General features: G+C 43.1%; 3 protein-coding genes across 3 annotated transcripts in view; 2 read left to right on the top strand and 1 right to left on the bottom strand.

The window, feature by feature from the left end:
- METTL25 (methyltransferase like 25) overlaps positions 1 to 196,777 on the bottom strand; it is a 326,584-nt gene extending 129,807 nt beyond the window's left edge. The window contains exons 1-4 of the mRNA XM_088454388.1: positions 196,683 to 196,777; positions 155,060 to 155,268; positions 14,988 to 15,161; positions 1,527 to 1,633 (exon numbers count right to left, since the gene is read on the bottom strand). Coding sequence (XP_088310514.1) covers positions 1,527 to 1,633; positions 14,988 to 15,161; positions 155,060 to 155,264 — 486 coding nt within the window. The 5' untranslated portion in view covers positions 155,265 to 155,268; positions 196,683 to 196,777. The remainder of the gene's footprint in view (positions 1 to 1,526; positions 1,634 to 14,987; positions 15,162 to 155,059; positions 155,269 to 196,682) is intronic.
- Positions 160,202 to 187,424, top strand: CCDC59 (coiled-coil domain containing 59). The gene is made up of 7 exons (XM_088454389.1): positions 160,202 to 160,527; positions 166,196 to 166,427; positions 179,937 to 179,981; positions 180,828 to 180,872; positions 185,041 to 185,085; positions 185,717 to 185,807; positions 187,082 to 187,424. The coding sequence occupies exons 1-7, from the start codon at positions 160,239 to 160,241 to the stop codon at positions 187,241 to 187,243; spliced, it is 909 nt and encodes a 302-aa protein (XP_088310515.1). The 5' UTR covers positions 160,202 to 160,238; the 3' UTR covers positions 187,244 to 187,424.
- Positions 196,778 to 260,340: 63,563 nt separating the features above from the next.
- LOC148538345 (uncharacterized) lies at positions 260,341 to 492,130 on the top strand. Its single transcript, XM_088454387.1, has 26 exons — positions 260,341 to 260,470; positions 287,500 to 287,666; positions 311,226 to 311,336; positions 312,349 to 312,508; positions 321,430 to 321,536; positions 327,151 to 327,278; positions 327,368 to 327,449; positions 358,257 to 358,346; positions 361,391 to 361,517; positions 368,670 to 368,808; positions 370,104 to 370,279; positions 371,705 to 371,781; positions 372,506 to 372,555; positions 384,496 to 384,691; positions 385,778 to 385,888; positions 387,142 to 387,235; positions 391,906 to 392,026; positions 416,253 to 416,316; positions 422,066 to 422,155; positions 424,759 to 424,878; positions 455,489 to 455,700; positions 467,313 to 467,393; positions 472,059 to 472,136; positions 484,256 to 484,419; positions 489,596 to 489,712; positions 492,057 to 492,130. The coding sequence occupies exons 1-26, from the start codon at positions 260,341 to 260,343 to the stop codon at positions 492,128 to 492,130; spliced, it is 3,066 nt and encodes a 1,021-aa protein (XP_088310513.1).
- Positions 492,131 to 493,042: the final 912 nt, after the last annotated feature.

Below are 493,042 nucleotides of genomic sequence, written 5' to 3'. Positions count from 1 at the left end.
TTGTTTTAAGGTGAGGAGGATGGCTGGAAGGGAAAGAAGGGTCCTAAACAGGTGAGATGTGACTTAAGCCTTCAATAATGACGTGGGGATGGAAATACTTCATAAAACTTTGGGGTCTATGTACTATGCCTTGGTTGGAGAAAGTGAACGGAGATAAAGTACCAACCAACCAGCTACTAAACTGTCATTTTCTTAAACACAGCCTGTGACATGGCAGGTAGGAGCTGACTGGTTGGTACTTTGTCTCTGTTCACCTTTATCTCCATCCAAGGCTTAGTAAATAGACCCCATTTTACTAGTGTTGCCGAGGAATGTCAGGGCCACACTGAACAATCTATTTTACATTAATGTTTCACACATGAACCTTTCAATGCTGGTAATTAGTGGACATTTAAGTTGGTAGAAATGATGAATTTCAGAATGGTTATGAGCAAGTTACAGAGTTTACAACGTGGAAAATGACTGTACACAATACACACAGACTAGTGATTCAACAGTAGAATATGCAGTTTTAAAGACAGATAATAGATACATTAAAAAACAAAAAGCTTGTAAGGGAGCAAACTTTTTACAACAAAAATACTTTGGGGCTGAAACACAGTCTACTGTAAATAAATAGGCAAATATGTGCGCAGTCGAACATCGCGAGATGTTCAGCAGTGCATCACACAGGATTGAATCGGCTCCTGAGGACTCTATGGGTCATCTCATTATCAGAAGCCCCTATCAGGCAGCTTACATTTCAAAGATACAGTAAAAAGCCCAATCATGGCTGGCTATTCTAATCAAGACAGTTTAAAAAAAAAAAAAAAACAGTAATTGTTAATAAATAATGTGCCAAAGGGATGGGAAATAGTGAATGCTCTATATATACCAGGGGTGGGGATCCTTTTTTCTGCTGAGGGCCATTTTGATATATATAACTTTATTTGCGGACTTGGTGCAGGCCACGCCCCCTCCGCTTGACATCACATGGGGCAGAGCAACAATTGCCAGTGATTACAGCAATGCCCAGAGCATCCTGAGGATGCTCAGGGGAACTGTAAGGGCAGCTGTGTGACCATCTGAAGCATCCTAAGGACACTCCAGGCGGTACTGCTGCATAGATTCTGGCTGAAGTGTGCCATTCTAGGCACCTTGCTAGCCAGATGAGGCTAGCAGAAAAAAGCTCAGATGGCTAGCAAATGATTCCGAGGGCCTTATATGGCCCCCAGACAGGTGGTTCCCATCCCTGATATATATCCTTAATTTAATTTTTAGAAATAGAAGCCTTGATCAAGGAATCCAGTTGTTACATAAATTACCTTGTATAGCATATGCTGTCACAGTACATAAAATAAACCTCAGACTCTCAGTATTTCAGTTACAGAGTAAACTAAACGTCCATTTATACCAAAACATAACAACAACAAGTGCATTAATAAAGTGGTCTTCAAAATTGTTATTACATTTACATTACTTTGAAAAAGTTTTCTTTAAGAAGATCATTAACCCATTAAATAGCTTTAAAATGTACACACATTTACCTGTTTTACTTTATAAACACTTGCAATGCCTTCTACAAGCTGTGACATAATTACAACTTCATGTGATTTCTTATCATTCATAAACTGGTCAGTTTTTATTTCTTTATCTGTAGGTTAAAAGAACAAATCGTTAGGCAATGTTGCAACCAGGAAAAATATGCAATTATAAATGATTGGTGTATCAATAATGTAGTAGGTGGCCAGACTTTTGTGCTCAGTGATCTACTTTTAAAGCCAAAACCCTTTTGTGATCTACAGAGCCTGGAATAGGGGGCGTGGCATGCAAAAAGGGCGTGACCTCGCAGCAAGGGGTGAGGCGTCTGTCCTGTGGAATTCACACACAGTATCCCCAATTCAAATTACACCACACAGTAGCACAATCTGATTCACATTACACCACATAGTAGTGTCCCTTATGCAATGCCCCCAATAGTGCCCCTTATGCAATGTCCACAGTAGTAATGCCCCTTATGCAGTGCATAAGGGGCATTACCAGGGCTGTAGCTAGGGTAGTGCGGCCGGTGCCATCGCACAGGGCACCACAGGTCAGGGGGCACTGTTTGGGCCTGTAAAATTTCTGTTTATTATCATTCTCACTTGTAGTTTCCTCTTATTTCATCCCCAGCATCTCCTGGCCTCCCCTATCTCTTCCCTGGCCCTTCCCCATGAGGCCATTCCCCTTTTTTGGGTGTATTATGTCCCTTTGAAAAATGAGGGGTCGACAATGCTCTTTCTGGCACAGGGCACCAAAAAGTCTAGTTACGGCTCTGGGCATTACTATGGAGTCAGCACGATAACCGCTTTTGCCGGCTGCAGGGCTCGATAAAGAGAGAGAACCCCTAACATAGGTCTTCTCAATATAATGGACGACTATCACACACAAAAAAACCTGGTGACAGCAATTTAAATTAATCAGTTAACTAATGTTCGTGCACTGTATATTACTTCTACTTTGCTATATAATCATTACATTCAGTCAAAGAGTAACTGCACCAATTTATTTACAGACATATGCATGTAATCTGCAAAGGCCACAATGCGTGTGAGATCATGAATTCCATATTTTCTATTGTGTGCTGCAGTTACCCCAGGCAAGAGGAAACAGACCAAGCATTTTAATTGGGTCTGCCATAGTCATCAATGGCTCCTTTGGTCTCTTGAACTTCTGCTGCAGATTACATGTGTTTAGCACTCAGTGAGCACATGAAGCCACATCTAGATTCAAAACGAAGTTTACGAGCAAGCAATGAACCTTTTAGAAGACCGACAATAAATTGTTTCACATAATGAGAATTCTTATCTTGAAGAATCAGTAATAAGAAATCAAAAAGTCCAGTAAGCAGCAAGCTTCAGAACTCAGAGAGTAGATACAATATATATATAGAATAGTGATCTCCAATTTTACAGATTCTCTAGCGACTAGAGACACTCTTTAGATTATCTAATTTGGCTGCATAAAGTTCAGGAGTTCAAATTACCTAATTTGTGTAACTAATAAAACAGGTAAAACTGAGAAGGCCATGCAGTCGAGTATGTTAGGAGGGAATTAGATCCTCTGGAGGAAATTAAAGGGCGAGACAGCAGACAAGATTCCATAGAGTCACTGCAGTTATAAAAGTGAGCTCTGGAAAAGTCGCACAGCAGCTGAATATCTGGAAATATCTGGCATGTCTCTAATCTTTGAATGTGAGCAGATCGTGACTTTTGATCAACTTATTTTATAAAGGCAGTTTCTTTTGTTCTCAGATGTAAACAAACTCATTACGTAAAACATAGAACATTTTTATTTTTTTTCTAAGATCTGTCCTTGACCCTTCCAAGTTACAAATCATGTGTATTACAGACAATCTGAACACATAACAGCTACAGTTACAAACTACAGTACACTTAATAACAGTATCTGAAGCCCGACCCTTCCCACTTTACACATAACTCACCCACTAAACCAATCTGAAAATGTTTCCACTGGTTGCATGGTTCTGTAGAAGAGAGTCAATTTATGTGTGAGGATTACACATTTGGTTGAGCTAAAATGAGTAATAAACCATATACTTTACTCTCTGACAGTGAAGCAGGCAATGCACGAGTGCTCTAAAACATTGGCTGCTCCATAGCTTTGTTTTATATAATCATAGATTTTGACTTAAAAAATAACAAAATATAACAAAACCTTACATTTAACTATTTTTGTGTATGCACACCTTTACTTCTGGTAAACCCAGATGTATATTTGTCAAAAACATGAAAATCACAAAGAAAAGGCTTTAGCAGAGGAAACTTTAATGTAATTCATGTTCCTAACATTTGACTTCTCATTATTAGAAACTAAGTAGATGCTATAACAATTCACCTCACAGAGTCATCACACTGGTCTCACTGTCACAAACTCAATGTCACTTGCCTGTTCGTGGAAAAATTTTCCATGTGTGGATTTTACTGAATGACCCTAAAAAATCAGTTATGGTAGAACAGGAATAGGTATGATATACCGCGGGCCGCATCAGCGGCAGCCCGACAGGAGCAGAGTTCGAAGCAGCGGAAGCCCGACAGTGCTGGAAATCCTGATCCCGATAAGTATAGACTGACCTAACCCTAACCCTCCTTAGGGGTGCCTAACACTAAGTCCCCCCCGGGAGCCCTAAACCTAACCCTCCCCCCCGCGGCTGTCTGCTCGCGGCATCACTACGATCGTGATGCCGGGCACCGGTCTCCCGGCACTGGGGAAATGCGGGCGTCTACATCTAGACGCCTGGCATTTCACCCATGCCGGGATAAGACAGTCGGGAAGCCGGCTGCCGGTATTTAGGCAGTCGGCTTCCCGGTATAACATACCTTAGCTAACTCCTTTTCTTCGAGGTCCATAGCATCTACCTTAGGGGTATGTAGTGAAATGATCCATTTCACCAAATAGATCTAGCTTTGTTGCTCCCAGCATGCAACGGTCCTCTTTCCTATATACCCCGCCCCCAGTCACAGGCATTCAGTTTGTTAACAAGCCTAACGGCAAGAGACGGAAAGTGGAAAAGATAGTACATCGCACACAAGACACTCCACATACGAAGAGGGAATAAGAGATAAGAAAAAAAACTAAAGAAAAGATCCAAACTGAGGCCAGGTGCGTCAGGGAGGGTGCTCTGTGGACCCTCTGGACATCGAAGAAAAGGAATTATCCAAGGTATGTTATACCATAACTCTGATTTTCTTGTTCAGGGTCCTTAGAATCCACAGAATATACCTTGGGGACGTCCTAAAGCAGTTCCCTTAAGTGTGAGGACACTTCTGTGCAGAGAGGAGAATCCGACGCCCCAAAAAAGCATTCAAGGAGGCAAACTTATCAAATGCATAGAATTTGATAAAAGTATTAACGGAAGACCAAGTGGCTGCCTTGCACATTTGTTCAGCCGAGGCACCATGTTTAACAGCCCACGATGGTCCCACAGACCGAGTAGAATGTGCTGTCACCTTGTTTGGGACAGGGAGACCAGCCTGTGTATAGACCTGAGAAATAGTTGTACGCAGCCAGCGAGTCGAAGTTTATTTGCTGGCCCACCTTTGTGAAATCCATAAATCTGATTTCCTGATGGAGCTGGTACGATCCACGTAGATACGAAGAGCTCGAACCACATCTAAAGAAGCTTCACCTGTAGACTGAAAGGCCGGAACTACAATATCGTCATTCATATGGAAACGGGAAACCACCTTTGGAAGGTAACCCGGCTTAGTATGAAAGACAGCTCAATTATGATGGAAAATCAAATATGGAGAGCGACATGACAGGACTGCCAAGTCAGAAACTCTACGAGCCGAGGCGATAGCGAGGAGAAAAAGTACCTTTGCTATCAACCATCTAAAGTCCACCGTATCCAATGGTTCAAAGGGAGCCATCTGCAACGCCCTGAGAACCAAAGTCAAATCCCATGGAGCCACCGGAGGGACAAATGGAGGTTGTAGCCGGAGAACCCCCTGCAAGAATGTTCTAACATCCGGCAGAGGGGCAATCCTGTATTGAAACAAAACTGATAAAGCAGAAATCTGAACTCTGAACTCTAAAGGTAGCCAGGCGAAGACCCAAGTCTAATCCTGCCTGAAGAAAAAAAAAAAGTTTTCTTGCAGCCTTGAAAATCTTAGGGTCATTTTCTGTGAGCAAACCAAAGAAAAAATGAATGCCAAATACTGTGATAGATGCGGGCGGAAGCAGGCTACCTTGCCCTCAGCGTTGTCTGAATCACAGAGGCCGTAAAACCTTTGGCCTTGAGGACGGCAGACTCAACAGCCATGCCGTCAAAGCCAGGCGAGGTAAATCCTGATATAGGCAGGGACCCTGCACTAGCAGACCCGGCTACAGATGCAGTGGAAGTGGACTGTCTATGGATAGACAAGTCAAGTCGGAGAACCAATGCCTCCTGGGTCAGGCAGGGGCTTAGTATTATCCTGCCGCCTTTCTGCTTGAACTTTGATGACCCTTGGAAGGAGGGAAACAGGTATGCCAACCTGAAATACCATCTCACCACCAGAGCATCCATGAAGGCAGCTGAGGGGTACCTTGTTCTGGACCCGTACCTGGGGACTGTGATTGTGACGTGACGCCATTAGGTCCACGTCTGGTAATCCCCACTTTTCCATCAGGATTTGAAAGACCTCTGGATGAATAGCCCATTCTCCGGCGTGTATGTCCTGGTGACTTAGGAAGTCCGCTTCCCAGTTGAGAACACTTGGGATGAATATTGCAGAGATTGCTGGAAGATGACATTCTGTCCACAGCAGAATTTCTGCCACCTCCCTCATGGTCACCAGACTTCGGGTGCCTCTTTGATAATTGATGTAGGCCACTGCTGCCCTGTAGGAGGGTCCTGCGCCAGTATGAGCGCTCTGCGCACCACACAAAGCTCCAATACATTTATTGGTAGGTGACTTTCCTGCATCAGCCACCTTCCCTGGAAGGTGTGGTGACATGTCACCGCTCCCCATCCTCGCAGACTTGCGCCTGTGGTGAGAAGTACCCAATCCGGTACCCATAACGAACGACCCTTGTTTAAATGAGTCATCTCCAGTCATCAGGCGAGGGAAAGCCGAACCTCTGGCGAGATGCAAAGCATCTGGGATTTTATCCGATGATGCTGTCCATCCCAATGCACCAGGATCCAATTCTGCAGGGACCTGGAATGGAACTAGGCATAAGCCACCATGTCTAATGTGGATACCATGGAGCCCAGCACCTGCATTGCCAAGTGTACCGACACACTCTGCTTGCAGAGAAGACTGCACACCTGAGATTGTAGTGCCACAAACTTGTCTTCTGGTAGAAGAATCCTCTGTTCCAGAGAGCCCAGCCGCGCCCCCAAGTGCACCATCTGCTGGGTTAAAGAAAGAGGACTTTTTCCAATTTATTATCCAGCTGTGCTCTTGTAGGCAGACAATGGTCAACTGGAGATGACATGGTAACATCTCATGAAATTGTGCTAATATCAGGAGGTTGTCCAAATATGGCAGTATCCTGAGTCTTTGTCGCCTGAGATGAGCAGTCATGACTGCCATTATTTTTTAAGTACCCAAGGAGCTGTGGCCAGCCGAAGGGTAAAGCCTGAAATTGGTAACGTTGCTGATCTACCGCCAATCTCAGAATGTTTTGGTGAGATCGAGCAATCTGCACGTGCAGATACTTATCCTGGATATCAAGGGAGACCATGAAATCCCCAGGCTCCATCGCCAGCATAATTGACGGTAGGTTTTTCATATGGAACTTTGGCACATGGATGAACCTGTTGAGACTCTTCATATTCAGGATAGGACGATGTGACCCAGTTTTTTTTTAATCAAAAATAAATTTGAAAAACCCTTTCCCTGTTGTGGGACAGGGACTATGACCCCTGACTTCGAGAAGGCCCCAATAGACTCCTGGTAGGCCGAAGCCCTGACCGGGACTAAAGGAAGGTTTGTATCCACAAACTTCTGAGGGGGATGCCTCAGGAATGTGATGGTATAACCTTGAGAAACCAGCTCTAAAACCCAGGCATCCGTAGATGTCTGATACCACGCCTGGGAGAACTGTAAGAGTTGGCCACCAACCCTGAGACCCCCCAGGGGGAGGCCCGCCCCATCAGACAGTCGACTTACTATCTGGCTTGGAGGCAGGACGTTTGCTTGACCAAGATTTCTTCAGCTGATGTGTCCTGTGGGCCTGACTCTGTCTAGAGGAGGACTGACCCTTCGCCCTACTCTGTGGGCGACAGAACCAAGCTGCCGACTGCCTAAATTTAGGGGTAGTTGCGGATGGCGGTGTTGCCAGAGAAGTCATTATGTCATCCAGCTCCGGTCTAAACAGTACCTTCCCAGCAAAAGGCAAAGATTCAAGAGACTTCTTGGATCCTGCATCCGCCTTCCAGGTTTTTAGCCAAAGGGATCTTCAGACTGCAACCGAAGTTGCCGATACCCTAGAAGCGAAAATACCTGCGTCAATGACTACTTCCCCCATATACACAGCTGCTTCTCGCATCTGATAGCGCAAAGACTGCTGTTCTCTGATAGCATCAGGTATAGTTCCCACCAGAGCGGTCACCCATTGCTCCATAGATTTCGCTACCCAGGCTACAGTCATAGCTGGTCTGGTAATAACGCCAGATAATGAAAACATTGATTTCAAATGATTGTCAAGTTTCTAATCTGTAACCTCTTTTAAAGAGGAAGCTGCAGGAATGGGTAACGTAGCGCTACTAATCAACCTCGGGACATGAGCGTCTATTGTTGGGGGAACTTCCCATTTGTTACACTCCCCTAGTGCAAATGGGTACAGAGAGGTTTATATTCCTTGTAGCATGAAAATGCTTCCCAGGAGTACTCCATGCCTCAGACATAAGATTCGTCATCTGTTCAGACTGAGGAAAATAGTCCTTAGCCGCCTTGTAATGCCTAAAGACCACTTTGGTTGTCGGTGGGGCCTCCTCTTCCCTCTATACTGAGGACAGATCTAACCACTCTCACTAGAGAGGGGACATCCACCAGAGACTGATTGTCTTCTATTGAGTAAGACCCAGAACTGAGTCAGGATCTGAAGAGGAGTCCAGGTCATCATAAGGCAACTGATAGGAACCTCTCTTATGCCCCTGCTTTGCCTCCACCTGTCTATCTGGATGCTGAGGAGCTATAGACGGCAGCGTACTCTGACTAGAGTGAGCAGTACAATTAACCCAACAGGAATTCATAGGGGACATGTACATAGAAAGATGGAACTGCTGTGAATACCCCATAGCATGGGGAAATACCGCAGCTGGAGCCCACGCTTCTGTGACTTTGTACACTAAGTGCGACAAAACCTGATACCACCTGGGTGGTTCTAGCGCTTGAGCTCTAGATGTACTGGCTTGAACAGGTAGCTGTTTACAACAGATGCTACACAAACCATACAGGTTAACATCCTGCTCAAATAGGCCTGCCAAACAAGACACACATGATCTGAGTACTGGCATATCATACCTTCTCACCTACATCTACACCTTTAGACATGACAAATGTATAAATGGTATAAATGGTATAAGGCAGGGGTCCTCAAACTTTTTAAACAGGGGGCCAGTTCTCTGTCCCTCAGACCGTTGGAGGGCCGGACTATAGTAAAAACAAAAACTATGAACAAATTCCTATGCAAACTGCATATATCTTATTTTGAAGTGAAGAAACAAAACGGGAACAAATACAATATTTAAAATGAAGTAAAGTTAAATCAACAAATTTACCAGTATTTCAATGGGAACTATGGGCCTGCTTTTGGCTAATGAGATGGTCAGTGTCTGGTTCCATATTTGTCACTGCTAGTCGTAACAAGTGATACAAGTGTGCATCCGTTAGTCTTGATCTGGTTGGAGATTTCAAATGTTTCATTCTAGAAAAAGTCTGTTCACAGACATAAGTGCTGCCAAAGATGGTTGCCATTTTGAGTGCATGGTTCCTGAGATGAGGATATGTCTCAGAGGGGAGAGATGCATAGAAATATCAAATTGAATATCCTACACTCAATTTTTCTTTTTCTTGACATCATTGTTTCCTAGGGATTCCAAATTGCTATTAATAAAATACATATATATATATATATATATATATATATATATATATACACACACACACACACACAACGCTACAAAAACAATACACCAGCAATAACTTTGCCCACACAGAGACATACAGACTGCAATGCTCATCATTGCAGTCTGATTGGTGAAACTCCGCTTTTACCTCAGGCTCACACTGAGGTAATAATGCTCCCAACTTCCTCCAAGCTGCCTCTGCGCTGTGATGCCTCCGTTTCCCGCACTCTCTCTCCCGCTCTTCGCGCTCCCGCTTCCAACCTTCACTGCCCACAAGTCACCGCTCAGGCGGCCCTCCCAAATGCCCTGGCTTCCTCTGAATCCTGGGAGATGAGAGTTGTAGTCCGGCTGCGCTGTTCGGTTCCTCTCTCCGCCTGAAGCTAGATTGCAGCCAACAATTCTCATGATCCAGCGCTTCAGCCGGCAAGCCAATCGGCGGCGGCCGCCGCCCCCTCTCCCTCTTCCACCAATGACCGTCCGTCTCATGTAAAAAAAGACAGACAGGCAGCGGCGGCATAAACACCCGGAGGGCCATATAAATGTCCTCAGCGGGCCGCATGTGGCCCGCGGGCCGTAGTTTGAGGACCCCTGGTATAAGGTGTACAGCGTAAATGCAATGTTCCTATCAATGAAACCCCCTACACCTTTCAGAGGGATGAGGAGAAACATAGTGACAGGTACAACCGACAGTTTGAAACAAAAAAGCAGTACAATACAGCAGATAGTATTAAAATCACATACAATGCATAAATACGCACAATTGCTATTGCAAATGGTACTCTTAATCAACTAACCAGCCCCGTAGGGGTAATGGTAGGATATAGAGTGTATATACCAGGCCCAAGGGAGATGTATACAGGGAGACCGACCAAGCTCTGAGACCAACAGCTACACAGCAGTACACACACAAACGTGATCTGCGAGCGTCTCATATAGCAAACCAGATGCTAAACTCCGCCCGAGACGTTGTGTCTGGTTTGGGGGAGCGCCTCATCTCCCCTAAGCTGCGATTTTGATGGCACAGCTATGCTTGTCTCATAGTAGTAGACGCTTACTAGTGCGCTCTAGTGTGTCTACTACCCATCCCCGGCGACAAATGGTAAGGACTTGGCCGCCTTAGTGAGGACATGTCACACGAGGCCTTCACCCGCAGCTGCACCAATGCGTCTCCTACACCGGATGCTAGGACTGCCCATGCACCTGTCATCTCGGTGCCAAACCTGCAGTACGCACCTCAGCACAGGCACTAGCTAAGCCATTACTGTTTCTTATACCTGAGTTTAAATAATGGTAAATCAATCCCCCACAAAAGAATGAATATTCATATTAAATATCAAACCAGAAAGATGATTAGAGTCGCTTTAAATTATACTCATGGGCGTAGGGAGGGTGGTTCCAGCGGAGCTCGTGCTCCAGATGCCAAAAATGTCAGAGGGCACTGTGCCCGCTATCTTAAGTCTGGTAGCTGTCTAATCATTGACAGCCTGCCGGGCGCCGGCTCCAGGGACGCACGCTTCCGTGTTTTGCTGCGTCATGACGTTGCACGCACGGAGAGAGGAGCCAGGAAGCACCAGCTGCCCAGGAGGAAAAATAAGACTAGCACTATAAATTGTTGTGGACAGTACAGTTAGATAATTTACATGGTCCTGCTACAATCACTGAAACATAATACACTAAGTGGCTGACTGGGGTAATAATGGGTAATATAGGAGATGGGGCCTGCTACAGCCAGTTATGGGAGTGGCTGGAGGCCTGTCTGAGACACTATGGGGGTGATTCAATTCTTGTATCGAGCACCTTAGCTAATGGACACTCGACGGAGCAATTCAATTGTTGTTCCAATCGGGCAACAGTGCACGCCCGACCGCACATGGTTTAGCAGCGCAAAGAGGCTGAACCAGTCTAAAATACTGCCCAAACTCCCGACTTCTGCTTGCCAACTTAGGAGGCTGTCTGCCCGTGGCTATGTGTGCCCGAACAGAACAACAATTGAATTGCTCAGTTGGGCATCCATTAGTTAGGCATCTGATAAATTAATTGAATCACCCACTAATGGTGCATACACAGGGCCAGATTTTCTTAAAGATATGAACGATGATTGTAAAAATCGTACAATCGTTCAACGATGCACGTGCCCGCATGTCAGGTAACGATTTCTGAAATCGACTGTTTGCAGTCAGATTTTGAAAATGTCATTAATTTAAATAGAGTAAAAATCGTTCATGAAATCGTTAATGTTCATCGTTATGGTTGATCTAGCAAATCTGACTGTGTGTATGCACCATAACAGTATAATTGTTGTGGACTTTATATAAAATGGTTATATAATTTATAGGGTCCTGCTAAATCAATTAGGGGGGTGGGACACAGATCTATATTGCAGTCAGTGAGTGAGGGGTGTAATGGTGTATTACAGTGGATGGGGGCCTGCTACAATCAGTGAGGGGGGACATTAATATAATATAGTTAGTGAATAAGTAATAATGGGAATTAGAATGGAATCTAGCCAATTTAAAATCCCCTCCCTTTCAAATGCAACATGACCCCACATGTTGGCCACACTCCCAAGTCAGTACAGGGGAGGTGGTACCTTTCCACCCACTGATGGAGCTTTTTTTTATTATTTTTGATGCGCATATTTACACCAGTCTGCCACCATTTCCAAGAGCTAATGACTCTCCTAAAGCAGTCTGCTGTATGTTTTCAGTATAAAATCCCACTTTATAGCCCAAAAATTCCCCTTCTTGCCATGGCCTGGATAGCTGGACCACAGACCCACACCTCCACCCTAAATGAGCTAAATCTAATTATTAGCTATGAAGACAAACACTTTGGTAATGCAGTAACTCTGGATGGACATACAAGACAGCAATAGATCTACTCATTACATAGAGCAGTTTGTAGTTAACGGTATAGTAAAGATGCAGTTGGATGCCACCCCATGTATTACTGCAGGTAGACTATACCAAGTGGTACTTAATCTTATTTCTTTTTTTCATGTTAAAAGGTATTTTTCATTGCACAAGAAAGAAATTTAGATTTTTTTTTTCTAACAAAAGAAAATCATTAATGCCTACAATAAATATACAGTACACAATCTGATCACTCTTCCCCCTTCAAGGGAAGAGGTTATTATTGTATACATTACTACTGCCCTCTTACAGTGGAGTCATTACAGGTGGTGACACTAGGGACATCTCGTGCACCCAAAACACTAGTGGGTGTGGCCATACCCCCTGATGTGTGCCGATTTATGTGCAGTCTGGGGGCTTTGCGCAGTGCTCCAGGAGCTGCTGGGCAGCACCTATTCTCTCCCAACACAGTGAATGAAGCATGCATCACCGCTGCAGCACTTCTCGGTGACACCAAAATAGCAAAGCACCTCTGCTCTTTTGGTATAACCATCTCAGCTGGTGTCACCCGGTGCGGCCTGTACCCCCCCTAGTGATGCCACTGTCTTTTAAATCCAAAACCGAAGGAATATCAATGCAATTTGACTGGGATTTCAAACCCGCCAATAAAAAAAAAATTCAACCTAAGGGTCACTTCTCCACGTCTCTGTACTTTAGACGCCGATAATATATAGTGACCATGTTAATATCTTTAGCAGTTTATATATTGATAAAACTTCATTAAAAGAGAATGAGCACTTGGAGCAGTGGCACATGTAAATAATCAGTTAACATTCGTTACATTTGAAATAATGTTTATAGTCTTGACCGGGCATAACACTCCCGGTCAAAAGGAATCGGGGAGGGATGTTTAGGGACAGTTGGTACTCTGTGCTCAGCACTGACACCAGAACCATACTGCTCTTCAACACTGCACCCGTCTTTCACAAAAAAAAAATCTTTAAAGACTTTAGACGCTGTTGAGCCCCTTCATCTCACGCATATCCTTCACAACATCCAGCCTTCATGACACAGATGATCTCTGTTTACTTTCTACCTAACAGGTTATTTGTGCCTCTACCTCTGGCACATCCTCCTTTCCCTCCCACTACCTGTTGGTGTCCCACAAGGCTCTATTGTCAGGCCACTGTTTTTCTCACTGTATACATCTTCTCTTGGATAATTAATTTGCTCATTTGGCCTCTCTATGCAGATGACACAATGTTACCATTTCTCCCTTACCTCTCCACTAATACAATTTTGTGTAACCAATACTCTCACACTTGACTCTACCCTCTGCTTTATTCCAGACATCTAGATGCGCTTACTTTCTTGCATTCTCAACCTTAGTAAAATTGCCAAAATAAGCTATTTTTTTACCAAAGAGGCTACCAAAACTATTACCCACATTCTCTTCATCTAGTGCTTGACTATTTCTGGCATTCCCCTCATTTATTTCTGCTTCAACATATCAAATACCACAGCAAGTTGATTTAAAGACTTTGCCGCTCCACACCAGCGGCAGCATTTTGAAAATTACTACACTTGCTTCATGGGTCCTTCAGAACCCAATTCAAATTGCTGACTCTGAAGGCCTATGCGACCGGTGCCACCGTACAGAGCAGAGAACTGTGTGGGAGACACCGTTGCCTCCCCATGACCTTTGCTTTTGGCTAGCCGTTCCACTCTGCTAGCCAGAAGCAAGGGCCATAGGGCAGCGAGTAACACAGTAAGTTGAGCAGGTTGGAGGCTACAGGCATACACCCCTTCTTCTAGGTGCTCGATGCACTGTCAAACTTCCAGGCACTGGCAATCCCAGCCCCCTATGTGCTTCATCATGATTTCATTTGCAATGAGAGCGGGGCCGACACAGGGTCAAAGCTGGATTAAGGCTTTGGAGGGCCCGGGGCAATTAAGACTGGGTGAACCCTATAAAGAGCAAAATTTGGGACGCAGGAATCTGGTTCTCATGCACTAGTCTTCGGTGTGTACATGAAAAGGGAGCGTGAACACACATCACGTCCTCAATTCACGTCACCCAGGGTGCGTGCATATTGCTTCTCCAGCTGCTCAGCGGTCGCCTACCTTGCGCGCACAGCAGGTGAGCGTTTGCTCCCAGCAAAGGGTGGGTGGACAGTACAGTACAGTCCCACCCAATAAATTATCTGTTATCAGGTGCTAAAACAAAACTTGGGAAAAGTTCCCGGACCTGTGTATTAACCCACTGTTTGCACCCGATAACAGGCTAATTAACGCATATATCTTTTAAGGTCTGCTCAGACACAAAAATAAATACGCGTTTAGTGCAGTGCTGCGGGCTGACTTTGGAGCAAATTGAATAGCACTGGGTGATCAATTAGCCCAAGGTAAATTACTGCAGCTAATTGGATTCCCCCAGATGTGTTAAACTAAATTGGTTCATTTATTAAAATATACAAGAACAGACTACACACAGCTCCTATTTTTATTTACGGTACCAAGGAATAAACACTCACCAAGCTTCTCTTCTCTCCTAGGAGCAAAAACTTTAAACAGTTCACCAATGGAGGTACATAATCCCAAAGACATTAGGGAATGGTACTGGGCAGCATCCACAAATGTTTCTAGATCCACCAGGAGCTTGTTTGCAGAAGAAAATATTCTAAATATGTCAGGAGATTCTGAGGAATCTGAAAAACAAAGGGATAATTAGGCAAAACTTGTATCTAATACATCAGAGATCTAAAGCTGTGTACACTCTACGATATACGATTTTCCACGAGGGTTCACAACACCCATCGTATAGTGTGTACCCTGATAACCACCCAATTCATTGTACGATGAATAGGGTGGTTGAAATTTGAGATGGGACGAACAATGCGGAACAGTCACACTAAACATATAACAAAATACTGCACCGTCACACAGCGGATCGTGCAATGTACGGTATAAATCGTTACAATGCATTGCCGAATAGCTGGGTCTCACTGTTGTTTAGGTGTGTACTCAGCTTAAGGACTTTTGGCGCACTGGCTAAGGATATACTGCAAATTATGTCCATGCTGACGTTATGGGCCTGGCAGTTACTTACACTTTTTTGCTTTACTCCCACATCACAAACAGGCCCTATTGCAGGTGACATGCAACGTCTATCCAACCCACGCCAAAGAATGTGCTAAATTGTGAAATGAACAGTAAGGAAGTAGGATCTAAAGTCATTAACATTAAAATTCCTAAACAACTGAGAAAACTATCCATGCCTCTGCTCACACAAACCTATACATTCACGTAAACAAGGTACCCAAAAAATATAACTTTCAGCACGTCATTCTTTTCAAATTTACCCATCTTAAAATAAAACTGATTTATCTCCTAAATAAATATTTTTGTTAATAGCATTCAATGGCAAAATATTCAAGACGGGATGTATTAACTGGGAAAATGCGGTAAAATCGCATGTCCCATAGAAACAAAGCACCGGAATGCATTGTCCAGGTAGGTAACGCCACCTTCAGAATCCTATAGGCTTCTTATTGGGATGCTCCCCCCTTGGGAGGGATCCGATTGGATCTCTCCCATCATCCCCCACTGGCCCACATCCTTCTGGAAGTCCCTCTGTCTGGAGCCATCACAAAGGACAGCTCTTATTGGGAGAGTTGCCCTTTGCAATACTCTAGGTACATACCGCAGTAAAGAACCGCAGTATGTATCCGAAGACAGACAAGATGTACCGCATCGCGGATGTGATGCGTAGTACATCCCACCTCAATGTTTAAGCGGTTTTCCAAGATTAAATAGAAACACTACATGGTCTAGTATTTTATTCTATTCTAGAATTATCATCACTTAGAAAATAAGACAATGGAGATCTACCTGTTCACAGAGCGAAGAGTATAGTTGCCGTCAGTCGCAAAGTTAAATTGGTGTGTTTCTCTTGAGTCATTGAAATGTACATTTAGTGAGCGCGCGCTCGTGTTTGGCGCTTGTCATTACATGATCCATTTAGTAACAATTTGATAAATTAACAATATATTTTACAAATTAAGGGGCCCATTTATCAATTTATTTTATCACACGCAATGAGTTTTTAAAAAAATATGATAAATGGTGCTCAAGCCATTCAGCTCCGAATTGTCATTTCATTTTTTAAACAGATGACAGGAGCTGATTGGCTGGAGCAGCATTATCATACGCAAAAAGTTTTATCACTCGTTGCATAAGATAAAACTCGTTGAGAAAAGGGCCCCTATATTATCAAATTGTAATAGACTTGTATAAGATCAATTGGGATAAAACTGTCAGAGGATGCAGTTGTTAGGTCTACAGTAACAGTGACCACATTATTGACGGTTATGATGTCAACATTGCCAGAATGTCAATATGCGAAAAGTCAACACTGTCAGAATGTCAACATTAGTGTTAGGCTGCAGAAGAGCAGTTAGGGTTAGGCTGCAGGAGATGTGTGGGAGAGTTGGGCATTAGAGGCAGGGTTAGGGGTAGCTATAGGGCCAGTGCACTCGCTAGAACGTCTCATCGTCAGATGACCCCACCTGGAACTGGAGTCACATGACCACCAGGACCCAGAAGATGCAGCTGCAGCTGTCTGGAGCAGGTAAGTAACCGCTGGGCCACCAGGTCAACATTCTATCTTGTCGACATTTAGTCATTGTCTACATGACGACTATCTACATGGTCATACCACACCCTCTACTTAGAGATAATGTGCTCTACTTCAGGTCACATAAAAAATCCCTATAATATAGCATGTTGCCCATTTTATCTTGTTTGCTATGGAAATGGGTTCAGTCACCATTCATTTCTGCTACCTAAGAAAGGGAATATATTAAAGATTTTCCTGCTTTATGCATTACTGCCCAACTGTTTTGCTGCCAACTACATATTATTGGGATTAGGTTCATGTTATGCTGCAGGGAAACGTCCTGACTTTATGGTTTGCCTTTGAGTGAGTAGTATGAAATTTAATGAGCTGGCTGTGAAAAGGTCTCAAACCACATAGATAGATCATTTGGAGTTTCAGTGCATCGCATCTTACAGAAAGTGTTATTCCTACATTTATGTTTGGCCATACATATACCTATTTTGGATCCAAGGCACATTTTAATACCTGGCTGAGATTAAATGTAAACTTTAAATTTATTGGCTGCCCTGGCTCTATTACAGCACAATGAATTTACAAGGAGGATTCTGCACAAGATGCTGATAAACTGCCAACAAATGGGAGAAAAAACATAGGTGTAAGCTTTCTCTTTAAAAATAGCATTGCTTTATGAAAAGACTTCAGGCAGCGATAGCCACTGGGATATACATAACACATTGTTACACAACTATCAAATTATTCTTTAAATGCAGACTTCATCATTTCACTACTTTAGGGACCACAACACCAGATACAAGACATTTTAGCACTTTCTAGCTTGTACATGTATATGAATGTTCAACCATGAAAAGCTTATATTCCTCTGTATACACAGACTTATTTGACAACATGTATCAGTTGTTCAGAATTTAGAGTACCTGTCACAGGGGATTTAACATGGCAAAGGGATTGTACATATACACAAAATGTCTGTGCTTTGTTTTTTTTCTTTTGAGTTTCACTTTCCTTAAAGTGCTAAGGGGTCTATGTACTAAGCAGTGTTAGGAGACAGAGTGAAAAGTGGTAAGAAAGTGATAAGGTGCCAGCCTATCAGCTCCCAACTGCCATCTCACAGGCTGTGTTTGAAAAATGACAGTTGGGAGCTGATTGGCTGGCACCTTATCACTGACATCACTTTTCACTCTGTCTCATAACACTGCTTAGTAAATAGACCCCTAAGTCTGCAAAATGAAAATGCATGAACACGAGCTATATACATGTTTAGACACACATTTAATGTGTTTCCATGTGCTGTTGTACTTTTACCAACACAAACTATAGTACTAGGCACTGCACTAACACAAGAGAATTATAGTGCACAGACTCTTACTTCTTTTTTTATGTGCTTTTCATGTATTAGAATAAAAGCGGATTTGTGAACAAGCCCTAATGCTGGGTACACATTAGACAACCAGCAAACTATGCAATGTTTGTCCAGATTTCCCTTAAACTCCTGGACAAATGATATAGTGCATACACACTGTGCAATTTTACAAACGACTAAATGATATATTGTGCGTCATTCGCTCATGTCATCATTAATTATAATGTAATAATTAATGTTAACATATCGCCTGGTCGTCCGGTAGAGCCTACCCACTGCACAATTTGCTGTAGCGTTCACCGACTACTATTTCCATCCTCAAGCTGTGAGCCAGCGCTGTGAGCCGATGCAGGTAACTGGATTCCTGATGGCCTATAACGTTTAATTCAGCGCTGTCAGTTGGTGCTGCAATCAACGCTGATATTAGAGAAGACATACGGAGGTGTCCGGTGTTTGCGACACAGATTGGAGACTCCTTACTCTGAAGCACCTCACCTCGAACAACTACTATTGCTGACCAACAGGCCAGCTATCCAGGATGTAATGGTTATATTCACACTGCTACTAGAATTAAGCATTTATTCCAGCTAAATTACAAGTTCATTGGCAATACAAGTGGATCAGAGACAATTTAAGATGAAGGTCCCTTTGCTAACTGGACTCCCTTGTGCACTTTACATGGACTTGCTGGTAATTACCATCTGTGCGATAGGCACTATTTCATAATAGCGGGTTTTGTACTGTGATTGTTTCAATATATAGAGACAGTACAGTGGAAACTTTATATACATGTTACTTTTTTTTTAAAACAAATTGTATCAATACATTGCACGCAAGTCTCATTCCTGTAACAATTCATTCAATATTGCAATCAGCGCAGTGTATCTATATGTCATTTGTTTAGTGAATTCCTAGGAAACCACATTTTAGGGGTTTTCACATATCCCGCCCTCACAGCTGTAGGGTTAATATTGATTCAGCGCCATCAGGATTTTTTTTACTTACTTTCTGTCACTTTGGTTTTATGTATCAATCCTCTCAAAATATAATCATTAACTCGACTATAAAAAAAATTAAAAATGAAAAATATCTGCATGATTGTATAGGTTCAGCCAGAATATTGCATCTGATAAATGGAAGCTGTGACAAGAGGAAGGAATCAAAAGATCCCCCTCTAGGCAGCTTTTGGGATGGGAAGGTTTTAGGTTGCACCACACACTGCCAGTAGCAATAGCAGTATGTGCCCATTTACACTGTCACAGGCTGCACATGTGTGCAGGAGGAGAGGAATGGAACAGACTGAGCCAGTTTCCTCCCTGACCCCACAGAGTCCCAGCAGAGATAAGTAGTATCCACTCTTCTCCCCTGCAGATTCCTGATAATATTGACCTGTTTTTTTTTTCTTATATTTTTTAAATTGCGACGGCTGCTGACTGCCCAATTTGTTGACCTTGCATGTTAGGTAGATGAGACAGCAACTACTACCTTACACTGATCAGCTATAACATTAAAACCACTTGCCTAACATTGTGTAGGTCTCCCTTGAGCTACCTAAACAGCTGACACATCGAGGCATGGGCTCCACAAGACCTCCGTAAGTATGCTATGGTATCTAGCAACAAGGCTTTTGCAGAAGATAATTTAAGTCCTGCAACTTGCGTAGTGGGGCTTCCATGTTTTTCCAGCACATCCCATAGATGCCTGAACAGATTGAGATCTGGGGAAATTGGAGGCCAAGTCAACATCTAGAACTCTGTCATGTTCCTCAAATCAATCCTGAACAACTTTTGCAGTATGGCAAGGCACTTTATCCTGCTGAAATAGGCCACTGGCATTAGGGAATACTATTGCCATAAAGTGGTGTACTTGGTCTGCAACAATGTTTAGGTAGGGGGTATGTGTCAAAGTAACATCCACATGAATGCCAGGACCCAAGTTTGTCCTTACCCTGTTGGGCGCCATAAGGAAATTACTGGAGGTTCTTAAAAGGTGTCAAATGGCTGAAAAATTATGTCAAGCAAGGGTTTTTCAGCAAATTAAAGTCTTTCAAGAATTTTAGGGTACATAGTAATTTTTCATTGTTTTTATACACTTTTAGAGCTCAAAGTTCTAGTTGTACTCCCATCAATACAACACCTCCACATGCCTGTCCCACAGAATGTACCCATTATTGGAGGGAATTAAATTAGCATTGGGGGGATGTAGCTCCTAGGTTAAGCGCCCAGAGCCATTAATTTCACTGCATCACATCCGACACTTGGACTTTACTGTGACTAATGCAACTAGGAAGGGGGGAGGGGGGGGGTTCGTGGGGCTGGAGGTGCACGTGCACCGGGTGCGTCGCTGCACCCGTCGCCGAAGTCCTCCAGCCTGTCTCCAAGCCAGACGCCAGGTGAGGTTTTATTACCAGCGGGCACCCGCCTGCTTCCCTGCAGCGCCACGGTAGCCAGAGACTGGGGTTCTCTCCTGAACTCCAGCTTCCGGCTCTCCCCACGGGCATTATGGGAGACATGTCATGACATCTCTCCCATAGTTCCGAGAAGCAGCAGGGCAGACCGGACGGCGGCGGACTTAGGAGCAGCGTTTAAGGTATTATTGTTTTTTTTGTGTAAGCGGCATTATCATATGGGCAATACTATATGGGCACCACTATAGGGGCATTACTATATGGGCACCACTATAGGGGCATTACTATATGGACACTACTCCAGGGGCATTACTATATGGACACTACTCCAGGGGCATTACTATATGGACACTACTCCAGGGGCATTACTATATGGACACTACTCCAGGGGCATTACTATAGGTGCACTTGTCAAAGCTGGATAATTGGCTGAGACAAGATCAGTTTAAAATTGAAGCGTGCACGACGCCATCTTGCGAATGGCAGCTAGACTCAATTTTAGAAACAAGAATCTGCAAGACACCATTTTGCGACCAGCGTCACTTTAAGTTACAACTCACGAGCTAAGAACAGATGGCAATGTTTTTGATAATCTACCAAGGGCAACTAGAAGAACAGCCTCTTGAGAAAAAGTAAATAGAATAGACAATGCACCAGAAACTGTGAGTGCTTTACATACAAATTGGGAATCCCTGTATGCAGATAAGTATAGTTGTGGCAATTGTAATATAACCCAGGCATTGATCTACACAATTGAATGTGTCTGAATCCTAAACAGGTTTTAGCCCCACACCCAGACAGAATGGCCCCAGCTTCACAGCTGGAGGTAACACATTTGCATTGCAGTCTGAAACTGTGAGTGAGGAATGATGTGTGTGTGTGTGTGTGTGTATGTATGTACATATGTATAATAATATATATATATATATATATATATATATATATATATATATATATATATAGAGAGAGAGAGAGAGAGAGAGAGAGAGAGAGAGATATGGCAAGAACTTACCCTTGTTATCTCTATTTCTACGAAGTCCATAGGGTTCCACAGGATACCTTGGGGTATAGGTGTGACGTCAGTCGCTGGGCACCATAGAGTTAAGCTTTTCAGCCTCCCAGGATGCACTAGGGTCCCCCTCCTCTACCCCGCCCCCGAGACAAGGCACCTCAGTTAGTTATCAAGCCATAGGCCGGAGGAGGAGAAGGAAGAGAGAGAAAAAAGATCTGGACACATACAAGAATCACATTCTCACCAGAGGGAGACTGAAAACCGGTGACCAGAGCAAAGCCCATCTGCAGCACAGGTGCGACAGGGCGGGAGTCCTGTGGAACCCTATGGACTTCGTAGAAATAGAGATAACAAGGGTAAGTTCTTACCATATCTCATATTTTCTACTTCAGGGTCCATAGGGTATCCACAGGATACCTTGGGGATGTCCCAAAGCAGTATCCTTTAAGGGTGGGGACGCTCCTGTGCAGAAAGGAGAATCCGCCGCCCGAAGGAAGCATCCTGAGAGGCGAAGGTGTCAAACCTGTAATACCTCACGAAGGTATGGACAGAGGACCACGTAGCAGCCTTGCAGATCTGAACTGCCGAGGCACCACGTCGAGCTGCCCACGAAGGACCCACAGACCTAGTGGAATGAGCCTTCAGAGAAGAAGGGACTGGTAGGCCTTCATGAAGATAAGCTTCAGAAATAGCCATACGGATCCAGGCTGCCAAAGTTTGCTTTGAAGCAGGCCAACCCTTTTTACGGAAGCCATAGAGGACAAACAAAGCGTCCGACTTCCTAAACGAAGAAGTGCGGTCAACATAAGTCCTTAAGGCCCGCACAACATCCAAAGAGGCCTTACCCACGGAAAGACCCGGTGAGTTATAGGCCGGAACAACGATTTCCTCGTTAACATGAAACTGGGAAACAACTTTGGGAAGAAACTCGGGCCGAGTGCGGAGCACTGCCCTGTTCCCATGAAAAACCAAGAAAGGGGGTCTACAAGAAAGAGCCCCTAACTCAGAAACACGTCTGGCCGAAGCAATGGCCACAAGGAAAACAGTCTTAGCTGTTAGCCATTTAAGATCCACTGAGCCCAGTGGTTCAAACGGCGGTCCTTGGAGAGCCCTCAGGACCACAGCCACATCCCAAGGCGCCACAGGTAGAACAAAGGGTGGTTGAATGCGGAGAACACCTTGCATAAAGGTGCGCACATCCGGGATTGTAGCAATCCTACGGTGAAACCAGACAGACAGGGCCGAAACCTGTACCTTCAAAGAAGCAAGGCGAAGCCCATGATCTAGTCCCGCTTGCAGGAAGGCGAGAATCCGAGACAGACGAAACTCCCGCGGTGCATAACCTCTGGGTCGACACCACTGGAAGAACGTATGCCACACGCGATGGTATATCCTCGCGGAGGACAGTTTCCGAGCTCGCAACATGGTACGCACCACAGAGCTGGAAAACCCCCGGGACCTCAGCATGGCCGTCTCAACAGCCACACCGTCAAAGATAGCCGAGTCAGGTCCAGGTGAAGACAAGGACCCTGAGACAGAAGGTCCGGTCGTAGCGGCAACCGCAGAGCACTGTCCACGGACAGGCCCTGAAGGTCTGAGAACCAGTGCCGTCTGGGCCACGCGGGAGCTATCAACAGGAGCGTCCCTCCTTCCTGTTTGAATTTCCAGATAACCCGTGGAAGAAGGGAGACCGGAGGGAACAGGTATGCGAATCGGAACGTCCACCGGACGGACAGAGCATCCACCAGAGACGCCCCTTCGTCTCTTGTGCAAGAACCGTACACCGGCAACTTGTTGTTGTGCAGGGACGCCATGAGGTCGATTTCTGGAAGACCCCACCTGTCCACCAGTAGTTGAAAAACGTCCGGGTGCAGGGACCATTCCCCCGGATGAACGTCCTGGCGACTTAGAAAGTCCGCCTCCCAATTTAGCACTCCCGGGATGAAGACCGCTGATATGGCCGAGAGATTGCGCTCCGCCCAAACCAGGATCCGAGAGACCTCTACGAGAGCCGCCCGACTGCGAGTTCCTCCTTGCCTGTTTATGTAAGCCACGGTGGTAGCGTTGTCCGACTGGACCTGCACCGGGTGACCCTGGAGAAACCGATGTGCCTGCTGGAGAGCATTGAAGACCGCACGGAGTTCCAAGATATTTATTGGAAGCTCCGCTTCTGTCGGCGTCCACCTGCCCTGTTACAAGTGTGGACCCGAAACTGCTCCCCAGGCCCGAAGACTGGCATCCGTTGTCAACAGGACCCAATTTGGAACCCAGAACGGACGTCCCTTGTTGAGGTGAGTCGTCTGTAACCACCAAGCAAGGGACAGGCGAACCTCCGGGGTGAGCACTATCGTCAGCGTATTCCACCATGTCGAACACCGACACCATGGAGCCCAGTAACCTCATCGCCGAGTGCAAGGACACCCGGCGGCTGTGCAGACAACTGCGCACCCTTGACTGTAAAGCAGAGATCTTGTCCTCCGTCACGAAGATCCTTTGCTGTCCCGTAACCAATAAGGCTCCAAGATGCAGAATCCTCCGAGACGGGATTAGAGTGGACTTCTGCCAGTTGATTAGCCAGCCGTGCCGTTGCAGCAGTGCAATGGTCAGGTCCAAGTGGCGTAACAGGAGCTCTGGAGATCCTGCCACCAATAACAGGTCGTCCAAGTACGGCAACATGCGGACTCCCTGCAGCCGCAGAGAAGCCGCCATGACCGCCATCACCTTGGTGAAAACACGAGGTGCTGTCGCCAGGCCAAAAGGTAACGCCCGAAACTGGAAGTGGTCGCTGCGGATTGCAAACCTGAGGAACTGTTGATGGCGCAAAAGAATAGGGACATCAGGTAAGCGTCCTGTATGTCCAATGACACCATGTAGTCCCCAGGTTCCAGCGCCAGAATGATGGACCGTAGGGTCTCCATCCGAAACTTCGTAACCCGCAAAGACTTGTTGAGTGCTTTGAGGTTGAGAATCGGACGATATGACCCATTGGGTTTCTGTACCAAAAATAGATTTGAATAGAAACCCTGGCCCCTCTGGGAGAATGGAACAGGCACTATAACTCCAGCCTGGAGCATAGTGTGCAATACCTTCCGCAGCTCCTTGGCCTTGTTCCAGTCTGATGGTAGACCCATGGTGAAGAATCGAGCCGGGGGTCTGTGCCAGAAGAAGAGGGCGTATCCGTGGGAAACCACCTCCAGAACCCAAGTGTCTGTCGTAGTGGCCGACCAACACTGGGCGAACTGCAGCAGGCGGCCTCCCACCCTGGGATCCCCCAAAGGGAGGCCCGGACCGTCAGGCCGCAGGCTTGTCATCTGGCTTGGGGGCCGGACGTCTGGTACTCCATGCCTGCTTCCGGGGCTTGGCCGATTTCTTAGGGCCAGCCTGTCGAGGAAACGACTGTGGTTTGGGCCTGCCCTGGGCCCTAGATGACCGAAAGGACGATGGGAGACAAGCCGATTTGGCTGCCGCCAGCGTGGCCACAATCTTATCCAGATCCGGACCGAAGAGAACTTCACCGGTAAACGGCAACGCCTCCAGACCCTTTTTGGAATCTGCGTCCGCCTTCCAGGATCGCAGCCACAAGGTGCGACGAGCAGCCACCGCTGCTGAAGAAATTGTAGACACCAGAGTACTAATGTCTAGGGCCGCCTCGTTGATATAAGTGGCCGAATCACGGAGATTACCAATCAACTCCGCTTGTTCGGCCGGACAGTCAGAATCAAAAGAAGCCTCTAATGAATCCGCACAGCGCTCCATCGCTCTGGCAACCCAGCAAATGGCCATAGCCGGCCGTGCTGCCCCCCCCCCCACAAGGGAATAAGCGGACTTCAGGCAGATCTCCACCTTGCGGTCCGTAGCATCCTTAAGGGAGGACATAGATGGCATCGGCAATGTGGCACTACGGACAAGACGGGTCACGTGAGAATCCACCTGTGGAGGGGATTCCCACTTTGCAAAATAATTATCCGCGAATGGATAAGCCACCGCCAGGCGTCTCTGCGGCTGGTATCTTTTGCCAGGCTGTTTCCACGCCTCCTCTAAATGGTCCACCAAATGACCTGAAAGAGGAAAGACTGTGGCATCGCCCTTCACATCTTTGAAAAAGGCATACTTAGATTTAGCTGCTGGGGGAACTTCGTCCTCAATCACCAAGGCTGTGCGGACCGCCCTAATAAGTCCAGGAACATATACTTTGGACTTAGCATCAGCGTCCTTAGTATGGAGAGGTTCCTGATTGTAAGGATCCAGAATCTTCCCATCATCAGACGTCCCCTCGTCAACCTCATAAGGAGCCGACAGAGACGCCACCGGCCGTTTATGCGGCCGCATCACAGACTCCCCTTGCAACACATCCGACAAGTGCTGTACAGAACTCGTCAGGGAGTTAACCCACGCTGGCTCCTGAGAAACCGGGAGCGGGGAAATAGGGAGACTGTGGGGTACCACCAATTGTCGTGGGAAACCCTGCATGGGTGACGACACCACTGACCGCTGGGATAAACCCATCGGAGTAAACGCGGGCTGCGAAGCTAACTGGCCCACTAAGGCTGAAAGCGCCTGAGCGAAACAAGCCCAGGGCGGCTCCTGTACCGGTGCTGTAACCGTAAGAGGCCGCGCCATGGACAAACACTGCCGGCAAAGGCCCTCCGCGCTACCCTCCCCCTCCACTAACGGTACTTTACACGTAGTACACTGTAGCCAAAGGGGAAAATCACTTTCGGACATGATGGCACCACATATGTGACCTCTCTCACCAATTATAACTTAAATAGGCGAGAGACCACCCTGCAGCACCGCAAGGGCTTAGCAGAAAGAACAGGGACAGTAATAAAGCTGACAGTTTAGAGAAAAGATACAGGCAGCAGCGCTAGCACAGTCACATACAATGCAAAGAAAATCAATTCCTGCACTAACAGCGCTGATCACTCAACTACGCAGACACAGGGCCTGGTAGGACACAGCGCTGCATACACAGACCTGACCCACAGCGGAGGAGAGGTATGCGGGGGGACCCAGACCACGATGCTTCCGTCCAGCGCTTCCAGCAGCGTTCACCATGCGTTCTGGAGAAGATGGCCGCCGAGGAGCAGAGAGGAGGCTGGCCTGGGGGAGGAGCGCTGCCACAGGACCAGTCGGCAGCATGCAGAGAGGTCTGTGTGCAGCGGGGGAGGCACCGGCTGTGAGACAGGGAAGGCGCGCTCCCCTGGCATGCATTTAACCCCTGGGACGCCACAGCGCTACCGCTCTGCTGCGGTCCGCTGTCCCAGGGGGTAGTGGAAAGCGCAGGTTGGTCGCCTGGCTCCACGCTGCAGCCAGTCCCCAGGGAGCCCCCTGCCTGGGGACTTAGGACCATGTGACCAGCAGGGACCCACCGCGGGACCCTGCTGCTTACCTTTGTCCCCCTTGGATCCGGCCATGGTCCGGAACATCTGGGGTCACCGCTAGCTGTCACCCCAGATGCTCACCAGCATCCCCGGATCGGTACCGGCGTTCTGGTACTGGCAGGGGTGTACGGAAGACAGCATGGACGTCAGGACTGACTGTCCATGCTGTTCATCCAGATGTGCAGCCACCGCTGCATGAAGAAAGAGCTTCAGGGGCTCTTCTAGCCCCCACTCCGACAGGTGCACCCGACTCCGGCCGGGCACCAAACTAAACTGAGGTGCCTTGGCTCGGGGGCGGGGTATAGGAGGGGGACCCTAGTGCATCCTGGGAGGCTGAAAAGCTTAACTCTATGGTGCCCAGCGACTGACGTCACACCTATACCCCAAGGTATCCTGTGGATACCCTATGGACCCTGAAGTAGAAATATAAATATGATAAGTCCATCATAGATGGAATCTCATGCATAAACACCGCACATTACGCACAATTGAGCTGCTAACATGATGCCCATTAGCGAATGCATAAGAAAAACACTGTTTAGTAGCTAAATACTCACGCATCTGTCCCCAGTTAACTAGCGTCTTCATATCAAACCCTGTACACTCACACATTACATATTCACTTACAAGGTTCCATTAGCATTAAGGTATAAGATTTAAGTGGGTTTAGTTAGTATAAATGCTGTTAAATAAAGATATTTGATAACTAAGGTTTTATACATGCTAAGAAAGCCGTGTTTGGTTTTGTATTGATGCGTACTCTTTCCACAGTATTCCGGTGATATCGTTGGGGAGATCGCATCATGCATTCTCGAGTTATGGACCGCAGAGACTTCAAGCAACAAAATGTATTAACTGTTATGATGTTGCAGGGGGCGGGTGGGCAGAGATCACCAGCTGTTAGAGGCTGGGTGAGCCTATTTGAACCAGCCTGTTAAATGCTCTGTAACAGATGCATCTCCCCTGGGAACCAATGATATCAGTAACAAACTTCTCTATTGTCCTGTCTATTCTGGGGGGTATAAACATTTGTGCTCAAACACTGGGTCTTAGTCTTCATGCTGAATGCTGACACCTAACATCTGGACCAGAGGCGCTGCGTATGTATACTGTACTTGGGTCTGTATAATTCCTTTGCGCTAAATTGTACACAAATCATAGCGTGTAACTGACTGTACTTTTACTTGAATAATACTTTGTTCTTTGGAACCACAGATTCCAGGTCTAAGTCTTTATTTACTGTATGACTGCGTACGCAAATTAGCGTCATCCTTAGAACGTATAGGCAGGATATTAGAAAGTATAGGAAGGTGTGTATAGAGGTTCTGATCCAATATCATCACACTGCTGAAGGGGGCATTACTATAGGGCAGGACTCAACAATCTTTTGTAAAATCTAGGAGCCAGCTTAAAAGTGTAGAAGCCAGGCCATCGTCCATTAACAAAATATAAGAAAACTTGTATAAACTACCACACATGCCCCTCACCCTCCCCACATACCATCAGACCACAACACATGCCTCTTCAATGGTCATCAGATTCTGCCACATGCCAATACCTGCCCCCAATTCAATATATGCTATGCAGTAGGGCCCAACTGCACATTATGTCACACAGTAGGACCACAATTCTTATTATGCCACACAGTAGGACCCAAGTGCGCACACATGCCCCATAGTAGGGCCCAAATTTACATTATGTCACACACTAGGATCCAAATGCACATGATGGCACACAGTAGGACCCAAATACATATTATGCCACACACAAGGATCCACATTCTCAGTAGGTCCCAAATGCACATTAATATAATAAAAAATAATAGCATTTGTAAAAAAGTATATGACCCAGGAGAAAGGTGCAGGAGTCTTATTAAATTACAGTGGAGTGAAGATCGATTCTCTTTGTGTGCTACTCAGCTGCTGCAGCTACACACACTATAGTCCACAAAATGGACCCTGGTGTCAGAAAGTAATACATCTGAACAAACCGCTCCCCACGACCAGACCACAGCTCAGCTGCCTCTGGCAATCACCCCCAGCAGCCACACCACTGAACAGCTACCACCGGACAAACCACTCCCAGCAGCAACACACCACTGCTCGGCTACCTCTAACTCCTCCCTGCAGCCATGCCATTCCTCGGCTAAACCCTAACCCGCGCACCCATGTCACTGCTCGACTACCCCTTCTGAAGCCACCACTACGGCCACGAATAGATCCTCTTACCGACGAGATCTATACAGCCAGAGTTTAGAGAAGGAAGAGTTACCTCAGCAGAATTGGCGGCGTTCACTGCATGCACTCTGGAAGTGTCTGTCCCTCACATTACAATCACAATCACGAATCTCCGCTGGGGCTGACTAGGATCTGCTTCCTCCCACCCCGAATAATCTTGTCACCAGGTAGTAAAATATAGTCGCCTTGGCGACCTGGCCCCCGGGCTTTGTCGAGCCCTGCTATAGGGGTACTGCTGCAGGGGGCATTACTATGGAGGAATTACCAGGGGGACGCCAAATTACTGTCTTGCCCTGGGTGTCAAAAATCCTAGTTTCGGCCCTGACTATGTCAGGGGCTTAGTTGCAGTAAACTGAAAGTCCCGGACTGATCGCCTAGAGTGATGAGGTTACCACATGCGGTAAGACTGCGACTATCCCCGAGGCACTAGTAAATGCGGAAATATGCCCACCACACCATCAGGAGGGTGCCAGCAGAAATCTCGTAGTTGCAGTCTTACCGCAGGAGCCATTAAATAGATACGGGCACTTAACCCATGAGATACATCTATGCGACGCTAATTGCGCGAATGAGCTTTTTAGACAAATTCATCTGAAAACTGACTTTATTGGCCAAATTATTCTATTTAAACCCCTCCAAGTAATTGGGAGTGGTGTACCAGAGGTTCTGCAAACCTTAAAATAGCGATTTTCCCTACCTTTTCTCCTGCTCAGGGGGTGCACACAAAACAAATGCAAATTTCCTCTGAAAAATCAATGCGAGTTTGGAATTGAACTGCAACTGAAATTCGCTGTGCAAGTTCGCCATGAGAACAGCTCACATGACCCATTCCGCAACCAAATTGAATTGATCCCATAGACTGATAAATATTCTGGCCCAGATGTGCTTAAGGATATATGGCCAGTTACAAATCTTTTTCATATGCATGGACTCCTACATAAGGATCAGCACGACAAGAATGGCTAAAGGTTTCATTTAAAAAGGGAACATGCGCAAATCCAAGATATTACAAAAGGAAGCTGCCGTCGACTTCCCAACTGTCTAATCTCGGCATCGGGTTAAACGACAGGCATCGAAATCCCGACGCCTGTCATTTTACCTACGCCGAGAGCCCGACACTCGGCTTACCGATCGAAGGTAAGCCGGGCGCAGACAGTCGCGGGAGGGTGGGGGGTAGGGGGAGGTTTAGGGTTCCCGGGGGGGACTTGGGGTTAGGCACCCACCCGGGAGTTTAGGGTTAGGCTAGGGAGGGTTAGTGTTTGGCACCCCCCTGGGGGACTTGGGTTTAGGTGGCGGGGAAATGGGGGTTAGGTTTAGGCACTTAGAGGGGGGATTAGGGTTAGGCACGCCTAAGGGAGGGTTAGGGTTTGGGGGTAGAATAGGGTAGGAATTACTTGGGTTGAGAAGATCAGGATTTTCACTGCTGCCGGGATGCCGCTGTTGGGATTTGAACCGCCGGCTCAATCATATTGAATCCATTACAAATACTTGGGCTGAACTCAGTGGTGGGTAAATATTTGAAAAGAAATGGAATAGTGAAAGATAACAGAGCATAAACACCAGTTCATTTGAGAAACAGAGTTGTAAACTGGGACATAGCAGTATTTACTTAATGGGATTTTGTTTTCGTTAAAGGCATTTGCTATAGTTCCAAATAACAGTTTGGAGATTACAACACAAGAACTGTGACGAGGGGTGGACCACTGTCTGAGGAATAGGAAGATGAGGTTGGTTATAAATGGACATATTCACCTTGGGTCAAAACTATTACAAGAATGCTTCTGGGATCAGTACTGATCATTTCCCTTTTTATAAATTATCTTGTAGGGAGTGAGATGTTCATATCTGCAGATAACTCTCCACTTTGTAATCAGAAAAGAAGAACATGACAAGTTGGGCAGATAAATATATCTAGAGTTTATAACATTATAAAAATGAACTTGTGAATTTATCTTACTAAGGGGCTGAGTCAGAATTGGGAGCAAAACAAAAAGGAGCAAAGATGTAGTTTGGATATACCATGATGCACTGCAGGTTGGGCAGTTTAATGGTATGTAGTCATTACTCCGGTGCCGGGCACCCCGACAATAAGTAGTGGGGATAAGGGGGGGTTAAGCACTACGGAGGGAGTGTTAGACTGCAGGGGGAAAGGTTACGTTTAGGATGCGGGAAGGGGTAATATACTTACCTTCGACTATCGGCATTGTGACCCAGTCAGGATACCAACATCGGGATTCTGACCGACTGGATCTCAAACCCAACCCGATTTAACATGTGAATAGAGATTTAGAATTGAGAGGGGAGTGATCTAGCTCAAATATGAATTGCAGTGTAAAAATAAAGCTGAGAAGTATTTGCGGGCTACATGCAAAAGCAGTCAATATCAAAGCTGTAACTAGACATTTCGGTGCCCTGTGCCAGAAAGAGCAGTGACGCCCCACCCCCCCACCCCATTTTTTTAAATCGTGACATAAGGCGGCACTTGCCCAAACAAAAAAAAGGGGTGTAATCTTGTGGGGAAGGGGCGTATATAATAATAGCCTGGAGATGATGAATCTATGACCTTGGGAAATAATTGGGACGTAGTAATCTAATACATGGGTGAGATGGGGGCAGGTGACAGAGCTATTTTCAGGTATACAGACTATGTACCCTGCAGATTGAGAAGAGGGATAAGGAAATGTAGCACAGGCTTAAGGAGAGGTTTCAGTGCCCACCCTTTTCAGGAGTCTCGGGTAAGGATGAAGCCAGTGCTTCTTCAGTTACCAAGTACACTACACAGTAAAACACACTACACTAATACACACACATACAGCACTCCACTACCCCAGCCACCATTATACAGTACAGCTCCGGTGTGCAGGGGAGGCCACACTCACCCCAGCTCTGTGCCCCAGCTGGCTGTTGAGAAAAAGAATGGTAGTGTCTGGATGCATGCAAGTGGCACGCTGAGGAAGGACCAGCCAACCCCTGCTTTTGCTGCTGGAGGCAGAGCTCTTGCCTTGACCGGTGTGTGAAGGAGGAAAAAGCAGGCAGGGTAAGGAGGAGGGCCGCATAGGAGAAGGTTGGGTCTGTGCAGGAGAAGGAGTGTACGGGCAGCACTGCAGTGTCATACGGATTCTGGCTGCAGGATGCCATTCCAGGCACCCTGCTTGCCAGATGCAGGGATTGTGGGGGCAGCAACCGCTCCGCCCCCAGAGCATTGCGCTCTGTGAGATGGCACCACCATAGTTACGGCCCTGGTCAATATATATCCTGCATGCAAAATAATAAATGCATTTGCACTTGTATTGGAGCATGCTTTGTTCAAATTCAAAGTTACTTCTTTTTTAGCTTTGCTCCCAACTCTGAATCAGCCCCGAAGTATGTAATTAACTAAATGAGTGGCATGTCTTGGTCTGTATGAAACAAAAGTGAAAGAATATGATCACCAATGAGACCAAGCTGCTCATCAGGGCGCAAAACTATTACACAAAGATTAAATATCAAAAAAACGTATGTAATACATTTGGTAAATATTTCAGTGTCGTGCTAATGTTCCTTTAATGTTTGAAAGTAGAAGGTGAAAGGGAAAAAGTAGAGATAAAATACATTCAAGCTCAATAAAAAAAAAACAATGAAAGTTAAAATGAGATTTTTGAGTTAGAGGCTAAACTATAGAAGCCCTTTTATTAATTTCTTATGCAACCTTGTTGTCATTTAGGAGATTGTAATGGGTTGCTTATTTTTTGGTCTACTTCTATCACGTAGCCATTGATTTGATGGTATAATACAAGTTGTGTGCAAAACAATAGTTTATTTTTTAAATGCACATTCTTTGCTTAGAAGCATTCAGATCACATTATGAGATCAGAACGTTACAATGTAGGCAAGTCTTGAATTGCCAAGATGAGGACATAATATATATGAGCACTGCCAATGTATAGTTCTCTCACTCTGATTTCATAGTTACTATTCAGAAGAGTCATGAAAGCAGCTTATGACTCATGTGAGGGCATTACTTGGGGTTGGCAAGGATGGCACCTTTATTATTATTTATTAAATTGAGCTTCATTTGTTTTGTTCAGCGTTGTCCAGATACTTGAAAATCAGAGGAAGGTAAAGGAGCAGCCTTTGTATCTTAGAGGGCAGGTACAGGGGATGTACTCAGACAGCACATTGCAGGGAGGTCAGGCTCTGTCAATGATGATGGAATCAACATTGGCACTGGAGATTTAGAAGTAAGGTGCCTGCAGCTTGCTACCTGGGATCTTGTTACGGCTAGAACTGGACAGTGGACACCAGGAGCTGTGCCCTATTACCAAAGTGGGGGTGATGTTCCTTACTGACCTTTTTGCATTGGAATTGTTAGTATAGAGAGCACATATCTTTTTGACTAACCTGCAGAATATCGTCTAGGGAGAGTATAAAATGACATATCTGTTTTTCTTGGTGGAGGAAACATGACCGGGTAATGGAATAATGTGACTAGTACTTTAGAAGATCCCATTTCATTTTAAAGCCTCACATCTTGCCCCTCTGTCCTCCTCCCTCCTCCCTCTTCTCCAACCATATCCTACTACACACTCCTGTCTCACCTCTTTCCTAACTTTCCTGCCCAGCACCTCTACCTTCTTGCCCCTGACCACAAAATGAATTGTCCCCCCTCCCTCTTTTGTATCTTACCCCACCTACATTTTAAGATTTTATGGGCAGGGTCTTTAATATGCCCTACTCAATAAGGATGGCCAAGCTATAATCAAAAATATTATATGGATGATGGAGTGAGGGGGGGGGGGGGGCATCAAGCTCTAATTTTGCCAGAGGTGCCCGGACACCTAGATATGGCCCTGAAAACATGCCGCCGTTGGTTCACCTGTTGCTATTAACTGGTAAAGGAGGTCTATTATGTCCTAGCCTACAAATCACTTGGTGCCTCTATATACAGATACGTCCTCAATCATACATCTAGCCTCAATACACTACACAGCACGATATGCCTGGCGTGAGTAAGCTTCCAGGTCCCGTGCAAGTCTACTAGCGTTAGGCATTCTTTTTGCCAAAAATGCGTCACACCTAAAAGACTGATCTGCAGATGATGGTTGCTCATATACACTGAACCACAATCTGCCAACTGCCGCGGGTCCCGCAGGCCAAGGTTCGTGTCGTATCCCCCTCACTGTGGCCTCTGCAGCACGATGTGAAAATATATCTGCCATTGGCTGTGCTGCAAAGCCGACGCAATATGTCTGAACGATATCGTTCACAGACATATCGTCTGTACACACTGGCTACACACCCATGATATATCGGCTGTTCAATTGAAGGGCCGATATATTGGCCAGTGTTTGCCCAGCATAAGTCTCAATGTGGTGTGACTAGCATGCACCAGGAGACTGTGCTGATAAATTTGATAGGTAACACTTGTATATGTGTGTGCGATTGAGACTGTAAATGGAATTTAGTGTGGAATAAAGCTGCGGCCATCATAGTCCTTTGTATGCACAGTCTCCTGGTGCATCCTAGTCGGATCGTGACAGATGCATTTTTGGCCAAAAAAGGCACTTGGCACTGGCAAAGTCTCACGGGACCAGGGGCTGTTTGGCGTGAATGCAGCAAAGACGAGTGAGGACACTTCTCTATTGACATGTCCATCTTTTGAATACAAAGTATCCTCAAGTTACAAAACACATGCTGAAAGTCAAGGTACGGCAGTTTTCTTTTGCTTGAACCAGCCAATTGCTGCTTCAAGGTATCTGGTCAACAGGTCGACCGTAAAAAGGTAGACATTCAGTAGGTCGACACATTTTGTCAATATGGTTATTAGGATGGCCACAAATATGTAGACATGTATTAAGGTCGATATACAGTAGTTGAATGGCCAACACATTCAAAAGGTTGACATTTAACAGTCATACCACACGCTTGCTACAAATCCTAATATAACATACTGTGTCAAATACGTGACAGCACAGAGCCAGACTATGGATTTGTGTAAATGGCTAATTTATGAGCCAGTTATTCGCTATAATTCCCAATGTGATCTGATATCTGCTTCTGCAAATGTTTCCACTACTTACAAAAACAAAACTTCAATACATATTCCCTCAAACTTCACTTTAATATTAAATTTAAACCTTTCCTTCACTTCCTGTTGAGGTGGATTCTACTTTTAAAATTTATTATCTGCTTTCATCCATAGCAGCAATCTGGTTAGCATTTTAATGTTTTATAAGCAAAAATTGATTAACACTAAAAGAGTAAGTTAATGTGTTTAAGTAGGGAAATGTGATCCCTTCAATACTTATCTTTAACAATGCCTCTCCACAACCTTATAAAAGGAGGCTTTGAACTCTTATGGGAAAGAACGTATGAAACACCTAAATGAAGCTTTATTGGGCCATTTGCACTATCAAAGCCGATCGTTACTTACACTGTTTTACTGCTTCTAATTTCTCTGTTGCATGCAATACACAGGGCAGTATCATTGCTCACTGGGCTGAATTTAATCATCCAACACAAAAGTCACCTGCGTTATTACTATTTTAATTGATTCTCTGCGCAGTACAGTAATGAGGCCATCCACTGTAACATGAGATGGAACAACTTACTTTCTTAACCTGGAAATAGCCACAACAAAGTTAAAAGACTGTTGCGTGTGTAATAAAAACAAAGAAAACTAAATGGAAATATGCACTTTCTAAATTATTTTCATATGAGTAGATAAGTACATTGCTAAGGAAAGGCAGTGTAGTTTGCATTACACCTTAAGAAGGGTACACACTGCAGCTAGGACGATATGGCAGCCGACATATAGTATCCACGGTGCATATCACAATGTAATGAAGAACAGAACGATCCCTCAAAATGAGACACTTCAATTCCTACTCCCACTACACTAGGGTAAAAGGTAAGATAAGGGGGTATATATTCAATTGGGCGCATAATTTTGACTGGAGAAGTTAACGAGGATATCACAACCATTTTTGTATTATCGAACTCCTGGATGTTTTTTGCATTTGGGACTTGCATGAATACAATAAGATACAAGAAAATTATTAAGCATAGTAGTACATACATAACTACATAGCAATGGCCTGATTCAGAGACATACGCTAATGCATTTGCAATCCAGCTGCTGTGCAAAAAGCTGCTAATGCTGTAGCCGGCCTGAAATGTATTAGCTCGCCCACCAGCGGCTTCGCAGATCCAAGCAAGTGCGTACAAATATGCAGTCGCCATCGCAGATCATTTGATAATCAGCCATCTGAGTAGCCCTATGGTCACAGAATGAATGTCTGAACTGGGATGTCGGAACCACTTTGTGTGCGTTTCTTGCCATGACTCCCCGTTGCCTCCCTCAAGCGGTCCCTGACAGTCATACTGCAATTAAATCCTCGCTGCAAGCGGCATTGCAAATGCTTGGCGCACGCGCACAGTGCGACGGTGATGCATGTGCACTCAACCAATAATCGATCAACTGCGTAAATATCGGAATAGTGTACATCTCTGAATCAGGTCCTAGTGTTGACTCTAGATCCGGCACCAGGTAGGGCACCAGACCTAGAGAAAGGGCACTCTGATGCGCGCGTCCAAAAAGAGGGAGTGGCCACGAGTAAAGGGGGCATGTCTTTAAGATGCACCCCCTCTTTGCAACTCTGGGGGCATGCCGGGCACTTACGGACATGCTGGGCTGCCCCCAAGCTCTCTCTTCTCTGTGAATAGATGCCTGACGCATGCGCCCAAGCTACATTCACAGGCAGTGACTGCTGCACCGCTATTTTTCCGACCCGCGGGTGACGGTACCCGGCAGGCTGTTTTAGCTAAAACAGCCTAGCGGGAACTCTAAGGCCCAATGAGTGATGCCCAAGTAAGCACAACTATAAAAGATACAGGTATGAGTATCTACATGTGAGTAAATAATATACAGAATAAAATTAGTAGATGGCACTGCCAATGAAAGGTAACATTATAGAAGGAAATGGTAATAAGACAGTAGGAACAAATGGAGCACTAGTGGTCTTGGTGGATGCAGGATGTAAATGGAATCCACATGAGGATTTAGGAGGGAGCATGGTACACAAACAAAGATGTAAATTTGGAGGGAGCTTTTGAATGATCATCTATAAATTAAGATCATCTCCAGATCTTTGAAGGGGTGTATGTATGGTCAAACTGATTACTGGTCTATGTTTTGTGACTGGGCTGAACATTCAGACTGCAATGTGCATGACCATAAGTACATTCAAAGTTGGTCCTTTCATGCTGATGGGTCTGAAAGCAGTTACATCTGAGATTTGCCCTCTGTGATGTGCTACAAGGTTTTAAGCACAGTAAACACACACACACACACATATATATATATATATGTATGTATATATTTTTTTTCTTTTTGAAACAACAATATTGCTGTACTTTTTTTTACATATCGACCGGCGATAGTGAAATAACAGTCATCGGGACACACTGAATTTACATTTCCCTGGAAGCTGCTCCTCTCTCCAGCTGCCTGGTGGGGGCCCTGCCGTATTGCCCGATCAGCAGTGATCAGCAGGACGGCAGACACCGGTCGAATTATTTGCGTTCATGTCAGGTAGCGCGGCCGCAAACAATGCCGAGCAAGTGGTTAAAATAGTGTTCTTTCGGACTGTAGAAAAGGCACTCTATCGCGTGCACAAAAGGGGGTGTGGCCACTTGAAAAGGGGTGTGTCTTTAAGACGCACTCCCTTCTCACTACTCATGGGTGCGTGCCAAGCACATACGGACATGCTGGGCTGCCTCCAAGTTCTCCCCTCACTATTCACCAGCGGTGATCGTGGCACCGCAATTTTTCCCACCCGGTATTATTAAGACTATAACTTTCTCTGGCAAATGTATCTTTGTAATTAAAACAACTTAGGACAGTAGAGGTGTGTAAATATCAATATGAATAGTTAAGAACAGCAGTTTTGATAAGATACATCGGGCCAAATGTAATAGGGTGTGAGTTTAGAAAATGTTAGAGAAAACTAATTTTTAAACTTGGCCAATGTAATAGTCTGAGAACATGCAAACTCGCATGTTTTTCAAACTACAAAAACTCACAATTTAAATGCTCATCCAGATGTTTTCCGTTTACTGCTAAGACATTTTCTAATCTCCCACCCCATTACATTTGGCCCATGGTGTGTATGCCTTCAGTCGCATATTTATACTAATTAAAAAGTATTAAACATTATATTTTAATATCTGCCTTGTTACAAACAATCCTTCTGAAAATACGATTTATGGTAGACTTACCATTAATAACTCTTTTTCTTCGAGTTCCATAGGGTCCACAGGGATACCATGGGGTAATGTGGTTGGAGAGAACCAAGCACCACACAGTTGAAGTTTTCAGGTCCCAGGATGCCTTGGGTCCTCCCCATATATATACCCTAGCCACAGGCCTTCAGTTTTGTAAACAAGCCTCAAGGCAGGAGAAGGAAAGAGAAGGAAGAACAATCGTACACCAGAAGCACTCACACAAGATGAGGGAATCCGTGAGCGAAAGAAAAAATACTCAATGCAGCCAGGTGCATTAGGGTGGGTGCCCTGTGGACCTCAAAGAAAAAGAGTTATCAATAGTAAGTCTACCATAACTCTTATTTTCTTCTTCAGGGTCCATAGGGATCCACAGGGATACAATGGGAATGTCCTAAAGCAGTACCCCTAAGGGTGGTGTACGATCATGAGCATAAAGGATAACTTGTCGCTCAAAGGAAGCATCCTGAGAGGAAAAAGTATCAAAGGCGTAGAACCTAAGAAAAGTGTGGACAGAAGTCCACGTGGCTGCCTTGCACAATTGTTCAGCAGAGGCACCACAACTAAATGCCCATGATGGCCCTACAGACCAAGTAGAGTGTGCAGTCAGTGTGTTTGGGACAGGGAAATAAGCCTGTGTGTACACCTGAGAGATCGTACAAAGTAACTATCGAGCCAGGGTCTGCTTGTTAGCTGGCCATCCTTGTTTGTGAAAACCATACAATACAAAAAGAGCATCTGATTGTTTAACAGAGTTTGTATGCTCCACATATATACGAAGAGCACAAACTACATCCAGGGAGGCCTCACCTACAGAGTGGTCGGGAGCCTGAAAAGCTGGAACAACAATTTCTTCATATACATGGAAACGGGACACTACCTTAGGAAGGTAACCCTCCCTTGTCCGAAGAACAGCTCTATACTGGTGAATAATCAAAAATGTGGAGCGACAAGACAGCACTGCCAAATCAGAAACTCTGCGTGCAGAAGAGATCGCAAGAAGAAAAAGTGTCTCTGCTGTCAACCATTTCAAGTCTACAGAGTCCAGAGGTTAAAATGAGGGAGCTTGTAGCCGCTTAAGAACCAAAGATAGATCACACGGTGCTACCGGTGGGATAAAAGGAGGCTGAACTCTCAGAACTCCCTGAAAAAAAATATCATCTGGTAATGAAGCAATCTTTCTCTGAAACCAGACTGACCATGCAGAACCCTGCACTCTCAAAGTGGCCAGGAAGAGACCAAGGTCTAAACCAGCCTAGAGAAAAGCCAGTACCCAGGAAACCCTAAACACCTTCGGATCATACTACCTGTGGTAACACCATTGACCAAAAGAATTCCAAACCCTGTAATAGATGCGGGCAGAGGCAGGCTTTCGTACCCTACGCATCGTTTGAATCACAGAGCTGGAGAAACCTTTGGCTCTTAAGATTGAAGTTTCAAGAACCACGGTGTGAAAGCCAGTAGAGGCAAGTACGGATGCTTGCAGGGAACCTGCTTGAACAGATCCTGCCATAGAGAAAGAGGATACGTACTGTCTATGGATAGATTATGTATGTCACAGAAAAAAAAGAGATTTGCCCCCCAGCACACTGCAGCAAAAACAATACTTAAATCCTACATGATAATAGAGATTTAGGAGGTATTAGTTACATACATTTGCAAATATATGAATAAGCGCCAGGCCAATCGTCAAGGCTCCTCTATACTGGCGTCCTTAACAATAAGGGGTTCACGTCCGAGAAGCAAGACACCCCAAAAAAAATTCCAGCCAAGGGCCATCCCCAGGGCATCACACGAAAAAGGTGATAGTGAAGTCTAAAGAAAAGATGTGTAAGGATAAATCAGTAAGTGTTAATGAAATGAGAAAGAATTAAAATGACATAAATAATATTCAAAGAAATAGAGAAGTGATAAAAGTATTCTGTGTGAATTAAGTGGTGATGCCATGAGAAAGGCCCAGTCAGAACCCCCCGGGGGCCCCACTCCCAAATTATTTTGGGGTGAGCGTTTGGGAGTGGGGCCCCCGGGGGGGTTCTGACTGGGACTTTCTCATGGCATCACCACTTAATTCACATAGAATACTTTTATCACTTCTCTATTTCTTTGTATATTATTTATGTCATTTTAATGCTCTCTCATTTCATTAACACTTATTGATCTAACCTTACACATCTTTTCTTTACACTTCACTATCACCTTTTTCCCTTTTTCGTGTGATGCCCTGGGGATGGCCCTTGGCTGGAATTTTTTTGGGGTGCCTTGCTTCTCGGACGTGAACCCCTTAATGTTAGGGACGCCAGTATAGAGGAGCCTTGACGATTGGCCTGGCGCTTATTCATATATTTGCAAATGTATGTAACTAATACCTCTAAATCTCTATTATCATGTAGGATTTAAGTATTGTTTATGCTGCAGTGTGCTGGGGGGCAAATCTTTTTTTCTGTGTTCAGTGTAAACACCGCCCTTTAGAAGCACCTGTGTTATGCAAATAAGCTGATTTGAGCAACTACCATATTTTTTTGCAGATTATGTATGTCGGTGAACCAATGACGTCTGGGCCCAGCCAGAGCCATTAGTATTACTCTTCTGCCTTTGTGCTTCAATTTCCTGAGGACTCAAGGGAGGAGGGCAATTGGAGGAAAAAAATACACCAGTTTGAAGTCCCATCTTACTGCCAGTGCATCCATGAATGCTGCTGATGGGTCTCTGGACCTCGATCCGTACCTGGGGAACTTGTGGTTGTGACGAGATGCTACAAGTTCTATGTCTGGCAGTCACCATTTGTTCGCCAAGAGCTGAAACACTCCCAGGTGGAGAGACCACTCCCGTTGTGTATGTCCTGACGACTTAGGAAGTCACCTTCCCAATTGAGGACTCCAGATATGAAAATTGCCGAGATGGCCGGAAGACGTTCTGCCCAAATCAAAACCTTTGTCACTTCCTTCATGGCTGCATGACTTTGTGTGCCTCCCTGATTGAGATATTCCACTGTAGTCACGTTGTCAGACTGGATCTGGACCGGCCTGCCATGGAGCTGGTCCTGTGCCATGATAAGTGCTTTGTATACTGCTCGCAGCTCCAGAATGTTTATTGGCATATTACTTTCCTGATTTGTCCATCTTCCCTGAAAGGCGTGATGACCTGTCACTGCCCCTCATCCGCAATGACTGGCATCTGTGGTGAGAAGCACCCAATTTGGAATCCAGAATAGGCGCCCTTTGTCCAGATGGAAAAAAAAAAAAAAGGTGGGGAGGAGGGTGAACTCCTACCCAGCTCTCGGCGCTGATAATAATAATATAACCCTGTCAGTTAGGATCAGCTGCAACTGCTTGGAGTTTAGTGTGAACCCCTATAACAAATATTGGAAAAACAGCATAGGCAATGCGCTATGATCACATCTGACTGCAATGGAATATGTTGATAGACAATATAACACACATAGATTGAATAGAAAAGAGAATATTTTACTTCTTAAAAATGAAATAGACGCATCACACACAGTACATTAAACACAATACATATAACATATAAAAATTGTGTCAGAATGGTTGCTTGTGTCAGAGAGAGAATCTTCTAGAGAACAAAGAATAAGTGATACAATTAAATGTAGCACATCAGATCAATTGTGTCATTTCCATGGAATGAATTAGTGTTGTCTTAGTTCTGTATTCACTGTTTGGAATTATTGTGTTCTCACACCTGAAATGAATATAGATTATCTATATAAATTGATTTGGGTTTGAGGATATCGTGCTGGCGTCCCAGCATATACTAGTGATATTGAAGTTAATCAATATGGAGTTGTATAGCTTCTATTCTGGAATCAATACTCCTGTATATGATGTATCCATCAACCCAATGGAAAAATAGCGGCAGATGGATAAGTGTCTTTCTCTCCGTATGTTGAAAGAGAGAAAGTGTGTCTTACCGCTAACCGGGGAAGGCTGCAGCGGTGCTCTCAGATGAATGTGATGACTGTGGAGAGCTTGTTGTCGGCGTGCCGTGGGATCGGCGGCTTCGCTGTGTGCGGCCGTGAGGTCAGCTCCGGAATCCCGCTGGCACAGTGAGTGCGGCAGTGCTCTCCCAATTGGAGGCGATCACTGCGGGGAGCTGGAAGGTAATGCTCCGTATGCGGCTGTGCAATCAACTCCAAGATCCCGCTGGCGTGATGCGTGTGGCGGTGCTCTCCCAATTGGATGTAGTCACTGTGGGGAGCTGGAGGGTGTTGCTCCGTAAGGCTGGTATCTCCGCTGCCTGGAGCTGTGTGGTCAGCTCGGGAATTCTCCAAAAGTACAGGTACAGGTGTGTGGAACACAGTGGAAGGACTGGACGGCAATGACGTCAACACGTTTCGTCTCTTTAAGCTAGAGACTTTTTCAAGACTGACATTGCAATGATAAGTGCCGTTTTTATCCTTCTGAAAGGTCCGCCTTTACAATTATAGACAGCTGAATCGCATCAGAATGAGTTGGACAGCTGTGTTTCACAATCTTTTCAGTTTATAATTTGTACAGAAATAAAGCAATAATTTTAACTGACTAAATAACAGTAAAAAATCTATAAAGTCATATATAATTAAACATAAAAATGTTGAATGCTGGATGGAATATGTGAAATATGTGTGTATTTAAATATCTAATGAGTATATAATGGTGCATGATGAGTAGTTGATGTGTATGTGAAGTGTGTATATTTATCATGAGAAAAATGTGTATATGCACAAAAAATCTATGAATGTAAAGATGTAATTTAAAAACAAGGATAAATATAAATGAATATGAGGTAAGCAATGTTAAAATGAATGGATGCATATGTCGAGATGAAAGAAAATGTAAAATAATAATAACAATATATAAAAAATATATATTATATAAAATATAATGTAATAGATATGTGAAAAATGTACGTAAAAATATATGAATGAAAATACAAAATGTATATAATGAATATTGATGGCTGAACAGGGATGATAAATAATAAATGTGAATGAATTGGGAATGAAAATAAAAATATGAAAATATAAAAATATGAATGTAAGAAAATATAAAATACTAGTAAATGTTATATAAAAAACACAAATATGCATATATTTGTTTGAACAAATTTACAATATGCATTGCAACAGTAATTGATAGGTACTATCATAGTATTTAGAGTGCTGGATATGAAACTCATCAAGCCAGCATATTTGTTTACATAAAAATAAACAGTAAACAATATTAAGTGCAATAGATATAGGAAATCATTGATATATATTCATATAATTATTTGGATGAGACGAGGAATTAGTTAAGGACAAAAAAATGTAAGTGTTAATGAAAAATACCTGGAGCCTATTGTGCACCATGAGAGAAATGTGGCGACAGTCGTCAACTCACATTTGTATCATGGAACACATAAGGCCGAAGGTACAATTAGTTATCTAAGCAAGCAAAATCTAGGGCTTCATTTACACCTCCTGGATACATAGTATCTAACTTGAATATCCAGGCAGATTCACCTAAGCATAATTTTTTGAATCTATTACCACCTCTTGTTGTTTCTCCGAACTTTTCTACTGCAACAACGGAAAGTCCTTTTGGATCTCCGTTGTGGTGTTTGGAGAAGTGTCGAGATACACTATGTGTTTGGATCTTCTTGATGATATTTCTCCTATGTTCTCTAAAACGTGTTTTAAGTGTACGAGTTGTTCTTCCAACGTATTGTAAGGAGCAAGGACATTCTAATACATAAATACAATAGCTGGACTCACAGTTAATAAATTGTTTAATTTGAAAAGTATTCCCGTTAGTTTTTGATGTTATCTTTGTAGTTTTATTTTTCATATGTTTACATGTCAAACAGACTGGTTTGTTACAACAATAATTTCCTAATGGCTTGGGGGGCAGCCAAGAATTTGGTTTATTTTCTGTCTCTGGTTTAGATTTCAGTTCGCTTGGAGCTAACAAATTTTTGAGATTGGTGTTTCTTCTAAAGGTGATAATAGGTTCATCTTGTAAACATGAATTTAGTATAGTATCTTGTTTTAGAATTTCATACTTCTTTTTAATAATTTGTTTTATTTTGTTGGATTTTATATTATATTTCGAAATAAAGGCAACTTTTTCTTTTATAGTAGAAGTGGAATTATCTGCTACAAAATTTTTTTGAAAATTCTCTTTGTTTATCTTTTTCTTTTTATTAATGTGATTTGTTTCAGTAAAATGAGACCTTCAACCAAATATCTATTCAATAGGAATCAAAATGATCCTAGATCTAAAGACACTCAGAATCCACCAAATTCTAATAGAGACGATGTCAGATTAGACTCTATATATGATACTAGACGTTTAGGAGAAGGACATTATACAAATAAAACTAAAGATCCAACAAAAAGAAGAGATCATCCCAATCAGAATAAGGATTTTCGATCAGGGAAACAATTCTTCTATCCAAATCCATACGAAGTATTAAACAATCATACACCAAAAAGATACAGAGAAAGAGAGGAGGAAGAGGTAAAAAATTCAAGAAAAGCTCGTTACCGATAGACAGAAAAAGTATTCATAATTTATCATCACACAAATTAACTGATAACCAAATCTCTCTCTTACAAAAAGGCTTAAACTATGCACCCAATAAAGAACCCAATCTGTTTGAGTTATTCTTAGATTTAAACAAATTTATTAGGACATTGTGCAGGAAACGATATTTTGCATCAAAACAACTAAAAAAAAGTCACTAATACGGAGAACAACCCAATCATTCTAGATATAGATCAAGAGGCGCTAAACTGCCTCAACTCACTTGCAAATCACAATTTTTTCCGTTGGAACATAAAAGCCCAGCTATAACCCTTTTTTATAATAAAACACTTAAAGATCTAAAAATCATTTGTCAAAAATCTTCAAACATAAAAAATTCACCATTATTTTATAAAGATAATCTATCTAAAACAGAAAGACAAGCTATGAGACAGTTAAAAGAAGATTTTTCATTGATTATAAGACCAGCTGATAAGGGGGGAGGGATCATTGTGCAAAATAGAGAAGATTACATCGCTGAAGCGAATAGACAACTTCAAGATTCCAAATACTATATCATATTACATAAAGATCCCTCACTTATCTTTCAAACAAAACTTAACAAGCTTTTGTTCGAAGCTAGATCCGAGAATGTTATATCTGAAGATGAATATCACTTTCTTATACCCCAACACCCTATCACTCCTATATTTTATCACCTCCCCAAAATACACAAATCACTCACTGCACCTCCCGGGAGACCTATTATTTCTGGTATTAGTTCCCTCACATCTAATTTATCACATTTTGTTGATGCACATCTTCAAGGTTACGTCACCCATTTAGAGTCACATCTAAAAGATACGTCACATGTATTACAAAAAATTACAGACCTACAATGGAACAAAGACTGGGGATTTTTAACCCTAGATGTTCAAGCGTTATACACCAATATCCCTCATTCTGAGGGAACAAAAGCAATTGAACACTATTTAACTTTAGACACCAATGTTTTGGAGGGTCGACGTAACTTTATTACTTCTGCCATAATGTTCATACTCACTCACAATTATTTTTTGTTCAATAACACGTTTTACCTTCAAGCACTGGGGACTGCCATGGGGACCAGGTTTGCACCGAGTTTTGCAAATCTCTATATGGGCCGCTTCGAAGAACATTACATCTGGAGCGCACCATATAGAGAAAACCTGGTCCTCTATGGCCGTTATATAGACGATTTATTTATTATTTGGAAAGGGGGCCCCAATTTGGCACATGAATTTGTTAATTATTTGAATAACACTTTTAATTTAAAATTCACCCACACTTTTAATCATGACACTATTAATTTTTTAGATATAACACTCTCGATAGCAGATAATAGGATTGTCTCTTCCAACTATACCAAGACAGTTGGAGCTGAGAATTATTTACATTATAAGAGTGGACACTACAAACCCTGGATAAAGAACATTCCAAAAAACCAGATTATTAGATTACGTCGTAATTGTACACAAGATGATTATTTCTTATTACAGGTAAAAAATATACTATTACAATTTAAAAATAGAGATTACCCAGAACACTTATTAAAGGAGGCTCAAGATATGGCCAATACCCTAGTAGGATCTCATTTTACTGAAACAAATCACATTAATAAAAAGAAAAAGATAAACAAAGAGAATTTTCAAAAAAAATTTGTAGCAGATAATTCCACTTCTACTATAAAAGAAAAAGTTGCCTTTATTTTGAAATATAATATAAAATCCAACAAAATAAAACAAATTATTAAAAAGAATTATGAAATTCTAAAACAAGATACTATACTAAATTCATGTTTACAAGATGAACCTATTATCACCTTTAGAAGAAACACCAATCTCAAAAATTTGTTAGCTCCAAGCGAACTGAAATCTAAACCAGAGACAGAAAATAAACCAAATTCTTGGCTGCCCCCCAAGCCATTAGGAAATTATTGTTGTAACAAACCAGTCTGTTTGACATGTAAACATATGAAAAATAAAACTACAAAGATAACATCAAAAACTAACGGGAATACTTTTCAAATTAAACAATTTATTAACTGTGAGTCCAGCTATTGTATTTATGTATTAGAATGTCCTTGCTCCTTACAATACGTTGGAAGAACAACTCGTACACTTAAAACACGTTTTAGAGAACATAGGAGACATATCATCAAGAAGATCCAAACACATAGTGTATCTCGACACTTCTCCAAACACCACAACGGAGATCCAAAAGGACTTTCCGTTGTTGCAGTAGAAAAGTTCGGAGAAACAACAAGAGGTGGTAATAGATTCAAAAAATTATGCTTAGGTGAATCTGCCTGGATATTCAAGTTAGATACTATGTATCCAGGAGGTGTAAATGAAGCCCTAGATTTTGCTTGCTTAGATAACTAATTGTACCTTCGGCCTTATGTGTTCCATGATACAAATGTGAGTTGACGACTGTCGCCACATTTCTCTCATGGTGCACAATAGGCTCCAGGTATTTTTCATTAACACTTACATTTTTTTGTCCTTAACTAATTCCTCGTCTCATCCAAATAATTATATGAATATATATCAATGATTTCCTATATCTATTGCACTTAATATTGTTTACTGTTTATTTTTATGTAAACAAATATGCTGGCTTGATGAGTTTCATATCCAGCACTCTAAATACTATGATAGTACCTATCAATTACTGTTGCAATGCATATTGTAAATTTGTTCAAACAAATAATATATGCATATTTGTGTTTTTTATATAACATTTACTAGTATTTTATATTTTCTTACATTCATATTTTTATATTTTCATATTTTTATTTTCATTCCCAATTCATTCACATTTATTATTTATCATCCCTGTTCAGCCATCAATATTCATTATATACATTTTGTATTTTCATTCATATATTTTTACGTACATTTTTCACATATCTATTACATTATATTTTATATAATATATATTTTTTATATATTGTTATTATTATTTTACATTTTCTTTCATCTCGACATATGCATCCATTCATTTTAACATTGCTTACCTCATATTCATTTATATTTATCCTTGTTTTTAAATTACATCTTTACATTCATAGATTTTTTGTGCATATACACATTTTTCTCATGATAAATATACACACTTCACATACACATCAACTACTCATCATGCACCATTATATACTCATTAGATATTTAAATACACACATATTTCACATATTCCATCCAGCATTCAACATTTTTATGTTTAATTATATATGACTTTATAGATTTTTTACTGTTATTTAGTCAGTTAAAATTATTGCTTTATTTCTGTACAAATTATAAACTGAAAAGATTGTGAAACACAGCTGTCCAACTCATTCTGATGCGATTCAGCTGTCTATAATTGTAAAGGCGGACCTTTCAGAAGGATAAAAACGGCACTTATCATTGCAATGTCAGTCTTGAAAAAGTCTCTAGCTTAAAGAGACGAAACGTGTTGACGTCATTGTCGTCCAGTCCTTCCACTGTGTTCCACACACCTGTACCTGTACTTTTGGAGAATTCCCGAGCTGACCACACAGCTCCAGGCAGCGGAGATACCAGCCTTACGGAGCAACACCCTCCAGCTCCCCACAGTGACTACATCCAATTGGGAGAGCACCGCCACACGCATCACGCCAGCGGGATCTTGGAGTTGATTGCACAGCCGCATACGGAGCATTACCTTCCAGCTCCCCGCAGTGATCGCCTCCAATTGGGAGAGCACTTCCGCACTCACTGTGCCAGCGGGATTCCGGAGCTGACCTCACGGCCGCACACAGCGAAGACGCCGATCCCACGGCACGCCGACAACAAGCTCTCCACAGTCATCACCTTCATCTGAGAGCACCGCTGCAGCCTTCCCCGGTTAGCGGTAAGACACACTTTCTCTCTTTCAACATACGGAGAGAAAGACACTTATCCATCTGCCGCTATTTTTCCATTGGGTTGATGGATACATCATATACAGGAGTATTGATTCCAGAATAGAAGCTATACAACTCCATATTGATTATCTTCAATATCACTAGTATATGCTGGGACGCCAGCACGATATCCTCAAACCCAAATCAATTTATATAGATAATCTATATTCATTTCAGGTGTGAGAACACAATAATTCCAAACAGTGAATACAGAACTAAGACAACACTAATTCATTCCATGTTAATGACACAATTGATCTGATGTGCTACATTTAATTGTATCACTTATTCTTTGTTCTCTAGAAGATTCTCTCTCTGACACAAGCAACCATTCTGACACAATTTTTATATGTTATATGTATTGTGTTTAATGTACTGTGTGTGATGCATCTATTTCATTTTTAAGAAGTAAAATATTCTCTTTTTTATTCAATCAATGCGTGTTATATTGTCTATCAACATATTCCATTGCAGTCAGATGTGATCATAGCGCATTGCCTATGCCCTTTGTCCAGATGATCCTTTTTCGGCCATCACAGGAGGGAAGAGATGAACTTCTGGAGTGAGAAGGATCCTCTGGGACCTTATTAGCTGATACTGTCCGTTCCACCTGGAGAGTATCAATCTTTGCAGAGGTCTGGAATGAAACTGTGCATACACCATGTCGAAAGTGGATACCATTGACCCCAGGACATGCATCGCTGATAGAATAGATACCCTTCGCTTGCATAGCAGTTTGCGTACTCGCAATGATAGGACCGCAATCATGTCCTCTAGTAGAAACACCCTTTGTACCTGAGAATCTTGAAGTGACCCCAGATGTACCATCTGTTGTGTTGGAGAAAGAGGATTTCTTCCAATTGATGATCCAGCCATGCTTTTGTAGGCAAGCCAAGGTCAGTTGAAGATGGTGTTGTAGAAGAACTGGAGTTTGTGCCAATATCAGAAGAACGTCCAAATATGGTAGTATTCTGATTCTCTGAAGCCTGAGATAGGGAGTCATGACTGCCATTATCTTGGTAAATACCTGGGGGGGGCGTTGATAGGGCAAAGAGCAGTGCCTGAAATTGGTAATGATATTGTAGGACAGCAAACCATAGAAATTGTTGGTGGGATGGTGTTATAGGAACATGCAGATACGCATCCTGAATGTCCAGGGAAACCATAAAATCCCCCGACTCCATTGCCAAAATAATTGACCGGAGAGTTTCCATACGGAACTTGGGTACATCGATAAGCCTGTTGAGGGTTTTTAGATTTAGAGAAGGGCAATGAGACCCATTCGGTTTCTGAGCCAGAAATAAATTAGAACCACCCCTTCCTTGTTGCAACACAGGAACAGAGATTACCACCCCTGCCTGCAGCAGGGAGTGAATGGCCTCCTGAAGGGCCAAGGCCTTGACTGCAAAAAAACTTCCAGGAAGGAGGCCTACAGAAAGTGAGGGCATACCCCTAAGAGACCACTTCTCGGACCCAGGTATCTGTTTGATGCTAGTAATCCGCAAATTGTAGAAGTCAAGCTCCCAACCAAGGATCCCCCAGGAGTAGGCCCGCGACATCAGGCCTAGGGTTTGTTGTCTGGCTTAGAAGCTAGACATCTGGCTGGCCCAGACCTCTTAGTTTGTCGCCTGGATGTCATGCAAAAACTAGACAGCTTGGAGGAAGACTATTCCTTTGCTCGTCTTTGAGAACGAAAGGACCTTAAAGAAAACTACCTAAATTTTATTGTAACCATAGATGGCAGACCAGCAGACTTTGAAGCTGCCAGAGTAGCTATTATCTTAACTAACTCTGCTCCAAAAAGTATATTTCCATAGAAAGGTAAGGATTCCAGAGCCTCCATTGATCCTGTATCAGCTTTCCAGGATCTTAACCAAAGCACCCTGTGCGTCACTACTGAAGCTGCTCATGCTGTAGAAGCTAAAATTCCAGCTTCTACTTCAGCTCCTCCCAAATAGGAGGCCGCTTCCCCTAAGTGGGAGATATACATCATCTATTCTCTGGTAGCATCTGGTAGAGAGTCTTTCAATGCACCTGTCCATTCTTCAACAGCTTTAGCTACCCAGGCTCCAGCCATAGCTGGAAGAGTAACAGCTACTGATTATGAAAATATTTCCTTAAAACATGTTTCAATTTACCTACAGTATCTGTATAATCCTTAAGAGAAGATGCTGATGCTAGCATTTCTGACTAAGTACGTCACGTGAGCATCCACAGTAGGAGGTACCTCCCACTTAGTACATTCAGAAGCTGGGAAAGGATACAACGATGTTAATCTTTTATTCGCATAAAACAGTTTATCCGGGTTACCACATGTCTCTTCCATAAGCTCGATGAGCTGCTCGGATTTAGAAAACTCTGTTTTGGCCACCTCTCGGTGTTTAAACACTGGAGCCTTTTTATTAGGGGCTGGTTCAACATCCTGAATATCTAGGATTGGTTTTACCGCACTCACCAAGAAGGAACATCCACTGTGGATGACTGATCCTCCTCTCCGGAGCTAGACCCTGGAGAAGAACCCTGCACATCATCTGATTCCTCTGATGATGCGTCTGAATCCATATGCTGAGCAGACTGATAAAAAGATAACTTGCGTTTAGGCGCCTTAGTGATTACCGGTCTGCTTTCAACAGTCAACTGTGCCATACTCTAACTAGAATGGTCATAAACATCCCTTCAGGAATGATGTATAGGCGGCACAAACATGGCATTCTGTGGACACCCCATACAAGGCGGTAGCATGGGAGTAGCCATACGATCCACAAACTGCTTCATTGTCTGAGACAAGGAAGACACCCAAGATGGCTCTTGTGCAGAGGCAGGTCAACTGGACTGGTGAGGTAGCTCTTTACAACAGACAACATACAAACCATTCTTTATAATATCCTGAGGAGACAAAAAAAAGTCATGCATTATTTACCTCCTGTTTCCCTTTATTTTTTGACATTTTCAAAATTAAAGGCAACAAATGCAATACTATGTGACAGCCTTCACAACTACTAGTAAATGGGGAGCACCCTGAAAACACCCCCACACCAAAGAAATGGTGAGAAAAAAACAGTGATAGTTATAACTGACAGTCAGAAATAAAAGACAGCAGCTAGCAAACAGTCACATACAAAGCATATGCAATATAGTTGCAATAGATTCTAAATCAACTACTGAAACATGAGGAATGGTAGGCTATAGAGTTCTATATACCTGAACCAAGAGAGGGGTATACAGGGAGACTGACCCTCCTCCTGAGACCAACAGCTACAGCAGCGCACAGATAGTGGACTGTGAGCAACTCATATACACGAGGAGGGTAGGCGAGCGACCAATGACGTGCTAAAAACCTTTGATGGATCTACGTCGGGGGAGGAGCTGCCAGGGGAGCGTCTACCTCCCCCTAAGCTGTATCAACCGGCCGGGTACGCTGGCCTCGTGGCAGCAGAAATGTCTGCAGCTGATCCCCGGACAAGACGATAAGGCCCCGGCGGTCTAGTGAGGACTAGGACGCTACAGGCCTTGAGTGCAGTGGCTTCCGGTGTGTCTCTGGCGCCGGAAGCAAGAACTGCGGCGTGCCATTCCCCTTGCTGACCTCTCCGTGTGTCCGGTTGCAGTCCGGCTCCCAGCCTCGCTGCTAGCAAGCTCAGCCTTGACCCGCCAAAATCACCAGCTTTATTTCTGGTGTTGCAGCCCAGCGGAGGCAGACTGAGTCGCAGTACATGAGTCTTAATTCAGACGCTCAGTACTGCCAACCCAAAAACATAGAAAATAAAACATAAAATAATAGCTTAGGACTGCCGGAGCAGTCGCCTGTTACAAAGGTGCATCTGAATCCTGCAGCACCAAATGAACTGAAGGCCTGTGGCTGGGTATATATCCAGGAGGACCTGAGGCATCCTGGGAACTGAAAGCTTTAACTGTTTGGTGCCTGGATCTCGCCAACCACATTACCACATGGCATCTCTGTGGATCCCTATGGACCCCAAAGAAGAAAATAATACAACACAGGAGGGGGGCGGGGGTCAAGATTGTTTACTTTCTGAACAATATCTTTACTCATGTAACAGTTGGATCGATAAACTACAGGAAACCTCGCATCTGGATGTATAATCAGAGTATCTCATATTGATAACAATGCAGATCTTGGAGCCAAAGCCCAATTCCTCAAGACAATTTTGCCACCTTCTATTCATATTGTGGTAAATCTCCTGATCCGTACTCACACACTGATGCTATTCAGCAGGCAACATTCCACTGCCTGCAGGTCATGCCAACAAAAGGCACTCAAATGTGTTTTCCTTCCCAGGAATCAGAGCCAAATGGTTTTTCAGCTAGTTATCATAATAATAACAGTCAGTATAAAATAGCTGCAACAAAGACATACAAATTCTGTACATATCACCTGGCACTGTAGATTTATGCCGAGAATCAGACACGAGCCATAATTTAGACTTGACATAACATAAAACAAACCTCATCCAACATCACTCTCCTATTTCTAATGGTCAAAATGGAAAGAATAAACAGCAATAAATGCAAAGTATGGAACAAAAGTGTCTCTGTAACGCTGAGCAAGAGGTGTTAGCATAGTAAACACTAAAGTGCCATAGAAGCCAGTTATTTGATTTTTCAGGAAAGCATTAAAATGCTAATTCATTATATTCTGGGAATGTGGCTAACTGCAAAAAACTGTGGGTTAACACCTGTAGAAGCCACTAAGAGCAAAGTCAGGAAGAGAAATATCCCTAATCAAATCGGCGTTGCCCTGGATGCAGCCACATGCATAAAATCTAAAATGCTGTAAATCTTCAACACGTATTCATACTAGATGTCCTTTCCTTATGTGGTGTGGAACTAAACTGTTTTATATCACAGTGATATTGAGGTCCATAAGAAAAAAATAACCATGTACTTATACTGCTGAATGCAAATGACTGTACAAGATGTACATTCAAAGGACTATATACTGTACACTATAAACAGACACATTCCATGCTAGATTAAAAATTCTCTGGGTATAAAAAAAACTATATTAAATAGGGGAGGTGTAACTTAAAAAAAAAATAATAATTTTGGCTTTTCCTACTAATGAAAATGAGCTTCTTACCATTACATTATTAAAAACACATAAAAACTGTTTATTTAGGCACAAGTTTGCACATATTTTGATTGTGTACAACATTATTGTAAGGTTTATTTACATAACACCACCAAACCATCCTCTACAGTTTTCACGGGTTGGGTATGGGATCCCGGCGGTCAGGATACCGAAGGCGTCATCCTTACAGTGAGAATCCCGACAGGACTAGGTAAGAATGCTAACCCTAAACCTCCCCCTAACCAATTCAAAAATGACATATTGGCCAAATTAAAAATTTTAAAATAATTTTTGCCTAATTAGTCATTAAGGAGGGTGTCTTAGTGGTTCTAAAAAAGGGCTGACATTACTACCTTGAAATAGGAATTTTCCACAACTTTTCACCTGCTCAGGAGGTGGTGAAAACTAATTTGTCAAAATTTGCAAACCACAGCTATACGATAACGCGATAAGTATAAATTTGCATTAGAAACAGGGTTTTTTTGTTTTTTATTTAGAAATAGCGGCTTATCGCGCCTAATTGATTACCCACCTAAATCTTTACAGCGTTAAAAAATTATCTGTACAAAGCAATGTGAATAGGACGCACAAACACCATCTGCTGATTAAAACATGTGGTATGCCGAGGGGCGTGGCCTGGCAGCTGAGCGGGATGGTGGCGTTCTGAACGAGCTCCTACAGAGAAGCCTATTCATATGCCCCTTTCATCTTAAAAGAGGGGCTCTGCTGTACCGGGACCCACTGGTGGCTGACTATTAGCCCTCACAGACCCTAGTGCGGTGGCTTTCGAGACGGAGGTGTCCCCTTCCTGACCCCCGGAGCCTAGAGGCCTAGCTGACGCCTGAAGCCGCGTCCTGGATTTGGGCCTGATGCCCGCCGGGACTGACGTTGCATCGCGGAACCACGGGGTGAGCCGCTTCATTATCCCCGCAGTCCCGGCTATCACCAAGGCCCCCGGAGATGCGGTGTACCTGCTAGTTGGCGCGGCTGACTGCCGGGGAGCGGTGGCGCCAGAGGGCGCGACAGTCATTGTGCCGTGGATCCTCTCCTCCTGCTGCCGCACCTGAACACTGACGTAGCGGCTCCTGCACGAAAGGGTACCTGAGGGAATCAGACGAAACTCGCTGGGGCGCTTGTGCACGTGGTGCCGGTCTAGCACCTGAAGCCCGCGTCTGTGGGTCAGTGCCTGGAGCGGATATCACTTCTATAGCGGCCTGCTACATCTGAGACCCCACAGCCCCTGTTGACAAATCTTGGAGCCTGGGCAGCTGGATCTGTGAGCCCCTGTGCCCATTTGACTAGCTTGATATGCCCTTTGCTTGCCCAGGTTGGTGGCTGTAACATCAACCCAGCCTGCTTTTTTTTTTTTCGGGAGTCTGGTGGTGCATAGGGGATGCTCCCCTCTTGCTTGGTAGTTTTCTCTATTGGGGCTATTCAGCATTAGACGGAGCCCAGTACCTGTGTGTTATCCCATCCTTACAAGTGGATAATATTCTAATAGATACTTACCAGAGTCCACTGTGTTGACAATGTGAAGATACCTATCTAAAGAATGTTGCACCTCCACGGGTAATGCCCTGCCTACCCATGCAGTAATTTTCTGAGTCGCTTCCCCAAAACACCACTCTGGTCCTTTTTAAAGTGAGATTCTACGTATTTCTCCAACTATGCCGTCAAAGAAAACAAGACAACAAAAACTTCCAGCACCAATTCGCTTTCCTACTGCCCCTATATCTAAAGTCAGACAGATGCCTTCCCCAACATCTGGAGCGTCTTCTAGGTCCACTTCACGGCATTCGATTTCACCTGCTGACTTGGGTCTAGACCTGGATGTTAATGCACCGCTAACTACACAGGCAATGTTCCAGGTTTTTGCGGCGTTTCGGTCTAACGTGTTAAAGGGAGTGGATACTTCTATTCAATCTATCCGAGCTGATATTCTGGGTTGGGAGAGCGCACAGACCATATAGAGGTGAAGATGCAGGAACTGGTCTCATCTCATAATGAGCTCCTCTCAGCCCATGCAGAACTTCAATCAGAGGTTTCATCTATGAGAGATAAAATGGCGGATATGGAAGATCGCTCACGAAGAAACAATCTGAAGATTCGCGGTATCCCAGATTCTGTATCTAATGCAGAGCTACCAGATTACGTTTCAAAGTTGTTTCTTAAATTGGTGCCTACGGCTTCTCAACAAGACTTGTTACTTGATCGGGTACATCGCCTTCCCAAATCGAGATCAAGAGCTGGAAATTACCAGCGAGACACTTTATTGCGTGTCCATTTCTTTCATTTCAAAGAGCAAATCCTGCGTGCTGCACATCAAGCTGAGGGCACAGACACCTTTGGAGGCCTTCAAATCTTTCCTGATCTGTCTGCGGCTACTCTATCCAAAAGGTGCTCTTTCCAGTCCATTACTACAGCTCTAAGAGATAATTACATCACCTATCATTGGGGGTTTCCCGTAAAGCTTCTGGTCAACTACGAGGCTTCCTCATACGTAATCTCTACTGTGGAAGCTGGAATTAAGCTTCTGTCGGAATGGGACATCCCGGTGTCTACTAGTGCTTCTGGCTCCAGCGTTCAAGTAACTCAAGATTGGTCTAAAGCTACATGAGATTACTTCATATATACAGCTATTGAGTTATCTATGTTATATTCTGGTCAGTCCTGTTTCATCGAAAGGACCGGAGATATTAGATTACATATTTTACATGAGATAGTCATTTCTTATGTATGTTTCATCATGTCTTTTCTTGTCCGATTGCTCCAAAATGAAAAACAATAATCTGTATATTTGTATTTTTGTTTGTTTAAGGGCCTTATTTACTAATAAGAAATTAAAGGAGGGAACTCTTAAGGGTTTTCATCCTACTATTGCAAAAAGTTTTAATTTGAGACCCTTATCTAGTACATCTATAGATAATTAAGCATGTTTAATGCATATTGTTTTTGTTACTGTGTGTAATTCAGATTCCGAAAATTCCTATAGTATTACTATTATTAGTGTTGTTTTGTGGGTTAAGCGACTCCACATTTATACTGTTAGTAAAGTGGACAAGATTATGTAAATTTGTGCTTGGAATTAGCTAATGTGCATATTTGACATCTAGAGAGACTTGAATAGTCCTTACGCACTCTGCCTTGGTGAGTGTTTTATTAAGCTTTATTCCTATATCTATGTAGTCCACCTGTCTTTGTATATTGTTACCAATATACTGCATGGGAGGCTTATGGCTTTTGTCATAGGCCACGTTCCTCCATGTGCTTTGTTTTGCCGTTTTTCTCTTATACGGCAAACATTTTAACCCTAATTTTTTGGGTTATCTCAGTTTCCCCTATGTGTTCCTTTTCTGTGTGTCTTTTTTGTTTTTTTTTCTGGTTTATTTTGTATTTTGGGTACCACAGTTCATATTACCCTATCTCCGCTAGAACCTTGAGTATTTTTGTCAATCTAACGTCTCTTGCTTATGGTCTACAGATTACGGTCCAATTCTTTTCTTTAAATGTACATGGTTTGAACTCCCCTAACAAGCGCAGGCTTGCTTTGTCCACCTTCCATAGACATAGGGCTAAAGTCGTAGCACTACAAGAAACTAATTTTTCATCTGTGGCCCCACCAATATTGAGAGATGCGAGATATAATGTTGCATATTATGCGAACGGTCTTCTCAAAAAGAATGGTGTAGCTGTGCTGTTCCATAACTCAGTGTCTTTCATTTTATCTAAAAAGGTAGAGGATAAGAACGGCCGGTACTTGATTTTAGTAGGTCAGCTGGAAGGTAAAGAGGTTACACTAGTTTCCCTCTATGCCCCTAATACTCTTCAAATCCCATTTCTCAGACGAGTGTTCGAGGAAGTCTATCAGATTAGACGTGGTCATACGATTATAATGGGTGATTTTAACTTAGTCCCTGATAGTCGAATAGATAAATCATCAGTTAATGTTTCCAGAGTGAACAATGGCATTACCGATACATCAGCTCTGCTGCGGAAGCTCTTGGCGGAATTCGATCTATACGACGTGTGGCAGGTACATTCGCCTAATGTGAAAGACTACACGTTTTTCTCACATGTACATAATACTTATTCACGTATTGATCTGATTCTTTTAGACAAACATCTACTCCAACATACTCGACAATCTAGTATTAAACCTATAGTTTGGTCTGACCATGCTACGGTAACGTGGACTTGGGATGGCCATAATACAAGATTTCCTCCTAGACCATGGCGTTTACCGGATCACTTACTATCTTCCCCTGAAGGTGTTAAATCATTAGCAGATGCCCTGGAATCCTATTTAATAACTAATGATCCACAGGACACCTCTAGCACAACACACTGGTGCGCCCTCAAAGCTGTCCTTAGAGGAGTAGCCATTCAAACAAGTTCTCGACTTAGGAGACAATATCTACTCAAACAATCCGAATTGGAATTACGCTTAGCTCAGGTTGAATCTCTAAATAGGGCTCGTCCCTCTTGTACTCTCAAGAGAGAACTAGTGTCTATTCAAAACCAATTGCAGAAATAATTTTTGGCTCGTATGAAATCATCCCTAATTAAACTTCAGCAAAAGTTCTATAATTCAGGTAGGTAAGTTTCTAGCTCGTAAATTGCGTAAACGTCAAGCCAGAAATAGGATTGAATATTTAATTACACCTAATAATAAGAAACTACTTAACCCCGCTGAGATTACAAACACCTTTGCTGAGTATTACGCGGGATTATATAATCTACATACTGACATTACTATACCACAGCCATCTGGCGCTTCTATTTCTACCTTTTTAAGAGACATTACTTTTCCTCAGCTAGGAGAGGAGGCTTTGGCTGTTTTAAATGCAACTTGGACTGAACAAGAAACTTTAAGCGTTATCAAAACATTGCCCTTGGGGAAGTCCCCTGGTGCGGACGGGTTTACAAATTCATTCTATAAACACTTTGCCAATTCGCTTTCCCCCATACTTACTTCCTTATTTAATTTTGTCTCTGGTCAGGGCAGCTTTCCAACAGAGATGTTGGAAGCTCAAATTATTACCTTACCTAAACCAGGTAAACCTCCCTCATCCTGTCCGAATTTTCGCCCAATAGCCCTACTCAATTCAGACATCAAAATTTATGCCAAGATGGCAGCCAGTCGGTTGGCCCCTTTTATCCCCCATTTGATTAATTCGGACCAGGTGGGCTTCGTCGGCGGCAGACAAGCATCAGATAACACTCGCATAGTCTTTGTTTTAGCAGAGCTGATGTTGAGGCGCCGTAAGGAGTTCATCCTTCTTTCCCTAGATGCCGAGAAGGCGTTTGATCGCCTTCATTGGCTGTTCCTTTATGAATCTCTAAGCCATTTTGGTTTTCAGGGTGCTATTTTGAAGTCTATCAAGGCACTCTATAGCAACCCCACAGCTAGAGTGTTCAGTAATGGCTTTCTTTCCTCCCCATTTAACATTAGAAACGGTACAAGACAGGGGTGTCCTCTATCCCCACTTATGTATGTTTTAGCCATTGAACCATTAAGCTTCAGCAATTTGAAATTCTCCTTCATTCCCTGGAGTGACAGTTGGTTCAACTTCACATAAATTATGTTTGTTTGAAGGCGACATTCTTTTGTTTGTAACTAACCCGGTGGCTTCATTGATAACCCTCTATGAGATACTAGACAAATTTAGCGCAGCTTCATTATACAAACTTAACACCACCAAGACTGAGGCCCTACCTTGTAACATACCTGATTGTGTTTTGTCACGTCTACAAACTCAATACAGGTATAATTGGAAAACGGATTATCTTCTCTATCTAGGAATAAATATTTCGAACAGACTAGATAACTTTGCTAAAATAAATTTTGATCCTACAATAAAACATATTGCCGAACTGTTACATAATTGGTTGGGTTTCGAGGTTTCCTGGCTGGGTCGCCTTGCAGCATTTAAAATGATGATTTTGCCAAAGTTAATGTATCTATTTCGCACCATTCCCTTTTCGGTTCCGAAACACTTTCTTATTAAGGCCCGTAAACTAATTGTGTCTTATATTTGGAAAGGTAAAACTCCACGGTTAGCTTACCAGCGCTTGACCAAGCCTAAAACCCTGGGGGGCTTACAAATCCCAGATCTAGAGTTATATCAGTCAGCGTGTTTAGTTTCACAAATTAGTGACTGGTTTCTTCCCCATAACACTAAACCCTGGGTTGACTTAGAAAGGGCACTATTGAAAGAGTACCCCTTGGTGGACTTAATCTGGACCCCCAAACAAATGCGTCCTTTCGAATACTACTCCTAGGGCCATAATAGACTCCCTCAAAAGCTGGGACGACATGATATTTCAATCTAAATGTATCAAATTACCGACTAAATCTTTAGCCGCTATAGCACGCTTAATCCCTGATCTTTCGGTGGCGATTTGGCGTTCATGTGGGATTGAAACTATCGCTGATATTTTGAATTCTTCCTCTCTAATCCCGTTTTCTCAAATTCAATCCCAATTTCAGTTACCTTCTGGAGAGCTTTTCTCCTATCTTCGAATTCAGCATTGGGTGGCTAATATAATAAAGCTGGGTGGTTCCTTGGAGTTGCCTTCGGTTGATATCTTGGCTAAATTAAAGAGAGATAATTCTAAAGGTAATATTGGTTTTTGGTACTCCAGTTAAGTTTAAGTCCCAAGAGCAATGGGAGTCCGATCTTCAGGAGATTTATACTCCTCTGCAATGGGAATCTATTTTCACTACTGCCCACAAATTGTCAAAATGTTATAATCATTTAGAATTACAGTATAAAATACTCCATAGGCTCTATTTTACTCCAGCCAAATTACACGTAATATGGCCAACGCAATCAAAATATTGTTGGAGATGTAATATGAATGTTGGAGACATTTCATATTTTTTGGAGTTGTTCTCATATTCAGGCTTTCTGGAAAGATTTATTTAATTTGATTTCCAAGGTATTAAAAGTGAATATCCTGCCATCCCCTTCCTTGGCGTTATTGCACGTTTATCCTGTAGACATGCTCAAAACTGACTGTTATTTAGTGGGTCATATTCTCCTAGCAGCCAAGACAGCAACAGCACAATTCTGGAAATCATCTTCTCTTCCGTCTATTCATAAAATTATGCATAAGGTACAATTCGCATTTTTGATGGAGACTATAGACGTTGCATATTCCACGTCTGCTGTTTCGCCACTGAGGTTATGGTGTAAATGGCAGGAATTTGTATCTGTTGGCGAAGGTGCAGACCTTATGCTTGGAGATATACCTTCTGTATGAAAATATTTGAGGTATTGGTCTTTACTGGGATTTAGGCATTTTGATGATAATTTATATGTACTGTATATTTTTGTGCACTGTGGTACCTTTTCTTCGTTTTTTCTTTAGCTTTTTTCCCCTTGTTCTATTTTCTTTTGCTTACTTATATGTCATTTATCTGCAACCATTATAATTGTAAGTAATGTGTTTTTATTTTACTTTACTTTACTATTTCTGTATTTGTGTTTTTCTTGTTGAAAAATCAATAAAAATTTATTGAAAGAAAAACATGTGGCATGCCTATATTCTGTGTATATCTGTATGCGAAATGCTGCATTTGAAGGTAAAAAGTTGCACGAAAAGATGCTCGGCTATACAGAGTCGCACGACACTCACGTGTTATGTTTAACGTGACTTGTAGCGCACGGAGGTAAGATGTATGTGGACACATCTTTATAGCCTGACTAGCACCCCTCCCACCCTCCCTTAGGTGTTTTTAATTCGTATGAGTCCTTGCATTTCAAATTACACATTGAAATGGACTATTATAGGTAAGTCCTAGATAAATTGATATAATGTGTCAGTATTAGGAATGTTAGGGACCCACCTGATGAGGTTCACCATTACGTAGTAAGTGGGCATGAATTTTTGGCCAAATGTGCTAAGCAAACTAATTTATACACAATGAAAATTGTAAAGTTTATTTTAATTATCAGTATTCTTAGTGCTTAGAGTGTGAACCTGCATTTTCTTTTTTTCTGCATATTGGAATGTAAGCCAGTTAAGAGAACTAAGATATTCACCATACAGAAAAAAAAAACACATTAAAAAATAAAATTAAAGTTGCCCAGCATTTCTGCTCTACATGTAAAGCAAATAAAAACCACCCAGCACTAAACAAGCAAGAGCCCTAACTGTGCGGAGTTTGTATATTCTCCCTGCACTTGCGTGGGTTTCCTCCGGGTACTCCAGTTTCCTCCCACACTACAAACATATACTGGTAGGTTAATGGATGCCCAATAAAAATTATCCTTAGTGTGTAAGTATTGCGTGCAAATGTAATAGGGAACATAGGGCCTGATTCAGAGCAGAACGCTCTGACCAGAGCGCTCGCTCTGAATCAGTGCCCTCCTCCATGAAAATGGAGCGGCCTCCTGGCCGCTCACATAGCTGTGGGTGACCACCCACAGCATATGCGAGCGTCCATGATGATGGTCGCGATGGTCTTGACCATCGCGACCATCGGGCTTGCGACGGAGACCCTGCGGTAGGGTCTCGCTGCCGCAAGCCCTGGAGTGATTTTGGCTCCATCAGAGCCAAAATCACTCCCACTGACATCACTAGTGATGTCAGTGGGGCCGGCTTCAGACTGTCAATCAACATCGACAGCACGCCCCCTTTGGTGCGAGACACGGAGCGATGGAGAGGCCGTCGCTCGCCGGGTCTCACGCATACGCATGATGGAGCTCCCTCCGTCGTGCGCATGCGCAGTGGGGGATCATTGACCTGCTTGCGAGCGTCCTGTGCTCGCGAGCGGGTCTGAATGACCCCCATAGATTGTAAGCTCCACTGGGGCAGGGACTGATATGAATGGACAAATATTCTCTCTGTAGAGAGGAATATTTGTGTGCTATATAAATAACTGGTAATAAATAAAATAAATAAATATTGCAGTAGCAAAGAAAAGAGGTATTTGCAAACCTCACTAGCAAAAAGAAAAGTCGAGAAAAGTTGGGAAATCGCTCGGTGCTGCATGCCAAATTTCAGGGCAGAAACATAAAAAAAAAAAAAATGAGGATTTGGGAGTATTCTTAAATTCCAACTGTCACTTCTTGCTGACATTCTCAATTAGGACCACTTTTCTGTTGTTCTCTATGGGTTTTTTTTGGGAAGGCATAACTCAGGGTAGGGGGCATATTTAGACTTGGGGTTTGTTTTACTAGGTAGCTATTGTTCCAGGGTATGTGCTTTTTGGGGTTCAGGTAAATTACAAAGTTACAGTTTTCAAACTATTACCTCAAGAATGCGCCATTGAATAGATAGGAAATTTCAACGTGTTGCACAGCCGCAGTAGGAGCCTCCTCCACTCACTGCAGCTTCACTGTGGCCGTCGTTAGTGGGCTTTAGCGGTGGTGGGCTCGGAGGGAAAGAAGCGGCCATTAGCTACAGCGGGACCCGGGGGAAAGGCACGTGGGGGTAGAGAGCGTTAGCTGCAGCCAGAAGCTGGGGACGGTAGCGCGCCTTAACGGTGGCTGTGCAGGCGGCAGTGCAGGCGGTGGGGCAGGCGATAGGAAACGGGGGATGTAGCAGCACACACAATGCAGGCTTGGATCTGGAAGATCCATGATAACTGCTTCTGTGTTAAAAAAAAAAAATGTTGTGGCTCCGCCCCCCCCCCTCCCCCCCAAAAAAACAATCAGCACCGGGCTCTGGAGACCAAGTACTGGGTTGTGCTAGGTACAGAGGACAAAAGACGTAGGAGTCCCCCGTATTAACAAATACCAGCACCAGGCTTTTCAGAACCAGTACTGGTTGTCAAAATATGGGGGACAAATGACGTAGGGGTCCCCCGTATTCAGCGCAAGCAGCACTTTGCTTTGAGCCGGCCCTGGTTCTGGAAATACAAGGGGAAAATTGCGTAGGGTCCCCCTGTATTTACCAGAACCAGCACCGGACTCTTTCTAGCGGTGGGTGATGCCACAGCCAGGGGAGCCCTTTCACCGGGCCCCCCAGCCGCAGCATCACCCCTGACCGCTAGTCAGCCCAGGCCGGGCTATCCCCGCCACCCTTGGGTGGTGGGTGCCGGGTTGATTGTGTAAGGAAAGTTGAAATATTGTCTTTTGCTGTGGAACTACAGTTCCCAGCAAGCCTCCCCCGTATGCTGGTACTTGGAGAACCACAAGTATCAGCATGCAGGGCATTACAGGCCTGCTGGTACCTCTAGTTCCACAGCAAAAGCAATATTAAAAAAACACAGAACACACACACACCGAAGAAATGTACAATTTGATTAAACCATACATGCAACACACATGCATACACACTCTCTCACATACTCACCTAGTATCCCTGAAGCCAATCTGTCCTCTTGTCCAGTAGAAAATCCAAAGGAGTACCTGTAATAAAAATTTCATACTCACCTCCTCCTATGCGTGGATCTATCCTCTTCAGACAAACCAGGGTCTTGGCAAAAAAAATGCAATTACGTAAGCCCACGGACATTTTTAGTGTCCTCTAAGAACACTACTACCCGAATGACAGCTCCGCCTGGCATTTCAGTTTAGAAATCCCAGTGCAGAGAGCTCATTGGCTGAGAGAGGTGAGCCTTCCTCCTCTCAGCGGAGCGTACCCTTTTCAAAGATGGCCGCCGCAAGCCAATCACTGCTCGCGATGTCATTGCCCCGCCCCCTCGGCTGGCATATATATAGCCAGCGCGAGGCGCCGTCCACTTACAGTCCGTCGGCCAGGAGGCATCAGAGAAGAGCTGGCAAAGATAGAAGACGCCGCGGAAGCCCTAGATGGGCGGCGGCAGGGAAAAAGAGCTTAAAGGCCGCCACGCATCCAGGTGAAGATGCCGTAGAAGTCCTGGGGGAAGCGGCAGCCATGGAAGAGAGTTTAAAGGCTGCCGTCCCCCAGGTGAAGGTGTGCGGCACAATAAAATATATTTTTTTAAATTGTGTCATATTTTAATATCTATTTTGCAGAGGTACTATAGGTACCAGCAGGTCCTTAATGCCCCGCCTGCTGGTACTTGTGGTTTTCCAAGCGCCAATATGCGGTGATGCCTGCTGGGACCTGTAGTACTATTGCAAAAGACAATAGTTATATTTTCATAAGCACCACACAACACAATCAACCCAGCACCCACCGCCCAGGGTTGCTGGGGATAGCCCCAGGCTATCAGCCTGGGTCTAGGGTGCCCTGGAGAGGGGGACCTCTTTATTGGGGGGGTTCCTAGCCCCACAGGGATCCCCGGCATGGGCTGACTAGCGGTCAGGGGTGATGCTGCCGCTGGGGAGGCCCGGTGAAAGGGCACCCCTGGCTGTAGCATCACCCCCAGCTAGAAAGAGTCCGGTGCTGATTCTGGTAAATACAGGGGGACCTTACGCATTTTTCCCCCCTGTATTTCCAGAACCAGTGCCGGCTCAGAGCCCAGTGCTAGTTGCGCTAAATACGGGGGACCCATACGTCATTTATCCCCCGTATTGTGGCAACCAGGACAGGTTCTGGAAAGTCTGGTGCTGGTTGTGCTTAATACAGGGGACCCCTACGTCATTTGTCACCTGTATTTAACACAACCAGTACTGGGTTTTCAAAGCCCGGAGCTGGTTGCTTTCGGGGGGCGGGCACGATTTTTTTTTTTCAGATTTACAGGTGCTCCATTGGACAGATTGGCTACAGGGATACATAGGTGAGTATGTGAGATAGTGTGTGCATGTGTGAGTACACGTGTGTGTGTTTGTGTATGTATGTCTTAATAAAATTTTACTTTTCTACGGTGTGTGTGTTCTGTTTTTTTTAATATTGCTTTTGCTATTGAACTACAGGTACCAGCAGGCCAGTAATGCACCGCATGCTGATACTGTGGTTCTCCAAATACCAGCATGCGGGGGAGGCTTGCTGGGAACTGTAGTTCCACAGGAAAAGACAATATTCAAACGTAACTTGAACCACACTTTATGTAATCAACCCGGCACCCACCGCCCAGGGGTGCCGGGGTTAGCTCCGTGCTATCAGCCTGAGCTACCCCTTTTTTTTATTTTTTTTTTGTGGGGGGGGTCTCACTCTGAACCTCCCAAACCACCTCCTGTGTGCTGTCCCCTATTCCACCTGCGCTAGTTTAACATTATGTTGCCCTTCTCCCCTGCAGGTGGCCTGGTTTGCTCATCCAAACTCTGATAGTTAATACATTTTTAAAAAAGCAATGAAATTCCATAGACAAAAAACCTTACGGTTTTACATGACTCATTAAGGTTGCTTAGACATGATCTGAAAATTCACAAAACCTATTGAATTTCTGCCACTCAAACTCCAAAAAGCAATGAAATGTCCATTAAGGCGTCAGCCTTAATCGTAGTGTTCCTTGCGTATTACAGATATGGTATGCCTTGACACCATGTGGTTAGTTGCAGATTCAGCACTCACAGAGTGAGATTGCTGTCACTCACAAAATGGTGGAGCTGCTAATTCACAGAATTGTGTGCTCATTGGAATACACATATGCAGTCTATGCAACTGAGGTCTGAGCAGAACATACAGCTGTGCAGATGGGATAAGAGTATGGTGGATGGGAGAACAGGGGCAGAACTATGGGAGACAATGGAGGTGCCTGCCGTCGGGTGCCAGCACTGAAGGGGCACCTCCTCCATTGCCAATAATATATTCACCCAGCTTAAGGCTATTTTATATTAGTGTTTTTGTGCATATGTAATACATAGATAGATAGATATGCACAATATATAATTTTTTTTTTTTTAAGGGGGGACACCTAAGTAAAACTTGCCTTCGGGCAACTGGGATGAATTTACGCCACTGTGGCGTAAGGACACATAGCGGTGTGGATGGGGCAGACAGAACGGAGTGTAGAGGGAAAGATTAGGCAGTACAGATGGGGTCTAGCCAAAGTAATGCAGATTGGTGGAAAATGGTGCATATGGGGGTGAAGACAGAGTGGCACAGTTTGGGGGGGGGGGGGAACAGAACGGCATGGATGTGGGAAGACAGAGCAGCGCAGACGGGTAAAGCCAGATTGGTGTGGATGAGGAATACAAACTAGCACAATGGGAGAACACACAACAGAAGGCATTGGGGAAGACAGATTGGTTCAAATGGGTGGGAAGACGGGAAGCAATCGGGGAGCCGACTGCCTAAATACCAGCAGCCGGCTTCCTGACTGTCTTATTCCGGCATGAGTGAAATGCCGGGCGTCTAGATGTAGACGCCCGCATTTCCCTAACGTCGGGAGACCGGCGCCCGGCATCACAATCGTAGTGACGCCGGGTGCCGCGAGCGGACAGCAGCGGGGGGGGAGGGTTAGGTTTAGGGCTCCCGGTGGGGACTTCGGGTTAGGCACCTCCCCGGGAGGGTTAGGGTTAGGCTAAGGGGAGGAAGGGTTAATGTTAGGCACCCCCGGGGGGGACTTAGGGTTAGGCATCCCCCCGGGGGACTTAGGTTTAGGCAGCGGGGAAGGGGGTGGTTAGGGTTAGGCACTTGGGGGGGAAGTTAGGGTTAGGCACCCCTAAGGAGGGTTAGGGGGGTTAGGTTAGTGTATACTTACCTATCCACGATCGGGATTTCCAGCTGTCGGGCTTCCGCTGCTTCTAACTCTGCTCCTGTCGGGCTGCCGCTGACAGGAATCGAACCCATTCCGGGAAGACAGAGTGGTATGCATGTAGGGACAGTGTTGTGCAGATGGAGGAATAAAGAGCGGCAGAGATTAGGGGAAGACAGTGATGTGGCTGGGGGCAAGGCAGTGGTGCAGATGGAAGGAAACAGTGGCACGGATGCAGGAAAGAAATTGGTGTGGATCATGGAATGCAGACTAGCACAGTTGGGAGAACAGCTGTAGGGATTGGGGAAGTTATAGCAGCATGGAGGCGAAGATAGTGTACATGTTTAGACAGAGTATGATAGTTTTAGCAATTGGGAAGCTGAATGTGTATAATGAATGAGATGATGTATGTAGTGAGACGGATGTTGGAAATCTTAAATTTTTGTGGTGACTGAATGGGAAGGATTGTGGGCCCTGAGTGGGATATGTGAGCCACATAACTGCTCAGACCTCAGCATAGACTGCATGTGTGTATTCCAATGAGCACACAATTCTGTGAATTAGCAGCTCCACCATTTTGTGAGTGACAGCAATCTCACTCTGTGGTGTCATGGCATACCATATCTGTATTACGCAAGGAACACGTCCATTAAGGAGTCAGCCATAATGATCGTAATTTCATAGCTTTTTGGAGTTTGAGTTTCAGAAAATCAATAGGTTTTGTGAATTTTCTGATCATGTCTAAGCAGCATTAATGAGACATGTGAAACCGTAAGGTTTTTTGTCTATGGAATATATTATATAGAATATAGGCATGTGGCATATAATTTTAATCAGCAGAAGCTGCTTGTGCATCCTATTCACATCACTGTGTAAATAAGACTGCATGGCAGGACTAGAAGGACAGTTAAACACGCAAGGAGGCTAGCTGTATGAGGACACATCTGTACCTGGAAAAAAATACAGGCGAGTTCATTAAGTGGAACAGAAAGATACAAATAAAATCTATAGCTGAGAGGGAGGAAAGATGACTAACAGATTCAAGTAATAGTCATAACATACTAAAAGTAGGAGATCAAAGATCAAGTGGAAGGAGATAATGTAAGACTTACTACAGTAATATACTATTACTATTCAAGAGACTAAATAATTTGCTGTGTGTCATAATACTGTAGTATATTACACAACCTAAAATCCCAAAATGTACAACTAAATATTGTTGTATTGCAGTAATGCTGGTAGTATATATCTTTATGACTTTCTTTTCCATACTGTGTACGGATAATATTTATTTTCAAGTGTATATTATCAGCATAAAGGCAAATTATATTTATAGCATAAAGATAAGGCACTCATGGGTATAATCATCATTCTGAGATCTATTCTGTTTACAAAAGGAACATGAAATAGGCGTCTACCAACACTATGCTGAAAAGGGAAAGTGAACACAAACACCATAGAATGTATTGGCTGGAATATAGAAATAAGAAGTATTAAACTAATGGGGGTATCCTATTACACGCGGAAAGTTGCAGCAGGGAAAAAAATTGCTTTTATCTCAATATAAGCCTGATGGTCATTATCGGGCTGTCCATTAATAGCACATTTTTTTCACGTGGAAAAATTAGAGTTATGGTAGACTTGCCTTTAGCTCTTTTTCTGCGAGGTACATAGGGAAATGTGGTTGGAGTGATCCAGGCACCAAACCGTTAAGCTTTCAGCTCCCAGGATGCCTCCAGTCCTCCTCCACATATACCCCGCCCCTGGCCACAGGCATTCAGTTTTGTAAACAAGCCCAAGGCAGGAGAAGGAAAGAGGAGAAGGACAATGCACACAAGAAACACTCACTGAAGATGAGGGAGTCCGTGACCGAGCGAAAAATGAGTGCCCTGTAGACCCTATGGACCTCAAAGACAAAGTAAACAAAAAGTTAAGTCTACCATAATTTTTATTTTCTTCAGGGTGCATAAGGGGTCTACAGGGATGCCATGGGGATGTACTAAAGCAGTTCCCTTAAGGGTGGGAACGCTACTGAGCAGAAAGGAGAATCTTAGGCCCAAAGGTGGTGATAACACAGGAATATGTGGACTGTACATGTCCCATCAGCAATTCACGAATATATTCTTGTGTATTTTACCATTTCTTTTCTTGCAATTAAGAGTATATAGAAGTAGTTGAGAATATATAAATTAGTTGTGTGAGTTGCAGAAGACCGTATTTGTCGAATGGCCTCAGCCTAGAGCAGATAAGGCCTACCCTTTCCTCTTTAAAGTAGGCAAATACTGTGTCTGATGCAGCAGCCATCTTGTTTAGTGGTTTAACAATAAGAATTATGGGTTTAAAGAGTCAGTTTTAGCGTGAGCAGACTAGTGGACAGCAAGTCTCAGTAATTATAAACAAATGATCTAACTGAGATAGCCTTTGTCTGCAATAATCAGAGGTGAAGGCTAGATGAGCAATTATGACATGGGAACAGAAAGATAACACCGAATAGTGTCAATATTATGGTTAAGAGACAACCAATTAAGGTCTAGCATGTACGAATATTAAATAAATTAATATTCCCCATTGGATTAACTGGAGAAAGACAGAAGAATAGTATAAAACTCCCCAGAGAGAGGGAGGGGGGAGCAGTCAGAGGAAGGAAGAGAGCACACAACGAGGGTGCTGGGTGCCGTTGCCGTACATATGTATGAAATGGCTGACTGGTAGTCTGCACTGGGTGTCAAATTTTTTTACAAGTATTCCCTACTGCTGCTGATATAATTTAAGTGTTTTTGTTGTAACTCTGCACTGGCAAAATACATGTATGATTAAGCTGTCTTGAAGTAAAACCAGTGTCATTTATTTTAGAATCTGTATTAGTGTGAATTATTTCATTTCTTCTTATAACAAGAGGCTCTGCACTGCATGCGATGGTGAACAAGCCTATAACGGGTGAAATGCGCGTCTAAGGACTCTGATGAACATGGTCTGGATGGTGCACACGCCGACCACCTCCTCCTAATCTGACATCTACCAAGGGTAATTGTATCATTTCACCCAGAATTCTGTGTCTTCCCCCCCAGAGTTGTTGTATTCCTGCTGCCTTGTCTCAGTAATCTGGATATATAAATTGCCAAACCTATGTATTTAGCGGATGCACTATGATTACAAGTGCATACCTCTATGTACACATACCAGAGCATAATTATCATACAGCAGTTGTATTCTGGATGTATGTGCCAACATACTAATGCAAATATAAGAGACTAACAGATATCAGAAGCAACTCTATCAGAGATAGCCATAGACATAGCACTCAATTTGAAAACATACCTTGTGCATGGACACATTCTGGCAAAATTGCCGTTTGGCTACCATATGGGGGTTGTGTGTACAGGCAGACTGACCTATACATATGAAGGCAAATAACACGAGGAAAAACTGGGTTAGAAGTGATGCACAGCTTAATTATCAAATCCTGGGTATAAGCTTGTACTATTGACTGATCTTACCTATATGTGAGAAAATATATGCATGATTGTTATTTATGTGGATGGATAAAACATCTCTAAGAGTAGAGAAATTACAGCAGAATATTGACTCATTTTTATGAGTATTATTCAGATAGATACTAAATAGATCTGATATATAAATTGATCCGACCATTATATGCCTGTCTATCCATACATTTATACCCCAAAAATAATGTACCATTAAACTGTCTCAATATGAGAAAATATCTTCAAACTCAGTGTACCGTATCACTATGTTTGTCCCTGTATGCATAACTATGGGAACGTTGCGTGATTGAGATATATATACACTATATGAACAAGACTGGTATTGTACTTATAAGATTTATATTGGAGGCTTATGAATACTAAGAACAACCTGTTTTACAATATTATCCACTAATATCTTCGCTTTTTTATTTATGATGTTGCATGTGTGTCCCAGTGGTGAATAACCAAACCAATAGGAGGATATTTTGTCGCCTTTACATTTGATTGTGTATCAGACATTACACTCCTATCTACTTGGTTAAGAAAGTGAAACCATTTAGATTTTAGGACACAGTACAAATATATTGCAACATATAATAAGAATTTCTGTATTGTACTGTCTTTGTATACCTTGGAGATTTATTTTAACAGATCATATTAAAAGTAAATTTTTAATTTTAAACAATTACATATAAAGAGTGCCCCACAAAAAGAGCATTCTTTTCTTTTCTCTCCTATTGGTACATGTGTATTTTGGCTCTGGGGAGCACCACCAACAGGAGTTATCTCTAGACCCAATTTCCTTGGGCGTTATTTGAGGTTTATGTTGGTAATCAATATAGCGATATATAATTATTTTTTTCTGTGCAGATACAACCCTCTCTTTCTTCTTATAAATAAATCTAGAACACATCGAGCTATCAGTGGCAAAGGCGTAGAACCTAAGAAAGGTGTGGACAGAAGACCACGTGGCCAACTTGCACAATTGTTCAGCAGAAGCACCATGTTGAGATGCCCATGATGGTCCCACAGACCAAGTAGAATGTTCTGTCACCGTGTTTGGAGATCAGCCTGCGTGTAAGCCTGAGAGATAGTCATGCGCAGCCATCGAGACAGTTTGTTAGCTGGCCAGCCTCATTTGTGAAAACCATACAACTAAAAAAAAAGTGATTTTCTAAGAGTTTGTACGAACCACATAGATACAGAGAGCATGAACCACATCCAGGTAGGCTTCACTGGCAGAAAGGTCTTAAGACTGGAACCACAATCTTTTCATTCACATGAAAACAGGATACTATGAAGGAAAGCTCTATCACGTTGAAAAATCAAAAAGGGGCAACAACAAGAGAGCGCTGCCAAATCTGAGACTCTGCAGACATAGGAGATAACAAGGAGAAAAAGTGTCTTCGCTGTCAACCACTTAAACTCTACAGAGTCCAGATGTTCAAATGGGGGGAGCCTGTAGCCCCTTGAGAACCAAAAGGCAAATCCCACGATGCCGCCAGTGGTATAAAAGGGTGGCTGAACTCGGAGAACACCCTGAAAAAAAATTCTAACATCAGGCAGAAAAGCGATCCTCGCTGGAAACAAACTGACAGCCCAGAAACCTGTACTCTCAGGGTGGCCAGGTTTACCAGCCTGGAGAAATGCAGAGACCCAGGAAATCTTAGGGTAATACTTTCTGTGGAAACACCACTGACCAAAGCAATGCCAAACTCATAGATGAGGGCAAAAGAAAGTCTTTCATGCCCTAAGCATCAACTGAACCTCAGAGCTGGAGAAACACTTAACTCTTAAGACGGAAGACTCAAGAGCCACGCTGTCAAAGATAGACAAGGTAGGTCCGGATGCAAGCAGGACCCATCTGCCAACAAATCCGGCCAAAGAGGAAGAGGATACTAAGTGTCTATGGATAGACTCCGTATGTCTGAACCAATAGCGCCTGGGCCAAGCAGGAGCTACCAGTGTTACTGTGCCACCTTCCTGCTTGAATTACCTGAGAACCCTTGGGAGGAGGGAAATTGCAGTAAAGACATACAACAGTTTGAAGTCCCACCTCACTGCCAACACGTCCACGAAGGTGGCTGAAGAGTCTCTGCTCCTGGACCCATACCTGGAGACCTTGTGGTTATGACGTGAGGCCATGAGGTCTACATCTGGTATGCCACATTTGTTCACCAGGAGTTGAAAGACTCCCCAGTGGAGAGCCCACTCTCTGGCGTGTGTGTCCTAATTACTTAGTAAGTCTGCTTCCCAGTTGAGGACTTCCGGGATGAATATTGCAGAGATAGTCGGAAGATGATCTGGCCAAAACAGAATGTTTGCCACTTCCCTCATGGCTGCCTGACTTTGCGTGCCTCCCTGATGATTGAGATAGGCTACTGTGGAAGAGTTGTTGGGACTGGATCTGGACCGGCCTGCCTTGGAGGTGGCAGGCCGGTCAGGATCCTGTGCCAGGATGAGCGATTTGTATACTGCATGAAGCTCCAGGATGTTTATGGGCAGTTGACTTTCCTGATTTGTCAGTCTTCCCTGAAATGACCTGTCACCGCCCCTCATCCGCGAAGACTGGCATCTGTGGTGAGAAGCACCCAATTGGAATACAGAATGAGCGACCCTTGTCAAGATGAGACTTTTGTAGCCACCATGAGAGAGACGAACCTCCGGAGTGAGAAGGATCCTCTGGGACCATATTAGATGATACTGCCCGTTCCACCGGGAGGGAATCAAATGTTGCAGATGCCTGGAGTGGAACTGAGCATATTCCACAATTTTGAAGGTGGATACCATTGACCCCAGGACATGCATACGGTAGCTGATAGAATGGATACCCTTCAATTGCAGAGCAATTTGCGCACTCGCAATAATAGGGCCGAAATCTTGTCACCTGGCAGAAACACACTTTGTGCATGATAATCCAGAAGTACCCCCAGATGTACCATCCGCTGTATTGGAAAAAGAGAGGACTTTCTCCAATTGATGATCTAGCCATGCGTCTGTAGGTAGGCAATGGTCAGTTGGAGATGGTGTTATAAAACAGCTGGAGACTACGCCAATATCAGGAAGTCGTCCAAGTATGGCCGTATTCTGACTCCCTGATGCCTGAGGTGGGCCGTCATAACTGCCATTATTTTGGTGAAGACCCGAGGGGCAGTTGATAAACCAAAGGGTAGTGACTTAAATTGGTAATGTTGATGCAGGACAGCAAACCGAAGAAATTGTTGGTGGGATGGCGTAATAGGTACATGCAGACACGCCTGCTGAATGTCCAGGGAAGCCATAAAATCCCCAGGTTCCATCGCTAAAATAATTGACCGAAGAGTCTCCATACGGAATTTGGGAACATGGATAAACTTGTTGAGGGTTTTCAAATTTAAAATAGGGCAATGAGACCCATTCGGTTTCTGAACCAAAAACAGATTGGAATAATAACCCCTTCCTTGTTGAACCACAGGAACTGGAATTATCATCCCTGCCTGCAACAGGGAGTAAATGGCCTCCTGGAGGACCATCAGGCGGAAGGTTTGTCATCCGGCTTGGAAGCTGGACATCTGACCGCCCAAGACCACTTCGTTTGTAGCTTCGTGGCACTGCAATAAGTAGACTGTCTGGAGAAAGTCTGTCCTTTTGCTCTTCCCAGAGGAAAGACCGAAATGCTGACTATTTAGGTTTTGATGTACCTGTTGATGGCAGACATGCAGATTTTAAGGCTGCCAGAGTAGCTACTATCTTATCCAATTCTGCTCCAAATATTATGTTTCCATAAAAAGGCAGGGATTCCAGAGCTTTTTTGGATCCCACATCTGCTTTCCAGGACCTTAACCAAAGGCTCTACGAGCAACAACCGAAGCTGCTGATGCTTTAGAAGCCAGTAGTACAGCATCTATTGCAGCTTCTCACAAATAAGAGGCCGCTTCCCATATGTGGGAGATATATGTCAACCTTTCTCTGGTATCATCAGGTAGAGTTTCATAAACATCCATCCAGGAAGGATGTATAGGGGGCGCAAACATAGCAGGCTGGAACTGCTGTGGGTATCCCATTATGAGAGGCAGCGTGGAAGCAGCCAAACGGTCCACTAGCTGAGACAAGGACGACACCCAAGATGGCTCTTGTACAGGGGTTAGTTGACTGGACTGGTGACGTGATTCTTTATAACAAATAGCACACAAACCATTCTGTATAAAATCCTAAGGGGACAAGTCCGCCAAACAGCTTTTACATGAAACCAGCACCGGGGCCTCAGCCTCCTGTTTACCTTTACTTTTAGACATAATAAATAAGTCTAAATGTCACAGACTTAACAAGTATCAATAAATGCTAAGTACAATAGCGAGACAACCAAAAAAGAAAAATCCCCACTCACCTGTCGCAAAGGGTTGAGTAAAAATAGCAGTAATAGGTATAACTGACAGTACAGAAAATAAACACAGTAACAACACAGCAGAGCTAGCATAAAGGCCCCCACACACCAGAACGATAACGTTCCAACCAGCCAACTAGTTGGCAGGTTGGGATGATAATCGTCCTGTGTGTGGGAGCAAACGATAGTCAGCCGTTTGCTCCCACACGCTGAAAAACGGTCGTTCCAACTAGTTGGTGAAAATCAAATATGTTTGATTCTCACCAACTATCATTCTAGTGTAGGGGGATAGTTCCCCCTGACTGAACGATAAGTAGGCGGACACTGGTCGGTAGTGTCCGCCTACTTCACCACCTGCTGACTGTACTGCCCTCGGGCCGCTGAGCGTGGGAGAGGATCCGTACAGCTGCTGCACAGACCAGGTACGTGATCCGAGCAGCACCAATGCCCCCTCCAGTCCCCCCGCGATCACAGCTGCTGCACCTCTCCTTCGATCAAAGCTGCAGAGCTGCACCCCCCCCCCACCCTCCCACCGCCGGTACAAGCCCACGCAATCACAGTTGCCACCCGCCGCGGGTGCACACCACCCCCTCCCCCCCGCGATCACAGCAGCACCCCCTCTCCAACCTCGATCAAAGCTGCAGTGCTGCACCCCACCTCCCCCCGTGGGTACAGACCCCGGCGATGACAGCTGCAACGCCCATGAGTGCATTAGCCCCCTCCCCCCCGCGGGTGTACCCCTGCGATCACAACTGCCGCCCTGGTGCGTACCAACCTTCTTCCCAGAGCCCGATACATACTCACCTGCTCTATCACCGATGAAGCTCCAGACCTTCATCCTCTCACTTCTGTGGCACCTGACAGGGTGCTGCCTGGCTGACCTCCTATTCCTGGAGTGCTGTGGATGGCCTCCCTATTCAGGAGGTTGTTCCTGCTGCCCCATATTGTGTGTGTATGTATATATAATCTATATATATAATATTAAATATATATATATAATATTAAATATATATATATATATATATAATATTAAATATATATATATATATATATATATAATATTAAATATATATATATATATATATATAATATTAAATATATATATATATATATATAATATTAAATATATATATATATATATATATATTATTAAATATATATATATATATATATATATATATATATATGGAATTGAAATCCCGACAGCAGATGCCCGATGGTGGAGATCCCGAATGGGGTAGGTAAGTATCTCTCCCTCCCCTCTCCTCCCCCTAACTCTCCCTCGCAGGTGCCTAACCCTAACCTCCCCCACATGGGTGCATAAACCTAACCCCCCCCCCTCCCTGCACCCTAACCCTCCCGGGGGGGGGGATCCTAGCACTAATCTTGCCCGTGGGGGGTGCCTAACCCTAACCTTGAGTTACCTTTGCAGTTCTCACCATTCATTGGCTGAGAGTCGGAGGGCTCGCATCTCAGCCAGTGAACGCTCAGCAGCTGGGTTTCCATGGTGAAATCCCGCTGCTAAGCTCTCATTCGGGAAGTACCGTTCCTAAAGAACGGTACTTTAGTTTGTGGCTCCGTGATTTCTGGAATGCCTACTTTGGAACGAAGAGGACCGAACTTCGCATAGGAGATGGTGAGTGTGTTTTTTTAATAGGTCTCCTATGGATACTCTACTGGACAAGTGGCCCGATGCTATAGGGATACATAGGTGAGTATGAGTACATGTGTGTGTAGATGTGAGTACATGTATGTTTAATAAACTTATACTTTGTACGGTGTGTGTGTCCTGTGTTTATTTTAATATTGCTTTTGCAGTGGAACTACAGGTAAGAGCGGGGCCCGTAATGATCCGAATGCTGGTACTTGTGGTTCTCCAAGTACCAGAATGCCAAGGAGGCTTGCTGGGACCTGCATTTCCACAGCAAATGACAATATTAGTTAATCTATTTTTTACACACACTATGCACAATCAACCCGGCACCCACCGCCCGGGGGTGCTGGGGATAGCCCCGGGCTATCAGCCTGTGCCTGGGGTGCCCTGGAGAGGGGGGACCCCTTCATTGAGGAGGTCCCCAGCTCCCCAGGGATCCCTGGCCTGGGCTGACTAGCGGTCAGGGTTAATGCTTCGGCGGGGTGGCCCGGTTAAAGGGCTCTCCTGGCTGTGGCATTAGCCCCCCCGCTAGAAAAAGTCAGGTGCTGGTTCTGGATAATACAAGGGGACCCTACTCATTTTTCCCCCTGTATTTCCAGAACCAGGACCGGATCAGAGCCCAGTGCTGGTTGCACAGAATACGGGGGACCCCTACGTCGTTTGTCCACCATATTTTGCGCAACCAGCACTGGATTACTAAAGCCCGGGGGCTGGTTGCTCTTTTGGGGGAGGGGTCACGCCATTTTTTTTTTTACACACTTCATTTTTTTTTAAACAGCAGCACAGATGGGTCGCACTGTTCCCGTCCATGCATCTGTGTTTTATTTTTTTTACAGACAGATACATGCATCACGGATATCTCTGATCCGTGCAAGCATCTGTTTGCTATCGTGCACGATCGTGCACGATAGATCTTGTGACACATCATGCAGCTGGCGCTGCACATAGTGTCCTGGAGTGCCGGGGAAAGTTCAAGGGAAATCGGACATGATATCGGATCGTGACCACATCGCCTAGTGTGTAAGCACCTTAAGTCCCCCCGGTGGTTCCTAAACCTAACCCCCCATCCCTGGGCTAAGTATTGTACTTAACCGGCAGGAGGGCGAACGGTGCAGCGTTGGGATTAACATAGGCATGAGGAAATTCTCCGCCTATGTTTAATCTCCTGCCGGGATTCCGCAGCTGGAATTGAGACCGCCGGTCTCATAATTATATCCATATACTGTATAAGAGAGATATATATATATATATATATATATATATGTGTGGCCCATTTAGTAATGATCGCATTGCAGGATGTGATCATTCTGCCTGGATGTATGAAGTTCCACCTGCAGAGACAGCGGTCACTTCACTCCTGTGCTTGGATCCTGCGCATGTGCGGTCTGCAGACCACACATGCGATGCGGCCATTGCCAAGGGATGTTTCCTATGGAACCCTCTTCCAGACAGATTTGTGATGTGTAGCCCATAGGCTACAGTGGCTTACGCCATCTTCAGAAGGCTCATGCTGCGCGCATCAAGGTTTCGGAATGTTTAGCCTTCTGGAACTTAATAAATCTGTCAGCATTGTATCCCCTATACAAACTAATGGGGGTTGCGTTGCCGACGGAAATGAAGGGACAGCAACAGATATCGAAGAATACTTAATATTTGCGGCTATCCCCGTAAATGGTTGAATGATAAATGGGCCATCCTCCCCCGACCATCACGGCGCTGTACCCGCCGATCCATCCCAACTCTCCTCCCCTCATTCGGCACTGTCCAATGTTACACATATATATATATATATATATATATATATATATATATAAAATATATTTCATGTGTGTGTGTTATACACATATATTTAAACACGCACAGACGTGTGTGTTTTCAATATATTTATTCAAAACATGCAGAAGTAGGCATGGCAGTATCCGCCTACTTCTGTGACATCACAAGTAGGACAGAAGTTGGCTGGTCTGTTGAAAAAGTTGGCAGGTTGCCTGGTTGGATGAAAAGTTGGTTAGATGTGTGAGGAAGAGTTTTAGTTGGACAGACAAGTTGGACGGTTGGCTGGTTGGACAGTATCTTTAGATGTGTGGCCAGCTTAAGTCAATACAATATACATGCAATCAACTACTCAAAACACAAGTTTTGGTAGGAAATGAGCAATGTATAACCTGGCCTCTGGGGAGAGGTATACAGGGAGACTAGACCCAAAACCTCATGAGACCAGTAGCTTCAGTCAAGCACTGACAAGAGGGTAGGAGGAGCAACCCAGATGCGGGAATACCTTAGATTGATTGCCATCTGGGCTGGGGAAGAGGCTGATGGGGAGAGCCTGCCTCCCCAATGCTAAATTAACCCCGGGAGTGCTGGTATCCAGTAGCACCGATACTACCTTCCCCAGGGCCAATTATGCCGCGGTGGTCTTAGTGGGGGAGCGGACACACCAGTCGCCCCACTACAGCAACCTCCGGCGGTTCTCCATGGACCCTGAAGAGCTTAACCTCTAGCCCGAAAACACACAGGTTAAGCGAAAAACCGTGGACCTATGTACTTTCGCGGCAGTGATAGCCAAATAAACCTTACTTATATAGCATTTGTTTTCGCCTGCCTGAGGCATGCAAGACTAACCCCCCGTAAACTGCCGGCATTGGGGCTAGTTGGATAGCCCGGTAGGCGGTAGTTAGCCGCGGCTAATAGAAAACCGCTCTTAATATGGAAAAGTATTACATGTACTTTTATTAAGTTAACATTAAAGTTCTACGACAACCGAAAGAAAAAGTAAATTAAAACATTTTCAAAATAAGCAATAATTGTAATGGTGTTTCAGGTTATATTTGATGGTGGGAACCTAGACGTTTACATAAAGATGGAGGTCTGTAGGGGATGTGGTCATAATACTGACCGCTGTGTTTCCGACACTCCGAATGCCAGCGCTGGAATTCCGACACCTATCAGAATCCTGGTGCCTGCATCCCGAAGTAAGACGGTGGGTTTGGGGGAGGGACATCATTAGGGCTAGGGGATAGGGTTAGGCAGTAGGGGGGAGGTTAGGTTTAGGTACCAGGAAGGGAGGATTAGGGTTAAGGAGAGGGGGAGGATCAGGATACTGACCGACAGATGTCGGGATCCCATACCCAACCTGTCTGTAGTACAGCGTGCACAAACACAATGGGGTATATGTACGAAGGCTTGGAGAGAGATAAAGTACCAACCAATCAGTTCCTGTCATTTTACAGGCTTTGTTTGAAAAATGACAGACGCTGATTGGTTGGTACTTTATCTCTGTCCATGGCTTAGTACATAGACCCCAATAAGTCAGTGCAGGCATGTTACAACACAATGTACCATGACTCTGTACTTGTGAGCAAATACAGACTTAAAATGACTGCAAATCATGGTTTACATAAATACTATTGTTAATATAAATACATATTTTCAGGGACTTTTTAATCATCATTTCTACTACATTCTAAAAAAAGATACAACTAAGGATTAATTATAACTGATTTATATCCTAATGTAATGTATTTCAGGCTTTCACTGTGAGCCAGAAACACTAATATCCACATACTGTGTGAAACATTCTTATACACAACACTCAGAAGAGAACGGTTAGGTCAGTGTAGTGTGATTGTACAAGCACCTGTTAGTATGATGCATCTCAGGAAATGTTTATAAATCATGCATGGTATGCTAAATAATGCCATATATATAGGAAAGCCAAGTTCATCTTCAAGTCAAAGCGTGGGGGGGTTTCACGGTCTTGGATAATGAAATGAAGAAGAAAATCTTGGAGCACTCAGCTTGTGGATGACAAGGAAACTTGCAGTTCAGTTTCTCTCATTCTGAACAGACTGCGATTGGAAAAAAGCGTATGAATGCAATTTAGTGTTGGCAACACGAGTTTGCTGACAGCTCCAAGAACGAGACAGAATTCTTATGGAAGTCATGGGCTGAAGAACAATTTTAAATCTGTTGTCTGAATTGAATTCCCCCCACTGATTTAGATACTACAGCAAGAGCCACATATCACAACAGCATAGATACCTTCACATTCTAATTTCTTTGTTAAAAATGTTAACTTACTTATACAATGACTATTACTATACTATGAAAAATCAACTGTACCATTTGATATGTAATTTGTAATAAGCACTGTGATATTACATAATTTCCCAAGCCTGTATGCAGATTATACAATACATTATTGCAAATTGTATTTTTCTTTTCAATATATGGATTACTAATAAATGGACCCTGGATCTGCAGGATCACCTCAGCCACTCCACCCTCTCCGGTCCCATTCTAATTAACCCCGGACCTCTACTATACCTTCAATGTGTCACGTGCAAGCACATCACACCTAATGTGCATGGTGCGAGCTGTGAGTTGCATGTGAGTGCCACAGCCTAGGTTAGCATGATGACCTAAGAATAGGGTCTGATTTCATAATAAAAGATGTACACAATAGTTGTAACCACAGGTTTTTATAATGGTTTATAATTCTGCTTGGATTTGCAGTCTTAAAGGAACTTAACAACCAACCATTATTGGACCAGATTCAGAGAGTAAAGCACATAATCAGCCTCAACTAGTTCAATATCACGCTGCCCTCTTTGGCTCATTAAAGGAGCAAGAAGCTCAGAGCAAATCACTTTGAAACACACGGCGACTGGATCCATCATAACCATAAATGACACTTATTTTACAAGGCACATAGTAGGTCTTACAACGGAATTGGTATGTAAGCCGCCGGATCAAATACCGACAGCGTCCCGACTGCAGCAGGTAAGTCCTCTAACCATCCCCTCTCCCTACCCTGACCCTCCCTTAGTGGTGCCTCACCCTAACATCCCCCCCAGTGCCTAACCCTAACCCCCCCTCCCCGCACCCTAAACCTAACCCTCCCGGGGGGAGCCTAACTCTAACCCCCCCACCCCCTGTTAGTGGTGCCTAACCCTAAAGCCCCCAATCCCTACCCTAACCCTCCCAGGGGGGGGGGTGCCTAACCCTAAATCTCCCGGGGGATCCTAAACCTAACCCTCCCCCCTCGCGGCTACACACTAAGACACCTGACTTACCTTCATTAGGTAAGCCGGGTGTCGAAATTTAGTAGTGGGGCTAATGATAGGCGTCAGAATTTCGACGCCTATCTTTAGTCCCATGTCGGGATGTGGCTGGCGGGATATCGGCAGGTGGCATAGCACCCGCTGGTATCCTGACTACATCCACTTACAACTGCCCAAGTAAGCACTGCAGAATGTCTTTGGGTAATTCTTGATAATCTCTTGATTTAACAGCTATGAATAAGTGAAGTACTTATTTATAGGCTACATTAGGTGCTATGGGGGTTGGACCTTATGTGCCCTCAACAGAGTAACAGGTAAAAACCGCAGGGGCTTGGAGAAGCTCTGCACTGTGGTGGGCGTGGGGCTGCTGCCTGATGTCTCCTCGGCTCACTGGATGAGAGACAGAAACAGTCATTAAGCAGCCCTGCCCCCTTCCCCAGTGCTCTGCCTCTCCAGTCCCACCCAGCAGCAGCAGTCCGGCCTCAGAAGTTGCCTGTATGTCACTGACAGGAAGCTCCAGCGGGTAAGTGCAGCATGGGGGAGGGAGAGGCAAAATAAGGTTGGGAAGCACAGTATGGGGTGGGGGATGGGAGGGCACAGTCTGGGATGGGAGGGCACAGTCTGGGATGGGAGGGCACAGTCTGGGATGGGAGGGCACAGTCTGGGATGGGAGGGCACAGTCTGGGATGGGAGGGCACAGTCTGGGATGGGAGGGCACAGTCTGGGATGGGAGGGCACAGTCTGGGATGGGAGGGCACAGTCTGGGATGGGAGGGCACAGTCTGGGATGGGAGGGCACAGTCTGGGATGGGAGGGCACAGTCTGGGATGGGAGGGCACAGTCTGGGATGGGAGGGCACAGTCTGGGATGGGAGGGCACAGTCTGGGATGGGAGGGCACAGTCTGGGATGGGAGGGCACAGTCTGGGATGGGAGGGCACAGTCTGGGATGGGAGGGCACAGTCTGGGATGGGAGGGCACAGTCTGGGATGGGAGGGCACAGTCTGGGATGGGAGGGCACAGTCTGGGATGGGAGGGCACAGTCTGGGATGGGAGGGCACAGTCTGGGATGGGAGGGCACAGTCTGGGATGGGAGGGCACAGTCTGGGATGGGAGGGCACAGTCTGGGATGGGAGGGCACAGTCTGGGATGGGAGGGCACAGTCTGGGATGGGAGGGCACAGTCTGGGATGGGAGGGCACAGTCTGGGATGGGAGGGCACAGTCTGGGATGGGAGGGCACAGTCTGGGATGGGAGGGCACAGTCTGGGATGGGAGGGCACAGTCTGGGATGGGAGGGCACAGTCTGGGATGGGAGGGCACAGTCTGGGATGGGAGGGCACAGTCTGGGATGGGAGGGCACAGTCTGGGATGGGAGGGCACAGTCTGGGATGGGAGGGCACAGTCTGGGATGGGAGGGCACAGTCTGGGATGGGAGGGCACAGTCTGGGATGGGAGGGCACAGTCTGGGATGGGAGGGCACAGTCTGGGATGGGAGGGCACAGTCTGGGATGGGAGGGCACAGTCTGGGATGGGAGGGCACAGTCTGGGATGGGAGGGCACAGTCTGGGATGGGGGTTGGGAGGGCACAGTATGGGATGGGGGTTGGGAGGGCACAGTGTGAAATTGGAGAACACATTGTGGGATGAGATAAGAGCATAGTGTTAGATGGGGAATTGGGGAGCACAGTGGGATATGTAAGCACAGTGTGGGATGGGGAAGTGATGTGTAAAGAAAAATAAAAAATTTTTTTTACATATATTATGCTTATGCAAAGGAGCTAATTGCGGCCTCCAAGCTGCTTAGGTTAAGGCCGTGGAGAATCAAGAAGTAGCCTGTTGAGTCAAGCCAGCAAAGAGAGGCAAGAGATGATCTGGAACATGGCAAGCTGAGGAGTGGCGCTGACCCAAAGAAGAGACGCCCAAGCAGAGACACCGCGGCAGGCAGACATAGATTAAGGTAAGTGCAGGCATGGAGGGATTTTGTGGGGGCATGGTGGGAGGCTGTTGCTCAGAGACTCTCCGGAGAAACCACATACAGGTAAGGCAAACTCTCAAGCAACTGGCCTGTTCCTGCCAGGGACCTTGGGATGGGGGGCCCCTAAAGAAATGGGTGTACCGGGCCCCATGATTTCTGTTGCCGGCCCTGGATATTCTAGTTGTATTGCTATGCATAAGGGCCTTGTCGCGGGAGTAGCCTATGTGACCAGCAGCGCTATACAGATAGGTGGCAGCAGTGCTTTCACCCACCACTCACACCAATGTCCACCAATATCATTGTGTGCCCTGTGCACAGACTGGTATGTAGCCTATCCTATTCAAGTGAACGCAGGCCCAAAGCTCCTCACCCCCTACCGGCCGCGCACATGGTGTCACACCCATCTCTTGTCAATACATTTTGTTTTTGTTATTGCTCAATTTTAACTTGACGGCTCAAGATGAAACAAAGTGCAGGTTATTTCTAGGAGATTACACTACAAAATCAATGCATTTTCATGAAAATCAGTTCAGTAGTTTTTGCGCCAACTTGGAACAGACAGACTCAACGTTCCTATAATATTCGTCTAGATTTCAATATAAAACTTACAGAACAACTCACATCATTAGATATAAAATAAAAAGCAGATGAGTGTACTTGACAGATCAGCAAATCATGGTCCAAAAATCTGGAAAATAGTATGAACATCTGCAGATAGAAAGAAAATTGTTTGAATTTGCAGTACAGGGACCATTTCTTCAGAAGCCAATCGTGAAAGTCTGAGCATGGGAGCTTATAGTCGGCTGGTAGTCAATAAAAATAAAATTATAGACATGCTCCAAAACATGTTCACACATGGGCACAGAGTATAATGAACAATACAGACAGTGCTGCAATTAGAACAGGATTATTTTAGGTGGTTTTTGACTATTTTTTATCCCCTTCTACACCGTCGGTTCTGGAGTGGTAGGCATAAATCAGCCTATGAATTCCCACCATCTCTCCCAGGTGCTGGTAGTCCTGAAGACCATCTCCTACTCCTCAATTAGCTCCCCAGACAGAAGTCCCGCTCAGCTGTTGACAGAGTAAAGGACTGTTGGCTATGGACATGGTGCATCTTGACAGTAAAAGCACTGCCGCAATGTGATCTGCCACCAGCCGACATGGATATCAGCGACATGTAAAATAGAACATTAACCATATCATAGGAGCAGCAGCTCACCAGGGAGCGGCAGATCTGAAAATGACATATGGTGAGCTATTTATGTATCTTTCACATGCTCCACATAGTGTGTGTCTATCTGAACACTGCATTGAGGATTGAATGTTCCTCTAAATTTCTGATACAAGATTCTTCTATAGTCTTCTATAGTCTAAATCACTATCGGCACCTTTGAGACAAATTGTATATTATATGCCAAAGGTTTATCACTATTCCATAGCTCTCATAGGGCAGTGAAAATATTGAACTCTGAAAAAAGGATCTCTATAATCGGTCTACCTTGGAGACAAAATATAAGCCAGGGGTATCCATATAATATTCTTTTAAAGTATGAATGCAGTGCGACGGGTCAGATCTTAGCCAGAGGTCTGCTCCGGGAAGGAATAACTATAAAAAGCGGGGAAGGGGTGTGACAGAGTGGGGCAGAGGAGTAGCAGACGGACAGAGGAGACTCAACTTAAGGTTCCTTTACTAGTACAGGTTGAGTCTCCCATATCCAAATATTCCGAAATACGGATTTTTTTCGACATGACTCAGATAATGAAACCTTTGATTTTTTTTTGATGGTTTCAACGTACACAAACTTTGTCTAAGGCACAAATTAAAATTAATTAAGATTATGGTATGCAATTATTCCAAAATACGGGATATTCAGCTATCCAAAATACCCCTGGTCCCAAGTATTTTGGATATGGGAGAATCAACCTGTATGATTAGATTTTCACAAATATACATGACCTGCAATCCATGCAGCAAGTATATAGCCTATGACTATATTTAGAAAATAGGGTGGTATATTGAGACAGATCCATCCAACATGATTGGACACACTACAACATGGCCATGCATTATTTCCCAACAACCGCACACCTAGTGCCTGATCTATTTCCAATGGTTATCAAAACCTCATCACAAAGCCACAGCTGTATCACTCCATAAGTGTAAATAACATATCTAACAGAGACACTGCTCACAGAAAAGCAATGCATCACTGGCAAATATACACATCACTGCCTTACCGCACACCCAAGAGTGGTTTATCGATTTTAGAAAATGGCCTCTGTGTGGTAGGGAGCATTATCCTGCTGAAAGAGGCCACTGCGACCAGAGAATACAGTTGCCATGAAGGGATGTACTTTGTCTGCAATAATGTATAGGTAGATGATACATGTCAAATTAACATCAACATGAATGCCAGGACCCAATTTGTCCCAGCAGAAAATTGCCCAGAGCATCACACTTCCTCTGCCTGCTTGCCTTTTTCCCATAGAAACAGACAAATCACAGATCCACAACTCCAAATTACTGATTATACATACACATTATGCAATAAAATTTTGCAAACAATAGAGGTTTTTAGCATAATCATGGCCAAGGTTATGGGCCTACCCACCATATCCAGGTAACCTCTGCAGGGTAGGTCCTTAACATACTAGGGTTCAAATCCAGAGTGCAGGACACCACTAAATCAGCGCAGCTTAGCCACCCTAGGGCACCACCATAGTAAGAAAAGTGAAGTGTGAACAAAGATAGATAAGAGCAGCTACGGCTGCATAGAAAGGTGAAAATACAAATATAATAAAAACAAACAGCAAAGTGTTAAAATTGTGCAGAAAACAGACCAACCAAAGCAATCCAGTCTGGACTAGCACCCCTCCCTTATTGGTTTAAAAGCATGGAGTCTGGTTTGTATATGCACACTAGTAATAGGCACAATTTTAGGTAAGTCCTACACGTTATATACTGTAGTGCAACTTTAGGTTGATTTTTGGGACGTGGGCCCCCTGGTTTGCTTTGGTTGGTCTGTTTCAGGGCATCACATTATAACACATTCTTTCTTTTCTGCACAATTTTAACACTTCACTGTTTTTATTATATTTCTATTTTCACCTTTCTATGCAGCCATAGCTGCTCTTATCTTTCTTACTTCACTTTCCTTACTATGGCGATGCCCTGGGGTGGCTCAGCTGCGCCGATTTAGGGGTGTCCTGCACTTTGGATTTGAACCCTAGTATGTTAAGGACCTACCCTGCACAGGTTACCTGGATATGGTGGGTAGGCCCATAAGCTTGGCCATGATTATGCTATAAACCTCTATTGATTGCAAAATTTTATTGCATAATGTATATATAATCAGTAATTTGGAGTTGTGCATCTGATTTTTTCCCATAGTGTATCCTGGTGTCATCTCTTCCCCAGGTAGACATTGCACATGCAGCTGGCCATTCACATGAAATAAAAGAAAACATTTCATATACCAGGCCACCTTTTTCCATTGCTCCATGGTCCAGTTCTGACAGTCACAAGCCCATTGTGTTTTCAGCGCTGGACAGAATGGCCGGTTTGACTCTGGCTAGTCTGCAGCAAGCTTTGACGCACTGTGTCTTCTGATACCTTTCTACCGTAGTCAGCATGAACTTTTTCAGCAATCTGTGGTACAGCAGCTCTTCCGTGGGATAGGACCAAACGAGCTAGCCTTCCCCACAAGACCTGTCTGTTGGCTAGACAACTGGGTCACAGCATTTCCAAATTGGTCCTAGTCAAAGTCGCTCAGATCCTTAAGCTGACCATACACCAGACCAACATTCCTCCAACCATCCAACTAGTTGGTTGGAATGAAAATCCGGTAATGCATGGGAGCAAATGACAATCAGCAATTTGCTCCCAAACACCAGAAAACACAAAAAAGGTAGTTCAGTCAAATTGGTTAAATCTGTTTAATTTAAACAACTTGTCTGAACAGCAGCTTTCGTTTGTTTCCGGTGTTTGGGAGCAAATGGCTGATTGTCATTTGCTCCCATGCATTACTGGATTTTCATTCCAATCAACCAACTAGTTGGATGGTTGGAGGAAAGTTGGTCTGGTGTATGGCGAGCGTTAAGCTGGCCACACACCAGGACGATATTCCAATCAGCCAACTAGTTGGCTGGTTGAAATGATTATCGTTTAATTCCACACACTAGACGATCATCAGCCGTTAGCTCCAACACGCTGAAAAACGTCCAGGAACACTAGTTCCAACTAGCTGGAGAAAATCAAACTTTTGATTTTCACCAACTATCATTCTAGTCTAGGGGAAACTTTCCCCCCAACAGAATGAAAAGTAGATGGACACTTGTCACCATCCTCATGCCAATCACTGCTGGGCTGCTGCCCCCGTCAGCCCGAGATAGGCATGAGCAGCGGGAGCTGGTTCAGCAGCAGCTGCGGCAGTCTGTCACCACCGGGCTGCTGCCCCTCTCATCATGGGATCGGCGGGCGGCACCAGTGGTGCAGGTGGTGGTGGTGGTGGGGGGGGGGTGTGTGTGTGTGTGTATATATATATATATATATATTTATTACACACACTTTCATATCAGGGGCAGGCTCTGAATGTCCATACTGCCGGTCTGCCCCAGCCTGGGATCGGCGGCAGCAGAGTTTACTTAGCAGCCGTGGAGTTTTAAATCTCCCCTGCCCACAAACTCCCATATTAAAAAAACCTTCAGCACAAACTCCCCTGCCCGATCTCCCCCGAGAACCGCAGCACAGTCTCCTTTGTACTATACTACTCTATCCACTTTGCTATAATGTACTGTGCTGCCCTACTCACTCTATTATATTGCCCTGTACTGAACCTACAGTATAAGGGCATCGCAATTCCCTTTTAACTCTCTATCACTGCATCCTAACGTGCACCGTTGGTCGATCACTGCATAAAAATGAACGCTATATCGTTGAACTATATAGTTATTGTTCATATCATTCATAGATATCGTACCGTGTGTACGCACCATTAGACTTGGCCATTATTCCTGTTTCGAACACATTAATATATTCCACCCATTAGCAGGTGCCAATGTTATTCACTACACTTGTCAGTGGTTTTAATGTTGTGGCTGATATACACAAATTTGCTATACTTCTTTGTATTGTTTTGATGCACCCTCCAGTAGTACATACTAAAGGATCCGTTGCAGTCATGTGAACATGCCTGGCACAACGTGCATCATCTGCTTTGCATCAGTGGCTTGGAAATCACTAGGACAAAAAAAAAGGCAAAGCTGGACATAAACATCAAGTACAGTTAATGTACATTAAGAAGATTCTAGAATATCCTAAACAGAGTACAGTTCACATTTGTATCTGGTTTTATTCATGTACTTATTTAAGGGAAAGATATGTGTGCGTGTATGTGTACTAATAACGAACAAGTTGGTGATGCTGACCTGCAGGCAGTCCAATATTGTTAATAATAGACTTAAGGTGCATACACGGTACGACTTTTATGAGAGATTTGAACGATATTGTTCATATCATTATCGTTCATTTTCTATCCTGACTAGTCTTACAGTTCCTGCCGCTGAAAAACATCTCCACAGCATGATGCTGCCACCACCATGCTTCACTGTAAGGATGGTATTGGCCTGGTGATGAGCGGTGCCTGGTTTCCTCCAAACATAATGCCTGGCATTCACGCCAAAGAGTTCAATCTTTGTCTCATCAGACCAGAGAATATTGTTTCTCATGGTCAGAGTCCTTCAGGGGCAAACTCCAGGCAGGCTGCCATGTGCTTTTTACTAAGGAGTGGCTTCTGTCTGGCCACACTACCATACAGGCCTGATTGGTGGATTGCTCCAGAGATGGTTGTCCTTCTGGAAGGTTCTTCTCTCTCCACAGAGGAATGCTGTAGCTCTGACAGAGTGACCATCGGTTTCTAGGTCACCTCCCTGACTAGGACCCTTCTCCCACGATCGCTCAGTTTAGACGGACAGCCAGCTTAGGAAGAGTCCTGGTGGTTCCGAACTTCTTCCATTTACGGATGATGGAGGCCACTGTGCTCATTGGGTCCTTCAAAGCAGCAGATATTTTTCTGTACCCTTCCCCAGATTTGTGCTGTCTCTAGACAATCCTGTCTAAGAGGTCTACAGACAATACCTGGGACTTTCTGCTGGGTTTGCGCTTGTGATTACTTAGTTTGTTTTTTAATTAAATTTGCAAAAATCTCAAAAAAACTTTTTACCAGTTGTCATTATGCAGTCTTGTGTGTAGAATTTTGAGGACAAAAATGAATTTATTCCATTTTGGAATAAGGCTGTAACATAAAATGTGGAAAAAGGGAAGCGCTGTGAATACTTTCCGGATGCACTGTACTTTGATGACTGATAACACACAAATCTCTGTTACTCCAGTATTGTAACTCTTTAGTATTTATGCTGGACGTCTACCATACTGAGAATATGCCAGTCCTATAATCCTGCTGGGAGAAGATAAAACACCCGAGGACTAAGGCCCTGATTCAGAGCCGGACGCTCTGACCAGAGCGCTCGCTCTTAATCAGGGCCCACCTCCATAATTATGGAGCGTCCTCCTGGACACTCGTATAGCTGTGGGTCACCACCCACAGCATATACGAGCGTGCAGGTTGATGGTCGCGATGGTCTTAACCATCGCCACTGCGAGCCGAAGCCTGCGGTTGAGTTTCTCAACCGCAAGGCCCGGAGTGATTTTGGCTCTATCAGAGCCAAAATCACTCCCACTGACATCACTAGTGATGTCAGTGGGGCCGGCTTCTGACGGTAGGCGTTCCCTTGGGAACGCCTCCGTCTGGGAGGCACGCCCCCGGCACGCCCACCAAAGGAGGCGTGCTGTCAATCAACATCGACAGCACGCCCCCTTTGATCAGACACAACGTGCGAAGGAAAGTCCTTCGCTCGTCGCGTCTCGCGCATGCGCACGACGGAGCTCCCTCCGTCGTGCGCATGCGCAGTGCACACCATCGACCCACTTGCAAGCGGACAGCCGCTCGCGAGTGGGTCTGAATCAGGCCCTAAGTGTCCATTCAGAGGTTATACAGAGAGAGGAGCGTATGCTGAGCTCACCTTGGATGAACTCAGCATGCGTAACAGATAGGGTACTGCTACAACTGCACTGTAACTTTCAGTTTCTGAGCAGGAAGGGGAAGTGGCAGCTACATTTATGTTAATTATGTTAAGTAAAAAGATGTGTCTCCTTCCTACTCCGTAAATTTGTCAGTCCTGTAAGCATTGAGCCTATCCGCCTAAGGGGTGTGCAGGCAGTACATACAAGTTTCACGGTCCACTAATTGCTTTGTCCCACTGTATTGTGACCACTCCACACATCTACTACCAACTTGGCAGTGGTTAATCTAAGTTCTCCCACTCATGAAAGGCCCAAACTGGGGCAAGCAAGACCTTGACTTTCAGTCAGCTTAATACCGTAGGACTGTAATCCCTAGCGGTATTTAGACTAACTCTAGAGTAGAAAATTACCCTTTTCTTCTACCAGGCAACCAGACATTCCCAGTCATACATGCATCATTCAGATCAAATAAAAAAAATTAAATGGAAAAGAACATTACAGTACTGTACCTTTATCACAACTGAGGCCACAGTACCCAGATACCCCCTATAAAAGAAGCTTTGTAAGGAATGTACCATTACTAGTTAAAACAATAATTCTAAAAAAGAATATATATATATATGGGCAGGATCACAAAAGGACTGGGAAAATTAGCGTGAAATCTCACTGCAAAAGCACCAGGCTATGCTATACAATTTAACTTCTAGACTTTTCGCTATATTATTGCTAGCATTTACTTAAATAGCACCAGCATATTCAGTTGCGCATTCCATCTCATGCAACATATAATTGTTTATCAGGTTATACAACTGCTTTTAGGCATAACCCATACGAAAGCACAAGCTGTATAACCTTTGCCAATGATGTGTGCTCACAGAAAGGTTAATGCAGCTTCGGCACAAAAGACCAAGAAATCACTTAGACCAGTGTTTCCAAACCTCGGTCCTCAAGGCACACTAATGGTCCTGGTTTTAGTGATATCCATGCTTGAGCACAGATGTTAAATCAAAATAAATGAAATACTAATTTAATCACCTGTGCTCATGTTTGGCTATCTCTAAAACCTGGACTGTTAGTGTGCCTTGAGGACCGTGGTTAGGAACCCCTGCCTTAGACTATCACTGTTCCTGTACTCAAGCAGTTTTACCAAACTGTATTCTGGATTGTTAACTGCAATGAAAAATATGAGAGATCAGGGACGTATTAAGAGAGGAGGGGGCCTGTGTTCACTTCCCATCCTGGGCACCCTCCTTTCTCTATGACAGCAGCAGTAGACTCCGTGCACTCCCAAACAGCACCCCCTGCCCTGCGGCGCCCTGTGCCATGGCACTGGTCGCACCACCCTAGTTACGGCCCTGGTCTTCACACCTTAATGCTAGTCAAACAAATGACAAGTCAGAACACTTGGATGCACAGACTCGATATATTAGCAAATAAGCAACATTTCATATTTTGGCATTTTCATTTCAATGTTATTTCAGCTTTCAATCAAACATGTGCAACTCAGAATATAGGCTCCCACTTAAACATAAAATTATAGTCTATTTATATTCTGATTTGACATATCCTGGCATGTTTTCCATGGCTTAAAATTCAAATCCAAAATATGTGGATTTTCCTGGAAGAGCACATACTGGTCATTTTTAAAGATTCACAACACTATCCTTTTACCATGACAAAGCACATAAAACGCATGGCTTGCTGATTTATCTCTGTATATCATCAATGGGCCACACACAGCTACTGTACACCAGACAGACCATTTCAGACACCAGGCTATGATTGTGATTGGCCTCAATTCACCTAAGACAGATTCAGAGCTGGAAATATTTATAGACAGAATGTTAAATCATGTGCATAAATATGTTTCCATTTCATTCAAATATCATAAAATCATGTGCAGCAAAAGTCAAACTACATTAAGAATACATCATTTTAGGTACTTTTGTGGAGACATCAAAATAATTTATTTGTGTAGCACTTCAAAAAACCATCGTAATGTATATGGGGAAGGGGTTTAGGGTGGCACAAATATGTAGTAAGTAATAAAACCAAAGCAAAACTGAAAATCAAATAAAAAAAAAACTAAACAGTAATCAGCAGAAAAGAGCAACCAGACCAGAACAAAATAAATAAAAATATATATATATATACACATATATATATACACATATATATATACAAACACATATATATACATACACACACACGTACGTACGTACGTACGTACGTACAATAGTCCGGCACTCACGAAACTTTGTGTGCTCAGGTGCCTCCCCACTAAAGAAAAAGTATGCAGCACGAAAAGTAGTGGCACTCTGAGACTTAACAGCAAATAGCAAACGTACAACGTTTATTCCATAACCAGGAACATAGACCAACGTTTTGGGGCAACACGGCCCCTTTGTCAACGTTTCGGGGCAACACCTTGACAAAGGGGCGGTGTTGCCCCGAAACGTTGGTCTATGTTCCTTGTTATGGAATAAACGTTGTACGTTTGCTATTTGCTGTTAAGTCTCAGAGTGCCACTACTTTTCGTGCTGTATGTATGTATGTATGTATGTATATATATATTTATTAGGGGTGAGCAGGTTCGGTTTTACTCGGATCTTTAAACGGCATTTTATTGGCTATCGCCTATCATGTGTTTTGGATAGCCAATATAATAAATCCGAATTTGCGGTAAAGTGGCGATAACAACCGAGTAAATCCGGACCCGCTCACCCCTAATAAATAAATTATATATATATATATATATATATATATATATATATATATACACACACATACATACACACACATATTAGAGAGCTGCAAATAGCTGGCACTCAAATTCTATGATCAGAAAATGCCCAGGTGCCTTCAGATACAGTACGATGTCCACAAGAAAATTGTTTTAACAAAGTCACAGGACTTTGTCAACTTGTAGAAAAAAACTGGTGTTATTTATTTATTAATAGTCTCTTATATAGCACAGAATATTCGGTTGCACTTTACAATGGGAAACAAGATTAATAGAACAAAACTGGGTAATAACAGACAGAGGTAAGAGGGCCCTGTCTGCAAGTTTACAATCTATAGCGAAATGGGCATAGATCCACAAGGATAGGTGCTGCATATTGTATATTGGTCCAGCCAGAATGCAGAGGTTCTTTGTGGGCTGTATGGTCTATTAACTCAGGAATGTTGGCCTAGGGTTAGGCGGATGTGAAAATGAAGAAAGAAATATGTGAGGTTATGTGTGGACTGCAAGAAGGGATGTGATTCAATTGTGCGAGAGAATAAGGCGCTAGAATATAAGTGAACTTAATTAAACTTTAATCTAAAGTTCTGTGCAAAAACTTAAAGCATAAAATATGCAAAAAAACACTCCTCAAATCATGAGTGGCAGCTCTCTAAAATAAATTGTGTATAGGCGAGACACATATGCGTAAAATTAGTAAAGTTAAAGGAGCGCCTACTAGTGTAAAAACAATTCTAAAGTGCCAAGTAAAATGCATAAGAAAAATTAGAGGATCCAGAGACTTATCTTAAAAAAGGGAATGATCTTCAGTCACCTGACCAAGTAAATTCAGCATATATGTAAAAGAAAAGCATAACAATCACACAGTGTGTACCGTACAGATGTGTCAAGTGGAGTAAATAATATTCACATATAAATATTTCAAAGTAATTAGGAACACTTAGGTCCCAAAGATATGGAGACTCCACATTAGCTTAAAACATAAAATATTTATTTAATCGGACAACAAACAAATGTTAGGTAGCACACGTACAAGAGTGACAATAAAAGTGAGCTTATCTGTCCATAGAGGTATCTCAACGCGTTTCATCTCATAGCGGAGACTTCATCAAGGGGATGTGTGCATGGGGAAAACTAAACATTTATAGCCAGTTGCTAAATTGAGATAGAGGCCACATGTATGCAATTACATGACATCACTTCCTGTGGACTCAGAAAAATTATTAAAATAAGCCCTATAAACAAAGAAGAACTTATGGAGGATACATAGGCAAACAGAGCTAAACAGCGTTATAGGTGGACTAAATACAAAAAGGGGAAAAAACATTGTACTAGCTAAAAAACACAATGCGGTGTTTGAAAGGAATCAGTATGAAATTCCCGGCAGCGCCTGGCCGACAAAAGCAGAGTTCACGGCAGCGGAAGCTCGACAGCGCTGGAAATCCCGATCGTTGATAGCCAAGTAGTTACTAACCTAACCCCCTAGCCCTAACCCTCCTTAGGGGTGCCTAACCCTAACCTCCCACCCTCCAACTGCCTAACCCTAGCCCCCCCCTTCCACGCTTCCTAAACCCAAATCCCCCGGGGGATTGCATAACCCTAAGTCCCCCCCGGGGGTGCCTAACCCTAACCCTCCCTCCCTCCTCCTGGCTTAACCCCAACCCTCCCGGGGGGGGTGCCTAACCCTAAGTCCCCCCAGGTGCCCTAAACCTAACCCTCCCCCCCGCGGCTGTCCGCTCGCAGCGCCCAGCATCCCTTCGATCGGGATGCCGGGCACCTGTCTCCCGGCGTCTGGGAAATGACAGGCGTCTAGATATAGACGCCCGGCATTTCACCCTCGCCGGGATATGACAGTCGGGAAGCTGGCTGTCGGTATTAAGGCAGCCGGCTTCCCAATTGTATACCATTTGAATGTAGTTGGAACGCATTGCATCATATCCGCCGCAAGGTATAGTGGGTAGAGGTCATCTGGGAGTCTTTAATGCTGCAAAGGACACTGGGTATGTCACATGTTTCCAGCTGTATAGACTGATTTCCATATGTAGGGGATAAGCAGCAGCCATCTTGTAGTCCTCTTAGAGTACACGCGGCAGTCAATTTCTTGTGGTCTCTTCCATGGATCTTTGTCCTGGACACAGAAGCCATTTTGTAGATGTCTTTAGGGCAGAACTGGATGTAACGTTTCTGTCCTCCTATTTCTTTTAATAGAAAGATTAAGAATCATTAAAACTTAGAAGATTCGATATAGGAACAAGCCTAATAAAATATGATCATTGAAATATAGATTTTATCTAAATGTCTATCCCAAAGTGCAGTGCATATCAGGCAAGAATACAGATATATTCGTAGTACAACAGGTAATATATTTAAAAAAACATTAAAATTATAAGCAAAAATGTAGATACTAAAAATGTCCAAAAAACTACAAAAAAGGGTAGATTTCAAAACTTTCATTAAAACTCAGGGGTGATAAAGTCTAACTCACAGATCCAAAACATCTCTCTTTGATAATTTGTTCAAGATATCTCCCCCTCTTTCATCAGGTTTCACAAGTCCTATCACTTTGAAAGTAATTTCATCTGGATTTGCATTATGTATCTCCAGGAAATGTTTGGAAACTGTTTTGACTATTATTAATGTTGCATACATGTTCTTGAATTGACAATTTTAAAGTTCATTTCATTTTCCCAACATACTTTAAACCGCAAGAGCATTCCAACATGTATATAACCATGTTATAGTTACAATTGATATAGTCCTATATTATATATTCTTTAGGGCCTTCATTATTCGAGAATTTTCTTCTGTTAGAATTAACAAATCTGCGCAGATTACAGTTACCACATTAATATCATCCTTTACATTTGAGATGGGTTTGCAGAGATGACATCATTCTTCTTAGCAAGTTGGGTGCAAGGATTTCCTGGAAATTCCTGGTTCTTCTATACACAATTTTGGGTTTGGGAGGAAGAATTTCTTTTAAAATTGGATCCATAGTTACTATATTCCAATGTTTCATTAAAACCTTTCGAATTCAATCGCTCTGACAATTAAAAGTAGAAATAAAAGGAGGAGTCATTCTTGAACTCTCTTTGTCGCTGTATTAACATCTCGGTTCTCGAAAATTCACTTGTTCTTATCAGTGCTTTCTTGACTAGCTCTTCAGTATAGTCCTTTTCTTTAAACCTTTCTGCATAGATCTTTAGTTGCTCCTCGCAATCCTGCTGTGAACTACATTTAAGTTTTATGCAGTGAAATTGCGAGTAGGGGATGTTAGTCTATTTTTTATCATGACAGATTTTGAATTGGAGATAGCTGTTAGTGTCTACCTTCTTATTATAATTACAAGTAGTGATGGCACCATTATTAGCGAAAAGAACTAAATCCAGAAACTCATTTGTAGAGCTCCACTAAAAGTCTAAAAATTGAGCTTCATTCCCATCCCATATGTTTAAAATAATGTCTACTGTATATATCTTTTATAAAATATGAAGTTTTTGTAAAATGAGTTCCCAGGTAGATGTGTCCCTCTTCCCAACTCCCCATAAATAGGTTCGCAAAACATTGTGCAAATATTGTGCCCATTGCGGTACCACACGTATGTAAACAAAAACCGTCCTGGAACTTAAAATAATTATGACATAAAATGAACCTAATGAAATCACATATCGCTTGTTTGTGGGTCATAGTCAGGTGTTAGTCAGAGATTTTCTACATGCCTCTATACCAATCTCATGTTGAATACATGTATAGAGGCTTTGTACATCAGTTGTAATCCAGAGGTATGTGTCTTTCCATATAAAATCTGAAATATTTTATAAGACACTATTGGTGTCCTTCAGATAAGATTATAGTTCACATACCTATTTTTGTAGAAATATATCAATGTATTCGGACATGTGTGAAGTAAGAGGCTATCCCAGCTATTATAGGCCTGCCCAGTGGATCTACCAAAGGTTTATGTATCTTTGGTAGATAATAAAAAAATGGGTGTATTCGGGGTGGACGTCATCAGATATTGGTATTCGTCCTTTTCTAGTGTCCGATTGTGTAAGTAATGCACCAATAAACTTCTCAATTCATCAATAAAATTAGCTGTAGGATCCGATGGCAGTTTCTCATAAGACTGTTCGTCCGACAGTAAGCGTTGCCTCTTTTTCATATGTTTATCTATTCAGTATGACAGTTTCTCCCTTGTCAGCTTGTTTTATTACGATATTGGGATTCTTCTGTAGTTTCTTCAGAGCTTCTTTTTCTGAATTCTTCAGGTTGGAATGTTTCTTGGGTTCAATCTCTTAGTCTATCAATTCCTTCTTTACAAGATCATAGAAGACATTAATGTTCTTCCCCTTAGACTCCAAAGGGTAGTGTATTTGGACCTTCTCTTTAACCCTGACTTCATCTGGGTAGTAACATCCACTTCAGACTCTTTTCTGACAAAATGTCACTTCAACGTTAAATTTCTAGTTAACTTATTCAGATCAATGAAAGTATCAAATCCAGTCATTTGATTGGTATGCACAAATTTAAGGCCTTTACCTAAAAGGGAATTTTCTGCTTCAGTTGATGAGTCGACAAATTAAAGATTAATTTTCTTTTCTGTTCCTCCAATGAAGGTATTTTCATTTGTTAAATTTTCCTCCTACCTGCCCGAGTATCTCGTCTTCTGGGAAGCGTTTTTCAATGAATTGAGTATTTTTGTGTTTGTCCTATGTGTATATAAGAACCAGGAATTAGAAGGAAATCCTCGCACTCATTTTGCTAAGAAGTACAATGTCATCTCTGCAAACCGATCTCATATGTAAAGGATGTTATATATACATATGTGCAGATTTGTTAATTTTAACAGAAGAAAATTCTCGAATCATGATGGCACTAAAGAAAATATAATATAGGACTATATCAATCGTAACTCTTCCACATACACGTTGGAATGCTCTTGCGATTTAAAGTACGTTGGGAAAACTAAAAGAACTTTAAAATTGCGAATACAAGAACATTAAAAAAGTCAAAAACACATACAGTTTCCAAACATTTCCTGGAGATACATAATGCAAATCCAGATGAAATTACCTTCAAAGCGAAAACTTGTGAAACCTGATGAAAGAGGGGAAGATATCTTGAACAAATCAAAGAGATGTTTTGAGTTAGACTTTTTCACCCCTGGGTTTTAATGAAAGTTTTGAAATCGCCCCTTTTTGTAGTTCTTTGTAGATTTTTAGCATCTACATTTTTGCTTATAATTTTAATGGTTTTAAAGATATTACGTTATACTATGAATATATCTGTATTCTTGCCTGATATGCACTGCACTTTGGGATAGACATTCAGACAAAATCTATATTTCAATGATCATATTTTAGTTATTAGTCTTGGTCCTATATTGAATTCTCTATGTATCATATGTTTTATTGATTCTTAATCCTTCTATTAAAAGAAATAGGACGACAGAAATGTTACATCCAGTTCTGCCCTATAGACATCTACAAAATCGCTGTTTCCCGGACAGAGATCCATGGAAGAGACCACAAGAAAATGGCTGCCGTGTGTACACAGAGGACTTCAAGAAGGCTGCTCCTTATCCCTTACATATGGAAAGCAGTCTATACAGCGGTAGACATGTGACACACCCAGAGTCCTTTGTGGCATTAAAAACTCCCAGATGACCTCTACCCACTATACCTTGCGGCGGATATGACGTTCCACCTACAAACACTGCAATTAGTGTTTAGCTAATACAATGTTTTTTTCCCCTTTGTATTTAGTCCACCTATAACGCTGTTTAGCGCTGTGTTTCCCTATGTATCCTCCATAAATTCTTGTTTGTTTATAGGGCTTATTTTATTAAAATTTAGCTATGAGTCCACAAGAAGTGATGTCATGTAATTGCATACACGTGGCCTCTATCTCAATTTAGCAACTGGCTTTAAATATGTTTAGTTTGCCCCATGCACACATCCCCTTGATGAAGTCTCTGCTATGAGATGAAACACGTTGGGACTACCTCTATGGACAGATAAGCTCACTTTTATTGTCACTCTAGTACGTGTGCTACCTAACATTTGTTCGTTGTCCGGATTAAATAAATATTTTATGTTTTAAGCTAATGTGGAGTCTCCATATCTTTGGGACCCAAGTGTTCCTAATTACTTTTAAATATTTATATGTGAATATCATGTACTCCACTTGACACATCTGTACGGTACACACTGTGTGATTGTTATGCTTTTCTTTTACATATATACTGATTTTACTTGATGGTCAGGTGACAGAAAATCATTCCTTTATTAATATAAGTCCCTGGATCCTCTAATTTTTCTTATGCACTTTATAATTGTTTTTACACTAGTGGGTGCTGCTTCATCTTTATTTACTAATATATATATTATCAAGGTCGGGGAACTGGTACCATCTCCTGGGGTAGATGGCACTGTGCAGCAGCTGAGAAATCACACAAAGTCCATTGGTCTGGTGCAACTGGCCTCTGCCAGTTTTATTAGGCAATACAAACAAAATAAACAGAAATAAACACCTTGCCGTCTAGCACTAGCTATACAGAAGTGATCCTAGCTGACTAATAAACAAAGTTTAAGAACGTTTTTATAGGTTTAGTGTACCTGCTTTTCATCAACCTGATTCTCTCACAGACACGAAAGGCTGTCCTTTCCCCAGGTAGTGTCTCTCTGTAATGATCAGCCTCACAGCACTAAAAACAGCCACACACCTGAAAATCCTAATTAGCCTCCTGTGAAGTCAATAACCGTACCTACCTACCTGAGGTTTTAAAAGACACGTCAGGAATCTAGGGCAAATATACCTGCCTACCACTATGATGCCAGTGACCTTGAAAAAAAAAAAAATATATATATATATATATATATATATATATATATATATCGATCAAATGGCGGCACTCCGTAAAAACAGCACACAAGTCAGTGCATAGTTAACAGCAACGTTTCAGCGCTTTATTACCCGCTTTTGTCAAGCCAACATACAAAAACATATTGCACTTACCAATATAAATACTAAACAGACCCATCAGCGACGCCGACTCACGGCCCCGAAACAGGAAGTGATGGAGACCGGAAGTGACGTCACATCACACCCGTTACTATGGAAATCCACAGTGAAAACAATGCAACATTGAAGACAACCCACAACAACAATGTCACAATAAAATGGTTACAGAATTACAGCATAAAATTATCAAAAACACTACCACCATCTAGCAAATACTAGATGGTTAAACGGATGCCATCGATACATTTAGAAGTGAAAAATATATTATAACGATCAAACTGTATAATAACGACTATTAATGGCATTCAAAGCCAGATATAGCTGCATATAGAATACAAACATCAACAATCAGTAAAAAGAACAATGTCTTATCTGGTACATGATATGAGGTATAATACTGACATAAAGATATCTAACGGGATTAACATAACTCCATGTACATTAAAGTGCAGGAAAGCCACTAGGTAAAACAATGTAGGCCCAGTGTCTCATTAAGGCCCCATGGGGAAAGAGTCCAATCGCATAATCCACTGGGATTCACATTGCAGTAATCTATGCACCCTGTCACCCCCTCTCACAAGGGGAGGTACGTGATCAATGATGCGATAACGCATAGTTGAAAGATTATGCTGCACTTCAGCAAAATGCCTGGCCACAGGCTGCTCACTAGTGCCTGTAACAAGTGCTGCACAGATGGTAGAACGGTGCTGCGCCATCCTTTCTCTCAGGGTACATTCGGTCTTGCCTACATATACTTTGGAGCACGGGCATGTGATAAACGATAAATTTAGTCGTGCATGTTACAAAGTGACGGATGTTGTACTTCTTACCAGTATAGGGATGAAAAAATACTGAACCTGTCTGTAAAGGACAGGTAGTACAATTAAGGCACCTGAAACACCCCAATTTTGGAGTGCCCAAAAATGTACCGCCTTTAGTACTAGTTTTTCCCAAAGGAGTTACATCGTTATGTACCAAAAAGTCAGTCAGATTTTTACCTCTGCGGTAACAGGCCATAATCTTAGTATTATGCAATGTTTTTAAATCATTATCCGATGTAATAATGGGCCATAACGCTTTGACCTGTTTGTTGATAACAGGGCTCATGTGGTTGAATTGATTCACCCACATATGTTTGTTACTCAAATTGCTCTCGCTTTTAGGATTGAACATCAACAATCTATCGATCGGAATGGCTAAAGCTTTAGCCTTAGCACGGTTAAGAATAGTCGTAGTGTACCCTCTCTCCAAGAACTTGTCATACATAACATCAAGCTGGCTAATCGCTTCCTCTCTATTCCTTGAGATTCTCAATGCACGTAAAAACTGAGAAAAAGGGAGGGCATTTTTAAGAGGGACTGGATGCGCACTCTGAGCCAGCAATATGTTATTCCTATCTGTGGGTTTTACAAACAATGAAGGTACTAAATTGCCTCCACTATTAGCGATGGTAACATCCAAAAAATTCACACACTTTGTCAATTGTATACGTAAATTTGACAGGGTTATTCAATCTATTATGATTCTCAATGAGATCTACAAATGCTTGTTGAGACCCTCTCCACACAATAAATAAATTGTCTATATAGCGAAAAAAAGCTCCAATGTTGCTAGCTACAAGCGGGTCAGAGAAGAACACATCCTGTTCTATAGCAAACATAAAAGCATTGGCGTACGATGGGGCCACATTGGACCCCATCGCACAGCCCGACAATTGTAAGTAATAAGCCCCATCGAATGTAAAATAATTGCATGTCAACACAAGCTCCAAAAGCTCCAAAAACAACTCAATAGGAGGGCCTTTATAGTGTGGATTATTGGTAATCAACATCTTAGTAGCCTTAAGACCATCACAGTGAGGGATACATGTATATAAACTGCATACATCAACTGAGCACAGAATACAATCCATAGGTAACCCCGTCAGTGAAGTTAATGCAATTAATAGGCTATTAGTATCCTTCAAATAAGTAGGTCTGGCTTGAACACATGGTTGCAATATAGCATCTAAATAAGTAGACACGGTTTGAAACAAAGATCCACGGGCAGCAATGATCGGTCTGCCCGGAGGCTTAACCGGATCTTTGTGAATTTTAGGAATTAGATATAAAAGAGGTCTAGTAGGAAATTTGACCTCCAAAGCTTTTTTACTCGATGGTGAAATTAAACCCTGTGAACAAGCCAGAGATAACACGGTATCCAACTCTCTTTTGAATTCACAAGTGGGATCTTGTGACAATTTCTTATAAGTGGTGACATCGCTAAGCTGTCGCAATGCCTCCTCCTTATAATCACTCAAATTCAACACTACAATAGCCCCGCCTTTGTCAGCCTGGCGGAAAACCACATCGTCATACACAGATAAATTCTTTAAGGCAATTTGCTCATCTTTATTCAAATTCCAAAACTTTGGTTTATGGCAGTTAGGATTTTCTAATACGGCTCTGTCCAATAGACGTGAAAATGTTTTTATGGACGCATTGTTACTGACTGGATCAAAAGAAGATCTTTCCTGCAATCTGAGAAGCTGTGGAGGCAAATCAGACGCACTAAATGCCTTATCTGAAAAATGCTCTTTGATCTTAATGCTCCTATTCAACATATAAGTCTCTTTCTTCCACTGTATTCTGTCAAAGGATACCGTCGGAACGAATGATAAGCCCCTACTCAAAACCGAAAGTTCACAATCAGTCAATATCCTATTGGACAAATTAAAGACTAGATCCTGCGGCCGCTGGGTGGTCTTCCTCTCCCTTTGGTTCTGCTTGCCTCGGCGGGTACGACGGGGCCGAGATCTAAAAAACGCGCTCTAGCACGTTTACCCACTGTAGCTTCGCCTCTATCTTTAGATCTAGATCTTGTAGCAGCATCAGTGGCACTTTACAGTACCTGTATCATCTGAGATGTCAAACCGTGATCTATCAAGAGTGCGTCTGAACAAAGGACGTTTATCAGATTTAGAATAAGCCCCAGTTAACCAATTGTAAACCCTCTGGTGCTCATAATCTAGGTCCACTTTCTTTTTCTTCTCACTCTTAAATCTGATAAGATAATTTTTGTACATCTCTAATTGGGTAGCTAATTTGGCTAGCCAGTCACATTGATTGTCACTAGATAAAACTGACAAATGAGTGGCTTCAAATAGAGTGATTTTTTCTTTAGCCACATCAATCTCCCTTTTAGACTCCTCGATCACTAATAACAATAGATCGAAGGAATATTTGTTCACTATCGATGTCCATTTCTTGCAAAAATCAACATTATTCCGTCCTATGGGTAAACGTGCTAGAGCCAGCAACCGCACTTAAATGTACATGGAGTTATGTTAATCCCGTTAGATATCTTGATGTCAGTATTATACCTCGTGTCCTTGATCATGTACCAGATAAGACATTGTTCTTTTTACTGATTGTTGTTGTTTGTATTCTATATGCAGCTATATCTGGCTTTGAATGCCATTAATAGTCGTTATTATACAGTTTGATCGTTATAATATATTTTTCACTTCTAAATGTATCGATGGCAGCCGTTTAACCATCTAGTATTTGCTAGATGGTGGTAGTGTTTTTGATAATTTTATGCAGTCATTCTGTAACCATTTTATTGTGACATTGTTGTTGTGGGTTGTCTTCAATGTTGTATTGTTTTCACTGTGGATTTCCATAGTAACGGGTGTGATGTGACGTCACTTCCGGTCTCCGTCACTTCCGGTTTCGGGGCCGTGAGTCGGCGTCGCTGATGGGTCTGTTTAGTATTTATATTGGTAAGTGCAATATGTTTTTTTATGTTATGTTGGCTTGACAAAAGCGCGTAATAAAGCGCTGAAACGTTGCTGTTAACTATGCACTGACTTGTGTGCAGTTTTTTTACGGAGTGCCGCCATTTGAACGATATACACAGCTTCCCTCATATGAAGTAAGACTGAGGAGGGCACCCGGCAAGTATACAGTTGTATGCCCTGAGTGCCGGATCTTTGGACTCATATATATATATATATATATCTCCAAAAATGTCCAGCAACAAAAAAAAAGTGAATGAGTGAATCCAAGTAATTCAGTTTCCATAAATGTTCTCAGATCAGAGGTTCTGAAACTCAGCCCTCAAGGCACCCCAACAGTCCAGGTTATAACTATATCCATGCTTGACCACAGGTGACTTAATTAGTAAATCAATTTGATTAAACCACCTGTGCTCAACCATGGATATAGCTAAAACCTGAACTGTTGGGGTGCCTTGAGGACCGTGAAGGGAGCCTCTAGCTTAAATGTTTCCTGCTTGAGGTAGGTAAAACAATCAGTTGGCCATGTTTCCGGCTCATTTCAGGCCGAGATTGCAACTGCCGCATGTTGCGTTACAGGCCCATCTGACTGATCTCCCTGCCTCGAATAGGAGATTACTACATGTGCAATACACCGCTTCACAAAAGATGCAATGGGCATTGAGATTCAGCATAAGAATCTAACTTGTAGTTCCAGTGGATTCAGGCCAAATTTATGGTTTTATATAGAATTTGTTAATACAAACACTCTTTTTCAGCAATCCATGGGCTCAATCGAATTACTTGTGAAGGGTGCGATGTGCCATTGCCACACCGTTTAAACACTGGCTACAGCACCGCATCTTGCAACCCACTCTGAGCCTCAATTTTGCTCAAAACCCTATGGGGCTGTGAGCACTTTTCTGCAAATTTGGGCTGCCATAAGGTGCGCCCATTGCCGCAATGACTCACACCCGTGAGTACATCGCGTGTAATTATATTGACCCCCATGTGTTAATACATTTATGCTCCTAACAAACACAGTTTACCCGAACGCAGTAGTGCAGATCACGAGTGACCTTGGACCAGCAAGCAAATTACGAACCATGGTGACTAATGCTGGGTACACAATGACAGATATATCACCCATTGAAAGGGCGATATATCTGTAGTGCGATGGCGGGTGTGTACAGACGATACATCTTGCAGATATATCGGCACATCTGGCTGTGTGTAGTAGCAACCTGCTGACCGCCTGCACAATTTGCTGCAGGGACCGCTGGTAACAGACATCTTAATTGGATGGGCACATTTAAATGCCCACCCAGTTGTGATGTTGGCACAGATACATTGAGCGGTAGATTGTCAAGTGTGTATGGGCTTACCAATCTGCCCCTCAGTCTGCAGATCGGCCATCATACGATATTGTATGCGACCCAAGGGAGCACGCAGAATATCGTCATCATTAGACTCTAATGTGTACCTAACAGATGGGAGGCTTTCTGTATATACGGTATGATATCTAAATTAGTTGTTTACAAGCTTTTAGCCATATAGTGTGTGTGCGCGCCTTTTGTTTATTTACTACCATAGATTGACAGCATAAGCAACCGCACAGACAAAGCTCTGCCCTTGGTACCCTGGTACTATGTTTTGTACTCCATTCACAGAATGGATGTCTTGAAATGCCAGAATTTAAATACATACCACAATTTTTTTAAGGAAGACGGCAAACCATAAGCACAAATAAAATAGTAGAAGAAAAGTTGTGGTCAGTCATAGGTCAGTTTATGTAGCCAGAAACCATACAATATCAGAGTCATCTGGTTTTCACATACAGGCAATTAGTAAACTATAACTATAGCTTTTAGAGCAGTGATGTAAAATGTGGTCTGTCCCAGCACAGCTGGATTCCAGAGCTAAGACTTGATCTAAGCTTAAGCAATAATCCTGGACTGTAAGGACTCCAGTACTGGGATCCTGCATGACAAATGGATTGGGTACAGGATGCCGGCGGTCAGACTCCCAATGCCTGCATTCCGACAAGGCTAGGATAACGACATCTGTCGGTAACTATCCTACCTCTACCATTAATCCTCTCTGCCCGCAGCCCAAACCTAAACCTCCCTTCCCACAGCCTAAACTTTACCTTCCCTCCCGCAGCCTAACCCTCACCCCAGTGCCTAACCCTAACCCATACTTGCCTACTCTCCCGAGAATGTCGGGAGCCTACCGAAAATCGAGTGGCACTCCCAGCCCCCTGGAAAGGTGGGCAAGTCTCCCAACCAGTGCCACATCCTCCAGCACCCCTCCTCCACTGGTGACCTCTCCAGCTTTTAAGTGTTTAAGTGAGAGGTCCGGGGGAGCCAATGACACGATTCGCGCTGAATGACGTCATCGTGTCCCCCGCCCCCGGCTGCACAATGCAGTTAATCTGTGCATTGTGTGGCCGCGATGACGTAATCGCGTTGTCATGCTCCGATCTGCCTCCAAATTAGCGTCACTTCCCCCTGCTGTACAGATATGGTAGCCTCCTCAAGAGGAGGCAGCCACATTGTCGGCATGTACGCCCTAACAGCGCTACTTACTGTCGGGATGCCGGATGTCGGGATGAAGACGCCAGGATTCTGACTGGTGTCGGGATTCCGGCGCCGGCATTCTGAGCGCTGCATCCCTACAGCCGGGATTCAAACTACATCCATTACAAAGACATCAGTAAATACTAAGCTTATCCTTTCACAGAGACTTAAGTTGGCCATACACCTACACGATTTCAGCCCGATTTTTGTGAAAATAGTGTATTTTTTTAGTAAGATACGATCCGATGCGCGCTCCCGCAGCTCCTTAAATCGGATCTTATAATCAAATGTGTAGCACATATGTTCCATCCTATCGTGTGCAGATCGTGCCGTTTATATTGTTCATGCGATCCATCGTGCAGCAATTCAAGTCATTTCAATGACTGTTTCCCTAATGAGCGCGGGAGGTACAGGATCGATCATACGACAGATCCTGTGCCAAGAAAAACAACAAATATGCTGCCGGGACTGCCAGGGAGCTCCAGGGAGTTGGATGGTGAATCGGATCTGATGCTGGTCGTGCAGGTGTATTGCCAGCATTAGAGTGATCTAGAGGACTTAGTAGTAGCTACACCATCAGTACATACAAATAGAAAATAGGGTAAGGTGGACTAGAATAAAAAGAAATGCATAACCCTTCAAAAATATCTTGCTCATTATAAATTCTCAACTTGTCAAAATATGTAACAGCAGTTAAGAACTCTACTAAACAGCGTTCAGGGAATACAAAACAGTGCATTCCCACAATCATCATTCAAATCACAACTCGCATATGCTGCACACTAGTGGGTCGAGTTGTAATGAGTTTAGTAACATGGTTATAATGTAATCAATAAAACAAATGTGACAAAACTATCATTAAAATTGACTTAGCAATATCTTCGGAGAAAATGCAGTCAATTACTTCATCACAGCAAAATAAAACTGAGCAATGAATTAGATTTTAATTGACTCTAAGGAGACACTTCTCAGCTTTAGGAATAAATGATAGGGAGAAAAGTTCAGTCATTACACAACCTATGTAAAAGGGAAGCTTTTTGTGAGCTTTCACACAAAGCTAATTTAAAGGATAATATACAGATCTCTCAGAACAGATGTCTCTTAATGACACAGTAAGTGAGACACCATTACGATGCCATCTGCATTTATTCATAAATGCACAGAGTATAGAAGCTACTTGTCACTGTCGCCACAGTGGGTTTGTCTACTAATGCTTTATAATGACAGTAACAAAGGAGAGGCAAGACTGTCACACTGCAATTGAAGGCACAGTTAGCTGAAGCTGGACATGACTAGGTGAAAATCATTCAGAAATGAAGTACGACAATGGAGAGATTTAAAAAAGAAAAGCTAAAAGCTTCAAACTTAATGGCTACATATTAGAGAAGTGCAGCCTCCTCTGTCATCATGATTAAAATAATACAAAAGATATTTATAACAGATTCTGTGTCATAATTATCTGCTTTGCATTATTCTACAGTAAAAATCGGTCGGGAGGCAGTGATAGCGCTGCCTTCTGCTAACAATAGAAAAGATTCTGATGTGGGTGGGGGCGGGGCAATGCCACAGGCTTTAAAAGCCCATTGAAAATATAGGGGAAAGCGGCACTTATAGAAATGCCTCATTGACAGGGACGTGCTTTCAGCCCACATGAAAGCAAGCCCATGTCAGAGTTTAATAATGGTGTCAATTCCAAAAATGGTGCCTCCGTCATTTTTTTTCAAATTCAATATGGCCGACACTTGCAAATCACTGCTTGCAACGTCATCGCTCCGCCCCCTCAGCTGGCTTTTATACGCCAGCGCAAGGCAGCGGCTGGAAGTCCGCCAGCGGGGAAGGAGCGTGCAAGAGCACCCGAAGACAGAAAACTTTGGAAGCCCTGGGGATGTGAAGAAGCCGGAAGCCCTGGGGAGGCTGCGGCCATGCAGAAGAGCTGAGAGCCGCCGCCCCCAGGTGAAGATGCTGTGTAAAACTTTTATTAAAACATTCATGTGTCTTATATTTATGTTAATATTTTCTTTACAGGAGCACTACAGGTGCTAGTGGGCCCATAATGTCTAGGTATGTAGGCAATGTGGTTCTCCCCATGCCAGCATGCTGTGGCAAGCTTGCTGGGACCTGTAGGCCGCCTGTAAAGAACAATGTTATCATACCATGAACCAAGCACCCACCGACACCAGGGGTGCAGGGCATAGCACTGGGCTTTTAGCCCAGTGCAGGTTGTTGCTCAGGGGGTGGGGACCTTATTTTATTTTTTTGGGATCCCCACTTTGAGGAATTCCAGCACTGGCCTGACTAGTTTAAGGGGTGGTTAATGTGATGGCAGGGGGACCCCACACTGAGTGTACCCCGTACTATGGCATTATCTTCCTGGCTAGTTCAGCATGGTGCTGGTTACTGTTATATAGGGGGAACCCTACGCTATTTTTTTTAAAGGGGGGTTGTTAATTAGGCAGTGCCTCCCACAGCCATTGACATCATTGCATGTCACTGCATATGCATCAAGAATGTTGACAAGTAAATCTATTTTCAGAAATATGGGTTAGATTTACTTGAAACACAAAGTACAAATACCAATAGGTCATCAAACCTGTAATATTTATGAGACTGAAAAATGCAGCCTGCTATGAGAGGCAGTGCAAAATAGGGCATGTATGTGATTGTTTATGTTGTACTCTAAATATGGTCCAAAAGACTTCCAGTCCTTCTTACATGACTGCTGGTTTAAGGAGCTCCCGCTGACACCCAGCTACACTGTGTGTGGAGTTGTTAAAGCATCGCGGGACGCCAGACATCCGTCTCCCCGACCTCCGTAAGAGTCCTGGACAGTGACGGTGGGCTTGTATCGCCCCGTCACCTACCCAGAACACCGGATCCAGAGCCCGAACGCCAGGGCATTGTCACTCCCACCATTTTGATAGACTGCCTTAGTCCTCTACTAAAGCCGAGGCATTACCAGCGCTCTACTTCAAGGCTGGGACCCTCGAAAATACCGCTTGTCTGTGCTAAGAGTGAGTACAAGGCTCAAGGCAGCTGGAGGATTTATTCATTCCCCGTTGATAATGGTGGCACGATCCCCTGATAAGCGGGCTGTGTAACGGGACATAGAGGTGCTGTGGAGATTATTAAAGATATATAGGCATTTATAGCCTTCAGATTCAATAGTCTCCCAAGTCTTTCCACTTCGTACATTTGTCCACTGTACACCACTGCACACTTTCTACTGACTGTAGCTACTGTACCAGCTAAATGGATAGGTATGTTGCTAAAACTACCAGAGGCCCAAAGGGGGGTCAAACTGGCAAAGATGCCCCTTCGGCTGCCTCTCCATCCTAACTACTAGCCCAGGAAATAGTCCAGGGGGCCTAGAATCAGATATTGGGACTATTAATGCTACTTGCTCCTTCACAACTCAGGAATTCACGAATATGCTGTCCTCATTAGATCAAAAATTATCGCCATTAAAAGAATCCATTGATTCAACCCTAATGCAGCATGAACACCATATTTCAGAGGCTGAGTAGAGAATCTCAGATCTAGAGGCTGAGCTTGTTGTAAAAAAAACCGAACTGTCCGCACAAGAAAAAGCGGGAGCATCTATGCAAAACAAATTGGAAGACCTGGAAAATAGAAACAGAAGGAATAATGTATGTATTAATTGGTCTTCCCGAATCTATCAAAGTTGCCGACCTAATGGGAATTGTTTCAGAATGGCTACCACGTGAATTAGGGAGCGTCTCAGAATCAGGTATATTGTTGGTGGAGCGTGTGCACCATATTGGCCCAGACAGGCAAAACACTGGAAACAGGCCACGACCAGTTATTATGAGAGTTTTGAACTATGCTGACAAAGTTCAATTAATAGAAGCATACAGAAAACTAACAGATCTACGATATCAAGGGGCTAAATTGCTCCTGTATCAGAGTTTTTCATACATGGTCGCAAGAAAGAGAAAAGAATTTGCCCCCATTTGCAAATGTTTATTCGAAAGGGGCAGCGTTTTCCTTTACTATTCCCAGCTAAATTACGAATCCCTTATGGGGGAAAAAAGACTTATTTTTTTGATACCCCGCAAGCTGCCAAAAACTTTGTGGATCACTCTCCTCTGAATCGTCACATCGCGAAGCTACGGATGACTGAGACACTTTCGTCTTATTTCAGGTTTTCTTCATCCATGATTTATACCAGGTTGCTTAAATTGAATGTATTTTTTGAATGTTTGCTGCTAACAATGCAATTATTTTGTTATCTTTATGAAAATTTTTATTATCTGTCATGTATGGATATCATTGTTATGGTTCTTTCAATACTTTTTTGATGGATATTTTATCAATCAATAATGTTTTCTTCAGAAATGATTCTTGGGTCCAATGGCTCTAATTTATCTAAATTGGTTTCTATTTCTATATCTATATATAGAGTATAGGCTTTTTTTCTAATCAGTTTTCACATTATTATAGTAGGTGGTCTTTTTGATTGCCATTTTTGGTTCTAAAAAATTTACAAATATGTTATATAATTTTTATTTGGATGTATACAGGGATATATTCCTCTGTTTTATTGTGAATGACATGGTGCTCTAGGTTGTACATCCCCCCCCCCCCCCCAAATACCTGCTTGCTGCGACAGGTGGGGATTATATTGTTATTAGATTTATTTATTTTTTAGAGCCTAGGGGCAGGAATAGGTTGAAATGGCTATGCAATTTTCTAATTCCACAAGGGCACAGGCAGTACTTAAATTTGTTTCATGGAATGTAGAGGGGAAGACCTTCAAGGAGTGCTCGGTTTGTGAGTTATGCCATCTGATCTGCAATTAGCATATCGCGGCTCTGCTTTCAGCCACATATATATCCACTCATGTATATAGCGGTGCTCTAAGTATTTAAGTGCTGAGTGTCCTCTCTCACATGACTATTCTCTAATCACCGACAGTATGTTTAGCGGAGTAATCTTTGAATATTACCACATGGTAAACTAACAATCAGTATATAGCAATCCTGTGAGAAAAAGATCTGCTACTAATGAATAAAGTTCTGTCCAGTGTAAGAGTAAAGCTGGTACAAATAGATGAACAGTATCATTATCAGCGGGATTGTACATGTGCAATATTTAATAGAGCCGTAATATGCTGATAGTACAACTTACAAACCGAGCACTCCTTGAAGGCCATTAGAATATATATATATATATATATATATATAAATATATATATATATCTCAACAGGTGTCTTGTGAGAGAAGACAGCCTGGTATAATATGCTGCTTTTTAGCTTTTTGATTAGGGACCTTCCTACAGTGGATAGAGGGAGACCCTAATGGTACAAAAGGATAGTGCTGTAGCGTACAATTAATATCCCTGTCTTTCATTTTTATTAATTATACAGTTGAATTACGAGCAATTACACCACTCCTTTAGATCTAGTGGAGTGATTTAACACACAGCAAATAGTGACAGGCATAATACCTTACTCACTGTATGAGTCTGTCATCTTCAGAGCAAGTAGAGACAGCCTGTATCATAGAATCTATTTAGCAACAACTGTTACTATTGTGTTAATACTATTGGGAGATTGAGGAAGAATTTAATGTAACAATTTATAGAAAGATATATAGGATTGAATCCACATTTCTCTCAGAACACACAGAACAATTATAATCATTTGTGTAAAGCACACAGCGGGATAACCTGTTTTAAACACTTTTTTGTCAAGTCAACGGTATATGTTTGTCTATAGTCTATAAACATTTTATTTCTTTTAATATTTCGCTGCTTATTCCTAATTACATGTTTATTTAATATGAATTAATAATAGTTATGTTTTAATTTAATTTAGTGCAACTTGATTTAAAGACTTCCTCTTTCTGTCCTAATGTATTCTATTGTACGTATAGTTGTCAGGAGGCTGCGCCCCAATTACTAACATTATATTATAATTTATATATATTGTATAATAGGATAATCTGGTGTTTCTTGCATGATCATAAGAACTGGTGCAGTAACCCTGCCCCTTTTCCTTAAGAAATATCGTCTGGGATAACACCTATAGCAATTTCGGATCATGCTCCGATTTGGTTCACTTTGTCATTACATACATATTTTCTTACTTCGTTTAAATGTGGATTCCTTGCATATCTCAGTCAACCAATTGATTTTCGCATTCACTTAGAGGGAGCTTTTCTTAATTATGTAGATGACAATAATTAACACCTGGAGGACGTTACCCTATTTTGGGCAGCCTCAAAACCAGTGCTTAGGGGACGGGTTATGGAGTATGTGGCCAGGAAACAAATTGCTAACTTCCAAATTAATTTATGTCTGGTAAGCATTTATAACTGAAACATATGACTCTCTCATTTTGAATGAAACACCTTAAACTAGACAGATATGTGGAGGCTAACACTGAATATGATCTTTTATGTGAAGAACGTGCCCAATATTCATATGACATACAACATAAGATTTTTTCGTGCCTGCAATAAATCAGGAAGGTTACTGGCCAATCTAGTTAAAACTCATAGTATGTCTTCACATATTTTACAACTACAGAAAACTTCGGGTACTTAAGTTACTGGTTCGCCAGAAATGTCGGAACAATATTATAAACAATTATATACAGCTCCTCCTGAATCTCCGGCATTAGCCACGCAGTTTTTCAGAGATGCAGGCTTGCCAATATTAACTGAAGAAAGGGATTCGTTGGTAGAATCAACAGAATTAGAATGGTTACCAATAATTAAGGCACTGCCTAAGGGTAAAACTGCGGGGCCTGATTGTTTCAGACCGGATTATCAGGTTTTATTTAATGCCTCATCTTTTGCCCTTATTCAATTCCATTATTGCTGGTAATGCCCCACCGAATTGTTTTAAATGATGAAATAATTATAGTATTGCCAAAACCTGGAAAAGATCATACATTGGTTCAGTCATATCGCTACTGAACAAAATCGTTCACCAAGTTATTAGATCAGCAGCTTCAGAATATTCTTCCTAGAATCCTACATCCAGCACAAAATGGATTTGTTAAGGGTCGCACTTCTGTACATAATGTTCGCCTGCTGATAGCAGCTATGACTCATTCTAAACAAAAAGGAGGCTGTGATAGTTAGTTGTGATGCCGATAAGGCATTTGACTGGGTTTCCTGGTCGCATATATCACGTATTCTCCACCTCCAAATATTTGGCACTGAATTCATTAATGTTTTTAGATGACTTTATACACACTCCACTGCTTTTCTAACAATTAATGGATTAATTCCCCTTTTTCTATAAGAGGCACCCGACAGGGATGACCTCTATCTCCATTGCTCTTTGATCTTGCCTTAGACCCTTTGATAAGCACTTTCATTAAAAACTATTTGTGGAAATGGATTTCATTAGGGAACTGTATGATCAAGGTGTCAGCATTTGCAGACGATTTGCTTTTGTATTTTAGTGACCCAAAGAGGGCTTTTCCTTCATTAATAAAAATGCTCAAAAAATGTCATGATCTCTCAGGTTTCCTGGTAAATTTTAACAAGACAGAAGCTTTGGCATTATATACTGATGCTAGATTGGGATGGGGAAGATCAGTTTCCTTTTCGTTGGGCTCAGGGACCTCTAACATATTTGGGCCTAAGATTCCAGAGTAGGCTGGATAATTTATATTCAGCTAATATTCCATTTTCTTTTCAACAGATTATACAGGATTTTGAAAAATATAAACACTTACATTTTATCTTATTTAGGAAAAGGCCATTTATATAACATGACTTCTTTCCCCAGATTATTGTATCCACTTCATATGCTCCCATTTCTTAAAAGAAATTATGTTAAAATGATTAATGGAGCCTTATCTAAATTTATATGGGCTGGCAAGCATCCTATAATTTCTTTATTAAAACCGCAACAACCATTATCTTTAGGAGGCGTGAACCTGCCATGTGCACAGGATTATGCCATGGCTGCCAATTATAGATATGTTCTCGATTGGATAGGTAATAGTAGCAATTTTGCACATAGAGAATTACATAAAGCCTTTATTCCTAAATGTAACTCAGTTTATTGCATACGCCACCCCATCACATTGCTTCAGACATTAAACTTAATCCTCTTTTGAATACTCCATGTTCTGCTTGGCGATTATTGAGGAAACGACTTAATCTCTGACGTACAGAGTCAGTGTTTAAACCAATTCCTTCTAACACTGCCTTAGGTGGTGTTTCTGATAGGATATTTTAAGACTGGCATCTCTGGGGTCTTAGTTTGGTATACCAATTTCTAGATGAAGAATATTGTTGTATTACCTTTATCTACGCTTAAAGAACGCTATCCCAATATTACATTTCCATTGTTTGCAAATTTTCAAGTAAGAAGTTATATCTCAAGATTATTGTCCCAAGTTACTCAGTTGGATAAAACTAATACTCTAGATACTATGGTGAGGAATGGACTGGGTAAACAATGTTCTACTTCCGCGCTTTATGAGTACACGAGAAGACGATTAGATCTTCCTAAAGTTGATACAGGGTTGGCCAAATGGAAAGAAACATTTCCAGATTTAACGCTACAATCTATTACTTCATGTATTACACTAAACAATTAGGGATCTATTTACTAAGCAGTGTTAGGAGACAGAGTTAAAAGTGATAAGAAAGTGATAAGGTGCCAGTCAATCAGCTCCCAACTGTCATCTCACAGGCTTTGTTTGAAAAATGACAATTGGGAGCTGATTGGCTGGCACCTTTTCACTTTTCACTCTGTCTCCTAACACTGCTTAGTAAATAGACCCCTTAGTCTCTTCCTCATATGCAGAGATGCATTATAAAATATTACACAGAGCATATTATACACCAAAGCTTCGATTTTTAAGAGGAGCCTCAGATAACTTTCAAATGTTTAGTACCCACTGCTGGTATTGTCCATTGTTTATGGTCGTGTGAGATTGTTCAGGCATTTTGAATGGAGGTTCAGTCTTACATCAATAATACATTATATATCTCTTGAGGTATACATGGCATGGGCGTTATGGAATTACTACCCTCCTATAACTGATACAAGCCGACAGAGGGGAAAACATTTATTATTAGCTAGAGTAGCAAGAGCGACTAAAAAAACGATATTGTCACAATGGATTGACTCCAATTCTATATCTTTAACACTCATGCTGCCAATATTAATGTTGGGTAGAAAGCGCACTGGAAATAGAGAATAGAGCAAAAAATTTTTGAGATATGGCTCCCATTCGTTGGCACTTTACCATCTTCCACTAAAGAGAAGATACGTAGGATAGTGAATCTGACTACCATTCTAATTGTTGTTATTGTTCTATACCAAACTTCTATTCTACAGAATGAGGATGCTTCACGTGATATATGAGTCTATTTATATGTTATCTAAACGCCATGTGGATTAAGTCATATTATATGTATTATTTTTATATGATACGGATTGTCAAATGGATATTGTACTTGAAATGTATTGTATTTGCCTACTATTTTTAGTATAATTTTTTTTCCTCTACCGCCATGTCCTTGGAATATCTTCATATGTTGTCATGGAGAAATGTATACTCAGTTTGAATTGTACAATAAAAATATTAAAAAAAATATGGTCCAAAAGTGGCTTTTATGGACTCCAAGCTCATGTAGTAAGTGTCCTGTACTCTATAAGATCTAAAAATGCTCCAGAATTTACAAAGATCTCTGATTAGCAAACAATCGGCTTTTGAAACTGTAACCACTTTGTGACCTGACCAGGCCAATTCCCAAATTGAGTGCGTCGTTTTAATAGACAATAAATCTGTTCTATGTCGAACAGATAAGATCCATTATGGACTTCTAAAACAATGGATATTTATTGAAGTCCAAAAAATAAAACCACGATTATTATATCAGCAAAAAATAAATAAATAGAAAGTACAGGTTGAACCAAGCAGCCTACTTATGGTATGTTTTCATCTTTCGTCTTCTTGTTACAGACTCCGTTAAACTAGTGGTACTTTAATCCTAACTTTTTTTCAACAAAATTAAGAGTTATAGTATAACTTACCTTTTTTAACTCTTTCTTCGAGGTCCATAGGGTCCACAGGGATTACCTTGGGGTAAGGTGATTGGAGTGATCCAGGCACCAAACCGTTACAAGCTTTAGCTCCCAGGATGCACTGGGTCATCCTCCAAATATACCCCACCCCTGGCAACAGGCATTCAGTTTGTAACCAATCCCAAAGCAGGAGAAGGAAGGACAATGTACACCAGAAACACTCTAAGAAGAGGAAATCATTGAAATACAAAAGAAAGATTACCCAACACCACCCAGGTGCATTAGGATGGGTGCCCTGTGGACCCTATGAACCTCAAAGAAAAAGAGTTAACAAAAAGTTATATTATACCATAACTTTACTTCTTCGGGTTCCATAGGGTCCACAGGAATTACCTTGGGGATGTCCCAAAGCATTTCCTTTAAGGGTGGGGACGCTCCTGAGCAGAGAGGAGAACCCGGCGCCCAAAGGAAACATCCCGAGAGGTAATAGTATCACAGGCTAAAAACCTGAGAAAAGTGTGAACGGAAGACCACGTAGCTGCCTTGCAGCAGAGGCACCACGACAAAATGCCCACAATGGTCCCACAGATCGAGTAGAATGTGCTGTCAACTGTTTGGAACAGAGAGGTCAGCTTGTGTGTAAGTCTGAGAAATCATCATATACAGCCATCTAGCCAGAGTCTGTTAGCAGACTAGCCTTGCTTGTGAACGCCATACAACACAAAAAGTCTGATTTCCTGCAGGAGTTGGTACGATCCACGTAGATAAAAGAGGGAGCATACAACATCCAGAGAAGCTTCACCTACAAAGAGGTCTGGAGACTAGAAGGCTGGAACCACAATTTCTTAATTTACCTGAAAACGGCATACCAACTTAGAAAGGTAACCCGCCCTGGCATGAAGAACAGCTCTATCCTGGTGGAAATCAAAAAGGGGGAGCGACAAGAAAACGCTGCCAAATAAGAGACCCTGCAGCCAGAGGAGATAGCGAGAAGAAAAACGGTCTTCGCTGTCAACCACCCGAGGTCTACTGATTTCAGGGGTTCAAATGGTGGAGCCTGTAGAGCCCTGAGAACCAAAGACAAATTCCACGGAGCTGCCAGGGGAACAAATGGAGGCTGAACCCTCAGAACACCCTGCAAAAATGTTATATCAGGCAGAGGGGCAATCCTTCGATGAAACCAAACTGATAATACATATACCTAAACTCTCAGGGTGGCCAGGTGGAGACCGTGGGCCTAATTCAGACCCGCTTGCGAGCGCTCGCAAGCGGATCGATGTTGGCCCAGTGCGCATGCGCACGAGGGAGCCAGCAGGCGCAAGACCCGGATAGCGACGAGCAAGCCGTCGCAATGGGTCTCGCTACAAAGGGGGCGTGCTGTTGATGGCGAGTGATAGCACGCCCCCTTTGGTGGGCTTGCCGGGGGCGTGGCTGGCTCCCATGGGAACGCCTACCGTCTGGGGCCGACATCACAAGTCATGTCAGTGGGAGTGCTCTCGGCTCTGATAGAGCCGAAAGCACTCCAGGGCTTGCGGCAGACGAGACCCTACCACAAGGGTCTCATCACAAGCCCGATGGTCGCGATGGTCTTGACGATCGCGACCATCTCTTTGGCCGCTCGCTATAGCTGTGGGTGGTCACCCACAGCTATACGAGCGGCCAGGGGGCCGCTCAAAAAAAACGGAGGGACGGCCCTGATTCAGAGCGAGCGCTCTGTCAGAGCGTCCGGCTCTGAATCAGGGCCCGAGGTCTAACCCAGCATGAGGAAAAGCAAGCACTCAGGAGAGCCTAAAAACTGTAGGATATTTTCTATGAAAACACCATTGAAAATACGAGAGCCAAACTAATAGATGCAGGCAGAGGAAGGCTTTTGTGCCCTAAGCGTCATCTGACTTACAGAGTTAGTAAAACCATTGGCTCTTAAGATGGAAGACTCAAGAGCCACACTGTCAAAGACAGGCGAGGAAGGTCCGGGTGCAGGCAAGGCCGGTGAACCAATGATGTCTGGGCCAAGCAGAAGCCATCAGTATTACTGTGCCATCCTCTTGCTTGAATTTCCTGATGACCCCTGGGAGGAGGTAGATTGGAGGAAATCAGTATGCCAGATTGAAGTCCCATTTCACTGCCAGAGTGTCCACAAAGTCGGTTGAGGGATCTCTGGTTTTGGACCCGTACTTGGGGACCTTGTGGTTGAGACCTGAGGTCTACTTGTGGTAGTCCTTATTTGTTTACATGATCTGAAAGACATCCGGATGAAGAACCCATTCCCCGGCGTGTATATCCTGACGACTTAGGAAGTCCTCTTCCCAGTTGAGGACTTCTGGAATGAATACTGCCGAGATTGCTGAAAGATGACATTCTGCCCAGACCAGAATGTTTGTCACTTCCCCATGGCTGCCAGACTTCGCGAGCCTCCCTGATGGTCGAGGCAGGCTACTGCAGACGCGTTGTCGGACTGGATTTGGACCAGCCTGCCCTTTAGGATATCCTGTGCTTGAATGAGTGCTTTGTATACTGCATGAAATTCCAGGATGTTTATGGACAGGTGACCCTCCTTAGTCGTTCATCTTCCCTGAAACGTATGACAACCTGTCACTGTGCCCGTCCGTGGAGGCTGGCACCCCATCTGGTATCCAGAAGGGGCAACCCTTGTCCAGATGAGACCTTTGCAGCCACCATGAGAGGGAATCCAGCAGTGTCCCCAGATGTATCATCTGCAGTGTTGGAGAAAGGGAAGACTTTTTTCCAGTTGATTATTCAGCCCTGCTCCTGTAGACAGGCAGTGGTCAGCTGGAGATGTTGTAAAACCTCCGTAGACTGCCAATATCAGGAGGTTGTCCAAGCATGGCAGTATCCTGACTCCTTCTGAGATGATCAGCCCTGACTGCCAATATCCTGGTAAACACCTGAGAGGCTGTGGACAGTCTAAAGGGCAATGGTAATGTTGCCGACGAACAGCAAAACTCAGAAACCCTTGGTGCAATAGTGCAAAGGTGCATGCAGATATGCATCCTGTATGTCCAGGGGGAACCATGACATCCCCAGGTGCCATTGCCAGCATAATGGTCCGTAGGGTCTCCATACGGAACTTGGGCACATGGATTAACATGTTGAGAGATTTCCAATTCACAAAAGAGCAATGATACCCATTTAGCTTCTCAATCAAAACAAATCTGAGTAATAACTACTTCCTTGTTAGCCAAAGGAACTGGGATTATCACCCCTGAATTTAGCAAGGCATGTATGGTCTACTAGAGGGGCAAGGGCCTAGAAAGAATCTGATGGGGAGTTGTGCAAACAACCATCTGGGGAGTAACCCTTTAGGAAGGTGACATGTAAGAATCCCCAGTAGGGAGGGGGATTTCCCACCTAATGCACTCTCTCTGTGGGAGAGGGTAAAAAGACACTAGTCCTTTTGAAATCTGGAACAGATAATCTGGAGTGTTCCATGCTTCCCCCACAAACTCAGTAAAATGTTCAGATTAAGGTAATCCAGCCTAAATCACTTTCTAGTGTCTGACCACCAGGATTAATAGGGTTTTATGAGCCGTTCCTTCATCTACTATAATGAGGATTGAATGAACCACCCCTGCTAGATAGGAACATTCACTGATGAATTACGCTCCTCCTCTCCGAGATAGGCCCAGAGAGAGAAACCTACGTATCCTCTGCCTCCTCAGATGATATATCAGGATCTGAAAGCAGGGTGGACTGAGAGGATGGTGCAGTGCTTTCATATGCTTAGATGGCTGATGCCTTATTCGCCTGTAACATCTGCAGATAAGTAGATGCTAAAAGCCAGATTCTGTACTGAGTGGACAGAGCCCTCCATCCAGGAAGGAAGTATAGGAAGAGGAAACATAGCATGCTGTAATCACTGTGGGAAATCCAAAGTGGGAGGCAGTGTGGGGGCTAATAAGCAGTCCATTAACTGCGTCATAAACTGAAACCAGAAGGACATACAAGGTGACCCCTGAACAGGTGCTTGCGAGGTGGACTGTTGTGGTGCATAACAATCAACACACAGTCCCTCCTGTATGAAATCCTGAGAGGCCAACTGCACAGGATTTACATGAAACAAGCACAGGGACAACAGTCTCCTGTTTACCTTTGTCCTGAGACATGGGAAATATTTGCAAGTAACCTACAACAAGTGTAGGGATAACGATGCAATATGACCGCCTTCACAGAGAAAAATAAATGTGAAGTACTGTCTAACCCCTATACACCAGGTAGTTGGGGGCTAGCAAAAACAACAGCAGAGTTTGCATAAGTCACATAAAATTAGAGATGAGTGGGTTCGGATTAGTTCGTATTTCCACGCCGAGTTCTGATTTTTCCCAGAAAAAATGGGACTTGGAAATAGGCAAAACGTCATTTTTCATGGACAAACCTCATCATTCCTGGACAAAGGGGAAAAATCCGATCTCGGCGTGGAAATCCGAACTAATCTGAACCCGCTCATCTCTACATAAAATGCATATATTTGCAAAAGGGTATTAAAATCAACTACCTAAACACATAATATTGGTAGGATCTACATGCATATACATATATTTGCAAAAGGGAACTAAATCGCAGTAACATTGGTAGGCTATAAGTGCAATGCATACAAATATACTTACAAATCACTGAATCAATTTATACAAGCAACAAAAGTTGGTAGGATTCCAGCGCTATATACCTTGGTCCTAGGAGAAAAGTATAGTCAGAGAGAGAGCTCAAATCTCCCCTCAGCAAACACTCAATTGCAGCTGAGCATCTCTAATTAATTAGGAGAGAGGAGGATGGGCAGCTCAGTCTTCACAAGCAAATGTGAAGTAGAATTTAACCTTAACCCACCTGGTACAGGTTGAGTCTCCCCATATCCAAATATTCCGAAATACGGAATATTCCGAATTACGGAATAATTTTGGCATGACTGAGATAATAAAACCTTTGATTTTTGATGGTTCAATGTACACAAACTTTGTCTAAGGCACAAATTATTAAAAATATGGTATAAAATTAACTTCAGGCTGTGTGTATAGGGTGTAAATGAAACAAATTTATTTCATGTATGTACATAAACTTTGCTTGAGCCACAAAATTATTGAAAATATTGTATAAAATGAGCTGCAGGCTATGTGTATAAGGTGCATATAACACATATATGCATTCTGTGTGTATATTGGGGTCCCATTCCCAAGATATTTCATTATGATATGCAATTATTCCAAAATACGGAATATTCCGTTATCCAAAATACCCCTGGTCCCAAGCATTTTGGATATGGGAGACTCAACCTGTAGTTGAGCGTTAAATGGAGCTGTAGCAGTGATAGTTATAACTGACAGTCATAAGTAAAGACCTGCATGAACCAGTTTCTCTTTACAATTAGCACATATAAGTATAAAGGTAACAATACAATGTGACCACCTTCACAAATATCTAGTAAATGTGAAGTACACAGAAAACCCCCATACCCTGTCAGAGGGATGAGGAGAAATAGCAGTGATAGCTATAACAGACAGGCTTTATCAGAAAAAATAAAGGCAGTATAACACAGCAGAACTATCATAAGTCATATACAATGCATTTATGCAATAGGCTTTTAGTTAACTACAAAAAGCACAAAAGCTTAGTAGGATATTGAGCTCTGTATAACTGTATAGCTCTGTATAACTTGGCCACCAAAGGAAAGGTATACAGGGAGACTGACCAAACCTCTTGAGTTTGGCAGCTACAGTATAGCACTTGTAAGTGGTCTCTGGGTGTCTCATACAAGGAAGGCAGGGAGGAGCAACCCATATGTGCGAAAACTTCGTCTCTGGATCGGTGACTAGGCTGTATCAATCCACTGGGTGCACTGGCCTTTTACATGGCCGTCGCCATTATCCCAAGCACCAGATTTGTATGCCCCGGTGGCCTAGTGAGGGAAGCAATCGTCCCCAGTTACCCACTATAACAGGGAACCATCTTACCGGCATCCCCGTGTTCTCAGGTTGCAGTACTGGAGTCCAGCATCATCGCTAGTCAAACTCTGCTAGCGCCCGCCCAAATCACCCGTTCCCTCACTGCTGTTGTGGCGCTGGAGGGGGTAGATTGAGTAGTAGCATAGCGCTGTTTGCTCTGAGAAAAAAAAACACAAAAAAAAGGCAATGCTTGGGACTGCCTGAGCAATCCCATCTAAAAAGGTGCATTACCTGCACACCAAACAGAAAAACTGAGTGCCTGTAGCCAGGGGCGGGGGTACTTATGGAGGAGGACCCAGTGCATTCTGGGAGATAAAGCTTTTAACTGTTTGGTGCCTGGATCACTCCAACCACAGACCCCAAGGTAATTCCGGTGGACACTATGGAACCCGAAGAAGAATACATTCCACATACTTGCGAATATTTGTTAACATGCATCCAAATCAAAGTATTTAACCATGAACTGGATCTATTTACTTCAAACTCTTGCCCCTTCAATGTTAAATATTGATTTAGACTGGTGTCTCACAACAGGGTCTTAACCCCACTTACCCTGTACAGCGCTGTCACATCATAGTTAGCAGCACTTTTCCTGATCATCCATGGCGTTCCTAAAGCACATCCTCTGCATCGTACACAAACTGTCTGGCTGCATGAACATATCCATATTGGATTCCTGTCAGTCCAACTATTTCCAGAGTTGCACTCACATGACTCGCTCTACCAATAGGTACTAGGAGCGCCCTATTTAAACATGTTTTAGTGATCTATTAATTGCCAGAACTACTCACTTCTATGAAAGGATTACTACCTGGCTCCAGTTGCTCCTGCTCTTTTACACTAAGTGCCTGATCTCCTGCAAGTGCTCTGTTACACTTAATGACCGTTTTCCAACAGTGACCCAGCAAGTATCCGATTGCCTGCATATGCACTGCTTCACTCAGCGCCGGACCTCCAGTAAAGCTTTCTGCATTAACATCAGTGCCTGATTTCCAGCAAGTACTCTGCTTTACCATTTGCAAATGTTCTCAGCCAGTATTCAGCTTTCTGCAAACACCTGCCTCTCTATTACATACCACAAGTATCCAGAACTCCTGCTGGCATACCAGGGGTTGCAGGTGTCTGGTCTCTAGATCTCAGTATCTGGTCGCTGGGGTTATCGCTGAGTATCAGGTTCCAATTCCAGATCTGTAGATTGTAAGGGTTTCGGGACTGTGCTCCTGCATTCAATGTACAGACCTGAGTTTCTCATTCCTGGTTTCAGTCATTAGTTCTTGACTCCAGTTTTAGCTTGGCCGTACACTCCTGAGTACCCTAGTAGTGCAGGGCTCCAGAAAAACCCGGAGGCCAGGTCACCATGGCGACCAGATTTTTTTTTTTTTTTTAAGGGGCACTGCATAGGGGAGCGGCTGCTACTGGGGACATTGTATGGGGGGCCACTACTGGGGCACTGTATAGGGGGGACTACTACTGGAGGGACAGCTGCTGGGGGCAATGCATAGGGGTGACCACTTCTGGGGGCACTGATTAAAGGGACACTACACAGGGGGACCACTACTGGGGCACTGCATAAGAGGGGGTGTTACTAGGGCACTGCATAGGGGGCGCTACTAAGGGCAATGCATAGTGGGGACTACTACTGGGGGCATTGCATAAGGGGACTACTACTGGGGGCACTGCAGAGGGGTGTCCAAAGCATATTCTTGAATCTGGGCTCACCACTCTAATTCGGCCACTGCCGGCGGTGGGCTTTGCTTGCACAGGGTTTTTTGGCTGTGGAGGGTTAATTTTTCTGGGGGTTGGTTGCCTTGAGAGGGGTGTTAGCTGCTCAGTAAGTGGCTGTGGGAGGGTGGTTTACCTGGGGTACCCCGTTAGTGGTGTGGCCATGGGGGTTGGTTGCCCGGGGCATAGGTGCCCAGTAATGCTGCCTCGGGTGAAGTGTGTGTGTGTGGGGGGGGGGGGGGGGGTCTGGCTCCTACACTTTCCTCCTGGCTCCTAGGCTTTAGAAAAATTTGTCAAGCCCTGCAGTAGTGGGTTGCATCTTAAGTTCCTGGGATCAGGTTCTAGGGTTGAGCTCTCTATAATCGGTTCCAGGTTGTGTTCACTTTGGATTTCAGTTCCCGGTCTAGTGACTTACCCTGGTGTCAGTGCTACAAAGTGATGCACTCATGTATTGTCCCGTTGATCGAATAGACGATATTTTGTCAAGCGTGTACCCAGCTTTTGCCGAAAAATGGCTTCAAGCGCTCCTGCAACAGTCGAATTGGGAAGTTGCGTCTTAGGATATGCTTAAAAATTAAGATGTCTGACCTCCCAAACCCCTAGAAATACACAGTGATCTGATAATCGCTCCAAGGATCAAAGCGTTTATCTGACCTGCAGAGCGATCTGTACAGTGTACCCAGCATTACTAATTGCCTATATCTCTTCACCTTATCTTTACTCTTCTGTTAATCCAGTCTATTTTTAAGCATTTTATGTGGTTTCCTCCTCTCCCTGTGACCTCTTCTCAGTATTTGTCAGTGGTTTTAAACGCTCTCTTTTTCTGCCCCTACAATTGTTTTAATTTGTCATGAGTTGCTAGTTGTATATTTGTGTAGTTATTTCTATCAGTTGTACTACAGATGTGTCCTCATACAATGTTGCCGCAGTCATGCCAAACAGCCTCTCTTGGTGAGGTAGGTCCCGTGCAACTGACACTATAAAATTAAGGTTAGTCTGCATTTAGGGTTAGTCTAAAATAACAGGGTCGACATTATGCCAGTGTCGACATGTGAAATGTTGACATTCAGTCCATGTCACCTTTATGTCGACGTGTCATACCACACCATAGCAAAACACACAAAATTGGTTTGAAAACAAAGTATTAGAGTCTCTGATCAAATATCAAGGAGAACCACACTGTACCTCAGGTGGCTAGAGTTATCATTTCTAAAGCACCAATTATGCAGAAATGTATAGACAATATATGTAATTCACAATAGTCCCTGCCCACTGGAGCAAAGTTATACGAGTCATAAATCTGGAGGCATTGTGCCCTCATTGCATCTATATGGCAGGCCAACACCAACTTGGATTTTTCCTGAAGAACCTTTGCATTTAATGGTTCTTGATTAACCCATTTACTAACTGGGAAAAAAAGTTGGTAATTTGCACAGGTTAAATCGATAACCCTCAAGTCTGAATCATAACTCAAATGATATTATTGCTCAGAGCGGTGCTACCAACTACAATACATAAGGAAGCAGATAACAGTAATATTGCAGGTGCACTGATTGATGTCGTCCAAATACAAGCCCAACGTGTTTTAACATTGGATAAACTTAGTCATGTGTCCCCCTGATTAAGTCTATCCCTTGGCAAAATGCATTGGCCATGCATTAGGACGTGAGACGCTGTGACTTCACCCGCAGTGTCCAGAAACCGTGTTGGTCCGTGGACACACTCCGAAGCTGCAGTGAGAATTAATGTTAGCTTGCAGAAGGACCTGTTTACAGCTGAGACGGCTGTTCTTAACTTAGATGTTACGTGAGCATTTATTGAAGTAAATGTGTTCTTTTATTACCAACTCACATGTGAGCTGTCCATTTAATTACATTTACTAATTATTTATATTTCTGTTTAAGAAGCCTACAGATGTAATAAGTGTCTTTCAGGGATTTCTCTATAGTGTTGGAGTTCAGCTATAAGAGGACATCACCTCAAATTCTGCCAAAAGACCAAGTAATTTCTAGTTACATTCTGTACTAGCTGCCAGCATGTAATAGCTGGCACCTGTTGTATATGACCACTCTGACCACAAATATCAGTATGTCTTGCTTGCTCTGCAGTTTGACTGTACACATGGCTAAAAGGCTCTAACTACTAGTCACCAAGAATGTCAGGACCGCACTGCAGTTTTGTATCTTACCATGGCACTAACATATCACTATAAGAAACCATATACGCCAAGTCTGCTGTCTTTTAAACCACTGGAAAAGCTGAAATTGCCAATATTACACAGTGCAGTAGAAATAATTCTCCCAGTATTTGCTTCAAACACCATCTTCATATGTGCATACAAATGTCAATATCTGTTTTTTGCTCAGCCTAAAATATATACATAGAAATTGAAATGTCAACTTAAAAAGGTTTTCTTTGCAAAATCAAGAAAAAATATCTAGAATAAAATAACTCATGACAAAGTTTTACCAATTGTCACAAAACGTAAAAAAAATGCATCCCAGTCTCAAATGAGAAAATATATTAATTTCTTAAATGTTTATACAAAAGCACAATAGTGGCCGAAACAAATAAGTCACCAATCAGCATAATCAGTGAATTTGTAAAGCCAATCACAAACTCTGCTAGTTTTGATGATTGATCAGAAATGTCTCCTATGCTACATGAAGGCTCTTAGAATGATAGGTTTGTGCTTATATACAGATAATCCACACACTATATGAGTACAAAACAAGCAGTGTGAGAGCCACACATGTAACAAAATAGCTACTCGCACAGCTTCCCAGCCCTCTCTCTGTACTCTTCATCTAAGCAGAGATAAATGCACATGCCAGTATTTGTCCATTTATGCAATGAACTGTGGCTAATCGCAGGGACCAGAGTTTTTCCAAACCACTCAAGCCGCCTTACAATGGTAAATTAATATTGCGTTTCTTCTGTAAATACAAGGATATATATTTACTCATTCATATAATATGAATTTAACTACTTAAAAGGTTGCTTTTAATTATAGTTCGTGCATTTGTAGAAAGTCATCAATCCACTGACAAGCAGATATTAATGCAGCTAAACAATAGGATCACTTGACTAGTTATACATTATGTAGCAGCTCACAACAATGATGAAGTCAAATCCAAATCACTCCACAGAGTAATCTGTTACTCAACATCACCATCTAGTGGACAAATCATAATAATAACGATAGAAATTAGAAAACTTAAGAAAATATCAAAGTTAAAACTTATTTCATTAGACTGAAAAAAGTAATGTGCAATTGTTATTTTTTTTTTAATTAAGTAAACCTAGTGCCCAAATGTGGCATTCAAGAAGGGTAGATATACTGGTTTCACTCCAGATGAAATGTGCCTCAAATATACATGAAAATTCTTCTATGCAGCCATTAGGGAAATGAGGAACCACCAGTCCCTTCCAAATTTAGACTTCAACTGGATATTCCCTTGGCGCAATCAGAGAAACAAAATCCACTGCTCACCTTCTGCAGGTTTATTGTAGACACAAACTCTATGGAACTCTAGATTCAAACTCAATGAAATTAGCTGGAAGTAGAAAACTCCATTCAGCTGTGAAGATAAATATTAAGAAATAGTTGCCCAAAGCAACCAATTAGCTTTTAACTGCCATTTCAAAGAGTGTGGTAGGTAATTGACAGCTAAAAGCCTATTGGCTGATTTAGGCAACTTCTCCACTTTAACTATCTCCAAGGCTTGATACATATCCCCTGAAATGGATAATGAACGTTCTTCATGATGAGAATCATTGAACATATTAGCTGGGTATGAGGGTAATGCTCAAAAAGCCTAAGTCATTTATCCACACTTCTGGCATAAGGGGAGGGTTGGGGTTTAGGAAACATTAATGAATGTTTTTCTCACTGCTTCAAATGCACTAAATGAGCATTACTATAGTAATGATATTTTACTGAGTGTAAACAATTATGAACATTACAAAAAGTACAAAACGTGAAGGCTTGTCAAAAAGCATTTATGCAATGTTTATTTGCTTACATTATTTTTTGGAGCCCTGGCGTCTGAGAATGTTTACTAGGCTTTCCTTGAAGAGCTTTAAACTTTATATTAACATCCATGTACAAGACCTAATACTGTCAACAGTAATTTGACTAAAATATAGGCTTGTAAATGTAGTGTGTTCTTATCTGGGGAAATAGGAGCATAGTTTGCATTTTAACTGTGGCTGCCACTACGACTGTTGACAGATATTACCACAAAAATATATTATACACCTCACTGTATATGAAGTGGAAGCAGACAAAAAAGGTCATCTACAAATGGAGCGAAATCCTAAACACTTGCCTACTGCATTTCTTTGCAAACTTTTAATGGATTTTTTATACCTAATATTTCAATATCCATAAAACGAGAACGGGTCAGCAGTCCTTTGACAAAACCAAAGCTAGCGGTAAATCAAGTAAAAAAATTACTGGGAAGGAAAAAGCAATTATATTTATTGTGCATTCTCGGTTATTAACAAACATTCCCTTCCTCATCTCTCCCACAAGGACTCTTTTGATCTGGCCACAAACATTCCTGTTAAGCTGTACAAGGGTCAAATTGACCACAACTTTACAGGAAAAGAGACCTATGCACTAACCATCCTCATTATTTATATATTTTCAGTTATTTATGACCGTGCAAAAACAGAAGCAAATAACCCCATCTGTATTACTAGAAACAAGGCTTTTTATCTGGTAAGATGGACAAAAAAATAAATCTTTCAGGGAGATTATGTTTTCATTTGATTGTTTCCACTTGCGTTTCCAACAAGAGCTGTATATCGGAATGGCATGGTTTTCTATTCATACCGTCAATGGGCATAATACATAGCTGCTCTATAAATACAGCACTGTAGATTTTGTGAAAACGGCAATACGGATAAGAAACTAAAATATTTGTAATGTTCATACAGCTTTAAAGTGGTACGTACTGTGATCAGAGCAGTCCCTAGCCAAATTAGTGCCCTAGAGAAGATTTTGGGTGGTGATCTCCCCCCCGGGTGGTATCCAGAAAAGGGGTGTGGCCTTACAGAAGGAGCATTGTCTCATTGTACTGTGGCCCCTTCACCCATTGTGCTGTGCTCCCAGCACCCCCCACCCAGCACAGATCACAGCACCCATCACCCCTCTCCCAGCACAGCACCCTTCTCCCCTACCCCTGCACAGCATGGTGTCAGCACCCTTCACCTGACCCAGCACGCCTATCCCAGCATAGCACCCCCCTCACTCAACACAGCACCCCCCTCTCCCAGCACAGAATGGTGTCAGCACTCACCCTCACCCAGCACCCCTATCTAAGCCGAGCATCACTCTCCGAGCAGGGAGGACCACAGCACCCCGGCCCTCTCAGTTCCAGACTTACTTCACTTGAGTGCAGCCTGCAGAGCAGCAGACTCGAGGCTCCCACTTTTCCCAGCTCAGGCTGACAGGCCGTGTGCCAGGGCATGTCTCCCCAGCGTTAACCAGTTTAACCACTACTGCAATCCAGGTGCCCCGCCCCCACCATCCACCGCTGCCCTCACACTGTTTACTCCTGCTGGGCCCGATCAGATCTGACAGCTGAGCGCCGATCGTGGACGCTGAGCAGCAGCAATAACAGCTGCCAGAGTCTCTGCCCAGCCGGCAGCAGGTGCTTTGGCCATGCCTGCCCAAACCTCCGCCGGCCCTAGGGTGGCTTGGATGCCCCTAGACATTCCAAATGCACTAGGCATTTGCTGAGTTTGCCTATGCCTAGGGCCGGCTCTGACTGATGTATGTATGTACAAGTAGGTAGTGGAATATGTTGCATATGTTACTGCTAACCAGGCAGCTTTTATCCTCAATCGAGTGGATTTGTGGGTATGGTACTGTAGGTGCCTTTTGTAGAAATACTGCAACATTCACTGTTTCAATAAGTAAAACCTGTCACAGTATAACTCTCCCTCCTCTATATAACAGTGCTCATTCTAGGGTGGGCAGGGAGGCTATCACAGAAAGGCGCTCCCTTGCGAGTTTCTAAAAATAATTGTTGGAACTAGAAAAGGAGCGCGTCCTTGAGGCACTCCCCATTCTCATTACTTAAGAGGGCATGCCAAGTTCTCACAGAGATGCTGGGCTGCCCCCAAGCTCTCCCTGCAGTGTAAATATTCACTCACCGGTAATTGTTCCTCCAGAACTCCCCCCTCCCCCAGCGCGCGGGTGGGGACGGCTGTTTCAGTGAGGCACCACCATAAGGGCAGGGCACATTTCAGTGACTTCAAATCAGGCAGGATGCGGTGCCCTGCTGCAACAGCTTAGCGGCAACACTAACAAAATACATTTTCCTGGTTTATTGTGGTTCCACTTTTAGAAGTAGAACATGATTTTAAGAATGAAACAATGTAAAACCATGAAAGAGAGCAAGAGCATATAATGGGACATTTTCTTTAGAATCCATTAAGCAAATACATTGGATAATCTCCCACTTAATGGTGAGTACAAAAACATTGGATTCATTAATACAAATGGTGATTATTCAGCAACATTTTAACTAAATCAGTCATGGTTCTTGTCCGTATGATAGAAAAAACAAAAACATGTTCTGCAAAGAATCATCACTTTCTTGGCTCTGAAAAGACACCAGTGTAGAAGCCAGTGGTTGAAGAATTTAAATTCTGTAAGTATAAATGTTTGGCTTAGTCGAATATCACCCTGGAGAAGACAAATTACTGTTTACTTCTTAGATCCATAATGAAGAACTGCAATTGCCAATACAATAGTTCAAAAGTCTAGAATAAAAATGTATGCTATAGAGTTTTAATTACATTATAATTTTATGTAAAACAAAAAAAAAAATCAGCGAAAAAAAGTATTTGGCACTAATTGGGCATAAAGCCTTGTGATCTTAACAATAATATATATATATAACTGTCTATATATATATATATATATATGGTATCAGCAGAGGTGGCACTGGTGAGCAGCAGATTCTGTGTGGGGCAGGGGAGATCCGCCCACACAGACTAGAAAAGCATTGTGGGAAGATGTATAATGGCTGCTGCATGACCCACAGCCCAGGTGAGGCTGCTGGTGGACACAGCCAGACAGTCCAGGTGGGGCTGCAGTGTGAGTGAAGCGCAGACCAGGTGGTCAGGATCATACCTGCAAGGAGGCAGCCAGATCCATATACCTCTGACACTGTCCTTGGGAGAGGCGGCAGCCAACAAGCTGAGCATGCTACACCAGTCCAGGAGGCCAGTGTCCAGTCCTGCTTGAGGCAGGAAGGACCACCAATCTCAGAGACTGAGACTCTTTCATGTAGAGTAGCTGCTTCTGTAGAGAGGGTTCAAGAAGTGAGCTAGTGTCCTAAACGAGGGCTAGGTTTGTTTATTATTTTTCTGTTTCCTGATTTCACATGCTGGAAGTAAAACATCACTTATGTTTATCTAACTGGAATGCTACGTGTGGACTCTAATTCTGCACCTACTCACTGCACCACTGACCCCAGTCTACCGAGCTAATTAACCCAAGTATCACAACAAATATTATATATATATATATATATATATATATATATATATATATATATATATATATATATACATACACACATACACACACACACACACAGAGAGAGATAAGTCCACATACATCTAGCCTCCTGGCGGGTTAAAGAGCACTTCTTGTCACACCACGACAGTAGCGCCAAGCATCTTTTCGTGCGTCTTTTTACTTTCAAATGCGTCTTATTTGCACAACGATGTGAATAGATAGCACAAGCAGTTTCTGCTGATTAAAATGATATGCAGTATGCTTATATTCCAGTGTTACAGCCGCTGACACTAATGTAGCATTTCGCATGCAGATACACCAGCACTCGCTCAGAGTACACAGGCATGCTGCATATCATTTTAATCAGCAGAAACTGCTTGTGCTATTTGCATCATTGTGCGAATAAGACGCATTTGAAGGTAAAAGACGCGCAAAAGACGCTCGACTCTACCGAGTCTCACTGAGCTCCCGCGTCATATGTGTCATATGTGGAGCACGGAGGATAGATGTTTGTGGGCCATAATATTTATATATATATATATATATATATATATATATGAGTAAGAAAGCTTGTTGACAGGTGAACAAAGTATTAAAAAGCAGGGAGATTATGTCGAAAAATAATGTATTTGACTTTTCTGAAAGTTGAATAAAATATATTCTACAGTCAGAGTGCGGATCATTTTTGACTCCGATACAGAATAGTTAGCCAGGTGGGCAGCACTCACGTTAATTAGCAGCAACTGCCCCGATGCTCTCCAATACCAAGGCCACATTGGTATTTAATAGATTTGATTCTTATAAAGTGTGAGCTGCCAGGTCACATCTGTGGTCTGGTGCTTGTCACTTGAAGCTTTTGCATGGTGTACTTTGTTGAATTTGCTGTTATTGTCTTATTCATTGTCATGTGATAACGTGTAACATTTTAGATGTGTTTGTGCCTTGTGACGGTCTTTATATTTATAATGCTGCTAAATATGTAACTTGGAATGTTAAGTATGCTATGTGATATTATTGCTACAATTTGATTACGTTTATACATTTCCAATTTATACAATGTATTTGCTTGGCTGTTACATGCTACTGTCCTTTCAGGTACACATTTTTTTATATTTGATCTAGTGTTGACAGGTGACTGTCTCCAGATGATGATGTCATCAGTGAGCAGCTGTTTCCTGAAATGAATGCCGACAGTGTGCACAGTGTGGTGGTGGTTTATAAGGCAAGTCAGTTTTGTATTGTTCTTATTATGCCCTGAAGACAACGTGAATAAAGTATTGAAACGTTGGCGATTTCCCTACACACGCATGACTGAAGACATCATGAGATCAACATCTCGACCATCGGTCTGTATGTTTCCAGCATGGGCCATCTGAGTATACTGAGGGCCTGATTCAGAGCCGCTCGCTCATTCCGAGCGATGTTCGCACATCTGCACATGCGTATGGGTCGTAATGCGCATGCGCCAACCAGTCAGTGCGGTCGGAAATCGTGTGTTCGCAAAATAGCGAGTGCCTGCTAATTTGAGTGACAGGATGAGGCGTTTGTGGGTGGTAACAGGGGAAGGTGCTTGAAAACGGGAGTGGAGATCCGAACACAGGCGTGCCAAACGGTCAAAACAGGCATTTTGAGGGTGTGCATAATTAACAAAGCAGCGTCATCGACCACGTCACTTGGTTGTCTCTTAGCCTGAAGTGTTCGCATGATTGCAGTAGGAAAATCCAACCACAAGCAATGCGAGCAGTTCAGACGCCTTTCGATGTACTCGATTAATTTAATAAATAGCGGAGATGACGTATGATGCGAAGCCAGGGGGTGTCTCTACAAAATAGCGAGCGCATATTTCGTTCGCTCGCTCAGAGGCGTCAACAGACCGCAAAGAGCGAGCGCTCTATTAAAATATCCGGCCCCTTTTTCTGAACGAGCGAGCGCAAATAGCGTCAGATTTACGTACATTTCTGAATCAGGCCCATAGGCAATACTCTCACATAAGATATACTTTAAACTCAACATGAAATTAAAAAAAAAAAAAAGATAAGTGTATCTTCCCAAGTAATGTACATTACTTTATATTTACCTTACATTTCTCTATTAAGGATGTCCAGACCTAGCGAACCTTAATCCCTTGTTTCTGCATTGCCCACAATTATACGAGACCCTGGAACAATGCTTTGACCACATATATCCAGAGACAAACACTATATGGACAAAAGTATTCGGCCATACCTGTTAGTTATTGAATTGCGGTGTTTCAAATCAGACCCGTTTCCACAGGTGTATAAAATCAAGAACCTGGCCATGCAGTCTTCATTTCAAACATTTGCAAAACAAAATGGGTCGTTCTGAAGAGCTCAGTGACTTCTAGCGTGGTACTGTGATATGATGCCACCTTTGCAATAAGACTGTTTGTCATCCCTGCTGGATATTCCAGTCAACTAAGTGATATTATTGGAAAGTGGAAGAGTTTAAGAACAGCAGCAACTCAGCCAGAAAGCAGAATACCACATAAATCACAGAGTGGGATCAACGACTGCTAAGGCGCATGGCGCGTAAAAGTCGCCAACGCTCTACTGATTTCATAGTTGAAGAGTTCCAAACTTACATTGACATTAATGTAAGCACAAAAACTGCGGCGGGAGCATAATGGGATGGGTTTCCATGGCCGAACAGCTGTATGCAAGCCTCACATCACCAAGTCCAATGCCAAGCGTCGGATGGAGTGGTGTAAAGCACACCAACACTGGACTGTGGAGAAGTGGAAATGTGTTCTGTGAAGTGATGAATCACGCTTCTCTGTTTGGCAGTCAGATGGGCGAGTCTGGGTTTGGCGGATACCAGGAGAACGTTACCTACCTGACTGCATCATGCCAACTGTGAAGTTTGGTGGAGGACGGATAATGGTATGGGGCGGTTTTTCAGGGTTTGGGCTAGGCCCCTTATCTCCAGTGAAGGGCAATCTTAATGCTTCAGCATACCAAGACATTTTGGACAATGCTATGCTTCCAACTTTGTGGCAACAGCTTGGGGAAGGCCATTTTCTATTCCTGTATGACTTTGCCCCAGTGCACAAAGCAAGGACCATAAAGACATAGGCCCTCATTCAGAGCCGTACGCTCTGAGCAGAGCGCACGCTCTGAATGAGGGCCGGGCTCCTTTTTCATGGAGCGTCCTCCTGGACGCTCGTATAGCTGTGGGTCACCACCCACAGGCTATACGAGCGTGCATTTTGATGGCCGCGATGGTCGTGACCATCGCGACCATCGAAATTGCGAGCCGGAGCCTGCGGTTGAGGTTTTCAACCGCAAGCTCCGGAGTGATTTTGGCTCTATCAGAGCCAAAATCACTCCCACTGACATCACTAGTGATGTCAGTGGGCCGGCTTCTGACGGGAGGCGTTCCCGTGGGAACGCCCCCGTCAGGGAGGCACGCCCCCGGCACGCCCACCAAAGGGGGCGTGCTGTCAATCAACATTGACAGCACGCCCCCTTTGATCGGACACAACGAGCGAAGGAAAGTCCTTCGCTCGTCGTGTCTGGCGCATGCGCACGACGGAGCTCCCTCCGTCGTGCGCATGCTCAGTGCAGACCATCGACCCACTTGCGAGCGTACAGCCGCTCGCGAGTGGGTCTGAATCAGGCCCATAGTTTGATGAGTTCGGAGTGGAAGAACTTGACTGGCCCACACAGAGTCCTGACCTCAACCCCATCGAGCACCTTTGGGATGAACTGGAACGCAGATTGCAAGTCATGCCTTCTCATCCAACATAAGTGCTCCACAGAATGAGTGGGCACTGGTTTAGGGGTATGCCTGCTAGTTCGGGCTAATCTCTTGAACCACTGTACGGATTTTGAAGTTTTTTTCACTATTCTTTAAAGCATTGATCAAGGAAGGTTTAAGTGTATTAACCATTAATCTGTGACAAAAGGGAGCCGAGCAGTGATGATTTTAGTGAAGCAAAGTCACACAAAAATATATTGCACCAAGATGCTGTGTATGAGCTGGCCAGGGTGCTTAAACAGCAAGAGATAGTGAGAGCCAATCAAAGACAGCAATGTGACCTGTTTCTTAGCAGCAGCCTAGAGAGCGGAGGGAGTCAGTGACTTAGCAGAGTCATGTCTAAGGCAGATAAAGAGAAAGACACAACCTTCAACAAACCCATGTAGATGCCCTGATGGAGACAGTAGCTAGGAAGGAGCCAGGGGAGGCATAGCTATCAGTAATTAAAAACATAAATATCGGAAAACCATCAAATGATTTCCTTTCGATGGTGGCAAACATCGGAACACCACCACCAAATGGTAAAAACACTGCCACTGGAGCAAAAACATTGATGTTAGTAACCATCGGATTGCGATGTCCATTCCTAAACTGAACCTGCAGGCTGACTCTGGCCACCACTCCTCTATCGTGAAGTGCTTACTCCCCAGTGTGATGTTCCCGCACACCCACATGCCCTCGGTGAACAGAAGGCACCACCCATGGAAGTCAGCGCTGTTCTTGGACAGGGGGCACCAATGCAAGGAAGCTCAACAGGAATACCAGGAAAAACAGGGTACAATGTGCAGAGAGGACATTGCTCAGCAGCTGGGCAGGGGTGAAGATGGAGGCTGCGGAAATATGAACAGGTTCCCCAGCCCCGGATGCATGCTGCTGATAATGATCATGGTAGCTGAATTACAAATATCTCATCCATGATCCTTCTGCTCTTCTGCACATCCCCAGTGGCTGGGCCCCACAGCCAGCTGCAGGGCAGCAGCAAAGGGGGTTGTAGTGATACTTCTGAAATGCAGGGGGCAGGAGTGATAAGAATGGGGTTGGGTTGAGATGCAGGGGACTGTGGTGACCTGGCGTAGATTGTTAAGAGATGCAGTGGGCTTTGGCAAAATAAAATTGCTCCCGAGCAAAGCCAGGGTGGGTCGCTAGTATATCTATATCTATTTATAAATCATTTATATATGTCCCCGATAAACTCGAGAACTACTGAACTGATTTTGATGGAGTTTTCACTGAAATGTTCCTTGAGGTCCTCAGAGAAACATAGGCTATGAATCATCTCGCTATTATGTCAATTGCTTACACACCCACCCCACCGGTTCGTTTTGGTGGAAATTTCACAATGCCTAGGAGAAAATCTTCACTTGGCCGTGACAGTGCTGTGGGGAAAGGGTGCGTCCGACTATCATGATCACAAACTTCCACTCGGAGCTGGGTGCAGGACTTTTACACACTATGGTGTATATTTACTAAAGTGAGTTTTTAGAAGTGGAGATGTTGCCCATGGCAACCAATCAGATTCTACTTAACATTTAACTAGCACCTTCTAGAAGATAATAGCTAGTATGTGATAGGATGCTATGGGCAACATCTCCACTTCTAAAAACTCTCACTTTAGTAAATATACCCCTATGTAGACAAAAGTGATTGGACACCAACAGCAATAGATCAACAACATTTTATTGACGTCAGTACTTTGTAAGTCCACCAAGTGCAGCGATTACTGCAGACACCCTACTTGGCAAACTGTCCACAAGTTCCTGGACAACAGTAGGCGGTATGTTTAGCCATTTCGCATTCAGTACAGTAACCGTTACACTGAAGAAGGTCGAGTCGGCCTAGAACCCACCCGTCGCTCCAATTCGTCCCAAAGGTTCTCAATGAGGTTAAGATCTGGACTCAGAGCTGGCCAGTCCATCCGGGTTACCGAATTTTCTGCATCCCAGTCCAGCGTCGCCCTGGAAACATGGCAGGCGGCATTGTCGTCCTGAAAAAAACATTTGTTATTTCCATAGAACTGCAAGTGCATTGGACTCCCTGCAAAGTGTTATTGTTGAAACCGCAACATTAGTGGCCATTTGGAACTCATGTGCAATGGTACGCATTTCGCTTGTGCAGGTGTGTCCAATCACTTTTGCCTACATAGTCTCTCTATATCTGTATCTATATATACACACAATATATATGTGTGGAAAGCTCTCGATCCAGCACTCTGCTAGCATTACAGTCTGAATTATCTTGCTCCGGTGCCCTCCTAGGGGATCTCTCACCACAAATGTAGCATGGAAGACAGGCGACACTCAGACTGTATTTTCAGAGAAAGAAGTAGGTGTTTATGATCGAAGTTTCGGGGTCTGGTTCCTCAGGACACACAAAATAAAAAAAAAGTGCACACTGAAAACTTAAATACTCACAGTGCAGGCCTCTCATGCCTCAGCCCCATGTGTCTTCCAGGTATCGGAGTTCCACCTCCGGTCACGGGTGTACCGTGAAACCAGCAGTGACGTCACCCAGGGACAAACGTCTTGCATGGTCAGTGCCCAGAGTTCCGTGGTCTCCATGGACACATGCAAACAGGAAATGGTCTCAAAGTGCAAAAATATATACAGCAATAGTGCATGGCCAGATCTATCTAGAATCACTGCTGATCTTAATTTATAATTACTGCTGTTCTATTTCCACATTAAGAACAGAAGTGATTATAGATAGATCTTGCCATGCACTGTTGCTGTATTGACATATATTTATTTCAGAATAACCAATATGATTATTGTCTTTAACAACTTCAAAGATTTGCATTTATGATAGAGCCCAATTGATAGGGCCTTTTTTATACATATTCTGGTTCAATGCGATTTATATATTGTGGCAGTATCCCGAGGTGGCACTGGTGAGCAGCAGATTCTGTGTGGGGCAGGAGAGATCCACCCACACAGAAGAAAAGGAGTCTGGGAAGTTGGGTAAGGGATGCCTTGTGGAGAGCTCAGGTGTGGGCTGGTGAGGCAGATCAGTCAGAGAGCCCAGTGAAGCTGAGCGAGCCATTGGGAGGCCAGTGTCCGAATCTTGCAGGAGGCAAGGGGGGACCACAAACTCTCAGACTGACGAGAAGGCAGTAAATCTGCAGGCTGAGGAAGCCAAGGCCTAACCTGGAGGATAGAAGGAAGGCATAGAAACAGACTATGGGTGGAATTCAATTGTTTTCGCAGCCCGCATCTCCCGTCTATAGTGACAGGAGTTTACGGGCCGCTGTGCAATTGTTCCAGATTTTCGTGCTGATCGCGCCCAAAGTGGTCGGGTTTAGCCACGTAAAGCAGCTAAACCCGACCAAAGTGCTGGGCGGATCGCGAAAAGTGATGTTTGGGCGTCCAAACATGTCACTTTTTGCACATTTCAGCTCTCACCCCCCTGGGACTGTGAGCTGAAATGTAGCGCTGTCAGTTGATCGTGTCCGACAGGAACAAGAATTGAATAGCTCAGTCGGGCGTGATGGGGTCAAGAATCAATTGAATTCCGCACTAAGTGTGTGTAGTTGTGTTAAACAACTAAAGACCAGATATATAGAGATAGATATATATATTAGGGATGTGCAGGCTCGGATAGGTTCGAGTTTGCACGCAGAGTTCGGATTATTCCCTCCAAAAAAACGGAACTCGGAAAGAGGCAAAACGTCATCTTGCATGGACAATCATCATCATTCCTGGACTTTTGTCCAGGAATGATGACGTTTAGCCTCTTTCTGAGATCCGTTTTTTTGGAGGGAAAAATCCGAACTCGGCGTGCAAACTCGACCCTATCCGAGCCTGCATATATCCCTCCCTCCCTCCATATATACACACACACATATATATATATATACATACATACACATATATACATACACACATATATACATACACAGATATACACACACGGGAATTTCCTTATTTTTGAAAGAAAAGCACTTTTTTTTAATGAAGATAATATTAAATGAAACAGAAATACACTCTACACATTGTTAATGTGGTAAATGACTATACTAGCTGCAAACATCTGGTTTTTAATGGAATATCTACATAGGTGTATAGAGGCCCATTTCCAGCAACCATCACTCCAGTGTTCTAATGGTACATTGTGTTTGCTAAGCGTGTTAGAAGACTAATGGATGATTACAAAACCCTTGAAAACATTTGTGCAATTATGTTAACACAGCTGAAAATGGGTTTGCTCATTAGAGAAGCTATAAAACTGGCCTTCCTTTGAGCTAGTTGAGTATCTGGAGCATCACATTTGTGGGTTCGATTATACTCTCCAAATGGCCAGAAAAAGATAACTTTAATGCAAAACTCGACAGTCTATTCTTGGTCTTAGAAATTAAGGCTATTCCATGCGAGAAATTGCCAAGAAACTGAACAATTCCTACAACGGTGTGTACTACTCCCTTCAGAGAACAGCACAAACAGGGTCTAACCAGAGTAGAAAGAGAAGTGAGAGGGCCCTGGTGCACAACTGTACAAGAAGACAGGTACATTAGAGTCTCTAGTTTGAGAAATAGATGCCTCACAAGTCCTCAACTGGCAGCTTCATTATATTGTACCCGCAAAACGCCAGTGTCAACGGTTACAGTGAAGAGGCGACTCCGGGATGCTGGCCTTCTAGGCAGATTGGCAAAGAAAAAGCCATATCTGAGACTGGCCAATAAAAGGAAAAGATTAACTTGGGCAAAAGAAGACAGACATTGGACAGAGGAAGATTGGAAAAAAGTGTTATTGACAGAGGCCCTGATTCAGAGCCGGACGCTCTGAACAGAGCACTCACTCTGAATCAGGGCCGTCCTATTTAAATTTGGAGCGGCCTTTTGGACGCTCGCATAGCTGTGGGTTACCACCCACAGCTTATGCGAGCGTCCATGATGATGGTCGCGATGGTCAAGACCATCGCGACCATCAGGCTTGCGACGAGACCCTGCGGTAGGGTCTCGCTGCAGCAAGCCCTGGATTGATTTTGGCTCCATCAGAGCCAAAATCACTCCCACTGACATCACTAGTGATGTCAGTGGGGCCGGCCCCAGACGGTAGGCTTCCCATGGGAACGCCTCAGTTTGGCAGCCACGCCCCCGGCACGCCCACCAAAGGGAGCGTGCTGTCACTCACCATCGACAGCACGCCCCCTTTGGTGAGAGACCCAGAGCGACAGCTTGGCTGTCGCTAGCCGGGTCCCGCGCATGCGCACGACGGAGCTCCCTCCGTCGTACGCATGCGCATTTGGGGACCATCGACCCGCTTGCGAGCGTCCTGCGCTCGCAAGTGGGTCTGAATGAGACCCAGAAATCGAAGTTTGAGGTGTTTGGATCACACAGAACATTTGTGAGATGCAGAACAAGTGAAAAGATGCTGGAAGAGTGCCTGACGCCATCTGTCAAGCATGGTGGAGGTAATGTGAAGGTCTGGGGCTGCTTTGGTGCTGGTAAAGTGGGAGATTTGACAGCGCTTGATTGGAGCCAATTTCCTCCTCCAACAGGACAATGACCCAAAGCACACCTCCAAATTATGCAAGAACTATTTAGGGAAGAAGCAGGCAGCTGGCATTCTGTCTGTAATGGAGTGGCCAGCGCAGTCACCAAATCTCAACCCCATTGAGCTGTTGTGGGAACAGCTTGACAGTATGGTACGCAAGAAGTGCCCATCAAGTCAATCCAACTTGTGGGAGGTGCTTCAGGAAGCGTTGGGTGAAATTTTTTCAGATTACCTCAACAGCTAGAATGCCAAAGGACTGCAATGCTGTAATTGCTGCAAAAGGAGCATTCTTTGACGAAAGCAAAGTTTGAAGGACAAAATTATTACTTCAAATAAAAATCATTAATTCTAACCTTGCCAATGTCGATTATATGTTCTATTCAATTTGCAACTCATTTGATAAATAAGTTAGTTTTCATGTAAAACACGAAATTGTCTGAGTGACCCCAAACTTTTGAACAGTAGTGTATATACACACACAGTGCCGGATTTATACCTCATGAGGCCCTAAGCAAGATACCGGTTTTGGGGCCCCCCTTCCTCAAACAATTCACAGCACTTTTAATTTCTAATTCATGCTGCTGTACAGCACCCTGAAGAAAAGGTTCACCACGGACTTGAAACGTTGGCCATGTATTTACAATGCACTTTATTTTTGCTAGCCTTTGCTAAGCATTTTTTAAGTTTGGCCCCGTTGATTACCCCCTCTATTCGTTCTCACTGCCAGTCAATTCCATATCACACTGACTTACTGCCGTCTCACAGGAATCACTCACTCAGCACACTGACCTCCATCCCATCTCACTGATTGCCCCCTATAACACACCGAGCCCTCCACAGCACTCACAATGACCCAATTGCTGCCCACCTTACAGCACCATATGCTGCCCCATTCACTACCCTCTCACAGCACCCCTTACTCAAAGCACAGACCATCTACCCTCAAAGCACATAAACCCTCTCTCCTTACAGCACAGACCCCACTCAACACTGACCCCTCTCCCCCCACAACACCCTCCCCCCTCAGAACCCTTCTCTCCTTACTGCACAGACATTCTTGGCACAGCACCCCCCTCTCATCACAGCACACATCCCCTCTATCCTCACATAACAAACACCCTCACTTTACAGTCCACCTTTCCCACTCACAGCACAGATCGCTTTTCCCTCTCAACACAGACCCCCCCCTCTCCTCTCAGCACAGGCCACTTTCCTGCACACCACAGAACCCCTCTATCCTCACAGAACAGACCCCCTCTCCCTTCACAGGCCCCCTTTACCTCACAGCAGACACCCTTTCCCCTCTCAGCACAGACTACCCCCTCCTCTCAGCACAGAACCCCTCTCCCCACAGACCCCCCCCCCTCTGCCATCCCAGCACAGACCCCTGCCCTCATAGCATAGACCCCTCAGAACAAACCCCTCTGCCTCACAGCACAGACCACCCTACACTCACATCACAGCTCCCCTCCCCTCTAAGCACAGACCCCCTCCACTCACAGCACTCCTCTCCGCATAACAGACCACCTCTCCTCTTACAACACAGACCCCTTTCCCCACAGATCTCACCTACGCTGACAGCACAGACCCTTCTGCCCTCACAACAGACTTTCCACACTCACAGCATAGACCCCTCAGCACAGATTCCACTTCCCTCTGAGCTCAGACCTCCTTTTCTAAGCCCTCACAGCAACTTTCTCGCCTCTCCCGCCAAACTTACTTGCCAGAGACATTTGTATTTGTGCCACTGACCTCCATGGCTCCTCGATTGGCCCTTCTGTCAATGTGCTGTAATTGCGATGTGATGAGATGACTTCACATCGCATTACAGAACAGTGCCTCCTGATAGCACAGGGAGAGTGCCTTCGCCCGCCCGCCCTTTCCCTTATCCTCCACCTGTGCTGCTTATAGATTGCCCGGCTGGTACGTTCAAAACAAACCGCACAGCCAGCAGGTTCTTCTCCAAGGCCGGATTTATGGGGGGCCCGGCCACAAAAGAATGCTTTCATAAATAGAAATGTTAATTTAATCTATCGCTGTGGTCACCCCCTCCCCTTTCCCACCTGCACTTATTCTCCCTATAACAGTCTATGTTATGATTTATTTATTTTTATTTTTTTTTTAAATTTTGCATCAATAATTTGGTCACCTATTTGTGCCCTCAGCGAATATTTTGTTATATGTTATTTATATTTGTTTGTTTCTATTCTGGGATGGATCACACTGACATTTAATGTTTACTAGATTTGGTTTTCCACTGTATGTAACACAGCGTTAATGTTTATTATTCCGGGGTTTTTTTGACTGACGGCTCAAAATAAAGAATTCTAAAAAAAAAAAAAAAAAAAAAAAAATAGAAGTGATAATAGTTTATTTTTTTAACAATTAAAACTGCAAAGTCAATGAACAGAAGAGAATTCTAAATCAATTCAATATTTGGTGTGACCACCCTTTACCTTAAAAACAGCATCAATTCTTCTAGGTACACTTGCACAAAGTCTGGGATTTTGTAGGATTATTCAGGGTTATGATTAATCAATCATATTAAACAGTTGATAATGATCACCATTTTCTTAAGTAGGTTGAAACAGTCATTAAATGAAACAGAAAAGCTGTGTAGAAGGCTTATATAACTGGGTGAGGAACAGCCAAACTCTGCTACAAAGGTGAGGTTGTGGAAGACAGTTTCATGTCACAGGTCATACACCAGGTAGTTATACTGCATTAGCAAGGTCTCTCCTAGGCAAAGATTGCAAAGCAGACTGGAGTTTCAAGATGTGCTGTTCAAGCTCATTTGAAGAAGCACAAAGAAACATGCAACGTTGAGGACTGTAGACGCAGTGGTCAGCCAAGGAAAATTAGTGCATCAGATGAAAGACCCATAATGCTTACTTCCCTTCAAAATCATAAGATGTCCACCAGTGCCATCAGCTCAGAAATGGCAGAAACCAGTGGGACACAGGTACACCACTCGACTGTTCTGAGAGGTCTGGCCAGAAGTGGTCTTCATTAAGAATTACGCCCAAAAAGCCATGCCTTCAACATGGAAACAAGGGCAAGCGACTTAACTATGCACAAACACATAGGAACTGTGGTGCAAAAAAATGGCAGCAGGTGCTCTGGACTGATGAGTCAAAACATTAAATATTTGGCTGGAACAGAAGGCAGTTTGCCAAAGGGCTGGAGAGCAGTACAATAATGTGTCTGCAGGCAACAGTGAAGCATGGGGGAGGTTCCTTGCAAGTTTGGGGCTGCACATATATATATATATATATATATATATATATATATATATACACACACACACACAGTCAGGTGCATAAATATTGGGACATTGACAGAATTTTCATATTTTGGCCTCTATTTACCACCACAATGGCTTTGAAATGAAACAAACAAGATGTGCTTTAACTGCAGACTTTCAGATTTAATTTGAGGGTAATTACATCCAAATCAGGTGAACGGTGTAGGAATTACAACGGTTTCTATATGTGCCTTCCACTTTTTAAGGGGCCAAAAGTAATGGGACTATCAACTCAAAAGCTATTTCATGGACAGGTGTGGGCTATTCCCTCGTTATTTCATTATCAATTAAGCAGGTAAAAGGTCTGGAGTTGATTCTAGGTGTGACATTTGCATTTGGAATCAATTGCTGTCGACTCTCAATATGAGATCCAAAGAGCTGTCACTATTAGTGAAGAAGCAAAACAAACCCATCAGAGATAGCAAAAACATTAGGTGTGGCCAAATCAACTGTTTGGAACATTCTTAAAAAGAAAGAATGCACCGGAGAGCTCAGCAACACCAAAAGACCCGGAAGACCACGGAAAACAACTGTGGTGGATGACAGAAGAATTATTTCCCTGGTGAAGAAAAATCCCTTCACAACAGTTGGCCAAATCAAGAACACTCTCCAGGAGGTAGGTGTATATGTGTCAGTCAACAATCAAGAGAAGACTTCACAAGAGTGAATACAGAGGGTTCACCACAAGATGTAAACCATTGGTGAGCCACAAAAACAGGAAGACCAGATTAGAGTTTGCCAAACAACATCTAAAAATCCATTACAGTTCTGGAACAACATCCTATGGACAGATGAGACAAAGATCAACTTGTACCAGAGTGATGGGAAGAGAAGAGTATGGAGAAGCAAAGGAACTGCTCATGATCCAAAACATATCACCTCATCAGTGAAGCATGGTGGTGGTAGTGTCATGGTGTGGGCATGTATGGCTGCCAATGGAACTGGTTCCCTTGTATTTATTGATGATGTGACTGCTGACAAAAGCAGCAGAATAAATTCTGAAGTGTTTCGGGCAATATTATATGCTCATATTCAGTCAAATCCTTCATAACTCATTGGACGGCGCTTCACAGTGCAAATGGACAATGACCTGAAGCATACTGCAAAAGCAACCAAAGAGTTTTTGAAGGCTACAAAGTGGAATGTTATGCAATGGCCAAGTCAATACCCTGACCTGAATCCAATTGAGCATGCATTTCACTTGATGAAGACAAAACTGAAGGGAAAATGCCCCAAGAACAAGCAGGAACCGAAGACATTTGCAGTAGAGGCCGGGCAGAGCATCACCAGGGATGAAACCCAGCGTCTGGTGAGGTCTATGCGTTCCAGACTTCAGGCTGTAATTGCCTGCAAAGGATTTGCAACAAAGTATTAAAAAGTGAAAGTTAGATTTAGGATTGTTTAGCTTGTCCCATTACTTTTGGCCCCTTAAAAAGTGGGAGGCACATATAGAAACCGTTGTAATTCCTACACCGTTCACCTGATTTGGATGTAATTACCCTCAAATTAAATCTAAAAGTCTGCAGTTAAAGCACTTGTTTGTTTCATTTCAAAGCCATTGTGGTGGTGAATAGAGGCCAAAATATGAAAATTGTGTCAATGTCTCAATATTTATGCACCTAACTGTATATATATCTACATATATCTACAGTTTGATAGGCGGCACTAGTGACTGCTTCTCATAAATAAACACTCAGAATCCACGTGCATAATCAACTATTCAGAACAATGTAATACGTTCTTTCCTCTATAGCCCGAGGAAAGAACAAATTACAATGTTCTGAAACATTGATTATACAAGTGGATATTGAGTATATATATATATATATATATATATATATATATATATATATATAAAAATGTGTATGAGAAGTCATCACGAGTGCTGCCTATCAAAGTAGATTTGTATTTCCATGAGAGATATAAAGGAGGGCACCAGACACAATTACACAGTAAACAGCTTGAGAATGCTGTCCTCAATCTAAAATATAGACAGACAAATGGGTATGAATTGGCACCTTCTGTGTAGCTAGTCACATGGAGTCATACAACTTTAAATGTGAATTCCATGTTTATCTAAAGGTAAGAAAAAAATATATATACAATAGTGTAATTCTGAGATAAGCAATTCGTGCTCTCATGCAAAGTTAAATTGTATTAAAAAATAATGAATGTAAATGAAAGTAATCAACACCAAAGCATACTTGCCTACTTTTGAAAAAGCATTTCAGGGTGATTGTGAAAGCAGCACCTATGAGTGCGTGTTACAGTGGGCGTGTACTGATAAATCTGAGAGGCGTGTCCTAAACCTGACTTACATCCAAATGTAAACCAGCCCAAAAGCAGTTAGTAAGATCTGTTTGTTGATGAAAACACCCTAATACTTATCAGAAATTCATAGGGATCATTGTGCCTTATAATAACCAATGCAAGGAAATGACACTAATGATCCCATTTGAATGTATTTATCTCTTTTTTACTATAACAGCTTCACAATGTGGTAAGGATGAAATGAGGGAGATTGCTACTATTTCAGGGAGTCTCCCTGACAATGACGGAGAGTTGGCAAGTATGCACCAAAGGTTATGTAAGCATTGCAGACGTGCCAATAGAAATATATACAAGCAACTCCCCAAGGTGCTATTTACTCCTTAACGGAATGTTGCTTTGCAGAGATTCGCATACAGAAACTTAATATGATGGAAATACTACAGGGGCTGTTACTCACTGCATAGTTCACCTGGCAATTATAGGAACAGACACTGCATGCCAGAAGAGTTTCTATCATCCTCCCTAATCCTGTTAAAGTTATATATATATATATATATATATATATATCATAGTTGCCTACCTTTCAGTTGCTCTTCCCGGGAGAAGCCCGGGTAAGAGAAGCAGCAGGGGGGGGTGACGGGGGCGGGGCCTGACAAATTGTGTCATTAAGCCCCGCCCCCTCACGGTAAAATTGTCTCGATTGGTTAAAATTTGCATAGGGGCGGGGCCAAACAACGTGATTCATGTAGAATCACGTCTTAAGCCCCGCCCCCTACACGGAGACCCGCGATCGCCGCCAGAATTCTCCTCATTCTGCCCACTTCACTAGGAAGTGGGCAGAATGCGGGAGAAATGCCAACCCTTCCGGGGGTGCGTGGGGGTTACCCGAAAAATCGGGAGCCTCCCGCGAAAACCGGGAGGGTAGGCATGTATGATATATATATATATATATATATATATATATATATATATATATATATATACATACACACACGGTTATAAGTCACATCTCTGTCAAGTACAGAGAGCCCTCCCCCAACAGCTCCCACCACATTGACGGAGACGGCACAGGACAGACTAGAAAAGAGGACTGTTGCAACAGCAATGAGGTTAGTACGAGGGATGGGGAAAACACAAGCTCAGTAACTAATCTAGAAAGCCTCTTCATTTAAAGCACCCAATATCAGTACTTAAGACTCTAACACACACCCAGGGACATCACCTTATTGTGGCAAAATAACAGGTTTTAGAAGAGGGAGCACTGGATTTCTTAAGGTGGGTACACACCTGACAGATATATCTGCAGATGGTCGTTCATACACACTGAACGGCCATCTGCTTGTGCCTTCGGGTCCCGGCGGCCGGTTGGCGCGGTCAGGGGCGTGTCCCACCCCCCTCCTCGCGGCTGCCGCTGTGTGTATGGGCAGTCTGCAGACCGCCCGTACGCACCTGCCGATGGACAGATGTCTGCAGATATATCTGTCCAATCGGCTGTGCAGCACAGCCAATGCGATTTGTCGATGAACGTCAACGTTCACAGACATATCTCGGATACACACTGGCAGCAGATATATTGGCCGATCAATTGATCGGCCAATGTATCTGTCAGTGTGTACCCAGCATCACTCTTATTGACATCGGATAAACTGGGAGGTGGAATTTCAAGTCCTACCAGGTGAGCTCCAGCAGCAAGACAGAAAAAGCTGTTGCTGTTTTATCTGCTCTCTTGGTGGACCAAGAATCCCCAGGACACACCCCACTTCAAATATTACTTAATGGCAATTTGAGGGGAGTTAGAGCTCCATTAGTTAGACAAGCGATCCTGATTTGGAGGAAATTTTCACATGTTTTTCAGGGACGGGATCCTGATACCCCCTTACTATATATCAAGGGGCTTGAGGAGCTTGCTTTACTCCAGGTTAGTATGTTCTGGGGGAAATGGGGAGGTGAAAACTTTAGGACAACTGTACACGTCTGGTGTATATAAGACATTCCAACAGCTGCAATGTGAGTTTAAAATTCCAAAGCAATGTTTTTATAGCTATGGATGCACAATTTGTGGATGCCCAACAGTGCTCAGAGATTCTTTTGTTAAGTTATTACAAGCCGCTGGACCCAGGCACTTAATGTCTGTTATATATGCAGCTATTATGAGAGCGCACCGTATTGCGGATTTACCGTCTATTAGGCAAAAATGGGAGGTTGACCTGGGAATATTGTCAGATGATGCATGGAAAGGAGCCCTGAGTAGTCCGAGACTGTTTACTACTACAATTTGGTTTCAACAAATTCAACTGTTCTTGCTGCATAGAATATACTTAAAGCCAGATCGTCTATTCAAATTTGGCAGTAGATCGGATTCAAAATGCTTTAAGTGTAGTTCCCCCACTGGAAATTTTTGCCACTTAATATGGACATATTCTGTTATCAGCTCCTTTTGGGAAGAGGTTATTTGTATTCTGGTGTCCACTGGAGTTTTGAGATGTGCTAACCTCTACAGTGTGTATTCTAGCTTTAATTGAAGAGGATACATTAGATAAATATTTTACACAATTTTCTGCTATACCATTGGGAGAAATGAGCGTATTGGTGAGCCTGTTCGACCGATAAAAGTGGGCTGACCAGTAGCCAGTCCCACCACGTTGGTTGAAGTTAGAAAAGGCTAAAGTGGTCGGGAACAGCAAGAACCAGAACATCTCATAGACACCTGAAAAGCAATCTGGCTAACACATGCTGTTATATAATCTCTAGGGGAACCAGGAGCCAGAACGCACACTGTTAGCGTTGGTAGTGCACATAAATACTGTTGAGTGGTGAAGGGGACTTTATTGGGAATTAATAGCAAATCTAGCATTTGTTGCATATATTTGAATATAGGGGGTGATTCAGCAAGGAACGCTATTACAAAGCTGCACGCAGGCAGCTTTGCAATTACATCCTTGCTATTATGCAAATACAGCAGGACGTTTAGGATACATCCTGCTGCATTTGCGATCCCAGCACTACGACTGAGGTTGCAGGCTGGGATCAGCATCGCGACCATCGGTGGTCGATGGTCGCAATTCTTGATGGCGCTGGGCCGCCAGCGAGCTGAGTAAGCTCAGCATACTCAGGCTGTCCGGCTTGCGAGCCCAGGAAACCGCGCCGGTCGACGCAGTCCCTGGGCTTGCCACTCCCGAAAAACAGGCTGACACAGCCCCATTTCTGGAAACTCCGTCTGACTTCGCCCCGCCCCTTAAATGCCTCTTTCTGTCAATCAGGCAGAGGTATAGAAGGGTCTGCATGCGACTACTCAGGTCCCATTCTGCACACTCTCATAATGGGTCCTGTGCACGCGCGGATTCCCGATAATCGCCAATCTGCGATCAGCCATAGTTATGTATTATATAACCTTTATGTTTTGTGCAATAAATGTATCCTTGCTTTTGTCATTAAAAGTTGTCATTCTAGCACCCTGCACCTGTCACAACCCATGCAGTTCCTCTTTCCTGCCTGGGGTGTCTCACTCTGGTCTGGTGCTTCTAGCACACTCATCTGATGCAACAAACTGCTAAAATACAGACCAGAGTGTGCAAAAAGCACCAGAGCAGAGAGCACCACCCCACGTAGGAAAGAGGAACTGAACAGCTCGTGGCAGGTGCAGGGTCCTTGAATGAACACTACTAATCTGTGTCATCCATGAATTTATAAAAGTGCCAGGGTATCATGCCAGCTATAAACATACTCCTTTGTCAAGACACCCATAACGGCAAGTAAAATGCACACATAAACCCAGTATCTTCACAGACGCAAAGTGCTGCTGCTCGCTGTTTCACCTGAACCTCGCAACCATCATCACCAATTATATGGTTTTGACAGTTCCTACGTGGCTTCTGGAATTTTCCACTGTAGCCACCTGTACTATCTACAATGTCCCTGGACTGGTATGCGTTCAGCATCCCGGCGGTCTGGATGCAAACGCCTACCTTACCGGTGCCTGAATACAGACGTTAGTTAGAAGCCCGGTACTGGCATTCCGACCGTCGGGGTACCGAAAGTAGCAGGGTGGGGGTTAGGTTTAGGGTTAGGCACTAGGGGGACTATTAGGATTAGGGTGCGGGGAGGGGAAGGTTAGGTTTAGGCACTGGGGGGGAGGGTTAGGTTAGGTAGAGGAGGTGGGTTAGCATAACGACAACAAAGTGTCAGTATGTTAACCCTGTCGGGATCCAGGCGTCAGAACCGCCTGGATCCCGTCTGTCGGTATTATATACCGATTCTCCCTGGTCCACTTATAAAATCTGATGAAATTGTGGTTCAGGCTGGATTTGCAATTCTATTGCCAGTTAGAGCTTAAAACTGGAAGCGTCAAGACACAAAGGGGGAAGTGTATGATAGGCCAGCTAACAGCCGGTAAATGTTCGGACCTGCTTCACCTATTCTCACGATGATGCAGGTCCTGACATCACAAGCATGTATTATTTAGTTTGCCAAAGAGGGAGTGTGCTAATTCACCCGTTTGGCAAAATGCGCTCTCCCTCTTTTGGCCATCCGTGACCAGCGGCTGGTGAGAATGCGCATGCGCCAGCTTTTTTCACCCAGCAGCATCCGCAGCTTTTGTGTTTGCCCACAACAAGGAAAACTATTAGGCAGAAAAAAAAAAATGTCCAGTGACTGACAGACAGCAATAAGGAGGGGCTGCTGCAGCTTTTGTCATGAAGTAGCAACACCGTTAAGGGGATTCATCAGAACGGCCAGTGCAACTGATTGATGATACGTATAATAGCACATCGCCGCCCTAACACATAGCAGCAACCAAATAATTTTGCAAAGATCTCTAGAATAATAGACAGGACGAAACAGTAACAGGAGCACGTAACATGAGCAGTTACCGATTAGGCAGCTATCACCCCTTCATAAAATCCCTGAAAGTCTATTGGACCCTACAGTCTTCACCAGGATAAGTGGTATGGCATTTGCTGTCAGAAGCCCTCAGGTTGCAACTCTCTAGCTGTCACTAAATGTGACTAGCTGGAATACCCTGGTGAGATAAATAGCTTGGTGCACATATGTGATCCGGAGTATAGACAGACGTAGCAAAAGTTAAGGGGCATGTGCTCAGATTCGATACATGGTACATTTCAATCAGTAGACTTGGGAACAGATTCATAATGAAAACAAGCAGAGATCTGTTAAAAGACAGTATATAAGAATGCTGGACATAGAAACACACAACCTAATACTCTCACAACTGATCAGTGTTCACAGTAGGATGAGACGAGAGCACTAACTTTCCATCAGGGTTTAGACCCTTCTGTCAGACCTAATAAGACCGTGCCAGACACCACTTTCTAACATATACGTGCAAGTTGTCACCCAAAGTTCTGTTTTTTATTCCATAATCACTCAGGGCTGATAATTTAAGAATATTGATAAACTATTAGGTAATAGTGCACCCAAGATGACTGTCTCACCTGGTACTCTTGTGAAGGATGAAAAATGTATGGTTCTGATAATTTGGTAAGGATTGTGTATCTCTTAATATTTTTATCTACATCATTATGTGGCATCTCTTCAAAACATTGCCTATTATACCCCGTGTAATCCTATGTAGTGCACCTAGAACGGCTGCCTCACCTAGATCCTTCTAACTGGTGATCCAGTATGATATGCAAATCTAAAGCTCTGCACAGGGGCATATTAAAGGAGGAGGGGGCCTGTGCGCAGTCTCCATCCGAGCCCCCCCCCCCTCCAACTCCCCTCTAGCCAGCGGCAAAGAATAAACTGTCACTGTGCCAGAGCCTAGTGCGCATTCGCAGGTCCACGGGAAAATGGTGCAGCAGCCATTATCACGTTGATTTTGCTACTGCGCAAATCACCGAGAAAATAGTGTGTGGTCATTCTCCTGGTGATTTGTGCAGCACGCCGCTACCAATGCGGGACTCCGTAAAGGAACATGGTTGCAGAGTGTGGGCCACCATGCATCACATACCTGCAGCCATTATAGATATGCCACTACCTCTGTATTATGTTCATGGCATCTGTAAAGCACCTTAAATCCGATTGGAGAAAAGTGCTACATAAACTATATTGATGTTTTGCCAAGTCTTGTATGTGGTTAAATAAAAACAGACATTTTCCTACAAAATTTTCATTGTTGACAATACATATGCCCGTATCCAATCAGCAGCAGTAACTTACCGCTGCTAATGGATCCCCAAGGGTCTAACTAATTAGCCCCAAAGTCCAGCCCGACGTCGACATTTATCGGGAACCAATTTTGTATCCGAAATGTGCCGTTGTTTCGCCAGTGCAATGGCGAAAACACATAGGTCTGTGAACAAACAGGATAGGGTGATCAAAAAATATAATTGAAAAATAAATTTTTGGCGCTCCCAAAAATATTTGAGGCTAATTGGATACCGGGGATAGAACAACAAAACAATCACTTTCCATTACTCATTCTGCATTTCATTTCTATACACCAATCTTTTTTAGCACCAGTAAGACACCCATTACTATTAACCTTTAAGTGAGGAAGAAATACTCACTTTATTATCGAACAGCAATCTGATATTGCACAGCTACATTATCTAACCTAAAGAGGAAGTGCGGCTTTATTATAATGTGGTGTATGATGATAGTACATTATAACATGACCTACACTATAACATGCTAACATATATTATAATAAGTCATGCTTGTCAAAGAAATTTAGTAGCACAACTTAAGCTGGGTACACACCGCACGATACATCGCCCCTTCGTGGATCGTTGCAATATATCGTACACGTATTGTGTGTGCATCAAATCCATCATTCCCGGACAACGTTCAGTGGGCACGATTCTATTCAAAGCGATGTAAATAGTTCCGGGAGATAGCTCCCGGAGCTATTCAATTCATTGCGATGTTAGGTCGAGGAAGGCTCGTTCTCGCGCCTTAAACAGGGTGTTTAGGCGCGATAACGGGCATTCCCCGACCTAACTTCCCGGCGCGAGGATTTTTTCCAGGCGCTAAAGGCAGAAAACAGCCTTGCGCCGGGACTTTTGTCGGATTTCTTCTCTCATCCCCGGAGGGATGAGAGAAGAAATCATTAGTCGGACTTGGCAGCGCGGTGTATTGAATAGCTCCGGGAGCTCACTCCCGGCGCTATTTACGTCGCATTGAATAGAATCGTTCCCATTGAATCGTCCCAGGGACAACACTGCGTAGTTACCTGCAGCATGTAACAATACATTGTGCCATCATACAACAGATCGTGCAGTGTGCATGGCACATGCGATGTATCGTTACATCACTTGCCGCACCATACTGAGGTGTGTACCCAGTTTTACACACAGAACCTGGGCGAAGCACTAATTTTTTCTTTCAACAAAGTATAATTCAGGCTTCCCAGACAGATAATTGCACCATTACTTCCAAACCTCTAAGGTGCCTGACATCAGTTCACTTACCCCTATAGCCAGGATTTCGCTGCTGGCTAAAAATTGACAGCACAGCATCAGGGGTAACGGCCACTTGGTTTTTCCAAACATCTTGTGTATAAAAGTCCACAGTATGTGCCTCAGAGATCCCGGCAGTTGTTTGTAAAAATTGCAGTAAGCTCTTCATAGACTCCTTTACTTTACCTGTGCTCGGAGCAGGCAACTGAGCAAACATCTTCCTACAAAAAAAATCAATTAAATGAGTGAATTCATTATTTTCTCACAAGGTTAAAACAGAAAGGTGTCACTTCATCTCACTATATTGAAAACAATGAAGTGCAGTATTTTGTACAGGTATCCTATGTGCATGCTCCTATATCATCTTTCTACAGTATTTAACATTAATTAGTAGATGTATCTAACTCTAAAATAATGCATTGCTTCTAAATATGTCCACATGGCAATCTTCGTTTATTATGAGCTCATTGCACTTCATGGACTATTGATACATACTTACGCTTACAGTTGCACTCCTAAATAATAATATTTGGTGTTTTCTTTGTATTATACTAATGTGTTTTGGCTGCCTGATGCTGTCTTGTCATTGGGAACTGAACTGCATTCAACAGAAGGAGTGCACACACGTTTGTGCAGCTTCCCCAGTTCCTAGATGCAGCAGAGTGACGTCAGCGGATCACGTGACACCCGGCATCACGTGACAGTGTGTGTGTATAATCCTCAAGTGAGTGAAAGTGAATAGCAGAGGGAATAACACAAGTTAGCAAAATTTACATTGATAAAGTGGAATCAAAATTAACAGTAATATTTTTTTCGTTCCTTTGCTGTACTTTACACTACACTTAACTATTTAATTTTAGGTATTCGGTTGCTGGGTAATTTTCTTTATCACTTAATACTATCTCCTTTTCACCTTGTGCAATATTTTATGATCTTTTCATTCATTTTACAAGCCGGGCTGAATTAACAGTTTTAAAGGCATTATTATCAAATAAATAATTCAACATATGTCTTACATAATAAGTAGCAAAAGTATATTACCACTGTCAAATGGAGGCAACTATTACCTGCAAAGCTCCAATAGGCTATATATAGCCACTTTGTTAATTAATTGGTTACCAGGATCTAAAAATATAGAAGTACTAGGATCTACTTATTCCGCTAAGCATTTACTTATTATCTTAATTTGCAAGTGCAAGTATTACTACAGAAAATATTGCACAATGTTGCTGAATCTAAGCTGAAATGTAGGTGAGAAGTTATAACACAAGACTCACAGATGGTTTGGTTCTAAAGCTGGGTACACACCTCAGCGACAGGCCAACCCACAGACACGGCAATGTAACAATATATCGCATCGCCGTACACACTGCATGAATCAGCGTACGACGTGATATATTGTTATGTGCTAAATATGTAACACCGCATTGTTGCAGATCGGCCATCATATGGTGTGTACCCAGCTTTAGTTGGGGACAAAGCAAAAAAGATCAAGTAACACTGCACCTTGGCAAAACCGTATTGCTCTGCAGATGGGGCATATTTAAAATGTTCAGAAAGATAGATTTGAGAGGGGCATTTGCAAACTCAAATCTAAATTGCAAGGTAAAAATAAAACTGTCCAGTATTTATGAACTACATGAAAAAGATTATATATATATATATATATAGTTCAGGTGTATATATAATTTGCAACCCTTACATTGCACTCTGGTTTTTTTCCAAATACGCAGTTAGGGTGGGTACACACCTGAACGACTTGTACTTGGACCGATTTTACATCCATTTTCACTTGAGACCAGAACATACAATATTGAGCGTACACTGCTCAATATCACATATGACCAAATGATATATTGTAGCGTTTGATTGTCTATGATTTATCGCTGCATCCGTACACACTACAACGATCACTAACATGACGTCAAAATTGGCCAAATCGGACCTACATATCGTGTGGTCGTCCGGTTGGCCATAACACACTACATGATTGGCACCTAATCGCATGCAATAGCTTCCATTTGGCTGTGCAGCACGGGCAACCGGAAGACGTTACATATGCCCTGCGGGATCATGCAGATTTCAGCCAAGTGTTTAGCCGTCTTTACTTGAATTTTTTGCTTTGCTCCCAACTCAATCAACCACAGAGGGTATAGGAGGGGGTAACTTCAATTACACTTTTTTAAAATTTATTTTTTTCCTACTGTTTTATTAATCGCCAAATTAATTTAATTGTTTAATATTTATGCACTGGACTAAACAGTTACAATATGTCCTTTATATAGGACCATTTGGTTTCGTTTGTTTTCACAATTGTAACCATACCGCAAAATTGTATCTGACAAGGTTAGGAATTAGCCGCTGTCTCTAGTGGGTACATTAACAAGGGCTGGCAATCCACACTGCCCCCCTATCTGGGTCGCTTTACAAAAATTACTACAGGATTTGAAAATTGCTTTCTACAAGCCTCATAAGGGCTTTCATGTAATCACCTAGGAGAACATAGGGAGAATGTTGGACAGAACTATTTTTTCAATGATATTCAAATATAACAATTTAAAGGAGGGACAGAGAGGGATGCCCATATGTGTAAATGTAGGACTTCACTCTCATCTGTGGAAATTAATCATAGACATTTGTGTTTGTATTATGCAAATATATCTGCTAGCAAGAGTCAATAGTTACATGACAGACATGCTAAGAGGTGTGAACCGGTATCTGTGTTGCAGACTGACTCGGCCTGGCAGCCAGAAATTGGGGCTAATGCTGAATGAGCACTATGCCAGTTTGTGTAGCATATTTGACATTAAATTTTACTGTGCATTCCCAGAAAAAAGGACAGTTGCACACATATGCTCCTATGCAAACAGACTAACACGGCAACTGCCCCGGACGCTACTGTGCCCCTCACATCACCAGCGAGGGGGGCACAGTGGTATACTGAACTGAGGTTTCTGTTTGCATTAATGTAAACTGGGACCATTATTACAGTCTGTTAAACACATTTGTGGTGCTAAGAGTTGTTACACATTATACTTTTTAATAATATGGCTACTACAGGGGCGTTTCTGTGCAGTCTCCGACACGGGCCCCCTCCTCTCTGTCCGGCAGCACACTGAGCTGTGTGCGGCCAGCACCGGAGTTATAGACTATGGGGAACTAGTGTGTGCCCAGAGTCTATAGAGTATGCACAGGTCATCGGGAAAATGGCTGCAGCAGCCATTTTCCCTGTAATGCGCAAATGTCAGGAAAATGGCGGCGGTGGCCATTTTCCAGTCATCTTTACAGCGACGGAACTCCTCGGGACCCCTCGCCGACGGACTCCGGAGAGGTAAGTAATGCTATGGGTGCAGGGTGTGCGGTGCTGGACCCCCTGGACCCAGGAGCCCTTGTGCCCCACACACCTGCACTCATTATAGATGCGCCCCTGGGCTACTAACCATCGTATTGAAAAAATCTGGTTTAATCATGTAACCTTCGATGGTTATACTGTGTGCATGCACAGAAGCATTCAGAGCTTCACATATGAGAACATTAGTTGAGCTGCAGACAATACTTTCAGGTATCCACAGCTACATAGAAGCTGTCAGCCATCGGATGGCCATCAGAAAGCTACATCCAATGGCTGGCAAACATTGAATACCTGCAATTCAATGGAAATAAGTACTTCCATTGAATTTGGAACATCGATGGTACCACATCAGCTTTTGATGTCCATCTATATGCCAGGTTGTCCCATCAAACCATGGGTCCTACTGGCATTTGCCATAAGTGCCAGATGTCTAGTCTGGCCGTGCATGAGATGTAGAGTTGTTTGTGCTGTATTAGAGGGCTATTAATTTTGATTGATGTCTAATATTGAATGCATATTGTGTAAGCAAAAGAAATAGTTAAAAATATTGCTGTAAGTATATGTGATGTAAGGCATAAACCCGGGTGCTTATGTTTCTAGTGCAGAGCAGCACATATCTCAAGCTTTGTACAGCTCAGCATATTGGCAGAGAAGTTATTTGAATATACAATTAAACCCATTTTTTTACAAACTGCATTAGCCCCAGGGCAGGATGCATCAACACCAAAAATGCAATCAAACCTTTGAAAATGCAGTTTTTGGAGGTTTGACTCAGTGGAGTCCCTCCACACGGTGACACCCGGGTGCTGGGAGGGCTGCCATGTGCGCGGCGCAGCCGTAATAGGGTGTATGGCCTCAAGGAAGGGGGCATGGTCTCTGGGAAGGGGCGTAGCCTCGCGGCTCGAACCCTGGCACGTTATCACTGGGGTGGTGGGGGGTGCCGGAGGTGCGGGCAGTGCTGGCTCCCTCACTGACAGGAGCCGAGTGCTGCACTTAATGTTACAGCTCCTGTCACCGAGGGGGAGCCTGCACCTTGGTGCCATCCCTCGGAGGGTGACACCCGGGTGCGCCAGCACCCCCCTTGTGCCGCCACTAGTTTGTCTGCATTCTCCATACGAACCACGCTCATGAAATCAAAACTTTTTGTAGCTTGGACCCAATGGGCAACGCCATTTATAGATGCCGTTGCCTAATATAAGCCTATGGGCTTCTTTCCACATAGGTCCCTGAGAGGGATCCAATTGGATCCCTCCAAGTGTTTTCTGCGGCTGGTGCACACGCTGGCTGACTACTGTGCATGCACAGAAGGACTTCCAGGTAAATAACCCACAAATCCTTGTATCGCAAAGTACAGCTCTTATCGGAAGAGCTATCCTTTGCGATTTTACCAGCAATTTTACAAGTATACGGCGTTACTAGACGCTGTTATGCTTGCGATCAGTGGTGGTATGCCGCTTGATGCATTCCACCCCCAATGTGATACAATAATAATCTCAGACAAATCTTCAAAACGTGGGTGATATTGGAAACTCTAGTGCTCCTAATAGGACCCCTGAGCAACACGCGGAAAGTGAGGACATATCTGAAAAGCACTGGGATAAGGAAATGTATATATACACAACACCAAACAAACTTCACTGCCGAACCAGTATATAATAAAAGCTGTGTCAGTTTCACAAACTACATAGAGCCCCCCGGTCTCATCCCATAACTACTGTTACATCAGTGACTCAGTGTAATGATTGGCAGCGGCAGGCAGCCACATGACGGGATGATGATGTCATTAGTACTGGACACGCCGGGTGTACTGTACACTCAGACCCATGCGGGTGTAGGAAGATGGCCGACTCCAGCATTTTGCCTGCTCAACACAGAAGGGGAGCCCGGGCCAGAGGGAGAGCGGCCATTAGTAATAGGGGACGGAATGAGAGAGGCGGCGGACATGTAACCTCCGATAGAGGCGGCAGAGGGCAGTGGGTAACGGGCAGAGGAGGGATGAGAGGCGGCCGGGTCTCTCGGGCACAGGCTGGGAGGAGGCCGGGCTCGGAAAGCCAGCACTTTGGAAACACGAAGCAGAGATGGAGGCCGGGTCCGCAGCAGAAGGTGTTCGCTGGGAGTGCGGGGGAAGGTGAGTGCATCAGTCTGAGCGTCCCATGTACTGACCTCGTGTGTCACTGCAAAGTAATATCATACATATACACGTATGTGGCCAACACCACATACCCTACACTTACTACGTGTACGTATGTTGTCATCGTATAATCTGTTCTACATGATGCGTGATAAACATGTTAGCTCAGGCACTTTTATACAGGTACACTGATTTTTATTTGGTTAACGGGATATGTAACCATAAATTAGTATGGGGATGTGGAAATTGTGGTATTCATCAAATTCCGAAAATTATAAATTTTCGGAATTTGATGCAGTCACTATTCGCCACTGTGAGGTGGCGAATAGCAGTTGAAACTTACCTGTATCCGCAAGTCCCCCGACGAGTGCCTCCGGCGCTCTGGTCCGTCCTCAGGCTACGGAGGCTGGTCGGACATGTGTGCTCCCCAACAGAGCACAAGAAAGTTAAGAAAAAGAAAAAAAATTGTTTTTTTTTGTTTTTTTTCTAATCTGTCATGTGGTCTGCTGGGAAACCACATGAAAGACCAGCAGGACGGAGCCGGAGGCTGCTCCGCGGACAGGTAAGTCGGGGGGGGTAGGGGGGGGAATGAGCGGAGGGGGGTCGGGGGGGTACACAAACTTAACGCATCCGTAGGCAGTGCTGCGCATGCGCTGGTTTTACAGATGTAACAGGGCATGCGCAGCACTGTTTCCAGATGCGATAAGGTAGTGTAGGCAGGGAATAGTGTATCTATTTCCCGAAAACCTGTCATCGCAAAAATGACAGCTTTTCGGAATAGATACTTATGGAGAGGTGGAATGATAAATTCCACCGATAATTAGCTAGAACTCCATGAGAGTTCTAAAGCTAATTATCTCCAGAGAATTTTTAAGTTTATTGAATAGGTCCCTAAGGGGCATATGTATCAAAGCTTGATTTGTGAGACATATATATCACCCATCAGCTTCTAACTTACATTTTGCAGGCTGTGTATAAGAAATTATAGTTTGGAGCTGATTGGTTGGTGATATATATTTCACAATTTTATCTCACATCAAGATTTGATACATATGCCCCTAACAGTCCAGGTTTCAGCCATACTTGAGCACTGGTGATTTAATTAGTGCCTCAGTTATTTGATTAAACCATCTGTGCACTATCATGGATATTACTAAAACCAGGACTGTTAAGCTGGCCACACACTAGGCCAACTTTCATCCAACTAGTTGATTGGCTGGAATGAAAATCTGGTAACGTATGGGAGTAACTGATGTTCAGCAATTTGCTCCTAAATACCAGAAAACAGATAAATGGTCAGTCAGACAAGTTTGTTAAATGTTTTATGTAAACAATTTGTTCAAACAGTTTTTGTCCATATTCCGGCATTTGGGAGCAAATTGCTGATTGTCATTTGCTTTCATACCTTACCAGATTTTCATTCCAAACAATCAACTAGTTGGCCGGTTGGATGTAAGTTGGTCTAGTGTGTGGACAGCTTTAGTGTGCCGTGAGGATAGAGGTTGGGAATCACTGGTTTACATGATACACGGCATACACTTACCATGCAACAGACTTGTCATCTCTGCGATTTATTTATTTGTGTAATTGTAATGATGGAACTTTGCACCTCTTTGTAACAGTCTGCTGTGTTCCCGTTTGTCCGCTAACATGTCACTCCTATTTGCATGCAGTTTTGGGTGAAAGTCACTTTTTTTTTTCGGTACCCCTTCCATCACGTACACAATACTCTGCTCCTGGACTTCCCACCAAATTTTTCATTGCAGTCACCTATGTTAAACTGACTAAAGGCCCCATACATCAGCATCGATTGTGGCAATTCTGCAATTTGCAATCGATTGTGTATAAAAATCTGCAATGTATGGGCTTCACAGATCATAGTTAGCAACCAAAAAGTGTTTGGAATTGTTAAATCAGATTGTCCAACATGTTGGATGTCACAGATGGATTGGAGCTATAGATTGCTAGTGTATGGGCATAATCAGTAGATTTGCAGACCATTACTAGTAAAATGATGGGCCTTTCAAGATTGGCAGATCCTGTGTTTGCTGCAATCGATCTGCAAATCACTGAAAATGATCTGTAATATATGGGCTCAGATTGCTAGATTCGGAAATCCTAAAATCGGACAATAAATCATCAAATTGTTCAATTGTGGTTTTCAGATTGCTGATGTATGGGAGCCTTAATTGAAGAGAAGAGTTTTAATAACAGGTGACTGTAACCCTAAATTAAGTACTAAGTCCTGGAACAGATCATTTTGTACCTGGTGGAAGGAGTCATGTTGAAGGATCTCCCATAGCACTCCTGTGTACAGCTAGGTCTGCTGCCTGATTGTTAGGAACAATTGAAATAGACAATACATATAGCAGGTCCAGTCAGATGCTATATATGCTGTGCAGCCCTAACCATAGCCCCTTTTCAATCCTTGTCATGTAAAACGTTTAGTAGTGTGATAGCTATTGTTTTAATTTTAAGTTATTACTGTAGTTTACACAGCATTAACCAAGCAAATAACATAATCCTGCCTTACGCACTAGTTATATTTTATTCATTCCTCACCAGTTTTTCACATGGGAAATTGTTAAAGGAAACACCTAAGAAATTATTTACAATATGTACAATTCATAATTCAGTACAACTGCTACACTGGAATATTATACTTGGGATTTCGGTAGATCAAGCAGAAACCCCCATTGATATACAGTCAGGTCCATAAATATTTGGACATTGACAAAATTTTCATATTTTGGCCTCTATTCACCACAATGATTTTGAAATAAAACAAACAAGATGTGATTTCACGGCAGACTTTCAGATTTAATTTGAGGGTAATTACATCCAAATCAGGTGAATGGTGTAGGAATTACAATGGTTTCTATATGCGCCTCACTTTTTAAGGGACCAAAAGTAATGGGACAAACTAACCAATCCTAAATCTATCTTTCACTTTTTAATACTTTGTTGCAAATCCTCTGCAGGCAATTACAGCCTGAAGTCTGGAATGCATAGACATCACCAGACGCTGGGTTTCATCCCTGGTGATGCTCTGCCAGGCCTCTACTGCAAATGTCTTCAGTTCCTGCTTGTTCTTGGGGCATTTTCCCTTCAGTTTTGTCTTCATCAAGTGAAATGCATGCTCAATCGGATTCAGGTCAGGGGATTGACTTGGCCATTGCATAACATTCCACTTTTTAGCCTTAAAAAACTCTTTGGTTGCTTTTGCAGTATGCTTCGGGTCATTGTCCATCTGCACTGTGAAGCGCCGTCCAATGAGTTCTGAAGCATTTGACTGAATATGAGCATATAATATTGCCCAAAACACTTCAGAATTCATTCTGCTGCTTTTGTCAGCAGTTACATCATCAATAAATACAAGGGAACCAGTTCCATTGGCAGCCATACATGCCCACGCCATGACACTACCACCACCATGCATCACTGATGAGGTGATATGTTTTGGATCATGAGCAGTTCCTTTCCTTCTCCATGCTCTTCTCTTCCCATCACTCTGGTACAAGTTGATCTTTGTCTCATCTGTCCATAGGATGTTGTTCCAGAACTGTAATGGCTTTTTTAGATGTTGTTTGGCAAACTCTAATCTGGTCTTCCTGTTTTTGTGGCTCACCAATGGTTTACATCTTGTGGTGAACCCTCTATATTCACTCTTGTGAAGTCTTCTCTTGATTGTTGACTGACACATACACACCTACCTCCTGGAGAGTGTTCTTGATTTGGCCAACTGTTGTGAAGGGATTTTTCTTCACCAGGGAAATAATTCTTCTGTCATCCACCACAGTTGTTTTCCATGGTCTTCCGGGTCTTTTGGTGTTGCTGAGCTCTCCGGTGCGTTCATTCTTTTTAAGTATGTTCCAAACAGTTGATTTGGCCACACCTAATGTTTTTGCTATCTCTCTGATGGGTTTGTTTTGATTTTTCAGCCTAATGATGGCTTGCTTCACTGATAGTGACAGCTCTTTGGATCTCATATTGAGAGTTGACAGCAACTGATTCCAAATGCAAATATCACACCTAGAATCAACTCCAGACCTTTTACCTGCTTAATTGATAATGAAATAATCAGGGAATAGCCCACACCTGTCCATGAAATAGCTTTTGAGTTGATAGTCCCATTACTTTTGGCCCCTTAAAAAGTGGGAGGCACATATTGAAACTGTTGTAATTCCTACACCGTTCACCCGATTTGGATGTAATTACCCTCAAATTAAATCTGAAAGTCTTCATTTAAAGCACATTTTGTTTGTTTCATTTCAGAACCATTGTGGTGGTGAATAGAGGCCAAAATCTGAAAATTCTGTCAATGTCCCAATATTTATGGACCTGACTGTATATTAATCTACATAGGCGAATGGACATGGCTTGTAGCACATAACAACCTATGTTCTAATGAATATTTATCCGACATGACCACAACTGTGCATACACTTGGCTTTATATCCATCATTATCAGCCTGTCAATGGTACAATATATCAGTCTGAAAATGGGAATATTTACACAGTCACACAACTCTGTATAGTCTGCAGTTCCATCCATAGACAGTCGCTAAACTTTGCCTAGGTCCGAGCGCCTCCTTACCGGCCCATTACGCCTCTTTAGCTGCAAATGGAGATGTGACTGAATTGTGTACGACTTGGAATTGCCAGTACTAGCATACGCTCGGCTACAGTGCATGCGCAGGACGAAAACAGTAAAGATGAGTCTGCAAAAATTATGTTCAACTCGGCATCTGTCCCCTCCATATCTGTGTTTTTGTTCTTCACAAAAACTAGACAACTTTTGCTTCCCGGGTCCCTTTCACTGACCTGTTTATTTTTTCCAAGAGACCAGAATATTGCAATTGTTAGAAAGTTTTTATGATAATACCCCTTTCACACAATAGAGCAAAAACTCTGGTTTTATTTATTAAGTTTCTTAAATAGCGCAGCAAATTCCGTTGTGCTTTACAATTTGAATTAACATTATACTGGGTTGTAAAAGACATACATACAAGACATACATAAGGGTAAGAGGACCCTGCTCGCAAGCTTACAATCTGAATGTGCTTCGACCCGGGTTTTTGCTATGTGTTAATGCAAACAACCCAGGAGAAAGTCCTGGATCCCCGACCCTTCTCTTTACCAGGTCAGGCTGAAGCCTGAGAATTTGCCGGGTCGATACACAGAAATTTCCCAGGGCTTACAGGGGGGATCCACTTAGCGATTTTACCAAGCAATTGCACGATAACAATGTCGTTATCGTGCAATTGCTTGCAAATCGTGCATGTATTGGACATGTTTTGGTCGGAAACTACCAGCGATGCGCGTGCCCGCTGGTAGTTTCCGACATCTATCATCGCCCGTACATGCTGGTCAACCTGACGATCCAGTCAGGTTCAGCATGTGCGGGGATGTTGGATGTGCCTAGACTGAACGAGTGAACATTCAGTCTAGACACACTAGACATGGAAATGACAGCACAATTACAATGTTGTAATCATGCTGTCGTTTCCATGTCTACTAGGGGATACGCTGCTTTAGTCTGAAAGGGGTATAAAGATTGGTAACCCTGATTACTGAAAAGTTCCTTCATTAAGTAATTTAGCCTTAGTGACTTATCTTTATACTGTAACTTAAGACTTCTGCTTTAAATTTGCTTCTTCTGTAGGACAAGGCTTTGCTTTATGGCGAAAACAAAAAGTTCAGTTTGAGTATAAAAAGCTATTAAGAAAGCAAAAGCAGGCCAATGTTACTAAAGAAGTATTGTACACTGACAACTATCCTGAACATTTGAAACATCTCTACTTGGCTGAAGAGGAGAAATTGAGAAAAGAAGAAAAAAGAAGACGGAAACCAGATCTCCAGTCCTCCCAGACACCAGAGGAGGAGACAGAAGTAACGTAAGATTACTATAATGATGAGCACATTTTTATGAAGTGGGTATGGTAAAGAACTGAATAGTGTAAAGTACCGAATTGCTTTTATTCATTACTTGCTGGGATACCTGGCATTGCCCGGGTTGAAGACTGTACCCTGAAGTACACATGAAGCCTTGCGTGTTTTTACATTTTCCACGTCTATGACCTGGATAACTATGCAAATTAGGAGCAGGCGTATTCTCATACCATTTGGAATTGGGTATATCAGGAGCACACTGAGTAACAGAACAGAAATCATAGCTCCAAAAATCACTTGAGTTTCAGAAATCAGTGCAGAACAGAGGGGGTGAATCAGCTGTGGACTGATATGCTATTGCAGCTGATAACATGGTAGCAGCTGTAATATGGTAATGCAGCAGGGGACGTCACGTCTCCTGCATGCATTACTGATCTGAGCTGCGTCCAAGGAGGCAGTCGCTGCTCGCCCCCCGCCCAGACAAGGCAGCAGTCAATCGCTGACAGTCTGCTGCCAGACTGCGTGCGGGATTGCAGACCCATACAGCACTTGGAAGTGATGTGTGACTGTGTGCATGACGATAAATGTTACCACATTGAGCACTAATTGAACGTGCTAGTGTGTGACACAGGGTGGATGTATTTGCATAAATAAAAAAATATATATAAAAAACAAATCGCTAAAAGATGTATGAAGAAATAGAGGAGGGGAGATGGAGTTTGGGTAAGCAATGCAGTAAAAAACACAAATAGCCAATGTTTAGTGCTTTTGTGCAAAGTTGGAGCGTGGGAAAACTTGTCTGGTGCTTAGTGCGCAAGGTAATGGCCGTTCTTAATGGTGACTCACTGTCCCTATTACTACCCCACCTTCGCTGCTCCTGCCGCACTGTGCCTTCTCCGTATTCGTGGGGACTGTAGCTTTAGTGACTCGCTGCGGCTTTTGATAATGTCAGAGGTCGGCGATCTCTTCTGCTTCTTGTCCCGTCTATAGTTGAGATGTGGATTTTTGTTGCTCCGTGTAAACACCCAGGTGTTTGACACTTGGGCCCGTATTTAATTAGAAGAGAAAAGCAGAGATCCGCGAAAAAGTATCGCCGATTGCGACTTTTGCCTGTCGGAAACTTTTCTCCGTATTCAATTCCATTCGTGGAAAGTTAATGCAATGTAATAGTCAAAAAAGATTTGCCTCTGAAGTTTATTTTGGGGTCAAAGGTGGGGAAACCATTCGGAACCCTTGGAACTGGCCCCCAGAGGATAACTGTCAAAAAAACCCTTAAAAAAAAAAAAGTATGGAACACCCCTAAAAAGTAGTTTGAATTTGGGGGCAAAAAAGTACTATGTGGGGGTACAAACATAAAAAGTAGCGAAATAGACTTTTTGGGGGTCTGCAAGTATGGGTGAGGGTTTTTTTTATTGCAGGTGCTAGCTTCAGGTGCATTTTTTTAAGTTTAAAACTTCACTTTAGCGACTTTAAAATATGCTTGCACCCATTTTCAAGTACCCCAAATGTGACAGGACTACTTATTTTCTCCCAAAAAACTGCTTAATGCTATTCTTCAACACTTGTGCAAAGACGCTAATTAGAGGCAATTGTACCAACTTAAGTACCCCAAACAGTTTAATTAGGGCTAATCGGGCACTACTACATTGATCCCCAATGTTTCTGCATCTTTTTGGGGGGGTTCAGGCTGATTTCCTCAATTCTGGCAACACTTTCCGCCTGTTCTTACTTTGTGTTGCTGTTTTCACGTCTTTTGGAATTGAATAGGGCGATCAGCAGGTATGCGCATGATAAGTTTCTGCAGCTAAAATACGCGATGTAGGCAAAAAGTCTGGCAGGCGAAACGTTATCTCTTCTGCAAAACTAATTGAATACCGCCCTTGGTCAGACTGACAGGTATTTGGCCAACTGCCAATTTTGACTTGAGCCAGCCCTGGAACCTTTGTAATTTAATTGTCCCCAATTTTAGGGACTGTTTGATAGTGTGTGGCCCTGACTAAGTTCCAACCTAGACATCTTGGTCAAACTACACTCTCCTGCCAAATTTGGTGGAGCTAGGTCCACAACTCTGGCCGTGCATAAAGGACAAACAGACAAACACGCTTTCTCGCTTATTATATAGATTACTTAATTCTTGATTATTAAGATCAGATGCATTGTCTATATGGGGATGTATAGATGGACACTATACAGTTTTCTCCTTTCCTATATTTTTTAGGTTAGTATTGCTTCTGTTGTGAGGATTGCTAGACAAAGCAACTATGGAACACAATCTATTTTTGTGTAGCTTAAAATCTTCGGGCTCAATCTAAATAGCCATGAAGGGTGCGAGTTTCCATTGTCATGGCGTTAAAACGCTAACGGCACTGCATCTCGCAGCCTGCTGCGAGCCCGAATTCGCACAATTTTGCTCTGAGCCCTATGGCGCTACGAGCAGCCTTAAAGTGTGGCTGTTGCCGAGATGATTCACACCCGTGAGATGCGGCTACCCCTTAAAATTAAATGTCTTTACTCATGATCTTTCTGCAATCTTTGTTTAATAAATACAGTACATTTTAAATAGGCAATAAACAGGGAAAAAACACCTGGAGAGGAAAAGGTTAACCCAACGCCTTAGCTGCTGTGGCAAGCAGCACACCATAAGAATGTAGCAAACAGAAAGCTACAGCGCTGCTGTCAATGTGCCAGTTAGTAAATGTAATGTTTAAAACCAGTGACTGACCATGTAAATGTACATTACATAAAATATTCAGTAACAAAAATACAAATTGCTCTAAACATATCAGTATGTCAGCAATTAAACCAGCAGTATAACCATAAACAAGCCGCACACTAAACACAGATGGTAAATAATGAAATCACAGTGTTAACCTTTAAGGAGCTGATTATCCACTATGGTACAGCCAAAATTATACTAGGAGCTTTGTGCAAAATGATTTTTCCCTTTCTCTTCATATAGAACATTACAGCAGTATTGTAATGTATTGTGCAGCAGTGTTTTTCTAACCATAATAGCATAATCCACAAATATATTAAATTAATTTTAATTCCTTTCCAGCAAATTCTGATAATAGTTTCTGACTGGTGTCGGGTTTCTGGTGTCGGTATTCTAAACGCAGGCATTCCGCTTATCAGTATAATTACTACATCCCATTAAATACAGACTATTAAATATACAGCACAATTGCGCAGTAATTTGCAGCTGTCTTTTTTTCACAAGCTTTTTTTTTCCCGAGTATAAGCAGACTTTTTCAGCACATTTTTTGTGCTGATAAAGTACCCCCTCGGCTTATACTCGAGTGAAGTGTAGCGCTGACCGGACGGAGTTCGGTCAGCGCTACACAGCACAAACACACAGCCGCCGGAGCCGGCAGCTGCGTGTTTGCTGTAATCAGCAGCCGCTGAGAGTCTGTCAGACTCTCAGCGGCTGCTGCTGATCCCACTGCGGGAGCCATCTTCCGGCTCCAGCAGTGGGTAATGGGAGAAATGTCATGAGTAATGACGTCTCTATCATACAAAGCGGCGGGACCAGGAGCGGGAGTTTCAGGTAAGTGTTTTTTTTTTTATTCTTATTACTTCTCTCTCTACTTGGGGTGGGGGGGGGGGGGGGATTACTAAAGGGGGCACTAAAAGGGGTTATTACCACTGGGGGAACTACAGGGGGCGATTACTACAGGGGGCACTAAAAGGGGTTATTACCACTAGGGGAACTACCAGGGGGGGATTACTACAGGGGGAACTACCAGGGGGTATTACTACAGGGGGCACTAAAAGGGGGGATTACCACTGGGGGCACTACCAGGGGGGGATTACTACTGGAGGCACTGAAAGGGGGGATTACCTCTGGGGGCACTACCAGGAGGGATTACTACTGGGGGCACAACCAGGGGGAATTACTACTGGGGGCACAACCAGGGGGAATTACTACTGGGGGGCACTACCAAATGCTGCCATTTCCTACCCTAGGCTTATACTCGAGCCAATACGTTTTTCCAGTTTTTTGTGGTAAAAGTAGGTACCTCGGCTTATATTCGGGTCGACTTATACTCGAGTATATACGGTAGTTTCCTATATTTTAATTAAATCTAAGCCTGCACTGCAAAATTCATTTTACATATATTGTACAATTCATTTTATTGGCTCTACTGCTTAATGTGATTGCAAAAACCACAAATGTTTGTACATCTGGACGCATGATATAGATGATCCAAATCAGTTTAAAACCAATAATTTATCTGGCAATTTAGCTAGAGTGGTAATTCTCACTTTTTTTCTGCCGTGACACACTGAAGAGTGACACCCATACACGTGACATAAAATAGATATAAATATAAATGTACCTTATTGTACCCAAAGCACACATTCCCCCAAACAATTTCATACCAATCCCACAAATTAGTATGAAACATTATGAACCAGTGTCAGTGTCTACAATGTTTCTTTTTTGAATGTTTCATATACCAATAAGATCTATTTCAATGGTACTTCTGACAGAAAAATATACTTAAGGCGGTATCCACTTGCCGATTAAAATGAGCAATTGAACGATAACGTTAAATCGCTCATTAATTGTGCACAAATCGGGCATGAAAATGTCAAACGACCAGTGATGCGCACACCCGATGTTCCTTTTTGACATCATTGCCTGTATATGCTGGTCAATATGCCAATAATGACACATTGACCATGTTCAGGGATGAGGGAGGGTGCCTACACTGAATGACATGTCGTTCGGCGTAGGCACTGCAGGTGAAGAAGAACAACTACGATTACAGTCGTACTTTCGTTCCACTATCTGCAAGTGGATACGCACCTTTAGCATACAATATAATCTATATCTATATCCATATATATATACACACACACAAGAATAAACCACATAAGAATAAATTAATATTTACTAATATTTGGACATACATAAAAATTAACAAGGACACAAAAACAACAAATTATTAGGATATGTAACAGTGCATAGTATTTCTACTTCAGGGTCCATAGGGTATCCACAGGATACCTTGGGGTATAGGCGATGGCGGTAGTCATCGGGCACCAGAGTTAAATTTTCAGCCTCCCAGGATGCACGGGGGTCCCTCTCCTATACCCCACCCCCTAGCCAAGGCAATCAGTTTCATGGGTGCCCAGCCAGGAGTCTGTTCACCTGTTACAGAGTGGGGCTGTTACAGCCCCTGAAGATTTTTACAAGGCAGCTGTGTCTGCACATCTAGAGTAGTACAGCATGGACAGTCTGTACAGACGTCCAAGCTGTCGCTCCTTCACCCCGCCGCACCAGAACGCCGGTACCGATCCGTAGATGCTGGTAGGGGTCTGGGGTCAAGGCTAGCGGTGACCCCGGGCCACCCGGACTGTGGCCAGATCCAAGGGGACAGGTAAGCGGCGGGTCCCGCCGGAGTACACATGGTTGAGTCCCCAGACAGGGGGCTCCCTGGTGACTGGCTGCGAGTGGAGCCAGGTATTAAACTGCGCTTCCACAAGCCCCAGGGACAGCGGGCTGCGGCAGAGCGGAAAAGTTCCAGCGTCCCTGGGGGTTAAATGCATGCCAGGGGAGCGCGCCTTCCCTGTTCACCGCCGGCACCTCCCCCACTGCACAGTGTCTCTCCACTGCAGTTTGTCAGGCTGTGTCAGCGCTCCTCCCCGGGCCCGCCTCCTCTCTGCTCCTCGGGGGGGGGGCGGGCGTCCAGACCGGCTATGGCAGTGTGCTGGGTGGCCTGAGCCATGGAGCGCTGGGCTGATCGCTTGGAGGAGTCTCTAGACACTGACTCGTCACCTGAGGTGGAGTTAGTGGGTAATCTCAGAGACTCAGCCACGTACATTAATGAGGCAGCCTTGGATATAGGGCTCCTCACTTCCAGGATCTCCACAGCAGCGGTGGCGGCTCGCCTCACCCTATGGTTGTGCTCTTGAAAAGCAGACGCAGATTCCAAAAAGGGATTGGAATATTTGCCCTTATAATGGACAGGTCCTGTTTGGCCCTGATCTGGACAAAATTGTGGCCACTCTGGCAGCAGCTAAGTCTGCGTGTCTGTCATAGTCTACAGTCCCATCAGGGTCTGGTACTTCATCTTTTCTGCCCTATAGGGCCCAGTGTTAGTCCAAAGTGCTGTCCTTTCCTAGGCAGGTGCCAATAAATCTGCCAAGCCAAGGAAGCAGGCTTGGAGTACAAGACTTCCTACTCCCAAGTCGGACGATAAGCCTTCAGCCTGACGGGACGGGCCTCCCCTTGGGGGACCCTTTAGTGGGAGGCCTGCTTCTACAGTTCGCCCAGTGCTGGTGTCTCACAACCGTGGACACTTGGGTAAGAGAAGTGGTCTCTCAGGGGTACGCCCTCTACTTCCAGCGGAGGCCTCCCAGCCGGTTTTTCACCAGGGGCCTTCGGACGGATCAAGACAAGGCCCTGGAATTCCAGAAGGTGATCCACTCTATGCTCCAGGTTGGAGTTACAGTGCTGGTTCCGTTGTCCCAGAGGGGATCGGAGTATTAATCCAGTCTCTTTCTGGTACAGAAACCCAATGGGTCTTACAGGCCCACCCTCAAATCACTCAAATTCTTGAGGGTTCCTCTGTTCAGGATGGAGACCCTGCGTTCCATCATTATGGCGATGGAGTCTGGGGATTTTATAGTGTCATTAAATATTCAGGATGCCTACGTGCATATCCCCATTGTCTCAGCACACCAGCATTTCCTCAGGTTTGCAGTAGTCGACCAACACTTCAAATTTCAGGCACTGCCCTTTGGTCTGGCCACGGTGCCTCGAGTGTTTACCAAAGTCATGGCAGTTATAGCAGCCCACCTGCAGATGCAGGGGGTCCGCTTGTTGCCCTATCTGGACGACCTCCTGTTGTTGGCAAGGTCTCCAGAGATCCTTCAGTACCATCTGCAACTGACAGTCTCTGTGTTGCAGGCTCACAGCTGGTTGATAAACTGGAAGAAGTCCTCTCTGGTTCCCTCACAGAGGGTGCTCCATCTCGGAGCCCTGTTGGACTCTCAACATCAGAGGATCTTTGTAACGGAGGAAAAGATCTCTGCATTGCAGGCAAAAGTATGCAGTTTAAGGAGGGGCTCTAGACTGCACACCCTAATAGTAATGAAAGGTGCCATCATGCTGAGATTTCAAAGTGACATACAAAAAAGAGTTGCAGATGCACTATGCGATCATTACTGTATACATTTAAATTTATAATATAGAATTTCAGAGGTAGTTTGCATATCAATGGCCACTGATACGGGCCTGCCCACCAGCGTCAAGGTCACCTCATTGAGCAAGACATCCCCAGGGATCACACGAAAAAAAGGGTGACAGTGAAGTGTTAAAGTATCAGGTGTGTAAAGTAATTAACAAGTGTTATAATAATTATAAGGGTAGAATATGTGTGAAAAAATACATAAATAATAAACAAACATGAAAGTGATATACAAAATGACTATGTATTAAATGGTGATGCCCTGGAGAGGTCCAACCGGAACAGCTCAGGGGGCCCCACACCCAAACCAAATAAACTGATACTAACAATATTAATAGGACTTACTTGTAATTATGCCTGTTGCCTTGTGCAGTCAATGCTAAGTCCCTGCTTAAAAACATATGAGGGGGTGGGGGAGGGGTACAAATATAGACTGGAGCAATCTCAGGCTTCAGATGTGTGTATAAATACACAATATGAAGTATAAGGAGGGGCTCTAGACTGTACACCCTAATAGTAATGAAAGGTGCCATCATGCTGAGATTTCAAAGTGACATACAAAAAACAGAGTTGCAGATGCACTATGCGATCATTACTGTATACATTTAAATTTATAATATAGATTTTCAGAGGTAGTTTGCATATCAATGGCCACTGATACGTGGTGAGCGTTTGGGTGTGGGGCCCCCTGAGCTGTTCTGGCTGGACCTCTCCAGAGCATCAGCATTAAATACATATAGTCACTTTGTATATCACTTTCATGTTTGTTTATTATTTATGTATTTTTTCACACATTCTACCCTTATTATTATAACACTAGTTAATTACTTTACACACCTGATACTTTAACACTTCACTGTCACCCTTTTTTTCGTGTGATGCCCTGGGGAGGTCTTTGGCTGAGCTGACTTTTGGGGTGCCCTGCATCCCAGATGTGAACCCCAGAGTGTTAGGGACCTGCTCAATGAGGTGACCTTGACGCTGGTGGGTAGGCCCGTATCAGTGGCCATTGATATGCAAACTACCTCTGAAATTCTATATTGATTTAAATGTATACAGTAATGATCGCATAGTGCATCTGCAACTCTGTTTTTTTGTAAAAGTACGCAGTTGCCTGCAGAGTCGCTGGGTGGTTATTCACTCGGCGATGAGGTCTATGGTGTCGATGTTCAACATGCAGGAGTACGCCCAGTTTCACTCCAGACATCTGCAGAAGTTGATCCTCTCCAGATGGAATGGGTTGCCCCACCGGATAAAGACACAGACAATGGTGCTTTCATCGGAGGTACATCTGTCTCTGGCCTGGTGGCTGCAGACTACTAAACTGAACAGGGGGCACCCCTTTTGGATTGCGGACTGGGTCCTTCTGACTATGGACGCCAGTCTCTGAGGTTGGGGAGCAGTGACTGGTCCACACTTCTTCCAGGGAAGGTGGACGCCAGCAGAGTCTGAGCTTCCAATAAACATCTTGGAACTTTGGGCAGTATTCAAGGCTCTCCAACAAACAAGACATGTCCTCCACGGAAAACCCGTGCAGGTACAGTCTGACACCACCACCACGGTGGCTTACATAAACCGTCAAGGAGGAGCCCGCAGTCAGGCGGCCCTGACAGAGGTGTCCCGCATTCTAGTGTGGGCGGAAGGCAATCCGCCTGCCATCTCGGCAGTGTTCATACCAGTAGTCCTCAACTGGGAAGCAGACTTTTTCAGCCGTCAAGACGTACATCCAGGAGAATGGTCTCTTCACCAGGAGGTGTTTCAGCTACTGGTGAACAAGTAGGGCCTTCCAGAGATAGACCTCATGGCCTTCCGACACAACAAGCTTCCTGTGTATGGGTCAAGAAGAGACACAGAGGCACTTCTGGTAGAATCTGTGGGTCCGGTGGACCTTCCAGTTTGCATACCTTTTCCCTCCATTCTCCAGTCTTCCTCAAGTTATTAGCAAATTCAAGCAAGAAGGCGGCACGCTCCTGATAGCTCCAGCGTGGCCCAGACGTCACTGGTACTCAGATCTTCGGAGTTTCTCCGTAGACGATCCGATGCTGTTGCCTCTACGTCCGGACCTGTTGTCTCAAGGTCCTTGCCATCACCCGGACCTGGGTCATCTGTCTTTGACGGCGTGGCTGTTGAGACTGCACTCTTAAGATCCAGAGCTCGGAAGCAGGCTTCTGCAAGAATTTACCACAGAGCGTGGCATACCTTCTTTGAATGGTGTCGCCCTAGATGCTATGATCCTCAGGTCTTTAGGATATCCAGGCTTTCCTACAGGCGGGCTTAGATCACGTTCTTGACCTTGCTTCCCTGAAGGTGCAGGTTTTTGTTTTTTCTGTATGGTTTCAGCGTAGGATTGCTACACTTCCCGATGGCCACACTTCTGTAAAGTGTACTTCGTAATTCAACCTCCCTTTGTTCGACCAGTAGCTCCTTGGGATTTGGCTGTGGTCCTGAGGGCTCTCCAAGGACCACCATTTGAACCACTGGGCTCAGTGGATTTAAAATGGCTTACAGCTAAGACTTTCTTCTGGCCATTGCTTCGGCCAGAAGGGCGTCAAATTTGGGGGCTCCCATGTCGCCCTCCCTTCGTGATTTTCCATATGGACAGGGCAGTGCTTCACACTCGCCCTGGGTTCCTACCTAAGGTGGTATCTAGTTTCCACATCAATGAGGAAATCATAGTACCGTCCTTTAATTCCCCAGACCTCTCTGCTGGTGAGGCCTCCTTGAATGTTGTAAAGGCTCTAAGGATTTGTTGACCGTAACAGCTCTTTTCGGAAATCGGACTCTGTTTGTTCTCTACGCTTTCCATAAGAAGGGTTGACCTGCCACTAAGCAAACTTTGGCAGGATGGATTCGCAATATGATTTCTGAGGCTTACATTCATGAGGGCCTTTCTGTACCATCCTCTCTTAAAGCTCACTACTCGATCAGTGGGTCCTTCGTGGGTAACTCGCCGTGGTTCCTCTGCTGTTCAGCTTTGCAAGGCAGCCACATGGTCTTCTGTCCATACATTTGAGGTATTATTAATTTGACACCTTCGCCTCTTAGGATGCTTCCTTCAAGCGACGGATTCTCCTTCCAGCACAGGAGCGTCCCCTCCCTTAAAGGATACTGCTTTGGGACATCCCCAAGGTATCCTGTGGATACCTAATGGACCCTGAAGTAGAAAATAAGAGATAAGGTAAGAACTTACCTTTGTTATCTCTACGAAGTCCATAGGGTTCCACAGGACTCTCGCCCTGTCGCACCTGTGCTGCAGATGGACTTTGATGTGGTCACTGGTTTTTCCATCTCCTTCTGGTGACCATGAGATTCTTGTGTGTTCCAGACTTTCTTCTCTTTGTTCTCCTCCTCCGGCTTGTTACGAAACTGATTGCCTTGGCTAGGGGTCGGGGTATAGGAGAGGGACCCCAGTGCATCCTGGGAGGCTGAAAATTTAACTCTGGTGTCCGATGACTACCGCCATTGCCTATACCCCAAGGTATCCTGTGGAACCCTATGAACTTCGTAGAAATAGAGATTACAAGGGTAAGTTCTTACCATATCTTTTTTTTTAATCACTTTCATTCTTATTCACAATACTCTTAATTGTAATACTTTGCTTTAACCCTGTGGTTTTTTTTTTCTATTAAGATATATCATTGTATTGGTATTTTCATTATTTAGTATTTGTATTTATGGATGTCAGTCTTCTTCCTTTTTAAAGCATACCTAATAAAAATTGGTTTTATATTCATATAATTTGGAGATATGAGTGCACCATCGAAACTGACTCACTCTTTCCTTCTTTTGAGTATGTATAGTAATTAGTCAGTTGGCAGCACCATCACAGTACTGCAGACAAACTTAACCAGTATTTCAATCAGTGTCAATTTATGTGGTGGGGATCTCCTATACAATATCAACATATTATATCTATCTCTCTCTCTCTCTCTCTCTCTCTATATCTCTATATATATCTCTATCTATATTTATATCTATATATACACATACAATACCAATGGATGCAGGCACTCCCTTGAATTGTATCAGGCCGTGGTGCTCACTGGGATCAACAAACAGTACAGCAGAAAGAAGTGTCACTCTTCGGGCTTATCAATAAAGCAATGACTGCAGTCACTTAAGTCAACGTTTCCAGTTTTAATCCAAACTCGTCATCAGGACATACATGTAATGAAAAAACACTACCTTTATACACCCCCATCGCGTGTGCCACCAAAGCAACTCCGCCTCCCTCACACTCGCGAGTTCACGGCCACTGCCGATGACGTCGCTGGAAGGGCGCGCATTGCCCCGGTAACAAGATAATAACAATAACACGGAGAAAGTGCACCCATACCATAGATATAGCGTAAACATTATGGACAAAGAGGGTTAAAAACATTGGGTGCAGACATATATACAACGCTAAAGCAGATACTTGTTTATCCATTTAAGTAAAATCCCTTAGAATAAGCGATTTGTTAATAAGCAAAAAAATGTATCAACAAGTCAAAAAACACATATATCACAAACAAATGCATAAGAAGATGCATAATTAGCAAGTCAAAATCCCTTGTATTCATTTCCGCATTGTAGTACACCTAATGACATTATCTGTCCTATTAGTGCCACTGTTATTGAGGCTAGACAAAGATATATAGATATAAACAATAATCAACATTAAACCTAAGGATACATAAAACTACAAAAAAAAATACAAAAGGCAAGGCTATATATACTTGCATTACAGATAAGTAGAAAAGGAGAGCTGATCATTAAGACCCTTAGGCTTTACAGTGTCCAGCAGGTAAATCCACCTGGTTTCTAGACGCAGCAAAGCCTGATGTCTATTGCCACCTCTTGGATTTTCAGGGATATGGTCAATGACCATATGTCTTAAACTAGCCAGGTTGTGTTTGTTTTCAAAGAAATGCCTAGCCACAGGCTGCTCTGATTTTTTACCACTTATTGCTGCTCTAATTGCGGACCTGTGTAGTGCCATACGTTCTTTGAAAGAGCGAATGGTCTTACCTATGTAATAAAATCCGCATGGACATTTAATAAAATAAATCACTAAAGAACTAGAACAGGTCAGCGGATATATATATATATATATATCTCAATGATATAAGTGGCGCACAAAGCTCAAAATTGACAAGCTATAAACGTACAATATAAATTAAATAATTAAATTATTACGTGAATTATACACTCCGAAATTAAAGGTGGCAGCCAATTACTTCCCCAGGATAGTTTAATCAGTAGACCATCAAAGTGTAAATATGAAAAAGTTGTGTAAGGTAGGCGCCTTCAGTGTACCCAGCCAGTAGACAATGTTCATAGAGGATTTTTACTCCACAGGCTCCTTTGGGGTGATTCCTGAGGTATCCTCACATTACGACCCTCACAGTGTGTATCTCAAAATAAACAAAAAAATATATATAGTGTAGCTAGTAATTAAACTACATATATACACAAATAGATAGATATATATATATATATATATATCTATCTATCTCAAATATACTGGGAATAGTGAACAGATATTCAGTGAAAATGCACTCCACTCATGCTCACAATACAGATTTCCCGTACCAATGATAAAGATTCGTACCGACTGTCTTTGTAATTTAGCATAGACTCGTACGCTGTTCCTATTCCTGAAGTCCCCAGAATTCCAAGCGGGACGAAACGCGTTGAGCGGAATACCCTTTTAACCTTCTTGTACCAGACAGATAAGCGGTTTTATTTTTTGATTGATGTACGAGTCTTTATTATACTTATTAAATTTCTGTGTGTTTTAAACTTAATACACTATTGGAGGCTTTCTTTAATCCTGTATATCTCTCCATATGGATGTGACACATTTATGGAAGTGAAGGAAGTCCAGGATAAGCAAAGAACCTAATCTATGCTAAATTACAAAGGCACAGTCGGTACGAGTCTTTGATATCATTGGTGTGGGAAATCTATTGTGAGCACGAGTGGAGTGCATTTTCACTGAATATCTCTTCACTATACATTTTGTTTTATTACTAGCTACACTGTTTTTTTCTCTTTTTTTGGTGTTTATTTTGAGATACATATTGTGAGGGTCGTAATGTGACGATATCTCAGGAATCACCCCAAAGGAGCCTGTGGAGTAAAAATCTATGAACATTGTCTACTGACTGGCACACTGAATGTGCCTACCTTCACCACTATTTGTGGGATATTATGCTTCCATTTCATGAAATCATGTAAATTACTAGGTGATACATTCTGCATATTTGCTTTCAAGTAAAACTATGGTGAACTGTATTTATTTTATACACATTTTCCCTATTTTTCTTTTAGCTTGCAACAGCTCACAAACTATAGTGAGGACCAACCTTGTGAAAGGTAATTTCTGTGTGTATGTCCTGGTCTGTAACAGAGGCAAACTAACACTCCTCTACATTCTTACTTCGTCTGCACAGGGTTATTGTTGACAAATATTTGATAAAGTCAGCTAAGTACTGTACTTGGCATTCAAACATTGTCAATGCTGGGAAGAAGCCCAACTGCCTAAAACTCCTCCCCTTTCCATTCCAAACTGTCCCATTACTACAGGATTGTACCACACTGACTAATGCATAGCACCCAGAATGATGCCATTAGAAACCCCAATAAATAAAGCAGCCGCTATACATTTGTCTTCCCTTCTTTCAAATGTAAGGTTTGTGCTTTCAGGCCCCCTAGACCAGAGGTGGGGAACCTCAGGGCCGGGGGCGTGTAAGGCCCCCAAAATCATTTGGTGCGGCCCTCTGAGCTTTTTTCTGATAGCCTCATCTGGCTAGCAGGGTGCCTAGATTGGCACCCTGTAGCCAGAATCTATGCAGCAGTGCCATCTGGAGCGTCCTTAGGATGCATCAGACTGACACTGCTGCTCTTACAGATCCCCGGAGCATCCTCAGGATGCTTTGGGCATTGCTGTAATCACTGGCGATTGTGGTCCCGCCCCCATGTGACATCACATGGAGGGGGCGGGGCCTGCACCAGCCCTCGAATGTTATATATATTAAAATGGCCCTCGGCCGAAAAAAGGTTCCCCACCCCTGCTCTAGACCAAAAGGTGGTTAAATAAGACTGAATGAGCATCAATTTTATCCACTAAGATGTATTTTCTCAGTTACACAGAAGATTGTTTGTAGATTCTGAATGTCATACATTTACTGCATTTCCCTTTTCATTTATTTCTCCTTGTAGATTGCAAAAGCATACAAACTACAGTGAGGACCAGCCTTGTGAAAGGTATTTTGAGTGTTGTCATTATAGATAACAAAGGCAAACGGTGTCTTATTGTTTAGCAAATAGACTATTCTAAAGCAAGAATCAAATTAAATACCTGGCACAATATGTGGAGGTATCACCATCAAGCTACTTAATAACTTTTATGGTACTTTAGTCATACACCACTTCAGACACTATTTGGAATAGACCCAAGGTCAGCGCTGCTCCAGTTATAACTAAAGTGGGTGTAAAGTGTGACTTAAGATACATTAACTCTAGGTTTGGGATCTCCGTAATAGAACAACTTTATATGCAGGGATATTTTAAATAATTTGAACACCACATGTTCAGGTCAGGGTACCAGCAATGTTTTTTGGCAGATATTTGCAACTTTGTCTAGGCTTTCACAGCACAGTTTGGAGGAGGAGTTCGTTTTGATTGATTTCTCTTAAAAGCAGTGTATAGGTACATGGGTCTCATAGAAAGGGGTTTTCTATGCAAGTGAGCAATAAACTGTGGGTCCATGCTTTTCTGGGTATTAATACTTACATTTTAACTTTTACTGGTATATACAGTGGGAGGCACATATAGAAACCGTTATAATTCCTACACCGTTCACCTGATTTGGATGTAATTACCCTTAAATTAATTCTGAAAGTCTGCAGTTAAAGCACATCTTGTTTGTTTCATTTCAAAGCCTTTGTGGTGGTGAATAGAGGCCAAAATATGACAATTCTGTCAATGTCCCAATATTTATGCACCTGACTGTATAAGATAACGAGCAGTACAACCAAATTGTGTGTCTTAAAGAGGGAGACTCAGTTATAGTTCAGATAATCACATAGGATACCAAAATATTATTAGTTAGTAACTGTAGGATTACTAAACAGTGCTTATGTGTCCTCTGTAGACACCACATGTGTCCACAGACACCATAGTTGTCTGTCATGCAGTAGGAAAAAATGTGCTAAATTGCTTGGTTATCACTGCCAACTGCTAGAACCCAAAATGTTATATATAAGTATCATGAAATAATTTTTTGCTAATGGTTGATATAACAAATGGCAGTTGTATAAGCAGCAGGCTGAGGCGAGAATATATTACTACTCTCTAGTCCCTTCACAGTAGGGAGAGTTATTCAGCAGTACAGGGTAATGGGTACATGTAACAATTTCTTAGTTTCTGAAATACCTGAACAGTGTAATATTCAGTCAGTTGTGTTGAGAAAAACCAGATCTGAAGATTAAATCACCTACTACTGGTGGTTTATTTTGTACAACAATAAAAATTAAACTGATGTAAACTATCATTTCCATACTGAATAGGAAATATGCATACAAGTTACAAAGAATATGGACATTGGAATAATAAATCCGCAGGTGTAATTTATACACCACAATATACACACACATCATACATTGAAATAACTAGCCCTGTATAGCAAGGTATCTATCACATGCAGCAGAACAGTGCCTACAATAGTGCAAACTAGTATCAAAAGGGTTAATAAGTTATGTGAAAAAAGACAGTGTTAAAATTAGTAGGGTTTTGGCTGTAAAACAGGGTACACACTTGAACGATGTAACAAACTATGCGACAGTCTTTTAGATTTATTAATCCTGGAACACACAATATTGAGTGTACACACTATGCACTCTTCTGCACAATTTAGTGTGTTGGGATTGTATTTTTTCTCCTGTACACTATGCAATCATCCTGCAGATCAATGACTGTTTAGGTGACTTCTTCAGAGGAAAGATAGTACAAATATATTGTGCAGTTGTGTGTACACGTTACATGATTTGCACTACATCATTCATTGCATCGTCCCATCTGACACGCAGAACAGCAGATGTGACAAGGATGAACAATGTGGAATCTGGTTCTTTGGACCTCACTGGGCCCAAAGAGCTCTCTGTCAGGAATCTGTTGTTTACGACCAGATTGGAGAGAGTAAAAACACGTAGACAAGGGGTGGGTTAAGATATTCTCTGCAGTGAATTTGTTCAGCTACATTTTACCGCACTTTGGTAGCAGTTGGTAAAAGTCTCTAAACCCCCACCTACTATCCTTGAGATTGCTTCTCAGAAACAGCCAGTTAAGTGGGTGAGAGTCTAATCTAAGCATTTGTAAACATTTATTGTCTCTTTCAAGTCATATAGCTGACAGTGAAATAGGTTTATGAATAACTTTTAGCACAAAAATGGTACAAGATGGCTGCCAAACATACAGAACATAATGTTAACTTTAACATCAACATGTATAAAGGACTGGTTGGGTGTACACACTATACAATGGTCGTACAGATTGGTCAAAACTACCTAGATTGCATTGTGTATATCCCGCTTCAGAACTAAAATATCCAGAACCAGGGCACTTATCTGCTCCCAACTCACACTGCCAGGGGCAGTAAATAGCAAAGAAGGGTGCTGAAATAAAGAAAATGGCTGCTTTTGCTGTCTGTATATGTTAACCAGGGTGGTCCTAGTTGCGATTTCATTGCAAGGAACTTACCCTGGACTAGATATGAGAGCATCTAGAGAGAATTGTACCTGAAAGTATGGTAGTGGTAGTTTCCCCGTGTAATGGTGCAAGGAACCCCTCGGCACCGCCGGAAGATGTGTGTCTCGCCACTTGTGGGCTTGATTACGTGTACATGATGGAACTTGTATCTTGTCAATTAATATAGTCTGTACAAAAAAAAAGTGGGGGAAAAAAGAAATTTATATATTTGTGGAAGGCTCGTGGTATGTAATTTACCTTGACCAAAGTATGCATAGCTAAGACGTGGGTGGCGTTGTTAGTTTGTTTAGCTTGCACAGTAACTGTAAACTTATTTATTCTTGATTATATTTTGGATTGTAAGCTGAAGGGTAGAATGATTGCTAATGCAATTTGCAATATATTTGTTGATGTATTTGTTTATTTTTTTCAGTATATGTTTGTTCATTATTTTTCAAATTTATAAAAAACAAAAAGCAATATACAGCAACTTTACATTTCTTTATGTTAATTGGCATTATTATAACACATGTATAGGGGTATTCAATATGGAGCGAAAACGCAATTTTTGCTTTGTTTTCGCACCAATGACGTCATTTTCTGAGGTTTTGGTTTTACACCATATTCAATTTCAAAGACTTTTCACAGGTTCAAAAAGTCTTTAAAAAAAAACCTGGGATAACTTTTCACCACTGAATAGGTGGCGAAAAAAGTGCAGAATTGGGGTTTAGGGGTGCAGGCTTAAAAAAATAGCCTGCACCCCTGGGAATGACATTTTAAAAATAACTTAAAAAAAAAATAGGGACACCCCAAAAAATTTATTTAAAAATTGGGGTAAAAAAAAAAATGGGAAAAAGTGTTCAAAAATAGGGAAATAGGTTCAGGGCTATTCTGCAAGTATGCGGCAGTTGTATTCTAGAATAGGCTATTAGCGGCAGGTGCATAGTTGCAGAATTTTTTAAAACTTACTTTAGGGACAAAAATATGCTAGTACCCATTTTCATGTACCCCAAATTTGATGGACCACTTAAAAAAAGGAAAAAAAAACCTTAGTTCTCTAATGCAAAACTTCTTCAATGTCGGGAAAAAACACCTGCTGCGGCCATTTAAATCCCCGACTTTCATTTGCAGGATAAAACGGGGGTACCCATAGTTATCCCCCATGTTTTTACAACTTTAGGGGTGTCCTAAAATTTATTCCAGGAAAAATTCGTTTTTTTTTTACGCAGATCCCACTTCGCACCTTCCCGTTTTTGTAGGTTTCATATTGAGTACGGGGATAAAGCGGGCGCGCGCCCGATACTTTCTCCCAGGAAAATCTCCGATGTGGAGCGAAAAGTCCAGCACAGACTTTTCGCTCTCATATTGAATACCCCTCGTAGTGATTATTTCTAAACCTGAAGTGCCTATTGGCCAAACAGAGTATGCAAATACCACATTTATTGCAGAGACCATAAAGCGGAGATCAATGGCAGCTGTAGGCTAAAATTTTCTAATTGTATGTTTGAGGTACTGTACTATTGTATTTTATCTGCAATTTTGGAGATGGTGTTTACCATCACTGTACTTTTGCATATTATGCTTCCATGACATGAAGTCGTGAACTATTAGGTAGTTAATATCATTTTGTTTTAAAGCAATTCATAGTGGTATGTGCTTTATTCATTTTTTTCTTATTTTATTCTAGATTGCAACAGCCTACAAACTATAATGATGAGCAATCTTGTGAAAGGTAATTTCTGTGCATTTGTCATTATATATAACAGAGGACCAGGTCTTATTGTGCACCATGCTTCTATTGAAATGTACGAAGATGCAGAATTTATTACAGTAGGATTAACAGCAGCATATTTCAGGGCATAGTGAAAAAAAATACTATATAACGAGTGGGGAACCTTTTTTCTGCCGAGGGCCAGTTTGATATATGTAACATTTGCAGGCCATGCCCCCTCCATGTGATGTTACACCGAACGGGGTCAGAATTGCCAGTGATTACAGCAAATCCCGGAGCATCCTGAGGAGGCTCCGGGGAGTTGTAAGGGCAGCGGTGTGACAGTCTGTAGCGCCCTAAGGACACTCCAGGCGGCACTGCTGCATAGATTCTGGCAGCAGGGTGCCATTCTGCTAGCCATATGAGGCTAGTAGAAAAATCTCAAGAGGGCCAGACCAAATGATTCCGCTGACTTTATACGAGGCCTGAAGTTCCCCATCCCTGCTATATAACAAGTCCTATTTTGTCATTTTTTTTCCAAACACTTTGTTTTGTTTGCTATTTCCTGTTAGATTACACATATGAAGACATTTAAAAATGTTAAGTAATTTGTTTTAGTCTGCAATATGTTAACTCTAATGTTTATGTAAAGACCTAGAAAGAAATGTAAGAAGAAAACTTCATATTGGAAAGCAAAAGAAGAATATGAAAAAGTGCAGCTAGAACGTGCAAAGAAAAGAGAAGTAAGGCTGCTGAACATTGTGTACCTTATGGCGAGTTACTTCTGTCAGGCCTGTCACACTCTGGTGTGATAACATAACTGTTGTACATGTATATGTTCATATCCAGGAACATATAAATCTTATAAAGTTCATTTGCATTTGTTTCTAGAGCTTTTTCGAAAGGGAAGGAGATCTGCAAAGTAGATTAACACTGATGTTTTCTTGGTGTGCGCATGCTAGGGGCAAGGGGTTTGCGACAACGCGCTCTCCAAAGAAAATGTAAATATATTTATTTTCTGTGGCAGTATTGTTTTATGCAGCAGAAGTAACTCCATTAGACGAGGTTTTTTTTGCTGTAGTAGTATTTCCATCATGGATATGTGCAACAGCTCAACAGGCTCATCAGTGTGCATAAGGCTCATACAGAGAATAAAAGAAATAGGATTAAAGTGCTAAAATTATAACTTTTGTTTTTGCTTAAAGTAATACTTATTATTCCATGTTACAGACCTGTCACCTCAGCAGATAACACTAAAGTTTTACCATGTACCTACTCCATTAGAGAGCCATAGCTAGATGGTCAGTGCTCTAATTGCATCTGGCATGGGTCAAAAAGCTGATATTTCAGATAGGAAAGCTCTTACATAAATGGCCCTTTCCCCATTTATGAATTCCCAAATCAACACTGCATTTTTACATATTAAGTCTTCCAGCTGGCCATTCAGAGAAGTGCATGCTCTGAATAATAATAATAATTTTACTTATATAGCGCTTTTCTCCTAAAGGACTCAAAGTGCTTTACATTTGCCTTTACACTACAAAATAAGCTTAAACAAAGGGACATTAGTGAAATGCTTGGGTGAATTGGAAAGTCTTGAGTCTATTTTTGAAGGATTCTAGAGTGGAGGCCTCTCAAACTGTGTGGGGAAGTGAGTTCCATAAGGTTGGAGCCCCTTACACATTTACCATCCAACACAAAAAAAGGTCAGAGCACAGGAAAGCAAATGAAGAGCACGGGAAGCGATAAGTGAGCATAGTGGATTTATTTAGCTATGTAAATATGATTTTTTTTATATATATTTCAGATTATTCACATCACTAATAACATAACCTTTATTTTTCTTGCTCTTTCTGAATCCTTTGTCTACAATTTGCTTTTGGTTGTTGGGCATACATCAGTTTAATTTGTGTTTTGTGCCAATAAATGCCCTATTCCATATCTTAATGACAAGGCCCATGAAGCAGTAAGTCTCATTTACTAACGTCCTTTCCTCATGCTTTTTTTTCTATTGTAGGAGGCAGAGAACAACAGGAAGAAAAGGGAAGAAGCACTAAAAATCTACAAACAGAAAAAAATGGAAGCTTATAAAATTTTAAGCACAAAAACAAAGAAAGGACAGCCAAACTTTAATGTACAAATGGAATACTTGCTAAAAAAAATACAGAGCAAAACTTAATTTATTTTTTTATGTTTGTTTTGTAGTGTATTGTCAGTGGTGTTACCAGTCACACAGCATCCTTTCCTCTGCGAGGATTTAGCAAAAATTGGCTTTGGTTTTTTTTTGTTTTTTTTTAAACAAGATTTTCTTACACCATTATAAGAATTTAGCAGGGAAAAAAAATAAAAATTCAACTGTGTAGGTCTGACTTGGACTTTCTCTAAACATCCAATTTCTATCCCTAAAATAAGTTTTTGGGGGGTTTTTTTGTTTTGTTTTTTCATTTAGTTCTTTAATGAGAAACCATTCAGATGGCACTATATATCTATATAACTCAATATTTATCTGGCAATAGGATTTTCTTGTATATGCATAATATGAAAGTGTATTATGGTTCAGAAAGGTGTTTCTATTTGCAATTGGTTTGTTTTATTAAATACAGGTATACTAAAGAGCCAACTAAGACGGGGAATTGTTTCCAGAACGTAGCCTTTATTGTGCAAGCTAACAAAAAGCATGTTAAAGAGTGTAAATAGGGATTCTCTTCAAGAATATTCTTAGATATTAAGTTTTAAACTTTGGCCAATTCATTGCTTTAATCTCCAAATTCCACAAAAAAAAAATTAAAAACAGAAAACTTGGGTCTGAGAGTGATCAATTAACTTCTCAGTTGTCTGTATAGGATATATCTGACAAGTGGGAATGCTGCCAATGAGTTTTCCTGCAACTATGTATTGGAAGAATTATGTAAAACTAATATGTTGATAGCTTATGTTTTTTGTTTTGGAAATTGTTGTCCATTCTTATAAATACTAGTATTTTGGACCAGTCATTTTGTAGTTGCTAGCTTTGGACTAGGTTTTTCTCCCTCTTCCGCTACCCTCATCTTTCTTCACTGTTTTAGTCTCTTTCCATCCCACCCCCTTCCCCCCCTCTTTAACCCTTATTTCCCCTATCCACCACAATCTCCCCCTCATGGTCCTCTTCTCTCACCTTTTTTCCCCTTACTCCCACGGTCTTCTCTCTTTTTTTGCTCTTAGCTATGCGTATAGGTCCGATGTTACTGATTATTTCATTATGTTGACTAAGTATACAGATAGGTGTAAGGGGGAAGTGGGTGTCCTTATGGTAAGCTGTGATCGCAATGCGACTGCAAACATTTGCATTTCACCGCTAATATTGTCAACTGCCGTGTGTGCAGAATAGCGATCCTTGCTGAATCAGGCCCTAAGTTTTGATTGATACAGTCAGGTCCATAAATATTGGGACATTGTCAGAATTTTCATATTTTGGCCTCTATTCACCACCACAATGGTTTTGAAATTAAACAAACAAGATGTGCTTTAACTGCAGACTTTCAGATTTGAGGGTAATTACATCCAAATCAGGTGAACGGTGTAGGAAGTACAACGGTTTCTATATGTGCCTTCCACTTTTTAAGGGGCCAAAAGTAATGGGACTATCAACTCAAAAGCTATTTCATGGACAGGTGTGGGCTATTCCCTCATTATTTCATTATCAATTAAGCAGGTAAAAGGTCTGGAGTTGATTCTAGGTGTGACATTTGCATTTGGAATCAGTTGCTGTCAACTCTCAATATGAGATCCAAAGAGCTGTCACTATCAGTGAAGCAAGCCATCATTAGGCTGAAAAATCAAAACAAACCCATCAGAGAGCTAGCAAAAACATTAGGTGTGGCCAAATCAACTGTTTTCAACATACTTAAAAAGAATGAACGCACCGGAGTGCTCAGCAACACCAAAAGACTCGGAAGACCACGGAAAACAACTGTGGTGGATGACAAAATAATTATTTCCCTGGTGAAGAAAAACCCCTTCACAACAGTTGGCCAAATCAAGAACACTCTCCAGGAGGTAGATGTATATGTGTCAAAGTCAACAATCAAGAGAAGACTTCACAAGAGTGAATATAGAGGGTTCACCACACGATGTAAACCATTGGTGAGCCACAAAAACAGGATTAGAGTTTGCCAAACAACATCTAAAAAAGCCATTACAGTTCTGGAACAACATCCTATGGACAGATGAGACAAAGATCAACTTGTACCAGAGTGATGGGAAGAGAAGGAAAGGAACTGCTCATGATCCAAAACATACCACCTCATCAGTGAAGCATGGTGGTGGTAGTGTCATGGTGTGGGCATGTATGACTGCCAATGGAACCGGTTCCCTTGTATTTATTGATGATGTGACTGCTGACAAAAGCAGCAGAATGAATTCTGAAGTGTTTCGGGCAATATTATATGCTCATATTCAGTCAAATGCTTCAGAACTCATTGGACGGCGCTTCACAGTGCAGATGGACAATGACCCGAAGCATACTGCAAAAGCAACCAAAGAGTTTTTTAAGGCTAAAAAGTGGAATGTTATGCAATGGCCAAGTCAATCCCCTGACCTGAATCCGATTGAGCATGCATTTCACTTGATGAAGACAAAACTGAAGGGAAAATGCCCCAAGAACAAGCAGGAACTGAAGACATTTGCAGTAGAGGCCTGGCAGAGCATCACCAGGTACGAAACTCAGCGTCTGGTGATGTCTATGCGTTCCAGACTTCAAGCTGTAATTGCCTGCAAAGGATTTGCAACAAAGTATTGAAAAGTGAAAGTTAGATTTAGGATTGTTTAGTATGTCCCATTACTTTTGGCCCCTTAAAAAGTGGGAGGCACATATAGAAACCGTTGTAATTCCTACACCGTTCACCTGATTTGGATGTAATTACCCTCAAATTAAATCTGAAAGTCTGCAGTTAAAGCACATCTTGTTTGTTTCATTTCAAAGCCATTGTGGTGGTGAATAGAAGCCAAAATATGAAAATTCTGTCAATGTCCCAATATTTATGGACCTGACTGTATATGCTTAACTGTGCCCTTAGTTTTGGGAGTTGTTTTTACCACTGGAGGGCACCCCCTGTTGTGGCAGCACTCTAGCACTTCTGGTTAGTCGCATGCATTCCACAGTGGTTCTGGCGTCATGATGGCCGGTGAGATAAATTGCTGGGATAGCGTGCTATGGCACTTTGAGCCCTTAAATTACGGCTGAATAAAAAAAAAAAACATCATTCTCTGAGATAATTACAGAGAGGGGGGCATGGTGTTTAAGGGGCTACAACTCAAACTATTTGAGATACCCAGCTGATATTTGGCATAGACTGGTAGAACAGTCGCTCGCTGCTGCATGCCAAACACACAAAAAATTAGGTTTTGGGAACAATCTAAAGTTCTCAATGTTAGTTTTTTTTCTTACACTCAGTTAGGACCACATTTCTGCAGTAGTCTACGGGTGCTTTTTGGGAAGGCATAACTGAAGGTAGAGGGCGAATTTAGACTTTGGGTTTGTTTTATTAGGTAGCTCTTGTTCCAGAGTATGTGCTTTTGGGGTTCAGGTAATTGAGAAATTTACGGTTTTTAAACCATTAGCCCACAAATGCTCCTTTATAGAGCTAGGGAATGTCAACTTGCTGAGCAATGTCAGTTGGTGGCCTCCTGTAGGGGCGTGTACAGTGGCTTCACTTGGGTGCATAAACATGACTGCTTTTTAGCAGGTGAACTGGAAGGGAATTACATACAGTTTTGTGATAGTGGGGCAGGGGGATTTTGGGGTGGGTGTGGGCACGTTATCACAGTAAAACCCTTGCACCGCTCACATTTATGAGTTTAAGCCTCATTCGAGCAGTTTCAGAGGAGTCTCATACAGCACATGATCATGACGTCCCTTATTTATTCAGGAGGAAAATCAGCAGAAAATTCAAAAGTGCTTTATTATAAGGGCATGGTGTTTCAGGGGCTGCATTTCAAAAGCTATTGGACATACTAAGCTGAAATTTGGCATGGATGTGTGGAACTGAGGTTTGTTTTGTTAGGTAGCTCTTGTTTCAGTATGGTTTGTGGTTCAAGTAATTGAGAAAATTGCAGTTTAACCATTGGCCAAAATATGAAGTTCAACTTGCTTACATGCTCAGTAGGTGGCCTCCTGCAAGGGGTGTACAGTGGCTTCACTTGGGTGCACAAACATGGCTACCTTTTAGCCCGCATCCCAATTTTTTTAGGTGTTTAATATATATATATTGTATATATAGTGTATGTATTGGTGTAAGCTATTAGATAAATATATCTATAACAGTACAAGGCCCAGCAGCAGAGCGGCCACACTGACTCACCCCTGCACAGGAAGACACACCGGGTCAGTAAGTGGAGACCGTTCCGGATCATGTCTCCAGGCAGAGAGCAGGGAGATATGACCGAAACTACACCTCCAGGGCTTCGGGAGCAGTGGGCTGCACCAATGAGACAGCAGCACGGGATAGCAGAAAGCGGGCAATAAAACGTTGGCAAGAAGAGGCTGCTGCACATCTTACAACTTCTATCCTGCACATCGAAACTCCTGCTGCCTCTGTATGTGATACCGATGTCCTGGAGTGATGCCATTCTGCTGAGCCGACTATCTGGGTGGCAGCAAGTGCTCCCTCCCTGGTGGACATTTCTGTTGCCATCTACCAGATATTTCACACAGCTGGACCCCCTTGTGTATTGTACAGTACACCAGCCAGAGCAGAGGACCCTCCTGCACTTCCTGGAGACCATGCAGCCCAGTACAGAGTAACCTGCAGAACTAGGAGGAGAAACATGGTGTACTATGTAGATAATAGTTTCCGACAGGCTGTGAGATGAAGCTCCATGCTGACGGAGCCCTCAGGTATGAAACATTGGTTGGCTGTGTGCCAGCTGTGACTGACAGCGCTTTGTGGAAAGTAAATGCAAACTACGGTCAGGGCAGGTCCAGGAAGATGGCAGTGACCGAGTAAACAGTTGGGCAGAAAGATGAAGACAATTTCGGATCATGTCTCCAAGCGGAGAGCAGGGGGAAATGCCCGGATATCCCGGCAGCAGCGCCGCCCAAGCTCAGGCAAAGACTGATCTCCAGGTGTTAGACCGAAATCAAAACTACCGTCAGGGCGGGTCCAGGAAGATGGCGGCGTCCCACAGCCTCATATGTCCCCCTCAGCTTCCATTATGTCATATGTATAATATACCATGTACATGTCCTAACACTTCACATACAGTCAGGTGCATAAATATTGGGACATTGACAGAATTTCCATATTTTGGCCTCTAACCACCACAATGGCTTTGAAATGAAACAAACAAGATGTGCTTTAACTGCAGACTTTCAGATTTAATTCGAGGGTAATTACATCCAAATCAGGTGAACGGTGTAGGAATTACAACGGTTTCTATATGTGCCTCCCACTTTTTAAGGGGCCAAAAGTAATGGGACAATCAACTCAAAAGCTATTTCATGGACAGGTGTGGGCTATTCCCTCGTTATTTCATTATCAATTAAGTAGGTAAAAGGTCTGGAGTTGATTCTAGGTGTGACATTTGCATTTGGAATCAGTTGCTGTCGACGCTCAATGAAATCCAAAGAGCTGTCACTATCCGTGAAGCAAGCCATCATTAGGCTGGAAAATCAAAAAACAAACCCATCAGAGAGATAGCAAAAACATTAGGTGTGGCCAAATCAACTGTTTGGAACATTCTTAAAAAGAAAGAACGCACCGGAGAGCTCAGCAACACCAAAAGACCCGGAAGACCACGAAAAACAACTGTGGTGGATTACAGAAGAATTATTTCCCTGGTGAAGAAAAACCCCTTCACAACAGTTGGCTAATCAAGTACACTCTCCAGGAGTCAAAGTCAACAATCAAGAGAAGACTTCACAAGAGTGAATATAGAGGGTTCACCGCAAGATGTAAACCATTGGTGAGCCTCAAAAACAGGAAGACCAGATTAGAGTTTGCCAAACATCTAAAAAACCCATTACAGTTCTGGAACAACATTCTATGGACAGATGAGACAAAGATCAACTTGTACCAGAGTGATGACGAGAAAGAAAGGAACTGCTCATGATCCAAAACATACCACCTCATCAGTGAAGCATGGTGGTGGTAGTGTCATGGCGTGGGCATGTATGGCTGCCAATGGAACTGGTTCCCTTGTATTTATTGATGATGTGACTGCTGACAAAAGCAGCAGAATGAATTCTGAAGTGTTTCGGGCAATTTTATATGCTCATATTCAGTCAAATGCTTCAGAACTCATTGGACGGCGCTTCACAGTGCAGATGGACAATGACCCGAAGCATACTGCAAAAGCAACCAAAGAGTTTTTTAAGGCTAAAAAGTGGAATGTTATGCAATGGCCAAGTCAGTCCCCTGACCTGAATCCGATTGAGCATGCATTTCACTCGAAGACAAAACTGAAGGGAAAATGCCCCAAGAACAAGCAGGAACTGAAGACATTTGCAGTAGAGGCCTGGCAGAGCATCACCAGGGATGAAACCCAGCGTCTGGTGATGTCTATGCGTTCCAGACTTCAGGCTGTAATTGCCTGCAAAGGATTTGCAACAAAGTATTAAAAAGTGAATGTTAGATTTAGGATTGTTTAGTTTGTCCCATTACTTTTGGCCCCTTAAAAAGTGGGAGGCACATATAGAAACTGTTGTAATTCATACACCGTTCACCTGATTTGTATGTAATTACCCTCAAATTAAATCTGAAAGTCTGCAATTAAAGCACATCTTGTTTGTTTCATTTCAGAGCCTTTGTGGTGGTGAATAGAGGCCAAAATATGAAAATTCTGTCAATGTCCCAATATTTATGCACCTGACTATGTACGTCATATATACATGTCCTGTCTTCCACACATCCTAATATATCCAATACATGTCCTGTCACCTAACATGTTATATATACCTGCTAATATATCCTATACATGTCATGTCTCCTCACACTGCCATGTGTGCCCCCCACGCTGTGTGTAATGTAACTACACTGCAATGCCGTGCTCGTTTTACACATGGCCCTGCATATAGAAGCAGGTCACCCGCGCTACTGTTGGCGGCTCAGTCACTGGTACCCACCTGTAGCTGGTGGTGGTGTCTGGGATTTTCCTCCAGCAGTGACAGAGGACGGGACAAGGGCACTGTGCTGGTTATCAGAGTTGTGTGCTATGGGTACTGTAGTTCCGCATAGGACGTGTTACTCAGTTGAAGCCATTATTAAGTAACATGCAAGGAGCTACAACTCCCAGAAGACGTAGTGTGCAGCGCACTCAACTGTCCTGAATTTGTGTAGCTTTATTTATTGTGTCTGTGTCATGCTCGGGCCCTTGGTGACAGAAGGACGGAGAAATGCATGTATATATTATATTCTCTGTGTGTATTGTGCAGCTGTACATTGCTGTTGTGTTACTGGGTGTGTAGACACTGCTACTGATAGATGGCCCACATGGCCTCTTTGTGAGACATTAATGTGCATGCCTAACAATCCCACCCACATTCACTGCCCGGCATAGTGTGTGCATGCCTAGCAATCCCATCCTACCCGCATTCACCGCCCGGCAAAGTGTGTGCATGCCTAGCAATCCCATCCTACCCGGATTCACCGCCCGGCATAGTGTGTGCATGCCTAGCAATTCCACCCTACCCACATTCACCTCCCAGCATAGTGTGTGCATGCCTAGCAATCCCATCCTACCCACATTCACCTCCCAGCATAGTGTGTGCACGCCTAGCAATCCCATCCTACCCACATTCACCTCCCAGCATAGTGTGTGCACGCCTAGCAATCCCATCCTACCCACATTCACCTCCCAGCATAGTGTGTGCATGCCTAGCAATCCCATCCTACCCACATTCACCTCCCAGCATAGTGTGTGCACGCCTAGCAATCCCATCCTACCCACATTCACCTCCCAGCATAGTGTGTGCACGCCTAGCAATCCCATCCTACCCACATTCACCTCCCAGCATAGTGTGTGCACGCATTATATCAAATATACATCATGACTGCTCATACAGGAATTATACTGGGGATACATGTGTGAGCTACTAGGTCTATACTGGGGTAATTATGTATTATAACAGGCACATATGATTGATATAACATGGGATAATACTCGGGTAGATTAGTGAGCTAGGTGGTTTATACTAGAGTAAATTATGATTATGTTAAAGGAACACATTATTGATATGGTTAATAAATGTAAAAAAAAACCAATGAAATTCCATAAACAAAAAACCTTACGGTTTCACATGTCCCATTTAGGCTTCATTAGACATGAACTGAAATGTCACAAAACCTACTGAATTTCTGCCACTCAAACTCAAAAAACCAATGCAATTCCGATCATTAAGGTTGATGCCTTAATGGACGTGTTCCTTGTGCAATACAGATGTGGTATGCCATGACACCATATGGTTAACTGCTAATTGCTGTCACTCACAAAACAGCTGCTAATTCACAGAATTGTGTGCTCATTGGAATACAGACATGCAGTCTATGCAACTGTGGTCTGAGCAGAAGATAGAGCTGCGCAGAGGGGAGGAGTGGTGTGGATGGGTGAGACAGAAAGGCATGGAGATGGGAATATTAAGCAGTACAGAGGTGGGGGGAAGCAAAAGTGATGCAGATGGGTGGAAAACTGGTGCGGAAAGTGGGGGGGAACAAAGTGATGCAGATGGGTAAAAAACAGTGGTGCGGATGGTGGGGATATAGAGTGGCATGAACATGGGAAGACAGAGCATAGCAGATGGGTAAAGACAGATTGAGGGAATACAGACTAGCACAAATGGAAGAACACACAACAGTAGGGATTGGGGAAGACAGACTGGTGCAGATGGGGAGGAAGACTGATTGTGTGGGGTAGGGGGAGACAGTTGGCAGGGGCAGAGTGGTGAAGATGGAGGAAGAAAAAGTGCCACAGATGAGAGCAATGTGGCTGGGGGGAAAGCAGTGGTGGAAGAAAACAGTGGAAAAGATGCAAGAAGACAACGTGGGAAAGAGATTGGGGCAGATGAGGGAACACAGACTAGAACAGTTGGGAGACCACAGAGCAGTAGGGATTGGGGAAGATATAGCAGCATGGAGGCGTGTAGGGGAGGAAAGTGCACATACATAGACAGAGTATGATAGTTTTAACAATTAGGGAGCTGAATGTGTATTCTGAAAAAAATGGATGTATGGAGTGAAAAGGATGTTGGAATCCAGTGAGATTGTTGGTGATCCAATGGGAAGATAGCAGGCTCTGAGTGGGATGTGGGAGCCAGATAACTGCTCAGACCACAGTTGCATAGACCACATGTGTGTTTTCCAGCATACAATTCTGTGGATTAGCAGCTCCACCATGTTGTGTGACATCAATCTCTGAGTGCTTAATCTGCAGTTACCCACAGGGTGTGACAGCATACCAGCATATATGTAAAGAGAAATCCTGCACTCACCATCAGATGATAAATTGCTGGAGTGCACTCCAAGGAGAACCCAAAAGGAAATCCAAATGTCTAGAATTGTAATCCACAGGAAGCAAAAAAAAAAAAAAGGCACTCTCCAGTCTTAGTGTAAAATATGCAAAAGAAAGTCGCATTTATTTTAACATACCCAGTAGTACACCATACACCAATGTATTGGCCCCTCTCAGAGCCTTCTTCAAGATGATGACACTTTAAGCAAATCCAGGTATTGTTTGTCACAACACTTGGATGATCATGCAGTAAAAACCAGAGCTGCTTCCCAGGCCCCCATTTTATACCTCATGTCAAACAGGAAGTGCCATGGTGATGTAACTTCTGGTGATGTCACATCCTGTTTGACATGAGGTATAAAATGGGGGTCTGAGAAGCAGCTCTTGTTTTCTCCTGCATGATTTTACTTGTGTTGTGGTAATACTTGAGTTTGCTGAGAGTGACCATCTTGAAGAAGACTCCTGGAGGGACAGAAATGTTGATGTATGGTGTACCACTGGGTATGTTAAAATGTGTGAACTTCTTTTGCATATTTTCCATTCCTGTGGATTACAATTATGTGTATGTATAGGATCTATGTGTGTATATTTTTATATATATATATATGTGTATATATACACGTGTGTGTTCAGAACACTTCATACTGTCTAATATACTACAGATACTCTTGTCAAATTTAAGGGATTTGCTAATTGCTTAATGGTTTCTTTAGACGTTACAAGTTTATATAGGAGTATAAATCATCTTTTACCTCCTTGAAGAAGGCAGAGCCCCTGCTGAAACGCGTTGGAGACCCCCTACATTCTGACACCACAGCCAGCTCACACCAGAGCTCTTCATTCCTGCGGAGAACTCGGTCGAGCCTTGCTGCTTCCAGAACCCTCTCTACCCACCACCCGCAGGGCCGCGCTGGGCATCACACCTAGCAAAGCCCTTTGCACCCCTCTTGATCACCACTCCACCTGCTAGACCCAGGCGACCACGCACCGCCCCCCAACACCAGCTCCACTCACAGCTGTTCGTCCAGCAGCAATCCCTAAGCGATCCACACCAGCAGGCACCCACCAGGCAGCGGGAACAGAACGCCAGCAACGCGGTGCACCAAGCCCCACAGTGCACCAGCAAGCCACTACCACACCCAGAGCTTCCTCCAACCGCTGACACCGCAACAGCCATCCAACACCGCATCTGCAAAAGGAAACTAACACCAGCTACCAGCAGCCCAAGCCTTTTTCACCAACAAATCCTACCGGTAGGTAAGTGACTCCGAGACTTATACCCCTGCGCGGGACGCCGCCAGGGTGTACATCCACAACCGCCAGACCCGCTGCCAACCCACCACTCCCCTCCCCCCGAGACATCCTAAGACTGTTGACCAAAGGTCCAGCAGGGGTAACGTGCCGGTCTATTGAACTGCACGGAAAGGAGCCCCCTAAAAGGGTCCACTCACCTCCCCAGTCTCCACCCACACACACCCCCAAGTGGATCGCTCACCCCACCTGGGTGCCTGGGACCAAACAGGATTAGTACTGTTTTTTTCCAATAAACCCTTTGGCCCCCGTTTCTGCCTCTGTCTTCATTTCCTCACCCACCACCTCCAGTCCATTAGACCCCCTTCCCTCCCTACACCCCATCACTCCACAAACAACATCGAACACAAAAGACCACAACACACTATTACTCCAGCATTACACCCATAGGGCGAGCGCACCCTCCGCACCCTCTACCCCAGGAGTATAAATCATGTTCATGGCATTGAATCAGACTTTTTGCACAACGTTTGTGTCCAGAGAAAAAAAACCCTGTTTTTTTCTTCTGTGGATCAGTCCATTTCACATACAACGGTTTTTGCCGTGTATCATGTTTTTACAGTGTTAAAGATCTTTTTATCTTTAACACTGAAAACGTGGGCGACAGCCGCCCTAGTCCGTGGTTATCACGGCTGTGTTGAAGCCCTAATATATTTGTAACATCCAGGGGCATAACTAGAACTTTGTGTACCCCATAGCAAATATTTTTAAGGGGGTACCCCAACTCAGGCTTGTATATACATGTCTGTATATGTGTGTGTATGTGTATATATATTAAAATATATGTATATTAAAATATAGTGTTCTATAATACTAATTGGCATACATTTTTTTTATAAAAGAGCAGGATGCAGCACCACAGTTTCCCTGACAGAGTAACTCACTCTGTAGCTGCCGCTCCTCATGCTGCTACTTTGTTGCACCACACATGATCCTCAGGCTCTCAGTCCCACTCCCTGCCTGGCCGCCGTCTGGAGTAGAAACTCGCGTGATGTCATCATCTCGAGAGACCATAACTAGTGGCTCTTCAACGGTAGGACAGTTGTGGGGTGGAAGCACAGTGACCAGCTATAAGAACTCCACAGTCAATGCTGCCAGTCCGCCCACCTGCTCGCTGCTGAGTACACAAAGCTCAGAACAGTTACTATGGAGGGTGCAGGGGGTTGCTTGCCGGGCCCCCTAAGCCACTGGTCCCCACAGTAAGTGCACCTCCTGCATCCTCTATAGTTATGACACTGGTAACATCCACTGCCAGACGGACAAAAATGTGTGTAAAATAGCCCTAAGATATAAAATATGCATCCATTCTGGTGTGCAACGTATGGAAGGCTGTCTATGGTAACACATTGTACAAGATTCCACAAGTGGATTATTTTTTATTGCTGGAGATTATTTTATAAAATAAAAACATTTTGATAATGCCTTTTACCTCCAGCTTAATGGAAGGGAGATGGGGTCCATTTTGGCCCCATCTTATGTAAACTTGTACATATTGATTTAGTTTTATACTTGTTTTATAGACTATCTTTTTATGATTTGGACGGGGACTGTTGATCTGGATATGTTTGTACAGAGACCAAATGACAAGGGGGATTCAATTAAATTCACACATAAGAGCAACCCATACAACATTACATTTTTGGATGTATTAATCTCTGTTCATGATGGCTGCTACAATACTGAGATTTTTTTAAAAATCACAGATAAAAATACTTTATTGTTGGAAAACAGCTTCCATCCCCAGACACTCAAGAAAGGGCTCCACTATTCGCAAGTGATTAGTTATAAGAGCAACTTTTGATACAAGTTAACTGTGAGGCCTCAGAAAATGGGCTGTAGCTTTATCCAGAAATGTCTACTACATAAGAGGAATTGTTGGTTCTTATAAAGAAGACCATGAATACCAATAGACTGACATTACCAACTACTTATACCATCTCTTCTAATGTTATTTGGAAAGCCATCCTTGAGTATTGGCATACTGTACAGACTGACCCAGTGATTGGGCTGAGTTGCCAAAATTTTCCGCTTTTTTTGCTACAAAAAGAGACGGTACTTAAAGGAACGAGTAACATTATTGGGTATTAGTCCACGAGTTAATATCTCTTCAGTTTGGCTGAGTCTGCAGAAAGGTGCATTTAGATGTTTAGGTTGCGTTAATTGTCGCTTGTTGCAAACTGGCATGACTTCGACATCCCTCAACTGAGAAGGTGTACACATTGCATCATCGAATGACTTGTGAATCAGAGTTTATTTATGTAATCAGCTGCCCTTGCGATAAAATTTATCTTGGCAAGACCATTCGTATGGTCAAGGAGAGGATTGGCTTGCATGGGAGCTCAATTAAGAAAAGCTGCCACAATAATTGATTCCAGCAACCACCAGTGGCCAGACACTTTAATGATTGTGGACATACCATAAAGGATTATCTATTTATGCAAATAGATCACATCCCACCACCTCGTAGGGGTGGAGACCGATGTCAGTCTTTATTACAGCGAAAATGTGAATGGATCTATGGGTTAAATTCGATTTCACCTAATGGGGAACTGTCCTTTGCCTTTTTTATTTGATATTTTTTTTATGATGGGCATCTTGTCAATCTTTGATGTGTAGTTTTGTCATTTGAGTCTACTTTATTATTTCTCATTAGTCTATGGATTCTATTTAAATGTTATATTTTTTTATCCAATGTTCTGTTACAATTAGAGTTTATTTTATAAACCTTGTTCCAATGACATTGTTATTCTAGTTACAATGTATTGATGCTGCATAATCAGTTTATATTTAATTGTTTCTAGATATATCTATTGGAAGGGTTTATGTGATTGTCTCAATACCGCCAGATTATATTACTGTTGCTGTTTAATATTCTGCTTGTTCCATATGTGTAACTCCATACATATGTTGCTAATATTAAAAGTGCTATTAATCAAAGTACTGTTTTTGATGCTACTGTTGTATTTATAAAGTATTAATGCTGCTAATGATATCCTCTTTTATCTACCTACTCCACACTAGGGTACCTATAACTTAATTGCTTATGCTCTGTTGCTTTTGTGTGTTATGGTCGCTAATGTAGCAATGTATACAGAATCGGTATGATTTACCGCCGGCCGCATCGCGACAGCGGTAGCACGGCAGTGAAGATCCCGACAAGTGAGTATTTTTCTGTTTACTAACCTTACCTCCTAACTCTCCCTTAGGGGTGCCTAACCCTACCCTCCCCCCAAGTGCCTATACCTAACCCCCACTTCCCCGCAGCCTAACCCTAACCTCCCCCTGGGGGTGCCTGATCCTAACCTCCTGGGGGGCTGCCTAACCCAAAGGCCTCCCCGGTAGCCCCTAACCCCCCCCCACAGCTGTCCGCGCCCGGCTTACGTTCGATTGGGTCGGGTTTTTGATGCTGGGATTAGACAGTCGGTATGCCGACGGACGGCATTTAGACTGCATACCATGTATGCTTTCTGTCCTTCTCCTGCATCGTATTGTACTGTAAGTCGCTGGCCACCTATTTGTTTATGTACTTTGTAAGGCGCTGCAGAACACTTGTGGTGCAACATAAATGTAAACAGTGTATCTGTGTATATATGTGTGTGTGTATATATATATACATATATATATATATATATATATATATATATAATCTCCAATGGAGCAACATTTTCAACCATTTGGGGTGCGACCTCAATGTAACAGTCACATGTTCACCTGTATATAAAAAAAAATCCAAATTCAGCGGGCACTCACCATTTCAGAAGTAAACCGTACTTATTTGTTACATACCACAAGTGTCAAAATATTTTTTTTGTTAGGGCTGCTGGCTATATCAAATAAGGCAACAAAGCTTCTTATGGATCATTTGTGCAACATTGTCTTTTATATTCATCACTGTGTAAATGCAAACAATATTTGCTGCTTAAAAGTTAGGGTGCAAGGACCAGAGATAATGTCCACTTGAGAACACTCCTAATAATTATTATTTTTTTGAACAACGGTGCGTTCGGTGCGAGTGAGGGGAGAGCCCGAAGCAGCTAAGCGCGCAGATAAACGGTTGTGTCGCTGTTCCGTCTTTCACCACTCGCGCCGCAACACCAGTGACATGATTGGTGATTTCGGCGGGCCTAGCCAGCCCAGGACTGCAACTGTAATTATCGGGGATGACAGGTAAGGGTTCCCCGCGGCTGCTGAAGTGGAGAACCAAGTGGCAGTCCATGCCTCTGGCGGGGGAGGCTCGCCGGAGGATGCTGTTGTGAGGAACCATGTGCAAACTATCTCCAACACTAGACCACCGAGACATGAGGGATCCTAACAGCCAGGGGCTTAATGGCGCCGGCCATGTCAGTGGGTCTGGTGGATGTATACAGCAAAGGGGAGGTACACTTTCCCCTGGCGGTCCCTCCCCAGACGCTGGTTCAGATGTTTCCCACGTTCCTTGTTGCTCTTCCCAGCCTCCCTTTATGAGTAGGCCTGAGAACCACTCACGGGTGCTCTCGGCTGTGTGCAGGGGTGTATCTAGGGATCCGAGCGCCCCTGGCAAGGTAATGGACTGGCGCCCCCTCCCCCATAATTTCAGGAAGTGCCTCCAGTAGTAATCCCCCCCTATGCGGTGCCCCCCAGTAGTCCACCCTATGCGGTGCCCCCCAGTAGTCCACCATATGCAGTGCCCCCCAGTAGTAGTCCCCCCTTATGCATTGCCTCCAGTGGTAGTCCCCCCAGTAGTAGTCCCCCCTATACAGTGCCCCCTAGTAGTCCCCCCCCCCCCCCCTGTGCTGTCAGAAAAAAAAAAAACAGAAAAAAAAATAAAATGAAGCAACTTACCAGATCCTCGCTCCGATGACTGCCGCTGTCCACTATGTCCACTGTCCACTATGGGATGGGAGAGACGTCATGACTCATTGGCTGGCTGCTGTAATAGACAGACAGCCGCCGCTGGTGGCTGTGTGTTTGTAACTGTGTAGGGCAGATCGCTCTCACTGCAGTCTACCCTACACTTGGGGCCCGGGGGCTAGCAGGGCTAGTTCAAGCCCCTGCGGTAGTCCACCCATTGGCCAGGATGGCACTCACCAGGGGCGCCGGCCAAAGGGGGGGCACCGTCCGGCAGTGCCACTAGCAGCCAATGGGTAGATACGCCCCTGGCTGTATGCTCAGGAGGTTGGGTCAGTCTCCCTGTATGCCTTTCCTGTGGTGATCAGGTCATACAGAGCTCCATATCGTACCTGGGCTATTAGTAGTGGATTAAGAGCTTAGTGAATATATATGTAATTTTGATTGTATATCTATGTGCATTGCATGTGACTTAATGGAATCTGCTGTATTTTATGCTGCCTTTTTTATTTTAGTAACTGTCAGTCATAACCTAACACTGCCTAACTCTCCTCAATAACCGTCTACTACAGGTGTGTGGGATATATTGGGTGTGAAACAATTGTCACATTTATACTGACTTTGTATAACTATAGAGATATTATGTCCAAAGAAACTGAGATAGGTGGCTGAAGCCACTGTGCTGGTGTCATGTATGGCCTGCAAAGCGGGGTTATATCCCCACAGGACTTAACAGGATGGATTATGTGGTCACTGTTTTAAGGAGTCACCACAGCAGTTAAACTTACAATCTTCTTGACAGGAACCTCCTTGGGTTGCCTTTTCACAGATCATAACGCAGGTTGCAGACTGGTTAATGGCTCCTACACCGGCCCCGATGATGGGGTACCAGCAGCAGCTGCAACTTACTATGTTTGTGCCCCTTATGCATCAGTCCTGGATTGACATGTATGCTCACTCAGCTCAGAATGTGGCTTTGTCCACAGCAGCTTTCCAGCAACCGCGGCAAGCAGCTAGGCCAGTACAGTCAATTACCAGAAGACTTGTCAGCCTCACATGCCGTCCAGTCCTCAGACTCTGGTACATCTTCTGACAAGTATGGAGATACATGGGTCTCCTCTCAGGAGAGGAAGACCGGTTTCCAACAGCAGATGTCCCCTTTCTGATTAGGGCAGTCAAAGCTGTGCTAAACATAGATGATGAGGAGCCAGTACAAAGAGGCTCCAGTATTTAAGCCTGTGCTGGTATCATGTACGGCCTGTAAAGCAGTGTTAACCCCACAGGATTTCATACAGGATGGATTATGTGGTCACTATTTTAGTCACCACATCAGTCAAACCTACCAGCTTCTGGGCAGGAACTCCCTTGGGCTTTCCTTTTTCCAGGTCATGGACCTGTATACCTCTGCTTTGGTGGCCAATTTATACAGAGCTCTATATCCTACTAAACTGTTTGTGCTTTTTATAGTTGATTTATGATTTAAGAGCCTATTGCAAATATATTGCTTAAATGCATTGTTTTGCTGTGTTATACTATCAGTTATAACTGTACTTCATTTACTAGATATTTGTGAAGGGGCGCATCACATTGTCTTTGTATGACTTATGCTGGGCATACACTATACAATTATCTGTCAGATATCTGTCCAATCTGTCTGGTTGAAATTCCAATCCGTTAATGTATGGGAGCAAATGACAATCGACCATTTGCTCTCAAACACTGGAAAACAGACAAAAATGGTCATTCAGACAAATTGGTTAAATTTGTGTATACAATAATAGGATGAGAATACCGCGCTTCACTTCTGCAGCCAAAGGGTGACAGTGGATAATCCATACAAATATCCAAAGAACATATATACAAAAAAACAAAAATCACCCAGGCGCAAAATAGGACACACTATCTTGAACTTCCAAAACAGGTACAGTAGTAGATAAGTCTTCACACTCCCATAAATCACATCAGGTCATATAGAAAATAGAAGCGGGAAAGACTATCATAGTGTAGTACTTTTTAATGGAAAATTCAATATTAAACAAAATAAATAAACATCCACAGGATAATATAAAATTCAAGGCGTACCAGATGGTGTTGGTGTACAGAGCACACCAAAAGTCACTTAAATAACACTTCCTGGGAACAGGATTCTGTGGTACCTTCAGCACCCTCTGGCGTTTCTGAAACGTTCCCACCTCCTGGATTCTGGCCTTGTAGTAGTGTCACTTTATGGGAGTGTGAAGACTTATCTACTACTGTACCTGTGTTGGAAGTTCAAGAAAATATACCCTCACCTCAATCTATTTTGGATCTAATATTTGGACTTGGAATTTTATTACAGTTTAGAATATTGTTATAGACACTATTATTATAGTGTCCTATTTTGCGCCTGGGTGATTTTGGTTTTTTGTATATATGTTCTGTGGTTAAATTTGTGTTTTAACCAATCTGAACCATTGTTTTGTCAGTTTTCCAGTTTTTAAAACCATATGATCGACTGTAATTTGCCCCCATACACTAATAGCTTTACATTCCAACCACCTGTTTTGCATGCGGAAAAGTATCGCGCGCGTATCTTCGTATTCAATTTGAAAGTAAGCGAAAACGGGACCTGGCGAAACTGAAACAAGCTGAAAGTCCTGTCAGATTTGGGGAAATCCGCCTGACACCCCCCAAAAGATGCTCTGACATGGGGGTTAGCTATGGTTACCCCCGATTTGGCTTGCTGAAGGTATTTGGTGTTTTTATACTGGCTCAATAGCTGCTAAATTACGTTTTTGTATAATTGGTGCAGAATAGTATTCATGATTTTTTTTTTGCAGAAAATAACTTATCCCAGCTAATTTGGGGTACTTGAAAGTGGGGGCCAGCATATTTTAAAGTTGCTAAAGTGAAAAATCCACCTGCCGCAAACATCTGCAATGAAAAAAATACATGGGCCATACTTGGGGACCCCCCTAGATTCTAGTTCGCTAGTTTTTAACTTTGTCCCCCAACAATTTTTTTGTCCCCAAAATGAGTTTTTAATAAAATTGATGCATTTTACCTTTGGGGGACTGAAGACTTCATGGGGGTTCCCGCAATGTTGCACCCCAAAACCCCAATTCTGCACTTTTTTCCACCTGCTATTCATAGGCGAAACTTTCTCGCCTATTACATTGCATTGACTTTCTGCCTAGGCAGAAAATCTTTCAAATTGAATATGGCGATACTTTTCTGCCTGGCGAAATGACGTCAACGGTGAAACTTTTCCGCAGATTCTGGCTTTTCGGTACAAATTGAATACGGGCAATAGCCTTTTGTGCTGTTCATAGTTGACTAAGTGCTTATTGCATATATATGTGTATATATAGATATATGTATATATATTTTTGAATTATGTGACTTGTGTAAATTTCCTGTTATATTTAATATATAATATAATATCTATAAACTTGCTTGTTTCATAGACATGTATTCCTAATGAATGAATAATGACTGCTCTTATTGGAGATAGTTTAAATAGGCTAATTCACCATTGTTACATATGCTTCTGAGAAAAGTAATGAATGCATAGTAATGTGTCGAAGATACACATTGAATCTCTGACCCTCGTTTATTGGGGTGTTGCTTCTACTAGTAATGTTAAAACCATAGACTGCATATTTTTCAAGAAACATTTGGTGGAGTTGAGACAGAGCTTAATTATACAGATTGGACACCTGCTTCTTTACTTTATGCTCCTAGACCTTAAGCCTGTGAATGTGCTTGGAGGTATTTTATCACTTAAAAACTGATGGTGTTTTACTTGTAAATGTATGGGATGTGCTATGTTCCTATTTGAAAAGGTTTGCTGTTAGTACTACAAATGTACTGAGCCTAGATTGCGTTCCTTGAACTCTGCATCTTGTGCTTAAAACTGTAGGTCTGATTCTGCAAGGATTGTAATTGCAAAGCTGTGCTCAGGCAGCTTTGCAATTGCGATCATTGCATATATGGTAATACACAGGAGGCATCACGCCTCCTGTGCATTACTTAACCGAGCTGCGTTCAACGCATCATCGGTTAATCTGCGTACCACCGGCAGGCTGTAGTGACCGCTGATTGCTGATTGTCATTAGAAAACTTTACCAGATTTTCATTCCAACCAATCAACTAGTTGGCTGGTTGGATGTAAGTTGGTCTAATGTGTGGCCAGCTTTAGTGTAGTGAGTGGAGAGTTAGTGAATAGGGGGTTGACAGACACCCAGCATTTAAACCCATCTTCATTTGTGTCCATCCCCAGCCATTGACCTCACTGCACGTCACAGGTTCCCACACCACATTCTACATATATAAAAAAGCAGTTCACACAGTGGAAATTGTCTGGTACATTCCATTTTCACAACCTTAAACCTCCTACCCTTGCAAATCCTCCTACCCTTTAAGAAATGTTTAGTGTGTATTATAATTAGCTTGCATGACAAATAAGAGCAGTAACAACTTCTGGTTGTGGTTTTAGACAGATTGTGCTGTATAGCAAGAAATTAAACAACTTGTATGTACCAAGATAAATATAGTTTTTATCAAAATAACCTCTCATGTTTAGTTATTTTTAAAGTTGTAAAGCTTCACTCTGCTTTACTATCATAATGTATTATTTAACTTAGTTACTCGTAAAAATACCTATTTAAGGTATTTGAATATCATTACATTAACAATTCACTGCTTCCAATCCATTCAAACTACACTATAGTCATGGTTAATCAGGGCCATGTTCCAAACCTAACATACTTGTAGCTTACATACAATTTTAACATGTAAATATATTTTAAATAGGATTATTCCAACTTCATTAGCACATCATTAATAATAATTTGGCTGCATGGCACCGTAATGCAATTTATTTTGAAACACACAAACTTTTTGATTGCAGAGATGAATCCAATGGATTTAAAATTAGGTGGTAGTATTCCTCTGACTGGCACATGACTTTAAATCTGTTGCTTACAGACTCAGTTGCTGCTGTGAGAGGTAATGTCCTTCTCCCCCAGGTTCCTCCAAAGCACTAGAGCAGTGGTTCCCAAACTCTGTACCTCAGGGCACTTGCAGGGGTGCATTGGGTTGGTGGTCCAGTACCAAATATAAGATTAATTTTATTCAGTGTGATGGGCACAACCAGTGCTAATGGCTGCCAATAAAAGAATGTGGGCAAAAAGCACAGCCCTGTCAACCACCAAATAACTGGACCTAAGGGATGACATAGAAGCACAATTTACTTAAATCTTTTTCTGAATTTCTCAAACTTTTGTCTCAGGGGTGCCGTGGAAAAAATAAGGTTATTCTAGGGAGTCGAGATTCAAAAAAGTTTGGGAACCACTGCACTAGAGCATAAATTATTCAGATGTTTGCTTCCTTTTGTCTCAGCTGTGACAGTAACTCCAGATTTTTCCCTACGTCTCCAAATCACGAACAAATCCAAAGATCGCCCAACCATGTGGACTTCCTGTACATAGAATGCTGTCTAGTGTGTGTTTTCTATGAGTAGAAATTTGGTTAGCACAGGTCTGTTTCTTGCAATTAGAATTCTGTAGACTGGAATATTTATATTCCACAAATTGATACCTTTGGGCCTTACACTAGTATAATTAGTGGAAAATATGTTCCCATAGCTTGTTCTTGTGCATTTGTCACCCAAAACATGTCTGCTATGGACTGAAAATTGTTATGTTTTAGTATTTTGAAAATAGTTACAGCCTTTGTGTGGGGGGCTATATACAGCACTGTTTTTCTGATGCTTTTAATGGTAAAGTACTGATTTTTTTTTTGTCTAATTTTTAAATTCTAGTATCAGAGAAAAACATTTCAGAAATGGAGGCGAAGTACTATAAATCTAGTATCAACTTGTAACTGAAAGGGATTACCAGTAGCTTTTTGTCATAGACCAAAAAGAAAACAAAACATTGAGGTTGTGTGTTGTGGTAAGATCAGGGTAAGGGTACTGTCTCCTGGCGTAAATGATTGCACTTGTCATTCAGCAGCTAAGTAGTAGTACGCTAGTTCAGGGTCTTGGTACAAGCAACTGCAACTAGTTTTATTCATACATGCCTACTCTTCTGGAAGTCCCAGGAAATTCACGATCTCTTGGGTAACCCCCAGCACCCCCGGGAGAGTAGGCATTTCTCCCGCATTCCTGCCCATCTCCTAGTGAAGTGGGCAGAATAAGGAGAATTGCAGCGATCGCTGGTCCCCATGTAGGGGGACGGGGCTTAAGGACGTGATTCTGTAAGAATTATCATTGGGCTCCGCCACTATTTAAATCTGTGCAAAATTGTGTCAATTTACTGAGGGGGTGGGGCTTAATGACTCAGATTGTCCAGCCCTCCATTGCCACCCACCCTTTATCAGCCTCACAGCTGGTCTGACAACCAAAGCTGCTAATCTACTAGTCTGAAAATACAAATTATCTAGTCGCACAAGATCCACATGGTACCCTATAATAAGGGACAATGGCAACCCCCAGTGTTAATTATAATCTATTGGGGGGTGCTACCACAGGCAAAGAATATAGAACCATATATTTAATAGAGAAAGAATGAAATGCCTAAAGTGGTGCACAATAAAATTAAAATGTAACTTTTATTGACTTATATTAATATTGTCATATGAGACAAATTCAGCAGTGAAAATGTAAAAGGCAAGTAGTGAAAAAAAGTGTTGAATATAGTGATTTAAAATAAATGCAACGATCCTGTACTTCCACAAATACATATATAATCCACTATATTGAATGTGTTATATATTACCCCTTCTGTATTATATAACATATATATGGTATCTACTCCTTGCTTTATATCAGCATCAGTCAGATACCTAGATTGTAGTCAATAATAAATGGCTATGGACACCATTCTGGGGTGATAGCTGTGGCTATTATAACATTTTCTAAATCTGTCTTTGACAAATGGGTAAATCGCAGAATTAATAAGTGATGTTTTATAATTAATTATAAACTCATAGTGCAAATCACTTTATTTAAATAAGCAATATTATATCTCTCCTGTTTTTTTCACATAAACATATATATCTCCAAATGGTCATTTTCGTTCTGGTATAGATTTTATATAAATCTTAATATCAACCCTTAGTGCAATGCTCATGGGAAATATATGTAAATTCTATTAGTGTGTAATTTCTGGTGTATCTGTTTCTCATGGGACCATGAGTCAGACCTTCCAGATACTGAATGGATAACAGGAGGATACTGACTCCCAATATGCAGCCACAGATTATTTATACAACACACAATATTGCAATCGCCATATCAATATAGACTGGCTCTCTTAGGTTTTCACGGAGAGCATAAGGAGTATTGGAGTTTTAAAGCATAGTTAGTGGTTACAGAATGCGTCGCGAACCAACGCGGCGTTTCGCTTTAGAAGCTTTATCAAGGTAAGCCGAGCCGCTCACCGGAACTGCCTTAAATACCCGCAGGCATGTGGTTTGAGGAGCGGGATGTCAATCAATCCTCTAGTCCCAATCCTATTCGGCCGCGTGTAGCGCACCACCCCTTCTCACTCAAACCAATGTCAGTGTTATACCCCTTTTACACCAGAGCAAAAACCTGGGTTTTTGCTGGGACTACCCGGGTCGCAGCTCAGTGTAAAAGGGTCCCTGAAAAATAACCTGGGTCAAGTGACCCTGCAATCCAACCCAGGTAGCTACCAGGGTTGGACCCAGGATGGACCCAGGTAATGGTGCAGTGTAAACGGTGCAACCCGGGTTATCTGACCTGGATCATGTCTAAAATGAGCGGATTGGTGGTTGTGGAGCATTCACCTCCCACTTTTTATGACCTCACAGGTTTAGCAGGGCAGACCTGAGTTCAGTGTGAACAGGGCTGACCTTGGGAGTAACCCAGATCAAAGGTGCAGTGTAAATGGGTCTGACCTGGGTCTGACCAGGGTTGGAACCATGTCCAAAAACCCAGGTCGGACCTGGGTTTTTGGTGGAAAAGAGGTATTAGTGATGTAGGAATCCAAGGAATCTTAATCGCACCCTGATCTAATCAATGATTGTCAGGCTAAAGTAATCAAACGCCGATAACAATATTCCTATAGACCTTAATACATGGAAAAACAGTACTATTCAGCAACATTCTTAATAACTTATTACTGAAATCAAATTAGGTTACAATATTAATAACACTGACCGAATTATGTGTGCAAAATAATAATTAATAACATACAAATGACACATGTCACATAATTGTCCTATGACATTAACCATTACTTTATTTACAGATTTTCAAGATAGATCACAATTATCCTGAAATATAGATCCCTGAATTCTATCTATATAGTAAATGATCACAGATTCTGTGACACAATATTCTTAGTTCATGGAATTATCATTCCCATTATTAGTACAACATCATATACAAATTTATTATAAAATTTTATCAAATATCCTTCTCACAAATTGATTATCTCTTTACAATCAAAAATATATAATTATTAATCTCTTAGTATAAGTATATAATTGAAAGTGACAAGTGAAATTTTTTTTCAGTATACAACAAAAGTAATAAAAAATAATAAAAAATAAAATATATAAGGATATCATTATATAGTGATCAAAAAGTATATTGGTTACAAAAAATCAACCAATCTATTTAGTGATAAATAATTAGCAAACTCATATGTATATACATGTGTGTATGCACAAACGTATACATACATCTGTGCATGTGCTAAAAAAAGTGTTCAAATAATAAAACAAACAGACAATTGTGATCAAAAAAATGTGAAAAAATAAATATGTATATATATTTCTAATTATTTAAATATAGTGTAAATACATAAGTGAAAAATAACCCTTCTTAAAATCACTGAATGATAAATATATCATATGTCATGTAGTGTCAGAAAATTCTTATTATTCCAAAAAAAATCAATTAGTTCAGAGAAAGGGGGTGAATATAATCTCACCCAGATAATGTCTGGAAGTTTATATATGTGAAAGAAATATATAATTTCCTTCAGATCCATCCCATCAACAGATGATCATAAAAACTCTGTTAGTCATCCATGAAGTGAGTTTATATTATCAATTATGTGGAAGTGATATATAAATTGATAGACACAGTAGTGTATAATTATTAATCCCTGATTATAAATATATGTGACAAAAGTGTATCATGGTGCCAAAAATTGTTTATAAGTGAAATTATTAAGTTGATATGTCAGGACGACCAATATGTTATATCCCCATAATCACATGGGTTAATTGATATTAAGATATATATATGTGCATGCTCATATGTGCACATCCTTGTCCATATAACAAAACTTAATAATAAAGAAAAAACAAATTAAAAACTGATGATCTATATGTATATTCCTAATATAGGATTATATTAATACTCTTACAGTATCCATAAATGAATATTGTACATTCTAAAAGATAAACCGATGATGTACTATTGTCATGAATTATTAAAAATTCTTTTAGGTCAAAGAGAAAATGATATTATCAATCCAAATTTATATCTATACAGTATAGTGTGATCATTACCCATCAATGTGTATGTAGGTGTATATATATATATATATATATTAGTGTAACATTATTTCAGGAAGGCCAAATAACGGTTTTCCTCATTTAGGCCTTTGGGTGTTAATGTATCTAATAGAAAAATAAATCTGGATTCCTGCTTTAAGAGTTCAGTATCAATGTCTCCCCCTCTGATGTTCATATTGATTTTCTTCAATCCAAAGGCTTTCAACTCTTTAGAATTTCCATTGTGGAACTTAAGAAAATGTCTAGCTATGGGAGTCAGGGGTCTGAATTTCTGTTAATCCTGTTCAGCATTTCTTATGCTCCCTATGTGTTCCAAAACTCTTGTTTTAAGACTTCTTTTGGTTTTACCAATGTACATTTTCTTACAGGGGCACTGAAGATTGTAAATAACCCCTGTTGTATTACAGTTGATGTGTTCCTTAATATGCCAGATCTTATTATATCTATCACTAAAAATGTTAGTTGTGATCATATTTTGGCATGCTTTACATGTTCCACATTTACTGGATCCATTTTTGAAATATAGTTTTCTTTGGGGATTCCAAATGACTTTACCAAAATATCTCTTAGGTTTTTCGATCTTTGCCAGCTCATTTGGATTTTATCTCCAATGATCTTGGCTAGATCCTGATCAGTGTGTAGAACATCCAGATGTCTATATAGGATTTCTTGAATCTTTTGCCATCATGACAAAATGTTCCCACAAATCTGACAGTTTTCCTCTTTCCCTTTCTTTTTGGGTACTAAGAGCTGATCTCTAGTGTACCCTCTAGTATCTCTGACACACAATGTATTTCACTTAGAAAGAAATCCACATTCATGCCAGATTTTACAATCTGTCCTCAAGTCAAAACCTATGTGGATTTGGTTAGTCAAGATCTAAACCAACTATATGTGAATAAGAGGAAAATACAAGAATATGAATTCAATCTTAATAGAGATGAAAGAGAAGCGCTTAAGCGCTTAAAGAAATGCAGAAATGGGATGATACAATCTTCAAACCATCAGACAAGGGAGGTAACGTGGTCTTGTGGCCCCGTAATAAATATATTAACGAATTAAACAGTCAATTGGATGATAAAGCTTGATACAAAAAACTAACATTTAACCCAACTAAGGATTTTTTGGAGATCTACAATAAGATCATTAGCAAAGCTTGGAAGGATGGAGTAATATCTAAGAAAGACTTTGAATTTTTACAAACAGAAAATCCAGAGATCCCTACTTTATATTTATTACCTAAGGTTCACAAGAGTGAAGCCAACCCACCGGGTAGACCGATTGTCTCCAGAATGGATTGCTTAACAGAAAATGCAAGCAAATTCCTGGATTTTAATTTGAGAAGTTTTGTCCAACAATTGCCATCATATGTAAGAGACACATCGGATGTGTTAATTAAGATTCAAAATATCATCCTAAATGACAATACTTGGCTGATAACGTGTGACATTGAGAGTTTGTATACGAGCATCTCACATGATTATGGAATCAGAGCAGTCGAATATTTCTTAAGCATGAATTGTAACAATGATCATAATAACTTTCTCATCTCCCTCTTAAGATTCGTACTCACCAAAAATTATTTTGTTTGCAATAATTTTTATTTTCAAGTATGAGGAACAGCTATGGGGACAACATGTGCCCCCACATATGCTGGCATCTATTTAGGATGGTGGGAGAGGGAGTGGGTATTTAATGAAGACAATGATTCTTTTACCAACCACATCCTTTTGTGGTTGAGATATATCGACGATCTTTTGATAATCTGGGAAGGAGAAATTGAGCTCTTTGAGGAATTCCTAGAGAAACTCAAAAATGAATTTAATCTGAAATTAACTCATGAAGCCAGTCAGGATGGAATTAATTTTTCTTAATATCAGATTGACAATTGAAAAAGATGGACATATCTCATCTGATGTTTTTCGCAAAAAAACCTCTACCAACAGTATCTTACATAACAAAAGTTCACATTTTCCACCAGTATTGAAGGGATTACCCAAGGGAGAATTCCTCCGTATTAAACGCAATTGCTCAGAGGAACATACATTTCAATCCCGGTCCAAACAATTAAGTGTGAGATTAAAATCCCGAGGATACAGTGGTAGAGCTATTGAAAAAGCGTACAGAGATATTAGAGGGTACACTAGAGATCAGCTCTTAGTACCCAAAAAGAAAGGGAAAGAGGAAAACTGTCAGATTTGTGGGAACATTTTGTCATGAATGGCAAAAGATTCAAGAAATCCTATATAGACATCTGGATGTTCTACACACTGATCAGGATCTAGCCAAGATCATTGGAGATAAAGTCCAAATGAGCTGGCAAAGATCGAAAAACCTAAGAGATATTTTGGTAAAGAGTCATTTGGAATCCCCAAAGAAAACTATATTTCAAAAATGGATCCAGTAAATGTGGAACATGTAAAGCATGCCAAAATATGATCACAACTAACATTTTTAGTGATAGATATAATAAGATCTGGCATATTAAGGAACACATCAACTGTAATACAACAGGGGTTATTTACAATCTTCAGTGCCCCTGTAAGAAAATGTACATTGGTAAAACCAAAAGAAGTCTTAAAACAAGAGTTTTGGAACACATAGGGAGCATAAGAAATGCTGAACAGGATTAACAGAAATTCAGACCCCTGACTCCCATAGCTAGACATTTTCTTAAGTTCCACAATGGAAATTCTAAAGAGTTGAAAGCCTTTGGATTGAAGAAAATCAATATGAACATCAGAGGGGGAGACATTGATACTGAACTCTTAAAGCAGGAATCCAGATTTATTTTTCTATTAGATACATTAACACCCAAAGGCCTAAATGAGGAAAACCGTTATTTGGCCTTCCTGAAATAATGTTACACTATATATATATATATATATATATATACACCTACATACACATTGATGGGTAATGATCACACTATACTGTATAGATATAAATTTGGATTGATAATATCATTTTCTCTTTGATCTAAAAGAATTTTTAATAATTCATGACAATAGTACATCATCGGTTTATCTTTTAGAATGTACAATATTCATTTATGGATACTGTAAGAGTATTAATATAATCCTATATTAGGAATATACATATAGATCATCAGTTTTTAATTTGTTTTTTCTTTATTATTAAGTATTGTTATATGGACAAGGATGTGCACATATGAGCATGCACATATATATATCTTAATATCAATTAACCCATGTGATTATGGGGATATAACATATTGGTCGTCCTGACATATCAACTTAATAATTTCACTTATAAACAATTTTTGGCACCATGATACACTTTTGTCACATATATTTATAATCGGATTAATAATTATACACTACTGTGTCTATCAATTTATATATCACTTCCACATAATTGATAATTTAGCTGTATTGATAATATAAACTCACTTCATGGATGACTAACCTAGAGTTTTTATGATCATCTGTTGATGGGATGGATCTGAAGGAAATTATATATTTCTTTCACATATATAAACTTCCAGACATTATCTGGGTGAGATTATATTCACCCCCTTTCTCTGAACTAATTGATTTTTTTTGGAATAATAAGAATTTTCTGACACTACATGACATATGATATATTTATCATTCAGTGATTTTAAGAAGGGTTATTTTTCACTTATGTATTTACACTATATTTAAATAATTAGAAATATATATACATATTTATTTTTTCACATTTTTTTGATCACAATTGTCTGTTTGTTTTATTATTTGAACACTTTTTTTAGCACATGCACAGATGTATGTATACGTTTGTGCATACACACATGTATATACATATGAGTGTGCTAATTATTTATCACTAAATAGATTGGTTGATTTTTTGTAACCAATATACTTTTTTATCACTATATAATGATATCCTTATATATTTTATTTTTTATTATTTTTTATTACTTTTGTTGTATACTGAAAAAAAATTTCACTTGTCACTTTCAATTATATACTTATACTAAGAGATTAATAATTATATATTTTTGATGATTGTAAAGAGATAATCAATTTGTGAGAAGGATATTTGATAACATTTTATAATAAATTTGTATATGATGTTGTACTAATAATGGGAATGATAATTCCATGAACTAAGAATATTGTGTCACAGAATCTGTGATCATTTACTATATAGATAGAATTCAGGGATCTATATTTCAGGATAATTGTGATCTATCTTGAAAATCTGTAAATAAAGTAATGGTTAATGTCATAGGACAATTGTGACATTTGTATGTTATTAATTATTAGGGACCCTTTTACACTGAGCTGCGACCCGGGTAGACCCAGCAAAAACCCAGGTTTTTGCTCTGGTGTAAAAGGGGTATAACACTGACGTTGGTTTGAGTGAGAAGGGGTGGTGCGCTACACGCGGCAGAATAGGATTGGGACTAGAGGATTGATTGACATCCCGCTCCTCAAACCACATGCCTGCGGGTATTTAAGGCAGTTCCGGTGAGCGGCTCGGCTTACCTTGATAAAGCTTCTAAAGCGAAACGCCGCGTTGGTTCGCGACGCATTCTGTAACCACTAACTATGCTTTAAAACTCCAATACTCCTTATGCTCTCCGTGAAAACCTAAGAGAGCCAGTCTATATTGATATGGCGATTGCAATATTGTGTGTTGTATAAATAATCTGTGGCTGCATATTGGGAGTCAGTATCCTCCTGTTATCCATTCAGTATCTGGAAGGTCTGACTCATGGTCCCATGAGAAACAGATACACCAGAAATTACACACTAATAGAATTTACATATATTTCCCATGAGCATTGCACTAAGGGTTGATATTAAGATTTATATAAAATCTATACCAGAACGAAAATGACCATTTGGAGATATATATGTTTATGTGAAAAAAACAGGAGAGATATAATATTGCTTATTTAAATAAAGTGATTTGCACTATGAGTTTATAACCAATTATAAAACATCACTTATTAATTCTGCGATTTACCCATTTGTCAAAGACAGATTTAGAAAATGTTATAATAGCCACAGCTATCACCCCAGAATGGTGTCCATAGCCATTTATTATTGACTACAATCTAGGTATCTGACTGATGCTGATATAAAGCAAGGAGTAGATACCATATATATGTTATATAATACAGAAGGGGTAATGTATAACACATTCAATATAGTGGATTATATATGTATTTGTGGAAGTACAGGATCGTTGCATTTATTTTAAATCACTATATTCAACACTTTTTTTCACTACTTACCTTTTACATTTTCACTGCTGAATTTGTCTCATATGACAATATTAATATAAGTCAATAAAAGTTACATTTTAATTTTATTGTGCACCACTTTAGGCATTTCATTCTTTCTCTCTTAAATATATAATCTACTAGTCTACCAGACAGAAGCTAAAAACCTGGGGCATTTGTATCTCCCCACGACAAACCTTTCCACAGTGTTTTTGACCAGCAAAAAATATGGGACTAAGCATCTGTTTTCGCCAATTGATCTACTGAAAACTTAACATTTTGCAATGCTAAGAAGCACCTAGTTATTCCTCCATTAGTCTCTTTATTCTCAACCAACCACTTCAACAGAGCTTGATCCGTAATCAGTCTAAAGTTTCTCCCTTAAAGGTAGTACATTTAGGGGCATATGTATCAAAGTTTGATGTAAGATAAAATTGTGAAATATATATCACCAACCAATCAGCTCCAAACTATCATTTCTTAAACACAGCCTGCATAATGTAAGTTAGAAGCTGATTGGTGATGTATATCTCACATCAAGCTTTGATACTTATGCCCCTTAGTGTTTCTAATGCTCATTTAATTGCCAATGATTCTTTTTCAGCAGAGCCATAATTTCTCTCATGTAAATTCGAAGTCCCTCCTAATTAAAGAGGGTGTTATATACCATCTTTACTTTGAGACAACACAGCACTTATCCCTTAATCGGATGCATCAGTCTGCACAACAAATTCTTAAAATCAAGTGTCATCAAAACTGGTTGAGTGCACAACACTACCTATTCTTTCCTGCATCTAACAAACATGTTCAATAACCATGTTACAAGGACTTTGTTGCCCCCCCACCTTGTCTTCTTTGCAATAGCCAGCAATTCCCTTGGGTATCTCCCGTACAGCGAATGAAAAGGCAAGAACCCCATGGAAGATTATAGAACCTCTAATGGACTGCAATAAATAAAGTAACAAAATATTCCAATCTTTATCACTTTCATTAGCATATTTTAATGCTTTGCTAAACCTCTTCACTAAACAATCAGTCTAAGGGGCCCATTTATCAAAGTGCATTTGAGGTAAATTCCCAGAAAACACCTGTTTTCGGGGGTTTACCTCAAATACTACGTATCCCCCGGATGTATGAAAGGGGACCACAGCAGGTATCTCCGATACCTGCTGCGATCCCTCCATTGCTGCCAGCAGCCGCCTCCACCATAGGTTTCTATGGGGGATGCAATGCTGCCAAATGTATCAATATCGGGAATGCGAAACATTCCCGATATTGACCCCAGCAGCTAACGCCATCTGAAGATAGCGTTAGCCGCAGTATCCTATGGGCACTTACCCGCATTTCAGCCGGCGGAGGGATCTTCCAGATCCCTCCGCCGGCAATGGGCGCCGCACATGTGCAGTCCGCGGGACTGCGCATGAGCAGCAGCCCGGAATGCGCTCCGGCCACATCGCAGGGACGTGCTTTTTTCGGAGCCCGTCTCCCTGCATGTGCCGGGTAATACATTCGGCCGTTATGATCGCATTTTGCAATGCGATCATGGGCGGTACTGCATGCCCTGATCGCATTGCTAAATGCGATCCTTAATAAATGGGCCCCTAAGGATGATACACGGAGGCCCTTAGCTGAGTAACCTTAAACAGGCAGTGCAACTTCATGATACTTAATATAATTGGTGTACCTGGATCAGTTAGGGTTTCTTTAGATATTCCCACTTTGCTAACTACATGGTATCGCTTCTGGTTATCTGGTAACGTAAATCATTATCACAAAAATACACTGATAACCCAGGGCACACTTTATTTAAGCTCCAACCAAATGCATAGCTATTCTCTCAAATGAGACTCAATAATGGGCAATGAATCAAGCACTTCTATGATGTGGCCTGGGAGCATGGTACTGACACTCAGGGTAGGAAGCACAGTACTGTAGGCAGATACATCTTTAGGGACTCTAATGCAGAAAAAAACGCTGCAAAATTGTCTATCCCTGGATGTCCTGCAGTTATGTGACCATTAGCCAAGTCTAAAGGTGGGTACACACCTGATGGATATATCTGCAGACTATACAGAACAATACAGTATGTTCTGCATATAGTCTGCATGATCCATTGTGACTGACGTCATAAGTGGACGTTTTTTTATATGCACCCGCACAGTTGAGCTGTCAATCACCGCCAGCCCGAGCAGCTAGGGTACAGGCAGTCAGCTGACTGCCTGTACACACAGCATGAGGTCCCAATATATCTGCTGTGCAGCGCAGCCGATGCAAGTGGTCTTCAAACAACGTTATTCAGACATATCACTGATGCACACTGGCCGATGGGCACACAATATATCGGCCGTTCAATTCGGCCAGTGTATACCCAGCATAACACTATTCTTTCTATATCCCTTAAAGACTATCAATTGTTCAACAATATCTTGATGTTCTGCTATGTACCATGTGAGACTGACAATCGGGCTCTAATGGGTTTCCATCAAGCACTTATAAATTCTCTCTAGTCTTTATCAGAATAGGGTATTAACTGTTCTGAGACAAAAATATATTTTCACTATTCAAGATCAGGCAAACAGTCTACTGGTTCAACAGCATGTTCTACTACAGTAGAGCGGTACATCATTCTGAGCTTGGAAAAGGGAACAATCCAGACTGAACAATCCCACTGCCAAAGTAACATTAATAAAGAGGTCTGGGTTATTTACTTCTGTAACCACAGCTATGACAATTGGGAAAATTCTGTCCCCAATATAGCATCAAATAATGAACTAAGGGCCTGATTCAGGTTGGATCACAAGACTGCGTTCGCACGCAGCCAACCGATGTTTGCATTCTGCGCATGCTTACAAGATGCAGTGCGTGTGTGTGAACCAGGTGCTGCGATCGGCAATGCAATCGCAGGCAGTACGCAGACCCATCATTCAGTGATTGACAGGAAGTGCCGTTTGTGGGTGGTGTCGGGGGTGGTCGTGTAAATGCAGGCATGTCAGTACGTTCGAACGCAGTTGCAGGGGAGTGCATAAATGATCCACAGCAAACCCTTGCACAGCCTGAGTACTCTCTCTGCGTGCAGGAAGTTTAGTGGGAGGGTCAGGTCAACCACTGCGTATTGGTCCTATGGTTCTCGATTGTACCTTTGTTTTCGCACTCTTGCACATTATTATGGATATGAGTAAAGGTAAGGGGGTGTCTTTATAAAGTGATAGGTGTCTTCATATTATGTGTGGTGGCAGTGCATATGCATTCTTTAGCATATTTCCGCAGCGGCCGGGTCCGTGCAAACGCAGCCGTGCATTCGAAGCTGAATCCCACAGTGGCTCAAATGAGATCCCACTGTTCTATGTTTACTCCGGCATCATAATGCAGAGTATCCCCTTGTATACAGGTTACACCACACAGTTTTAACCTGATATTTTAAGGTGCTCACCAAATCGGCTAGTAGAGTAACCAGGCTACCAGAATTTAATATAGCTTCTATCAGTTTGCCTTCTACAGTAATTATACACAATTGTTTATCTGGCTCAGCCTGTCTGTCTGCAGTGAAGGCTAGCTGAGCAAAAAAATATATATTTTTCGATTTACATAAGCATTATCACATGGCATAGGTTCAGAGGTAATTGGATCATTGGCAGCAACATGGTCCAAGCCAACACATCTAAAACATTTTGATCATAATTCTATTAAGTCTTATAAGACGTGGGAACCTTTCTGGCACAGTTGGTCAATCTCCAGGTTCAAGCCTACAGTTTCTGGGTGTTTAAGGCCCCCATACACGGTGCGATATGCACCTTGCAATGCGACTTGCAATTCGACGGCCGACATATCAGGCAGTTCCCACACAAAGCGATCGGGTGGCCGACCACCCGATATGCTGGCACCCTCCTCCCTCACTTGCATAGCTAATATCATGCCCACACATGGTACGATATAGCAGCAATTATCATACCAATCCGTTGTATCGGCTACTATATCGCACCGTGTATGGGGCCTTAAGTTAGATCCACCGCCCAGCATCCTTTTCACCTGGACCAGTCTTACCAGAAGTCATTGGAGATTACTACTGCGTGAATAGCTGCTGTTTTATGAAACTCATTGGAACCACACTGAGAGACTGGCTAACTTGATCTCCAAGCCCTGAAGGCACCAGCCTGTTACTCAGGGATAGTTCTAGCGACAGGCTAATAGGACCGTCATCCGGAGCACCGATCCCCAAAGGGTGATACTTTGTCCCCATATAAAACAAAGTATTAGCGGCTGCAGCAGGTCCTAGCCGCAGCTCGCTATTTCCGAACCACTACCCCACTGGGCTGGCCCCGGGGAGCGCTGGCTCGGTGACCTGATCCATTAAACAGCCTGCCTCAGACAGATGTACTCGAGTGTTTCTCATATGAGACGTTTACCGGCAGGTTGGAGAGAAGCCCTCGGCAGGTGACACCTTGGTGGGGGGAGCCCATATACTGTGAGTGAGTGCAGACATTTCTGCTGATCTTAGAGCTTCTCTGGTGATCATTGCATGATATGGAGGATCCTTTATCCTGACAGAGTAGCTGGCTCCAGCATTAGCCGAACCTGGCAGCTGGGTCTTCCTGCTACTAACACTGTACTGTAATGTTAACTGGCTCTCCCAACACATCAGTCAGGGTAGCTGTATAGCTTATTGGGGCTGGTAGCACATGACGGCATATCTGTATCACTGACTCTTGGAATCATACAAGAGGACTGTTTGTATGCAAGTAAGGAGGACTGTTTGTATGCAAGTAAGGAGGACTGTAAATAAAAGGGAGGGTTGGACGCGCTTGTGATTAAGAATACAAATAAAATAAAAATATAGATAAATGTTAGTAAATAAAAATAAAGAAAACAATTACATGCAAATAGGACTGGCAATTGCTAAGTGAACAGTGGGCTGTTTTATGATACATTGAACACAAGGATGTTTATAGCTCATTCATTGAAAATATGTTAGAAAAATAGTTGCAGTGGCCCCTTGTCTGGGAGCGAAGCAGCAGTCTTGTTACTCACCCTATCTCACCCTACTAGCGGCGCAGACTGGAGACTGGAGTCTGCTGGCAACTGTTCGGAGAGGGTTGTAGTCAGCTGTGTGCTCTGCGCTTTGGCCGTGCTGCTGGAGTTTCCCCCGGCTGTTTTTTCTTCCTGGCTCTATGTTGCGAGCTGAAGTCCGGGGTTCCTGCTGCCGCTTGCGCTCCTGCTGTCTGTGTTGTCAGGGAGAAACTCCAGCAGGACAGCCAAAGCACAGAGCACACAGCCGACTACAACCCACTCCGAACAGTTGCCAGCAGACTCCAGTCTGCGCCGCTAGTAGGGTGAGATAGGGGCCGCCGCAACTGACTTACTATTTTTCTAACACAATATATTTTCAATGAAAGAGCTATAAACATCCTTGTGTGTTAAATGTATCATAATTCAGCCCACTGTTCACTTAGCAATTGCCGGTCCTATTTGCATGTAATTGTTTTCTTTTCCTTTTTTATTTACTAACATTTATCTATCAATATTTTTATTTTCATTTTATTTGTATAAATCACAAGTGTCCAACCCCCCTTTTATTTCCATTATTACAGGTATCTGATTACACTCAATGAGACAGATGCTAACCCACTTATTAAGCACGCATGATATATCTGTAACAAGTAAGGACGACTGTTTGTATGTAAGTAAGGAGGACTGTCACCCCGCTGCTCCAGGAGGAGCTGGTCCGAAACAGGCTGGCCGGCATACAGAAGGGGAACAGCATGTGCTCCCGCTCATACTTCGTGGTGGCTATGGTGTTCATGCATCCTTAATGCCATCGCGCTGCTGCTCTAGGTTTACTACACCAGCGGTGGCCAGCCCGAGGGTGACAACCCTGGCGTTCCGGCCACCGCACCAATCCGGCAGCACCGACCGCAGCTCAGTCAAGAGGACACCGCCGGAACCTACACCCACATGCCCTGGCTGGAGGGCATCAAGGCAAGTACCAATGCGGGCAGCAAGCTCCCCAGTTACAAAACCCCTTCTCATCAGATGCAGGCTTCTCCACATACACAAGTACCACTTGCTTATGGAGGCAGGCTCATTATCATACCCAGGTATCGCTCAGCAACATAATTCAATAGCTCTTACCACTGGGAGCAACAGGCTCTGCAACATATCCCAGTGTGCCTCTCATCCACATACACAGGTTACACTTGCTAATGGAAGCAGGCTCAGCAACATACCCAGGCAGGTACCCCTTACTGCTGAGGCATCTGTATACACCTCTAGCCCTTAACACTGAGGCCAACATAACCAAGGTACACCTTACCACTGAGGCAGTAGGCTCCTCCACATACCCAGCTACCACTCACCGCTGGAGGCAGGCTTTGCCACCTACCTCTATACCCTTTTATACTGGAGGCAGACTCCTCCACAATCCCAGATACCACTCACCACTAGAAACAGGCTCCTACACATACCCAGGTACCACTTACCAATAGAGAATGGCACTGACTACTGGAAGCAGTCTCATTCACATACCCAGATACTTCTGAAGACAATGTAGGACCGCTCTTTCTCTCCCATCTCTCACTGCATGTGGCATAATGTGTTATAAAGGGCATTACTGTCTGCCTCTGACTATTCCTACCCACAGAGAATGTCCCAGTGAAGTCGGGTGAGTGACGTCAGCGCAGGAGGTTAGTTGAAGTTGAACCCAGCCTCTGCTTGCATCACAGCTAGGAGGAATGGATTGGACACCAGGAGCTGCTCCCCTTCACAATAGGGGTGAGAGAACCTTTACTGACGTTATTGCATACTAGTAGTTTCTGCTGGCTGCCTATTTTTGTTTTTTTCTCTTCCCCATCCATCTTTCTTCCTCATCATTCTGTCTCTGCCCCATCTCTCTCCCTCCCATATATCTCACTATCCCTCACCATATACCTTTCTCCCATATCTTTCTCTCATACCCTTCCCATATACCCCTTCTCTCTCTTCCGTCTCTCGCATTCCCTCCTCATTTACCCCCCTCTCCCTCTCTACCCCCCCCCCCTCATATACCCTCTCTCATATCTCACTCCCTCTCCATATACCTCTCATATCTTTCTCTCCCTTCCCATATACCCCCTCTCCATCTCTCTCTCCCTTCCTATAAATCCCCTCTTTCTCTCCCATCTCACTTCCCATAAATTCCCCCTCTCCCATCTCACTTCCCATAAATTCCCCCTCTCCCATATCTCTTCCAATAAACCCCCATCTCCCATATCTCTTCCAATATACCCCCCATCTCCCATATCTCTTCCAATATACCCCCCATCTCCCATATCTCTTCCAATATACCCCCCATCTCCCATATCTCTTCCAATATACCCCCCATCTCCCATATCTCTTCCAATATACCCCCCATCTCCCATATCTCTTCCAATATACCCCCCCATCTCCCATATCTCTTCCAATATACCCCCCATCTCCCATATCTCTTCCAATATACCCCCCATCTCCCATATCTCTTCCAATATACCCCCATCTCCCATATCTCTTCCAATATACCCCCATCTCCCATATTTATCACTTCCCAAATACCCCCTCTCCCATCTCTCCCTTCCCATATACCCACCCCCTCTCCCATATCTCACACTTCCTCCTCATCTGCCTCTCTCCAATCTCTCCCTTCCCATATTTTTCTCTCCCCAATTTTCCTCCTCCCTTCCCATATACCCCCTCTTTCTCTCAAATCTCTCTCACATTCCCTCCCCATATAAATCTATTTCTCACCCATCTTTCACACTCCCTCCCTGTATACTGATCTCTACAATATCTCACACTCCCTCCCCATATACCTCTCACTTCCCATGTACCCCTTTCTTTCTCTACCATCACTGTAGAACTGCCTCCCCATATAAATCTCTCACCCATCTTTCACACTCCCTCCCTATATACCTTTCTTTCCCATCTTATCTGTCTCTCCCCATATATCTTTCCCATCTTTTTCCCAACTATTTTCTCTATTTTCCCCATCTCTCATCAATCTCTCCCCATCTCTCTTCCCCATATATTTCTCTCTTCCCATATACATCTCCCTTCCCATAAACCCCCCTCTCTCCCTATCTCTTCCTTCACATATACCTCCCTTTCTCTCCCATCTCTCTCACTCCCTCCCCCATATACCTCTCTACTCCAACTCTAATCTTTTTCCCAACTCTCTCCACTCTTTATTTCTTTCTCTTCCTCATTTCTTTCTCTCTTCCCCACTTTTCTTTCTACCTCATCTCTCGTCTCATTGTCTCTCAAACACATATTTTCATCTCTCTCCTATATCTCTATCTCCATATGCCTCTCTTCCCTACCTCTCTCCCCATATACAACTCTACCCCATCTGTCACTCTCTATCCCATATCTTTCTCTTCCTAATCTTTTATTCTTTGGGTTCCATAGGGTCCACAGGAATTACCTTGTGATATATAGTTGGACGGCATCCATTGCACCAAACAGCAAAGCTTTGGAGTTCCCAGCATGCACTGGTACTCCTCCCTATATCCCCAGCAGCGGCAAGACGCACCTGTTATACAGTGGGACTGCTAGGCAGTCCTAAGCTTTTTTTATATTTTCTTACCTTAGTTATGAAACGTCATGAGTTTAGCGGTACTGGCACCAGGATGGACACTATTGCGAATCCATCCTACCTCTGAAAACACTCAGGGCACACAGCGATCTGGTTTATCGGACGGCCTTAGCATAGGCTTAGCTGGCGGCCGGAGGACGCTGAGGTCCGGGACTGCGGTCGGGGAAACGGAGATGTCAGGTAAGGATTCCATTCACAGAATCATGCGCGAGCAGCCTCCAGCCTCAGTGTTGAGCTTCAGAGGCCGCTGCGTGTTAAAGATTTTCTTTAGTTTCTTCACTATTTACTATGGCGGTTGGGGCTTTATCGTCTGTTGCCAGGGATGGGTGGCAAGATGCACTTGTCGGCGTTTTGCCACTTTGTAGTGCAGCATACCCGGCCGTCAATAGACACAGCTTAGGGGAGATTGGCACTCCCCCGGCCACTCCTGCCCCCAGATGCTAACTTCCGGCTAGGATTCCAGAGTCTGGTATGAAGGACCTCCTTGTGCCTGAGAAGCACGCAGTTTAGTTTCCCCGGGGGCTGCAGTGGAGCTCAGAGGTTTGGGTCAGTCTCTCTGTATACTTCTCCCTTGGTTTTGGTATATAGCATACTCTATGCAGCACAGACTGTGTAAAGGCTAGCGTTACTGCCTCACAGCGCTGAGGTCATGGGTTCGATTCCCACTAACTGTGTGGAGTTTGTATATTCTCCCTGTGCTTGCGTGGGTTTCATTCGGGTGCTTTGGTTTACTCCCACACTCCAAAAATATACTGCTAGGTTAATTGGCTCCCAACACAAATTAACCCTAGTGTGTGGGCATGTGATAGGGAATATAGCTTGTAAGCTCCACTGGGACAGGGACAGATGTGAATGGGAAGATATTCTCTGTAAAGCGCTGCGCAATGTGTGCACTACATAAATAACTGGTAATAATAATTATAATAACTCTATATCCTACCTTCCTCCTTCAGGGGTTGATTTAGTTGAGTACACATTGCAGTTGCGCGTCTTTATGCATTGAATGTGACTGTGTGCCAGCTGCTGTATGTACACTGCCTATGTTTCACAAACTGTCAGGTATTACTATTCCTGTTTCCCCTTGTCCTTTTTAAGGTAGGGTGTGTCACTGATAGTAAAGTCACATTACTTTATATTGCATTTTTCTTTCAAGTATGTCAGTGGATAAAGAACTAAGGCCCTGATTCAGAGCCGGACACTCTGACCAGAGCGCTCGCTCTGAATCAGGGCCCACCTCCATAAATATGGAGCGTCCTCCTGGACGCTCGTATAGCTGTGGGTCACCACCCACAGCATATACGAGCGTGCAGGATGATGGTCGCGATGGTCTTGACCATCGCGACCATCGCCACTACGAGCAGAAGCCTGCGGTTGAGTTTCTCAACCGCAAGGCCAGGAGTGATTTTGGCTCTATCAGAGCCAAAATCACTCCCACTGACATCACTAGTGATGTCAGTGGGGCCGGCTTCTGATGGTAGGCGTTCCCTTGGGAACGCCTCCGTCTGGCAGGCATGCCCCCGGCACGCCCACACAAGGGGGCGTGCTGTCAATCAACATCGACAGCACGCCCCCTTTGATCAGACACTACGAGCGAAGGAAAGTCCTTCGCTTGTCGCGTCTCGCGCATGCGCACGACGGAGCTCCCTCCGTCGTGCACATGCGCAGTGCAGACCATCGACCCACTTGCGAGCGGACAGCCGCTCACGAGTGGGTCTGAATCAGGGCCTAAGTTCTACAGTACTGGTGTTTTGTAAGTCCTGGGCTACCAGCTTATCAGAACAGGAGGTAAATCTGGAAGGGTTCTGTAAAGGTTGCAGTAAACAGGTGCCTGGTGGGTCTGTTAATACTGCGACTACTGTATCAGCTTCGGAACGTTCTTGGGTGGCTGTCACTCCAGAGGTACTGTCTTTCCTAATTAACAGGGTCACAGAGGGGCAGACTCCAGCTATGGAGTTACCTCAGACTATGGCATTCCCACAGCGGGCTCTCCCTATGGGGGCACACCAATGAATGCTTGTTGGCCTGGGGTGGTCCTCTTCTCTGGGGCCTAGGAAAAGGGGGCATTAGAGTAGTCATATGTCTCTTCTAGAATCAGACCCGGTTGATTAATCAGAAGATGAGTTTCAGGTTTGTCAGGCTTGTTAAACAATAATTACCAATCCCTGGTGGATGTTCCTGCCTTGGTGAGGGCAGTGAGGTCTTTCAATATACAGGAGGAGGAGGTTCCAACGGCCTCTAAGGAAGTGGTCTTTAGACGTCAGGCTGTGGCAAAAGATTATTTTCCTCACTCAGCAATAAACAAATCTTTTTTTCTGAGGCATTGGACCCCTTGCAAGTCTTTTTCATCTACTAAAAAGATCATAGCTAGGTACCCATTTGCGTTCGGAGCATGTAGCAATTGGGAGGTTTCCCCCACAATAGACGCTTATACTATTAGAGTGGTTAGGAGCACTACATTGCCTATCCCAACTGCATCTTCATTAAAGGACAGTGTGGATAGGAGGCTGGACAATTAACTGAAGACAATATTTTCCTTATCAGGGGCGATTACCTGACCAGCCATGGGTGACTAAGGCAGTGGAAGATTGGACCAAATCTTTGGCTGAAACGATTGTAGACCCAAAAAGAGAACAGAGGTTTTTGCTGGGTCAGATAAAAGAGGCTTCTGTATACTTGGCTGAAGCAGGCATTGATACAGGTATAATGGCTTCGAGAGTGTCGGCTATCTCAGTGGCAGCCCATAGGACCATATGGTTGAAAACCTGGAGAGCAGATCCAGGGACCAAGAAAGCATTAGAATCCTTGCCATTCACAGGTAAGGTGCTACTTGGTCCAGGATTAGAGAAGTTTGACATCACTGGCTACACCAAGGTTGGCAGAATTACCGACTACCTCTGCATCCAGAAGACAGTGGCCGTCCCAGTCCTTTCGGTCGCAAGAGACAAAAACAGTCATCTGCTAAGAGACAGCAGTGTCAGAGAAAGGGACCGCCCAGAAAGTCCTGGGCAAGCAAGCGTCAAATATCTAAACCAGATGGTAAGCCTGCTGGCTGATGGGGCGGGCCTCCCCCTGGAGGATGTCCGGGTTGGAGGCCGACTGCTACAGTTCTCCTGGGCCTGGCATCGGACGACCACGGATGCCTGGGTACGGGAGTTGGTAGTTCGCAGCTGTGCCATATGATTTGGAAGCCGCCCCCTTCTGAGGCTCGTGGTTATGGATTTACCAGGGAACTTAGAGTTTGGGCATACCAGGATTTGGTGGAGGCCCTTCTGAAGGCAGAGGTTATCACCCCAGTCCCTGTGATGGAACAGGGAATTGGGTTACTATTCAACCTTATTTTTGATCCAAAAGCCCAATGGGTCATACAGACCTATTCTAAAGCTGAAATCCTTCAAGAAGTTTATCAGGACACCAAATTTTGCATGGATACTTTATGGTCAATCATGCTGGCAATGGAACCAGGGGACTTCATGGATTCACTGGATATTTAGGATCATACCTGCATGTTCCAATCACCAAACCACACCAGAGATTTCACAGGTTTGCAGTTAATCAACAGTATTTTCAGTTTCAGGCTCTACCTTTTGGGCTGGCTACAGCTCCAAGGGTGTGTACGAAAAAAATGGCTGTCATGACGGCCAGTCTCAGGCATCAGGGAATCAGAATCCTTCCATACCTGGACGACCTGATACTTGCTCAGTTGCAGGAGGCATTACTGTATCATCTACGAATGACAGTAGCTTGCCTACAAGAGCACGGGGTGGGTGATCAACTGGAAGAAATCTTCTCCATCACCAACCCAGCGGATGGTGCACCTAGGGGTTATACTAGACTCAGCAACAGAGAGGGTCTTGCGCCTTAAGCCAAGTGTTTAGGCTTACTAACTGATGGGCATTTTCAAACTAAAGTGCTTGTTGGGATGCTGTCAGCGCCTCACTAAACTGAAAAACAGCATCGTGGATGGCACTTTAGTTGGATTTCTGCTCGCACCCACAGCAAGAGTGCAAGCATAAACCCTTTAGTTAGGTTTAATAGCGGGGTCAATTGAATAGCTCTGGGACCAAATTCCCAGTGCTATTAAACATCGCACTTAATTGAATTACCCCCAATAGCACCAATAGGAATTTAAAAAAATACATAGGCTACAGGAAAAAAGGTACACAGGGGTTATGAGGCACATGATAGCCCAGCAAAGGGGATGCCGGCGCTTCCAGCACCGGTATCTAGGCTTCAGGGCTCCTTCAGCAAGCTTACAAATCTTCTCACTGCGGAGGCCAGTATGAGGGGCTTTCAGACTCTATCTTCTTTCTGATTAGGTTGTTACAGAAACTGACGGTGGATGGGCACAAAGGTTACCAAAGCCGGTCTCTGTAGCATCCATTAATGCTGCATGTGCAGATACCTTCCGCCGGGGTCAGGCACTTGGCAATGTGGGAGGGTAGCCGGGTGCAGTGGTAAACTCGGGGAAGCAAGCAGGGGTTGGCGCTACAAGCCTGTTGTACTGTCTATTCTGCAGCATCCAAGACGCAATCAAGAGGACGTCTACCGGCATCCAGGGCACACAGGCTACTGGAGGGCACCCAGCAGAAGCGGGCTGGTTCTGAGAAACGTGCTGGACTCCAGACCAGCAGGGGACAGATGACTCACGGCGTGGATGTGTGGGCAGCTTAGTGTTTTCACTGAGCCAGCCACATAAATACACAGTGCTGCTGGCTTTAGGGGGCTGTCCAAGTGGGTGAAGATCTGCACAGGCCTCTGGCCTGTAAATTCAATCCTTTTGAATAGTGCACTTTCTATTATCTCTGGTGAGCCATAGAACGCAAGTTTATCCCAGATGATTTTAAGGCCATACTCGGGGTGGTTTATATTGATTATTCATTTCCATTTCAACTAATTGAGAGGTCTATCTCCTCACTATATGAAAGGTCTAAGGGCCTGGTTCAGAGATGGACGCAAAGCTGATTGTATGCTTTTCGAATGATTGTTTGCCATTGCGCATGCATATATGTTGCACTGCACATAAGCAGCAATTGCTAAATGAATGGCGTTTGTCAGCGTTTGGGGGTTGTAATGGGAGAGGTCAATATAATGCAGGCATGTATGACTGTTTAAATGCCATTACATGGGCGTGCATACATTATCTCCTAAGCAGTATGAGAGCCCCCTGCATGTCAGAGCTGCCAAGTCTGAAGCTGGTCAGACCTGCTGCAAGGGCAAGGTGACCACTCGATGTGCGTCAACGTGACTGATATTTAAGCAGATAGGAGACGTAAGCACATGAGATGGCAGTGATGGAAGTTTTTCCTTTCCAAGATCATACTAGTGATTTAATTAATTTGGACTTAGGAACTGTTTTTCCAACAGCTCAAAGCAGTCTTTGGCTTTTATGGAACTTAAACTCTGACCCCTTTATCTTCCAAAGCACTTCACTTGCAGAGGTGTCTTGTCTGCTGTTAACAGCTTTTGACCCCTTAAGATTTGCAGCTCCCATCACTATGCAAGGAAAAGCTCTCCCCAGAGACCTTTGATCCAGTTGGGATGCCCCACTGCCTCCACAGAACAGAGATCTGTGGGAAGAGATGCAAAACCACAGTGTGTCCTCTGATGCTTCAGTGAAGGCAAAAGCTGCTGTTGCATAACTAAAAATGTAGACTACAGGTGACAATGTTATATCAGATTTTGTTATGGGCAAAGAAAAGTTGGCACCATATGCTGATCACTCTGTACCCAGACTGGAACTGTGTTGCAATACTAGCTGATGAATTAGCTGAATTTATATAATCTGAGATACCTATTGAACTTGCAGAAACAGAATTCTACACAGACTGTAAAGATATGTTAGGTTACATTTGCAATGAGCTCAGACAATCCATGTTTGTCAACAATCTGGTATTACAGGTTAGGAGATCACCAATCCAAAGGAGTGGCACTATGTACTGTTCACAATCCTGCAGACCATGCTACTTGAGTTGTCTTAGCCGGTCTCCTTAAAGACATTTAATAGCTCACAGGACCTGACTCAGATGTCCAAATCCATCCACAAGTGACTACAATCCATCGTGTCACAATGTTAAATTGTCACCTTGAGCATCACAGATTCCAAAGATTCTTAACTTAGAATTCACTTGTTAGAGCCATTATCTGCTTAACCCACGATTGTGAGAGATCTGCGCATGTGCAGAATCTGTACTGTGCACGTGCAGGATCTCACTGTACCGCCAAGGAACAGTCTGCTTGACAATCTGTGGCCATTTGGGCACAGTGAGTGGACTGGGCCAACCTCCATTTCAGAAAAATGGGTATATCTTGGCTACAGAGCTGCGAGGGGGTAATCTGAGTAAACTCAGGGTTATTTAAACTGTCGATGCTCCATCTTAGGACAGCAATTAGATCTGCGATGCAGTCAGGAGGTGTCTATTTACACCAAACTTTTCGTGCTGCATTTGCACATGAGTTGAACGGTATTGCACAGCCGCTGCCTTGCGGCTGTGCAATTCCGTAAAACTGTAAATCAGGCCCATAACTCATTCATTTAAAAGGTCTATCTGTCAATGCGATTGGCTGTAAAATTTGGCATCAGTCAAAATACTTAGTGCAGGCCAGTTGTATTCACTTGTATGGCCATCAGATCTGTTCACTTGAAAGTGATAACATCAGTGGACACTTCAAACTTCAGTAATGCTCTTAGACATTTCATTGCCATCCATGGCCCTATAAAATACATCCGCTCCGACAGAGGCACTAACTACCTTGGAGCAGCCAAATAACTACAAATTTGTTCGAACATTAACAAAGTGTGGAGCGATACCTTTATTGAACAAGACTGCACATTGATTTTCAACCCACCTCATTCTTATATGGGAGGCACCTGGAAAAGAATAATCAGCATGATTTGCAGAGTACTTGATTCCACCTTCCTACAAGTAGAAATTGCAAGACTCATGAGTCTAACCACCTTCATGGCTGGAGTCTCTGCTATTGTCCATGCCAGACCTCTGAATATGGTTTCTAATGACCCAAAAGATCTACTTCTTACTCCAGCCGCTCTTCTAACTCAGACTGAGGCTATCCATGCTCTTTCTGTAGAGTTCAAAACCAAATACTTATTCTAACATCAATGGAGACCACTACAAAGCCTTGCACATTTTGGGACAGGTGGAAAAGACTGTATATCTTATATCAAAGAAATAAGTGGCAAATTGTCAAACCTAACTTAAAACCTGGTAACATTGTGCTTGTCAGAGATCTCCAATCACAACACAATGTGTGACCCTTAAGTCTTATCACCAGAACATTCCCAAGCAAAAATGGTAAGGTCAAGATCTGCAGGAAGGGAGAAACTAAAGTTAGCTACACACTATACAATTAGGCCAATTTTAAATCTGGTGATTGGCCTGATTTATTGTATAGTGTGCATGAATGATCATTTTAGCGTTTCGCAGATAAAACAAAAAAAAGTCCAAAACACATTCTTTCGATTATACGATCGATCTGCCAAGAACTAAAATCTCTGCCTCAATTTCCCGGTTTCGAGCAGGGTGCATTTTCGATAATCTGCTCATATTTCCTGTGTTTTCCAATATCTGAACTAATCCTGTTACTTTCTGAGAATTTAATTTGTGTTATCCGTTGACACCAGACGAGGAGTTTCATGCTTTAAACATTGTTAGATGCATTTATTTCTGTTTAAAGCTCCACCTAGTGGTCAGTCTCATATGAATTTATTCTCAGGCTTCTCTTATTGCTTGCAAGTGCACCCTGGTTAAGTCATAGTGCAGACTCCACCTTAGAATTTGCATGTCTCCGCAAAGAGCAGCAATATATTTCTCGCCTCAGCAAAGGTCTGCTCAGTTAGTATTTAAACCTGTTATAACTTGCATTATATCAGTTTCATGTAGTGGCGTAACTAGGGTATTTGGAGCCCAGGGCAAATTTGAAAAGGGAGCAACAGCCCGAAAACAATGGGCGTGGTGACTTAAAAATGGGGCGTGTCAACATGACACACCTTTATTTTCACGCTGATATGCACCTTAACCCCAGTAAGTACCCCTTATACAGCACCCCCAGTATGCATTTGTGGTCCCTCTTATGCAGGCCCATAGTAGTGCCCCTTATACAGTATCCCCAGTAGTGGTCCCCCTTATACAGCCCCCAATTAGTTCCCTTTACTCAGTGCCCCCAGTAGTGGTCCCCCCAAATGCAGTGCCCTATGTAGTGTTCCCCCTTATGCAGTGCCCCCAGTAGCAGTCCCCACAATGCAGTGCACCCAGTAGTGGTATCCCCTTATGCAGTGCCCTTTTTTATAGTGCCCCCAGCAGTAGTCCCCCCCCCCCCTATGCAGTGCCCTTTATATAGTGCCCCCAGCAGTAGTCCCCCCCATGCAGGTTTCCCAGTAGTGGTCCCCCTTATGCAGGCACCCAGTAGTGATCCCCACTATCTAGTGCCCCCTGTAGTGGTCCCCGCAGTGCCCCTAGCAGTAAGCCCCTTATATAGTGTCCCCAGGAGTAGTCTCCCCCCCCCCCCCCCTCCCATGCAGTGGTCCCCCTGATGCAGGCTCCCAGCAGTGACCCCCCCTATCCAGTGGTCCCTGTAGTGGTCCTTCCTGTTATTGCCCCCAGTTGTGGTCCCCCCAGTGCAGTGCCCCTAGTAGTAGGCCCCTTTTATAATGCCCCCAGTAGTAGTTCCCCCCCCCCCCCAAGTAGTGGTCCCCAGTTGAGGTTCCACCTCCCGATTAAGTGCCCCCTGTAATAGCCCTCCCCCCAGTAGAGGTCCTCCCAATAATGGTGCCCCCAGTAATAGCCCCCCCAGTAGAGGTCCTCCTAATAATGGTGCCCCCAGTAATAGCCCCCCCAGTAGAGGTCCTCCCAATAATGGTGCCCCCAGTAATAGCCCCCCCCAGTAGAGGTCCTCCTAATAATGGTGCCCCCAGTAGTAGCAACCCCCCCATTGTGCCCCCACCCCAGTAGAGGTCCCCCCCAGTGGTAGCCACCCATGTTGTGCCCCCAGTAGTGCTGTCAGGTTTTTAAAAAAATATATATATAAAAACATACTTGCCTGAATCCACGCTGCTGCTGCTCCTCCAGTCCGCGCCGCCGCTCCCGCCGCCGCCACCCGCCAGTCCTCCCGGGCTGGCGCGCTCAGCATAATGGGACAGACGTCATTACGTCTGTCCCATCACCCACTGCAGGAGCCGGACGGAAGTCCGGCTCTTGCAGTGGGTGCTGCAGCAGTCAATGAGAGTCTATCTGACTCTCATTGGCTGCTGTTTAACACACGCATCGCCGCTGGGGGCGATGCGTGTTATGCACCGCCTGAGCCCGCCTCCTGGCGCTATTGGGCAAGCGCTCAGGGGGAGGGAAAGGGCTCAGGTGTGCAGCACAGGACCGGCGCTGGAAGCCTAGCGCCGGTCCTGTGTAAATGTGTAGCGCTGACCACACTCATTGCGGTCGGCGCTACACTGGTGGCTAACTTGGGCGGGCTGGACCGTGGCTGGCGGTGCCCCCCTGCGCTGCCGATCCCACGGCGCCCAGGGCAAGCACCCCGCTCGCCCTGCCCTAGTTACGCCACTGGTTTCATGTTGTAATCATATTCCATGTTTCTATATGTATTTGAGTTTTACCAAATCCTACCACTACCATTCTTATCTTCACATCTAGATTGAATTATTGAAAGTAGGAGTGGTTATGTTGTCTAAATATATAGACTTAAGAGAAGCATATAGTGAGGACAGACTATTTTGGAAGGAGGACCACCAGCCTTTGAAGTAGGGGTGAGCGGGTTCGGATTTCTGAAATCCGAGCCCCCCCGATCCGAGTCCGATCCGAATCAGGCTCGACTTTTCCCGCCTGACTCGGATCTGAAATCGAGGCAAAACGTCATCATCCCGCCTTCCGAGTCTCGCGGGTTTTGGATCCTATATAAGGTACCCGCGTCGGCGCCATTTTCTCACTCGGCTGTGGACAGTGAAGAGGGAGGGTGGGAGTTAGGGCTGTGTAGTGTAGTGTAGTGCTGCTGTTGTCCACTACTTCAAAGTCCATAGGGGCTGGCTGTGTTGTGCTGTGCTGCTGTTGTTAATAGGGGCTGTGTCCACTACTTCAAAGTCCATAGGGGCTGGCTGGACTGTGTTGTGCAGTCAGTTCTCCATAGGGGCTGTGTCCACTCCAAAGTCCTGTGCAGTGTCCCAGTCCTAAAGGAGTGCTGCAGTGTTGTCCAGGGGGTGCTCTGTCCATCAGGGGTGCTCCCCCCAAGTGCTAAAAAAAATAATATATTTTCTGTGTTTGTGAATTGTGTGCGCAGTAGCCGCACGTGCATCAACAAAGTAGTGCCAAGCTTGCGCCTGTGTCATAAGTAAAGGGCCGGCTGGCTTGACCGTTAAGGGTGCTGTAACCCCCGAAAGTACACTCCAGTCCAAACCAAAAAAAAAATTATTTTCTGTGTTTGTGAATTGTGTGCGCAGTAGCCGCACGTGCATCAACAAAGTAGTGCCAAGTGTGCGCCTGTGTCATAAGTAAAGGGCCGGCTGGCTTGACCGTTAAGGGTGCTGTAACCCCCGAAAGTACACTCCAGTCCAAACCAAAAAAAAAATTATTTTCTGTGTTTGTGAATTGTGTGCACTGTGGCTGCACGTGCATCAACAAAGGAGCAGCGCCAAGCGTGCGCCTGTGTCCCATAAGTAAAGAGCCAGCTGGCTCATTTCTTAAAGGGTGGTGTAACCCACAAAGTGCACTACTCTCCAGCAAAAATAAAATAATATTTTCTGTGTTTGTGTGCGCTTTAGCCGCACTTATATATATCAATATAACATAAATGGAGGACCAAACTTTCTCCGATAAAAATAAAATAGGGAAAGATCAAGAACCACTTCCTCCTAGTGCTGTTGCTGCTGCTGGGAGTTGTTCATCATCCCAGAGAGGAAGTAGGAACATCACTACTTTTACTAAACAATTGACCCTCCAACAGTCCCTAGCGATGAGGATGAAGTACGACAGCAGTCATCCTGAAGCAAAACGTATAACTGAGGCCTTGACTGCTATGTTGGTGTTAGACGTGCGTCCGGTATCCGACATTAGTGCAGTGGGATTTAGACAATTGATGGAGGTAGTGTGTCCTCGGTTCCAAATCCCGTCTAGATTCCACCTGCATCCTCAAAGCAGCAGCGACAAGCGTGCATCTGTCTGTTAAAGGGTGGTGACACCCTCAAAGTGTGCTACACAAACAATTAAAATATTGTTCTTTTTTTTTGGTCTTTGTGAAATGTGTGGGCTGTAGCCGCACCTGCATCCTTAAAGCAGCAGCGACAAGCGTGCGTCTGTCTGTTAAAGGATGGTGACACCCTCAAAGTGTTCTACACAAACAATTAAAATATTGTTCTTTTTTTTTCGGTCTTTGTGAAATGTGTGGGCTGTAGCCGCACCTGCATCCTTAAAGCAGCAGCGACAAGCGTGCGTCTGTCTGTTAAAGGGTGGTGTAACTCTCAGTGTTCCAAAAAATAAAAAACTATTTTTTTAATGTGTTTGTGACTTGTGTGGGCTGTAGCCGCACTTGCATCCTCAAAGCAGCAGCGACAAGCGTGCGTCTGTCTGTTAAAGGGTGGTGTAACCCTCAAAGTGTGCTCCACAAACAATAAAAATATTCTTTTTTTTTTTCTGTCTTTGTGAATTGTGTGGGCTGTAGCCGCACTTGAATCCTCAAAGCAGCAGCGACAAGCGTGCGTCTGTCTGTTAAAGGATTACATCGGTGACAGCATCAAAGTAGGCATGTCAGACAGTCCGTACCTGTACTGGCAGGAAAAAGAAGCAATTTGGAGGTCCCTGTACAAACTGGCTCTATTTTACCTGAGTTGCCCCCCCTCCAGTGTGTACTCCGAAAGAGTGTTTAGTGCAGCCGGGAACCTTGTCAGCGAAAGGCGTAGGAGGTTGCTTCCACAAAATGTGGAGAAGATGATGTTCATAAAATGAATTATCAACTCTTCCAGGGAGACCAGCCTCCAGAACGTACAGAGGGACCTGTGGTTCCAGCAGGGACGAATTAATACTCTGTGAGGATGAGGATGTACACACTGAAGAGGGTGAGGAATCGGTGGATGAGGAGGATGAGGATGACATCTTGCCTCCGTAGAGCCAGTTTGTGCAGGGACAGATAAATTGCCAGCTTGTTTTGTGGGGGCCCAAACGAACCAATCATTTCAGCCACAGTTGTGTGGCAGACCCTGGCGCTGAAATGATTGGTTTGTTAAAGTGTGCATGTCCTGTTTATACAACATAAGGGTGGGTGGGAGGGCCCAAGGACAATTCCATCTTGCACCTCTTTTTTTTCTTTGCATTATGTACAGTTTGGGGCCTAGTTTTTCAATGCCATCCTGTCTGCCACTGCAGTTTCACACCTAGATGGGTCACGTGTTTGTGCCGCCCACTTGTGTCGCTTAGCATAGTCATCCAGCTACCTCGGTGCAACCTTTTGGACATAAAAACACTATTGTGAGGTGTGAGGTATTCAGAATAGACTGGAAATGAGTGGAAATTAAGGTTATTGAGGTTAATAATAGCATAGGAGCAGAAAAACCTACAAATTCTGTGATTTTAGCTGTTTTTATGCTTTTTTTCAAAAAAATACAGATCCAAAACACAAAACCCAGAACCCAAAACACGCAAGGGTGGTTTTGGCAAAACCAATCCAGATCCAAAACACGAAGAAAGATCCAGATCCAAAACCAAAACACAAAACACGAAAAGTGGCCGGTGCACACCCCTACTTTGAAGCTATCAAGGCAATCATTAAACTTTGAAAGTCCTTTGTTAGTAGCTCTCATCATGCAAGAAACTTAAAGGTAAAGTTACTAAGAATCGGGTTTGGGCAAGTTTTTGTGAGTTTAGGCATGTTTTTCATCTCGCAAATTTACTAAAGACTAACTTGAGTGAGTTTGGAAGTGAGTTCCCGCTTTTCACTGTTAACTCATGTGAGATTGCAAACTTGAAAAGAAACTCGCCATCAGCCAAATTAGAAAGTACTTTACATAAAAAAGATGCAACTCATAAATTTGCTAAGAATCGAGTTTATCTCATGTGAGATTGTAGCAAACACACTGATATTGAAGTTTTAAACACTCACCACCTGAGCTGCGAGTTTGGCAGAAAAATACACAGATTACTGTTATTTGTATATGTTTCTGCCTGTATACCTAATATAAAGTGTTTTTATTAAAAAAAAGACATGCCCCCCCAAAAAAAATAAAGCCTAATCAGCCCCAGACTTGCCAGCCAGTACTGGTTCCTAAAATTAGGGGGAACAAAATGAGTAGTGTTCCACCATTATTTAGGTTGTACTGCCCCGCACTAAGTGTGACAAATTTGGAGCAGCCAGCATAACCAATACTCTATCTTCCAATAATCCAGTCAGATGTGATCTGAAGAACTGAGTTTATTATTCAATAGAGGAACTTGCGTAGAAATGATAGGTAATATGATAAGACAAGTGATGTGATGATAAGTAATGATGGCAAGTGATGTGGTAAAACTGCAAACAATGAAAAGCAATTACTATATGTACATGGGAATGCAAGGCAAACATATACATAATATGGGATATGCAAACTTGAAACATAGTATGCAAAGTACAGGCTGCAATGTCATAGTACAGCTAACATGCATAACATAACTGGCTAAGCAGATCTATGGCACAGTTGAAGCTTAGAACTCACCATCGGATGCTGTACCAGGTTGAGCATATGTAATGATGACTGTCTGGGACCGTGTGAAAAGGAAAATGGCTGCTTACAGCTCCTTTAACCCAGAATGCATTGCTAGACTGCTATGGCATGCCAAAAAGGTCAAAATGGATCATATTTAAACTGCTACTGTCCTGACCACTAGGTGGGGCTGCTAATATGAAATAGTGCAACATAACAAACCCTATGATGAAGGCATGACACTCCCCGTCTGGTAGCATTGATACCAGAAATTTAAACTCTAAGTAGGTAACAGTAAAAACAGTTCAGACATTGGTCTGAGAAACAACTTGGTCTCTCCTTGCTTACAGATCTTGACCTCGACCTTATGAACTTTGCCGTCCTTGCTCGGTGACGTCTTGGTGACAGTACTCAAAGGCCACTCGTTACGTTGTGACTGACAAACTCTGACTAGCATAATGTCACCAGGTTTTAGGTTGGGTTTGGCAACTTGCCACTTGGTCCTTGGTTGCAGGGTAGAGATTTATTGTCTTTTCCACCTGTCCCAAAAGGTGTTTGCTAGGCTTTGAACTTGCCTCCATTGTCGTTTGAATAAGTCTTTGTTGGTAAACTCTCCAGAAGGAGCATATAGTCCCGGTCATCTGAGTAAGAAGAGTAGCAGGAGTAAGTAGAAGTGGATCTTCTGGGTCATTAGAAACTGAAGTCAAAGGTCTAGCAGTGACGATAGCTGAGACTTCAGCCATGAAAGTTGTTACTCTGGTGAGTAAGTCTTGCAGTACCTACTTGTAGGAATATGGAATAAAGGATTCTGCATATGATACCAATCATCCTTTCCCATGTACCTCCCATATGAGAAGAATGAGGAGGGTTGAAAGTCCATGGACAACTTTGCTCACTGAGGTATCTCTCTACACCTTTAGTGTTGATGTTTGAGTGAATTTGTAGCTCTTTGGTTGCATAAATATTTTGACAGTGATGCCAACCTACACATTCAGTCACTCTTAGAAATGTGGCACGTTTAAATGAACGGGCTATATGAGTTAAACAGGTAATTGCTCTAAGTGATTTCCAAGTTGAGAATCTTTGAATTCTGTGTGGCTCAAGTTGACAATGTGAGATCATGGTATGGATCGTTGTCACAGCTAGCACTGCAGCACATAGTTCTAGCCTGGGTATGATATGCTCTGGAAGTGATGCTAACTTTGCTTTGCCCATGACAAACCCAATATGACACTGGCCTCTAATATCCACAGTTTTAAGATATGCAACAGCGGCAATTGCTTGGATTGAAGCATCAGAAAATAGTCTCTGGTTTTGTATTTTTGTAGAAGGCACAGGAGCATATGAACGTGTAATATAAAGGTTGGTTAAGGTGGGCAGAACTTTTCCACTCCCACAAATCTCTTTTCTGAGGAGACATTGGCGCGTCCCAGTTGGATGCCTCGTAGGTTAGGTCTCTGAGCAAGGCTTTACCTTGGATAGTGACAGGAGCACCAAATCCTAAGGGGTCATACAAGCTGTTAATAACAGACAAGACACCTCTGCGGATGTAGGGTCTTTCCTCACTGTTCACTTGGAAGGTAAAGGAGTCGGATTTTAAGTCCCATGAGTCCAAGGCTACGTTGAGCTGGTGGAGAATCAGTTCCTAAATCTAAATCCCTTAAGTCACTGGTATGATCTTGAGAAGGGAAGGCTTCCATCACTCTTTTGCTGTTGGAAGCTATTTTGTGAAGCCTGAGATTAGAGCAGGCAAGCATTTCCTGAGCTCTCTTGAGGAGGCTGATTGCTGTCTCATCCGTTGGCATAGATTTTAAGCAGTCATGTACATAGAAATCTTTCTCCACAAGTTGTCTAACATCAGAACCATACTCTAACTCGCCCTCTTGAGCTGAACATCTGAGTCCGTAGATGGCAACTGCAGGGGAAGGGCTGTTAACAAAGAAGTGTACCCTCATGCGGTACTCTGTATTATCTTTAGAGGGGTCGTTGTCTCTGAACCAAAGGAATCTCAGGAAATTCCTGTCACTTTCCATCACGAGGAAGCAATGAAACATTTGTTGAATGTCAGCTGTGAAGGCAATAGAGTCCTTACAGAAACATATGAGCTCTCCGAGGAGTTTAAGGTCTGGTCCTGTCAGGAGAACATCATTTAAGGGGAGATGCCTTTTCAAACTTGGCACTGGAATCAAACACGACTTTGATCTGACCTGGTTTCTTTGGATGGTATACTCCAAACATTGGTAAGTACCAGCATTCATCTGTGTCTTTAAGAATGGGAGCTATCTCAGCATGACCGTTCTCAAATATTTTGTCCATGAAAGAGAAGAAGTGATCTTTCATTTCTGGCTTCCTCTGGAAGTTTCGTTTTAGTGAAGAGAAGCGTTTAAATACTTGTTCTCTGTTAGGTGCCGTCTGTGTGTTTTAAAGGGTAGAGGTGCAACCCAGCTGTTGGCATCATCTCTGACTAGTCCCTTTTTCATTATTTCCAGGAATAGATTGTTCTTTATGGACATTGCGACTTGGTCATCCCTTTTTGTTCTTTGGAAGACTGTGCAACCCAAATGTTCTTGGTAGCTGTCACAGATGTGGTTGTTACTAGGAAAGTCTGACAGTGCAGTTCCTTTATGAGGAAGTGATTGTGACATGGTTGAAATAGAGAAGGGTGTCTGTTTTCTAAATTACAGGTAAGCATGCTGTTGACAGTAACTGGTTTATGCACTTTTCTAAGACTTCTCCTATTATGACCCATCCTAGGTCAAATCTTTGAGCATAAGGAGCATTGTGTGGACCTTTAATCTGACATCTGGCTTTGTGGAGTGGTAAAATCTCTCCCAATGAGTAGAATTATCTGGGCTAGTGGGTCCAGTTCTGGTATCAGATGTGCTATACGTCTCAAATGTGCATGATGGATAGCTGTCTGGTGTAGGGATTTCAGACATATTATCAGGGATCTCATTGCATTCAGTGATAGACGGAAAGACATGCCTTCCCTTACCCACTAAGGACTCAACTTAATAGCCGATTGCTCTTCTCCCCATTGTCTCGAAACTCCCTGCACAAGTCCTTAAGGAGTATGGAGTGCTGGGTCATTTGATGTTAAAGGTCTCAAAGAAGGTTGATCTGGCTTGAGACTTGTTACTTTGATCATCTAGGATTGCATAAAGTTTGACTGCTTTCTTTGGTTGGCCGTTGGGTAGACCCTAACTAAACAGATTTTGGAGCAAGATTTGCCACTAATAGTGTCTTTGCAGACTTCAGTACATTGTGAAGTTATCTCTGGTATGACTGCAGTAGTGTGTCTTAGCTCCACACTGAGCTTCCCTCCATGCTCTGTCATCATAACTGTGTCGTAAAGTCAATGGGGAAGGTCCAGGGTGTAGAGCTGTGTTGTGTTCTGTGCTGTGACATTCTATGCAGTTAACACTAACCTTACAATCCTTGGCAAGGTGGGTTGTAGAAGAACAGCACTTGTAGCAGATGTCGTTTTCTTTGAGGAATGCTTTGCAGTTCTCCAGGGACTTTTCTCTGAAGGCTCTGCGTTTCAAGAGAGGATGTGGTTTTTTATGCAGGGGACACTGCTTGGCAGGATCTTTGTTTGTTCTCTTGATGAGTAGAATAGGTAGACCTGTGGGAAGAATCTGTATAATGCACATTAGTCTTGTGAACTGCGACTGACATTTTGCGGGGGTTAGGTAGAATAGGGGTTGAGCTAGTCAGTGTAAAGGCAAAACTAGGATCATATATGGTCTTAGCTTGGTGCACAAAGTCCACAAAAACAGAGAATGGTGGAAATGGCACGTTGTGCCGCTGCTTATATTTGGAACCATGGATGAGCCATTGCTCCTGCAGATTGTAAGGTAGCTTTTGCACTATAGGGTTAATGCTTCTGGCTGTGTCGAGGAAGGCAAGTCCTGGTAAGTCTCCCTCACACTTGACTAATTGAAGCTCCATTAGTAGGTCACTTAATTCTTAGTCTCTGATAGCTTTTGTTAGGTGACCTAGGGAAATCATCAATTCTTTAGAATAGTGCACTTTCTATTATCTCTGGTGAGCCATAGCACTCATTAAAATCTATCCCAGATCTTTTTAAGGCTATTCTCAGGGTGATTGATATTGATCACTCTTAACCTTCTAGCATGTACTGCGGATTCATTCCCAAGCCATTTAATTAAAAGGTCTATCTCTTCGCTATGTGAAAGGCCTAACCCTCTGAATTTATTTTGGAAAGAGGATTGCCAGGCTCTGAAGCTCTCAGGGTGATCATTGAACTTTGAGAGTCCGTTTGTGTCCAGCTCACTGTGAGCAAGAAACTTGGCAAAGTCTAATGTGTCTTGTTTGGCTCTAGGAGATGCTGTTTGTGCTTTAACATGGTGAGTAAATTGTGCGTGGTCATACCTGTTAGGATTGTATGGTTCCCGTTCGGGTAGTTGTGCCTTTGTTCTAGTTTGCAGATTCAGACACCTGGTGTGGGGAAAGGTTGTCCCTCATAGGTTCCTTGAGGGACGAAATCTTGTTTGCAAGTTTGCAGTTCACTGTTGACTAGTGGGGGTGTTGCATAGTGTGTTTGGCTTGTTTCACTGACAAAATCTGAATGAATGCTTTGTACTGATTGAGGTTTGCTGCTCATTTTGGATGCTTGATTGACATATTCTGATGTACGTTGCAATGAATTCTGCGATCCAAGCTCTGCGTCAAGCACATTGATCCTCCTTATATTAAGAAGTTCTACAGACTCTAAGAATTGTGCTTTGGCTATAGCAGCTGCTGCCTCCTCTGCAGTGAGCGTCTCAATAATTGCTTCTAGGCGTTGTTTCTCCATATCTTTCTGCATCCAGACGTGACCTGTCTATTCCTTTCTCTGCTTCTAAACATGATTTTTCTATTTTCAATTGCATCTCTTGTTCAGCAAAGGTGGCCCGCACTTTTGCAGCTTCCGCTTTAGCTCGTGCCATTATGGCTGCATTGCTGATAGATTTGGAGGAACTAGAGACTTGGGACCTTGTTTTGTGTGAAGATGTCATTTTCTGTGACTATGATGGAATGGAAATGCTTGACTGTAGAGGCTGCTGTATTGTAATGTGCAGATAACTGAGCTGACACTGTAATAGGTCTGAGTAGTCAGGGTCTTGGGACTGTTAGGCTGTTTGACTGTGCAGGGACTATTGTCTTGCCATATGCAGGTGGCTGTACTGACAGTGAAATTCCTGTGTAGTCATTGGTGGTACTCCTATTGCTGAGCTGCCACGGTTAGACTGTATAGAAACTCTTGTGCTGTCATATGCAGGTGGCTCTGGCAGTGTAACAGATCTGAGAGTCGGTATGTGTCCCACTTGCTGACAAAGTTGCTGACGAAGTCAGATATATGCATCACACGCTGGGAGCCCAATGTTTTACTGTTCTGCACTGCACTAAGAGTCTGACAAATTTGGAGCAGCCAGCATAACCAATATTCTATCTTCCAATAATCCAGGCAGATGTGATTTGAGGAACTGAGTTTATTCGATAGAGGAACTTGCGTAGAAATGATAAGTAATGTGATAAGACAAGTGATGTTGTGATAAGTAATGATGGCAAGTGATGTGGTAAAACTGCTACTAAATGTACATGGGAATGCAAGGCAAACATATACATAACATGGGATATGCAAACAACATGAAACACAGTATGTAAAGTACAGGCTGCAATGTCACATAGTACAGCTAACATGCATAACATAAATGGCTAAGCAGACCTATGGCACAGTTGAAGCTTAGAACTCCCAATCAGATGCTGTACCAGGTTGAGAATATGTAATGACTGTCTGGGACCATGTGAAAAGGAAAATGGCTGCTTACAGCTCCTTTAGCCCAGAATGCATTGCTAGACTGCTATGGAATGCTAAGAAGGTCAAAATGGATCAGATTTAAACTGCTGCTGTCCTGACCACTAGGTGGGGCTGCTAATATGAAATAGTGCAACATAACAAACCCTATGCTGAAGGCATGGCATAGCTACCAGCACCAGGCTGCAGGGCCAGTCCTGGTTTTAATCATAGAGGGAAAAAAAATGCGTAGGGGTCCCCCTATAATTAAAACCAGCTCCGGACTCAAAACGACCAGGGTGTAATGCCACAGCCTGGAGACCCTATTACCAGGTCTCCAGGGCCAAAGCATTCTCACCCCAAGTCACTCAGGCCAAGCCGGGGATCTCAGGAGAGGTGGGGACCCCCCCCAAAATGGGACCCCCTCTCCCGAAACCCCAGGCTTGATCTGAAGCCCAGGGCTCTAACCCTGTACCCTGGGCTGTGGGTACAGGGATATTAAAGGTTTAAATTGTAGTAAACTATTGCATTTTGCAGTGGAACTACAGGTGCCAGCATGCCTGCCATTTGGCACTTGTGGAACTACAAGTGCCAGCAGGTGGCTGGCACCCGTACCTCCACTTTAAAATAAATAGTTAAATCAAGACACAACACACACACTGTGACAAGTAAGTTTATTACAGACCTAACCACTCTCTCATACTTACGTGCTCCCAGGTGATCACGTCCCCTTGTCCAATGTAGAAACCCATAAGGTGTACCTGCAATAAAGATCATATACTCGCCACCTCCATCGCACTGCTCTCCATAGCATCCATGAGGGTCTTTGCAAAGAAAAAAAAACACCTGAAGTATGTACTAAGGTTAGCACTGTTTGTGTAGGACCACCTACAGCGCTAACCTGCTCCCCACTGACAGTGAGTCAGGAGCCACCAGCCAATCAGCGGCCGCTGCTTGGTTCCAGCTCCTGACTCAATGAACAGCCCACTTGGGAACTGTAAGGAGCTGGAGCTAATCAGCGGCTGCACTACACTTAGCAGCCGCTGATTGGCTGGCGCCTCCTGACAGTTCTCACTTAAGTCGGGAGCCGGTTAGCGGTGTATGTGGTCACACACGTACACCGCTAATGGTAAGTATATGGATAGAGTACTCTTTATTGTTTTTACAAAGACACCCTTGGATGCTACAGAGACCAGCGCGAGGATGGAGGTGAGTATAGGATCTCTTTTGCAGGTAATTTTGGGTCTGCTGCTGGTTTTAATTATAGGGGGACAGCTACGCATTTTTTCCCCTACAATTAAAAGCAGAACTGGCCCTGTAGCCTGGTGCTGGTACCTAAATTACGGCGGAACCCTACTCGTTTTGTTCTCCGTAATTATAAGGTACCAGGACTGGATGATGAGACCAGGGCTGACTAGGCTTTTGGAGGCAGGAACCTGTCTTTTTTTTATATATTTTAACCAGTTTTTTTCAGGTACAAAACACAAGTATCCTTCATGTATCTCACTAATACTATATGTGCAAGCTGCTTGTTTGGGTGAGTTTGGCAGAGAGAAAACACTGCAAACTCTGTTGAGTACTCATCTAAACTCGCAAATAGGGGGAGAAAACTCGATCTGCTTCACCATCGGAAAACTCACTTTCAGCTAAACTCACTTCTTAGTAACTTTGCGAGGAGTTAAAGGATAAACTCACCCAAGTTTCAGTGAAGCAAAGAGTTTTTAAAAAAAATTAGACCAAACTCGATTCTTAGTAAATTTACTCCAGTCTTGTTTCCTGGTTGGCTGTAGGATATGCTCTTGGTGCATTAATTTGGTGAGTAAGTGGTGTGCAGTCATACCTGCTAAAATTGTTTGGTTCAAGCTGGTCTGTATTGTTCCAATATTGTATGCAGGAGATGTTGTTTTTCTTCTTCGGGGTCCATGGGGTCCAAACCATTACTTTGGGGTATGAATCCCGGTCACCAAACAGTTAACGCAAACGAGTTCTCTGCTCCCAGGATGCATCAGGGTTCCTCCTCATATACCCCACCCCCTGCCTCAGGTAGCCAGTCCTTCCTGTTTGGTGTGTTCACCACGTAGACAGTGGGACTGCTGGAGCAGTCCTGCAGACGAGTAAAAAAAAATAAAAAAAATAATAAATAGGAGAGTTCTACTCTCTATCTCAGCTGGTGGTCTGAGCTGTCCTGGAAGCAGCCTCATGCCGCTAGCCTTGGCAGGTTCATGGCAGGGGATTCGGCAGGGGCTCTCATGCCCTGGACCGCAACCGGATCAAGGGGATGGCAGGCAAGCAGGTGGTTGCGACGGCCGCTGACGCCGGGACCACGTGGCAGTCTGGCCTCCGGCGGTGAGACTGGCCGGAGGCGCGCTGCAGTCAGGAGGCTTACGACTTGTCTCCTAGCCTAGACCGCCAGGATATGATGTTCCTGACCAGCCGGGGCTTGTGGCGGCGGCCAGGTCAGTTTACTGGGCAGGTCCAAGCAGCATAGGGGAGGTACGCTTCCCTGGAGGCCCCTCCCCCAACCCACACACTAGTTAAGTCCTCAGGCGCATTGATTGGGGATTGCTCCTCCCAGCCTCAATATAGGGCAGCCAGAGTGTATGTCAGTTGCTCTCTGAACGCTGCTCCTACAGGACGCTGGGCAGTCTCCCTGTATACCTTACCTACTGCTTGTTTAGGTGTTTACAGGGCTCTATCCTACATAAGCTTAGGCTGATTGTGGTAGTGAGAGCTTATATGTATATGGCTCGCGGAGTATTTATGCATGACATGTGATTGTTGTCTATGGATACTGTTTCTTCTGTAAAAGAACTGTAATTCCTGTATACTGTCACTGTCTCTCCCCTTATCCCTTACTACAGGTGTGTGGGTTGAGAGTAGAAAGCAGCACATAGACACTCAGAACCAGTGGCATAGTGTTATGTCTAAGGAGTCTGAGGGTCAGGTGGCGGGAGCCCCGTTGCTGATATCCTGTATAGCCTACAAGGCAGGATTGTCCCCACAGGACTTGCTACAAAATGGGCTTTGTGGGAACTGTTTCAGACAGCCACCACACCAATTAAGTTTGCCAGTTTCAGGCCCTGAGCCCCCTTGGGCGTCATTTTCAGGTTATGGCTCAGGTGGCGGAACGGCTGGCTGCCCCGGTACCACCGGTTTGGGGTTTGCCTCAGCAGATGCATCCTATGCCCATGATGTGGCCGCCTTGGATGGACCCTGGTGCTGGTAAGGTTATGGCATCATCCTCGGGGGTTTTTCAGCCCCAGGCTGTCAAGCCAAAGCAGCCTAAATCTAGGCGCCAGGTATCGCCTCATATGGGTGAGTACTCCAGTGCCTCCTCCGAGGAGGAACAGGCACAGGACTCTTCACAGGAGTCTAGCTCCGGGGAGGGTGATGATCATTTCCCAGTAGCCGATGTCCCTTTTCTGATAAGGGCTGTAAAATCTGTGTTAAATATCGAGGAGGAGGATCTTCCGCCTATTAAAGCGCGCCTCAAAGTGGTTAAGGCAGAATTCCTAAAGTCTGAACATTTGTTCAGGTGGGTTCAGAAAAAGCTTTGGCCCTTCAGAAGGCTATTCTTGCCTTGCTAGCATCAGAAGTAGTGATTCCGGTGCCAGAGAATCCGTTCCGAGAGGGGTTTTACGCCAATCTGTTCTTGGTTGAGAAACCGAATGGGTCATACCGGCCTATTCTGAATCTGAGAGCTCAACAAATTTGTTAGAGCCCCCGGGTTCAAGATGGAAATGTTGCCAGGGCCGCAACTAGGGGGGGGCTGAGGGGTCATGTGCACCGGGCGCCATCCTGCAGCGGCACCGGCCACACACTTTTCTGTGCCGGAGGTCTGCAGATAGAGACCTCCGGCTGGTGCGCGCCGGACATTGAAAAATCGCCGGAAGATCCCGCCCGCCCTCCTGCAGCCGGAAGGTAGGGTAAGCGCTCAAGGGGGGCGGAGAGGGAGTGAGAGGGGCGCAGTGCTGCACTGGGCGCACTGCCGTCTAACTACGGCGCTGATGTTGCGATCGATTGTGTTGGAAATGATACAGGGGGACTATATGGTATCCCTAGATATACAGGATGCCTACCTTCACATCCCAATCACACAGGCTCATCAAAAATTTCTTCATTTTGCGGTAGGGGAGGAACATTTTCAGTTCCAGGCCCTGCCGTTTGGCCTGTCCACAGCCCCTCGGGTATTCACCAAGGTGATGGCGGTGATGATGGCATGCCTCAGACGCCAAGGCGTCAGGATTTTGCCTTACTTGGATGACCTCCTGTTGCTGGGGCAGTCCCCACAGCAGGTACAGGATCATTTGAGGCTGACAGTATCATGTCTGTACAGTCACGGCTGGATCATAAACTGCCAAAAGTCGTCACCCTATCCGGTACAACAGATGTCATTTGGGAGCTAGATTGGACTCCGTGGTGCAGAAAATATATCTGCCGGAGAAGATCCTTGCCCTACAATCACGAATACGCAGGTTGCTTCGCAACAGGCAGATATCCGTTCTAGTAACCATGCAGGTCCTGGGGTCGATGGTGGCCACCTTCAGGATGGTGGGATACGCTCAATTCCACTCCAGACCACTGCAGCAATTAGTTCTGTCTTGCTGGAACAATAATTATCGCACGATCAGGTCTCAGCTGCTGCGTCTCTCTCCAGAGGTACGGTTGTGCCTGACCTGGTGGTTGCAGACAAAGCATCTCAGGCATGGTCGCCCCTTTTGGGTGCCGGATTGGACATTAGTCAAAACCGACGCCAGTCTTCAATGTTGGGGGGCGATGACGGGGTCACACACTTTCCAGGGAAAGTGGTCAGTGGTGGAAAGCTGGCTACCGATAAACATCCTGGAACTAAGAGCTATATTCAAAGCTTTAGTGCAGGCTCAGGAAAGCTTAACGGGCAGGTCGGTGCAGATACAGTCAGACATGCGCACCGCGGTCGCCTACCTAAATCATCAAGGGGGCACAAGTAGTCGGGCTGCCTTGGCAGAGGGGGCCCTACATCCACAGGTTTTTCGGAACCTTGTGGACAGGTGGGGTCTACCAGAAATAGATCTGATGGCATCAAGAAGGAACAACAAGGTTCCCAGGTATGGATCCTGGACAAGAGATCCGAGAGCCGAGTTTGTAGACGCACTGACAGTAAAGTGGCGTTACAAGCTGGTATATCTGTTTCCCCTGTTTGCTCTTTTGCCCAGAGTTGTCAGATCAAACAAGAGGGCAGCACCGTCATATTAATAGCTTCGGCATGGCCGAGACGGCACTGGTTCATGGATCTATGGTCTCTCTCCATAGACACTCCATGGCCTCTGCCATTGAGACCGGATCTGTTGCTACAGGGTCCCTGCTGGTACCCTGATCTTCATCGGCTATCATTGACGGCATGGCTCTTGAGGCCTCCGTCTTGAGGAAGAAGGGGTTTTCCGAGTCTGTTATACTGACGATGTTGAAGGCATGGAAACCATCCTCAGCCCGTATATACTATAGGGTGTGGCATACTATCTTTCAGTGGTGTGAACTGAAAGGGTATGATCCATAGAAATTCCTGATATCCAGAGTGCTTTATTTTCTTCAAAGCGGTCTGAAAAAAGGGCTCCGCCTGGCCTCTTTAAGGGTACAGGTGTCAGCTCTTTCAGTCTGGTTCCAACATAAAATTGCTCTGAGACCAGATATAAAGACCTTTTTTCAGGGGGTGTTGAGGATTCAGCCTCCCTTCATTTCCCCGGTTGTTCCGTGGGACTTTACTCTAGTTCTGAAGGTTATACAGGCTCCTCTATTCGAGCCTTTAAATTCAATGGACATCAAGTGGCTAACAGCAAAGACGGTATTTCTCCTTGCTATGGCATCTGATTGTCGGATTTAGCTCCGCTTTCCTTCCGGTAGCCGTTCTTGGTATTTCATCAAGATAGAGCAGTGCTACGTACCAGGGAGGGTTACCTTCCGAAAGTGGTGTCTAAATTTCATATTAATGAAGAAATATGAGTTCCAGCATTTCAGGTCACAAGTCTCTTAGAAGGTGAGGCTTCCCTGGATGTGGTCCGTGCGTTGAGAATTTGTTAAATGCACGAGCAAATGGAGGAAGTCCGATTCACTTTTTGTGCTTTATGGTTGTCATAAGCGTGGCTGGCAAGCCAGTAAACAGACACTGGCCAGATGGATTCGCATGGCAATTTCATTGGCTTATACACAGGCTGGTATGCGGGTGCCGGATTCAGTTTCGGCACATTCTACTAGGGCGGTAGGTCCATCATGGGTGGCCCGCCGGGGTGCTTCTGCTGAGCAATTATGCAAAGCAGCCACATGGTCTTCCATCCATACCTTCGTCAGTTTTTATTCCTTTGACACTTTTGCCTCTCAGGATGCCTCCTTCGGGCGTAGGATTCTCCTCTCTTCCGAGAGCCAGGAGCATCCCCGCCTGTAGGGTTAGTGCTTTGGGATATCCCCAACGTAATGGCTGTGGACCCCATGGACCCCGAAGAAGAAAATAAGAGTTATGGTATAACATACCTTTGTTAACTGTTTTTCTTTGGGGTCCACAGGACACCCACCCAGACGCACCTGTAGTTCTGGGGGAGGTTTTTCCATAGTTCTTCTCTTGAGAGTCTGGACTCGTGAGTCTGGGTCTTTTCTTTCTTACCCTTTGTTTCTCTCTGCCTGCTTGAGCTTGGTAATAAACTGGCTACCTGAGGCAGGGGGTGGGGTATATGGGGAGGAACCCCGGTGCATCCTGGGAGCTGAGAACTCGTTTGCGTTAACTGTTTGGTGACTGGGATTCATACCCCAACGTAATGGCTGTGGACCCCATGGACCTCGAAGAAAGAGTTAACAAGGTATGTCATACCATAACTCTTATATTTTTTTTGTAGTTTGTAGACTCAAACACCTTGAGTAGGGTATGCTGTCCCTCTTGCGGTTACCTTGTCTACAGTTCTCTTGTTTAATTTTGCATTTTGTTGAATTTTGTTTGGCTTGTCTCACTGATTAAGTCTGATTGCATACTTTGCACTTGTGGAAAGTTGCTGCTTTTCTTCGAGACTTGATGGACACTTTCAGGTGTGTTGCAGTGAATCTTGAGGTCCCAGCTCTGAGTCTAGTACAATGATGGCTCTTTTGATATTGGGGTTTTTGGCAGCTTCCATAAACTCTGCTTCAGCTATGATGGCTGCAGCTTCCTACTCTGCAGCGAGCTGCTCCATTATTGCCTCTAGGCACACTTTCTCCATATCTTTCTGCCTCCAGATGTGATTTCTCTGCTTCCAAATGTGATTTCTCTTCTTCTTTCTCTGCTTCCAAATGTGATTTCTCTATTTTCAGTTGCAATTCCTGCTCAGCAAAGTTGGCCCATACTTTCGCGGCTGATCTGACAGTGTGACAGATCTGAGTGAGAATATAGCCAAGAATTAAGTCTTACTCAGACTGATCTGTCATCTATAGCCTTCCCTATGTCCTAAATAAAAATTGACAAACAGCATAAACACTCACTTTCCAATAACTAGATGTGTTTTATTGTAGTAATAAAATTCATGAAGAGAATTGAATGAATTGAGAAACTGGAATACAGTTAAGTTGGCCTGTACATTCACGGCTTCAGCTTTTGTGCAAGCAATGATGGCTGCATCACTGTCAGATTAGAATTTTGAGGAACCGCAGGTGTCAGACCTGGTTTTGTGTAAAGAGAGAATTTTCTGTGACATATTGCTGAGGTGTAGATGCTTGACTGTGGAGAGACTATTATATTGCAGTATGCAGGTAACTGTGCGCTGAAAGTGTACTGAGTCTGAGAAGTCAGGATCTATGCACTGTTAAAGTGTTTGTGCAAGGAATGGTGTATTGTCATATGCAGGTGACTGCATTCATATAGCTGAGTAGCCACTGTTTGCAGACTGTAGTAACTGCTTTGTTATATGCAGATACCTCATCTGGTGGAATTGGTATGTAATGCCGGCGGCTGAATAGCTGAAAATCCTAATTGGGGCTGGTATGTACCCTACTCCTCTCCCTACCCTAACCCTCCCCCTGTTGTGGTGCCTAACCCAAACCTTCTCTTGCTTAGCCTAACCCTCTCCTGGGGGTTTTTGTTGTGGGACTAATGATAGGTGTCAGGATTTTAACACCTACCTTTAGTCCCATGTTGGGCATTCAGGGCCTCATTCAGAGGCGGTCAGAGGATGCAAGTGGTCGCTCAGGAACTGGGCGGCCACTTGCATCCTGACTGCCCGCCTCTGTTGCGGTCGTTAGGCTGTGGGTTAACACCCACAGCTCTAACGACCGCTAGGGTGATAGTCGTGATGGTCATAGACCATCGTGACCATCGGGGCTTATGACGAGACCCTAGGGTAGGGTCTCACTTGTCTTAAGCCCCGGAGAGCTTTTGGCTCTGTCAGAGCCGGAAGCTCTCCACTGACATCACTAGTGATGTCAGTGGGGCCTCCCCCAAACGGTAGGCCCATGGGAACGCCTCAGTTTGGGCTGCCACCCCCCCCCCGGCCCGCCTTCCAAACGGGGCAAGCTGTCAATCAGCATTGAAAGCTCGCCCCCTTTGGATCGAGACCCGCAACGACTGGCGCTGTCGGTCGTAGCGGGTCTCACGCTTGAGCGCGCCGGTGCCGTCGTACGCATGCTCTGTGGGGGGCCATCGACCCGGTCCGAGCGCATCGGCGCTAACGACCGGGTCTGAATGACCCCCTCGGTGTCTGGTATCCCGGCCACCGGTAACCTGACTAGTTCCTGATCTGTCAGTGTGACAGATGAGTCAGAATTTGTCCCACTCTGACTGTTCTGTCCTTTATAAACTTCTCTATCGCCTGAGTAATGGTTTACAGACAGCATAACCACTACTACTTTTCAATAAATCCAAACTAGATCTGAAATCTGAAGAATTGTGTTTTACTATAGTAATAGGATTAATGAATAGAATTTTTAATTAAATTAATTGGTAAAACTAGAATACAAACAAGCAATGCAATGGAATTACAATATGCCCTTCATGCAGACCTAAAACATGCAATATGTGTACAGTATGACCTATGGCAATGTGTGCAAACATGAAATACATACATGAGAAACTGCACAGTAATGTACTTACTATTAACACACATCACTATGTTCTGAACTGTCAGATCTAATGGTAGCAAAAGTCAATCTTACTATCAATGCTGCTACAATGGGGAGAATATACTGTAGCTGCACATTTTAAAGTGAACATGAGGATTCTAAAATGGTGGACCTGTGCTATTATATACCCAAGGCGCATTGGGAAGTTTTCATGGAAGCCTACGAGGATCAAACCAAGCTGATAAGTGTAAACTCCACCTAGTGATCAGAACTATAAATGAATACAACAAATATAAAATGATGCTGAAGAAATGTCTAGCATCAGGGCAGTAGCTAGGGTAGTGCGGCCGGTGCCATGGCACAGGGCACCACAGGTCAGGGGGTGCTGTTTGGGCCTGTCAAATTTCTGTTTATTATCATTATCACTTGCAGCTTCCTGTTATTTCATCCCCAGCATCTCCTGGCCTCCCCTATCTTTTCCCTGTCCTTTCCCCATGAGGCCATTCCCCTTTGATAAATGAGGGGGGCGCCAATGCTTTTTCTGGCACAGGGCACCAAAAAGTCTAGTTACAGCTCTGCTAGTATGTTCACTGAATATATTTGTTAACATATTGATTAGATTAGCTTGGGGTATATCCTCGGAGACCCTGCACCCAAATGTTATGGCAATAATTGCGTATCTATAATGGGTGCAGGGTGTGCGGGGCACATGAGCACCTGGGTCCAGGGGGGCCCCGCACCCTACAACCATAGTATTACTTACCTCTCCGGAGTCCCACGTCGGCGCAGGGACCAGTGCTGTAAAAATGGCTGGAAAATACCCACTGCGGCCGTTTTCCCCGTTGTTTGCGCATGTGCAGTACGGGGAAAAAGGCCGTTGTGGCCATTTTCCCAGTGACCTGTGCATACTCTATAGACTCTGGGCGAACTCTAGTGCCTAGAGTCTATAACAACGGCACTGGCCGCGCACAGCTCCGTGCGCTGCTGGAGAGGAGGCTGCGCGTGTCGGAGACTCCACACGGGCATCCTCCTCTCTAGAAATGCCCCTGCTCAGGGATCAGTTGAAAAAAAGCCCAGCTGGAAAAATTAGTTAATAGGGGATGCCACACTGGCATAACCTATTATCTAATTTTTCCAGCTGGGCTTTTTTTTTTTTTTATAACTCTGATGCCTGAGATGGGTACATGCCTGAAATTCAGGAGATTCCCTGTTGATTTCCTCAAGTGCAACTAAGCTCAAATAAACATGTACTGTAAGTACTAGAATATATGGATGTATGGTGTGCCCCACCGGAGCCCGTGCGCACTGCACTTCCTGCATATATATATATATATTTATTCCCCTGTATATGAGTGCCAGCAGTATAAACCAGTGAGAATGCAGCTTACAAAGATCCCTGGAAGTCTGTTGGAAGTGTAGGAGTCAAGGCATTGCAGCCTGCAATCCAGGAAATCTGGGATCTTCAGGGACAGAGATTAGTCCAGCAATCTGGAAAGGTTCACATCCTTAGAGAGACTCAATGATTGCTTTCTAAAGATGGTTGCACCAGGATCCAGGGCCGTAGTTAGGGTAGTGCGGCCGGTGCCATTGCCCAGGGGGCGCTGTTTGGGCCTGTCAAATTTCTGTTATTCTTGCTTGTAGCTTCCTCTTATTTCATCCCCAGCATCTCCTGGCCCCTCCCATCTCTTCCCTGGCCCTTCCCCATGAAGCCTTGGCCCTTTTTTGGGTGCATTATGTCCCCTTGAAAAATGAGGGGGGCACAGAGCACCAAAAAGTCTAGCTACAGCTCTGCCAGGATCAACCTTATGCAGACAGGAGCTATGATTAGGAGGGTTAGGTATAGCCCTAACTGCCACTAACTGCCACTATGTAAGCGCTTCTCAAAGCTGTAAAACATTTTAAAGGGACAGGAACTGCCAACTCCCCTATAAGCCACTACAGAAGGGTCCACAAGTGTTTCGGAGCTGTCAGGCACCTGACAGTGGCTGTTGTAAGGATGTGGGAACCATGGTACATACAATAAAGGAGCCAGAGCTCTGTAGCTGAGCTTCCGTCTCTGAAGGCCGCTAAGTCGCATCTCCCCAACAATATATTTATTTTACAAGATTTATTATGTTTATTAATTGTTAGAATTTGTCATTTATTGATGTATTTATTTAATTCTAAACATTATTTTGTATTACAATTATACTGCCTATGAATTATGTCTATGAATTAAGTCTATACTGTCTATGAATTATGAGATAGATATATATATATATATATATATATATATATATATTCATAAACCGTAGTATAATTGTAAAACAAAATTGTTCCCATTGGAAGGCACCTGAGCCAGTACAGGACGGTGGGCAGCCAAGAGTGCAGATGTGTTTTCTGTATGTATCTGGAGGTCCATGTATTTCCCCAGAGTTCTAACGCAGGGATCCACTGGACTGACCAAAGAATTGTGAGGTAATCTGAGAATTATTTATATTTGGTAAACACCCTTTATTTTTTTTTTATACCGTTGCACATGAAAACAATATTGCAGGGCTGTTTGTTTTCTCTGCAATATATAAAAGCTAGAGTCTTTACTGGGATTTATATATTGTTTAGAGAGAATTGTTTTCTTAAGCACTATGTCCACAGCAACAACATTAATCACAATTTAGTATTTTCAGTAACGATTGTGGGTGACAGTAAGGTTTGTTTAGCACACCCATAACACCCATAGCAACACTATTCGCAGACTAACACGGCAACACTTTCTACTTTGTGTAACATGATACTGTTTTAAAGGAAGAATAATACATTTTCATTATTCACTCTTCATTTTTACATTTTCCTTTTTTACTTGAGTGTATCAGCATTTGTTTCACATGAAATCCCCACTGGGTGGAGGCATGGAGCTACATCCCTCTAAAGAGAATGAATGAAGACTAAACTGATAAATTTGGAAGTCTCAGAAGGTAAATGGTTTTTGTTCTCTTCAATGAGGGGTTAAGGCAAGACATTAAGAAAAAATGTTGTGAATTTTTTTTTTTTAATAATAAAAACCTTTTATACACCAACATTTTTGTACTGCACCTCTTGGTTTTTTCTGTAAGGCAGTGATCTTCAATCAACCCCCCTGATGCTGTTAACTTAATTAAGTGACTTCAGGGGTACCTTACCTAACAGATGTTACAAAAATCCTTACAATAGGGTAGCTACTTATAATCTAATATCTTAAATAACGTTTTTATTAAGCTTTAGAAAGGTACCAGCTTCAACACTAAACTTTTAGCGAATACCTACATTCCCCCCAATTAGAAGATACACTAGTTGTGTGCCAAGGACCCCTACAGTTTGGAAGAACTCACTAAGTCAGTGCCATACTGGGTTCCTTCTTTACATTGACAACACTGAATATTTCAAAGCAAAAACAGCTTTGTCTGTTTCCGGTGCAGGTGTTTATTCTGCAGCCAAGGAAATAGATTTTTGGTAAATCACAGGCAGAAGTGTGTTCTAGTTTGTCCTGGAAGGGACCCCACATGTTTGCTAGTTGGAGGGAGATACTGACTAAAATGATATTTTTGGCTGGGCATATGTATGTGTGATGTTCTACTGTTTCTGAAATATTTGGTAGAAAGTCCCTGATGTGCCAATGTGATGTATGAGAAGTGAAGCATCTTAATAACATGTTGAAAAGCAAGCACTCTTATCACAATATAGAATATTATATAGTGCATGTGCTGCAGTATCAGAATAGAGTATGTGTGGCTTTGCCTGTGCATCCAGCTGTTCCAAAGTCTATACAGATATGACAGCCCAGCCCAGTTATATTTTGTGTAGATTTCGATTATTCAAGACAGAGATATTTGCACAACACTATTAACGCAATATAGCCACCTTGGTTAACCACCAGTTAATGCAATTGGGTGGCAGCCATCTCCTGAATTACGTAATGCGTCCTACAGGTGTCAGTGAACCTGTAAAAAAATAAATATGAAGGCCGTGTCCTCTTGTGTAGCACTTCAAAAACATATTTTATATATATATATATATATATATATATATATATAATCAGCTGCACATAAAATAGTATAATATAAATAACTTTTGTGAACTCTTACTATGTCCAAATGATATTTGAGCATTGTTAGATCCAGAATATTAGTCTTTGTGAAAGTAATATATCTCCGCCATCTTTCCTTTAACTCCACATGTTCAATGGCCTTTTTCTTGACATTCCAATTGTATGAGTTTATAAAATGTCTATGAAGTGCATAGTTTACATCTTTACGTACACTGCCAGTGAAAACTTTTAGAACGCCCCCATTTTCCAGGATGTTTTGAAATTTCAGCAATTCAAGTTTTGATTTTTAACTTATACTTTGTAAATTATCTGTATTTTAATTATTCTTCTAACCATTGTCTACTATAGTAAAAATTATTGTTTTTACATTTTTTTTATTATAAATTCATTAATTGGACTGGTAAAATCTTTTGATTATTGATTATACATATTTGTTGGTTCATCCCTTATTTGCCAATTGCAGCCCATATTTCATGTTTGGATAAGAGGGTATTTGGCCACTTGTATCTTACATGCTGACACTGCCTTTAACAGTCCTATATTTCTCGACTCACATTTATGGAGAGTAAGGGGACTAGCTTTACATAGCGGAAGTGTCATAATGAAGTTCTGATCTTTAAAGTACCCTTCTCAGTGCTGTCCTGTTTTCTCTGAGTCCCGTGCATCATGCAGAGTTTTCAAACATTCCAGAAGGAGCGGTTTACTGTAGTGAAATTATTTTCTAGTGTATATTTTAAGACGTGGACACCATTAAAAAATATTGTGGTATAGTAACGGTTTACGTACTTGAATGTATCAGAGACCAGGAAAGGGGAAGTGGGGGGATATAATTTGAGCACAGGATTGCAGAAGTAGTATAGATATAGAAAAGTATATCAATCCACGGTATTCAGAATTGAATCCTAATCAGGATATCACAAATGTCAGGCGTGGAGGTGCTTCCCCTGAGAGTATATGCAAATATGGGAGAATGGTTTAGGAGAGACTTTTTTGGGGGGCACTCAATTATAAATATTCATAGAAATAAAATATAACTTTTGTTAAAGTATACATTAAAAAAAAAATGACTGGTCACTGAAATTTTGTATATTGCAGACTATAAATACCATAATGTTGATACAGCCAGTAAGTTAATGGTGATCACATCCCCATTTTTCTTCTGGCAATACCCTATATTTCACTAGCTTTCTTACATATGATACTACCTTTAAACAGGTTTTTTTGTTGTTCTAGTCTGTTTTTGTCTTTTCATGTTTTGTGTTGATATCTCACATTAAGGTCTGCACCTCATGTGTGAACTGCACCTGATGTGCCACTGTCAATTTTTATTAAAGTATACATTAAAAAAGTTTTATTTCAATGAATATTTATAAGTGAGTGCCCCCCAAAAAAGTCTCTCTCCTAAATCATTCTCCCATACTAGAATGTATGTAAATGTATCGCACAGAGAATCACCCTATACATAGTGATCCAATCTTCACACACCTCTTAAATTACTTAGGGGAGTATCCCAAATTTCCATGCTTAAACAGGTGGCAAACCAGCACTTCCTAGCATTTATGTATCGGTCTGTCTTTTTGTGAAAATGTGCATACATCTATAAAGTTGTGCTAGTAGTAGTAATCTTGATTTTAAAAATACTCCATTGGTTTTTAGGGTGTTTGAATTGACAAAGTGGAAAGCAATGGCCACACAAACAAGAGTTAATGGGTTTACAGCCTGGATTAATATGCGTCTTTTGGAATTCGGTGGCCATGTCAGTAATGTCCTACATGACTTATTCCATGGCACAAATATGAAGATCCTTCTCGAAAGTAAGTTTGCTTATTAACTGGTTGTGTAACTGTTATTTTTTTATTTTGATTTAAGTTCATTTAATGAGCAAATTAAGTCACTATCTAAAATGTATTTATAACAGACTATGGGGCTAATTGTGAGTTGTATGCTGCTGCAACCACTGTACCAACTTTTGCAGTAATCTCTTCTGCAACTTTATCCTAATGCTAGTAAGTGTACATCTGAATGTCCAAGGATTGGGAAGCCCACTTTGTGCATCTTTAGAAGGAATTCTCCCGCTTGGTGCCTCTATAGACTCTACCATAAGATGCACGATCAAAACGAGTACATGGTTCATGCTGGGTGCAGGATGTGTCAGAGCATGGCTTTCAATGTAAGCTATTAAGCATCTGAGTTTTGCGACCAGTTGTTTTGCACCACGACATGCCCATAAGACTGTGTGAATCTCCATGAGTCAGAATAGCCACATACCACTCGCCACCAAGGAACGATCAAAACATTTCCAAAACAAATCTGATACCACGTCTCAAATCTCAATCGCTACTGCAACTCTGAGCGTGCACACTGTGGGTTGCATGCACTGTGCAGCTTTTTAGCTAATTATAAACACGTGCAATTGAAAATCATTGATCAAATTCATAATCAGACTGTGGGTATTCCATGAGCTGAATAATATACATGATATAAACAAGTTTTTATACTTGACTTGGCTGTAGGCCAAATACTTTTTTTTTTTTAAATATAATTTTAAGGTCACAGAAATCCCAGCTGACTTCTAATATCTATAGTTTTATTTAGAAGTGCATTATTCCTTTTATACTGAAGCTTTGACATGCATACAGATATTATTTAAAGAAGGCTATGTATACAGAGATTTCCCGGCTCCGGCTGAGCAGTTCCCGGCCGGCAGTCTGAATTCATTTAGGTTAACTGAGATGCCCTCAGGCTGCAACAGATAGTGATGCGATGCATCTTTAGATGCAGCACTCGGAGCTGAGATGCTGTCAGGGGGTGTCCTTTGTCCTTAGAAGCCTCCTGCAGGATTAGAATATTTTCTCAATGTTGATGCGTCCAAAGACACAGCAACAATAAAAGCGTACAATTCTGAATCATGCCCTGATTTTTGACTTGTTAGATGATCAAAAAAGACTAAGGGGTCAATCCCATTCCGTGCAAAGGGTGCGATGTGCTTTTGCAACGGCCCGGCACATCGCACCCTTTGCAGCCCGACTCTACCCTGAATTTGCTATACTTTGCTCGCTGCCCTATGGAGCTGCGAGCAAAATTTGGCTAATCTGGGCAGCTGTAAAGTGCGGCCACTGCCGTGATGACTCGCATCGGCGAGATAATCGCTGCTAATAGGATTGACCCCTAATGGTGTTTTCTGAAAATGCTAAGGGTGTTGGAGAAAGCAAGTTATCATTAGTGTGAGTACTGCTTAAAAAACAAATGGGTGATTTTGGAATATGATCAGCACTAATGTCTCAGGGCTCAGCTGAGGTTGAAGGGATAATTATCAAAGCCCTTCCATGAAGATTACAGCCCAAATGACTGATACAAATTCATATTTGTAGACCATTTCTGTACAAGTCTTATGAATGTTGGGTGTTGCAAAATAGAAAGAAAAGGAGTAGGAGCTTGCCCCTTAATTAAAATAATGGACTGTGTTGAACAGATGATGACTTGGGATTTATATGGCTGTCCTAAGTATGTGAAACATGAATTTACCTGCATGTCTGTGGATATCTGTTGACATGAGTCAAGGGTCCAAATATATTTATTGGTCGTATATATAAATCTTTGAGGAGAAACAACATATCATTAAAACTTTAAAGTAGGGTCTTCTGGTTTAAGCAGCATTGCAGTAAGTTGTCTCCTAGCTCAGCTCCGCACAGGCACACAGGTATTTCACGACCGTTATCTCAGCTTCCTTACTGCACCACGCTACTGCCCTGTCAAGGGATCGGTATGAAATACCGCCGGACGCATGTGCTCCGTTTCTCTCTACACACATGCCAGTGAAACTTCAAAGGGCCCACCAGGAGAATTGCATCATGGACACCAATATGGCTGTTGCTGCTGGTGAGCAGACAGTGTTCATGGAGATTCTTCTGTTCCTGTCAGAAATTAAATTCCACATTCTCCAGTTATCTCAGGGTGCCTGACACTGAGCATAAATGGGAGACAATTTTTTAGGTATAGTGGAACTAAGACAGTACTGCCCAATATATAATATTGACGAGCTGGAAACCGCTCCAGATGCGATAAACTCTGAATTGTTGGCCTGCCAGGAATCCCTGAAAGGTCCAGCACTCTATAATTTCTTACGGTCCATCTTGCCTGATCTTCTTGGAATTCAAAACTGTTGCAAACATTTAGCGGCAGAACAGGTTCATCAGATTGGTCCTCTTGAAGATGTGACAAATTCCAGACCAAATGTGATCATAATTCACTGAGTGAACTATGTCTATAAGGAAGCATTTTGGACAGCTTCCAGGGATAAATGAAATGTGGAATGACATCAAGCTTTTTCATCAGAAGATTATTCAACTGAATTCACCAGGGCTCAAAAGCTATTTTTTCCAGTTTGTTCTAGATTAATACAAAAAAGGCGCAAATTTGCTCTGTTAAATCAATCACGGCTGCTCTTATTCAACTGAGCCTTATTTAAAGATGTTACTAGCACTATGGACGTAGCTGCCTCTCTATAGGAGGAACATGTGGAAATCAATACTGAGACTCCCTCCATATCCAGCACACTATCCTAACCCTAGTTTCCCTCCAACACTTTTGAGCTTCTTAATCCCAATTGTTCGATTTATATTTGGTTAATTTATTTTGTAACTATTTACCAGATTTGATGCTCTGGTACTGTTTTTTTCTGTTATGTTTTTTTTCCTCTTAATATTTCATTTTTATGTGTTTGTAAAGGTGTATTGCCTTCCCTTTCTATTCTAAGACAACTGTGCTGTATTTTGTATTTATATTCCATTACCATATGAAAGGTACAGTTGGCTTATCCTAGTAGAGCGGTGTGTAATACCCCGCCAAGTGGTATAGGGTGGTGTTGTGGTGTTCAGGTATCTTACCAGAAGGAGTAGATGATCACACTCCACGTCAGAGGTAAAGGAGTAATCCTGCTACAGTAACCGTTGACTGTTGTCAAGTAAGTTTCTATTTATCAGGAGGTAAGTCTTCAAACAAGTTGGAACAGTGTAATTTGTCTAAGTTTTAATTAAGTTTAACATAATACATTCATAAACATTTTTAGACTAGTAAAATACACAAAAAGATGGAATTATTTATTTTACTGGAACTCAGCAAGATCTGCAGTTTTCTTCAATAAACACTTAATCATTCTATTTGGTAATGTAATTAACAACACTTAAAACAACACAAACAATTTACATATCTTAATGCTTATAGTAGTTAAGACTATCGGGAGCCATTTAAAATATAGTAACATAAAACGCCTTAAATATACAGTACTGTAAATGTAGAAATTGGTACTTTCTCTAGTACTGTTGTCCTGCTGGATCTGTAGAGGTGGTGCACATATGTCGTTGATCCTATCTTTTGCTGGCCAGCTTAAGAGTATATCATCATGCGATTTCCCTACGAATCCACGGAGCTCCCTGGCAGTCCCGGCAGCATGTTTGTTGTTTATCTTATCACAGGATCTGTCGTAAGATCGATCCTGTGTCTCACAGGCTCATAAGGGAAACAGTCATTGAAATTACTTGAAATGCCACACTATGGATCGCATGAACAAAATAAACAGAACGATCTGCACACGATACGATGGACAAGATGTGCTGCACATCTGATCATAAGATTCGATTATAGGAGCTGCGGGAGCACGCATCGTATCGTACTAAATTAATAAACGATTTTCACAAGATCCATCTTATGACTCCGCGATAATCAGTCAATCGGCCCGAAATAGTGTAGGTGTAAGGCCAGCTATAGGGGTCTAGTTACTGAGCAATGTTAGGAGTCAGAGTGAAAAGTGGTAAGGTGCCAGCCAATCGGCTCCCAACTGTAATTTTTCAAACACAGCCTCTGAGATGACAGTTGGGAGCTGATTGGCTGGCACCTTATCACTTTCTTATCACTTTTCACTCTGTCTCCTAACACTGCTTAGTAAATAGACCCCTTTGTTTATTTACCCCTGGCGGTATTAAAAGACTGCCTCCTAGCTTTCCATCCTGGGTATTTGGAGTAGTAATGATGTTTAAGGGCGGACCTTACTAACTGGCTCCACTAAGGGCCAGGAAGCTCCAAATTGCAGGCTTTGTGACTAAAATGTTGTTTTAAACACTTTATAGCTCCTCTTTTGCCACTGTATTTATCTGTTTGCAGAGTATTGCAGTTGTCCGCTGGTCACTGCAGAGTAAGCGCTGAGTAACGGGAGATGGCTTTAGTGACTCACTTATTATGGGATGGCTGGCTGCTCTGTTATTGTAGTAGGTGTATGGAGATGTGCAGGTCCTGCGCGAGGTCTGGTCAGCTACTATTATGCAAATGTGGTCTGGTTCTCGATGTTACCGATGTTTACGCTATCTTGCGTACTGGTCAGGCTTTGAGTAAAGGGAGATGGGTGATGTAATATGGGGCTGGACGTCTCCGTCTTGTGCTGCGGTCTCCGTGCATATGTATTAGCATATTCTCGCAGCGGCTGGGTGCGTGCGTCGCTAGCATACGTTCCTTGCTAAATCAGGCCCTTAATCCATTGTACACTACTGATATGAGTAAATTGAAGATTAGGGGTATATTTACTAAAAATCTATTTTGTATTTCGTGGTCTAAATAATTTACGAACGTAATATTTGATTTTTTTTTTTTTTAAACAATGTCAAAAATCATCTGCTAGTAAATGTGATTTAAAGGTATAGCTACTGAAAGTTGATTTGGGTTGTTTTTTTTTTCTTTTGTTCGATTTTTTTTTTTTTTTTTTGTCTAAATCACAATTTAGTTTTTTTTGTTGTTTTTTTTTTTGTTTACCTTGTTTAAAGAAAGTAAAAAAATCATTCTGGTAAATGTGATTTAGACCCTGAAACACAATCGACCAAAAATCTACCAAAATCGACTTTTAGTAAATAAACCCCTAGGTATTTTAATGTGGGTCGATTTAACTCCTCCATTAATGTAATAAAAATGTGGTGTATTTAGAGAAAATTAATAATGAGCTTTATTTCCTCCAAGAGACCCATCTTCTGCCAGAGAGTATTAAAAGAGTCGGAGCATCTGCTCCATATACATCAAAAGCTACATATGTAGTAATTATGGCTAAAATACAGTTGCATCTAGCGGTTCTTTTGAATTGCTGATCCTGATGAGATCTATTTTCTGTAGATAACTCATTTTGTTCAATATAATATTAATTCATCTTATGGTTACAACAAGACATTTTACAGTCTTTTGAAAGGAGCTTTATACAGTACCTTCTCTATTTCCCCTTTGAGTCTGTGGCAATATCAATCTTATATCTGCAGATAGACAAATCACCTACTACACCCCCAAGTTTGGTGTTCCTTTTCTCTCACAATTACAAATGACATGTCTGGTGGGCATGCCATCCACATGCGAGTTCACCTGCCTCTCAGCAGCCTGGGCACATTATCTAGAACAGATTGTTTTATTTCCAAATTACTTATTTCCCAGTATGAATGCAACAGAAATAGCCAAATAATTTATCGAATCATTCCTTGGTCTTGAGAACAATAGACGCTTGTGCTGGTGAAAAATCAAAAGGCCCACCTGGACATATAATTGACAACACCATGTGCCTGTTGATATTGTGGTCCCTTTTTTGCTCTGCACAATGGATTTTCCTTCAGAGAAATAAAGTGCTTTAGGACAAAATTGATCCCATTTCTGCTACATACAGCAAGTTTTTGGTTTCTGTGTTCTTTAGTCACCAATTTTCCAGCAGGCTTTTAATGTTCCAACTTTTGTAGCTGTAAGCCCTTAATTCCCAATTCCTTTGATTGTGATAGGGTCACATGCGGCTAATGTGGTGAACCACTTCTCATTGCAGCTGAATGCCTTGTTGCGCCTGAAACAATATACCAACATTTTTTTTCTGTGGCTGTCTGTGACACAGCTGATTTATCTTTGCCATTGCATGTCTTGTTCTGCATAGCATTAACATTTTTTTTGCTTGCACTCAAATGCTTTGTGAATTATTTTGTGACCTATGTAGCACTTTTGATTCTAGATGTGACTCTTGTAATCTATATGTAACAAACAGATGGCCTCACTAACCAACTGTATAGTTTCACAGATTCTGGTGTTATAAATAGAGGAAATTTTAAATTAGACAGGCAAAGCCATGGGGTCCATTGACAAAGCCTCTCAAAATTTGGTATTGCCTATCTAAGGGTGAGATATCATATCCTACATATTCTATGCAATATGTCTCGCCCCTTATTACATGCATACTGGCATTTATTAACACTGTATGCATTATTTATGTTCAGGACAGTTCTTCCTATAACAGCTGTCCCTGACTACTGGGTTTATGACCTGGGACTCCTATTGTTCATGGGCAACCATCGGCCTGAGCATGGGAAGGAAATTATATCAAGCCTTGGAGAGAGATAAGGGGAAAGTTTTATCAAAGCTTGAAGATACAGTATAAAGTGCCAACCAAATCGGCACCTAACTCAGTTTAAATGCTGTTTGAAAAATGCCAGTTAGGAGCTACTTTGTTGGTACTTACTCCTTACACTTTCTTTCTCCAAGCTTTGATGCATCTCCCCCCTAGAACTGTAAAGTTAGTTTATAACTACTGTACAGCTAATAAACTTCACTTAAAAAAATAAATCTTTGATTATTTTTGTAGTGTTCGGCATTGCAAATAAAGGTTAAGCCCTCTGGACGGTATGTGGTTTATAGACTGGCGGACTAAATGCTGCCTTTGTATATCCCGACACGAGACGCCAGACTGGAAACTTCAGATAACCGTCAAAATACTGATGCCTATCTGAATCACAACACCGAAAGACAGCCTGAACGAGGTAAGTTCCGGGCGTCCTTAGCGTTTGCAGCAGGGGCGGAGTTTAGGGAGTGTAGCCGGGTTAGGTTTTGGGGGGGTGAAGGTTGGGGTTAGGCACCCCTAAGGGAGGATCAGGGTTTGGGTGGTGTGGGGAGGCCTAGAGCTTAGGGTACTTACCAGCCGGCTTTTCCGATCTTCTGCTGTTGGTTTTAACTGTGGACAGTCTCTAATCACCAACCTATTTTTGTTTTTTTGTCAATGTTGATGTATACATAGTAACATATTGTGTAAGTGTGTATAGATACTCAAAAATCAAGAGCTGTACAGCAGGGTGTCAGGAGATTTACAGGTTGAAATAAACCAGAGTTTTCTAAACACATTTGTCCAGCATCATTGCATTACTAACACTTGTCTACTACTCCTTCCTTTCAATAAACAGTCTTTCTTATTTTAGATCAAAAAATGTCATTCTCTATAGTCAGTGAGCCTTTTACCTCTCAGGTCACAAAGGAGGCGATCAACCATAGAATAACTTTTTGTGAAATGTACAATGTTTGCCTCAACTAATGGTCATCAAATTCATGCCATCTGACGCTCAACGTCTAAACCTTTCCTGAGGGATCTAAGCAGGCCAGCTTCTAGAGCAAAATGCCAGAATCCTGTGTGGGGATATTTACAGTCACTGAATTATTCTGCAAATTAGCAGTAGCCTCTGCTTCCCAGATTTATTTTATTCACCCTCTGGTTGCAAATGTTTTGAGCTGTAAATGTTAATATAAATCTGCTATCAAAGCACATTTTGAAATCTTAGGTTTTTGTTTTAGCGTTTTGATTGTTTCCTTGGTTCCCTGGCAGTTCTCTGGAGACCAGACTAAAGGCTTAGAAATTCTGTATTTAGCACACAACTGGAAAAGAGATTTTAGTTGTTGCTCATTGCAAAAGCACTGTATCAATAGATATATGGAACATAAATGACAATGGTCAATAAAGATCATATGAAAATGTAACATGTGGATAGGAGTGCAGTCTGCCAATCATGTTTGTGGTTTACCACTAGAATTTACTAACACATAACCATAATCACTATTTTATTGCATTTTATGTACAAGCGACAAATATTGTATACCCATTGGGATGAGCAACAGTATGCCCCATCTGTGCTTAACGATTTCTAATTCTGCAGTTTAAAAAATTATTTAAGAAATTTAAGTGAATAGCACCAAGTTTATATCAAGAGGATTGTCGTTTTTAGATAGGTAATGCCCTCTTTTTGAGGGAGCCTATACTTATTACCACATGTTTTACAGGGTATATTCAAAAATGTAAACGCCCTTTAACATTGCTAATCAGCTCAGCCTCATACCATGGGGTCAATTCAGTTAGCCACGAGTAAATGCAGTTATATGCCGCACTTCTAAGCTGAGTACAAAAATACATGTGTTCTGGATAACATCGGGCTACAAAGTGGGCAAGTTGAAGTGAGGTTGCCGGCGTTTCCACAAAGTCGCAACTGCAACTGACCCGCTCCTAACCCCCATGTGTGAGTTGAAAGTTAGGAGGTTATACTCATTCATCCAAATTGACCATGGTCTCTTCTAGAGGGAATATTGCTCCATTTTAAGTGACCTCTCTCCCATAGAGAACTGCACATTGCAGGAGCCGGAAGCCAGAGCTCAGGAGTGATCTCCAGCTGGCGATGCAGGGAGGGAGGCGGACACCCGCTGGTGGTAAAATCTCAGCGGGCGCCCGACAAATGGGGTCTCCCTCTTTGACGCCGGTCTGAGGTGGGTCGTAGGAGGCGGAACTGTGCCATTGTGTGGGGACCCTTTATGTGTGGGGGCCCCGGGACTACTGCCCCTGTCGCCCACCGTTAATCCGGCCCTGTTGCTATGACTCTTAGACCCCAAACAGTTATCTGCATTCAGCAGTCCAGCATAGTTAAATTCAAAGCAACAAATATTTATATGTGTGTTGACTACAGCACATGCTCTACTTGCATATTTATATTAAGGCCTAAAATGTACTTTAAGTGACAATCCACTTACTGTACTGCTAAATATTTGTATAAATTACTGTATACTTCATAAAGATCCAGCAGTAATGGTTATTGATATTGCCTTTGATTAAGTAATTCATTTCACAATGAGTTTTTTTTACAGCTGTCAGTCCATGACCATATTCTTTAACCCGTTTATCACTAAAGCATTTCTTGCCTATTTTGGCGCTCTTTGAGTTGGTCACATTCCAACATCAATATCAGTAATTTTTTTTTGTGCTTTACTCAGTTAAGACTTTACATTTTCAGAAAATAGCAATAGTTTATATCCCTTCATCCTCTGCCCCCATCTGTGTCTCTCGTCCATCTCTCTTCCCTTCGTCATTCTATAATCTGTTATTTAGAGAAGAGGAGTTGTCTGGGCGCCAGCTGTGAGGGGAGGGTGGCCTGTCTCGAGCTCTCTGCGCTTGTGCTAGATGGGCACAGCAGCAGATTAACTATTTTTTTTTAATTTAAAGTAAACACATCTAAACTGAGTTGTGTATGAGAATTAGTTTTAACATTTTCACCTATTTATGTAGAAATTAAGTGCCAGAGTAATCATTCTTTTAACGCAAGATATATCAGTGATATCTCCTGGTTGAAATTGTCCCCCGATAATTTCCACAGTCCCCATACTCTAGCAGAGCGAAGAGAAGAGGAGCAGGTGAGAGCTCGGGGGAGGGGGTGGGGGGGGGTGACTGGACTCCTTTGCTGTTTCACTGTCTTTTTGTAGCATGTCTTCAAGCTGTGCATGCGCAACTTCAAGACAGGCTGTGAAGATGGCGTCCCCTTTCTACTTCAGGGTCCATAGAAGGTCCACAGGAAAAATTGGGTTGTACGTGATGTAGACGTCTGGGTACCATGCAGTTAAATTTTTCTCTCCCAGAAGGCAACGGGGCCTCCCTCTATACCCCGCCCTCGGGCCGGAGGCTCCTCAGTTTCGTTTGGTGACCGGCCGGAGTCTGGTCACTGTATTGCAGTGGTGCTGTTATGAACAGCCCTGAAATTTTCAAGTTTTTTTCTATGTGCAGTCAGCGTGAACAGTCCAGCAAGGTGAAGTTCGCACGGCCGCGTCATCCTGCTGGTCTTGAGACGCCGGTACTGATCTGTGCCTCTTGGCTAGCAGGGACCCCTGAGGATTTCTAGGCTGTGGCTGGACGCTATGGGGTGCAGGTGGTCCTGCTGGTGGCTCCAGCGTGGCCTCGACGTCCATGGTATTCAGATCTTTGTAGTCTCTCCATTGACACTCTGTGGCTGTTGCCTAATCATTCGAACCTGTTGTTCCAGGGTCCTTGCCTCTACCCAGATCTGGGTCGTCTGTCTTTGATGGCGTGTATCTTGAGACATCCCTCTTAAAGTCCAAGGGTTTTTCCGGCTCTGTGGTTAGCGCCATTCTCAGAGCACGTAAACCTGCTTCTGCTAGAATTTACCATATGGTATGGCATACCTATTTTGAATGGTGTCATCCAAAAAGTTATGTCCCCCAGGTATTTAGGATATCCAGAGTTTGCTTTTCTGCAGGCTGGTTTGGACCTTGGTCTCCGCCTTGCTGCACTGAAGGTCCATATCTTGGTCCTTTCAGCGTGGTTCCAGTGAAGGATTGCTCCTCTTCCTGACATCCACACTTTTCTGCAGGGGGTCCTTCATATCCAGCCTCCCTTTGGTTCCTCCTGTAGTGCCTTGGGATTTGGCTGTTGTCCTTAAGGTTCTCCAGAGCCATCCATTTGAACCACTGGGCTCAGTGGATTTCAAATGGCTTGCTGGCCATTGCTTCTGCCAGAAGAGTTTCTGATTTAGGATCTCTCTTCTTTCCCCATTTCTAGTTATTCAAAGGGACAGGGCATTGCTTTGAACTCGCCCTGGGTTCCTTCCTAAGGTGGTTTCTAGTTTCCACATTAATGAGGAAATTATTGTGCCGGCCTTTAACTCCTCAGACCTCTCGGTAGGGGAGGCCTCATTGGATGTGGTACATGCCCTCTGGATTTATGTGGATCGTACCAGTTCTCTTCGGAAATCATATTCCTTGTTTGTTCTTTATGGTTTCCACTAGAGGATGGCAAGCCAATAAACAAACTTTGGCTAGATGGCTTTGCATGACTATCTCTGAGGCTTACATTCATGAGGGCCTTCCAGTTCCGCCCTCTGTTACTGCTCATTCAACTCTGTCTGTAAGCCCTTCGTGCGCAGCTAGTTCGTGGTGCCTTGACTGTACAGCTTTGTAAGGCGGCCATGTGGTCTTCTATCCAGACTTTTTTGCGGTAATATTCCTTTGATACCTTTGCCACTCAGGATGCTTCTTATGGGCGGCAGATTCTCCTTTCTGCACAGGAGCTTCCCTGCTCTTGAGGTTACTACTTTGGGAATCCGCAAGGTTTCCTGTGGACCTTCTATGGACCTAGAAGTAGATATACCTTTTGTTATCTCTGTCTACAAGGTCCACAGGGCACCTGCCCTGACACACCTGTGTTTCAGATAGGCTTCGCTCTGGTCACTGGTTTTCTGTCTCCTGTGTGAGAATGTGATTCTAGTGTGTTCCAGACTTTCTTCTCTCTTATCCTCCTCCGGCCTTTGGCTTGCTACGTAACTGAGGAGGCCCGGGGGCGGAGTATAGAGGGAGGCCTCGTTGCATCCTGGAATTAAATAATTAACTGCATGGTGCCTGGATATGTACGTCATCACCTATACCCCAAGGTTTCCTATGGACCTCCACAGAATAAAAGATAAAGGTAAGTTCTTACCATATCTCTACTTTTTTCTGAAAGGCTGTCTCCGCAAATGAGCAGCTTTTCGAAAGTGATAAGTATTGGAGGTGTGATGAATGCTTTCAATACAAGGTTTGAACTCGTAGCGAGTTCATTCCTTTTTATCACAGGGGATATTTTTCCTTTAAAGAATAGACCCCTTAGTCATATACGTCCCATTATTATGCTGTCATGTTTTTTTGTAATGCATAATTGATAGAATTTCATAAATTTAGCATTTAATTTTAGAAATCTGTTTTGAAAAAAATTAATAAAATCTATATTGTACAGTTGAAAAACATAGAAAATGTAGTGTAATATTCTGGCTGTAAACTGAAAACACATGACAAGTGACTTTCATTATGTCCAAATATTTTATTGCCATCATACAATTATAATTAGATTCAACATATTGCATGATGAATATGACGTAATTCTGTGGAACCAAGTTCTCAAATCTGCCAGGCTGGAAGAGCACATTTTCTGGCAGCACACATTTTTAATAACTCAGAAGCAAAAACTAATTTGTTCATGTTTCCCCAATAAATCACTTTAGCTGAATGTTTCATTTAAGTGAGTTAGACTGCTGAGAATTGAGGAGTCCACCGATTGATTCCCTTCTGCTTTCCTCATACATGTGAGCAAATCTCTTAACAGAGGCGGTTATCTGCATTGAAATCCTCTAATTTGTAGAGAAATAATTTACATTCTGTAGCCAGTTTCATTAATTAAGTGTAATGAAGAGATCTGACTGGGATGGTAATTATTACTAGTGTCCAATGTATCATAACTGAAATATTTCTGCAATAGCCTCTTGCATGTGCTCAATGCTGTAAGTTCCTATAAGAAAGGATTTCCCTTAACTATGAATGTACAAGAATTTCATGGAACAGGTATATCATGGAAGTACAGTTTCTCCTTGGTACAGCATTATACCCAGTTGATGGATGTGTAGTAATACAGGAGTGATTGTTTTTTTTTTTTGAGGGTTTTTTTAGATTTGGTTTCAAGGTGGTTGAGGTTAGGATTTTTTTTCATTACAATTTACTCTTTGAAGATCATTTTTGAAAGTGGTGTAAATTGCTTTGTGAGTAAAGGATTATCTTAAATTTCCACTGGCTGTATAAGGCTTAATTGTTCTAACCATACATGTATAATTTTATACATGTTAATAAATCACCAGAAATAACTATTTATTTGTGAAGTATTGTTGGACAGTTGTCACATTTCTTACCCCCCAAGGTCTTGTGATTAGTATTTGCATTTTATCTAGCAAAATATTGTATTCCACATTGCTATGAAATCAGAGAGGACAGTGCAAACTGAATTGGTATGAAATCCCAAGGCTAAGATCTAACCAGACCGCTATACTCCCGATCGACATCCCGGCTGTCCACTACTGTCTGTATTCCAGCGCCGTCTTCTGGCTGGGTAATGGCATTACAGCACCGGGTTTTTGTCAGCCGGGATGCTGGCTGTAGGTATAATAACTGCATCCCATGCAAACATATGAGAGAGTACAGTAACTAGCAATGGAAGAGAATGTGAGCTGGTCTGCCTATTGGAGTTTCCAATGTAAAGCTGTGAAAAACCATACAGGGCAAATCTGTGCTTGCGCACTGTTTGTAGCACACCAACCAACATTTGAAAAAACAAATATGGGGAAAAAATAAATCCCATCCCTAGTACTGTGTTCACATTATACTTCTGTTTCATCCAACGGCCCTGTTAACCACCTATCTGACAATTTTTTTTTCCCCCAAAAACTGCTCCAAAATTGTTTGTTTATTTTTTTATTGTTAGGTCAAGAACATCTATTTAATACTAACATGATTATATATAAAAACATTTTTTTAAACCTTTAACATTAACATCTATTTTTAATATATCGGACCATCGATGTTTGGACCATTGAGACTTTGCTTTCCCCAGCAACAGCTGCCAGGTACACACTGGGAAGCGGTGGGAGGTTAATTTGCTTCCCTGGCGGCTGCTGCTCTCTGCAGCCACCAGGTGGGGGGTCCTGCCGTGCTGATTGATCAGCAGTGATCCGCAGTACAGGCGTCACTGGGTGAGGGTGCAGGGATGTAGAGGGGCTGCTGGAAGATTATCTTCCAACAGCTGCCCACAGTGTGTTACTGACAGGTCACATTAACAACCATATCAGATAATGCACGGCATGGTGTAACAAATGATGCAACCATGCCAGGAAAGTGGTTAAAGCAAAACACCACCCACTTCATATATCAGCGACAGTTAAATTTTTTTAAGAGCCATTTTAACAATGACTGCATATTGCCTGATGTCTGGTTTAGCAATCCCCCTGGCTGAACTAAGCATGTTTTGGTTAATTCACAGGTTATGGGTTCTCTAAAGATAAAATGAGATGTAGTAGCTGATGTTGTGGTTCAAAAAGACAACACTACCTTTCCAAACTCCCCAATATCAGGGATCAAGGTTTGTGGAATACATGTGCAGTTTTCTTCCAGAACCTGACATTATCACCCTACATAGATAACAAGATCAAACTTGGCATGTGAACCCTAGAGGCAGGGCTGCCATCCATAGGCGAAACTAAGGGGTAGTCCGGGGGTGCATCGCACCACCCATTAGCCATCACTGCCCATTCACCTGCTCCTCAGCCATTCGGTGTTGCTGTAACTCCTGAGGTTGCCAGACAGGAGAGATCTTTCTGAGTAGGATGGGCGAACAGAAACTGGCTGCCCCCATAGAAGGCTACTTACAGATGGCAACCGACCAATTGGGAGCCAGGGTTTCTTTTCCCAGGAACCCAAAGGGCTGGAGAGAGGAAAAAATGGGTCTGGCTTATTGAATGGAAGATGAATAGTTGAGTAAGGGGCTATACTGTGGCTGGCATAATGTGAGTAAGGGGCATTACTATGTCATAATGTGGATGAGGCAATACTGTGTGACAAAGTGAATAAAGGGAACTGTTTGGTATGCAGTGAATAAGGGAATGTGGCATAATGTGTATAAGGGTCCCTACTATGTGACATAATGTGAATAAAGGGTACTAATGTGTGGCATAATGTGTAATAAGGGTACTATGTGGCATAATGTGTAATAAGGGTACTATGTGGCATAATGTGTAATAAGGGTACTATGTGGCATAATGTGTAATAAGGGTACTATGTGGCATAATGTGAATAAAGGGTACTAATATGTGGCATAATGTGTAATAAGGGTACTATGTGACATAATGTGAATAAAGGGTACTACTGTGTGGCATAATGTGTAATAAGGGTACTGCTGTGTGACAATGTACAATAAGGATACATATAAAGAATTGAGCATTCAGCGCTAAACCTTATTAAATATACGGTTAGTGGCCATAGAATGACAGGATGATACACAGGATACGATTGTAGGTGCGAATATAGTTTTACTGAATAGATACTTGTAAATCAATCAATGTATTTGTAGACATGAAATTAATCAACAAAATACGAATACATGTACAAATGTTAAAACCAAAAGTGCTAGATGTGCACTATCTGGTATTATGTCAAATACCCACTGAAATTACCCACTGAAATCTCACGCTGTGCTGAGACCTTCCTTATATGAAATTTAATGGTAATGTCAATCATCAGTGATTAAGCGTGGAATGGGGGAGAGAGAATAGCGGCGTCCAGCTACCTCTTGTAGTACATGTAGTAAGGATATTCTTGTTTGACAAGTGAGGTATGGTCACTCAGTCCTGATGCAATGTTGATGATGGCTGGAGATATCTTCTGGCCAGATAGGAGGAGACCACTCGGACTGGGGTACAGGGGCTCCGGACTGGGGTTGTGTTGGCTGGCAGCCTGAGTGAGTGGTACATCCAAGGCTGGATTAAGGCCTGTGGGGGCCCCTGGGCAACAAACTTGTGGGGGCCCCTATATACCACAGTTTCTCGTCACTCTAAAAACATTTTTTTTTCTTTTAATTCACCTCAGTAGTAATGCCCCTCTTCCATTGCCCGCTGTAGTAGTGGCCCTTATGCAATGTCCCCAGTAGCAGTGCCCCCAGTAATGGTCCCCTATATGCAGTGCTCACTGTAGTAGTCCCCCCTATGCAGTGCCACCTGTAGTAATGCCCCTTATGCAGTGCAGCTGGTAGTGGTCCCCCTATTTAGTGCCCCTTAAATAATGCCCCAGGCCTGCATAGGGGGTACCCCCAGTAGTAGTCCCCCCTATGTAGTGCCCCTTATATAATGCCACAGTAGTGGGCCCCCTATAGAGTCCCCCAGTAGTGTCCCTTATATAGTGCCCCCAGACCCAGTAGTAGTGCCCCTTATATAATGCCCCAGTAGTGGTCCCCCAGTAGTGGTCCTTATATGCATTGTCCCCAGTAGTAGTGCCCCCAGCAGTAGTCCCCCTATGCACTGACCCTAGTAGCGCCCCCCCCTTCCCATGCAGTGCCCTCTGTAGCAGCCCCCCTCTAAGCAGTGCCCTCTGTAGCAGCCCCCCTCTAAGCAGTGCCCTCTGTAGCAGCCCCCCTCTAAGCAGTGCCCTCTGTAGCAGCCCCCCTCTATTCAGTGCCCTCTGTAGCAGCCCCCCTCTATTCAGTGCCCTCTGTAGCAGCCCCCCTCTGTTCAGTGCCCTCTGTAGCAGCCCCCCTCTGTTCAGTGCCCTCTGTAGCAGCCCCCCTCTATTCAGTGCCCTCTGTAGCAGCCCCCCTCTATTCAGTGCCCTCTGTAGCAGGCCCCTCTATTCAGTGCTCTCTGTAGCAGGCCCCCCTATTCAGTGCCATCTGTAGCGCCCCCCCCCCCTATGCAGTGCCCTCTGTAGCAGCCCCCTTACTTACACACACACACACACACAAAAATAAAATCACAACTTACCTGAATCGCCACTCCTGATGCGACCGCCACAGTCAGCTCCGGGTCCCGGCTCTTCTCCTTCAGTATGGGAGAGACGTCAGCATCATGGAGTATTCTAATGACCTCTTTCATTTACATATCATTGATGCAAGCTCCTTTTTGGTCATATTCATTTGTCTATGTTTGAGTGGCTGGTCACTGAGTTTGCAAATATCTCTTCCCAACATGATTGTGAATGTGGAAATGTGATGTCCTGAGATATATATATATATATATATATATATATATATATATATATATATATATATATATATATATATATATATATGTGTGTTAGAATTGTGATTGTGGATTATGGTCCGTGTGAAGTGTCGTATGTTGGTTTGTGTTGCACTGGTGGTCTCTGCAAAAATTTTTCTAAAGTTAGTTTCCTACTGAATCTATGTACATATAGGTATGTATTGAACTTGTCCAGTTTAGTGGCTGGGGCAAACTTGAGGCCTTTGTCAATTACTGAAATGTGCTCTTTATTGAGAGTTCTGTTGCTGAAGTTGAATATACCCTGTCCCTTCTGTACTCCTGTCTCGGGCCTTGTCTCTTAATGTCTCTCCTCCTCTACATCCCCTTCTAGTTTTCTTTGTGTCTGTCTGTTGCTGGGAGTCTGTTCTTAAAAAAAAAAAAAAAAAAAAGGAGATCTGCACATTCTGATTCCAAGTGTGTTTTGTTGGTATTATCTGGATTATTTGTCGGGTCGGTGTAACTTCTTCATTATTATGTATACAGGATGGCTGTTTGTCGTCTGTGTCTGTTGGACTCTTATGGGGACTGCTTAAGTGTGTGCTTATATGCAATAATTCAGGTGCTATGTCGAACCAGCCCCGCTCCAGTGATTGTCTTGCTAGTATGTTTGATTCGTTCTCCTCTGTTGTATAGGGAAAATGAGTTTGTATCACTGCTGCTAGTATCAAAGCTTTCTGATGAAGTTCGTGGGGAAAAAGGTGTTTATCTTCCGGTGGTTGGATATGTGTTCCCGGAATGAATTTTAGTCATGTATTCTTGATATGCGAGGTTGAGGTTTTTTTTTATGAATGGGAGACTGTGATTTCTCTCCTTTTATTGTAGATGTTTCGATTAGATCTGTTTGTAGAGTAGACTGTTATTAATTTGTTTTTGATCCTTTTTTTTTTTTTACACCAAATCTGTGTCTGAGAATTTTGTCTTTTAACGGAGACCAGTTTGTCCTCTCCTTAACCTAATTTGTTAATGATTAGCTCTTTCAATTTTTGGAACTCTCTCTTGCTCATGTGTGTATCCAGGTGGTCTTTTTCCTGGGCTAAGTTGGAAGATCTGTAGATTGTGTATCTATCAATAATTCTAATCTTATTGAGCAGTCATTTAGGATATGTTCCCATTGTTTGTTGAAGCTTTCATTATCCTTATAATTGGACGGTGTTTTATTAATTGAGGCCCATTTTAACTAAATTGTTAAGGTACCATTTGAGGGTTTCAGTATCCCACCATAATTTATTTTCTTTGACGGTCTTTTCAAATTTAAATGTGGTGAATTCTTGAATATATGAGGTGGAGGTTCTGTTCTCAGTTGTGAAAACTGTGTTTCTGCCCTTTTCTCCCTGATTTTTAAATTAAGTATGCCCATCTGTGGGCGTCTAGTGTTAACCCTTGCTGCCAGTGTTCGTGGACACAAAATTACAATGGAGAAATGGATAAACCGCGCACTGGGTGAACTAATGGTTATGGTGAGCTGCTAAATAGAAAGGTGTCCTCCCTTTTTAAACATACATATGAAGAATTGAGCATTCAGCGCTAAACCTTATTAAATATATGGTTAGTGAACATAGAATGACGGGATGATACACAGGATACGATTGTAGGTGCGAATATAGTTCAACACTACCTTTCCAAACTCCCCAATATCAGGGATCAAGGTTTATGGAGTATATATGCATTTTTCTTCCAGAACCTAACATTATCACCCTACATAGATAATGAGATCAAACTTGGCATGTGAACCCTAGAGACAGGACTGCCATCCATAGGCAAAACTAAGGGGTGGTCCGGGGGTGCATAGGACCACCCATTAGCCATCACTGCCCATTCACCTGCTCCCCAGCCATTCTATGTTGCTGTAACCCCTGAGGTTGCCAGACAGATCTTTGAGTAGCATGGGCTAACCGAAACTGGCTGCCCCATAGAAGGCTACTTAAAAATGGCCACCATTGACCAATTGGGAGCCAGGGTTTCTTTTCCCAGGAACCCAAGGGGCTGGAGAGAGGAAAAAATGGGGCTGGCTTATTGAAGGAAAGATTATGAATAGGTGAGTAAGGGGCTATACTGTGGCTGGCATAATGTGAATAAGGGGCATTACTATGTCATAATGTGGATGAGGCAGTACTGTGTGACAAAGTGAATAAGGTAACTGTTTGGTATGAAGTGAATAAGGGAATATATCATCATGTGAATAAGGGTACTACTGTGTGGCATAATGTGTAATAAGGGTAACTGCTGTGTGACAATGTACAATAAGGATACTACTGTGTGGCATCATGTGTATAAGGGGCCCTACTATGTGGCATAATGTGAATAAAGGGTGCAATTGTGTGTCATAATGTGCAATCAGGTTACTGCTGTGTGGCATAATGTAAGTAAGGGGAGCTACTGTGTGGCATAATGTGAATAAGGGGCATTACTGTGTAGTTATGTAGCATAATGTGAGTAAAAGGTACTACTGTGTGGCATAATGTGAGTTGGTGGGACTATTGTGGAGTGTCATGATACTCCCCCATTTCTATTGACTAGGCCCCTCGTGACACAAGTACTTACGCCTACTTTATGGGTGCACGCATACACTGCGCGTATGCTACTAAACTTTTTTTTTCTATATGCAACTCTGAAGGTGACAAATTCTGGTGAGGGGTTGGAACTGGGACTACCCATTACCAAATGTCTAGTTTCACCTATGCTGCCATCATAAACTGTGGGGTCCAGTACAGATATAACAGGCAGGGCCCCCTCATCCAAACGCCCAGCCCCCCCCCGACCTATGATGCAGTAGGGGGCCCTGCCGCCCAGAGAAAGCACATGCTATGATGTCCCATCCCCTCCCCCTCCACACACACACCCCTCAGGTTACTTATGGTGCATACACATGGTCAGATGAACAATCTGACCAACGATTTGAACTACAAATGATTTTTGATTGCATTAAAATGAATGAAATCGTCCAAATCTGACTGCAAATAAATCAGATGTCAGATTATCTGACAAGCAGGAACGCGCATCGTTCATCTGACAAACATGTCAGATATGTCAGATATTTTCCTTCAGATATGAACGATTGATTTTTAAAATAGTTATCGTTCAGATCTGATTAAAAATCTGACTGTGTATGCACCTTAAGGATGTCTGGTAAAACTATGCTGCTGTCAGTGAAACTGCATCCAAGAATGCAGCTGCTGGCTTTAGCACACCAAAAAAATGGGGCAGTCATGCCCCCATTTTCTAGAATGCTCACGGTTGTCTCTCCACAACACCAGTAGCATGGCAGTCATGCTGCCACTTACGGGGCACTGCAACCAACATCGCAGCTGTATAGAGGCACGTGCGCACTGCATCTCCAATGCATGCGCAGGCCTCTAACCATTTCCAAACTGCGAAATTATCAAAAGTGTGTTCCTCTGAATCAACCCCACATTATATCCATCAGACAAACATGGACATAATCATAACATTTAAATAAATAACAGTTACAAAATAAATGAAAAATATTAAATAAACTTTGAACTGAGATAAACCAAACGAATTATAGAAAAGTGAGATTACTGCTATCTGTAAGTTTTGTGATCAGTACATGGGGGTCCATTTAAGCCTTGGGGAGAGAAAATGGAGATGGATTATTCCTTGCCAATCAGCTCCTGTCATTTCTGTCTCCATTTTATCTCTCCCCAAGGCTTAGTGAATAGACCCCATAGACTTTCCAGTTTGTTGACACTAACTTATTGGCATCCACCATCTTATAGGTATAACCCCACCTCCCTCTTACCTGTCAGCAGCCCAGCACATGCCGTCTGCTTGGCTGCAATGGAAGACTGCTCTGAATGTGTGTGTGGGGGGGGGGGGGGAGAATGTGTGTGTGTGGGGGGGGGAACTATCACTGATCGTGCCCCCATGGATTTGCGCTGGGCTGAGGGGAACGCGGCGCCCCCCCTCCTCAGCGCGCAACTTGTTTTTTCTTTTTGTCTAAGGGGACATGGCCACGCCCCCTTCACCTGGGCCCAGCCTGGCTCTTAACGGCCCATTTGGGGCGGGGGGGGGACTGGGGTGGTCAGAGGCACAAGGTAGGGATGTCTGTAGAGAATGAGCTGGGCAGAGGAACAGTTGGGGAGGTTTGGGGGGGAGAAGCACAGAGGCATACTTGGGGAGGGATGGGTCAGAGAAAACCACTGTATGCATGCCATTACTCTGGTAGCAGCAGTATGGCATATAATGGAGGTACAATTGAGCACTAAGCAGGAATGAGGAGGAGCATATTTGTGGGTGGGGTATAGGAGGAACAGAGCTGAGGTGCTCACTAGTTCTGACTGAAGCTGACCTTGCTATGAGAGGGGGCCCGTGGCCAGTGCAGTCACCTAAATCAGATTTGGCAGCTAATGCAGATCGATGTCAGATAGCAGAGGGGCTGCAGCGCTGATGATCATATAACCAACATGCTGCTTAGTCACGGGCAGGAATCTGCCTCTGAAGCAGAAGCAGTTCATAGGCAGGATCACTAGTGCTCTGCAGGCCCCCTCTTAGCCCTGATGGCAGCCTGCCCAGACATATATTCCTAGGTTCTTTTATCCAGCCCATACCCCTTCAATTTCACAAAGCATTGAATCTGTTCACAGTGAAGCTAATTTTTGGAATCAAAGGGTGGTTCTGGCACTTCCTTTGATCTATTCGTAATCCAAACTTTCTGATCTTGTATATTTATAGATATGCCAAAAAATGAACATTATATAGTGTAGAAACATAAAATTGAGGGATTTTTCATAAGAAACTGATATGCGCTCCTGAAGTGAGTAGTAAACTCTTGGACACAACTTTCACTGTGGCCCTAAGATGGTTGCAGAGTAGGGTGGGTTGAAAAACAAAAATTGCGAGTTCAAAATTACAATAGTGCGGAGAAGTTGTGGGTCCATAACAGTAACAGTAACTTGTGTACAAAATTTCAGCTTGGTCGGATAATTTTTACTATCCCCAGCGGGCACTTGAAGATTTGGAAATTTTGACACAAAAAAAGGATATTTTGTAATCCTGTAAAGGCACATATTTTGGCAATGAAGCTGTGTGTTTTTTAGTTAGAAATACCTTAGTTGAAGTCGGATACAAACCTTCATGGTAGCTGTTTAAAAGGGGGACTGTGGCCCCCCCCCCCCCCCAAAAGGTCGAAATATTGCAATTTTGAAGGAAATGCCATCTCCACCACATGTGCTGTTGAGAACGACTGGCACTATTTTCAGGTATTCTGACTCATACAGTTATTATTTTCTAGAAGGTAGGGAGTAGGGTAGGACATCTGAGGATCACCATCAAATGCTGGCTGGACTTCCTCCATTGAAACTTTCGATGCGATGGTAACTAACAATCGCATCAAAAGTAGTCAATGGTAAAAACAATTTATATGATCTGCACATGCACAGCGCAGTTGACAGGGTAGGATTGGGGCGTGGCTAGGGGCGGGGCCATGATCAACTTGCATACTATGTCCTCACTAGTGTAGCTAGCAGCACTGCTGTGCTATGGGGAGTGGAGGGTACACTATATTTACACTTATAGTCCGGCTCCAGAGCCTATCATGCTGGTGGCTAGGCCTCTGAAGGGAGTCCAGTGTGTTACAGCAAGGCAGTGAGGAGCAGAGACACAGCTGACAGTGAGAGTGTGCAAGTGACTGCTGCATGCTGATTGGCTCTCTGAGACCGTGTTTAAGTTCACTTTGAGTGATCAATGACTGATTAGGTATCTTTGGGAGTGATGAGACATAAGTCTTGCAAAACTGCATTGATATGGCAGTAGTTTCCCTATATGACATACCATATCTATCAATAATGAGAGCAATCTTCGGAAGACTAATGCGCATTTGCAATGAGGAGCTTTCAAGCTTTGATGCCTTAAAATCATCTTCGTCGGTGACTGAATCACTGTTAGATTCACTAGAAGATTGTTTGATATTGCAGCCTGCAAGTGCAAGTACATGGAATCTTGTACTTGCAACAAGTCAAGAAAGGTTCCTCCGTCTGAACGGGACTTTTTGAACGACCAACGAACTTACAGAAGTGTACCCCGAACCCACATTTAAGTCAATTTGGGGATCCTGGAGGTGCAGACTGCCCCGGGTACCTATCTGTGTGCAGTGCCGGCTCCCTCATTGTCAGCAGGTGAGTGCTGCAAGTAATGCTACAGTGCAGCACCAGAATCCTGTCACTGAGGAGGAGTTGGTACTTTGGTGTTACCCCTCGGCGGGTGACACCCAGGTGCAACCAGCACACCCCCACCACTAATCCCAAGGTAATTTTTGGATTCATAATTCAGTACTCTAAAAAAAACTACCAAATATTTTACATTTTATTTTCTATTATGGTGTGGTCAAACTACACCAAACATAAAAATAGCAATGCACATAGAATATAAATTGAGAAGAAGAAAATTAAAATACATTAAATTTTCCAAAGTTAAAAACCAATGAAGTAAAATGTTTAAAAATGAATGAGTGGAGAGTACCAATAAGTGGATTCCTAGCAGCGTGTTTTACAAAGCCAACGACTGCTTCCTCAGCCTGATCTTCATAAATTCTCATTATGGCTCTCTATTGGGCTATGATGGTTAAACAAACCAAATCTGGCTTTGTATGTATAACCACAGATGCAGATGGTCCTGGCCTCTAAAGTTTAGTTTATGTAGCAACACTCAGCCATCCAATACAGTATCTTGGAGTTTCATTTACTACATCCTACTCCCTACTTCTTAGGGCTAATTTTGTCCCCGTGTTCTGGACTCTGATGCAAGATTTGGAAAAATGGAAACCTATGCACATACAGTATCTTGGGTTGGGAAAGTCAACACTGTTAAAATTAACTCTCCCACATTTACTGTTTCTATTTCAAACCCTCTGTTTGAAGGTACCTACAGTACTGTGCAAAAGTTATAGGAAGGTGTGGAAAAAATGCTGCAAAGTAAGAATGCTTTCAAAAATAGAAGTGTTAATAGTTTATTTTCATCAATTAACAAAATGCAAAGTGAATGAAGAGAAATCTAAATCAAATCAGTATTTGGTGTGACCTCCCTTTGCCTTCACAACAGCATCAATTCTTGTAACTACACTTGCACACAGTATTTGAAGGAACTCTGCAGGGAGGTTGTTCCAAACATCTTGGAGAACTAACCACAGATCTTCTAAGGATGTAGGCTTGCTCAAATACTTCTGTCTCCATGTAATCCCAGACTGACTTGATGGTGAGATCTGGGCTCTGTGGGGGCCATATCACTTCCAGGACTCCTTGTTCTTTACGCAAAAGATACTACTTAATGACATTGGCTGTATCTTTGGGGTCATTGTACTGCTGCAGAACACATTTGGAGCCAATCAGACACCTCCCTGATGGAATTGCATAATGGATAAGTACCTGCCTGTATTTCTCTGCATTGAGGACACCATTAATCCTGACCAAAACCTCCAACTCAATTTGCTGAAATGCAGCCCCAAACTTGCAAGGAACCTCTACCATGCTTCACTGTTGCCTGCAGACATTCATTATTGTACTGCTCTCCAGCCCTTCAGCAAACTGCCTTCTGTTACAGCCAAATTTTTTAAATTCTAACTCATCAGTCCAGAGCACTTGCTGCTATTTTTCTCTACCCCAGTTCCTATATGTTTGTGCATAGTTGAGTTGCTTGGCCTTGTTTCCATGTCGAAGGTATGGCTTTTAGGATGCAATTCTTCCATAAAGACAACTTCTGGCCAGACTTCTCTGTACAGTAGATGGGTATACCTGGGTCGCACTAGTTTCTGCCAGTCCTGAGCTGATGGCCCTGCTGGTTTATTTGGAAGGGAAGTAAGCCTGTGTCTTTCATCTGATACACTAAGTTTCCTTGGCCAACCCCTGCATTTACGGTCCTCAACGTTGTTCGTTTCTTTGTGCATCTTCAAAGAGCTTAAACAGCACATCTTATCCTAGGAGAGACCTTGCGGATGCAGTATAACTACCTTTGATCTTGTTGGAGTGCTCAGTATTGCCATAGTGTATGACCTGTGACATGAAACTGCCTTCCACAAGCTCACCTTTGTAGCAGAGCTGGCTATTCCTCACTCAGTTTTAAGCCTCCTACACTGATTTTTCTGTTTCAGTTAATGATCTTTTTCATATGTAGGCTGAAACAGTCACTATCACCTGTTAGGTGTATGATTAACCAAGCATACCAAACTATAATCCTACAACATCCATGACTTTGTTCAAGTGTACCTAGAAGAATTAATGCTGTTTTGAAGGCAAAGGGTGGTCACACCAAATATTGATTTGATTTAGATTTCTCCTCTTTTCATTCACTTTGCATTTTAATTGATTATTTTTAACACTTCTATTTTTGAAACATTCTTACTGTGCAGTCATTTTTTCCACACCTGCCTAAGACTTGTGCACGGTACTGTATGTCAGCTCTTGCCTCCATGCATAAATATATTGCGGATATTACAATCATTATTTGGCGTTTTAACTTATATAAATTGTTTCTGGTATTCTGCTCTGGGCAGTAAACGAAACTGTAGGTTATCATTAAAAACACGTTGTTTCAAGAAGAGTTGACAGTTATCTGGCTACCTAAATCCTTGAGACTAGCCTCGGCATATTCCGTACTGAATATACAGTACATTTTACGCTAATGGTGTGGTATAGGCAGACCCTGAGGAATTTACCGGTTTTATAATGTAAAGGGCAAATTTGAACCTTCAATTGCAGATTTTCAGGACCATTTTCTCTTCCTACCCCCCCCCCCCCTCTTGTCACCATCAATACTGTATTTTCATATTGTTTTCCTCCAGTCAGACTAAATCCTGATCTTGATAATCGTATATATTCGTTCAATAGGAAAGGTAGTATATCTATAATATATAAAACTCTATTTTGTCTCCAGAATCTCCTATGTGATTCCCACGATTTGGTGTGGGAAGATTACCTTTCAGTGTCTTTTGAAAATGAAAAATGGGAGGCCATTGAGACGTATTGCTAAAGACTTTATCAGCGTAACGATTGGAGAAACCTGTCGTAATTAGTTGTTACTGCCATTTAAATGAATGGAGGAATCTGAGTGGCTGAGTGTGGGAGTGCCACTCTCTTCCATTTCAATGGCAGTGACCTCAAATCATTTTGGGTTAATCACTATGCAGTGCTTGTCCAGTGGGCTTGGGTTTTCAGATTGTTATTTTGAGAAGACCATTGGATGCTTACATGGAAAAGAGACTACCATTCATGGATTTGGTAAGTATGTAATTAATGTATTTGGCATGTGCAGTTTTTTTAAAAAAAATAAAATACTACCACATGCAGTGTGTACTGTTTATCAATATATTTACAGGCAGACCAGAGGTGCCAGCAGGCCCTCAATGTCCAGGCACTTGTTGTTCCACAAGTGCCGGCATGTTGGGGCAGGCTTGCTGGCACTTGTAGTCTCTGTAAAGAGCAGTATTATGTTCTATAATTTACAGATTAACCATGCACCCACTGCCACCAGAGGTGTAGGGAATTGACCTAGGCTTTCAGTACAGGGCTGGTTAATTCCACAAAAAGGGAACCCAATTTTGGGGGTTCCTAACTTTACAAGGCGATACAGCCCTGGGCTGACCAGTTTGGGGGTAGTTAATGTTATGGCAGGTGGAGCTCATGCTGTTTCTCCCTCTGCCAGGGTCGGATTAAGGGGGGGGGGGGGGCGACAGGGGCATCCCGGGGCCCCCACCACTACCGCACGCAGCCCTACGCTGGCTGAAGTGGGGGCGTTGCCTACTGCACCATTCCTATGGCAGGTGCAGTGCAGCTACTTGCCGGGCAGTCATCTAGGCTGTGACTGACCCGGCCGGCAGCTACACGCAAGGCATTGTACAAAGCACACTGCAGTCAGACTCAGCACTGCAGTGCACTATTGGGTAATAACTCCCAGTAGTCTCTGCAGTAAGGTCAGAGGAGCATGTGCTGAGCTCTGATAGGAGGAGCCCATCACATGCTCCTCTGACCCAGCAGCAGCGCAGCCTCACGAGTGTGACCGTGTGACTCGTGAGGCCTGCTGCTCTGACTGCTGCTGTTGCTGAGTACACTGAGTACACATGTTTTAGGATGCAGTTCATATTTAAGCTATATTTCCATTAACATTTGTAATTTGTTCTTGTGTGTCTTGCTAAGGTTTCACTGGGAAGGCATTGAGAAGATTTGAAAGTTTAGATGGACTGACCCAGCATCAGATAGTTACCCGAGTGGAATGGTTTGTCGCTGAAATGAAGAAAAACGATGTGTTACCACAAAGTGTATGCATTAATTGCCAAAGCATTGCACTGCAGAACAAAGATCATGTATGTATATCTATATTCCTTTGCTATACAGTGGATTTCTAGAAGGGGGTTTCCAAATGCTCAATTTTAGAGTGAGTGTGGCCAGTCCATGAAGAGGGTATAATTAGCAGTTAACCAGCTTTAATATGCGTCATTCAAAGTATATTGTGTCATAATTCCAGCAGATACAGGATCAGCGATCACAGTAAGCCATTAGGTGCCGCAGTAGGTCCATCCTGCCTGAGCTGAATGTATCTTATTTTAGATGTGGGCTCCATTCCAAGAACATGCAGCACTAGTAAAATTCTATTATATTACTATTTCTATTGTAATGGTGTGGGCTGGGGAGGGGGGTTTCCAGGCAGACGGAAACCCCCCCTGCGTGTGCCTATGGCTATAGGTACTGGGCACTAAAGTCAGCAACTTGACTATTACTTAGCAGGTCGGTGTAGATTGTTGATGTATGTGTCCATTTGGGGTGACTAATAAGTCCTGACCTTTGAATCATAAATGTTTGTATGCTGTATGCCCATATAGGATTGTTATGTCAACAGTGACTAGGTTGACGCGAGAATGCCGATGACATTGTCCCAACATGGTTGTAATATAATTGAAAGCATTTTAACAGTGTGGGCATCATAACTTTAAACATTACCAGCAGTAAATATTACATACCACTTGTGCTGTTTATTTAAATAAGAAATTTGGGTAAATAGTACATTTTGTCAACCATATCCCCTTCCAACAGCTAGAACAACTTGTGGGGTTTGGTGACAAGGACCCTTACAAGTATTAATAATATCAAACAAAAGGTAAAGATGGCTCTACCCAATTGAGCTCACAATCTAAGGAGTGTGGAGAGCAATTGATATATAAGGTTGCTCATCACCTGCGTGCATTCATTCACAGCCTGCAGAGTGCACAAGCATTACCTGTGTGCATTTCCACTCTTAACCCACTGAATGCTCAACCTACACTAGGGCCTCTGTATTTGAACAGTGCCTGATACACAATCTTGAAGTCACTGAATACCTATGATGGTGTGTGTATTAGATCTGTATATGTGCATATCCTGTTATGGCATTATACTAGTCTCACATTAATTTCCAGGAGAGACCATTGTACAATCCTAACATTATCTTCTATACATATTTGTACTATTTTGGATAACTAGGATTGAATAACAAACATTTTTACTTAATTGCTAAATATCGTCTTAATATCTGCAAAGGATATCCTTTCCTGTCACTGACTATTTCTCCTCCCTGTTATAAACACTTTCAGGGCAGTAACCTCTTCAGTGACTATATTTAATACTTGATTTGGAAACTATTATGTTTATTACATGGTGCCATCTAACATTTACACTCAGGATAGCAATATTAACCTAAACCTTTACCTATAAATAAGTTGCGTTTTAACATATATGAATTAAGTGTGTCCCAGCAAGTCTCTACTACTTTTTCCTTACGACTTGTATCCATATGAGGTGGCAGATTCTCAATCAGAGATAAACTGTATGGTTTTTGAAAACCACAAATATGTGAGGATGAGCATCTGCAGTCATGGAATGTATCCACATGAGGACAGTAATCTCAGTCAGTGAATTATATGGTCCTGAGAACTATTGATATGTGGGTGGGGTAGAGCGACTGCAATACCTAAAATTATCCATACAAGGTCAGCACTCTAATCTAGAGCTGGACGCTAATGCACATTTCTGTGGACTCACAGCGCTTGTAATATGCCAATACTAGTTTCAGCCTTTCTTGTGTCATCATGTGCACAGGACAGTGCAAGCAATGAGACGCCCGCTTTCAATGCTAGTGGACAGGGCAAATCTGCAGATGGACTTGAACGCTCCACCATCGGCGCACCATCGCGAACACCATTGACACTCTGACTGCAGGTCTGCATTTGAGAATGCAGCTGCATTCGCTAACATACCCATGACACTCCCATAACTGATATTTTTTGCGTTCATTTCAGGCAGTCTCCCAATCACCTCCCATGACGCCCATGGTTTTAGGCTGCCAGCTCAAATGGTAGTGATTCCATACGCAACAGCGGTCTCTGCCTACAGTCACAAATATAAAATGTATGGTCATGAAAACTGCAGATATGTGACGAAGAGCAACTGCAGAACTTTAATTTATCCAGAGTAATACAGGAAACTTTGAATCACAAGAATCAACTATATGGTTTGAAAACCTGCAGGTATGTACAGTATACTGCAGTACCTGAGTGTCTCCACTGGGGCAGCTTACTCACAGTATAACCCTATGTGTTATGAGGGATAGCAAGGAAAGGTAAATCACGTAAGTTTTGGAATGGAGTGTGAATACATTATATGGAATACATAGAATGTAAAGTACACACAAGGCAGGGCCAAAACTAGGATTCTTGTCACCTGGGGCAAGGCAATCATTTGGCACCCGCACCTCCCCAAAACTATAGACTCTGCCCTATCAGAAATATTTCAACCATGAAAAATGGCCTTTTCTGACATTTAATTTCCATCCCTTAAAATATCAAGTAAGGTTTCTTAAAACCATCAAATATTCAAATTATTTTAATAAAATGACAAATCACTAAATGGTTATTTTCTAAAACACACACTCAAACCAAAATAATTTAAAACCACACTTTGCAAGATTTTTTTGCAGCAAAGTTTTTTTTACGATGTCTTAATAACAGAGTAGCCGTCCTCTTATATTCAATTGGAATTTTAGTGAGGTTTGTTATCTTTAAGAAATACATTGGTTTATTGCTTCTAACCCTTAACAACCTTGTATAGCTTACTTAACTTAAACTAATAAATAACGACACAGACAACTAGAGCTTGGCTAAAAAAGGTCACAGCTTTTATTTATAATGAATTAACCTAACCAGGGTGGCAAAGAGACGCTGCAGACTCAGTTCTAGCTTTTTCTTTGCTCAAATACTCGGGGAACGACTGACACGTCCCCCCTCTAGACGCACTAACGCTGCGAGGGTCCCACTTCCCTCCTGGGCCAATCCGAGGCGCTTCCGTACCAAAAAGCGCCCGGGTCCCCCCGTGCGGAGCAGGACAAATTCGCCAGGTTCATCGAGGGCAAGTGTCCCCACAACGTATCTTACGCCACATAAAGCCACTGAGCTGCAGCGTACTCCCGCCATGCTGCGCCTCCCCTGAATTGGGAAGAAAAAGTTAGTATGACACAACATAACCAGTAACGGGTGGGATGGTGGGTTTCAAAGATCCAGGAACCAAGAGGCTGTCCATGCTCACACAGCCCAATATATACTGATCATCTGACCACTCCTTCAAGCAATATCATTGGCTCACCCAACCAGCTGACCAGACAGCCTTATAATCTGCCCAGCAACAAGGCTGTCATCAACAGCCATACAGCAAAAAACATAGTATTCTTAGTTATACTCGCGCTTATTCCGCCTTCGTATACTATAAGAAAAACATTGGTTTATTGCTTCTAACCCTTAACAACCTTGTATAGCTTACTTAACTTAAACTAATAAATAACGACACAGACAACAAGAGCTTGGCTAAAAAAGGTCACAGCTTTTATTTATAATGAATTAACCTAACCAGGGTGGCAAAGAGACGCTGCAGACTCAGTTCTAGCTTTTTCTTTGCTCAAATACTCGGGGAACGACTGACGCGTCCCCCCTCTAGACGCACTAACGCTGCGAGGGTCCCACTTCCCTCCTGGGCCAATCCGAGGCGCTTCCGTACCAAAAAGCGCCTGGGTCCCCCCGTGCGGAGCAGGACAAATTCGCCAGGTTCATCGAGGGCAAGTGCCCCCACAACGTATCTTACGCCACATAAAGCCACTGAGCTGCAGCGTACTCCCGCCAAAGCCAGACACCAAAGGAAACTGGCCCGCCACCCAACACGACCTAGCCCAAAACAAGAATTCCTAAATAAGGAAACTGAATCCAAGTCATCAAGATGCCCTCAATCAGGATTGAAAAATACCGAGTTAAATCTCCAACTAAAAGCTATGACTCACAACCAAGCCACCCAGTGACATCGCATAACAGGCTTCTGACACATTCACTTTCTTCCTTGTCCTGTCTAAAGCATCATGCTTATACATCACTCTCCAGTCAAACTATGCACCATACAGATGGCCTTAAACCCAACAAAAACCCTCACCACGAACGATCACTCCATACCTTTCCACTGACGCACATCGTTGCTCCTGACAGGCAATACCTCCTAGTCAGACACCTATTTAGTCACCGAGGACACAAGAAAATCAAGCACGAAACTACACCTAAACCGCGCACATCATTCACAACCCAAACTATCAACTGCTGCAAACCCAGTGAGCAACAAAGTTCCGTACCCTGACTATCGCACCAAACCCAAACCATCCCGACACAACTTTAAGAAAACACATAGCAACTAACTAGCAGGGATGCATAAGAGGGGAAAACAAGTAACCCGAGTGAAGGGGAAAAACTAAAAAACCTACCCGTGAACCAAATTGGGCCGGATCAAGGCTCCCGGGAGGAAAAATTAAAAAATCCCTTCACCACCCCCCAATTGTTGAATGCTAGCCGTTCAACGATTGGTTGGTAAACAATGTTTCAGGTTGGCGCCAGGTGCGCAACTAGCTCTAGTCGCAACTGCACGTCTCCTAGGCAGCCGTTTGCACACCCTAAACTCTGCAGGGAATGTCCCCGCAATCGCTGCGCCAATTTGAAGAAAATGAGTACTAGAAACTGAAGCAAACAAACTGCCCCAATCAAAACTTTGCCCAAAACATCAGAGAACTAAAATGTGGTACGCAGGATAAGATTGGGCCTGTAAACCAACCTCGTATTCCAATTGAACTGTAGTATGCAGGATAAGATTGGAATGTAAACCATCTTTGTGCTCAACTAGCAGGGCACCACATCTATAATGCACCACAAGGCGTACCGGGCAAATTAACCTCTGGATGTTGAGAAAAGGAAACTATCCACCCCCACCTGTATGGTCTCCACTGCCCCATGAAAAATTGCAAAGCACCACTGATCTCCGGAAAACAATATCTTGAAACAAAATCTCTGATGAAACTAAACACTCCAAAATTGCAGCTGAAAAGTAAAATGTAAAAACGAGGCCTAACACTCGTGAGAAGCCACCTGACCCGTAACCACAAGCAACGCATAAAAACTGCACATAAAAAAGGCCTCCGGGAGACGCTGCGAACGGGGAACCCAATTAACCCAACATGTAATAAATGACTGGGTATGTACATGTATACCTTTAAGATTACTATAGATGAGATACCCGTTGGCGCCGCCACCGCAGAGGCTTTGGACCCACCCTGCTACGAATGGTTTCAAACTATGAAGTAAAGCAAATATTGTAAAAAACTCACCCTCCGTAGATGGCTTAGCCCATAATCTCGCCAAAAATTGCCAGGCAGACGGTTACGTCCATGGTATAATTGGAACTAGAGACCGAAGCGCAATTTACATGACGAAATATAATATTCTGTACCTAAACGCACAAAAATAAATGACAAAGGGAACGCAAAAAGAACGAGTTTCAGATGTAGATGACATGAGCTACACCCAATTCTGTAGATTAGAAAATAATTAATCCTCAGTCGCACTGACCAGCCTATATGGCCATGAAAATTTGGAACGGCTCCAACAGTAACATTACTCATAAGACCTGCATCGTAATAAACTACCCAGAAAAATTTTCCTCTAACTGAAAGCTCAAAATACCCGGCCAGCCAGCCGAACTGGTAAAAAACTGCAGCAAAAACTCATTGCCACTGAAGTACAAAATTAGTTCACCGATAAATTGAACCAGAAACCTGACCCAACAATGAAGTGCCCGCTCAAACTGCGTAAACCTATAAACAAGCCGCCTTTAAGCAAACAACTTACAAACCCAGTCATTTAAATTTGTTTTTTTGTTTTTTTTTTTGTTTTGTTTTTTAGTGTTTCTACTGAGACTCAAAACCTTAAATGTCTAGTGTGATATGCGGTCCATTTCCCACTATGCTACAAAAACCTATCAAACAACCATAACCTGCTATCTCCATCACCAACAGACAAACTGGACACAAAACCTACATTCATATCAAGCACAACTGGAACCCCCAAAACACGGAAAAAGTTGACTGTGCCAAAAGAGGAGGTCCAAACAGACGTCACTCCTTCCTGCACCCATGAAGAGAAATCAGTCCAGACGATGTGCTACACCGACATGGTCAGTGCCGGCCTGAACATACAAAAGTAAGAAAAATTGGATTTCTCGATCTAGGTGTCGGAAACCGCACCGCCCGAAGGCAAACAATTATTGCTAATTCAACTGAACACCACTGAAACCCCATGCATTGCCCGTCCTGCGAGTGCAAGACAACAACCAAAAAATTGACCCAGAATAAACGTAACCAGAAAGTCAACATAACAAGACTGCGAACTAAAACTCAAAATGTGGAAACTGCTATGAGGAACCAATGGGGAAGGTAGAATAACGGAACTACACAATGTATAGGATACTACCATGTATAGGATGCATGCTGCACATACATGCCCACCCTCCCGGTTTCTGCGGGAGGCTCCCGATTTTTCGGGTAACCCCCCGCACCCCCGGAAGGGTAGGCAACTCTCCCGCATTCTGCCCACCTCCTAGTGAAGCGGGCAGAATGAGGAGAATACCCGCGGCAATCGCGGGTCTCCGTGAAGAGGGCGGGGCTTAAGCTGCGACTCGGCGTGAATCACAGCACCTGGCCCTGCCCCCTATGTAAATTGTGCCCAATCGCGGCAATTTTACCGCGCGGGGGCGGGGCCTAACGACGCGAATCGTCAAGCCCCACCCCCGTCGGCCCCCTGCTGCTTCTCTTACCCGGGCTTCTCCCGGGAAGAGAATATTAAAGGTAGGCAACCCTGATGCTGCACAAACCGAAACTAACCCACAACCTGCGTGGGGCTAGAACCACAGAAAAGAAACCAAACAAAAAATGTCGACTGAGCCTAACTAGCTCCCTTGTAGCTACCCCTTAGTCGGGAGGTAAACCCTCCTATACACCTAGGCTATACCCGGATAGGCGTTACCCCCGCAGGTGCGGCATGAGGGCAAACGAAAACCCAACCTCCAAAACATAGGCGGTCATAACCGGCAAAACAAATGCCTTATAAACCATTATTACACCCGCTTAGAAAAGGTAAAGCGAGGCAGCCAGTGACCAAGGAGGGTTGACGCTGCTGCGTAACCTATAAACAAATTGAAACACCTTTTGCACCCAAAAGGCATACCAGCCCTACCGACATGGTTCCGCCCGCATTGGGCATAAAAAACAACCCATACCAAATTTCTGGACTAGACATACATGTAACTACAACACAGATGTATAATAAATCCACCCATGCACCCTGTCCGCCAAATAGCCCATGGCAAAGGGGAGCATGATCCAATCCATTATATTCACAAAAATTGCGACACTCGCCTATGTTGTCTGATTCTGAACAAGAAAAATCAGCAAATTAACTTCTGCGGATCCTTATTCGCTTCTGCGCAAAGCACACAGCAAAAGCTGAATTGACACAATGTACAGTACCCTTGTTTCCTAACCCCTATAACTGCGTCATAAACCAACCTGTAATTATCGCCTAAACCCCTTGACTAACCGCTGCGCAACCCTCCTGTCAATCTTACGCGGGCGAGCAAACGGTAGATGAGAAACAAAAATGGAATCATAACAAAATTTGTGACACAATCCTACTCGCGAGCACCAGGTGGACCCAGAACCTCCTCTACAATGCTTCTGCGAGGCACCATCTTCGATGTTTTAACGCAGCGGAGCCACCATGTCGACCGACATAAAAATCTCAAAACGCACGGGATCACTAGCCACCGCAATGGAACAGCAGCTGCATGAACTTCAGCTTCAACTTGAGGAGCCAACAGAGCCAGGCCGACCTGTAACTAAAGGAGAAAGGTGAGCAGGAGAAGGCGGGTGCAAGCACGGGGGTGGAGGGGGTGACAGATGTGAAGGCAGGGAGGGTGCATGGGACCCACAGGGGTGGAAGGATAATGGGTAGAGAGGAAGATGGGGTACAGGAAGCAGAGACATAGGAGAGACGGGGAGCCATACTAGGAAAATATTATAAGGAGGCATGGATGAAGGGGCAAAGAAAGATAGCCAGAGTAAGGAGGGGCAGAGATAATAAGACCAATTGGGGGGGGGGGTAAAGCAAGGGAAACAATGAACCTGCGGCCGGGGGGTGGGGAAATGGGGGAGCAGAAAAACGAAGAAAGGAGGTGCGGGGAAGCAGGGGCAGAGGGCAAGAGGAGGTAGAGAGGCAGGGGCAGGCAGAGGGCATATGTGGGCTGAAGCTGCAAAGCCAGCTAGGGAAAAAAAAATGGATGCTGGGCTGAGATCCCACTACCAAGGTGGGACCCAAAATGGCCACCATGGGAAATGGCCGCCGAGCATGCCGCGCGGGCAGGGAAAATTTATAGCAGCTAACAAACAAAGTGACACCCCCCAGCGCGGTGGACCCGGCGCGGGGGGGGTAGGAAGGGGAGTGCGGGGCCGCACTCGCAGCGGTGTGGCCGGAAAACTGGCGGGCGGCGCGGGAGCGGTAACCCCCGCAAGTGAAGTGAAGGCTGGAGGGCAGCCAGGAAACGCCAGTGGGAGACGCGGAGATGGGACCCCCCGCTGGCGCAGAGAGTAACAAGCGCCGCCAGGGACTGGGCACCGGCGGGAGGAGCTCACCCCCACCGGCGGGGAAGGTGAAATGGGGACCGGAGGGCAGTGACCGGCACGCCACCGGGAGGCGCGGAAGCGGGAGCTCCCGCTGGTGCAAAAGTGCTTGTGTTGCCGGGGCTGGAAGCCGACGGAAGGTGCAGGAGCGCACACCCCCGCAGGGGGGGTGAAGGAAAAGGGGGCTAGGGGGAGAACCAAAAGGCGCCAGCGGGAGGTGCGAAAGCGGAAGCTCCCGCTGGCGCAGTGAAGTGCTGGTCTGCTGCGGGAAGGGCTGGAGACCTACAGACACGGGGGAGTCACGAGGAGGTGGAGGAGGGGGGGTGCATGGTGCCGGGGCTGAGTGGTGCCATTTGCTCAATAATACCAAATACAGGGGGGTGGAGGGGGGGGCAGAAATGGCATGAACAGGCTATACAGGGAAAGAAGGCAGGGAGGGGTGGGGGGCAGTACAGTCTGAAAAGGGGATAAATGTAAAAGGGAGGCACTAGTGGGAATATATATACCAGGGGGGGATGCAAGGATTAAACTGGAATAGAAAGGTAATGCACAGAAAAAGGGAAAAACTACTCAGCCTGATAGTGTTTCAAAGATCCAGGAACCAAGAGGCTGTCCATGCTCACACAGCCCAATATATACTGATCATCTGACCACTCCTTCAAGCAATATCATTGGCTCACCCAACCAGCTGACCAGACAGCCTTATAATCTGCCCAGCAACAAGGCTGTCATCAACAGCCATACAGCAAAAAACATAGTATTCTTAGTTATACTCACGCTTATTCCGCCTTCGTATACTATTCTTGACCCATGGTACTTCTTAGGTAGGTTTTAATTTACTAAAACTCCTTTCCCCTGAGGCGACAGACTGTAAGCATTAGAAAAATTCTAACTGCTGACATTAGGATATGCATCTTCAAGCCGATGTTTGTAGATAAGTGTCAAGATGGATGCTGGAGGGGATGATTTAATTTTTTTGTTGACTACAAAAGCATGAAATGTAAAACTCTCTATTTCATGAAGGAAATCTTCTACATTTATGTCTTCCTTGTACATTTGTGCCAGTTCTTTTGCTCATGTTTTCGCATGCTTTGTTTCTTTATTCTGTAGTTCCATTCCATGTAGGCATAGGCAAACACAGGGGGGGGGGGTTTTCCGTCTGCCTGGAAACCCCCCTCCCCAGCACATACCATGGCCACAGAAGAAATAGTAATATAATAGAATTTTACTAGTGCTACATGTTCTCAGTATCACAAATGAAATAATTAGCACCACCTTTGGATCTTTTAACATGTATCAGCCAGTAATAAATAAATTGTGCACCAACTAGGAGAGCTGGAAAACATGCACTATTAGGGATGCACTGCTTTAGAGCCCAATATGTACATATATGTCCAGGGAAGTGTTAGGTTCTTCTGCTGCTCCTCCAGGCTCTCTGACTTGCTCCAATGCTCTGGTATGGTGCTCATATCTAAAATATAAACATTAAGCTCAGGCACGATGGCTTACTGCCGCATCAAATGACTTACTGTGATCACTGGTCCTGTATATGCTGGAATTATGACAAACAATACACATTGTATGATGCATATTAAAGCTAGAGAAGTACTAATTCTGCCCTCTTTATTGACTGGCAACACTCACTCTAAAATCAAGCATTTGGAAATCCCCCTCTAGAAATCCTGCATTTGCCACTGGTAGGAAATCAAAATTTAAAATTTTTCTATTATAGTGCTAGGTATCACTTATTAATTTGACTACTTAATCAATCAATAATTTCCAGTAGTGAGATGCTAAACATTTTTTACTGTGAGATGTTAGAGGCATTATCACTAGCAGTTTCACTATCATCGAACATCCTCTTATTATTTCTTTAAAATCAGTTGTAAGATTGTAGGTGTGTGCTACTGTATTTCTTTAGCCTACGGTATAGCCTCTGGTACAGCATTACAGTATCTCTCACTGATTCAGATTTATCAGCCTTCGTATATTCTTCCTGCCTTGTCAACTGTTACATAATCTCTCTGCAGATACTGACTCACACGGTTGATCGTTATTAGGATTCCATACCAGAAACAAGTGATAGTGATACATTTAAACTTGCCTATGTGTTTTTAACAAAGTTTGCATCTGACTTTCTGGAGAAGACAGAGGGCTGGAACCCAATTCTTCCAGGGCCTTCACAACTTTATCTAAATGTTTATATATTGGCTTGACGGCTTCCACCTTCACTGACCATCTTGTCTTCCTTTGTGATTTAATGAGGGTGGGACATGTTTTTTCTAAATATCCCATCTTGAAGTTAATGCTGCAAAGCATAGAGAGTGAAGTGTCCCAAAGGAGGTCCCTGCTTCGGGGGATACATCAGCAGCATGCACTCCTCCTAATACACTATGTAGACAAGTGATTAGATACAGTGAATAATACCTGCAACAATATATGAAGACTATATGGTCATAGAAATTCAGAGATATTAGTTGCATGCATTTGCAAATACATGGGAGGCTGCTGGGCCACATCACGGCTTCTCTGTTACCAGCAGTCCCTAACACTAAGGGGTTCACGTCCGGGGCGCAGTGCACCCCAAAAAACGTCCAGCCCAGGACCCCCCCAGGGCATCACACGAAAATGGGAAAAGAGTGACAGTGCAGTGTAAAGTATAGCTGTGTGTGAGTAATCATTAAGTGTGGAATGAGAGGTTAAAATATATGTGAAAAAATACATGAATAATAAACAAACATAAAAGGTGATGTGAAAAGCAACTATGTGTATTAAGTGGTGATGCCCTGAGGAGGCCCAGCCAGACCAGTCCCAGGGGCCCTACGCCCAAACGCTCACCCCAAATGTAAAATATACCAATTATAAGGCCTCATGATAAAGGCACATATATAATTTTGTCAAATGTAAGGCCTCATGATAAAGGCACATACATAAATGCATCCAAATTGAGAGCCAGCTTACCTGGGAGTCACCCCTGGGAACTCCAACTAGCACTACTAGAACCAGCATGCCCTACTAATGCTGGCTCCTTCATGCAACTCATAACAAACAAACAAAAATGGCAGCTGCTCAATCAATCTAGCAGTACTAATCAGGTGCATGAAAGGGAGGGGTCAGACTAAGTAGAAAAAGGAGGGGGATTTAACCCCCTATTGTACCTCAGCACACTGAATAATACCTGCAACAATATATGAAGACTATATGGTCATAGAAATTCAGAGATATTAGTTGCATGCATTTGCAAATACATGGGAGGCTGCTGGGCCACGTCACGGCTTCTCTGTTACCAGCAGTCCCTAACACTAAGGGGTTCACGTCCGGGGCGCAGTGCACCCCAAAAAACGTGAATTTCTATGACCATATAGTCTTCATATATTGTTGCAGGTATTATTCAGTGTGCTGAGGTACAATAGGGGGTTAAATCCCCCTCCTTTTTCTACTTAGTCTGACCCCTCCCTTTCATGCACCTGATTAGTACTGCTAGATTGATTGAGCAGCTGCCATTTTTGTTTGTAAGTGATTAGATACCCCCGCGCAAGTGAAATGGTGTGCTCCTGCAGCAGACACGTGTTTGTGAAAGTATAAAATGAGAAATATATAGATGTTCTCTATATCTCTGTTCTCCCTACATTGTGGTAGTTCTATAGAAACAACAAATGTTTTTATCAGGACGACAATGCCACATGTTGTGTTTCCAGTGCGACGCAGGACTGGTATACAGAAAATTCGGTAACCCGGATGGACTGGCCAGCTCAGAGTCCAGATCTCACCATTGAAAACCTCTGGGATGAATTGGAGCGATGGGTGAGTTCTAGGCCGTCTCAACATTGTGTCACAGTTGGTCACTGTACTTAAAGCAGAATGGCAAAACATACTGCCTGCTGTTGTCCAGGAACTTGTGGACAGTGTGCCAAGAAAGGTGTCTGCAGTAATCACTGCACGCGGTATAAAGTATTGATGTCAATATATATATATATATATATATATATATATATATCTCGAATAACTACTTTCTAACAGTGTTTTAATTTAAACAAAATGTTGTTACAAAATACATGCTGGATGGCCTTGTGAAGAAAGTGATGTGAATGAACTTCAAATATGGCAAAGTCTAATCTGCCAGTAGGTTAGAGGCATATGCAGTAAGCGGTCGTCCAACTAATATAATTAAACACCAAAAACACTTGAACTTCACCTGAAGTTCAAGTAAAAGCATTTTAAATTTAGTCTTATAATACACAAGTATTAACATATCTATCTTGGACTTTTTGTTGCTCAGCAATGACATAAAGGGTGGCGAATGTTGTGCTGTTTGTTCTTTCTCTCTGCCTTTTTCCTGAACACCGCACCTGATGGGTTTTTTTACACTGTTTTTCACTTTATGCAAATTAATGTGCGAAATACAGCTACAAGCCAAAATTCCACTAAATTACTAAACCTAAAATAATACATACTAAACCAAATTCAATGAAGTATAATTAAAAAAAAAAAAACAACTAATGGACATGAACAGACACCAAGTTATAACAGACTATAAGTTGCACATCAACTCAGTCACTTGAAACCTAGGACAATGACTTGCACCTACCCCAGGGCTGGATTAAGCCTTCGGGGGGGCCCAGGACACTTAAGACAAGGGGACCCCTCCCCTTGTCAGCACCGCCTCCTGGCTGTGCCTGCTGTGTGCCTCCTCCCCCGCAGCTCCATGAGGCCACAGCAGCAGTTCTAGTTCTTAGGAGAACTGCTGCTGGTGTCTGAAGCAAGAGACAGCAGAATTATCCCCAGAGAGCAGCAGGTCTGCAAACCACTGCGACGCATGTGTAGTACAAAAAATTGGCCAACTGCATCAACATTGGTATAGTGACAATCTCTGAATCAGGCCCTACTCTAAATCACTGGCTCTGAAACCCTGCTTAGAGAAGTGATTGGAAACACATGAGGTGGTTCATGAAGTAAGGCTAGCCAGTGGTGTAACTAGGGGGGGTGGGGGGTGTCGAGTGGGGCATGTGTCCTGGGTTCTGTTGCAGGCCCAGTAGAGGGGGGCCTTGTAGGCCAGGGTATCGTACTCTCACTCCCCACCACCATTGCACCTGGACTGAAGACTTTTCTAATCATATAATGACTCGAGGTGGCAACTGCCTGCTGGTGCTAACTGTAGGGGGAGCTGCAGCAGAAGTGTGCAGCCCCTCCAGGCAGTCATTCCGATCCTGAGAGCTGCCGGTGACTCTTCCTTCCCTAGCACTCTCCGCTCCAGAGCACCCAGGTATGTCTTAGTTTTTCTTTTGCCTGGAGGCCGTACTGCCGTGGGGGGGGGGGCTGCAATTGTGTGAAAGAGGTGTGTATCTGTGTCAGTGTGTATCTGATGGTGTGCTGAGACACATGGGGGAGGCGATGGTATTGGTGAGACAACGCAGGGGGGCAATGATGTGACTGAGCGAAGATGCAGGCGGGGAGACAATGGTGTGCTGAGAAGACGCGGGGGTGAGGCAATGGTGTGGCTGAGAGACGATGCAGGGGGAGTGAGTCTGGTTGAACTGCTGTGGTATGACGACCTTAATATTCCTACACAAACAGGCATCTTCCGGATGATGTGACCTACATGAATAGTGAATACCGACTGAAGACTCCGCCTTCCCAGGGAGGATACATTTCTTCAGAGGTTCCATATTGTGAGAAACCACAGTATAGGTAAGGTGCATATAGAATGGAAAGGAATGTTCCCAGAGTGCCGAGTAATGGGTGGGGTGACCATGCCCCTTTGGTATGTGAACACACCTTTTTTTGCCATGTGCCATAGGCACGCAAATATATTTTGCTATCGGTCGGGTGCTGTTCTCCAACTTGCCCTGGGCTCCAAAGACCTCTTGTGTGTAATATTCTCGATTTTCATTATAATTTCCCACCAGGCCAGAGCAGGTAGACCACTGTTTTTTCTCCAAAACCATTAGACTGCTCCTCTCATCAGTCATACTGTCCCAACATCAGTTGTAAGATGGCGGGGCAGACGGAAGGATGGCCAGGCCTTGTGGAGCGTAGTGTGATCCCATTTCTGTGTCTAATGGGCACATCAGTGCCTGAAATTCATCGTCCACTTGTTGAGGTGTATGGCGATACCTTCAAGTCATGGAAACTGGTTTGGTGCACTGCCTTTGATAACGGCAGGACAGTCATTCAAGATGAGCAGTTATCCAGCCGGCCATGCACGTCCACTGCGGATGACAATTTGTGCCGCATTGAAGGTCTGATTCAGGAGGACAGACACATTGGAGTTAGTGATATTGCTGACGAACTGAACGTCTCAGTGGGTACTGTGCACAACATAATTCATGAGCAACTCTGGTATAGGGAGAAAGTGTTCACACTGGGTACAGAAGTTCACAAAACCAATAGGATTGTCTCTCATTTTGTAATATTTCTACATGTTGAATTCAGACATGTTGCGTTCTGTAACCTTTTCCTCAAGACATCTGAAACTTTTTTTTTAATTAATGCATGGTTGGATTGTAAAAATGGGGCCAATGTCAAGGAATTACAAATGATAACCCCCTTTGTAAGACTTAACTTTTAAGTCTTACTCTAACAGACTTACTTACAGACTCTAACTACTTGCCCTAGTTGGTCCATCACGGTCTGCTACATATGTCTTTTTGGTTTGGATTTGGTATGCTGCTTTGGCCAGGGTGATAGTTCCTAAAAAAATAAACAAATGGATAAATTATGTTGGTCTTGATCTGTGAAAGTCTCATTCTGTTGGATATGTTTACATGGAAAAATGTTTATTATGCCTAGGGTGATTATCGGTACTAATTTGTTTTATTTTAAACAGCTTGTCATTTTTGAAAGATAGAATACATCTGCAATGCTTTTCACTTTGGATGGTCATTTTAGTTTGCCAAGATAAAATTTAGTGCATTTATTGTACAGTTTGTTTTATTAAATACATTTCTACTCAAGTTGTTTCAAGGAATTGTTGCATTGCAAAGTATGAGGCAGTGCAATACAAAGGCACAGAGTAGTACTGTACATTGTCCCGCTTAATCACTTGTTAGAGATGGACACTGGGTGTAGCAGGACAAGTTTACAGTTTTCATTACACAATTCTTTGATTTTTGTTATAAGTTTTACCAGAAATTGATTCTACATTGTTATAGCAGTCAACCTTCCTTTCATGTCAGCGAGAAATGTAATTCTCTCACCAGTAAAACCTATTTGCATACATTTCTTTTGACATGTACTGTAACTGTATGTGATCGTTAATTGCTATAACACTAACTCATTTAAGGAGATGTTAGCATACTTAGGATGACTATAATAGCAGACAGGAGAGAATTTTGAACACTGAACACGTTCGTAAAACTGCAAAAGAATACAATAGTTTTTCTACAGCTAAATGATATGTGGGAATTGCTGGCACAATGGTTCAGCATTATTACAATGTCAAACACAAATGTTTTTTATTACAGATTAGCTGTGATATTTGTAAAGGCTTCAGTGGTTTCTTTTATTGATTCATTTAAAAAAATATATATTATATATTTTCCTCGGCAGTCTCATACAATGTGTTAGATGTTGTACATGTGTAGGTGGAAAATGGCTCCTATTACATGACTTGCACCTACTTCAATGACTCTATAGACCATACTAATTACATTTTCAGACAGCATTTATTTTATTTTCTAGCTGTTGAATGTATAATATAGCATGCTGGGAACGAGTCCAAGACTACTATGGTGCAGTTTTTAACTAGATTTTTTTTTCTTCTTTTTACTGATTTACATATATAAATTGCCAGTACAATACTGGGTACAGAATGACTGTGGTGGAAATATGCATGGTACACAATCTTATATAAATCAGTGAAATAAAATCGTATTGTGTGAGTACTGTATCTATGCAGTAGCTGCCTGTAATACAGACGTGCAGATTTCTGGTGTGGCCTCTCCATGGCGCAGCAGCAGTGAGCGGCTTCACTGTGTGATCATGTTATCGTGGCCACACACCCACTATACAATACATATACAATTTACTCCAGGTGGACAAACCAACATAACTACTCAGAGAAAATGCCGATCTATGAGATCTACAGAATAATACGACTGTTACTCAGGCACATTCAATGGTCATGAGAAAATGAAGGCCATATAATCAGCAGGTCCTGAAAATGTATCAATATGACACTTACACCTTCTTATTTTACTATCCTATTATATGAAGTCATTATACAGTATACTAGGCTTATATCTACCTTTTATAAAGCGAAGGAAACTTAACACTTAATATAGTTTCAATGCCCTGTGCAGCTTTCCACTAGAGATCTGCTGTGTTTGTCACCAAGGGAACAAGGCAACTCCATAATCGAAACCATTTTGTACTCCATAGTTTGATCATAAATTATCTTTCTGCCAAGAAGTCCCATGAGCCCTGTAAATTGAAGCCACAGAACAGCATACACTCTGTAAGATGCTGTGTTGGTCTCATTATTCTCTCCTAACTCTGTAGGTGCGATCATCACATTTTATATTAGCCAATCATTTTAAATAGCATGGGGTGAAGTTATGTTGAGAGCCCCTTAAAATTCATCAAAACTTTAACATTATGAATTTAATGACTGCAAAAAAAGAAAAATTATATATAGCATAACTGTTTAATTGCTTTCAGAGTGTGATTTCCAAACACCATTTCCATGGCAGTCATTTGCAAAATGTAACTGCTATGTACTATAACTGTACAACAAAAACTCCTTGGTGTTATACCCTTGTGTCCACATGGGCCGGACCCCTTAAAGTACACACCAGCCTCCTACCACTATAAAACCACCCATTCAGTAAATCCAAATTTACAGCTTTTCCCCTAAAATACTCCTTGGGGTATATGTACTGAAGTGCAGGTTTTTAGAAGTGAAGATGTTGCCCATAGCAACCAATCAGATTAGTTATTATCTTCTAGATGATGCTAGATACATGAGTAGAATCTGATTGCTATGGGCAACAACTCCACTTCTAAAAACATGCAAGTTAGTAAATCTACCCTTTCATGTTTATCCTGATCTATGACTCAAATGGATTAGCCATTAAAGGGAGACCCAAACACTGTCTGCTCTAAGCAAATACAAAGTTCAAGTCGTATTGGGACTAAAAAAGTCCATTTCGACAATTTACTAACTCACCGCAAGTGCAGGAGCAATTTATCATTGCTCTGGCATGGAGACAGCTGATCTGAAATGTTTTCTATGAGCAGCTTCACTGCTCCTTTCGGAGCAGTGACACTACTGTGCATGCACACAAGAGCCCCGACGTCCTGTGGAAGGAGCCAGACAGGAGCGGAGGGATCCAAATTGATCTCTCATCACAACCTGGGACTCCTCCTTTCCATAGTGAAGGAGCAGGTTTCGAGTCGCAAGCGGGAGCACTCGACATCTGAAGATGGCGAATACACCCACAGTCAAGCTCCGTATTTTCAAAGCTTGATTAATTCTGTCCCCATACTAGTGTATGAGGACAGCGTGACATTCCGGTTAGCAGGAGATATCTGATTAATGTTGATGACTGGCCTGAACACTTAATTTCTACATAAAATGATTTCAGAAGACTGCACATACTCAGGCATGCACTGTGTGATGAATAAATGTCTCACTTGAGTCCAGCAAGAAAACTGATAGTTTCAATATAATGAGATCTCTTTCTGAGAAACTCCAGGTTCTGGTTATTTAATTTGTTGAAGGACCGCAGCTCTCCTTTAAAAAAGACCAGAATCCACGTCCACAAATCTGTCACTATAAAATAAGAGCGCTCCATGGTGCAGATAAACACAAATTTATTTTGACACAATGTTGCTAACATCACACATCAGCGGTGCAGTGCCCCCCATTCCTTGATGAAAACAGTGTGGGCTGGTTACCACGTGGTATGTTTAAAATACTCCACTGGACATTGCTCCTCACACGCCTTCCTAGGGAACCGTTGTGTTCACACACCCTGCCGCTGGACACTGGTATCAGGTCACTGCTGGTAGAACCACTTCTGTCCCGGTCACGCTATGGAGATAGCCGGGAGTCTGGAGTTCATGTCATAAAGCCCCACCCGGTTCTGCCAGCGCTCTGTCACATCCTGGTCATACAGGCTGCAGTATTTCCCGGCCTGCTAGGCCTCAGACAACATCAAAGCACAGCCTGATTTACTACTTTCTTAATGTTAGAATCCATAGGACTAATGCAAGGATTCATGCATCTGCTAGTAGAAAGCCATGCCTCCCATTTATTGTACACCAGCCAGTGCAACCAATAGCATCTGCACTTGCACCAGCCCCATGCTAGGTGTAAGGGATCCATCAGAAACGGGCTTCCCTTCCCCGTACACATGACTGAGATCTCCCTGAATCAGCCCCTGTATGTCATTTTATACTATTTTATGTAAGCATTGTGACAGTATATCAGATTAAATTTAATCAAATCTGCCTCTGATCTGAAACCAATGTTAAAGATTAGTTTAACATAATTTAATGTTTTGTGTCATTGAGACTGGCTGGTGGGCTATGAGTTAGAAGTGTGGTGTATAATGTGGGGATTGTATATATAGTAATTTGGTGCACTTGGAGGAAGTGATTGGCATATAAAGTCATGGCATTAACCCTTCCAGACCTACACAAGTGACATATAGTCTGGTAGTGATAATCTGTGATAGACCCTAAAAACACTCACTCTCCACTGCTTTTCCTCTTTTCATTGATTGTGCTCTGGAAAATTAAATCCTGTTTTTTTCCACTGCTCTGCCTAACTTCTCACGTCAGCCTTTGCAAACTCCACCTTCCGAGCAGGCAGGCTGTGTTAGAGTAGATGAGATGGTGGGGAACCTTACTTAATGCCATCTCCAGGTGGCGTTATTATTACAGGGTTCACCCCCAGTATTTTTTCAAAATGCTCTTTAGTACATTTGAAGTTCACATTTCCAAGTATGGGAAATGCGATCTGATCAAATGCATGAAATAAGAAAGCTTGGTGGAGTGTTTTTATGAAAACTGCTCCAATTGCATACGTTTAGGGGAAATGAAAATGGTGTGAAACATCTGTTTTCACATTATTTTAGTAAAAAGATATTTAATAAATAGTGCCTCCAACTAAAGTGTCGGCTGCGAGGCTGTAAGTGCCACGCTAAGCCGGAAAACAGCCCCACGGATGGCACTTTACTCGGATTTCAGCTCGCACCCTCCGGAGGGTGAGAGAAGCAATCAGTTAGTCAGCCTAACAGAACGCTGAATTGAATACCTCAAGGAACTCCTTCCCGACACTATTAACAGCTTGCTGAATTGAATTGCTCCCTATTGTTAATACAGCTGTGTTGGATTAGTTAGAAATTTTCTTTTTTATGATTGAATTAGGTCAAGAACTTCTATATCTGAGTGGTTTAGTCAGTTAAGTGGTTAATGCTGCATGCATCTGCAATTGTTTGTGTAGCATTGAAGGGGTAATACTCTGCAAGACATACAGCATCTCCCAGCTGTCCAATATCCTAAAAAAATGTCACTGATATACTGGCAATGTCATTAAAAATGTAAGGTTTTCAACACCACAAATATTTCGAGTACACTGTAGTACCCCAAGTTCACATTATGCCACATAGAAACCCCAGTTCACATTATGCCATTGTGCCCCCCCATGCTGGTGAGGTAGGTTTGTATGGGAGGGGTCTCCTGGGCGATTACCCCATTTACCTCATTGTTAATCCCACACTTTGGATATGCAGGACGGCAGAACAGTCCCCTCAAATTTAAATTGTCCTTCCTAAATTTGGACACAGTTGGAAGGTAAGTGTATAACCTTTTATGGTAGACCTATACCAGATGGTCTAGCATACCAATACATACTTTCCTATCATCCTCCTGGAATGGCTGGGAGGCACTAGAAAATCGGGTGGCGCTCCCAGACTCCCGGAAAGAGGAGCAAGCAAGTCTCTTGCAGGCTAGTGCCACCGGCAACGGCTGCCCCCTTCCTGAGTGATTTAATTTGTATTGAATGACATCATTGTGGCTCCAGCCCCTGCTTCACACGGTGGGTGGAGGGGGCAGCCATAAAGTCAGCATGTATGCTAAAATACAGTATGCATTCATTAATCTCCCATTTTGAAATACTTTTAGTTTTGTAATAGTGCACCTCACACCCATGTAGAAAATTTACAGTACAAAATGTATGTAATAGAAAATAGTGTTGAATAGCCTTTATCTTAAAATAACAATATATAAAAATGTATATGAAAGTCTTTTCATTATAAACACAATGGGACTGATTCGAAGTTGGAAGCAAAGTAATAAAAGCAATTTGCACCTGAACAAACCATGTTGCAATGCAAGAGATGTAAATATTTTTTTTTCATGCAGGGTAAATACAAATTAGTTCATATACACCTAGTGTGTATACAGATTCCGGACTACAGACAGTAATTAGTTAGACAATGTCTAGATAGACACCAGATGTTAGACAGTTAATAGCTACACAAGGATAAAAGTTTGACAGACACACTAAAGTTAGACATGTAAAAAGTTCGACAGGCACAAAAGATCAACAGGGTCAAAAGTTTGACATGAAAAAGATGGTCGACACATTTTTAAAAAAAAAATTTTTTAGCGTTAGGCACTAAGGGGAGGGATAGGGTGAAGATTAGGGCTAAAAAACAAAATTGTCGACCATTTTCATGTCGACCTTTTGACCCTGTCGACCTTTTGTACCTGTCGAACTTTAGTGTCTGACTTTTGTGTGTCTAACTTTTTTCCCTGTCTAGCGTAAATATAAATGTTTCCAGGCGCCTATGTGTATATCATGTGCTGCACTCCTATCCGCAAGGAAAGTTATACCCTATTATAACTCCAACAACAGAAACATAAACCATAAAAATATTGCAGACTAGAGTGCGCTGATATGAACAGAAAAAGTGAATATCATTTGTCATAGAAATACTTCCCTTAATAATATAAAGGATGAAGGAGGATTCAGAGACCTGTGAATGATCCAGACCATAAGTCCAGTACCATAAAAAACATAATCAAAGGGATAGGGACCATAGCGTAATATGTTTTAAACACGACAATTTTTAATAAGCACATACAACCATAGTTCGTAACAAAATCCAAATATCAAACAGAATAAGTATTCTTCTTAAAAAAAAAAAATATGAACTCCAGTTCAACAATATCATATACAGTGCTGGTTTATAAGGTGGGTAATTACCGGGTTTCCCCTTGCATACAGGTATGTAAAGTCTCAATCTGGTGGCCTCCGGAAGCTCCAATTTGATTCCTCTATGGTCGGGGGTAATTTCTTCTCATGGTGTTTGTCCAGCTGCCTCCTACAGTATCCAATCCTCTCCGATTGACATCTCTGAGGTCCTATGGTGTCTATCTAATTACTGTCCATCTCTTATACCACACCCATCTATACACCGCATGGCGCGAGGCGCCGGGAATGACTGAGCCGCTCCAAGAGGTGTAACGAATTTCCATCTTTGCATCACAAATGCAGCAAAACACCTTTTATAGTGTACTAGAGATGCTGGGCTGTGACTTTAACCACACAATAATTAGTTTTAAACACAATGTCAATGGAGGAGATGAACCAAACCTTGGAGAGAAATAAAGTACCAACCAATCAGCTCCTAACTGTCATTATACAGGCTGTTTGAAAATGACAGAAGCTGGTTGGTACTTTATCTATCTCCACTTTATATCTCTCCAAGGTTTGATACATCTCAAAGTCACAGATGAAGCACAACAGAACTTGGCATGAAAAAAATCCATGGCTGCCGCATCGTATCCCTTTGTATACGGATTCAACCTCATTTGCACACAGATGTACAAATGTCACACATCAAGTTGGGTAGTATGTAGTTACCATCCTGGCGGTCGGGATGCTGGCACCCAGAACACTGGTGCCAGAATCCCAACAGCAGTCGGAATCCCGGCTCCAGAATCCAGACCGCAAGGGTCAGGTTTAGGGTTAAGGCGGGTATCCACTTACAGATATACAAACGAGAGCACGATTGTGACATTGCAGTAGTGCTCTCGTTTGTACATCTAGTGATGTGCCTAGGCTGAATGTTCATTCGTTCAGTCCAGGCACATCCCTGCACCTGACTAGATCGTCAGGTTGACCAGTATGTACAGACTATGTCGGAAGCGACCAGCGGGCACGCGCATCTCTGGTCGCTTCCGACATAAACCTGCCTGATGTATGCGCGATTTGCAAGCGATTTCACGATAACGACGTCGATAACTATAATCGCTTGGTTAAATCGCTAAGTGGATACCCCCCTTTAGGCACTACGGGAAAGGTTAGGTTTAGGCTGCAGAGGGATTAGGCTGCCTGGGGGGAGTGTTAGGGTTAGGCTGCGAGGGGGGAATGTTAGGATACTTAACTAGTTGGGTTGTGTTGGGATTCTGTCTGTCGGCATGCCGCTGTCGATATTCTGACCGCCGGGATCTCGACCACCAGGATCCCATACCCAACCCTCAAATTGATCAGTGTAAGCTAGCAATGTAGTTTTGTTGCTTCCAGTTATTTTATTTATGCAAATAAGATGCACATTTTGAGTGAGAAAAATAATATGCTCAACTAAGTCGCCCGGTACCTGGTGCGCCAAGAATCTGCCCACCTGCACTGCAACATGGTTTTACCATGGTGCACAGTTACTTGCTTTTTTTTATTTTTTTTAGCTTTGCACCCATTTTAGAATAAGCCACAGTGTCCATAGATAAATAATGCAAAATCTTAATCCCATCTGACCCAAAAAATGGCCTTTGTGCTCTAAGATATTTATAAATCAACTTCTAATTTTATTGCACTTTGTTTTCATAGCAAATTATATTTGTCTCTCAGGTACTGAATCTGTTGTGGAAGCTGATATCATACGATCTCTTGTTCACATGGGAACGCTCCAGTCAGCTGATGCACAGTGATGACAAAGTTACTTTCTCGGTTCCATTTAAGGTATACATTTCTTTCAGATATGGCAACTGTCTAAAAACAAATATTACATTGTTTGTAAAAGGGTCAGGAAAAGTCATGGTAATACTGGAACAATGTTTCTGTATCTTCATATATAAATATTTTATTTTTAGCTGGCCTTTAATGTGTCTATTTACTGGAGTAGATGTTACAGAGCAAGGTTTCTACATTACCAATAGAACATTTTTAACCCCTTAATTGTGGATTGAGTGGGACTTCTCAATCGCATGTACTCCAGCTTTTGCCTAAAGATAAATATAATTCCTTGGCTGTATATAACTACTAAATGGAATGATTTTCCGGGGCTAAATAACCTTTGCCGAGACAGCGGTTCTGATAGGAGCCTATACCAGCGAAGACATTTGCAGTAAAATAACTTAAACTGTACAGCAGGCTTGGGCAATGTGCATGTGTGGTACATCTGCAGAGTAAAGCTGGCCACACACTAGACCAACTTACATCCAACCAGCCAACTAGTTGATTGGTTGGAATGAAAATCTGGTAACGTATGGGAGTAAATGATGATCAGCAATTTGCTCCTAAATGCCAGAAAACCGATGAAAATGGTTGTTCAGACAAGTTTGTTAAATGTTTGATCTAAACACTTTGTTCAAACAACTGTTTTTGTCCATTTTCCAGCGTTTGGGAGCAAATTGCTGATTGTCATTTGCTTTCATACCTTACTAGATTTTCATTCCAACCAGTCAACTAGTTGGCTGGTTGGACAGATAATCTTTAGATGTGTGGCCAGCTTAAGATCGCAATGACTGGCCAGGGAGGGAGCCCCATACTAGCAAGGATATAATTACAAAACTATTTTTTATTTGACTGAGATGACAATAGTTAAAACTTGTGTAATATGCTCAATATTGTCAGCTTTTTCAAAGGAAATCATACATGTAAACAATGTTTTTATTGTGCTAATTTGTGTCACAAACATTGTAACTACTTATTGTGGTAATTTATTAGTATAATAGTTCTTCTTGTATATCAGTGGACTCCTGAAGCACGGCCTCCGGTGAAGGAGAAACCAGACACAAGATCTGTTTCGTCCCTCCTTGCCAATTTAGATGCATTATCCAATAAACCTCGGCAGCCAGATCCTGAAGATGGGAATACATCACAAGATACAACAGGCTGGCATCCATTCCCAGGTTAATCCTTTACCTCAACTCACTAAATATTGCTGATGGGCCTGATTCAACACTGATTGCAAGGCTGCGTTTGCACACACCCGCTCGCTGCGAGAATATGCTAATGAATGTGAGCAGATGGCAACTGCAGTATTATTCCAAGACGCTCACCAGCTTATAAAGCTGCCCACTTCCCATTACATACATCAGCGAAAACATTGGTAACATCAAGAAACATAGGACCCATACGTAGAGTTGTGGTTGAGCTTCACATGTCTCTCAATTTGCAAAGCTTCCTGTCGCCAAGTAGTGCTCTAGCTGCGTATGCCATTGCTGGGGCTTAATAATGCATGCCCCTGTAACAGCGTTCAAATACACTGGCACGCCTGCGTTCAACCGACCACCCACCCGTCACTACCCCCAAACGGTCACTACCTGTCAATCTGCCATTCCTCTGCATACTCACTGCGATCGCCTTCCGATTTCAGTGGCTGGTTCGCGCACTGCGATGCATGCGCAGATTGTTAATGTTGGCCTTGTGCTCCACCCTGAATAAGACCCAATATACAATGTGTGTTTGCTTGACACTGTGTGCTCTGGAAGTAGAGGGATTTAAAGCTACACGATGTGTGTACTCTGCAATGCTCCTGACAACAGGCCAACATATCTGGCAGCCGGTAGACATTAGACGATCAGTGCCCAACCACCCGATATGTTGGCCCCTGCCACATCAGTCGCATTGTCAGATTTTACTGCATGTAGGACCGGATTGATGAGACTGTGACTGTGACCGATCAGTCTGAATCTGGCAAATCCTTCAAAAAATCGTCTAGTGTGTGCCCAGCATAAGAAGCCTCCTTGTATTTCATTAAATAGTAAACCCTTAAGTGTGCCTTTCTACTAGATGTTTACATCTGGACAGATTCTGCCTTTGTAATATAGGGGGTCAATTATTGGTGGCAATGGGCCCCCACAAAATGTAATTTCTTATTGCCACATATTGTGGTGCTAAGAAATATTTATTTTCCCAACATACAAAAAACAAAAAAATAGCCACTCCTCGTGAAAAGGTTGACAGTAAAATAATAGCTTTGGCTTCTGCAATCATTGGGAGGTGAGGAGCATGGAGGCTACTGGTGATGCTCTCCCCATAGAGTTACAACAGCTAGAACCACATGAAGAACCCATTAACTATTGGAGCTTCGCTTTTTGGAGCTTGAAAATAACGGGGACTGCAGTCTGCAATGTTAGTTTGCCTAAAGCAAAATATCTCCTGTTTTCTGCATTTGTTAAATAGTCATGATCCACTCAGCTTCCTTATGGCTTTAGTGTTAATAAACTAAACCCTTACTCTGTTACCAGGGACAGGGTGTTATCCTGGAGACAGTGCACCTTATATAGATATTTAATATGCTGTTAATTGTTACAGCACATGCATTATGAATTATCTATGTTTAAGTACACATGATGGGGGAGAAATCAATTGGTACATTTTTGTTTCTAGTGCAGAATCCACATTATCTCAATTTTCTCATCATTCTTTTCCTTCATTTAGAAAAAGCAGCCATTAACATACATTGTACCGACCTAGGACAAAGCTTTTCTACCTGTTTGCATTCCTATGGGACAGTTCAGAATTTACCATCTGAATGGCTGGCTTCATAGCAGCAATGGTCTGTACATTTCTAAAATTGTTGGATTTGTATACAAGGGCCTGGGCCAATGATGTAATAGAAAGCATACAGTAACTGGTCTTTTATATCCTTATAGGTGTCTATTAAGATTAGTGATGGGTACAGCCAGAAAAGGGTCCCTGTATAGGAATATTGTATGTTTCCCCTTTTCCACTAACAGCTGTTACTATCTGATATAAACTCCTGCATCTTCATAGGGGCATATACAATTATCCACGGGCTCAGCACAGTATGATAGCCTTGAGCTTTAGCACCCAGAACTATTCAAATATAAGCCCTTTTGCTGTTGTGGTAAGTCCAAGGCTAATTCGAGTTAACCCATAGTATTATATAGGTTAGTGCATTGGCACTGTTGAAATTAATTGAAAGGTTAATTCTGTCTTGGTCTATTCAGCTGTGGTCATGGTTTGACTGTCAATATTTGCAGGCCTCACCAAATGTAGAAATGTACATTGGTTATGATTGGTAATTTCAAATTTTCCACTTGAAATGCAAGGTTCCATTTCCATGTTATACAATTAGCATGAGCAACACAGAGAGATGCTGCCAAACCTGATTTGTGCACACCTCCATGCAATTCAATTGCCAGGGTATTGATCCTAAGGATTAAAGTTAGATGTGTTTGTTTGAAAGTCAACTATAAGGACAATGCCATGGTTCACACAAAGAAGCCAGTGCCTGAGGAAGCAGACCTGTCTGCGAAATGCGTTGCAACTACAAAATTAGTAAGACTTTTTGTTTTATTTTCATGCCTGTTCCTAATGTTTTTATATACATGTCTATATTACTTTTTATGATTGTATATTATGGCATTTCATTCTCTAATTCTGTGATTTGTGAAGTAAAATGAAATTGTCTCCATAAAACCGTGTGGTATAATGATATCTATTGGAATGGACATTCCCTTATTTACAAATAGCTCATTCTTTAGTAAGGCAGATTGCCCAACAAAGACTTTATAAAATTATATTGTGGTTTTAAATTACCCTAGTTAGCACCGGAGAAATAACTTCTTCCTATAGAAATTTGGTGGGGTGGTTGGGAAGCTCCTGTTTTTCTCCTTCTCTGCAAACTACGGTAATTTCTTCCATTACACTGGCGCCAGTCACTAACTTTTCTATGTTCCTTGGAAAGTTAATATGTCACTTCATATCCTATTAATTAATGCCTTAGATGCCTAGAGATGAGCAGTTTGGTTTTGGCTCTGATCTGAAAACATCCACTTATTGGCTATCTAGCTCTCACATATTTTGGATAGCCAATAAAGCAGATCCAAACTTGCGGTAAGTTGGTGAAAAGAACAGTCAAAAACAGTCAAAAAGTGGAAATGGGTTTGAGTGTCTTTAATAAATAGTCATAAAGTACTTGCCTTGCTATTAGCCCCTCTTATACTGTGGGTATAGTAGATAATCTATTAATGGATGGAGTAGTATAAAAGTCCCACAAAATGCTTTCAGAGGTCACTCAAATAAAGAACAATATCCCATGAAAGTGCATTCTACATCACTTGCCAACTTTTATGGAAGGATTGGCAAAATGAACACAACAGTGACAATGAGCTTTAAAGTTCAGATTTACAATGTACAGATTTGAGTGGTCCATAAAAGTAGCCTAGCACATGTTTCCCTCTAGTGTATGTTACAAAATCATGACAATAAAATAGCAAATGTGCAATAGTGATAATTAAGTAAGCACGAAAAATCTGAGGCGTGCCTTTATGTGCAAGGGGTAACAAAGCTGAATCTTCAGACTTGAGTCAGCTCCCATGATTGTATAAAGTTGGACTTTAGTAGGAAACTGCTTGTGTACCTAAATATACACATTGCATCTGGCTTGCACTTTGGACTGAGAAGCAATATATGTAAAATACACATGTATGATGTAAATCCTTTTTGTTCTCTTTTCTCCCCACATTAGTCAGCACTTAATACAGTATAACTTCAGCCAATAAAAGTATTCATCTCCTGATGAGCAGGGGCAGTTTGAGAGGAGGGGGCTAGTGTGCGGTCTCTGTGCAAGAGCCTACTGCACATGCATAGAACTCCAAGACAATGAAGCAGGTGACATTTTAACAGTAATTCTCTACTGCACATGATAAATTTTCAGGAACATGGTGCCCATGCCATTTTCCCAGTGATTACAATGGTGTCATGGGGATGACGATCAAAGGCTTGATCATTGATGGTGCCATTGTTGCTTAGCAGCAATGACATGAAATTAATGGGAAACCATCAATGGTTTCACCCATTGATGGATATCCCTGCTCTGTGACAAACCCAGTAGTGGGCCAATCAGGAGAGGGGGCAGGTTTAATAGTGTCAGGATGGAGCTGAGCTCTTTTCTACCTATGCACGAGCAAGAAAAAAATATGGCTCCCCCCTATGCCATCGAAAGCAAAAGCATAATCTAATGGTGGCAAACACTCAATGGTTGGTTGGCCATCCCTATAGCATTGGTGGTGAGGTAATTATAGGTTATAGGTGCAAGGTGCACCATTATAGATACACCCATGCTGATTAGTATTCTTTTATAGCCTGCGTATTACTATTCAAATTACATAGAAGCACTGCCACACCTGCAGAATAGGCTCCACTGTCTCTATTGCCCTAACACTGCAAATCTCTTTGACATAACAGATGTATTTAGTAAAAAAAGCCTGTCGGGGCAAATGAAGGTTTCTAGAAGTAGATTCCATATTCTAAATTTCAGAATAAAGCAAAAGCTTGGTGAAATATGCCTGCAGCAGACACGTCCTCCCCAAAATAGTTTTGCCCATTAACTGAGACAAGCTGACCTCCCTCCACTCTTTACACAAATTCACTTCCAGGAAGATCATTATTTTAAATGTGTTTAGGGTGAAATGTAACAGGTTCCGGGTTTTGGTCTAGTTTGAAGTTGCCAGAAATCATAGCGAGATTTTGGCAACTGTGGTCTCAAAACTGTCGGATAATAATGTAATAGCCATTGATTTTGAGACCTCCTTTGTAAATTGGTATTTGAGGGTGCATGAAAGAATGTGCAAAGGGCCGCTCTCTCAGTAAGAGCGGTCCTTTGCGTATGAGTGACTTACCCAGAAGTCCCTCAGGCGTTCTTTTGCACATGCGAAGAACAACAAACTCACTGCGGGGGGAGGTCCCTGTATTGGGCTGTGCTTGCTGGATGCTGTTTGTATTTTATGGTGCTCTGTGGGTTGCTGTCTGTCCTATATGGCAGTTACGTGGTAGTGTCTGTACTATATGGGGGACACTAGTATGCAGTCTGCACTTAATTGTCAAAAGTGTTTCTATTTTATGTCATGTGATGAGAGCAGGTCTTGAGCGAGGGGCGGTGTTGGATGAGGAGCACTCTGGTGCTGCCTTCATCCTCAGTGCAGACAGGTGAGCTAGGACCTTCTGGAGCTCAGTGAGAGGTCTGACATTTGTGACTGCACATGCATGGCATCTCCGCATGTGTTTCTTCCTGGTATTCATGCCCACTATACTTGACTCCAAGACTCTCCAACATACTAGCTGTGCAGAGCCTTTACAAACACCGCAATTACACTATCACCACCACTGTAGTGTGTGGGCATACTGTTAACATCTGCCGGTGCAGTTACCAACAAGCAATACCCTAAAACTCCAGGCTGCTTCCACATGCTATAGTTAAATCTGTAATATCTGTGTTTTATGCTATTTGTTGGTCTGTCTGGTTCAATAAACTAGTTAAGCTGAACCATGTGTGGACTAAGTGCCACCAGCAAAAAACACATGTGCAACACTCAACTCTTATATACTTTGTCTAAATGTATTCCCTTGCGGTGGGTAAGTTGTCTAGGGGACTACTATATCCAGCATCACTTCTGCATACCGCACTGTTACACATTGATGCTAATAGGTTTTAGGCCCATCAGTCTCAAGTTAAGTCTCTCTAGTCTCTGAATCCCCATATACCCACTACCAGTACTCTGCTAATAGACTATTAACGTATACCTTTGGCCTCAAGTGTGGTCCTTGGATGCCATAGACTTCACCCACATAGCACTAAGACCTTTTTCATGCCAGAGATTTTATAGAAGGCTAGCTTAAGGACTTGCCACTATCATGTTGCTTTTTAGGCCTGAAAGCTATAATAAATAATAAATCTCAGCAGGATAGGTAGTCTTACATCTCTTGCACACCTGCGATCACGGTTCTGGGTTACAGCAGTCTCCCCCAAATGCCCACCTGCATGACAATGTATTGTAATGCAAAGAAGACACACAAGACTTAATGGAAAGAAACTTACTGGCGTTAATCTAAAATATCTACAATAAGGAATACATTGTAATATAAATAGAGTAAAACGTATAAAAGCTTTATTCCTTACAAATAAACAGGTGCACATATTACAAAATTAATATTTAAACCCAACTTGCGTCTCACAACACGCATGCTTCATAAGCAGTTATTTAACGATCCAGAATGTCATCTGTGTGTGTTTTCGTGTGACTAAAGCTTAATAAATCTGAAACCACTTGCACCGACATGTAATGTTTAGTTTTATAGATGCAGACCACAGCAGGGATCCTTCTGCTCAGGGCATCGCTCTTGCTGCTCTACATGGTGGTGTGCACAGGAGGAGTGATTAATGCTCAGTTGTGGAGATGTACATTTGTCCTCCTGAAGCTTTTTTTTTTTATCCCTGAAACCAGCAGCAAGATGCATGGAACAGGTGTACTGAATGTGTGATTACAGGTGTACTGAATGTGTGATTACAGGTGTACTGAATGTGTGATTACAGGTGTACTGGTGATTACAGGTGTACTGAATGTGTGATTACACAACATAGACATTTCTGTCAAACATTATGTAGGTTTTGATGATTATCATACTGGACCCATCAGTAGCTGTCTGGCTTGGGGGAGAACTGCTTTCATTAGAAACCATGACAAACTAACTCAAACTGAAATACAACAAGGCTGTGATAAGGAACAGCATACCATATAGGAAATGTTTCTTTTAGTATATTAGTCATTGTACAGCTGTGGGAGTTAGTGTTGGTCATTATACATACAGTACATGTAATGGCTACCTTTAAGTCTACATTTTGTGGTACTTACATTTTTAGCATAAATTTATCATAACTGATCCCACCAAAGTAGGTGCTTTGTTTTTGTTATATACACTTTGTTAAAGAATAAATAATATATAGATTGACCCTTTATATCCCAGGTACATCCCTTCAGTTGCAAGTAGAAATGTATCTGAATTAGCTTCTGAATCTGCATTGCCTGTAGTTATGTACTCCTGATTCTGGAACACGTACTGAGCGAAAACATGTATATGCTCAGCAAACACTTTGCTTATTTTTACTTTCCCTGTACCCAGTCCCCCTACCTACTGTAAAAGCATGGAGGAAAGTAAAAAAAAAAACCTAGTTGTGGGCTCCTGTTTAATAATGATACATAACCCCTTTAGCACTTGCTAGGGTGTTAGTTCATCCTTTCAATATTTAACAAACAGTAGTAATGTGAGATTACCGCTGTTCATCACCGCATCATTCTCGCCATCTTTAGATGGCGAAAGTGATGTGTCCCCCATTGCCGGCAATGGGAACCCGGCAGCAACCTTTCCGGCCTCAGCGGTGCCTTTCCAGGCACTGCCGGTTTTCCGCCGGGTTAAAAAGTCATGCACATGCGCAGACAAACGGTCGCGCATGACATAGAAGCTCGTAGCTGGCAGCGATAAGCTGCCAGCAGCTGAGCAGAGGACCCCATCTGACGAGGAGGACATTGCTGGACTTTACTGGTGAGGTACGTAATGCTGAATACCAGTGGCATATTCGTTTGTATCACTGCGATACTAAACAAAATATGCAGCTGGTATTTAGGTTTGTTACTAAATGGGGCACTGTATTAGGAAATGTTATTGAGAATAGTGGTTTAGGTTCTGAATGGGGGCTTGGTATGTATGTATGCACCCCTCTTCCACTATCTTTAGCCCAACTGTAAAGCAGAGTTAGCTGGTCAAAGGGTATGCAGTCGGCAAGCCGGCGGACCTAATCCCAACAGCCGGCTTCCCGACTGTCACATCCCGGCAAGGGTATAAAGACAGGCGTCGATATGACGACGCCTGTCATTAGACATACGTCGGGAGCCCGACACCCGGCATCCCAATCGAAGGGACGTCAAGTGAGACTAGCCATTGAGGGTTAGGTTTAGGGTTGCCGGGGAGACTTGGGGTTAGGCACTCTCCTGGGAGGTTAGGTTTAGGCTAGGAGAAGGGGGGTTAGCATTAGGCACCCCCGGGGGGGACTTAGGTTTAGGCGGCGGGGAAGGGGCGGTTAGGTTTAGGCACTGGGGGGGGGGGAAGGTTAGGGTTAGGGGGTAGAAATAGGTTAGTATATACTTACCTTTGAGGATTGGGATTTCCTCCTCTGCCGGGATGCCGCTGTCGGGATTCCAACCACCGGGCATGGGTCCGGCGGTAAATCATACCGATTCCGGTCAAGGCTCTACCATTTCTAGTTAGGCTCCAGAATTCCAGGAACAATTTCATTCACATTGATGTCACACACCAGTAGCATTTAAGCTGTTCTCCATTTATACTGTAATGTCACAAGGTCATCACTCCATAATCACCTACTCAACCGGAACTTCTAGTGGACTCCTTCATTTTGCGGAGTCCTCTCTAACTAGGGAGAAGTAAGCCTCTATTTAGTGAAATAGGCAGGATGTGGAACGCATTAACATTATCCACATGCTCCTGACGTGCTCGGTCTTCCTGATATTGTGATTTACGTCATTGTGGTAAAGGTGGGGGGCTAATGATGTGAAGTGCCCCACTCTGACCGCTACAGTGACCACCTGTGTTTCTCCTCCAGAAAGTCTCCCAAAGGGGAAAAAGAAAGGTTTGCAAGTATGCATCACCGAGGGCAGTCTGCATCTGCTGAGAGCAGGTGACCGCTCCCTGGGTGATGCAGCTAGAGAGACAGAGCTACATTATATGCAGTATAAACATGATATTCATAGGTAAATAATGAAAATTGTGTCGCTTTTCATTGCAAACATATAGTTTTATTAGATTGTTTATACGGTTTGCCATTTTCATCCAGTTTCTTAGTGTGTTAAATGAGGAGTTTTATTGTATTTGTTTTATGTTTGAGATATAATGAAGTCACAATAATTGCTAAGCCTTTTTCCAGTATGAGCTATATTACCAAATAGCATGAAAGCATTGAATGTGAAGTTTAAAAATATATTTCTCTCATTTCTTATACTTTATATAGGACGTGTGCTAGCACGAAGCCTCAACAAAAATATTCCAAAAGGAGGATGGGCAAGTTACCCAAGTCCTGAGCAATGTGTCCTGCAAATGCTCAATTCACTTCTAAAGGTATCACTTATTTAAATACCTTATATTAGTCCAATATAAATTAAGTATGCAAATCCATACACTGCTCCTTGCCTGCACACTGTGGATTCAGACATTTTATGGGTTGATCCGACAGTCAACGGAATGAAGCCTATCTGTTTCAGTAGGAACTGGAGACATTTTGCACCTTAAAGATGATGTCTCAGTCCTAATACTGTAGGCTGAATATTGACCTCATGTAATGGATGCATCTGCTGGGTGTAGGTGATGGTTACAATATCATAAGACTGAAAAATAAATTGCCATCATTTTTAATTTGGAATGCATATAGATTTTTGTCAGTTCTAAAAGATTTTTATATCTGCAAATAAAATGTTTAGTAGTCTTCAAAAGACCATTTACAATTAAAACACATTCTAAATCTTTTGAGGCTTCATCAATCTTCATTTCTGTTTAGGGGCATGGTCTGCTCAGCTCCTCCTGCAGGCACATGAAGAAAAGTAGCCATGCATGAAAATCAAATGCATTGAATTGAAATTGTTAAACTCAGTTGCTTCTATAAATAACTTCAGCTTTAGCACAGAGAACAGATTTTATTTTGTACACAGAAAAACAGTAACTCCAGTCTCTGAAGACAGCAGACACATTGGTCAAATTGCATAATGTGTAGTAGGAAAACAAAGCAGAAAAATGTTCTTGTTTTGTTTCTTCTGTACATGGTCTTAGTATTTTATAGTTTTGCAATATTCTTTATTTTGCTATTTATATACTCACATTGTTTTCACTAGAGGAATAACAAAAGTCCAACCAATACATTATCTACTCAGGGTCAGAAGGACACTAGTAGCTTACAGTATCTTCAAAGTATATCATATGAATTATATGGGTTGGGTATAAATAGCCGATGGCTGAATTGCCGCTGGTTCAAATCCTAACGCCGGAAGCCTGAAGGTCCAGAATCCCGACAGGTGTGGTAAGTACCCTAAGCCAACCCCTTCCCCCTCCCTCCAACCCTCCCTTATTGGTGCCTATCCCTAAATTTCCCCGGTGTTGCCTAACCTTAACCTCCCCCTTTCCCGCACCCTAAACCTAACCCTCCCTGGTGGATGCCTAACCACCCCCCCCCAGGGGGGGTGCCTAACCCTAATCTCCCATGGGGGTCACTAAATCTAACCCCCCCCATCCCCGGGCTAAGTGTAATACCCGTATACTTACTTTTGGGTTGGTGGGGGTCGGGATGCCGACGTCTGTATCCTGATGTGTTTGGGATAGCAGCATGGGCATTATGCTGGACGTATGGATTTCAGCATTGGCATTCCATTGGCATATTAAACGTATCCAGAATTATACAATATGTATAGGAGTGTCATTCATCAGTGGATGTTCCTCTCTAGCAGGGTGGTTAATTCAATCTTCATTATAGAAGTAGTAGTACTGGCTCATAAAAGCCTAATAATCCTGGTGTTCAGACACCACCAAGTGATTTAGGCTAGATTACCTCAATTTGACCAGATTATGGGAGAAGCATGGAACACTCCAGATTATCTGTTCCAGATTCCAAAAAGACATGTATTTTTACACTTTCCCATAGGTAGAGTGTATTAGGTGGGAAATCCCCCTCCCTACTGGGGATTCTTATGTGTCACCTTCCTAAAGGGGTTACTCTCCAGAAGGTTGTTTGCACAACTCCCCCATCAGATTTTTTCTAGCCCCTTGCCCTCTAGTAGACCCTTCACATTTTGCTAAATTCAAGGGTGATAATCCTGGATTCCTTTAGGTAACAAGGAAGGAGTTATTTCTCTGCTTTTTGATTCAGAAGCTAAAGGGGTCTCATTGCTCTATTCTGAATCAGAAATCTCTCAACAGGTTCATCCATGTGCTCAAGTTTGTATGGACACTCTTCGGTCAATTATGCTGGCAATGGAATCTGGGGATTTCAGGGTTCCCCAGGATACATATCTGCATGTACCTTTGCACTATTCCACCAAGGGTTTCTGAGTTTTGCTGTTTGTCAGCAACATTACCATTGCCCTTTGGTCCACAGCTCCTTGGGACCACATGATATTGACAGTCTATGGAGGTTTTACAACATCTATACCTGTCCACTGCTTGTCTGCAGGAGCAGGGCTGGATAATCAAATTGGAAAATAGTCTTCCCTTTCTTCAACAGAGCAGATGGTACATCTGGGGGTGCTACTGGATTCCTTGGCACAAAGGCTCTTTCTTCCAGTGGATAAGATTTTGGCTCTGCAATTGTGGCTACGCAAATTGCTCCACAATCAGAGGGTATCCATTCACTCAGCAATGCAGGTCCTGGGGTCCGTGGTATCCACTTTTGACGTGGAATAATGCCCAGTTCCGTTCCAGGCCTCTACAATGACTGATTCTCTCCCGGCGGAACAGGGGCAGTATCCCAGACGATCCTGATCTCTTAGGAAGTTTGGTTTTCACTCTCATTGTGGCTGCAAATATCTCAACTGGACAAGGGTCGCCCCTTATGGATTCCAAATGGGGTGCTCCTCACCACGGATGCCAGCCTCCTCAGATGGGGCGCAGTGACAGGTCATAATTTTTAGTGTCCAAGGAGGGTCACCTATCCATAAACATCCTGGAACTTCGTGCAGTATTCAGGGCACTCATTCAGGCACAGGATATACTAAAGGACAGGCCTGTGCAGATACAATCCGACAACGTGACTGCAGTAGCTTACCGCAACCATCAGGGAGGCACTCAGTCTGGCAACCATGGCGAAAATTACAAACATTCTGGTCTGGGCAGAATATCATCTTCCAGCAATCTCAGCAGTATTCAATCCAGTAGTTCTCAACTGGGGAGCTGTCTTCCTAATTCGGCAAGATATACACGCCGGGAAATGGGCTCTTAATCCGGATCTCTTTCAGATCCTAGTAGACAAATGGGACTACCAGTGATAGATCTCATGGCCTCAGGCCACAACCACAAGGTCCCCAGGTATGGGTCCAGAACTAGGGATTCCTCAGCTGATTTTGTGGAAGCTTTAGCAGTGAAGCGGGACTTCAAGCTAGCGTATCTTTCCTCTGACCTCCCTCCTCCCAAGGGTCATCAGGAAATTAAAGCAGGAGGGTGGCACAGTAATACTGATGGCCCCTGCTTGGCCCAGATGCCATTGGTTCACCAACCTTCAGAGTCTCTCCATACACTCCATGGCCTCTTCCTCTAAGGTCGGACCTGTTAACACAGGGTCCCTGCTTGCATCCGGACCTTCCCCTTCTGTCTATGATGACGTGGCTCTTGAATCTTCCATCTTAACAGCCAAGGGGTTTTACTGCCTCTGTAATTCAAACAATGCTTAGGGCCTGAAAGCCTTCCCCTGCCTGCATCTATTACAGAATTTGGCACTCATATTTTCAATGGTGTAGTCATAGAAAATATGATCCTGAGGTTTTTAGGGTCTCATGAGTGCTTGTTTTCCTCCAGGCTTGTTTAAACCTGGGTCGCCGTCTGGCCACCCTGAGTGTTCTGAAGGTTCAGCCCCCTTTTGTGCCTTCGGTAGCTCCATTGGATTTGTCTTTGGTTCTCAGGGCTCTACAGGCTCCCTCATTTGAACCCCTGAAATCAGTAGACCTCAAGTGTTTGACAGCAAAGACCGTTTTTTCCTCTTGCTATCTCTTTTGTCTGCAGGGTTTTTGATTTGGCAGCCATTTCTTGTCACTCTCTATTTTTTTTTATTTTCCACCAGAATAGAGCTGTTCTTTGTACCAGGGCAGCTAACAAACACTCTGGCTAGATGGTTTCGTATGACAATTTCTCAGGCTTACACACAATTAGATCTCCCTCTTCCAATCACAGTGACAGCACAATCTACTCGATCTGTGGGACCATCGTGGGCATTTCATTGTGGTGCCTCTGCTGAACAATTGTGCTAGGCAGCCACGTGGTCTTCCGTTTACGCCTGTGATACTTTTGCCTCTCAGGATGCTGCCTTTAAGCGCCGGATTCTCCTTTTCTGATCAGGGGCGTCTCCAAGGTAATTCCTGTGGACCCCATGGAACCCGAAGAGGAATAGAGTTATGGTATAGCATACCTTTTCTTAACTCTTCTTTTTATTTTTATTTTTTTCTTCGAGGTCCACAGGGCACCCACCCTAACGCACCTGGTGGTTGTTAGGTAATCTTTTTTTTTTTTTTTCTTTTGTATTTCAATGATTCCCTCTTCTTAGAGTGTTTCTTGTGTACATTTGTCCTTCCTTCTCCTCTTCCTTCTCCTGCCTTGGGCTTGGTTATAAACTGAGTGCCTGTAGCCAGGGGCGGGGTATATGTGGAGGGAGGACCCTATGCACCCTGGGAGCTAAAGCTTGTAACTGGTGCCTGGATTACTCCAACCACATACCCCCAAAGGTAATTCCTGAGGATCCTATGGACCTCAAAGAAAAAGTTAAAAGTATGTTGTACCATAACTCTTATTTTTTTTGTGATACACCTAGTCTGTTATGTTGCCACACAATCATATCCTGCAACACTTGTTGGGAATCACGGCTCTAAATTATTCTTGTACAGAGCAGAAGTTAGAGACTTAGGCATTGATGGGAACTGTGATTACCATTAATTTCATTAAAAGCACTAGGTGTCAGGACAGGCTTATTATTATGGTTATTGAATAATTGAACAATGTCAACTATCCATTGGTACAGTGCCTTTAGGAGCCAAATCATTATTGAAAATGGAACAATACTTGCTTAGTTTAACTATGCACTTTTGTGCAAAGAATCTGCCTTCACACCAAGTACTGTTAATTACTTGCTGTTTATCCCCTCCTCCACTCAGCAAGTGTAATAAACGGTCTAAACCTCTCTGCTAGAAGCTCCCCCTAATAATGCATACCTCCAAACTCACGATTACGTCAGAACAGTCTTGAAGAGAGGGGACTGTCCCATTTCATTGTCCAACAATTTGCATGTTTGCCCCTGCCTCACAAAAAAAACCTACATACACACCTCAACGATGTAAGCAATGATCCAACAGAGACTGTTCCACTATCTGATTGAGTGTTTGTACAGTGTGAACACTGGCCAATTATCATTCAGATCTGAATAATTACAGGATATCTTATGTCATCTCAAAATGTTCTGCAGCAAGTCTGATCCAGTCAATGGATCAGACTGCTTTGCACCTGATCGGCCCTGGGTGCAACAACTGTGGGGATAATCTGATGGACGATGGATGAATTAAGAATAAGCTGATCAGCCGAATTATTACACACTGTGTAGCCCACTCCAGTTGATCAGTATATTCTAAATAACCATAGTGAGCAGGTGCTGTGGACACCAGAGGCCGGTGTCTTCGGTGCCCATAGCAATTCAAGTGTGTTTTTTTTTTTTTTTTTATTGGAGCAGTGTTGAGGTGTGTGCTTTGTAAGCGCTAGATATGACCACTGTGATTTGAACACTGCCATATCCCCCTTTGGCTGTGTCCTGATTTAGACATTTCCAATATTTTTAGATATGTTAATGGATGAAAAATGAAAATCATGTACTGTGCGGAGACCTATATAGCAATAATAAAATAAACAACCTGACAGTGGTTATGTCTAGGGACAGGGATGAATTGATAAAAATGTATTTTATAACACAAGTGCTTGTCTTTTTGCATTTCCATAGGAAGCCTGTAAAGGTGGGGCAGCTGAAATAACAAAAATAGAAGATTTGGTGCACTGTAATGTTATCTGCACCCTAGTCAATTATTTCCTTCCTCATACATTTGCAGTAGATGTTATCCTGGATGACAGGTAAGGAGATTGATTGGCGTCCTGCTTTCTCTGCGCATTTCAGTGTTCTATCATTCAGTCTGTGCATATGGTTTTGATTTCTGTTACAGGTGGGCTGTGAATGTGGCTTTGCAGACATTTGAGGCACTTCTGTTCATAACAACGTCTTTCTCCTGTGATGACCTACTGCAGGTCAGAATACACCAGGCTTTATTATCTGCTTATTCAGCCATTTCTAATATAAATGCTATGCACACAGTAAGTTCTCTTCTGTGGAGAGCTGATATACTGTACACCACTATGGTTATTTTGTTCTGTACACATTAACAAAGGTGCATTACTAATAATGCATAATGTGCCACTGTGTTCTAGGTAAGACATCACATTCTAAATAGATCTTCACAAGCAAAATGTAAAAACTACTGAGAGAAAGAGTTGCATACCAAGAGTCTTCAGATAAGAGAGGAGATGCACTAAGTCTTGGAGAGTGATAAAGTACCAACCAATCAGCTCCTGTAATTTTTCAAACACAGCCGGTAAACTAACCATTAGGAGCTGTTTGGGTGGTCACTCTGTCGCTCTCTACTTTATCAGTCTTGAAGGCTTAGTGCAACTCGTCTCTGCTTTTGGGCTTGGTGCCATAATATGTCTGAGTTTATCATATTTAGCATTATCAATGGCTCATCTTTGTATGCTCGACATTTCAGTTGTGGCTTAGCATATACACAACAAGTTGTATTCTAATTAAATATATCAGAGAACATTCACCTCACTCTCCCTGTTGGAGATCTTACTCATTCATTGGTCTCAAATCTCCAGCTTTAATGGGAAATGGCTAACCCTCACATATATAATATGTAAAAGACACATTCAAGAGTTTTTTAAGTTAGAAATATTTTATATAAATCAATCATAACATTTCATATATAGTGGTCATAATATTGTGTTAATTGTTCCTTTGTTATTCTTTATACGTGTTTTAAATTTTTTGTATTCATTGTATTGCATTACTCATATTTATAACCGCGTAATTGTGTCCTGGAAGACTAAGTGTTTCCCAGATAGATAATTAGGAAATTAATTTAATTTCTCATTTCCTCACATACATTAGGCATTGTTAATAATGTCTAGGTAAAGTAGGCAATGAAGATGATTTCCAACTATGCCTAATCAGCCATTCACACAACGCCTAGACATTCTCCACAATGCCTGATTTCCTACAGTATATACAAGGTGTGGCTATTAAATAACTAGACTGATGCTATAATGTTTAATCATATTAAGAACATTTTAACTCCACTCTCCTTCTATGTACTTTCCTTCTGCATCCACACACTGCTGCATACTTATTTCCCATTGGTCAAAGCCGCGCTGTAGCTCATTATCTTTCAGATGTCTCAAGTCCCGTCATTTTCTTCTTTACCTCAGTAACTGATGCAAAACTTGTTTCATTGTGTACAGATTTTACTTTAGGGAAAAGATAAGTCTCACGGTGCTAGGTCTGGCGAGCATGAAGAGTGTTCCAGCTAGAGATGTGTGCTGACCCCTGGGTTTTAGTTTTGGATCTGGAGTGGTTTTGCCAAAATCTGACCTCCGTGTTTTGTTTTCGGGTTTTGGATCTGGATTTAAAAAAAAAAAAAAAAACAGCTAAAATCACATAAAATGGGCCTTTTCTGTTCCTACGCTATTAATAACCTCAATAATATTAATTTCCAGTCTATTCTCAACACCTCACACCTCACAATATTGTTTTTAGGCCAAAAGGTTGCACTGAGGTAGCTGGATGACTATGCTACGCGACACAAGTGGGCAGCACAAACATTTAGGAGTGGCACTGCAATGGCAGATAGGAAGCCAATCGCCGTTATGGTCCCCAGTTGCATGTAGCATGGACCCGGGAGATCCGTGCTACATGCATCTGTGTGATTTGACACAGACCTCGGACGGGTCAGTGAGACCCGTCTGTGCTGCTGTGTATTTCAATGACACAGATGCACGGACCAGGAGATCCGTGCTACTTGCCTCTGTGTCATTGACACAGAGCACCGACGGGTCCGTGAGACCCATCTGTGCTGCCGCAGTAAAAAAAAAATGGTGTGCCCCCCCTCAAAAAAAATCAACCAGCCCCGGGCACTAGTGACCCAGCCCAGTGCTGGGTGTGCTTTAAATACAGGGGACAAATGACATAGGGGTACCCCGTACTTAAGCACAACCAGCACCGGGCTAGTCAGAACCAGCCCTGTTTGCCAAAATACGGGGGACAAACGACGTAGGGGTCCCCCGTATTCTGCGCAACCAGCACTGGACTGTGATCCGGTCCCCGTTCTGGAAATACAGGGGAAAAAAAGAGTAGAATTCCCCTGTATCTTCCAGAACCAACACCAAAGTATTCTAGCGGGGGACTGATGCCACAGCCAGGGGAGCCTTATCACCGGGCCCCCCAGCCACAGTATCAGCCCTGACCACTAGTCAGCCCAGGCCCGGGAGAGCTGGGGACCCCCCCAATAAAATGGTACTCCTCTCCAGGGCACCCCAGGCTGATATCCCTGCCACCCCTGGTGGAGGTGGGTGGCGGGTTGATAGTGTGGTGTAAATAATGAATGGCAACATTGTCTTTACAAGTAGAACTGCAGGTCCCAGTAAGCCTGCCCCACATGCTGGTACTTGGAGAACCATAAGTACCAGCATGCAGGGCATTAAGGGCTCACTAGTACCTGTAAAAAATGTTTTTTTTTTAAAAACCAGAGGACACACAGTGACGGTACAAGTTTATTAAACATACATGCGCACACACACTCGCCCATGTATCCCTGTAGCTATCGGTCCACTTCTCCGGTAAGGTATACATAGGGGACCTGTGAAAAAAAAACCATACACATCATCTTCTACGCAAGGTTCTGTCCTCTTCTTTCCAAGGTAGGCATCCCACGGACTTGGCATAAAAAAAAACCCGAAAATCGCAAACCACGTACTTCCCGAATGACAGCTTAGCAGTGGAATATCAGGTTTTTTGTTTTGTTTTTTTGCTGCGGAAGCACATACTGGTCTCACAGACCCGTCAGTGCTCTGTGTCAATGACACAGATGCCAGTAGCACGGATCTCCTGGTCCGTGCGTGGATCTGTCTCCTTGAAATACACAGCAGCACAGACGCGTCTCACTGACCCATCCGTAATCTGTGTCAATCATGTAGCACGGATCTCCCGAGTCCTTGCTACATGCAAATGAGCACCATTACACTGAATGGCTGAGAGCCGTGACAGACGGCTCTGTCAGCCAATCAGTGCTTTGCCCATTGAAGGCAAAGGCATTTTTTAAAATGGCTGCTTGAGGCAAAATCTCGAGATCCGACATAGGATAGAGAGCTTTTGCCTCAATTTGGGATCTGGGGCAGGAGGAGAGAGCTCTGATCACCCCGGATTCCTGAAGTTCGTGTGGGTTCAGTTCTCAGGGAACCGAACCTGCTCATCCTTAGTTCTAGCACTGCAGTCTGCTTCTCAGCCAAAACTGCTTCACAGAGAGCTGTGCCGACTGGTGCATTGTCCTGATGGAGGATGTGGGGGGGATGTGGGCTGGTGTGATGTCCTGATGGTCAATGTAGGCTGGTGTGTTGCCCTGATGGAGTATGTGGGGAGATGTGGGCTGGTGTGTTGTCCTGATGGAGGATGTGGGCTGGTGTGCTGTCCTGATGGAGGATGTGGAGGGATGTGCTGTCCTGATGGAGGATGTGGGCTGGTGTGCTGTCCTGATGGAGGATGTGGGCTGGTGTGCTGTCCTGATGGAGGATTTGGGCTGGTGTGCTGTCCTGAAGGAGGATTTGGGCTGGTGTGCTGTCCTGATGGAGGATGTGGGCTGGTGTGCTGTCCTGATGGAGGATGTGGGCTGGTGTGCTGTCCTGATGGAGGATGTGGGCTGGTGTGCTGTCCTGATGGAGGATGTGGGCTGGTGTGCTGTCCTGATGGAGGATGTGGGCTGGTGTGCTGTCCTGATGGAGGATGAAACCGTTATTTCCACAACTCTGGCCTCTTTCTTCTGATTCTTTCCTGCAAAGTTGCTAGAACATTTTTGTAGTTATGTTGATTCATCATTTGGATGCGGAGTCAATGGTCAATATGAACAGTGTTATCCAGTGCTTAACGTGGTCCTAGAGAAGTGGTGGAACTCACCCCCGCCCCCTGTGTTTTTTTAAGAAAAGGGACAGCATGCTGTAAAAAAGCGGCATGGTCACACAATAGTATTCCCAATTCAAACCCCTGATTCACATTACACTACATAGTAGTGTCCCTTATTCATGGATGACACACAGCAGTGCCCCTTTACGCAATGCCCACCTTTTGTGCCCCTTATACACAATGCCCACAGTAGTAGTGCCCCTAATACACATAATGTCCACAGTAGCAGTGCCTCTTATACAATGCCCATTGTAGCAGTCCCCCTTATGTAGAGCCCACAGTAGTGGTAGTGCCCCTTATTCAGTGCACCCAGTAGTGGTAATGCCCCTTATGCATGGCCCCTAATAGTGGTAATGCCCCTTATGCAGTACCCACATATATACACACACTAATTCAGCTTGAGTAATTGCTATTATAATAAAAATATATACCTGAATAAACCTGGCTTTGTTTAGGTTTGTTATTTTTTTATTTTGTACATTTACATTACTGGTACATGCAGAAGAGAAGTGCAACACTAGCCATTTTAGTAGAATATCAGTTGAATTGGATCAAGTTTCATTTTAAAAGCAATCGTTACTTCATCCAGTTTTGAGGCATTTAAAAAAATAATCAGTGTTATAAAGAGAGCCAAAACACACAATACAGAGGACCAATATATTTCTCTGCAACCATGGAAGTAATGCAATGTTCTAAATGTCTGCAGCTGGGTTTCCCTGGTTACCTGTTCAAGTTGATATATTTAATTCTCAAAGCCAGTAGTTTATTTCTGTAACAATTAACCATTTTATGGCATGATCAACTGGGTTGAAATCATACAGAGCCCTGTTACAATCTCATAATCTCCATTGTTAATGATCAACAAGACAAAATTGTTAATCTGTTATACACCTGTATCTACATCTCTCAGGTATAGAACCAATGCTATGTAATGTGTAAATGACAAAGTTTTACTTCATTATTCCAGAGATGCCATATACTTTCCTTTCACACTATTTGAGGATTTTTTTGAAAGTTATTTTGTTATATTTGTAGAAGATAGATATGATTAAAGAACTCTACTTTGCAGAAAATATACTATTCACCACACAAAAGATCTTCATTTTAACCATCACATTTCTTGAAAGAAAAGGAGCCCTAAAGTAGTCTCAGCAAGGAGCACGGGACGCTGATGGCTTTACATATGGCTGGGAACTACTTGCATCATCATTTGGACTCTGTTCACAGGAGGGAAGCAGGAGGAGTGGGCTGGTTGACCTTGAATATAAAAAACATATCAGGTTTCAGGTCATTAAATGGAGGGAAATTTATATAGAAATTTAATGCGGGCCATATGTATACGGGCTAATTCCCCCACTCTTCCGACATCAATCCGCCGATCGGTGATCAAAAACAGATTGGTGGACATCAATGATCAGCTATCCATCTGGTAATTGGGGAGATTCAACATGTTTGAAATCCCTGACTGGGGAATTTAAGTTGTCCAACATGTTAGATTTCTACAATCCCCCAACCCTGGCATCAGCAGAAGGGGGAATTACCTTGATAAAAAGTAGATGTTATAAATAATAAAAGGAAAGCACTTATGGGGCCTATATCTATTTTTATGATACTGATATACCATATCAAAAGTATGTTACATATAGGTGTCAATTCAATTAGGTGTGAGTTGGATTCTGCGAGCAGTTCTCATGGTAAATCTACACCGCGAATTACAGTTGCAATTTAATTGTAATCTAGCATTGTTTAAGAGAAAATCTACATTTTTTATTTATTTTTTGTTTGCTGTCCCTTGAGCAGGTGAACATTTGGAGAAAATCTTTATTAGAAAGTAAATATGTCTGGACATAATGCATTTGGAGGGCTTTAAATAGCATAATGTGGCCAATAGACATGTCCGTTTTCAGGTGATTTCCTCCAAAAAGCTTAATAATGGGTTAAATGTGGAACAAGTATGTGGAGGTGTTGTATTGATGGGTGAGGGGTTTTTGTACTTGCAGATGGAAGCTAAAAGCGTGTATTCCAACTTTTTTACAAACTTGTATAAAAACTAGAGTTGTGCTCGGGCCACCATATTTTGGTGTTGCCCAAACCACCCTCAAGTGTTTTGGTTCTTTTTGGATTTCTTAAAAAAAACACCTAAAATCATATAACTTGTACCTGTTTTTGTTCCTATAGTATTAACATTAATAACCTTAATTTCTGGACAATTTTACCACTTCACAGCACAGGTGGTTGTTTTGGATTTAACAAAACAAGATAGATAAATGGAAGATTGGAACGGTGCGGTCTATAGCAACTGGTTCAAGAGCAGTATGTCGGCTCCAAATGCAAATAATGTATGAAAGAAAAGGGGGTTTGAACAGCGCTGGGTGGTGATACTAATATTAAAGCAAATCTATTGCATTCAATTCAGTAGCTCCTGACGAAGTTGTGGGTGCCTTCCACAACGAAACTCGTTTAGCACCCCCATTATCTATTGGATTGGAGACACTGACGGGAGGTTCCGGACCAGCGACCTTTCTTTTTTACATCATTCCAGCCACGGATATAGTTGTCATCACTGACTGGGCGGCAGAGCCAAAAACGGATCACATAAAAGGCTGGTAATATACCCACATTATTGGCTGGATAATTTTCCGGATTGCCCCAGTATCTCACTCCACGTATGAATGCTGCTATTGTCTATTACTTTTAATCCTATGGACAATGGATTCATATAGACTGAGATAATCAATATTTCTACTCAGAAGTAGATTAACACTGTTTTTATTGCTTTTATCTTTAAATTTTTATGTTGCAATTTATTATCATTAAATGTTTATTCTATGTGAACCAAGCCATATGAGTTCATGTACAGTAGTTACGATTTTCTTATGAGTATGGAATGTGATATATACAATATGGTTAAATTATTAACCACTTTGGACAATTGAATGCAGTAGATTTGCTTTAATATTAGTATCACCACTCAGCGCTGTTCAAACCCCGGTTTTTTGGATTTCTTTAATCATGCACAAGTGAGTCAGTAATTATCCCTCCTGTTCCACAGAGACATCCTCGCAACATAACCTGTTATTGGTGCTTGAAGCTATGGCCGACGAGAGCCGGGCCCAGGTGACGGGGCGTGGCCTAATTGCGGTAGGCATGGCCACACCCCCTTAGGGGAAAAAAAATATTTTTTTCAGTGCCCCTCAGCCCAGCGCACAGCCAATGGGGGCGCGGTCAGCATGATCGCTCCCCCCAAAGGCATAGGAGACTGCTCCAGCTGCTGCTTTAGCAGCCACGAGCAGTCTCCCAGTGCAGCCCAGCACACAGCAGCATGTGCTGGGCTGCTGTGATTTAAGAGGAAGGTGGAGTGGTGCAGGACCCGGGCCTCTGCAGCAAGCCCGGGTAATTTATACCCGCTCCCCATTTCAAACCCCCCCCCCCTCTCTTGGCGCCCTTACTTGAAGTTGAGCCACTGATCTACACTATTGCACAGGGGGACTGATGCAGAATTGCATGCAAGATCTTGCGGTTATATCTGTACTACGCATGCTACATAGCTTAGTTTATGCAAATATGCCGGTCTTCAGTTAATAGTATCTTGCATTGCAGCTAGAAAGAATTTTTGGTCTTATCTTTAGTTTGAGCTTCTCTTGAATGAATTCAGTTTTTGGCTAAAAATATAGACGCTGATTCATATTTGCACACACTTTTCACATTGCGTTTGCTCCATAGCTGAGCTACTTCAAGCACATGCAGATGAAGGGATGTAGCTGTGTCAGTAGGGAATTTGCATGCACACTAACCTGAGGGAGGGTGCGTTATGGGCTTGTAGGTGGAATTGCAGGCTATGCAGAGCTGTTCGCTACTCATGGGTCCATCTGATTTCTGACGTATTTTTCTCTAGATGTAGGGCTGGTTCAAGTATACACTGATAGTGGTGGATAGGGGCAGTGTGCAGGCACATAAATGTGTGCAATTATGCATATAGTGACATTTATTTCACCGCACACAATGTCAGGGTAACTGTGGCCAACTTACATGGAACTGTGCATCTGTTTCACTTGTCCTGTCACATCACAGAATATAATAATAATAATAGTAATTCAAACGAGTTAAAAAAATTTTTTTTACTTATGTTAAAAAATGGCTTCACTGTAAATAATGAATGTACTATTAAAATCTAGCATTAATCCACTAAATTCCCTTGGAAGGCTGTCTAATGCGAACTCCACCCCTCATGCATCCAGAATGATGCTAAACATACAGTACGAACAATACAAGCATAAGAAGCTGAGAACATGTAAGGATATATATATAGATATAGATTTTATATATATATATATATATATATATATATATGTATATGTAATATTTAGCCGGCACTCTGCATTTTAGCAATTAATTGCCCTAGTGCCCTCCAAGAAGTTCCCTAAGAAACTGCACATGTACAATAAAGATGAATGGCGGCACTCACTGGTCTTGTAATGTAAGAATCACGCTGACAACTAATTCTGGCCATACACCTGCACAACCAGCATCAGATCCGATTCAGCGTCCGACTCCCTGGCAGTCCCGGCAGCATATGTTGTTTTTCTTAGCACAGGATCTGTCATATGATCGATCCTGTGCCTCACGCACTCATTAGGAAAACAGTCATTGAAATGACTTTAATTGTTGCACGATGGATCGCATGAACAAAATATACGGCACGATCTGCACACGATAGGATGGAGAAGATGTGCTGCACATCTGATCATAAGATCAGATTATAGAAGTGCGGGAGCGCGCATCAGATCGTATCTTACTAAAAAAATACACCATTTTCACAAGAGCCATCTTATGACTAGACGATAATCGGCCAATCGGCCTCAAATTGTGCAGGTGTATGGCCAGCATTAGTCTCTCTTGTTCGACGTTGCAGTCTAAATTACTTTTATCAAGAAGAAACGTGATTCTTACGTAACAAGACCTGTGAGTGCCGCCATTCATCACTATTGAATGTGTGTGTGTGTGTGTATATATATATATATATATATATGTATATGTGTGTATATATATATATATATATATATATATATATATATATATATTAAAAACATTTTTTTTTTTTTAGGGGAGTGATCATTTTTTATTAAAGTATTTCAGAATGTATCTAAGTGAACATCCTATAATTGCTGTCTTACCAAAAATAAAACCTCAAATATTATCTAGATATAATGGATAAAATACAATTATCTGAACACTTTTTGCATCACAAGATAGAAATATGCAAGATGTCAACAGAAAGAGAAATGCTTGTCGCAAAAAATAACAATCTGACCATAGCCCAGAGTGTTTTTATGTTTCTGCACAACCAAAAGAAATAGTATTTGACAGGCCTTACTTTGGCTTATTGCATGGTGGCCCCAAAATCCCTTAAGTACAATAGATTAGCAGTTGTGAACCTGATGGCAAACCTGATTTCATATTGGCCGTATTAATGCATGTTTTCTACCAAAGTGCATCTTATACCCCTTTCAGACATACTGAGATTCCCGGGATTTTGGCCTGCCTCGTCCAAAATTCCCGGGTCTCATGTCTGTGTGAAAGGTACCTACCCGAGAACACGTTCCCGGGTAGCAGCCGCTACTTCTGTCTGAATGGTGTTACCAGGGAATTTACTACTCCCGGGCAGCACCAAGCAGCTTTTGCATGTAGCTGACAGCACAGAGCGTCCTATAGGATGCTCAGTGCTGCTGCTTTGAGTTGACAGTGCAGAGCGTCCTATAGGATGCTCAGCGCTGCTGCTTTGAGCTGACAGCACAGAGCGTCCTATAGGACGCTCAGCGCTGCTGCTCGCCCACCCCCAGCACCAGCCAGGAGTGCCACAGCGGGCCGCCCGCGCTCCCGCTGGACCACCAGGGAATTAAAATAAATGTATACAAAATTATAATAAAAAAAACCCTGCATTTCGATTGGCCGGCTTTTGGCTGTTGAATGATGACATCATCATGAGCCAGAGAGGGGATAGGCTAGGAGGAGCAGATGGCAGAGAAGAGGCAGGTAAGCAGAAAAACCTTGCTCTTGTCTGAAAGGCGTCTACCTGGGAATTTCCCGGGTAGACACTGTAGTGTGAAAGGGGGGGTCTTGACCAAATACCTGGGAATTTTGCACAGGAGAAATTCCTGGGTCTGAGCAGGAAATTTCCCGGGTTGTATGTCTGACAGGGGTATTACTGGTAGGAGAACTGCCCTGGGAAATCGCAGCTTTCTCTCAAACAAGGCCTCAGTCTTTTATAATACACCTGATGCCTCACCTTCAACACCATTCCATTATTTTATATTAATATTTTTCAGCATTGTAAAAATACTTTCTTTTAATAATATTAGACATCTTAAAAACATATATCTACTGTTTATCAGCTTTAATTGATGAATCATTCAGAATGTGCTTTATATTAGGAGCCTACAATAGGTTAGTGGAAATTTTATAAACATGTAAAACAGTCTGGGCAAAACAAAATACACTTGGGGGGGAATTTATTAAACGTCAGGTTGGTAATCCGACTTTCACTGTGGTGTTTTCCTGCAGGATTGTTTCCTACCGATTAGCAAAGCTCAAAACTACTGTGAAAATGCCAAGATGATTAAGCCTAGGCTGTTAGTGGAAAAACGAGGGGACTAAGAGCATGGCGTCCTCCCCTACTCCTAAAGTTTCCACTCACCAGCACTAGGCTTTAGCGGTCATGGCTACAGTAGCAGCACTATAGCTTTGGTGACACGCAGAATAGGGTCGCCGCCATGGTTCCATGCAAGCCTAGGCCGATCATCAAGGGGCTGGAATCCCTAGAAAAAATTGGCCTGCACACAAAATCTGGGCCTGACACCTAAGCAAAATCAGCCTCTGCTGATCGCGCTAGGAACTATTCCCCACACCCCTGGTGCATTGGGTGTGGGGGTTAATATCATATAAGTAATATAAATAATATTTTTCTTTATTGGTGTAATATAGGTCCCAGTTGGTCCTATAAATCCAATTTAAATAGTTGCCAGGCCATGCTGACTCTGGCAGCCAGGGCCCACTGGTGCATGTAGTGCACCTGTGAAAATAGTGTGTGTATATATAATCCCTTTCCCCGCTCCAGCACAGAAACATGACAAAATACAGACCAGCCCTCCACAAATTTGAAAGACATTTTCTCAATGCATCTAATGATGCAGCAAATTAGCCATCTGTTTTAAAGTGCATCATAGGTGTAATACTTATCAGAGCACAGACAGTAGTGGATACATAGTTTCAGGTCCCATATATATATATATATATATATATATATATATATATATATATATCAAGACACATACATGGTGAAAAAGGGGTGTGAAGGAATGTTTTTCACCATTTGATAACACAGATCCTTTGGTCATCTTCATTCCATGTAGGCACCTCTGGTACTTTGCAAAAAAGAAACAGACATCACAGTACTTATCCCATCAGAGGCCATATTGCCAAGACATGTTATAGGTTGTCATCCCATAATAGTAAATTATACTACTTTGATTAGTCAGAGCACAAATGGTCATATTCTATGACCAATTAAAGCACTCCCATTAATTTTTACCTTTAAAGAGGAACCAAGCTCAATGAGGAAACCACTGGAATCATAGATCCTTCTTATATTTTGACTATCTTTTCCTAAAATACCATCTGGAAAAAAATCAATGGGAAAAGATTCACAGATATGCTTTCCTTTGACTTACATTTTCTGTGCATCTGGAAATCAGGGAAACATTATAGGTTATCTGAGGTTCCTGATGGCTGTCTCCATGAAGATGTGGACACATTGGCCTCAACCTGTACTGCTTGTGCTACACACAACTCCTCAGTCACCTTTAGGTTCTGTTCAGTCTGTTGCTGCTTCCATCATCCATGGGTTTATATTTTTTAAGTATTTCATCACAGATTTTATGTCTAAAAATACTTTATCACCATTTGTTATTGGCCATTTTTCTAAAATGTATTACTTTATATCTATTGATGATTTTGCAGCTGCTTCTGTTTTTTGCCAGTATATCATTTAAAGACGATAATGTATGTTAGAGCTCATCATAATAGCTGGGTAGATGTTTTGTCATTCATCTCCAAACTTTGTTCTAAAGTAACAATTCACAAAGCTTCCCACCATCAAAAAAAGATATCAGGTAAACACTATAGGAAGATACTTTTACTAAGATATGACAATTTATGCTTTTCCACTAAAAACTAGAGATAAGTGATTTGGTTTTACTTGGTAATTTCAGATCTATATAAAATTAGTCAGTGTACTAACCTTCCAACTCAAATTGCCTGCTTCCCTACATGCACCCTTCTTGTGCACATTCAAAAACATTTGAAATCAATATCATAGACTCCAAAGTTTGGAGAGAGAGGGGTATATTTGCTAAAGTGAGTTTTTAGAAGAGATGATGCCCATAGCAACCTATCAGATTCTAGCTATTATCTTCTAGAAGGTGCTAGTTAAATGTTAAGTAGAATCTGATTGCTTGCTATGGGCATCATCTCCACTTATAAAAACTCACATTTGTAACCCTTAGGGTCATATTTAGCAAAAAATATTTGCACGAATATTAATTGCCACCCAGACGTAAGTACGGGGAACCACAGCAGATATCGGAGATACTATGTGTAGTGGTACCCAGTTTTAATGGCAAATGCAGGCTTCGTAGGTTTCTATGGGGCAGCTAAAATTAAGAAATCTAGTGACAATCTTGCTGGAATAACACAGGCTTTGGCTAATCTCAGGCTTTATACATTTGGCCCTTAAGCTGCATACACACAGAACGATTTTGTTACCAACGATTTTATGAACGATTTTCTGTCAGATTATCTGTCAGATTTTTTAAAGTGTAATAAACGATTTTTTTGAACTACAAACTAATTTTGTAACTTCCCTTAATGGAAATCGTTTAGTTGGTCAGTCAGAATAAACTACAAACTGGAACGCGCATGAATGATAGTTCATCTTTAGAACTCAGAAACTGAACGATTTTTTCAACGATTGACCAAGAACGACGTTGTTATAGTTAAATAGTTCAAAAAATCGTTACGTGTATGCACCTTTGGTGTTAGTAGTAAATACTAGATACATATTGCCCTCTTTGTATACAATAAATGAATGAGTGGTCATATACATGAGAGAATAGTGACAGGACAATTATTAGTAATTGTGTAAGTCATATTTTCAATAGAATCTTAAATTCATTGCAAAGTAAATTCAATACAAACAGGTTTCAAATAAACTTCCCATGATAAGTTTGTTATATGTTGGAGAGCTAGCTGATTATATCACTGGTTAAGTTTAATTTCCTGTAACTTTAAATACACCAATTTATAGAGATAAAATGTCCCTGTTGACTGAAGATTCAATGTTGTTGGCAATAATTTAATACAGGAGTCTGGTAATTCCTTACCTTAAATATTTAACAGTTGTAACTGACAGTCTCCATGTTGTGTACCTGCGGGACTCCTCTTTCCATAGAGCACAGTTGGATCTATTTAGATTTTCTTTTGATTGCTCTCTTATGGGACTTGTTTCTGATATGTTTGCACCACTATCAGATTATCTTCTTGTGCTCACAAGTCTGATGAGCATGTTAAACTTTCCTTGTGATTACTTTGTACTCCTTTACACAAAAATATCATGGGGCTCATAGCTGCAAATTTAGACCTATTAAATATAAATTCCCTTGTGCATGTTTTTATTTTTTTGTTTTTCCGCAGTCAGCTTAAAGTGGACATATCACATGGTGTAAAACTAAATGAGCTATACACATAAACCCTACAGCTTTAAATTATTACTTTGCCCCTCTACACATTTCAGATTAATTACTGACCTTTTTGTTTGCATCCCTCTGTGTTGAGTTAATTTGCATAATTTGCACATGGTTATGCATGATCATACAAATTAGCTCAGCATGCCATCACCATGGAAGTCAGGAGATCAGTAAATCTTTTTCACCCTGATACATGAAGCGTGTGTGCTGTGGTGCACTCCTACTTTTTTAGGTAGGAATGGATCCTTCCACACTGCTTTGGGGGTTTCTTTATCCTCTTAGCACACCAGAAAGGTAATTCACACTTCCAAAAAGAAATAACAATTTACTTTGCAGAAACTATGTGCTATTTGGCTAGCATGAGTTAGTATTTCATACATTAAAACTTTGTATACATACAAAGTACAGCTTCCTTTGAAACAAATATAAGCAACATTTATTGTAACGTTACAATATTAACAAAATCCCTCACTAGTGGATTAAACTTTCCTCTCACTATTAGTAACAATATATGTTCTAAAACTCTACTCGAATATTTATTTTTATAGTAGATACATACTATAATTATTCCTTTAAAATGAGGTTCATCTTCTGGCTAAGTATTCATTCGTTGGTGCACATTTCGTTTTTTACAGTAGTTGGTTATTCATTTACCTTGGTGTATTCCTAAAGTTCTCAGGAGTTGGAGATATCTCTGTGGTGGTGTTTTTGTAGAATGCTGCAATGTATACTATGAGGGATATTACTATGCGAGAACTATGCACTGTCCAGATATACACTTATGCTGCATACACACGGTACGACTTGAACAACCATAGATATCGTTGATAGATTTCCCTCCAACTTTCTGTAGTACAGGACTAACTATTTTGGTTGTACACACTGATATCTATGATAGATATTTCAGTGAAGCTATCGTTATACAGGCAAATCTTTACAAAATCGTCCAAGTTGGCCTGCATGCATGAAAGACCATAGATATCGTTATCGTTCATTCGGGAACGCGCATCATTGATCGTTGGTTGATCACTTCATAATAATGAACGATTTATCGTTGAACGTTCTTTCATATCGATCAGTTTTATTACGTGTGTACACATCTTTAGGCTCTCCTTAATTTGTGAGTATTAATTAACCATAGTCAAGTGATTGTCCCTTTTTAATGCTTTACTCTTTTGGGTTCAGTCTGAAAATTAGGATATTAGGGTTCACCCACTATATACTGATTCCAGGTGTCAAAGTAAGTTAATTGTGTCTTATCACTCCTTACAGAACCGTAGTGCCTCACCCAATCCTGAGTCCTCTGGATAAACAGTCTCTCATCCAGGGAGAAACATTTTGGCACTTAATTGTGAATGAGCTGTGATTAGCCTAATGGTGGGTATACATTAGATGACCCACAAAGCGGCGAGTGACCCAGACGACCCACGATGCGACAGATGACATATCATGCGGTCCGTGTACACTGCATGATCTGGTGAATGACAGCACAATATGTTGATCACCAGCTGCATCCAAATGCATGAGGTCATTCATCACTGACAGATTGAGCAGCATGTATGGCAGATCTGTTGATGCAAGGAACAACCCTGCGGGATGGTGCAGTGGCCGAAAGTGCGTACACCCTTACCGATGTCGGCCTGATCCGCCGGATAGTGCGACATATCGTCGAATGCAGTGCTGTCAAACTCTGGCCATCCAGCTGTAGTGGAACTACACATCCCAGCATGCTTAATCTGTCAGGGCATGCTGGGATGTGTTGTTCCACTGCAGCTGGATAGCCTGATTTTCACACCATTGGTCTAATGTATACCCAGCTTTTGTAGGTGAGATATTTTGCTGCTTAATCTGTCAATTTAGCAGTGTTGTAGAGTTTGGGGTCATAACAGTATTAACTAAGCTGAACTATGTAATCTACACGTAGTATAAAAATTAACAAAGGTAATGTTGCTGTAGAGGTAAATTCTGAGGAAAAGGGCTGCACTTACTGTGTATGAGAGTCGAGAGTTGTGCATAAACTTAGTCTTTAAATACTAGTTATTATAATTATTATTATTTTCTACTTCAGGGTCCATAGAAGGTCCACAGGAAATCTTGGGGTATAGGTGATGATGACATCCAGGCACCGTGCAGTTAAATTTTTTCCTTCCCGGATGCCCTGCCCCTCTATACCTCTCCCTCAGGCAGGAGTCGGGTCACTGTATTGCAGTGAAAATGTAAAGTTTTTTTCTACGTGCGGTCAGCTTGAACAGTCCAGTGGAAGTTTGCACGGTTGCATCATAACCCCGCTGGTGCTGAGATGCCGGTAATGACCCATGCCTCTCAGCAGGCCTCAGGGGTCTTGGCTAACAGGGACCCCAAAGGATTCCTAGACTGTCTGGACGCTATGGGGTGCAGGTAAGCGACACCGTGGTGGTGCATGCCGAGATGCAGTCTTTTTCCTCCAGGGTTGGGGGACACACTGGGGATGATGGCAAGTGTGGCCTGGCATGGAGTTCTGTGTCCACACTAAGCTGCCTGGGACTTGGCACTGGAGTTCTGCGGAACACTCCAGCGTCCCAGAGGTTAAACGTTGGCCAGGGGAGGCAGGCTTCCCTGTCTAACAGCAGGCTCCTGCCCTCTGCTGAACATACCTTTCTACTGTGGTCTGGCTTTATCTGTGACAGTTTCCTGTTTCCGGCTCCACCTCCCCTGTGAGTTTTTGATGGTCATTCTCCTGCCTGTGTGTCGCTGATCTCCACAGGCAGTGCGGAGTACGGGTCCCCCTACATACCTCTCCTCTGGTTGGTGGTCAGTGTATGTAGCACTTTTTGTCCTCCTAGATGCTAAGTCTCTGTAGTTGATTTAAGGAAGTGCCATTAAGTGCAGGTATTGTTGTTTTCTGCATTTGTGACTGTATGCTAGCTGTTTGTTTTCTTTGCTAAAAACAATCATTCTTTTATTGCTATCCCTGTACCTATTCTGGGCCATAAGCAGGGGTGTGGTGCGGGTGTGGCACAAGTCGCAGCTGAGACTCGGTCTCTGATTAAGTGATCCTCTTTACTATGTCTGGCAGTGAGAATGATGTGACTAAATTAACCCCTATTAAACTGCTCTTTAAAATATGCACATCAGTGTTAGGGGCAGGGGACATAGCCTCTGAGGAGTTGTGTTTCCTGTGTTATACTGCCCCGGGTCCTTCTGAGGCTTCTGCCATTCAGCAGGAGCCACCATGGGAGTGCTTTGCAAAAGCACTAACAACCATTGCAGGGCATTTAGCAGGCCCTCCTATGTGTCCACAGTTCAGTTTTCAACAGCACCTTTTGCCAGCGCAAAACCTGCTGCAACCTCCTACACCTTCACTGGTGTTGCCCCATCAGTGGGTTAATACAGTACCTGCTATATTGCAGGGTGCGACTGAGAGGTGCGTCCTGCTGATGTACATCAGCAGACCAGCTAAAAGGGTCTTGCTATCGTTGCAATCTACTGTATGGGATAATGATGTGTCATCTGCTGATGGACTGCTTCTGGATGAGTCTGACTCTGAGCTTCTTCCTCTGGAGGTGGGGGGTCAGGTCTAATATATATATATATATATATATATATATATATATATATATTTATTTATATTCCAGGGCTAGAACAAGCTGTAAAAGCAGCCCTGATCATTAAGGAGAATGAGCCTTCTGCGCCTAAATCTAGGCATGCATATTTCATGGAAGAAAAGGTGACTGAGGCTACATTCCCATTGTCTCACCAATTGGTGAATCACTTGGAGGTAGCTTAGAAAATGCCTGGAAAGCTGTATCAACCGCAGAAGCATCTAGTCTCTTATTCTTTTGCTGAGAATTATTTCTCCAAATGGAAGACTCCACCAATGGTGGATTCCCATGTCACGCGCTTGGTAAGAAGTGCAACGCTACCTATACCTTCGATGTCATCCCTGAAGGTGGAGGTAAAACTGTCTATTCCCTTTCAGGGGCTGCGTGCAGACCAGCTATGGCCATTTGCTGGGTCGCTCAGGCCATGGAATGTTGGGCTAATAGCCTTGAAACATCCTTAGCCTCTAATGCTACCAGGGAACAGCTGAATCTGAGGGGAGATCTACGAGATTTGGCTACCTATATAAATGAGGCAGCTTTGGACACTGGCCTACTAAATGCCAGGGTTTCATCGGTGGCCATTGCGACTCTATTCTCTGTGGCTCCTTTCTTGGAGAGCTGAAGCGGAATCCAAGAAGGAGTTGGAATGTTTGCCTTATGACTGTAAAGTCTTGTTTGGCCCTGATCTGGACAAGATTGTGAATACCTTAGTAGCAGCTAAGTCGGCTTGTCTGCATTCTGCTTCCGCCTCTTAGGGGGTTCGGACTCTGTCCTATTGGGCCCCAGGTAAGGCTGAAACTCAGTCCTTTCCCAGGCTATCCACCACCAAGAAATCTGCCAGGCCTAAGAAGCAGCCCTGGAGTACCAGATGTCCGGCTGCAAGCCTGATGACGACAAGTCCTCCACTTGATGGGATGGGCCTCCTCCTGGGGGACCCCAGGATGGGAGGCCAACTTCAATTCACCCAGTACTGGTGTCAAACTACCACAGATTCCGGGTGAAGGAAGTGGTCTCTCTGGGGTACGCCCTCTCCTTCTGCAGAAGGCCTCCCCATCAATTCTTTTGCACAGGGCTTCCGAAAAATGCGGACAAGGCTTTGGCTATTCAACAGGTGGTACAATCCATGCTACAGGCAGGAGTTATTGTACCGGTCCCGATGTCCCAAAGAGGAACAGGGTGGTATTCCAGCCTTTTTCTAGTCCAGAAGCCAAACTGTTCTTACCATCCTATTCTCAATCTCAGGTCCCTGAACAAATTCTTCAGGGTACCCAGGTTCAGAATGGAGACCCTATGCTCAGTTATACTGGTTATGGAACCTGGGGATTTTATGGTATCCCTGGATATTCAGGATGCATACCTGCATATTATGATTGTTTCAGCTCACCAATGTTTTCTCAGGTTCGCTGTGTCACAACAGCATTTCCAGTTTCAGGCTCTGCCATTTGGCCTTGCAACTGCACCTTGGGTGTTTACAAAGGTCATGGTGGTAATGGCAGCCCATCTGTGGCTGCAGGGGATCCGCCTATCACCATACCTGGGCGAACTCTTGCTAATAGCAGTGTCATCAGAGGTACTTCACCCCCACCTGCAGCTACTGATATTTGTGTTCCAGGTACAGGGATGGTTGATAAATTGGAAAAAGTCATCACTGATTCTGTCTCAAAGCATGCTCCTTCTGGGAGCCCTGTTGGATTCACAACATCAAAGAATTTTTCTCACAGCAGAAAAGATCTCAACTTGGCAGACGTGTGAACGGAGATGCCTTCACAATCGCAGAGTGTCAGTCCACTCAGCAATGCAGTTACTGGGATCCATGGTGTTGACATTCGACATGGTGAAGTATGCCCAGTTTCATTCCAGGCCTCTGCAGCTATTGATCTTCTCCAATTGGGACGGATTTCCCCATCATATACGGACTCAAATGTTGGTGCTCTCTCTGGAGGTACGCCTGTCGCTAACCTGGTGGCTACAGATGGCTCACTTCACCATGGGACGTCCCTTTTGGATCTCAGACTGGGTCCTTCAGATTGTTGCCAGTCTACGGGGCTTGGGCGCAGTGACAGGCCCGTACTCCGTTCAGGGAAGGTAGACTGCAGAGGAATCTGCACTTCCAATCAATATATTGGAACTGCTGGCAGTCTCCAGGGCTCTGCAGCAAGCCAGGCTGTTGCTTCACAGAAAACCCGTGCAAGTAGTCGGACAGTGCCATGACAGTGGCTTATCTAAACCATTAAGGATAAACTCAAAGTCAGACAGCAATGAAAGATGTGTCACGCATTCTGACATGGGCGGAAGGCCATCTACTAACCATATCGGCGGTGTTCATTCCATGAGTGTTGAATTGGGAAGCGGACTTCCTCAGCCATCACGATGTGCATCCAGGATAATGGTCTCTTCACCAAGAAGTGTTTCAACTCCTAATGGACAGGTGGGGCCTCATGGCTTCTCGACTAAATCACAAGCTGCTTCAATACGGGTCCAGGACAAGACACCAATGCTCTCTTGGTAGATCCTCTGTCAGTCAAGTGGACTTTTCAGTTTGTGTACCCGTTTCCTCCAATCTCCCTCCTTCCAGCCAATAAACAAACTTTGGCTAGATGGCTTTGCATGACTATCTCTGAGGCTTACATTCTTGAGGGACTTCCAGTCCCGCCCTCTGTTACTGCTCATTCTACTCGGTCTGTAGGCCCTTCGTGGGCAGCTAGTCGGGGTGCTTTGGCTGTACAGCTTTGTAAGGTGGCCATGTGGTCATCTATCCAGACCTTTTTGAGCTATTATGCCTTTGATACCTTTGCCACTCAGGATGCTTCCTTCGGACTGCGGATTCTCCTTTCTGCACAGGAGCTTTCCCTGCCCTTGAGGGTACAGCTTTGAGAATCCCCAAGGTTTCCTGTGGACTTTCTATGGACCCTGAAGTAGAAAAGTAGAGAGATGGTAATAACTTACCCTTGTTATCCCTTTCTACAAGGTCCACAGGGCGCCCGCCCTGACACACCTGTGCTTCAGATGGGCTTAGTTCTGTTCACTGGTTTTCCATCTCCTTCTTTGTGAGAATGTGATTCTAGTGTGTTCCAGACTTTCTTCTTTGATTCTCCTTCGGCCTTTGGAGCCTCTGGCCCGGGGGCAGGGTATAGAGGGAGGCCCCGTTGCATCCTGGGAGAAAAAATGTAACTGCATGGTGCCCGGATGTCTTCGTCATCACCTACACCCCAAGGTTTCCTGTGGACCCTATGACCCTATGGACCTCATAGAAAAAGTGGTAACAAGGGTAAGTTCTTACCATATCTACTTTTTAGCCTTCCTATTATATGTACTTGCGAGCGCCGGACAGTGCAAGCTCTGAGATGCCTCCTTTCAATGCTTGTGGACAGTGTAACTCTGCCAGCGGTTGTAAACACTCCACCATCGATACATCATCGCTTGCACCTTTTACACTTTAAGCGCCCTATAGCTGGCATAGTGTCTTTGGGGAGATGTACTAAGCTCTGGAAAGTGATAAATTGGAATGTGATAAAATACCAGCCACCCTGCTCATCTTACAGGCTGAAGAATGACAGGAGCTGATTGGTTGGCAGATTACCACTTTCCAATTTCTCTTTCTATGGGGTCTATTTACTAAACCTTTGATGGAGATAAAGTCCCAAACAATCTGCTCCTGTCATTTTTTAATCCTAGCATGTGACATGGCAGTTAAGAGCTGATTGGTTGGGACTTTCTGTTCACTTTCTCTCCATACAAGGCATAGTAAATAGATCACTTAGTACATATGCCCCTTTTCCTGAAAAATTTTAAAACATGGCCTCTGATGTTGTGGTTCTGCGTATGAGAATGTAGTTGCGTACACTGACACGCCCGTGACACTCCCATAACATGCCCATGGCAATTTTTTTTTTTCTGTTCACTTCAGGCCACCTGCCAGGCACTGCCCAGGAACGCCCATGGCTTTCCACCACCAACTCAAATGGGAGAGATTCATGGACGTATCTATAATGGGTGCAGGGTGTGTGGGGCGGTCCAGGGGGGCCCCGCACCGCACACCCTGCAACCATATTACTTACCTCTCCGGAGTCCCACATCGGAGCGGGGTTCCGGCGCTGTAAAAATTACGATAAAATGGGCGCCGCAGCCATTTTCCGTCGTTTGTGCAGTACAGGGTAAATGCCCGCCGCTGCCATTTTCGCAGTGACCTGTGCATACTCTATAGACTCTGCGCGCACTCTAGTGCCCAGAGTCTTTAACTCCGGCGCTGGCCGTGCACAGTTCAGTGCGCTGCTGGCCACCGGACAGAGGAGGGGGCCCATGTTGGAGACTGCACACGGGCCCCCTTCTCTCTAGAAACAACAGCAAATAATCGTTCATCTGCGTAAACAGACACTGCGACCACCTCTGAATCAGGCGCTGTATTTGTATGGTGAAATTCGAGAAAATGTAAGAATTAATTATATTTACAGTATTTGTTGCATCTGTCAGTCAGCGGATTACATAAAAATTGTGCAGATGGTAATAGCAAATATTCCCAATAACATCTCCAGTGTATGACTGCCTGCTAACTGAAAGGACACACAAAAAAAAATCTGGATCTACTGCAACATAACAGCATCATTCAGCAAACCACATTATGTAGATAGAATTTCCTAGTACAACAAGGTAAAAGAATCATATTACACACTTATCTGACACAGGCTGTTTTATAGATGTTTTGTTGTGTATGGTTCAGAATATAAAATTCATTTCGGCACCCATAAAATGTACTCTGGTTATTTTATCAATATTTTGTCTGAACCCTCCCGCATTTGACATTTGATGCTATAGTATATAGTGAAATGCAGTGGCTTATCTTTTCTTGGTGATTCGATTCCAAACATAGCAGCAGAGCCATAACTAGACTTTTTGGTACCCTGTGCCAGAAAGAGCATTGGTGTCCCCCTCATTTTTCAAAGGGACATAATGCACCCAAAAAAGGGCCATGGCTTCATGGGGAAGGGCCAGGGAAGAGATGGGAGAGGCCAGGAGATGCTGGGGATGAAATAAGAGGAAGCTACAAGCAAGAATGATAATGAGCAGAAATTTGACAGGCCCAAACAGCGCCCCCTGACCTGTGGTGCCCTGTGCGATGGCACCGGCCGCACTACCCTAGCTACGGCACTGCATAGCAGTATCTGTTTAATTGGCTAATTTTTTTTTTGCTGGCACCATAAATTGCGCTCTTCTGGGGAAGTGTGCTTAGGATCTCCATACTATGCCATGTCTGGTCCACATGTACATTACATGTAGAGGTAGCAATCAGTGAGCAGCTTCTCTGTCTGAGGGAGAATGAGTTTTACAGTAGTCCTCCCGACTTACACTCACACAACTGCGATGTCCATAAATCAGTGAAATCACTGTCACTGAAGTGAAGAATGAAGCCGCCCTGCGTTCCAATGGCGCCATCCCTCGCCCGGCACTGCAGGTAGAGCTCTGGAGTGTAAAGGAGCTGACCGCACTTCTAGTAACATATATTTCAGCGGGCACCCAGCAAATAGGGATTGCGGCCGTGGTCATTTCAATCCCCAGTGCACCTGCGCTCTGTGCGACATTATACACATAATAAACATTATAATCATTACATTATCCAGAATATTTAAGAATCGTCGTCCTAAACAGCCGATGTGATTGAAAGGAGTTTGATTTTGTCATAATTTGTAATGTCGACAATCATAATTTAGGGGCCTATTCATCAACACTAAATTAACGTTTTTAAGGACATTTTCCTAAAATAACGTTATTTTAGTATTCATGAAGCCACTTGGCACCGGAGATATCACTGATATCTCCAGGGGCAGATTGGGATGGAAAACCAGCCCGGGAAATTTTTGAAAGCAGCCCTAGTGGGATGATGGGGTATGTTGAGAGGGTGGAGTCCGCTGAGGGGGGCGGGATTCTCTCCCCTTTAGGGCCTGATTCTGAGTTGGACGCACTTACTTCCTCAACTAACCCCTTGCATGGTGTACAACCGTGAGTTGGAATGTGTAAGGCCTGAGAAGCCTACTTTTAGCGTCTATAGATGCTGCTATACCAACCCCCTGTAACCACCCAGGAACACCCAGCACATTTATAATAATGATATTGCTTTGCAGAAATGAATAATATAACAGCACCTTAAAGATCTACATTAGACTCATGGAATAATTTTATTTTGTATTTTCTCATAAGGCCTGATTCTGCATGGGAAGCTGCAGCGCCCGTCTGTGCGTCCTTTGCCGCAGTTGCATCTGCAACCTTATCCTAATGTCGCTACAAACTCCTTACATGGTGCACAGCCATGCGTCTGATAATGCAAGGATTGAGACACCTATTGTTAGCGTCTACAGATGCTGCAATACATATTAGTGCGTCTTTAGACATTATCAATAGTTGCATCATCTGCTAGGTGCAGATTATCCATCTAAGTATGGTCTCCAATATGAGTGACGCAGCGTCTCTGTATGCAACCACTTTCAGCAACACTCCTGTGTCACTCCAATAATATACCCTGACCGATTGCTTCATCTCAGTCTGATCAGGCAACCCCCTGTAACCACCCAGGAACGCCCAGCACATTTCTGATGCACTTCTTTGTGAGTGTGTCTGACTCTGTACTGCCCTCTGTATAAACACCATTGATGTGTGCGTGGTGCCACCGCTCCACTGCATCCAACATCGCTGCTGCGTCTGACTCACAATCAGGCCCACAATGCTTTATACTATACCGTAGTGGTGCTTACTATAGAACATAACTTCAAAAGGGTCATGCATATTTACATATTGTCCTCTATCTGCTGACCTCATTTATTATAAAAACGTTCAGAGGTGCAATAAATATAAAATAGCAATTACACCCCACCCTCCAAAAAAAACCAAACAAACATTTATTAAACATTCTGCCTGGCAAAGATATGTATTAGTAGTCAGCAGCGGCGAGACATTATGATGACCATCACACCAAACATGCTGCAGCAGGGCAGAACTATGGGAGACAACCGGGCTCCAGCTCTGAAGGGGCAGCTCCTCCATTTGTCCACAACATATTCAACCCACTTAGGGCTGTAACTATGTACCCGGACTGTACCGTCATGGCCGCCCTATACATGGCAACCCTTCCCGGCACCAGAGAAGTCACCATACAATAGTGGAGAGCTCCATATCAGACCATCAGCTGCTGCCTTTGTTTGTATAGAGCCTGTCTCCCTGCAAATTGCGACATTAACTTATAACTTGCCTCCTCCAGGCATCTGGGATGAACTTACGCCACTGTGCAGAAGCATACTGTACGGAAAATACATGTCACCTATATCTATCTATATACGTTCTGTAGGTGCGGCACTAGGGACAAAAACACAAACAGCAGTATATGTATTATCAACGTTTCAGTGCTGCTTTATTCAGCACTGTCTTCAGGATACAAACATTTATATTAAAAAGTGCTTACCTTATATACCATAGTGCACCCCACATGTGCAAAGAGAACACCAGAAATGGAGATAAGTATTTTTGTATACTATATACATATATATACATATACATATGGGATGTAGTCAGCATCCCGGCTGACGGGATGCCGACTGTCAATATACCGGCGCCGGAATCCCGACAGTAGTCGGGATATCGGCTCCAGAATACCGACTGCCAACATCCCGAAGGTAAGTATCGGGGGTTAGGGGGGAGGGTTAGGGTGTGGGCTTAGGCACTAGGGGAAGGGTTAGGTTTACGATACAGGGAGGGGGAGGCTAGGTTTAGGCACTAGGGGAGAGGTTAGGTTCAGACACCGGGGAGGGAGGGGTAGAGGTTAGCATTAGGAGTACTTGTCTACGGATGTCGGGATTGCGACTGTACCCAACCCAACCCTACACATATATATGTATATACATATGTGTATATACTATATATATATATATATATATATATATCTTCTATTTCATATAAGGAGACTTTGGATATATATATATATATATATATATATATATATATATATTAGGGGTGAGCGGGTTCGGATTTCTGAAATCCGAACCTCCCCGATCTGAGTCAGGCTCGACTTTTCCCGCCTGACTCGGATCTGAAATCGAGGCAAAACGTCATCATCCCGCCTTCCGAGTCTCGCGGGTTTTGGATCCTATATAAGGTACCCGCGTCGGCGCCATTTTCTCACTCGGCTGTGGACAGTGAAGAGGGAGGGTGGGAGTTAGGGCAGTGTAGTGTAGTGTAGTGTAGTGTCCACTACTTCAAAGTCCATAGGGGCTGGCTGTGTTGTGCTGTGCTGCTGTTGTTAATAGGGGCTGTGTCCACTACTTCAAAGTCCATAGGGGCTGGCTGGACTGTGTTGTGCAGTCAGTTCTCCATAGGGGCTGTGTCCACTCCAAAGTCCTGTGCAGTGTCCCAGTCCTAAAGGGGTGCTGTAGTGTTGTCCAGGGGGTGCTCTGTCCATCAGGGGTGCTCCCCCCAAGTGCTAAAAAAATAATATATTTTCTGTGTTTGTGAATTGTGTGCGCAGTAGCCGCACGTGCATCAACAAAGTAGTGCCAAGCGTGCGCCTGTGTCATAAGTAAAGGGCTGGCTGGCTTGACCGTTAAGGGTGCTGTAACCCCCGAAAGTACACTCCAGTCCAAACCAAAAAAAAAATTATTTTCTGTGTTTGTGACTTGTGTGCACTGTGGCTGCACGTGCATCAACAAAGGAGCAGCGCGAAGCGTGCGCCTGTGTCCCATAAGTAAAGAGCCGGCTGGCTCATTTCTTAAAGGGTGGTGTAACCCACAAAGTGCACTACTCTCCAGCAAAAATAAAAAAATATTTTCTGTGTTTGTGTGCGCTTTAGCCGCACGTATATATCAATATAACATAAATGGAGGACCAAACTTTCTCCGATAAAAATAAAATAGGGAAAGATCAAGAACCACTTCCTCCTAGTGCTGTTGCTGCTGCTGGGAGTTGTTCATCATCCCAGAGAGGAAGTAGGAACATCACTACTTTTACTAAACAATTGACCCTCCAACAGTCCCTAGCGATGAGGATGAAGTACGACAGCAGTCATCCTGAAGCAAAACGTATAACTGAGGCCTTGACTGCTATGTTGGTGTTAGACGTGCGTCCGGTATCCGCCATTAGTGCAGTGGGATTTAGACAATTGATGGAGGTAGTGTGTCCCCGGTTCCTAATCCCGTCTAGATTCCACCTGCATCCTTAAAGCAGCAGCGACAAGCGTGCGTCTGTCTGTTAAAGGGTGGTGACACCCTCAAAGTGTGCTACACAAACAATAAAAATATTATTCTTTTTTTTTTCTGTCTTTGTGAATTGTGTGGGCTGTAGCCGCACTTGCATCCTCAAAGCAGCAGCGACAAGCATGCGTCTGTCTGTTAAAGGATTACATCGGTGACAGCATCCAAGTAGGCATGTCAGACAGTCCGTACCTGTACTGGCAGGAAAAAGAAGCAATTTGGAGGTCCCTGTACAAACTGGCTCTATTTTACCTGAGTTGCCCCCCCTCCAGTGTGTACTCCAAAAGAGTGTTTAGTGCAGCCGAGAACCTTGTCAGCGAAAGGCGTAGGAGGTTGCTTCCACAAAATGTGGAGAAGATGATGTTCATAAAATGAATTATCAACTCTTCCAGGGAGACCAGCCTCCAGAACGTACAGTGGGACCTGTGGTTCCAGCGGGGACAAATTAATACTCTGTGAGGATGAGGATGTACACACTGAAGAGGGTGAGGAATCGGTGGATGAGGATGACATCTTGCCTCCGTAGAGCCAGTTTGTGCAGGGACAGATTAATTGCCAGCTTGTTTTGTGGGGGCCCAAACGAACCAATCATTTCAGCCACAGTTGTGTGGCAGACCCTGGCGCTGAAATGATTGGTTTGTTAAAGTGTGCATGTCCTGTTTATACAACATAAGGGTGGGTGGGAGGGCCCAAGGACAATTCCATCTTGCACCTCTTTTTTTTCTTTGCATTATGTACTGTTTGGGGCCTAGTTTTTCAAACTGCCATCCTGTCTGCCACTGCAGTATCACTCCTAGATGGGCCACGTGTTTGTGCCGCCCACTCGTGTCGCTTAGCATAGTCATCCAGCTACCTCGGTGCAACCTTTTGGACATAAAAACACTATTGTGAGGTGTTCAGAATAGACTGGAAATGAGTGGAAATTAAGGTTATTGAGGTTAATAATAGCATAGGAGCAGAAAAACCTACAAATTCTGTGATTTTAGCTGTTTTTATGCTTTTTTTCAAAAAAATACAGATCCAAAACACAAAACCCAGAACCCAAAACACGGAAGGGTGGTTTTGGCAAAACCAATCCAGATCCAAAACCAAAACACAAAACACGAAAAGTGGCCGGTGCACACCCCTAATATAGATAGATAGAGATATATATATATATATATATATATATATACATATATATATATACATATATATATATATATATATATATATATATATTATTATCTATAGATATATAAAACTTTTATTCCCACTGCAAGGCAAGTAAATACTTGTAAACACTGCACTATAAAAAAAACATAGATGGTTTAGGCAATCCATTTTACCTACTAGGTTTGTGTTTACTTAATGCAGTGCTGTCAAAAGTGGCTGGCCGGCTCCTGATTCTCCTGGACTGATGGAGCGATTAGGGCTGGGGGGCTGCTTAATGCCTACCTCTAGATTAGGAGGACCGGAGGTGGCTGACGGGCTCCGCAAAGCAGCTCCCCGTCGGCCATTTATTTTTTTTTTCCCTGTAATCTCCTGCACATGCGCAGTTTACACTGCCCGATCGGAGGTGAGCTCCGATCGCGGCAGCTGGCCCGGCAGAGGGGGTGACAGGCATGTACTGATGGGACTATGGGACCGGCCCAGGGGGAAACGGCCCGGCTTCCCGGCGGCCCAATCCGCCCCTGGATATCTCCTTGCTAAGTTCCCCTGCGTTAATTTCCACACTCCCCATACCTTAGTATGGGGATGTGGAAATTATGGTATTCATCAAATTCTGAAAATTATGTGAGGTGGCGAATAGCAGGTGAAACTTACCTGCTGCAAGCTGGACAGGTCCCCCAGCGTCTTCCTCCGGCGCTGTGGTGCGTTCTCTGGCTCCGGAGGCTGGTTGGACACTGTGTTCTCCCAGCAGAACACAATAAATATTAGAAAAAATCTTTTTTTTTCCCTAATCTGTACTGTGGTCTGCTGAGAGACCATGTGACAGACCAGCAGGACGGAGCCGGAGGCTGCTGCGCGGGCAGGTAAGTGCTGTGTATGCGCTGGGTTAACGAATTTAACAGCGCATGCGCAGTACTGTTTCCGGCTGCGGTAAGTTAGTGTAGACAGGGATAACTATCTATTTCCTGAAAAGCTGTCATCGCAAAAATGACAACTTTTCGGAATAGTTATAGGGAGGAGGAATGATGAATTCCTCTGGTAATTAGGTAGAACTCCATGCGAGTTCTAAACCTAATTAAATCCAGGGAAAGTTTAGTAATGATGAATAGGCCCCTTAGTCTTTAACATATCAACAGGTACATATCCACATGCACAATATTGACTTGGAACTTGTCAAAACTACCATAAAGTTACATGTTAAAATGTCAATATCTAACCCTAACCATTACACTAACCCTAACCCTTACACACTAACCCTAACTATATAACCCTTACACACTAACCCTAACTATATAACCCTTACACACTAACCCTAACCATAACCCATACACTAATCCTGACTCTAACATTTCTATTGTTGCCATTTTGACTATGTGGATTTGCCAGATGTCAACATATTAAGTGTTGACATCATAAAATTCAACATTCTGGTGTCAACCATATGACTGCCCACACAGTAAATGTTGTCATCCAGACTGCATACCACTGAAATAAGCCCTCCAAAGCTACAAGGAAACATTGTACTTTATGGAATAGTGTTTAAAGGCAGCCACACAAAACAAGTGGAATTAGATTACTTAAAATGTAAAAATGTTACTTAATATAAAATGTTGAATTTGCATCTGACAATTTCGGCGTCCCCCAAGGCCTTTTTTGGTCCAAACATTAGTTCTCTCTTGATTGCTCGGTTTGAGTTGTGAAAAACTCCATCTCCCTTTGAACTTACCCTTTGCCTTATCTGCTTCTTTGTGTACCAGACCCAGCTGCCTTTGGCCTTCCTTTATTGCACTATCCTCTGGTCTCTTGCCTTCCTTTCTGCCTCTGTACTCCAATTCAGTCTCTGGATCATTACACCTGAACAGTGCCACTCAGCAGGAGACGAGAAATTTGTGTGGATCTTATAGATGCATACTAAAACTCACCAAATTAACCAATAGCCATAGGCTATGGTTTGAGACCTTTAAATTAAATGCCTTGATTTGCTGAGCAGTGTAAGAATGAGATTTAGGGAATGAGGTTGCAATTTTAAGGGATATCTTGGATGGTATTTTCTATTGGATGTATTCAGCATCCCGACGTGCTGGATTTTCTATTATGGGAAAGAACCTTTATTTTGTACCAGGTCTACTTTATGCTACACAGTATTCCCCTCAGTTCGTATTATACCACAGTAATGCCCCTTATGTACGTTATGTTACAGTAGTGCTCCTTATTGGAATTTGGTGTCAGAGCAGTCAGGCGTGACCTCACCAGACTCACCGCTCAAGCTTTTCCCAGTCATGGGTGCCACGCCCCAGGCTCTCAGCATCAGCACCCGGCTCAGGCCTCCCCTCAGCAGCAGGAACACAGCTGTCATGTTCTCTCCTTCGTGCAAACCAGGCCGGCTGATGTCTGGACCAGGGTGGTAGATGGAACCCACCTCAGAGGTGGAAAAGACGAGTAGCCAGGGGTGATGATGGGAGGGGACCGCCTCCTCCCTCTTTATTACCCGTGGATCCACCCTTCCTCCCTTCCGTTCAGTCCCAGAGTCTAAGATCCCGTAGGGTCCTATGCAAAATACCACCTTGAGGCTACATATGTAGCGTATAAATTTCTCACAAAGCTCTCCCCACTTACTTAGATCTTCCACCTGCTGAAGAGCTGAGCCTGAAGCACATAAATAGATCAGTGCATCCATACGGGAGGCGTGGTGAGCAACCCCTGTCTAAAGGCACTGATCTCTGTGTTCCAGGCTCAGCACATGCTCTGCCATTCGCCGGATGGCTGATCTCTGGCACCCTGGCCGGAGCATGTGCTCCACTGGAACCAGCCTCGCTACTCCCCTGATCTCACTCCACAATTTAGTGAATGTCAGGCTGCTGGGGCATCTCTTAAATATGGAGGTTAGTTTATACTGTTAAATCTCTGAACCGTCATATTGGTTACAGGTTGCTGTTATTAAAGTTATAGACTTAAGAGCCATGTTAAATATTAGATCAGTTACTGTATTTAGTATACATCTTTGTAACTGTATTCATGAATGTGTTTATTTTATAGTAGTGAAGATTATTTTTTCATATTCAACCCAGGGTGACCTTCAGGCTGTGTGCGCCTACATGTGTTTTGTTTGCATGGCTGGATTTAAGTACAAGCAAAGCAGAAGTGTTGTTAAATATACTGTAAGTATACCGAAAACAATGGTAAGTATACATGGAAAAATATAAACTACTATGGTGATGCAGGTTTTTTAAGTTTTTTTTTTTGTATTAAATGGCAACTATTACAATAGAAATGAACATCAATTAATGCACAATTTAAAGCCTTTTCACAAATTGAAGGATTTAAAAATTCCCGAAAAATAGTAATGCTTTATGCTTTGCAGTATGTCTGCTATCCGGAACCAATCACCTTAGTGTTAATATCAGGGCCCATTGTATGGGAGATGATCTGAGGTGAGGTTTGAGCAAGTGAATTACACAAATGCTGACTCTAAGGGATATATTTACTAAAGTGCGAGTTTTTAGACGTGGAGTTGTCCATAGCAAACAATGAGCTTCTATTCTATCATTTATCTAACACCTTCTAGAAGATAATAGCTAAAACCTGGTTGCTATGGGCAACCTCTCCACTTCTAAAAACTCGCACTTTAGTAAATATACCCTAAAGACTGGACTACAGCTGTCAGCCAAGTATAGAGAATTAGAGTAAACTTTTAAAATATTTTCTCAGTTGGAATTCCATTCAAACTGTGAAATTGGTCTATATTATATTTTCCACATCATAGTCATTGACATTTATAGCATTATTCAAGATATACAGTACCTATACCCTAAACTAAAGCTGCCTGTCCGGCAATCCAGAAACCAGGCTGCTTCTCCTGGAGTTTGTGCCACCTGTATATCCGGTCGATATTAGAAGCTCTATACAACTCTTATGCCACTTATTCAATGTTTTAGGCACCTCATAATCATAGGCCACCTTGGTGACTGTCTACATTTATTTGATGGTAGTGCCAGACCTGCCTAGAAACATCTTTGCTGCCGGTGCTTTAGATCAGTGAAGAGTGCAGACAGTAGTAGTGTGCAAGAAGGGTGGTGACTCAGTCCATCAATGACTATAAAGTTATTAATACATGAGCCATTGCTCAGGAAAGCTTACTAGTAACATACACAGGCTTCTGACAGATAATGAAACCTTTGTGCAAGGTCTAGGGCAAGTGCTGGACTCCCATGCTAGAATTCTATCTGTCTTTCACAAATTTTCTCAAGTTTGTACATGTCCAAGGCCCAACATATCAGATGGCCAAACAGGGATACATGATCTGTGGAGAGACCCACTGACTCCTGCATGCTGTCCAGCAGACGTTCAGTTTTATATTAAACAGTTGTTATAAACAGTTATAAACTTCTGAAAGTACTAAAACACATTATATTCAGTGTAAATGTTAATATTTTTTTTCTTTTCTGTAAAGAAAGGTTAGAAGAAAAACCTCTTGACTACCAGGTGTTTAGGGAAATGTTAAAGAAAACAGGGGAAGAGGGACAGAAGGAGAGGGATGCTAAGGGATTCCATATCCAATATAAAAAGAGAACAGCAAAGAAGATTCAACAAGAGTAGCAGAACCAGAAGGAAGGATCATGGTTAAAAAGCAAGAGCAGGGACACCATTGTGCTGAGACTACATTGTGCTGGTCATACGCTCCATTTTAAAAAAAAAAACAGATTCTCTAAGAGCACAGGAGGGTTAGAGGATTTCTAGAGGAAGGCAATCAAGCAGGTAGCAGCACTGAGAACATGTCTGGCAAGTTAGTTCTGGTGTTTACTGGGGTCTGGGAATGGTAGAGGGAGCAATGGGGACATCAAAAAGGTCAGTAGAAACCGCACTTCTGCCCAGAAAGGGAAGGACTCTATGGAGCCTAGCAGGTACCAAATAGTATGAAAATAGTCATTTGTAAGCATTCTCCTTGATGCAGCACAGTCTAAATATCCGATCAATCCCCTGCATCACGGGGTTCACCGAGATCCGGCACTCTTCCATTCATGGAGGCGTTGCAGAGGAACAGAGGCGGTGAGGACAGGGTTTTATAGAAAGGATATGAAACCCGTGAATGTGGGACCAGTTTGACTATAGTTTTTCAAAGGGCGAGAACAAAACTAAAAGTGAGAGCGAAAAAAATCCTTAAGTTGCAAGTATTGATGAAAAATCATGTTGGGAGGTGGAACACAGTAGTTTTTAACTTATTTAATTTATTAAGGTCAATTTTTTTAGAACACACGTGAAGGCTGGTACGCATAATAAAACAGTTACCCCATTACTCCATATTATCGGATATAATTTCAGTTTTGTTAAATCTTCCTGTTAATTTTGCATGGATACTGTTATGACAGCTTGAATTGTAACTTTAGCGTGACTTTGATCAAAATTTACTATAAATAAAGTGGGTCTGATTCAGAGGGGGAAGCCGCTGTGTCCAATTGTGCGTTTGTTGCAAAGCACCCCTTCACGGCACTGCAACAATGTCTTTTTTTTCTTTCTTCTTTTTTAAGGGGGCTTGGACACACCTTCCGCAGTTAGGCCTTGGCCCGGCTCTTGGCAGCCCTGCTTGTACCAGCCCTATGAGAGGTGCAGTTACTCCGTGTAAACATGGCCTCTGACTGCGGCTCTGCATCTGGGATTGCAGTCGCTTTCACTGACACGTCCGCGCACTCCCATAGCACTTCAATGAGGCATACTTTTTTGTATTCACTTCAGAAAACCTCCCAGTCACCACCCAAAAACACAATCACTTTGCCTCCCCATATCTGACATTCTCTCTCCTGAACACATCAGCATCTTTGTGCGTACACTGTGTAACGCATTCATCGTAGGGGCTTTGTAAATTTTTTGCGTGTGCGCAGTAGCGAATAAACGCTCAACTGTGTGAACTTCGGCATTGCACCTCTTACTCAGTATGTGCTAAACACCAAGCAAGAAGCACATTATTGCTGACCTCATTCCTTTTTAAAACAACCTTTTGAAAACCATTAAATTGTGTTAAATGAATGTAAGTACAGTAGCCTATAATTAAAAAAATAATCACTAAGGCATAGCTAAAAAGCCCAGTGTTTCTAGTTTTGATAAAGTGCTTGGAAACTTGACCGATTTTGTGATTTCTTAAAGGTTACAATGCTAGCAGTTACACAGGAGGAATATTTCATCTGTTTTTTTTTCTTATTTTAAATAGAAACAACTAACTTTACAAATCGAAGTTGCGAAGTCTCAACTTAAGATGTTTTCATCAGGAAAGCTGGAACTGAACCAATCTGCAGAGAAATATGACTTGCAGCAGAAGGTGATAGAGATGACAAATGGTATGAAATAAATCTGTTCTTTACTGACAGCTAAAAGAAATAGTGACTGTTTTATTTTAGTCCTGCAATTTCATTGTTTTTGGAAATTGAACATTCTCACAGTGAATAAGACAGTTTAACATCCTCTAGGTGTTATACCAGACAAGCAGATATAGTGTTGTGAGTCAGTAAATGTTGCATTTTATAGTATAACTATAAACTACAACTATAAGTACAATCTCTAGAGAGGTTAGCGCAGAGGTTCCCAAACGCGGTCCTCAAGACTCACCAACAGGTCAGGTTTTAGAGATTTCCATGGTATAGCACAGGTGGTTAAATCAAATTGACTGAGGTACTAATTAAGTCACCTGTGCTCAACCATGGTTATTTCTAAAACCTGGACTGTTGGGGAGCCTTGAGGACCGCGTTTGGGAACCTCTGTGTTAGTGTTTCTTGGTTATGGTGACTCAGAGTTCTGGGATCATTTATGTACTGTAATTACCCAGTCTGAGTACTGACAGAAACTTCTTATTATTATTTATGCAAAGAAGCATGTTAAGAGCCCTAACTCAAAAAAAATAAATTATATACACAGTACAGGCATTTCATCTCTGCCCATGGTAAAGAATTGATAGCACAGTTGCTCTCTAAAAAAAATGTTTCTTCTTTCCACTTCATAGCAGCCATTACTTGTGAGTTTACATCCCATCCTCATATTGTTAGACAGTGGACCTTCCACTTAGGGTATAATAGGCTCACTCCTCCCCTTCCTTCCTTAGTCTTTTTTCCTGTCTCCTAGTACAGGCAGTGTAGGGCAGTTTATTTAATCAATGCAGAGGACTTGCCTCAGTGACTACCCAGTAAATACGCCTCTTGGAGCTGTGACCTGGAAGGGGGTCAGCACCCCGGGGAGAAGCTGATGTGTGCTGCAGAATTATGGGCCCCTGTGTTGCGCCCACTAATCGCTATGTCTCCTGGTCCCAGCAGCCGTCCTGTATCCCTGTGGGGTTTGGCGAGCAGAAGCTCTGGAGATGGTTGTGGCAGGCGGCTATGCACGAAGGTGTCTGTGACCCGGTCTTGCCCAGATTACTGTGCATGGACTGTCTGAACATGCATCTGAGCACCAAGTGTAATGGAGTTGCTTTGCCCTCCACAAAAGTCTGACCTGGAGTCATCCATGTTGCTAGACACAGGATCATAGGATAAGAGCCTTCTCTACAACCTGATGTTAGAATATTTAACTTAGGATCTTGTGGATACTCTACTAAAAAAGTATTTTTAAATCAATGAATTATAATGAAGCTGTGAAGATGTGTAAGATTAATGATTTGAAGACAGATATGAGAGAAGCCAGAGCCGTAACTAGACTTTTTGGTGCCCTAGCATTGGCGCCCCCCTCATTTTTCAAAGGGACATAATGCACCCAAAAAAGCCATGGCTTCATGGGGAAGGGCCAGGGAAGAGATCAGAGAGGCCAGGAGATGCTGGGGATGAGTAAGAGGAAGCTACAAGCAAGAATGATAATAAACAGAAATTTGACAGCCCCAAACAGCGCCCCCTGACCTGTGGTGCCCTGTGCGATGGCACCGGCTGCACTACCCTAGCTACGGCCCTGAGAGAAGCAGATATTTTTCGATAGATATGATTATGAAGGAGATTATGTATAAAGAATGTTGATAACATCCGGGTATCCTTTTAATGACTCCATTTTTAACTTACTGTGTTGTCCCTAAGATTGATGCAGCAGTTTCTGAAATTGTATCTAAACTACAATTCCTCTTGAAGATGGGGCAGCACATATGGTGTAAGGGCTAGCATTGCTGCCTCACAGCACTGAGGTTGTGGGTTCGGTTCCTATCATGGCCCTGATTATGGAGTTTGTATGTTCTCCATATGCTTGTGTGGGAAGCTCCTTAAAAATAATACATAGCTCCGCAGCAGTCTCTAAAATCTGGTGTTGGGATAGCCTTGGTCTCTAGAACTTTGAGGCTCTGGACATCTGTTATGAACACAAACTTAGAAGAGAAAATTGTAAGGCATTATTTACAATGAAGTCTCTATAATGTATAAGGCTATAAGAATATCTGTGTTCTTCAAGTGACATATTGGATATGGTAGCAGGAGTGATAGTGGGAATGACTCTATGGCTATGCTCTTGGGTAAGTGATGTACATAAAAAAAATAAAAAATTCTTTACCCTGTGTGTAGGTTCCTTGCTTTTTGGTGATAAATTAGTAGCATGTATCCTTTGCCATCTCCTAAACAGTTAAAGGAAGCAAGCAGTTATAGACCTGGATGGCACTATAGTAGCAGATATTCTGCAGGACTGTCATTTGCCTTTCGTCAGTCCCATTGGAGAAACGATCCGAGGCAAAAAACTTGTCAGATAAAGTTGTACAGCAGGGACAAGTCTTTTAAAAATGTCCATTTCGGGACGAATGTGTTCTGGAAGTAGTGTTTCATGAGTATCTGATAGAATTTAAATTTGTGGAATCAAGAGTTACAGTGGTAACTTTGGAAGTTAAGACTCTGTGAAACAGTTTGGAAAATATGATGAAATAAAATTTTTTTAAATTTGTCCATTTTTGGAAGAAAAGATTGGTTTCTGTTCTCCGATATTCCTGGTAGGAAAACCTTGAGGAGGATTCAGAACAATTATGGATCTCAGACAATTTAACAAATTTGTGAAGGTGAAGACATTTCATATGGAAACACTGAAATCCACACTGGTGGACACAAGACCAGGAGGACATTCTGGTGTCAATAGATCTAAAGAATACCTATTTCCATGTTACAATTAACAGAAAACATCGCATATTGCTGAGATTTTGTTTCCAGGGGAGACCTCTTCACTTTACTTACCTTCCTTTCGGTCTGCCACAATCCCGAAAAGTTGATTTAAGTCCTGGTGACTTTTATAGCTCATTTGAGAAGACACGGAATAGCAAACTGGCAGTATTTAGACTATCTAACTGCTGGAAGTTCAGAGGAAATGGTACAAAAGGCAGTAGACAGAATGATTAGAATTCCTTCAATGTCATGTTGGGTTATAAACTGGGCTTAAAGCCAGTTTGGATCCAAGACAGCAAATAAAATTCCAGGGTATGCTGGTAGACACTCTAAGATTGCGTTATCAGACAAATGACGCAAAAAATTTAGAAAGGATTAGCTTCTTTGATTCGGTAATGCGACACAATATTGTTACGCCTTGGATCAAGTCTATTGGGAATGATGTCTTCCACCATAGACATAATCCTTTGGGCAATATGGAGTATGAGAAGGTTGTAGTAGAACTTGCTTCAATGCAGCAGACACGGGTTTCCTCTGTCCTATCAAATAAGCCTACATCAAAACACAAGAGATTCTTTATCTTGTACAAATTTAAAACTGCAGAATAACATTCTGATCCGAAACTCAGTCTTTAGTTTTAACCACCGATGCAAGTTCATCAAGGTGGGGAGCGCACCTGCTGCAACTAAGTCCGCAAGGAGACTGGTCTAAAGAGAAAAGGATGGCCTCAAACCAGAGAGAAATTAAGGCAGTTTGGAATGATACTGAAGTTGTCTTGAGGTAAATATGTAAAATTACCTCAGAATAGAAGAAGCAATAAATTGCTTCCGTAATCGGTTAATAAGACATCTAAAGAGATTTTCGGACAAGGTGTCAGTAGTGGCTTATCTGAACAGTCAAAGTGGCACTAGAAGTCTACTTCTAATGGTAGCGGTGTCAGGAATTCTGAATGGGCATAAGAACACCTCAATGCCTTGTCGGCTCTTCACATACCAGAGAAAGACAATGTTGTTGCAGATTTCTGAGCCAACATCAGGTATTAGGTGAGTGGGAGTTGATGTGTTGACCCTCAAGTAATTTGATGGCGACACATCAAAATGCCAAGCTTCCACTCTTATTTTCCAGATACCATACCATATGCTGAGAACAAGTGAAATAGATACATTTCCCCAGTATGGAATTTCAAACTGTGGTATGTGTTCCCACCATTTCCAATGATTGCCCGTGGAAGAGATCAGAGAAGGTCGAGTGGAGGTGATAACAGTTCTTCCTTATTGGCCAAGAAGAGTGGTTTCCAATGTTGGTGAGAATGGTGGTGGGAGACCCTTGGATTCTGCTGATCACACAGGGATGTTGCATCAGGGTCCATTGTTCCATCCAAACGTCCAAAGCCTTCATTTGACAGTGTGGAAATTAAATGGGAACTATGAAGACAGAAAAGACTGTCTGAACAACTGGTACAATTTCTCATGAATGTAAGAGAGAGTATCTTCAGATATCGATCACAGAATCTGGAAAAGCCTTGCAATCTGGTTAGGTTTGAGATTTGATGTCATGAAGGCTGACACGTCACAATTGTTGCGGTTTCTGCATGATGGATTTGAAAAAGGTTTAGCAATTTCAACCATTAAAGTACAAATAGCAGCAGTAAGTGTGTTACTGGATAGAAGGTTATCTGAGGAGAATCTTGTAAAATTTCCTGTCAAGCAATGAAAAGAATACGGTCTCAAATTAGGTCTGTCTTACACACATGGGACTTGAATCTAATAATGCATTAATTATAGCTCTGTTTGAACCGTTACTTGAGATCCCATTAAAGTTATTACCCCGGAAGGTTTTATTTTTAATCTCTTCAGCAAAAGAGTTGGTGAACTACAAGCATTATGGGCAGAAGAGCCCTATTTAAATATATTGCCAGACAAGGTCATCCGAGAACGAACAAACAAGTTTTTTTTCATTTAAATTTCATTTAAATCAAGTAATTATATTGCTTTTGTGTTTTCCACAGCCGAAGGATGAGAAGGAGGACAGATTACATAGGCTGGACTTATTGTGAGCAATCTCTATTTGGTTAGAGTTTTGGGAAACAAAGCATTTGTTTATCCTACATACAGGTGCAATAAAAGGTGGGGCTCCCATGAAACGGACAATAACAAATTGGATCACACAGCTAATCATGTTTGTATATGAGGAGAATGGTCGGAAAGTCCCAGAGAATCTGAGGGCACACTCAATCAGGGCAATGGCTAGAAAGGCTCAAGTATCTAGTAAAGACATTTGTGCAATGGCTACTTGGTCGTATGTTCATACTTTCTCTAAGCGCTATGCTTTTGGATGTTTCAGATGCCCACTTTGGAAGTCCTTAAAAGGGGTATTGGCATAAAGAAATATGATCATTAAGCATGAAAATTTCTATTAGATTATTTTATTGTCTCTCCCTATATTATGCTTTGGTATATCCCACATGTGTACTGGCTGCCATGAAGTAGGAAGAAAAAAAACTACAAATTATTTACCTGATAATTTCGTTTCTTCGAGATACTTCATGACAGCCTATAATATACCCTATCTAATACCCCTTTTACACCAGAGGAAAAACCTGGGTTTTTGCTGGGTCTACCTGGGTCGCAGCTCAGTGTAAAAGGGTCCCTGAAAAATAACCCTGGGTCAAGTGACCTGGCAATCCAACCCAGGTAGCTACCAGGGTCGGACCCTGGATGGACCTGGGTAATGGTGCAGTGTAAACAGTGCAACCCGGGTTATCCAACCTGGGTCATGCCTAAAATGAGCTGATTGGTGGTTGTGGAGCAGTCACCTCCCCCTTTTTATGACCTCTCAAGTTTAGCAGGGCAGACCCAGGTTCAGTGTGAATGGGGCTGACCTGAGAATAACCCAGATCGATGGTGCTGTGTAAACGATGCCTCACCTGGGTCTGACCTGGGTTGGAACCATGTCTGAAAACCCAGGTCGGACCCGGGTTTTTGGCGGAAAAGAGTTATAAGTGTATTTTTTTCCCCCAGGTTCAGAATCTGAGGAGACACTCAAGACTAAAGGAGTGGTTTCAATTAGAGGTGTAAAGTCACGGCCGGCGAAATGCATTTTTTGCATTCTTTTCACTTTATTCGCCTGTGTACGCGAAGTTATCGCATACTTTCACAAAGCGCGTTCCCGCTTTTCGCCCTATTCAACTGCAAAACAGGCAAATATGCAGATGTGCAAATGGCAAAACTAGCGAAAAGGACAGGTAATTTTGGGGAAATCAGTCTGTACCACATAAAAAGCCTAACTGACCCTGGAGATCATTATAGAAGATTATTAATAGACATAATAAAAGTATTTTGGGCTCTTAAACTGGTTCAAAGGGCAGTTAGCATATTTACATACAGTAAGTGTGGTAAAATGTTAAAAAGCCATTTTGTTTGGAATACATTTTTGCTGTAGTTAAATTGGGGGTACATTTAAATGGGCACTAGTTACATTTTTTTGGCTGTAAAGCGCATTATAAAAAGCTTTAAAAAAAAAAAAAAAAAAAAAACCTGCTGCAGCCACCTGCAATCCTAAAAATGCCTGCCTCATCCATACAGCACCCCAAAATACCAGTCCCAGTACTTTTTACCCATTTTCATGCACTTTTTAAGTTTTCACCCCAAAAATTGCATGTCGTATTTTTAGGGTGAATTAAGATTTTTTTTTTTTTTTTTTTTTAGCTTAAGTAGTCATTAAGGGGGAGCGTGTCCAAAGGGTTCTGAACCAAATGCCCGCAGTTTTAGGCGAAAATAGGGATTTTGCACATCTTTTCTCCTGCCTTTGGGTGGTGAAACTTTTTTGCCTACTTTTGTCAATAGTTTTTGCACATGTGAAAATGTCCTGGAATTGAATAGGGTGATACGCGGGAATTTGCTGAAAACAACGCATCGGCGAACTCTTTTCGCCTTTAATTGAATGTGGCACTTAGGAGGAAGGGGAGGAGTGAGCCTATATACCCTAAGGAAGCGGTCCCAAGGGGGGGAACTTCCTGTCTAACAATAAAAGGAAGGGATGTAATGTCCGCCATGAAGTATCTCGAAGAAATGAAATGATCAGGTAAACATAATTTGCTGTTTAAGATAATGTAATGAATCCATGTATAGTCAAATTAACAAAAAAGATATTTTGATATAGATTTAACAAATTTTTCTTATTTGTTTATGTAGTTCTTATTAGATGCAGTAGCTTTATTATGCCGATAAATACTCTATTTTGCACATACAACTAAACCTAAGATCGAACCTACGATTTCATATAATCAAAGGAAAAAAACTTACACAGTAGTACATAAAGGCATACTTTGCGAGTTAAAGGTAACATAAGGACAGTAAAAAATAATTTGCATTTGTTCTTCAGAGTTGCAGAGGCTCAAAAAATCTTATGACTTGGAACGCTGTCAGAAATGGGTCAAGCATGCATGGAAAGTTCAAAAGAAAACTAAGGAAATTATACAGCAAAAAATAAAGGATCGATTTGAAATAGTTGTTGTGCCAAGGTAGAATTTTGAATTCCTATTTTTAAACATGTCTGCTGTATATACTGTTTGATCAACTGTAGTTCACTCTAGTCAGGGCTTCCTTCGGGGGAGGGGCTGCTAGGACCGGAGTTCCGGGCCTGGGTGCTCAGACAGAGAAAGGGGCATGCCACTCCTACCCCCCCGTGTTACTGCTTTCTGCAAAAGTTACTACTTTTTTTTTTTTTTTTTTTACCGGCCGCCAGCTAATACTGCTGGCTGGGGCGACATAAGGGTAACTGGCTGGAGAGACAGAAGTGGTGTTGGCTGGAGCTGGAGAGAAACTGCGTAACTGGAATTGCAGAAACACTGGGTTTTTTTAAGCCTCGTACAGAGCTGTTAGAGGAAATAACTGTTTCAACCTACATATGAAAATGATGAGCATTATCACCTGTTTGGAATGATTGGATAATCTTACACCTGACTATCAGCCTGCAAAATCCCTGACTTTGTGCAAGTGTACCTAGAAGAATTGAATGCTGTTTTGAAGGCAAAGGGTGGTCACACCAATTAATTATTTGATTTAGATTTCTATTCTGTTCATTTACTTTGCATTTTGTTAATAGGTAAAAATAAACTAACACTTCTATTTTTGAAAGCATTCTTACTTTATAGCATTTTTTCCACACCTGCCTAAAACTGTTGCACAGCAGTGTGTGTGATGCATAGAATATTTGACCTCTCACATCAGTCCCTGCCCCAGTGGAGCTTACAATCTATATTCCTTACCACACACTAGGGTTAAGTTTTTTTGTTGGGAGCCAATTAACTTTAAAAAAATGCAGTAAATCAAGGGACAGATAAAAAGTAAAAGTCAATAATTCTGGAGGAGGTATATACAAGTGCATAAATACTCTAAAAATATTTTCCTATGGCATTCTAAGGCACTCTGATCTGATATATATATATATTCTCTATCTCTGCCCATGGCACTCAAACATCTTCGATGACAGTGGTATGTGACACCATGTAAATTAAAAACTCAGCACTCACCATTATATTCCAAACTGGAACTAACATTCCCTGGAATTATAAGTACAAAGTACTGCAACAATTTGTCAAGCTGACCAAGCACATCATGGCCAAATGCTCCAATTTGTGAAAGTCAGCGTAGGGACTGACCAGAATGGGAAGATATGATCTGGTTGGTCAGCTTGACAAATGATTGCAATACTTTGGAACTAACATTCCCTGGAATTATAAGTAGAGTTTGGAATATAATGGTGAGTGCTGAGTTTGTATGACTTTTATCTACAAGCAGTGTTTGTTTTACACAGGCCTTTAAGCATAAATGACTTATGCCTGACACTTGGTATCAACTTGCAACTTACTCAAGGCTCAGGATTTTATCACTTGTGGCACAAACAGACATTACCAGCTGACTGCAGAGTGGTGCTTCAGAAGACTGATACGCAACAATTTATTGATGACTTTTCTGGAAGCCATGTTAAAAGTATGTATCTTTGTTTGATACTTCTGTAAAGGTCAGACTATAGAAAGCTCCTACCATCAAAACAATAAATAAAATGAACACTGCATCCTCTTAATTTGATATATCAAATCCTCTGAGAAAATTAAAATTTTCTGCTCTAAATCTTTCTTAACAGACATTCATAACAATATTCTAAGGACTTAATTCAGCGTATTTCAGTTTAAATGTTGAGCTATTATGAGATTTTAGGATAAAATACAATTTGTATAGTATTCTGTATAGTAAAAAATAAACCATTAAGTGGCACAGAGGATAGATAGCTCATTAACCCACTTTCGCTGCTGGGAGTTTTCTCACCCTTGTGCTAAGGCCATTTTCTGATGTCAGCGCTCCTCACATTCCCACAGCAATATCACTGATATGCGGTACCCACACAGTCTTATTACTCATTCTAATATGTGAAAACAATATTTAACCCAAATGGGCAAAAACATTTTTTTTAATGATCTCCATCTCTGCTCTAAGGCCACCCCACACCACCCTCCCTGACCCACGGGACCGCCCACCAGTGATTAGTGCTGATGGATGGGGAGAAGGTATGGTATCGTCCAGCACTTTGCTGCGGATGTCATCCACAGTATTAAGGTGTATGCAGCTAAGGGGTTAAATAAAACTAGACATAACCCCCAACAAAAGAATAAAGGGACGTCTTGCATATATCATTTCTAAGTTTATAGTTTATAAGCTCATGTTCGTTGGCAAATATACTATAATTATTTCCAACCAACACAGAGTGCTAAGAGGAGATACTTTAGCATAATTGTCTACTCTCATTACCACTTAGGGGACTGTTCATCATTCCTTGAACTAGGTGGAAAGATTATTCTTCACCTCTGGTTGGAATGAAGTATCAGGGTGATTCATTATAAAGGTAAAGTAGAATAAATCAGATAGACGTACACCCCTTCCGGCAGTGCGCATGCGTGATCTGTGTTCATTGTAACACTGTAGGGTCAAGCCCAGCAATGTAAAGTTTCACTGCTAGTCTAACCTTGTTGAAGAACTTATGTTGGAAATTGCATTGTGGTGATACGTGATTTGAATAGAGGTGAGCCCATGAGCACTGTTTGGGAACTAGCTTTGTAACTTGTCTGTGATCCTGCACATAGAAGCATGGGCAGACAAAGTAACATGGGATTCTTTCTAAACATTAACAAATATCGTAAAATATACCAAGGTGCATAACAGAAGATTTCATTGAGAAAATATAATTTTTTAATCATTTAAATGATAGGTATGATGCTACAAAATGTAGATTTCAGCCACTCAAATATTCTATAGCCTTCAGAATGATAAATACTGCATGGTTTTTCACTATAACAGAAAATTAATTATCTTTCTTTAAAGTGCTGTTACCAATATTTTTTTGTTTCTTTCATTTATCAGCAAGCACACGGAAATTGCTTCATTTACCCCTTCTGGAAGTTACTGAAGTTAATCCAAATAATTACACGGACTATAAGGTATTTAGTTATGTATAGTTAGGTGAGATTGGCTCAGCTCATCTCTGAGGGGTAAACCTGGTGCAATAATGGTATATTTCTTCTATTACTGAAGAGGTTTATTTTACATTTGGCAACAGCCACTATGGGACATTCTTTTGCCAAGTGATTGCAGGTTAATTTATCATAACGGGGTGTTGTGCAGGTGTATCTATAAGGGGTGCAGGGTGAGCAGTGCACATGAGTCCCTGGGTCAAGGAGGGGCCCCACTCCCTGCACCCTGAATGGTATGCCTGCAGCTGATCCTCCACCAAATATATTAGTAGCATCATAATTTGTGTTATATATTGGAAAAAATGACGCAGGTGATAGTAAAGACTTTTATATCTTCTGTGCATGCAGCATCTACAAAAATACCCCATAGAAGAGGGCACTGCAGGCAGAATGAGGGGGGTGGTTGTGCTGCACATGGGAACCTCCAGGTGTTGCAAGACCTCTGGTGTGGTTAGCATACAATACTCCTAAAGCGATGGTACTAAATTTAGCTTTCTATAACTTGCGCATCAATGTTATCTTGAGATGAAGTAATTGTAATACTGTTTGTAATAAAATAAGCAATGCTGTTAAACCGTTTTTCACTGATTTGTTTATAACTATCCTTTAACTGAAGAGATTAGGAGGCATGTACTATATATGTTTGCAGCAAGGATATTATAAATACATAATGTTTTCCTTTTCTTTATAGCTGTTTTTTGAAAGTAAATCTAAAAACAAGATGTTAAAGGCACATTCCTTGTAAGTATTTGTTACAGATATTGCCATTTTCTTGTGATTTCAAATAATGAATTCCACTAGCTGAATCCATACACCCCATAAACAGCCAGATGTGAGAGTTAATTTTCTTAGTTAAAATTAAATTAGATTGGACTCTTCTATTCAAAATTAGCTCAATCCCCATTAACAGTCTCTCTCTTTCTGTCCACCTCATTGAGGATTTCTGGGTCCTACTCTTAATGGAAACATGTCATTGGAACAGGGCAAGTCACAGCAATAATTTTGTGCAGTTCGCTATAAAGTTATGTAGTTAAGATTCTATAACTTTACAGTGGGTAAAAGCATAGTTGATGGTTTCTGGTGCATAAGAGGGAGGAGAGGCTGACTATCAGGAAGACCACCTTACCTTGTTCTACCCCAGGGGTTCTTCAACACAGTCCTCAAGGCACACTAACAGTCCAGGTTTTAAGGATAGCCATATTTGAGCAATAGGTGTGTCAATTAGTACCATAGTTATTTTGATTTAACCATCTGTGCTCAAGTATGGATATCACTAAAACCTCGACTGTTAGTGTGCCTTGAGGACTGAGGTTGGGAAACACTGCTCTACCCAATTCAAAACATGTGTTGGACAAAATGAGTCACAGCTTTATTTATTCTTATATAAAAACTAATGCAAACACCAGAGATCGCTAGACAAGGAAAGAACCGGTGGACAAGGCTCAGTTTTACTAACCATGTTTAGTGTGTGTGTGGGGGGCGTTGTGCTAGGCACAACCTTGTAGGCACGCAACTACGCTCCCTCCCTTCATTGGGACCAACTACCTTGCGCATACCACCCTCAAATGGCACACAGCCTGTAGGGCTCAAGCTGGAGCAAGGCAAGCAGCCTGTTTTCCTGGTGAGTATGTGAGTTTCTCTGAAAACCCAGACTTCCCATGCCTTGCTTGCAACGTTCCCCAACCCACACAAGGTCTCCAGCATGCGGAGTACTGAAGCCTGCCCCGCAACCTCTACCGCCTTATAAGTCCAGACTTGCGTCCGACATAGGCACTCCATCGCTCCTGTATGACCCCCTGCATTTAATCATAATGTCCTTGTGCTGTGTGACTCTCCCACCACCAGTGGTGACTAATTTACCTAAAGCTGCATTAACTTTCTTCCTGGCTCTTTCAATCCCAGTTTCCTCTCTAACCCCTTGCCATGATAACCTTGGGATGATAGTGAGCGTCATTCCACTGCCCTTTTATCCTAGCTTATATTTGTACAGCATGTATCTGACCAGGGCTAGAGATTTCAACTTACGAAGGGCATTGCAGTCCAGGTGCAACACTACCATACATAGAGCCTGACCTATTACCTTCTCTGCTTGCAGCAATTCTTTCTTGGCATGTGCCCATAACATACCCCTGTTGCCAACCAGGAAACCGACCCCACCTCCTGTTGTAATTTCAGCTTGCCCCCATATGGTCTGGTGGCTGCCGCCCAGTAGATGTAGGAGTGGCTGGTGATATACACTCGCTTACACACCATGTGGGAGGGGTTTGCTAGAATACCAAATTATATGATGACTGCAGCTATGGCTTCCATAGGTATGACATATGTTCTCTAACTATTTGATATCCACCTCCCTAGATTTTTTATTTGTCACCAAACTTCCCTTGCCTGCCTTGCGAATGTTGCCGCTCCTATCCTGAAAGAATGGGTTCCAAATTTACTTGCATTCCAGCATAAAGCACCTTTTAGAAATGGCTGCAAACTGATACTTGGTTAGGGCGGACTTATCTATTTGCATTAAAAAATTAACCCCCAATCCGGCCTAACACCCACAAAACCCTAGACTACCACAACTGTGTACAGAAAAAATGGTGTGTAAGGCTGCGCTTAACCTTTTACTTGATGGTAGCTACTAGGGAAAAAAAAGAACAGGGATCCACCTGTCCTGTTCAAAAAGTTTGAACAATAGATGAAACTAAAGGGGGTTTTCCAGTGCTCACCACCAAATAATCAATACTCGAAATATAACTAGCATGCAAAATTATAAAATATCTCTGACACAAATATAGTTTATAAAATGGGTTTTATTTTAAGAAGCACATATATTACTTCAGTAAATGGGGTAAAAATTGAATTTCTGATACTATTATATAAATATCAAGAAGACATAAGTGGTATAAAATGTGTAATATTATGTCATAATACCGGTATACTTAAAAACAACATGGAAGGAAAAACTAAACGGACAACATTAATATTGTATTCCAAATAGGATATGTGCAAATGATATGCGCTAAAGCAGCGACGACTTATACTGGCACTTAATTAAATATTGCAAATTATGTAGAATAGGTGCAGTCATTAGACTATTATAGACTTTTATAATTTACTCCCACATCGCTGCCCTCATCTGTCCATCTTCCCTTGTGTGTCGTTACTGTGTTAGTAATTATACTGTATCTTTATTACATTTGAACTAACCCACTACCTTTTATGTGGGAGTAAAACTAATACCAATTATCATTATCACTTCCGGTTGTATGTTGCATGTCTAGTCTAATTATTGTGATATTTTATTGTTTTCTTGATATTAGCATGTTTGTAAAACAACACAGGGTTAGCTGGAACTTCTATCAGGAGCTGGCGTTGGATATTTTGCACTGAGTGCTCGCTGGTACAAACATTTTTACATCTTTGTTTTTTTTACTTTGAATGTCATAATACCAGTATACTTAAAACATGGAAGGACAAAATAAAACTGACAACATGAATATTTTGTTCCAAATAGGATCTGTGCAAATGATATGCGCTAAAGCAGCGACTTCTTCTTATGCTGGCACTTAATGAAATATTGCAAAGTATGTAGAATAGGTGCAGTCAACAGACCTTAGTGATTCTCCCCAGTCTTCAGGTTAGGTTCAAAGAAATGTTGAACATATTATTTATTTGCACTACACCACATAATGAACCCGACATCCACCGCCCAGGGGTGCTGGGGAAAGCCCCAGGCTATCAGTCTGGGCCTGGGGTACCCTGGAGAGGGGGACCACTTTATTTGGGGGGGTTTCACCAGCTCCCCAGGGATCCCCGGCCTGGGCTGACTAGCGGTCAGGGCTGATGCTGTGACTGGGGGGGCCTGGTGAAATTGCTCACCTGGCTGTGGCATCAGCCCCCCGCTAGAAAAAGTCCAGTGTTGGTTCTGGTAAATACAGGGGAACCCTTCTCATTTTTTTTCCCCTGTATTTCCAGAATCAGATCAGAGCCCAGTGCCGGTTGTGCAGAATACAGGGGACCCCTACTTCTATTTTCCCCTGTAGTTTGGCAACCAGGGCTGGCTGGTCACTAAAAGCCCGGGGCTGGTTGCTCTTGTGAAGGGGAGGGGTGGACACCAGCACAGACGGGACTGTCGCACCCATCCATGCTGTGTGTCAATAACACAGATGCATGTAGCATGGATTTCCCTGGTCCATGCTACATGCATCTTTATCGTGTACGATGTGACAAACAGCATGCGATGTATGTCACATTGTACACTGTAGATCATAATCTTACGGGTTTCCCGTAAGATCTACATTCCAACTAGACGATGGCAGGGACATGCATCGGCATCATAATGGTGCAGAAACACACGATGTGCGCGATTCATCGTAATCATCCACATCGTGTGAAAAATCGCACCGTGTATGGGCGCCTTTAGTGTACGTTTTCATTGCCATTACCCCCTGATCTACAAAGATAGTAAAATCCAAAGTTGACACAGGTATTGCTCACATCGCTTGTGAATTCAAAGTTCTCTTCATTTCGATTGATGTATTGGATGAAATTAGCTAGTTCTTCCTCTGTACCGTCCCATACTATAATCACATCATCAATGTCTCTGGCCCAGAGAATAAGATTCCCTTCATACGTATCGTTATTCCAAACATGTGTGCTTCCAAATCCATGATGATAACCCCTCCTCCCTTATCTGTGGGTTTGATTACTATTTTTTCATTGTACTTAGCCCTAAAAAAATCAATCTTTTCTGCTTTGGTGAGGTTCCAATATTGTTTAAATTTTTCTGGATTTTTATTTGTTCCTCTACCAATTTCTGGAGGCTTTTGTAAGTGACCTTTTAGGTGTTGGGGGTAAAATGTTGATTTCCCCATAAGAGCTGTATGCTGGAAGTTATCCTGTTTTACTATAGGTTGTGGGGGATTTGTTGTTTTTGCTATTGTGAAACTTCTTCAAGGTTACTTTCCTGATAAACTTTTGTAAGTCAATGAATGTGTCAAATTTTTTCAGGGTGCTATTTGGGGCAAATTTCAATTGTTTTTTTAAGAACTCTAATCTTTGCTATGGTAAGTGTGTGCTTACTTGGGTTGAATATCCCTTTCATGCTTTTTTCTTTTGACTTGGTTTTGACTCGTCCCCACTTTCCCCGCTTGTTATGGAACTTCCTTTTCTTTATCTCTTCCCTTTTGATCTTTTCCTGATTTAATGTTCTTTTTGGAATTGATCCTGTACTTCTGAAGGAGTGTTTTTGGACTAAATCTAAACAAGCATCAAGGTATTTCTCAGTTTCGTTGTTTTCATTCAATTGGGTAAAGCTCGTGTCTCTTTTTGGATGCTTTTTCAGTCTGATTTTTAATTCTTTCCAGTTCTAGCTGATATATTTAGTTCCTCCTGGTGGTCTTCTCTTCCACTGTTGAAATTTTTAATGAGAGTACTCGAGTTAGGATAATTTCTTCTCTAAATTGTTGTCTGGGACTTCTCTTAACCATTTTGTCTCGTCTCTGTATAATCTCCGAAATTGCAATTTCTAGTAATACTTGAGTTTTTATATAAATTGCCATTGTCCATAATTGGTCTCCTAGGTATATTTCTCTCCACAAACTCTCCGTAATGTTTTTTTTTTTTTTATATACAGTACCTGTTGTGTGGGTTGGTGGACTTCTTCCGTCTTTCTTGATATATATATATATATATATATATATATATATATATATATATCTATATCTATATCTCTATATATATCTATATCTATATCTCTATATATATCTATATCTCTATATATCTCTATATATATATCTATATATATATCTATATATATATCTATATATATATATATATGTATATATATATATATATATATATATCTATATCTCTATCTATATCTTCATTGGACAATTTTAAGATCTTGATTGAATCTTGCATGAGTCCAGTTTTCCTTTGACTATAATCTCCTCCATAGTCTTCCAAATCTCAAAAAAACTTTTTTTTTTCTTCTGTTCAATAGTTGCTTCCTCTATTTCGCATAGTTTGTTTGTTAGGACCTCTAAATTTCTAAAATCTTCTAATTTCTCCAGTGATGGTCATTTCTTTCTAATATTTTCAATTTCTCCTATCTTCTTTATGGTTAGTTCTCTGGGCCTGATTCAGAGCCGCTCGTAAGCGGCCGCTCGTTCGTTCTGAGCGATGTTCGCACAACTGCGCATGCGTATGGGTCGTAATGTGCATGCGCCAACCAGTCATTGCGGTCAGAAATTGTGCACTCGCAAAACAGCGAGGGGCTGCTAATTTGATTGACAGAATGTACCGTTTGTGGATGGTAACAGGGGAAGGTGCTTGAAAACAGGAGAGTGGAGACCCGATCGCAGGTGTGCCTAATGGTCAAAAGGGCGTTTAATGGGAGTGCATAATTAGTAAAGGAGCGTCATCAACCACATCACTTGGTTGTCTTTTAGCCTGAACTGCTCACAGTGATAGCGGTAATACAAAGCTACCACAAGCACTGCGAGAAGTTCAGATGCCTTTCGATGTACCTAATTAATCTAATAAATACTGGAGATGATGTGTGATGAGGACGGCAAAGGGACATCATTACAAAATAGCTCGCTCAGACATAGAGGCGTCAACAAAAAGCAAAGAGTGAGCGCTCAATTTAAATAGATGGCCCCTTTTTTGGAACGACCGTCCACAAATAGCATCCGGGTCTGAATCAGGCCCTCTGTCCTCTATGATCTTTATCAATTCATATGTACAGGCATCCAGGGTTGTATTACATTTATCTACAGTGTGACCATGAGCTAAAAGGATGTAAGTGTGGAACTGATGCCCGCAACTACAAACAATTATGACCGTCTTTTCAACAAGGATAAAAGAGAAGGATCAGTGACTCTGCATCCTGACTAAGCCTGGCTACAGGCGAAACGCGTCGATTGCGGAGTTGATCGATGGGACACTGATTGGGCAGTTCACCTTAGAACAGCCTTCCAAAGTCTGCCTGCAGACACCTTTATACTCTCAATTTGGATTGACAAGAAGTGGTGTAGAGGATCATCCACCCATTCCATCCAACTCCCAAAATGAGGTAAGCTCTTTGATTCAGGAACGGATTGTATGTTACACCCTCATTCAAGGGAGAATGGATTGTATCTTGCACCCTTAATTATGGGAGAACCACACTGCAGGTAATTATATGCAAGAGCATCTATTTACAACATTTATTAAACCTAACCTGAAGACTGGGGAGAATCACTAAGGTCTGTTGACTGCACCTATTCTACATACTTTGCAATATTTCATTGAGTGCTAGCATAAGAAGCCGCTGCTTCAGCGCATATCATTTGCACAGATCCTATTTGGAATACAATATTCATGTTGTCCGTTTTGTTTTGTCCTTCCATGTTTTAAGTATACTGGTATTATGACATTCAAAGTAAAAAACAAACATGTAAAAATGTTTGTACCAGCGAACGCTCAATCATATGAGGTATGGTGTTCTGCCTTTATATACAAGTTCCAGCTAACCCTATGTTATGTTTTATAAACATGCTAATATCAAGAAAACATCACAATAGTTAGACTAGACATGCAACAGACAACCGGAATTGATAAGAATGATAATTGGTATGAGTTTTATTCCCACATAAAAGGTAGTGGGTTAGTTCAAATGTAATAAATATACAGTATAATTAGTAACACAGTAACAACACACTAGGAAAGAAGGGTGAGGGCAGCGATGTGGGAGTAAATGATAAAAAAAAAGTGAAAAATTGAGATATAGAAATACATAAAGTAAAGAAAAATGGAGCAATTAAAATTATGTAAATAACAAGGGATCCTAGAGTTATAAGTAAAGGAGGATCTGACTGCTTATTAATAAGTGTGTGAAAAGTTCCATTGTCCTTAAATAAGCAAGATGATACAGTATCTTTGTAAACCTGTAGTAACCATATGGTAAGTCCTAGATAGTAGGTATTATGACATATTACATATTTTATACCACTTATACCTTCTTGACATTTATATTATAGTGTCAGAGATGCCATCTTTACCCCATTTACTGAAGTAATGTGTTTCTTAAAATAAAACCCATTTTATAAACTATATTTGTGTCAGAGATATTTTATACTTATGCATGCTACTTATTTTTTGAGTATTGATTATTTGGTGGTGAGCGCTGGAATACCACAACTGTGTAGACCTCTGGGTCTGAATGCCTCTTAAATTTGACCCACCTGCCTCTCCCTACCTGGTCCATCTGGGACTTTTGTATCCTGCGCAGCCTTGTGCCCTCTAACATCACCACATTTCTGTAAAGTAAGCCTGTACACACTTCTTGCTTGACTCTTCTACGAGCTATTCCACTGTAAATGCTCCACTAAAAGCCATAACAAAAGCAGTTTTAATTAGTAATGCCTTGTCCTCACTGCTACATACTATAGCACTATGTGCGCCACAAATGCTTTTGTGTGGTCACTCTTGCCATGCAACTTAGAAAAGGAGATACCTATCAGGATGGTATTGGCAGATGCCCTCTTATTCCTTCTCTTTCTTAGGAATGCTAAGAGTTGCTGCAGAATCCTTACCCCCAGTGGGTACTACTGCCTGAAACTGCTTTCATTTCTTCCAGGCTGCCGTGTAGGTTGTCAATATTTTTGGTGTTGGATTTCTCCATCAGCTTGCATAGCCTGCCCTGACTAACTGGCAAAGATGAAAGGGGCATGTTAAGCTGGCCACACATCTAAAGATTATCTGTCCAACCAGCCAACTAGTTGATTGGTTGGAATGAAAATCTGGTAAGGAGTTCAATCAGCAATTTGCTCCCAAGCGCTGGAAAATGGACCAAAACACTTGTTTGAACAAATTGTTTAGATCAAACATTTAACAAACTTGTCTGACCGACCATTTTCATCTGTTTTCTGGCATTTAGGAGCACATTGCTGATCATCATTTACTCCCTTTCCTTACCAGATTTTCATTCCAACCAATCAACAAGTTGGCTGGTTGGATGTAAGTTGGTCTAGTGTGTGGCCAGCTTTAGATGTACAACCTGCACTAGTGATGCTGCGGCCCTCAAAATCTCACATTTCTGACACAAAAGTGCGTCAGCAATGACTTTTTGATCCCCTGGCACATGCTTAGTCTTTGAATGTGACATTGTGTCATTAGTAGATCGCCAATAGCCATCTGAGTAGTCATCACTGGTGGGGATGATGTACATTACCTATTTATGGCTTGGTTATCAAACCAAAACTGGATGTACTTTCTTAGCCAGTTTAGAATACCAGTTGTCTTCCACCATCACTATTCCAGTTGTCTACTGCCAACACTATTAGACACAAATCCAGATCTGCCAAGTTCTTAGTCAAACCTCTGTCCTTCCACATATCCGGTTAACAATGTTCACTTCAAACCATTCTCCCTGAGTAAACGCAAAACTTGTCACTCCAGCTGCATCAGTCAAACTCTGCAATGCATGGTTTGGCAGTGGCATGCTAATCCATATTTGTACAGCATTTGGTGTAAGAAGCACTCATATACCCACAAAACCTCCTCAACACTGTTAAAGTGATGATTTATCTTTACTCCCGCCGTGGTCCTTTCTGGGCATCTTTTTAAAATATGTGAAACAGGGAATACTCTGCAAGCAAAATTAAGTAAATCTAGCAAAGATTTCATCTTCCCGAGGCTGATAGAGAGAGGCAGAGAGTGAGGGAGATATGCAGAGGGTGATGGGCAGAGTGTGACAAGGAAAGGCAGAGAGTGATGGGTAGAGTCTGACAGAGGCAAAGGGTGATGGGCAGGGGAGTGATGGGCAGACAGTAATTTGGAGAGGCAGAGGTTGACTGGGAGACGCAGAGGGTGATTGGCAGATGAAGAATTGCAGAGGCAGATGGTGATGGTCTGAGGGAGACAGGGAGTGGCAGAGGGTAACTGGCAGAAGTAGAGTGTTGGGCAGAGGGTGACAGGGAGAGTCAGAGGGTGATGGGCAGACTGTGAATTGGAGAGACAGTAATGGGTAGAAGGTGATGGGGAGTGTCACTTTCGGTCTGGGCAGCAGTGGGTCACTAATCAGAAGACTTGAGGATGCCCTCTCCTTCCACCTGTGGCAGTCATGAGGTCACCTCTGAGGATCTCTAATATACAACTTTCTGTGGGCAAACATGATGGTGGGCTGTTTAGTGGGATGAGGATTGAAGGATTTGCAGGCATCACCTGCATTACCTCGCCTCCCTCCTCACTCACCTGCCTGGCTGGCAGAGACAGAGGAAGGCACTGTCCTATAATGCCAAAGAAGCAAATCCAGTGTTTTAGAGGTCATTTTTAAGTTGGATTTGAGAAGAGTATATAGAATAGACCCTAAGCTACTGCAAATATTGATGGTGTGACCAATGTTGCGCCAATGTTGTTGGCAAACTCCATGGCAAATGCACAGACCACACAGCCTGAAAATGGGCGTCTCACCGCTCATAAACTCTGTCGCACAGTGAAGCAATAGGGTAAGGCTGAGAGTATCTTTTGCATATTTCTGCAACCGCTATTGTCAGAGCACTGTGACCACGGCTGCATTAGTAAACCTCTCTGAATCAAGCCCTGAGTCTTATAACTGATACCGGTAGTGACCAGCTCCTATAGCCGTGGCAGTTGAAATGGGAGCCATGGCACTATCGACAGTTTGCAGCTGTGCCTTGCTCATGCCAGTGGACTGAGTGGAGGAGAGGGGTCCCCTCCTCCTCTCCTCCAGCCAGACATCCTCCTCCCTTATCATGACGGCCCATGGCAGTGTACTATAGTGAGTCAGTCTGACACATGATTAGTACCTGGCTGGCCTGTATAATGTCGCCAATTGCAGGCTTCAGTGCAATGCATCAGCACCACTGCACAGTCCTGCTCCCCTATCCTGCCAATTAGGGGTGAACTTAGCTGTAGAGAGGGGCTTTTGTAGTGCAAGGTCGCCGCAATGAACACCCACAATTCCTGCAGCTCCAAACCGAGGGCAACACGCCCCCCGTTTCTGGGAAAGCTGCCACCTCCCAAACGAAGCAGCCTGTCAATCAGGCTACATCTGGGAGACACTGCGAGTGGATTCGCAGATGGAGGGCTGCACATGAGCAGTACACATCCTATGCATGCGCAGTACTCTGACAATATGGGATGTGCGCTAACCATGAGATTAGCGTACATCTCTGTATCAGGCCCTGTATACATTGTACTTTCTGGGTTTCTGTTCTGAAATGTACCCTGCATTAAGGGAAAAAGTAATGCCCTTATATAAAGTAGTATTGTTTATAGTTTGTCTTGTACATGAGGCAGTTGTATATTGCATTATGGATTTAATGCTGGCAGCTTTATAGAACACACAGGTGCACATGCATTAATAATGGTTGATCTGATGCATATTTTGGACAGAACTTTGCACCATTCTTAATTATGGATTTCTAAAGTGGTTTAGAAATCTTCTCCAGGAATGTATGTTGGGGATTATCTTAACACGCTTTTCTTTGTGGTAATACTCACGGGCCCTGATTGAGAGCTGAACGTAATGCCGATGTTTGCGCAGTTTAGCGATTTGCTACTGTGGATGCACTAAAAGTCTTAAAAACCCCTACGGTGCATGAGTTCCCCTGATTGTATGCGGAGTCCGCTGTTGCATACGAATGCTCAGGCATTAGAACCAGCAAGACAAAGCCATTGGCGTTTCTGGACAGTGACTGGGAGGTGGCTTGAAGTGAACACAGAAAAAGGCTGTGGCATAGGGTGTCACGGCATGTCAGTGAACGTGGCTGCGTTCCCAAAAGCAAAGCCGCAGCCACAGAAGCCATGTTTAGCCGGAGTTCAGAAGGAGGAACAGGCTGGTGCAAGTGTTGTGAATGCGATGGTGTGCCGATAGTGAAATGTTTCGAACCATCGGCATACTTGCTCTGTCCACAGGCATTAAAAGTAAGCTTCCCATGGCTTGCATAGCCCAGCGCACGCTAGTGCACAAGGGGAAGGCTGAAACTAGCATTTGCACATTACTGCCGCTGCATGTGCTGAGCTACAGTGGGAGACTGCTTGTGGCTGCTGAGCAGCAGCCACAGCAGTCTCCTATGCTTGTGGGGGAGAGCGATCACACTGATCGTGCCCCCCCTGGCTTTGCGCCTGGCTGTGGGGGCTCAGAGCGCCCCCCTCGCAAGCGCACAGCACCGCTTCGCGGCGCTGAAAATATTTTAAAAAAATTTCTGAAGGGGGCGTGGCCACACCTCCAGTGATTAGGACATGCCCCCTGTTACCCGGGTCCGCCGCTGCACTTGGCGGGCCTGCCCACATGTATAATATTGTTGTTTTGCTGTTCTATGTTATATTGATGCATCATGTAAACAAAACAGATTTTGTTAAAGCAAAAAAACAAACACTATGCTTCCTATATAAAATGTACTTGCATACTGACGGAGAAAGCTTCATTGATTATTTTATTAAAAAAAAATTGGGGGGTGGGGGGGGAGAATGATCACATTTTATGGATATAAATTTTTATGGCTATTATATTCTGTGACTTAATGTGCACTTGTCCTTTCATTTGTTCATATATACACATATATATTATATTTAGAGATCATATAACCTTAAGATATTAATCTTGTACTGAGATGCACATTTTTATAGCTAAATAATTTTATTATTATTATTATTATTATTATTATTATTATGTTATAGATTTTTATACCAAGTGTTTCGAGGAAACAATTCTCAGTGGCTGAAAATACTTCACCAAGCTATAAATAACAATGAATATGGCAGAACTGAAAACCTGCTCCGTTTCTTCAAGAAAACCTCTCCACAGCTAATTAACTTAGAAGAAATGTCCTCAGGCTGCAATGCTGTGCACCTGGCCTGCCAAAATGGATTCTTTGTAAGTGTAATAGTGTAACTAAGGCAGGAACATGCTTCAGACTCCTAGACGATCTATAGATAAATAAGCAATATTTGTAAGGCAATAGACTTTTTTAAATTCCATGTTTATTTAATACATTGTTTATATGTGTGATAGTTCTGTTGACCCAGATATATCAGTACGATCTCTGTAGTAATTACTGCAATAGTTACTGCTCAACACTGCAGGGCAGGGGGTGAAGATAACAGAATATGGTGGAGGACTCTTAAATCAACCAGATTCTAGCTACAGTTGAGAAAATGAAAGCTAATATCTGTTGCTATACGTTATAGCACTGCGTACCCATTAGCCAGCAGCAGATCCAGGGGATATGATCAGTGCCATTGATCCACACCCCACATCATAGGCAGAGGAGACTGACTCAGCTACAGCAGCCCAGCAAACCGCAACGTATGCTGGGGCGAGGGGCAGCTGCCGCTGATGGTTAAGAAGGAGGTGGGATGGATCCGAACCCCTCCAACAATCCCAGGCCAGGATAATTAATACCCGCTCTGCCCCCCTGTGGTGCCCATGCGCCACGGGCTGCATACCATATCTTTGTGAACTTATGCATGATTCAGAGTGATACGTATCTCAACAGTTTCTCTGCAGCTGTTAAATGGGCATTTTTGGGTTGTAACTGGGCAGCAACAATGCAAACTCATTTTGCTGGTGTCAGGATGTGTCGTGGGAGTGTAGCCAGTGTTCCTTACTATTCTGAGTCATGTAGATGTATACTGGATGCCAAATTCAGACGGATCTCCTGCATTTAGCATAGGGTAGCAGAAAGCGCTGATGATAATAATGACAGTGGCTCTCCCATACCGAGGGGTTGGTCGGTGCGATTGTATAGATGTGTATGCATTAGGATGTGCATATAGTCACATTAACATTCAATTTGCTTTCTTTATATCTATTAGAGAAAGTAAATGGTATTATAAGGTAATGCAGAATGTGCGGTGAATATGTGGGAATCATGGATTTCAGATGACTGGCAATAAAATATTGATCAATGAATGAGAAGTCCTAATTCTGACTAAATTGTCTCACAATTTTTAACGACAGGACATTGTACTATTACTGCTGGAGAATGGAGCGTCTATGAATAAATTGGATGGGAACAATCACACACCATTACACTATGCCTTGGTAGGACAATACAGAGATGTTTGTCAGGTTAGATATATTTTTTTATTCATATTTTTTCCCAAGGAGCTGGTTATTAAAGTTAGGTGCATATCTTGTCTATGGGCAGGATTTGCAGTCAAGCAAACCTAGTTGAAAATACAGTTCAAACATTGATGCCTACAGGGGAAGTACTGAATGCTGCACATATAGACTAACCAGCTGTATTCTTACATTGTTTTCCAAGTTTTCACTCATTAACTATATTTCCTCCGGACACTGAACAGGGGTGTTTTATCAGAAGAGGGGGCCCATAAGCTATCTCCATGGTCCCCCCTGGAAGAAATTGCACTGGGGCATGTGATGAAGACACTGGCAGCAAGCCAGAGTCTACTGTACATTCACAATATCTCCAGGAAAATGGTGCCATTTTCCCAGTGATTTCTTTTAGAAAGTTTTGAAGAAAATACTGGAAGATTGGCATAGTCAGCCACAAGGTAGGTAAATTCCATTGGTGCAAGGTGTGCACCTACAATAGATATGCAAGTGACTCTATATCAGCATCTGATTGTTTGCTATTTTGACATTTTACTGAAAATAAATATATAAAGGAGCCTTAGTACATGCTGCCCAACATATTCCAAATCGGGACAAAATAGATCCACCCAAACCTTGCCCTGACCCATTCTAATTAGCCTAGAAACACCCATTTTTTTTTACAACATTTTAGCCCTTTCACCACCTGCGTAGTGGAACTGTCCTGCAAAAATAACGACATTTGAAATATCATGGCAAATATGAATGAGATAATTTTCTACCCTTGTTTGTAGTATTTCCCTCAGGGTAGAATGAGGACTGGTAACGGTTTAAGGGGTCTATTTACTAAGCAGTGTTGAGTCAGAATGAGAAGTGTTAAGGTGCCAGCCAATCAGCTCCCAACTGTCATTTTTCAAACAGTCTGTGAGATGACAATTGGGAGCTAATTGGCTGGCACCTTATCACTTTTCATTCTGTCTCCTAACACTACTTAGTAAATGGACCCCTGAATTATCACCATGTAGCCTGTTGTCTCCTTGATGCATGCCCTATAACCCTATGGCTGCTCAGAATGCCCGTCGTAAGGAAACTTCTGGGGCCAGTGAAGCTGCATACAAAGATGCCGTCGGCGACATGCCCACAAAATGTTGATACGTCTGCATTGGACTAGCTATCCCCCTTTACCTCCCCAAAATTATTATTTTTTTTGTCATTTTAACTACTATTGTTTTTTGTCACTTTTTTAGAATGTTTTTATTTTTGTTTAGCTCCTAATTGAATGGGGATGCCGTGTGCGGGATCATAATATCGGACAGCTGGTTCCAGCTACTTTGAATCAAGATCTGAAAGAGTTTTGTAAAGGTAAAATGAAGCCGATACAATTGCCTCTAATGAATATACAGTCATGGTTCCTTATACAGTTTCACTTGAAGTAAACCTGTTAAAATATATTTTATAATTGTGTCATTTGTTAATTGTAACTGTAAATATTTGTAAGGATATTGGGTCAATATTTAATTTTGCTGCACAAGCTGTTTTCCCGGAGCCAGGCTTATGTACCAGCTAATACTTCTCTTTTGTTTAAATCACCTAGGCAAGTAAAGGTACTTTATTGTACTGTATAACAGACATAGTACTTATTTGTGTATAGAGACAAAATTGCTACAGAGGGGTTCACCATACCAAGCATCACACACAAACCTATTCTAATGAGGCTATACAGTAGTTCCCTTTCCTTATGCACTGATGCTGCTGATGGATCCAGTCTTTTTCATGCCTCTACCAGCAACGTAAAGGCAAAGGGGCCTGATTCAGCAAGGATTGCGACGGCCAATTGTTGCGCATGCGTATGCATGACAGCGCGTGAAGGCTCCACTGTGACAGCACTGCGATCACAGAGAACACGCAGACCCATTGCAGTGTGATTGACAGGAAGTGTGCATTTGGGTGTGGTGATGGGGTAGTGGTAGGAAGAACACAAGCGTGCCTGACCATTTGAACGCCGTTACAGTGGCATGCATAACTTAGTGATGGCAAACGCAGCTTGAGTTCTCACTGCGTGTAATGAGAAAATTCTGAATAAGGTCAGACCAGTTGTAATTGTGCGTGAGGCTCCGATGGTACTTGATGTTACCGATGGTTTCGCAGACTTGCTAAGTATTACGGATGTTAGAGGGGAAGTGGGCATCTTTATGTTGGGCTGCATTGTCATAGCGAAGGCAAACATTCGGATATTTTCATAGTGAGTCTGTGTGCGTAATCGCAGCTGCGATCCAAAGTCCAATGTCTTTCTGCAATTAGCAGGCTCAAAAGTTGTAACATTCACCAAATCTTGCAGCTGTGATCCAAAGTTCATTTCAGTGATAAACTAGTCAGCGCTGTCTGTCACATTTCTGACAAAACTGCCTGCGTGGACTTTGCAGGGAACGCAAAATGAAAACTTATAATAATTGCAACGATATTGGCCAAAAATATTCAAGCCAGTATCGCGATTATTGCCGAATACACCCCAAAGATTGCAGAGCTTATGACTTCATCCAAGAAACTCATTCATATGGCACACCTGCACCCAAAAGAGCATACTTATTACAGTCTAGTAGGTCCAGATTTATTAAAATCACTTCCAGGGACAGGCGCTCTAATAGGAGCCTGACCCTGCGATGTGTAACATAAACTGATTACGTCAGAGATTTCTCTACTTTTTCCTTGGGATTACTGTGCATATGCGGTCATCAGACATTGCATGAGTGACTGTTACCAGGGAGGGATCCAGAGGAGTCGTCTCCTGGTAAATTGTGCAATATGTAGCCATAGGCCACAATGGCTAACGCCATAGCTATGTTGATCCGAAACCTGGAGATAGTCAGGGGATACTTATATTTTGCTAGGATTTTCAACAAGATATGTATAATAAATATGCCCCTAAACCATGAGTGGCTTACCTTCATGAAGAAAAAGGATCCACTTAGAGCATCTACCCTGGCTGAGGCTGTGCATGGAGGGAAATTTTCAGCTGAACCAGGTGGGCAATGGGATGGAAGGGGGTTGGGGGTGCTGCGAGGAGGGGGGGTTTGGTGTTGTGAGGGAAGGTGGGGGTGCAGCAAATTAGGGGGGCATTTGAGCCCAAAGGGGAGATGTGAATGGTGAAGTGGGTGATTAGGGGAAGAATATATTAAGTGTGAGGGGTATAGGGTACAGGGCTGGTCCCAGAAGTGTTAATAGCCACACACTCTAGGGGTTTGAGGTAGTGGGAGGGGAAGGAGTGAGGAGGCGGGCAGAGAAGGGCTGTGGGGAGGGAGTAGGTGGAGAAGCCAGAAAGGGGGTTATCTCTATGCCCAGCCCCGTGGTAAGCCTAGATAGCAGCCTGTTACCTGGTACATTAACTGGTACCTATCAAGGGTTTATTTCAATCATAGGTGCCCCTCCTTCCGGCGTCTGATTGAAATTAATATTAGGTTTAAACTTTTTTTGAATAAAATGGGATGCAACAGTCAAAAAAATTCTTATACATATAATGGTATTGTTCCACTCCCAGGGCCAATTAAATATGATATAAGTTCTGTTTTGGATCATATCAGGGACCACTAAAGGTAACCCTGTTTGACTTGGACTAGGTCAGAGCCAATAACTGTAGTAACTACACTAGCAACAAGACAGCGATCTGGCAGATCCAAAGGTCCTGGTGTAGCAAGGGAAAAGCCAAATATACTTACAATTAATATTCCATCACTCTGCTCGTTATACCATACAGAACACCTTTTTTGCTTGCCACCACTTGTGGAAATAAGTAGGGCCACAGGTCCCCAAACACACACTCATTTGCGCAGTCTCTACGACACAAACTAGCACTCTGTTGTCTCCACCTGTTTCTAGCATAATAATTTTTATAGCGTAGCCTTATCAATCTTCAAAGATTGGGTGCTGGAGCATAGATATTAAATAGACTAATAAAAGGACACTTTATTTACAAAAAGTAGTATAATGATTAGTTACAAAAATGATATAAATAAAAAAGGTTACATAATAAAATAAAAAATGTGTTGCAATTTCAAAATAAAAAGGATAAACCTACACAGAATTACACAGGTGTGGTTCATTATATTGTCTACCTTTTTACTGCTAATGTCTAGATAGACACCAAATAGTGGGCAGTCGACAGGTACAAAAGGTCAACATGGATGTAGGTTGACAGGTGAAAACGGTCGTCGTGGTCAAAAGGACGACATTGGAATGGTCAACTCTAATTGTTGACACATTGTTTTTACGTTTTCTAACCCTAGCCATCCCTCCTAGTGCCTAACCCTAACATTAGGGTAAGAGCCGAACCCTAGCCCTAACCCTAAAAGAAAAATGTCTATCCATTTTTGTGTCGACCATTCTAATGTTGACCTTTTGACCCTGTTGACCTACATCCTGTTCGTCCTTTTGTGTGTTGACCCCTTGCTCCCGTCGACCCATTGACTGTCGACAATCTGGTGTCAGCCTAACCTTTACTGTCAATCTATGAACTGGAACCTGAATTACACTTGGGGGAACGACGGGTTAGGGATGGCAGAAGATGATGGCCCAGGCATCAACTGAAAATTGATCCACCAAAGTCTGACACAGAACAAAATGCTCCCATACCTTTTATCAACTTTTCCACCCTTCCCCCTTATGTGATGTCATGAACAAGTCCCCAATGACTGACTAGCCAGTTAATAACCCATGATCTATGACAGGACCTCTCACATAACTTTTAACCTACAGTAAGTACAAATAACCCACATGAAATATGGTATGTTCACAATAATCTCTATTTTTAAGATATAAAATGATTGTAAACAAGACTGCTCTGGGATGTGTGGTTGGTTAGATACCTCATCTCTCCCAAACCATTTGTTCCAGGTGCCCCCAAGTCGCATCTTGCCAGCATACAAATGTCAGGTGTTTTCCTATGATTTGTAAAGCTCACAGCTATTGTAGAAATTTCAATTTCAAGACAGATAACATATGGTTTTGGTATTTGCTCTTGCTTGAAGTTTGAGCACTCCTTTTAGTCTGATGGCTGTTTGAATACCCCTGCTGTATTTGGTGCCCAAAGATGGTTTTCTTGTACATCCTAACCAGCTCCAAATCAACTAATATGCAGACATAGATGAAAGGGCTTTTGATTACCCATCTTCTGTCCAGGTAATTGCTTTTCCTGCTCCTAAGATACCTTTATTGATGTGCATACTAATGAAACTATGCAAAGCCCCCCTCAGGCATCCAGAGTGGCATTAAAACTCATATTTATCTGTGTGGGCAGAATTGTAACATAACCTCAAAGTAACTTGCAATAGGCCCTGATATTCCCATGATCTATACAGATCCTATACTAAAATATGGATTTCATTCAGTTATACAGCTCTCATGACTGACAAATATGAGTCAATTAATGTGCTTAAGGGTATCACACATCCTAGATTCATTCCTTGTGTATTGAGTTGTTAGAAAATAGGGAGCCATATCCTGATGCTAATACTTTGCAGGAAATGTTACAGCATTGTTGAACAATTATTTTAATTGATTGTTGTTCAATTGTTTATGGCTATTTTATGCATAGTGCATTGGAGCCATTTCTAGTCCGTTTAGATTAAAAATAGATTTGGAGTTATGTCATAGGAAGGAAATCTTGTAACTCTGTGGTTAAAGTTAATGTTTCCACAACCTATAGAGTTCCATTATGGTAGTGAGTATTTAATACATCTGTTGACAGAAAATAAGATACAGTATATTTACTGTAACCCCCCCCCCCCCCCACACACACACACACACACACCCACACACTCCCCAGCAGTTTCAACTGGTATCTAGTTCATAGATTGACTGCACTGTCATTATATTAGTTCAATCAACAAAATGGTTACATCCACTGTTGCTAGGTGACAAGGATACAATAAGTTTATTTTGATGCAAAAAGATAAGTGTTTTGGTTTTTGTTTTTTTTTAGACTTTTGCTGTAACATGTCAGCACAATGTGCCTTCAGTAAATTACGTTTTCTTTCTAGGATATAGTGAAATGTGGCAAACTGCCATCCCTGAGGTTCTTAAAGGAAATATCACACTTTTGAAGAAAATTATAGCGGATCATGAAAAAGGCACAAACGTTATGGCCAGCTTGAGAAGCAGGTATTGTGAAATTAAGGAGTAAGCAACTTACAAAGTAATGATTAAAGGTTATCATGTTGTTACTTTGTTGACAATCATTTATTAATATGCCTAAAAATAAACAAATGAAGCTTCAAAAAGATGCTGCTGATGTGGGTATACAAGATTGCCCGTTCTTTAGTTGGTGGCATACAGCAACAGTCACACCGGAAACCAGAGAGACAATTCAGGTGCAACAAGAGCGCAGATAATGTTACTGACAAAGGCCATTCCACATAAATAAACAAATGCTTTGCCTATCTGTCCCCCCCTTATACTTTTATGTATTCACTGACTATCCATGGCCCTCGCATGCACACTCTCATTTTTTTATTCATATATTCTACATTTGGTTTAAGTTTAACCAAAATGCATTAACAAGAAAAAAAGTGTGTGTATATATATATATATATATATATATATATATATATATATATATATATATATATATACATACATACATACATACATACATACATACATACATATAGACATACATATATACACAACAGATAGTGACTTGCAATAGTAAATAACTCCTAAAAAGCCAACAGATTTGCCTGTATTACAGCTGACTTACTCAGATTGTTCCAGGCAGTATTTTTTTAATGCAAACCAGTATGTTATTAAAGTAAATTTTCAAAGTCATGATTATTTGTCTGCAGGTTAAAAATACATATGAAAACATAGTTTTTCAGCTTTTAAATAAGTATTCAACCCTTGCAGACTAGTGCTTGAAAGAATCATCTTTTGCTGCAATACCAGTTTTAAGTCTAATGGGGTAAGTTTCTGCCAGGTTTGCACACTTGACCACGCCCCCTTTTTGGCTGCATCCCTCCCCGCACGGGGTGACACCACGTGGAAGGACGCCAATGAAACGGATTCTCAATTGGATTAAGATCTGGACTTTGATGTAGTCATTGAAGTACATTCATCTTTTTGAAGTTATCCCACACCAGTGTGGTTTTGGCCTTGTGCTTAAAGGTGAACCTTCTCCCAAGCTTTGACTTTCCAGCAGGTCTTACAGTATCTCCTTTAATTTTTTTTCATCATCCAATTTTGACAAGATGCCCAGTTTCCATGAAGGAAAAGCGTATAATTTTTGTCTTATCTGACCATAAAACCTAATCTCACTTTTTAGCTGGGTCACCTAAATCTTTTTCAACAAAATGGTAGCAAAATTAAAAAAAATTTGCAAGTAAATCAGTTGGAGGATATGAAACGTTTGATTCATATAAGAACACTTGGATTCTATTTAAGGAGACGAGGTATACTTAAGCAAACCCATACCTCCAAACTGTCCCGCTAGTCAGGTACTATCCCACCCACGGGCCCCGTAGTGATGTATTAAAGCCATGCCCCCTTTACTGATGTGTGGATGTCACAACCACTGGACCACTAATGTTGGGAGGTATGCAAACCTAGTCACTCAAGTATGAATGGGATAGGAAGAGAAGTAGGGGGTTATGTAATAGGTTCAGAGATTATGGAAACAGTTATTTCTCTGCTAAATTTAAAGCGGCAAAGAGTCAAGTTTGATTTTGGCCTCATAACTGATTGCAGTTTACATTTAGTGTCAAACCCATTCAAAATCACGCTGTTCCGTATTCTTGAAACCTAGTACAGGTTGAGTCTCCCATATCCAAAATGCTTGGGACCAAGGGTATTTTGGATATCGGAATATTCCGTATTTTTGAATAATTGCATACCATATTGAAATGTCTTAGGAATAGGGCCCAAAGCTAAACACAGAATGCTTTAATGATTTACAGTCAGGAGTATAAATATTGGGACATTGACAGAATTTTCATATTTTATTTGAAATGAAACAAGATGTGCTTTAACTGCAGACTTTCAGATTTAATTTGAGGGTAATTACATCCAAATCAGATGAACTGTGTAGGAATTACAACGGTTTCTATATGTGCCTCCCACTTTTTAAGGGGCCAAAAGTAATGGGATTATCAACTCAAAAGCTATTTCATGGACAGGTGTGGGCTATTCCCTCGTTATTTCATTATCAATTAAGCAGGTAAAAGGTCTGGAGTTGATTCTAGGTGTGACATTTGCATTTGGAATCAATTGCTGTCGACTCTCAATCTGAGATCCAAAGAGCTGTCACTATCATTGAAGCAAGCCATCATTAGGCTGAAAAATCAAAACAAACCCATCAGAGAGATAGCAAAAACATTAGGTGTGGCCAAATCAACTGTTTGGAACATTCTTAAAAAGAGAGAACACACCGGAGAGCTCAGCAACACCAAAAGACCCGGAAGACCACGGAAAACAACTGTGGTGGGTGACAGAAGAATTATTTCCCTGGTGAAGAAAAACCCCTTCACAACAGTTGGCCAAATCAAGAACACTCTCCAGGAGGTAGGTGTATATGTGTCAAAGTCAACAATCAAGAGAAGACTTCACAAGAGTGAATATAGAGGGTTCACCACAAGATGTAAACCATTGGTGAGCCTCAAAAACAGGAAGACCAGATTAGAGTTTGCCAAACAACATCTAAAAAAGCCATTACAGTTCTGGAACAACATCCTATGGACAGATGAGACAAAGATCAACTTGTACCAGAGTGATGGGAAGAGAAGAGTATGGAGAAGGAAAGGAACTGCTCATGATCCAAAACATACCACCTCATCAGTGAAGCATGGTGGTGGTAGTGTCATGGCGTGGGCATGTATGACTGCCAATGGAACTGGTTCCCTTGTATTTATTGATGATGTGACTGCTGACAAAAGCAGCAGAATGAATTCTGAAGTGTTTCGGGCAATATTATATGCTCATATTCAGTCAAATGCTTCAGAACTCATTGGACTGCGCTTCACAGTGCAGATGGACAGTGACCCGAAGCATACTGTAAAAGCAACCAAAGGGTTTTTAAGGCTAAAAAGTGGAATGTTATGCGATGGCCAAGTCAATCCCCTGACCTAAATCTGATTGAGCATGCAATTCACTTGATGAAGACAAAACTGAAGGGAAAATGCCCCAAGAACAAGCAGGAACCAAAGACATTTGCAGCAGAGGTATGGCAGAGCATCACCAGGGATGAAACCCAGCGTCTGGTGATGTCTATGCATTCCAGACTTCAGGCTGTAATTGCCTGCAAAGAATTTGCAACAAAGTATTAAAAAGTGAAAGTTATATTTAGGATTGTGTGATAGGATCACTGGTAAAGTGGTTTGTGGCAGGTACATTTGTCCCAGATTCCTGTCTTATGTGTTCTAAACCCCCAGGAGAAAGTCTGCAGTGTAGCAGGCTTGAGTCTCGGCTTTTTGAAAAGCCGGTTTGGGACCTGGGGGTTGTGGGTGAGAGGAGAGGGAGGGCTCCACCCACGGCCACTCCAGGTTTTTGTTCTCGCAGCCTGGTAACAGGCTTGTTAGGGTTTCCACCTGAGAGTGGCCAATATAAGCCTAGTGTGTTTAGGGCTGAGTGTCTCACCTGGGAGAGCAGACAGCGAGTTTGCTCAGAGACACTTGAAAACCTATCCGTGAGTACTGTGCTGTGCCTTGTTGCTGGTGAGGGCATTAGGCCCTGCCAGGTTATGGTAGTGAGGGAACCACCTGTGAAGTTAGTGCCCCGACAGGGCTAGGATTTATGTTTATGTTTTCTTTGTTATTTCTGACATTGCACAATAAAACTGGCGCCGACCAGCTTGTACTCGCATCCAGACTGGTGTGCTGCTTCCCTGCTGCTGTGTGTGTGTGGAAGGAGTCCCCTACCCAGGAGAGGGACCCCCTAATCTGACTGTGTCACAATAGTTTAGTTTGTACCATTACTTTTGGCCCCTTAAAAAGTGTGAGGCACATATAGAAACCGTTGTAATTCCTACACCGTTCACCTAATTTGGATGTAATTACCCTCAAATTAAATCTGAAAGTCTGCAGTTAAAGCACATCTTGTTTGTTTCATTTCAAAGCCATTGTGGAGGTGAATAGAGGCCAAAATATGAAAATTCTATCAATGTCCCAATATTTATGCACCTCACTGTATATACACCTTATACACACAGCCTATAGGTCATGTTATACTTTATTTTTAATAATTTTGTGCCTTAAACAGTTTGTGTACATTGAACCATCAAAAATCAAAGTTTTCTCCATCTCAGTCATGCTAAAAATAATCCGTATTTCAGAATATTTGGATATGGGAGGCTCAACCTGTATAACGTAACCCCTGTAAAACAGCAGCAACTGGTAGTTGATAAATGAAACAAGAATATTCTTACTGCAGACAAGTAATGGACAAAATAAATGGAGATTTTGGTCTTAGTTTGCCATTGCTGTATGGGGACCATAACCTATTAACTTGAGGCTGCTGGTCCCATAACCTATTGGCAGAATAGCCTAGCAATGTGTATATGGCCGTAACTAGAGGTGTGTGAGCGGTGCCCCGCGCAGGGCCCTGTGGACATGTGGCATTCAGGGTGCCTGGAACCAATTCAGTTTCTAGGGGCGGGTACTCCACCCTGGCCCTATCAGTCAGACACACAGACAAGTTGCAGAGGCAGCAGCGACCGCTGCCCTGTGCTCGCCAGTGCTGCTCCTTCCTCAGGTGTCTCCCTGTCCATCCCCTCCCACCCATCGCATGACGCGGCTGTGTCGTGATGTCACAACGAGCAGAGGAGCAGCCTATTTAAGGCGCATCTGGATGCCGAGCAGCCCAGGCGGGTGGCGTTTCGTTAGGAGTCGAGACACTGGACTGGGCGCGGACATGGGAGCACGGACTGGTCTAGACAGTTCACCGCCGGGCATGGAGCACCGCACGCAGGCAGCAGAGAGAAAAAGGAAAAGGGGAAAATTGGGCAAGTATGTATATAATGTATTAAGGATCCTGGATAAGAAAAAAATGAGATGCTGGGTAGTAGGTTACTGTGCTCAAAAACCCTTAGGTCTGCAACTTTCCATCATCTAGCTATTTTGTAATAAACATGTCTGGAGACCTGTCCTCCTCAGTATATTCACTTTCTTGCACAGCATAAGGGGCACTGTATAAGGGGCAAAACTACAGGGGGCACAGCATAATAGGCACTATTGCCTGAGAGCCAGTGGGATGGGGGGGTAGTCTGAGAGCTGGGGGGATAATTCCTGCTTCCATGCTTAAGGGGGCAGAGTGGGGCTGTTGAGATAACTCTGGGGGGTGGCTGGAGTGACATATAAGGATTAATCCGGAACCATCGGAACTGGTCGTAGAGCTGTAAGGTTGACCATACCCTCTCTTAAGCTCTACGATCATGTCAGTGTGAAAACCTCCCATGTCACATGTGCCATGACGCTACTTTGTTAATTATGCACTCCCATAAACCGTACGCACTCCCATAAAATGCCATTCGCATAATTAGGCACGCCTGCGCTCGGATCTCCACTCCCCCGTTTTCAAGCACCTTCCCCTGTTACCACCCACAAACGCCTCAATCTGTCACTCAAACTACCGACCTGGCTGTGTTCAAGGAGAGAGAAATTTCTGACCGTAGCGGCTAGTTTGCGCACGCGCATTGCGAACTTTACGCATGTGCAGTATAGCGAACATTTGTGGCGTACGACCGTGCGGCCGCTTCGACCGACTCTGAATGAGGTCCTGAATGTGGAATGCAACAGAATAATGCTAGATATATTTTTATAATCCAGACAGAATACCAACCAAGATGAAATACACTTGGGCAGAGTATATATATGTGTTTGCACAGTTTTTTGGTGCTCATGGTGGTTAATCCGCACGTGGTACAGCTTCAATTTTTTAATTTATTGAACCAGGTAGAACAAATAGCAGCATAAGACACAGGGATATAGCCGTTACAACAGCAGTGTAGAATCACCCTGGAGCTTATGGGTATTGCTGGGCATTGTAGTGTGCTGGGAGTCTCAGGGTTGCATCTGCCCATGAGGAACACCAGGAAGAAAGCAGTGAATAGACACCGCACATGTGTAGTAGCATGTCAGATGTCGAATCCTCTGCTGAGCTCCCGCAGGTCCTAAAGACCGCAGGCTCAATTACATATCTGAATATGGAGGTAGCGCCGGAGCACTCTATGTATGTATGTTCTCTTTTCATTGTACACGTTTATTATCCATTACTGTCATGACAAAATGGTACAGAAATATGTTGGTATTATTCAGTATACAATTATTTTACAACCTCTCCATACACAATAAGGTTTCTTACATTCAGGGTGGTGGAGTATCCCTGTCCTGATCAATGAGGACAGATGCACAGCAATTCTCTGAAATTATTGCCGTCATGAAAGTTACAGTACTTGTATTCAGAGAATATTGTCTTCTATGGTCTATGGAAAGTATTACATTTTGCAAATTACCTGACCAAACTACACAGTTCAATTGTAATTTGTACATAATGTATTTTTCTGATAACACATTCACAAACATTCTATTGTTTTGCATGTAATGAGAAAAAGAAATATATTAATCACATGCCAAAATCCAGAAGGTTATCATTTATTAATAATCAGATGGCCATTTTATTGTGAAATACATTCTGTTTCCCATTTTCTATCAGGTTTTGCAAGGCTCATCAACATAGATGATGAAGATGTTTAATTTGTTCTTATATAGTGGAGTTCAGCTACTGAGCTCAATTATATAATGCAAAGAAGACCCAGGGCCTAATTTGGAGATGTACGCAAACTCAGTGGCTTAACTAGAGGCGGTCGGCCGGGGCTCATGCCCTGGGCACCATCGGATGCAGTCCAGGTCTCTTGTTCGTTTCAGTCAGTGTAGTGCAAACCGCAGTGAGTGTGGTCAACACTACACAATAAATGCGGTGTGTTTGTTTTTGCAGCAATGAGTCAGACACTCTCACTGCATAAGGGGGACCGCTACTGGGGGCACTGCATAAGGGGGACCGCTACTGGGGGCACTGCATAAGGGGGACCACTAGTGGGGGCACTGCATAAGGGGGACCACTACTGGGGATACTGAATAAGGGGTACTACTACAGTAAGCATTCAAAGAGGGGCACTTCTACTTGGGGCATTAAGGTGCATATGGAATGGAAAGGAATGTTCTAGGAGTGATGAGAAATGGTGGTGTCATGTTGACATGCCCCCATTTTTCATTGCCCATTGCCCATGGCCCATGTGACATGTGGCCATGCCCACTTATTTGGCATATGCACATTGGGGGGTTCCATTTTTCATTTTGCCCTGGCCTCCAAATACCCTAGCTATGCCACTGCGCAAATCCGATGGTTTATGTACATCTATGATGGTGTGAGATCTGCGCATGCACAGGCGACGATGCACTGTATATATGCAGATTTTGTTCTGCGAGATTGCTTGTAGTGTTTCCTAAGCCGCAGCATGATTGACATGCTGTGGCCAATTGGGGGGCGTGGACTGAGCAGCAATGGACGGTGTTCTAAAAAAATGGGAACGTGTTGGCGTGTAGCTTCACTGGCCCCATCAGCTTGAAACCACAGGCCAGCCTAACCTGAGATGAGATGTTCATGCGGAGTAATCCTGAAGCTGCGTCCTCAGATGCAGCAGAGGATCACAGAGGCTAGTAAGAGGCATCTATTTACACAAGACGCCTCCTGCGGCATTATATAGTCGCATAGCTGTAGCAAAACCGTCAATCTCTGAATCAGGCCCCCACTATTTAAGTTGCCCTGTCCAGCAGACTATAATTGAATTTTATCTGTTTTATTTAGAGTACATTACTTGCCTATCATGTAAAGATTTCAAGGCAATTCAAAATATACAGTGCTAAGAGACAGAAAAAGCCAGATGTGCCATTGAATTCACTGCTTAGCAACAAGTACAATTTTCAATGATTTTGTTTTTTCTTTCTACCATGATAAATGATCTATGCAAAATATACCAGTTATTCAAATAATGAACAGAGGGGATGTAGTTATGTGACTTGCGGCCGCCGATCACCATACAGACTGCTGAATGCCAGCAAAGGATTCATGATAGGCGTTGAAATACAGACACCCATCATAATCCCGACGCCAGAATCCAGGAGGACGTGTGCCTGGACGAGGTAAGTACGGGCCGCGCGTCCTCTTAGTGGCGGGGGGGTGTTAGGTTTAGGGCAGTTATTGGGGTTACTGCTAGGAGGTTTTTTGGCGGGGAGGTTAGTATTGGACACCCCTAGGAGGAAGGGTTATGGTCAGGCAACCCCCCCCCCTGGGAGGGTTAGGTTTGGGGAGTGGTAAAGGGGGGTTAGGCACCCCCAGGGTGGGGAAGTTAGGATTCGGCACTGGGGGGGTGGAGGTTAGGGTTAGGCTCCACTAAGGGAGGGTTGGGGGAGGGGACAGGGGAGGTTAGGGTACTTCATCCTGACGCTGCCGGCATTTCATTCCCATTCCAAACAGAGCAGTGGTTCTTACCCCATAGGACAGGATATACAGCATCTATGATCATCTTTTTGCAAGACTATTGTATACGACCAACCAGTAAGCTATTAATCGTATTTTATTGTATACATCACCAGATTCATATTCATTCTATTTTATTACAAAGTGCTTAATATGAAGAAATACATAAAACATTAACATGAGCTTGAACCTTAGGCTAAGGTTCAGCTCATATTAATGTATTATGTATTCTTAGGTAAACTGGGACCAGGACAAAAAAAATGTTGAACATGGAATAGCAATAACTTAGCTTTATAAACACACTGCTCCAGTCTTTTGCATTTTACATATATTTTACTATCTATTCAATACTACACAGGAAATACATGAGGCTGACGACCCTACAGAAGCGCTCACTACACAATGTACTCCATACACACTACACATTTTTTAACATTTTGCCGTTCCGATGTGTCGGAATTGTCCAAATTGTTAAAGATATCGTGTAGCGTGTAAGGCTCATTAGATTACAAATAACACCATAAGAACCATGAGCCATCCTTAGCTGCCCTTAGGAGTACATGGATCTGCAACGGTCCTGGACACAATTCTTTTTGAGATGGACAGAAATAAATGTAAATGCTTATGTTACAGCAGTGTATCTAGCCATTTGACAGGAATCGGTATGTAATGCTGGCGGCTGAATAGCTGCCGGATCAAATACCGATAGCGGAACCCCGACGGACCTAATTCCCGACTGGGGCTGGTAAGTAACCTAACCCTCCCCTGCATAAGTAATCCTAACCCTCCCTTAGTGGTGCCTATCCCTAACCCCCCCCCCCCCTCCCTGCACCCTAAATCTAATCCTCCTGGGGGGGTGCCTAGCTCTAACCCCCCCCCTAGTGGTGGTGCCTAACCCTCCTGGGGGGAACCTAGCCCAAAGTCGCCCCGGGGGTCCCTAAACCTAACCCTCCTCCCCCCACAGCTAGACGCTAAGACACCCGGCTTACCTTGTATTTCGTTGTGGGGCTAATGATAGGTGTCAGGATTTCGACGTCTATCTCTAGTCCCCTGTCGGGCTGCCAGTGTCGGGATAGCGCCAATCGTTATCAAGACTGCATCCCATTTGACAAGCACTCCTGTTTCTTCTTTGGTAAAAACATTTAAAATACAAAGGTAAGAATCCTAAAAACTCTGCTTGTCAAAAATGGATCCCACTTGTATCACATTAATCATTTTGGAATGCTAATTAAGACAAAAACTTACTACATATAAGATCACTTCATATAAGGGCACTCTGGCTAGTAGGACTGCCGAGACATTGATAGTGCCCAGGCCCTGGGAGGCGTGGCCACTGGAGGGTGCTTGGCAATGCCCTGTCAGTGTATATTCCAATGGTGCACACCACTGTGGAGCACAATGGGAACCGTAGTCACAGCTTTGCAAGGGGGCATGATTACACTCCCCTACACTCCAGGGCCCCTAGTCAGGCCCAGGTGCATGTATTTTGTACCCACTACCCCACCTCCTGTTGGCACCCCTGGTAAACTATTCTTAAGCATAGTATAGAATGAGAAATTTGCTATATCCTTTCAAAAGTATCCCTATCACCTGGATGTTGAAAAAAATCCCTACATGCTAAAAAAGACTGCATTATACATGTCAGCAGGTCTAGTCTAGTCTGTGGTATTTCGCTCATTTGCTGTCCTTGCCACTTACTATGACCTGCTAACTAAAGGATACGGGCTATAATGATACACTGACATTGCCCGGAAACAGAGGAGACTGACTTACCCACACTGGGTCTTGGCATCCAAGGATGTGATCTATACATGTGTGCGAACATGCCAACAGCTACTTGTGCCTTAGGTTCTCCAGCTGTTAGCTACATTAAAGCATGCCTGGACCTAGTAAGCAGTTACTACATTTTTGTTACGTCTCGCTCTCGTGCATCTCATTATGCTCTCCAGTAGGAGTGCCATAGACCATCGATAGTAAACAATCATCGATGGTTAACTACTGATGGTCAATGGTTTTGCAATCGATGGCAGAGATCCAACATTTCTGTGCCATCGATGGCAGAACTGGACCTGATGGTTTCCCCACCCACAACAGCAGAGCTTAGCCCCGCCCTGCGGGCCACTGTGCTCACCAGCAGAGATGGCCATCAAGGGGTACGTACCATCGATGGTTCATCATAGTTAGTTTTGTGCCATCGAGAGTAATCACCGATGGAACCATTGATGTTGACCATTGTGGGACATCCTACCAATTATCATCCCTACACTCCAGTCATCGATTCCTATGTGCCACCCTTGATGCCTATTCTCTCACTGACTCCTGCGTATTCCCTGTTACACTTTGAATTGACCGCAAGTATACCAATCTCTTAGATTGTGTTCAGACTAAGGACCTGATTCAGAGATGCACGCAATACTGATTTTTACGCAGATTGAGCTATTGTTTGCTATTGCACATGTGTCAGCCGCACTGCGTACATGCAGCAATTGTTTTGCTATTACGCCCACACAGAGGATCCATTTGCAAAGTGAGTGACCATCACCTTTTGGGGGAGGTAACTGGGAGTGGGTTAGAAAACGCAGTTATGTCTTTCCATTTAAATGCCGTTACATGAGGGTCCATAAATTAGCCGTTGCGATCTCCTATGAGAGGTCTCTGCATGTCAGGAGAGCCGCTGTGTTTGAGACAGGTCAGACCTGCTGCGAGGGCTGCATGGCTGGTCGGTGTGTGTCGATATTAAAAAGAAAAAAAAAAAAAGACGCTGCTACTCGACATAGGACGCAGATGAGAATGCAGCGTAGGTGTCCCTATGCTCGGGTAAGCTTTGGAACTGTTAGTATATATTTGTAACTGCGTTCCATGTCAAATTGCAGCTGCGATTGCATTAGCGTCTATCTCTGAATCAGGCCCTAAGTTCCTACTTAAGACCTATTGTATCCACGTTGATAGCAATTGTACCAGACCTTGAACTGTTTGGACTACGCTTATATTATTACTCTGTGCACCAGTGCTCGAAGTGAAAAAGTTGGCAGGATGGATGGCGTTTCAACTTGCGGCTGCAGCTGACAAATTTTTTTTTTACCAACAGCTCTTTGCATAGTTTTAGATTTTGGTCTGTTGGAAAAAACTCCAAAAGGTAGGACTTAAACCTAGGTGGCCAAAATATATTTTTCAGATTTCAATAGATTGACGACTCTTGGATCCTGGTGAAGTGAATCAAGGGCTTGATCCACCAGTCCGACATACCTTGTGCAATCGCTCCATTTCAGTTCCTCCTTCAGTTTCTTCAGCTATTTTTGCAAAAGTCTGAGGGGAATGACCTGACTCAAGCTGGCAGTGTCTGAACTAAATTCACGTGTGGCAAGTTCAAAGGGTTTGAGAACCTTGCACAACACTGAAATTATTCTCCACTGCACTTGAGTAAGGTGCATTCCGCCTCCATGGCCTATGTCATAGGCCGTTGTATAGCCCTGGATGACCTTTTGCTGTTCCTCCATCCGCTGAAGCATATAGAGGGTAGAATTACACAGTTACTACCTCTTGCTTCAGCTGATGGCAGGGCAAATTTAACAGTACCTGCTGGTCATGCAATCATCGACAAGCGTTTGCCGAATGTCTAAAATGTCCGGATATTTTGCGGGCCATCTCCTGCACGTCCCTATCATTTTTTTAAAAATGTTGCACCACCAAATTAATTGTGTGAGCAAAACATGGGACGTGTTGGAATTCGCCCCCTTGTTATGCTCTCACAATATTGGTGGATTTGTCTGAAATCACACATCCCGAGGAGAGTCCAAGTGGGGTAATCCATTTAGCAATGATTTCCCTGAGTTTTTTTAAGAGGTTCTCAGGGGTATGCCTCTAAGTGAAGCCAGTTATACAAAGAGTAGCCTGCCTCTGTATCAGCTGTCTTTTGGTAGATGTTGCTGTTGTAGGCAGTACACTTACCCAGTGGGCTGTCAGTGAGTCATGTAATCCTTTGTTATGGCATCAGTAATCCATTGTGCAACTGGGTGATTGCTGTCATACTTGTTTGCCCTTGCAAATGATTGTTTAACAGTTAATTGTTTTTTGGAGGATACACTAAAAGTAGTCTTCCTCCTGGTCCCCTTCTGGGATGAAGATCCACTCACAGCAGCAGCAACAGGCGTAGTCATAAAGGATCCTTCTGAGGAATCATGGATAGGAGAGGAGTCAATCATGCTTCGAATAACAACATTGGATGCAGCAGGACTACTCCCGATGATGAATGAGGATGTTGATGATGCAGGTGTTGGTGGAGATCGAAGGCACTTGGATCCCACAGAGAGGGAGCAGGTAGGTGACACTGGACTGCTAAGTTTTGGAACTTGGTGACATACACTTTGATATTTGAATGCGCTCCAAGTTACGTAACAAGGAGGAGGTTCCTAGATGGTTTAGGTCCCTCCCTCTACTCACTCTTGCTTGGCAATGGTTACATATGGATTGACAACTGTTGTCTGGATTGGGGTGGAAATAATTCCACACGTCAACATAAACATAACCAGCAGTCAACATAAAGGCCAAGGCCTTATCCTTTGCTTGCCACTTCGTGTAGTGAATGGTGTATTGCCAATTTTTTGTTTATCTAAAGGCAACTTGCCTTTCGATTTTCTTTCTTTTTCTTTCTTTCTTTTTCTTTCTTTCCTTCCTACAGTAAAAGTAGCTTTACCATATCCATGGTGTGTCTTAAGCCCTGGGGCATGGGCCTTCATAGGGGACGAGGAAGTTGATGGCCTTGCATTATCATGACTGCTGGCGGCAGCTACAATATGTGGTTCTTGCTCTCCTGTCATGCAACAGCCCTCCATATTTTCTGTGGTCTTGAAGCAGTGTCACAAGCACTAATAGTGTAGCCAAGGTGCAGTTACAAAATTCACACACGTGCAGTCGTGCGCACACAGAAAATAGACATAAGACACTATTTTTTTGTGGTTTTTTTTCGGGTCCGGAACTTGGGCCTAGAGCACAGATTGATGACGACTGGAGTCGGGCAGCACTAGGTTGCATTGCTTTATCTTGTGCAGCTAAGCCTAACACGCGCACACAGAAAAAAATCTAAAAGGTCCAGAACTTGGGCCCAGATGGACGCAGCAGACAGCACAGCACCAGCCCAGGAGACAGCACAGCACCAGCCCAGGTAAGTAGTACTACCTCTCCCAGCCATACACTACCCACCCTCCTTGCTCAGTCTCCACAGCCAGAGTGAATTGGCGGCTGCCGCGTGGTCCCTTATATACATATAGACGAAAGCTCGCAAGCCGCAAGATTTCGTCTATGGTTTTGCCTCTGTTTGAGATCCGGGGCCGACGGGGGAACCAAACGCAAGTTCGGTTCTCGCCCTGGATCTCCAAATTCGGGTGGGTTCGGATCTCTGATTACTATTATTAATGTATGTCGGTTATTGAAAGCTATGCCAGGACTTCAGTAGAAGGCACACAGCCAGACCCGTCAAAGGGCGGAAGGGTGTAATTCATCCACTTCAGATTTAATTGTTTGGATTTTTTTTTTTATTCATTGAGTTTACTTGTATTTGCTGTTGAGCAAAAATTTGCCATAAACTGTGTACCAAACTTTTCTAAGTTACCCCAAATGCATCCAATTGTATGTGTGTGGGGCCCAAATATATGTCCTTGCTGTGCTGTAGCTGCAAACATTTGGTTACTCTTAGCAGCAAAGCCATCTGAATGTTGTGTTCTTTGCATACACACTGACTAAAGGAGGAATCGATGCTTGAAAAACTATCTTTGAGTTCATTAGTATTCTTCTATGCTACTGACATGCATAATGTAGCAGATGTCTTATAAATTCTATTGGTCACTGATTTTTAAGCATTGTTTAATGCTGGCTGAGTCACTGGTCATTAGTAGTCCATCCAGTCCTGTAGTAAATATGGGTGCCTAGCAGAGCCGGATTAAGGGCCATATGGACCTGGTGTTAAAAATGTTTGAAGGCCTATACAGGGGAGGAGCTGTGGCCAGTGCTGTGTGGGTGTGGCCAGTGACACGTTGGTATCTACATCCCTACACGATCAGTCCCACTGTCTCCCTAAATACATAAATCATAAAAAATAGCACGATTTTGTGAGAAAACAAGAAATACAATTTTAATACTGATTTCCTTTTTCATCCATCTGGGGGATGCCATTACCTCTGGGGTTATGTATAGTGAGCTGTGGAGTCGGGTACTAAGTAAGACTGGCTCCCACACCCTATATTACCCCTCCCCTTCCACTAGAAGCTTAGTCTTGTTTTTAGTGCCTTGGAGTAAAGCACTAGCTAGGTCCCTAGCTCTTTTAGTTAGGTGGTACTTTAGTTTACTTTTTGGACACCAGGAAGTGTTTGCGCAAATAGTTTCCAGATGGGGTCTCCAGACATAGATCTAACGGTTTCCCATCTCAACAGGAAACTCCAAGGTATGGATCTCTGTCCTGGGATCCTCAGGCATCACTGGTGGATGCCATGACAGCACCTTGGGTGTTCCAGCTAAGATATGTCTTTCCTCCTCTGGTAATGTTGCCAAGGTTACTTCAGCGGATTCAATCAGTGGCACGGCCGGTCATTCTGGTGACTCCATACTGGCTGCGCTGTCATTGGTATGCAATTCTTTGTAAAATGTTGGCAGACGTTCCGTATCTACCCATGCATCCAGATCTGTTACCTCAGGGTCCATGCTGTTACCCCGATTTGCTTCGCTTGGCTTTGATGGCTTGGTTCTTGAGTCCAACATTTTTAGGGCCAAAGGGTTTTCAGAATCTGTTGTAAAAACCATGATATAGGCTTGCAAACCAGTCACTTCCCAGATTTATTGGGTATGGAAAATATATATTTCTTGATTTGAATGACACTTATTTAAACCTGAAGGGTTCTGAGTGTCTCTTCTTTTGTCATTTCTGCAGGATGGGTTTGTTAAGGGTCTTAGATTGTCCTCCCTTAAGGGACAAATTTCAGCCCTATCGATCCTGTTTCAATCTAAATTGAACATCATTTCAGAAGTTCAGACCTTCTTACAGGGGGTTTATTTGCAGACAGCCTCCTTATGTTCCGCCGGTTCTTCTTTGGGACTTGAATTTAGTTTTGAAGGCACTTCAAAAAGCACCCTTTGAGCCATTGGAATCTCCAGAATTGCGATACCTCACTTTGAAGGTTGTTACTCTTCTGGCCAAGGCAATGGCCAAAAGAAAACAAAGTTGGCTGCTTTTTCTTATAAATATCCACTTCTCATTTTTCATGAGGATAGGGTGGTGTTACACATTAAACCATCTTTTCTTCCACATTAACCAGGATATTGTCCTTCCAGCCTTTTTCCAGGATTGAGTGACTAGTGAAACTTCTTCTTTAGCCCTGTTGGATGTGGTACGTGCGTTACGCATTTAATTGGAGAGCACTGCATCTTTGAGGTGTACAGATTCTTTGTTGGTGTTGATTGATGCACCAAAAAGAGGCTGGACAGCCTCAAAAGGATCCATTGCTAGATGGGTCACTTCTGCCATCCGGCAGGCATATTTGTCTTCAAATGTGACTGTTCAAGCTTCAATTCGGGCCCACTCTACTCTTACTGTCAGGGCTTCATGGGCTGTGCGGCATGGTGCCTTTGTAAAGCAGCTGTGCAGAGCATCTACCTGGTCATCCGTACGCACTTTTACAAAATGTTACAGCTTCCATACATTTGGAGCAAGGGACGCCAGTGTTGGGCAAAATATTCTCAGAGCAGCCAGTTCAGACACTCACCCTCCTAAAATTGGCTTGCTTTTGTAGATCCCAAAGGTATTGGCATGCCACAGATGGATGAAAAAGGAAATATGATGGTTAGTCACCGTAAAATCTCTTCCTTGGAGTCCATCTGAGGGATGCAGGGATCCCTCCCTTGTTTTGGTTTCATAATTACCTGTTGGGTTTCTGGTTTTCTCAGTTCTTCTGTCTATCTCTGTCTTTGTTAAACATAGACTGAGGTTTTACTGGAAGGGGAGGGGTTATATAGGGGGTGGGAGTGAGTCTTAGTGCCCAACTCCACAGCTCACTATACATAACCCCAGAGGTAATGGCATCCTCCAGATGGACTCCAAGGAAGAGCTTTTACAGTTAGTAAAAATTGTATATATATGGCTGACTGTGTGGACAGCTAGGCACCATGCTGATACGATGATGGACCTACTGTATCTGTGGATCCATCTGCCACATTGATGATCTGGCCCTTGTGCCTAGTGCTGCAGGAACAGGACAAGGGCTCAAAGGAAAAGATGATAAATGTTATGGGTACAACCAGTATGGAGGTCACATTGGCAATATTGAATAGTGTTCTTCTGTTTCAGAGGAGAAACAGAGGTCAATCCAATTAGGTACCTTGACGGTGGAAGCGGTGAAGTAAATATTGACATAGCGCTAATTACATTCATTTGGAGAGAGGACTGCATGGTTGCAACAAGCTCCCTTGATATCTCTGGAATTTATAATTAAACAGCAGCAGAAAGCATTGAACTATACATACATGTGGTGAATTAAATGGGATTACCAATAGCTGCTTGTTACAGCATGTATGATTCTGAATACTAACATTAATCTCCAAGTGCTTACTAATCACTTCAAAGCCGCACTAACCATCTAGAAAAGCATGAACTGCATGATACATATATTTTCTTTTTGGACATTACAAACTTACTAATTGTTTCTTATTAAAGGCTACTTTTCTATTCTGTTTCAGGGATACTAACCAGTTCCAAAAGGAATATTGCCAACCTTTGGTTTTTACAAGTAACAAATATTGCCCACTAAACTGCGGAATACTAAGTAGATAGAAGTTCTTGTTTGCTGCTATTAGAATAAGGATTTCCATACATGTCCATAGAACCGGAATAGAGCTTAATACTTATATGGATTATTGTATTTTTTTTAAATCGAGCATTGTCAGTATTTTTATATATTTTATTTTGCCGGCATGTTGATATATAAATTAGAGTTTTCTACAATGTTATATTATTAAAGTATATGAATTGAATCTCAATTGAACAGCGCTCTCTGGTTTTGAGGTACAGAGCCTCATTTGTATCTATGAGATGTGAGTTGGCTTTTTTTTCTGTTAATTCGCAGTGCAAATTCATTTTGCAATCAAATTAGCAACTCGCATTGAACCAGTCAGAGTAAGCGCACCTCCCTGATGAGAAATTGTAGGGAAAATCTTTATGTAAAGGTTAAAATGTTGGGACACCCCCCCCCCGCCCTTCCCCCCAATGGCTAATTAAGCTATTGGAAGTTTAATTACATGTAATTTTTAGGGTGCGAAAAAATTTCCCCAAATTACTCCAAAATCAGCCATTTCATTGCTTTATGCAGTCCAAATTTAGAGTAATTTTTTTTTTGTCACCTCAAAGTACCCCAAAAGCATCTTTTCTCCAATTTATTTTTACACTTTTTTTTTTTTTGTATTGAATAGTTTGCTTTTATCTTTTTTTTTTTTTTTTTAATTTTTAAAGCAAATGCACATATCAACCATTTAACACTGTTTAAATACTTCCACTACTTAACTTCCTTTCACTAACAGCCTTCTGTATTATTCTGTAAATGAAATTGTTTTTTAGGGTCCAGGGAGGTCACCCCACCTTTTCATGCACTTCTCTACATCGCATTTGGTTGACAATTCGCCAACCCCTGCTGCAAGTACTGTGAATAGGCATTTTAAATTAGATTGGGGACTTTTCAGGTGCGCGCATTCGTGCAAAGGCTGCGAGTTTCATGAAACAAACTCATAACTTGCACCTAATTGGATTGACCCCTAACACTGAAAACAGTAACTTTATTGCCAGGTTTGGATTTTACCACAAGATGCAAGGAGGGTAACCTACTGTACTTTTATATGCTTTGTTAGATAAGTTTATGGAGTAATTTAACCTTTATCAAATACAGGTGTACATCATGCTATATACTGCGTACAGTGTAGTCATTAACCTGATCCAGGGCTACAAATTAAGGCATCCATAGTGGAAAATGTGAAAGCAGTGCTGAGCTAGCATTAGTCGATCCAAGGTGGTTGCATTTATCGCCAAAAATTAGAGGGCACAAAAATAACTTAATGAAAAGCATAGTCAGTGTTTTTAATGCCCCTGCGGTGCCCACACTCAAAGCGCAAGATGCTGACTTGAAGGTTAAGCAGCCAGCCACTCCTTACAGTACATGTAAATATTGTAATATTGTTGCCACCAGGTGGAACACTGGGGTGTAAGGCCTACTTGAATCCAGAAGAAAAGGGGAGACAGAGAAAGACAATACAGATTCTTATTGAGGTTACTCTTGTTGCTTTGACCTGCTTGATCTCTCACAGCGTCCTGTAAGGAGATGAGGAATACCACTGTGCAGGGTTCTAACATCTAACCTAAACTAAAGTGTATCACACAACTACTAATCTAACTAAAAAAACAGGGGTCTCAACTTGCAGGCCTAATTTAGCAAAACAGCAAGCAAAAATACTTACACATATGATTTACATTATCGACTAGTACCTAACTTATACACTTACCCTGCATAGTCAGATAAACAAAGAAAACCATAACAAACAAGCTGTACAAGTATTATTGAAGCACTGTGTTTAATCTAGTGTCTTGTGCCCTTCAGTAATATATGTTTGTATATGATTATTGACAAGAAACAGTTTTTTTTGAGAACCAGGGATTGTTTGGTGTGGGGAATGTCAAATTCTTTACACCACTACTGAACCCAGCAGACAGACTTCGTGCCCAGGCTTAGTACTTGAACTCACTTTCTTTCCTGTTGACCATAATAATATTCCTCTGGGCTTGGTGCCGAACTAATAGCACTCTCAAGCCTAGTGGCCAGTCTACTATTGCCTCTAGGCTTAGTGCCTGAATTCCCTGGTGGCCTAGAGATGGGTACTAGTAGGCCAGGGCCTCAAACCTTGTTCTCAAGGAGTGTCGGCAGTGGGGAGCTTCATACAGATCATTTGTTTCCTTCAACCTTCGTCTGCTCTGGTCCCCAACTACTATCTCTGCCTCAATGGACTGCTGCTATACTCAATGCTCTGCCGTGGTCTTGTCATCTCTTCTTCTTGAAAAAGCTGCCAATAGGTAGTGAAATGTGTTGGTGTTACACCCAAAACCAGGCGCACTGCACTTTATCCAGAAGCACCTTTGTTCTGTTGGAACATTGTCCATTATTGGATTTTGCCCAGTCTTCTGTCACCAGCAAACCACGCTATACCAGGGAAATCTTCTGCGGTTGGGACTCTTTACAGCAAAGACCATCGCTAATTAAGGATACAGCTGGACCACTCTTTAAGCCGGTAAAGTTGACTTTTCAAACTGGAGAATTCCTTTTGGAACTGAACTCTGTGTGGTGCCTATGAACATTGATTGTGCCTGCTGAGGGTGCTTACTCTTTCATATTTGAGCTTTTTATTTTCAGACATGCATGTCCACAATTGAACCTATTTGTGTCTTTATACATCCAGCTGAATGTAGACTTGTTTTATTAATTGTTATTAACTGTTGTGTGCAATAAATTGTATCAATTATTGATTCCATTTAGCGCTGCATTCTATTTGCTTATATCGTCTCTGAGGACCCTATGCCTGTCTGCTTTGCGCATGATGTTGAGCATAGGGGGAGGCAACTTAGGCAACCAGGTCTGCAGCAGTGCCCAAAACACTTTGAAGATGCTTCGATCAGCAATAATTATGGCAGGGTGCCTGTCTATAGCATCCAAAGGACGGTACAGGCGATACTGGCTACATGGTGTTTCGTAACCAGAAACTAGGGCCGTGGAGCGGTGAGGGTGCCGCCCACAGAGCCCTGCATTCTCTAAAGTCGCACTCCCCTAGTTGCGTCCCTGCTGTCACCACCTCCTTTTTCTGGGGAGCGTTGCCGGACCCGGGTAATTAGTACCCGCTCACGACTCCTCCCTCCCTCTCGGCACCCCTGTGTACGGGCAATCAGCTGATTACCCGTACACACTGTTCATCGGCTGTGCAGCATAGCCAATGCGATATGTCTGTAAACAACATCATTCAGACATATCGTCTGCACACACTGGCCGACGGGGGCACAATATATTGGCCGATCAATTGATCGGCCAGTGTGTACCCAGCATTAGTGAATTCAGACTTAAGTTTCAGCTTGATTGTACAAAAGTATATTAATTGTCAGAATGCAAAGAAATTTTATATAAGTATTTGTGCAATTGTATTAAAAGCACATTAACATTCCCTCTTCCCATTCCACCCTTACTGTTCCTAATTATTGATAATTAGAATATTTGTAAATTAAATATCAAAACTTAATAAAAATAAATAAATAAAATTATATTGAACCAGTTTAATACTGGCCATCTCTGCCCTAAAACTGTCCCTGTGATATGCCTACACAAACTTCATATTCTTCAATTTGTAAATAATGGTGGTGTTTGGAGTTTTTAACAGGTTATGTCTGTGCAGTATACATTAAGACTTTTCATCACTATAGCAACTGACTTGTTAACTAAAAAGTGAATTTGTATTTCTAAGCAGATACGCATGGACATATGTGCAATATAACATGTTTGCTTGCATGGGAGCCAAAATAAAAAGGTTTCACAGTGAAAATCACATCAATTTCAGTTTACGGATGTACTGTGGAATCCATCGCAGAGTGAGTAACAGGGAGAGCCGGATTAAGGGAGGGGCGACAGGAGCAGCAGCCCTGGGGCCCCCACACAGGGTCAGCATGACCCTGTCGAGAATAAGTGCCAAGTGGCACCTATTCCCGGTTGGGGGCACAGCTGCCGTGGCTGTGTTCTACAGTCAGTGCTGTATGAAGCAGCACTGACTGTGCTGCTGCATGCAGTAGAACTTCTATTGCATGCAGCAGCACAATCGGTGCTGCTGCATACAGCGCAGAGCGGCTCCCAAGTCACATGACATGTCTGTGACGCTGATGAGGGGACTACAGGGCAGCACTGCTGGTATCAGGAGGTGACAGCAGGTGGGTAATGGGCTCCGTTTGGCTTGGGTGGTGAAGTGGAGAGGGGGGAGGTTGGGTGCTCCATGTGACTGGGGGGGTTGGGCTCCATGCAGCTTGAAGGGGACCACCACAAGTTTTAATCCGTCCCTGGTGAGCTTTTGGGGGTGGTGACAGGGGAGTGGTTGGAGTGTCCCTTTGAATGCCATTTTATGGGAGTGCATAAATTAGCCACTGCGATTGCCTACACAGCTTGAGTACTCACTGCGTGCAACAAGACTTGCAAATTCAGAGACAGATCAGGCCTGCTGTAATTGTGCGTGAGGGGCCGATGTTACCGATGTATGCGCAGGACTGGGAGGTATTACGGATGTCAGTGGCAAACGCAGGATTTCTAGAGGGGGGTTTCCAAAGGCTTGAGTTTAGAGTGAGTGTGGCCAGTCCATGAAGAGGGTAGAATTAGCACTTAACCAGCTTTAATATGCATCACACATAGTGTATTGTGTGTCATAATTCCAGCATATACAGGACCAGTGATCACAGTAAGTCATTAGATTCGGCAGTAGGGCCATCCTGCCTGAGCTGAATGTTTTTTATTTTAGATGTGGGCACTATTCCAGAATATCAGAGCAAGTCCTAGAGTCTGGGGGAGCAGCAGAATAACCTAGCATTGCCCTGGACATATATGTACATATTGGGCTCTATAGCAGCATATCCCTAACAGTGCATGTTTTCCAGATCTCCTAGTTGGTGCACAGGTTATTTATTACTGACTGATTTATTTATTTATTAACAGTTTCGTATATAGCGCAGCATATTCCGTTGCGCTTTACAATTGGAAACATTTATAGAACAAAACTGGGTAATAACAGACAGATATATATATGTAGGAAGGCCCTGCTTGCTAGCTTCCAATCTATAGGTACATGTTAAAAGATCAACAGGTGGTGCTAATTATTTCATTTGTGATACTGTGAAGAACATGCAGCAATAGCAAAATTCTAATACATTACTATTTCTATTGTGGTCATGGTGTGGGCTGGGGAGGGGGGTTTCCAGGCAGATGGAAACCCCCCCGCGTTTGCCTATGGATGTGAGAAAGCAGCACTTGGCATCTTTATGCTGGCTGAGCAGTGGTAGACATAAGCATATTTTTGCAGCTTCATTGCTCAGCTGCGATTGCAGTTGCGATACATGCTGAATCAGGCCCTCTGACAATAAAATGAATGTAAAATCAGGTAAAATCATACAAAATTAACATAGTATACTAAATAATTTATTACAAATTAATATTTTCATGTCTGTCATACTGTAATAGAAGTATAGCCCTATTTTTATGTCTAAGTTTCTGGCGTTTCTTTTATTTACATGTTTTAACAATAGATCATTTTGTAAAGCACTATAACTATAGGTAGAGCATAGCAAAACAAGTAAATATATTAAAGATCAAGTAAAGCACTATATAAAAGGTTTTGCATTACTGAGCTGAATGATATACAGTACATGAAACAGCTGAAGTGGTTATACTCTGCTAATGGCTAAATATACTGTATATCATACGCTCAACCTTTTAACAGAAGGTTGCTATGTTAGGAGCGACATGCTTTTGAAATGAAAACCCACAACGACAATTTACTTTTAAACTGACTCTGCAGAACACTACACTGTGTATTCATGCATGGGAAGGCCAGTGTTGGCATCAAAACATGAAAAACACCCCGTGCCCCCTTTTCTGCTTAAGATACAAATACATCCCCACTCTAGAGTACATAAGTACTAGACATTAAAGTGATTTGAAAATGTGTCAAACAGTCAGAATGTCAGCAGGGCTTGCTCTTGGGGTGTTTAAGCAGTTCAGTCGAAAAGGGGCACCACCCCAAGGAGTACGCAGTCCTCCCGACCGTCCTGAATTCAGCGGGATAGTCCTGTTTTTCAGGCACTGTCCCACTGTTCCACCCGTAGGCTCAAGTATCCCAAGGACGGTCGGGAGGTTGGGGACATGCACCACCGCAGCTCTGCTTTGCTAAGCAGAGCCTGGCGCTGCTAATGAAGCTGAATGGATTCATTCCATTGTTCATTCAGTGCAGGGAGAGGGCTGGGGGAAGCCCAGCTACTTAACTGCACGCCCCCAGCATGATGTAAAACTGGAGGCGTGCCATACGAGCACGCTCCCAAATAACGATAGATCGAGGGGCATGGTCTGTGGAAATTAGGCCACACCCCCTTTCGGACACGGGGAATAATGGACGACGGCCGATACCATGTTTACAAAATGGAAATAAATTACGTTCCAAAATATAGTTTCTCTCTGAATAACCATACATTTCAGTTCTGCAGTTAATTCATGTTTGTATTACAAGTGCAGATTAGCTTTTGGCATAATATAAATATAGATTCTCTTCTGTAGCTGAGCATCAGGAAGTCGGCTACTGAATCAGTCTCCGGTGCAATGACACTTTTTTAAATGTTTCCTCTGTGCTAATTGCTTTGCTGGAGGACTTTCAAACCCATGATGATGATATTACTGGTGTCTTTATTAGCAGTGTAACACATAGATATACAGTATACCTATTGGAAGAGCTATATTTTTGTAAAGAACATGTCTTTAAACATTGAATTTTGTGAGCGAGACCATCTAAATTGACAGTTAAAGAAATAGAGAATGTACTTTATACAGAGTTTATATAGGGGGAGATGTACTAAGCTCTGGAAAGTGATAAACTCCCAGCCACTGAGCTCCTAACTGTCTTGTTACAGGCTATGTTTGAAAAATGCCAAGAGCTGATTGGTTGGTAGTTTATCACTCAATTTATCATTTTACAGAGCTTAGTACATCTGCCATCTAGTGAAGATGGATGGTACATTGATAAAGGGTTTTCTGACCTGTTTGCATTTTATTTTCAGGTGCATTGATGGCAGTACATTATTGCATGTTGCAGCCTACTTTGGGGACACACAGCTTATTGAGGTGAAGAATAATCACTTGCAATCTACCCTGAACTATTGTTATTAGTGAATAAGGCAAATGTTAAAGTGCACCTGTATACATAGATAGCTTTCTCTAGTAAGACCCAGTCTAACATGAACATGTGGCAATCAGTAATGACCTTTCTTACTGTGTTGCACCTACCGTGTTTCCCCGATAATAAGACACTGTTCCAAAAAACACCATAGGGCTTATTTTTGGAGTAGGGCTTATTTTAATTAGCAGTGACAGCAGTGCCCCTTATGCAGGCCCCCTTGCAGAAGTGCCCCTTATGCAGACCCCCCCCCCCTTGCAGGCCCCCTTGTAGAAATGCCCCTTATGCAGGCCCCCCCCCTGTAGCAGTGTCCCTTATTGCAGTGCAAGCCCCTCTCTAATTGATCCCCCACCCACCAGTACAGTACGGTACTTACCTGACTCGCCACCGTCCGGGATGTCCCTCTCACTTGCACACTGACTGGATCTAACATGATCCAGCAGGCGCGGTCGCACAGGATCCTCAGCGCGCGGGTGACATCATGACGTCACCCGCGCACTGCATGACTGGGAACGCTGGCCTCTGAAGCGTTCCCAGCTCAAAATGGGATTTTGGTAGGTGTTATTTTCGGGGTAGGGCTTAATTTGGACGGGATTACAAAAGTAAGGGTAGGGCTTATTTTCGGGGTAGGTCTTATTATCGGAGAAACACGGTAGTAGTTATCCTTTAATCATACCCAACATTTCAACTCCTTTTACACAAGTCACATAGATTTAAGGTGCCCATACACGGTATGATTTTTTACCCGATATGGACAGTTTCGACGGGTTGAACAGACAAGACCAATCATGTGAAAATAGGTGTTTTATGTGTGTTCTGCGTCCCCGCTGTCCTCTAGTTGGATCGCAGATCAGATGGTTTTGCAGAGAGATCTACGATCGTTTGAGTACAATCTGATTCACTTCTATGCATCTTATCCTATGATAGTAACGATCAATCGTACACCATTTCACCACATTGTTTGAAGAATTTCAAGGGCAATCGTACAACACATCTTACCAACTTTGAATCGCACCGTGTATGGGGGCCTTTAGTTTCTGACTCAACTAGCTTCATTTATCTAATATTAAAGCTGTATTCTCTGTTAAATGTTAGGGTGTAAATGAGCTTCTCCTGGTCCTTTGAGGAGCATTGGGAACTGCACGCTGTAACAAGTGTTCCCGTGAAAATAGGTGTGTGAGAGGGTGGACCAATAGGGAGACACAAGCTCGCACCTCGATTTGCTGTTCAGAAATGGAGGAGCTCTGGGGAACCTCAGCATGCAGGTTTTCCACATAAGCTTGGTTAATATTTAACATTTGACTGGGAAATCTGCTTTTAAATATCTGCAGTAAATGATTGTCATTTTTTCCAATGGATATGAAGCAAGTGATTTTCTTATGAACATTGCACTATTACAACATACTCTAAATGCACATTACTGTTTATCTACAACTCACTCTTTCTACTTCAGGGTACATAGAAGGTCCACAGGAAACCTTGGGGTATAGGCGATGGCGAAGACAACCGGGCACCACGCAGTTAAATTTTTCCTCCCAGGATGCAACGGGGCATCCCTCTATACCCCGCCCCTGGGCCGGAGGCTAATCAGTTTGGTTTGGTGCCAGAGTCGGGTCACTGTATCGCAGTAGGGCTGTTACTAACAGCCCTGAAAATGTGAAGTTTTTTTCTAGGTGCGATCAGCTCGAACAGTCCAGTGGAGGTTCACACGGCCACTGGTACTGATCAGTGCCTCTCAGCGGGCCTCAGGGGTCTTGGCTAGCAGGGACCCTGGAGGATCCCTAGACTGCAGCCGGACACTATGGGGTGCAGGTAAGCGACACGCACTGTGATGGTGCGTGCCGAGACGCGGTCTTTTTATTACAGGGTTGGGGGACACCCTGGGGATGACAGCAAGTGTGGCCAGTCTTGCGTCCACATTAAGCCACCTGGGACTGGGGTTCTGCAAAACAGTCCAGTGTCCCAGGGGTTAAACGCTGGCCAGGGGAGGCAGCCTTCCCTGTTTAACAGCTGCCTTCTCCCCGCTGCTGAACATGCCTTATCACTGTGGTCTGGCTTGATCTGTGACAGCTTCCAGTCTCCGGCTCCTCCTCCCCTATGAGTTTTTTGACAGTCATTCTCCTGGCTGTGTCACTGATCTCCACAGGCAGTGCGGAGTACGGGTCCCCCTACATACCTCTCTGTAGTTAATTTAAGGAAGTGCCGTTAAATGTAGGTATTATCTTTTTCTGCATTTGTTTGCGGCTGTATGCTAGCACTGTCTGTTTTCTTTGCTAAAAACTATCATTCTTTTGTTGCTATCCCTGTACCTATTCTGGGCCATAAGCAGTGGCCGGCTGGGCTGCAGCGCCATGCCGGCCATCTGTGTCTCTGTGACACAGTTGCACCGCGCGTGTAGCGCTGACCGGACAGAGTTTGGTCAGCGCTACACAGTGACTGACAAATACACAGCTGCCAGCGTGTGTTTGTTTTGAGTGGCAGCCAATGAGAGTTTGTCAGACTCACTGACTGCTGCGCCCACTGCAGGAGTTGCTCTATTTTCCGGCTCCTGCAGTGGGTAATGGGAGAGACGTCGTGACATCTCTCCCATAATGCAGAGCGGCCCGGCCCTGGAGGACGAACGGAGGAGTGGATGGCGGCGGGAGGGCGGATTCAGCTAAGTGTTTTTTTTGTTTTTGTTTTGTTTTTTTACTACGTGTTTCTACCGAACTACAAGGGGGAGACCACTACTGGCAGCACTACAGGAGGGGGGGACCACTACTGGGGGCACTACAAGGGAGGGGGTGGGAGAGAGACCACTACTGGGGGCACTACAAGGGAGGGGGGGGGTGAGAGACCACTGGGTGTGGTGCGGGTGTGGCATAAGACGCAGCTGACACGGTCTCTGATTAAGTGATCCTCTTTACTATGTCAGGCAGTGAGAGTGATATGACTAAATTAACCCCTATTAAACTGCTCTGTAAAATATGTACAGCAGTGTTAGGGGCAGGGGACATCTGAGGAGTTATGTTTCCGGTGTTACACTGCCCCAGGTCCTTCTGAGGTTTCTGCCGTTCAGAAGTAGCTGCCATGGAAGTGCTTTGTAAAAGCACTAGCAAACATTGCAGGGCATTTAGCAGGCTCTCCTATGTGTCCATAGTTCAGTTTTCAACAACAGCACCTTTTGCCAGCGCAAAACCTGCTGCAACCTCCTACACCTTCACAGGGTTAATAGAGTTCCTGCTATATTGCAGGGTGTGACTGAGGTACATCAGCAGGACGCACCGATTAGCAGACCAGCTAAAAGCGTCTTGCTATCGTCGCAATCTACTGTATGGGTTGATGGGGCTTCCCTTTTTGATCTCAGACTGGGTCCTTCTGACGAAGGATGCCAGTCTTTGGGGTTGTGGTGCAGTGACTGGTCCACACTCCTTTCAGGGAGGGTGGACCGCATAGGAATCTGCGCTTCCAATCAATTTGTTGCAACTGCGGGCAGTTTTCAAGTCTTTGCAGCAAGCCAGGCTTTTGCTTCCCCTGAAAACCTGTCCAAGTACAGTCAGACAATGCTATGACAGTGGCTTATTTAAAACATCAAGGGGGAACTTGAAGTCAGGCGGCAATGACAGAGGTATCACGCATTCTGACGTCGGCGGAAGGCCATCTACCAGCCATATCGGTGGTGTTCATTCTAGGAGTGCTGAATTGGGAAGCAGACTTCCTCAGCCGTCACAACATGCATCCATGGGAATGGTCTATTCACCAAGAAGTGTTTCCGCTCCTAGTGGACAAGTGGGGCCTTCCAGACATGGACCTCATGGCCTCTTTACTAAATCACAAACTGCCACAGTACGGGTCCAAGACAAGAGACACCAGTGCTCTGTTGGTAGACGCTCTGTCAGTCAGATGGATCTTCCAGTTTGTGTACCTGTTTCCTCCAATCTCACTCCTCCCTGAAGTAATTCGGAAGTTCACACGAGGGAGGCACGGACCTGCTGGTGGCTCCAGCGTGGCCCCGATGTCCATGGTACTCAGATCTTTGGAGTCTCTCCATCGACACTCCGTGGCTGTTGCCTCAATGTCCGTACCTGCTGTCTCAGGGTCCTTGCCTTCACCAAGATCTGGGTCGTCTGTTTCTGACGAAGTGGCTCTTGAGACATCCCTCCTAAGGTCCAAGGGCTTTTCTGGCTCTGTGGTTAACACCATGCTCAGAACAAGAAAACCTGTCTCTGCTAGGATTTACCACAGGGTATGGCATACCTATTTTGAATGGTGTCGTCCAAAAAATTATGACCCCCCCCCCCCAGGTGTCCAAGATATCCAGAGTGTTGGCTATCCTGCAGGCGGGTTTGGACCTTGGTCCTCTGCCTTGCTACACTGAAGGTCCATATCTCGGCCCTTTTAGTGTGGCTTCAGCGAAGGATTGCTCTTCTTCCTGACATCTGCAGTTTCTTGCAGGGGGACCTGCGTATCCAGCCTCGCTTTGTCCCTCCTGTAGCACCTTGGGATTTGGCTGTTGTCCTTAGGGCCCTTCAGAGCCCTCCCTTTGAACCACTGGGCTCAGTGGACCTCAAATGGCTTACTGCCAAGACTGTTTCTTCTGGCCGTTGCTTCTGCCAGAAGAGTTTCTGATTTAAGGGCTCTCTGGTCATTCCCAATTTCTAGTTTTTCACAGGGACAGGGCAGTGCTTCGAACTCACCCTGGGCTCCTTCCTAAAGTCGTCTCTAGTTTTCACATTAATGAAGAAATTATTGTGCTGGCCTTTAACTCCCCAGACCTCTCGGCAGGGGAGGCCTCATTGGATGTGGTACGTGCCCTTCAGGATTTATGTGGATCGTACCAGTTCCCTTCGAAAATCAGACTCCTTGTTTGTTCTTTATTGGCTGGCCATCCTCTCTTGTGGAAACCATAAACAAATTTTCGCATGACTATCTCTGAGGCTTACATTCATGAGGGTCTTGCAGTCCCGCCCTCTGTTACTGCTCATTCTACTGTCTGTAGGCCCTTCGTGGGCAACTAGTCGTGGTGCCTCAGCTGTACAGCTTTGTAAGGCAGCCACGTGATCTTCTGTCCAGAACTTTTTGAGGTATTATGCCTTTGATACCTTTGCCACTCAGGATGCTTCCTTCAGGCGGCAGATTCTCCTTTCTGCACAGGAACGTCCCCGTCCTTGAGGGTACTACTTCGTGAATCCCCAAGGTTTCCTGTGGACCTTCTATGGACCCTGAAGTAGAAAAGTAGAGAGATGGTAAGAACTTACCCTTGTTATCTCTTTTTCTATGAGGTCCATAGGGTGCCCGTCCTGACACACCTGTGCTTCAGATGGGCTTCGCTTTGGTCACCGGTTTTCTGTCTCCTTCTGTGTGAGAATGTGATTTTAGTGTGTTCCAGACTTTCTTCTCTATTTTATCCTCCTTTGGCTTGCTATGTAACGGAGGAGCCTCTGGCCCGGGGGCGAGGTATAGAGGGAGGCCCCGTTGCATCCTGGGAGAAACAATTTAACTGCGTGGTGCCCGGATGTCTTCGCCATCACCTATAACCCAAGGTTTCCTGTTGACCCTATGGACCTCATAGAAAAACTGATAACAAAGGTAAGTACTGAAGAATATTGACCCTTGAAAAAAAAATTCAAAAAGCACATTTAAAAGTAAAGCAATTGGTTTTCCAATTGATATTTTCAGGAAATAAAAAAAATTTTTTTTTTTGTCATGCTTTTTCAGAGCATTTTGAAATTACAAGTTGAAGTGAATATATTGGATTACAAAGGAGCTACACCTTTGCAGCGCGCTCGAGATGTGAAGACCATGCAGGTATTTTCTTTAATGTTTTTTTTTTCTTAAAAAAGGCAAGGGCCGCCTATTATATTTGCGTAACCTCTCTGAGATTAGTCTTAAAACTCCCGTGAAACCATGCTCTGAATGTCCAGTCTCACAATTGAAAATAGATTCTCCGCATAAATGGTCATTAATTAAATTCAGTTATTTGCTATTGAAAACTGCAGCTGAAGAATAGGCCAGCATGACACTCCCCTAAGGCTTATGTTACATTGGTATTTACAAATGCATATTTCTGCTGCTTGTAAAAGCTCAGCAATCATGTTAGGAACATTGCCGTATGTCTGATAGGAAAGACACTGCTTTATACTTTGTAGAATTTTACATCTTATGGGCCTGATTCTGCGTTGGACGCAGACATGGACGTTGTCTTTTGCCAAAGTCGTACCTGCATCTTATGCTAATGGCGCAGACTATATTCTCAATGCTGAGATGCCCACTTGCAGCATCTTGAGACAATGCATTTCCTTCTCAGAGCGTCTTTAGATGCTCCATTGGATGCACCATCGAAACTTGCACTAGTAACTCCCAGGACCGCCCACTAAAATCCACATACCCTACGTCCGATTCTGTATTGCGCCTCTGAGCAGCAAAAATTGACACATGCGCAGTGCGACTGTGACTCGTGTACATACATACAATATCGGCCATTTGCATGTAACACACCACTTTGTCCACCTCTGAATCAGGCCCCATGTGTGACAGGCTATGCATGCCAGTGGGCCTAGCTTTTCTTACCTGCTAAGTAAAAATGTTGTGTAGTTTTCATGAGCCTTAGATGTTTTGGGAATATCTAGGGTGGTATTTGCTAAGCAGCGGTTTTAATTATTCAGCTTCCTAACTGCTGGAGTTATACTGCACGCAGTGCCCATGTTTAAGGGGTTCAGCAATTGTTTTGCTACTGCGAATGCACAAACATTTATATAAACACACAGTGCAATTTTCGGGGGAGTATTGTATCCAGGATATATCTGATATCTCCTGTGTTAGGGTGCATACACACCAGGACGATATCAGCACAATTTGGCCAAATCGGAACGACAAATCGGGCATATATCGTACAGTGTGTATGCCTGATTTGCATGCTCCCGCAGTCGCATGCGATAACATGTGATTGGCAATGCTGCACAGCCAATCACATGATATCGCATGTGAGGCTGTACATATTTATGAAGAACGGAACAGATACGATGTCCCGGGTGAAAGAAAATCACCCTGAACATCGGCACGATTGCCGGTCGTTTAGGTGTGTACGCAGCCTTACATGCTTAATGTATAGCCCTGACTATTAATTTTTACAAAAGTAGGGGCAAATGTTAAGTTTCACCCACTTTTATAGAAATGAAGGGATGATGAATAGGCCCCTCAGTGGGGATGTGGTCTCTGCTGTTCCAAAATTTTACCATCTTGAGACAAGACTCTCACCTAGTGTCAGGATAGGACTTATCTTAAATCTAGATACATACAGCCCTGCCTTTAAATTGCCCATGACAGACAAAATGGAAGCTTACAATTTGACACATTGCTACTATATTTGCCGCAAATATTCATACATTTAAACCAGGGATTTGAATTTACTTTACTCCAGTAACTCTTTTCGTTGTTGTCAGCCTAGCATCACTGCAAGAGTAGGTCAGATTAGACAGCAACTTTAACAGAAGATAATTACACTACAGGCAACCAATTTATTTGCTTAAATAGAAAGGGTTTTTTTAAGTATTTTGGAAAATTCAACCTGCATTTTATTGCCTATTTATTAAGCTATGAACTTTCCACAATCATACATAAGCTATAATAACAAATAACAGAATGCTCTATTGTCTTTTATACATTTGTGCGTAATTAGAATATTTACATAATCATCAGTGTTCTATGGGAAGCCAATCAATGCCTCAGTATCTTTCATTAAAAACTTGGCAAGTTTTTAACGCATAGCACAGATGTGAACTAATGTTTGACAAGTTTCCCAAATGAAATATCTGCAGAACTAATTTAAGTTGTAATAAATTAACAATTAGTATTTAGAGAGATATTAACAGAAAATGCTAACAGCTGCTTATAGATTATACTGTATATTATATCTACTCTTTTATTTAGCATTACATTTATATGTGGCACAAACACTAGAGTTTACCTTTTATATGTCGCCTTATTTGTTTCATGCTTGAGTCTTAAATCAGTACTGTGTAGGAGGGCTGCTATAGATAACACTAATCAGGTCAGTGGAAATTGTACTAAAAGTACATTGCATTAGATTTTGCACTGCTGAAGAAATGGAACACAGATGGAGTATCCTTATATCTGTAAATACCATTTGTGCTTTCCATATATTTCAACTGATAAATGTCCAGTAACACCTGCTGTAGCCAGGTAATTTACTTTCTAAATATATATTATAATGTTATTACACTTAAGGTTCATTTGTCTCCATGTACAGCCAATTTTATTATAGCTGTAATCAAGTAAATGCCTTATTAGAAATAATACCTTTCCAAATGTCCAAATCCTGCATACATGTTCATAAGGCTAATTACAATAAATTAATTAAAATAAATTAATACAACCACTTTCATTTGTAGTTGTTACTGAAGCATGGTGCTGACATGCACTGGAAGGATCATGATGGCAATACAGCTCTGCATATGATCTGCTATGGGGAACCAGGAAAGCCAGCTAGAACGGACTGTTTACAGTTGTTGGTAGGTATGCTTCTAAAGAATTAAAACACAATACATAGAAAAACTAATGATTTAATCCTTTCATTCTTCAATCTTTAACTGTTATGCATACACAGACTCTGCATGGAGCGGAGCATATGCGTCAGCAGCCTGTGTGTTACGATTCTCTCGCACGGTAGAGATCGCGGGACTGCTGACCAGGGCAAGGTACGACGGAGGAGTGGCAGTCCTTTCACTACTAGGGCTAGCTGGAGTGTGGCTGCAATTAATGACACTACAGGTGTAAATGGGGTACATTAGCGGCAACAAATAATGGTCTGGGTATGTCTTGGGACTAGGACAGAAATGACCAGGACTGTAGTGAGTATTGCAGAATTACAAGACAAGACTATGTTAAGACTGACAGAAAGACAGACAAGGACTGGACAGGCAAGACTCATACAAGAACTAGACAAGCAAGAACTAGACAGACAAAATACGAACTAAGACTTGACAGAAAATGAACAATGAAGTGGCAGTACCAGGGGCTGAAGCAATAAAGTTCAAGGTGCGGTCTTGAGGTCGGGGTGTGACTGGAACCTTAACGATGCGGCCTTGCAGACCGTGGTGCAGCTAGTGACAGCTGAGATGCGGCTTGAGAGCCCAGATTAAATGTAGGCTATGATGCGGCCTTTGCAGGCCATGGTGCAAATATGACAGCCGAGATGCTGCTTGAGAGCCGAGATGAAATGCAGGCTATGATGCAGCCTAGTGGGCAGGGCTGGATTAAGACCCACATGGGCCTGGAGCTGAAAATGTTCAAGGGCCTATACTGAGAAGGGGAAGAGCTGTGATAGGTGCTGTGTGGGTGTCTCAGAGTAACCCTGGTTTATACACCCTCAAAACTATGAACCCAATGTCTCCATAACTACATAGAAATAGTAAAATTGCATAATTTTTTTTTTTTTTGGAGGGGGGGGGGACTAGAGAAGTTATTTAAATACTTAAAATGTATGGCCAGTTAGGCAGCTGGTAATCATGCTGTCATGTTGATGGGCCTATTTCTGTGTGAAGGCCTGGAGCTGTAGCTCCATCCGCCCCATTGTTAATCTGGCCCTGATTGTGGGCCGTGGTGCGGCTGAAACAGTCACTGGTGTTGGTGCATTGGATAGCGCACTAACGTCACTGGAGTACGGCCTGTGCCGCCAGATTGACACAAGCAGTTGACGCTGTAGTGCGGCCTGTGCCGTCGGGTTGACACAAGCAGCTGACACTGTAATACGGCCTGTGCCACTAAGTTGACATGAGCAGCTGAGATGGTCTGGGCAAGATCCTAAACAGCAGACAGGTGGATTCAGATGCTGCATTAACACATACTGGAGACAGTGAGGTGGAGAACACTGCATGTAACAACCTGAATGCAGACAGGCAAGACTATGGTATAATACTGCAGAACTGAATGGAGACAGGATACAGATTCAATAACAGAAGAACTCCGTAGACCGGCAAGCACTTAGGAACTGAACACAGCAAACATACTGTACACTGGTAATGACACAGTATAACCGGCATGGAGTGAAGGGCTGGCTGTAACTAAAAGGAAGCAGGGTCCAATCAGAACCAATTCCTGGAGAGAGCACTTCCTAATCAAAGGCATGAGTGCACCTGCTCTGCACACAGATAGCTAGTAAATTAGTGAACACATGATACAAAACACACAGACATGAAAGACAGGCTATGAGCTAAACACAGACAAAGCAAGATTTCCAGCTACCTGCAAAAGCCAGAACAATTACAGGACATAATGCAGTGTCCCAGTAGCAACTATGACTGGGAACTGCCACCAAGATGATCTGCTAACCACAGATCCTAACCAGGGCTGTAGAGAGCCCGACCGAGCCCCGGTAAAGGAGGGGGTGTGGCCTAATGGGAAGCGTGGCACAAGCTGTGCTGAACTGCTGTGGGAGGAGGGGGGGCGACGTCGGACCCGAGCCCTCTAGCAAGTCTGGCCCCGGGTAAATTGTAACTCTCTCGGCACCCATGATCCTAACACTGTGACTGTATGTGGGTAGCAGTGCAGGATCCAAGCGGTAGCAGGATGGAACACATGGTGATAGCAGGGTCTCTCTCGAGCTAAGTGAGACACATGCATGTCTCACTGTGGCACTCTAAAACATTGACAAGATTGTACAGCGTAAGTACAGACAGTGGCCATCTTGTTTAGGGATTGAAGCCTCCCTAAAGGAGCCAATATAGAGTGTGCACAGTAGTGGCAATTTAGAGATTTTTGTAGGTTTTCAAATGGGGCAAATGGCAGTTAAGTTTGATTTTGGAAATAATTAGACAGAAGTCAATGTAATGTATACATGCACAAAATGATATAACAAATCCCCAAAAAATGCTATTCCCATTAATATAACATTATAACATTAAATGGTAATGGCACATGAAGTCAAATAGGCCATTCTTCTTACGATCACTTACTACTCTGGATTTTCACATGAAATTAAGACAGGGGTTTTCAATTCCAGTCCTCAAATAGCAGCAGCAGCTCATGTTTTCTGTCTTGCCCAGTGCTGCCGAAGCCCCCCACCTATGAGGTCCCCGCTGCTGCCAGTTCGCCCGCACACCCCCCCCACCAGTATCATACCAGATGGGATGTCCCTGCCGGTATCATACAGGATGCAGTGCGCACACCCCCATACCCGGCATACTGGGTGGAGCTGCTGCTGCTGATAGGGAGAGCGGAGACAGTGGAGAGGGGCGTGGAGAGTCTACGCCCCTTCCCATCTAAACCACACCTTTTTTTTTTTTCATTGTGCGTCAACGATGCGCGCTCTGCCTGCTTCACTTGTGGATGGCAACACAAATGCTGTTTTTTCAAAATGTGTAGTTATGGCTTTGCTTTGGTATGTACAGATGTGTCATCATCATTGTTCAGCACCCCTATCCAAAAAAAATTCCTACAGTAAACACTATATAATTCTATACAACTGCTAAGCTAGGGCTTGGGCAATTGGGAAAATGTCTTACCTTTTCTTTGTGTGTGCCAGGTTTACCTAACAGAAACAACCTATACCAAAAGTCTGGCTATGGCACATGTATGAATCCCCTGCAGGATGTGCTCAGTTGTGTGTATTTTAGGACAGAAAATGTTACATAGAAACATAGAATTTGACGGCAGATAAGAGCCACTTGGCCCATCTAGTCTGCCCTAATGTTATAGTAATTAAATTTGTAAGCGCATAGACTAAGAAGTGGGAGGAGTCAGGAATAGTAAGGGGAGGAGTCTATGCCAGGAGCCAGATGCTGATGCGAGGTGGGCCTGTGTGCTTTAAATGCCAGGGCCTATTTTTAGTCCCAGGTGTCATCATGAGGTGATGACAACGTTGGCCAGTAGATGTCCCCACTAACTGTAAGTTGCAGGAGCCTTCTGTACAAATATCCAGTGTCCAAGTCCGTAGAAACCTATAGCAAAGTACTAATGAGGAAAAGAACATCTTATTTTAACATGAAAAGCAAGCAAATGTTTTAGCATAAAACCATAATTCTATAATAATCTTGAGAAGTTGCCCCATACATTGTTAGTAAAATTTAATAGTTTTACTTTCTCCCTCTGAGATCCCCTATTTCCCAGATTAACCTGCTTCACAACAGGTCTGTACTCTTAAGGATATCACTGAAATATTGCTGAAAAGGCAAGGAGTAGCCAATTTTGCTATGCTTTCCATGCAAAATAATGTTACTTTGCTTTACTGTACTGAATGACCAGCACATTTATAATGCATTCCATCCTGTTAGCCTGTGTAGTTTTCACAATCACTTGCACAGTGGAATACCAATTGGATATACTTGACTTGCTGTTACAGTAAGTGTTTTCACAGCCACTTCTGTCCTCCACAGATTTTATTCTAATCTTTCCATTACAAAACAGTACAATAGTTCAGTGGGTTACGGAGTGACTGCTGTTCAACTCCTAAATAGCTGCGAAGAGAGAACCATAGAGGATACTAAATTTAGAAAACGTAATATCAGACAGAAGGTTTATTCCCCCAGGATTAAAGCACATAGTAAGAACTGTGACCTGAAAAAGACATTGGACCGTCTCTCTTTCCACTAAAGTGCTGTAGGAACACAGTGTAAGTAACACACAATCTGTGGTACTTACCAGCAATTAATAATGCCTTTTTACATAAGCGTAAAGTGATAGATTTGCCTAAGCCTAATCTGTAGTATCTTCTAATGTGCGGTTATTAGACTACCACCTACTTGATTAGATTCTAATGAATATTGCTTTTCTGAATTTTGAATAATTTAACAGGATGAAAATTAATACCATCACAAAATAATAAAATACTAAATGCAATAAAGAAACCAGGAATTGTTATATAACAGCAAGTGTTGTTACAGAACAGCAGGGATATTTAATAGGGGACATAATGGTTTAGTATAACAATTAAACAATTCTGTTCCCTTCCAGAAGGTCTGAAATTGAATGTTTGTCAATGTTTTCCTTTTTAATTTTGTACACAATATATAAATAGAAAATACATTATCAGTGTCAGGCTGTGAGAATACAAAATTTGGCAATACAGACATATGTGAACTGATGGCATTCTGCACACACTTACGTTCATGCTCCAGTATCTCTCAGCCTTTTGCTCAGATGCTTTTTGCACTCTCATTGGAGCAAATTTATGAGAACTGAAACAAAGGATAACCATAGTAACCCATCAGATTCCAACTGTCTTCAATTTGTAACCTTTAGTAAAATGACAATCATCTGGTTTCTGTACAACTTTTTTTCTCTGCACCAGATTTCATTAAAGGCCCCCATTGCCTGTTGTATGCTGTCCTTCATCTATGTATTGGCTGCAATGGTAAAAAGCTTCCTGCAATTAAATTATGCTTTTCCTGTTTTCTAAAAATGCACTGCTCATTTGACCCTTATGTAGCACCACTGGACTCATTGGAGTATTCAATTAGCCGCTGAGTTTCCACCCGTCACTAATTACCAGAAAAAATACCTGTGGCATGAGGAAAGGCTATTCAATTAAATAGCATTTTCTCCACGCCGAAAAATCAGGATTCCGGTGCGGAAACTTACTGATTCCGCGTAAACTTCAGAATCAATGGGTTTTTTCCCCGCACTTGAAGCCGATTTTGTGGTTTTTCCGCAGACTTTACCTCGCACCTCCATGAGCTGCGTCGTTTAGTTCCACTGCAGGGGCTCGCGTGTGGGGTAATCCCCCCGCCCAATTTAATTGCTCCAACGCGGCAATTTAATACCCAGAATTGTTTTTCTTTCAGGTATCATAGCTACTGTATGTACCATTTTATTATGATCTTAAAAACAGTGATTTCTTTGTAGACAAAACAATTCTGCCCAATTCAGCTTGCGATGCCATACCATAAGTGGTATATGTATCAAGGAGCGTTTTATTGGTGGCACGTGTTTGGCAATTTATGTATTGGTTTGGAGGACCAAAACTGCTGGCGATATGTGCAGCTTCAAACAGCCAAAACCATTGTTGGTTTAAGGAACACGAGACGTTTTTTAAATTTTGCGAGTTTCTAATAACTTTTTTTTCTTCAGGGTCCATAGGGGACCCACAGGGATACCATAACGTGTGTGTGTGGTTGGAGTAATCCGGGCACCAAACAGTCAAAGCTTTAGCTCCCAGGATGCACCGGCTCTCCATATATACCCCAGCCAAAGACACAGTTTTTTGTTTGGTGACAGCAGGACTGGTCGCATATTTTTTGACAGGGGGACTGTTTCAGCAGCCGCAAGCTTTAATTGAATTAGTTTTCTTTATTTTCTTGTTTATCTGAGCAAGCAGTGAGGTGTCCTAGTGGGCACCTGTGCTGCTGCTCCAACAACCTCCACCAGAACCACACCACCAGTGAGTGGTTCGGTGATTACGACGGGCACTAGCGGGCTTTACTAGCCGCTGCACTGGGGACCCAGGCTACAGCCAGACAAATGGAGAACAGGTAAGGCGATTCCCCACTTGCGGGGATTGTGTTTTGTGCAGTCCTTACCTCCGGCGGTGGAGACCTGCCGGTGGATGCTGTAGTTGGGCAACTGGTTCGTCCGCTCCCTCACTAGACCACCGGGGCAGTTAAAAGCTGATGTCGGGGACCATGTAGAGGCCAGTGGCACCCGGCGGTTGATGCAGCAGAGAGGAGGTAGGCTCTCCCTCGGCAGCCCCCCCAAACCCAGAGTGCGATCCCTCACAAGAGGTTTAGCGCTTCTGAGCTGCTTCTCCTCCTCCTCACCCTTCTCCCTATATGCGATACTAAGCAGCCATTAATCAGGGCTTTTCTGAAGCTACAGGTCTCGGGAGATTCGACTCCAGTCTCCCTGTATACCTCTCCCAAGGGCCAGGTTATACAGGGCACAAATCCTACCAGCCCTTTGAGGCTTGAGTAGTTGATTCAGTGCCCATTATAAGTACAATGCATATAAATATGTGACTTGTGCTAGCTTTGCTGTTGTGATATATGGTCTTAAAACTTTGACTGTCAGTTATGTCTATCCCTGCTGCTCTTGTTAAACTCTCAACTACCAGGTGTGTAGGGGTTCATTATTACTTCACATTTACTTGTATCTGTGAAGGGTGTCACTCTACATTACTAGCTATACACTGATTGTGTGCTGCTGGTTATTACTATAGCTGCATACACACACAACGATTTTTTGAACGATTATCGTGAAACGATATCGTTTAACAATTATCGTTTGTAAAAATCGTTCACTTTCTGAGTCAAACGATGAACGATTTTCGTTCATGCGCCTTCACGTTTGTAGTTCAGTCAGACTTGTCAACTCAACGATTTTCAGTAAGGGAATATGCAAAAATCGTTTGTAGTTCTAAAAAATCGTTCATTACATTTAAATGAACATAGTAAATGAACAACTTTAGTAAACGATTTTAGTTCATTTTTTCAAGGGAGAAAATCGTTTACTAAAATCGTTCTTTAACTAAATCGTTGTGTGTGTATGCAGCTTTAGTCTTCTAAGGGTAAACAGGAGCCTGAGGCCCCGCTGCTGATTACTTGCAGATCCTGTTCAGTGGGCTTATCCCCTCAGGATTTCGTGCAGGTTGGTCTGTGTTATTTGTTATGTACTATCTCCCCAGTCAACTGCACCAGCCTCTGTCCAGGAGCCACCTTTGGTGTCCTCCTTATCCCAGGTTATGATGCAGCTAGTGGACAGCTTATCAGCCCCCACACTGCCTCCCACAATGGGGTACCCACAGCTATTACAGCCTACTATGTCGGTACCCCCTATGCGACCTCCTTGGATGGATGTTTATGCCCACTCAGTTCAGAATATGCTCAAACGTCTGCCGCCTATCAGCAAATGTTACAGGTGGACAGGCTGTTAGCAACAAAAGCACATAGGTGGACTGGGTCATCCTCCCAGGCCACCCAGCTTTTGAGTTCTGGAGGAGGCAGATTATGTACAAGGTCCTCTCTCCGGTCGCACTTGGGCGAGGAGAACAGTCATTAACAGTGGATGTCTCCCCTTTAGTGAGGGCGGTTAAATTGATCCCAAATATAGAGGATGATTAACCCGGCCCCTAAGCCTAAAACCCCAATGTTTGTTTAAACGTCAAAGGGTGGTTAAGGCTGAATTCCATCAATCAGACCAGCTCATTGGGGGATGCTTGAGGTACTCCTGGCAAACTGTTCCAGGTACCAAAAAGACTAGCACCTTTTTACCCACTTCCTACTAGTGAGTGTACTAAGTGGAAAGTCCCTCCTACTGTTGATTTGCATGTGGCACACTTAGTCAGCAGCTCCACGCTGTCTTTACCATCTACATGCCACAGATAGAAAACTGGTAACTTGGCTCAAGTCAGTCTACTCTGTTTCTGGAGCTATCACTAGGCCAGCTATGGCTGCGGCCTGGGTGGCTAAGGCTATCGAAGGATGGACAGAGGCACTGGAAGAAAGCCTGCCATCAGATGCTACCAGGGAACAACTGGCCTACGTCTCCCATATTCAGGAAGCGGTCTCTTATTTGGGAGAAGCTGCGTTGGATACTGGACTCCTTGCCTCTAAGGCATCTGCAACCTTTTTAGTTGCTCGCCGGGTCCTTGAGGTTATGGTCCTGGAAAACTGACATGGGATCCAAGAAGGCACTTGAATCCTTACCCTTTTCTGAAGGCAGGCTATTCGGCGCAGAGTTGGATAAAATCATGGCCCCTTCAACAACTGATTCTCTCCCGGTGAAACAGGCAGTATCATCTGATCCGGTCCCAGACGATCCTCCTCCCTCCGGAGTTTCAGCTTTCCCTCTTATGGTGGCTAGAGACGTCCCATCTGGACAAGGGTCGCCCCTTCTGGATTGGGAATTTCTCACTACAGATGCCAGTCTTCGTTGATGGGGCATGGTAATTGGTCATCATACCTTTCAGGGACGATGGACAACCCAGGAAAGTCTCCTGCCCATAAACATTCTGAAGCTGTGAGCAGTATACACAGTGCTCACTCTGTCATAAGATCTTTTCCGGGGCAGGTCAGTCCAAATCCAGTCCGACAACAAGACTGCGATAGCCTACCTCAACCATCAGGGAGGCACGCGAAGTCGGGCAGCCATGCCTGAATGTCCTCTCTCAGCAGTCTCAGCAGTGTTCATTCCCAGAGTCCTCAACTGGGAAGCAGACTTCCTAAGCTGTCAGGACATACACACCGGAGAGTGGGCTCACCACCCAGATGTCTTTCAACTCTTGGTGGACAAATCGTGCGTGCCAGACATAGACCTCATGGCCTCGCGTCACAACCACAAGGTCCCCTCAGCTACCTTCATGGACATTCTGGCAGTGAGGTGGGACTTCAATCAAGCAAGAAGGCAGCAGAGTGATACAAATAGCCCCAGCCTGGCCCAAGAGACATTGGTTCACCTACCTACAGAGACTCTCCATAGACACTCCTTTTCCACTTCCTCTATGGTAGGATCTACTAGCACAGGGTCCTTGCCTGTACCCGGACCTACCTCGTCTCTCTCTCTGATGGCATGGCTCTTGAGTCATCCCTATTAAGAGCCAAGGGTTTCTCTCACTCTGTGCTCCAGACGATGCTCAGGGCACGTAAGCCTTCCTCAGCCCAATTCTATTACAGAGTTTGGCACTCTTACTTTAAATGGTGATGACCCAGAGGCACTGAACAGTTTTTAGGGTCTCCCAGGTGCTTGCCTTTCTCCAGGCTGGGTTAGACCTTTGGCTCCGCCTGGCCTCCCTTAGAGTTCAAATTTCTTCTCTGTCATTCTGGTTTCAGCAAAGGATCACTCCCCTGCCTGATGTTAGAATATTCTTTCAGGGTGTTATCCGCCTTGAACCTCCATTTGTTTCTCTGGTGGCTCCATGGGATTTGTCCTTGGTTCTCCGGGCTCTACAGGCTCCTCCATTTGAACCTTTGGACTCTGTAGACCTCAAGTGGCTGACAGCAAAGACTTTCTCCTCGCTATCTTCTCTGCCCGCAGGATATTTGATTTGGCACAGTGCTCTCATGTCACATCCCATTCTTGATCTTTCATCTCTCAGGCCTACATACAAGCTAATCTTCCTGTTCTAAACAGGGTTTCAGCACATTCTACTCTATTCTGTCTGTGGGACCCTCATGGGCGGTTCGACGTGGCGCTTCTGCTGAACAATTCTGCAAGGTGACCACATGGTCTTCCGTCTACACCTTTCTCAGGTTCTACACCTTTTGATACCATTGCTTCCTTTAGGCGTCAGATTCTTATTTCTGCTCAGGAGCATCTCCACCCTTGGGGGAAACTGCTGTGGGACTTCCCCATGGTATTCCTGGGGATACCTTATGGACACTGAAGAAGAAATGAAGAGTTATGGTAGACTTTAACTCTATTTCTTCTTCAGGGTTCATAGGGGGTCCACAAGTATACCAGGGGGAAATGTGGTTGGAGTGATCCAGGCACCAAACAGTTAAGCCTTCAGCTCCCAGGATGTCTCTGGTCCTCCACATATACCCCGCCCCTAGCCACAGGCATTCAGTTATTTTGTTTGGTGCTACAGGATTCACCTTTATAACAGGGGGACTGCTCAGGCAGTCCCAAGCTTTTATTTTATTTTTACTACAAAGCAAGGAGCGCTAAGCATCCTAAAGAACGACTCCATCTACCCCGCCAGAACTGCAACACCATTAACATGACTGGTGATTTTGGTGGGCATCAGTGGAGCTTGGCTAGCGGTGATGCTGGGACCTGGGACTGCAGCCGGAAGCACGGGACGCAGGTCAGGTGGTTCCCCGCTCGCAGGGAACCATGTGTCAGTCCATACCTCCAAAGGTTGGAGACCTGCTAGATGGTTGCTGTAGTGGAGTGACCGGTGCATCCGCTCTCCCACTAGACCACTAGGGCAATATAGTTTGGCACCGGGGACAGTGGCGGTGGCCATGTTAATATAGTCAGCACACTTGGGGGTTAATACAGCATAGGGGAGGTAGGCTCTCCCCGGCAGCCCCTCCAACAGCCCATACGCTGACACAGCTGAGACTTCCTGCATCTGGGTTGCTCCTCCTACCCTCCTCTGTATATGAGATGCCCAGCGACCACTATCTGTGCTCTGCTGAAGCTGCGGTCTCAGGAGGTTTTGGCTCTAGTCTCCCTGTATACCTAAACCCCGGAGGCCCGGTTGAATAGTGCTCAAATCCTACCAAACCTGGTGTTTTGAGTAGTTGATTCAGAGCCCATTGCAAGTATATTGTATATGCATTGTACTTTTGCTTGCTCTGCTGTATTGATATACTGCCTTTATTTTCTGTTCTGTCAGTTGTAACTATCACTGCTGGTTCTCTTCAATCCTTTGCTACAGGTGTGTGGGGAATTTTTTTTGTTTCTTTTATTCTTCTGTCTATTGTACTCCATATTGATACTTGTGAAGACTTTGGTCCTGATTCAGAGGCGCTCGCTATTTGCGAGCGCTCTCTCTGAATGAGGGCGGATTTTTTTTTAAAAAAAATATCCGCCTCCAGGCCGCTTGCATAGCTGTGGGTGAGCACCCACAGCTTGTGTGGGAAGCCTGGCGATGGTCTCGATTATCGCAACCATCGGGCTTGCGACGAGACCCTTGTGGTACGGTCTCGTCTACCTCAAGCCCCAATGAACTAATAGAGCAGGAAGTTCACTAAGTTCCTGTGTGATGTCAGTAGGGCCGCCCACAAACGGCAGGCGTGCCTTCGAGAATGCCTCCGTTTGTGCAGCCACACACCCCCAACCCGCCTACAAAATGGGGCGAGCTGTCAATCAACATCGACAGCCACCCCATTTTGCTGAGAGCCCCGAGCGAGTGAAGTTCTCACTTCCTTCGGGGCTCGCGTGCGCACTGCCAGACCATCGACCCGCTTGCGAGCGGTTCTGAATCAGCCCCTTTGTCTAAAGGTGAGGGTATACAGGAGGCTGAGGTCCGGGTGCTGGTTTCATGTAAAAGCTGTATGGCGGGCTAGTCCTCTCAGGATTTTATAAAGTATTGTTTGTGTGCTATTTGTTATAAAGAACCACCTCACCAGTCCAGTCTACCAGCCCCTGTACAAGAGCCACCCTGTGTGTCGTCCTTGTCTCAGGTTATGATGCAGCTAGTGGACCATTTGGCTGCTCCCACGCTGCCTCCCTTAATGGGATACCCAAAGCAGTTCCAACCTGCTATGTTTGTCCTCCCTATACATCCTCCCTGGTTAGATGTTTATGCCCAGTCTAGTCAGAGTACAAATTAGTCAGCTGCTGCTTTTCAGCAAATTTTGCAGGCAAACATACCAGTAGCCATTAAAGCACCTAAGGGGACATATCATTTTAGCAGTCCACCCAGCATGTAGATGCAGATGCATCATCAGATTAACCAGATAATGCACTGGGTTCTTCTCCAGGATCTATCTCAGGAGAGAAGAACCATCCTTCTACAGTGGATGTCCCTTTGGTGAGGGCAGTCAAATCAGTCCTAAAATATAAAGTATGATGAGCCAGCTCCTAGACCGAAGGCTCCAGTGTGTAAACACCAGAAGGTGGTAAAAGCAGAGTTTCTGAAGTCTGAGCAACTCACTGAACTTATAAGAGAAGCATGAAGTACTCCAGATAAATGGTTCCATGTTACAAAAAGATTAGCATCTTTGTATCCTTCCTAAGGTGGTTGCTCATGTGACGCATTTAGTTAGGAGTACTACGTTGCCTATACCATCCATCTTTCCTTAAAGAACCTACAGATTGATTAAGATGTTTCAAGTTATCTATTTTTTCATTGACTGGAGCTGTTACCCGGTCGGCTATGGCTGCGGCCTGGGTATCCAAGGCTGTTGAAGAATAGACTGGGGCATTGGAAAGACACACTACCAAATGTTACCATATATCTCCCATATACAGGAAGCTGCCTCTTATTTGGGAGAAGTAGATGCTGGACTCCTGCCTTCTAAAGTATCGGCAGCTTCGGTTGTTGCTCGTCGAGCCTTTTTGGTTAAGGTCCTGGAAAACAGATGCAGGATCCAAGAAGGCTCTGGAATCCCTGCCTTTTATGGAAACATACTTTTTGGAGCAGAATTGGATAAGATAGTGGCTACCCTGGCAGCCTCAAGATCTGCAGGTTTGCCATCAATAGCTACATCAAAGCCTAGGCAGTCCTCTTTTTGGTCCTTTTACCTTCAGGGAAGAGCAAAAGGACAGCCTTTCTCCAGACAGTCTAAATCTCACAGGACCACTAAGCCAAAACTAAGAGATCTTGGCCAGTCAGACGACCAGCTTCCAAGTCTGATGACAAACCCTCCGCCTGATGGTGCGGGCCTCCTCCTGGGGGATCCCAGGGGGGTGGGAGGCCGACGTCTACATTTTGCAGACTCCTGGCATCAAACAACAGATGCCTGGGTTCGACAAGTGGTCTCTCAAAGGTATGCCCTCACTTTCCGGAGGCATCCTCCCCAGAAGTTTTTTTTTTTTTGTGTGACTCCACCATCAGATTCTATCAAGGCTTTGGCCCTCCAGGAGGTCATTTACAGGTACTCCCTGTTACGGGCAGAAATCAAATGGGTCTCATCGCCCTATTCTGAATCTGAAAACTCTGCGTATCTGCATGTGCCTATTAAGCCATCCCACCAACAATTTGTATGGCTTGCTGTCCTGCAACAATATTACCAATCCAGGCACTGCCCTTTGGTCTGTCTGTCTGTCTTCACCAAAATAATGGTGGTTATGACGGTCCACTTTAGGCGTCAGGGATTCAGAATACTGCCATACTTGGATGACCCTGGCACAGTCTCTAGTTGTTTTAAAACATCATCTCCAGCTGACCATTGGCTGCCAACAGATGCACGGCTGGATCATCTATTGGAAGAAGTCCTCCCTTTCTCCAATATAGCGGATGCTACATCTGTGGGCACTTCTGGATTCTCAGGCACAAAAGGTGTTTCTGCCAGGGATCAAGATTTCAGCCCTATCATTGCAAGTGCCTAAATTGCTCCGCAAGCGAAAGTAGTAATCCATTCCATCAGTGATGCAGGTCCTGGGATCAATGATATCCACCTTCGACATGGTGGAATATGCACAGTTCCACTCCAGGCCTCTTTAACAATAGATACTCTCCAGGTGGAACGCGCAGTATTATCTAATGCGGTCCCAGAGGATCCTTCTCACTCGTGAGGTTCGGCACTCTCTCTCATGGTGGCTATAAAGGTCTCATCTGGACAAGGGTTGCCCATTTTGGATTCCAAATTGGGTTCTCCTCACCACGGATGCCAGTCTTTGCAGATGGTGGGTGGTGACAGGTCATCATACTTTTCAGGGTAGATGGATGTTTATGGGCAGGTGACTTTCCTGATTTGTCAAAGAGCTTCGTGCAGTATACAAAGCACTAATCCTGGCACAGGACCTCCTCTGAGCCATGCTGGTCCAGATCCAGTCTGACAACGTGACCACAGTAGCCTATCTCAATCTTCAGGGAAGCACGCAAAGTCAGGCAGCCATGAGAGAAGTGACCAACATTCTGATCTGGGCAGAACATCATCTTACAGCTATTTCTGAAATATTCAGCCACCCTTTGTCCCACTGATGGCAGCATGGGATTTGTCTTTGGTTCTCAAGTGGCTACAGGCTCCCCCATTTTAACCTCTGGACTCAGATTTGAAGTGGTTGACAGCGAAGACACGTTTTCTCCTCGCTATCTCCTCTTCCCGCACAGTCTCTGATTTCGCAGCACTTTCACTCCCCCCTTTTGATTTTTCACCAGGAGAGAGCCATCCTCATTTTGACATGGGCAAGTTATCTTCCTATCATGGTATACTGTTTTCTTATGAATGAAGAGATTGTGGTTCCAGCCTTCTAGTTTTCAGACCTTTCTGTAGGTGTTGCCTCCCTGGATGGGGATTGTGCTCTCCATATTTATATGGATCTTTACATACTCATAGAAAATCAGATGCTCTTTTTGTGGTGTTTAGATTTCACAAATGAGGCTGGCCAGCTAACAAACTAACTCTCTGGCTTGATGGCTGCACATGACTATCTCTCAGGCTTACACGCAGGCTGATCTCACTGTTCCAAACACGGCAACAGCACATTCTACTTTATCTGTGGGACCATCGTGGGCGTTTTGATGTGGGTGCCTCCGCTGAACAATTGTGCAAGGCAGCCATGTGGTCTTCTGTCCACACCTTTTTTATTTTCTACGCTTTTGACACCTTTGCACCTCAGGATGCTTCCTTTGATCGGTGGATTCTCCTTTCTGCTCAGGAGTGTCCCCACCCTTAGGGGAACTGCTTTAGGACATCCCCATGGTGATCCCTGTGGACCCCCTATGGACCCTGAAGAAGAATATATGCATTATGGGAGACTTACTTTTGTTAACTATTTTTCTTTAAGATCCATAGGGTCCACAGGGCACCCACCCTGACGCACCTGGCTTCATTGGGTATTTTTTCTCTGTCATGGATTCCCTCATCTTCTGTGAGAGTGTTTCTGGTGTATATTGTCCTTCCTTCTCCTACCTTGGGCTTCTTTACAAAACAGAATGCCTGTCACTAGGGGCAGTGTATATGTGGAGATGAACCTGAGACATCCAGGGAGTTGAAAGCTTTAAGTGTTTGGTGCCTTGATCACTCCACTCCAACCACATTTCCCCATGGTATCACTGTGGATCCTATGGACTTCAAAGAAATAGTTAACAAAGGTAAGTCTACCATAACTCTTAATTTTGAATCACTGTAAACACGTGATTTTTTTTTCCTCACCAGTGCTAAAAAAAAAAAAAAAAGCTTTCTGGTTTTCTAATATTTTATTGGGGTTTGGGGATCTACACGGGTAGAGAGACTAGTGGAGAGGAGAGTGGTCCACTGGTTTAAGTTTAATCTTGATCTCTGAAAGGTGTCTTGTGTTATTGTTTTGCCTTAATTATGTTTGAATAAAATTGTTCACTAAATGTTTTGGTTTACTTTGTGCCTGTCTAATTTGTGTGTGTTTTGCAATGTTTTTTTAATAAACTGTAGGAGAATTAAATGGTTCAAGGGACAATGGGCTGAAGAAAGTTTTATATCTATATGCCAGGAAGTAGCAGGGCGGGTAAGAGTCTGGGGCACGTGCTAGTGGGAAATATTTTAAGACCGAGCCCAGGAGGAATTGCAATTACTATGAGGGGTATTGCGTGCTTATATAAAACATAATACAATACTGTCAGTCTTAGGTTGTTATGGGGTCATCTTGGGACCCTTAGGCCTAACTGAAGAGTAAGTGAAGCGAGAGGTCTTTATGGGATTTACACTCAGGTTCATCTTGAGATTGTGGAGATATCCAAATACCCAGCAGTAGGACCAGGATACATAACTGGTACCTGAGAGCTAGGATACCATGGACCAGTTGTGGCAAACTCGATTAAATGGCCTCACCTAGGCGCACAAGATTGGAAACCACTAGTAAGTACTTACTATGTGCTTGCACTAGGAACCTGAGGACCTCCCTGAGGGAATGTACTCACTGACCATCAGCAGCACTGTACAGTCTAGAACTCCCCCTCTGGAACTGGATACTAGTTTCAGGACTCAGGTACTGATAGTCAGAACGTGGAGAACTCAGGACCTGCCATCTGAACCAGCAGAACAAGCCTGGCACCCACGGACTGGCAACAGCCCTGGAACCAGGGATGGACTGGGACTACTAAGCAGCCCTGGCAGTCCCCCTAATGCGCTGTGCCCACAAAAGGCACTTGACCTAGCCACAAAGGGAGTGTGGTCACACCTCAAGGGGCATGTCGCAAGCCACGGGACGTGGCCTTGCTGCATGCCCCTGTATTTCAGTGTCCCGGCCGAGCAGAGCACTGGGAGGCAGAGCTGGTCAGCCAGATGAGCAGTCTGGCCCTGCCCGGAGCCAAAACCAGGTGACACACAGAACCAGCCCAAGCTGCCTAAACCTAGAACTGAAAAACTTGCCACTGATCGATCAAGCAGATCAGGAATCCTTTCAGCAGCAGATGACAGGAGCACAGTAGGAATTCTCAGGGCAGATGGATGAATTGCAGCTGGAGCCAGGAATGAATCTCAAAAAAGAACACTTATTCTGGCACTGGATGACTGCAAGGGGAAGGTGTAAATAGGGTGTAGTCAGTGTCCATAGGTGGAGCAATCAGATGGGTGTGCCTATTCACTAAGGATCACCTGACAAGATCAAAGAAACTCATGCTGCCGGCTGTTTACATCTAACGCTATGATTATGAAATGAAGCATGGAGCACAGTGATGTAGCACTTGACTCTGTAAGTAGGGTGAAGATCCTGATGCATGACAAATACCATAAGTACATTTTGGGCTTTCAAGATAGGAAGACCTCTCCATGTGCACCACCCACCTAAGTGGCCGTGTTTTAGGAGAGCTCCAGGCTGGGTCCCAAGAAAGTAGAAATCAAGATCTGAAGCCGCACCCTGTGATCAGGACTGCGGCTGAAATACTTAGTATTTCGGCCCAGCTGCGTAGCGGAGCTCATAGAGGCGATTGACACCCCGGAGTCTGACCTGAGTGAGGGCCATAGCACAAGCCCCAGAGAGCTAGCCTGGAGGGCTGCGGAGTGGTGATTACGGCCGTGTACCCAGAGCCATTGTGGGAAGCCTGAGAGAGGCCGCCTTGGAAGTGTGGCGTGGTGAGGTTCCAAATGTGGAGCGGCAGCGCTGTGAAGCGGCTGATCCCCTGGGGCCTTGATCGGACTAGGAGCCGGGGCGCGGCGTGTTATGTGAACGGCAATCAAGCTGCGTGGTGGGAGCCGGGAAGTGGCTGATTCCCTGGGGTTGTCTGAGATGGGAGCCGGGCGCTGGATTGTGGAGCCAATTTGGAGCCGCAGATGGTTGGCTAGAGGACCCAGGTCAGGAGACTGGTTGGGCGGTGGCGCCGGTGGAAGCTGGTGGATCCCCCTGAGCCAGCATCAGCTGGGGTGCAGGTAGAGGGAGAACATAACCCGGAGAGCTGGCTGTGACAAATGAGGCTCTGGAAGGTGGATAATCCTGCCTCAGTGCATCTTAACATACATTAAGATTGGCAGTGCTCAAAGGGTAAGAGTGGCACTCGGTCAAGGGATAAGCGCCCTTGGGGATTTTCTTCTACCGGCAGCTCCCCATACGGTAAAGTACAGTATAGTATGTTTATATACCAGGACCTTACCAGTGAACTTTTTTGCTGGAGAGATTGGGAGTTCTTTGTCAACTTGTAAACCACCTAGGAATCACTGGGCTCACGGTATTATCTGGCATATTGATTGTGTGTCCTGGACTTTTGGAGTCTTGGTTGAGCCCTGGGGGATTATCTTTGTGTTGGCAGATTCTCGCATGGTAAAGCACCATACAGTATGTTAACTGACTAGGGTCCAACCAGTGACCTTAACTGATTACTGGAGAGACTGGGAGCTCGGTACCAACTAATAAACCACCTAGGAATTAGCAGGCTGACAGTATTTATTAGGCGAAGTGCTGTGAAATCTGGACCTTTATAGACTTGGTTACTCCGTGTTAGTAGTTACTTCCTTTGGGAAGGATTCAAGTGGGTATTTAGGAATTACTTGAATTGTTTTAGGGGGGTTGAATTATTACCCACTTGGAAGTTGGGCGATGCTCAGGTATTTTGAGTCTCAGGGGGGAGAGTTAGCATATTATGCATATTTAGTATTTAATCTTTTTCTTTGAATATGAGCATAGGCTATCTTTACTATATGCAAAATTGAATATTCTACTGTGATATATTGGGATATACTGGCTTTATTGCCTCTGTTTTCTTATTTTTTCCCTCTGAATGTTGGGAGGTTGTATGAAGTCTAATTTAGTGGAATATAGGGTATGGATAAATACTGTACCAAATCTTCTGGGTCTAGGTTATCGCCAAAAATACAACCAACCACCATGGGTAAACAAAGACAGCGGGTGGGTAAATCTACTCAAGGTTCCCCTGTTAGGCAACAGTCACGTGATGTTACACCTGTTAATACGCCCATACGGCTCCAGGAAGGGTCCCCAAAAGCGTGTAATACGGACCAAACAAATGAAGCGGTAGCTAATTTTTTGCCAACAATTGATAAAAAATTGGATCATATCCAAGCTTCTTTAGATTCAGCTCTGGCAAAAATCGCAGTGAATACTAGTAGAATTGAAACTCTGGAACAAAGGGTGAGTGATCTGGAAGATGATGCCTTAAAGGCATATAATACTACTGAAGAACATGTTAAACAAATCCAGTGGCTACTTGATAAAATCAACAATCTCGAAAATAGAGATCGGAGAAACAATCTGCGATTTATAGGTAGTCCTGCCAGAGTTACGGATGGAGCATTGATAGGATATATTAGTACTAAGGTGATTAATGCCTTAAATATACAAAATGAGGTTACAAACCTACAGATAGGACATGCTCATAGATTGGGCCCTCCTAGGGATGAGCCAAACGCTAGACCAAGGCCTGTAATAGTCAAATTTTTGGATTATGGCACTAAAGATAAAATATGGAAAGCTTATAGGAAAGGTTTGACATTAAACGTAGAAGGGGACAAAATATTATTGTTCTAAGATTATTCGGTAGCTTTGCAACAGAAAAGAAAGGCCTTTCAACCTATATGACAAATGTTGATTGAGAAGGGGAAGAGATTTGCTCTTTGGTACCCTGCCAAGCTAAAAATTATGGACAATGGTCATTCAGTAACGTTTGATAACACAGAGGAGGCAAAAGCCTATCTATACTCAAAGGTCAGGTGGGTGAGGGGATAACAATTGAGTAATTGACCTGGGTAATTAGAGGCAGGGAAAGGACTGGTTATGAGGGTTAGTAGGTTTGAAGTGAAGTTTATAATTATGATACTTGGGATATTGTGTTGGTTAGTAGGTCACATGAAGTGTAACTTGGTAGGTAGGAATTTAGGGGAAAAGGAGGGAAGTTTTAATACGTCTAAGATTTGGGTATTTTGCTTAATTAATTTGGTACAATATGGTTTATGTACACTAGTATTTAATAGTAAGAGACAGATACAATATTTTATAGGCGCTAAAGTTGAATTGCAGGAATTTAGCTTTTTCTGGGGATATAAGGAGAGATATCACGGTTTGTTGGATGCCGAAGTTTTCAAATTCATTTGGTTACAATACTCACTAAGAGTTAAGGGTGAAATGGTTGAAAACAACTTATTAATCAATTGCATCAGGAATTGTCTTTGCTCACTTAAAATATTTGTTATAAAGAAATGGGGGGTTGGGTATGATATTAGACGTTGTTCGGGTAACTATGGAAATTTTGAACTGAGATATTGGTCACAATGTTTGGTTGTGGATTATGGGAAAAATTGGGATTTGGGTTTGGCGATTGGTCACAATCATGATATTGTTCTATCTATATATATATATATATATATATATATATATATATATATATATATATATATATATAGTATGAAAGAAATGTGGACTGGGTTTGTATAGAAATTCTAATAGGAATGAGCAGGAGATATGGGATTGAGGTTTTCAAGGGGGGGTTATGGGACACTGCAGAATCTATATCAGTGGTGAGTATTGGTTGTGGAAAATAGAGAAAAGGAGTAGGTGCACTTACATTACAAGTTTATATGTTAGAAATAAGGTGTACAGGTATAGGGTTTTAAGTAAGGTAAATATAGTGATGGCGAATGAGAGGGGGGAGGTTGGGGGCCTTTTTTTTTTCTCCTTTTCTCTTCTTTCTCCTGGATTAGTTTATGGTGGGGGATAATGTTGAGACAGGGATGGCTTATCAACTTAAGATAACATCTTGGAATGTGGGAGGGTAAAATTCCCCAGTAAAGAGAAAAAAGGTAGTAGAACACTTGAAGAGAAATGGCTCAGATATAGCCTTTTTACAGGAAACCCACTGGCAGAAGGGAAGTGAAGTTTCACTCAAAGCTCATTCGATTGGGGAATGTATAGTAGCGAATTATAACTCTAATTCAAGAGGGGTGGCGATAGTTTTATCTTGTCACCTTCCATGTATTATAGGGGAGAAAGTAGAGGATTCAGAGGGGAGATTTCTCTTGCTTGGCATTCAAGTTCATTCGATTAAGTATACATTATTAAACATTTATGCCCCAAATTCTGCGCAAAAATCCTTATTTTCAAAGTTAAACCAAATACTTTTAGAGAGGGAGTGCCCAAATTTAACAATAGGGGGGGATTTTAATGGGGTGGATAACCCAACCCTGGATAAATCTGTAGTGCCAAAATCATACATTTATAGTTGTTCTAATCCTATTGCTAATCTTAAAAATATGCATGGTTTGGTGGATTATTGGAGGATGGTTAATCCATCGGGGCGTAAGTTTACAGGTCCATAAATCACTATCACGGATAGACTACCTCTTGATAGGGGAGAGATTAGTGGCGAATGTAAGCGATGTAGATATAACAGAAATTATGATATCAGATTATGCTCTGATTTGTATTAAAATCAATATTCCTGAGGTGATAAAAGGTAATTATAGATGGAGAGTTCCATCATTTTTATATAAATCAGAGGACTTTAATCAATACCTAAAAGCTAAATGGGCAGAGTTTCAGGAGGATAACAGCAAACATAGAAAGGACCCAATTTTATTTTGGGAGACCTCAAAATCAGTAATTAGAGGACATATAATGTCATATATTGCTAATTATAGGAAAAAAAATAGACAAAAGTACCAAGCACTGAGTGGGGTGGTTTCAGAGAGTTTTAGAATTTACATCGCGGATCCCTCAGAGACAACTTTGGGGGAATATAAATTGAATAGACAACTACTTGAAAGTTATCTATTAGCACAGGCAAAAATATCATTAGACTATTCTAAAAATTACTATTTTAGATGGGGAAATAGACCAGGCAAACTTTTGGCATCATTGGCCAGATCACAGAAACAAAGGAATCATATAACAAGGATCTATGATACAGAGCAAAAGAGGTTAATAACAAAGGATGAGGATATTAAGATATTTCATAGATTCTATTCCAACTTATATACGGCTCCCACTCAGGATGATGATTTAATGAATTATTTATTATCAAAGGCCCGTTTGCCGAAAATTTCTCAAATACAGAAAGATATGTTAAATTTAGAAATATCTACAGAAGAGGTACAGGAGGCGCTTGCGGCTCTACAGCTGAATAAGGACCCGGACCCGGACGGATTACCGTCAGAATATTATAAAATATTATTGCAGGAGATTAAACCTATACTGGTCGATTTATTTCAGCATATACATACAAACAGTCCAAGATATCCATCTTTTAATTTGGCTGCTACAATCCTACTGTTAAAAACGGGTAAGGATCCGCAGTTGGAGTCATCATATAGACCTATAACACTCCTAAATTTGGATTGTAAACTGTTGGCCAGAATTATGGCAAACAGGCTGCAGTCTATTAGTAGTGATTTATTGACGGAACACCAATTGGGGTTCGTAGCAGGCCGACGCTCAGTTAAGGGGATAAGAACTGCAATAGCAGCTGTGGTTCAGGCACACAGAGTAACGTCGTCCTCTAGTATTTTACTCAGTTTAGACGCTAATAAGGCCTTCGATACTATTTCCTGGTCATTTTAACAAAAAATATTGCTAATGAGGGACTTTGGAGGTAGTTTTATTAAGTTTATCCAATTTTTGTACGACTCACCGAATACAACATTACTTATTAATGGGCTTAGTAGTTAAAAGGTAACAATGAGCAGGGGTACACATCAAGGTTGCCCACTCTCGCCACTATTGTTTAACCTGGCATTGGACCCAATGTTAAGATATCTACAGAGTTGGGAAAAATTAAGAGGTTTGGGGGAGGGTTCTCGTGAGACGAAGATGACCGCTTTTGCGGATGACTTGTTGATGTTTGTCACAAACCCGAGGTCCTCCCTGGTGCCCTTGATGCAGAAATTGGAGAGCTTTGGGAGCGTCTCGGGGTTCTCAGTAAACTTTGATAAGTCAGTGGTGATGTACTTAAGAATGGGCTATGGGAAACCGGCGTGGGCAAGAGACCTACCTATTAAATGGGCCTCTAAATTTATAACATACTTGGGTGTGAAAATTCCCAAGGATATAAGCATTATACATAATATCAATGTTAAAACGGCAATAAAAGCATGTAAGAAAGAACTAGCCGGTTGGAATTCATTATCAATATCGTTGCTTGGTCGTACTAGCTTGATAAAAAATTATATCATTTCCCAGGTTGTTGTATCAGGTGCAATCACTTCCGATTGTGTTAGCTCGCAGAGAGGTACGGGAGATTAATAGTTTGTTTAGTAATTTTATATGGGCGGGCAAAAGAGCCAGGATAAGCCTAGAAAAGCTACAACAAACTAAATCCAATGGAGGTGTGAACTTTCCCAATCTGGAAATATATAATTTGGCTGCCCAGTTACGATACATCAGAGATTGGTTAGAGGAAAAGGACAATTATGCGCATATGTCATTAGAGCGCATATTTCTTAGAGGAATGGGCTTAATAGCATTTTTGCACTTAAGGGAAATAGATATAGATCCAGATATGGAAAGAAACCCGCTGCTAATAACTACAAGGAAAGCATGGTTAATGTTACGATATATATTTAAATTAAATCCTCATTTTTCAATACATTTGCCATTTATGGATAATCATAATTTTCAGGCAGGGGAAGCATTATATCCCTTTTAATGTGTGGAAAAGGCAGGGCTTATCCAGGGTTGGGCAATTGATTGATATTCAAGCTAAGAAGCCAATGAACATGACCCAAGCAAGAGAAAAGTTTGTTGGATTAAATCTGGGGGGATTGGCATTTATTCAGGCTCAATATTATATAAGTAGGATAACACGGGAGTTGAACGAGATTGATTTGGATAATCAATTGGATAGACTGTTGGTCCAAGGGGTTATGAAACGTAAAGTGATATCACTATATTACGCTTTTATCCGTCCACAGTTAGATTATAAGGAAGTTAAGACAGGATTAATTAAATGGAGGGAAAGCCGGGGGAGGCAGTATTACAGTAAATGTAATATTAGGTGCCCTGAAGCAATCATGTAGATTACTCCCCATTCCAACATATGGTGAAATGTTTTATAAGATTTATCATAGAGCATATCTATCTCCACAGAGACGTAGTGAGATGGGATTATCCCAATCAAATAGATGTTTGAAATGTGGGGGGGAGTAGGGCAGATCTCTACCACTGCTTTTGGGACTGTCCTGTTATGAAACGTTTTTGGAAAGCAGTGGTTGAGTTTGTGGGCCAATATGTGGAAAGGGGTTTTCAGCTGTCGGCAGAATGGGCTATATTGGGCATAAGGCCGCAGGGCAGTATAGATACACAAGGGAGAAGGAAATTATTAATGGTGATTTCTGCCACAGCTCTGAAAATGATATTACAATCATGGGCTCACCCAGAAAAACCTACTATGTCTATGTTTTTAGACTAATTGTATTTGTTTCGGATGGACTGGGTTGAGTCAACAGTACAAAAGGAAAAAAGTGCTCAGAGATTTTATGATACATGGGGTAAATACATGGTAACGCTGTCCAGAACAACACAAGAAAAAATACAAATATGCTTTTCAGGGATTATGTGGTATGGATAGGGGGAAATAAGATTTGACCTGAAAGCTTAGATAATGGAATCAGACAGAAAAGGAGAAGGAGAATATATTAGAGTATTATTGTTTTTTTTTTGTTTGGTTTTTTTTTTTTGGGGGGGGGGGGTATGAGGTTTAATAAAGTTAAGGATAGGGAACCCCTCCGTGTCCTGTTCTGCCATATAAGGGTTTAAATTAATGGATTGTGCCCAGGTTTAATAGTGTTGTATACCCAGTATATTTCTGAATAAGATATGTTGATGTAGGATATGTGGATATTCTTATAAAGAAAAAGAAAAATTTTCATGTCTGATTTTAGAAATAATAGATATATTAATTGTATGGATTATAGTGATGTTTGTGGAAACTTATTGGGATATTGAAGTTGTGCAAATAAAGAGAGATTTAAAAAAAAAGATAGGAAGACCTTAATGTCCCCAAAACACCAGCTCTGTAAGGGCAATGGACAACTGCCACAAAAATGTTTCAGATATCAAGAGAGTCAAAGTAAAATGACTGTAGAAAGGCGAGCGGGTCAAGCACAGACAGTGGCCATCACTATTCGTAGAATACTCTAGCTATGACGAGGAACTCAAGCAAGTGCTCCCATGGAAGGTAACGAGACTAATGTCCAGAACATGGACAGGCCTCAGTCCCATCATCAGTCTGGTGAGGCTAGCCTAAAAATGTACTCCTAGTAGCATGCACTGAATGATTTGCAATTGTAAAAGCCTAATACATGTTTTATAGATCAATGCAAACTGATAGACCTATATAGGTATTTGTTTATGCCATGTCTCATGCAGAGCATAAAAATATTTGTGAAGCTAAAAATTAATCAATGTATTCTTCTATAATTCAACGGGTACACCATAAATAGTCAGGACCCACCACCACCCACAGAGCAATCAATAGAAATAGATTACTGCAGTTCTTATCTCTGTAATACATACCCATTTTCTTCCCAAAATCATGGTCCAAACATTCATAATTATACAAACTGTTAGATTTCTTTTTTAGGACCCTCATACCAGCATGTGTGCTACAGTTCTGAGGTGGAAACTAATTTCATGATACACAAAATTCACATATGTCCACAGAAGTAGTCCAACACGCCCATGACACTTTAATGTGTATCCTACGAAACAGAAGAGTTTTGCGTTATCGTATGGTAGCCACCGTGTTACCGCCCAGAAATGCCGATTTCATGGATAGTGTAGTCCATCAAAGGACAGATCAGTCTATACACACTACAATTCTCCACCTGATTGAGCACATGTGCCAAATCTTTGATGCATGCGCAGTATGCTGTAATCCACAATATCTGTGCACAAATCGGAATTGGCTCCTATACTGTATGTCAGGAATGTCAAACTCAAAATACCAACCGGGCCGCATATTCAAGGTTTACGAGGGTGTGGGCCGCAACAAAAAAAGTCTTTATATGCAATTTTGAAAGGTTTATTAATAAAAACCAATGCAGTGCCCCTTATGCAATTCCACCCTGTATTAGAACCCATTTTGCAATGCCCCCTGAATTTGTGCCCATTATGCCATGCCCCTAATGCAGTGCCCTAGTAGTGCCTTTTATGTTGTGCCCCCAGTATTGTCCCTAGTAGTGCCCCCAGTAATGTCCCTAGTAGTGCCCCAGTAATGCCCCTAGAAGTGCACCTCATGCAGAACCCCCAGTAATGTTCTTAGTAGTGCCCCTTATGCAGAGCCCCCAGGAATGCCCCTTATGCAGAGCCTCCAGTAATGTCCTTAGTAGTGCCCCGAATGCAGAGCCCCCAGTAATGCCCCATATGCAGAGCCACCATTAATGTCCTTAGTAGTGCCCCTTATGTAGAGCCCCCAGTAAATGTCCTTAGTAGTGCCCCTTATGCAGAGCCCCCAGTAATGTCCTTAGTAGTGCCCCTTTATGCAGAGCCCCCAGTAATGCCCCCTCCCAGTATAGCACAGGCCCCACTCACCTGTCTGTGCAGTACTTACCTTTCTTCACGACGGCCGCTGGGCACCGCACCAGACCACGCCGTCCTGTGTAGATGCTGCTGCTGACTGGATCTAATTAGATCCAGAGCGGCAGGCGCAGGCTCCACTCGTCGCAGGCGATGTCATGATGTCACCCGCGCGTTGCATCACTGGGAACACTGGCCTTCTGATCACTTCAGAGACCACTGTTGCCAACTTGTAATAGTAAACACTACCCGATCAGAGCTGTGCTCCGATCGTGACAGGTGTGGGCCGCTTATTATATATAGGTGAGCCCACACTCTGGTGCAGCATAAAATGTTTATGCAGGCCGCCTGTATGACATGCCTGCTGTATGTGCAAGATTTATCATCTAATGAGATCACCCAAAATGCAATTGCCAATACAGTCTGTCACATTGTTGGAAGCCTAATCCACTTAAGACATTGATTCATTAACTGGTGCTGTCAGAAAGCTAAACTAATACTGCCTCTGGCCAAATCCAACAGGCAATCATATCTAATTTACCTGGCCCATCTACAGAAAGTGCCAGACAAGCACAGCAGCAACATCAGCACCCACTGCTGTGCCTATGTGCAGAGTGTGGACCAGGGTGGGCTGACGTACAGGACCTAGAACATATAGTAATGATCTGCCAAGTACCAAATGGAGAAAGTGAAAAAAGGACAAGAAGTGCCCCAATAGTGCAATATCTTATTATTAATAATTATAATAATACAAAAAACCCATTCTAATAAGCCATACGTGTTTGAATGTTTTTGATGACTGATATCTGGTGCATGTGCTTTAAACAAGGAATACCCGGTCTCTTAGTAATATTTTAACAAACCTAATGTTATGATAGCCATTACTTTTTTGGAATGTATAATTGTTAATTTTGTATCACCACACCACAGGCTGCCACCACAGGATGTTTCCTCGGTAGAACTGAAATTCGCATTTACACTGTACATACCAGGTTAAGGTACATGCCACACTGGAGTCCTCATTTATGAGTATTATTGTAAAATAAGGAAATCTGGATGTTTGGAAACAAATACCATTACCTGATAACAACTACACTTTTAGTCCAAACGCTTAAATGTAAAGTAGTTCTGAGAGAGGGGTCCAGGCACTAACTACACATCAGGTTTTTGTAACACCATACTTTACATATCTGGGGCTCTACTTTACCTGCAGCCTAGCACTGCAAGTGAAGGGTCACTGTAAAATGTGCATGCATATCCAATACATTGACCTTGTAGGGATCAAATAAACCCTTTACGGCTTTGCAGGTCCGCATTGCCAGCTATACAGTAACGCCATCTCAATATGGCAATACCCATCAATGAAAAACAATGCTTTTTGTCGCTTCTTCACACCAGTAAAACCTAGCATTCCTCTGGTATTATGCTTTAATAAATTAAGAGAAGGTGAGAAAAGCCCCTTCTCCAGTAAATATGTTGGAGAAAGGGCTTTTATGACCTTCGTAAATAGACCCCTGAGTCTTTGATCTGCCTCCACTACTGTATTAGTCACATCAGTTGATAGTAAGAGCTCATCTACTAAATTATGATATACTGTAGCATATGTTTTTATTTACTTCCCAAACTGCAGACCCTCCAACATGACTCCTTCCACCAGGTACAAAGTTATCTGCTCTTGGACTTCCCACTTGATTTATGATTGCCGTCATCTGTTAAAAATTAACTTCACTTCAATTAGTAAGTTAAACACAGGTGACTGCAATCATAAATTAAGTGGGAAGTCCAGGAGCAGAGCATTTTGTACCTGGTGGAAGGGGTTATGTTGGAGGGTATGGAAGTGTGAACGGTAGACACATGTCCTGCACAAAGCCTGGTGCTGGTGATCGTTGTCCACTGCTCTAGGGTTACCACCCATCCAAGATTACTCTGAACAGCCTGAAATCGGCAAGTGACAATCACGGCAGCTCAACTCTTTCTTCTGACCAATCCTGAGAGAGTGAGCCTAATCTCTTACTTTCTGAGACTGTTACAATATGCCCTGGGGTGGCGACATGGACTGGATAGTGTGCAAAGAGGAGATGCATGGAGTGGAGCCAGGCAGACTGGAGCTCTAGAGACACAAAGGGGCTAGTGAGACATGCAATGGCAGGGCCTGGAGAGATGCAAGGTGATTTGAGCTGGAGAAACACAAGGTAGTTGGAGATGGATAGACAAATGGGTGCTGGAGAGAAGCAGGGGGCTGGGGAGATGTAGGGGGGCTGGGGATAGTGATTGTCATTGAAGGCTGTACCATCGTGATTGATCAATTGTGGCTGGTTTGAAACCATTGTTAGTTAAACCATTGATGACAATCAATGGCCATTGGACAAGCGCCACTAATGTTTTCCCAACAATGGATGCCACCATCGATGCTGCGGCACTTGCTGTCAGGCACAAACTATAAAACAGCTGCAAAACCATTGTTAGTCTAAGACCATTCTTTGCATGTCACCAGCCCCTCTGCATTTCCAGCTGAGGCGTCTGAGCTAAAGAGATGCAGGGAAGCTTTGAGGCATATAAAAGGCATATTAGAGCTCTGGGCTGGCATGTGAGGGCATTAGGGGCTCAGACATATTTAAGGGCATATTGGGGGCTCTGAAGCATATCAAGGGGCATGAAGAGCACTTTATTAAAGTGTTTAAAAAAATGGCATGAAATCTCACAGAGGAAATGGTTATAACCCGACTACTACTTTAGCCACGCTCCTGGTCGGACCCCCTGGTCATGGCCCTTGTCTGGGAATTTAAAATTGAAATTGTGGTAACTCTACTATGCTCAAATTCTAATAACTTCTGTACATCAATCAAAGATTCTAGTAGATGCCACCATCAGAAGAAGACAGACTTAGGGTCTTTTTTATAGACAAAATAGTTCTGCTCAGGCCAATTGCTGGGTATTATGAAAGTCTGACCTTCCAGAACCAACTATTTTTCTGATCCTTCTAGCGGGTTTCTGGACGTTTGCGAAACCATTTTTGGTTTAGTTCTTAATATAGATGTGCAGGCTCAGTTCAGTTTTTCCCGCCAAAAATCGGGTCTCAAAGAGGCAAAACCTCATCTTTCATGGAAAAATCCGAACTTGGCAGGAAATCTAAACCGAACAGAGCCTGCACATCTCTAGTTGAGTTAAGAGTTTTATGAATACATCTTTCAATCATCTAGAGCAGGGGGTCTTCAACCTTGGCCCTCCAGCTGCTGTGGAACTACACGTCCCAGCATGCACTGCCATAGTTTTAGCATGCTGTTATATCAAAAAGGTGGCAGTGCATGCTGGGATGTGTAGTTCCACAGCAGTTGGAGGGCCATGGTTGAAGACCCCTGTTCTAGAGTAAATGTATGGCCTTTTAATAACATTGTTTCATTGCACATGATGCGTACCCTAGGCCTCATTTAGAGTAAATCCAGTAAAAAGGTGTAACTAGTAAGCCACATTGTGATGCAAGGGTGAAAATTTTAAACCTATTTGCTCATTCTCACAGAAATTCCAGGAAACATGGATTTGGGTTATAGTCTCCCAGGAAAGTAAGACATTTTCAGCCCACTGAAGTATGATGTAAAATTTGCAGACCGATATAGAGAGAGGGTGGGGTACACACCTGAACGACTTGTAATTGGACAAATTTTACGTTCAATTTCCCTTGAGGCCAGAAAATACGATATTGAGTGTACACACTGTCCAATATCGCATATATTGTATAATTTGATCGTGTACGATTTATCGCTGCTCATGTACACACTACAAAGATCACTGGCAACATATGATGCCAAAATTGGCCAAGCCAGACCAACATATCGTCCGGTTGTCCGTACACACCTCATGATTGGTACCTAATTGCATGTGATATCTTATGGTTGGCTGTCCAACACGGGTGACTGGAAGACTTTGTATATGACCCGCAGGAGCATGTAATAGTGCGTACGCACTAACAGACATGCACGATTTGTCGTGTCGATACAGCAAATCAGCCGATGTCTGCCAAGTGTGTAGCCGGCCTTAGAGGGGGGAACATTTCCTAGTTTATCTTTATATTACAGTGTAAAAATAATGTTGCCCAGTGTAAGTGCTACATGGAAAAAAATGGATATTTCCTTGCATAGAGAAGAAAATAGCGTTTGCATCCCTTGTATGTCAACCTGGTTTGTCCAAGTGCAAATTTGCGCCCATCTCTAGCTGAGAATCACAGTGCATATTTTCTGCAGAGTAAATTCAGGAATAAGAGCAGATGTATTATACCACAGAAGAGGAAAAACAGATTTGGCACTCAGTAAACTTCATTGTCTATTCATGAATTTCTTCCATTATCTCATTGCCTCTGTAATCTAATTTTGTGATGTGGCAATATGATGATAGTTATTAGACAGTGGTTTATTTATTTTTATATGTAATTTGAGTAAACAAATATAATTTTGTTAATGACTTTACACATTTAAAATTGGCAAGATACAACGCTTGGTTAAGTGTGAGAAGTAGTACAGCCACATACAGAAACTTCAGAATACAAATTAATTATTTTAACATGGTACATTTCACTTAAACATCTAATAAATGAAACCTATCAACATTTTAATTTGCAGTTAGATTGTCTTTAAATGTCTTCTGTTACAGTTATCTCATGGAGCATCTACCAGAAAGTGTAACAAAAAAGGACTTCTTCCAATTCATTGTGCGGCAATACAGGGAAGGACAGAAGTTGTGCAGGCAATGGTGGTATCTGGCACCAAGGAAAGGGAGCTGATAAATGAACACTTGATGTTACGGGACACACCAAGCCTGCCTTACCTTGCCATGGCTAATGACCACATGGAATGTGCTAAATGGTGAGAAAGTGGTCAGGCAATGTATTCAGATGACAGGGTACTGTGAACTATACAACAATATAACATTTGGATGCTGACATATTTTCTCTTTTAGATTATTCCAGGTATTACTGTTGCTGCATAACCAGGGGCGTAACTAGGTAGTTTTAAGGCCCCATAGCAAAAGTTTGTAAGGGCCCCTATGTACCACCCAATGGTGAAAAATGTATATAACACCTGTAACTTTGACAAAGAAGGTGGGCCCCATAGCAGCTGCACCCCTTGCACCTATAGTAGTTACGCCCCTGGTTCATAACCAATTTTACTGACTTCTCAGGAGGCTGAGGGCTGTGCTAGCCAATGGGGAATTTTTAGATAGATTTGTCAATTATTAATGCAAACTTCTTTCTACATATTAAAGGACAGTTCAATTTAAATGACATGTTTATTTATGAAGCATGGCAATAATTTGAAAGAGATTAGTTCCTTCATCACGAACAGTCAAACAGTTTTTTACTTCGCTAAGTGATGGCTGTGTATGGGTTAGGTGGCATGCAGGAGTGTGCCCAGTTATAGTACTTTTATTTTACGTTTAGTTATTTACTTTCAGATACACAGGGACATCACAGGTAGTACCTAATTCAAGTACATCAAACATTCTTCTCACCTTTCGCTTACTAGAATAATACAAGTGATATGCAGACTACACTCTTTTTATACATGGAAATAGGACAGTTAGAATATAGCAAACTGAGCAGTTTGATATAAATGCATAGTGCATGCATTTGTAACCCATGACCCAAACGTGTTTACGTTTTCCTCTCTGAAGTAAGACAATTCTTTATTATAAATTGCTCTGGTTACCAGTAATAAGTACAGATGTGCTCACACCCCCCGTGTTTTGATTCTAATTCATCATCGTGTTTGGTTTTGCCAAAACTACCCTCAAGTGTTTTGGTTTGGGATTTTTTTAAAATTAATAAATGCTAAAATCATGTAATTTGGACCTATATTTGTTCCTACAGCATTATTGACTTCAATAACATTAACTTCCAGTCATTTGATCACCTAACAGCTTACAATATTGTATTCACACATATTGGCCAATGGCTGCAGCGAGCTAACTAGCTAAACTAAGTGACAGATTAGCGGCACAAACACATGGCAGTTTAAAAAAAGAATATAGCTCATCTAGGAAACAGAGTGGCACTGTAGTGGCAGACAGGATGGCAGTTTACTATACAATGCTATAGAACAGTAGTCCTCAAACTCTGTCCTCAGGACCTCACACAGTTCACGTTTTCCAGGTTACCTAGCAGGTGCACAGGTGTATTCATTCTGACACATTTTAAAAGAATCACAGGTAAAGTTAATTATTTAACTTGTGATTCTGTGAGGAGACTAGGAAAACACGCTCTTTTTAAAAAAAAATGTTATCGGTCTTCAGAACTGCTATAGAATGTTTTCATTAGTCAGAGGCCCGAGGTCAGTACAGGTAAATAGAGGACGAGTATATAGTGGAAGCCAGTTAAAGGATTGATTGAGTGATTACAGTGTTGTTATACCTAAATAAAACAAATTGGAGAAATGGAAAACTATTAAAAACAGCCAAACTGGATAGCATTGCATGATACAAAACACTGTAAGTAACAGTAATATACACTGTCTGTCAAATATACACAATCTCTGCAAAGCCCATAATGAAAAGAGGTGGAATTGTTCTTGGGACATCAGACCCCCTCATATGTTGTATACTAAAAAGAACATGCACAGTTTAACAAACCAAACACTTCAGTGACCTGGGACTGCCACATTTGTGGCTGAAGTGCTTGGTTTGGGCCCCCACAAAACTAGCTACCAATGGGCTTAAGGTAGCTAACAGCATTGTTAATCAACTCTGAGAAGATGTCATCTTCATCCTCATCCTCCTCACCCTCATCAGTGCTAACATCATTGTCACGACTGACGCGCAGATACAACAATCTGGATCAGCTGGTTGTGATGCCGACACACCGCGGTCACTTACCAAAATACACGGTTCTTCTGCCACCATGCAGACTGTTCTACTGGATGGGCCTATCCAGGCATGCAAGCTCAATAAGAATCACAGAGAATATGCTAGATTAAATGTGTTTAACCCAAAAAATATTTTCAAGGCTTAGTTACAAAAATATTAATAAAATGACAAACAGATTATAATGCAAATTTCTACTTCAGGGTCCATAGGGGTCCACAGGGTGACCTTGGGGTATAGCTGGATCCTGGATCCTCGGGCACCACGGAGTTAAAGCTTTTAGCTGCTCCCAGGATGCACTTGGGTCCAACCTCCCCTATACCCCGCCCCTTAGCCACAGGCACCTCAGTTTAAGATGGTGCCCGGCCGGAGTCGGGTCACCCTGCGGGGGGGGGTCTGCAGGAGCAGCCCCCTAAAGCTTTTTTAATTTAGTTAAATTTATTTATTTTTTTGACTAGAGTTTTTTTCTCCAGAGCGGCAGCGCTGGGCTGTCTGTACAGACGCCCACGCTGCCGCTCCTTCTCCCTGCTGGCGCCGCGACGCCAGCACTGAACTGGGGATCGCGGCGGGGGAAGCCAGAGTCTGTACTAGCCGGACTCTGGCTTCCCCCGGGACTGCTGCCGGAAGACGCCGGGGAGATCAGGTAAGCCGCGCACTGCTGATTAGCGGCGGTGCGCGGGTAATGCCTTTCATATGCAGTCCCATGCCCCCGGTCTAGGGGACAGACCGGGGGCGCTAGCGGTGGCGGTGGGCCCCCCCTCCATCGGAGGCATACCCCGCCAGACCACTAGACCACCAGGGTAATTAAGCGGCAAGCGGGATGCCGCAACCTTGGGGGTTAAATATGCTAGCCAGGGGAGGAAGCCTTCCCTGTCAGCGGCTCCTCCTCTCAGCTCAGCGCGCCTTTCAGCTCGGAGTCTGGCGTCGCTGAGCTGCAGCTACTCGGCCACTACTCCTCTGAGGTCTCCAGCGGCCATTTTCTTACTGGCAGCGTGGATACTCTCAGGGAGCACGCGGACCGGTCCCCCTGTGTACCTCTCCCCCGACAAGGACAGTGTACACAGCGCTATAGCCCTCCCAGACACTGAATCTGGGAGGTTGATTGTAGTGGAAAGGTGCAGTGAGTATATCTTCCTGCATGGTATGTGACTTTTGCTAGTGCTGCCTGTCTGTGTCTTTTTTCTACTTACTGTCAGCCTGTACCTATCCCTTTCCTTCTCCTACAAGCCCTACAGGTGTGCGGGGGAAGGGTGTTTCTACTGACCTCACCTATATAGATCACGTATTTGTGAGGTCCGTCACATACAGTTGTGTGCTACACGGTGCCATATTGTGGGCTGTTGTTCAGCACACTGGTGAGTGCGCACGTTTTCTTCCTAAGTCATGTCTGAGGAGGAGATTGAGCACTCCGGGGCTCCAGCATTGTTCTCCTGCAGGCGCTGTTCTGCAGGAGTGGATAGGGAGGATTTGTCACAGGACGGACGGTGCCAGGCGGTCCCTGGTACGTCTAAACCTCCCATTTCGCAGGAGCCACCATGGGCGATGTTTTCCCAGGTGCTGGTGTCCATCGCGGACCGTCTGTCGGTCCCGACTGCCGCCCCTACTAGGGCGTTGCCCCAGCCTGCCATCCCCCATTCCCCGGGTGTCCCACAATTATTGCAGACTCCCCCGGGGTCTCAGCCTGTTGGTCCCTATGCGGGGTTGCCAATGTATATTCAGTCCACCCCTGTGGCACAGCCGGCTGTGGTGCCGTTTCAGGCTCCTGTGACAGCTCCTCCACCCTGGGTGGATGCGCTTTCCCACACTGTCCAAGATTTGGCGGAAGCATCTTCGGCTTTTCAGTCGATGTTGCGCAGTGACGTGCCCTCCAGGGCGTCTAAACGCTCAGTCATGGCACAGGCTGCGCATCTTTCGGATTCTGAGGGGTTCTCGGATGATGGTGAGGTACAGGATGACTCAGCCTCAGATGCCTCAGTCCAGGAGGTAGACACTAAGTCTTCCATCAATGTGCGGGCTCTGGTTAAGGCGGTGCGGGCTATTCTTCTGATTGAGGATGAGGCACCCACTCCCAAGTCAAGGTATCCTAGTTTTAAAAAAGCTAAGGTTACTTCTACAGCGTTCCCCTTGTCTGATCAGTTGACTGATCACATGGCGGTGGCCTGGCAGACGCCCAGTAAGCGTTTCCTGCCACAGAAACGCTTGGCGTCCAATTATCCATTCCCGGAAGCGCATTGTAAGAAATGGGAAACTCCGCCTGCAGTCGATTCCCATGTAACACGCCTCATCAGGAGTGCTACTTTGCCATTGCCGTCTATATCCTCGCTGAAGGATCCTACGGACAGGAAGGTGGAGACTTGTCTAAAGTCTATTTATTCTCTCTCAGGGGCTGTAGCCCGGCCGTCCATGGCCATCTCCTGGGTGGCCAAGGCCATTGAGGGGTGGGCCAACGCCTTGGAGGACACGTTTACGGATGAATCTCCGGACGTCCAGAGGGCGTTGTTAGGACAGATGAGAGATGCCGCCTCCTACATTGGAGAAGCATCTTTGGATGCTAGCCTGTTGACCTCTAGGGTTTCGGCGGCAGCAGTGTCTGCTCGTAGATCCTTGTGGTTGCGGTCTTGGAGAGCAGACGCGGATTCAAAGAAAGGCTTGGAGGCCTTACCTTTTAATGGGGAATTCCTATTTGGTCCGGACCTGGACAAAATAGTAGATACCCTGGCAAAATCCAAGTCAGCCTTCCTCCCTTCAGCTACTACACCTGCTAAGGTCCGGAGCTCGGCGTTTCGTTCCTTTCGGGTTCAGGGCAAGGCAAAGGGTCAGTCCTTCCCGAGGCAGTCCGCACCCAAGACCGCCTCAAAGCCAAAGAAGCAAGCCTGGAGTGCTAGGCGCCCTTCTTCCAAGCCAGAAGATAAGCCTTCTGCGTGATGGGACGGGCCTCCCTCTGGGGGACCCCAGAGTGGGAGGCCGACTTCTTCAATTCGCCCAGTGCTGGCACAATACCACCACGGATGCCTGGGTGCGAGAAGTGGTCTCCCAGGGGTACGCCCTGTCTTTTCGGCACAGGCCGCCTTGCCAGTTTTTTTGCACAAGTCCTTCTCAGGACAAAACCAAGGCCTTGCAGGTTCAGGAAGCCATAGAGGCCTTGCTGACGGCGGGGGTCATTATACCCGTACCACAGTCTCAACGTGGGATGGGGTATTACTCTACGCTGTTTCTGGTGCAGAAACCCAATGGCTCTCATCGCCCCATCCTCAATTTGAAGTCCCTGAACAGGTTTCTCAGGGTTCCCAAATTCAGGATGGAAACTTTGCGTTCCATCATACTGGCGATGGAACCGGGGGATTATATGGTCTCCCTGGATATCCAGGACGCCTACCTCCATGTGCCTATAGCAACATCGCACCAACGGTTTCTGCGGTTTGCTATTCTCCACAACCACTACCAATTCAGGGCTCTACCCTTTGGTCTCTCCACGGCACCAAGGGTATTTACCAAGGTGATGGCGGTCATGGCGGCTCACCTTCGGAGCCAGGGGATACGGTTGCTACCGTATCTAGACGACCTCCTCTTGCTGGCAAGCTCCCCGGAGGTACTGATCCAGCATCTCCACCTGACGGTCGCTTGTCTACAGGCGCACGGCTGGTTGATCAACTGGAAGAAATCCTCCCTCATCCCATCACAACGGATGGTTCATTTGGGGGCCCTGCTGGACTCTCGTCAGCAACAGATTTTTCTGACTCCAGAGAAGGTCTCCTCCTTACAGCTGCGGATTCACAGTTGTCTGAGCAGTGGCAGAGTGTCGGTGCACTCAGCGATGAGAGTTTTGGGGTCCATGGTGTCGGCATTCGACATGGTGGAGTTTGCCCAGTTCCATTCCAGGCCCCTGCAGGGGCTGATTCTTCCAGAATGGAACGGATTGCCACACAGGATCCGCTCTCAGATGCTGGTGTTGTCCTCGGAGGTGCGTCTGTCCCTAGCCTGGTGGCTGCAGACAGCGCATCTCCTGGAGGGGCGCCCCTTTTGGATCCCGGAATGGGTTCTGCTCACGACAGATGCCAGTCTCCGGGGTTGGGGGGCGGTGACAGGCTCCTTGTCACTTCAGGGTCGTTGGTCGGCGGAGGAAGCGATTCTTCCCATCAACATCCTGGAACTGCGGGCAGTATACAGAGCCCTGCAGTCGTCCGGCACCGCTCTTCACGGAAGGGCCGTTCAGGTGCAGTCAGACAACGCCACCACGGTGGCGTACATCAATCACCAGGGAGGGACTCGCAGTCGAGCTGCGATGTCGGAGGTGTCCCGCGTCCTGGCTTGGGCGGAGCGCTATCTTCCAGCTCTCTCGGCAGTTTTCATCCCAGGAGTCCTCAATTGGGAGGCAGACTTCCTCAGCCGTTACGATGTGCATCCCGGGGAATGGTCGCTTCATCCAGAGGTATTCCAACTACTCGTGGACAAGTGGGGGCTGCCAGAGCTGGACCTGATGGCGTCCCGTTACAATCACAAGCTGCCTGTGTACGGGTCAAGGACAAGGGACGCAGGCGCAAGTCTGATAGACGCGCTGTCGGTGAAATGGCTGTTTCAACTGGCTTACTTGTTCCCTCCGATATCTCTGCTGCCTCGGGTCCTGCGCAAGTTCAAACAGGACGGAGGCACACTGATCCTGGTGGCCCCAGCGTGGCCCAGAAGGCCGTGGTACTCCGATCTGCGGAGCCTGTCCATCGACGCTCCGTACCTCCTACCTCAACGGCGGGACCTGTTGTCTCAGGGGCCCTGTCTTCACCCGGATCTGGGTCGACTATCTTTGACGGTGTGGCTCTTGAGACAGCCGTCCTGAGGTCTCGGGGCTTTTCTAGCTCCGTTATTACCACCATGCTGAGGGCGCGCAAGCCTGCTTCCGCGAGGATCTATCACAGAGTGTGGCACACTTACTTTCAGTGGTGCGAGGCCAGAAACTATGATCCCCAGGTGTTCCGAGTTTCGCGTATTTTGGCTTTTCCTTCAGTCCGGTTTGGATTTAGGATTACGTCTTTCTTCACTGAAGGTACACGTGTCTGGTCTGTCGGTGTGGTTCCAGCGCAGGATCGCTGCTATGCCGGACGTACACACCTTTTTCCAGGGTGTTTTGAGAATCCAGCCTCCCTTTGTGCCACCTGTGGCCCCGTGGGATTTGGCGGTGGTTCTTAGGGCCTTACAGGGTCCTCCTTTTGAGCCCTTGGAGTCAGTGGAGCTCAAGTGGCTAACTTTTAAAAACTGTTTTCCTCTTGGCAATTGCTTCTGCCAGGAGGGTTTCAGATTTGGGGGCGCTTTCTTGTCGTCCCCCTTTTCTGATTTTTCATCAGGACAGAGCGGTGCTTCGCACTCGTCCTGATTTCCTGCCTAAGGTGGTTTCCAGGTTCCACATTAATCAGGAAATTGTTGTACCAGCCTTTGTCACCTGATCTTTCGGCTGGGGAGACTTCCTTAGACGTTGTAAGGGCACTCCAGGTTTATGTGGACCGGACTAGTTCTGTGAGGAAGTCGGATTCTTTGTTTATCCTCTTTGGTTTTCACAAGAGGGGTTGGCCTGCCAACAAACAGACTCTAGCCCGTTGGCTTCGTTCTGTTATTATTGAGGCTTATATGCAGGAGGGTTTACCTGTTCCAGCCTCTGTTAAGGCTCATTCCACTCGGTCCGTGGGCCCTTCTTGGGCTGCTAGCCGTGGCGCCTCTGCTGTTCAGCTCTGTAAGGCGGCCACCTGGTCTTCCATTCAGACCTTTTTGAGGTTCTATGCGTTTGACACCTTTGCCTCTCAGGATGCATCCTTTGGGCGCCGGGTTCTCCTATCAGCACAGGAGCGTCCCCGCCCTTAGTTGGACTGCTTTGGGACATCCCCAAGGTCACCCTGTGGACCCCTATGGACCCTGAAGTAGAAAACAAGAGATATGGTAAGAACTTACCTTTGTTATCTCTGTTTCTACGAAGTCCATAGGGTCCACAGGGCACCCGCCCTGACTCACCTGGCTTCATATGGGCTCTGTGACTGGTCACCGGTTTTCCGTCTCCCATTTCTGTGAGTATGGTTCTTGTGTGTTCCAGTCTTCCTTCTCTCTGTTTCGTCTCCTCCTCCGGCCTGGGCTGCTTACCAACTGAGGTGCCTGTGGCTCGGGGGCGGGGTATAGGGGAGGTTGGACCCAAGTGCATCCTGGGAGCAGCTAAAAGCTTTAACTCCGTGGTGCCCGAGGATCCAGGATCCAGCTATACCCCAAGGTCACCCTGTGGACCCTATGGACTTCGTAGAAACAGAGATATCAAAGGTAAGTTCTTACCATATCTCTTGTTATTTTCTTACAAAATAAAAGAGAGAAATAATTTAGAGTCCCTAAGACAACTTACACTAAAGTTCTTGGCACTGCTGATGGGGTGGGAGATCTCACCCACAGGAATATCCTGATGCACTCCCAGACCTGACTGTCTGAACCACAAGGAGTGGACATTGAATGCTGGATGGTATTCTCTTTTTATACATCCCTAATTCTTTGTTCATACTTACCAGGGTCTCCCAATCAGGTCAGCAGGGTTTGAGATTAATAGATTTCCAATACAGGGTTACCTGGCCAAACTAACAGGGTCCCTGCTTTAAAGATAAGTGATGATATAACTCACTCTTCAACTTCCCCCTTCTAGACCTATAGAAAATACCAGAATCCTTATCTTAGCCTCTATAATATCTTAGGATCAAATATGGTTGCCTAAATGTAGTGATCCAATTACAAGATCTTGACCCTTTGGTCTTGGCAAAGCAAATAAAGAACTTGATCTACAAGTCCAATATTCGTAGCTAAATCAATTAGTTAATTCTCCTCCAGTTTCTCTAGCTGCTTTTCCAGTAGTTTTATAAAGGATATCGCCTGACTCAAGCTGGCAGTGTATGAACTCACTTCATTTGTACAGGTGCACCCAGTTACATTGTAACTGAACATGACACAAACGTGCGCATGCATTGCACCATGCAATTTCCCGTGGCTGCATTCTCTATGGTACACTATGTTTCACTGCGATCGCACCATGCATACCTATGGAGGCACGGTCATGTGCACGTATCTCGTGCTATGCATGGCACAATTTGCCACAGAAGCGGCAAGGATATAGCTGGGCATAGCTGTAACTACTAGAAATGGTTTCAGTAGCTTGCATAAAATAGGGCTTCCCTGGAGTGATGTTACCGGGATTCCCTGCAAGGCTATGTCCCTTTATTTAGGCCACGCCCCCTATTCAGTTGGGCGCCACCTCTGGCTATATCCCCACATTTCAGAGTGTGGAAGGAGGATTCTCTAGGAGTACACTGTCAGAAATGTCAGACTCACACACACAGCACTCGAGGACAGACTCTCCTCAGTGAAGTTTGTGAACACAAAATTTATTCTTCAGCCTTCGTTTCGTTTGGGTGAACTGATTTAAAGGTGACACATGTAGACGTTTTGCCTTGTCTTGGGATCTGAACATGGCAAGAAGACACAAGCCTCGGCTCTGTACGACTTGGAACCCCTGAGTTCGGGTGTGTTGGGTTTCCATGGAAAACAAATTGCACATCTCTGATATATAGGCTCCTAAGTGTCTTATTACTAAAGATTATTTGCAGCATATGACCCCAAAACACCAGTAAGTGCAAATATTTAGGATCCCCCGAATGTATGAAGGGGGGACCGCAGCAGATATTTACATATCTGCCGTGGTCTCTCCATTTTTTGACAGCAGCCCCCATAATTTTCTATGAAAAATCTTAATCGCATCCACATTACAAAAGCAGATTGTCATAAACATGCCCCTAAATATTTACACACTGAACCTCCTCCCACATTACTTCCTGTGCACTAAGGATGCTTGTTGACTCCCTGAACTTTGAGATTAGGTTACAATTTTGTGACAAGAAGCAGAAACCAACATTTCTCAATGAGAAACTTTTTTCATTTCATGTTAAACGTGACAAATTATGATAACCGATCTTGGTGAGTTGTGCAACCTATATTAACTCCTCTTGCTATTAAACACATAGGGTTTGTGCTGTGCAGCCTATGATCCTATGTAAATTAGAGACCCATGACCAACCCACAACTAGCCCGAGGCAGCACTTGAAGCGCAAAAATGTGCATTAAGTGCTGCCTCGGAGCTAGTCATGGGTTGATCATGACTAGCAGATCAGAAGATCCGGCGGCTGACACCATACTTTTGGATGCAGTGGGGGGAACGATATATCAGGCTGTCATACACCAGATCGTGCATTGTGTACCGCACAATATAACGTTCCGGTACTGGGTACACAAAACATCTAGTGTGTACCCATCATTAAATTTGAAGTAGTGATAATTTATTAAACACAGGGCCACATTTATCAATAAGTGATATTCTTGTGATCACACAATACTAATATTAAATGGTGTTACCAACCAATCGGCTCCTTACTGTCATGTGTATGAAAAATGACAGGAGCTGACAGGTTTGAGCACCATCTAAGATTAGTAAAGAGTGATAAGAATATCACTCGTTGATAAATGAGGCCCACAGTCAGACTAGAAGATACAGAATGTTGTACCAAAGATGACATTCAACAGTAGAATGCAAGAATGCAGTTGGTAATCCAAATAAATGGCGTAGGATGTAGAGTTTAGGGTTAAAGATGACAAGCAGCACAGTACACTAGCAGAAAGCCATATGACTAAGGGGCCAATTACCAGGGGCTGTAGTCATTGAGGGGAGTCAGTGAGTAAGCGGCGGATCCCTCTTCGCATCCCCGGAACTTCGAGAGAGAGGGCATGTGACTACAAGCATCCAGGACTTAAAAAAAACAAAACAATGCAGAACTGATACTATGCAACCATAGATGGACTGACTAGGTCAAATGAGAAGTGCTGTTACTTGTTGTTCCTAACACCCACATAGTGGTTTTGCAGAGGGAACATCGACTTTTGGGAGAATCTCCTGGAATTTATAAAGTGGTCATATAAATGAAGGCAGTGATCAAATTAATACTGAGTGCCATGTTATTATTTTTACAAGAGGACCAACAACACTTATAGTGACTTGCTCTTGTATGTACTTTTAACCCTGGTACAAACCAGGCCCAGTGCTATTCAGTATTGGAAGGTCCTATATAGGTAAGGTAGGGGCACAATGGTTTGTTCGGAGACCTTCTAAGTGTACCTAAATGATGCTGAGTAGCACTGGCTCTGAAGTTAATGTATAGTAATACCAGACATTTCCATCCATTTTTATGTGTGGTTTGCTTATAAATTCCAAGAAAAATGTCATATGTGGTAGTTTTAAACCTACACACAAAATTGGACAATAGTAAATTGACCCCCCTGGAGTCCCAGAGCATTGACACACTAACAGGTGGGGGTATATTTACTAAAGTTTGGGTTTTTAGAAATGGAGATGTTTCCCATAGCAACCAATCAACATTACTTCTCATTTATCTAGCATCTTCTAGAAAATAATAGCTAGAATATGATTGCTTGCTATTGGCAACAACTCCACTTCTAAAAACCCACACTTCTATACCCCTTGGAGTCCCAGTTGAAAAAAAGATGCAGCAATACTGGTTTAGTGCATGTTTAAAAATTGCTTTATACTTTATTTTTCTAGGTTAGTTTCAAATAAATTCAATCTTCGAGATGGAGAAGATGCAGATTTACTTTTTGACATTACTTACAATAAGGACAAAAAGTAAGTACCTTTAACCCACCTTAGGTATTGAACTATTTGTGTGGTGAACAATTAAGGGGGAGATGTATTAATGGCGACATCGCTGTTGCGTTACATCCCCCCCGACTTCGCGTACATACCGCGGTATGTACCAAGGATTTCGCAAAGGACAACTCTCTCGATGAGAGCTGTCGTTTGCGATGCTGCCGGGCAGAGGGACTTCCGGGTTGAACACCCAGAATTCCTTCTGCGCATGTGCAGAAGGCTGCGGGCCGCGGGGGCTCATGGGAGGGATCCGATCGGATCCATCCCAGCCCCGAGCGTTGCGCTAAGAAGCCCATAGGCTTCTATTGGGTAACGCCACCGCATTCCCCGTAATACATATGGGGAATGCAGTAAAACCCCCGAAAACTGCATTTTCGGGGGTTTTACCGCATTTTGCCGTTAATACATCTCCCCCTTAGACTGTAATCTCCAATGAGGCAAGGACTAATGGTAATTATGAAAGTGCTGTGTAATATGATGGAGCTACTGTATATAAAAGAACAATAGATGTGCTTCTCTGGAGGCATATAATTTGTGTCTGCTTGATGCCTGTTGAAAACTACGAGTATATATTGGCTATTTAGAGTTGATCTGCTGGATTTATTTTATTGACCTTATCAGTACATTAATGTATTTGTATTTGTATCTGTATTTAATTGTATCTGTTGCAGTGTATATATTAAAATCAATAATAATAATTAATTATACAATTAGAATCAAATAAATATATATGTGTAATTCACATATTCCAGAGATAGTCAGCTCCCAAACAAGTTTACACAGAACTGGTTATTCCAGCATATCAATAGAGATGGCTAAATGATACTACAATCTAATTAGCATTTGTTAAGGTGTTCAACTCCACCAACAAGAGGCTTTTTCCTCTTGAAGCTTCCTCACAGGTGATTGGACATGAGTTTCAAAGTAAAGGATTGAAACACCCCTTTTTGAACACACCTATCGGGTAATAGGAATACAGTTGTATAAATAAAGGGTCACAACAACAATCTCACACAGCAGCCATTTTCTCTCTCTCTCTCTCTCTCATCTTTGTATCGTCTATATTGTATTTTAACAAGATTGATTTGATGAATATAAAACATTTTACTTATAACATTTTGTGTGCATCGTTATCTTATGAAAGGAAATTATCCAAATGATTTAAAAGGAATATAATTCTGGTTAACACTTTGCAAAGTTCATATATTTATGTTACTTATAACCTGATAGTTATTAAATGAAAAATAGAATAATTTGCTTCAGATATATTGGGATTAAAAAAGCTGGCAATGGCCGGTGTGCACAAAAAGAAAGAAGGAAACACACCCCTTATCAGTATCTTACATAAAAAATGTAAAATATTATTTATTAACCACAACCTCTGTACACACTGTCTTAAAGTACTATACTGTGTACAAATTGTGTGTTTAAAATTTTAGCATTTACGATGATAACGCAATATGTTCTGGATTACTTACAAACCTTACTTGTTAAAAAGAGAAATTAAATAATTCACGCAAATACAGATTGTAAAATAAATGACAATGCTTTTACTTAAAGACAGCTTAATTATACATGTATTTTGCTAGTGCAGACTCACAACAAAAACATAGGTTATATCAGCAGCAGTAGGGAATACTTGTAAAATAAATGTGACACCCAGTGCAGAATAGCAGCCAGCCAATTTCATACATATGTACGGCAACGGCACCCCCAGACTCTCGTTGTGTGCTCTCTCCTCTGTTCTCAGACTGCTCCCCCCTCCTTCCTTCTCTGGTGAGTTTTATACTATAATTTTGGCTATACCTCCAGTTAATCCAATGGGTAATATTAAAGTAATTGATATTCGTACGTGCTAGGCCCTAATTGGTTGTCTGTGTCTCAACCATAATATTGACACTAATCTGTGTTATCGTTTTGTTCCCATGTAAAATCCTAACAATTGCTCATCTAGCCTTCACCTCTGACTATTGCAGACAAATGCCATCTTGATTTAACTATTTTGTTTATAAAAACTGGGACTTGCTGTCAGCTGTTCTGCACATATCAAAACTGATACATTTTAAACCCACAATTCTTATTGCTAGAACAATGGATATAGCAGTTTAACCTATACATATCTCTGCAGTTAATCACACCTGCAAAGAAATAAAACGCTAATCTCTACATACTTTTTAATACATCATTTAACATGCTTTTATCTACAATATCTGAGCAAAATGCATCTTTTATCCTGCACTTATCTATATGTGCCCCCATAGTGAGGGAGTTCATAATGGTAACTCTAAAGTCCCCAACACACTAGACCAGGCATGTCAAACAAGCGGCCCAAATAATAAACATTTTCTGCAGCCCCAGAGTGTGGGCATATATATATTTATATTATTGGTCTCTGAAGTGATCTGAAGCCTCGAATCACTTCAGAGGCCAGTGTTCCCAGTGATGCATCGCACTGGTGACGTCAATATGTCACCCACGATGAGCGGAGCCTGTGCCTGCTGCTCTGGATCCAGTAAGCGGCAGCGTCTACGCAGGACAGCATGGACTGGAGCTGTGCCCAGCGGCCATTGGGAAGAAAGGTAAGTACTGCACAGACAGGTGAGTGGGCCTGTTCTATACTGGGAGGGTTCATTACTGGGAGCACAACATAGGGGGCATTACTGGGGGCTCTGCATAAGGGGTTTTTACTAGGGCTCTGCATAAGGGGCACTACTAAGGACATTACTGGGGGCTTTGCATAAGGGGCATTACTGGGGGCTCTGCATAAGGGGCATTACTGGGGGCTCTGCATAAGGGGCACTACTAAGAACATTACTGGGGGCTCTGCATAAGGGGCACTACTAAGAACATTACTGGGGGCTCTGCATAAGGGGCACTACTAAGGACATTACTGGGGGCTCTGCATAAGGGGCATTACTGGGGGCATGGCATAAGGGGCACTACTAGGGGCATTACTGGGGGCATGGCATAAGGGGCACTACTAGGGACATTACTGGGGGCTCTGCATAAGGGGCACTACTAGGGACATTACTGGGGGCTCTGCATAAGGGGCACTACTAGGGACATTACTGGGGGCTCTGCATAAGGGGCACTACTAAGGACATTACTGGGGGCTCTGCATAAGGGGCACTACTAAGGACATTACTGGGGGCTCTGCATAAGGGGCATTACTGGGGGCTCTGCATAATGGGCATTACTGGGGGCACGGCATAAGGTGCACTTCTAGGGGCATTACTGGGGCACTGCAGAAGGGGAACTACTAGGGCTCTTATACAGGGTGGAATTGCATAAGGGGCCCTACTACAGGGGGCACTGCTTTGGTTTTTATTAATAATAAACCTTTCAAAATTGCATATGACTTTTTTTTTTTTGCGGCCCACACACTCGTAGACCTTGAATATTCGGCCCGGTTGGTAGTTTCGAGTTTGACATGCCTGTAGTAGACGATATCTTGAACGATTTGGCCGATTCCGATGCATCGGAATGACAAATCGTTCGTATTGTCCAGCGTGTACTCACAATGCAGATACTGACGCGCACTCCCAGCGGTTGTCTGTTGCATCCTCAGATCTTTAGTACATGCAGAAAGTTCTGAGGATGTCTCTAGTCATGACATGTTGCCAAATCCGCAACCACCCCTGTCGTCGCTGCAGGCATCGTCAAGTGTGTATGCTCTTGTCGATGCCAGCAACCCCGCCGGGTCTTGTTGCTCACGAGATCGTGCTGGGCACATATAGTCTGTGTACCCAGCTTTAGTCAATGCTAATTTGCAGTATATGCATATTAGAATGAATAACCTTTGTCACTCCCTTGCAGGGGCAAACGCCGGATTTGTAAGGGGGGGGTTTCTGTGTGTGTGTATGTATATATATATATATACCACCCACATGCCCGTCACACATGGATACTTAAATTTTTGCAATGCATTGTGTAAGTATAGTTGTATTCCCAATTTGGACTGCTCCCCTCCTCCCCTCCCGCACACATACACTGAGAGCAGATTACAGACACTTACACTGCACATTACAAACAGACACTTACACTGCACATTACACACAGAAACTCAGCAGATTACACACAGGCATACACTGCACATTACACACAGACACTTACACTGCACATTACACACACTCGGACTACAGACCATCTCCCCCCACACCCATGGTATAAACAGAGCTTGGAGGTACAGTACCTGTGATGATGTTTGTGGCTGTGCTAATTACATGCTGCCCGGAGTGCAGATGAGAGGAGTGCAGTGAGTTACATCACCGGCACTCAAAGGCACATGGGAGCTGTCAGGGAGGAGCTGCAGCCACAGCAGCTCCCCTGTACTGCTCTCTGAGTCGGAGCTCACAGAACGGCCTGATGATACAGAGACAAAGCTCTCTGTCTCACTTTAAAAAAAACAAATAACTACTTGTGCGCTGCGGGGATGGATTGGCCTGGCAGGGGGGGTTTCTCGGTACTCAGAAACCCCTCCTGCGTGCGCTACTGATGTTGTTTTTAACATTTTTTAAATAAGCATTTCAAGTTTCCATTTGCTTAATAGGAAGTCTATATTTTTTTAGTTCTGGATCTGGAGTATTAATATATTTTACCATTTACTTTTATTTAGCTTTATTCATGTCTGTATCTGTACAGGGGAAATAAAGTGCATCAAGTCAGATTCCTGATAACCAGTGGTTTGAATGTGAACATCTGTGACAGAAATGGGAACAGGTAAGAATTAACCTTCGATAATGTACCATCTTGATTCTGTGCAATATTATGGAGAGTGAAATGCAAACTGGTACAGTGGCGTTATTTATAGGTGTAGCATACTTCAAATTGTCTCATAATACCAGATGATATAATTATTCTTTTTTCAAGTATGTTAACCATAGAATAATATTGAATTTCCCCGTAATACATTTTGCTGCAACCTCCACTTTGAAAGAATTGTTCTACACAAGCCAGATGAGTGAATAGTATGCAGCACATTTTCGCTGTGCTTTATGAATGAACTAGCTGGAGTACCCGGTGTTCACCGGGGTTTTAAGAATGTTTGTTACACATCATCCTCCAACCAACCTCTCCTTAGGCAAGCCTCACAAAAAGTGTGACAAACTTCACCATCAACAGTCCTAAGGTCTTCGAAGGGAGTAGGACCTGTAACTGTGTAAAGCAAACTTCGGAGATGGAAGCATTCAAAATTTGTAGGATGTATAGTGCAAACACGGCAAAGAGCTTCTGTTGCTCTGATACCAGGTTGACCATCTACAGCGACTCCCTGTTTTCTGCGCAGAAAAATTTTGGGAGAAGCATTCCATGTGTAATATTTGGCAGCTCACAGTAACAGCAGGGTCCTTGCAAAGTCATCATTTTGACACAGTTGGAAGAAAGAAGTAAATGTTGTTGTGTAATTTGGTATAGTCAGAGAGCTGAGAATGGTGGCAAAGCCTGCTAAAGCTCTCTTCAAAAATAAACATTAAGTTCATGACAAAACATGACAACACAAAACGCTTGTTCCGAGGCCCTACCCATATGGCGTGAGGCCCCACAATGAGCGTCCAGCAAAAATTGTGGTTTTAAATTACTTAAAAATTAACAGTAAGTAATTTCGATTTAATAATTTTTTAGTTGCCTCCGCCGTGTTTTAATACGCTCGTATGTAACTGTCACGATCTTCGCTTGTAAACTGTGGATTTGTATAGAAAGACAGAAGGACAAATTTTCTCCTTTATATAGTAGATGAATGATGGCTATTTACAAATACTATCTTAAATTAAAATAATCAGTAGCATTTGTGGTCTGAGTGGAGGTAACTGTCAGTCATTTGCAGAAAGTGCCCCCACTCAACCACAGATGTTGACGAAAACGGGAAAAAAGATTCCTATTTCATATTCACCGCTAAACTGCAGATCCGAAGCTCTTCATACTTTATTTTATTTTTTATGAAAAATAAAACTCTTGTGTTTACTAATAACACTTTTAAGACTTATGTGCACATGATTCTTCATTACATTATTACACACATAGAATAAAGTTACTTTAACATTTTCTACTAAAACTGTCAAACTATGGGCCTGATTCAGCAAGGAACGCACGGATGCAGACTCATGCCCCCGGCCGCTGAGAGAATATGCTAATGATTGCATATGCACAGCAATCCCAGCACAAAAATGCAGACGCCCAGCACTACATAATGCCGCCCACTTTACCCTCCAATAACATCCGTACTGATGCGCAAGGCTGAGAAAACATCAAATAACATCGGAGCAGCACGCAGACTAAAGGTAGACCTGAGCCTGCCGCAGGAGTTGAGACTTCCTGCACACATAGGGATGCTAGGCTGCATCCAGTATCTCAGTGGCTAATTTATGCATGCCCCTGTAACGGGGTGCGAACGCACTGGCACGCCTGCGTTCGGCCAACCATTCCCCGAATCCACCCAGAAGCGGCACTTCCTGTCTATCACTTTTCCCTGGGTCTGAGTATTCACTGCACTCGTTTTTGCAGATGCAGTGAATGGTTTGCGCATGCGCACTGCGACCCAGATGCATGCACAGACCGCCAACATTGGGTATTGCGTGCGTCTGCATCCGTGCATTCCTTGCTGAATCAGGCCCTATATCTCTACATGGGATGTGGTCAATATCCCGAACATAGGAATTCAGGCGCTCAGAATGCCGACGCCGGAATCCTGAAGGTAAGTAGGGTTGGGGGTAGGGTTAGCATTAGGGTTAGAGGTGGGCACTAGGGGGAGCGTTAGGCTTAGGCTCTAAGGGGGGAGGGTTAGTGTTAGGCACTAAGAGGAGAGGGTTAGGTTTAGGGTGCTGGGAGGGGGAGGTTAGGGTTGGGAACCGGGGAGGGAGGGTTAGGGTAGGGAAAGGGGGACTGTTAGAATACTGACCAGCAAGTGTCTGTATTCTAACCCTGTTGGGATTCTGACCACTGGGATCTTGAGCGCTGGGATCTCGTACACATCGCCTCTACACATAGCTAGGCATAAATATTTACATATACTGGATGCAGAAATACTGTGGTCTTTGAGCTGGACGTACAGTATTCATATATACAGTAGGCTTGACATACACAAATGTGTTTTCTCCAAAGATGATCTGAAGAAACATTTTATTTGGAAGTTAACACATTTTGTTCAATGTTCATGTTCTTGAGGCCAGTCCTAAATGATGCCTGGAATATGTTTATCCTTATCTCTTCTGCTTTAGCTTCCTAAAAAGATCTAAGCTGGCCCTTTTACACTGTCAACACTGACAACTGCACACACTTTTTCACTTACTGCAATCAGCACTTTGTTAAAGGTCAAGTCAATGAAGACTAGACATAAACTGTATGCAGCCTTTATGCCCTCACTCCTCCCAATCTTTGCACATGCTACTGTAAGTGGGAATTTTGAATCTCTTCTGGTGCATCAAGAGTCTTGTTCGTTTGCCTGTTTATTAACATCTGTTTTGTCCGTCACAAGTCTGCATTCACCAAACCATCAACTTCAGCTTTGCCCATCATCACCCATCCTGTCATGACTAAGCAGTACTCTCTTATGGGAGTAACCAGTATTGTGATATCATAATTCTTGGTTTTGTCTACAATTTGTTAATATTTTATTATCGAATGTTATCAACTATCCCTCCATTAAGGTTAGGGGTGTGCAGTAAGTGGCTCCCCAGCTGTTGTAGAACTACACATCAAAACATTCACTGTTACAGTTTTGCTATTTGGCCATGCTAAAACACTTGCAGGGCATGCTGGGATGTGTAGTTCAACAGCAGCTGGAGGGCCAATTATTGCCCACCCCTGCTCTAGGTACTAACTCAATTTGTGAACTCTCCCTACAGTGTACTGCTAGTGTGCTTAGCAGCCTCTCTCCAGATTGTTCTCTCTCATGGGACGATGCATCAAGCCTAGGAGAGAGAGAGAAAGTGGTGCAGTTGCCCAAAGAAACCAATCAGCATCCGTCATTTCATAGACTGTGCTAGATAAATGACAGTTAGAAGCTGATTGGTTGCTTTGTATACTTTCTCCACTTTATCGCTCTCTAAGGCTTGATACACCCCCTCAGTGTTTCTTAGGACTGTTTTCTCTTTCCTAAGCTCCTTTCTCTTCTCCTACCTCCTGCCTGATGTACTGTGACCTCATTGCACTCTCTGCTGACCTCCCGGTAGAGTCTCTCTTTGGCAGATTGCAGTCGTTTAGGTTGAACCTTCTGCCCATTTTCTTGTGTGGTAAAAGGGGTAAACTCTTGCTCTTGCCAAAGCTGTATTTTGATCCATTCATCCCTGAAACTGCACACTCTGGAAATAAATCCATTGTTCATGGACTGGCATGGAGAGTTTATCCTCAAATTCTGAGAATAGGTGTGCTTCATTAGTGCACACCTGCTGTCATACCGGGGAAACCCCATTCTGAAACCAACAGTTCAGGCATCAGATATACTAAAACTGTATGTGATGTTTCCAGTGCTACAGTGTGGGAGGATTGAGGGGGTGTGAAGCACGTGGCAGCTCTTGTAACATAAAATATTCTTTCATTTCTATCCAAACTACCTACCCATAGGATTGGGTGTAATCCATTGTTCTCATCAGAATAGCAACAGGATAACTCACATGTGTAGAACGTTGTGTTTAAATGGAGGCCTTTCCCCACCTCTGTCAAACTTTCCGGAGATCCTTAACGATCTGGGGTGGATGAAATCGAAAGTGTTTGTAATAAACTGAATACTTTAAGGTGTTCATTTTGAGTATTATTTGCCTTTCTAATAAACTTTGTGAGATTTCACATTTTGTAACCTTAGCAAAGACAAAAAGATAAAGTTGGAAAGATTGGTCACTTAATAATGAATTTTAGATGGATGTCAGGAGAAAGAAACCATATGGTGAAGCTCTTCTAAGAACATTTTTTCAGATCTTTAAAAACCTTGAGGACATTGAGCAGTGGAGAAATCTACACTTACAAAGCTAGATTATTTTTATCAGTTTCATCTCCAGGTCAAAGTTCCAAACTAGTAAAATGTCAAGACATTTGAAAGTGCTGAAATACCTCTATGTCAAAATATAAAAGTAAGCAGGAGTGAAGTACAAATCACACTACTTTATTTCAAAGATTGGTTATATTGAAAACTGTAACATAACCTCAGGAATGCCAAGATAAAAGAGATGTCAAACCGTGGAAATTGCTCACAGATTGCCGTGCTGTACCTCAGGGAAGAGAACCTCCTGTCTTTCACACAAGCTGTAGGATAATATTTGGTTATGTATGTGTGTATATATATATATATATATATATATATATATATATATATATATATAGATATTTAGATAGATAGATATAGAGAGAGAGAGCACAATGATTTTAAATGACTGTTTTTGATATGATGCTACTTTGTTTTGTGTGTGTGCATATAAAAAAAAGTGGAACTTGTTGACATTTGCTGGGAGTACATTAATATTATCTTTCAACATCTTTAAATATTTAATTTTGCTCCTGTTGCTTCAGCTCAAATAAATTCTTGATGCTACAGATGTGACAATGTAGCTTTTTATGCACATAGAGGGCCTGTTTCAGAGGTGCACGCAGCGTTGATGCCGCACGCAAGTGGCCGATGTTATCAGTCTGTGCATGTGTCCTAGTCACAATGTGCATGTGTCCCAATGGTTACTGCTGGGAGCTGCAATACGAATTTGGATGCAAAGAGGCAATTTTAATGGGTGTTCCTGGGTGATACAGGAGGTTGGTTATCCAGACGTGGGCATGTTGTGGTCAGTGACTGTGGGCCTGATTCAGAGTTGTAGCTATGCCGATGTTTTCGCAAGTCGAACGATTTTTTGCCACTGCACATGCGTCTGAATCGCACAGTGCATGCATCAAGGTACGTTACCTTAGTCGCACACCACAAGTCTTTATTCACAGTGAGAGTGACGGGCAGGGAGCGTTTGGGGGAGGCAACGGGGAGTGTCAGCTTAAAACACAGGTGTGCATTGACCATCTTGGGGGCGTGTCGCATCCTGCGTCTGCGATCCCATATGCAGTTAAATTGACTCTGGCGTCTCGGTTACGATGGCCATAGGGAGTGACCATAGACTCGCTCAAGGAGTCGATGTTTGCCTGATCTGCGTCCAATGCTGCTTATCTTTACACAGTTGCTGACAGCTGCGATGGCTCAGGTGGGTGCAGAACCATCTCTTCCATTGGGTTTGTTGGGCAGCTGCCCAGGGGCCCACCAACCTGCCCCCCCCCCTGCAGCCTTGGCCATTTGGTAAATTTGTGATATTTTTATAAGCCAGCCGCTGGTGCACTTTATTTTGATCTAACCTCCCCCACCCCATACCACCTCGGTGACGAGTACTCACTTCCGTTTTAGTTTCACTTCATCCGCTAGGTTCAGGCCAGTCAGACAGAGTCTCTCTGCATGTGTCTGATGGGCATTCAGGAGGGTTTAATTTTATTGACCATTTAAATTTTTTCCCGTGAATGAGTGGGTAGGGGCATTGCTTTCCCTAGGGCCCACACTGCTGATAAGACAACCCTGGCTGGGCGTCTCAGTACAAGTCCTGGCCGCTGCTGTATTTGCATATTTTTGCACATCCACAGCTACAAAAATCTCAGCTGCGAGAGCATTAGCGTCTAACTCTGAATCTGGCCCCGTGTCTTCTGCCACAGTTACTCACACTGCAGAATCTCCATCTGTACTTGGCTGCCAATCTGTGCGACCGATGACCGATGTCTTAATACGCACACCGCATTATCATAAAAACACAGTCATGGCTACAATAACTCTGAATCAGGCCCATAATATATATTTTATAAGAATTGTGTATAATTTCTATGTACTAAAGCTGCACGGGTACACAATACCAAATTTGCACATTAATCATCACAGGTAGTTGCATTCATATTGGTAAATAGGACGCTTGTGCTCACTAGAATACTGTGAAACAATTTTAAGTGAACTACATTATTATGTTGCTTATATGCCCATAGTTTATAGCCACCAAAATATTCAGCTCTATTAAAAGCATTTTGAAGAATCATAATGTCAAAGTAGATCAGTGCTGTTTATTGACTTCATGGAAAGGTTATACAGTATTGTAACACATATATACGTTTGTTGGCCACAATTGATTAAAAATGCTGTTTAATATAATGGAAGTTTTGTGAAAAAATTATTGAACAACTGAACTGTCCTGACTAAAGCTGGGTACACACCCTATGAATGTGCGACCCAGCGATGTAACAATACAAGGTGCATGCTTTACACACAGCACAGTCCACAATATGATGCATGATGTATTGTTACATGCTGCATGTAACAGCACTGCCGTTCATTGTATCATTCCATCTGATGTGCAGCACAGCAGATAGGACGATTCAATGAACGATGGACTATATGATGTGTGTACGATACATCGTTCTGATCCACGCCAGAACAATATATAACAATGTATCATTTGGTGTGTACCCAGCTTGAGATGCACACGGCAAAATATGTAAAACAACTCCAGACATTTGCTATAGTGAACACAGAGTACTGTGTATTATTCACATTGTTCCTGCTGACCACGAGTTGAATATGGAGACAATAAGCTTTCCTGAAGGTTGTTGCAATCTTAAAGGATGCTGACCTGGCTTTATTTTTTATATGTTTGTAAGCACTTAGGACTCCAACAGACTGAAGGGGAAGCCTAATTATTATAAGGTGCCTGGCTGGCTAGTGTTTATTTGCTGCTATTTATACAGCTTAAAAAAAAAACTACTGGCTACACTGTATGGGCTCTATTTACTACAATCAGCATTTTGAATGCAGATTGTAGTGTGATATTACTGACTGAATTCTCATTGCGAATTTAGGCAATATCACAGGGATTTATTAAAATCCCTTGCAGGGACCGAGCTTGCAATAAAGTTCTGTCCCTGCAAATCCCCTCCGCACCCTTATCACGGTAATTTTGCAAAAAATACTGTGACAAGTGCCGATGCATGAGCCGGCCGACCGTCGCTAAGCCCCGCCCCCGTGATTGCGGAACCCCCTTCCTACGCGACCCCCCTCCCTAAATTACACTTACATGCAGTGATCGGTGCTCTGATGTCCGCTGTGGCTCCGGTCAGCTGACATCCCATCCTGCAGGTGAGGTGACGAAAAGGCACCAGTGCAGGCTGGGAGACCAGCTGACCGGAGCAAGGACATCTTGGGAGCCCCGATCACTAGTCCCTGGACTCTGATGCACTGTAAAAAAAAAAAAAAAATTACCAGTGTGTGGTCTGTTTACACCACACAGCTGATCACTGGGGCTGGCTCCGGGCTCTGCTCTGTCCATTAGAGCAGAGCAGGAGTTCGGTAACTGGGGAAGACCCTGGAGGTGGCGTTATTATCGCAGGGCTTTCCACTGTATTTTTTCACATTTTATTTTTAGTAACTGTGGCCAGATCACATTTCACATTACAATTATGGGAAATGCGATCTGCCTACTAAAAATAAGTGATAATTAGGGCTTGGAGTAGAATTTTACTAATTCTACTCCAATTGCCCTTTAACTTTAGATGATACTAAAATAATGTGAAAAGTCACATCATTATTTTAGGATCACCTACAGTTACTAAAGGGCAATTGGAGTAGAATTTGTAATGCGGTCCATTTATTAACAATAATTTTACTAAAATAAAGTGAAAAAGGGTGTTTTCACACCCTTTTCACATAAAGTTACTAAAGGGCAATTGGAGTAGACTTCGTAAAATTCGAATCCAACCCCTAAGTATCACTTATTTTTAATAAGCAGATTGCATTTCCCATAATTGTAATGGGAAATGCGATCTGACCAAAGTTACTAAAAATAAATTGTAAAAAAATATCGGGGAACGCCCTGTGATAATAACGCCACCTGGAGGTGGCGTTATCCAGGGTCTCCCCCGGTTACCGGACTCCTGCCCTGCTCTAACGGGGAGGGCAGAGCTGGGAGCCAGCCCCAGTAATCAGCTGCGTGGTCGAAACAGACCACACGCTGATAGTGTAAAAAAAAATGTATTTACCTGACTCTAGGGACTGGAGTTCGGGGCTCCGGTGATGTCTCCCCTCTGGTCAGCTGGTCTCCCATGCTGCACTGCGGCCCGGTCATCAGGTGATCGGGTCCCAGTGCAGTATGGGATATCGCCTGACCGGAGAATATGGAAGACATCACCGGAGCCCGGATCATGCAGGTGTGTAATTAAGGGAGAGGGGGGGTCGCGATGAGGGGGTTGTAGGGGGAGGAGTGTTCCACGATCGCAGGGGCGGGGCTTAACAAAGGGGTGGGACTTAGCACCAGGGGGGTGTTGGAGAGGCAGCCGGTCGGCGCATGCGCGGGGTACTAGTCACTGTATTTTTTTGGGATGTCTGCAGACATATCTGTTCATTGGCTGTGCAGCACAGCCAATGCGATATGTCTGTGAAAGACGTTGTTCAGACATATCGTCTGTACACACTGGCCGACGGGGGCACAATATATTGGCCGATCAATTGATCGGCCAATATATCGACCAGTGTGTACCCAGCTTAAGACTCCATTTGGAGATAAAGCCATTAAAAACCAAAACAAATAAACCGATATGCCACATACTTTAATTACTGGAATATACTGCACATGCATAAAGCATGCCTGTATAATTTCAACTGAATGTATACAGTATAGGTAAAAAATAACCAGGTTCCCCTGCACTCAGCTGCCAGCAACCAAAAACTAACTTATTATTACTACCAGTTATTTATATAGCGCACACATATTCCGCAGCGCTTTACAGAGAATATCTTACCATTCACATCTGTCCCTGCCCCAGTGGAGCTTACAATCTATTTTCCCCCACACACACACACACTAATTTTGTGGCCAGACAATTAGCTTACCATTATATTTTTACGAGTGTGAGAGGAGATCAGAGTACCCGGAGGAAAGCCATGCAAGCAAACATTCCTCTAATAATTATTACTGCAATTATAAGTTCCATGGGCGCTAAGAGGGCGGGGGGAGGTGGTACTAATTACTTGCTAGAGGGGCCTGGCGCCGCCCCCCATTCCCCTCCCACTTATCTCACAGCAGCCCAGCACACGTTGCTGCGTGCTGGGCTGCAGCGTCAGACTCCTATGTCTGTGGGGGATCATACTGATCGCTCCCCCCCCCTCGGGTTTGCGCCAGGCTGAGGGGCTCACAGCTCCTCCTCCCCCCGGCGCAGCTCTTGATGCCCCTGATTATGACATCAGAAGTATAGTTGCATAAATTTGCAAATACATGTGTAAGCCATCCACCAATTTCTGGGTAATGCCGCAATAGTGGGTCACAAATATACATTATACTTATACAGTAATAGCAAATCTTACTAGGAGACACCACAAACCTCCATATACCGAAGGTAAATCTGTGCGTAGGAGGCCCATACACACCAGGAGGAAGCTGCAGACATCTCCTGAGAATCTCCCCAAATATGGTTCTTATTGCTGGCTGGACACTGAGTTTTCTTTAATTTTTTGGTTGTGAGCCCGCTCCCTTTTGCACATTTGACTATACAAACTTGTCTATTTACATTTCTATACATTATGGGCCTTACTAAGAGTCATTCTAAAACTTAGGGCCTAATTCAGAGATGTACGTAACAAATGTTTATGCACATCTCCAATTATTTATATCTGCGCATGTTCAAAGTGCCCTAAACGCTGCAGCATGATTGACAAGCTGCTGGGAGGCAGGCCCTTAATAGTAATTTGAGATTTTAAAAAAAAAGAAAAAAAGTTGCATCTGTGACCTGTTCAGACAGTCACATCTGCAAACTGGAGCAGCGACTTTCTCACTTTGTCGCACCTGGCTGAGGTGACACGAATGTGACTGAAGCTGTGGCTTCACTGACCATTTAAAAAAGGAAATCTATTGAAGTTATTTGTAGCTAATAAGTACCCAAGTGGCGGCTGCATGTGAATTGCTCTGCAAAGCAGATGACAATATCTATCCGATACAGATGTTTCCTCATACACTATTGCTGCAGCTGCGCCAAACAGCCCTTCTCGTCACGCCAAGTCCTGTGCGGCTGGGCTTGCACTGTGCATTTTTTATTTTTTTTTGCTTCTTTTTCACCTGAAAATGCATCTTCATCACAATGCAATGTGACAAAACCACTTCATGAGACTGCACTGATCTGTATACAAAGTGCTTCAATGCAGAGGCTACATCTTTTTTCCAAGCCACGTTCCGTTGTCCCTCATATACAAACTCCGTCGTACACAGTCATACAAGGGTCGCATATCAAATTAATCAGTTCAGTCTTTTGAAGTGGTTTGTTGCATCACATTGTAACTAAGATGCATTTTCGGGTGAAAAATATGACACACCACTTGGTTCGGCTCACTCGCGCCAGGTGTCTCGCACTACATGTCGTATTGTGACTAAGGGGTTAATTTACTAAGATTCGTGTTTTGTCAGTGTTGAAACATGAGTAGGAACAATCATACACGGGAGGTTTTTTTAATAAATTAAATTCAGGAATTTACCAAGCTCCCATGTTTCACGAGATCGTGTTTTCCGAAGGTGTATGTGATCGTTCCTACCCGTGTTTCCTGCCTGTGTTTTCCTAGCCCAACACTCCCAAACAAGCAGCCTGCACATATGAGATACTTGCAGGCTGCTTGTGTGTATTAATGTTTAAATAAAGGGTTAATTTAAGAAAAACAATTGTGGGGTTCCCACCCCCCAAAAGCATAACCAGTCCCGGTCTCCAGGAGCCAGTCCTGCTTCTAAGAAACATATGGTGGACCCCCAAAAGCATAACCAGCCCCAGGCCCTGTGTTTTTCCCCGTATTTTTAAAACAGACTGGCTCAAACACTGGACTCAACTAGTCAGAGTGTAATGCCACATCCAGGGAACCCTTTCACCAGGTCAGCCTAGCTACAGCTTTAACACCCCAAACTAGTCAGCCCAGGCTAGGGAGCCCAGTGGATGTGGAGACCCCCCCCCTCCAATAAAGGGGTCCCCCCTATCCTGAGCACCTCAGGCCTCGGCTGAAGTCTTGGACTCTTACCTGCACCCCTTGTCGGTAGGTGTAGGGATAATAGTGATAATATTTAATATATACAATTGTGTTTTTACAGAGAAACTAGAGGTGCCAGTGTGCCTGCCCTCTGGCACTTGTGAAACTACAAGTGCCTGCAGACGGGCCGGCACCGGTACCCCCACTGATAGTACACAAACACCGTGTTTATATGTTTTCCCAGAGTTTGAATATATGCTCTCCCTTACTCCAAAAACATACCGACTTTTGCCAAAAAAAAAAAAGAACTGTGTCCATGTTACAGAGAATGTGACTTGTAAGCATCACTGTGGCAGGGACTGATGCGAATGACTGAAATATTCCCTGTATGTGTGTGCTGTAGAAAGAACTCGTAATAAATAAAAAAATCAATCTCCACTAAAACAGATTGAATAAATAGGCTCCATAGTTCTGTAACCAGAACAGGTAATAAGGGCAGTTTATGCTGCCAACTGCTTTAACTCTCGGGCTATGCTGTTGCAGCTGTATTGGTTTATTTTGCTTGTCAACCACACATAAAATATACAGTATTGTGAGAGAGAGAGGTTTGGACTATATAATCAGATTGCAAAATGCCTGGCCAGTATATTCAAGAATGTTGCTGACATTACATGGTGAGGATATAAATAAATAGGTAATATCTAAATGAGACAAGTCTACCTTTTCATCATTTACACTTAATGTTTTATATATTTGCAAGAGATTGTAATTGCGCTTGTGATATATACTTATCTTAACCTTATTGATCCTGGAATATTACGGAATTAAAAGTAATGTGATTTCTGTTCATTAACAGTGCTTTACATTTAGCTGCTCGCCACATTGAAAATTATGACATTATGAAATTGCTGCTGTCAAGCGGTGCTGAAGTGGACACACGAAATAATGACTGCATCACGCCGCTGTTTAATGCTGTCCATGCATCAAACTTCCACGGAGCAAGACTTTTGATTGACTATGGTATGGTACAAACAGTTTATGAAACGGCTATATTTACAATATAGGCATGCAGATTATAGGCCTGATTCAGAGTTATACATCGAGCGTATTTGGACACAGCATTGATGCTAAAATATAGTGATGCCGCAGGAGGCATCTTGTTTAAATAGATGCCTCCTGCCGGCTTCTATGATCCACTGCTGTGTTTGAGGACGCAGTCATCGGATTTCTTGCATGAACTTCGGCCATCTGAGTCACCCTCAGGTTACTGGCCCCATCACCGTCCCCAAATGGCATGCTACATTTTATGCTGTGTACACACTGGGCGATATGTCGCCCATTCAATTGAACAGCCGATATACTTTGCGAGTATGTCGTTGCTCACGGCATGTTGTTCACGGACATATTGCGTCAGCTGTGCAGCACAGCCGATGGCCGATATATATATGCGCATATATGCACATCTGGAAGTGTATAAGGATGGTCCTCTGACCGCCCGCACACTTGCTACAGGGACTGATGCAACAGCTGGGCAGGCAAATTCAAATGCCCCCCAGCTGTGACGCCAGACATGTCGAGCAGCCGATCGGTAAGTGTGTATACTTACCTGATTCGGCCACTCGGTCGGCGTGATGGCCAGTTGGCCGTCAAGTCAACCTAGTGTGTACCCAGCTTTAGGGGACACTGCGAACGATGTCGCAGACACTGATTGGCACATGCACAGTACAGATCCTGCGTATGAACGGATTGGCCACCATCGGAGTTGTACGCAAACCATTAGGTTTGCACACAACTCTGAATCAGACCCTATGCGCAGCATTTCAAATGAGACAATATCATGCAAATGTGTATTGAGTATGTGGTAATCGGATAACTTGTTACAGGACTGATGGAACAGGCTTTGATGCTAGATCAGTTTGGAGCAACATTTTATTTTTAAGGCTACTCTCAATTAGTCCTTGGTCTCACAAGGGGATTGTACATTATTTTTGCAGAAAAGCAAAACACTGATCAGGACCAGTTGCAGGTGCACTAAAAGGGTTTGTTTAACATAAGGACACATGAATGCAGGTGAAGACCTTGCAGGCTGCAGAATATGAACACAAATTCAGGGTACAGTTCATTGCAGGCAAGCAGAATAGCAAAACCTTAAATACAAACTGGGTCAGAAGCAGGCAGCAGGTGAATATAGTCTAAAGCTGGCCCCACACACAGCGATATTTTACCCGATCTGGCCGATTCCGACACATTGGAACGACAGATCGTGTAAAATATGGCTAAATTGAGAGTAAATCGTGAGTCCCCACTCACGATACGATGTGCGTCCCAGCTGGTCGCACATCGCATCGTCAGATCTGCTGCGCAGTAGGGCAGATCTGACAATCTGGGACACACTGCACTGGGAAAAAAAAATAAATTAAGATGCAAGATAGATCTTAATTCAGATTGGATGCTTTTTACTCCAAATCGTGTGTAGGACTGCCGGGGGAGAGTTCAGGGGAAATCGCACACAACGTGGGATTGTGTGCAGATAACTATGTATGTGGGCACCCTAAGTTTCTGGCACAGAACAGGGACCGGTTGCAAATAGACAAGTTTAGTATACAGAGGGCAGAGACAGCAGACAAAGTAATCCATATTACTGAAAGGATCTGTGGCAGGCTGGAGAAGGCAAAGTCTAAACATGCACAGGACCATCAGAAGACCACAAGTCCAGCACAGGAAACATTAATGACCCAGCAAAGAATGCTGGGATTCGGCAGATTAAATAGGCAGGTGTCAGGTGTTGTCCATGCTGGTAATGAATGAATAATCACTTGACACCCGGCCACAGAACAAAGTCAGAAGTGGTGGGGTGGAGGATAGAAAATGGGACAAACCACTAAAAATAAGAGTGGGTGTTGAAAAGAAAATAGGACATAATCGATTAAAGCTTTAAAAGTGATACAGCCCATTGCCAAATCTATAATACTTGCCTTTGTGTGAGTCTTACAGCAACTTGAATTTGCCTCAGGGCTGTCCACTAGCTGATTGTGGAGTCACCTGTGAAGCTCATAGATGGTTTCTTCATTGATATTGCATTTATTATATGTTTTGTGGGTGTAAAATTGTTAATGATTTTTTTTTGTTTAAGTCCACATATGAGAAAAAAGATTATACTTGTTGTGTTAAAGAGCGATTTTGATTTAAATCTAATGTAAGAATGAATGTGCTTTTTTAAAACAAAGGTTAAATACCTATTCTTGTGCTTATCTTGTTGGGTGTATCTGGATGTAATGTACTGAAGGCAGTGTGTATACAGTATATGTCCAAGTGTGCAGAAGACCCTCTGAGTTGAACCACATACTTTGATATGTTCACCCCCACAGCTTTCTAAAGGTGGGTACACATGAGACGATATGTCGCCCCTATCCGGCGGATTTGGCAATAGATGATCCACATTGGCAAATGTGTACCCACTATGGATGACCATGCACGCTCCCGCAGGTCATCCATTGGGGTCGTTCTATCTGCATGTAGGGCTGACAGAACGACTCAGCTGCCGATGCCAGGCAGGTGAATAGAGCCGGTGCCCGACATATCAGGTTGTCGGGCATCAGATCCTGTAATGTGTACCGGAAGCACGATATGTCAGCCCATCGGGCGCCGCATTGCTGGGTACACACATTGCTAAGTGTGTACCCAGCTTTAGTGGTTCTCAGTAGTTATGTGCACTCTAGGCAGAGAAACTATTTTACATAGGCCAAGTTGGAAGTAAAATGGGTATATGTTTCTCTAAAAAAGTGTGCACAGAAAAAATGTGCATATCTGTATGCAGAATTATACGCATCTAAAGATGCAGCTGCCTTTACGTGCATGCCTGGTTTACTACTTATCATCATACAGAAGTGACCACATACACCTTTGCTCAAATTGCACCAAATAGTCCCGTTTGATGTATCACAGACTTTGGGACTTAGCCACGCCAAGCATCTTTTTCTTTCTATGTGCGTTTTATTGCAGCGCTAATACAAAGGTACACTGACTACTCGTACTGACATTACTCCTACGTGAAACTAAATTTCAAATCTGGGTTAAAAAATACAATAAGAGCGCCACGCCATACCCCCTGACACGTATTCTGTTTAATCTGCAGCTTTATACACATTTTCAACCAATTCCTTTCTGACAAAAGTACTAATCTAGTGTCCCTGGTACACTGCGTGTCTTTGTTTGTGGCTATGGTGCAATAAGAAATTTAGTAAAAAGTACACCTCACTACCCAGAGAGCCTAAGTCGTGCCAAGCGCCTTGCACCATATAACACAAAAGTGTTAGGCAAATGAGGACACTTTAGTAAGTGCGCATTTGCACCTCCTTATACTAGAAGCAAAAGATGTGCCTTCTAACAGCCTGCATAGCCCACAGTTGTGTTGTCACACAGTCACTGAACTCTGCCTATGCAAGAATGGCCCTGTTACCGCTCTGTCCAGCAGCTTTGGTTGTCAGTGTAAATGAGATAAGAATGTATATTACTCTGCATCGCCTGTACTTGCATGCACGCATTTCCAGAGCATGAGGAGTGCAGATCCACACAAGATATGCTCCGCAAACAGGTGTAGGTTTACATTTGTACAAGCTCCATAGTGTACAAGGTGATATGCAAACTTGCAAAGACACCATTGGTCACTGGTTTCCCTTAAGACTTAAGCTGGGTACACACGTAAAGATTTTCTGTCCAACCATCCCACTAGTTGGTTGGTTGGAATGACAATCTGGTAACGTATGGGAGTAACTGATCAGCAATTTGCTCCTAAATGCCAGAAAACAGGTGAAAATGGTCGGTCAGACAAGTTTGTTAAATGTTTGATCTAAACAATTTGTTTAAACAACAGTATTTGTCCATTTTCTGGCGTTTGAGAGCAAATTGCTGATTGTCATTTGCTTTCATACCTTACCAGATTTTCATTCCAACCAATCAACTAGTTGGCAGAAAATCTTTACGTGTTTATGCAGCGTAAGGGGGATATTTATCAAATATTGGAGACTGATAAAGTGTAGAGAGATTAAGCACCAACTGACAGCTTCTGTCATTTTACAGGCTGTGCTTTAAAAATGTATCATTACAAAACGTGCTAAACCTCCAAAAACTGCAGTTTCATGAGGTTGACAGCAATATATATGGATCTCCATACTTATTAACAAGGTCCACAGCACATATTGGGAATATTCTATGGGGCAGCGATGTGCTTATATGCATCAAGCTCTGGAAAGCATAACTTTCTGGACTTTGAGCCTGATAGGCAATGTTACCTATAGATGGCATTGCCTATAGAAGCCTATGAGTTTCTTTTCGTAAGATCCTCTGGGGAGAGTTCGAAGGATCCCTCCCCATCGCCCGCAGCTTGTGCATACGCTGGGTGAGGGCCACACAATGGCAATAGGAATCCCTCATGTATCACAATCTAAATGCAATACATGGTACATCCCGCCCTCAATGATTCTACTTAACAAATTAGCAAATTCAATAACAACAAGGCACAAAACATTTAACAAGTATCTTCTTTAGTAGCTAAACATAAGTCAGCCTTTGAGGCTTTAGTTTTATATATTTTGCAAAGTGGTGCATCTATAGGTAGTGATCGTATCATTTTAGTATAGCGTTTTATGTTCCTGTAGCTTCATTTTGTTTATAATACAATTCATTTGCATAACACAGAAGGTGCAGAATAAACTAAAGCAGCCAAATTAGGTTTGTTTTTATTACAGTAATAATGTGTACTTGGGTATATGCAATGAGGTGTTTTTAATTAGATACATTATTACTTTGCAATTTCTATTTATAGTAGCACAGATTTGTGTTTGACTTGCTGTTTGTATTATCTATTAGAAAAAAAATCAAGGCCTTTCCTAAAATAATATTTAAATTGTATGCAGAGGGACTGTTAGCTTGTTATAAAATGCTATTTTAGCAGCAAGAACATAATGTTTAAGTATCCTCCATAGATTAGAAATTACTTGGCACATTTATGTACATGTGAATACTCAAACACTCATTAAACACAGATTGCACAATACATATGCCACAGTCTGGTTTTCTCCTGCTAAATATACAGCCAGAATGCTAATTATCACTGTTAAACATACACAAATGAACTTCAAGTTTGCATTCAATGCCTCCCTATGTCATATTTGCATGATTATGTGCTTTTGCTTAGGAGCAAATTTAAAGCATCAGGATAATGGCGGTCTTACTGCTTTTGACCACATCAAGAGCGTTGATGACTGGATTGCATGTGGAATTTTCAGTGATGAAATTAATGAATTGCTAAGGGGTAAGATGGCACTTTAATCAGTTTTAATTAGCAGTATTAATTGTAACATAATTTCTAATCATTATTATTACTATTAAAAGAAAATAAGCATGAGTGGTGCAGCTTAATAAATCCAGTAATTTGTATTGAGGACACTTGAAAAAATTGTGATGGTGATTTGCAATGAAACATGTTCGAAAATCGATATAGTTTGGCTTTAATAAATCATGTGGTTTGTAACCTGCCCCCCTATACAAATAGCTGACTGAAATAAAGCAGAGGGGGAGTTTATCAAGCACAGTATTACCCCTTTTCCACCTAAATTCCGGGTCTGACCCGGAGTTGGAACAAAGTTCCTATCCGGATCAGACCCGGAGTTTTGCCGGCGCCGACTTGGGAAATTCCCGAGTCAGCGCCGCTCACACCGCAGTCGGGTCTGCATAGACCCGGCTTTTGCGGAGTGAAAGTGGTCGCTTGGAGATGACGTAATCTCCAAGCGTCACTGAAGCCGGACCAATCGGTCGGCTAGCAGCACACTCCAGGTCATCGTGACCCGGAATGCGCTGTTCTCACAGCAGGGTTTCACGGGCTACGTCCGTGTTAAACCCTGCTAGTTACCTGGGTTGGATTGCCAGGTCACTCGACCCGGCGATCCAACTCTCTCCCCTTTTACACCAGGGAGCTGCCTGGGTTAACCCTTCAAAAACCCGGGTTTTAGCTCCGATGTAAAAGGGGTATATAAGGCAGAGGTTCCCAAACAGTCTTCAAGGTACCAGAACAATTGAGGTTTTAGAGAGATCCATGGTTGAGCACAAATGGTTAAATCAAATTGGCTGAGGTACTAATTAGGTCACAAGTGGTCAAGCATGGATATTCTTAAAACCTGGACTGTTAGGGTGCCTTGAGGACCCAATTTGGGAACCTCTGGGATTACCATAGAATTTTTACCTGGCGAGATCAGGGAGGATGCTAGTAATAAAGGCTCTGAGAAATATTGTAGTTGGAATGAGTACAGTATAAGTAAGCAGGATACTTTAAGAGATATGGAAGCAGGGAATGACCAATAAGTGGTGCTGGTGCACTTGGACTTCACTGCAAGCTTGCCAACTAAATCATTTAGTCAGCTCACCATAGCTCAGTGGTTCTCAAACTCTGTCCTCAGGACCCCACACAGTTCATGTTTTCCAGGTCACCTAACAGGTGTATTCATTACTCAGTTACACATTTTAAAAGATCCACAGGTGGCTAATTATTTCACTTGCAATTCTGTGAGGAGACTTGGAAAACATGCACTTTTTGGGGTCCTGAGGACAGAGTTTGAGAACCTGTGCCATAGCTTAACACATGGACAACGAAACTAATGCTGCATACACACACAACGATTTAGTTAATGAACGATTTTAGAAAAAGATTTTCTCCCTTGAAAAAATGAACTAAAATAGTTTACTAAAGTTGTTCATTTACTATGTTCATTTAAATGTAATGAACAATTTTTTAGAACTACAAACTATTTTTGCATATTCCCTTACTGAAAATCGTTGAGTTGACAAGTCTGACTGAACTACAAACGTGAACGCGCATGAACGAAAATCGTTCATCGTTTGACTCAGAAAGTGAACGATTTTTACAAACGATTAACGTTAAACGATAATCGTTCAAAAAATCTTTGTGTGTGTATGCACCTTAAGACATTGCCATTCTGTGCTCACATCCTAGCAATTTTTGGAATCTTCCATAGCAACAGCTCTTATTTTCTCTATTAGCATTTATAAACAAATAAAATAAATTGGCATCACAGCTATATTAATAAGTCTGTAAGCATGCTGAAAGATAAAAGGGTCAGTGTCTTACCATGTACAGTATACCTCCAAAACAGGTGTGTACTGTGCGTGTTTTAGCTACAGAATTCCTTAAAGCTGGGCATTCACTGTGAGATATATGGCCTGTAAGACCGACAGACAGTTTTTCTGGCTACCTGACACCCTGCAGATATCACGGGCATACACTGTGCGATATCAGTGTATTGGCCCCGATATCTGCGCCCTGCCCCTGTGGAGGAGACATTTCCCTGTTCCTTCCCTGTGAAGGAACAGGGGAAATGTCTGTCAGTCGGCCGCGGATGGACATGCACTGCACTATGCGGCCGACGTTTAACTTAAAAATATCACATCGGACGATTGATATTTTATCATTGGTCGGCTGCACACACAGTACAATAATCAAAATGACCCGCCAAGATCGGGGTAATCGCCCCGATAATTGTATGGTGTATGCCTGCATTAGACTGGGAACTGTTGGGGAGATCTGCAAAAATAAAATTCTACTTCTAAAACATGGCAATATTAATGGCACCTGTGTTTTTCAGCTTATGACCTGCAACAGTCCATTCACCTGGTGAGACGGGTTGCTGAACAAATAAGGATGGAGAGAACTACTTAGCAGCAGTATATTTGTTATTAAGAAACTATGTTCCAGCATGAATATGTCATATAAGATTGGAGAAAGTAAAAATGAGAACTTTATTAATAACATTCTCCAAAGGGATATTATGTTTTATAACCTCAGTGACACCATGTAACATATGGCATGGTGCCATAAAGAACCCGCTATCTACAGTAAGCTACAAGTAACTATCAGTGGCTAGTAAAATCACTCTTTGCCATTTTATTTTCTTAATTATGAAATCAAGTGAATGTATTTGACAGTTCTTATCACTGATCACAGGAAACAGTAAGGTAAAATAAATAAACAGACAATAATTCTTTACATAGCTATTCACGCTTTTGCTATCACTATCCTACACCTAGATAAGCCACGCTGTCTTCAGAGGTCACACAATTAATTGAATGGAGTACATATACTGTATGTGTATAATTAAAGTGCAAATGATTTCTTAATAAATACACCTGTTTGTGAGATGTCCTATAGTTCATCAGTCAGGGAGAGAAAATAAGAATATTTTAATGACTTTAAATATCCCACTGGGCAGAGCCAAATTAAGACCTCATGGTCTTGCTATTGGTGTGGGCCCCCCAGATGGTCATGCTACTAGTTGGCAATATGCAGCAGTGGGCAGCTCTGTGACCGTCCAGATTAACCTATTTGCAAATGAAGGGCTGGGGCTGAAGTCCCATGAGCACCATTGTTCGCTACAGTAGGTGTCAAGGAGCATGTGCTGAGCTCATCCAATCAGAACTTAGAACTAGCTCCTCTGACTCCTATACTGAGCCAGTGTCTCTGAGGCTAACCCCCCTTCCCTACTCATAGCTGACCCCATCCCAGGGCCAGATTAAAGCTTTGGGGTACCCGGGTCACTTAAGATGGAGGGGACATTAAGTTTATAATAAGAAG

This window comes from Taudactylus pleione, unplaced genomic scaffold (genome assembly GCF_031769625.1).
Source record: "Taudactylus pleione unplaced genomic scaffold, aTauple2 ptg000040l, whole genome shotgun sequence".
Classification (NCBI taxonomy): Eukaryota; Metazoa; Chordata; class Amphibia; order Anura; family Myobatrachidae; genus Taudactylus; species Taudactylus pleione.
The sequence above is the reverse complement of the archived record's forward strand: the minus strand, read 5'-3'. Positions and strand labels throughout refer to the sequence as shown.

What these genes read in the sequence shown, in the direction of transcription:
- LOC148538345 (XM_088454387.1), top strand. Translation starts at nt 260,341, where the DNA reads ATGGCCACACAAACAAGAGTTAATGGGTTTACAGCCTGGATTAATATG. An exon ending in ATGTTAAAGGCACATTCCTT is followed by an intron (nt 372,556 to 384,495) that starts GTAAGTATTTGT and finishes ATTATGTTATAG; the next exon opens with ATTTTTATACCAAGTGTTTC. An exon ending in AAGACTTTTGATTGACTATG is followed by an intron (nt 484,420 to 489,595) that starts GTATGGTACAAA and finishes GCTTTTGCTTAG; the next exon opens with GAGCAAATTTAAAGCATCAG.
- CCDC59 (XM_088454389.1), top strand. Translation starts at nt 160,239, where the DNA reads ATGGCCGACTCCAGCATTTTGCCTGCTCAACACAGAAGGGGAGCCCGG. An exon ending in GAGGACCAGCCTTGTGAAAG is followed by an intron (nt 180,873 to 185,040) that starts GTATTTTGAGTG and finishes ATTTTATTCTAG; the next exon opens with ATTGCAACAGCCTACAAACT. An exon ending in GATGAGCAATCTTGTGAAAG is followed by an intron (nt 185,086 to 185,716) that starts GTAATTTCTGTG and finishes GTTTATGTAAAG; the next exon opens with ACCTAGAAAGAAATGTAAGA.